Raw genomic sequence first — 515,975 nt, 5'->3', positions numbered from 1 at the left:
ACTAATACACCTGCCAACAATGGCCAAGATAGGGGCAGGGGGCTTTATGAAGATGTGGTTGGAGAAGGTGAAAGAGGGACCCTACAGGGAGAAAGGAGAGGAAAAAAAAGATGGATTACCTGGACCCTTGAGTGAAGATGGCAAGAGAACTTGGACAACATAGAAATCTGAACCCTGCTTTCCAGGCCAAAGGAATGGTGGTGCTGATCAGAAACCCACGAGAAGACCGTTGGAAGCCAGAAGTATAAAGGGTCAGGGTGAGGCACCAAGGCTGAGAAAGTACCTGGGAAGAGGTGGGAAAAAGGGAGAGAAGTTTTGGAAGGTGAGTGAGGGAAAGTGTGCCAGGAAGGAAAGAGGGGAAGAAAATAAGGGAGGGAAGGAAAGGGCACAGGGAGAAGGGGAGGCATCCTTTCCCTTTGTCAGCAGCAAGTTTTAAGCACATTGTGTGAGAGAGTGGGCCCAGCGGCCCTCATCCAGTGAATGATCCAGGGCAAAATGGCCCCACAGAAACAGAAAGGCAGTCCAGTTTCAGAAAAGCTTCCAGCCAGAAATGGAGTGGCCTGCAAGCTTGTTGAAGAAAGCTCTGCTGTTGCCTTGGACGTCCCAGTTCTCAGGAGGATCCAGCTCTGTGCTTCCCTCCAGCCTCTGGAGGATAGCCGAGGCTGAGAACTGATGCCTGTGTTCAGGGCCCCTGGGTCATGGCTGTGACTGGTCACATAGATCAGCAGGGAATGTTCTAGAACAAGGGCTCCTGGGCCCTCCTAGGAAGTAAAACGTGGTAGCGAGTAGGCGGCTGCCCTCCTGCTAGGAAAGAGGGCAGTGAATGGCTTTGACAAACCCAGTCTTGAGTTTCCAATCATGACCAAAGGGTAAGCCTTTGGGAACTTGTCTGGCCCAACCACTGCACTGTACTGAAGAGGAAACTGAAGCCAAGAGAGAGGCAGTGACTAGTTGTGCTCCACACAGCAGATTCGCGAACGTGTCTGACGAAAGCCCAGACTTCCTGACTCCTAGTACTGTGTTCATTTCTTCAGCTTGATAACTGTGGGAGACCTTTCAGGAAATGGATGGACACTTTGCTTGGCGTTGTTTTAAACAGGCTCTCATCTGTCCTTTACTGTTGCCTGCCCTGTCATTCATTTCTGGAAACGGAAGAAATGGTCACACTTGCTTCTTTCCATCTTTGCAAAGGGCACTGCCCCTGAGTGGGGATAGCTCGACAGCCAACCTCCACGGGCTGCAAGTCGGTCAGTGAACCGATATTTGTTGGGCTCCCACTGTATGCCTAGGACTGTTCTTGATGCCAGGGTTAGAACAATGAACAGGACAGACTTGATAACTTCCCCTACGGCGGTCGACATTCTGTAAAGTCCTGGGAATCCAGGACTCCATCCTACTTACAGGCTGCTCCTCCCCGCTCCTTCTCATCCAGATTACATAAAGCCCTGTTGGCTGGGTCCCCCTCAGCGCAGCTCTCTGGGGCTTGAAGGCACCTGCTGGGGTTCCCAAATCCCTCAGGAAGCACAGGGCCAGGCAGTGGGCAGAGAGGAGCCTTTGAAGATGTGCATCCTTTGAGGATGACTTTGACACCTAGCAGCCCGAAGCCAAGCATCTGTGCCAATCCCATACAGGGCCCCAGTCCCTGTGGCCTCTCGGCTGGCAGATGGCTGGTGCCCTCCAGGTGTGAGGAAGGGTGGAACAGCTGGCCCAGGGGAACTAGGTGTTCTAGGTTAGTTCTGAAGAAGGCTGTGTTGACCAGCTGACACTTCAGGAGACCACAGCGTGCCCTGAGGCGAATGGAACATTTCCACTGCTGAAAGCTGTGCTCGGTTAAAAGGCAGTCTTCAAAGAGTCTGAGGGCGCCCTGCCCCCGAGTGTTTGCCTGTATGTTTGCAGGATGCTACATTAATATTTCACAAAGACACATATAAATATTTCAGTGCTCTGCATTTTAATGTCAATCCCACTGGTTTTCCTGACTCCAGATCTTGGATTTCTTCTGACTTTTCCACTAGCCTATTTATTTGCCGAAAACCTTATTTTGGAAGCAGGCGAAGAAGGCCATGCCATAAGAGGTGAACCACAAAATCTCTATTGAGAGGATAGTAGGTACGTGAGAAAAGAGCTTAACTGAGGACTGGGATATCACAAGGAATTTCATCTGACACAGGCTTATCGAACTTTCCAGCTGGTTCCCAACTTGATGTCATCCTGACATTGTTCTGTTCACCGTCGTCGCTGCACCCCAAAGAATAATTGTTCCTTGGTGGGCTGCTGAGAGAATCCCATTCTAAGCAGACCTTAATAGGCTTAGGGATTGGAGCCATTGAAGAGCTGTAAACAATGGTTAATTCACATTTCAAAAAGCAGAAACACAGTTGCTGACCTCTCATTAATAGTTTCTATTTTTCCCTTTCTCCCACTAGTTCCCTTTTTCTCTCCCCCTCTATCCATTAGCAAGTCATAATATATAGCTGAAGTACATATTTTAGTAATGTCTTTACTTATTGAATAAAATTTGTGTTCCCAGTTCGTAATCGAAAGAATAGTTGGTTATATTATCTAGGGAGGAATAATTTTGTAAGTATTTCCCCCCCCTGTGGATCAGTGATCCTCCCCCCTCGAGCTAGAAAAAAATGAAAGAAAAAAAAAAAAGCTCTCAATAATTTTTAAAAACCTGTTCTGTAATAGGAACATTTATATACGCTTTATTTAATCCTCTTTGTGACCTTGTAGGGGAAAGGAGAGCCCCATTTCTATAGATGAAGAAGCTGAGACTCAGTGGAGTTAAGAAATTTGCATGCAGGGACTTCCCTGGTGGTGCAGTGGTTAAGAATCCACCTGCCAATGCAGGGGACACGGGTTCGAGCCCTGGTCTGGGAAGATCCCACATTCCGCGGAGCAACTAAGCCCGTGCACCACAGCTACTGAGCCTGCACTCTAGAGCCTGCGAGCCGCAAATACTGAGCCCGCGAGCCACAACTACTGAAGCCCACGTGCCTAGAGCCCGTGCTCTGCAACAAGAGAAGCCAGCGCAATGAGAAGCCCGTGCACTGCAACGAAGAGTAGCCCCCTCTCGCTGCCACTAGAGAAAGCCCACGCACAGCAACAAAGACCCAACGCAGCCAAAAATAAACTTAATTAATTTAAAAAATTTTGCATGCAATCACACAGCTGGAGCATTTAGAATCTGGATTCCAGCCCAGTTTTGCCCACCCCGAAATCCACATTCTTCTCTACTTTTCCTGGAGAGACAATGTTGCGTGAACAAAGCATCCCAGAGAACTAGAGAGAGCATGATACTGTTTTTATAAAGCTCAAAAACTATACTATCCTTTGTTTGGAAATACATGTCAATGTGATAAAAGAGTGTTTTCAAAGCAAGGCAATAATTATGCTCAAAATTCAGGGTGACACTTAACCTCTGGCGGCTGAGATGGGGAAGAGGACAAGCGTGGGCACCAGGCTGTTGGCAGCGTTCTGGCCAACACTAAGTTCATGAGGGGCTCACGGGAGTTCATTTTATTATTATGCTTTCTCACTTACATATGAGTTATCTATGGTTGTCATCTATCAAATATTAAAATAATACAGGGAGAAAGTGAGGTGAAAAAAATCAACCCTAATGGTCATGAGATGCCACAGTGGACAGGACTTGGAGGCTGTGGTGACGATCCCCGAGTGTGCCTTTCCCCTCATGACTTAATGGTGGCTTTGCTCTGTGTTTTTTTACCTTAATCAGAGGTCATCATGCCACTCAGTGAGAATGCCTCTGTTGTATTATTATTCCCATTTTAAAGAGAAGGGGTAGAAAATCCCCCCTGCTTTGCAGCTCACATCCCCAGTCACCACCTCCCCTTGGAATCTGCCTAAGGATGCTGGTCTGAGGACATCTTCCAAGCCCAACTACGCTGAGTTTGCCAACTCACTCTCTGGTGCCTTCCTGTCTCTCTGAGTTTAATCCCAGAGGCTGGACAGAGTTTGAAAAGCCATTTGGGGACTTCCTTGGTGGTCCAGTGGTTAAGGTTCCGGCTTCACTGCAGGGGGCATGGGTTCAATTCCTGGTCGGGGAAGTTCCACATGCCGCATGGTGCGGCCAAAAACAAAACAAAAAAAGCCATCTGAGCCATTCCCCTGCTGATTTTGAATGGAGAGGAGGCGGTCCTGTGTCTTCCCTCAATTCCCTTTTCTAGTTCTTAGCAGTCCTTGGTATATTTCACTGCTTCACCAAAAGGCCTGGGCTAATTAATTCCTGGCACTTTTCAGCTGTTGAATCTTGGGCTTGTCATTTATCCTTTCTGGGCCTCGATTTTCTCATCTGTGCAATGGTGATAATAACATCAATGTTACCTGTCATGAGTGCCTCGTTGAGACCCATTTTGTAAGAGAGGTTTGTCAACTTTGAAGAACTTGGCAAACATAAGGGATCTGTTATTTACATACCTTAGTTGTACTCTGAGACCACAGGCATAAAGAGCAACTCTGAGAAATGTAAAAGAACAACCATGGTGACAGTGGCACTCAACGCTGGTGCCCTGAACTCTGGTTAGAGGGTTCCTGGGGCCCGGGCACACCTCCTACTCACCTTTTCTGCCCCAGCACACCTCTGTGATGCCTGATTCTGCACAGAGCCTCAGCAATAGTTTATTAAACAGAAGAGAAAGCAGGAAGGGCCTTCTTCCCGCATGGATGCCAGAGGCTCTCAGTTGGCCGTCTTCTTCCCACCCCTCCAGAGGGTGCTTGCTGGGGAGGCCGGAACAGAGCCCTGCTGGGGGCAGGGTGCTGGGAGGGAGACACTGCTGCTTTGCCTTTTCGTTTAGAACTTGTGTAGCTCGCCTCAAGAGGCGTAACAACTCTCTAAACAAGTAGATGCAGGGACCTCCCTGGTGGTCCAGTGGCTAAGACTCTGCGCTCCCAACGCAGGGGGCCCGGGTTCGATCCCTGGTCGGGGAACTAGAGCCCGCATGCCGCAACTAGAAAGATCTTGCATGCCGCAACTAAAGCCCGGTGCAGCCAAATAAATAAATATTAAAAAAAAAAAAAAAAAGAAGAAGAAGTAAATGCAGGACTTAGACTATTTGGCCCCTACCTTGTTTCCTTGTTTTGTTGTTTTTGATGCTGATTTAGTTTGCTAGGATGGCCATAACAAAATACCACAGACTGGGTGGCTTAAACAACAGAAATTAATTTTCTCACAGCTCTAGAGGCTGGAAGTCCAAGATCAAGGTGCCAGTAGGGTTGGTTTCCTCTGGGACCTCCCTCCTCGGCTTGCAGACAGACGTCCTCTTGCTGCCTCTTCACATGGTTGTTCCTCTGGTCACAAGGATCCCTGGTGTCTCTTTGTGTGTCTGCATTTCCTCTTCTTATAAGGACACCAGTCATACTGGATTAGGGCCCACCCTCCTGGCCTCCTGTTAACTTAATCACCTCTTTAAAGGCCATATCTCCAAATAGTCCCATTCTGAGGTACTGAGGGTTAGGACTTCAACATATGAGTTTGCGGGGGAGGTAGAAGATGCAATCCAGCCCATAACAAATATTTCCTTTAAGAATTATGAGTTTTTCATGTCTGCCTCCTCTTGTGGGCCATAAGCTCTGTGAGAGCGGGACTGGGCCTGTTTGCTGTTTTGTGTATGGTGTCTGTGGGGGTTCAGTAAGTATTTATGGACTGAATTAATGAATGGCGTATTTTCCCCTGTGGATCCAAAACGGCAAGGAAAGCTGCAGGCCTCACGCTGGCAAGAAGCCAAAACAGAGCCTTCAGCATCAGGCACCCGGCAGCCACCCTCTCCCAGCATTCCCACCCTGCAGGACGTACTCAGTTTAATACACACTGGTGCCGAATAGGCCTACCGTGGGTCAGACTTTCTTCTGGCCTTAAAGGATGAATGAGTAAGCTTCTGGTAAGAGAAGGGGAAAGGAAGTACGGGTTAGTGTTCTGTTTGCTTGTCCTTACACCTTCCCGTGGCTGAACTTTGGAAAGTCGCCAAATGAAAGAGTAAAACGTCTCCTCTGGGTGTTGAAGTAGTAATGTGATGAATTAGGACTTTACCATTTTTCCCCACCCCTAGCCATTGTGACCCTGATTCCAGGTCAGTGACCCAGAGGGCCCTTCCAGAGAGCCAGCGGCCACCTGTTGGGCTTGGAAGAGGTGTTCAAGGTCAGGCATAGATGACAGGGCAGGCTCTCGCTGAGTCCTTTGGAGGAGTGTGTGTGTGTGTGTGTGTGTGTGTGTGTGTGTGTGCGCGCTTCAAGGTACCTGCATGTGTGCATCCATCTCTATGGGTATATTTGGATGTGTGTGTGTGTGTGTGTGTGTGTGTGTGTGTGTGTGTGCATCCCTGAATGTATCTGAGTTTTCTCTTTGTTTCTGTGTATGTACATCTGACTGTGTGTCTGGGGGTTCTGGGTGTGTGCGTCTGTCTCTGTGTGGGTGGGTGTATCTGGGTGTCTGGGTGTTGTCCAAAAGGACTCACGGGGAAAGTGCCTCTACCCCAGGCTTTGTAGCATCTCTTCTAACGCTGTCAGACCTCTGAGGCCAGTCTATTTGACATTTCAGGGGACAGAGTTGAGGACAGCCACATCTGCTGAGTCATAAGGATGTGGGCTCTGTGTGTTCACAGTTGGACATATCTCCTTTCACACACCCGGAGCGGAAATTTCAGACGGACTGGCTGACCCTGCATTCTTTCAGAAGGTTATGACCTCTGCCAGCCCCAGGAAGGAGCAGAAACGAGAATGCTCAGGAGACCTGGAGGTTGGCAGGGGGCGAGCTGAGACCTGGGTGTTCCTCAGCTGGCTACCCTGGGTCATGGCTTTCTCAGGCCGTTCCAATAACCAAGCTGCCGGCTTTGAAACTGATTGATGGACGCTTCCTGGTGGAGGAGGGAGCCAGGGCAGATGGTCTTGAGTGATATAAAGTGCAGACCTCACCAAACTCTTAGTGCTGACCCTAAGAGGCCCTACCAGGCCATGAGTCTGGACTCTGGAAAATCCTTCTCTTCCCTCCCCAATTCAACCAACAGATAAACAAAACCCACCGCAATAGTGTGCCTAGCCACAGTGCAATCAAGTGAGTCTCTCAAGTTTGTCTGAAATAAACAGTAAAAATTTCCCCAGGGTGAGCAGGGGCAGGAAGCCTCAGTCATGGGCTCCTTGATTGGAATGGATTTCATAGGTTCTTTTCCAAGGGCAGATAAAGAAGGGCAAGAGGGCATTTGTGGTGTGTACCTGGCAGGGCATGGAAAGTAAACGCCCCTTCCAAGAATTTACACGTGCCTGGCGTGGAAATGGGCACTGTTCCCAAGGAGCCCAGGCTGGGGGCGAACCCGCAGATACTCAGCTTACCCAGAGATGAGCTGCTTCCTGTAGCCCATGAGGCTGGGGGCACAGGTGTGGATGAGGTGAGGCAAGGGGTGCATCCAGGAGGGGTTGGTCCTTCTGAGAAGGCAGTATTCAAAGGAGGGAGGGGGCTGGCCCGGAGCAGGGGCCTCACCACTGGTCACTTCCTGTATTCAGGTAGTGAAGGCCACTGACAAAAATTCATGCCAGTCTACCATCACTCGCCTTTGGCAAGGTCCAGCCAGCCCATGGGGCTCTGTGGGTCTGGACAGCAGGGCAGTAGGTTTGGTGGGGATCAGGTTCTCCTGGGGAGACAGGGGCCTGAGAAGGAGGTTGGGTGCTCAGTGCCTGCCTAACCAGGGGCTTCAGCGACTTTGTAGATGCCCACCCAACCCCACTGGAGATGCCCAGAGGTGACAGGGAGTTCACGATCTCCTGGCAGGACCCTCAAGAGTTGGTGTCAAACTGTTCACGTTGTTGCAAGTTTTTCTCAGGTTGAGTTCAAATCTGCCTCCCTGAAGATCCGGCGGTTGTCCCGGTTCTGTCACATCCATTTAACAAATATGTAGACAAAGATGAAAAAGACAGTCTGTGTCCTCAAGGAATCCACAGACTAGTGACAAGGACAGCTGTTACACAGAGCAGGATGAAATAGGGGCTCAGCTGCGAGCTGAGGGAGGGGTTCTTCATCCTGACTGATGGGGACCCCAGGAGGCAACCAGAGGAGGTGGCATTTGAAACAGGCTTAAAGGATAAGGGGATTGGTGTATGCGGAGGAGCTGTGGAGTCCAGGCCAGGAAAAGCTTGAGCGAAGACACAGAAGCAGGAGACAGCAGAGCAGTTCCTGAGGATGCGGAGTTGCCTGGCAGGGTGGTGACCTGGTGTGGAGTGGGGGCCGTGGGGGAGATGGGGGCTGCATCACAGAGGGGCTTGAACCCAGGCCTGGGCCTTTATTCAGTGGGCCACAGGAAGGCTCAGAGGTTTTGGGAGACTTTATCAGAGCTGCGGTTTACATCACACAAAGTGTGTTCCCCGTCCAGCAGTGTCAGCATCACCCAGGACCTGTTAGAAATGCAGATTCTCAAGCCCCACCCCAGACCTGCTGAATCAGAAGCTCTGGGGGAGGGGCCTAACTAACTGCTCAAACAAGGCCTTCAGGTGATTCTGATGCACTGCTTTAGAAAAACAACCCTGACAGCCTAGGGAGAGACAGGTGAGGTGGGCGGAGTCTGGAGGAGGGAGAGCAATTTGGGGCTATTAGTATCACCTGGGGGAGGCAGGAAGCCGCCTGCCCCGGGGAGGGGGCAGGAAGAGTTAGACAGATTTGGGTTGCAGTGCCAGCCCCTCACCTTCTAGCTTCATGAACGTGGGCAAGGGACTTCCCTTTCCTGGGCCTCAGTTTCTGCATCTTCAGAGAGGAGTCACAGCTGGAGAAGGTAGGAGATGGTCATCGACCGTTTCAGCTTGCCCAGGACTGAGGGGTTTCATGGGACTCAGGATTTTCAGTGCTAAAACGGGAGTGACCAGGACAAACGGGGATGGTTGGTCACTCAAGCCCCCGAATGGTACCCAGAAAGAAGCACTGCTCAGGATGTCTACAGAGTGAATGCCGAGAGTAGGGTTGCTGAGGGGCCCAAAGCCCATCCTTGAGCACTTTTGGTGACAGCTAAAGTTGCCAATCCCTCTTGCTGCTGTTTCTGGTACCCGTTTGGCAGGAGCCTGTCCCCCAGGCCTCTGCTCCTCTCTGGCTCTGAAGACCAGCAGAAAGGGAGACAGGGCCCAGGCCAGGCAAGGGCACAAGGCCGGCACCCCATGGCCGTATTGCTGGCCTGGTGCCGGGGTCACATGAAATACAATATGGCTGAGGCCTCCCAGCCCCTGCTGATACTGCTGGAGGCTGAAAATACCCAGTGTCCTGGCCTGGGCGCCTGGCTGACTCTTCTGGGTCAGGAGTCAGGGGAGCGACTGTGGTGTCTGTTACTCCACTAGTCTGGCCTCAACTGTGTTCTCACCGCTTCGGCCAGGGGCCTCTGGGTGGGGGTGGGGACTTGCAAGCCCTGTGGCCTTCTAACTTTCCTACAGTTGGGTTTTTTTTTTTAATTGAAGAATAGTTGATTTACAATGTTGTGTTAATTTCCCTTGTACAGCAAAGTGATTCCGTTATACATATATACGTTCTTTTTTTAATATTCTTTTCCATTATGGCTTATCATAGGATATTGAATATAGTTCCCTGTGCTATACAGTAGGACCTGTTGTTTATCCATTCTCTATATAATAGTTTTCATCTGCTAATCCCACACTCCCAATCCTTCCCTCCCCCATCCCCCCTTCCCCTTGGCAACCACAAGTCTGTTCTCTATGTCTGCGAGTCTGTTTCTGTTTTATAGATAGGTTTGCTTGTGTCATATTTTAGATTCCACATACAAGCAATCATATGGTATTTTTCTCTTTCTGCCTTACTGCACTTAGTTTAATAATCTCTAAGGCCATCCATGTTGCTGCATTATTTCATTCTTTTTTATGGCTGAGTAATATTCCATTGTATATATGTACCACATTCGTTATCCATTCCTCTGTTGATGGACACTGAAGTTGCTTCTATGTCTTGGCTATTGTAAATAGTGCTGCAATCAACATTGGGGTGCATGCATCTTTTCGAATTATGGTTTTCTCCAGATATGTGCCCAGGAGTGGGATTGCTGGATCATATGATAGTTCTATTTTTAGTTTTCTGAGGATACTCCATACTGTTTCCCATAGTGGCTTCACCAATTTACATTCCCACCAACAGTGCAAGAGAGTTCCCTTTTCTCCACACCCTCTCCAGCATTTGTTATTTGTAGACTTTTTAATGATGGCAATTCTGAACAGTGTGAGGTGGTACCTCATGGTAGCTTTGATTTGCATTTCCCTAATAATTAGCGATGTTGAGCATCCTTTCATGTGTCTCTTGGCCATCTGTATGCCTTTCTTTGAAGAAATGTCTATTTGGGTCTTCTGCCCATTTTTCAATTGGGTTGTTTGTTTCTTTGCTGTTGAGTTGTATGAGCTGTTTGCATTTTTTGAAAATTAAGCCCTTGTCAGTGGCATCATTTGCAAATATTTTCTCCCAGCCCATAGGTTGTCTTTTCGTTTCGTTTATGGTTTCCTTTGCTATGCAAAAGCTTGTAAATTTGATTAGGTTCCATTTGTTTATTTTTGCTTTTATTTCTAGTGCCTTGGGAGATTGACCTAAGAAAAACTTTGTATGTCAGAGAATGTTTTACCTATGTTCTCTTCTAGGAGTTTTATGGTGTCACATCTTATTTTTAAGTCTTTAAGCCATTTTGAGTTTATTTTTGTGTATGGCATGAGGGTGTGTTCCAACTTCACTAATTTACATGCAGCTGTCCAGCTTTCCCAACTTGCTGAAGAGACTTTTTCCCATTGTATTTTCTTGCCTCCTTTGTCAAAGGTTAATTGATGGTAGGTGTGTGGGTTTATTTCTGAGCTCTCTATTCGGTTCCATTGATCCATGTTTGTTTTTGTGCCAATACTGTGCTGTTTTGATTGCTATAGCTTTGTTGTATTGTCTGAAGTCTAGGAGGGTTATGCCTCCTGCTTTGTTCTTTTTCCTTAGGATTGCTTTAGCAATTCCGGGTGTCTTATGGCTCCATATAAATGTTAGCATTATTTGCTCTATTTCTCTGAAAAATGTGATGGGTAATTTGATAAGGGATTGCACTAAATCCCTACAGTTGAGTTTTTAAAAACAGGGGCCTGAGCTGGAAACACCAGATAGAAAGGTTACCCATGGAAGCTTGCTCAGAAAAGTGGGGCAGCTTCTTTCTGAAGATCCCAAGGAATTTCTCCAAATGTCTTGCTGGTCCATGTGCTCATCCATGGACCAATAATGGAGACTGGCAGGGATTAGAGGATTTCTTTCGGCCTGAGAGCCAGGGCCTCAGAGCTTGGGGCAGAGACAGCTTCCTTCAAAATTGGTTGGGGGAACTGAGGCCATTGCCAAGAGAAGGAAAACAGATATTGGGAGGGACCAAACGTCTCCCTCATTCTCTTCCCGTTTGCTGCTGGGTGGTGCTCTTCACCTAGTTCTGCTGCCGGGGTGCCCTCCATGAATTCAGGGTTGCCTCGTGAGCGAACTCTCTGGGGTTTGAATGGGGCTTCCACTCCCAACATGCACCCACACCTGCCCAGGAACCAGGCCTGCTGCAGCCTCCAAAATCTGCAGGCCCTACTCATATCTACCCCTCTTCCCTGGAAAGAACTTCAAGCCCAGGCAGGAGGTACTAGTCTCAGGTGTGGAGATACTGGATTTGAAGTCAGGCAAGGCTCTCTGGGTTTGAATCCCTGTTCTGGCACCTTCTTGGCCAAGTGACTTCCAGCAAGAAATTGAGCCTCAGTTTTGCCTCTTGTAAAATGGGGATGACGTCATGTTCCATGCAGCGCTGTTGTGAGGATAAAATTGAATGAACTATGCATTTAAGCTAATAGGATAGAGCACAGTACATCACGCTCAGAAAGTGTTGTTGACGTCATATAGTAAAAGAATAAAAACAAATATATAAATGAGGAAACTGGAGCAAAAGGGAGAGAAAGAGAGAGACTCTTTGTAGTATATCTGTCCAAGGTGGCTGCTCTGGTGACTGCAAAGCACGTGGCTGGCAGGTGCCTTAATGTGAATGAGGGGCCACACCTCTTATTACTAAGAGGCCACGCCTCCTGGGCCTCTCTCCATGCTGTGAGCTAGGGGTGGCCCCCGGGCCTGCACCCTCTGCAAGGCAGCGTTAGTTAGAAAAAACCTCTCTGCCCCTCCATGGGGCACATTCTACTTTCCATGCATCTGGCCCCACCAACGGGAACTTAACACCCTCATATAACCATCACCAAGCACAGAGAAATCTTCTGCCGCAGCCGGCCCTCTACCTACCTGTCCGTGCCGGGGGCAGTTTGGGTGGGAGAAGTAATGACAGTAGTGGTCCTGATTGTCATATGCCTGCTATATGCCAGGTGATTTGCATATATTATCTTCGGTTTTCACAACAATCCTGAAAAAGGGCTATTGTCTCCATTTCACAGCTGAGGAAAACCGAGGCTCAGAGAGGCAAATGACTTTTCTAAGACCACATAGCTAGCCATAAACTAAAGGGAGAGTTTAGGTTCAAATCAAGTTCTGTCTGGCTCCAAAGTCTGAGGGCTTTCCACCACACCGGGGGGAAGAAGACGGCTCAAGCTCCAGGTCATTAACTCCCGTGGGATGGGGCCAACCCCCTCCCCTTACTGGTCCACAGTTTCCTCACCTGTGAATCAGGTGATTCCTAAGGTCAGGATTCTGTTTTCCTGGCATCTGACTCCTTGGAGGCCCTCTGCTGCCATGTACAGAGCACAACCCCTCCAGACTGCTTTGCCCTGTTCTCTGGACATTGCTGCCCACAGCCTTAAACAGGACTTTTTCAGTCTAGTGTCTCCTCTCCGCTGGGTTCTGCCGTCTTTGAAAAGACAAGCAGGGAAGCTAAGATGCGTATCTGAATTACAGGGTGAGGGGTTAATGGGCTCTTCAGTTGCCTTTTATCAGGAGCTTCTGGAAAGTGTCATAACCCAAAAGAGCAAGTGGCCAACTTAGTAACTTCATCAGTGCCTGCCTGAGTCCCCTCAACCCCTGCACATTCATTGTGGCTTTTGCTGTATTTAGCTCTCCTCCTAGCCTATGCACTCCCTGAGGGCAGGGGCTGGGCCTTGCTCCCTGGCTAGAGGAAGTGCTTGATGGAGCACCCAGGTCAACACACCCCCGGGGGGGTGACTGGACCTGGATCTGACCCTGCCTGCGGAAACAGTAGCCACTTCTTGAGCTCCCTCCCCACCTGAGCCCCGCCTGCAATTTATTCCTTAGTAGCTGAAGAAGAAGCAAGAAGGTCAAAGGAGGGAGGGAGAATGTTTAGAAATACTAGAAGCACACAGATTTCTCAGTCATTCCAGTGCTGCGCCCTCCCAGCCTTGTGGCCACAGGAAGTTCCCAGGAGCCAGGCTACTCTCTTTTGGGCAGGGGAGTAAAGTTATCAAGAAGTAACTGAGGGGCTTCCCTGGTGGCGCTGTGGTTGGGAGTCTGCCTGCCGATGCAGGGGACGCGGGTTTGAGCCCTGCTCTGGGAGGATCCCACATGCCGCGGAGCAACTAAGCCCGTGCGCCACAACTACTGAGCCTGCGCGTCTGGAGCCTGTGCTCCGCAACGGGAGAGGCCGCGACAGTGAGAGGCCCGCGCACCGCGATGAAGAGTGGCCCCCGCTTGCCACAACTGGAGAAAGCCCTCGCACAGAAAAAAGGACCCAACACAGCCATAAATAAATAAATAAATAAATAAATAAATAATTTAAAAAAAAAAAAAAAAGAAGTAACTGAAGGGGGTCTTCCCTGGTAGCACAGTGGTTAAGAACCCACCTGCCAATGCAGGGGACACGGGTTCGAGCCCTGGTCCAGGAAGATCCCACATGCCACAGAGCAGCTAAGCCCGTGCGCCACAACTACTGAGCCTGTGCTCTAGAGCCCACGAGCCACAACTACTGAGCCCGCAAGGCACAACTACTGAAGCCTGTGCGCCTAGAGCCTGTGGTCCGCAGCAAGAGAAGCCACCACAATGAGAAGACTACGCACGGCAACGAAGGGTAACCCCGCTCTCTGCAACTAGAGAAAGCCCACATGCAGCAACAAAGACCCAACACAGCCAAAAATAAATAATAAATAAATAAATTTATTTTTTAAAAAAGTAACTGAAGGGAAGAGAATTAACATTTATCAAGTTCCTGCTATGCACGGGCATTGTTCTAGATTTGTGTGCAGACTTTATCTGACTTCTGCCTGTACCCATTTGGTAGATGAGAACACTGAAGACCTGAGAGTTTAAGCCATATGAGATAACAAGGCTAGTGGAACTCCCTGGCGGTCCAGTGGTTATGACTCTGTGCTTCCACTGCAGGGGGCGTGGGTTCCATTCCTGTTCAGGAAACTGAGATCCTGCATACCACACTATGTGACTAAAAAAAAAAGAGAGAGAGAGATAACAAGGCTAGTAGATGGTGGAGCCAGCGTTTGAACCCAGGTCTAACTTTAAAGTCCATGTGCTCTGTGCTCCTGCAGGCTGCCTCTGGGTGGCTCCCTGGGAACTGGAGGCTGTGGAGCTCTGGAAGCTGTGCCTCGTTCCAGTCAGGACCCAGACAAGCATCCCTGGAGGCAGACTGTGTGCCCACTGGAGCCACCCCCACCCAGCCTGTGGGCGCAGGACCTGTGCTATCTGCTGGGCCTCCCCACAAATTTTTCCGAGGGATGCTTGGAATCATGTCTGAATAAGACCACTAGGTGGCGCAGTGTAGGCCATGGGACCTTGACTCCTGGATGTAAAGCTCAGTCGGTTCTTGGGGATCTTCTGTAACAGACCAGGGTTCCCCTAAGAGGTTCCTAGGGAACTTTAAAAATACAGGCCCAATCCCTGAGAGTATGGTTTGATATTCTGGATTGGGTTTCTGGAATCTGCCATTACTTTAAAATTGCGTTTTTTTGATTTTCTGAATTGGTAAATTTGAATTCTCATGGTTCAAAAATTGTAAAGTATAAAAAGATGTACAGAGAAAAATCCTCTACTCCCCAGCAAGTATTCACTATTATTAGTTACTTGTGAATCCGTCTAGAGAGTATACATTTGTATATAATATTATGTATGTAATCATCTATATATAAGATTATATGTGAGAGCACACACAGATCATAAGAAATAAGGATATACATTCTTTCCCCTTTTTACACAAAGGTTGCATATCTTTTTACTAAATGATTTTTATTTTGTCATATTCAACTTCAGAATTATATGTGTAATTATAAATTTTGGAAGAAAAAAGATATTGTGGTCTTCTTTAAATAAGACTAGTTGCTATTTAAAGCAATTAAATGACTGATCTGAGCCATATTTTATTTGATCACCTACAGATAATGTATACAGATGCCATATATACATTCAACAAAAGAAGCAGAATGAATAGATTTTAATTACAGTAACAAACTAAACCATATATTCTTTTGCTGTCTAGCAAAACACAGCAATCACATAGTAACAGTATTAACAAGCAATAGCTGTTGATTTGATCGGAATATGAGTATTTCAACCATGAACCTTATTGTAAAAATTCACTTGATTTTTGATCGCCAATCTCCAATTGTGTTTTCATGACTGTTTCGTAGTCTGGGTCAGCGGGTCTGTGAGCGTTACTTATTTTGTCTTTCTTTAGTGTTAATGAAGGATGCATGGCACCCTTAGTTCTTGTTTGCACAAGTCTGTTGAAAAACTGGGTCATTATTGCCAGTCTCAATCAACTTTCAAGTGATTTTGCTCATTTGACTTAATGGAAGCTAAAATAACATGATGCTTCTGACGGCTGTGTTGGATTCTTTCCAGATGTTGCTCAGCCTCTTGGCTTTGGGGAGCCTCATAATCTCCGTTTTGGGAGTTGGGTCCTTAACCTCCCGCTGTATGATGATGCCAACCACTGGCTGTACATTTTCAAGTACCCTTGGGGTGGGGTGGCCCGTGCCCAGGTGTCCAGCCACAGCAACCTGTGGGATACGCTTTCGTCACGTGGAGGTTTGGTTGCCTCTTGGGGTGAGAGTGTTGCTTATTATATATGCTGTCCTGCACCTTGCTTTTCTCACATAACAGTATAGAGATGTTTTCCCGTATCAGTTCATAAAAAGCTTTCGTATTCTTTGTTGCAGGTGTATAGGGGTCTACTGTATGAATGAAGCATATTTTTATCAGTTCCCTAATGATGGATATTTAGTTGTTCCTTTGCTGTTGCAAACAAGGCTATAAGGAATAATCTTGTGCCTATGTCACTTCATACACGTGTACCATCTGAGGATAAAAGTCTAGAAGTAGAATCGTGAGATCAAATGGTATGCACATTTAAAATTTTCACAAATACTGCAAAGTTGCCCTCGATAAGGATTGTACCAACTTATACTTCTCCCAGGAAAATATAAGAGTACTTGTTCCTCATCAGCTTCCCTAAAGCAATGTGTTATCAAGCTTTAGGATTTTTGCCAATCTGATAATGTAAAAAGTGACATCTCAGCATTTCTTTTATTCTGAGAGAATTTGTGGGATTTTTTTTCCTATTTTAAGGTCTATTCATATTTCTTTTTCTGTGATTTGTCTGGGGAATCTGTCATTTATGAAATGTTTCTCGTTTATAACCTTAGGCAAGACCCCAAATCACAAAACTTTAGAGGAAAAGATGGACATATTTCACTACATTCAAATTACAAACTTCTATATAATAAACAAGATCATAAAAAAGTTAAAAGATATAAGAGGTAAAAAATATTTGCAACATGTATTCCCAATATAACTTGCAGAGCAAATTTCAAAGGAGAAGAAAAGGCCAGAGTTCCAACTGGCCACCACTCCTCACCATCTTTATAGCTTTCAAAGGAAGTGTTCATACCACAACTCCTCAAAAAAACAAACCCACCGAAGTGGGTATTATCATTTCAGAGATGAAGACTCTAGGCTCAGAGAAGTTACGTGACCCACCCAAGGTCACTCAGCTGGCGAGGAGATGAGGTATTGTTTCTCTACCACTCACAGCTGCCTGGACCACAAGGACACCTGAGCTCTGCTTTGGCTTGGCCACTATACCGAGGGACCCCCGAGCAGGTCTCTCTTCTCTCCACCTTAGTCTTCCTGTCTATAAAATGGCTGGATTTTTTAAGGTCCTTGCTAGCTCCAGACTTGTGTGTGTGGTGGGGATGGTGGAGGAGGGTAGGAGTAAGCGTGGGGATGCACTATGGAAGTGGGGGAGGAGAGAGGGAAAGAGAGGGAGGAAGCAGGAGTTGGGGAGGGAGGAAAAGGGAAAGAGAGAGGAAGAGAAGGAAAACAGCAATGGCTTACCGAACTTTCGAAGTGAAAATCTAAAACAAACATGATAACAAATTCAAATGATGTCTATAAATACAACATAACATTCCAGAGTTTTAAGCAGGCTTAGAAGGTCTCTGCTGTTGGCATCAGTCGTGTATGTGTGTTGGGGGAGGGCTCTATCTCCTGGGGCCTCGTGTGGACCGGGGAAGGGTCAGAGCAAGGCCTGCGGAGACCTGGCCCAGATTCGGATTCATTTCTGGATGACAAGAGCTGACCCTAGAACAGGACCTGACACTGCATCTGCCCGGAGGCCTTATCCCCTCAACCCTGTGCTCAAACCAACCTCAAAGCAGAATGCACAGGCTGGCCCCAGAGTCATAGAAAACAGCTGAGGGCAGCTTTCCCAGGCCTTCTGCCCAGGGCCTGGCCCTCAGAGGAGGTGCTCACAGAGGGTCAGCAAGGCCTGGCTGGAAGGGGAGGAAGTCCTCCAAAGGCAGGCAGTGGAGCAGGGGTCAACAAGGGAGAGCAAAGGGGGAATGCATCCTTTGGGAAACCACAGTGGCTGGGGTAGGTGGGATAGGGGCTGCCGTACCATTGAATAAAGACTTGTTTTTCTCAGCATGGGGTTGGGGCCCAGAAAAAATCACAGGCAATCTTTGACCTCCTGCCTTCTCTGTCCACTTAATCTTAGGAGTGGTACTGAGAGTCATAAGGGAATTAAGGTTCCCCCCCCGCCTCTGGGAGCCCACAGGACAGACTGTGTCACACATCAAACAGAGGCTTAGAAACGTGTTCTGGGAGCTGGAGATGGGGGAGGCTCCTGAAAAGTGAGGGTAACGTGGTGTAAGAGTGCATTTATGTAAAGCAGACAAACCTCATCTGTGGTGTCAGGACAGAGGAAAGGGAGGAGGTGGTGGTGACTGGAAAGAACACGAGGGGACTTTGGGGGCTTGATCTGGGGCTGGTTACACAGGTGTGTTCTGGTTTTGAAAATGAAATCAAACCCTGTACTTATGATTTGGGTACCTTTATGCATGTAAATTTCAATAAAAGGATTTTTTTTTTTTTTTTTTTTTTTTTAAATAAGGGCAGCTTAGATGTTTGCTCAGAGAAGCTCACATCTGACAGGGGAAGAATTGAAACCGCTGAATACCTACCAGTTGGAGCACTTTGCGTATGTCAGCTCCAATGCTTTGGGCAACCCCTGTGAAGAAGCTACTGGCAGCTCCACTTCACAGATGAGGATGCCGAGATGCAGAGAAAACTTGAAAACTTGTCTGAGGTTTCAGGCACTAAACAACCGAGTCAGGAATCAAACCTAGGCCTTCACACTTTCTGCTGGGCCAAGCTTCCTCCCCGTCTGGTAGGTCTCTCCAATAAGCCACAGGGAGAGAGAGGGAAGGGCACTATAGGCAGAGGAGCAGTCTGAGCAAAGGCTCCTTGAGCAAAGGGGAAAAGCTCCCGTGACTGAAAGGTGGTGTTAGCCCTGATACAAAGCTAGGACTGCCTGAGGACTCCCTCCCTCCCGGAAAGTTTTAAAGCCGGGCCAAGAATTGGAGGTCAATCCTGCAGTCAACAATGAGCCATTAAAGGTCGTGGGGCAGGAGGTGACTAGCATCTTGGACATTGAAGACCCTATTCCAGGCAAATCCTGTGTGGGTTTGAACTGTCCCCCTGGCCATGCGCTGTCATGGCCCACAGAGGACAGCAAAAGCAAATCTATATAGCAATTCCCCCAAAACCCCAGAGGAGAAACAATGCGGGTTTGAGTGTTTAGCACCGTCCTGGGCACCAGGTTGGGGGTGGGAGAAAAGCAACACAAAAGGTGGTCCTGACCTCAAGGTGTTTATAGCGCAGCCGGAGAAAGAAGACACGTTCACATGCATAAAAGAGATTCTCAGAACATGGGTGAACTTGGAAACAAGATGCTAAGTGAAAAAAGCCAGACACAGAAGACCACATACTGTGATTCCATTTACATGAAATGTCCAGAATATATAAATCTATAGAGACGGAAAAGTGATTGCTTAGGGTCTGTGGGGAGTGATAGCTAAAGTGTGCAGTGTTTCTCTTTGTGGTGGCAAAAATGTTGTAAAATTGACTGTGGTGATGGTTACACATATCAGTAAATATACTAAAACCCATTGAGGGCTTCCCTGGTGGCACAGTGGTTGGGAGTCCGCCTGCCGATGCAGGGGACACGGGTTCGAGCCCTGGTCCAGGAAGATCCCACAGGCCGCGGAGCAGCTGAGCCCGTGTGAGCCTGTGCTCCACAGCCCGCGGGCCACAGCTGCTGAGGCCCGTGCAACTGGAGCCTGAGCCCTGCCACGAGAGAGGCCACCACAGTGAGAAGCCTGCGCACTGCGGCGGGGAGTGGCCCCCACTCGCCGCAACTAGAGAAAGCCCGCGCGCAGCAACGAAGACCCAATGCAGCCAAAAAATAAATAATAAATAAATTTATTCTTTTTAAAAACAAAATAAACCCATTGAATTGTGCACGTTAAATGAATGAATTGTGGGGTATGTAAATTGCATTTCGTAAAGCTGTTACAGAGAGGGAGGTTTCTGTGGAGAGTAAGGGTCATTAGGAGCAGCTGGTCCAAGGCCTACTGGGGGGATGGGGGAGAGGTAGAGAAAGTCTAGCAGGGGCAGGGAAGGCTGAAGAAAGGAAGGGGACTTGAATTGGGTCTAGAGGATGGGCAAGATGTCCAATGCCTTCCCAAGAGGAAGCAGAAGCCTCCTTCTTTCCCCTGCTCCCCTCAAGCGATGGGTACACTGCCAGAACAGCCATAAATTCAGATCTTAGAGATCTGAGTCCAGGAGCCCATGTCAGAGGATGACTCTGGCAAGGGAGGGAATCTGGATGTGATTGGAGGCTCTCTAGCTGGTGGCTCATAGGCACGTCCTCATGAGCCCAAGTGGTTGACAACAGACTCTCATCCAGTGTTCACATGTAATACTTCTGCAGGTATTGGGAGTTTGCCACCATCCTCTGCCTGTCAGACACGAGATACAGGAAGACACAGGCCATAGCCACAAGGAACTTCAGTGTTGCGAGGCCTGAAATTTACCGCAAAGCACTTCTTTTGGAGAGGTCAAGGCTGCTGATAGAATCATAGAATCTTACATGTTGAGTACAATCTCTACTTTTTTATATATATATAAATTTATTTATTTTTGTCTGCGTTGGGTCTTCGTTGCTGCGCGCGGGCTTTCTCTAGTTGCGGTGAGCGGGGGCTACTCTTCGTTGTGGTGCGCGGGCTTCTCATCGCGGTGGCTTCTTCTTGTTGCGGAGCACGGGCTCTAGGCACGTGGGCTTCTGTAGTTGTGGCTTGCAGGCTCTAGAGCGCAGGCTCAGTAGTTGTGGTGCACGGGCTTAGTTGCTCCGCGGCATGTGGGATCTTCCTGGACCAGGGCTCGAACCCGTGTCCCCTGCATTGGCAGGCGGATTCTTAACCACTGAGCCACCAGGGAAGTCCCCAGCCTCTATTTTTATACGAGAATTAAATTCAAGTTCTACCAGCTGACCTTGAGCCAGTCATGTGACCTGTCTGACCCTCAATAAAATGTGATAAGGAAATCGACTCTGCCTTCATCAAATTATCTCATGTAAGTAAATATGCTTTGTAAATTGGAAAGTGTTATGCACACATTGGTTATAAAACTAATGACTACACAGCCTTATTCACAGTAGCCAAAATGTGGAACAGCCCAAATGTCCACCAACGAATGAATGGATAAACAAAATGTGATATATACATACAATGGAATAGGATTCAGCCTAAAAATGGAATGGAATTCTGATGCATGAATGAACCTTGAAGATGTTATGCTAAGTGAAATAAGCCAGACACCAAAAGACAAATATATGCGTCCACCTATTTGAGGTTCCTAGAATAGTCAAATTCATAGAGACAAAGTGAAATAGTGGTTACCAGGGGGAATGGGAGTACTGTTTAATGGGTACAGAGTTTCAGACAGGGGACCTTGGCACTGCTTGACCATTCCACCCGCCTCCCCCGACCACGGGGGGCAAAACAGCAGCCTAGTATCCCTTCGTTTCCATTTTCCATTTCAGTGAGGAAAAGTCGTGGAGATGGATAATGGTGATGGTTGCACAGCAATATGAATGTACTTAATGCCACTGAACCGTACACTCAAAAATGGTTAAGATGGTAAATTTTATGTATATTTTACAGTTTAAAAAAGATAATGAGCTAAGACCTCAGAGAGATTAGGATGATATATCCTAGTTTGTGGCCTGGGTAAGATCAGAGGAATAATAGCAAATGTTTATTTATCCCTACTGTGTGCTACACATTTTGCATTATGTTATTTCATTTAATCCCCAACAAACCTACAGAGTAGGCTTCGTTATTATTTCCACTTTACAAATGATCAAACTGAGGCTCAGTCAACTTAGATGTCTGTATCCTTTAGGCCTTGCTTTGCGCAGCAAGTAAGAGAAGATTTAATTCAAAAGATCTGAGACAATAAGAGGACTTGTTATCGTCTTAAGAAGTTAAGTTAAAATGGGGCATGGAATTCCCTGGCGGTCCAGGGGTTAGGACTCGGCGCTTTCACTGCCGAGGGCGCAGGTTCAGTCTCTGGTCGGGGAACTAAGATGCCGCAAGCTGTGCGGCACAGTTCATGGTGGGTTAATTCTGCATCTCTCAATGAGGACTCAGTTTCTTCCTTTTTATAAATTAAATTAATCTTTTTATTATTAAATATGCTTAACAGTCACATAAGGAAGGGAAATAGAACAGAGTTATATACTCAGCACACAATCCAATCACATCTTTTTTTTTTTTTCTGTGCAGACTCTACAGTAGCATTCGCCAACCTTTTATTTTTATTTATTTATTTATATTTTACATCTTTATTGGAGTACAATTGCTTTACAATGGTGTGTTAGTTTCTACTTTATAACAAAGTGAATCAGTTATACATATACATATGTTCCCATATCTCTTCCCTCTTGCGTCTCCCTCCCTCCCATCCTCCCTATCCCACCCCTCTAGGTGGTCACAAAGCACTGAGCTGATCTCCCTGTGCTATGCGGCTGCTTCCTACTAGCTGTCTATTTTATGTTTGGTAGTGTATATATGTCCATGCCACTCTCTCGCTTTGTCACAGCTTAGCCTTCCCCCTCCCTATATCCTCAAGTCCGTTCTCCAGTAGGTCTGTGTCTTTCTTCCTGTCTTACCCCTAGGTTCTTCATGACATTTTTTTTCTTAAATTCCATATATATGTATTACCATATGGTATTTGTCTTTCTCTTTCTGACTTACTTCACTCTGTATGACAGACTCTAGGTCCATCCACCTCATTACAAATAGCTCAATTTCGTTTCTTTTTATGGCTGAGTAACATTCCATTGTGTATATGTGCCACATCTTCTTTATCCATTCATCCGATGATGGGCAGTTAGGTTGTTTCCATCTGCTGGCTATTGTGAATAGAGCTGCAATGAACATTTTGGTACATGACTCTTTTTGAATTTTGGTTTTCTCAGGGTATATGCCCAGTAGTGGGATTGCTGGGTCATATGGTAGTTCTATTTGTAGTTTTTTAAGGAAACTCCGTAGTGTTCTCCATAGTGGCTGTACCAATTCACATTCCCACCAGCAGTGCAAGAGTGTTCCCCTTTCTCCACACCCTCTCCAGCATTTATTGTTTCTAGATTTTTTGATGATGGCAATTCTGACTGGTGTGAGATGATATCTCATTGTAGTTTTGATTTGCATTTCTCTAATGATTAATGATGTTGAGCATTCTTTCATGTGTTTGTTGGCAGTCTCTATATCTTCTTTGGAGAAATGTCTATTTAGGTCTTCTGCCCATTTTTGGATTGGGTTGTTTGTTATTGAGCTGCATGAGATGCTTATAAATTTTGGAGATTAATCCTTTGTCAGTTGCTTCATTTGCAAAAATTTTCTCCCATTCTGAGGGTTGTCTTTTGGATTTGTTTATGGTTTCCTTTGCTGTGCAAAAGCTTTGAAGTTTCATTAGGTCCCATTTGTTTATTTTTGTTTTTATTTCCATTTCTCTAGGAGGTGGGCCAAAAAGGATCTTGCTATGATTTATGTCATAGAGTATTCTGCCTATCTTTTACTCTAAGAGTTTGATAGTGTCTGGCCTTACATTTAAGTCTTTAATCCATTTTGAGCTTATTTTTGTGTATGGTGTTAGGGAGTGATCTAATCTCATATTTTTACATGCACCTGTCCAGTTTTCCCAGCACCACTTATTGAAGAGGCTGTCCTTTCTCCACTGTACATTCCTGCCTCCTTTATCAAAGATAAGGTGACCATATGTGCATGGGTTTATCTCTGGGCTTTCTATCCTGTTCCATTGATCTATATTTCTGTTTTTGTGCCAGTACCATATTGTCTTGATTACTGTAGCTTTGTAGTATAGTCTGAAGTCAGGGAGCCTGATTCCTGCAGCTCCGTTTTTCGTTCTCAAGATTGCTTTGGCTATTCGGGGTCTTTTGTGTTTCCATACAAATTGTGAAATTTTTTGTTCTAGTTCTGTGATAAATGCCATTGGTAGTTTGATAGGGATTGCATTGAATCGGTAGATTGCTTTGGGTAGTAGAGTCATTTTGACAATGTTGATTCTTCCAATCCAAGAATATGGTATATCTCTCCATCTGTTTGTATCATCTTTAATTTCTTTCATCAGTGTCTTATAATTTTCTGCATACAGGTCTCCTGTCTCCTTAGGTTGGTTTATTCCTAGATATTTTATTGTTTTTGTTACAGTGGTAAATGGGAGTGTTTTCCTGATTTCACTTTCAGATTTTTCATCATTAGTGTATAGGAATGCCACAGATTTCTGTGCATTAATTTTGTATCCTGCTACTTTACCCAATTCATTGATTAGCTCTAGTAGTTTTCTGGTAGCATCTTTAGGATTCTCTATGTATAGTATCATGTCATCTGCAAACAGTGACAGCTTTACTTCTTCTTTTCCGATTTGGATTCCTTTTCTTTCCTTTTCTTCTCTGATTGCTGTGGCTAAAACTTCCAAAATTATGTTGAATAAGAGTGGTGAGAGTGGGCAACCTTGTCTTGTTCCTGATGTAGTGGAAATGCTTTCAGTTTTTCACCATTGAGGACGATGTTGGCTGTGGGTTTGTCATATATGGCCTTTATTATGTTGAGGAAAGTTCCCTCTATGCCTACTTTCTGCAGGGTTTTTATCATAAATGGGTGTTGAATTTTGTCGAAAGCTTTCTCTGCATCTATTGAGATGATCATATGGTTTTTCTCCTTCGATTTGTTAATATGGTGTATCACGTTGATTGATTTGCGTATATTGAAGAATCCTTGCATTCCTGGAATAAACCCCACTTGATCATGGTGTATGATCCTTTTAATGTGCTGTTGGATTCTGTTTGCTAGTAGTTTGTTGAGGATTTTTGCATCTATGTTCATCAATGATATTGGCCTGTAGTTTTCTTTCTTTGTGACATCCTTGTCTGAATTTGGTATTAGGGTGATGGTGGCCTCGTAGAATGCGTTTGGGAGTGTTCCTCCCTCTTCTATAGTTTGGAAGAGTTTGAGAAGGATAGGTGTTAGCTCTTCTCTAAATGTTTGATAGAATTCGCCTGTGAAGCCATCTGGTCCTGGGCTTTTGTTTGTTGGAAGATTCTAAATCACAGTTTCAATTTCAGTGCTTGTGATTGGTCTGTTCTTATTTTCTATTTCTTCCTGATTCAGTCTTGGCAGGTTGTGCATTTCTAAGAATTTGTCCATTTCTTCAAGGTTGTCCATTTTATTGGCATAGAGTTGCTTGTAGTAATCTCTCATGATCTTTTGTATTTCTGCAGTGTCAGTTGTTACTTCTCCTTTTTCATTTCTAATTCTATTGATTTGAGTCTTCTCCCTTTTTTTCTTGATGAGTCTGGCTAATGGTTTATCAATTTTGTTTATCTTCTCAAAGAGCCAGCTTTTAGTTTTATTGATCTTTGCTATTGTTTCCTTCGTTTCTTTTTTATTTGTTTGTGATCTGATTTTTATGATTTCTTTCCTTCTGCTAACTTTGGCGGGTTTTTGTTCTTCTTTCTCTAATTGGTTTAGGTGCAAGGTTAGGTTGTTTATTCGAGATGTTTCCTGTTTCTTAAGGTAGGATTGTATTGCTATAAACTTCCCTCTTAGACCTGCTTTTGCTGCATCCCATAGGTTTTGGGCCGTCGTGTCTCCATTGTCATTTGTTTCTAGGTATTTTTTAATTTCCTCTTTGATTTCTTCAGTGATCACTTCTTTATTAAGTAGTGTATTGTTTAGCCTCCATGTGTTTGTATTTTTTACAGATCTTTTCCTACAATCACATCTTAATATTATCACATTTGCTCCAAATGCTTTCCTCCTCCATTAAAAAAAAAATTACAGGGAATTCCCTGGCAGTCCAGTGATTAGGATTATACGCTTTCACTGCCAAGGGCCCAGGTTCGATCCCTGGTCGGGGAACTAAGATCCCACAAGCCATGCGGCACGGCCAAAAAATGAATGAATGAATGAATGAATGAATGAATAATTACAGATACAGTAAGGCCTCCTGTGGACCCTACCACAACCCCCTCCTCACCCTCCCACCTTCCCACTAGGAACCACTGTCCTTAATATAGTGTATATCAACCCATGCATAGTTGTATGCTTTTGCCAATATATTTATGTATCCATAAAGGTTATATAATATTGTTTTGAAGATTTCTAAACTTTTCGGTCCCTGTCATATTGTACATTTCCTTTTGCAATTTTTTTTAAATTCAATCTTATATTTGGGGTTAATTCTTTTGGATACATGTGGCTCTAGTTCATTGATATTAATTGCTATATAGTGTTCCATTACCTGAACTTAACCAAAATTCGGCCCTTCTGTTGATGGATGTTTTTTATTATTACAAACACTGCCACACTGTACGTTCTGGGCCATGTCTCTCTTTGCCCATGTATGAATGTCTCTAGTGTGTATTCTCAGACGTGGAATTTGTAGGCCCAAGGATGTGAACATCTTCAATTTCCTAGACATTGCTACATTGCTCTCCCAACCAGTTCTGTCACTTTAAGCTCGTAGCAAGCAGTCCTGAACACGTCATTAACATCCTAGTGTGAATTAGTGCATCCAATCACTTTCCTTTGGTCGGTCAGCTGGGAGCTGAGCAATTTTATTTGCCTCTAAAATAGTTTTCTCCTGTAGCATTTTGTGGGACCAAAGTTCTGAGCAATGCACTGGGGACCTTGGCACTGCTCCCTATCACATCAAGAGCAAAACAGCAGTACGGTAGCCCTTCATTCCCAGTTTCCATTTTAAATCAACAGACATTTACTGCTGTTTATTGCACCTGCTGTGAGCAAGCACTGGGAAAACGCAATGCCAAACAAGACTCATTTCTGATTCTCTAGTGAGCCAGAGGGATCCAAGTATGTAAACCATTATCCAAACCACATGCAATCGACCACGAGTTACAAACAAGGCTCTGTGGGTGCTTCACAGCAGAAGTGAGTACTTTCTTGTAAATGAAGATTTTTGTTTTGATCCTAAAAGTAGAGTCTTTTGAAAATAGAGAAAACTGGCCGTCTTAACACCCAGAGGCAATAGATACAATTGGTGTCAATGCTGGGGTGACTTGTCGTAAAGGAGGTGGCACACAGCTGTGAGGAGGAGAAAGTCTAGGCCCCGTCGCCTAAATCTGGGATAACAGCCCCTTCCTTCCTGGAGTGGAAACTATAGTGCATGGCGTGCGGAGACACCTGTGGTTAAGCCCTGGTCCAGCAAGTCGAGTCAGTCCTATCACCTCTGCGGGCCTCAGTTTCTCCATCTTTAGAATGAGAACCTCAAGGGTTTATTTTTGATTTCCCATTTGTTCGGTCTGGCCTACAGCTGGCACACTGCATTTGTTTGTTCAAAGTCAGATTATTCTGTGATGTTTTCTTTAATAACAAATGGAGGGAAACAAAACCCAGCCCCCACCTCTCTCTGACAACAAACCCTGTTCTCTCCACCCTCAGGCTCTGGGGCCGCTCTGGGTGCTGGGGATTTCCACCCTGACATTTTCTCCCACAGTTCTGGTCCTGATGACTCTGAAGCCGGAGGTGCATCTGCCTCTGGGGACCCACAGAACATGCTGGGAAGTGGGAAGTGGTGAACAAGGCTGGCACACAACAGGGTTCAGTAGAGGGTAGGAGTTATTGTGACAGCCCTACCAACCCTCCTGGTCCTGGTGGGAAATCCCTGAAGGCCAGGTTGCCTTCTGGAGGCCTGGCGGCTCTGGTCACTACTGTCCTTTTCTCATTCCCAGGGACCCCAGAAGGGTATGTAGTAGCCCCAGAGGGGAGTAACTTATCCAAGGGGAGCAAAGCTGGAGCAAAATCTCCAGATCCCTAGATCCCTGGCTGTCCCTTCATCCCACCCTGCCCTGCCTTCTCCTCGCCTTGGCCAGAGTACAGGCCTCACAGGGTCAGGCCTCACACCTCAGGATTCACTCCATGGTCAAGACTGTTGTCCTGACCCCTCAGGGCTGAGTGCTGTGAGGAAGTCTGTGCAGGGTGATTTCAGGGGTACCTCTGTACTCTAACCAGCCCCTGGCCTGCTTATGGACACCCACCATCCAGACTTAGAAATTCTTCTCTTTGATACTTCCCTGTACAGAAGAACTTTGTTTTCTCAGTCACAGGGGCTAAGATGGGAACGAATTCAGGGAGGCCCTTTCCCAGGAGCAAGCTTCTGGGTGGGGGAAGGGAAGAAGGGCCTGTACTGGGAAGTGCCTAGAGCAGGTGGGCAGGGGGCTTGGAGGGCTTCCCAGGCCCCTTCTGCCTCACAGAGTGTGCTCTTCAGACTTTGAGAGAGAAAGATAGCTTACACTTCAATGCTTCTCCTTTGTCAATTGAAAGAGTGAACAGCGTGCCACAGGAAGGCGCCTCAGCATGGACTTTGTGATGAGACAGACTTGTGTCTGACCCTGGTTCTGTCACCAACTCGATATGTGACTCTGGGCAAGTGACTTCCTCTAAGCCTCAGTTTCCCCCTCTGTTAGAATGGGCCTGATAACACCCACCTCCAAAGGCTGTCATCAGAGTAAAATGAAAGAACGTATCAGAGCCCAGTGCCTGCACATAGTAGGGCTGCACTAAAAGCAGGCTTCCATTCTTCCTTCCCTCTTCCTTGTTCCCCAGTCTGTTTGGATGGTAAACCAGATGGTTCTCTGGCTGAAAGCAACAGAAGCTGACTGGGGATAACTTAAAGGGGAAAATGCATTGGGAGTTTATTGGGTTATTAACTAAAGTAAAAGAAAATGATGAAATCAGGGACTTCCCTGGTGGTGCAGTGGTTAAGAATCCGCCTGCCCATGCAGGGGACACGGATTTGAGCCCTGGTCTGGGAAGATCCCACATGCCGCGGAGCAACTAAGCCCATGCACCACAACTACTGAGCTTGTGTTCTAGAGCCTGCAAGCCACAACTACAGAAGCCCATGTGCCTAGAGCCCGTGCTCCACAACAAGAGAAGCCACCACAATGAGAAGCCCGTGCACCGCAACGAAGAGTAGCCCCCGCTCGCTGCAACTAGAGAAAGCCCGCGCGCAGCAACGAAGACCCAATGCAGCCAAAAAAGAAAGAAAGAAAGAAAAGAAAATGATGAAATCAGCCTCAAGAAGGATAGGACCCAGAGAGCCCAGGGATGAGTCTGAAGCTCAGTGGTTTGGGGTGCTGCCATTGAAATGGTCATTGGCTTCCCATTAGTTGGTCCCTCTGCACAAGATTCCCAGGAGAGAGCATCTGATTGGCCAAGCTTGGGTCAGATACCCATCCTTGGCCGCGGGGCACTGAGATAGACAGTTTCTCCTGGACGCGTGGAATGGGGAAGGAGCAGTTCCCCAAAGGAAAGCAGAGAGAAGAGAGGCTGGCTGGGAAAAACAGCAGGCATAACACTCTATAGATGGAATTTCTGACACAGATGAAGACCAACTGTAGAATGTTCTTTGAATTTAAAGCAGAGGCAGGACTTAAACATTGGAAAGGCCGAGGGAAAGCCACAGCTTACATTTGCTATAGTCGTGTATCCCAAGGCATGGGTGGAGTAGGGAGAGAGCAAAGCAACTAGAGGGGTGCTGAATGTGGAGTCAGGAAGTTTAGGTTCAAATCCCAGCTCTGTTACTTACTAAATGAGGATTGGGCAGGTCAGTTTACCTCTCTGGACCTCACTTTTTTCATCTGTAAAATGGGACTGATCCTCACCGGGATGAGGCTTAAATGAAAACGTGTGTAAAGTGTGCTTTTGAAACTGTATCCAGCACAATAGGTGTAGTGGTAAAGGTTTATTATATGTTTAAAAAACACAAAAACAAAAAACTCTGACTCTGAAACCTGGAACCTGACCTGCGTTTGTAGCCTCTTGAATTACATCCTTATTGCTGACTTTACTTGCTGTTGAGAATGCAGTCATCTGGGAAGTAGGGATACTCACCTTCAATCTGGGCTATTTGGGAAAGTATTTTATTAGGGGTTCAAGGGGAATCAGTAGCAGATCACAGTGTTCTTTTGGAACTATTAGAAGCCCGGCTGCCCTTGTGAGACAGTGGGGGGAGCAGGAAGAATCAGTCTAACTAAAAAAGTCTCCCCTCCCTCTCTCTCAAAACCCTGGGCTTATAGCAGGGCTTCTTCATGATTTTTTGTGGCATGGCCCCTTTGGGAGTCTAGTGAAGATTATGGTCCCATCTCAGAATGATGTTTTTAAATAGATAAAACAGAGGATTATAAAGGAAATCAATTATACCAAGATTTGGTTATAAAATATTTTTTAATGAGTGTGTAATATAATCAACGTGTTTCCTTATTCACATTTTCAATAACAAAGTCTAGCATTGAAATGATGATGAGTATAAATCACATATATATATTTTTTTTTTTTTTTTTTTTTTTTTTTGCGGTACGCGAGCCTCTCACTGTTGTGGCCTCTCCCGTTGCGGAGCACAGGCTCCGGACGCGCAGGCTCAGCAGCCATGGCTCACAGGCCCAGCCGCTCCGTGGCATGTGGGATCTTCCTGGACTGGGGCCCGAACCCGTGTCCCCTGCATCGGCAGGCAGACTCTCAACCACTGCACCACCAGGGAAGCCCCAATATGAGAATTTTAAAAAGAGTATCTCACCTTAGTTTGAACTGTTTTGATTGTTAGTGAGATTGAGTGTATATGCACATGTTTATTGGTAATTTGTAACTTCTTGTGTGAATTGCCTATTCAAACTTTGTCTCTTATCTACTTGGATATTTACCTTCTAATTTGTTTGAAAAAACTTTCTCATTAAAAAGGATATTACTTCCTCATCTGTTACATGTACTGCAAATACCTTTCCCTAACATCTCATTTGCCTTTTAGTTTGGTTATGGTGCATTTTTCCCCCAGTATGAATAGCTTGAGGTTTGAGTGGTCCGATGTGTTGATCTGTAAGGTGAAGGGGTAGCCCTGCCCACTTTGCCTTAGTGCCTGACAAGTTTGCATTTGTATAATATGAACGTCTCGTATTTTTTCCCAGTACCAATTGAGATCTCTCTGCCTCTCCTGAGTAGGGGGTGCTCCCAGAGCTACTGGGCAGGGCCCAGAGTATAGTCTGACTGTCCATCCCTGGTGCATAGCCAGGTGAAGAACTCTTTCCCAACCCCACCTCAGGTTCACCAACCTCAAGTTCAAACCCCATTGGGTGAAGATAATTCTGCTGATGATGTCAGTGTTCAAGTCAGCCCCAGGTGTTCAGAGCATGTCCACCCAGAGGCCACTCTGCAGCAAGTGTGGTCAAGGCCAGTCCCAGATAACCCACTTGGAGCCCAGCTCCAGGCCCTGCCTTTAGTATTAGCCAGGACGCTCAGAACTTTGCCTGAGGCTCTCAGTGCACTGGCTTTGCCCTGGAGCGGCTATGTTATGGGCAGCCTTCCCCTGCCTGAGGCCCTATGAGCAAGGCAAGCAGGCAGGTAAACACAATGACTGAGCATCTACCGCATGCCAGGCATCTCCACTCAGGTGTCTCTACCCATGGTCTCAACAACCTTGGACTTATTAACCCTCCCCCACCCCCAGTTTTGGGATGAGGAAACTGAGACTCTGAGAGGTGGGTTACTATCCCCAATTTATTCAGCTTAGCAAGTTGAAGAACCCGGATTTAAACCTACATTCTGTTTCAGTCTCCCAAATTGGTACCAATTCACCCTAAGACCTTAAGGCTTAAGCTCTCTCCTTAGCTTCTGGGAAAATGAATAGGGGGGACTCATTTATACCAGAGTGTAAAGGACTAATACAGGTTAGCAATATCCTCTTTCCCAGTGGGCTCCAAGATCTGGGTCTAAGTCTGATCACTCTTTGTCTCACACATAGCTGGTCATGGCCTGGGATGGCCTGGGCCAAAGAAGGTTGGGGTTAGTTGAACTCTTTCTTTGGGAAATTCCCCCTAAAGCTGAGGCATTTCCTTCTAGGTATCACTGGAAAGTTCCCAGAAGCCTCCTTCCCTACCCTCTCTGCCTAACTGCCCTCAGGCCAGGCAAGAATGCAAGAGAAAGATATGGCAGCTCTGGGGCTAGGTCTGCCCCTCCCATCCCCAGCTTGTCTGTGGTCCCTGCACAGCTCCCTGATCCTTCAGGGTAAGGGAAGGGTGGACAGTGGGGGTGGGCGTTGGGGAGACTCCTTGGCAGCCTCGCTGTGAGGAGCATGACTTAAAGGTGCCTGACACCCCAGGGTCAGGCCTGGTGTTAATTGAGGGATATAGGAATGGAAAGAAGGGGGTCTTGCCAAAGCACCATGGAGATCCCAGGGGCCACTGCAATGGAAATTGTGCCTCTGGAGGTCTCCAGGCTCAAGGAGACATGGGGGGGATTCCAGCTTGGATTCTGACAGACTGGATTTGAATCTTGGCTCTGCACTTTTACCATTGAGTGCTTCGGGGGAAGTGACTTAATCACTCTGAGCCTTGATTTCCTCATGGTAAAATGGGAACACCACTTTATTTATTTTTAAAATAAATTTATTTATTTTTGGCTGCGTTGGGTCTTTGTTGCTGTGTGCCGGCTTTCTCTAGTTGCAGCGAGCGGGCTTCTCATTGCAGTGGCTTTTCTTGTTGCAGAGCATGGGCTCTAGGCGCGCGGGCTTCAGTAGTTGTGGCGCATGGGCTCAGTAGTTGTGGCTCGGGGGCTCTAGAGCGCAGGCTCAGTAGCTGTGGCACACGGGCTTAGTTGCTCTGCGGCATATGGGGTGTTCCCGGACCAGGGCTCGAACCCGTGTCCCCTGCATTGGCAGGCAGAATCTTAATCACTGCGCCACCAGGGAAGTCCCCGGAGCACCACTTTAATAATGGGCTGTTGTGAGCACTGAAAGAGGCAATACATTGAAAAAGTCTAGCAACTTCAATAACTGGCAGTGTCTGATCAGAGCGCTGTGTTGAGAGCGTCAGTTAGAAAGAGTGCTGGGACCAACCAGCCGCGTCTGCACAAGGTGAGATGAGAGGGGTGGCCATGGCTGGGGGTCAGGTTGGTGCATGGTCGGTGTTAAATAAATAACTAGGAAGTCCCTTTCCCCCTTTCTGGGAGGTCACCTTCCCCACTTGTCACTCCCTTACCTATAAGTGCCTGGATGTCCCCCATCTTTCTCTGCCCCCAGCCACAAACCCATGGAGCCGCTGTAAGTCTGAGGTTCACATCCCAAAGGAGGCTGCTTTCCTAACTGCAGAAACCTCCCTCCTGTTTGTGCCTCAGGAAGCACATCACTAAGAGATTCCGGTGGCTGACAGAGAACTGGCTTCAGATTGGGGAATGAGTCTAAATGTATAGATTTGGAAAAAAAGACCCCCACCAAACTCTCTACTTAGCAAATGACTGCAAGTCTACATGCTGAAATATTAACAGTGGCATTGTATGCATACTATGTGTAAATAAAAGTCATCTACATACATTATATACATACTATATGTATGTAGAACTTCATTTCCTTTAAATACACTAATATATTTTCCATTGAACATGTATTATATTTATAATGAGAAACAAAATCCTGTTGAACAATACATTTTCCCTTGAATAATTGTATCAATGTTGCTTTTTCTTTGAAGTACTGAAATCTATATTGGCAGGTGGATCAAAGTACAGATTGAACAGCTCAAACGTCTCCCAAACTCTCCTTACTCATTTTGGTCCTTACACATTTGGGCGCCTTTGAGAACCTCCAAAGAATCCAACTCAGTATCTCTCCCCTCAACTCAATACCCATTTTCTGAACTCCATGCACCCCAGCTCTGTGCCAGGAGCTGGGGGATTATGCTGAAGACGGGTGATCTCCATCCTCAAGAGGTTGGGCAAATGAAGGAAGGAAATAAATGCATTTCAGTGGCTGGCATTTAGAGATGAAAGAACTAAATACAGGAGGGAGAGGTAGAAGGAAGCTTCCCAGCTGGGCAGTGGGTCACCCCAGCTGTAACTTGGGCCCCCCAGTGTCCTCTCAAACTTTGCTGAGGCTTGGGGTCCCCAGGTGTGCTGCGGAGCGCTCTGAAAAGGGCCCCTCTTCCCTGCTGATTCTGAGGGCAGAGCTGTGGAGAGCCCGGTCCCTGGGGCGGGTGCTGTGAGGCGCAGCCACTAGGCCAGGCTTCTGTTGGCATATTGCCCACAGCTTTCCTGGGGCCTAGTGGGAGTGCTGCCCCCGGGAGCCCTCCCCTGCCTGTAGAGAGCGGCTACTGGCCCAGAGGAAGAGTGAAGCCACTGTCTTCAGGCCTCAGAGAGAGACAGGCTTGGTGAGCTGACTCCCGAGGGGGGGAGAGTGTGCCTGGCAGTTCCCCTGTGGACTCAAGCTGCTGCTGTCCTCACTGCCAGGGCCGAGGGCACCAGCTGCTCCCGGCTACTGCCGAGAAGATCAGAGAAGCAAGGCCAAGGCGTGGAGTGGGTTCAGAGACCTGGGCTCTAGTCCTGACTCTGCCACTGATTCTCTGGGCAAGCCTGGTACTACTTATTACCTAGTACATGCCAGACACCGTGTGAGATATTTTACACATTTTAAAAAAAAGTATTTTCTTCCTTTTACTGGTGAAGAAACGGAGGCCCAGAGAGGTTCCATAAATTGCAGAGTCACACGGCTGGAATTTCGATCCGGTTCTCTTTGGCTCCAAAGCTGCTGCTCTTTTCCCTGCCCTGCCTCTGTCTCTGGACACCCCCATCTCTTCCTCATCCTATAAAGAGGCTGGACTTGATGAAAGGAAGGGGCAGGAAGGAAGCCCTTCACTAAACAAACCTATCTGTGCCCCCCACCTACCTAGGGCTTACTGTCATTGCCCTCAGAGCCACTGGGCCCGAGGGTTCCCCACCATGGTTGGGTTTGCACCAAGGCTTCTGATCCCTGGGGGTTGGGTCCAGCGCCATCAGGTGACCTCAGACACCCCCTCCCGCCCCACCCCCCCGCAGTGGCCCCAGTCCACACAGTGAGGGCTGTTTTTATTCTTTTTTCTTTTCGTTTCCTTTCCTTCTTTCTTTCTCTTTGGCCAACTGGGGCCAGAAAATCAACTGAAGAAGGAAAATACAAATAGTCGGGAGAAGCTGTGACTGGGGCCTACTTTCTGCAAACTTTCAGGGACTCTGTAGGGTCTACCTTTCTCTACCTGAAGCTCCAAAAATCCAGGCTCCTTCTCTCCCTGCCACCCTTTGCAGAGTGAAGACCCGCGTGCCCTGTCATCTCTGCTTGGCTGGAGGACACTGCCCCTTAGGATTCTGGGCACTAACCCCCATCTGCAGTTCCACAGCCCTTTCCCATTTGTTACTTCACCCACAGCCCTGCTTCGCTGGGGGCAGGAGAAAGGGGTCAGTAGGCATATAGTTCCAGGGCCATTTGACAGATGAGAAAACTGAGGCCATACAAGTAGTAGGAGGTAGGCCTTCCATCTCCAAGTCCTGGCTCTTCCTTAGTTGAGTGACTGTGGCTTCTGACCTGGTCATTCTGCGTTCCTTTCTCTACCCTCTATGGAGTTTTCTTGCTGAAGCTGCACCGAGTCTGGAATGCAGCCTGTCTCCCTGAGTTTCCTAGGTTTGTGCCAGCAGCTTCCAGGCTGGCTCTTCTACAGGAATTGAGCTACCCTTTGCTCCATTCCTGCTGACAAGAACATCCGAGACCTTTGTTTCTCCCCCAGGAGAAATTGGAAACCTGATGGCCTGCTGAGGGCTCCATCAGAAATTACTTCCTGACCACCTGCCCTGGTCTCCCTTCACCCCAAAGCGGAAACGACAACCCTCTAGGATTAGTGCAATGGGAGGTTGGCAGCAGGGCTCTGTGGCAGCCCTTAGGATCATGTGAATCAGGGGAACCGAACACTCATGTTCTCCTTCCAGATAAGATAAAGGTTTCCTTTTGTTCTTGTTGGGGAAGGAGCCGACCCTGCCAGGTGCCAAAAATGCTAACGAGGCCCCAAGAGAGAACCTGCCTGGTGGAAAGAGCACTGAACTTGGAGTCACACAGGGCTCTGCTGATTCCCAGAGGTGTGACTTTGGGCAAATCAGGTTGCCTCTCTGAGCTTGCCTTAGAGGGTTGTTTGGAAGGAGCGATGGGGCAACACTGCAGCACTTATGGCCTTATAAAGATGCTCATGACATGTCGGTATGAAAAAGCAGGTTACAAAAAGATGTGTACAATAGGCCCCCATTACTGTGAAATACAGAAAAATAACTAAGAGCCATAAACCACAATGCTATCAGTGTTTGTCCTGAGTGATGGGATCATGGACGTCTTATGTTTTTCCCTTATGTATATTTTCTAAGTCTTTTTCTAGAGTGGGCACGTGTTATATATTTATCAGCTATTGCCACAATAATGCTGCATAACAGACCAGCCCCCAAACGCAGTGGCTTATATCACAATTCTCATGCTCACAGGTCTGCGGGTCAACTGCAAGTTGATTGATGGAGGTTGGGCTTGGCAGGGCTGCTCTGTCTCAGGCTGCAGGTCACCTGGGCCTGCTTCTCACTGCAGGCTGGGCTCAGGGCTGCTCCATCTGTCCTTACTTTGGGACTCTGGCTCAAGGGACAAGCAGTTATCCAGGACTTGCGTCTCCGTCCGGATCACCAGAGCCTAAGACACAAGCCAAACCATATAAACATGTATAAAGCCTCTGCTTACATAATTTCAACAACATATTGGCTAAAGCAAGTCATGTGGCCAAGCCCAACATCAGTGGAGCAGGAAAGTATATGCCACCACAGTAGAAATGGGAGGGGAGTGAATATATGCTGAATAATAACCCAGATGTATTACTTACTACTTATATAATAAAACAAGAATGATGTGCTTTGTGAGGTGTATTCACATTATCCACTAGAGGAAATCCTAAGGGGCTCTTCAAGAATAAGACAAGGGAGCCATTATATAATCTTATTGTTAGAGGATAGAACAAACGTTAGAGGAAGAGGCTGACTTTCTCTATGTTTATCCTCTCTGTTCTTTTAAGATAAGCGGCCACTACCATTTCTGGCTCCTACAGTGCCCCACAGGAAGGTGGCAAGTACCAACACAGATTCATGGGCAATTATAGCTAAAGGCCAGATCTTCCTTCGAGAGTTCCCACCCAAATCTGTCTGAATCCACTTCCTATTGACTTCCTTTCTTTTGGGTTCTCTCAGTTCATTTAACCATTCATTCAGAATATATTTATTAAGCACCTACTATGTGTTGGTATTCTTCTAGCCATGGGGTTATGTTGGTGAACAAGGCAACATTGTTTCCTTTCAATAAACAAGGAAATCTCTCTAGGGTTTACTTTCTAGTGGGGAGGTGGGATGGGTACCAGGTGTGGAGGGAGATGCTAGTGACATTGATAATGCCAAGTAGTGTGAATGCTAAGAAGTAAATAAGATAGGATAGTGCAGAGATGGATAGGGCAGGGGATGGCTGTTTTGGATGGTGAGGTCACGGAAGGCTTCCTTGAGGAGGTGTTGTTGGGAATTATTGGAAGGTGCCTCTTGGGACCTGACCTTTTTATCTGGGCTTTTTAGTCCATGACTCTAAGTCTCACCTGGCTTGGCTTCTTCCTCGCTTTGGCCTACCTTGAGGAGTTCTCTTGTCATAGCTGAATTTCAAAACTCAACCCAGCTTCCCACTGCCTGGCTGGTGCCCCAGTCAGCTTAACTAGTCCTCAACAAAGAGGAGACCCACAAAATCCTATTAGAGCAAGCCAACCACTATTAAACTCCTATTGCATACCAAACTAGTAGTGCATTTATTGGCATCTTCTGTAAACCAAACCAATAGGCATTTATGGAGCACCTGTTATATGCCAAATCAACAGTCATTTACTGAGTGCTTATTGCATACCCAAGCCAACAAGTATTTATTTACCATGTGCCTGGAACTGAGGAGAACACAAAAGTTCTAGCTATTTCTAAGAACTTGCAATTGAGTTATAGAGGCAAATGTTACACGAATGTAGCTATAACAGGCAGGGCTTAATAGAATAAGTACTATGTGGCACAGAATGTGCTCTAAGTACTTTGAGATTCTAGAGGTGATCCTAGAGATCATCATGGAATGGGTTACTCACCGAAGGCTTCATGGAGGAGGTGGGCTTTAAAGAACAGATAGGACTGAGATAGAAAAGAAAGACAGGGACTGGGGAAGCATGGCTGGTCCTAGGGAGTACGTGCTTGGGAACCCTGGGATATGATTCTGGGCATTCGTTATGTGGGCCTGGTGCCCTGTCCTTTCTGGTTTGTCAGCATTCTCATAACAGCCAACTCCCCCATGACCTCTGTTTCTTCTGGGCCACAGCTGGATTCCTTGGCATCTATAATAATTTGCCTGGGTGATCAGAGGCTGATGTCATCTGGCTAATGTCAGAATGGGCAGCCCTGCAAAAAAGTTGTGATATTTTCAGTAGATAAGAGCATAAGCCTGGGCTTCCCTGGTGGCGCAGTGGTTGGGAGTCTGCCTGCGAATGCAGGGGATGCAGGTTCGAGCCCTGGTCCGGGAGGATCCCACATGTCGCGGAGCGGCTAGGCCCGTGAGCCGTGGCCGCTGAGCCTGCGCGTCCAGAGCCTGTGTTCCGCAACGGGTGAGGCCGCAGCGATGAGAGGCCCGCATACTGAAAAAAAAAAAAAAAAAGAGCATAAGCCCATAAAGTTTGGGCTCAGGATGTCCAAGTACAGTCTATTTCTAGTCCAGATGTCCTCCCACCTCCTAACACAGGCATCTTTAAAAATGATCATGTTTCTCTCCTCAACCTGGAGCCTTGAGACAGCAGCCAGAGCTATCTAGAATTGATTAGATTTGAGGGATGGGCTCAACGGCCTTTTACCAGATTTCAGGAAGAATGACCCACTATCTTTTTATTACTCTGATGGCTAATAATATAGTCTACTTTCCAGAAACCAATCAGGAGAAAATCTGAAGTTATAAAACGACTCCATTAAGGATAATCATTTTTTTCACACTAAAAATATTTTCCTGGCACCCACTCCGAAGAGACTGGGACTGGGTAAAAAGGGAGAATAAGCCACAGGTTCAGGATCCCTGTGGATAAGGAGCCCCTCCACCCCTTGAATATAAGACTTAACTCAATTTATAGAGTCCGTTTATACAGCTTCTCAGGAGACTTGCTCTTTTTCGTACGTAGTGGTGATTACTCCATCTGTAGAATTAGTTTATATTTCATTTATTGGCAGGTTACAATGACTGTGGAAAGCTAAAGAGCCTTTGAACATTCTCATTGTAGAGGGAAATGTTTAGACCTTGGGCAAAATAAAAACTGAAACTGAGAGGCAGGTGTAAAACAGGCTGGAAGATTCATTCTGAGGAGGAAATAAACCCGCACAGGCTTTCTTCCCCACTGGAGTCCCTAGGAAAACTGAGAAGCAGCAGGCAGGCTCTCAGAGTTCCCTGCAATCGCAGAGGCATCCACTCTGGAAGGAAGTGAGCTGCAAAGGGAGCAGGGCTAAGGAGCCCTGTCACATACATATTTAAAGAACACCAGGCAGCTGGCTCCAGATTCATCCCGGACACTTGTAAGTGTGTCATAGCAGGTGGCAGAGGAATGAGTATGAGTTGACCTAAATCCATCCAGCCACTCACCAGCTCACCAGCTGTGGGGCTGTGTGGCTATGTCAGCCCAGCTCCTTTGAGGCTTATTTATATGTGTAGAGGTTTATTAAGCAAAAGCCTGTGTGCAAAATGGGGAGCAGCTAGGGAGGCTGGGGGAGCCATCAGACCTCAAGGCGGATCTGACCCCTGAGGGAAGGAAGGCAGGCCTGATGGGAGAGTTGAGACTGCAGTGCAGATCTAAAGAAGGTCAGCAAGGCTGATGGGGGTCCTTGAGTCAAAGCCCGCCTTCAGAGGAGTCCCCTGATTTCCAGGTCTGCCTTGGTATCCCCACAGGGAGTGGCTTGTGGGAAGCATGGCCTCAGAGCAAACGCCTTGAGCAGTTGCCTTACTTCTCGGAGCCTCGGATTCCTCAACTGCAAAAAGAAAGTTGCTGAGAGATTTAAATAAAGCAGCATATTTAAAGTGCTTGGGGGACTTCCCTGGTGGCGCAGTAGTTAAGAATCCGCCTGCCAATGCAGGGGACACAGGTTCAAGCCCTGGTCCGGGAAGATCCCACATGCCGCGGAGCAACTAAGCCCACGCGCCACAACTACTGAGCCTGCGCTCTAGAGCCCACGAGCCACAACTGAGCACGCATGTCAAAACTACTGAAGCCCGGGCACCTAGAGCCCGTGCTCCGCAACAAGAGAAGCCACTGTAGTGAGAAGCCCGCGCACCGCAACAGAGTAGCCCCTGCTCGCCGCAACTAGAGAAAGCCCGCGCAGCAACGGAGACCCAACACAGCGCCCCCCAAAACAAAAAAAAACTTAATAAAAAAATAAAATAAAATAAGTGTTTGGGATGGAATCAGGTGCCCAGTAAATGTTCAATGGACATCAACTCCCTCCATTCCCTTGTCTTACCCCACCCAGAGGCAAGTTCAGCACAGCAACAAGACCTCTCTCCCTGCATCAACCATGCTTCCTCCACCTCCCCCCAGCCATACACACAAGAAGACAGGTGTGTGTGCCCCAAGGCTGGGGCCTGAGGGCTTGTGTTTGAGCAGCCAGGCCCTCGAGCCTTTATCATAGCTGACATGGGGCTACAGCCCTGATTAGGACCTGGGGTGGGGAGGAGGGAGACCCCGAAGTACAGATGGCATTCTTACTTAGGGGAACTCACATCAGAGTTGGAGCCATGAGCCACAACGCCTCAGGAACATCCTCAGGGGAGACTCCCAGGCAAGCTCTGCTACCAAGAACGCTGCGCTGAGGTCCACACCACCTGCTGCCCCAGGAATACTGGGTATCTTCCCTCAGAGGGAGACTTTGGGGATGGCTGTAAGGCAGTCCCTGGCCCCTGCCTTGCCCACAGCTGCGACGTCACCCTCATGATCCTGCCGTGTTAGTCTCTGTTTCTGTCTCTGTCTGCCTCTCCAACACCCCACCGTGAAAAAAGCTAGGCCTTTGTGCCTGCTGGTCCCTCTACCTACGGGGTCCTTCCCCTTGCCTCACCCTCCTAGCGAAAGCCTTCTCCCAGTTCAGCTCAGCTGTCTCCTCTCTTGGGCAGCCTTTCCTGACCCACTCTTCTTGCTACCGACTCCAGTCCGTTTGGCATGTCTCTGTGCCTCGGTTTCTGTATCTGGAAAATGGGGGTGATGATGGCAACACTATAGCGAATTGCAGTGTGGCAGTAAAAATTAAATGAGGTAATGATAAACACACCTTATAAAGGGCTGTATCAATGAGCCTCATTGCTAACGGTAGGTGCGTGTCCAACAGACACTGGTCTGTGAACCTATAATATGGGAGAGTGGGAGTGGGGTGAGAGCCCACAGTGCAGCAACGTGGAGGCAGCGCTGGACTCAGGGGCAAAAGACCTGCTTCTGTCTTTGCCGCTGGGCTACATGTCCCTGAGCCAACCCTTGTCCCCTCTGAGCCTCAATTTCCTCCTTTGTACATGGGTGTGGCCTCCAAGGTGCCCTCCTGGCTACCCTAGCTTGGCTCAGAATCTCCTGTGCTCTTCAGGTGTTGCCTGAGCTCTGAGATGCTGTCCGGCTCGCAGGCTGGACAGCTCCCATGGTATTTTGGGAGGCAGCAGAGGCTCCCAACTCTCAGCATCTGGACAGCACCTCAGGCTGGGAAGATGAAGGCCCTGGCGGACCTCAGGCCCTGGCTCAAGGGGTGCGGTGTGGGAGAACGGGAGGCCCCTTCCAGGAGGGGAGGGGAGGCACCAGCAGAAGGGAGGAGCTCCAAGGCCTTAGAGGACAGGCGGGAGGGGTCTGCACAGACTCTAGCCCCTTGGTGCAGGAACTAAGAGACTGAAGATTTGGGGGATTTGCCTACAATCTTTAAAGCCCAAGATCACCAAAATCAGGGTGTCATGTCTTGATTGGCTCTAATCCAGATATAACATATAAGAATCTCATTTGCTGCTATGGAAAAGAACATTTTTCCACTCTGATTGTTCAGAATCTAATTAGCAATCAAGAGCTCTATACCACACAGCAACTCTGGCATGTCGTAAATGATGGGAATTTTTTTTAAGTCCTTTGGTGTGTCTTTGATGCTAGATCCAATAATTGGCTGTTAGGTTTTAAAGGTTTGCCATTTCCATTGTGAGTCATAATTGTTCACTGACATAACTCATTTATTGCTTAATGTCACTTATAGACCCAAAAGATAAAAGGCATTGCATGAAACTTCTAAAAACTGCACTCCTTTAAACAGATTCTATGGTGTATACTTTCCCCCAGGTCTTTCATCCATTTGTTTTTCAAATGTTCATCTAGTGTCTCCTGCATGCTGGCTGGTACTCTCTCTTTCACACCCACGGGTTCATTTAATCCTCATGATCACTCCATGAGGCAGGGATTGCTATTCTTTTTCCACAAATGAGGAAAATGCAACTCAGAGAGGTTAAGTGATTTGCCCAAGGCCACAGAGTAAGTGACTGAACGAGGATTTCAACTTAGACCTTGAACTTCTAACTATATCTTATTGGCCTCCTCTTATTCCTTAGCTCCTTCCCTGCCAAGAGTCCCCATTCCCTGCCCCCCACTATTTTGAAGTAGAGAACAATGAGGAGAATTATGGTTTGGTAGAGGAGACACAGAAGGATATTGTCCAGTGTCAACATTATTTTCCATGCATCTATTCATTCTTTCAACACAGATCAGTGAGAACTAGCTAAAAAGGGACACTTGATCTTAGCCCAGAATCCTAAAGTTCTTGGTCACCTATTACATGCCAGGACATGTTCAATAGCAGGGGTTCAATAGCACCCCACTCCTACCCTGAATAAGAAGGGGGAATAAAAATGGGCACAAATAACCAGGATTCAGACAGGGGTGGCTGGTCCTGTAGAAGAGGGCCTAAGGGAATGAGAAATAGAAAATTCTACCAGTTAGAAATCAAGTTTGAACTTGAAGCAGGAAAAGAGAAAAAAAAGTCATTAATTTAAAAGACCCTCTGATTCCACTAATCTCATGAACTTTAGATTAAGACGTTTTATATAATGGCAAGATAGGGTATAAAACTACATCCTCGGGAAGGAGGTGGGTGGGTGGGGAAACAGAGGCACTGGTGTTGGCACCCATCAAATCCTGGGCATTCTCTCAGGCAAATAGCTTGATGTCTTCTGGCCTTTGTTTCCTTATCTGGAAAAGGGAAATATTTCCCATCTCTCAGGATGTTATAAGGAGAGGACATGAGATAGTATGTGCAAAGCCCTCAGGGCAGTTCCTGGCATATGGCAGCTGCTTGAAAATTGTTATTTCAATACCATGAGTTATGTTGCAGCAGTTGGTCCGGAGTAGAGGGGGCCCAAAATTTGGATCAAAAGAGGGTCCCCTGGGACTTGAGGGTTAATATAGCATAGACAGGAATCTTTGCAAAGACACACTCTTTTCTCTAATGTGCTGATGAGAAGCCCACATCCCATCATAAAGTTGGTGTAAATGGAAGTGAGGTGAGCTCTAATTTGAGAACGGTAATAGACCGTTCATGTGCCAATGGCAAATGCTAATGATTGCAAAAAGAGAGTGTCAGCCTGCATAAATGAAGGGTCTTCTACATGTTCTGGAGGAAAACAAACATTTATATGAGACTCCTGGTTGGGTGCTTTAGGCTGAGGAAGGCCAATACCATATGGGAGACAGTATGGTGGAGAGAAGCCTAGACTTAGAGCAAGAGGACCCAGGTTCAAATCCCAGTTCTACCCTCCAACAAGCTTTGAGACCTGGGCATGTCACCAAGTGTCCTGTCTTGTTTATGGGGTCAGTTGTCTTCGTACCTGCTCTTTTCATAGAATTGTTATCAGAACAAAGAGGTAGACTCTTCAGAAAATTAAACAGAGAATTACCATATGATCCAGCGATTCCACTTCTAGGTATATACCCAAAAGAACTGAAAGCAGGGACTTGAACAGACATTTGTACACCCATGTTCATAGCATTATTATTCACAATATCCCAAAGGTAGAAACAACTCAAATGTCCATCGACAGGTGAATGGTTAAGCAAATTTTGTACATACAATGGAATATTATTCAGCCTAAAAAATGAATGGAATTCTGGTACATGCTATAACATTGATGAGCCTTGAAAACAGTATGCTAAGTGAGATAAGCCAGACAAAAAGGACAAATATTGTATGATTCCACTTATATGAGGTACCTAGAAGAGTCAAATTCATAAAGAAAAAAAGTAGAATAGTGGTTACCAGAGGCTGGGGGGAGGGGAATTGGGAATTATTGTTTAATGGGTACAGAATTTCAGTATAGGATGAGGAAAAAGTTTTGGAGAAGGATGGCAGTGATGGTTGTACAACACATGAATGTCCTTAATGCCACTTAACTGTACACTCAGAAGTGGCTAAGATGATAAATTTTATGTTATATATACTTTACCACAATTTTAAAAAAGGACTTTTTAATTTTTTTTTTAAAGAAAGAGACAGTATAATGTCGGGGAAAGTGCTATGCAGTCTGTAAGCAATATGAAAGTTAGCCGTGCTGAGGTGGTTAGGTTGCAGTATTTTCATTTGGGTTGGAGCAAGCATCAAAACTGGGTCCTCCACCTAGGACTTCATCTGTTTTCTAAACTGTAAACTATCAGGAAGAGGGAGATACAAAGAAGAAATTGCATCCACTAAAAGAGTTGAAAGTGGTACCTCTGGCAAGTGAAAAACAGGAAAGGTGGGGACTGCTGTATTTCCTGACACACTTTGTAGAACAATGGAACTCTTTAAATGATGCGCATATACATGTTTCACAAAAATAAACATAACTTTGGCCTTATCAGAGGTCAAATTAGAGAAAAGAAAAACTATCAAGTGTTTCCAATTCATTATTTTAATGTTCCTCATTTACTGTCTGTGCTGAGCCATTGACTCTCACTCCATAATAAAATGAACCAGGCCAAGGAAGGAGGCGGGTGTTATCGTCAGGAGGAGGGAGCTGCAGAACACTGAGCCCCCTGTGATCTTCCTCTCTGCTGGCCAGGCCCCCAGCGAGGGAGGGCCCTGCCCCAGAATTCTTGGTGAGTCCCCATTGGTAAACGAATCAATTGGCCTTCCTGTTTATTAATCAGTCTCTCAAGAGTCTGGAGCCAGGGCCTGGATTCTCCAGAGCTTGGTTCCCACAAGTGAGCTTTGCAGATGGAGTTTGACAACCTCTAAAACTAGGACCAGACCCAGGACCCAAGGGTCCCAAAGAGGTGTTCTTTGAAGCTCTTCCTAAAGCAGCCTGGAGGTATTGGCCCCTTTCATTACAAGGCTTAGCGTGAAAATTAAACGATAAACTGTGTGCACAGAGGTTCATATATACCAGCAAGTAAAATTTCAATTTATCACCAAGTTGGCACAATTTCTAAACCACATCTCACAGGCAATAACTCAATATGCCATTAATTTTTTAAACAGCCTTATTGAGATGTAATTCACATACCACACAATACAGCCATTTAAAGTGTACAGGGACTTCCCTGGTGGCGCAGTGGTTAAGAATCTGCCTGCCAATGCAGGGGACATGGGTTTGAGCCCTGGTCCAGATCCCACATGCCACAGAGCTGCTAAGCCTGTGCACCACAACTACTGAGCCTGCAAGCCACAACTACTGAAGCCTGCATGCCTAGAGCCTGTGCTCCGCAACAAGAGAAGCCACCACAATGAGAAGCCTGTGTACCGCAACGAAGAGTAGCCCCTGCTTGCTGCAACTAGAGAAAGCCCGTGTGCAGCAACAAAGACCCAACACAGCCAATAATAAATAAATTAATAAATAAATGAAAATAAATTAATAAGCTCCTGCCCCAGCAACAACCCTTGGCAGAGGACCATCTTCCCACCAGTCGGAACTACTGCCCCAGCTGCAAAGTCTCATCATCCACCTTTGAAATTGCCATACAGGTCTGTTTACTAGCCAAAGGAAGACAGCAAGGAAAGGATCTCTGAGTGGCAAGTAGGTATGTGACTGCATCATTGTCAGCATCCCAAGAGTGCACTGCAGTCTAAGCCAGCTCCCTGGGTACTTGCTGTGTAGCTGGCAGGGTCTTGGTGCTCCGGCCAGGTGTCGGGCCTGAGCCTCTGAGGTGGGAGAGCCGAGTTCAGGACACTGGACAACCAGAGACCTCCTGGCCCCACATAATATCAATCAGCAAGAGCTCTCCCAAAGATCTCCGTTTCAGTGCTAAGACCCAGGTCACTCAACGACCAGCAAGCTCCAGTGCTGGACAACTCACACCAAACAACTAGCAAGATAGGAACACAACCCCACCCATTAGCAGAGAAGCTGCCTAAAATCATATTAATTTCACAGACACCCCAAAACACACCACCAGAGGTGGTTCTGCCCACCAGAAAGACAAGATCCAGCCTCATCCACCAGAACACAGGCACCAGTCCCCTCCATCAGGAAGCATAGACAATCCACTGAACCAACCTTACCCACTGGGGGCAGACACCAAAAACTACGGGAACTACGAACTTGCAGCCTGTGAAAAGGAGACCCCAAACACAGTAAGTTAAGCAAAATGAGAAGACAGAGAAACACACAGAAGATGAAGGAGTAAGGTAAAAACTCAGCAGACCAAACAAATGCAGAGGAAATAGGCAGTCTACCTGAAAAAGAATTCAGAGTAATGGTAGTAAAGATGATCCAAAATCTTGGAAATAGAATGGAGAAAATACAAGAAATGTTTAACAAGGACCTAGAAGAATTAAACAGCAAACAATTATGAACAACACAATAAATGAAATTAAAAATTCTCTGGAAGGTATCAATAGCAGAATAACTGAGGCAGAAGAACGGATAAGTGACCTGGAAGATAAAATAGTGGAAATAACTACTGCAGAGCAGAATAAAAAAAAAAGAATGGAAAGAATTGAGGACGGTCTCAGAGACCTCTGGGACAACATTAAACACACCAACGTTCAAATTCTAGGGGTCCCAGAAGAGGAAGAGAAAAAGAAAGGGTCTGAGAAAAAATTTGAAGAGATTATAGTTGAAAACTTCCCTAATATGGGAAAGGAAATAGTCATTCAAGTCCAGGAAGCTCAGAGAGTTCCATACAGGATAAATCCAAGGAGAAACATGCCGAGACACATATTAATCAAACTATCAAAAATTAAATAAAAAGGAAAAATATTAAAAGCAGCAAGGGAAAAGCAACAAATAACATACAAGGGAATCCCCATCAGGTTAACAGCTGATCTTTCAGCAGAAACTCTGCAAGCCAGAAGGGAGTGGCAGGACATATTTAAAGTGAGGAAAGGGGAAAACCTACAACCAAGATTACTCTACCCAGCAAGGATCTCATTCAGATTCAACAGAGAAATTAAAACCATTATAGACAAGCAAAAGCTTAGAGAATTCAGCACTACCAAACCAGCTTTACAACAAATGCTAAAAGAACTTCTCTAGGCAGGAAACACAAGAGAAGGAAAAGACCTACAATAACAAACCCCAAACAATTAAGAAAATCGTAATAGGAACATACATATCAATAATTACCTTAAATGTAAATGGATTAAATGCTCCAACCAAAAGACATAGACTGGCTGCATGGATACAAAAACAAGACCCATATATATGCTGTCTACAAGAGACCCACTTCAGGCCTAGGAACACATACAGACTAAAAGTGAGGGGATGGAAAAAGATACTCCATGCAAATGGAAATCAAAAGAAGGCTGGAGTAAGAATTCTCATATCAGACAAAATAGATTCTAAAATAAAGGCTATTACAAGACATAAAGAAGGACACTACATAATGATCAAGGGATCAATCCAAGAAGAAGATATAACAATTGTAAATATTTATGCACCCAACATAGGAGCACCTCAATACATAAGGCAAATACTAAAAGCCATAAAAGGGGAAATTGACAGTAACACATTCATAGTAGGGGACTTTAACACCCCACTTTCACCAATGGACAGATCATCCAAAGTGAAAATAAATAAGGAAACACAAGCTTTAAATGATACATTAAATAAGAGGGACTTAATTGATATTTATAGGACATTCCATCCCAAAACAACAGAATACACATTTTTCTCAAGTGCTCATGGAACATTCTCCAGGATAGATCATATCTTGGGTCACAAATCAAGCCTTGGTAAATTTAAGAAAATTGAAACCGTATCAAGTATCTTTTCCGACCACAATATGAAACTAGATATCAATTACAGGAAAAAAAAACTGTAAAAAATACAAACACATGGAGGCTAAACAATACACTACTAAATAACCAAGAGATCACTGAAGAAATCAAAGAAGAAATTAAAAAATACCTAGAAACAAATGACAATGAAAACACGATGACCCAAAACCTATGGGATGCAGCAAAAGCAGTTCTAAGAGGTAAGTTTATAGCAATACAATCCTACCTCAAGAAACAAGAAAAATCTCAAATAAACAACCTAACCTTACACCTAAAGCAATTAGAGAAAGAAGAACAAAAAAACCCCAAAGTTAGCAGAAGGAAAGAAATCATAAAGATCAGATCAGAAATAAATGAAAAGGAAATGAAGGAAATGATAGCAAAGATCAATAAAACTAAAAGCTGGTTCTTTGAGAAGATAAACAAAATTGATAAACCTTTAGCCAGACTCATCAAGAAAAAAAGAAGACTCAAATCAACAGAATTAGAAATGAAAAAGGAGACGTAACAACTGACACTGCAGAAATACAAACGATCATGAGAGATTACTACAAGCAACTCTATGCCAATAAAATGGACAACCTGGAAGAAATGGACAATTTCTTAGAAAAGCACAACTTTCCGAGACTGAACCAGGAAGAAATAGAAAATATAAACAGACCAATCACAAGCACTGAAATTGAAACTGTGATTAAAAATCTTCCAACAAAAAAAAGCCCAGGACCAGATGGCTTCACAGGTGAAATCTATCAAACATTTAGAGAAGAGCTAACACCTATACTTCTCAAACTCTTCCAAAATATAGCAGAGGGAGGAACACTCCCAAACTCTGCTGTGAGGCCACTATCACCTTGATAACAAAACCAGACAAAGATGTTACAGAAAAAGAAAACTACAGTCCAATATCACTGATGAACATAGATGCAAAAATCCTCAACAGAATGCTAGCAGACAGAATCCAATAGCACATTAAAAGGATCATACACCATGATCAAGTGGGGCTTTTCCTAAAAATGCAAGAATTCTCCAATATACGCAAATCAATCAATGTGTTACACCATATTAACAAATTGAAGGATAAAAACCATATGATAATCTCAATAGATGCAGAAAACGTTTCTGACAAAATTTAGCACCTATTTATAATAAAATCTCTCCAGAAAGTAGGCATAGAGGGTTACCTCAACATAATAAAGGCCATATATGACAAACCCATAGCCAACATCATTCTCAATGGTGAAAAACTGAAAGCATTTCCACTAACATCAGGAACAAGACAAGGTTGCCCACTTTCACCACTCTCATTCAACATAGTTTTGGAAGTTTTAGCCACAGCAATCAGAGAAGAAAAGGAAATAAAAGGAATCCAAATCAGAAAGAAGAAGTAAAGCTGTCACTGTTTACAGATGACATGATACTATACATAGAGAATCCTAAAGATGCTACCAGAAAACTACAAGAGCTAATCAATGAATTTGGTAAAGTAGCAGGATACATAATTAATGCACAGAAATCTCCGGCATTCCTATACACTAATGATGAAAAATCTGAAAGAGAAATTAAGGAAACACTCCCATTTACCACTGCAACAAAAAGAATAAAATATCTAGGAATAAACCTACCTAAGGAGACAAAAACCTGTATGCAGAAAACTATAAGATACTGATGAAAGAAATTAAAGATGATACAAAGAGATGGAGGGATATACCATGTTCTTGGATTGGAAGAATTAACATTGTGAAAATGACTCTACTACCCAAAGCAATCTACAGATTCAATGCAATCCCTATCAAACTACCAATGGCGTTTTTCGCAAAACTAGAACAAAAACTTTCACAATTTGTATGGGACCACAAAAGACCCCGAACAGCCAAAGCACTCTTAAGAAAGAAAAACGAGCTGGAGGAATCATGCTCCGTGACTTCAGACTATACTACAAAGCTACAGTAATCAAGACAATATGGTACTGGCACAAAAACAGAAATATAGATCAATGGAACAGGATAGAAAACCCAGAGATAAATCCATGCACATATGGTCACCTTTGATAAAGGAGGCAAGAATATACAGTGGAGAAAAGACAACCTCTTCAATAAGTGGTGCTGGGAAAACTGGACATGTAAGAGAATGAAGTTAGAACACTCCCTAACACCATATATAAACATAAAGTCAAAATGGATTAAAGACCTAAATGTAAGGCCAGACACTATAAAACTCTTAGAGGAAAACATAGGCAGAACACTATGACATAAATCACAGCAAGATCCTTTTTGACCCACCCCCTAGAGAAATGGAAATAAAAACAAAATAAACAAATGGGACCTAATGAAACTTAAAAGCTTTTGCCCAGCAAAGGAAACCACAAAAAAGACGAAAAGACAACCCTCAGAATGGGCAAAAATATTTGCCAACAAAGCAACTGACAAAGGATTAATCTCACAAATGTACAAGCAGCTCATGCAGCTCAATATCAAAAAAACAAACAACCCAATCCAAAAATGGGCAGAAGACCTAAGTAGACATTTCTCCAATGAAGCTATACAGATTGCCAACAAACACAGGAAAGGATGCTCAACATCAATAATCATTAGAGAAATGCAAATCAAAACTACAATGAGGTATCACCTCACACTGGTCAGAATGGCCATCATCAAAAAATCTACAAACAACAAATGCTGGAGAGGGTGTGGAGAAAAGGGAACCCTCTTGGACTGTTGGTGGGAATGTAAATTGATACAACCACTATGGAGTTTCCTTAAAAAACTAAAAATAGATCTTCCATATGACCCAGCAATCCCACTACTGGGCATATACTGTGAGAAAACCATAATTCAAAAAGAGTCATGTACCACAATGTTCATTGCAGCACTATTTACAATAGCTGGGACATGGAAGCAACCTAAGTGTCCATCGACAGATGAATGGATGAAGAAGATGTGGCACATATATACAATGGAATATTACTCAGCCATAAAAAGAAATGAAACTGAGCTATTTGTAGTGAGGTGGATGGACCTAGAGTCTGTCATACAGAGTGAAGTAAGTCAGAAAGAGAAAAATGAATACCGTATGCTAACACATATATATGGCATCTAAAAAAAACCAAAAAGGTTATGAAGAACCTAGGGGCAGGACAGGAATAAAGATGTAGATGTAAAGAATGGACTTGAGGACATGGGAAGGGGGAAGGGTAAGCTGGGACGAAGTGAGAGAGTGGCATGGACATATATACACTACCAAATGTAAAATAGATAGCTAGTGGGAAGCAGCTGCATAGCACAGAGAGATCAGCTTGTACTCTGTGACCACCTAGAGGGGTGGGATAGGGAGGGTAGGAGGGAGACACAAGCGGGAGGGGATATGAGGATATATGTATACATATAGCTGATTCACTTTGTTATACAGCAGCAACTAACACAACAATGCAAAACAATTATACTCCAATAAAGATGTTAAATAAATAAATAAATAAAGTACGATATCATGGTTTTTGGTATATTCCATTATTAATCTTTAAAGATTGTAGTAAAATGTATATAACACACAATTTGCCAATTTAACCGTTTTTATTTTTTTATTTTTTTGCTGCATCAGATCTTAGTTGTGGCATGCAGTATCTTGGTTGAGGCATGAGGGATCTTTCATTGAGGTGTGGGCTCTTGGTTGTGGCATGCGCTTCTCTCTAGTTGTGGCATGCGGGTTTTCTCTTCTCTAGTTGTGGCATGCAGGCTCCAGGGTGCATGGGCTCAGTAGTTGTGGCACGCGGGCTTAGTTGCCCCACGGCATGTGGGATCTTAGTTCCCCGACCAGGGATCAAACCCACGTCCCCTGCATTGGAAGGTGGATTCTTTACCACTGGACCACCAGAATAGTCCCGACTTTAACCATTTTTAAATGTACAGTTCAGTGTATTAATTACATTCACAGTATTATTTCATTTAATCCCTGCAAGGACACCATTTTATAGGTGAGAAAACTGAGGCTGAGCAAGGTTAACGTTTACCCAGTTGCTCAGTGAGGAAGTGGCCAGGTAGAGCTTCAAACCTAAAGCTGCCACCTCTAAAAGCTGAGGGTTTCCCAGCTTGTCGTGTCGCCTTCTACTTAGGCAGAGAGGTTCCTCGAAGGTAAACAGCCCAGAGTAGCTGTAGGGTGGGCTTGTCTGTATCTAAACAAGACAGGGGAAACTACAGAAACGACCCCTTGTGGCTCCTCGCTTGTCCTCCCTACTCAACTTTGGAACATGGCTGGTTGCTTGTGCTCTCCTTGGTGCCCTGTCATTGCTTTCTTTTGAGGACAAATAGGCCACTGTCCTAGCCAAACTTTGTGAAAGGACCCACAATTCTCTCTCTGCTTCCTCAGAGAAGCAGCCCTGTCACTCCTCTGATACTACCCCTTCCCCCATCGGTGTCACTAAGTGGTCTCTGTGACCAAATCCAATGGCTCCCTCTCTTGTGTCTGTGCTGGCTTCCACTGTGACTCCCATGGCATCCCACTCTCATGATTCTCCCAACTCTGACCACTCCTCTACCTCCCTCACTCTGCCCTTCCCTTAAATGCTGGCTTTCCTCTGAGGTCAGTCCCAAGCCCTCTTCCACTGATGTGCGACCACATCCTGGGAGTAGGACACAGAGGGATCCAGGCTGCAAGGGACTTCTTCTGGAATGCTTTGAACTCAGGCTGCAGGAACCCTAGAGAAATGCTCAGAACCCAGGCTCTGAGGACATCCTAGTGAAGTAACTGAACTGAGGCTGTGAGACTTTTGGAAAAATGCACCAAATTCAGGATGCAAAGGCTCCTCAGGGACTCACAAATTCAGGCCGGGGACTTCTTAGGAGATGTACTGATTCTGACCATGAGGATGTCCAGGGGAGTCTACTAGACTCAGGTCTAAGAGGACGTTCTTGAACTCAAGTTATGGGGCCTTCTTGGAGGAGTTCTTGCTTCTTGTGGAGCTCACTGAACTCAAGCTGCAAGCCTGGAATTCTGCCTGCAGATTCCAAGTCCATGTGGCTTCCCTCTGCCACACAAAACCCACAGTTATAGGATCTTCAGACAGGCATGGGCACTGACTACAGTTGCCCACAAGGTCACGGTTATTCTCTCTCTCTCATTCTTTCTCTCTCTTTCTCTTTGTCTCTCTCTGGCTCTCTCTCTGTCTCTCTCTGTCTCACACACACACACACAGACACACAGACACACAGACACACAGACACACAGACACACACACACACACACACACATATACTGCCTTCTCAGCCCCCTCTCCTGGCTCTTCCACACTTTCCTGACCTCTGAATGAGGGATTGCATAGGGCTCAGTCCTCAGATCTCTCCTCCTCTTGTTTGCATTGACTTGCTAGGTGATCCCATCCCATCTGATGACATTAAATACCATCTGTTCTCTGACAACTCTCAACTTCACATCTTCAGCTCAGACCTTTCCCATCAATTCCAGACTCATTCATATCCAATCGCCTACTTGACACATCCACCTGGTAGGCTGACAGGTATCTCATGTCCAAAACCAGACTTCTGATCTTCCCTCCCAAACTCCTTCCTCCCACTTTCTTCCCTATCTTAACAAACGACAACTGCATTCTCTGTTTCCTATGTCAAAAAATAGTCATCTGTGATCCCTTCTTTTACATTGTATATCAGCAAGTTCTGTTGACTCTACCTGTAAGATATATACAGAATCTAACTTTATATGACCATGTCCACCACTTCCACCCTGGGCCAAGCCATCATCAACTCTCCCTTGGTTATTGTTCTAGGCTCTTGGTTAACTAAATAGTCACCTTGCTTCAGTTCTTGCCCACCCCTAGTCTAGTCACAATGCTGCAGCCAGAGTGGTTCTTCAAAAAATGTAGTCATATCAGGGCACTCATTTTTTCAAAACCCATCAGCATAAAAGCAAAGTTCTTACCTTGACTTCTAATGCTCCAGGTGATTCTTTCTCTCTACTCCTTTCCCTCTTTCTTCACTTCCTGTCGCTCTCTCCCATGTTCACTCCACTCCAACCATCCTTGTCTCCTTGCTGTTATTTGAACATGTTATGGCCACTCCATCTTGGGATCTACTTTCGTATTTGCTCTTTGCTCTACCTGCGATACTCCTCTGTCAGATATCCACCAGCCTCACCCCCTCAATGCAACCAGATCTCTGCTCAAATGTTACCCCACCGCAGGGACCCTCCTATTCCCCGATATAAAAGGGCAGTGTCCTCCTAGGCACCCCCCACTACTTTACCCAGGTTTGTATTTTCTCTGTAGCTCTTCTCACCATCTGCACACTATAGATTTATTTGCTTATTTGTTCATTGTTTCCCCACCACTAGAATGCAGATTCCACAAGGACAAAGACTTTGTCTTGTTCACTGCAACATCCCCAGGTCCTACAACAGTTCCTGGAAAATAATGGGTGCTTAATGACTATTTGGTGAATGAATGAAAGAACGTTGGGAACCGAGGAAAAATTTGTTGAATTGAGTGGCACTGGATCCCACCCTTGCCCACTATGGGCCTCACGGACCTATATCTTCCTTTTCAGAGATTTTAGGAAACTAAAAGGAATTTTCTAAATCAGTTTTCAAGGCTTTTAGATGGGAATATCAATACTTAGTGTGAGGGAGAGAGTTTAGGACTTCTAGAACAGTATAGGATGCTTGAAACATGACAGCTGAAAGGGTAACAGGACTTTAATTGTTTATGTCTGGTCTGGAAACAAACACTTCTGAGTAGTTAAAACAGAGAGTTATTAAAAAGGAGAACTGGCTGCAAAAGTAAAGGAAGAACCAAGAAACCACTGGGGAATGTGATGCAACTCAGAAATTAGCAACAGCAGAAGCCATTTCTACCTCTAGGTCAGAAGGTCAGTGGGAGGAGCTTGCCAGGGCACAGGACACAGGGACACAGAAGCTGGAACCATAGAGAGAAAGTAGAGACGCAGTCAGAGGTGTTTGTGTGCATGTTGGGGAGAAGCAGCCTGATTTTTTCCATCTTCCTCCAGTGCCTCTCATTGGCTGAATATGCCAGAAGACAGCTGATCCAGGAGCCTGGGAAAAGCAGCCTCCAGGGGTCACCTCCTATAATACAGACCAGAGCAGGGGAAAAAGAAGGAATGGTATGGAGGGCAAACAGCACAGGGCCAGGACAGGCACTGAAGCCCTCAGTGCCTTCCACAGATAGAAGATGAGGAGAGACCTAGGGGAGAGGCAGAGGCAGCAGTGGAGCCTATGAATCTGAGCAGGAAGAAAAAATCAGACCCAAATTGTACTTTCAGTTTGGGCTAAAGCTGGAGGATGAGCCTCCCACCCCCTATATGATTGTTATCGCTTGTTTCCAGTCTCTCAATTCTGGCAGCTGCTTTAAAGAGAGGAGTCTAGGGCTCCTGGCTGGGCTTCCAAAGCTGCTTCTGCTCTTCTCTTTCAAGGTGGAACCAGCTCTGCTGTTTGACACCAGTACGGGGCACTGCCTTTAGAGCCCTTTATTATGTGGCAGGCACCAGACTGGTATTATCCGTGGGCACGTGGGACTCTGACGGCACCCGGAGTAGCCACTGATATTGTAAAGACGCCACAGGTGCAACTGGTGCCTTTGATTTAGCAGAAGCACCTTTCAAAGTCTTCATTGCACTTGAAGTCCTCACCTCTAGAAGAGGGAGAGGGCTTGTTCAGCCTCAGTAGAGCCAGGACCAATGGGGACATTTCTGAGGAGGAAAGCTTAAGTTAACGAAGAAGTTTTAATAACTAGAGCTGCCAGCAGTGGAACTGGCTGTCTTGTAAAGGTGTGAGGTTTCTGTTCCAGGAGGTATTCTAGCAAGAGTCCGTCGTAAGTGTTGTGGAGCGGAAGCCTGCAATGGCAAAATGGGCTGAATGCCTTCTCTATTGCCTCTAACTCTGCCCAACTCTATATTATTCTGAGGGTGACCGACTAGCTTCTTTATTCTGACCTCTGTTCTGGATACATCCTTTTGCAGACCAAGCCCACAGCCAAGTTCCCTGATGCTGGCAAGGGAGCATCTGAGGGGAGGTTAGGCATGTGCCACCCACTCAATGGGCTGTTCTCTTCCTGCCTGGGTTTGAGTTGAGGAAGTTGGCTCTTGGTGGGTGTGGTAGACAGAATAATGGTGCCCTAAAGACGTTCATGTCCTAATCTCTAAACCTGTGAATTTGTTACCTTACATGGCAAGAGGCACCTTATAGATATAAAGTTAAGGATCCTGAAATGGGAAAATAATCCTGGATTATCCAGGTGAGCACAAAGTAATCAAGGGTCAGAGAAAAAGGAGACGTGACAGCAAAAGCAGAGATTAGAATGATGTGCTTTGAATATGGAGGAGGGTGCCATGAGCCAAAGAATGCAGCTTCTCGGGCTTTCCTGGTGGCGCAGTAGTTGAGAGTCCGCCTGCCGATGCAGGGGACACGGGTTCATGCCCCGGTCCGGGAAGATCCTACATGCCGCGGAAAGGCTGGGCCTGTGAGCCATGGCCGCTGAGCCTGCGCATCCGGAGCCTGTGCTCCGCAACAGGAGAGGCCACAACAGTGAGAGGCCCGCGTACCACAAAAAACAAACAAACAAACAAACAAAAAAACAAGAATGCAGCTTCTAGGGGCCTCTAGAAGCTGGAAAGGCAAGGAAATGGATTCTCCCCAAAGCCTCCGGAAAGAATGCAGCCCTGCTGACACCCTTAATTTTAGCTCCATAAGACCCGTTTCAGGCTCCTGACCTCTAGAACTTTAAGATAATAAATTGCTGTTTTAAGCCACCAACTTGTGGTAATTAGTTATCAAAGTAGGAAACTAATACTGAGGACTTAGGACCAAGTCCAAAGACAACTAGCGCACAGCCTGGTAGTCAGGAGAAAAAACATATCCCATAAGGAGGGAGTGAACGAGGCAGTTAAGAGCATGGACCTTGGAGACAAACAGACCTGGATTCAAAGTCCAGCTCTGCTACATTTCACAATATCTCAGAGGCTCATTTCCTTACCCATAAAATGGGAGTATTAATACCCACCTTGCCCAAGGTGATTGGGAAGATGAAATAAAATAATGTGGGAGCTCAGCAGAATGCCTGGAACATAGCAAGGGCTCAATAAATAGTAGCAGTAGTTATTCTTATTCTATCCACCATCACTTCTATTCCTACTACTACCAATGCCGTTACTGCTACTGCTGCCACTGCTACTAATACTGCAACAACAAGAGCATTCTCTGTGGCTGAAGGGCAGAGCAGGTGCTGCAGAAGAATTAATAGAGACAGCAGCTGCAAGGAGGGAGGATGGGATTAGAAAGGGTCAGAGAGTGGAAGTCACAACTTCACGTGGCTGTCTGAGATTGACTTCGGAATCTGAAGCCTGGCCTGAGGGCTCTGGAGGCGGAAGAGGTTAACATCTGCCTCTGCCCATCCCAGAACTGTGCTGGATGATCTGTGCCTGGGCTCAGAGACCTGGACTAGAATCATCAGCCAAGGCCTTCCCTCTGAGCTTCTGTCTGGCACAGCGCCCCCAGCCCAGACCTTGAGCTAGGGAAATGCTGGAGGAATGCCAAGACATGACAGATTCCCGAATTTCAGGCACTGGTCCTCTGCTCTGGGAGACAAACCAGGACCCGGAACCCAAGTACACATCCATTTCTTCTTGTTATTTTCCAGTTGAGAAAAGTCAGACAGCAAATGAATGTGTGAGCAAGGTACAAATGCCTCCTCATTATCTCTGTGATTGTCTCCCAAGGCCCTGCTATTGTTCAGGGGCTCTCCCTGCTTCTTTTCTTTGATTACAGAAAGGTACCAGATGGCTTTTCCCTAAGACACTGGGTTTTGATGAGTAACACACTACCACAATGTATTGTGGATATTTTTAGGACATAACACCACCTAATAGGGTGATTAAGAATCTTCCTCTTGAGTCTGATAAAATCTGGCCTCACACCCTGGCTTTGTCACTTTTTAGCTGTGTGGCCTGGGACAAGTTCCTTAACTTCTCTGAGCCTCAATTGAAGTTGTAGGGAATTCCCTGGTGGTCCAGTGGTTAGGAGTCCGAGCTTTCACTGCCGAGGGAACATGTTCAATCCCTGGTCAGGGAACTAAGATCCTGCCAACTGCGCGGCTTGGCCAAATAAAATAAAATGGCTGTAATAGCAGATACCTTTTAGGGTTCTTGTAAGGAGAAATGAGATGATCCATACACTGTGCTCAGCACACTGCCTGGACTTTAGCAATTACTGAGGAGATACTGATTACTGTTGTCAGTATCATTGCCATGTTAATATCATTTTCAGAAAAAGCTTTAACTTGGGACCAGAGGCAGCCACAAGCCCAGTTACCAACTTGGCTTTCCCTCTCTGTATTGTCGCAGCCGCCTGAGACTGCATGCTTGGCAGGGTCTGGGAGGTCAGGCCCCTTTGTCCTGCAGGGTTCAGGAGGGTAGGCAGCCTGAGGCTCTCCCGGGTGGGTTCAGCCAGGCACAGCTATAAGAGACAAGGAAGAGATGTTGACGTGTTCCAGATGTGCTCCACAGCTGTTGTGTTGGGGATTGGTACTGTCTCTCCTATCAAAACTTTTAAAAAAATTCGTTACTGAGAAGCTGGTTTCTAACTTCATGTGTCTTCAGACACAAGGGGTGAATTAGTTGACAGGCTGATTTGGTTATAACTGATGAAAACATACCTGAGAAATCATGACACTTCAGGTTTATCTCAAACCTGGTGACTTGGAGCAAATTTCCCCAGAGGGCAAAAGGATATAAAGGATGGAGTCAAATGACATGTGTCAGCGGCTTGGAGTTCAAGCCCCTGGAGCAATAGCAATTGATGGGATGCTGTGGAACAAGCATTCGTCTTCACTGCTGGTGGCAGTGAAATCGCTGTAACCTTTGGGAATGTAATTTTGTTGTCAAACCCAGGTTCATATGCCTGATGCACAGTGAGGCCAAACAATCCATAATGTTGGAGTTTGGAACCCAGAAAGGTTTATTGCAGGGCACCAAGCAAGGAGAACAGGCAGCTCATGCTCAAAAGACCCAAACTCCTTGATGGTTTTGGGGAAAGAGTTTTTTTGTTTGTTTTGATTTTTTTAATGTGGACCTTTTTTTTTTTTTTTTTCCTGTACGCGGGCCTCTCACTGTTGTGGCCCCTCCCATTGCGGAGTATAGGCTCCGGACACTCAGGCTCAGCGGCCATGGCCCACGGGCACAGCCGCTCCGCAGCATGTGGGATCCTCCCGGACCAGGGCATGAACCCGTGTCCCCTGCATCGGCAGGCGGACTCTCAACCACTGCACCACCAGGGAAGCCCGATCTGGACCATTTTTAAAAATTTTATTGAATTTGCTACAATACTGCTTCTGTTTTATGTTTTGGTTTATTTGCTGCGAGGCATATGGGATCTTAGCTCCCTGATCAGAGGTTGGACACACACCCCCTGCATTGGAAGGCAAAGTCTTAACCACTGGACCACCAGGGAAGTCCCCTGGGGTAAGAGTTTTTAAATGCAAAATTTGGGGTGAGGGCTGCAGAGTGTGACTTTTTTCTGATTGGTTGGGGATGAGGTGATCTCTTGGGAATCTCAGCCTTCTGGTTCCAACCAGTCTGGGGTCTATGTGCTTCTGATCAGGTTGTAGTCACCATCCTCCACCTGGGTGGAGATCTTAGTTTCTGTAGGAGAACTAAGGGATATGTATCAGATTGTTATCTATATCCTTTCAAGAGGAACTAGGAGGCCTGTGACTCTACTGTCCTATTAGCTGCTTGAACCTGCTCTTTGGAATTTGGGGAAGGCCTAGGAGATTAAAGCCTTTTCTTTTTCTTTTTTTTCCTACAAACAAAAATCAGGGGTCACGGACAGGCTTTTGTACCCAGGAGGGCTGTGCAGGGTCCTACTCAGTTTCAGTCCCCCCTTTTCTCTGATACTCCTCAATCTTGAGAGGAACAGGTTCAGCACAAGAAAGGAAATAAAGTTTTGGATAGACATATTAATCATAAACTCAGGAGAGGAACTCAGTTTTACAGAGACTTGGTTTCAATTTGGCTGTTGGCGTAAAAGTGTGTATTTCTTTAAGTTTGGCAATTCCGTCTCTGAGAATCTATCCTAAAGAAATAATTCACAAATTTAGAAAGAGCTGTATGCATATGTTTCTTCATTGCCTCATTGTGTATAAGGGTGAAAAGACGGAAACATTCTAAATGTCAAACAAAGGGTCTAACAATAGGGGGTTGGTTAAGTAAACAGCAGCATGTCCATTTGGTAGAATGTTATGTAGCCATTGTTAATGGGTATCACAAAGACCACACCGCAGCCCAGGAAAAGGCTTGTGGTATATATCAAGTGAAAAAGTCAAACACAACATGGTATAATTATAACTCTGTGAAAGACCAGATAGAATAATATATTGGAAAGAGTTACAGAAATATATTATTAGGGATTGTGTCAGGATAATGGAGGAATTCTGGGTAACTTTTTTGGTACATGGTCCAAGTTTTTAATTTTGTAGTTACATAAATTTGTGGTGGGCAGAATAACAACCCCTTCAAAGATCTCCACGTACTAACCCCTGGGACCTGGGCATATGTTATCTTACACGGCAAAAGGGACTTTGCAAATGTGAATGTAAAATGAAGGATTTTGAAATGGGGAGGGTATCCTGAATTATCCAGATGGGCCCAATGTAACCACAGAGGTCCCTAAAAAAGGGAGGCAGGAATATCAGGGTCAGAGAAATATTAGAACATGCTATACTGCTGGCTTTGAAGAGGGAGGAAGGCACCATGAGCTAAGAAATTCATGTGACCTCTGGAAACTGGAAAAGGTAAAGGAACAGATTGTTTCCCAGAGCCTCCAGAAGGAGCACAGCCCTGCCAACACCTTGATTTTAGCCCAGAGAGGCCCATTTCAGACTTCTGACCTCCAGAATTATGATATAATAAGTGTGGGGTTTTTTGTTTATTTTTTTTATTGAGGTATAGTTGATTTATAATGTTATATAGGTTTTAGGGGTACAATATAGTGATTCACAATTTTCAAAGATCATACTCCATTTATAGTTATTATAAAATGTTGGCTATATTCCCTGTGCTGTATAATACATCCTTGTAGCTTATTTGTTTTATATATAGTAGTTTGTAACTCTTAATCCCCTACCTCAACCTTGCCCCTCCCCTCTTTCCTCTCCCCACTGGTAACCACTAGTTTGTTTTCTATGTCTGTGAGTCTGTTTCTTTTTTGTTCTATTCACTAGTCTTTTATTTTTTAGATTCCACATAGAAGTGATAACATACAGGATTTGTCTTTCTCTGTCAATAAGTGTGTTGTTTTAAGGTGGCAGACTAGGAGGGTGTGGAATTCATGTCTCTGCAGAACTAGGGCACCTACCATTCACTGGTGGGGGACCACGGACACCTAAAGGGATGGGAGGAAGCCCCAGTGACCAATACTTCTCCTTTTTTCCTTTTCTTTTTCTTTTTGTCATGCCATGTGGCTTGTGGGATCCGGCAGGTTCCCAGGCCGGAGGTCAGGCCCGAGCTCCTGTGGTGGGAGTGCCAAGTCCAAACCGCTGGACTAACAGAGAACCTCAGACTCCAGGGAATATTAATCGGAGTGAGGCCTCCTGGCGGTCCTCATCTCAGCACCAAGACCTGGCTCCACCTAACTGCCTGCAAACTCCAGTGCTGGACTCCTCAGGCCAAACAACCAGTAAGACAGGAATACAGCTCCACCCATCAAAAAAAAAAAAAAAAAAAGACAGAAAAAGATGTTACAGACGAAGGAGCAAGGTAAAAACCTACAAGACCAAATAAATGAAGACAAAATAGGCAACGTACCTGAAAAAGAATTCAGAGTAATGATAGTAAAGTTGATCGAAAATCTTGGAAGCAGAATGGAGGAAATATAAGAAATGTTTAACAAGGATCTAGAAGAATGAAAGAGCAAACAAACAGTGATGAACACACAATAACTGAAATTAAAAATACTATAGAAGGAATCAATAGCAGAATAACTGAAACAGAAGAACGGATAAGTGAGCTGGAAGATAAAATGGTGGAAATAACGGCCAGGGAGCAGAATAAAGAAAAAAGAATGGGGGCTTCCCTGGTGGTGCAGTGGTTGAGAGTCCGCTTGCTGATGCAGGGGACAAGGGTTCGTGCCCCGGTCTGGGAGGATCCCACATGTCACGGAGCAGCTGGGCCCGTGAGCCATGGCCACTGAACCTGCGCGTCTGGAGCCTGTGCTCCGCAAGGGGAGAGGCCACAACAGTGAGAGACCCGCGTACTGCAAAAAAAAAAAAAAAAAGTGAGAAGAATTGAGGACAGTCTCAGAGACTGCTGGGACAACATTAAATGCAACAACATTCAAATTATAGGGGTCCCAGATGAAGAAGAGAAAAAGAAAGGGTCTGGGAAAATATTTGAAGAGATTATAGTCGAAAATTTCCCTAACTTGGGAAGGGAAATAGTCAATCAAGTCCAGGAAGCGCAGAGAGTCCCATACAGGGTAAACCCAAAGAGAAACACACCGAGACACATATTAATCAAACTATCAAAAATTAAATAAAAAGGAAAAATATTAAAAGCAGCAAGGGAAAAGCAACAAATAACATACAAGGGAATCCCCATAAGGTTAAAAGCTGATCTTTCAGCAGAAACTCTGCAAGCCAGAAGGGAGTGGCAGGACATATTTAAAGTGAGGAAAGGGGAGAACCTACAACCAAGATTACTCTACCCAGCAAGGATGTCATTCAGATTTGAAGGAGAAATCAAAAGGTTTACAGTCAACCAAAAGCTAAGAGAATTCAGCACCACCAAACCAGCTTTACAACAAATGCTAAAGGAACTTCTCTAAGCAGGAAACACAAGAGAAGAAAAAGACCCACAAAAACAAACCCAAATCAATTAAGAAAATGGCAATAAGAACATACATATCGATAATCACCTTGAATGTAAATGGATTAAACGCTACAACCAAAAGACACAGACTGGCTGAATGGATTCAAAAACAAGACCCTTATATACACTGTCTACAAGAGACCCACTTCAGGCCTAGGGACACATACAGACTGAAAGTGAGGGGATGGAAAAAGATATTCCATGCAAATAGAAATCACAAGAAAGCTGGAGTAGCAATACTCATGTCAGATAAAATAGACTTTAAAATAAAGACTGTTACAAGAGATAAGGAAGGACACTACATAATGATCAAGGGATCAATCCAAGAAGAAGATATAACAATTGTAAATATTTATGCACCCAACATAGGAGCACCTCAATACATGAAATGTGAACAGCCATAAAAGGAGAAATCGACAGTAACACAATAATAGTGGAGGACTTTAACACCCCACTTACACCAATAGACAGATCATCCAGACAGAAAATAAATAAGGAAACACAAGCTTTAAGTGACACAATAGACCAGATAGATTTAATTGATATTTTTAGGACATTCCACCCAAAAGTGGAAGAATACACTTTCTTCTCAAGTGCACACAGAACATTCTCCAGAATAGATCACAACTTGGGTCACAAATCAAGCCTTGGTAAATTTAAGAAAATTGAAATTGTATCAGGCATCTTTTCCAACCACAATGCTATGAGACTAGATATCAGTTACAGGAAAAAAACTGTAAAAAATACAAACACTTGGATGCTAACCAGTGCACTGCTAAATAACCAAGAGATTACTAAAGAAATCAAAGAGGGAATGAAAAATTTACTAGAAACAAATGACAATGAAAACACAATGATCCAAAACCTATGGGATGCAGCAAAGGCAGTTCTAAGAAGGAAGTTCATAGCAATTCAAGCTCACATCAAGAAACAAGAAAAATCTCAAATAAGCAATCCAAACTTACACCTAAAGCAACTAGAAAAAGAAGAACAAAAGAAAACCTAAAGTTAGTAGAAGGAAAGAAATCATAAAGATGAGGGCAGAGATAAATGAAATAGAAATGAAGAAAACAATAGCAAAGATAAATAAAACTAAATGTTGGTTCTTTGAGAAGATAAACAAAATTGAAAATCCTTTAGCCAGACTCGTCAAGAAAAAAAGAGAGAGGACTCAAATCAATAAAATTAGAAATGAAAAACAAGAAGCTACACTGGACACCACAGAAATACAAAAAAATCATAGGAGACTACTACAAGCAACAGTATGCCAATAAATGGACAACCTGGAAGAAATGGACAAATTCTTGGAAAAGTACAAGATTGAACGAGGAAGAATTAGAAAATATAAACAGACCAATCACAGGTAATGAAATTGAAACTGTAATTAAAAATCTTCCAACAAACAAACGTCCAGGACCAGATGGCTTCACAGGCGAATTCTATCAAACATTTAGAGAAGAGTTAACACCTATCCTTCTCAAACTCTTCCAAAAAATTGCAGAGGGAGGAATATTCTCAAACTTGTTCTACGAGGCCACCATCACCCTGATACCAAAAACAGACAAAGATACTACAAAAAAAGAAAATTACAGACCAATATCACTGATGAATATAGATGTAAAAATCCTCAACAAAACTCTACCAAACAGAATCCAACAACATGTTAAAAGGATCATACAACATGATCAAGTGGGATTTATCCCAGGGATGCAATGATTCTTCAATATACACAAATCAATCAATGTGATACACCATATTAACAAATTGAAGAAGAAAAACCATATGATCATCTTAATAGACGCAGAATAAGCTTTTGACAAAATTTAACACCTATTTATGATAAAAGGTCTCCAGAAAGTGGGCTTAGAGAGAACAAACCTCAACATAATAAAAGCCATATATGACAAACCCACAGGAAACATCATTCTCAATGGTGAAAAACTGAAAGCATTTCCTCTAAGATCAGGAATAAGAAAAGGATGTCCACTCTTGCCACTATTATTCAACATAGTATTGTCAGTCCTAGCCATAGCAATCAGAGAAGAAAAAGAAATAAAAGAAATACAAACTGGAAAAGAAGAAGTAAAGCTGTCACTGTTTGCCAATGACATGATACTATACAGAGGAAATCCTAAAGATGCCACCAGAAAACTACTAGAACTAATCAATGAATTTGGTAAGTTTGCAGGATACAAGATTAATGCACAGAAATCCCTTGCGTTCCTATACACTAACAACGAAAGATCAGAAAGAGAAATTAAGTAAACAATCCCATTTACCATCGCAAGAAGAAGAATAAAATACCTAGGAACAAACCTACCTAAGGAGGCAAAAGACCTCTACTCAGAAAACTATAAAACACTAATGAAAGAAATCAAAGATAACATAAACAGATGGAGAGATATATCATGCTCCTGGATTGGAAGAATCAATATTGTGAAAATGACTGTACTACCCATATATATGGAATCTCAAAAAAAAATAATAAGGTTCTGAAGAACCTAGGGGCAGGACAGGAATAAAGATGCAGATGTAGAGAATGGACTTGAGGACATGAAGAGGGGGAATGGTAAGCTGGGACGAAGTGAGAGAGTGGCATGGACATACATACACTACCAAATGTAAAATAGATAGCTGGTGGGAAGCAGCCACATAGCACAGGGAGATTAGCTCGGTGCTTTGTGACCACATAAAGGGGTGGGCTAGGGAGTGTGGGAGGGAGACGCAAGAGGGAGGATATATGGAGATATATGTGTATGTATAGCTGATCCACTTTGTCATAAAGCAGAAACTTACACACCATTGTAAAGCATTTATACTCCAATAAAGCTGTTAAAAAAAAATCTAGAAACAATAAATGCTGGAGATGGTGTGGAGAAAAGGGAACTCTCCTGCACTTTTGGTGGGAATGTAAATTGATACAGCCTCTATGGAGAACAGTACCGAGGTTCCTTAAAAATCTAAAAATGAACTACTGTATGACCCAGCAATCCCACTACTGGGCATATACCCTGAGAAAACCATAATTCAAAAAGATACATGCTCCACAGTGTTCATTGCAGCACTATTTACAATAGCCAGGACATGGAAGCAACCTAAGTGTCCACCGACAGATGAATGGATAAAGAAGATGTGGCACATATATACAATAGGATATTACTCAGCCATTTAAAGGAACAAAATTGAGTCATTTGTAGTGACTTGGATGGACCTGAAGTCTGTTATACAGAGTGAAGTAAGTCAGAAAGAGAAAAACAAATACCATATGCTAACTCATATATATGGAATTACATAAACAATAATAAAAAATAAATATTAAAAAGCGGTACTGATGAATCTAGTGGCAGGACAGGAGTAAAGACGCAGATGTGGAGAACGGACTTGAGGGCACGGGGCGGGAAGGGGAAGCTGGGCTGGTGAGAGAGCAACATTGACATATATACACTACCAAATGTAAAATGGATGGCTAGTGGGAAGCTACTGCATAGCACAAGGAGACCAGCTCGATGCTTTGTGATGTCCTAGAGGGATGGGATAGGGTGGGTGGGAGGGAGGCGCAAGAGGGAGGGCATACGGGGATATATGTATACATATAGCTGATTCACTTTGTTGTACAACAGAAACTAGCACAACCTTGTAAAGCATTTATACTCTAATAAAGATGTGAAAATAAAATGTAGGTTGTTTCAAGCCACTGAATTTGTGGTAATTTGTTATAGCAGCAATAGGAAATGAATATAATATATATGATAAAACTGAAATGAATACTATATAATAAAAATTAATTTTCTAAAGTGTCAACTATTACAAGAGTGTTACCAAATACAGTGGAATAATTATATATTTTCTTTACACTTATGCCCATGACATTTTCCCTTTGAATAAGGAAGAGGTTTGATTTTTAGCATTGGCTTTGGAGGAGGCAGATCTGAGTTTGCATCTCAGCCCCTCAGCTGTGTGCCCTTGGGCAAGTTTGTAAAAAACTTCTCTGATCTCCTAATCTACATATATGTGGACCATGCATATGATCATTTTCAGCTGCAGTGGTCCCCAAGAAGTAGACTGCTTTTTTTTTCTTAAATAATTTTTTTGAAATTTTAAAAATAATGTAACATTACAAACAGTATAGAAAGTGTAGAGGAAAACTCCCGTAATTCCTTCACCCTAACACAATAATTCTTTTGTGCATTCCCTTCCAGTCTTTTTTTCATATACCCATTTTGTTAGTCAAGATTCTTGGTTGATAGCCAGGACATGGAAACAACCTAAGCGCCCATCATCGGATGAATGGATAAAGAAGATGTGGCACATATACACAATGGAATATTACTCAGCCTTAAAAAGAAATGAAATTGAGCTATTTGTAATGAGATGGATAGACCTAGAATCTGTCATACAGAGTGAAGTAAGTCAGAAAGAAAAAGACAAATACCGTATGCTAACACATATATATGGAATTTAAGGGAAAAAAATGTCATGAAGAACCTAGGGGTAAGATAGGAATAAAGACGCAGACCTACTGGAGAACGGACTTAAGGATATGGGGAGGGGGAAGGGTGAGTTTTGACAGGGCGAGAGAGAGTCATGGACATATACACACTAACAAACGTAGTAAGGTAGATAGCTGGGGGGAAGCAGCCGCAAGGCACAGGGATATTAGCTCGGTGCTTTGTGACAGCCTGGAAGGGTGGGATGGGGAGAGTGGGAGGGAGGGAGACGCAAGAGGGAAGACATATGGGAACATATGTATATGTATAGCTGATTCACTTTGTTGTAAAGCAGAAACTAACACACCATTGTAAAGCAATTATACCCCAATAAAGATGTTTAAAAAAAAAAAAAAAAAAAAAAGATTCTTGGTTGGAAGTAACCAAAACCCAACTCAAAATAGCTTAGGTTAAAAAAAAAAAAAGGAAATTTGTTGGTTCAGTAACTGGGAAGGGTACTGGCTATTGGAATAGCTAGATTCATGTATTCAAGTGATGTTGTTAGGGTCCTGTGTATCTCCATGCCCTGGCTCTGCTTTCTTCTGTGTGGCTTCAGTATCCAGGGAGTTCTCTTCATGTTGTGGGAAGAATGGCCAACAGCATGGTGACGCTTCTGTGGTCCTTAACAGCTCTTGATCGGAGAGGAAGACAAAGTATCCATGTACCAAGTGTCATGCTGAGACTCTGATTGGCCTTCCATGGGCCACATGCATTTCCCCTGGACAAACCGTTGTGGGTAGGGGAAAAGGGTATCATGATTGTCTGGGCTGGTGTCACTTGCCCACTCCTACTGGAAGGGATTGGAAGAAACAGTGTGATTGCTATACAAACAGGGGGCGGGGCAGTTCCTTTAACAAACATGAGGTGTTGGGCATGCAAAATCAGGAGCCATCCTCTATCTATATTTCATATCATGAGTAATTTGTACATCATTTCATAGTCTTCATAATGATCATTTTAATAGATTTAGGATTTCAGCATACTATGGTTTGCCTAACCCTTGTCAGATACTGTTGGCTACTTAGATTGCTATTAAAATTCCTCATTATAAATAATGCTGAAATGAACATTTTTTTGTGCAAATAGTTTTCTCTATAGGTTAGTTTATTTCTATAAGACAGATTCCCAGAAGAGGGGTTGCTGGGTTAAAGGTGAGAACAACTCATTTTGGTAAATTGTTTTCCAGGAGGGCTGCACAAATGTACAGGGAGCAGTGCAGCTGCTGAGCCTGAGAGGTAAAATTGTGCTCAGTCTCAGGCCTTGCAAACGGAGGTGGGTTAAAAGGACTCCACAAACCACTGTGCATTGAGGTCATGGCCAAAGCAACAAACAGGAAATATACTTACCCTGCTTCAAACTGAGATGAAATGCAAACTTACTTCTAGTTAGGGAGATGTGTATCAGAACAGTGAGACCGTCTTTCATCCATTTGATTGGTAAAACTTGAAAGCACTGATCACATGCAGTGCTTCTTAGATTGGGGAAAGAGGCACCCTCATAATCAGCTGATAGAAATGGGAATTATTATGACATTTTGGGAAATAATCTAGCAATATGGATTAAGGTTGATCTGAGAACACCTTCATTGCATCACATAATTACCATTTCTTTTGTGGGGGGAACGTTTTTAAAAATTGAAATATAGTTGATTTACAATGTGTTCATTTCTAGTGTGTAGCAAAGTGATTCAGTTATATATGTATATTATGTATACATGTGTATATATACACATATATATTCTTTTTCTTTTTTTTTTTTGACTGCGCTGGGTCTTTGTTGCTGTGCTTGGGCTTTTCTCTAGTTGCAGCGAGCGGGGGCTACTCTTCGTTGCGGTTTGTGGGTTTCTCATTGCGGTGGCTTCTCTTATTGCGGAGCACGGGCTCTAGGTGCATGGGCTTCAGTAGTTATGGCACTTGGGCTCAGTAGTTGTGGCTCGTGGGCTCTAGAGCACAGGCTCAGTAGTTGTGGCGCACGGGCTTAGTTGCTCCATGGCATGTGGGATCTTCCTGGACCAGGGCTCGAACCCATGTCCCCTGTATTGGCAGGCAGATTCTTAACTACTGCACCACCAGAGAAGCCCCAATATTCTTTTTCATATGGTTTATCACAGGATATTGAATACAGTTCCCTGTGCTATACAGTAGGACCTTGTTGTTTATCTGTTTTATAAAAAGTAGTTTGTATCTGCTAATCCCAAACTCCTAATTTATCACTCCCCTACACAATTTCCCCTTTGGTAACTGTAATTTTGTTTTCTGTCTGTAAGTCTGTTTCTGTTTCATAAATAAGTTCATTTGTGTCATGTTTTAGATTCCATATAGAAGTGATATCATATGGTATTTGTCTTTCTCTTTCTGACTTACTTCACTTAGTAGGATAATCTCTAGGTCCATCCATGTTGCTGCAAATGGCATTATTTCATTCTTTTTTATGGCTGAGTACTATTCCATTGTATATATGTACCACATCTTCTTTATCCATTCATCTGTCGATGGGCATTTAGGTTGTTTTGGTATCTTGGCTATTGTGAATAGTGCAGCTATGAATATAGGGGTGCATGTATCTTTTTGGATTATAGTTTTGTCTAGATATATGCCCAGGAGTGGGATTGCTGGATCATATGGTAACTCTAGTTTTACTTTTCTAAGGAACCTTCATACTCTTCTCCATAGTGGCTCCACCAATTTACATTCCCACCAACAGTGTAGGAAGGTTCCTTTTTCTCCACATTCTCTCCTGCATTTGTTATTTGCCGGCTTTTTATGATGGCCCTTCTGACCAATGTGAGGTGGTACTTTATTGTAGTTTTGATTTACATTTCTCTAATAATTAGTGATGTTGAGCATGTTTTCATCTGCCTGTTGGCCATCTGTATGTCTTCTTTGGAGAAATGTCTATTTAGGTCTTCTGCCCATTTTTTGATTTTTGTTGTTGTTGTTGTTATCAGGTATATGAGCTGTTTGTATATTTTAGAAATTAAGCCCTTGTTGGTCACATCATTTGCAAATATCTTCTAATCTTTTAGTTTTGTTTATGGTTTTCTTTCTGTACAAAAGCTTAAGTTTGATTAGGTCCCATTTGTTTATTTTTGTTTAATTTCTATTGCCTTGGGAGACTGACATAAGAAAACACTGGTACAATTTATGTCAGAGAATATTTTGCCTATGTTCTCTTCTAGGAGTTTTATGGTATCATGTCTTATATTTAAGTCTTTAAGCCATTTTGAGTTTATTTTTGTGTATGGTGTGAGGGTGTGTTCTAACTTCATTGATTTACATGTGGCCGTACAGCTTTCCCAACACCACTTGCTGAAGAGGCTGTCTTTTCTCCATTTTACATTCTTGCCTCCTTTGTTGAAGATTAATTGACAGTAGGTGTGTGGGTTTATTTCTGGGCTGTCTATTCTGTTCCATTGATCCATTAAAATACCATGCTGTTTTAATTACTGTAGCTTTGCAGTATTTCCTGAAGCCTGGAAGCGTTATGCCTCTGCTTTGTTCTTTTTCCTCAGGATTGCTTTGGCAATTCTGCATCCCCAGAATTTATTCATCTTCTAACTGGAAGTTTGTACCCTTTGACAGACATCACCCCTTTCCTCTCACCCTCCCACCCCCATTCCCTGGTAGACAACATTCTATGCTCTGTTTCTGTAAGTTAGGCTTTTTTAGATTCTTTCTAATCTAAAATCCAATGTGAAAAAAAAGTTCATCCTAATAGTTGAGAACTATGTTTTATTTGGGGCTTTACTGAGGACTATAGCCCAGGAAACAGCCTCTCAGATAGCTCTGAGGAACTGTTCTAAAGAGGTAAGGGAGAAGCCAGGATATATAGGAGTTTTCACTGGAAAAAACAAAAAAGTCAAAAAAACCCCAAAAAAGAAAACATGTAGTTGAACATTAAAAGATTACTGCTAGTAACAAAAACTGACATCTCAAGTTAAGATTTTAGTGCTTTTCTTTGTATGGGAAGATGAAAGAGTCTGGACTTATTGAAATTATTCCTTTGATATGCACCTTAACTATCTAGAGCCAGTATCCTGTTTTTCTCCATTCTGAATTCCCCTCAGAGTGCACCATCAGGGGCGAATGCAGTGGCTGATGGCTTTATGGTTGCAACATCCTTTGTTTACTGAAACAGCAGGTGACATTCTTTGTCCACAGTTCCACATATGAGATCACACAGTATTTGTCTCTCTTTGTCTGATTAATTTCATTTAGTATAACATCCTCAAGGTCCATCCATGTGTTGCAAATGGCAGGATTTCCTTCTTTCTTATGGCTGAATAACATTGTAGTATATGAGTGTATCAAATCAATACATTGTACACCTTAAACTTCCACAATGTTATATGTCAATTATATCTCAATAAAGCTGTTTAAAAAATTGATGTGAGAATCCCATTTTTGTGAATCTGTTCTACAAAAAGAAGGTATCAGGTCTGTTTCCTGTTGGCATCAGTTTCTCTTTCTTTACAGGTTATAGCTCCCTGCATGAGCTAGATCTATCATTTTCTTTGGTCTTATCTCCAGGAGGTGCCACACCCATCTTTGACTTAAACAACTAAGCATTTGATATGGACTATGTGGCAGAGGCAGCTAACTATCTCTAGTAGCTATTTTCCCTTTCTTCCTTTTGGTAATAGTTCCACAGAGCCTATGACCACTCAGTTAGAGACCACATAACCGAGCCTCCCTTACAGCTAGGTGTGGTCATGTGAATAAGTTTTGGCCAATAAGAGATAAGTGGAAGGAAAGTCTGCCAACTCCAGAGGTGAAGCCAGCGGATTTGTTCATCTAGAAATTTTGGACTTTGAGAGATACAAATGAATATCTGCTGGCCTCTTGAACTGAGAAGAGATAGAACTGGGAGCCACAGGATGCTGCTTTCTGCCATGGGGACAATAAACAAGAAGAGGTGGTTTGCAAAGAATGGAGAATGGAGCAAATGCAAAACAAGAGGCAGGGTGGGGATACTGTGAGGTCTGACAGGTGCTCAGAGCAGCTGTCCCGGTTGTGGCTCTCATTCTTCATGAGCGGGGCCATGCTACTCCTGCCCTTGGGTCCTTTTTAATAGAGTCCCCATTTTCCTTCAACAAATTTGAATGATTTTTCCATTATTTGCAAGAAAAGGGGATTCATAAAGATATGGAATAAACAGATAACCCTTTCTTTTGTATATAGTAGCAAAGAAGTTATGGCAGGAAAATTTATTGAGTTGTTGTATTTTGCTTTGGCTGTTGTGGAAGAATTAGAAAGAATAACAGCCATTTGTTTGTTTATTCTTGGAACATTCCCCCCCTCTTCTAAGCAGGTAGACAGGCTTTGGGTTTCCTGCCTCAGAGGAAGTTTGAGCTATGGGGCTGCAAGAAGAAGTTACCTAAGGCAGCCTGCTGTCCTAGGTTTGAAGACATCTATTTTTTGTTTTGTTTTGTTTTGTTTTGAGTATTTATTTATTTACTTATTTGGTTGCGCTGGGTCTTAGTTGCAGCAGGTGGGCTCCTTAGTTGTGGCTTGCAGGCTCCTTAGTTGTGGCATGCGAACTCTTAGTTGCAGCATGCATGTGGGATCTAGTTCCCTGACCAGGGATTGAACCCGGGCCCCCTGCATTGGGAGCACAGAGTCTTATCCATTGCACCACCAGGGAAGTCCCTGTCCTAGGTTCGGTTTCCAAAAGTTTGAGTTCCTTGGAGGGGATTCTAGAAGAAGGGAGAGAGGCTAATTATTCTAGTGTGGGATAGCTGGAAGCAGAGAGAGTGAAGGAAGACTCCTTGATATCTCAAGGAGAAGGATGAAAGTCTGTATATTCTGTGACTTTTGGCAACCTGTACCCTAATCTGGTCCCAGGGAGATTCCAGGACCTCAGAGGGGACTGGAAGCCTGCTGCATACAAAGAGATGGAATTTGGCTTTCCAGGCCTGTCACTTCCTGACAATAAAACTTTATTTATAAAAACATGGGAAGTTTGACAGATTTGGCCTATAGGCCATAGTTTGGTAATTCTTGGATTAGAACATCATCATTTAGCAGCCCTCAGTGAATTAGTAGATATGGACATTAGGAATCAGTAGATGTTAAGATCTTAAAAAGGCATTGTGTGCTTCCTGTGGTCTTGCCAAAGGGACCAAACTTGAGTCTAATCCAGTCTCTGGATGCAGCTACATATTTGCAGGAAATTTAAGGGACAGAGAAACATGTCGAGCTGCACCAAGAATATGCAATCAGTAAAATCTAGACTGGGAAGTTGTACAAGTCAAAAGCATTCTTCAACAGATTGGGTATAGTAAAGGGATAGAGGGAGAGATATGGGTTGAAAGAGATTGCGAATGTATTAACTTGGAGAATGGGCAAGACTAAAGTCCAGGTTAGGGATGTACGTTAGGGTGATTATTATAAAAATCAGGATCTGGGGAGGGTTGTGATTGGGAAGTGGCCCATGGATGGGGCTTCTGGAGTAGATGGCAAGATTCTATTTCTTGATCTGATGGTGGTGACATGAATGTTCACCTTAGTTTGTGCTATGCATTTTTGGGTTTCATTTGTTTTTTGTTTTTTAATTGGGTGTTTTATTTTGCAGTTTTTGTTTGTTTTGTTTTAAACAGTTCTAAGGACAACATATAAGTCTGGAGCTGCTAGGTGCCATGATTCTTTCTAGGTACAGAGAGCTACTTTGGGAATGAAGCCATCCCAGAAGAATGCAGGGTCTAGAGACAGAATGTGAGACATAAAGTCCAAGATGATCTTGTTTGACTACCTGAATCTAGCCATTTCTGAAGATTGATATATCCATGAAATTTTCAGTTATATGAACCAATAAAGTACCTTTTTATTTCTACTACTTTGGTTTGTAACCAGGAGTGCATCCACATATGTGTAGATCCTCAAAAGGATCTTGACTACTCTTTGTTGAATATTTCTCAAAAAAAATGATGGTTTTGTTGGATTTTTGGTGATTGCTTCGACTTTCTGCAGTAACTCACATTCACTGCCACACACAGGCAAACCTGTTCTTCATTCTCTCCGTGCTCTAGAAAGCTTTATTCCATATTTCATACTGGTGCGGTCCATCGTCATCCACTAAGACACGGTCCATTGTGACCTTGTTTGAGGGTTGGCAGAGCTCACTGAGGGAGGGTATGGGAAGGAATGTTCTGCCAAGGGAGGATAAAGATCCTGTCACCTGGGGGGCTTCCCTGGTGGCACAGTGGTTGAGAGTCCGCCTGCCGATGCAGGGGACACGGGTTCGTGCCCCGGTCCGGGAAGATCCCACATGCCGCGGAGCAGCTGGGCCCGTGAGCTATGGCCGCTGAGCCTGCGCGTCCGGAGCCTGTGCTCCGCAACAGGAGAGGCCACAACAGTGAGAGGCCCGTGTACAGCAAAAACAAAACAAAACAAACAAACAAAAAGATCCTGTCACCTGGAACAGCTGGCACATTTGATGGGGTGGTCCAAAGTAAGGGGCAGTCATGTGTTTCAGGGACCTTTCATTTATTCATTCATTATGTATTTATTAATTTCCAGGCACTGCACATGACAGGCCCAGGCTCAGCTTTCAGGGAACTCACAGCTGGGGTGTGGAGTGGGATGAAGAGCTATGTGGTACAACCTGGGGAGCTCTCAGAGGCCTACTTGTCTCTGCTCTGACCCATCCCCCTCTTCATGGTTCTGAAATTTCTGTCATTCGATTTATATCTTGATATTGGTGCGATACTCCCAGGAAGTCCAGTTTAGAATGCAAATGTGTTAACTAGAGGGATGAGCACGCTTGAGGACACAGTATCGATATGGTACAGAGTAGGAGAAGACAGACACAATACATTTTGAGAAGAGAGTCTTCGGGAAGAGCTTGCAGCCTGCAGTCTGGAGCCCAGGTGTTGTCAAAAAAGCGAGAGGGATGGCCATGGGAGAAAGGGTAGAGGAAAGAGAAGTTGAGAACTGCCTATTAGTTCATCAGTTTTCTCAGGTTTCGGTAGTACCCATGCCTTGAGTATCTCTCCCTGGTAAGGAAGTGGGACTTACTATTTTGTATTCTTGACTTTGAAGTCAGACAGAACTGTGTTTGAATTCCAGCCTTGCTACTTACTAGCTGGTGACCTGTACCAGGTCACTTCGAAACTCTCAGCCTCAGTTTTCTTATCTGTATAATGCAGAGAAGATATTCACCTTACTGGATGGCAGTGGAAGTAAAAGATATTAATGTATCTAAAGAGCTCAGCAGAGGGCCCAAGCACATTGGTTTTTCTCAGTCAATGTTATTTCCTTCCCTTGGTTGAATAATCCCAGTCATTTGATAGCATTCAGGTCAAAGAGAAGAGCAACTTCAAATGGCTCTTTAGATCAGCTAGCTATACAGATGAAACTTTTGGGGGTAGTTTTATCCTTTTAAAAAGAAAGAAAGTGAACTTACCCCAATCTCATTCAGTTGGCATTCCGCAACCACATTTCTCAATATCCTACTTTCTAGTATTTTGTAGTATTTCTCTTCCTGGCCTATTTTAGCCCCTATTAAGTCAAGCCTAACTAACTGGCTCTATGTCAGACACAAGGGGTCATAGAGTTCTTCTCTTCCATTTGTTTTTGTTTTCTCAAAGTATCAGCTTTTGGTGCCCAAGGCAATCAGGAAATGAGGGGAGTTTCCTTTTCTGGGAAACAGATAATTAAAAATAAGGATGTATTGAGTGCTGGCTGTGTGCCAGGCAAATGGGCTCTGCATTTTACCAGTTTCTTTAATCTTTACAATAATCCTGTGAGTGGGGATTACTATCGCAGATTTATAGAGCCCTGTAGGGTTGATTTGAGGATTAAATGAAATAGTGTTTGAAATGTGCTTAGAACATCTAGATTCAATAGATGTTAGCTGTCATTATACTATTATTTTTCAGTGAAGAAATTCAGGCTCAGTTGGGTTAAGATATCCACCTAAAGTCACCCAGCTAGAAGGCTGAAGGATTCCAGGTCTTGCTGTGCAATGTCAGTGTAAGAGACCCTCTATGTTTTACATCTTGATTGAAATGACAAAACACTAATCACTTTGAACAATGACAAAAGTTTCAACCCTGTTTTAACCTGATAATCCAGTGAATGTTCACCATAATTTTGGGCCAAAACATCTCCTCCCCTTCCTGATCACCTGATCTGCCCCTTGTACACATGCCAATTTCGGTCCTTCCAACTCCCAGAGCACAGCCTTACAAGACTCAACTGCTTTTCCAGACCCATCTCCACTTCTTCTCAAACCATCAGAGAATACAATGGTGTACATTTATGGTGTGCCCTACCCTTCCTCTTGGGCCCCTGGGATTGTTCTAGGGATGAGCACTGATCCCAGCCTGGCCAATTAGCACTTCTTTTCCCCTTAATTTCAAGCTTGAATTAAGAGTGGTAGTCCCTCTCTAATGGTGGCAATAGTAAGATGTAAAACTTGGGGGTGCTGTATTTCCTAATATATAAAGAAAGCCAGTCTTGAAAGAAACTGAAGCCAATGCAACAAGGGAAGCAAAGACGAAGCAAGAGAATTCTGATGGTGCTGAAGTTCCTGAAGCCTCTGTTTACTGCCCCCACCACTTTATGTTGACTGTTCAACAATTTTTTGGATTCCTTAAGCTAATTCTTCTCCTTTACTTTGCCAGGCAAATTCAGGTGGGAAGTTTCTGTCACTTGCAACCAGGAGTTCTGGATAACATAAATGCCACATGGCCAGAGCTAAACTGGACTGCCTGCTCATTCTGAGCACACTTGTGCTTATGTTGTTCTTTGTGCCTAGAATGTTCCCCATTCCCACATGTCCAAAACTAACCATTCAGTCTTCAAGGCCCCATTTCTCATGAACTTTCCCTGGTCCAAAATGTTGCAATTCAACTATCCCTCTTTTAAGCTCCCCAGTCCTTTAAAAAGGATAAAAGAGTTCTTTTCGATACAGAGAAGATTAGCATGGTCCCTGTGGAAGGATGACATGCACATTTGTGAAGCGTTCCATATTTTTCGAATCTGTCTCAAGAGAATTATAATGTGTCTACGTTCTTTAGGCCCAGAGCCAATTAAATAAGTTCTAACATTCCTTTAAAAAAAAAAAGTTCTTTTATGGAACTTAGAACTTTCTAACTTGCGTTACAATTATTTGTATGTACACCGCCTCTACTAGTTTCTTGTATATACACCTCCTCTACTAGTTTCTTTCCAGAACAAAGATTTGCCTTGTTCATCTTGTTCCCACTGTGCTACCACAGTATCTGGCACGGATAGCACTACATACATGTTAGTTCCCTTCTTCTTCCCTCCTCCTCACTGGAGGCATACTTTTCCCCCTACAGTTTCGTTTTCTTTCCTCAGCATCAATGTTCCATTCCTTGCTGCTGAGTGAGAAAATGTTCATCTGTGTGTGCCTCAGGCAGTTGTGTTCACAAACTGTTGTAAAAATAAGCTAATTTACCTAAAAATGGTAACTGCATTGCAGCTTTAAGGAGCTACGAGGGAAATGAATACTGGTGAGATAGTGGGCTGTCCTGGTATGTGTGATATTTCATTTAGAATATGGATTTCAAGTGGGAACTCTATAAGGTTTGCATTCAGCAAGAACGGACTGCATTTCCAAAAGAACTACCTGTCAATCTTGTGGTCCTATTTTTAGTATCCCTGCTTCCTTTCAAACCTCTTTGGCAGATCAATTATTTGTTAGGGAGAAAAGAGGTACCAAGTGTGTTCTCATATGTAGATACCCTTAAAAATTCTAGGCAAATTTTGTGGCCTGGAGGTTGGCGTTTTGAGACTACATCATTATCAGAATATGTAACTTTTTCTATTTAGCTGTCAGCTCCCTTTTCAAATTCTACCACCTGGGTGAAGTTCTCTCTGTCTAGAAATCTTTTCTCTTTTCTGAGTTCTGAGAATATTTATTTTCTGCACCATCTTTTTAGCTCATATCATACTGCTTTTTATTGATGGCTGGTTTTGTTTGTTTTGTGCAAGTCTTTGTCTTCCAGAATAATTTTAGTTGGTCCTTGGGTTTGGTCAGTTTCAAATTTTACCGGTACTCAGAGAAAACTGCAATAGTTACACTCTGTTTAAAGGATGACATATTCTAGAGGACCTACTAAAATACCTATCCTACCTCTATAAATATCAAGTTACAATAAACATCTTGCCCTTCCTTTGTATCCTCCTTCTCTGGTGGAGCAGTAGGGTAAACACGTTTCAGAAGTTGGGTGCCTAACTTTACAATTTTGCTCATTCAACCAACAAAAAAATACAGGGCAATGGAATCCACATTGTTGGTCATTTAGGTATCTTTTCATGGACATTTGTCTCCACCTTCAGTTTTCAGGACCCGAGAGGGCACAGACCTCCTTTGTATAGCCTACAGTTCCGGCATGATGTCTTACACAGAGTAGGCAGCAATAAATGTTAGAAATAATTGAATAATATATACACTCTCTTGGAGTTTCTTTGTGGGGAACATGATTAAGAATAAAGTGCTAATATCTATCTCAAAGTCTTTTCGTAAAAGAGTGAAGTATAAAGAAACACTTAAAAATAAGGGGGCTTCCCTGGTGGTGCAGTGATTGAGAGTCCGCCTGCCGATGCAGGGGACATGGGTTCATGCCCCGGTCCGGGAAGATCCCACATGCTGCTGAGTGGCTGGGCCTGTGAGCCATGGCCGCTGGGCCTGCGCGTCCGGAGCCTGTGCTCCGCAACAGGAGAGGCCACAACAGTGAGAGGCCCGCGTACCGCAAAAAAAAAAAAAAGGTTTTGTTTTCACATTTTGGAAAAGCTTCTTTGCTTCTGATAGGCAGTATTACCTGGATCAGAAGGACTGGCTGAAGGGAACTCCTGGAGACCAAGTATGTGAGGGGGAATGCATTCTCTTTTTCTGGTGTTTAAAAAGAAGCTGTAAGAACAAAATGTTTCTAATTAAGATACCACTGATCTTTCCCTCCATTAATTCCATCTTTCTTCAAAGCTAATGGGTATATACAATGACTTCACATCAAAGACTCTTTTCTAACGGTTTAGGAGATGTGCATTTTATTAGAACAAAGCAGAACTCACAACCCACAACAGAGCAATTTGTTGAAGTTATTTTGGAGTTGATTTACGGATCACTCTTTAGGAAATGGACTACTGGATCCTCATTATGTGTGCTATCTTTCTAAACCTCCTTCTCCAAGAAGTGTTTCAGCTGTCCTTCCTCTCACTGAATCCTTCCCCCATACACTTATCACTTGCAGTCTCCTCACATGGCATTATACTTACCTATTTTCTTCCCTTCCTCCTCCCATTACACCATAAGCTCCTTGAAGACAGGTATTAAAGCTTGCTCAACTTAGTATATTCAGTGTCTTGCACAAGTGCCTGGTTTATGATAGGCATTCAACAAAGATATGTTAAATGAACGGATGAATGAAAATAATGTGTCATATTTATAGAGAGTTTTAGGCTTGCAAGTACTTTCCTATGTTATTTGACTCCCATGATACTCCGAGGCAGGCAAGATACCCATTATTAGCCGTATTTACAGGTTAGAAAGGCTGTAAAAAAAAAAAAAAAAGTTACACACATAATAAGGCCTAGCATTTAATGAGTAATTAATATGTGCCAGGAGCTTTACATATATATATATATATATTTTTTTTTTTTTTCTGTACGCGGGCCTCTCACTGTTGTGGCCTCTCCCGTTGCAGAGCACAGGCTCTGGACGCACAGGCTCAGCGGCCATGGCTCACGGGGTTAGTCGCTCCGCGGCATGTGGGATCTTCCCGGACCGGGGCACGAACCCGTGTCCCCTGCATCGGCAGGCGGACTCTCAACCACTGCACCACCAGGGAAGCCCCTTTACATATATTTTACTCCTCACAGGAGCCCTGTGATAATAAAAACTAACATTATGAGTTGACATATAAGCACCTGAGTTTCAGAGAGGTCAAGCAACTTGTCCAGAGTCACACACCTGGTAAGTGGGATTCCAGAATTCTCACCTATGTGACAGTGAAACAAATTATTTGACAGTGAGTCAAAAAACTCTTAGGCTAAACTGCCTCGCATATATCCAACTTATCTCCGCATATATCCAACTTATCTCCGCATATATCCATGGGGCAAGCACTCCCTCTTCTGCCTATATCACAATTTTTTACATTAGTGACACATACATGGCCTGTATGCTGCATATTCCTCATATGTCCCCAGTTAGATTGTGAACTTCTGGAGGGCAGCGATCGGCTCCATGACCTCAGTCAGTTACACATAACTGCTGCTCGTTAGAAAATTTTCAACGAAGGATACCAGGATGGTGGCTATAAGTGCGGAGTCTTGGAGTAAGAACAGGTACAGAAGGAAGACGGGGACCGGTGTATTCATTCCACAACTTAATGAGCACCTGGGCCGGTGTTAGGTGCTGGAGACACAGTGATGAATAGGCCAGTCAGGGTCCCTCCACTCATGAGACTTCACTGTAGAGGTCAAGGTCAAGATCAAAGTCATAATTTACCTCTGTGTTCCTCAGTAGAAAAAAGAGGGGTCGCAGGCCCCAGCATCTACAGGGTTTTGGCAGTCCTGCAGCACAAATTCATGAATAAAAAGCTAGAAGTAACTCAAGTGAACCGCTTTCATGTGATTGAACTTGACCGGCCAGAAGTCTTGGGCTGGCTGGTGTCGGAGATAAAGAGCGCAGAGCGCGTGGCGCGAGTCCGAGATAAAGGGGTGTGGCCGCCTAGCCTCTGCAGCCAGTTTTTCCACGCGTCGCTCCATCTGGCAGCAACAGGACGCGGGGCAGTAGGGTCTTCCAAGCCCACCACGAGGAAAAGGGGGCACGTTGGCTGGCCCCCGTACTGCTCACCGACGTTTATGAAACGACCCCCAATTGTGCCTTATGCGGAGTCCGACCCTCGCGGACGCACCGAGCTGCCTGGCCTCTGCGCTGAAAGGTGAGGGCTGCACGGTAACTGGGTGTTCTTAGAATCTAGGCTTCCCACCCCCATCCATTGTTAAATCCCAGTCTCTTTTCCCGTTCTCCTGCAGCCTGGCCCGAACACTCCTCCACTGAGCACTCCTCCCCCACCTACTCTTGCCTCCCGCGCTAGGCCTGGGGGGCGGGGCGAGGGCTCCAGGCTGCGCGAGAGTTCCGCCCAAGTCCCGCGAGACTTGCCGGCCGCCGCCGCTGCTGCTGCTGCTGCTGCTGCCGCCGCTGCCGCCGCCGCCGCCGCCTCCTACGTCTTTCCCTTTGACAAGTCGCCGCTGCTGCAGCAAAAATAAAGGACGCGACCACCGCAGCCGCTGCCGAGCCTGGTTCGGGTCGCCGGAGCCGCGCCCCACCCCCGCCAGCTCTGGAGCCGCGTATGGTAACGCCTTCTCTTCTGTCCTGCAGGCCGCCTGTGCGTGCGCCCCGCTGGCCCGGCAAGGCCAGCCGGAGCCGTTCGGGGGCCGCCGCCGAAGGGGGCCACCGGGGTCCTGGGTGGGAGGCAGGCAGAGGCCTGAGGAAGCCTTCCCGGCGCGGTGCGGCTCCTCGGCCCCTGAGGCCTCTCGCTGCCCGGGCGGCTACAGAGCCGCGTTAGAAGCCGAGCGGCTGGCCCGAGAGGGCGGAGGAACCCGCCCCTCTGGCGGCTTGCTGTATCAGTCCACGGGCCTCGGGGGTCGCGTCTCTGACCTCCCCCACTCCTTTATCTGCTAACGAGAGTCCCGCCCCCCACCGGGGCTCGGACCGCGGGGTGGGGTGGCTGCCCGACTCTATTTCGGGATCCGAGGAGAGCCGCGACCCGGGTGCCCCCCGTCACCCTCCACCTTTGGAGGGGTGGAGGTTGGGACGACGTGTCTTTCCCTTTTGCTCTGCTTTTTGGGTGGGGGCAGCTCATGATCTGGTAAACCTTTCTTCAAATCTTCTGCCTTTATAAAATAACAATTTATAAAGCTTTTGCTACTGGGAGGGGAGACGAGATGCATTGTTAAGTCTCTGGGGTGAGATGAGGAGGATGATGACTGAAGCTGTCTCAGGGAACATAGTGAAACCTTTCCTGTGATGGGTGGCAGGTTCTTGGGAGACACAGGAGGACCGGAGCTGGTACGATTTCTCCCAGGAGGTTATGTAAAAGACATGCTGTGCATCCTAGAGAGCTGTGAAACACAGGGACAGAATTTTGCTTTAATTTAACAATGGTTTCTATAATGCAGTAGAAAATATGGATACTCAGAATAATAAGAATACCAAATCTGAACACACTGACCCATCCTCGTAATTCCATTTCCAGAGGTAGCATTTCATGGTTAACATTTTGGTGTATTTCCTAACAGACACTTAATTTTTTCAAATAGTTTTTGGCTCATCCTTGACTGGGACTTCCCCATTCTATACATGTTGGAAAAATGATTTGTTTTATTTGAGTCACTTCTTTGACCTGCTTGATTAAAACTGGTTACTTGTTCGTTAGCACGGGCTGTACTCTGTCATCACTATCTCTTTCATTGGGCCCTCTTCCAAAATGATTATTAGCTAAATGCTTTTAAAAAAAGAAAACATTAAAAATTATTATTTACTTGGATCTAGGACATATGTGTCTTTACAGTTCTGCCTGTGGTGGGTGCTGTAAAGGAGTAGTATTTGTGGAAAGCAAATAAACTTTGATTATTATGGTGGGAAGAAACCTGTTTACTTCAAGGCTTTATAAAATTGGCTCCCATTGGTTATTTTTAGACCCGAATCATTATGTGGCATTGTTTGTTTCCTAGTGCTTTTGTGATTGGGATGGGATGGGATGGGATGGACATTGATTATGTAGATTTCTATAGTGTGTGTTTATACAAGCAAAATTGAGTGTCCTTGGTACCTGTGTGCATATATATGTACACACATGTGTATTAAGCACCTGTACGCATTCATAAATCTTGGAAGTGAGTTAAAATTTATTGTTATATTATTTGAAGAAAGAAAGCATTAGGTAGGGCAAAGTATAGTCTTGCAATATTTCCCCCAAATCACATGACAGTTTTATATGGCAGAATGAGACATCTAGGGAGGTTGAAAATCTGGAGGCTTTTAAAAATAGGATAGATTGTCATCTATCTGGGGTTGTCATTGGAATGGCCTATTAAGGCCTCTTGTAATTCTAAACTTATATGAATTTTGCTTTCTCTAAGGTTCTTATCACTTTGCTTCTTAAATTTCTAGTCATGCTGTTTGCTCGTGACACTTACCCATTCATTTGCTCGTCATGTATTCCACTCCCAATGCAGGCATCGTGGTGGTGCGTGGAGGAGAAAGCAAATGTAAACATGTCACTTAATCTGTTTATTAATATAAACATCTGAAAATCTTATTTGATAAAAGGAATTTCAGAAGACTTGTTGATTAGGCTGGGTTGGTTAGTAGAGGATGCAAATAATAAATACAGTACAATTCTAATGTCCCAAGCATTTTTTCCCAAAAAAGACGAAATTACTCAATATTTGAAATTAAAAATAAAAGACTGCATACATTGAACAGCTGATTTTTTAAAATTCAGATTTTCAGAACTTAAAATAACAATGATGATGACTTTGTAGTTTAGGGTGTGGAGAGAAGTTTGTATTAGGATAAAAGCAAATTGACTTGAGAAAAAACCATGAATTTTATGGTTGGACGACTATGTGATAATAAGTAACAAACTTACTATAATCTATTGACAGTTTTTTATGTAAATAAAACTTTGGCTTAACAGACAAATGAAATATGTTATTTTGGGCACATACTACAGATTATCACGATATTGAAAACATAAAAAAAAATTGGTTGTTTTAAAAGAAGTTTGCAAAGCCAGTAAAGTTGCAAGAGCAGCAAATTTTTTTTGAATAAAAAAGGCAGAAGGTATAAAAAACATAACGTAGGTAATTTACTTTTTAGATGCCTGATCTGGTTTTTATGATTTTAGTTTGTTCTGCTGTCACTTACTAGACCCTCTAAATTAATGGGAATATTAAATTCCAGATGAGATCCCTGAGCAAGGGAATAAGACATTCGCATAAGATGATCGATTGATGGATTTTATTTATTTTTAACTTTATTTTGAAATAATGTTAGACTTACAGAAGCGTTGCAAAGACAGTACAGAGAGTTCCTATACACCATTCACATAGCATCCTCTATTGTTGAAAACTTACATAACAATGATCAAACCCAGGAAATTCGCATTGGTGAAATATTAACTAAACTACAGACTTTATATGAATGTCACCAGTTTTTCCCCAATGTATTTTTTTTTTTTTTTCTCTTCCAGGATCTAATCCAGGATCCCACATTGCATTTAGTTGTTATATCTTCCTAGTCTTATCTACAATCTGTGACAGTTCCTCTGTTTTTCCTTGTCTTTCATGACCTTGACACTTTTGATGAGTACTAGTCGGTTATTTTGTATAATATTTCTCATTTTGGGTTTGTCTGATGTTTTTCTCATGATTAGATTGAGGTTCTGTATGTTTGCCAGAAAACTACAAAAGGGATGTGTCTTCAGTGCATCATACTAGAGGGTACATGGTGCTGATATGTCTTATTGCTAGTGATATTTTAACCTTGATTGCTTTATTAAGGTGAACTCTGCTGTATTCTCCTCTATAAAGTTACTATTTTTCTTTTTGTAATTGATACATATCTTAAGGGACATACTTTGAGACTATGCAGGTAGTTTCTCCTCAAACTTTCTCCCCCTGATTTTAGCAACCATTGGTGGATGTTGTCTGCAACAGTTATTACTGTGGTATTTGCCTACTGGTGATTTTGTTATTTCCCTCGTTCCTTTTACATTTATTATTGGAATTCTTCTGTAAGAAAGAGATGTCCCTTCCTCATTTATTTGTTAAATTATTTATTTTTATAAGTATGACTTCATAGATATTTATTTTATTCTACAGATTCTACTTCAATAGTATCATTATCTTATTGCTCAGATTCTTCCAGTTTTGGATATTAGGAGCTCTTTTGGGTTGTCCTCCACCCTTTTTTGAGCACTTCCTTATATTCTGGCACCACAGGCTATATTCCATGCTGATCTTGTATTTTTCCTTGTACCTGTCCTGAAATCAACTACTTCTCTAAGGAGATCTGGTTCCTTTTATTGGAGAACAGAATTTAAATCAAGATCTGAATGCTAGGTATGCTCACTGGGGTGTCATTGCTCCTAGGCCCTCAGAGGACAGAGCTAGGAGATATATGTATATATACTAACCTGCTCACACATGCTAGCAGACACACACACACACACACTTATTTCTGTATTTGTCTTTCTCTATATTTTAAAAACCATATTTGAGTTCATATTAATATCTTGTATTCCAGTCCGACACCACAAGGTTCATTCCAACCTTTTCTTTTTATATATTTATTTAATTAATTTTTATTGGCTTATGGCTGCTTTACAATGTTGTGTTAGTTTCTGCTGTACCAACTGTTTCTTATTTGTAACTTTTCCTGACAGTGAGAAACCTGCCTCTCATTATCTATAATACTGTATACTAATTTATTTGTTCAATTTTAGAATGCACATCAAGTAGTGACCGATTGCTAACCCTTATGAGAAACATATTTACCAATGAGTGCAGTATTTGTATACATGTTTTATTTTCTTGTCTTTAGCCTTACAGTATCTAGTCAACATACTGTTTTTCAAAGTTACTTAGGTTAATTCTTTTGTTCCTCACTTCCTTTAGTGTGGTTATATTATTCATCTGTAATGCAGTTCTCATTCTTTGTATCCTATTTTGGGTTCCTCCAATTCTGGTTGATTTTATTTCTTTTGGTATATGAAACATTACTGCTACTAAACATTACATTAAAAAACATATACTCGGGGCTTCCCTGATGGCGCAGTGGTTGAGAGTCAGCCTGCCGTTGCAGGCGACACGGGTTCACGCCCCAGTCCGGGAAGATCCCACGTGCCGCGGAGCGGCTGGGCCCGTGAGCCATGGCCGCTGAGCCTGCGCGTCCGGAGCCTGTGCTCCGCAATGGGAGAGGCCACAACAGTGGGAGGCCCGCGTACCGCAAAACAAACAAACAAACAAACAAACAAAAAAAACATATACTCATAATTGTCACTCCTTATTCCTACTACCCTATTCCCATTCCCTTCCCTCCCCCTTTTCCCCACCTGTTTTCCATGCCCTTAGGTAACCAGCTTCTTTAGTTTCTCTTTTATCCTTACATTATCTTTTACACAGATGAACAGATTGTGTTTTTTTTGTATTCCTTTTTTTTTGCATGCAGTTTTTTAAATTGAGGTACAATTCACAAAACACAAAGCTCACCCTTTTGAAGTGTACAAATCATTGTTTTTTAGTCTATTCATAAGGTTGTGCAACCATCACCACTACCTAATTTTAGAACATTTTCATTATCCGGAAATGAAACCCTGTATTCATTAGTAGTCACTTCCTATTCCCCCTTCTCCAGCCACTAGTAACCATACTTTCTGTTTGTATGAATTTGTCTATTCTGGACATTTCATGTAAATGGAATCATATGATATGTGGACTTTTGTGCCTGGCTTCTTTCACTTAACATAATCTTTTCTATGTTCATCTGTGTTATAGCGTGTGTCAGTACTTCATTCTTTTTATGGCTGAATAATATTCCATTGTATGAATATACCACACTTTGTTCATCCATGCATCAGTTGCTGGACATTTGGTTTTTCTTTTTTCTTTTTTGGCTATTATGAACATTCAGGTACAAGTTTTTATGTGGATGTATGTTTTCAATTCCCTTGGGTATATACCTAGGAGTGGAATTACCGGGTCGTATGATAACTTTTTGAGGAACTGCCAAACTCTTTTTCCCATTCCCTTCTTTCTTATATGAAGAGTGGCATGTTATAGATACTTTTTGCACCTTTTTTTCAACTTACTAATATGTCCTGGAAATCACCCCAACAGTTCATTCTTTTGAAGAGATAGTCTTTTGATATTCTCCATTCTTTTTTTTAAAAAATTAAAAAATTTTGATTTATTTATTTTTTGGCAGCACCATGTGGCTTATGGAATTTTAGTTCCCTGGCCAGGGATCTAATCCAGGTCCCAGTAGTTAGAGCGCTGAGTCCTAACCAGTGGATCACCAGGGAATTCCCAGATATTCTCCATTCTTTTTTACAGCTGTATAGCACTCTACTGTGTAGATGTATCCTAAGTTATTCAGTCATTCTTCTATATGTGAGCACTTAGGTTGTTTCCTATATTTTGCAGTTATAAACAAATTTGCAGTAAGTGACCTGTGAATATATATTTTTGTAGTGTAAGAGATGTATCTTGAAGGTAGATTCCTGTAAGTAGGATTGCTGGGTCAAAAGTTCTGTGCATATGTAGTTTTGTTAGGTATTGCCAAATTTTCCTCCAGGAGTGTTGTAATACTTTGCGTTCCCACCAGTAATGTATGGGAGCACCTGTTTTCACCACAGCCTTACCAACAGAATGTGTTGTTGTGCTTTTTAATATATTTTTTTTTTTGCCAGAGATGAGTGATTTAAAAAAATGCCCTGCAGTCATTTCAGTGACTGGAACCCATCGTGGAAGGGCACTTAATGCCTGCTGTTGGCAGGTTCTTTTTCTTTTCTTTTTTTTTTTCGGTCGCGTTGGGTCTCCATTGCTGCATGCGAGCTTTCTCTAGTTGTGACGAGCGGGGGCTGCTCTTCATTATGGAGCACGGGCTCTAGGCGTGCGGGCTTCAGTAGTTGTGGCTCTAGGGCTCTAGAGCGCAGGCTTAGTAGTTGTGGCTCACGGGCTTAGTTGCTTCGTGGCATGTGGGATCTTCCTGGACCAGGGCTTGAACCTGTGTCCTCCGCATTGGCAGGCGGATTCTTAACCACTGCGCCACCAGGGAAGTCCCGTTGGCAGGTTCTTATAGCTTGAAAATGAAATATATTGTCCACTAATACTGTACTGATGACATGTAGGTTATTTTGTGCAGGGGAAATTGACTAGAAGGCAATTTCCGATCTAGCCAGAATTGCTCATTTGAAACTTTTTGCATTTAATGGAGTTGCTGCATTGATTCATAATACCCGTGCTCTGAAATACTTGTGGAGTTTAACAAAGGATAACTGAAATTGTAAGGAGAATATTTTTTCCTCTAGAGTATGTATGAGATAGTAATTATTGGTTCACATTGTATGCTAGTTATTTTGAACAGGACATACAGTACATATTGACACTATGGTATGGTAGTTATTTGAACAGTAATGGCTTTATCTGGAATCTGTTTTATTTCCATAAGAAAGAAGGCCAGTCTTAAGGAAGAAGAAATCGAGAGTTTAAAGTTCTGGATTAGGATAATCCTATCAGATTTTAGTGGTGCCAAGAAACTAAGACAACATGAAAAACATCTCCATCTTACAAGGTAACAGGTTCTGCTCAGGGAGGCTGGAAATTTAGGTTCTTTCACCAAAAAGGACATTGTTCCAGGTGCTTGGAACACATTAATGAAAAAACAAATATTCTTGCATTGGAGGAGCTTATATTCTAGTGTTTTTCTATTGAATTGATGTTCTCAGGAAAACAGATGATGAGTGCTGATTGTGAGTAGAATCAGCAGAGGTCTGGTGTATTCTTACAATCACCTTTAGTGGTATAAAACCCTCAAATAACACTTTATTTTACTGGTTACAAAGCAAAGCCATGAAAAGGTTTCCACAAGATGGTAACTTATGTTGTTCACCAATCTTTTTTTCTCTCATTTTAAGTGATTCCTACCACTAGTAGTAGTAGTAGTAGTAGAATAATAACAATAGAATAATAGTATATATAGTATAGTTTTTTTCTCATCTGGGGTTCCATGAGAGAACTAAACCCTAATGTTCTAGGACATTTGAGCATTAATTGTATGTGAAGAATAAACTTCTTTCCAGTGCACCTAGAGTGGCACTAGTTATCTACTGTCCTTGGGAGAGTTGAAAAAGATTCATTCCAATATTCATTTCAAGTTCTATGGTTCAGATGATGAACCCGGTTGAGAAAGGTCATAGTCATTATAGTTAATTAGATATTTTGTTTGTTTGTTTGTTTTTCTAACTTATTACCACTTACTAGTAGAGTGATGTTGGATAAGTTTTTATCTCTTAGCCTATTTTCTGATCTATAAAATGGGAATGATGATAGTTGCTACCTCATAGGGCTCATGTGAAGATTAAACAAAAATGTTTTTCCCATCTACATTTATCCGTTTCTATGGCTTTAAGAACTATCTGAATGTTCACTGACTTCCACATTTATATCTTCAGCCCTGACCCCTTTCCTGAGGTACAGTGTCATAGTTCATCTGCTTATTCCATATCTCATTTGGCTGTCTAAAAGGCTTCTCAAACTAAATTTGCACAACACAGAAGTTGTGATTCCTGTCCTCACCATTTCCTCCCAATGTGCCCTTAGTAAATGGCAGGACCATTTACCTAGTCACTCAGGCCAAAAGCCTAGGTGTCACATGTGATTCGTTTCTTTTCTTTATACCCTATAATCAGCCCATCAGCAAATCCTCTTGGTTCTGTCTTTTGAATATATTTCTAATGTGATCAGATATCATCATCTCTACCTTATTTTTCTGGTCTAAACCACCATCATGTCCTGGTTAGATAATTACAAGAGTCTCTTAACTGTTTTCCCTGTTTTCTCACTTGACCTCCTACAGTCTATTCTGCCGTTTCACAGCTAGAATGATCTTTTTAACTGTTCATCAGATAAGCCACTCCTCTATTTAATACTTTATAATGACTTCCTTTTATAATTAAAATAACAGGCAGATTCCTGGCCATGGCCTGTAAAGTCCTCCATGATGTAGTCCCTGTCTCCTTCTCTCTGTTCACTCCACTTCTGCTACACTGAACTTTGCTGTGTTCTTTGATCATGCCAGGTGCATTCCCAGGGCTTAATACTTGTTCTTGCTCTGTTCTTCCCTCAGGTCTTTGTACTGCTTGCTCCCTCACGTCATTCAAGTGTCTGCTTAAAAAGGGGTTCAGAGAGTCTACCTCTTTAGAGATCTCCAGTGAACACACTATACAAACTAGTGATCACCTTGCCCCTAATTTCTCCTTGTCTCTCTTGCTTTATTTTTTTATAGTACACTTTCTGAAATTTAATGATTTATTTGTCTACTTGTTTATTACTTGTCTTCCTCACTGGAATGTAAACTCTGTGAGAGCAGGAACTCCATAACCTGTTCATTCCAGTGCCTAGAAAAGTCCCTGACACATAGTAAGCCAGAGATGCAGCTCTAGGTAGTTGTCTGTGGAGTGAAGTTATCTCTAAATTAGATTAAGTGATTCTACCTTTTTAAGATTTTAAGACACAGAAGAACTATTAAATCAGTTAAGCAATGCTGTGAATTTTTTGCATTAGACACTCATATGTGAAGTGTTAAGATTTAGAATTTATAACATTATCAGGAGCATATAATTGTTCAAATATGTGCTAAGTAATATTTAAAAAATAAGCTTGGAGTGTAGCTCTTGTGTTTGTTGCAGTGTTTAACATACTTTGGTTGTCCTCTAATTATATGTTAATGTAATAATAATATTTCCTCTTGCTCTGGCAAGCTATTTTTCCTCACTCTAAACTCTTGATTTAAAGTCTCCGTTGATCTTGATTTTTGGGGAGGGATATGTTATTATCCAAGCTTTTTTTTTTTAAACTTAATATAGTAGGATTTATAGAAGCCCTTTTAAATTTTGCCATTTTAGAAGACCTTTCCTGTTAGTCACTATACAAAACTGTTCATGGGAAGTTTTATGTGATACAATTCAAAAAACAGCTTTGCCAACTGATAGTAGTAGAAAGCTAGGATAGCCTAGGAATATTATATTATCTATGTGTTAATATAATTTAAAAGCATGTGGGGCCCAGTATCTTTTATATAAAGTATCATTGAACTTTCTTATACAACTAAACATCCAGTGATATATTGATACATTGAAATTTTATCGGTAATATGGTCATAGTTTGACTTCTTAAAATTGCTCATTCTTTTGAAAAGAAGGAATGACGACGAATGATGGAGAGATTTATGTAATTTAGTGAAGGTGGTGTGGTGGAGTGGCCAGATGCACAAATAAAGTAATAATATTCGGTAACACTGAGCATTTATTGTGCACCAGGCATTATTCTAAGAACTTTATTGTATAAATAATATTAAATCTGGTTGAATTGTTTATTATTTAAGCCACATTTATTTTGTAGATAGGAAATTGAAGCACAGAAAGGTAAAGTAACTTGCCCAGGATCACATAGCTAGTAAGTGGTAGAGCCTGGATTAGAATTCAGAAACAAAGGCAGGTGTTGGTGGAAACTGTGGGAGGCAGAGCATGGAAATGGCCAGCCTCAGTGTGATGGTTTTGTCTGATCTAAAATCCCATCCACATAATGTCGTTTGGGCAGGACCATTCTACATAGGTGTTCAGAAACTCATGTTGACAGTGAGACAGACTTTGAGGTGTCGCATGTTGCTTTGACTTCTTAAAGAATGTTTCTAGTTTTCTTCTGCCAAAGAAGGGTAATAGATGTTAGAAGAGAACAACAATTGGAATAAGGATTGAACGTTGCTATAGAAAGGTGAATGTTAGTGAATCTTTATACCCTGAAATAAGTTTTTCTTGGTAGACCTTGAAACAATGATATTAAGTAGCAAGTTTAGTCTGCAAACTGTCTAGAGTGCAAACAAGTAATGAAATAATAATGCCTTATATTTGTATATAGCCTTTCAGTTTTCAAAGTAGTTTGGTAAACATTTTCCCAATTTATCTTCATAACACCTCTGTGGGATAGGCAGGGTAGATATTCTGCCATTTGATAAGATTCCACAGAGGAGAGAGGTAGCTGCCTAATAAACAAGCCCTTGAATAACCTCTAGTTGCTAGACCCTCTTTTATGAAGGTTCTATTCATAAAGGAAGTTGCTATTCCTTTGCAAAACTGCCAGCGTGTAAGTGGTGGACTTCTGCATTGTATGGTGTTATGGGCTTGATCTCTTAAATTAGTGATTGGAAAGTTGCTTAATCTGGAGGCAGAACATACTTGGCATGATGAAAGGGCAAAGATGGCCTGTTGTAATTGGCATGTTCTTAGTGTTATTCTTAAAGCCTAGGCATTTTTGAGAAATATAATTCAGATTAAAGATATAAAATTTAAGATTAAAATATAAATTAAAAATATAATTACAATACTGTTTTGATCTTTTTTAAACCAATATTTTTCACTAAGACCTTTTACAGTTAGGCTGTAGTAATATTGATGCTGTTTTGATTGCATTGTAGATTAGCATAGGGGTGGGGCACTTTGCTTTTTTAAAGTCAAAAAGAGAGTTTGGTAGCTTCTGAAAAGAATCATGTAATGTGTGGCAGTAGGGAAATGCTGATAAAAGTTTAGTATCACCTGTCACCTGTTTCCCCTGTTCATTTTGAAACTATTCTGAATTGCTTTGGTTAATTTAAATTAGTCTGAGATATGAAGAGGAATTTTTCAAAACTCTTTAAAGATATGCTGTATAAAGGAATAAAGTCAGATGCAAATTCACAGAATCATTTCACTTTAAAGTAATTCATGATTGACAAAACGTGACATTGTTTTGCAAAAATCTAAAGAATTGCTGAATGTTTTGTATTTTTAAGTTGTAGCTTTCAGTTCTCAGTGATATTCTCCCTTTCCATGGTACTCTCTTGTAACTGCCTCCGTATAACCAACCCCTCCCTCTTGGTCTGCCTTCTGTTGGTTTGGCTCTTTATTTCAGAGTAGGAAGGCAGGAAAGAGTTCTTGTACACAAGATAAAATTAGTCCTGTTTGGAGCTCAGTGAGCTGGAGCACTTATGCAGTATGTCTGCTGACGATAAACTCCAGAAGTACCATAAGCCCACAGGAGTAGAAAGATAGCGATGACTCTGCAATATTGTCTGCAACTTAAATAGAAATTAAAAAAAATCATAATTAAACTATATTTTTTTCATGGAAAGCCATAAATTAGCTAGATATTGTTAACAGACTTGTAAATAAGAGTTAATTACATAGGAGAGTTTAGCATGTTGAGTGTTAGTGAAATTCTTGTCAAATGATTTCTTTTAGTACTTTATAAACATGATTTGTTCATAGTAAACTTAAACTCACTTATGCTTAACTGTGCATTAATCTATTATGGGAATATGTAGAGGCTATTTGCAGTCCTAGGTAGGTAATTCAATTCCCAGACAGTGTTTTTTTTAAAATCTTTTTTATTACAAAGTATTTTAAACATATATTAATATAAAAGTAGAAAGGATAGTTTAAACAGCTCCTATGTACCCATCATTGAGCCTCCAGAATTATTATAGACAGTATTATTTTCTCTATATTTCTATCACCACTACCCCACTCCCAACTCTGGACTTTTTTGAACCATATCCGAGACATATTTAATTTGTAAATTTCAGGTATTTCAGTATGGATCTTTAAAAGATAGTCACTCTCTCTTCTTTATAAAATAAGCATAATACCATTATCTTACCAAAAAATTTTATAGCAAGTTCTTAATATCAAATATGTAATCAGGTTTCATATTTTTCTGATTGTTTTATACACACACAGTTTCCTTGAAGTGGGATACAAATAAGGTCCATACTTTACAATTGTTTGTCTTGTATATTAAATCATTTTTAATCTTGAGACTCTCCTTCCATCTTTCTTTTTTTCTTAAAATTTTTTGCTAAAAGAAACCAGGTTTTTGAGAAGTTTCCAATAGTTTCATTTTGATGATTGCATCTCTGTACTGTAATGTCATTTAACATGTTCTGTCTCCTGAATTTCCTGTAGTAAATTGATAGAATTCATCAGATTTTTTTTTTTTTCTTTTGGTAAGAGTACTTCATAGGAGGAATTTGTGTTTCCATCAGGAGGTATGTAAGGTCTTGTCATCTCTCTTTGTGACGTTTGCAGCTGTTGATGATCATTGCTTTGATTTACTAATTCATCAGGGATTGCAAAATAGTGAAATCCTATTGTTCATGTATTAGATGGTGTTTTTTAGGATAGTTCTTCAACAGTGTAAATTGTATATTTATGGCCTTGTATTTATATCAGAACTGGTTCTGGGATGATTTGACAGTGTTCTGTAGTGAATTCCTTTAAAAAGGGAAGAGCACAAGTTTTTATTATTGAAAATTCAGAAAAAACTTGGGAATATTGAATAACTAGAGTTGTTTAAAGGACATTTGGCCAATAAATAGCTGAACATCTCATCATGAGATAACAACTTGTCACCTAGCATATGTAGCTGGTCATTGGTGTTTGTTCTTTTACGGTCAGTGTTCATATTCACAAATTTCAAAAAGTAATTTGTACAAGGCAGCAGTTATTAGGTTTTTGAGTTGGATTTCTCAGCGTGAATTTGAGAACAGGCTTTGTGTGTGAATCAGATTTAAGAAATATTAAGTTTATGTAACATAGCATATTTTGTATTAAAAGTTGTCAACTAGAGCAGCAGCATTTCCCAATGTAGCGCCTTGACAAAAGCGTTTTAGGGTCAAATAAACTTGGTAAACACTGTGCACTTTTTCCTCTCTTGGAACGTAATATAGTACATACTAGCATGTAAAAGACCTACAGTAAAGGAACCTGTTTAACATTAACTCAGCATTTTGCAAATTTATTTGATCACTGAACCTTCGCCCTCTTCCCCCATAACATCTAGAAGAACTAGTGGAACAAATTTTCTAGGGAAACACATTTTGGGAAATGTTGGATTAGAGGGTTTGAACAGAGAATAAAGAAAAATGTCCAATGATGATGAGTGTGTATGACTTCACTACAATGATGTGGAGAAATTTTTGATAAGCAAATAATAAGAAGACATTTTTTTCAATGAGAAAAAAAGTAAGAGGCGAATGTTGGTTGTTTGTTTGATCTTAGCCTGTAAGCATTATACTTTTAGAGAAGCAATGTTAGAAAAAGAATTCAGTCACATATAACATTAACTATATGCCAGGCACTGTTTTCAGTCCTTTATATATAATTTGTAATTTGTTTAATCTTTACAACAAACTTACCCAGTAGGTGCATTGTTGTTATCCCAATTTTGCAGATAAGGAAATTGAGGCACAGAGGGATTAAGTAGTTCAAGGTTACACTGCAGTGTTGGTGATAACAGCAGAGCCAGAATCTGGACCTAGGCACCTGGCTCCAGAGTCCTGTGCATAGCTACTACTCTACACTGCAAGATGTGGCAGATGGAGATCATGAAATATAAATTAGATTAAGAGGGGATATAAAGTCTGTTTGGAAGGACCATACATATTTTCTTTAACTTTCAGGCAGTCAGGGCCTACCAGAAGAATGTGGAGAGCTGACTGTATCCCAGTGAAGATAGAAAACATGGAGACCTGGGAAGTGTTATCAGTAAAAAAAGGTACACCTCTTGAAGACATAAATTAGTTGTGAGTAGAAGTCTGAGTTAAGAGGACACTGTCAATACCAGAATTTCAGATGTAGAAGGGAATCGGAGCTTACTTTATAAGACCCCCTCATTTTATATATGAGATCAGAGGTTACATAGTTTGTCCATGTGCTTGTGGTAGTAATCATAGCTCACATGAGTATATTTCATTAAAACACTTTCATGTAGATTCTTGTTTGATCCTCTAAACAATCCTGGAAGGTAGGTAGGTTCTGTATTTTCCACAACAAAGCTGGTTCTTGAATTTAGATATTCTGCATCCTAAAGGCTAAAATTTTCTATACTATTTCACATTGCCTCAGTTCTTAATGAATAACATATATTAAAGAAGACTAGTGCATGCTTTTGAAATGAGATGAGGACTTGGGTCAGAAAGAAAAGCTGCATTTTAACAAATGGAAATGACTCCCTCCTAAGTGTAAAAAGTAATATATACTGGGGCTTCCCTGGTGGCGCAGTGGTTGAGAATCTGCCTGCTAATGCAGGGGACACGGGTTCGAGCCCTGGTCTGGGAGGATCCCACATGCCACGGAGCAGCTAGGCCTGTGAGCCACAACTACTGAGCTTGCGCATCTGGAGCCTGTGCTCCGCAAAAGAGAGGCCGCCACAGTGAGAGGCCCGCGCACCGTGATGAAGAGTGGCCCCCCGCTCACCACAACTAGAGAAAGCCCTCACACAGAAACGAAGACCCAACACAGCCAAAAATAAATAAATTAATTAATAAACTCCTACCCCCAACATCTTCTATAAAAAAAAAAAAGAGTAATATATGCTGTTGTAAAAAGTAATTTTTAGATGGTGTAGGGAAATATAAAGAAAAAAGTGAAAACTATCTCACCACACAGAGTAACTGCCGGTAATTCTCGTGTAGTTCTCCACATTTTTTCTAGATATGACATTTTTTCTTTTATATATTCAGAGAATTGTTTCAAAATTATATATGTATTGTTTTATAACCTAAAATACTGTATTCTTAGAATATTCATAGGCATTTGGTCTTTTGCCTCTACCGTAGTGAAAAGGTACATGTGGGGACAGCAGGCATAAAATGGTAACATCTTGGGCCAACTGAGATGTATAGTCCCCTCCCCAGTACACACACTTTAATAGCTGACCTGTTAGTAACAGGGTGAATAGATAAAAAACCTGTTTGGGGTTAGATTAATTTAAGGAGGCAGTGAGTACAGCAGTCACCTCTTACCCATGGTTTCGCTTTTTTTTTTTAAATGGGGTATAGTTGTTTTACAATGTGGTGTTAGTTTCTACCGTACAGCGAAGTGAATCAGCCATATGTATACATATATCCCCTCTTTTTTGGATTTCCTTCCCATTTAGGTCACCACAGAGCACTAAGTAGAGTTTCCTGTGCTATACAGCAGGTTCTCATTAGTTATCTATTTTATACATATTAGTGTATATATGTCAATCCCAATCTCCCAATTCATCCCACTCCCCTTTCCCCCTTGGTGTCCATATGTTTGTTCTCTACGTCTGTGTCTCTATTTCTGCCTTTCAAACAGGTTCATCTGTACCATTTTTCTAGATTCCACGTATATCCATTAAAATATTGCATATTTATTTTTTGATAATTTGTTTTTCTCTTTCTGACTTGATTCACTCTGTATGACAGTCTCTAGGTCCATCCAAATCTACCCACTGTCAACCATGGTCCGAAAATATTAAATGGAAAATTCCAGCAATAAACAATTCATAATTTTTAAATTGCTCGCCATTCTGAATAACCTGACTAAATTTCCTGTGGTCCTGCTCCATCCCGTCTGGGATGTGAATCATCCCTTTGTACGGTGCTTGTGTTCAAGTAACCCTTGTTTTACTCAATAATGGCCCCAAAGTGCAAGAGTAGTGATGCTGGCAATTTGGATATGCCAAAGAAGCAGTTAAGTGCTTCCTTTAAGTGAAAAAGTTAAAGTTCTCAACTTCATAAGGAAAGACAAAAATCTATGCTGAGGTTCCTAAACTCTATGATAAGAATGAATCTTCTATCTGTGAAATTGTGAAGAAGGAAATAGGATTTTGTACTAGTTTTGCTGATGCACTTCAGACTGCAAAAGTTATGGCCATAGTGCAGAAGTGCTTAGTTAAGATGGGAAAGGCATTAAACTTGTACTGTAAGATATTTTGAGAGAGCGAAGGACCATATTCACATAATTTTTATTACAGTATATTGTTATGTATACTGTTTTATTACAGTATATGTTACATTGTTCTATCTTATTATTATTGTTAATCTTTTACTATGCCTAATTTATACATTAAACTTTATAATAGGTATGTATGTATAGGAAAAACATAATATATTTGTATTTGGTGCTATCCTCAGTTTCAGGTATCCACTGGGGGTCTTGGAACATATTCCCTGTGGATAAGGGGGGACTACTGTAGTGTAAAGCTTTATTTTATTGGTTTTTTTCTGTAGAATTTGGGATTATTGATTGTTTTGTAGTTTGATAGGGGAAAAAACTCTTTTCACACTATACTGGATTAAAAGACAAGTAACTCAGATCTCTTTAAGTAAACATTAAAAAGAATAAAATATGGGACTTCCCTGGTGGCACAGTGGTTAAGAATCCGCCTGCCAGTACAGGGGACACGGGTTGGAGCCCTGGTCTGGGAGGATCCCATATGCCGTGGAGCAACTAAGCCCATGCGCCACAACTACTGAGCCTGTGCTCTAGAGCCTGCTAGCCACAACTGCTGAGCCCGTGTGCCACAGCCACTGAAGCCCGCACGCCTAGAGCCCGTGCTCCATGACAAGAGAAGCCACTGCGATGAGAAGCCCGTGCACCGCAAGGAAGAATAGCCTCCGCTTGCTGCAACTAGAGAAGCCCATGCACAGCCACACAGCCAAAAATAAATAAACAAATAAAATAAATTAAAAAAAAATAAAAGAATAAAGTATGGTTCTTTTGAACATTCTTATATGGGCTTTTTTAGTGAGTTTATGTGCGTGTGTGCGTCTGTATGTAACCATCTCTGATTATCAATACTGTTGCAGTGGTGGGAGGGGAAAGGAGCCTGTTGTGTTGGGTTGTGGAATGGCTTTTTGTACTTGAAGTTGGTTCTTTAGCTAATCTTGCTTTCTCTTTTCTTGACTACATCTAGTAATTTGCTTTGTTAATCATTCTCTTTGCCCAAGCAGATTTTTGGCGTGATCTTATTTTCAAAATGTTTTTCTTTTTGAGGATTGGATTATATTTTATGTCTCTGTTGGTTTTAAATTGATGGTAAGGCTTATGATTTTAGCTATGCTAGTTTGTTTGCTTTTCCATATAAATTTTAAAGTAAGTTCATCTGTAGCTGCAAAAAATCTTGCTGTGATTTTGATAGTTATTGTATTAAACCTGTAGATCATTTTGGGGGAGAAATGACAATTTTATATTTAGTCCTCCAATCTAGGAACATGGCATATCCTTATTTAGAGCTCCTTTGATTTCTTTCATCTGTGATTTGCAATTTTTAGCATATAGATCCTGTACCTGTTTTGTTAGTCTTGCATCTATGTTTTTTATTTTTAAAAATGTTTAGGGCTTCCCTGGTGGCGCAGTGGTTGAGAGTCCGCCTGCCGATGCAGGGGACACCGGTTCGTGCCCCGGTCCGGGAAGATCCCACATGCCGCGCAGCGGCTAAGCCCGTGAGCCATGGCCTCTGAGCCTGCGCGTCGGAGCCTGTGCTCCGCAACGGGAGAGGCCACAACAGTGAGAGGCCCGCGTACCGCAAAAAAAAAAAAAAAAAAAAATGTTTAAAAACCTTTTAATCAAAGTATCATATATCTTCATAGAAGTGTACATACAGTAAATGTATAGCTTGATTAGTTTCACAGAGATGAAATTATTTTCAGATTCTGCTATTTTCTGTTAAGAGATATTCAGAGGGAGGTAGGATTCAAGATGAGGGAATAAGAAAAGCTTTCCATTTTCTCCTTTGTCAGGTCTTCATAGTTTGACTTCACTATTTTGTTGAAAGGTGAATTCTCAAAGAACATAGTCAAAGATAGTTAAGCTCATTTCCTAATCAGTTTTGCCATTTAGGTTTTTTCTGCTATAATTTACCTCCAGTCATGTTATAATAGAGATTAGCTTAGATATTTTCCTATATTTTCTGATACAAGAATTGATAACTATTTTGAAACAATGAAGAATGTGGGTTGAAGATTTAAGAGATGAAGAGGTCTGCCTTTTCATTTTTGTTCAACTCAGCTATTCCCTGCCCATTAGCTTCCTTCTGTGTAGTTTGTACAGAGCACAAGCTTAAGTAAACTTATCATCTTGCTGTCTGGGTTTTATCTTCCTTCTAAGAAGGGTAGGCAACTTAGGGTCTTTGTTTACGAGAGCAATAATTCATCCCCTGCCCTGGTCCTTTTTGAGTAAGATTCATAATTCTAACTCTGAGTTTATAGAGATGATATCACTATAATTACTTAATTATATTGCAAGGAAATTAAAAGTGATATTTGATTATCACAGATACTCCTAGGAATAAATGACCCTATTATGTATGCTCCATCAGGAAGGACATGGTTAAGAATAGAAAAACCATACTTATTTAACTCCTCTGTATATTTTTATTGTAAAAGATAATCTTTTTTTCTTTCCTCATTTTTACCACTGGAGCTCAGCTGTGCCTGATTCAGCTGTTTCTGCACACTGCTCCAAACTTTTATTTTGAAAGTTTCTCAAATCTATAGAAAAGTTGAAGAACAACAGTACAATAAGCACCCATGTCCTTTTCACTTAGTTTCACAGATTGTAACATTTTGCTGCAGTTGCTTTTTTTTCTTTTCTCTAAACACACACACATACACGTTTTGTTTTAAGTGAGAGTAAATTGTAGGCACCAAGGTACTCCCTCACCCCTCAAAAAAAAAAATTTCAGGTGCGCATCTCCTATACATGACATTCTCCATTGTAACCACAATACCTGTATCAGAGCTAAGGAAGATAACTTGAATTCATTATTCAGTATGCGGTGTCTGTATTTAAATTGTTCTGTTTGTCTCCCACATATCTTTTATAACTTTTTTGTTTTTTTCTGATCCACAATCCAGTCATATTCACATATTGCTTTTGGTTTTTAAGTCACTTTAGTCTCTTTTAATCTAGAACAATCCCCTGCCTACCTCCCCTCTTTTTCAATGATACTAATTTTACTGAAGAATCTAGGCTGTTTGTCTTACATAATGTACTACAATCTGAATTTGCTGATTGTTTCTTTAAGGTTACATATTCAAGTTAAACATGAATTGGATGAACACTGTTTAGGTGGTGTGTGCTTTTTGCATCACCTCATGAGGCACCTAATGCCATTTGTTTCCATTATAGGTAATGCTAAGTTTGATCACTGATTTAAAGTGGTGGCTGTTACCAGATCACTTTATAAATGCACATTTTTCCCCTTTGTAACTAGTAATTAATCTAGGGAGTGTGGTATTTTGAGATTGTGTGAAAATCCTCTCTCCTACAACCTTTTCACAATGGTTGTAGCGTCCATGGGAAGATTATCCTTGCCGGGATAATTCTTTTCCTTTCTTTAATGAAAAAATATTCTTAAGCAATATATGCACATGGATAGAAACCCACATGGTATAAAAGGGGTTACAGCAAAATGTATATCTCCCTTTCATTCTGTTCTCTCCACTTTCCTATTTTTTCCCAGAGTTAACAGTTTCTTGTGTATTCTTTCCAAGATTCTAAACCTCTCTAATCATGCATTCATATATATTCTCTCTCTTTTTCCTTTTTATACAAATGTTAGCATACTGCAGACTTCTCTACATCTTATTTTTTTTATTGTGGTAAAATATAGATAGCATATTTAACATTTAAATCATTTGTAAAGTGTACAATTCAGTGACATTGAATGCATTCACAATGTCGTATAACCATCATTACTGTCTATATCCAAAGCTTTTCCAGCATCCCCAACAAAAACTCTGTACGCATTAAACAATAATTCCCTCTTCCCCTCTTCCCCCAGCTCCTGGTAATCTCTAGTCTACTTTCTCTATGAATTTGCCTATTTTTGGTTCCTCATGTAAGGGGAATTGTACAATATTTGTCCTTCCTTGTCTCACTTATTTTGCTAAATTTAATACTTTGGAGGTCCATCCAAGTTGGAACATACATCAAAATTTCATTCCTTTTTATGGCTGAGTAATATTCGACTGTATGTATGTACCACATTTTGTTTACCTATTCATCTCTTGATAGACACGAGTTGTTTCTGCCTTTGGGCTATTGTGAATAATGATGCTATGAACATCGATGTACAAGTATCTGCTCAAGTCCCTGCTTTCACTTCCTTTGGATATATAACCAGGAGTAGAATTATTTGGTCTATATCTTAATGTATTATTAACTTAATAAATCTTGGTTATCATTTCAGTTCAACACATTCCAGATAGTTAAAGATCTTCCTTGTTCATTTTAATGATTGCCTTGAATCTCAGTGTATGTGTATTATTTATTTAACCAGTTTCTTGTTGGTGAATTTCAGATTGTTTCCCCTTTTTGTTTTTTCCTTTTTGCTATTCTAAAAAAGGCTGTGATGAATAAGATATTTCTTAGTTTAAGCAGTACCTTATTCTTGATTAAAATTGCAATGTGAAAATGTTGATTGAGCCTAGTCTCACTGAGCATACCTTCTGAATATCCTTAAAATTCATCTCCTCACAGACCCAGTACATTATAGCTCTTTTATTTTAAGCCCTTATATCTTAACTTTTGGGATATTTCTTGTGTCCTGGGCCTTCTTTTCTTCTCTTCATTCCCTTAGTATTATCCATGGCTCCTGCTGGGTAACTTTGTTATGCAGTGTTATCATACTGTATTGCAATTGCTTACATATCCTTCTCCTCATCTGGGTTCTGAGTCCTTTAGGCACACTGTGCTTTGTGTGAGATAGACTTTCCTACTATGGATACATTTTGCACATTCTTGTCAAGTTTCTAGTAGTAATAAATTAGAATACCTTTGTTAAAATTAACATATAGTTACAGAAGAAAAAACTTTTTTTTTTTTTTACCATTAAAATGCCTTGTTTAATTTTTCTTTTTTAAGATGTTGGGGGTAGGAGTTTATTAATCTTTGCTGTGTTGGGTCTAAGTTTCTGTGCGAGGGCTTTCTCTAGTTGTGGCAAGCGGGGGCCACTCTTCATCGCGGTGCGCGGGCCATCGCGGCCTCTCTTGTTGCGGAGCACAGGCTCCAGACGCGCAGGCTCAAGTACTTGTGGCTCACGGGCCTAGTTGATCTGCGGCATGTGGGATCCTCCCAGACCAGGGCGCAAACCCGTGTCCCCTGCATTAGCAGGCAGATTCTCAACCACTGCGCCACCAGGGAAGCCCGAAAATTTTTTTTAAATGTACAAATAGGACTGACCTTAGTTCATTAGTAAATGTGCTAGGGGTACAGCCCTTTGTTTTTTAGTTTTGTTTGTGTTTTGGGGTTTTTGTTTTGTTTTTTTAATGAAAAGATAAAAAGGTTACTTTGAAGCCAGTTAGTATTTGGTACTGTTATGTCTCTCCCTGCCTGCCCCCTGTTTCGTTTGACACCATTAGATCTTTCTAATAGTTGCTTAAGTTTTATTTTTTTCTCCTCAAAATCATATTCACATACTGATATTCTGAGATTGTGTGAGGAGCTAGCCATATTACCTGCTTCCTACATTTTTGCTATTTCTCCATTCTTTGTTTTAGGGAGCCTCATAAGAATGAGTTCTTGAAGTGTAAATTGGATGTATCATTGGCAGTTCAGTGAGGATAATTTTACCAAAAATGTTATGATTGCCATGACTTAGGCTTTAGAGGCTAGTAAATAGGTGGTTCTAAAGAAGGGGGAGGAGATTTTCTCTACAAACAATATATGATGAGGACCACTGGCCTCTTCATGCCTCTAGAAAATCTACTTTTGTTGAAGTCTATTGTCTGGTTCATGGCCACTGGTCAGCTACAAATTAAGGTATCCTGCATGTGCTGACATTACTGTTTGCATTTCTGGAATAATTGCATCTATTTGCATAACAGGTTGGTGAACTTGACAAATTGATAATTTGTTTTACTCTTTTGTTCCCAAGGGTCCTTTCATTAAAAAGTGTGTTTATGTTCTAAAAACCCCAAGGTTGATAGCAGCCATTGTTATAACTATTACACTGAAAACAATAATTAAAAGTGTAGTAAATTTGCTCATAGCTAGTTATCATAAACTTTTTGTACTAGAACATTGTATTGATTTTTTTTCTTTTTGTGGTACGCGGGCCTCTCACTGTTGTGGCCTCTCCCGTTGCAGAGCACAGGCTCCAGACGCGCAGGCTCAGGGGCCATGGCTCACGGGCCCAGCCGCTCTGCAGCATGTGGGATCTTCCTGGACCGGGGCACGAACCCGTGTCCCCTGCATCAGCAGGCGGATTCTCAACCACTGCGCCACCAGGGAAGCCCTTGATGTATCTTTATTTATCACTCTTTGTCAACAAGAATGACTATTTCTAATGTTAGTGTATATTCTTAACAGAATATAAAAGAAGGAATTTAAAATAGTTCAAATTACTTCCCTTTAGGAGATATGCGGTGAACAATTAGAGACCATACAATGCAATACCTAACATTTAGTTTTCATAGTTTTCAAAGTACTTCTGTGTAAGAGAAATGGAAGTTCCAAGATAAGAAAGGTAATTGTGGGTTAAGGTTATTAGAACAGGTTTAATGGAGTGGGGTGTGGGCGGGGAGGACGTAGGATCTCAATTTGTACTGAAGAAAGTATAGGGTTTGTTAGGTAGAGAGGAAGGGGTGGGCATCCTGGGGGGGCAGCAGCGTGAGTAAAGGTGCAGAGTAGGAGTGAACCCATCACAACTGAGTGATACTAAGGATTGGTAGGGATGCCTGCCTGACCAAAGCAGAGGGCTGCTGAGGAGCATGGAGTGGTTAAGATTTGATGGGTTAGAGGGAACAGGTGCTTGTGAGCCTTGGGAAGCAGAGTGAGGAATTCTAAGCCTAGGGAGCTGTATTACTGAGGGTCCTGGCAGGAAATAAGTGAACTAGTTGTAGAGATTTGGGTAGGGTTAAGGAAAGCAACAAGGGGTTGTGAAGTTCCCAAGGCCTAGCAGTGTCTGGAAGCCATTGGTACTTTTAAGCCAGAGGGGACAAGAAGAGGATTACTGAAGCCTGATGAGAGTGGGAGTAGTGGAAGCCAAGGACCTGTGGCCATAGGGGAAAGGGTTCCAGGTGGGGAAAGAGCCAAGGGAATAACGACCCTGATTTCTTTTTCTTCTCATCCTCTAATTTCCTGCTAGTGCCTCTCGTTGGCGTGACCCAAATGGAAACTAGGGGAGTATGGGCACTATAGTCCTCAAGGTCAGCCTTAAAGGGCACAAAACAGAGCATAGAAAGTTAGAGATTAAGTTTGTTTGGGAGACTGGGGTCAAATAGAGAATGCCTAGCCCAGGACCCATTTTAAATGATTGTGAAGTTGTAAGCAGAGGAATATTATACTGAAAATTCGCTTGTAGGAAGATTTGGTTTAGTGGATTTTGAGGGTCGTTTTAAGAAGAATCTCTCTTTAGGCAGAGTTCCAGCTTGTAACAAAAAAGGCAGAATGCAATCTATTATCTGATTTATCCTTATAGACCCCATGGATAATATAATTTTTAAAATTTCTCTTGTCAACTTCTTAGACCAGAATTAATTCATCTACTGCAGAGAGTTCCTGAGCCCCTGCAGCAAAAAAGGTAGGATGCCAGTGACTTAAAGGGGCAAAAGAGGGAGCAGTACAGAGCACCAGCCTTGAAAAGCTTGCCTGGTTGTAGAGTACATGGGGCAGTGGTGATGAAGACAAGTACACAAATGATAAATCAGGCAGAGTATGACAGATGTTACAATATGTGTAAACAAAAGTGTTATCAGAGTTTAGAGGAGGAAGTGATCAAATCTGTATTGGTGAGTGTAGAGTGATTAAAACCTGAAAGGCTTCATGGAGGAAGTGACCTTTGAGATAGGCCTTTGAAGGAGAAATACGGATTTTGACAGGTAAAGATTAAATAGGTGAGGGCCATCAGTTATAGGGACTAGCATGAACAAAGGCACCGAGGTCAGAGTGTTTGGTTTGTTAAAATTAGGATGTATTTAGGGGGATTGTGGAAGATGAAATCGGAAGGCAAACTTGGCTCCCTCTGAATGGATTTAAACCCACAACAATGTCTTGTTTTCTGTTTCATAGGAAGTGGAGAGCCATTGACTTCTTTATAAATGGGTAATGAAATAATTGGTTAGAACTGAGCTTTAAGATTAATCCAGAAGTAGGTAGAATGCAGGGGAATGGGGAGACTCTTTGGGAGCCCGTTGCAGTTTCCCAGGGTAGGTTATAATGGTTGAAACAGGGTGGAGCCAGTGGAAAAATGTTAAAAGAGGCTGGGGTGTAAAGGAAAGGCCTGAGTCAAAGACCGTTCTATGGTTTTGATTAAGGGTACTTGAGTGATGTATCAGAAGGAGCTGATTTTGTAAGAATGTAGGAGGGGAGGGGAGGAGAACATTAGGAGGTAGGGAAGCTGGAAGACATTGAAGTTAATTCTGGACATGGTGAATTGAGAGTAGGCAGCACTGACATGGTGATATCCATGAGGCTTTTGGAAACAAGACCAGCATTCTGCAGGGATGCTGTCCAGGGATGTGGATTTGGGAGGTATCAATGTAGTGATGGGTTCAGCTTTAGCAATGAAGATATACAGTTGATGTAAAAAGAAAGGAAAATATTGAGAAGAAGAAGAGGAGGTCCCAGAACCTTTGGGCATTAAGTGGACAAGAGGAGGCAGGAGGTCTCCAAGTTATTGGTTTTTTTAATTTGTTTTTGTTCAGCTTTAATGAGTATAATTAACATACAACAAAATTTACCATTTCAAATGAACAGTTTTGACAAATTTTGACCAATGTGTGATCATGAAGCTGCCACCACAATCATGATATTTTTCATTTTCATTTTCATCATCCCCAGAAAGTTCTGCTATACCTCTTTGCAGCAGTTAATCCACTCTCCCTATTCCCTAGCCACTGGCAACCACTGATCTGTTTTCTATCATTATAGTGTTGCTTCTTCTAGAAGTGTATAGATACGGAAGCATAGTTATATACTTTTTTGTGACTGGCTTCTTTAATTTAGTGTAATTCTTTTGAGATTCATTTGCGTTGTTGCTTGTACCAGTAGTTCATTCCTTTTTATTACTGAGTGGTATGCCATTGTATTAATATACTATAATTTGTCAATCCATTCATCAGTTGATGGACATTTGAAATTCCAGTTTTAAGCTATTATGAATAAAGCTGCTATGAACATTCACGTACAGGTTTTTATGTGGTCATGTGTTTTCCTTTTTCTGGAAAAATACCTAAGGAGTGGAATTGCTGCGTATATAGTAAATACAGTATATGTTTAGTTTTATAATAAACTGCCATTTTCCACTTTACATTCCCACTACCAGTTTATTAGAGTTTTAGTTGCTTCACATCCTCACAAATACTTTGTACTGTCTGTTTCTTTGAATTTAGCCATTTTAATGGGTTTGTAATAGTATTTCATTTGTAGTTTTAATTTGCATTTCTCTAATGACTAATGTTGGTGGGCATCTTTTTATATGCTTGTTTGGCCATTTATGTATCTTTGGTGAAATGTCTGTTCAAATATTTTGTCCATTTAAAAAAATTGTGTTTTCTTACTACTGAGTTGAAAGGGTTCTTCTTACATATTTTTGATACTAGTCCTTTGTTGGATATGTATTTTGCAAATAGTTTAAATTTGAGGCTTGCTTTTTCATTTTCTTAGCAGTGCTTTTTGAACAGATGTTTTTAATTTTGATGAAGTCTAATGTGTCAATTTTTTGAGTCCTATTTAAGAAGTCTTTGCTTAATCCAGGGTTGCTAAGATTTTTTCCTGTTTTCTTCTAGAGATTTTTGTAGTTTTAGCTCTTACATTTAGGTCTATGAGCCAATTTGAGTTGATTTTTGTACATGGTATGAAATTAGGGTTGAGGTTCATTTTTTTCCATGTGCATATCCAGTTGATCCAGCACCCTTTGTTGAAGATTATCCTTTCCCCATTAAACTATCTTGGCACCTTAGTTAAAAATCAATTGCCCATGTATCTGTGGGCCTATTTCTGGACTTTCAGTTCTGTTCTGTTTATCTTTATGATAGTAGATGTCTTGATTACTGTAGCCTTATAATAAGCCTAAAAGTCAGATAATGGAAATTTTATGACTTTGTTCTCTATCAAAATTATTTTGCTCTTGGGCTTCCCTGGTGGCGCAGTGGTTGAGAATCTGCCTGCCAATGCAGGGGGCACGGGTTCGAGCCCTGGCTTGGGAGGATCCCACATGCGGCGGAGCAACTAGGCCCGTGAGCCACAACTACTGAGCCTGCGTGTCTTGGAGCCTGTGTGTCTTGGAGCCTGTGCTCCACAACAAGAGAGGCCGCAATAGTGAGAGGCCCGCGCACCGCGATGAAGAGTGGCCCCTGCACCGCGATGAAGAGTGGGTCCCGCTTGCCACAACTAGAGAAAGCCCTCGCACAGAAACGAAGACCCAACACAGCAAAAATAAATAAGTAAATCCTACCCCCAACATCTTCTTAAAAAAAGAAGATGCTCTTCTCAGTCCTTTGCATTTCTGTCCTGCACATTTATGATGAGGACTATGAAAAGTATTTTGTTGTTGTTGTAACCTGTTTGGGATCATTTAAGGATCTGGACAGAGTGGCTAGGAGAAACAGATTTTATCTTAGCAATAAAGAAATAACTGAATTGGCAATTGATACATTGAAAGCTTCTGAGATTTTTATTTTTAGAAATTTAGTGATACAGAACATGTGAAACCATCATGATAGTGATAAGCAGCACGATTTAGTGGTTGAGGTTGGATGTCAGACTGCTCTGGTTTGAATCCTTACTCTATCAATTACTGGCAGTGTGACCTTGGGTAACTACTTAGCCTCACTGTGCCTCCATTTCCTTTCCTTGCAAATGGGAATAATAATAGTACCTATTTCTTAGAGTTGTTCTGAGATTATATAAGATAATACATCGAAAGGGTGCACAGTGCCTGCCACGTAGAAAATGCTCAATGAATGTTAGAGGCTATTATTGTTCTGTTCACCTAGAGAATGTTAGAAAGCTTCAAAATTTGATAAATTCACTTGTAGGCACCATTAAGTCTACCTCTGTGCTCAAAACCGTCAGCTTCCCTCATTTATGTTTTAGAAAGATAGGTAGTGCTATTCGGTTTCTTTTCAGTCCTTTGGTAGTTTTTCGAACCCCACTTTTCATTGGTGACTTTAGTAGTTTGTGTATATAATTAAATTTGGATTTGTTCATTGGACCATGAGTGGAAAAAAGAACAATTGGCCTTTTTTTATTTTGAACAAAGTATTGTTTTATTAAAAAATTTTTTTTATTAGTTATCTATTTTATACATATTAGTGTATATATGTCAATCCCACTCTACCAATTCATCCCACACCCACTACCCCCGCTTTCTCCCCTTGGTGTACCTACGTTTGTTCTCTACATCTGTGTCTCTATTTCTGCCTTGCAAACCAGTTCATCTGTACCATTTTTCTGGATTCCACATATATGTGTTAATATACAATATTTGTTTTTCTCTTTCTGACTTACTTCACTCTGTATGACAGTCTCTAGGTCCATCCGTGACTCTACGAATAACCCAATTTTGTGATGTTGGCCTTGTAGAATGAATTTGGGAGTGTTCCTTCCTCCGCAGTTTTTTGGAAGAGTTTGAGAAGGATGGGTGTTAACTCTTCTGTAAATGTTTGATAGAATTCACCTGTGAAGCCATCTGGTCCTAGACTTTTGTTTGTTGGAAGATTTTCAATCAGAGTTTCAATTTCCTTATTTGTGATTGGTCTGTTCATACTTTCTATTTCTTCCTGGTTCAGTCTTGGAAGTTTATACCTTTCTAAGAATTTGCCCATTCTACCAGGTTGTCCTTTTTTTTTTTTTTTTTTTGTGGTACGTGGGCCTCTCACTGTTGTGGCCTCTCCCATTGCGGAGCGCAGGCTCAGCGGCCATGGCTCACAGGCCCAGCCGCTCCGATCTTCCCAGACCGGGGCACGAACCCGTGTCCCCTGCATCGGCAGGCGGACTCTCAACCACTGCGCCACCAGGGAAGCCCCAGATTGTCCATTTTATTGGCATATAGTTGCTTATAGTAGTCTCTTATGATGCTTTGTATTTCTGTGGTGTCCATTGTAAATTCTCCTTTTTCATTTCTGATTATATTGATTTGAGTCCTCTTCCTCCTTTTTTCTTGATGAGTCTGGCTAAAGGTTTGTCACTTTTGTTTATCTTCTCAAAGAACCAGATTTTAGTTTTATTGATCTTTGCTGTTGTTTTCTTTGGTTCTATTTCATTTATTTCTGCTCTGATCTTTATGATCTCTTTTCTTCTACTAACTTCGGGTTTTGTTTGTTCTTCTTTCTTTGGTTCCTTTAGATGTAACGTTAGATTGTTTATTTGAGGTTTTTCCTGTTTATTGAGGTAGGATTGTATTGCTATAAACTTGCCTCTTAGAACTACTTTTGCTACATCCCATAGGTTTTGGATTGTCATGTTTTTGTTGTCATTTTTTTCTAGGTGTTTTTTGATTTCCTCTTTGATTTCTTCAGTGATCTCTTGGTTATATAATAGCGTATTGTTTAGCCTCCATGTGTTTGTGTTTTATACGTTTTATTTCCTGTAATTTATTTCTAATCTCATAACGTTGTGGTCGGAAAAGCTGCTTGATAATGATTTCAATTTTCTTTTATTTACTGAGGCTTGATTTGTGACCCAAGATGTGATCTGTCCTGGAGAATGTTCCATGTGCACTTCAGAAGAAAGTGTAATCTGTTGTTTTCTAATGGAATGTCCTATAAATATCAATTAAATCTATCTGGTCTATTGTGTCTTTTAAAGCTTGTGTTTCCTTATTAATTTTCTGTTTGGATGGTCTGTCCATTGGTGTAAGTGAGATGTTAAAGTCCCCCACTCTTATTGTGTTACTGTCGATTTCTTCTTTTATAGCTGTTAGCAGTTGCCTTATGTATTGTGGTGCTCCTGTGTTGGGTGCATATATATTTATAATTGTTATGTCTTCTTGGATTGATCCCCTGATCATTATGTAGTGTCCTTCCTTGTCTCTTGTAACATTCTTTATTTTAAAGTCTATTTTATCTGATATGAGTATTGCTACTCCAGCTTTCTTCTGATTTCCATTTGCATGGAATATCTTTTTCCATTCCCTCACTTTCAGTCTGTATGTGTCCCTAGGTCTGAAGTGGGTCTCTTGTAGACAGCATATATATGGTTCTTGTTTTTGTATCCATTCAGCCAGTCTGTGTCTTTTGGTTGGAGTGTTTAATCCATTCACATTTAAGGTAATTACTGATATGTATGTTCCTATTGCCATTTTCTTAATTGTTTTGGGTTTGTTTTTGTAGGTCTTTTTCTTCTCTTGTGTTTCCCACTTAGAGAAGTTCCTTCAGCATTTGTTGTAGAGCTGGTTTGGTGGTGCTGAATTCTCTTAGCTTTTGCTTGTTTGTAAAGTCTTTGATTTCTCCGTCATATCCGAATGAGATCCTTGCTGGGAAGAGTATTCTTGGTTGTAGGTTCTTCCCTTTCATCAGTTTAAATATATAGTGCCACTCCCTTATGGCTTGCAGAGTTTCTGTTGAGAAATCAGCTGTTAACCTTGTGGGAGTTCCCTCGTATGCTGTCCTTTTTCTCTTGTTGCTTTTAATAATTTTTCTTTGTCTTTAATTTTTGTCAATTTGATTACTGTGTGTCTTGGCGTGTTTCTCCTTGGGTTTATCCTGCATGGGACTCTCTGTGCTTCCTGGACTTGGGTGGCTATCTCCTTTCCCATGTTAGGGAAGTTTTCGACTATAATCTCTTCAGATATTTTCTTGGGTCCTTTCTCTGTCTTCTTGCCTTCTAGGAGCCCTATAATGCAAATGTTGGTGTGTTTAATGGTGTCCCAGAGGTCTCTTAGGCTGTCTTCGTTTCTTTTCATTCTTTTCTTTTTGTTCTGTTCCACGGCAGTGATTTCCACCATTCTATCTTCCAGGTCACTTATCCGTTCTTCTGCCTCAGTTATTCTGCTACTGATTCCTTCTAGTGTATTTTTCATTTCAGTTATTGTATTGTTCATAGCTGTTTGTTTGTTCTTTAATTCTTCTAGGTCTTTGATAAACATTTCTTGCATCTTCTCCATCTTTGCCTTCATTCTTTTTCTGAGGTCCTGGATTGTCTTCACTATCATTATTCTGAATTATTTTTCTGGATGGTTGCCTGTCTCTACTTCATTTAGTTGTTTTTCGGGGGTTTTATCTTGTTCCTTCATTTGCGACATAGCCTTTTCATTTTGTCTAACTTTCTGTGATTGTGGTTTTCATTCTGCAGGCTGCAAGATTGTAGTTCTTGCTTCTGCTGTCTGCCGTCTGGTGGATGAGGCTATATGTAAGAGGCTTGTGCAAGGTTCCTGTTGGGAGGGAGTGGTGTTGGGTAGAGCTGGGTGTTGCTCTGGTTGGCAGAGCTCAGTAAAACTTTAATCTGCATGTCACTGAGGGGTGGGGTGAGTTCTCTGCCTGTTAGTTGTTTGGCCTGAGGCAACCCAGCACTGGAGTCTGCAGGCTCTTTGGTGGGGCTAATGGCGGTCTCTGGGAGGGCTCATGCCAATGATTACTTCTCAGAACTTCTGCTGCCAGTCTCCTTGTGCCTGCAGTGAGCCACAGCCAGCCCCCCCACCCCGCCTCTACAGGAGACCCTCCAACACTAGCAGGTGGGTCTGGTTCACTGTCCTATGGGGTCACTGCTGCTTCCTCCTGGGTCCTGGTGTGCACACTACTTTGTGTGTGCCCTCCAAGACTGCAGTCTCTGGTTCCCCCAGTCCTGTTGAAGTCCTGCAATTAAATCCCTCTGGCCTTCAAAGTCTGGTTCCCTGGGGATTCCTCCTGTTGCTGGACCCCCATGTTGGGAAGCCTGAAGTGGGGCTCAGAACCTTCATTCCAGTGGACTTCTGTGGTATAATTGTTCTCCGCTTGTGAGTCACCCACCCAGCTGTTATGGGACTTGATTTTATCGTGATTGCGCCCCTCCTACCATCCATTGCAGCTTCTCCTTTGTCTTTGAATGTGGCGTATCTTTTTTGGTGAGTTCCGGTGTCTTCCTTTTGATGATTGTTCAGCAGTTAGTTGTGATTAACAATTGGCTTTTAGTGGTATAAATCATCACTGTAAATTAAAACAAAACAAAACAAGACGACAGCAGTTTTCTTTTTTCTTCCGTGCCAGTGTTTAGCTGGTTCATCAGGATTGTGAATTGGTTGTTCTTGAATACAAGTAAAAACCCATTCGTTTTATTCAATTTTGTCTATAGTTCTTTACTTGCTTAATAAGCGTGTCTGCTTCCTGGTTTATTTGCCTAGTTCTGATTATTGATGTAGCAAAACAATTTGTCAGCAAACTCAGCAAGTCCTTTCGTTTTCTAAGTGTACTTACTTTCTAAATAGGGATAATAACAAAAAAAGCTTTTTCCTTTTTAATCAGCTGTTTACTTTTTTTTTTTTTTTTTTCTTTTGCGGTACGCGGGCCTCTCACTGCTGTGGCCTCTCCCGTTGCGGAGCACAGGCTCCGGACGCGCAGGCTCAGCAGCCATGGCTCACGGGCCCCGCCGCTCCGCGGCATGTGGGATATTCCCAGACCAGGGCACAAACCCGTGTCCCCTGCATCGGCAGGTGGACTCTCAACCACTGCGCCACCAGGGAAGCCCAGCTGTTTACTTTTGTGCAGCTAAACATTGATAATTTGTGTGCTTTAATGAGTTAGAGTGCCAAAATCAGTGTCAGCGTAATGAAGCCCTGGAGAAAGGAAGTACTTGCGGCCGGGGTGGGGAGAGCTGGATCACAGTGTGTGCACTTCATTTTCAGTTGCAGAACTTTGCAAATGGGCTGTCCTTCCTGCACTTCCAGAAATGCTCTTGATAAGTATCTTTATTGATGTCTTTCTTACATGAATCTCTAAATTCATAAATTTAGAGCTTCATAAATTTATTTTTAGCTGTGCGTGTGGCAGAGGGGTGGTGGGGAACAACAAGTTCAGTTTTATTTATTTATTTAGGCTGTGCCACGTGGCTTGTGGGATGTTAGTTCCTGGACCAGGGATTGAACCCAGGCCCTCAGCAGTGAAAGTGTGGAGTCGTAAACAGTGGACCACCAGGGAATTCCTGACAAGTTCAGTTTTAAACATACTGAGTTTAAGATTCCTTCCTTTAAAATTCCTTTCAATTTAAGATTTAAGATCGGAATGGTTATATCATTTTAGCAGTGGATGTTCAGGTCTGGAGTTCAGGAGGGAGACATTTGGACTGAATCATTAGTATATGAGAGGTAGGTGAAAGCCTTGGGAGTAGCTGGAACTACTCCAGAAATGTATGTACGGTGAGAGGAGGAGACAGAAATGGATGGAAGACAGAATCCATGGTGTCTGTCCCCTGTGGTACCACCCCACTTGGAATCATTTCTTTTAAAGTGCTTCCATTATATCAGTTCAGAGTAAGATAATATCTGGGTTTAAATTAGATTCTTTGTAAATAATGAACCACAGACCCAGATTGCTTAGCTCAATTCAGCAAATATTTCTTGAGGTCTCTTTATGTGCTAAACATTAGGAATATAAGCAAAATCAACTCTGTCTTTGCCCTCATGGACCTTATAGACCAATATGAGAGGACACTAAGCAAATTATCACATAAATGGTACATAAGGGCTTCCCTGGTGGCGCAGTGGTTGAGAATCCGCCTGCCAATGCAGGGGACACAGGTTCGTGCCCCGGTCCGGGAAGATCCCACGTGCCGCGGAGCGGCTGGGCCCGTGAGCCATGGCCACTGAGCCTGCGTGTCCGGAGCCTGTGCTCCGCAACGGGAGAGGCCACAACAGTGAAAGGCCCGCGTACCGCAAAAAAAAAAAAAAAAAGTACATAATTGCAAACTGTGCAGAATGCTGTGAAGGTAAAGTACTGGGTGTTGTGTGAGCATTTTAAAAGAGGGACCTGATCTCATATGGGTACATTCAGGGATAGTTTCCCTTGGAAGTGACATTTAATTCAATTAGCAATTATTGACTACATATGGTGTGGCTAGAGAAGGGAGAGCAAGGGTGAGAGGTCAATTCAGATTGCTTCTGAAAAAATTTTAACTTTAAAAATATTTTATTGGGACTTCCCGGGTGGTCCAGTGGTTAAGACTCCACACTTCCACTCAAGGGGGCGTGAGTACAATCCCTAGTCGGGGAACTAAATTCCCACATGCCACACGGCGTGGCCAAAAAATTTAAAAAAAATAAAAAAGACTTTATTAACTTTTTATTATAGAAAAATATTAAACATATACATAAACAGAGAGAATATTTCCCAACATGCATTTCAACAGTTATCAGTTCGTGGCCACTTTATTTCATTTCGACCCTCTGACTGTTTTCACTCATTAACACTTCTGACACCAGATGTGTGGATTCTTTCCTCACACTAACCAATCCTCTAACTCTCTAGACGCTATATGTCCTCCAATTTAACTCAATTCTGATACTAACTATCTGGAATTAGCAAAGACTCCATAGATTAAGGGCTCAGTCCCACAGATCTGTCCCCACTTCAGATGCCTGTTGCAAGTCCCAGGTTGCCAGCTATACTTACGATCAACTCACTATAAATTGGGTGTTCCCAATACCTCCTCGCCAGGTTTGATAATTTGCTAGAATGGCTCACAAAGCTCAAGAAAACACTTTACTTGCATTTACTGACTTATAAAGGATACAACTCAGGAGCAACCAAATGGAAGAGATGATTAGGGCAAGGTATTTGTAGGGGGCAGGGGGTAGAGGTGGCTGGAGGGTGGTGTGAAGAGCTTCCATGCCTTCCTTGAGCATATTGGAAGCTCTCCAAACTGTCATTCAAGGGTTTTTATGGAGGTTTCATTAATTCAGCATCATTGATTAAAGCATTGGCCCATTGGTGATTTAACTCAATCTCCACCCTCTCTCCCCTCCTGGGAGGTGGGGTTTGGGGGCTGAAAGTTCCAACTCTAATGATGGCTTCGATTTCTGAGGACCTTCCCTGATCCTGAAACTTATCTAGGGGCCCCCAGTCACCAGTCATCTAGTAAGCATGCAAAAGATACTTATCACTCCAGTGATTCCAAGGGTTTTAGGAGCTCTGTGCCTGAACTGGACAAAGATCAAATATCTGTCTCCTGTCATACCACATGCTCCGATCCACTTTCCTTGCCCCTTGTATTATTTTGAAGCAAATCTCAGATGACATATTCCAAAGGATTTTAAAGCAGGGGAGGGACACAATCAGGTTTGTTTTTTAAAGCACTACTCTGGCTAGGGAGGCAAAGGAGGATTAAGAGATTATTTTGGTGGTCCAGATGAGAGATGATTGTAACTTAGATGAGGGTTGTGGCAGTGAAAATGGAGATATCTGGATAGATTCGAGAGCTTTTTAGGGGGTGATACACAAGTGCAAAACTATGCATGCTAGGATATGTGAAAATTCCAAGATAAAAAAGGGTAAATCTTGCCTACAATAGGAGAAACAAACCATCCACGAAGTAGCATGAATTAGCTGGTGTTGTGGGAAAAGGTAGGGCATTCTTAATGTTTTTCTTTGATGAGTTTTGTACAACCCAACACACACTTTATTGACTGTATTACTACATTACTAGTTATCCTTGATACATTCTGGTTTCCTAAACTATGGATGGCCAGTTCCTCCTGGAACCTCCTGCTTCTTTGTATTACTTGCATAGCTTTACTCTGAAGGTACTCCCAGACCAAGGATGACCAGTTTCTTTGTTCTCTTAATAACGGTGAAGCAGACTTTTTGCCTTTCTGAGCTATTGGTCTGGGCCTTGGTTTCACACCATCCTTCCCCCCACCCACCCCCCATGCAATGTGCCTTTTACTTTTTTCAAAAAAAAAAATTATGTATTTGGTAAGATACATATAACATCATATTTACCATCTTAACCATTTTTTTGTTGTCTTTTTTTTGTTTTGTTTTGTTTTGCGGTACGCGGGCCCCTCACTGTTGTGGCCTCTTCCGTTGCGGAGCACAGGCTCTGGACACGCAGGCTCAGCGGCCATGGCTCAGGGGCCTAGCCGCTCCGCGACATGTGGGATCTTCCCGGACCAGGGCACGAACCCGTGTCCCCTGCATCGGCAGGTGGACTCTCAACCACTGCGCTACCAGCGAAGCCCTTAACCGTTTTTAAGTGTACAGTTCAGTGGTATTAAATACATTCATGATGTACAACTACCATTGTTGTCCATCTTTGTAACTATTTTTATCTTGTAAAAACTGAAACTATTCTCATTAAGCAATAACTACTTATCCCCCTTCCTCCAAGCCCCTGGCAACCACCATTCTATTTTCTGTCTCTATGATTTTGACTATATACTCTTAAGTACATCGTATGAGTGGAATCATGTAGTATTTGTCATTTTGTGACTGGATTATTTCACTTAGCATAACATCCTCAAGGTTCATTCATGTTGTAGTATGTGTCAGAATTTCCTTCCTTTTTAAGGCTGAATAATATCCCGTTGTATGGTTAATACCATGTTTTATTTGTCCATTCATCTGCTGATGGATATTTGGGTTGCTTTTGTCTTTTAGCTTTTGTGAATAATGATGCTATGAACATGTGTTTACAAGTATCTCTTAAGACCCTGCTTTCAATTCTTTTGGGTATAAACCCAGAAATGGAATTGCTGAATCATATGGTAATTTTGTTTGTAATTTTTTGAGGAATGCCATACTGTTTTCCACAGCCCCTGTACCATTTTACACTCCTGCCAACAGTGCACAAGGGTGCCAGTTTCTCCACATCTTTGCCAACATTTTTTTTCTGGTAAGCTATCCTAATGGATGTGAGGTGGTATCTCATTGTAGTTTTGATTTGCCTTTCTCTAATGATTAGTGATGTTGACCTTCTTTTCATTTGCTTATTGTCCGTTTGTATATCTTCTTTGGAGGAATGTCTATTCAAGTCCTTTGCCCATTTTGAATTGGGTTGGTTTTTTGTTCTGTTTTTTTTTTTTTTTGCTTTTAAGAAGTTCTCTGTATATCTTGGCTGTTAATCCCTTATCAGATATATGATTTGCAGATATTTTTTTCCATTCTGTGGGTTGCCTTTTTACTCCATTACTACTGTCTTTTGATGCACAAAATTTAAAAATTTTCATGAAGTCAACTTTGTCTATTTTTTTTTGTTGTTGCCTGTGCCTCTGGTGTCATATCTAATAAATCAGTGCTAAATCCAATGTCCTGAAGCTTTGCCCTATGTTTTCTTCTAAGAGTTTTCAATCTTACATTAGGTCTTTGATCCATTTTGAGTTAATTTTTATACATGGTGTGAGGAAAGGGTTCAGTTTCATTCTTTTGCTTGTGGATATTCAGTTTTCTGAGCACTCTTTGTTGAAAAGACTGTCCTTTTCCCATTGAATGTCTTGGAGCCCTTGTCAAAAATCATTTGACCATATATGTGAGGGTTTATTTCTGGGCTCTCTATTCTATTCCATTTTTGTATATGCCAGTACCACACTGTTTTGATTATTGTAGCTTTGTAACAGGTTTTAAAAAAATATTTATTTATTTATTTTTGGCTGTGTTGGGTCTTCATTGCTGCATGTGGGCTTTCTCTAGTTGCAGTGAGTGGGGGCTACTCTTTGTTTGGCTGCACGGGCTTCTCACTGCAGTGGCTTCTTTTGTTGTGGAGCACAGGCTCTAGGCGCGTGGGTTTCAGTAGTTGTGGCTCGTGGGCTCTAGAGTGCAGGCTCAGTAGTTGCGGCGCACGGGCTTAGTTGCTCCGCGGCACATGACTTGAACTTGTGTCCCCTGCATTGGCAGGTGGATTTCCAACCACTGTGCCATGAGGGAAGCCCTGTCTTTGGTTTTAATAGATGAGTTTTGCTGATAGTGATGAGTAGATATGCTTAGTCTTATTGCTGACCTTTTTTTCTGTTTTATCTTTAATACTTCTTTGCTTTCTTCATTTTCTGACCCTTTGTTATATGGTTTATGTTTCTTTCATTCATCTCTATCCTTGCATAATTTGGAAAAGTGTACGAATGTACCCAGATGGCTGGATAGCAATAATTATCCAGGAAAGGAAATTGGGGAATTCCATTCATAGTAGCCACAAAATCAAAAATACTCAAGAAACAGTTTATCAAGAAAGGCATAGGACTTATATGAAGAAAATCTAAAATCACACCGGATCAAAATAGAAAGACATACTATATTCTTAGGTGGACAAATTATCATAAAAATATCTATTTTCTGAAAATTAATATATATATTTAATGAAGTTCCAATTAGAACATGCTACCTTGGGAGAGGTAGCATGTAATTGAATGAAATAATCTTAAAGGTTAGGGACTTGCCTTACCAGCCATCAGAATATTTATAAAAGCCACTGTAATCAAGTCACTGTTGGCATAAGAATGGACAAGTGGACCAAAATAGAGAATTCAGAAATAGATCCTGGTAATGGAAAAAGAGTAAATTATTTTGTTGTTTAGGTCTTCTGTTTCCTTACATATTTTTGTCCACTTGATGTGTCTTGTACTGGGAATGGTATATTAAAGTCTCCCATTATTTGTGTGTTTCTGTCTGTGTTTCCTTGCACCCCCTGTACTTTTTGCTTTATAAAAGCTGTTGCTGTGCTGTTTATTTGACTGGTTTTAAAATGTCAATGCCAATCTAATTCTTTTACCTTTTTAAGTTATTTGATCTTTTTGCCTGGAGGTCTTGAGGGTTTTATCTAAATCCTTGAATTTACAAGGCCAATGTCTTAGAGTTGGTTGTTCTTGCTTAATTTCCCAGGTACCTTGTGAACCCTTATTGTATTGATTCAAAAATTTTTTTTTCTATTTCTGGCAGGTTTTCTTGGCTAGTAGCTTTAAAATCAGCTCTTTGTTGCTTTTTTGTTTTACTTTTTCAGGTAATCCAGTAGTACAAATACTTGCCCTTCTTTGCTTGTCTTCTCTTTCCACTACTTTCACTGATTCGTGTGTGTGTGTGTGTGTATGTGTATGTGTGTGAGATTTTAATTCTCATAGTTGTTTCCCTGCTCCAGCCTTTAATTGCCCTTTGCTAACTTTTTATTTGAGTCTACCCTTGGACAGTTTATAATTCATTTTTCATTTCTGAGAATTTTGTCTTTTTCTTCCGTTTCTTTCTTGAGTTCAGTCAACTCTTCTCCTTTTTTTCCCCTTTCTTCCTTCCCTGTTCCTTCCCTTTTCAAAAACTTTAAAAACTTTATTTATTTAATTATTTATGTGGCCTTTTTCTGCTTTTAGTTTTTGAATTTCTGATTCAAGGTTTTTTTATCCTCAAATGTTTGTGTGTTTAATTTTGCTTGGATTGTTAACTTTTATTTTCTTATGCTTTCTTGTTATCAGGAAGATTTCCATCAGTTGATATATGTGAACTTTACTGATTTTCTGCAGTAGTTCTCTGTGGACTTTTTTCTTGTTCATTTTTATGGTATTGGGTTTTTAAAATAATATTCCTAATTTAATGGCACCCTCTTCTGTCTATATAGCAAAGTCCAAGTACTTCAAAGGATTTTTTTTTTTTTTGGAGCTTTGTTTCTTTTGCTTGAGAGAAGCTTTGTTATATCTCCAATTTTATAGTTCTCTTTTGTCTTGCAGAACCCTAAATATTCCCCCCTCCTTTTTTTCTTTTACCCTTTACCACCCAGTTGCCAAAGAATGCTTCTCTCTTCTTTTTCGTCTTTTTTCTCCTCTGCATTTCAAGGAATACTCATATAAATCATACCTGTCTTTTAAAATTGTACCTGCTTCTTTAAATCATGCCTGACTCTTTAAATTAAACGTACTTTGAAATCTCTTCCTTGTAGTCTGTGCTCTGATCTGCCTGGACATTTGTTCAGTATTTTCAGATTTAGTGTGGATTTAATCTTTCTGGCAGTCATTCCAAATCACCTTTAGGCTCCTTCACTATCCTTCCTCTTCTCTCTTCTCTACAGATTTTCTTAGTCTGCTTCTGCTTGCAAAAAACCTTGTGGCTCTTGGAGCTGAGAGTGTGTGCACTGGGATTGATGATATTTCTTTTTTTACAGTTAATTTGCAGTTTTGTCATTCTATATCTTCAAATTATGCTGTGGGTGCGGTTTTATGTAGAATTTATTTTTCCTTATTGTTTGGGAAGAAATTTGGGGAGATAATCATGCAGCTGCCATTGTCCTCAGCTGTCTTGGAAGTCTTGGATGACTTAAATGGTGGTGGCATAATTAGCTATCCACCTGGAAACAATAAAATTGGAATCCAATTTTACACCATGCAGAACTTAATTAAAATTTCAGATGAATATAAAATTCATTTAAAGAGTCATGTGTAAAAAAATCAAAAATACTTCAAGAAAATCTAGGTGAATACCTGTATTATCTAGAGTTTATGTGTAAGGGCATGGGGATGTTGGGGTGCTCTTTTAACCAAGAATGGAAAGCAGGAGCCATAAAGAAAGGATGTGTATGTATGCGAAAGATAGATTTAGAAGAAATATTTGCAGTGCTGAGGACAATGATAAAATACAAAAACTTTTTACAAATTGACAAGAAAAATAACCCAGTAGAAAAATATGTGACTAGAAGGACATGAATAAGCATTTCCCAGAAGAGTGTGTCCAAATGACCAATATCCATGTGCTGTTCAGGTGTTAGTGATCAGGGAGATTGAAATTAGAATAACAACATATTCCTTTATAGCAGTCAAACTAGCAAAAATAAAAAGAGCAGAATTACCTCTGGCTTGCAGGGATGGAGGTAAGTAAGGTACTTTTATATCCTCTGCACAATGTTTAGTAAATACTTAGCCGAATGAAGTGGGAGGAGGCTTATGGTTTTATTTTCCCTCTCCCAAGTACATACTTTCCAAGTATCTATTGAAGTTAAATTAAGCTTAGTAATCATAAGCTTGAAAAAGGAAGAAGTACCATTAGATTTTATATTTAGAATTTAACAGGGCATGTTTGGAAGTAGGAAACTCCTTTTAATTAGCCTGCAGTCTCTATCATTGGAGCTCTTTTTTTAAGAGCTACATATATCATGAAAATAAAATGCCCTTCATTATGTGAAGATCTTTATCTACCACCAACTGTTATGACTACCATTCTGGGAACTTGCTTGAAAAGCAGGAGTTAGTCCCAACTCTCCAGCAATATTTTATGATGAAAAATTTCAAACATACAGCAAAGTTGAAAGATTTAAAAATGAATAGGCATATATACTTCACCACTGAGATTCTGCCATTAATATTTTATTATACTTGTTTTATCACATATCAATCCATATGTATGTGTGTATGTATATACATATATATATTTTTATACACACACACACGTCAGTGCATCTTATTATTTGATGCATTTCAAAGTAAATTATACATATCAGTATACTTCCCCCTAATTATACTTCAATATATGTATCAGCTGGAATTCAGTATTTATTGAGGTAAAATTTACATGCAGTGACATCTTAAATGTATATTCACTGAGTTTTGACAAATGTATAAGGCTTGGTAATCCAGCATTACCATCACTTCAGGAAGTTCCCTCGTGCCCTGCCCAACCTATTCATGCCCTGCCCAACCTATTCATGCCCTCACCTTCTAGAGGGGCAACTACTATTTAGGGTTAAGTCTTTCTGTGGAGATATGTTTTCTTCTGGGCGAATCTGTAGGAGAGGAATTGTTGAGTCATTGAGTAGGTATATATTTAGTTTTTTTTTTTTTTTGCGGTACCTGGGCCTCTCACCGCTGCGGCCCCTCCCATTGCAGAGCACAGGCTCCGGACGCGCAGGCCCAGCCGCCACGGCTCACGGGCCCAGCCGCTCCACGGCATGTGGGATCCTCCCGGACCGGGGCACAAACCCGCGTCCCCTGCATCGGCAGGTGGACTCCCAACCACTGCGCCACCAGGGAAGCCCTATATTTAGTTTTATAAGAAGCTACCAGATGTCTTTCTAAGGTGGCTGTTCAATTTTACATTTCCACAAATGGTTTGTGAGAGTTCTGGTTGCCCTGCATCCTTGCTTAACATTTGGTATTGTCAGCCTTACTAATTTTAATCCTTCTGGGTGTGCATTAGTATCTCTTTGTGTTTTTAATTGGCATTTTTCTGATGAATAATGATGTTGAGCACTTTTTTTTGTGCTTATTAGCCATTGCCATATCTTTGGTGAAGTTTTGTTCACAACTTTTCTGACCATTTAAAAAATTAGGTTGTCTTTTTATTATTGAGTTGTAGGAGTTCTTAATGTATCTTGGATGATAGTCCTTTGCACGATATATGTCTTGTGAATATTTTATCCCAGCAAACTTAGTTTTTAAGTACTTTTTGTCAGCAAATACTTACTGAGCACTTACTGTGTGCCAGAATACAGCAGTAAACAAAATATACAGAAACATTCCTGCCCTTTTGGAGTCACTGCAGCTCCTCAGTACAGTCAGGGAGACCAGTAAGAAAGCTTCTTCAGTGATCCAAGAGATGATGGCTTAGACCAGGGTTTCAGCAATGGGGGGGTGTGAGAACTGTTTGGATTCTGGCTATATTTTGAGAGTAGAGTTGACTAATTGAATTTGGAGTGTAAGAGAGGGAGGAGTCAATGATGACTCCCAAGGTTTTTAGCCAAAGGGAATAGAAGGATACAGTTGCCATTTATTGAAGTGAGGAGTTCTGCAGGAGGAACAGGTTTGGGTGGGTGTGGTGGAAATGTTGGATTAGGAATTCAGTTTTGAATATAAAGTTTGAGATGCCTATGAGGTGTGGAGAGGTCAAGTGGACAATTACATATATGAGTTTGGAATTCAGAGGAGAAGCCTGGAGATACAAATTTGGGGTCCATCATCATGTAGAACCCACTGTTAATACTGACAGTGGGACCAGAACCTGAAGAGAAAAGTTACATAAATCACTAATTTTTAAAATAAACTTTTTATTTTGGGATAATTTTAGACTATGTAAAAGTTGCAAAGATAGTACAGAGTTCCCGTATGCCCTGCAACCCATTGTTCCCTAATATTAATGTCTTAAATAACCATGGTACATTTATTGAAGCTAAAATACTAACATTGGTATGTCACTGTTAACTGAAGTCCAGACTTTGTGTTTCACCAGTTTGAAACCACTAATTGTAATATATGATGGAAGTTCAGAAACTTGACTCCTTTTTCTTTCTCCCTTTATAGAACTAATGGCTGAAGAGTAAATCAAAATGGCAACTATGGTTCCACCAGTGAAACTGAAATGGCTTGAACACCTCAACAGCTCCTGGATTACAGAGGACAGTGAATCTATTGCTACAAGAGAGGGGGTTGCTGTTCTATATTCTAAACTGGTCAGCAATAAGGAAGTAGTACCTTTGCCCCAACAAGTTTTGTGCCTCAAAGGACCCCAGTTGCCAGACTTTGAACGTGAGTCTCTTTCAAGTGATGAACAGGACCACTATTTGGATGCCCTTCTTAGCAGTCAACTAGCACTAGCGAAGATGGTATGTTCAGATTCCCCATTTGCTGGGGCACTTCGAAAACGATTGCTTGTACTCCAGCGTGTCTTCTATGCACTTTCTAATAAATACCATGATAAAGGCAAAGTGAAACAGCAGCAGCATTCTCCGGAGAGCAGCTCTGGTTCGGCAGATGTCCATTCTGTTAGTGAACGTCCCCGGTCAAGCACTGATGCACTTATAGAAATGGGTGTTCGAACTGGTCTAAGTTTATTATTTGCACTTCTGAGACAAAGTTGGATGATGCCTGTGTCGGGACCTGGTCTCAGTCTTTGCAATGACGTTATTCATACTGCAATTGAAGTCGTGAGCTCTTTGCCACCATTATCTTTAGCAAATGAAAGCAAGATTCCACCTATGGGCTTGGATTGCTTATCGCAAGTAACAACATTTCTTAAAGGAGTAACTATTCCCAATTCTGGAGCAGACACTTTAGGTCGTAGATTAGCTTCTGAGTTGCTGCTTGGTTTAGCTGCTCAGCGAGGTTCTTTGCGGTATCTCCTTGAATGGATAGAAATGGCCTTAGGGGCTTCAGCAGTTGTAAATTCCATGGAGAAAAGCAAACTACTATCAAGCCAGGAAGGGATGATCAGCTTTGACTGCTTTATGACTATATTAATGCAGATGAGACGTTCTTTGGTACGTATGATAAATCTCAACTTTAAAATTCTTATCTAACAATTTTGGGAAATGTCAACCCAACTTTTAATGAATTGATAGTAATAGCAAATGATTTGAGAATTCTACTGGTGATTGTTAGGTTAGTTAAATAATTTATATACTTTGAGTAAAGAAACTTTTATATGTGTTGATGTGAATATGTAATTCAAGGACAGGTTAGTTGTATAGTGTTAAGACCACTGGATCAGGAGTTAGGATTGTAGTTTAAGTTTTATGGCTTCCTCTGTGAACTTGGGAAATTCATCTAACTTCTCTGTGTTTTAGTAAACTCAAAAGTAAAATGAGGGGCCTTGGCTAGTAAGTGTGGAGACCTTTTGAAAAAAATCTCTAATTTCGTCCTTCTCCATTTTTATTAAACATTTACTATGTACTAAGTATTATTCTAGGCCCTAAGGATACAGCAGAGAAAAACAGAGTTTCTTGGAGCTAACAGCCTCGTAGGGGAATCAGACAATAAATATAAATTTTAGGTAGTGTTAAGTTCTAAGAATTAAAATAAGGGAGGGAAAGGGAATACAAAATGATGGGTTCAAGCAGAGATTGGGGAGGGGAAAGGTGTAGTATTTTAGTTAATGTGATCAGGGGAGTCTCTGAATTGGGACATTTGAGCAGAGACCTGAATGGAGGGGAGTAATGAACTGATTACTAGATCTGTAATGAATGTCTTGTTCATGAAGGAACTTAATTGCTTGACTATCATAAAAGGACTAACTTTAGATACCATATTAAAGAATAAACAGTAAAATATAGTGCAGTATGATCAATTTCAAGAATTTCTGAGATTGAAATTTAATGCTTTTGTGAAAACCAAGAATAAAAGTTTGAAATAACAGATGAACTGGTTTGCAGGGCAGAAATAGAGACACAGATGTAGAGAACAAATGTATGGACGCCAGGGGGGGAAAGTAGAGGGCTGGTGGTGGTGCAATGAACTGGGAGATTGGGATTGACATATGTATAAAATGGATAACTTACAAGAACCTACTGTTTAAAAAAAATAAATAAAATTAAATTTAAAAAAGAATACAAATTTGGAATATAAAGATTGAAACACTTATAAGTTGATTTAATTTCAATTGAGTTACATTGATCAGCGTTTTTGATATTCTTTATTACCAAATATCAATTAACAAATTTATAGTTTAAATAATTAAAAATGCCACTTGTAAATTATGTATGTATGTTTCATGACTCCCCCTCCCCCGCAAAAATGTGGAAAGCTGTTGGATTGACAGGAATGTTTCATAAAAAACAATTATGTTGAATTTATTTTCAAACCAGGGCATTTAAATTTTCACCTGGCTTACATTTTGTACTTGTGAACTGAATGGTAAATATTGGGTCATTTTATTACAAATAATCTTATTGTAAGCAAGTACTTGGAAATTTTAGATCATTAGATCTATGAAAATTTGAATTCCTTAATGTTAAATAAAATTTAGACTAGAAAAGCATGTGGTGCTTTGTTCAGAATCTGGAATGTTGACAAGGGCCGTATGATCTTTACCTGAAGTAGGAATCTAGAGCCAGAGATCTAAGCAATGATCTAAGTAAGAAAGGTTTGAAGTAACAGCTATGAAAGGCAGTTAGGCCTCTTGTGGTTTCTTATTCAATATTTAAACTTATTCACTTGCATATGTGTTTTTCTCATTTTATTTTCCAATTCTTAATACTTTCTGGTAACATTCTCTAAATTTATACCGTTTTCAAATATGTGATGCCATTTGATGACCTAAAATAATGTATCTATTCATGGTCACATGTTAATATTTCTGTGAGGAGTTACTTAATTCTTCATTTTACAGTCTGTTTATTTTGCATTGCCTTTGTTACAAAGAAAACATGTTAATTATTGTGCAGTCTACTTATATGATCGTACGCTTGCCCATGGTGTGTTTCCTTTTTAATCAAAATGCTAAATACCCTGAGTCAGAAGCCTCTTCCCCACCTTACCCTCAAAGGCCTTATCCTGCAATATTGCTCCTTAGTGGGAAGAGGGTGCCCCAAGAAACTAAATTGCTTTTCTCAGTATCTGTTTAGCCCATTGTCTTTTAGCATGTTGTAAATTGGTTTGTATGCATATTTGGCTGTAAGTTTAAGTTGGCTCTATAACCTTAAGAAATCTTTACAGTAAATATATCTACTACCTATATGTTTTAATATTCACTTAATTAACCTATAGTAAACCATCCCATTCATTTTTTGGATTCTACTTACTGCTTCCCAGTACCTGGAATAAGGGAGGAAGAGCTCTAACCTTCGTTGAGTGCCTACTACCTACCAGGTGCTTTTTTTTTTTTTTTTTTTTTTTTGCGGTACGCGGGCCTCTCACTCTTGTGGCCTCTCCCGTTGCGGAGCACAGGCTCCGCACGCGCAGGCTCAGCAGCCATGGCTCACGGGCCCAGCCGCTCTGCGGCATGTGGGATCTTCCCGGACCGGGGCACAAACCCGTGTCCCCTGCATCGGCAGGCGGGCTCTCAACCACTGCGCCACCAGGGAAGCCCCTCAGGTGCTTTTTATAAGCAGTGTCTTATTCAATTATCATGTTAATCTGTAAGGTAGATATTATTTATCCTTATCTTAAGGATGAAGAAACTGTGGCAATTATCCTAAATTTACACATCTATTTGGCAAAAGAACTGAAAGTATTATGTATACTCCTGATTAAGCACTGATGGGCCAGGCACTGTGTTAACTAATTCTTACAACCCATAGTCTGTCTGCAAAGCCCACATTTTTTCTGACAGCTGTATGCAGCCTTTACCCTGTTTATGTTAAATTGACTTATTTTTTTTTTCCCATGAAGGCCTACCTTAAAGTAGATATAAAATATAATAAACTTATTTTATTGCTGGATTTCCAATTTTCTCTCCACTTGGCCTCTTTCATTTCTGGACAAAATGTCAAATACACCTAGGCAGAAGGGGCCTCCGCCTCCCTCCTTACCTTCCTAGGCTATACCCTACATTGTAGCTTTCTCTTGGGATGAGGGTGCCCCGGATAGCTTTCCTCAGAATTCTGGATATATTCTGGGGAAGAATCCCATCCTGACCTTATCTTCCCTGTCTTAAGATTCTCTGCTCAAGAACAGCTGGGACAGACTGTATCCCCAAGCTAGAAGTTAGAGGGAGAGACGCATAACCATCAATTGAGTACCCGGTAGAAGGCCTAACAAAAATGAGTTCAATCCTTAAATTGTATTTACATGTGTGATTCTTAACCTCCTCTACCCATGCACATAGTAATTCTGTTTGAGTGTAAGCATGCAAGATACTCATTAACTTACATTTAAATAAAGAGTAGGGAAATAATGTCACTGTACATCCATGAATTCTAAAAGAGTAAACACCAAGAAAAACACCTTTGGCCTTTGATGCCACTAGGTGTTTACTGTGTGCCAGATACTGTTAGGCTATGGGTTAAAATGATGAATAAGCTTTGTAGCGTCCATGCCGTTAGCCAGCTCCCAGTGTAAGGAGAGAGAGATGCACAGACATTTCATATTAATGATGCTGGGCTGTAGTAGAGGTCTGCACAGGGAGGTGGTGATGAGATACAGGAGGAGGAGGAGGGCTAGAAGGGAAGGGGCAGAAAATGAAGGATGCCTAAGCTTAGTTGAAAAGTAAGAAGAGTTTGCTTGCAGACATGAGGTGTGTGAGTGAGGGAGCTGAAGAAGTTTTCAGGTGAGAGGATTAGTATTCTCAAAGTGACTGAGGTGTGGGAGAGTAGGCTCCTGGGTGCTGGGGCTAGAATGGGATGAGCTGAGGCGGCCAACGTGGGCAGGGCCAGGTATCCCATGCTATGGGGTTTTGAGCTTGATTCTGTAGGCAGTGGGGAGTCACTGAAGCAATTTTAAGCAGAGTAAAATCAGATAGCAAGAATGTAAGGAAGTGTACTCCATCAAGTCTTAATGTTCTTGTCTGATTTTCTTAAAAAGACAGATGTGAAAAAAACGAAAAGGTATTGCATTATTTTTGATGGTAGGTAAATAAGAGAAAGGTAATTCAATGAAGACCTGTGAAACCACACATTTATGTTATTTTAATTTCCCATTTATCTTTGGACCTTTGAACTTCCTGTGGTATATTAGCAGTGTATGAAGTGACACATTTCCAAAATGTAATTTCTTTAAAAATGCCTAGGTATAGGCCTCTTTTTCTATTGTGCAGTATATTTACAAAACACATTAAGAATTCTATACAGAATGGGTTTTTAAGATATCTTTAATCCTAATTTACTGGGGCTGGATTAGTCTTACCCTCAACTATTGACTTTTTGGGGAGAACAGAAGTCAGTGACAGTTACTGCAGACAGTGTTTGAAGGATTTTTTTTTTTTTTTTTTTGCGGTACGCGGGCCTCCCGCTGTTGTGGCCTCTCCCGTTGCGGAGCAACAGGCTCCGGACGCGCAGGCTCAAAGGCCATGGCTCACGGGCGCAGCCGCTCCGCGGCATGTGGGATCTTCCCGAACCGGGGCACGAACCCTTGTCCCCTGCATCGGCAGGCGGACTCTCAACCACTGCGCCACCAGGGAAGCCCTGAAGGATTTTTTAAAAAATTGGTTTGGTATTTTTAAAGTTAGCAGGAGTTTATTAAAGACTCCCTATGTTTCCTCTACTTTCTCCATGTACATCATACAAAATCATAATTACTGATGCCAGTTTTGAGTTCGTACTATGTATTAAGAACTGTGCTAAGCATGTTTTATGCATAATTTCAGTTATTCTTCCCAACAGCCCTAAATAATAGAGGAATTATTCCTAAGGATAAGCAAACTTACCCTTAAGTCACGTTGCCAGTAAGTGATGGAACATGGATTTAAACTCAGATCTCTCACTGAAAACCTTATGTTATTTTCAGCATTTTCCTTCATACTGTAGAAAGGCATAAAAAGGAATTATTACCGGCCTGGTGCCAGCTCCTAGAAAGGTATGGCAAGCTGCTGTTGTTTCTTATCTGCTTTTGGTTTGGTGATCAGTAGAGGTGGCCTTTAAATAACGGAGCCACAGATTACAATTGTGTTTCTCCCAGAAGTGCTACACAGCTAATTATGGAATTTGGAGAGGCTGTGCCTCAAAGTATTTGCTGGTATAGCCACACCTTGTGTGTCTAGGAACTAGATAATTTTGAACACTCAGCTTCTCATATGACTCCAAGACCTGCAAGTGGCTCTCGAAAGCCTTACTACTTGAAGTGTGAGCCTCAGACAGCAGCATTGGCATCACCTGAGAACTTGTTAGAAATACAGAATCTCAGGCCCCCACCTATATTTACTGAATTGGAATCTGCATTTTAACAAAATTTCCAGATAACTTATGTCCACATTAAAATTCGAGAAGCACCACCTAAGCAATAAAAAAGAAAAATTGATTTGGTAGCAGTAGCTTAGCACCTGATGACCCAGCAATAAATTAAATAGCCAACATATTCATTTCATTCATTACTTAGGAACCACGTTAATTAAAATAGTCTGAATTGATAAAATCATATAATCTTAGAGTTGGATGGGATCTTACAGAGCATCTAGGCCAACCTCCGTTCCACAGTAGAGGATATACTTTTCTGTGGTATGTTTGCCCGGTGATCATCTAGAATCTAAATATTTTTACAATATAATCGTCTTTGAAATAAAGCCACAGATGAAAATTTTACAACTAGAGGATGGATAAATCAGAGAAAGAACTTGACATTTGTGATAAGGATATGGGAACTTGAGGGAACAGCGGAGGTCAAGTTCACTCATTTATCAGTTTTCAATGAAAGAATGATTTCTGGTCATAGCCATTGGGCCCTATTGTGGAGAGTAGGCAGTTAGTCACAGAGAGGATCTATGATTCCTCAGCTGTGCTAGGAAAAAGATATTTTGTTGCTAATATAGTCAGGTAGCTACATGAACTGACTTGTGGGACCTTTGTTGTGCTGAAACTAAGCAGGGAGGAACAGACTTACTGCTGCTCTGGTAAGGATCATCACTTAAGCTGGCTGCTTTCTACTGTATTCTTGGAGCAAGTGGACAAGACAGCCCCAGGGGAGTAGAATATTTGCTGGGACCCCATTTATTGGATATTGGTCACCTAAAGAGTGTGTAGTTGGCAAAATCCTGCCTCCTTGAGTGTTTTTAGGTCAAACCTTGTGACACTTAGAACAAATCACTAATGTAATAAGTGAGGGATTGGTACTTAATTTACTGCTTCACTCTATAGCCATGTCTTTTATAACACTTACACATAAAATTGGTTTCATGACCTAATGTTAGGATTTGATTTTAATGCACATAATTATGTAAACAGTTCCTCAGATGTTTTTGTGGACTATTTAAGTGATTTTAATACATGTCTCTCTCCTTCCCTAACTGTATCCCACAATGTCTTAATTATAGGGTTCATCTGCTGATCGGAGTCAGTGGAGGGAACCACCCAGAACATCCGATGGCTTGTGCTCACTCTATGAGGCAGCTTTATGTCTTTTTGAAGAGGTACGTAATAATCATGGCTTTTATGGTGAAAAATTACTTTGTCAAGGGATAAACTGGAAGATTGTGATTGACGTATACATACTACTAGATATAAAATAGATAACTAATAAGGACGTACTGTATAGCACAAGAGACTCTACTCAGTACTCTGTAATGGCCTTTATGGGAAAAGAATCTCAAAATGAGTGGATATATGTATATGTATAACAGATTCACTTTGCTGTACACCTGAAAGTAACACCACATTGTAAATCAACTATATTCCAATAAAAATCAATCAATCAATAAAAATTACTTTGTCTTAAAATGCTACAGCATGTATTTATCCCTTAAAAATAATCCATTCAGGGCTTCCCTGGTGGCGCAGTGGTTGAGTGTCTGCCTGCCGATGCAGGGGACGCGGGTTTGTGCCCCGGTCCGGGAAGACCCCACATGCCGCGGAGCGGCTGGGCCCGTGGGCCATGGCCGCTGAGCCTGCGCGTCTGGAGCCTGTGCTCCGCAACGGGAGAGGCCGCAACATTGAGAGGCCTGTGTACCGCAAAAAAAAAAAAAAAAAAAAATCCGTTCAGTCTCTGGAAAGGATGCAAAAGAAAGTGGCATCCGTGATTGGTTGCCTCTAGAAAGTGGAGCCGGGGTGTCTCGCATCAGGTGTGGGAAGGAGGCATAGTTTCAATGCATACCCTTTTATTCATTTTGGACTTTGTATCATGTGCATTATTTTTTTTAAACATCATTATTGGAGTATAATTGCTTTACATTGTTGTGTTAGTTTCTGCTGTAAAACAAAGTGAATCAGCTATACGTGTACATATATCCCCATATCCCCTCCCTCTTGCGTCTCCCTTCTACCCACCCACCCTCCCTATCCCACCCCTCTAGGTGGTCACAAAGCACCGAGCTGATCTCCCTGTGCTATGTGGCTGCTTCCCACTAGCTATCTATTTTACATTTGGTAGTGTATATATGTCCATGCCACTCTCTGACTTCGTCCCCGCTTACCCTTCCCCCTGCCATATGTGCATTTTTTAATTTAAAAATGTATTACTAAAACAGATACAAAAAGACATACAAATGTGTTCCTTAATGAATTATTTTAAAACAAATGTCCTTTTAATCTGTGCCCAGGAAAGAAATAAAACTTTACTAGCAACCCGAGAAACCCTTTCATGTCCTGGTCATTATCCCTTTCCTCCTTCCGTAAGTAGCCACTATCCTGACTTCAAGTGTAGTCACTTTGTTGCATTTCTTTATAGTTGTGTGCGTCCCTAGACACTATAGTTCAGTCTTCCCTATTAAAACAATCTATATATATCTTTTTAGTATATATATATTTTTAATTAAAACTTTTTTTTTTGGCTGCGTTGGGTCTTCATTGTGGCGCACAGGCTTTCTCTAGTTGCGGCAAGCGGGGGCTACTCTTTGTTGTGGTGCACGGGCTCTCATTGTGGTGGCTTCTCTTGTTGTGGAGCACAGGCTCTAGGCGCACGGGCTTCAGTAGTTGTGGCACATGGGCTCAGTAGTTGTGGCTTGCGAGCTCTAGAGCGCAGGCTCAGTAGTTGCGGATCACGGGCCTAGTTACTCTGCGGTATGTGGGATCTGCCCGGACCAGGCCTTGAACCCACGTCCCCTGCATTGACTGGCAGATTCTTAACCACTGCGCCACCAGGGAAGTCCTATATATATCTTTTAAATCTCTTAATCTGTAGGTTCCCCCTCCATTGTTTTTCTTTTCCTTTAGTGTATTTGTTCAGGAACTTGGACTTTTAAGGCTGTATAATTTCCTACCATCTGGAGTTTGCTGATTGATTACTCATAATGCAGTTCCTATGTATTTCCTGCATACTGACAGGTGAATCTAGAGACTTGATCAGTTTCAGGTTTGATCCCTTTGGCAAGGCTAAACATGGTGTTGTGATCTTCCATCTGGTTGTCTGTCTTTTTGTAGTATTAGCAGCCCTTGATTCTTAATGATCAGATCTATTAATTCATTGGTGCTTGGTTGCAAAATGGTGATAATCTAATTATATCATTCCTCTTTCATTTATTAATTGGAATGTTTTCATAAAGAGATGATTCCCTTATTGACAGTTTGGTTACCCTGCCACAGTTTAGACAGGAAGAGCAGAATAAGTGCTTGATTCTCTCCACTTGATTTTTAAAAAAATTTTTAACACTGATTTTTATTTACTAGTTTCCAGTTTAATGAACTGATCTACTGTCATGCTCCAAACTTGACCAATTGGTTTCACTTGAAAAGTATTGTTATGAACTTGTAGATTTAAACCGATTCAAATTTTACTTTGTTGAATTATTATCTGTAGTGAAGCTCATATTGTTTTATCTTTGGCCAACAGTCTTTCAGGGTAGTAGGCTCTTTCAGTGTGGTTCCCAAGTTCTTTTGACATAGGCCTAGTAATCTTTGATAGCTTCCTTGCTATCTGACCCATCAAATTGTTTCTGGACTCATACATTTCTTGATCTGGATCTGCAACCAGCTAGCTCTTTCTCCATAAACCCTGTTTTTTTTTAAGTGGAAAATATTATTTCAGGACCACAATCAGGGTGCTCATCACTACTAAGTCGGTATTATTTTTCTGGGGTCTTACAGTAGCCAGAGCTAGGAAATGTGTGTGTGTGCACACATGCATGCGTATTTAAAGCTAATATACCTCATGAGTTGATACTGATACTTTCAAAATCAGGGCTATAGAATTTCTGCTTTTCTATATTACATTTATATATCCTTCCAACTAAGAATGCTGATTCTGAAGGATACAGGGATATAGAATTAGAATATCCCGTAATTATTTATTTTAATCACACAGTACACATACACACACACACACACACACACCAATCCTAAAATAAGACAAACACTACCACTGTATGATTACTAAAAATATTAACTTTCTACATATGCTTTCCCCATTTTTTGTAGTTGTATTATATCTGCATACTCAGAACATATTTACTCTCTGCCTTTTAACCCTTGTTTAGTATGAGTTGTACAAGTAACTACATATTTAATGCTCACTGCCAGTTTCTGTCAGTGGCTCTCTATTCTTTTTGTTTGTCTGAAGCTTATTCTCTAGTAGAATCCTCAATAAATACTCACAAAAAAGATTCTCTTAGTTCTTACATTTTAATTGCTGTGCACTTTATACTTGAAAGTCAGTTTTGAGAAGATAAAATCTTTGGCTCACATTTTCTTTTCTTCTACTTCTTAAGTATATTCATTCATTTTCTTCTGGCAGTAATTTTACTAGAATACATCTTGATGTTATGTATTCTGGGTCGATGTTCTCAGAGATGTGAGGATTTTAATATGTAGTTTCAAATCTTTTTTATTTCAGGGAAGTTTCCCTAAATTATTGTTTTTAGTATCATTTTTACTCTTTTTATTTGGTTCTCATCTAGGACCACTATTGTTTTTATGTTGGATTTTTTTAAACATCTTTATGGAGTATAATTGCTTTGCAATGGTATGTTAGTTTCTGCTTTATAACAAAGTAAATCAGCTATATGTATACACATATCCCCATATCTCCTCCCTCTTGCATCTCCCTCCCACCTTCCCTATCCCACCTCTCTAGGTGGTCACAAAGCACTGAGCTGATCTCTCTGTGCTATGCGGCTGCTTCCCATTAGCTATCTGTTTTACATTTGGTAGTATATATAAGTCCATGCTACTCTCTCACTTCATCCCAGCTTACCCTTCCCCCTCCCTGTGTCCTCAAGTCCATTCTCTACGTCTCCGTCTTTCTTCCTGTCCTGCCCCTCTGTTCTTCAGAACCATTTTTTATTTTTAGATTCCATATATATAAGCATATGGGATTTATTTTTCTCTTTCTGACTTACTTCACTCTGTATGACAGACTCTAGGTCCATCCACCCCACTACAGATAACTCAATTTCATTTCTTTTTATGGCCGAGTAATATTCCATTGTATATATGTGCCACATCTTCTTTATCCATTCATCTGTCGATGGACACTTAGGTTGCTTCCATGTCCCAGCTATTGTGAAGAGTGCTGCAATGAACATTGTGGTACATGACTCTTTTTGAATTGTGGTTTTCTCACGGTATATGCCCAGTAGTGGGATTGCTGGGTCGTATGGTAGTTCTATTTTTAGTTTTTTTTGGCTGTACACGGGCCTCTCACTGTTGTGGCCTCTCCCGTTGTGGAGCACAGGCTCCGGACGCACAGGCTCAGCGGCCATGGCTCACGGGCCCAGCCGCTCCGTGGCATGTGGAATCTTGCCAGACTGGGGCACGAACCCGTGTCCCCTGCATCGGCAGGCGGGCTCTCAACCACTGCGCCACCAGGGAAGCCCTATTTTTAGTTTTTTAAGGAACCTCCATACTGTTCTCCATAGTGGCTGTATCAGTTTACATTCCCACCAACAGTGCAAGAGGGTTCCCTTTTCTCCACAGCCTCTCCAGCACTTATTGTTTGTAGACTTTTTCATGATGGCCATTCTGAGTGGTGTGAGGTGATACCTCACTGTAGTTTTGATTTGCATTTCTCTAATGATTAGTGATGTTGAGCATCCTTTCATGTGTTTGTTGGCAATCTGTATATCTTCGTCGGAGAAATGTCTGTTTAGGTCTTCTGCCCATTTTTGGATTGGGTTGTTTGTTTTTTTGATATTGAGCTGCATGAGCTGCTTATAAATTTTGGAGATTAATCTTTTGTCAGTTGCTTCATTTGCAAATATTTTCTCCCATTCTGAGGGTTGTCTTTTGGACTTGTTTATGGTTTCCTTTGCTGTGCAAAAGCTATTAAGTTTCATTAGGTCCCATTTGTTCAGTTTTGTTTTTATTTCCATTTCTGTAAGAGGTGGGTCAAAAAACATCTTGCTGTGATATATGTCATAGAGTGTTCTGCCTATGTTTTCCTTTAAGAGTTTTGTAGTGTCTGACCTTACATTTAGGTCTTTAATCCATTTTGAGTTTATTTTTATTTTCTAATTTCATTCTTTTACATGTAGCTGTCCAGTTTTCCCAGCACCACTTACTGAAGAGGCTGTCTTTTCTCCATTGTATATTCTTGCCTTCTTTATCAAAGATAAGGTGCCCATATGTACATGGATTTTTCTCTGGGCTTTCTATCCTGTTCCATTGATCTATCTTTCTGTTTTTGTGCCAGTACCATACTGTCTTGATTACTGTAGCTTTGTAGTATAGTCTGAAGTCTGGGAGCCTGATTCCTCCAGCTCCATTTTTCTTTCCCAATATTGCTTTGGCTATTTGGGGTCTTTTGTGTTTCCATACAAATTGTGAAATTTTTTGTTCTAGTTCTGTGAAAAATGTCATTGGTAGCTTGATAGGCATTGCATTGAATCTGTAGATTGCTTTGGTTAGTATAGTCATTTTCACAATGTTGATTCTTCCAATCCAAGAACATGGTATATCTCTCCATCTGTTTGTATCATCTTTAATTTCTTTCATCAGTGTCTTATAGGTCTTCTGTCTGCATACAGGTTTTTTGTCTCCTTAGGTAGGTTTATTCCTAGGTATTTTATTCTTTTTGTTGCAGTGGTAAATGGGAGTGTTTCCTTAATTTCACTTTCAGAGTTTTCATCATTAGTGTATAGGAATGTAAGAGATTTCTCTGCATTACTTTTGTATCCTGCTACTTTACCAAATTCGTTGATTACCTCTAATATTTTTTAGGTAGCATCTTTAGGATTCTCTATGTATAGTATCATGTCATCTGCAAACAGTGACAGCTTTACTTTTTCTTGTCCAATTTGGATTCCTTCTATTTCCTTTTCTTCTCTGATTGCTGTGGCTAAAACTTCCAAAACTATGTTGAATAAGAGTGGTGAGAGGGCTTCCCTGGTGGCGCAGTGGTTGGGAGTCCGCCTGCCGATGCGGGGGACGCGGGTTCGTGCCCCGGTCCGGGGGGATCCCACGTGCCGCGGAGCGGCTGGGCCGGTGGGCCATGGCTGCTGAGCCTGCGCTCCGCAACGGGAGAGGCCACAGCAGTGAGAGGCCCGCGTACAGCAAAAAAAAAAAAAAAAAAAAGAGTGGTGAGAGTGGGCAACTGTGTCTTGTTCCTGATGTTAGTGGAAATGCTTTCAGTTTTTCACCATTGAGGATGATGTTGGCTGTGGGTTTGTCATATGTGACCTTTATTTTAAGGCACGTTCCCTCTATGCCTACTTTCTGCAGGGTTTTTATCATAAATGGCTGTTGACTTTTGTCAAAGCTTTCTCTGGATCTATTGAGATGATCATATGGCTTTTCTCCTTCAATTTGTTAATATGGTTTATCACGTTGATTGATTTGCGTATATTGAAGAATCCTTGCATTCCTGGAATAAACCCCACTTGATCATGGTGTATGATCCTTTTAATGTGCTGTTGGATTCTGTTTGCTAGTATTTTGTTGAGGATCTTTGCATCTATGTTCATCAGTGATGTTGGCCTGTAGTTTTCTTTCTTTGTGACATCTTTGTCTGGTTTTGGTATCAGCGTGATGGTGGCCTCATAGAATGAATTTGGGAGTGTTCCTCCCTCTGCTGTATTTTGGAAGAGTTTGGGAAGGATAAGTGTTAGCTCTTCTCTAAATGTTTGATAGCATTCACCTGTGAAGCCATCTGGTCCTGGGCTTTTATTTGTTGGAAGATTTTTAATCACAGTCTCAATTTCAGTGCTTGTGATTTGTCTCTATATTTTCTGTTTCTTCCTGGTTCAGTCTTGGATATATGTTGGACTTTTAACAATTAACTTAGTAATTGTCACTTTTTTTTGAATACTTCTTTTTTTTTGAATACTTTTTATATAATTTTCATTTCTTTTTTTATTTCTAAACAGCTTTTTCCTTTTTATCTTTTGTTGCTCATAAGGTATTATCTTCTGTGTTTATTTACTCTTGGATTTCTTATACTTTACCCCTCATTTCTGAAATGATTTTTTTCTCTTATTTCTAATTCTTTTTTTGAGTCTGTCACCTCATTTTTGAATGCTTCTCTTTTAGTTTTGTGTTTTTCTTTCAAGTCGTGTTTCATTTTATTAATCCCTTTACCTTGCTTTGAAATAGGTTAGTTTGATCTGTTTTGTGGGCATTTCTCATCTGTCATTTTTTTAGTGTACGGATGTTATTCTGCCTCTTTTCCTTTTTTTCCCCTTATAACAACTTCATATGGAATTTGACCTTCATACTTTTCTGTTGCTTATTTTTATGAAAAATTCATTTTCCTGAATTTTTAGAATGGGATGGCATTCAGGATGGCTTTTCTAAATCCATAGACTCCCTTTCTGTATTGTTTTTGTGTAACGTTAGAAAAAACATGGTGGTTTCAAGCGTATTCCCCTCCCCCACTTTTATCTTAACTTTTTCTCTTTTCCTTTCTGTTGTCCTCATTCTGCTTAACTTTTATTCTGCTCCCAGTAGTTTCTGCTCAGTATGAGGGCTCTGTCCTGGAAGGGAGTACTGGCTTTTCAGTTTCAAGAATTCGCAAGAGCTAGACTGCTCTAGCTGTTTTCAAACTTCTCATCATGGGACCTTTGTACTTACGTGCTATCAGAGAGGGCAAACTCTTCCCAGTTGCAGCTGCTGTCCTTAGATTGGCTCACTGTTCTTTCTGGTGAGTACCTGATTGGTTGTTTTGGGGTTTTCTTATTCTGAGGTCTGTCAGACACTCTTTGGCTTCCTCCTGCACAGATATTATTCCCATGCAGATTCTGTATTTGGTAGTGGTTTGTCTGCACCTGCTTATATTTTGGAGTTACCGGAGCTATGTTTGTCTAGTTTTATTGTGAATATTAAGTACAAATTTGGAGTTTAGCCTTCTATTTGTTTTGTGTAATGATTCCATGTTTAGAAAACTACATTGCTGCTGCTATTGTCATCTTTTCCAGAATTCTACATGCCCCGCCCCAGTTGTTTATTTGTTTGTTTGGTTTTTTTGGCCGCATTGGGTCTCTGTTGCTGTGCATGGGCTTTCTTTAGTTGTGGCAAGCGTGGGCTACTCTTTGTTGTGGTACGCGTGCTTCTCATTACGATGGCTTCTCTTGTTGCGGAGCACAGGCTATAGATGCACGGGCTTCAGTAGTTGTGGCATGCGGGCTCTAGAGCGCAGGCTCAGTAGTTGTGGCATGTGGGCTTAGTTGCTCTGCAGCATGTGGGATCTTCCTGGACCAGGGCTTGAACCCGTGTCCTCTGCATTGGCAGGTGGATTCTTAACCACTGCGCCATCAGGGAAGCCCCTCCTCCAGTTGTTTTTAAAAAACACATTTCTAAGTCTTGTGAACAGATTTTTTTTACGCCCTCTCCTCTCCCGCCTTTGCTTCCCCTTCTCCTCTCCTCCCCTCCTCTCCCCTTCCCCTTCCCTGCCCCTCCCCTTCTCCTCTCTTCTCTCTTTTTCGTGGGGGTCAGGGAAGGAGGGCTATTATTTTTTTAAGTCTTATTATAGAGCAGTAGTCCCTTCTTAAATATGGGGAATACATTCCAAGACCCCCACTGGATGCCTGAAACGATGAATAGTACCAAACCCTACATATACCATGTTATTTCCTATACATACATACCTATGATAAAGCTTAATTTATAAATTAGGTACAGTAGGAGAATATCCAGATTGCCAGCATCACAACTCTTGCACTTAGGGCCCATTTTTAAGTAAAATAAGGGTTACTTGAACACAAGCACTGAGATACTGTGGCAGATGAGCTGATAACCAGATGGCTACTAAGTGACTACCGGGTGGCTAGCTTATATAGTGTGGCTATGCTGGACAAAGGGATGATACTCAGAACAGTATGCAGTTTAAAACTTACGAATTGTTTATTTCTGGAATTTTCCATTTAATATTTTCAGTTGACGGTTCACTGCCAGTAACTGAAACCACAGAAAGTGAAACCGCGAATAAAGGGGGACTACTGTAATAGATCTTTAGATAAAAAATTCTAACCTACTTGGGCCCATCATCCTCCTTTTGTCAGCAGCAGAATTTCAGATCTCTTATTAGGGACTGGCAGCCTTTACTTATGCATATTTTGTATGTCCTCAAAACTCTCCTCATGTTCACTGAAAATTATTTGTCTGACACATATATTCTATTGTTTTGGGTACTATTTAAAATTCTGACTGAGATTACTCTATCCCTTCCCATTTCGTGGTCTGGCAATATAATATATTGACTTTTGAAGATTCTTCTTTTATTGTTTTACTTGGTTCAGAGAAAAACAAAAACAAAACCAACCCCTAAAAGGCAGACAACAAATTGACAACAGCTGTAGTCAGAGATAATATCTTTATTGTATGGGATTCATACAAAGTCAGTAAAAAATCCATTAAACCCTAATAAATAAATGGGCAGAAGTTAGTTATAAGCAAATGGATGGAAAAACTTCAATTCTGTTGATAATAAGGAAGTGTGAAGTTAAAAGAATACATCCTCTTTTCTCCCACTTTACTTTTCAAAAAAAATTTAAAGCATAATAGTTATTGGTATGGGTGCAGTGAGACTGGTACTCTCACATAGCCGTATTCATTGGTTAGGGCAACTGTGATGACAACCCTGGGTCCTGTGCTTTTGGCAGGGTTTTGAGGAGAGGGGAGGAGGAGAGGAGAAGTCTGGATTTTTATAAAGCATTATGAATGGCAATAGACTTTAGCATCATATTCAACACAAATGGTAAATAAGCCATGATTTTTTATATATCTATATACATATACAGATACGTATAGATATGTGTGTGAGTGTTGAATTGCTCTGGACCTTTATTGTTTTTAAGACCGCCCTCATTTTATACATTGCTGGTGATGAAATAATATTGTAACACCAGTTTTGAAAGCAATTTGGTATAGTATGTTTCAGGAATCAGAAGATTGTTGTCACTTTTTGCATATAGTAGTCCCATGTCTGAGGTTCTCTACCAAGTGAAGTAATTAAAAATGTAGCAACAGGAGGAGGAGGAGGAGGAGGAGGCCGCCTAGGCGGCAGGGAGTGAGCCAGTGCCCAGGGCGAATCAATGGAACACCCCCCAGGAAGCCAGCCGGGAACACACTTCAGTGCAGCCAAATAGCATTGATTATTTTCCTTCAAACAAAAACAAAACAATGAAGTAGCCACAACTATATTCTTAAAAATGGCTCATATAACAAATAAGTAGAAAGAATCTCAGTGTCCTCTTAAAGGAAAATGCTTAAGCAAATTGTGATTTTTACATTAGATGGAATATTGTTGGCTCAATTACGAAGATTAAGTAGACATAGAGAAAATTCTTCATGGCCTTTCTGTATCATCACTTATATATTCACTGTGATAACTGTGGTAAAGAGCGTGTATATGCAAAACTCTGGAAGGACATATATAAAAAAAGATAGCATATATTGTATTAAGGTGATGGGATTATCAAAGGTAGGTTTTGCATATATTGTATTAAGGTGATGGGATTATCAAAGGTAGGTTTTTTTCTACTTTGTTCTTCTATAATGCTATTATATGCGTTAATAAAATATTTAGTTAATAAAGGCTTGATTGTGTGTCTCCCCCTCCTCATTTTTGCCACCTTTGTTGGTATCTTTTGTGATTTATTCTGCAGGAGTAAATAGTCTAGCCATCTGTGTTTAAGATTGGATGTGTTGCTCTTAGGTTATTTGAGCAGTTGAGATAGTTTTCGAAGAAGGAAAGTCAACAATAATTTCAGAGAATATTTATGAAAATATCTGTACTAAGAATGTCTTGACTCTTTATTGCATGTTTCTTATTTTAATAGGTTTGCAGAATGGCTTCTGATTACTCAAGAACATGTGCTAGCCCAGATAGCATTCAGACTGGTGATGCTCCTATTGTTTCAGAAACCTGTGAGGTTTATGTTTGGGGGAGCAATAGCAGCCATCAGTTGGTAGAAGGCACACAGGAGAAAATATTACAACCCAAACTGGCTCCTAGTTTCTCTGATGCGCAGACTGTGAGTTCTCTGCATACCTTACAAATTGGTACATGACAGGGTTTGCTTTAAATAATGTTAAGAGTGTTTTTTTTTGTTTTTTGTTTTAATGAGTGAATGTTCTTGCTTGTTTCTTATCTATATTGTTTCTATACTATACTGCATCAGTTTTTTCATTTTCATAGAAAAAATATTTTAAGTCCCTCATTTCCCTAATAGTGTATCCAAGTTTTAAAAAGTTAAATTTGCATCTGGAGTTTTAAAAAGAATTATGAATGGCATCAGACTTACCCTTATATTCAACACAAATGGTAAATAAGACTAAGTAAAAATTAAAATTTTCCCTTTGCCATATTGACATTTCATTTTCTTATTATGATCACTTTTTTTACATTTGTAGCTAACTTTTAGTCAAAATGGAACTTTGTTTTATTATTTTCTTTAAAACATATGTTTTTCTCAAATGAATTTAGAATATATATTACATGGTTCTTGTTATGATGGACCCTAAGGAATTACAGGAAAATTTTCCTTCCTGCCCTTCACCAATTATATAAGAGTAGGCTAAACACTTTTCTTTGTTATTTCATTGAACCATGACTGGATAGATAACCTGAAAAGATAAAATATACATTAATTTGAGTTCAACAGTAAAGTCAACATGAATAGGCCTTGAACAGTTTTCTTAATTTTCTGTTTACTTCTTAATCTCTATGGATATTCGTATTCTGCTTTAAAAGATATCCTTTGAGCCTCTTTGGTAAAATCAACTTAAATATTATACTTTGATTTTCACAGAAGCATTTTATATCTGTGATTCTGTTTGTTTGCTTATAGATTGAAGCTGGACAATACTGCACTTTTGTCATTTCTATGGATGGCTCTGTCAGAGCTTGTGGTAAAGGCAGCTATGGGAGACTGGGCCTTGGAGATTCTAATAATCAGTCTACTTTAAAAAAGTTAACATTTGAGCCTCACAGGTCCATTAAAAAGGTCTCATCTTCTAAAGGATCTGATGGTCATACTTTAGCTTTCACTACAGAAGGAGAAGTCTTCAGCTGGGGAGATGGTGATTATGGGAAACTGGGACATGGAAATAGTTCAACACAGAAATATCCCAAGCTTATTCAGGGCCCTCTGCAGGGAAAGGTATGTGCCTTCTTTTTGGATTTAAAAATAATTAGATGCACTGGTACTATGATTGCTATAATTGACAGTATCTTTCAGATTTTGATTTATTCTTTCTGAAGTAGCCCACCCTCCCAACTCTTCTGGCTTATTTTTGTATATCTGCTTGGTGGTTTACAACACACTTTCACGTACATTATTTAATTTTAATTATTATAACAGCCTTGTTAAAGTATTTATTATTTTCATTTCACAGATAGGAAACTGAGAATCATCCATTTAACAAATATTTATTTAGTACCTTCCAAATGCCAGGCAGTGTTTTAGGCATTAGACATATGGTAGTGAACAAAACAGACAAGATTCTTACTCTCATGGAGCTTTAATCTGTGGGCTAGAGATGATAAGTAAGCAAACACATAAAATAATTTCAAATAATAGTAAAAAAATTGAGTAATGTAATAGATACTAACTTTGGCTGGGTGTGATATTAGATAATGAGGTCAGAGGGTTCTCTTGGAGTAGGTGGCATTTTAACAAAAACTTAAATAAGACATTTAAAGTGGTTAAGTAACTTGGCCAAGGTCACACACAAATAAATGGTACCATTAGAAACTGAAGCTAGATCTCCTCTTTTTATTTCTATTTTACCTTTTCTTAAAGAAATGAAGCCATTTTCCTAACTTAAAATTATATGCAGTTTTGTGGGTTCCTCCATTTTAAGAGTCCTTTCTTTCTATGAATGTTTTCTTATATAAAAGTCTTTAAATTAAAAATTTTATTTTATACCAGAATTAAAAGTGGGACACTTCCTTCATGGGAGTTTGTCTGACAAAGTTGGCTCTCAAATGAATTTTACTTTATTATAACTTTAAATGTTTAACTTAGACATCAGCCTCAAAGCAGTGAGCCTTGGAACATTCCACTTAACATCAGGGGGTCCTTGATAAGATGTTGAATATGGGACTCTAAGGAACTTCAGATAAATACTCTTTAAAGTTGTATTTTTTTAGTTTTTCTAGCACCTTTTTTCTTAATTCCCATTGTTTAAAATTTTCTTTACATATATATATATATACATACACATACATATATGTGTGTGTGTGTGTGTGTGTGTGTGTGTGTGTGTGTGTATATATTATTTTGTTTGTTTTTATTGGCCGCACCGCACAGCTTGCACGACCATAGCGGTGGCCCGGTGAACTTGAGCCACTGCTATGAAAGCACTGAGTCCTAACCACTGAACCTCCAGAGAATTCCTTATTTATATTCTTTTAATGTTTCATTTTATAATGGAAACATTGCCAGTTAAAAATAACTTAGTATGAATATCATGAAGGAAAAATTCCCAAAAAGTAAATTAATAATTTACAGATAAAAATTTCAGAGGTTCTTAGCATATTATTTAAAATGTAGTAGGTGCTCAGTATTTTTTATTTTTTATTTTATTTATTTATTTATTTTTCTGTACATGGGCCTTTCACTGTTGTGGCCTCTCCCGTTGCGGAGCACAGGCTCCAGACGCGCAGGCTCAGCGGCCATGGCTCACGGGCCCAGCCGCTCCGCGGCATGTGGGATCTTCCTGGACCGGGGCACGAACCCGTGTCCCCTGCATTGGCAGGCGGACTCTCAACCACTGCGCCACCAGGGAAACCCTATTCAGTATTTTTAATTGAATCTAAAGTTTGAATTTTCTAAAGTGAGTTCTAATTTTTGAAGATTAAAAAATGTGGAGTTATTAGTATGGATATTTTTTCTGTTATCTTTTTTTCAGCACTTAGTGATTTTGATCAGTGTTAAAAGGTATAACTGATCCCCAAATTATGCTGCCATATACCCTTATTTCCCTGATTCTGCCCATAAACTGTGTAGCTATTTGAGGGTAAAGAGATACTATTAGGAGTTTAATTGATATAAGCTTATATCTTAGATCTTTCTTCATTGGTAATAGTGTGTTTTTGAGAGTTAACCCTATTATGTAATGAATTTTTCTTGATTAGCCAGGACTGGAGGTTTTGTGTTAATGTTATATTTAAAAATTTTTCTTTGTTCCATGAGTGTTCAGCCCCATCCAACTCTTTGAGTAAAGAGTTGATTGGTGATATAGTATTGTTTGCAGGTGATTAGATTGATGTATTTGGGGCAGGGAGGAGTGGGCGAGAGAGTGCTGCTAGCCTTTACAGTCTCTGTGTGAATTAAGAAAAGTTGTCCTCTCTGGGTAGAAGTCAGAGTTTGTGGCTTGGCCAACAGAGCTTAGGCTGTATTTCAGCACTTTCTTGATCCTTTATGCAGGCAGCCTTGTCCTGGGCAAAACCTCCACAACTGTATATGGCACTTCTGGATGAGTTGTGAATATCGGTATCTCTGAAGTCTCTCTGTATAGGATCAAATGTGAACTCTATATTTTAGTATCTTGTGTTCATCAAATTCACTTTGTGTGCAATACAGGTAGTTGTTTGTGTGTCAGCTGGATACAGACATAGTGCTGCTGTCACGGAGGATGGTGAATTATACACATGGGGTGAAGGAGACTTTGGAAGATTAGGTAAGATTTTTTGAAAATTGAAGTTAGTATCACAGAAAAATAGAAATGATGATGGTTACTGAGAAGTGGGCCAAAGACTGTCATTTATTATTGTTAGTTTTAAGCTCAGAGGAAGATAATTTTATATAGAGAGTACCTAGATTATAGGTATTCTCGTGCTGAAATTTAAGATGTAATTAAATCTAGCAAGTATTTACTACTTTGAGCAGGCACTATAGGATTTCAGGGATAAGAAAGATATCATCCTAAAGTGATCCTGAAGTGTGTTATCTAGGAGGTAGTGAAAACAAGTCAGCGTTAACGATACTAGACAGCATTAGATAAGTGCTGTGAGAGGAGCATAATAGAATGTTCTACTGATTCAGTGAAGGGACTGGGTATCTCATGTTGGGAGCAGCGTAGAAGATTAGATGAGAAGATATTAGAAATGATTCTGTTTTTCATATTTAATTGCACTTAAAAAATTCCTCAATTCTGTTAATAACTTGTAATGTTTATTCTACCTGTGAAGTAATGGCCTAAAGAAAAAGAGCTAACATTATTTCTTTGTTGTTTTGTGTGTTTTATCCAAGGTCACGGTGACAGTAATAGCCGTAACATTCCAACGTTAGTAAAAGACATTAGCAATGTAGGAGAGGTTTCTTGTGGCAGTTCACATACTATTGCTTTATCTAAAGATGGGAGAACTGTATGGTCTTTTGGAGGAGGAGACAATGGTATGTAAAAATTTATTTATTGATAGCTTTGGCCTTTTTTCCTTGACTTTTAAAAAAATTTATTTTTCAGTTATACAAGGCTATTGTAGAAAAACTCAAATGTATATAGGTGAGCAGAAACTTTTAAAATTTAAATAAATTTTTCTTAAAAAATTTAAGAAAAATTTGCTCTAAGCATTGTTAAAATTTTGGGAGGTAAATATATATGCATTTATATAAATATGTACATATATTTCTACATAGATGTTTTAAAAAACCAAAGCAGACCTATATATACCATAGTTACTGTCTTATAACTTGTTTGTTTTTATCTAACAGTATCTTATGAATATCTTTCTATGTCAAGAAACATGGCTCTACATTTTTCTTTTCAGTGGCACAAAGTATTCTTTCATATGATTGTAGCAAAACTTACAAAGAAATTTATTATTGTTGAATATCTAGATGGTTTCCAATTTTTTTCAGTATTAAAAACAATACAGTGAATGACTAAATCTTTTTTTACTTCAGTCACTCCTACCAGTGATGCGAGAATGCTCATTTCCCCATATCCCTCAACAATACTGGCCATTAAAATTAAGATAATTTAAAAAATAGTTTCACTAGTGAAAATGGTATTTAATCTGTATTTCGTCCTTAGTGAGGTTGTTGGCCATTTGTTTTTCTTCTTTGGTGATTTGCCAAGTTCTCTATTTGGTGAATTATTGAGTCTTTTAAAAAAAATTTAAAATCATTATATGCATACACATTCTTGTATAAGGACCTGTTTATTATATCAGTAAATTTGAAGTTAGAAGTATGACCATTAAAGGGGAGAAAGACAGCAAATTAATTTTCCATATCTCTCTTAAAGTGGTTTTAATTGCTTGAAATAAAAATTCAGAAAACTATTGTTTATTGGTTTCTTTCTTGTAATAAAATGATTCATTTGTTAACATCCTCTGCTATTAGAAACTTAGAGCTTTCTAAAATGCGGACAATCTGTCAGGTTAGTGATGGAAATATTAATGATATTTATCAACATTAATACTAAGAAAAGAATAGCATTTCTTTGAAACAAGTATATTGTTTAACTTGAATATGTTTGTTTTTATAGGCAAACTTGGCCATGGTGATACCAACAGAGTGTATAAACCTAAAGTTATTGAAGCTTTACAAGGAATGTTCATTCGGAAAGTTTGTGCTGGAAGTCAGTCTTCACTTGCTTTGACATCAACAGGGCAGGTAGGACTAAGGGATGAGCATAAAAGGTTTAGAGTATTTCAGAGGACCAGATGACTAAAAAGTGATAATTGTATTTAAATTTTGAAGTTAAAAAATACATTTTAAAGTTAATCTACTGAAATTAAATATTTTCTCCTGTTTGAAGAAGTTGAGTATCTGAGAAGGAGCCAGGTTTTCTGACTGTGTGTGAGCCAGATAAACTGTTACTGTTAACCCCATGTTCTTTGTATTAAGATGGTTTTAAAAAAGCTTTTAGCACTAAACACTGCTTAAACCTTTAAAAATCATGAATAGTGGGGGAAAGTGAGAATAGATCTTGCTGGAACCAGTGATATGAACTAAGAAGGCAAGAAGGTGATCAAAAGAGAGGGCAAGGAGAACATTTCCAGATGGAAAATAATCTGAGAGGGTTAGGTGGTTAGGTGTTTCTGAAAGAGGGTTACTCAGTCTTAGGATACTTAGAATTGTATAATCCTTTTATAAACTTGCGATTTTCTACCTTCATATTTTGACTTCCCTCTGTTTGTTTGTTGGTGATGGAGAGGGTCCAGGTATGGTGATAGACTGACAATAATTTTGCTCCTTAAATCCATCAGCAATGACAGTGAAAAAGTGAGCTGATCACTCATTGTTTCACATGTAGGAATCTATTATGTGCCAGGCAGTGGTATAAAAATGTTTCTGACATTCACATGGCAGATGAGTAGCAAAGCTGAAATTACCATATTATTTAATTATTTTTGAAAGACCGGAATGCCTTGACGTAAAAGATCTAACGCAAAACTATTTATCATTTTGTATTTAATTACGTTAGTCATTTGTTACAATGCTGGTTGCTGTCTTAAAATTTAAAACTTCTCTTTTACATCTTTCTCACTGTGAGTTTTGCGGTAGGAATCCATGAATTGAAGCCAAAAGATGCTCACTTATTTGATGTATAGCCACTGGCAAATCACAAACCTTCCTTGAAAATCACATGCTTCTTTTTTATGAGAGGGGTAATAACTTCTGCTTTGAATGATTATATAAGATAGATTCAACTTTGAATGATTATATAAGATAGATTCAAAGATTTCAACTTCGAACTGAAAGCTTCTGTAACAACAAAAAGTTATTATTTAGTATCAAACCACACTCTTATTTAATAGATTATATTTCTTTCTAAACAACGTAAGTTGTTAACCTACCATCTCAGAATATTATGTGTAGTGTATTTCTCTTTGTTTCAGGTCTATGCTTGGGGCTGTGGTGCTTGTCTAGGTTGTGGTTCTTCAGAAGCTACTGCACTGAGACCCAAGCTTATTGAAGAACTGGCTGCCACAAGAGTAGTTGATATTTCTATTGGAGACAGTCATTGTTTGGCTCTTTCTCATGGTAAGATCATTTGTTTTTAAAGAAATAGTATTAGGTTTTAAAGGCACTTTCAAGTTCATACCATCCTTTTTTTCTCCCCATTTTTAACGTACCAAGTTGGCTATGATTTTTAAAATTTTTAATTTATATTGGACTGTGGTTGATTTGCAATGTTGTGTTAGTTTCAGGTATACAGCAAAGTGATTCAGTTATACATATACATGTATCTATTCCTTTTCAAGTTCTTTCAAAACAATACAGTGAGGTAGGCAGAGGAGTACTTACCAACCCATGGAAAGACCTAGGGTGTTCTGGGCTGGGTGGAACTGGGGAAGGCGATGGGAAAGGAGTGCATATCATAAAGGATACCATAGTGTTGCTCTTCTGGGTAAACCAGGAATCAAATTTGGTGGTTGTCGTCATGGTAGGACACACAGCACGGTCCTTGAGAGGAGGGGGAGTGAGAGATTATGTGATGGGTGGGTCACCTCACAGAAGCATGACCTCCCTTGTCATTCATCCACAGAGTTTGTTTGCTTCCTCCTACTCAGTCATTCTCAGCCTTCCAAGTTCAGTTCAAATAGAATTACCATATGATCTGGCAATTCCACTCTTGGGTATATACCGAAAAGAACCGAAAACAGAGGCTCAAGCAGATAATTGTACACCAATGTTCGTAGCAGTGTTATTCACCAGAGGGTGGAAACAACTCAAGTTTCCACCAAAAGACGAATGGATAAATAAAATGGGGGTATATCCATAGAGTGGAATATTATTCAGCCTTATAAAGGAATGAAATACTGATCTATGCTACAATGTGCGTGAATCGTGAAGACATTGCGCTGAGTGAAATGAAAGAACAAATATGTGGTTCCACTTATATGAGGTATCTAGAGTAGGCAAGTTCATAGAGACAGAGCAGAGTAGAGGTTAACAGGCACTGGGAGGAAGCGGGGATGGGGAGATAACTGCTTAATGGGTACAGGGTTTCTGCTTGGGATGATGAGAAGTTTCTGGAGATGGATAGTAGTGATGCTTGCACAGCACTGTGAATGGATTTAATGTCTCTGAATTGTGCACTGAAAAATGATTAAAATGTGTTTTATGTTATGCGTATTTTACTGCTATTAAAAATAAGTGAATGAATGATTGCTTGGATGGATGAGCAGATGGATGGATGAATAAATGAATGAATAAGAAAACTAATTCAGTTCAGGGCTCATGGCCTACAAAAAGCTTTCCTGGATCCAGCCTGATTGGAACAGCCTGGGACATACTGTACTCTGATTATTAGTGCACTTGGCTGTCTCCACACTAATCTGTGAGCTCCTGGAGAATATGGACCATGCCCTGTTCCACTTCATATCTCTGACTCTAACTAAAGGCCTAGCACATTGTGACAATTTGATAATTCTCTTTTAAATTAATGGATCTGAAAACATGGCGTGTTTGAAATGCATATTGTAGGTTTTAAATAAATGAAACAGGTATCACCTACAAAAAAAAATAAATAGTATTAAATATTACCTTCCATAAATATTTTACATTGAAATTTGGCTTTTCTTTTGTTCTTTATGTTTTGTTTTTAGATAATGAAGTTTATGCCTGGGGCAATAACTCAATGGGGCAGTGTGGGCAAGGAAATTCCACAGGTCCTATTACTAAACCAAAGAAAGTGAGTGGCTTAGATGGCATAGCTATTCAGCAGATCTCCGCTGGAACATCACATAGTCTGGCATGGACTGCTCTTCCTAGGGACAGGTAAATGTGCTCATGTTTAAAATTTCTTGTGTTTTAGGGCTTCCCTGGTGGCGCAGTGGTTAAGAATCTGCCTGCCAATGCAGGGGACACGGGTTCGAGCCCTGGTCTGGGAAGATCCCACATGCCACGGAGCAACTAAGCCCGTGTGCCACAACTACTGAGCCTGAGCTCTAGAGCCCACGTGCCACAGCTACTGAAGCCTGTGTGCCTAGAGCCCGTGCTCCGCAACAAGAGAAGCCACTGCAATGAGAAGCCCATGCAGAGAAAGCCTGCGTGCAGCAACAAAGACCCAAAGCAGCCAAAAATAAAATAAATAAATTTATTTAAAAAAAATTTTCTTGTGTTTTATTAACAGCAGAAACACTTATAAAAGCAGAAATAATTGTACTTTGTTCATAAAATACCCTCTATTTCTAGTACTGATTTTTTTACTGTCATAGACATGCCATCTAGATTTCTTTCAATTTGAATGTTGAAGTTAGATATGTTTCATAAGCAAGAAGTTATACCGTATATTAAGACACTGTCTTAATTTAAGTGTCTTTTAAACATTTTGAATTCCTACTCTGTCTCCAGATACTGATCTTAAATATTGTGGTCACGTATCAAGAGGAAGTTAAATTAAAATAATCAAAATCAGAACTAGGCTTTATTGCTTTTTAACAGTTAATTAGCTTCCATGCCCTTTATCTGGTTGTTTTGTGAAAAGAAGCAGTGGCCGTACTTTTAAATAAAGGAAGTTACTTTTTGCAGAAAGTTAGCTTTTTCCTAATGTGATAACCATATCTTATTTAGATAATCAGGTAGGTAATTTTTAGCCAATATTTGAAGATTGAATTTTAAGAAATTTGAGGTTATTTCAGCTATTTTCAGATGTATATGGGCTAATTAATAACTTAGAATGTATTGTATTCTAGACCTTTGATTCAGATGGGGTTTATTATATCATTCTAACCAATTTAAAACATTTATAGGTAATTACCCTCCAAAACAAAACCGAAAATATAATAAATTGAATATAAATAATTTGCTGTTAGTATTAAATCTGCAGTTTCTCACCTTATATGTAGAAAATTGGTTCCCAAGATCTTGAAAATTTTCACAAGAGTTTTCAAGAGGTTTTCTTTTAGTAGATTTCAGTATATCACTTTACAGAGTCAGCTATTTTTCTTAATATGAACTATACATCTTATAGGCCCTAAGAACCAGAAGGGTCTATAGCAGATCATGTGGCTCAGCCCTCTGACATCAGGTGAATGAATAGCCAGACCTTGCAAAATAAGTAGTGGTTATGTATTTTCTTCTTGAAGAATTCTAGAGATAGCAAATTCTTGGTTTTCCTCAGTTGCTAAAATGAAGGGTTTTATCACCTTTATAATCAGAAAGGCCTTCTGTATATCTTGTTAACATCTTTCAACTTTAATAATGGTTTAATTTTTGCTTTTGATCATGTGTGAAAATTTCATGTTAAGGATTTTTCATGATTTTCATGTGCTTCCTTCTAGACAAGTTGTTGCCTGGCACCGACCTTATTGTGTAGATCTTGAAGAGAGTACCTTCTCGCACCTTCGTTCATTTCTTGAGAGATACTGTGATAAAATAAACAGTGAGATTCCCCCGCTCCCTTTCCCTTCATCAAGGTATGTTATATATATGTGTATTTGTGTGTGTGCGCACATGGGCACACACATCTATTAATTACTCATTTTGAATTTTGAGTTATTCACTTTATCCCTCAATTATATGAAACTTCTTTATAATCTAAAAAGAGAGCTAAACTTAGGTACTTCTGATAATAACCTTTAGAAAAATTTATCCATAATGTCATGAATCGTGTTTTTAAACTTTCTGTTAGTCATAATTTGAGAAAAATTTTAAAGAGAAAAAAATGTTATCCAAACTAGATGGCATGTGCTCTCTTATATTCCAGAAGTTCATAGCAGTTTATTTGGTTTCAGGGAACACCACAATTTCCTCAAGCTGTGCCTGAAGCTGCTTTCAAATCACCTTGCTCTTGCGCTTGCGGGAGGGGTAGCTACCAGCATTCTTGGGAGACAGGGAGGTCCGCTTCGAAATTTACTCTTCAGGCTGATGGACTCAACTGTCCCAGATGAAATCCAAGAGGTAAGAGTATAGGACTTGTAAATCTGTAGCTCAGCCACATCTCTCCCTGAGGTTGTAGCTCACAAATTCAACTATGTATTGGAAAACTTCAATTGGATATTCTTTCCGTTACTCCTGTTTTCTTGGTGGGAGTAAATTTTTTGGTGAACTTGTCCTTTAAGACAAAGGTCACATGTCGCCTCTGAGAAACCTTTCATTCCCTGCTGTCCTGCCAGGTTTGGTTTCTCTCATGTATGTTCTCATCACATCACACTGTTTTGTAATTGTCTACTTACAACTGTGTCTGTCTTTTCTACCACAAGATGAATTTCTGAGCACAAAGACCCAATTTTATTTTATTTTTATTGTGGTAAAATTCACATAACATAAAGGTTGCCATCTTAACCATTTTTAAATGTGTAGTTCAGTGGTATTAAATACGTTTATACTATTGTACAACCATTACCACCATTTATCTCCATAACTCGTTTCATCATACAAAATTGAAATTCTGTACCCATTAAATAATAACTCCCTATTCTCCCCTCCCTTCAGCCCCTAGCAACAACCATTCTTTCTTTCTCTATGATATTGATACTCTAAGTATGTCGTACAAGTGGAATCATACACTGTCTTTTTGTCACTGGCTTATTTCACTTAGCATAATGTTGTCAACGTTTATCCATGGTAAGTAGCATATGTCAGAATTTCCTTCCTTTTTAAGGCTGAATAACCTTTTGTTATTTGTATATATTAAATTTTTGCTCATCTGTCATTTTTATGACCTTAGATTAAGCAGTGGTTTCTTAGATATGATACCCAAAGCACAAGCAACCAAAGAAAAAAGATAAATTCGACTCCATCAAAATTAAAAACATTTTTATGGTGGTGCTGGAGAGGGGGCGCTGAGCTGTTGGGTATGAAGAGTAACAGAACAGACTGTATTTGCACTTGAAACTGCTGCTCATGTTCAGATCAGGCAAGGAACAAACCTTGAAACAACCAACAAGACCAAAGAAGGGTACACTTAAGTGGAAGACACGACATTGATCCGAAACAAGAAGTTTGTGCCTACTTAGCAGCTTTGAAAGAGCACTTCCCAATGCTGCTAGTAGTCTTTGTTTAAAAAAAAAAAATTAAAAACATTTTTGCTTCAAAGGACATTATCAAGAAAATGAAAATACAACTCACAGAATGGGAGAAATATTTGTAAATCATATGTCTCATAAGATTCTAGTTTACGGAATGTATAAAGGATCCTTACAGTTCAACAATAAAAAAGACAAATAACCCAATCAGAAAATGAGTCAAGAATCTGAGTAGACATATCTCCAAAGAAGATAGACATAAGGCCACTAAGCACGTGAAAAAATGTTCATCATTGGGCATAAAGGAAATGCAAATTAAAATCACAGTGAGATACTGCTTCACGCCCACTAAATGGCTATAATCAGAAAGACTGGTAATAGCAAGCATTGGTGAAAATGTAGAGAAATTGGAACCCTCATGCATTGCTAATGGGAATGTAAAATGGTACAGCCACTTTGGAAAACAGGTAGTTCTGTACATAGTTAAACATAGAGTTACCACGTACTGCAGCAGTTCCACACCTAGGTCTATATCCAAGAGAATATAAAACATATGTCCACACAAAAACTTATACATGAATGTTCATAACAGTATTATTCATTGTAGCCAAAAAGTGGAAACAAACAAATGTCTGTCAACTGGTGAAGGGATGAACAAAATGTGGTATGTCCATACAATGTAATATTATTCAGCCGTAAGAGGGAATGAAGTACTGCTGTACAAGCCACAACATGAGTGAACCTTGTAAACATTACGCTAAGTGAAAGAAGCCAGACACAAAAGGTTACATACTGTATGATTCCATATATATGAAATGTGCAGAGTAGGTAAATCCATAGAGACACAAAGTAGATTAATTGGCTGTCAGGGGTTTTGGGGGAGGGAGAGATGGGAAATGACTGCTAATGGGCACAGGTTTCTTTTTGGGGTGATGAAAATGTCCTAAAATTAGATAGTGGTAATGGTTGCACAACTCTGTGAATATACTAAAACCCACTGAATTTTCTGCTTTCAAAAAGTAAATTTTATGATGTGTCAATTAAAAAAAAAAAGCAAAAAAGATACAGTGATTTTCCAACTAGAGGGACATATCCCTGGGATGTAGGTAGAAGGAATATTAACCTGGTGGTGAATGGGAACTTTGAGGATTAAATTTTACCAGGAACAAGGTAGTATGATTTTTTTTTTTTTTTTTTGTGGTACGCGGGCCTCTCACTGTTGTGGCCTCTTCCGTTGCGGAGCAGAGGCTCCGGACACGCAGGCTCAGTGGCCATGGCTCACGGGCCCAGCCGCTCCGCGGCACGTGAGATCCTCCCAGATCCCCTGCATCGGCAGGCGAACTCTCAACCACTGCGCCACAAGGGAAGCCCCGGTAGTACAATATTTTTGAAAGGTTGAAAAGTATTGGACTAAAATAACGGAAGTAAACTTTAAAAAGACTATTTTTATAATTGTTTATTCATTCCTTGAGTGTTCTTTGTAGCTACTCCTTAGGAGAATCCTTTGGAGGTGGATTCTCTCAGGATGTGTACAGGGCTGTTTCTGTTCCTCTTTCTTTATCCTTGAAACTTCCGGTAATTTATCTGTTTGCAGCAATCAGTGCTGCTGCTGTTTTTTTTGTGTTTCTTCCTTTTTTGACACTTTATTTTGAAGCAGTTGTAGACTTAAGGAAAAGTTGCATAAGTGATAGAGTCTTCACATATATCTCAACCAGCTTCCCCTAATGCTGATGTCTTGTATAATTACAGTACAGTTATCAAAACCAAGAAATCAACATTGGTTTAATACTATTAATTAAACTAAACACCTTATTAGAAAGTTTATCAGTTTTTTGCTAATGTCCTTGTTCTTTTGCAGGATCCTATTCAGGATCCCATATTACGTTTAATTGGACACTTTATGGATACTGGTCAGTTATTTTATTGAATATCTCTGTTATTTTTCATGATTGGACTGAGGTTATGCGCTTTTGGCAAGAATACCACAGAAATGATGTACCCTCAGTACATCATATCATGTGGTTCATGATATTGATGTGTCTTATTACTGGAGATTTTGACCTTGATCACTTGGTTAAGGTGGTGTCTGCTGGATTTCTGCATACATCAGTAACTTCTGAGAGAGAGTAGGTAGAAAATATACTCTTTGAGAATATACTCACACTTAAATAGTTTGAGAATTGAATATCTTCATGAATAGTTCAGGCATAGTATTCTAAATTGTAAATATTTTCTCATAAGAATTGTGAAGTCATCTTCTAGCTTTCAGGTTGTTACTCACAAAATCAACACTATTCAAATTTTTGATCCTTTTATGGAAATCTTTTTCTCTCTGGATTCTGTAGCAAGTTCTACTTGTCCCCTCTGTTTTCATATTTTAAAACGATATGAACTGACGTGGGTCTGATTTTATCCATTTTCGTGTATATTGGGGTAGACTCTTAATTTGGAAACTCATAGCCTTCAGTGTTAACAAATTAGCTTGAAGTGTATTGTTATTTTCTCCTTATTTTCTGTGTTTTCTCTCTGTCTCTGGAACTCATTATTGGGATAATAGATCTCCTGGACCAGTCCACTGTGTCTGATTTTTTTTAATGTCTAATTTTTTTTTAATTAATTTATTTTTGGCTGCGTTGGGTCTTTGTTGCTGCGTGTGGGCTTTCTCTAGTTGCGGTGAGCAGGGGCTGCTCTTCGTTGCGGTGCGTGGGCTTCACATTATGGTGGGTTCTCTTGTTGCGAAGCACTGGGCTCTAGGCACCCAGGCTTCAGTAGCTGTGGCTCTCAGGCTCTAGAGTGTGGGCTTCAGTAGTTGTGGCGCATGGGCTTAGTTGCTCCACGGCATGTGGGATCTTCCCGGACCAGGGCTTGAACCCATGTCCCCTGCATTGGCAGGCAGATTCTTAAGCACTGCGCCATCACGAAAGTCCCCAGTCCTCTTAATTTTCTTATGTTTTCTTTCCTGTTTTCCATCTTTTCTCCCCTCTACTTTATGAGAAATTTAATATTCTAACCCCCCTTTTGAGGTTTTTATGTCATATTTTTAATTTATAAGAGCTCTTTTCTTAATCATTGAGTGTTTCTTTTTTTCTAATTCAGCATCCTTATTTTAGTGGTAAGGAATCTATGACCCAGAGAAGTTATGGGGCCTAAGATAATACAGCTATTTTTTATGCTGTTCCTGATACCTGGACCTTTGTTTGGCCAAGGCCTGCTCATTTTTCAATTTTTAACCTAAAGGCCCAATCCTCAGGGAGACCCTCCATGATGAACCCATAGACCATGTTAATTGCCTTTATGTATGGGTGCTCACTCAAGTTTGCATTTCTTTTTACTTTGTCCATGTGACTCCTTTCACATGTAAAATTACTTACTCAGAATCTCTTTTTCCTACTAGACTGTATGCTTATGAAAGCAGGGCTTTTATCTGTCTTGTTCATTTCTACATCCCCAGCACTTTGTAAACAGCTTTACCAGGCTCAGCACTATAGACTCAACACTAAATATTTATTGCATAATGACTAGTTATTTAGTGGCAAATCCAAAATATGTATTCTTTTTTTTTAAGTCTTTATTGAATTTGTTACAGTATTGCTTCTGTTTTATGTTTTGGTTTTTTGGCCGTGAGGCATGTGATATCTTAGCTCCCCGACCAGGGATCAAACCCGCACCCCCTGCATTGGAAGGCAAAGTCTTAACCACTGGACCACCAGGGAAATCCCCAAGATGTATATTCTAAGTCTTCTTTTTTAAAAAAAATTTTTATGCATGAATTTTTTTAAAGGATTTATTATTTATTTATTTTATTTTTGTCTGTGTCGGGTCTTAGTTGCAGCACACAGAATCTTCTTTGAGGCATGCGGGATCTTTCACTGCGGCACATGGGCTCCTCGTTGCAGCACACAGGCTTTTCTCTAGTTGTGGTGTGCAGGCTTCAGGGCACATGGGCTCTGTAGTTGTGGGGTGCAGGTTCCAGAACATGTAGGCTCTGTAGTTTGCAGCACACAGGCTCTCTAGTTGAGGCACATGAGCTCAGTAGTTGTGGCACGTGGGCTTAGTTGCCCTGCAGCATGGGGGATCTTAGCTCCCCAATCAGGGATCGAACCACGTCCCCTGCATTGTAAGGCAGATTCTTTACAACTGGATCACCAGGGAAGTCCTTCTAAGTCTTCTTAAAGACATCTAAAGAAGGACTTGGCATGCTTTCTTTTATTCATATGCCTCCTTCTTTAGACTTCCATGATCCACCTTCTTTAGACTTCTTTGCTCTTAATAGTCAGTGGATTTATTTTTATGTTTTTCTATTAAAAAGATAAGAACCAGGCCAAATAAATCTGCTTTTCTTTTTTATATTAGGTGGTAATTGAAACTCTGTCAGTGGGAGCAACCATGCTGTTACCTCCATTACGAGAACGTATGGAATTACTTCATTCTCTTTTACCCCAAGGACCTGATAGATGGGAAAGCTTATCTAAAGGACAGGTGAGCCTTTGCATGGCATCTAAGTAAACCAGTACTATATTACAAAAAAAAAAAAAAAAAAAAAATAGACTGAGAGGGAAATAAAGCTAATCGATTGCCATGTGTTCAGGGAATAATACTTAACTTGATGAGTCTGGTAAATCCTAGTATTTAATGTTTTTTACTGGAAGGGTTCCCAGATTTCTAATGAAAGTGAAGCAAGTGATAACTCATTAAATGATTTGGGGCTAATTATTAAAATTATGTCTAATTTTTCCAATGTTGCTCACACTGTCAAACCAGAGATCTTTTAGTTTATTTGTAGTATTCTGAGTTGAAATCAAGGGCATGTGCTGCTGTTGGTTCCATGCCCAGAACTTTGAAAGAGCTTACATAAAAAGTAAAAGAAGACGACTGTTGTGAAAAAGTACTTGATGATATGAGTATGCTGCTTCTTTCCATTTTTATTATCTTATGTATGTTAAAATAAGTACATTTTGTTCAACCAAGTAGAACAATCAAGTGTTGAGTTATAGATTTGAGGGAAAAATCTGGCAGTATAATAGCCACAGATGCTTTCCAATGAGTATTTGGTATTAGTTTAGATTTCAAGTGATTTATTTTAAACATTAGAATAAATAGTTTCATTGGTAATTCTGTAGAAGAATGTATAGTGTAATTTATCTGTTGACATTGCCTACTCCTCTTACTTATAGTGCTAAAATCATTATGTAGAGTGTACCATTTTAGCTTAAGAGTTTCAGGTAGTAAAAGATGTAATAAAACACTATAAGTTGCAATTTCTCAAAAGGTATTAGTGGGATAGCTTTTTAAAAAATTATAGACTTCCTAAAAGATTATTGTTCATTAGGATATTAAGTGAATTAGTTAGCATCATTAGTATGTATTCCCCCCCCCCCACTGCGGGATCCTTTTTTTACTTTTCTAGTGCATTTTAATCTAATTATTATTTGTTCCTATTTCATCGATGGAAATATTTTTCTTTAGAGAATGCAACTGGATATTATCCTAACAAGTTTGCAAGATCATACCCATGTAGCCTCCTTACTTGGCTATAGCTCACCCTCCGATGCTGCTGACCTCTCTTCTGTATGTACTGGCTATGGAAGCCTGTCGGATCAACCTTATGGCACTCAGAGCTGCCATCCAGACACCCATCTGGCTGAAATTTTGATGAAGACTCTTTTAAGAAATTTAGGATTTTATACGGTAAGTTGCTCTTTTTTTTTGTTGTTAAAAAGAATAAATAAATAAAACTTGGGTTGGTTTTGTTTTGTTTTGTTTTTGGAGGGGGTAGGGATCACTTCAGGTCAAGGTATTTTGACATTTAAACGCTTATGAAATAAGTAAAACTAAACTCCACTCCCTGAAAGGGGAGAGATATGTCAGATCTTCTGAAATATTGTGGGTGCCAAATGACTTGTAGTTGAGAGTTCCAAAGAGATTTGTTTTGGAATTTTTACCAATTCTTTTCTGATATTAATGTACAAGAATAAGCAGGTAAAAATATTCAACAACATTTTGCAAGAGAAGAAGAATGAGGAAAGGATTAACCTTACCAGATGTAATCTTATAATTAAACAATGTGGTTTAAATTGTTTAAAAATAGGCTGGTCAATTAATTAAAATTATTATTTTATTAAATTATTAAAAATAGCTGGTCAATAGGAGAGAAGACAATGGACAGTATAGCCTTCTCTGTATTAGGATGCCCTTAGTTCTTCCTCCCTGGTGTTTCTTAGATCCGTCACTTTTTTTCTTTCCATTTTTATGGGTTCTAATCCATGCCATCACGACCTAATGGTAATAGCAGTGTTATAGCTGTTGTCACTGTTGCTGGTCTTCTCTCAGCATCCTACTGCTAGAATAACCTTGTTGTATTAAATAACCTCATTTTATTAAATCAGAACTTTTTCAGACCCTTCATCATTTGGCTTACACACCACACTCATCTGAACTCATGCGTGGCACACCTATTTCCTCCTCTCTCTTCTTGTCTACCAATCTATGACTTCTTTAACACTTGACTGTTCTTGGAAGCCTTGCTCAAATAACCTTTTCTAACCATGTAATTATAACTGCATACCTCTCACCAGTTTTTAAAGTCAAAGTGTACTATGTGACTTAACTTTGAATAGTTTGTGTATCATTTCATATTGTCTCCTACTCTTCAGGGTCAGGTCTGTATATTCTTTTTCTTCTGTACATGTCTTAGTGTTCTGTTCTGCCCAACTTAAAAGGTTGTTGACTAAGTCAGTGACAGTTGTTCCTATAGAATTATTTTCTTTCAGATTTAAGGATGTAAATTTGAGCTGATGTTTGGCTGCAAATGGAATGGGAACAATGTTACAGTGTATCCATTTGGTATTAACTGAATTTTTTTCCCAAAGTTGTATTAAAGTAGTGCCTTTTTTATGCCAGTAGGGCTGAGGTAGATGTGTATATTATATGGAAATGGAAATAAAATACTAACTGCTTTTAGGCTGAAAATCATAAATTTTTGTTTCTTTCTGATGTAATTTAACCAAATTTGTCATGTTCTAAGATTTTAAAATAATGGTGCTGGTCTTAGTCTGTTTGGGTTGCTGTAATAGAATACCACAGAGCGGGCCAGCTTATCTACAACACAGATTTATTTCTCACAGTTATGGAGACGGAAAGTCCAAGATCAAGGAGGCAGCAGATTTGGTGGTGCCTGCTTCTTGATTCATAGACAGCCGTCTTCTTGCTGTGTCCTCATACAAGGGAACTCTCTGTTGTCTCTTTTGTAAGGTCACTAATCCCATTCACGAGGGTTCTGCCCTCATGACTTAATCACCTCCCAGAGACCCCACCTCCAAATACCACCACATTGGGTTCAACATAAGAATTTTGAAGGGACACAAACATTCATTCAGTCTCTAGCAGTGCTAATTTGGCTGCTTATAAAGGTGCTTATATAGGAAGGGCCTTAAAATGTTCTGTGACTCTCTCTTGCATATTTATAAACAAAGACCATACTTTATGCATAAAGATGTTCATCACATCATTATTATAAGAAAGAAAAGTTGGAAACAACTGAAATATCTAAAAGTTGAGGAATGGTTTAAGTACATTATGATATATATACTCAGTGGAATATTATGTCTCAAATCTTATGTACACATGGCTTATGAAAACATGTAAAATATTTGTGGATCTGTTAGAAAAGAGAAGACTAAAAACAGAATATGCAGTATTATGAAAAAAATTAAAAGTCACAAAAAAGATTAGATACGGTGGTTGACTAAATGGTGATTTGAAGTTTTTTTTTTTTTTAACGGTACACGGGCCTCTCACTGTTGTGGCCTCTCCCGCCGCGGAGCACAGGCTCCGGACACGCAGGCCCAGCGGCCATGGCCCACGGGCCCAGCCACTCTGCGGCATGTGGGATCCTCCCGGACTGGGGCACAAACCCGTGTCCCCTGCATTGGCAGGCGGACTCTCAACCACTGCGCCACCAGGGAAGCCCTAAAATTTTTTAAAATACAGTTTTGGTATTTTCTAAATTTGTTACACTATTTCTGTTTTAAAAAAATATTTTTAACTTTAAATAACTTAAAACTCCCACAAGAATTACAGGAAACTTTCAAAGAACTCTCCTGTACGCTTCAGCCAAATTTGCCTTTCCTTGTTTCCATTCTTCCATCCATCATTTGAGAGTAAACTGCAGATGTCATACTGGCTATTCCTAAGCACTTATATATCTTAAGAATAAGGACATTCTCTTACATAACAACAGAACAATTATCGAATTCAGGAAATTTAACGTCGACACAGAACCATTGTATAATACAGAGTCCATATTCAAATTTCTACAGTTATCCCAGTAATGTCCTTTATGGCACCCTCCCCCTGCCCCCCAAATCCAGGATCATACATTATATTTAGTTGTCATGTTTCTTTAGGCCACTTACTTCTTTTATAGTCAGAAATAAATTTAATTTCTAAGAATTGTGTTCTTAGAAATTCAAATATGTGAAAACAAAACCTTTACATAGGAGGTCAGGAAAGCAATAGCATTAAAATGTTGAAATGTGTTGTCTTTGGGTATTGTTTTCCTTTTTCTTGTTTTCCGCATTTTCAAAGTTTTTGTGGTGAAACCACAAAAGTTCTTGTGGTGAAAGTTTTTAATGGAAAAACAAATTGAAATTGCTTGATAAGTCTTACCACCTTATAGCTAATGACAGCATAGCAAAGATTTAAAGATTAATAATGGGAGAAAGGAGACAGTGGCTTCTTAAATCAGAATCATTTATGGTAGGACATTAATTTCACTTTCAAACACTTCAAATATAATCTTAATTTATGTATCATTTTAGGATCAAGCATTTGGGGAGCTAGAAAAGAATAGTGATAAATTTCTACTTGGAACATCGTCTTCAGAGAACAGTCAGCCTGCTCATCTTCATGAACTACTATGTTCACTGCAGAAACAGCTGCTGGCATTTTGCCATATCAATAACATTAGTGAGGTATGTGATTCTTTGCCTTTTATGGTCTTTTCTCAGGGACCTTGAAACTCAGATATTTGGGTAAGCCATGATATTTTTCTACCTTGAATCTTCCAAAGTAGTAATTTAGGAACTTTTTTCCTCAGAACTCAAGCAGTGTGGCATTGCTTCATAAACATCTTCAGCTCTTGTTGCCTCATGCCACAGACATTTATTCACGTTCTGCAAATTTGCTCAAAGAAAGTCCTTGGAATGGCAGCGTTGGAGAAAAATTAAGAGGTGTGTTTGGTACTGGGTTTCATATTTAATCAGTGGTTGTAAAGCAAGAGTTCTTGGCCTTTCCAAAGCTTTAAGTGGGCCAGAAACCTCTGAGTGGAATAGGAATGACGTTGAATTTCCCTTGTTATCGAAGATCCCTTTGATCTTGCTTTTGGGGTGATGGCAACAGTGATTGATCTAATTAATCTTAAAAGACACTAATTGGTGTGACAGAGGTCTAATTTAAAGGAATTAGATGATATATACTCAAAAAGATTAATATTAAATGGCATAAAGTGAGATTTTCATCTATTTCTTTACCTTTCTTTAGCATTTACCATCTCTGTCTTGAAATGCTTTCTTTTCTCTGGTCTTCTGTGTAGGCACAATCCTGTATTTACACATATCTCTTTGCCCACTCTTTTTCAGTCTGTTCCTGTAAGCCCCTCTTTTTGGGGCATGCCCTTTACTGTTTAGGATCTTCTGAATTTTGCCCTCAACCCTCTTTTCTCTGAGAATGATCTTATCTGGTCCTGTTGTCTTTAACCGCCATGTGTATGTTGACTGCCATATATGCATCTAGCTGAGAACTCCTTTTTTACACAAGAGCCTTTCTCTAGTTACCTACTAGGTGCCTTTTCTTGATTATCCCAAAGATAGGTAAAATTTGGTAAGCCTGTCCAAAAGCAACTTTTTTCTGAAGTTTCCTCACTGAACAAAGAAATAAATAAACTGAGAAACTAAAACCATTGCTTACTAGACACTTGCATTTTGTTGTTCCACAGGCGTCTAAAATTTAATTTGTTCAAATTGAGCTCATCTCTGAATAGTCTTCTTGCCCCCAAATACAATAAAATATTGACACAGAATTGATTAAAAACCAATACAGATAATAAGAAAACCCAGATGCTTTGAGGTAATTTTAATTAAAAAGAAAAGTAAATTTGGTTTAAAAAACATAAAAGACTTCCTACAGTAGAATGTAAGCACCATGAGGGCAGGAATTTTTAGTTCTTTGTTCACAGCTGTACACCTTTCACCTATAATAGTGCCTGATATGTTGTATGTGTTCAATAAATATTTCTTGAGTAAATCTGAAAATGAGAATAAATTTGTGAATGAGAAATTCATAATGCATTTTAAGGGAAGCAGCTATAATCCTTTGAATTTGTTGGCACAAGGATATTTGTGCTTTCCCATAAAGTATCTGTTGGTGACACTTTCTGAAAGTGAGTAAATACTAACCCAACCCTAGCTACCAGAGAGTTATATAATAATTCAACAAAGAGTTCTAGGCAAAAATAGTATTTATTAGTTTTTTTTTTTAAGTTTGTTTGAAACAATTGATGCCTGTTAAATTTCTTACCCTTCATAGATGTGATATATGTCTCAGCTGCAGGCAGTATGCTCTGCCAGATTGTTAACTCCCTACTGTTACTCCCAGTGTCGGTGGCTCGGCCTTTATTGAGTTACCTCCTCGACTTGTTGCCACCTCTTGATTGCCTTAATAGACTCCTGCCAGCGGCCACTCTTTTAGAAGACCAAGAGTTACAGTGGCCTCTTCATGGTAAGTAAAGATAATAAAGGAGCAAATAATGCTCTTGAGAAAAGTTGTTTCTCTTGCATGCATCAGGTAAATCATATCTGACACTTGGTTGTTTAATGTACTCAAAAGATAAAGTTGTTACTGTCTAAGAGCTTATAGTGTGAAGTGGGCAACTGAGATGGGAAAATTTAAGAAAGTTGCTTATATATAAGTGTCACGAATAAAGTCTTTATCCGATCATCAGGCTTGAAATATATTTCATTGATTCCAAGACATGCTTTTCTTCAAATTTTGACATGGCTTAATTTGGATACATCTTACAGTGGATGATAGGAGGCATTGTTTCATAAATCAGTCAACAGCATAATGACACATTTTACAATCAATGAATTGATTTGTTTTATTTCTTAAATGCAAACATTTTTAGTTTTAAATCTCTATTCGACAGTAAAATATTTTGTATTTTGGTTGGATATGTAGATAACTGAATGTAAAAGATGGAAATTGGAAACCTATCTTTCTGTGTTTTTCTTTTTAGGTACTTTATAGGAAATAGCATTTTGATTTTAGACATAATATGTGAATTCACTCTTAATTTATAAAATGTTGATGATTTTATTCCATTGAATATAGCTTAAAATATCATGTCTAGAAAACACCAATGTATTTTTCCATTGAAGTCTGTCTATCCTAAGGCTATCAAAGGAGTTTCATTACTGAAATCTTAAAAACCTTTCAAGTTTAAATGAGGTCACATGTTTTATGGAAAGAATCCTGGTCTAAGGCATAAAAAGATTTAGATTTTAGTATTGGCTCTATTTGAACTTGGCTGTATGATCTTGGGCAAGTCACTTATTTGAAGCCTTGGTTCCTTCTCCTGGAGAGATTGGGATTGGACAGAATACTTTGAGGGCCCGTCTTATATCCCATTGTTCTGTGACAACTGGATTTAGATGAAGTCAACTGTATCTTGATATTGATTGTATCAGGATATTGATTAGGCTTTATATGGAGCCATTCCAGGTTTACTCTTGTTTTTCTAAAGCATCTCAGAATTTGCTAAGACTTACTCTATTTGTATTAGGCGAGGAAGGTGTCATTTTATTTTGGATTTTTGCATCTGTTCATAACTGATTTTTTCCCATGATTTTCCTTTTTCATGCTATTCTTATGTCATTTTTACGACCACAATTATACTAACCTCATAACATCAGTTTGGAATCTTCCTTTATTTCCCTTTTCTCTGAAATAATTTGTGTAATTTAGGAGTTATCTCTTCTTGAAGGTTTATAAGAGTTTATAAAAACTATCTGGCCTGGGCTTCCCTGGTGGCGCAGTGGTTGAGAGTCTGCCTGCCGATGCAGGGGACACGGGTTCATGCCCCGGTCTGGGAAGATCCCACATGCCAAGGAGCGGCTGGGCCCATGAGCCATGGCCACTGAGCCTGCGCGTCCAGAGCCTGTGCTCCGCAATGGGAAAGGCCACAACAGTGAGAGGCCCGCGTACTGCAAAAACAAAAACAAAGTATCTGGCCCTAGTGTTTTTTTTATAGATAGGTTTTTGGCTATTAATTTTCTTTCTTTAGTGGTTATTGTTCTCTTACAGCTTTTTGTTTCTTCTCAAATCCATTTCAGAAACTGATATTTTTTCAGAAAATGTCATTTTGTTGGTTTTCAAACTTATTGACACAAAGTTCATAATATTCACACATAGTTTTTAAAAATCTCTAGTGTATCTGTGGTTATATCCTCTTTTTGTATTTTTAATTTTAAAATTTATGCCACCTTTATTTTCTGGATTACTTTTAGTCGAGGTTTGTCCATTTTATTAGTGTTTTCAAATACCCAGTTTTTGAATTTGATGATTTCTTGTGTTTTTCTTTTATGATTTCATTGATATCTCTTCTTATCTTTATGGCTAGCTGTAGTTTTTTTTTTTTTAAGTGAAGAACTTTTAAAAACAAATGTACAATAAGAAAGCATGGATCTGGATCTTAGTATAGGACAGATCTGAATTCAGGCCTTAAAAGCATTGAACAATACTAAGTGTCATTTTACTAGATCAACTCTTGTTTTGATTTTGGAGGGATGAACTACCTCAGTTACTCACTCTTAAGGTTGAAATTTGATCTGGATAGTGAAAAGTAGGAATAGAATCAATGGGAGATAATTCTGCCATGTACTGTTTCACTGTTTATTTCAAAATCAGTAACTTTACAAAGCAGATTTTATTTGATGGCAAACTTATCTGAATGTATTTTAAATTAGCCTACTAAAGAGAATATATACAGAAAGTATTATAATCTATGTTTTCATTATAAAATTATTTTGCTTCAGTGTCTTGTTGCAGTGCAATATAAATGAAAAAGCTTGAGAATCTTCAACACCAGATAAATTACTAATGATCTTGTTTTCAGGAGGGCCAGAACTGATTGATCCTGCTGGTGTGCCATTACCTCAGCCAGCCCAGTCCTGGGTGTGGCTTGTTGATCTGGAAAGAACAATTGCTCTTCTTATTGGGCAGTGTCTTGGTGGCATGCTTCAGGGTTCACCTGTGTCTCCAGAGGAACAGGACACTGCATATTGGATGAAAACACCACTTTTTAGTGATGGTGTAGAAATGGATACCCCTCAGTTAGGTAATGTGCTTCTCTGCAGCATTTAGAATACGTGCTTCTGTTTGTACCTCCTTTGGAGATTTCTCTTATTCTGGGTTTGCTGAATAGAGAACTGATAGAAAACAAATGCAACATTTGCAGGGTAGGGGATCCAAGACTGTAACTTGGAGCCCTCAGAAAAACAGTTAAGTCCTGCAGCATCGTATAGTGAAAAGAGTCCCTGAACTAGGGAAATGTAGGTCTGGTTCTACTGGGTTTTTATTTATCACTCATTTTGAGCAAGTCATCTAACTCATAAAAATGGGAAAATGCTTAATTACTTGTGTTCTGGGGCTTGGAGGTTATGAAACTGCTTCATAGAAGGTTACTGACCATGACTTACGAGGGCTCAGGTCATAAACACCTCTCAGTTGTGAGGGCCAATCCCTTCTCCCAGCCTGTCCTCCTTTCAAGCTGATGTTACCTTGTGTGATTCCTTATTTTTTTCCTCCCCATTTATGGTACCTTTGGGGTTTCCTTTCCTGCCTCATCTTCCATTTGTCTACTTTGAAGGTAGGCTAGCTCTCAGACTGTCTGAACAAGAGGATTTCTCCAGTTCCTGAATAGACTAGGATTGGTCCTTTAATCTCTCTGAACCTCTAATTTCAATCCTTAAAATAATGAGTTAGATTAGATAGCCCGTATGGTCTTATTAGATTTTATTTATTTATTTTTAAGAAATATTTATTTATTTTGGCTGTGCCAGGTCTTAGTTGCAGCACGTGGGATCTTCGTTGTAGCATGCGGACTTCTTAGTTGCGTCATGTGGGATCTAGTTCCCTGATCAGGGATCAAACCCGGGCCCCCGGCATTGGGAGCTCAGAGTCTTACCCACTGGACCACCAGGGAAGTCCCTAGATTTTAAATTTATTATTTCTCTGATAAGAGAAAGAGACTCAGAGAGTGTCCAAGAAGCAAAATCTAAGAGAAATCTCGATTTAAGAGAATCTCCAAAGGAGAAACAAAAGTAGAAACCATGACAAAAATCATGGAGATTTCTGCTTTGGGGTTGGAGGGTTGGAGGGTGGGAGTCAGAGATGTTGAAGATTTTCTTCCTTTTCCAAATAGGAGTGTATATTCATTGTTTCATTTATGAACCAGAAAGTGATTCCAGCCATGGCTGATGAATGCTAGACTGGTACTTAGGAACGTTTGTATCAAAAAAAGTAAAATCATGTTTTTTTTCAAGGGGTATTTAACATCATAAAGGTAGTTCCAGTGCTATCAGTGTTTAGCTCTGTGATAGTCCCAAATGTCCTCCTGAGGACAAAAGTATCTTTATCTCTACCTTCCTCATATTTTTGTTATGTGTACTTTACTCAACTGGCCTTTGGTATGAATATAATCAATTTCAGTTTTTAATGTTATTTTTCACTTTTTAAATTATAAAATTATGAAATTATTAAAATGTTATATTTTATGTTTAAATACTTGCATATATTGGACTTCCCACAGTGGTTAAGAATCTGCCTGCCAATGCAGGGGACATGGGTTTGAGCCCTGGTGCAGGAAGATCCCACATGCCACGGAGCAACTAAGCCCGTGTGCTACAACTACTGAGCCTGTGCTCTAGAGCCCATGAGCCACAACTACTGAGCCTGCGCTCTACAACTCCTGAAGCCCACGCGCCTAGAGCCCATGCTCTGCAACAAGCCACCACAACGAGAAGCCCGTGCACCGCAACAAAGAGTAGCCCCCGCTCACTGCAACTAGAGAAAGCCCGTGCACAGCAATGAAGACCCAACACAGCCAAAAATAAATGATAATAATAAAAAGCAAAGATAAGCAGTAGCTTCTAAAAAAAATACTTGCATATATTAGGAGGAGGCTCTTGTCTGTAAAATTGTAAATAAATGATAATTTAGTTATATTGTGGGTTAAATTGACTTTGGGTATTAGCCCAGGAACCTGTCATTTAGAGAAGTGTTTTGTTTTTTAAATGGAAAATGAATTCTTAATGCCAAATGTCCCATTGGAAAGTTAGGAACCACCTGAACAAATGTAAGTATCAGTTGAGAAATTGTTCAAGTATCAATATCTTTGATCTCCCTTAAATCATACTGAAGTGATTATTTTCCCTTAAGTCTACAAAAAGAAAAGAAAAATCTTGGCTAGTCTCTTTCCCAGTGGTCCCATGTTTCTCAACAAGGATATCAGTCCGTTTTGAGCAAGAACGTTCTTTGTTACACAAGACTGTGCTGCACACGTAGGGCCCTGCCTACCAAAATGCCAGAACTACTTCCTGGAATGTTGCATTTAGTCTCATAAAGAAAGGGGTGATACTATGCCCAATTGAGAAGCATTAAAGGACTTTTACCTTTGTAGCATCTACTTAAAATGGTTTGAAATGTATCATTTCATATGCATTAAGTAAATATGATAAGCTTTTATTTGTAGCACCAAAATTTACAAAGCTTGAAATTGATAACTTGTGTAATTTCTTTTTTAGATAAATGCATGAGTTGCCTATTAGAAGTAGCTCTTTCGGGAAATGAAGAACAGAAGCCTTTTGATTACAAATTGCGGCCTGAAATTGCTATCTACGTAGACTTGGCATTGGGTTGTTCAAAAGAGCCGGCTCGAAGTCTTTGGATCAGCATGCAGGATTATGCTATTAGTAAAGGTAAGATGAAGAGGATAAAGGGGCTAAATATGTAGATAGCTCATAATACTGACTGATATAAGTATAGTATAATATATGTAAATAGAAAATCCTAGGGATTACCCTATTACTTTTTTATTGAAAAAGGGATTTTACAATTAACATTTTAAAAAAATGTTTATTTTATTTATTTTTATTTTTGGCTATGTTGTGTCTTCGCTGCTGCGTGCGGGCTTTCTCTAGTGCGGTGAGCGGGGGCCACTCCTCGTTGTGGTGTGCGGGCCTCTCACCATGGTGCCTTCTCTTGTCACGGAGCGTGGGCTTCAGCAGTTGTGGCATGCCGGCTCAGTAGCTGTGGCTCGCAGGCTCCAGAGCACAGGTTCAGCAGTGGTGTCACAAGGGCCCAGTTGCTTCACGGCATGTGGGATCTTCCCAGACCAGGTTTCGAACCCGTGTCGCCTTCATTGTCAGGTGGATTCTCAACCACTGCACCACAAGGGAAGTCCCTACAATTAACATTTTAAAAACAGTTTCTTATTCCTGTTTGTGGAACATTTTGAAGTGCTTGGTAAGAAACCCCGTGTATTCTTTTATATACATATATCCCACTTGAAGAAAATCCACTGTGGGAAAATTGAGATTAGTGTGAAAAATAAATCCAGAGGCAGCATTTTACTGAAGGATTCCATGCAGCGTAAATGGATCTAGTATAAGAGTCTGTTTAATGAATCTCTTCCCTTGGTGAGCCCTGGTGAAGAACTGAAATGGTGTGTATGTGGAAGTCTGAGCTCTGGGCCTTGGTCATTTTCCTCCTGTATAAAACACTTGCCCATTTTAGAGTGCTAGTGAAGATACCAGTTTGAAATGAGGTATATTATTAAGTACAGCAGTAAAGTGCTATGCAAGTGTGTAGTGGTATTTCAGTTTCTAATATTACTTGATTAATAAAATTAATTTTATGTACAAGTTTTCAAACGTTGTACCTGATTTCTTTTTAGCTCTCATCCACTTTTAACAATGACTTGGATTGTTCAGAATCACATTCCCCTAGTTGTCTTTCTCCACATTGCTCTTTCTTTAGTCCCTGCTCCCCTGTGTCTTTGGATTTTCTTCCTTCTGTGATAAAAATGGTAGAAGTAAATACATTTTCACCTTTACTTCGTATAATAAAAATGAGATACATATCATTCAGATCTTTAAACACCAGTGAGATGATACCTTTGAAAGTTTAATCTCATCCAATTTGTCATTCATTTATTCATTCTATCGTGTTGACTTTCACCAGTGGTAGAAAAGTATGATAGTGGAGGAGGAAGAAAGCTTACTTTCTAAGTGGTATTTTCTGATATCGTCTTATTTGCATCATTTTCTTGGAATGTGCGGTTAGGTTTTTTTTTTTTTATAAATTTATTTTTATTTATTTTTGGCTACCTTGGGTCTCTGTTGCTGCGCGTGGGCTTTCTCTAGTTGTGGTGAGTGGGGGCTACTCTTCATTGCGCGGGCTTCTCATTGCTGTGGCTTCTCTGGTTGCAGAGCACGGGCTCTAGGCACGCAGGCTTCAGTAGTTGTGGCACGTGGGCTCAGTAGTTGTGGCTCGCGGGCTCTAGAGTGCAGGCTCAGTAGTTGTGGCGCATGGGCCTAGTTGCTCTGTGGCGTGTGGGATCTTCCTGGACCAGAGCACGAACCTGTGTCCCCTGTACTGGCAGGTGGATTCTTAACCACTGCGGCACCAGTATCACTTGTTACTTTTCAGTGAGCACTTGAAAAAACTGGATATAAACATAAAGTGAATAAAAACTCTTATGGCTCCGTTTGTTCAGTTGCTTGTACACTATAGCCTAGACTTTATACCTGAGTAGTGGAAACATTTTGTAGTGCTTGGTATGAAATGACTATAACTTTAGCGAAGGTGTTTTAAAAGAACCTATTATTATAAACATTGCACAGGAGGATAATCCCTGATAAATTTGACATACTGCAAAGGATGTTACTTCAGTTTGCTTTTAAATTGAATATTAGCCTTCTTGAAATGGGGTCGTTTGATTTTAAGTCATAGCAGTTTTCAGAATAGCAAGCAATCCCTTGGAACAGATGATCTCTCAAGAACCTAGTGTGGAAAATTTTGTGTGTAATACAGACTATCATTTTAAGATTCTCTGTTGGAAAATCTTACATGCTTATATTCACTTTTTCACCTGTAAAATAGTTAAGTCTGAACTTAATTTTTACCTAAGCATCCAGAAATGACTGGAAAACCAAGCTGTAAAATTTTTGTCTTAAGATAGGAGTTTTAAAAAGGAATTAAGAACAGATAAAGTTAACTTGGTGCTTAATATTTTCCAAGAGTGTTTTTTGTTTGTTTGGGTTTGTTGTTGTTTTAACATCTTTATTGGAGTATAATTGCTTTACAATGGTGTGTTAGTTTCTGCTTTACAACAAAATGAATCAGTTACATATATACATATGTTCCCATATCTCTTCCCTCTTGCGTCTCCCTCCCTCGCACCCTCCCTATCCCACCACTCCAGGCGATCACAAAGCACCGAGCTGATCTCCCTGTGCTGTGCGGCTGCTTCCCACTAGCTATCTACCTTACGTTTGGTAGTGTATATATGTCCATGCCTCTCTCTCGCTTTGTCACAGCTTACCCTTCCGCCTCCCCATATCCTCAAGTCCATTCTCTAGTAGGTCTGTGTCTTTCTTCCTGTCTTACCCCTAGGTTCTTCATGACATTTTTTTTCCTTAAATTCCATATATATGTGTTAGCATACGGTATTTGTCTTTTTCTTTCTGACTTACTTCACTCTGTATGACAGTCTCTAGATCCATCCACCTCATTACAAATAGCTCAATTTCGTTTCTTTTTATGGCTGAGTAATATTCCATTGTATATATGTGCCACATCTTCTTTATCCATTCATCCGATGATGGACACTTAGGTTGTTTCCATCTCCGGGCTATTGTAAATAGAGCTGCAATGAACATTTTGGTACATGACCCTTTTTGCATTATGGTTTTCTCAGGGTATATGCCCAGTAGTGGGATTGCTGGGTCATATGGTAGTTCTATTTGTAGTTTTTTAAGGAACCTCCATACTGTTCTCCACAGTGGCTGTATCAATTTACATTCCCACCAACAGTGCAAGAGGGTTCCCTTTTTTCCACACCCTCTCCAGCATTTATTGTTTCTAGACTTTTTGATGATGGCCATTTTGACTGGTGTGAGATGATATCTCATTGTAGTTTGGATTTACATTTCTCTAATGATTAGTGATGTTGAGCATTATTTCATGTGTTTGTGGGCAGTCTGTATATCTTCTTTGGAGAAATGTCTGTTTAGGTCTTCTGCCCAGTTTTGGATTGGGTTGTTTGTTTTTTTGTTATTAAGCTGCATGAGCTGCTTATAAATTCTGGAGATTAATCCTTTGTCAGTTGCTTCATTTGCAAAAATTTTCTCCCATTCTGAGGGTTGTCTTTTGGACTTGTTTATGGTGTCCTTTGCTGTGCAAAAGCTTTGAAGTTTCATTAGGTCCCATTTGTTTATTTTTGTTTTTATTTCCATTTCTCTAGGAGGTGGGTCAAAAAGGATCTTGCTGTGATTTATGTCATACAGTATTCTGCCTATCTTTTCCTCTAAGAGTTTGATAGTGTCTGGCCTTACATTTAGGTCTTTAGTCCATTTTGAGCTTATTTTTGTGTATAGTGTTAGGGAGTGATCTAATCTCATACTTTTACAGGTACTTGTCCAGTTTTCCCAGCACCACTTATTGAAGAGGCTGTCGTTTCTCCACTGTACATTCCTGCCTCCTTTATCAAAGATAAGGTGACCATATGTGCGTGGGTTTATCTCTGGGCTTTCTATCCTGTTCCATTGATCTATCTTTCTGTTTTTATGCCAATACCATATTGTCTTGATTACTGTAGCTTTGTAGTATAGTCTGAAGTCAGGGAGCCTGATTCCTCCAGCTCCGTTATTCGTTCTCAAGATTGCTTTGGCTATTTGGGGTCTAATGTGTTTCCATACAAATAGTGAATTTTTTTGTTCTAGTTCTGTGAAAAATGCCAGTGGTAGTTTGATAGGGATTGCATTGAATCTGTAGATTGCTTTGGATAGTAGAGTCATTTTCGCAATGTTGATTCTTCCAATCCAAGAACATGGTATATCTCTCTATTTGTATCATCTTTAATTTCTTTCATCAGTGTCTTATAATTTTCTGCATACAGGTCTTTTGTCCCCTTAGGTAGGTTTATTCCTAGGTATTTTATTGTTTTTGTTACAATGGTAAATGGGAGTGTTTTCTTGATTTCACTTTCATATTTTTCATCATTAGTGTATAGGAATGCCACAGATTTCTGTGCATTAATTTTGTATCCTGCAACTTTACCAAATTCATTGATAAGCTCTAGTAGTTTTCTGGTAGCATCTTTAGGATTCTCTATGTATAGTATCATGTCATCTGCAAGCAGTGACTGCTTTACTTTTTCTTTTCCGATTTGGATTCCTTTTCTTTCCTTTTCTTCTCTGATTGCTGTGGCTAAAACTTCCAAAATTATGTTGAATAAGAGTGGTGAGAGTGGGCAACCTTGTCTTGTTCCTGATGTTAGTGGAAATGCTTTCAGTTTTTCACCATTGAGGACGATGTTGGCTGTGGGTTTGTCATATATGGCCTTTATTATGTTAAAGAATTTTCCCTCTATGCCTACTTTCTGCAGGGTTTTTATCATAAATGGGTGTTGAATTTTGTTGAAAGCTTTCTCTGCATCTATTGAGATGATCATATGGTTTTTCTCCTTCAATTTGTTAATATGGTGTATCACGTTGATTGATATGCGTATATTGAAGAATCCTTGCATTCCTGGAATAAACGCCACTTGATCATGGTGTATGATCCGTTTAATGTGCTGTTGGATTCTGTTTGCTAGTATTTTGTTGAGGATCTTTGCATCTATGTTCATCAGTGATATTGGCCTGTAGTTTTCTTTCTTTGTGACATCCTTGTCTGGTTTTGGTATCAGGGTGATGGTGGCCTCGTAGAATGAGTTTGGGAGTGTTCCTCCCTCTGCTATATTTTGGAAGAGTTTCAGAAGGATAGCTGTTAGCTCTTCTCTAAATGTTTGATAGAATTCACCTGTGAAGCCATCTGGTCCTGGGCTTTTGTTTGTTGGAAGATTTTTAATCACAGTTTCAAGTTCAGTGCTTGTGATTGATCTGTTCATATCTTCTATTTCTTCCTGATTCAGTCTTGGCAGGTTGTGCATTTCTAAGAATTTGTCCATTGCTTCCAGGTTGTCCATTTTATTGGCATAGTGTTGCTTGTAGTAATCTCTCATGATCTTTTGTATTTCTACAGTGTCAGTTGTTACTTCTCCTTTTTCATTTCTAATTCTATTGATTTGAGTCTTCTCCCTTTTTTTCTTGATGAGTCTGGCTAATGGTTTATCAATTTTGTTTATCTTCTCAAAGAACCAGCTTTTAGTTTTATTGATCTTTGCTATCGTTTCCTTCATTTCTTTTTCATTTATTTCTGATCTGATTTTTATGATTTCTTTCCTTCTGCTAACTTTGGGGTTTTTTTGTTCTTCTTTCTCTAATTGCTTTACGTGCAAGATTAGGTTGTTTATTCGAGATGTTTCCTGTTTCTTAAGGTAAGATTGTATTGCTATAAACTTCCCTCTTAGACCTGCTTTTGCTGTATCCCATAGATTTTGGGTCGTCGTGTCTGCATTGCCATTTGTTTCTAGGTATTTTTTTATTTCCTCTTTGATTTCTTCAATGATCACTTCGTTAATAAGTAGTGTATTGTTTAGCCTCCATGTGTTTGTATTTTTTACAGATCTTTTCCTGTAATTGATATCTAGTCTCCTAGCGTTGTGGTTGGAAAAGATACTTGATATGGTTTCAATTTTCTTAAATTTACCACGGCTTGATTTGTGACCCAAGATATGATCTATCCTGGAGAATGTTCCATGAGCACTAGAGAAAAATGTGTATTCTGTTGTTTTTGGATGGAATGTCCTATAAATATCAATTAAGTCCACCTTGTTTAATGTATCATTTAAAGCTTGTGTTTCCTTATTTATTTTCATTTTGGATGATCTGTCCACTGGTGAAAGTGGCATGTTAAAGTCCCCTACTATGTATGTGTTACTGTCGATTTCCCCTTTTATGGCTGTTAGTATTTGCCTTATGTATTGAGGTGCTCCTATGTTGGGTGCATAAATATTTACAATTGTTATATCTTCTTCTTGGATTGGTCCCTTGATCACTATTAGTGTCCTTCTTTGTCTCTTCTAATAGTCTTTATTTTAAAGTCTGTTTTGTCTGATATGAGAATTGCTACTCCAGCTTTCTTTTGGTTTCCATTTGCATGAAATATCTTTTTCCATCCCCTGACTTTCAGTCTGTATGTGTTTCTAGGTCTGAAGTGGGTCTCTTGTAGACAGCAAATATATGGGTCTTGTTTTAGTATCCATTCCGCCAATCTGTGTCTTTTGGTGGGAGCATTTAGTCCATTTACATTTAAGGTAATTATCGATATGTATGTTCCTATTCCCATTTTCTTAATTGTTTTGGGTTCATTATTGTAGGTCTTTTCCTTCTCTTGTGTTTCTTGTCTAGAGAAGTTCCTTTAGCAGTTGTTGTAGAGCTGGTTTGGTGGTGCTGAACCCTCTCAGCTTTTGCTTGTCTGTAAAGGTTTTAATTTCTCCATCAAATCTGAATGAGATCCTTGCTGGGTAGAGTAATCTTGGTTGTGGGTTTTTCTCCATCAGTTTAAATATGTCATGCCAGTCCCTTCTGGCTTGCAGAGTTTCTGCTGAAAGATCAGCTGTTAACCTGATGGGGATTCCTTTGTGTGTTATTTTTCCCTTGCCGCTTTTAATATGTTTTCTTTGTATTTAGTTTTTGACAGTTTTGATTCATATGTGTCTTGGTGTATTTCTCCTTGGATTTATCCTGTAATGGGACTCTCTATGCTTCCTGGACTTGATTAACTATTTCCTTTCCCATATTAGGGAAGTTTTCAACTATAATCTCTTCAAATGTTTTCTCAGTCCCTTTCTTTTTCTCTTCTTCTTCTGGAACCCCTATAATTCGAATGTTGGTGCGTTTAACGTTGTCCCAGAGGTCTCTGAGACTGTCCTCAGTTCTTTTCATTCTTTTTTCTTTATTCTGCTCTGCAGTAGTTATTTCCACTATTTTATCTTCCAGGTCACTTATCCGTTCTTCTGCCTCAGTCATTCTGCTATTGATCCCATCTAGAGTATTTTTCATTTCATTTATTGTGTTGTTCATCGTTGTTTGTTTCATCTTTAGTTCTTCTAGGTCCTTGTTAAATGTTTCTTGCATTTTGTCTATTCTATTTCCAAGATTTTGGATCATCTTTACTGTCATTATTCTGAATTCTTTTTCAGGTAGACTGCCTATTTCCTCTTCATTTGTTAGGTCTGGTGGGTTTTTATGTTGCTCCTTCATCTGCTGTGTGTTTTTCTGTCTTCTCATTTTGCTTATCTTACTGTGTTTGGGGTCTCCTTTTTGCAGGCTGCAGGTTTGTAGTTCCCGTTGTTTTTGTTGTCTGTCCCCAGTGGCTAAGGTTGGTTCATTGGGTTGTGTAGGCTTCCTGGTGGAGGGGACTAGTGCCTCTGTCATGGTGGATGAGGCTGGATCTTGTCTTTCTGGTGGGCAGGTCCACGTCTGGTGGTGTGTTTTGGGGTGTCTATGGACTTATTATGATTTTAGGCAGCCTCTCTGCTAATGGGTGGGGTTGTGTTCCTGTCTTGCTAGTTGTTTGGCATAGGATGTTCAGCACTGTAGCTTGCTGGTTGTTGAGTGAAGCTGGGTGCTGGTGTTGAGATGGAGATCTCGGGGAGATTTTTGCCATTTGATATTATGTGGAGTGGGAGGTCTCTTGTTGACCAGTGTCCTGAAATTGGCTCTCCCACCTCAGAGGCACAGCACTGACTCCTGGCTGCAGCACCAAGAGCCTTTCATCCACATGGCTCAGAATAAAAGGGAAAAAAAGTAGAAAGAATTAGTAGAAGTAGAAAGAAAGAAAGAAAAAGAAAGAAAGGAGGGAGGGAGGGAGGAAGGAAAGAAGGAAGGAAGGAGGGAAGGAAGGAAAAAAGGAAAGATAAAGTTAAATAAAATATAATAAAGTTATTAAAATAAAAAAATAATTATTAAGAGAAAAAGAAAACGGACGGATAGAGCCCTAGGACAAATGGTGGAAGCAAAGCTATACAGACAAAATCTCACATAGAAGCATACACATACACACTCACAAAAAGAGGAAAAGGGGAAAAAATCCTAAATCTTGCTCTCAAAGTCCACCTCCTCAATTTGTGATGATTCGTTGTCTAAAGAAGGGAAGGAAGGAAAGAAAGGACGAAGATAAAGTAAAATAAAATAAAGTTATTAAAATAAAAAGTATTAAGAAAAAATACTAAAAAAAAAAAAAACGGACGGATAGAACCCTCGGACATAAATGGTGGAAGCACAGCTATACAGACAAAATCTCACACAGAAGCATACATATACACACTCACAAAAAAAGAAAAAGGGGAAAAAATCCTAAATCTTGCTCTCAAAGTCCACCTCCTTAATTTGGGATGATTCGTTGTCTATTCATGTATTTCACACATGTAGGGTACATCAAATTGATTGTGGAGCTTTAATCCGCTGCTTCTGAGGCTGCTGGGAGAGATTTCCCGTTCTCTTCTTTGTTCCCACATTCCAGAGGCTCAGCTTTGGATTTGGCCCTGCCTCTGCGTATACGTCACCGGAGGGCGTCTGTTCTTCGCTCAGACAGGACGGGGTTAAAGGAGCCACTGATTCGGGGGCTCTGGCCCACTCAGGCCGGGGGGAGGGAGGGGCATGAAGTGCGGGGCGAGCCTGCGGCGGCAGAGGCCAGCATGACGTTGCACCAGCCTGAGGCGCGCCGTGCGTTCTCCTGGGGGAGTTGTCCCTGGATCCCGGGACCCTGGCAGTGGCGGGTTGCACAGGCTCCCTGGAAGGGGGGTGTGGATAGTGACCTGTGCTCGCACACAGGCTTCTTGGTGGCGGCAGCAGCAGCCTTAGCGTCTCATGCCTGTCTCTGCAGTCCGCGCTTTTAGCCGTGGCTTGCGCCCGTCTCTGGAGCTCCTTTAAGCAGCGTTCTTAATCCCCTCTCCTCGCGCACGAGGAAACAAAGAGGGAAGAAAAAGGCTCTTGCCTCTTCGGGTGGTCCAGACTTTTCCCCAGACTCCCTCCCGGCCAGCCGTGCCGCACTAACCCCCTGCAGGCTACGTTCACACCGCCAACCCCAGTCCTTCTCCCTGCGCTCTGACCGAAGCCCGAGCCTCAGCTCCCAGCGCCGCCCGCCCTGGCGGGTGAGCAGAGAAGCCTCTCGGGCTGGTGAGTGCCAGTCAGCAGCGATCCTCTGTGCGGGAATCTCTCCGGTTTGCCCCCCACACCCCTGTTGCTGTGCTCTCCTCCACGGCTCCGAAGCTTTCCCCCTCCGCCACCTGCAGTCTCTGCCCGCGAAGGGGCTTCCTAGTGTGTGGAAACCTTTCCTCCTTCACAGCTCCCTCCCACTGGTGCAGGTCCTGCCCCTATCCTTTTGTCTCTGTTTATTCTTTTTTCTTTTGCCCTACCCAGGTACGTGGGGGTTTTCTTGCCTTTTGGGAGGTCTGAGGTCTGCCAGCGTTCAGTAGGTGTTCTGTAGGAGTCATTCCACGTGTAGATGTGTTTCTGGTGTATCTGTGGGGAGGAAGGTGATCTCCGCGGCTTACTCTTCCGCCATCTTCCCGGCCTGCCGTCACCACAACTGTCACGGCTTCGGCCGCCGGGGCCCCTCCAGAGCCAGCAGCCTCAGTGAGGCCGCCCTCCCCTCGGGCTCTGGGGCCGTTCCGTGATGGCGGAGGGAAGAGACCCCGAGCTGCGGGAGTTCCAGCTCTGCGGAAACGCGGGCTCCGTTCTTGGTTTTGTTTTTAAGTAGCATGGTAAATCTGTCAAATTAACAGAGTCTAGCAGACGTTCTGGGAGTAGACAGTAAACCTCCCATCCCCATTTGGAATCTACTGAATGTATTTCATTTTTAAATTACAGAACTGGTGTGCTAACATGGAATTAAAGAAAGCAGCTGACTAGTTTTCATCATCTAATGCTGTGATTTGGGTTTTCAATTGCACATACTCATCTCTGTCCAAATGTTGTTTCATTTCTTACCTACATAAATATACATGTATTCACAGTATCTGATGGCTTCAAATACCACATATATACATACTTGACTAGTTTACTCAGTATCTCTACTAGGGTGTCTAATACATAGTATTCAGAACCAGACTCCTGATTACAGATACCTATCCTCCCAAAGGGCTGTCCTTGTGATCTTCTCTCAGTAAAAGCCAACTGCATTCTAAATACATTATAGTCATCCTTGTCTGCTCTCATGTGCACCTCTGATCCATCAACAAATTTCTTCAACTCTACCCTCAGAATACATCTGGAGTCTAACCACTTCTTACTAACCCCACTGCTACTACTATGGTCTAAGCCACCATCATTTCTTACCTGAATTACTGTAATAATTACTTCTGCTGTTGCTGTTCCTATAGTAAATTCTGCACTCAGCAGTTAGAGTGAGCCTTTTAAAACACAGATCACATCATCCCGTACCTCTGTTCACAGTTTCTAATGGTCCTTCCCATTTCCCTCAGTGTAAAACCTAGAGGACTTGCAGTGGCCTGCAAGGCCCTATGTGATCTGGACCCCAGACAGCTTTCTAATGTCTCCTGCCACTCTCGTGCATGCACATTTTGCTCTAGCAGCTCTGTCCTCCTTGAACTCAGGCAGGGCCTCTACATAGTTTTTTTGAAAGGACACTGTTTGTGTGGCTTCTTCCCCTACCTCGTCTAGATCTCTCTGCTTGATTGTAGCCATATTGGGGACCTTCCCAAACCAGCTTATAAAAAATAGTAAACCCACACAGTACAGTATTCCCTGTTCTCCTCACCCTGCTTTATTTTTCTCCATAGCATTTATCTGTCATATTAATGTTTTTATGTATTGTCTCCTCATACCCCTCCCCCACCGCAACTAGAATATAAGCTCTGTGAGATCTGGGACTTAGTTTTGTTCACTGCTGTGTTCCTAGCACAGTATGCGGGATCTAGTAGGTGCATTTGTTAAATAACTGCTTAGGAAAACGATAAAATTCAGGTGTTAGATGACTAAAGCTATTAAAATCACCTCTGAACTGTTTTCTGTGAAATGTCAGTGTATCATTTTTATTTTCAGATTGGGACAGTGCAACTTTAAGTAATGAGTCACTCTTGGACACTGTGTCTAGATTTGTTCTTGCAGCTCTTCTGAAACACACAAATTTACTCAGTCAAGCATGTGGAGAAAGCCGGCAAGTAACTTAAAACTATCCTCAGACAAATATATGCTCTCATGATGTGAGAAATTAAGTAACTTTTCTACTTTGGTTCTTTATTTAGATATCAACCTGGTAAAAGCTTATCAGAAGTGTACCGTTGTGTGTACAAAGTTCGAAGTCGTTTACTTGCTTGCAAGAACCTTGAACTTATTCAGACCAGGTCATCATCAAGAGACAGATGGGTAAAGTTGGAAATCAGTTAATTTCTATGTTTTTCTGCAAGCTGTGAGAGATAGCTCCATATTTGTGTATGTGAGGGGAAAAAAAATGTGGCTTAATTATTGCAGATGTTCAATAAATATTGAGTAGTTCTTTTTCTAATGAAAATAATTGGATGAGTAGAAGATTGGGGGTTTAACCACCCACTTATCAAGTGTGATATGGCTGCTAAGGAAGTTTATATATTCTTAGGCCATATAGGTAATAACAACAAATTGAATTGTCCAAATCATATGAAATATTATTCCTTTGTTTTATGCTCATCAGATCACGTTTGAATTATCCTATTTGATTTGGGGTGCCATAACTTATGAGGGATATTAGCAAAGTTAGATTGGTTAAGGGTCTGAAAATCATCTTATACAAGAACTGGAAAGTGTCAAAAATGTTTAGCTTAGAGAATGAAAGCAAAGGGAAGTCGTATGATAGGTGCCTTAAAGATATTTAAAGGACTTCCATGTAGGAGAGGAAATATATGTGTTCCCTGTTGTTCCAGAGGGCAGAGGTAGGACAAAAGGGTAACAACTGAATGGAGAATCATTGTTAGCTGAATGTAAGGAAAAAAGCCTTCTAATGTTTAGAGTTGCCCACTGCTGGAGGTAAAGATTGAAAACTTTAATTAAGGATGTTCCAGAAGTAATTCTTGGAACAAAAATGAGATGATTTCTAAAGTGCTTGGTAATCCTGATAGCACGATCCTATAATTATGAGTATAGCCTGATACCTCACCTTCAAAAGTGCTTACTTTGAAACGTCATATGTTAGATGCTTTGCACTCCATTATTTAGATCTTAGATTTTAAAAACCAAACTTTATCTCTACATTTGTATTATAGTATTCTTTTGGCATGCACTGATTTAATATCTGTGGATCCAACTATTTGTTAGTGACCTTGAAAGCCCATGAAATATACTAATTAGCCATTTTGTTGAGTCTCAAATTTGAAACTTAAATATTGTGGAGATACATGACTTATGTATTTTGTGAGTCTGACTGACTGCTCAGTATCCCCATCCAATCATGAATCACAAAATAACTTTTATTGTACATCTGAGGATATCATTAAAAAATTTCACTTGTGCTTTATACTGAAATATGTGGGATGTTTGTGACTCTCTTCACCCCTGTTGTAAGGACTCTTTTCTTTAGATGACTGCGAGGTAGCATAACCACCATGGGAAATAAAATTAACATTGTCCTTACCAGATTTCTAATTTTTGGTTTCCTCAGGGACAAACAAAGTAAAGAAAATAATTAAAAACAATACTGTTTGTATAATTGAGATTTGCTAAGAGAGTAGAACTTAAAGTTTTTCACCAAAAAAAGGTTAAAAAATACTGTTTTGTTTTAAATTAGCATTATTAAACATTTATACAGAGTAACAATAACATACACAGCTTGAGGGAGACTGAATGGAATCACATTTCATGTTCTTTACCTTTTATGCTTGGTGTCGTACTCAACTCATTTTAAGTTAGCAGTTTACAGCAGAACAGCGATATGTATGAGTCAATTTACAGCATGACATTTTAATCAAAATATTGAGGAAGAGAGCATAGTTAGATGTTTCTGTATATTTTGTGTACATACATTCTTTCTAATCTTTTCAGATTTATCCAGTGTATCTTTTGTTTTTGTGGTAAAATTCATGTGTTATTACTGCTATTAGAATTATTTTCCATGATAAAAAAGTCAAGGTTTTAATGATATTTTTCAAAATTAAAAAATATGTATATTCAGTGTAGCTCTGATCATTTCTTTAAGATCTCGGAAAACCAAGACTCTGCAGATGTTGATCCTCAGGAGCATTCATTTACCCGGACCATTGATGAAGAAGCTGAAATGGAAGAACAGGCTGAGCGAGATAGGGAAGAGGGGCATCCAGAGCCGGGGGATGAGGAGGAAGAACGGGAACACGAAGTGATGACAGCTGGCAGTGAGTATATCCGTCTTGCTTTGCAGATACACACTGTGGCATTCTTTTTGGTAGGGAAACTGACTGTAGAAGAGAGAGGCAAAAACATTTCCTTACAGTTTTTCTAAAGAGGTGTGATATTCTCCTGATGATCTGATTAGCTACATTTCAGTTCTTACAACTGCTAGTTCCGTTCTGAAGCTGTTGGATTACATGTTTTGGGCTGAAAAGCTCTGGAAGCAGGCTTTTGGAAACAGTACCTGTTCCACTGAGTCTCATTTATGAAGTGATGCCCATGAGTCATTGGATAGGGACATTCAAAGCATGTTCTCTGGAGGGTACCAAGTTGTCCATTCACCTGGCTGGCCTCTGGGTGGTGAGGAAGAGAGCCCCTTTCTAAGCCTATTAGGAGAGCCCAATTATTTTCCATATGTAGAACTTTTAAAATTATAAACGTCCCCCACTGACTGCACTGCTGATTTCAGTAGAGAGCAAGAATATACATGAGAATATTATTGGCTGGTGAATGACATTTTTCATACTTTTTTATTACAAGGCTACAGATAGTTTTAAAATGTAATCATTTAGATGTTTAAAGAGAAATATGGAAGCTTTGAAACATTTGTTATCTTTTGAGTGATCTGGCTGTTTCAAGTTAAAGTGTATATTTACTTTTGTAGCCTAAAACATTTTGGCCATCTATGCATTTGGTATTGAGATTGTATATATATTTCAGTCAATTTGACACTTACTTTATTATCAATTTATCTGTGTTGTGCATACTTCTAAAAATGATTTTGAGGTGACTCAAAACAAGGTCAAAGCCCATTAAAACAAGAGGAGAAATATAAGGTTCAGATGGAGAAGAGGGGATTGGAGATGAGGAGGTGGAGAATAATTTTATATATATATATAAAAAAAATATATATATATAACGTGTGTGTGTGTGTGTGTGTGTGTGTGTATATATATATATATATTTTTTTTTTTTTTTTTTGCTGTGCTGCGTGGCTTGCAGGATCTTAGCTCCCCAACCAGGGATTGATTGAACCTGGGCCCTGGCAGTGAGAGCACTGAGTCCTAACCACGGGACCGCCAGGAAATTCCCAGAGAATAATTATATTTTAAAACCTAGGCTGAGGGAACATTTACAGATGAACTTAAGACTTAGTTTAGAAATTCCTAAAAGCAAAGACCAAAGGGGAAAGCACAGTAACAAAAGATAACCCTCAATTATATTAAAAGAAAGCGTAATAGTTACCCAGGGAGTAATAATTTTTAAACTAGCTGCCATTTTTGAGCATCAGTTATATGCTGGGCACTGGGTCAAATGCTTCACATAGATTAACTCATAATCCTCTCCATCTTAGATGATTTCTAGTATTACCTTGTTCTAAAGATGGACAAACTGAGGTTTAAGGAGGCAAAATTATGTGCCTAGGGCCACTGTTCATAGCAGCTGGAATTAGAACCAGGTCTGCCCCAAATTCCAGTAACCATTCTCCTACTTACTTTAACTGATTTCTAGCTCTAGACTGTTAGTTCGTTGCTTTGATTTTCTTAGAAATAAGGGACTTTCAACAGCATAATGAATATATTGTCATAATAATACTTTGAAATATACAAATGCATTTTTAAAGTTTGTACTTCCATATTAACAGACAAATCTAGTATTTTACTTTCTTGCCTGGGTTCCCCATTAAAAATACCATCTTCACTTAAATTTGAGTAAAACATTCTTTTCCTATTGTGAAATACCTATCACTGCATCAGAACCTTGTTAAACCCACTTTTTACACTTGTGAATTGGGAAGAGCTGGCATAAGATGGACATTCCTGGTGATACTATTTGACTCTGGGGGCCGTCTTGGCCATATTATTATAACCAGATTCTGTTTCAGCAAAGACCTTTAATGGTTGTGCTTATGTAATATGTTTAAAATACAACAAAGTGTAGGTATTAGGAATTATATGGACTTCAGAAGGGGAAAGGGGGCTCTTCATTATAACTAATGCAACTTAACTTTTGTCTGGTTCTTTTGTAACCTGACAATTTCAAACCAAGGTTGTGAGCATTTCAGAAATAGGCAGTTATTTTTATCTAACCCAGTGATTCTCAAACTTTAATGGCCTTCAAAATCTGCTGGAGGGCTTGTTAAAACGTACATTGCTGGCTCCATGCCTAGAGCTTCTGATTAGAAAGTCTGGGATGGGCCCAGTATTTTTCATTTCTAACAAGTGCCAGATGATGTTGATGCTGCTCTTCTAGAACCACACTTTGCAAACCACTGATCAAACGCATAAGAGTAGAAATAGAATCAACCAAATCTAAATTCTGTAAAGGCATAAGTATTTCCTATTGTAATTTTTATAAAAAGTTTAATGTTATACGTGTATTTTTAATAAAATTTAACTTAGTTACTTAGTATTTAATGTCTAAAAAATGATTTTCCCTCTTTCAGTAAGTTTTTGGTCCAAACTTTTTGACTGTTTTTATTGTTATTTTCTTTGCTCTTCTCTCCCCATGTGTTAAGACCTTGTTTTTGTGTTACATGTTACAGAAATCTTTCAGTGTTTCCTCTCAGCCCGTGAAGTAGCTCGTAGCCGAGATCGAGATAGAATGAACAGTGGGGCAGGGTCTGGGGCTCGAGCTGATGATCCACCTCCTCAGTCTCAGCAAGAGCGAAGGGTCAGCACAGACCTTCCTGAGGGTCAGGATGTGTACACTGCTGCCTGCAACTCCGTGATCCATCGATGTGCCCTGTTAATATTAGGAGTAAGTCCTGTGATTGATGAGCTTCAGAAGCGAAGGGAAGAAGGACAGTTGCAGCAGCCTTCCACAAGTGCCTCTGAAGGGGGTGGACTTATGACCAGGTGGGAATGACTAGAAACTTAAAACATTTCTCTCCTCTCCTTGTTTCTTTATGCATTGAAATGGTTTATTCTCACTTACTGTATTCTGAAATTAACACAGACATGGAGGAGGAAATACAAATTGACAAGGATGAATTTAATGTAAAGAGTGATACTAATTCAGCCTGGAGTATAAATTTCTGATTAAATGAGGAGGCACAATTTTTCACACATATAAGCAACAGTAGTTGATTGGCATAATTCTGTAACTTAGTCGCATGGAAGTTATTCTGGTGTAATTGAGAAGGACTTTGTGCTTAGACCTGCCTGAGAGCCAGGGTTTTCCATTGACAGACATAATTACTCCTCACTGTGTGTGTGTTTTATCTCTGTGCTGCTAGTTCCATTCAATTTTATGTTCACTAACAGTCCCAAATCGAAAAACTTTTCTTTGTGCATGTGAGACAGGAGTGAAAGTCTTACTGCAGAGAGCCGGCTAATCCACGCAAGTCCAAATTATAGACTGATCAAATCGAGGAGTGAATCTGATTTGTCTCAGCCTGAATCAGATGAAGAGGGTTACGCACTGGTAGGTATACCTAGATTTAGTAAAGAAGGAATTTTGTATAGCAACATAAGACTTTGTTTAGAGTAAGTAATATACGTTTGTTTTAGACATACAAAAACTTTTTTAAAAGAACTTTTAAGAGAAATGAGATAACTATATTGCATAGGTATTTATCATCTCTATGTTAGTGACTCAGGTATCTCTCTTTAACTCTGACTTGTTCCTAAACTCCAAATTCACGCATTTGACTCCTTGATGGACGTTCTACCTGAACATCTCAGGTGACCACAATCTTAACCTATTCAAAAATAAACTCATTTTTCTCCTAAACCTCTTCTCTCACATTCCCTATCTTAGTAAGTGTTACTATTAACTACCCAGGCTGGAAACCTGGGTTCATCCTTGACTCTACTTTTTCTTAATTCCTGGTCCCTGCAACCTCCTCACTCCCCACAGTCCAATTAGTCAAACCTTGAAAATTTTACTCTTAATATCTCTGTACTATGTCCTGCCCATCCCTCTTGCCACTGCTCTGTCTCAGACTTTCCTTCTCTTTTGCCTGGCCTGGTGCAAAAACCTCCATATTGGTTGCCTCATCTCTTGTCTTATGCCCATCTTCAACATTTCACTAGAATAATATACCTGAAATACAAATCTGTTTATATCTCCTCTACTTAAAATCTTTCAGTAGCTCTCAGTTCCCTATCAAAAAAGCCTCAGGACCTGAACTGCAGGCATTTAAGGTAAAAATCAAAGAAGTGCGATGCTGATTTATATAAGAAGTAGAAAGTAATATGTGCTATAGTGTGACGGGTAAAACAAATTATAGAATGAAAGCTGGCTAATAGATAGCTTCTATTTGAATAGTTTTGGACTTAGAGTTGATAGCTGGATTTTCATTTTGGCTGATCCTCTGCCTTACATGTGAATCTGTATGTGCTACTTGACTTCTCTGGGCCTTAGTGTCCCATTGTATGATATGAGGATAGTAGTGCCTGTTGTGTAGGTGGTAATGTGTTAGACTTGGCTTCTGAACCCGATCCTACTGATGAATAGCTTTGAGACCTTGGTCATGTCACATGATAGCTCAAACGGAAACTCTGGGTTTTTTGGATTGAGATTCATTTTTAGCTCTGAAATTCTTCTCTTATGCATTGAGAAACTGGATGTGAAAATATTTTTGAGAAGTATAGAGTGCTACATAAACATGAAGCTATTGTTTAAAAGAAACTTCTAAGCGTGAAAGATTCCTCCTCTGAGGAAAGTTGAACAGTGTCTTCAAGCAAGTTTCATTGTATGTTTTTGTTTGTTCTTCCTCCGTTTATTCTTCATTCCCGTTATTATTTCTGTGCTCCCAGTTCACGTTCCCAGTCTTGCCATCTACTGAGATTCTTCTCTGTCCATTTATGTTTCCAAGTTGATCAGTCTCATTATCTAGTCTCCTAGCCCTGTGACAGTTTTATAACAGATCATGTCACTTCTCTCCTCAAAACCTCCAATGACTTTACTATTTCTCAGAGTAGAAGCCTAGGTCCCTGCAGGGGCCTATAAGACTCTACATATCCTGGCCTCACTCCTCTCTGATCTCCTCTGCTGCTACTCTCTTTCTTGATGACTCTCCTTCTGCCACACTGACACCTCTTGGCTTTTCCATGAACATACCACACAACTTCCCCACAGGGCCTTTACATGGCTGTTTCTTCTGACTGGAATACTGTTGTCTGTAGGCAAATCCCCTTGCTTCAAGTCTTCGTTCTGATGTTACTTTTTCAGTGACACCTACCCTGACCACTCTATTTGAAATTCCAGTTTGCTCTCCTTTCCAGATATTCACTCTCTGTCTGCTTTGCCTTGCTCTGTCCCCCTCACCCTCTGGCACCTAACATTATTTGCTATATTTATCAGTTTCTCTTAGTCTACACTAGAATATAAGCTCCCTGAGGATAGAAGTTTTTGCTGTTTTATTCACTGCTGTATCCCAAGTACCTATAGTGCCTGGCACACAGTAGGCAGTCATTAAATATTTTTTTAACGAATGAATGTCTGTCTAATCTATTTTGGTAAAATTTCTGTGCCTATTTGTTCTTTCCACTCTTCAATATAGGCCCTTGTTACTTTTGCCTGAACTGGTAGTTTTCAAACTGATCTCCCTACTTTTTCCAGTTCCTCTCCTTTGATACTGCTCCCAGAGGTAGAGCTCTTAAAAATGTACACAACGGACTTCCCTGGTGGTGCCTTGGTTAAGAATCTGCCTGCCAATGCAGGGGACACGGGTTTGAGCCCTGGTCCGGGAAGATCCCACATGCCACGGAGCAACTAAGCCCGTGAGCCACAATTACTGAGCCCGCGTGTCATAACTACTGAAGCCGGTGAGCCTAGAGCCCATGCTCTGCAACAAGAGAAGCCACCCCAGTGAGAAGCCTGTGCACCGCAATGAAGAGTAGTCCCTGCTCGCTGCAACTAGTAAAAGCCTGCGCACAGCAACGAAGACCCAACACAGCCAAAAATAAAAGCAAATAAATAAATTAAAAAAGAGAAAAACACAGACACACACACAAACACAACAAGAACAACAACAGAACACCTGCTGGTCATGCTACCTTCCTATTAAAAAAAACCTCAGTGACTCTGCACTGCCTACCCAGAAATCAAAGATTCTGGAAAATGTTGCTTGCCTGCTTTTGAAGCCAGTTTTCCCCTGCGGTAATCTGCATTTTTGCCATAGCGTAGTAGTCCATCTGCCAGACTCCAAACATACCTTTTGAGCCTCTGCTCAAGCATCGTTTGCCTTAAATGTCCTTCTCCTGGGTTTTGTTGATGAAGTCCTACCTCTCTCTTAAGGCCTGGTTAAAATGTCATCTCTTCGAGAAAACTTTCCTAAGATTTCCTAAGATTACTCACAGTGACTCTGTCTGTTATTTACATGGCAGTTTGTTAGCATCTATAATAAACCACTAATGGTTTGTCTCATGTTGGACTTACTTATGTATTATTAGTATTTCTTTCCAGTAGACCTCTTAGAAGGTCTAGAGTTTTTTTAATGTCCCTCATGTCTCCTACATTGTGCTTTGCATATTGTAAATGACTGATAATTCATTTCAACTGAAATGAAAGTTAAAAGATGAGGATAAATGTAGTTAAAGTGGTGTACTTTTTGGAAGCAAACAATGAAATCTGACTTAGTCACAATAGACTCTAATGATTTTGACGTGGGGCAAGACACTTAACCTTTCTGAGCTCCAGCATTTTTATCTTTGAAATGGGGAATACCACTACCTGTTATACTTGCCTCAGCGGGGTTGTTGTGAACAAGTTTAGTAATACAATTTAAAACATGTTGAAAGTTATGTTTTCAAAACATAATGGGAAGACAGATAAATGGAGGTGGGTTGAACCTAGATATAATTGCCACGTCTAGGTTCTGCAGAATTTTAAAAAGATTAAGAAACACATTTTTGGGAAAGATGGACTCTTAATCAACTTTTCTTATGGAATATTTAGAAAGATTGTGTTATAAAAGGTGGGAAAGTCAAGAACTAGAGAGAGCAGATTCTGTTGTGGGTGAGAAGACTTGGGCTGAGCCTTCAGGCTGAGCCTCCTGTAGACGAAGAGGAGCAAGCAGTGGGGCAGTGTGGGATTTTCCAGCTGAAATCTGTTACCCTTCTGTCTGAGGTTATTTAGGATTGTCATTGATGTCTTTGATAGCTGGTAGTACTTGTTTATCCTGAATTGTCAGTGAATGAAATGCTTTCTTAAAATAACTGAAGTTAACCAGCTTGATGCTAAATCTGAGTTTTAACCTTCTTTCGTAAAGAGTATTATGTGATATATTATCTACTCTGTCTTAGTGACCAGAGAAACCTAAGTCAACAGTTACACAGTTAACTGTTTGATTGACACATGTCATACTTACCAGCAATTCTTACTACGCTCTCCTAATCTACCTCCCTCATTTCCCTACCGCCCTCTTTCACAAAGGATTTGATTTAGCATACAAAAATAAATACTATTTATAAAAGTATAAGAGAATGAATTAGGGCTAAAAGAAACTGAGAGAGGAAAATAAAGCCCTGAGTAAGATTTGTACACCTTTACACATATCCTGTGATGTTCTGCCAGAGATCGGCCAGCAAATAGGAAAAACACGAGTTGCATGATTCACAGTGTGTAAAAGATAAAAACCAGGTTTTCAAGAAAAACTCAGATATTTCTGGTTCTGAGACCTGAGATAAATTTCTTCCATGAGCCCTCATGGCAAAGGTACTGTATAATAAAAATGTTATATTGCATGAGATAGCATTATCTTCAGGAACTGTTGTGACAACTGTTTGGTGTTTTCTCCAGCATCAAATGGCCTGGGAACATACTTATTTCTGGTGTGTGTGTGTGTGTATATGTAAAACAAAATGTATTTATCCACTATGTGGGTACATATGTCTATATGTATTACCAGGAAAAACTTTTCTAAATGACATTTCCTAAATGGGTCTGTTTTGTCACTTCTGCAGCCTTTCTTCTTTGCCACCAACTTTTTTATTGTGTGATAAAGTGCAATTGAAATTGCTGAGACCATAATGTCAAATCTGTGCATAAATCTAAGTCATGGGTTTGTATATGGTTATCTGTATATAGAGTAGATAGTTGTCACCAGTGCCTCCCCACCACACACACACACACACACACAAATATACTTCCTTTCTTCCTGAAAGCCTTCACTGTTTTATTAAGCTGACTGCAGTTTAACCATTTGAGATTTCTTTATTTTAAGAGGTTTTGAAAACATTTTGAAGTCTTTTAAAATACCACCAGAAAGCTTAGGACTGTGTTATTCTTCTGTTAGTGTGGGTTCATCAGATTCTCTTCTTCTATACACCTAGCCAAGGCTAATAGTTTTGAAAAGAATGGAAAGTGAGGATAGAGCAAGTAGTGATTTTGGAAAATGGGACTTTGCTACAGGGGCTTTAGGCATCTAGAGGGTATTAATAAGAGATCATACTGTGTTAGAAAGATAAAAGACAAAGATTTCAAAGAAGAAAAAGGTGACAACAAAGAAAAAGTTCTGCTACTTTACACTGTTAATTAATGTGCATATTGACTTTGTGTTTTAGTATCTCAGAGTCATGTGCCTGAACTGTTTTCAGTGGGTTTTTAGAGACTTTTTGTTCTTAGCCTGACTTGACTGGTGAATAAGTAGCACATTGCTATAATTATGCAGATTACTTTTTATTTTATTTAGTATTCTATTAAATCTTAATCTTAAATAATTTTCACAATTAAATTTTATTATTTATTTTTAACTTAACAGAGTGGAAGACGAAATGTTGATTTGGACTTGGCATCATCTCATAGAAAGAGAGGTAAGTATTAAATATCTGGTTAGGTAGCTCTTTTTATATCTGATATATTTAGATCTGATTGCCATTGAAACATTATTGCAAAAAGTTAGAAACATTTTATCAGAAAAGTTAAAAGGAAGATCATTTTTTTGAAAATATACACCCTTAAAAAAAGATCTGGGAATGTCTAGGAGTTAATACTCAGTTCTCTTTCTCATTTGTCATGTTTTGACTTTTTAAAAGTCCCATGGAACTCTGGAAGCAGTGCTTTACATTGTGGGGGGTTATGGACATAATTTGCCATGCTTTAGCTCAATGATATAGTTGCTATAGTTTAAATGGTGTTACAGGGAGAACTCTTTACCCCATTCACACACATACACACTTTCAAACTGAAAGTTTCTAGTTTTTTCCCTCAGTGCCTCTCAAGATACAAAGCATATAAGAGATGAACAAATGATTTCTAAAAATAAAATTTTCCCATGAGGAGCGATTTTAGAGTTCATCAAGAGTTAAGCTCATTTGCTAAAAGCTGTATCTTAATGAATAATATTGTTAACTCTTGTTTATATGTACAAATAGATGGAAAGAACAGCAGTTTTAGATAATACAAATCCAAGGTAACTAAAAACTCTCCAAGTATTATTCTTGATTAATTGGCACTTTTTTTTTTTTGTGGTACGCGGGCCACTCACTGTTGTGGCCTCTCCCGTTGCGGAGCCACAGGCTCTGGACGCACAGGTGCAGCGGCCATGGCTCACGGGCCCAGCCACTCCGCGGCATGTGGGATCCTCCCGGACTGGGGCACGAACCCCGTCCCCTGCATCGGCAGGTGGACTCTCAACCACTGCACCACCAGGGGAGCCCCCAAATTGGCACTTATATTAACCCATTTTTTCTGTGGTTGTGAAAACTTGAAATGTTAAAAGTTGCCACTAGTGGAAGTTTTCTAAAAGCTTGTAGGAAAACTGTTTTTTCCCATTATATTGTCTTTTATATTTCAGAATTGAACCCTTCTCTTGATAACTTCCTTGGCAGGATGTTAGGTTCCCTACAGGAAAAAAAGTGAGAAGTAAGGGAAGGTTGAGGAATGAGAGGAAGAAATGCACCCACAGTTTTTTCATTTTTGTGTTTATAACTTAGAAGAAATGTTGGTACTTAGAATACTAAGAATGATTTTTTTTTGGAACTATTAGGAATTATAGGGACTAGAGCTGGTGCTTTGTTTATCGAAAAGTCTTTTAGTATTATAACATATCAAGGTTCCAAAAAAAATAGGGTATTTGTGATATCAAAGAAATTAAATGATGTTTAGTATAACATGCAATATGTATTTTATCATTTTCTAATTCTTTGAAAATTGGCAATTCATGTGCCATAATTATCCAGAGTATCCTTTTCCTTAACCACTTGAGTTAGGAATTAAATTTTTGGAACGCTTTTCCCTTCCTAATGTTGGTTAGCTCAGGCAAAGATTGTTGCTATAATTTCTATGTTATATTAATAAAAAGTTGGCTCCAAACTTACTGAGTAGCGTAAGGGATCCAGCCTGTTGTTTTAAGAGCTTCCTACTATACTAATTATGTTTATAAGTGATTGTTGACTAAAATTACTCTTTTCTCTAAGATCTTTATCATGCTTATGGAAATATAAATTTGAGATTCAGTCTATGATAACTGTGTCAGCATGTGACAAAGTAATCTTTGGAATAAAACAAAAAGTGGTATTTTTAGATTTGAATTAAGAATAACTTAGAAGTCAAGTGTAAATTACTTAGGAGGAATTAATATGACACTGTAAAATAACTATTCTAGAGTTGCTGTCTGTTCACAATTTTAAACAATTGCCCTATAAGTACGTGTCGTTTTCCTGTAGTTTTAGAGCTAAGTAGATACAACTGAATTAAGCCATTAATCCAAATTTGTTTATGGGTAAACCAACTTCTTCAAAAGGTCATAGTACCAAGACCTATTAACTTCTTGGAATCTAACTTTATTTCGTTGGAAACAGAAAGGCAAACAAACAGGACCTCACGGGAAAAGTTTGTTTGTTTAAATTACCCATTTAGGAAGTTATAATAGGGAGGCAAACTAGTTATGCAAATTATTATGATATCACCTAATGTGGTACCAGTTTATTCTAGTAATCATTGTATCTTAATGTTCTCAGGCAAAAAGTTTGCTGATAGCTTTGTTCCTAGGAATAGGTGACTAGAAAGTAGGAGTACTGTTCTAGAAAGAGCAGCAAAAATAGTTTTCAATCTCATGAATCCCAGTGTTTGTGGATTAAGCAATGAAAATGTATACTTAATATCATGTATTTAATTATAATGAATTTCTTTCTTTAAAAGAAATTAACATTGAAAATACATTTGGAACATTATATTTTGAAAGAAATTTTTAAAAATCATGTATATTTAGAGACTACCGTCTGACCACAGTGGAATTTTTTGTTTTGTTTTGCCCTTAAATGATGATTAAAATAAACCACCCTATTTTTTCCCTATTTATTGTCAATATGGACCAGATGTCATAAGCCATAACATGCCTATCTTCAGTTGGTCAGATGAACCTACCAAGTCTGAGAACTTTTTGGAGCCATTCAGGTGTTCTGATTCTGACTTGAGCTATGAAGGACAAGCAGATGTCCAGCCAAGTGAGAATTCTTCTATGTGCTTATTTACCCGTTTCCAATATTTTGAAGAGGAAATGTAAACTTTTTTCCGCTCACTTTTCTTTTTCATTAGTCTAGTGGTCCTGAGTTATTAAAAGTTTAGTAAGAGAAATTAGAGATAACAATGTTTAATTACATCTCGTTTACTGAAACTAAATGGATGTATCAGTGACAATTAATGGTTGTATACACATTTCAGCTGCTCTTAATATGCCTCCAAAGACTCCTCCTTGAGAGGGTCTAGTGCCTATAATTTCAGTATTTGACATTGGGGATACTGGAATTCATGCTGTTGAACCATGATTGCTTCTTTTCCCCTCACTCCAGTTAATGTGTCACAGTTGGTCCAAGCTCTTGGTCCAAGAAAGTGAGTATGGTAGGAAGGAGTAGAGCAAAGTGAGCAAATAAATCGAGCTCAGCCAACTTGTTCGGCTCTTTAGAGGCATCAGAGCTAAATTCTAAATCCAAAAATGTCATCAGTTACTTTAAAAAGAGATGACTGGTGGTACATATTTCTGCTTAGCACCTCAGAAGTAATATGAAATTTATATTCATTAAACACTTAAAAACTGCTTACTATATGCCAGGTATTGGTCTAATCACTTCAAACATATTAACTTATTTAATTCTCATAATAGCCTGTCAAAATTCTTGACAAAAGCTGTTAAACATGTTAGTATTTGGGTACTTTGATAAATACTTAAAAGATTTGCTGTAGTTGTGCAGAACTGAGCTCGTTCTTCACTGAAAGACAATATGTTTTCGCAGATACTTAACTTTAGTTTTTGTATTTAAGCTGAAACTGGTACAGTGAAAAATGGTGGGGATACCAAAGCAAAATTTTAAGAAGGAGCATCATGGTTTGATTTCACTACCCTGCCCCAGGTCTTTAAATATAGTGTTAGGGTTTTATTGCTAAATAATATTGGAAACATTTATCAACATGTGTGTTTCATGGTATAACTTGTATGGGTGAAATGCTGTTTTATCTCTGCATTTCGAATTAGATTATATAAAGAAGAACAAATGTGAATGTTGTCTCCTGTATCAAATTTCTCCTTTTGTCTTCTGATTCTTGTTGTGGTAGTGTATTTACTCCTTTTTGGCCAGTTGAGCCCCAGAAAAAAGAAGAGCTTCAAGCAAGTACATGATGGCATGTTTAATTTTTTTCCCCTTTTAGCTTGCCTACATATTTTATGGTTTATAAAGTATGTATTGCAGCTCTGCCATGTTCATTTTGAAAATTCCATTTAAGAACCAAAGTTGTAAGGACAAGTAAACAATCTCAAATTTCTTGTTGGACTTTATATTTTCTTTTTATAGTGGGAGACTCTGAATTAATATTAAGTAAGAATTGGGCTCAGTCACAATTACTCTGTAGAGGCTTTTGATATGCTTTTCAGACACAGTATTTCCTATATTCAGAGAAAACAACACAGAACAAATCAGTTATTAGGTTGTTATAATTTTTTTTAAGAATTAGAGGTTTTTCATCTCTCATTTCCATATTGTGAGATTTTGTGTTTCAAAGTATTTTTGATATCAACCTAAACATTTTGGTTATAATTATTTAATTAATTTATTTATCCTATTCCTTTCAGATAGTGTCTTATTCTTCCTTATATTTTATTCATACAAAGTTTTGTTTGGCTTATATACTTAATAAATTACATGTTTTATTTATTTATTTATTTATTTTGTGGTACGCGGGCCTCTCACTGTTGTGGCCTCTCCCGTTGCAGAGCACAGGCTCCAGATGCGCAGGCTCAGCGGCCATGGCTCACGGGCCCAGCCGCTCCGCGGCATGTGGGATCTTCCCGGACCGGGGCACGAACCCGCGTCCCCTGCATCTGCAGGCGGACTCTCAACCACTGCACCACCAGGGAAGCCCATAAATTACATGTTTTAAATTAGGGGTCAACAAACTGACTAGAGGGCCAAATCTGGATTACCACCTTTGTTTGAAAGTAAAGTTTTGTTGGAACCCAGCCACACTCATGTATTACCTATGGCTGCTTTCACACTACATCAGCAGAGTTGAGTAGTTAAATGAATAGTGAATGACCCACAAAACCTGAAATTATTTACTGTCTGGCTCTTTATAGATAAAGTTTGCTGACCCCTGCTTTAAATTGCAGAGAGGATTTAATTTGGGGATTGGCCACCTATTCCATAGAATATTTTGGAGTATATTAAGGCAATTCACTACTTGCAGTTTCTTCACATATTGAGCCTTTGCATAGGCAGGCAGTTGAAATTCCCATGGATCAGTGATTTGTGAGTTAAGAACAGGAATATGTAAGGCCACCTCCCATAAACTTAAGGGATTAGTGTTATTAATTTAGAAAAGATCATTTTCTTTGAGCCTCTGTTTCCTCAAGTGAGGAAATTGGACTAGGTAATCTTTAAGGTCACTTTTACTTCTGTGGTTCTAGCATTAACTCTGCACATTGTCTTTTCATTTTGAAAAGTAATTTATAAGTATTGGAAGATGGAAGAAATTTTTATTCTGAAATTTTATTATTGAACCAACAAGCTCAATGCTAAGAGACCAAAAAATATCATTTGTAAGTTAAGGTTAAATCCAGAGTCTGCATTTGGGATGCTTAAGGAAGTGGAAAATGATTATTTCTTTTTTTTTCTTTTTTTCCACATTAGCCCCTCCTTTATTCTTTAAATATCATTTTAATTTAATACATTATGCATCCATGACATTTTTCTTTGGATTTTTACCTTTTCTGTTTTACATGGGAAAATATTCAGCTATACAGTTTGGGGAAATTTTCAGATTGGTTATTTTTTTATGTTCAGTAGAACTGAAAATCCAACATTTTTTAATCTTAAGAATTCTTGCTAAAATATAGAAGGCAGATAAACCATATATTCTTAGCCATTCTAAATTATTTTAGTAGAATGCATATAAATTATTTCATAGCTACTTTATAATATTAACTGCCTATTGTGGATTTCTGTGTCTCATTTTGAGGTCCTGGGGTTTTCCTGACATCACTGTAATAATTCAAAAATAAGTTATACAGTCAATATTGTATTAGTTCATTTTCTCTTTGGGCATTAGTGTTTAAGTAGTCCTCTTCCCACATCTTTTCCATCTAGTATGTAACAAATATAATCTTTGTAATGCATATTTTATTAGGTACCTCAAGATTCATTCCTAATAGAAAAATTTGGTATATTCATAGAATGAGATATTATACAGCACTCAAACAAATGAACCATGGTTACATGGAATCATGTGAATGAGTGTTAGCAATATTATACTGAATGCAAAGTAATGTCCAAAAAGACTACATAAAATGATAGTTTTTTATAAAGTCACAAACAACTAACACTAAACATTATTTGTCTTGGGAATACATATAAGATAAAACAATATTTAACAACAATAAAAGCAAAGGAGTGATAATGAAATCCTTAGGTTGGAGGACACAGGGGAGAGATGGGTTGGGGGGAAGAACAGATAGATAGTATTCTGCCAGTTCTCTAGTTCCTGTGTTCACATTTATTATAAGTAAATATAAATACAAAAGCAGGCCATGCATGGACCAGTGATGAGAGTATATCATGAGCCAAGGAGTATGATTAATCTAACTCATGTACCTGAGATCAATTAAATCAAAAAAGACAAAACGTGTAAGAATTAGACATTTATATATTGATTTAAAGCCATTATTGGCACATGCCTTGGACAGTTCTTGTGATCAAACATATTAACATTTTTGCTGTCTAATGTAAAGATTTTAGCCTAGAAAATGCCCACTGGCAAAACTAATGGTATTATATTTAGCCACTATTGTTAACACCACTTGGTAATTTTATGTAGATATCATTTTATAGTAAATCTTATATATTCTTGTCTGTGAAACTTTGCTTCCTTTATATAGGAGTTTCACAACCTGAAATAAATGTGCATATCACACAGTGAAAATGTTCCTTATATTAATGAAACCAAGGGTGATATTTATGTCTCCTTTTTGTGTAAGTTTACTTGCCCTTCTGTATTCATTTTTTGGTAATATTTCATTGCAGATATGTACACATTTTGCACAGTCTTGACTCAATCTTTGCAATGATAATGTTAAATCAGATGAAGTCCTATTACTAGTAGGTCTTACCAGCAGTGTCCTAAGTGCCGAGTTCCATTTTGGTCATAAATGATGGTCTGGTTTAATACTGCAGAGCATTTTAAGCTAAGCATTTTGAGAGCAGCTTCTGCCTTTCTTTTTCTTGTGGCAATGTGTTACTAAAGCGCTTACAGAGACACTGGTACATTAAACAGGGCTTTCCCTTTGTTTTCTTACATTGCTGTAGTTTTTGTTTGTTTGTTGTTTTTTACCAAAGCATTTTGCTCAGATTCACTTAATGCATGCATGTATTCAAACACTAGTATCCATTTCTCACCAGTTGGTATGATAGCAACACTCAGCCCTCATCTAGTTTCAGAATGTATGCTCATCTTGGTCATCACTGATGCGTTTTTGTTCTGTTTGTATGTAGGTCCTATGCATAGTCAATTGGAAACCCTGAGCGACTCTTGGGCGCGGCTGAAACATAACAGAGACTGGTTGTGCAACTCCTCTAACTCCTTTGAGTCTGATTTTGATCTTACCAAGTCTTTGGGAGTTCACACTTTGATTGAAAATGTTGTAAGCTTTGTGAGTGGAGATGTGGGGAATGCCCCAGGTTTTAAAGAGCCAGAGGAAAGTATGTCTACAAGTCCCCAAGCCTCCATCATTGCAATGGAACAGCAACAGTTAAGGGCAGAAGTAAGTCTTTGATATTTACTCCTTGTGAGGGACTGTGGAAACTTAAACTGAACCACTGAAGGTACAATTGTAGGAAAAACTTTTCCTTTTCTTCTATTCCTTGCCTCCCCTTTTCCTTCACTTGAGCTTTTTGATGTTGCTGTCTTAACCAAAGCAGCCTGATAGTTTGTTTGAAGTGAACAATAGTGCACAAGATACTCTAATCACTAAGTCTTTCCTTGTCTCCTAGAAACTAGGGTGAGATTGGTTGGTGACTATACAGATCTGCTCTTAGAGTCCCCATTTTTGACCCATTTGTCTCCATTTAAAAAGGCCTAGATTAGAACACCATGCTAATAATGATAAATGCTAATATTAGTGAGCATTGCCTCCAAATATCCCCCTCAAAATATTTATTAATGATTGTGGTTTTAACATGTCCTCAAATTCTTTGATACTCTTCCCTCCAGGAGGTGGAGCTTAATTTTCCTCCTCTTGAGAGTAAGCTGGAATTAGTGACTTAGAGCTAACAGAGTATGAAAAGGGGAAAAAAATACAGTAATTTTACATTGCAGAAACCCGGCAGACATCACCTTAACCAAGTGATCAAGATTAATATCACCAATAGTAAGTTCTGGTGATATCATATACCCTGATAATAATGTGATGAGAGGGGGACTTTGTAGTATTCATTCCTAAATCCATACCTGTAGGCCAAACATGAGAAAACATCAGGCAAACCCAAATTGAGGGACATTCTATAAAATACACAAACAGCCCTTCATAGATGTCAAGGTCATGAAAAACAAAGACAGAAACTGTCACAGACTAAAGGAGACAAGACAATTGATGCAATGTGATATCCTGATTTGGATCCTGGAACATAAAAGGGACATTATGGGAACTCTGGCGAAATCCAGATAAATTCTGTGGTTTAGTCAGTAGTGTTGTACCAATGTTAATTTGTTTTCATAAGTGTACCATAGTTTTGTAAGATACTAACATTAGGAGAAGCTTGGGGAAAGGTATACAGGAACTATCTGTACCATCTTTACAATTCTTCTATAGATATAAAGTTATTTCGAAATAAAAAGTTTATTTGTTTTAAAAAAAAAGGAGGGTAGGCCAACGGACTGCTGTGGTGGATATGTGTCCTCCTAGGGAAGATAGAGCCAGAAGTTCAAGAGAACCACAGAGGAACCTTTTGGAAATACTTCTAATTCTTGAACTAAAGAGTATTCATTCCATATAATGTTATAAGTAAAGGAAGCAGTATCCATACTACTTGATGCTTTTGAAATCATGTATATCTCCTCATGAGCATCACAATAGCTCTGTGAGTAGATTAAAGTACTATTAGCCTCATTTTATACATGAAGAAACTGAGACTCAGGAAATTGAGTTTACCAAGGCTACATAGTCGTTGGAATACTCTGGCCTTGAAACTAGATCTCCTACATCCACATTTACTACTTTTCCCCTTGTACTGTGTAGCCTCTTTTATACTGAAGTATGCTTATAGAGATCTTAGAGATATTTTAATTTTTAAAGTCATAACAGTAAAAGAAATGTTTATCTTAATAGAATAGATTCCTAAGAAATATCAGAATTTTCTGTGTGCTAAGAAATACATTGTCTGTGACGTACAGAGTTATTTGTGTCTCAGTTCAGTGAAGAATTCTAAAATATGTTTATTTTATTTTTTCTCAAGCTTCGTTTAGAGGCACTTCATCAGATCCTTGTACTATTGTCTGGAATGGAAGAAAAAGGTAACATCTCTCTGACAGGAAGCAGATCAAGCTCAGGTTTCCAGTCATCCACTCTGCTCACATCTGTGAGGCTGCAGTTTCTAGCAGGGTGTTTCGGTTTAGGCACTGTTGGACATGCAGGAGCCAAAGGAGAGAGTGGCCGATTGCATCACTATCAGGTAGGTGACAGAACTGTCATGGGAGGATGACACCTTTTAGTATATTCAGATTTTAACTGTATTTTTACAACACCAGTTTAATAATGCTAAACTTTTTGGTGTTTAGAATTGAGGTTTAAAAATATAAAGACCTAAGTGACTTAAAGATACCTCATTGGTTTAGTTTCCTGAGTATAGCTGGGGTTAGATAAGCCATTAGGTAAGCCATGGTACTATTGTACTTTTAGATTCTTTGCTGGCTCAGTTTTATTAACTCTTAGCCAAATTGCATAGAGGTAGATCTAAGTTGGGATAAGGATTAGTGTTTGGGAGGATCGGTTTCAAGAATTTACATTTTAGACTTGATCATTTTAACCAAGTTTCTCTGATTGCTTGAACTGTTTTTTTTGAAGTGTTGTCTTTATGTCTTCCATGTTTAGAGAGGAAAAATGCTTTGTGGGAAAGGAGAGAGATTATATAGAATCAAGAATTTTCAAGCATTGAAAAAATAAATTTGTTGTAAAACTTTTATATACTAAATAATTAAAAACCACCATAGGGCTCTAGCATAGGCTAGGAATAAAATGCTTTTACTTTCATTTGGGTAGGAAGTGTTGTTGTTGTTAATAGAACAGGTAAATCTTTGTGTGTAATTTAGGATGGGATCAGAGCAGCTAAGAGAAATATTCAGATTGAAATCCAGATGGCTGTGCATAAGATTTATCAACAATTGTCTGCTACTCTGGAGAGAGCCCTGCAAGCCAACAAGCATCACATTGGTGAGTAACTGCACATGTAAATATAAGGTGCAAGTAACATTTTGGCCTGAGGTTATGCTAGATAGCTAATGTTCTGTGTTTAACATTAGGTCAGCTTATAGGTAAAGAATAAATACTTGAAAGTGTAATAGTATTCCATACTACTATTTATATTTTGGAATATGATTTATTTTAGTAAATGCTTTGTTAACTTCAAAGAAGATTCTCAACTGCCTTTCTTTCTTTCTTCTTTTTAGAAGCCCAGCAGCGTCTCCTTTTGGTTACAGTTTTCGCCCTGAGTGTCCACTATCAACCAGTAGATGTTTCTTTGGCGATTTCCACTGGTCTGCTAAATGTATTGTCGCAGTTATGTGGCACAGACACCATGCTAGGACAACCTCTTCAGTTGTTGCCAAAAACGGGTGTTTCCCAGCTAAGCACAGCTTTAAAAGTGGCTAGTACAAGATTGCTCCAGATTCTAGCCATCACTACAGGGTGAGCATTGTAGATGTCTTGGTAGAACTGTGTGGGGCCTGGTCTTTCACATTTTAGTGATTTCCATTTCACCGTAATCTCCTTTATGTGTTTAAGCACATTTGCCCTTCTGTGTAATTACCATTTATTTTTTTCCTGTTATTTCATGTATATGTTTTTTCAGGACCTATGCTGATAAACTGAGCCCCAAGGTAGTTCAATCTTTGTTGGATCTACTCTGTAGTCAGTTGAAGAATTTGTTGTCCCAGGCCGGTGTACTACTTATGGCCTCTTTTGGAGAAGGAGAAGAGGATGAAGAAGAAAAAAAAATTGACTCCAGTGGAGAAACTGAGAAGAGAGACTTCAGAGGTATCATAAATCTTTTTTCTCTGTCATTATTTACAAGCATTTGTTGAATCCACATTGTGTGAATATCATTAGAATGTAGAGTTCTTTCTGTTGTGAGGCATGAGAGGATTTTTATTCATTTAGAAACCCCTTTTTTCTCCAAATATGTATGGTTTAGAGGTACCTCTGACTGAACTTCCTCTCTTTAGAGTTGGTTAACCCTGATGAAGCAACTGTACCACTCAATGTCTAAGTTCAGCCTCTCCTTGGCTGTTGTGGCTCTAGAACTTAGAGGTTCTAGGTGACTGATTTCCCCAGATTATATTCTTGTAGCATTTGATCATGAAAGCCCATCTCTTGGGTTGCATTCTTGTTTTAAGTGTTCCCCCAGGACCAAGGGTTTTTATATGGGAATTGGGTTAGAATTAGGGAAGCTGAACTTCTTGCTAGGCTGTTCTGTTCTCTAGTCACTAAAAAATTCTTCATTATACTTAGCCGTAATAATTTTTGCTTGCTGCAATATGGTCATTTCCTTACAGCTTTTAAAAACTATAGTGAACATTGTGGGAATTCCCTCGTGGTCAAGTGGGTAGGACTCTGTGCTTTTGCTGCTGAGGGTGCGGGTTCAAGCCCTGGTTGGGAAACTAAGATCTTGCAAGCTGCATGGCGCAGCCAAAAAAAAAAAGAAAAAAACTATAGTGAACATTGTATTTCAGTAGAACGTAAACCCTGAACAGAAGAACTACTATACATGTCTGTTATATATTAAGCGAATAAAGGTCTAAAACTGGTAAGTTATTCAGTGTCTTATTACCATAATAAGCTCTGTAAAGGACTTAGAGCAGTGTCTAACACATAGTAAGAGCTCAATAAATGTTAATGTTAATATTGGAATATTATAATAAATAATATTTAAATAAAGTAGTATTTAAATAATATTAATACTGTATAGATGGGTGGGTGGATAAAGGAATATGCTGGGGATACAAAAATGACAAAACATTATCTCTGCCCTCAAGGACCTTCTAGGGAAATGAGGAAGGTAGTTGTTTAAACAGATAATTACAGTGTAATACAATAAGCTCAGAAGAAATAGCTAAATCTCTTAGGGCAGAATCTAGGAGGATGTATGAGCCTAATTTAGGGCTAGCTTTTGGTTTCAGAGGCTGAACCTCTGGCAAGTTACTTGTTCTTTATATAGCAAGTATGTAGCTTATACAAAGAGCATGGGCAGACTCACAGGGTATGATAAAATTAAAACAGGCTTTTAATGCCACCTCCCTTTTTCCTGAGATCCAGTTTGGGGATACAGGGTTGTTCAGGTAATAGTTTCTTACCACTCTGTTGAGTACTGCACATATGGATGGCAGGGAAGACCCAGTAGAGTTACTTCTCAGCCTATAGCTCCCCAAGAAGACTGGATCCTTTCATATCCAGTAAAAAAAAGAAACTGTGATGAATCTCAGTAGGTGTAACAGCAGACTGAGTCCACATCCATTCCCCTCAGGTTGCACCCATTCTATTTATGGGGATGGCTGGGAGTGAGACTGATTCTAGTAAGCGGTGGCTAGGCATTCAGAGGCAGGTGGACCAGGTATTAATAACTCCACATACTCTTTAAAATACTTAACTGAAAGTAAGGTATACTCTTCATTTCAAACGTAGTACTGATACTGAAACACAGACTGTATCATCAAGTTGTATTAACCAGCTTTATATTTAAGGTCTCCAGGCTTTAATTAATTTAATTAATTTAGTGTCTTGTTACAGAAATACTTGCTGGGAGTGAGAATGGGGTAGGATGGAGGCCTCCTAAAAGATTTTCCCAGGGATCTCTACGAAGAGAGAAAGTTTCATGGAAGAGGTAGCTTTGAACTGGATTTTGAAGGAATGTGTAGGAACAAGGTTGGAGTGAGATATAGGTACCTAGGGCAGGCTAATAATTTTATATTCTTCAAACTAGTGTAATAAATGTTTGTATATTAGCAAAGGCTAAAGAAGTAAAGAAGAGGTAGAGTACTGGCTTTGAGTGGGTCTTAGCCAGGCTAGGGACAATCTGTCAGTTAGCCAGGCTAACTGACAACCTAGGTTTTGAATTAGGTGTGTGCTTACTGCATTCTAAACGTAAGTTATTTGATATAAGACTGTTTCCTGTTGGCTTTTGGTTGTAATGTAAACTTGTCTTTTCACTCTTTAGTTGCTCTTAGGAAACAACGCGCAGCCGAACTTCATCTGGGGGATTTTCTAGTTTTTCTTCGCAGAGTTGTATCTTCAAAAGCAATTCAGTCAAAAATGGCTTCCCCAAAGTGGACAGAGGTGCTTTTAAATATAGCATCTCAGAAATGTTCTTCAGGTATGTCACCTTTGTCTTATTTTACAGTATTTTGTACATCACATGTGTTTTATTCAGATAACATCATTGGATACTTGACCTTGATTTTAAGCCTTTTCTTTCTTGTTTTATGAGTACTTATTTGATTGAAAGAAAAGTAGGAGTAAAAATTGAGAGGAATTAATAATAGAAGGTAGCACTGGAGAAGATCGTGGATTTAATGCAGAGAACTTGGCTCTAGTTCAGATTACAGTAATAAAAATAAGCAGAGAACATCCTGTTTAATATGATAATTTGACACAGATTTTGAGTTTTCTTCTTGGATTATCAAAATGCAGATTGGAGTTTGTCTGTTCTTTCTTATCATGATATGATTTCTGTTGCCTTGATTTGTAACTTCTGATTGTATGCTATCTCTGAGAGTTCTTTATAATAAGCTTAATTCCTGGTTCTTAGCCTAAAAGTCTGGTCTGCTTGCATAGATTACTATCAGTCCTTTCCTAATCTGTTTTTTTTTATTGTGATAAATATACATAAAATAAAATTTACCATTTTAACCACTTAAGTGTACAATTCAGTGACAGTAAGTACATTCACAGTGTTGGTCAACCATCGCTACTCTCCATTTCCAGAACTTTCTCATCATCCCTAGTCTTTCTTAAATGTGCTGAAACATAATATAGTCTTCTATGGTACATGCTGTTTTATATGTGTACACTCTCGATATAGTTTATTGGTGTTTCTTTTTACTTTTTTTAATGTGTATTCAATTTTTTAAAAATTCAGATCCTGTATCTTTGTTTTAAGATTGGCATAAACAAAAAAAGAATACAGACAACTTATTATTAACATAACAGCTACAGTTATTAACTGCAAAAATACAGTAAAATGGAGTCATACTAAATGTTAGTGTTCTTACAGCAGAATTATCCCAGTCATTTTGTGGTAGCAAATTCTGGCAAGAAATTCATTTGTTGTTAACAGTATTTAAAGAATTTCCAAAACTGATCAGCTGTGCTGCAAATAAAACAGCAGTTTATTCAAAAGAGCCCTTACCTTTCTCCTGTTTTCTTAAAAGATCTGCCATTTACAGGTAACTACTATTTTCAGATCAGTTGTTCAAATCAGGGTTCTTCTGTAAATACACATCTTAGCTTTATATATAGTAAGTTTATACTCATTTTCCCAATAGTTTTTCTTAACTAGTATAACTTACAATAGCTTTTTTTTCTCCTTTAATAAGGTAAGCCTTCTGTAATATTAAGTTCTTAGAGCATGAAGAAAAATCAGATATTCATTTATTTCTACTGGTTGTGTTGTAGTAATGGATAGAAAAAAGAGCATCAGTATCCTGTCTCTACCTTTGCTTACTTTAGAAAAGTACAAACTGCTTACTCCCCGTTAATCCTGTGAGTCCCTCAGGGCATAGATGGAGTCAGAAGCAATTAAAGGCGATGATAAGCCTGAGCTTTAGAGATTAACAGACCTGTCATTTATAGTCCTACTTCTGTCTCTACTGAGTTGTGTGGCTTTGGTCAAGTTACTTAACTTCTCTGAGCCTCAGTTTCCTCATCAGTAAAATAGGGATATAATGTAGGATTTGTGAGGATCAACAGTTATTAATGTGTATGAAATGCATAGCACAGTACTTGGCATAGGTAGTTATAGTGCTGTTCCCTTACATACATAAAAACTGAAACACAAACATGGATATTCATATACATTAATGGATATGGGATGAATCCAGAATTCTTGTGATAATATGCTGAAGTGAAGTCTGTTCCATCCTAAATACTTAGCAGCCTCAGAGATTTTTTTCAAGAGGTTTATTTAAACTTTGAATTTAAGTCACATTTATAATAAGAAAATGTCTTTTTCCCCCTCCAGGAATTCCTCTAGTTGGTAACTTAAGAACGAGGCTCCTTGCACTTCATGTCCTTGAGGCTGTGCTACCAGCTTGTGAATCTGGTGTAGAAGATGATCAAATGGCCCAGGTTTCTATTTTTAAAGTTATTAGAAGATGTTCTTTACATGTGCAACATTATGCACCGAAAATCTAAACTCATGGTCTCTTCAGTTGTAAATGTGTCATTTATTCAATAGCACGACTTCCACTTCTGAGATTGCTTTTTAAATTTTTTCATCTCTAAGCAAGGAGAAAGAGAAATTAAGTGAGTTATGGGATGTGAGGAGTAGTGGTATAGTGAATACTTTCAAGATCAGAAAGAAAGGAAAATTTGTGGAATTTCTTCCTAGGTTTGGGCATCTAGAGAGAGAAAGATGTGAGGCTGCATGGCCTCATCAGAGGTCCATATAGTGGGGCAACATGAGGACAGTTGAACCCACTTTGTAGGGTAATGGTCTTTCTAAAAAATGATATTTAACTTGCATCCACCCAAAGTAGCTGTCAGACATTGGTATAATTAAATCTCACATGTGACTTAATATTATAGTTACATGATTTATCTTTTCTAAAAATAGTTAAAATGATCCTTTACAAATTTTATCATTCTTTTTCCTTCAATAAATAGGTTGTTGAACATCTGTTTTCCCTCCTGTCGGATTGTATGTGGGAGACACCCATTGCTCAGGCCAAACATGCTATTCAGATAAAGGAAAAAGAAGAAGAAATAAAATTACAGGTACTTGATTCTTCCAAAAAGGTATTTTTAGACAGACATGTGAATATCTTGTCACCTGTCTCTGGATCCTTTCTCCTTTGATTTTGTTCTATCAGTTATTCAGTCTCTTCTTTGTACTGTGTCTCCTTCTCCACTGGTTCTTTCCCCTCAGTTTATAAACATCTCTTATTCCCACCCTTCTAAATTTCTTTTTTATCCATGAAGCCTTCCCTATATTCTCTCATCCTTCATTGCTAAGCTTCTGGGAAGAGTAATCTTGTGTATGTTTAAGTCACTTCCTTACTTCTCATTATCTCTTCAGCCCAATTGTTTATCTTCCATCAAAGCACTGAAATTAAATGACAGAGGTAGGTGTTATTGGTAATACAGTGTATGGCTTTTTATCCACAGCTTACTTGACCTCTGGAAACTCTAGCTTTCTGTTGTTTTCAAAACACTACTTTCTCCTAGATACCCTCTGCCAATCCTTGATTCCCTCTGGAGGCATCTCTTTGGTGTGACTTTCTCCTTGCCTCCATCCCAAATTCCACTGTTCCTCAGAGTTCTGTCTTTAGCTTTTCCAGCAGTCTCAGTCATACCCACGGCCATTTTCACTACATGCACTGCCTTCCAAACTTGAATGATAGCCCACGTGTCTCTCCTTCAAACCTTTCTCCTTTTCTTCCTATCCCATTTTTATTGGTGGCACTAACATTCAACTAGCTTTTCAAACCTGAATTCCTGGGAATTCTCCTAATGTCCCCACCCATGTGGTCCCTAGAACTCATTGATGTTTACCTCCTAAATAGTTCTTGAATCCATCCATCTAGCTATCTTAATCTTTCTGTCAGTTTTCATGATTCTACACTTTTTCTGGCTTTCCTTCTGTCCCAGTACAATGGCCTCTTCTTCTCATCCTCTTTTATTTATACTTCCTCTTCTATTTAATCTGACTGCTGGAGTATCCCAAAGCTTGGTCCCAAGACCCCTTTTTTCCTTCAACTGTCACCTCCATTTCATTTCCTATAGCCAGCAAAACCTTATTCAGATCCGTATGCCATTGATTTTTAATTCCTTTTTTGACATTTTTCCTGAATTCCAGACATACACCCATCTTCTACTTGCCTTACGACTTGAATAATAGTGTAATAGGCCTCTCATACTTAGTAGCATCCTTAGTTCTGTTACATCTTGTTCCTTCCCCAGGCTTTCCCATCTTTCCTAGTAAGTGACTCAACCAAAAAACCAAAGAGTCATCCTTGATTCCTCTCTTTCTATCACACACACCCACATTTTCTTTGTACAATCTCCAAGTCCTGTTGACTTCTCTGTTAAGACTTAACTTGAATTTTCCACCTCCTCATTCCTCTGCCATCACCCTACTCGAAGCCACTACCATCTCTGGCCTGGATTATGCAATATTCTCCTAACTGGTCTTTCTGCTTCCACTGTTAACTCCCTGTAGTCCATTCTCTACACAGGAGCCAGTGTGATCTTTTAACATTGTAAATCAGAGCATGTTCGTCCTCTGCTTTAAAAACCCACCAGTGGTTTTTAATCATTCTTGGGATAAATTCTAGAACTCCTTGTTCTCTCCTCTTTGCTCACTACACTGTGAACAACTTGCCTTCTTCCTGTTTCTTGAACACACTAAGCTTGTTCCTTCCTTTGGGCTTTGTGCCAGCTATTCTCTTTGCCTAGAATACTTCCCTCAGATATGTTTCTCAGAAGTCAATTTATTATTCATGTCTCAACTTAATTATCACTTCTTCATTGTACTTTCCTGATCCTCATTCTAGAGTCAGTTGCCACACAGTCTTTATCACATCACCTTTTTTGATTTCAGCATAGCACTTATTACCTGCTATTTCCTTGTTTATTTTCTATCTCCACCTTGTAAAATATAAGTTCTATGAGAGCAGAGACGTTATCTGTTCAGTATACTGCCGAGTATATAGGAGCTGGTATAGTGCCTGGTACATAGTAGATGCTTATTGAATACCCATTGAGCAAATGAATGAATTTAAGTTCTCAGTATTTCTTACCTGAACTCTTGCAGTAAACTCCTGATTGTTCTCTCTGCTTTCATCCTGTATACTCCTGGTAAAACAATGTTTATAAAACATAGATCTGATTGTAGTTCCTCTATATAAATCATTCTGTGTAGGCACTCCCTATTGTCTAGAGTAAAGATTAAACTTAGAATGGCATTGAAGGCCTTCCGTGATTTTGTTCCTTCTTCTCTTTCTAGTTCCTTGTTCTCTTTCAGTCTCATCCTCCAGATATTCCATACTGCTTGCAATTCTTTAAATCAGTGAACTCTGTTTCACCTCCATGACTTGGCACATGCTGTCCATACTGTCTTAAGTTTCTTTCTCTACTTTGATCGGCTGCTTAATGCTTTCTCATCGTTCAGGATTCAGCTCAGAAGTCATCCTCTTTTGAATGCTTACCTTATCCTTCTCAAGCCTGCTTAGAAACTTACACTTATATGTTTCTGCTATACCTGTCATGTAACTTCTTTTATTCTCTCACTACAATACTGGTGTTATTTATTTGTCTCTCTGTCCCCTGACTGAGCTGTAAGCTCTTCATGGGCAGGGACCATGCTGTATGTATGATTGTGTTCCATTGTCTGCACAGTAACTAGTACATAGTAGATAATAAATATTTGTGGAATCAACCCAAGGAGATCTCAGGAACTGAATCTGAGTTAGTTCAAAATACTGACCCAGTTTCCTTTCTGGTAGAAGCAGGGAGAGTTGGAGGAAGAAGATGAGAATCTTCCTATACAAGAAGTATCCTTTGACCCAGAGAAAGCTCAGTGTTGCATAGTGGAGAATGGACAGATTTTAACTCATGGCAGTGGAGGAAAAGGATACGGATTGGCGTCAACTGGAGTAACTTCTGGGTGCTATCAGTGGAAGGTATGTAGAATTCCAAGTAGTTTTTAAAAGCATTTTATTTTTTTAGTACTTTCCTCCTAGGTTATTATAAAAAAGTATGGAAAGACTATTAAAAAAATCATCTTATGTAAATGTTCTATTACTATGTAAGATTTTAACATAAATGGAAACTCAGTGAAGGATATGCAGAAACCCTGTATTATTTTTGTAACTCGCCTGTAATTGTAAAATTACCTCAAAAATTTTTTTTAGTGTAAGGTTGAAAAATCATAATCATCCCTTCCATGAGGGGTCACACAGTGCACACCCAGCAATGAAAATGCAGTAACATATGTGTGATGTTTCTTCCTGGGAGAGCGTATTAGAGACTGAGTGCCCAACATTTTTATTGAGTGCTGGTCACATACTCTCTGCCTGGCCTTCTTTAGATTCGCAGAAAGAAAGCGGGTTTTTAGCATAAACCACATTGTCATACAGTCTAAGCACAATAAGCCACCAATATCAATCAGGGAGATTTTTAATCAGTGTAGGGAACTGTTTACCAGACAAGTTCCCAGGTGCCAGCCAAGGACCAACATTGCAAGCAGACATTTCTAAGGATAGCAGTCTCTGCTGTGTTCTTTTTTGCACAGTCCACCTCCTTGGCTGGCTCCTGGCCACAGTGTTTTTACAATAAAATTAATATTATTATCTGGTAGGACCCCAGACAGCAGGGTGAGACTGACCTCCAGTACTGACTTCAGGGGTCTTAGACTTAGCCAGTTAAAACAAATCTCATTAATTGTAAAGGTCTATCTTAAAAAGTCAAGTGACTTTGTCCTTAAATTTAGCACAGCACAACTCTGGCCAGTCCAGGGATCAGAATAGGGTGCATACACAAAAAGTACAATTCCAGAGGTCATACGTGGTATCCTTGGAAATGAGTTTATAATTGTTAAGATATCCCTAATCAGGATATACAGTAGTCAGGCAGAACAAGTTAACAGGACCCCAATGTGATCTCCCATCAGGGGGCCTCCCACCTTCTGTTCCCATTGCAGTCTAAGTAATTTAATTGAGTGCTTGGTTTCAGAGGGACTGCCTCTGAAGGACAGTTTGTTAAACGGTTTTGTTTGTCTGTGACATCATTTTATCTGCCTTAAGAGTGTGGATGACATCTGGAGGTGTTCTGTGGAAATTCCATGACCTGGGGTCACCCCCTACTTCTTATAGCCTGTCAGGTATAAGGCTCAGAAGTTAGTTTGAATTTAAAGTGCTTTATGCATGTGGCTGATTCACTTTGTTGTGCAACAGAAACTAACACAGTATTGTGAGGTAATTATACTCCAATAAAGATCTATTAAAAAAAACAACAACAAAAAAAACAGCTTTCTTGACAGCATGGCTTTCCGCCCCCCCCCCCCCCCCCGCCCCCGGGAGGAGGAGCAGTTCCGAAAAAACAATGATCATTTATGCCCTCTGTCTTCTTCCACACTTTCCCAGGGCCTGGGTTTTTTTTTTTTTTTTCCCCTCCCTGCCCCCACCGTTATTCTAAAATCAGTGTTTCCCATTTAGTTATTATAACTTTAGGTCTTCTCAGTCATTTTTTGTCTCCATCTAGACCTTTTGTCCAGAAGGGTTAGGTACAAGAGGGACAAAAGAATTTCCACACGAAAACTTTTTTTTTTTTTTTTAACAAAAATGTTTTTATATTGATACAACTTAACCAGAAAGGTTAGCAATTGGTCAGGACAAAATCCAAATTAAAAAAATTGTTTTCCAGAATAGGTTTACAAAACCTTCTACGCCTTTTATCCTAATCATTTATCCAGTGAGCAGCCTAGGAAAGATCAGTCTTTTTCTGGGGAGAGCTTCATTTAATAAACTGTCTTACTAGGCGTGTATATCAGATATTGAATCAAGCTATCAGTCTGTTGTTGCAAACTACGACTAGTCCGAAAAACTGAACATAATAAGTCAACAGCAGTGAGACCTCCCCAAGAAGAGGTCAAGAGTCCAGTCTGTTATAAGAGTGGACATAGAGGTCATGCACCCTAGGTATGCCCTCCTCCAACTTTCAGCTTTCGGTAAGAATCAAAGTTAGGAATGTAATCAATTTCTATGTCAGAAATAAAAAGCCAATCAGCAGCTCAAATTAGATGGCTATCAAAAGAACAGGCCCTTTCCCAGCGGCATGTATAAGAGACCTGGACAGTACAGCTAGAATCCATGTAGTTTTCAGTTTATGGCTGCACCAACTAAATCTTTACCAGCCCCCTGTCTGATTTTTGTTCATTAGGCTGGTGCCTGCTTTTAGTTGAACACAGCTCATGTTGGGTTGAAACAGCCCATAGCAGACAGTATGAGGTTTTAACTTAGAGGCAGGTCCAGGCAGTTGGAAGCTGTGAATTGAGGATTCTATAAAATTGGCAACTTTTGGGGGCAGCAATAAAGCCTAAATGCTGTAGGATCAGACAGCTGCATTTTAAGTCTAAGTGACGAGCAAGGCTTTCCTAAGCTCTTTTTGCCTTCTCAATCTTAGAGTACAAATTTACCCACTCAAAAATACGCATTTCAGGCTAGAAAATCATCAGCCTCTAAGGGTCAGACATCTGATTTTATAAGAACTAATTGGCAACTAACAACTGCTTTTTAAAACTCTCTAAGTATATTTCTACGTGGAGAGTGCCACTCTTTTTATTTTGTCTCCCTTTTTTTCTAGCAGTTCTAATAGGCAAAAATCATAACAAAAAATCATCAGTTATGGAGGCTTGTTTTGTTTCCAGTACTCAAAGAATTTAAGTTCCGATCTACTCAACTGGGGCAAAAAGCAAGGAAGTTGTATCCCACTGACTTTTCCTTTGCAGCTTTTACTTATCAGGATGATCTCTTAGTATTTATGAAGTTACGAGCATATAACGTTTTTACATCATTTTTTATCATACATCTAGATGCAGTAGCCACAAAGTGAAGCTGTTGTATATAGTTTACTTTTCCCTTTTCCCACAGATCTCAAGTTTACTCAGACCCCTAGCAGTAAATTTAGCATTTTTAGGGTTAATTGGTTGGGCCAGGGCACTGGTACAGCAGTGACAGCATCTAGGCTAAAGAAAATCGCTGGAGTATTTTCTTTTCTTTTCTTCTTTTCTCTCTCTCCCTTTCTCCATTTCTCCCTCTCTTTCATCTATTTAAAGCTTTACTCCAGCCCTGGGAACTGATTTAAATATTTCTCCTCTCACTTGGAGGAAAGAGCAACACATACTTCTAATACTTTTGGTCTACCCCAAACTCATCTTCAGGAATTTTTGAACTTTTCCCCCTCCCACCTGGACAAGAGAGCAGCTGCAAGCTAATGTTTATTCTTTGGCCCATCCAAAGCCCATGTGTGAGAATGCTTGGGCTCTCTTTCTCCTCCCACCTAGAGGAGAGAAGAGCACAAATTTTCTTCTGGCTGCTCTTTGCCCCTCACTTTATCTTACAGGGCCAAAAGCAGCCAGGGGACCCAGTGAGCCAACCCTCCTGGGGTTGGATCTATTAGTTTTGAATTCCATAGGTAACTTTTACCTCTCACAACAGATAGCCACTCACCTGCTGCTTCATAACACGTGTAACCCCATAGCCACTAGAGTTTTGTCTTTCCCCAGTTCTATCTCTCTCTCTTTTTCCCAAATATATAATTATATTTTAATGACTTAGAGTTGTTCTAGTGGAGCTCACGTTGCCACCATTTTGTCAGAGGTCCTGAAGGTGACCCCTATGTTCAAAGATTTGATAGAAGGACTCATAGGACTCAGTATTATCATTGTACTCATGATGACTGGGGTTTATTATAACAAGGTAGTAAGGATACATAACTGGATAATAAGGAAAAAAGACACAGGTGACATCTGGAGGAATCCACGTGGAGGCTTCCTTATGTTCTCTCCCTCCCATGAAGGGTCACATGGACTGCAGTCTTGTCCCAGCAAGAAAATGCAGCAACATGTGTGTGATGTTTTAGGGAACCCCCTTAGAGACTTAGTTCCCAAGATTTTTACTGGAGACTGATCATGAAGGTATCCTCTGCCTGGCACGTACCAAAACTCCAGCTCCCAAAAGGAAAGTTCGTGTTCAGTGTAAACCACATTGTTTGTTCAAACATTCTTGTCCTGGTGAGCCACCCGAATCATTTTGGGAAAGTTTTCTAACAGTGTAGGAAACTGTATACAAGTCGAATTCCCAGATACTAGCCAAGGGCCAGTGTTACAAGCATGCCTTTTTAAAGACAGCAGTCTCAGGCCTGCTGTATTAACTCTTTTCTGCACAGAAGTATACACAAGAGAGTAGTTAGAAAATTGGTATAAAGAATTGAAGCTTTCCATTAATAATTTTCTGGACTAGATGTACTTCCTCAGCTTCATAATTAAGATGTAAGTTAAAATTGTTTATTTTAAATACTCAAAGGTTATTCTAAATGTTCTACAAGGTAAAGATTAAATCTGTCTTAAAATCTTTACAAAATCATGAAATTATTTCATTTGTATGTTATTTTCACTTAAGCTGAAAATATGTTTATTTATATTCTCATAAATGCATAAATATTATTCACAAACATTCCCCAGTATGGCTTTATACAGTTAATAGTATATAAACAAGTTTTTTGAATATTAATGAACATTACCACTTTCATTTTAGTTTTACATTGTGAAGGAAAACAGAGGTAATGAAGGCACCTGTGTTGGAGTTTCTCGCTGGCCAGTACATGACTTTAACCACCGTACTACCTCGGATATGTGGCTCTATCGGGCCTACAGTGGTAACCTCTATCACAATGGAGAACAGACTCTGACATTGTCCAGCTTTACTCAAGGAGATTTCATTACCTGTGTGTTAGACATGGAAGCCAGGACCATTTCCTTTGGGAAAAATGGAGAGGTACTGAAACTCATTCAGAAGTATTGCATGTTTTCCTGTTTTTATTTATCCTCAACTCAGTTACTCAGGTACTAGCTATTCAGTTTATAGATTATTTTCTCTTCTCTGCTTTTTCTCTAATACCTTTCTGTTCTTATAATATTTATCAGCACCAAAAAAAAAAAAGAAAGATAGTAAAATCCCAGGAAGATTGTTGAAACAGAGGAACAAATTAAGGTCATTTATTATATGTGGAATTTCCTTAGCATGGTTAGCAAGGTTAATTGAGATTTGGCTCTAGTAACTTACTCTGTCTCATAAGAGCTTTGATTCTTAATGTGTCTTGGATATTATCAATTAAAAAAAAATTTTGTTTCCTTTTTTTCCCATCACCTCTGCCACACTATAGGAACCCAAATTAGCTTTTGAAGATGTGGATGCAGCAGAGTTGTACCCATGCGTAATGTTCTATAGTAGCAACCCAGGGGAAAAGGTAATGAAACCTCAAACCTTTGTAATTAAGCATAAAGGGTATTTGTTATTTTTTATTAATATTTGTTAACATCAGAGTTCACAGAAATAATAAGCTATTTCTACCATTAAAAGTACTTGCTCAGATAATTTACTCTTCCAGATGAAGGTTAGATTACTTTTAGAAGTTGCCTTTGCTCTTTATTAAGGCACTATTTGATATTCTGGTAATTTGAATATAGTGAGTCAACTTTCAAACATATGTGCAATTATAGGAATTATAGGAAATAGTTTAGGGATAATCTGGTTTACTGGCAGTTGTGCATATGAGAGAGGAATCTAAAAATAATCTTCATTGTAATCAGATACCATTAGGTGAATAATGGAGGTTTCAGTTATGACGGGGAAGCTGCCTTTCATTCATTCAGCTTAGAGGGTTCTCAGACCTTGTAGATGGTGTAAATTTGAACCTTAAACCTTCAGGAGGACAGTATTAAAGAGATAACCCTCTCATTAAAAACTTTTTTTTCTCCTCATGTAAAACCCAGTTAGAGAGAAACTTCTTTGTGGTCTCCCTGTGGGTTGATTTGTTTTCTACCCCGTCCTTTTACTTGAGGATATAACATCAAGTAAAAGTAGCCTAGGTCTGGTCTCCGGAATTTCTAGTTAATTTTTAGTAGAAAGTTTTCAAGCCATTTCATATATAATGTGTCTATAATGGAAGTGCTAGATTTGGTAAACTCTAACCATGAAAGTTACCATTTATTCTGGGCTTTTAATATATTTTTAAAATTTTCAAGGAGGTATAATTTCAAGCTAGCCATTCATGAGAGAGGGGAACTGCTTCTTGAACCAGGTCGTCAACAAAACTGAACTGGAAATGAAATAAAGAGGCAACCCAGTACCTGCTTTTATCCCTTTCCCTGATGATATTCTTGCAGCCTAGAATAGGTACTGGTACGTTCTGGTTAGAATGATGGCCTGTTGCTCCCTAACATTTGTGAACCTTGAAGGAATTAATTTAACCATAGGCTTTGTATCAATCACTTTATTCTACCCAGAAGCCTTTTCTGACTTCAGAATCTGATAAAAAACAATACTAATAATAGTTAACATTTTTTGAACATTTACTGGGTGTCTGGCACTGTACTGATAAGCACTTTATGTGCATAGTCTAATTTAATCTTTAATATAGTAACAGATAGATAATGTTATTAGTGCCGATTTTTTTTTCAGTTGAAAAAGCTGAGGTTAGTGAGATTAAATGATTTCCAAAAATTACACAGAATTAAGATTTGAACCCAAGTCTTGCTCTTCTTTCAGCCTCTATGTCTTATTTGAAATGCGTGTCCAGATTGAGAATATACCAATTTTCTAGCCTTGTGATTTTATCTTTGTGCCGCTGGAACAATATAAGATGGTCCCAGGACTCGTTATTATTCTGGTGTCTTGAGGACTAGAGTGGCTAGATCCTCAAGACTTTTCCGGGGGGTGGGGGTTGGTGCTAAATGGAGTCAGTCACATACACCTTGGTCTATATCTATCTCTTGGGTGGCCACAACAGCACTGCTGCTCACAGACTGCACGCAGTTTAAATGACAGGGTAGCTTATTTCACAGGACCATACTGCTGCTGACTTCAGTAGAACTGTAATATTTGTTCCCTCCTTATTGGGGGCCAATAGTGTAATAGACATGTATCAGGAGACCAAATACTAGTTCCACATGGGACTCATGTGTTGGAATTTATAGTTTTATAATTTACAGAATTAATAGAGAACTATTAATAATCACACATTTGCTACCCTCTTTTATAGGTGAAAATTTGTGATATGCAGATGCGTGGCACACCACGAGACTTACTTCCAGGAGACCCCATTTGTAGTCCAGTAGCAGCAGTGCTGGCAGAGGCCACTATTCAGCTTATTCGTATCCTTCATCGAACAGACCGTTGGACTTACTGCATTAACAAAAAAATGATGGAAAGGCTACACAAAATTAAGATATGTATTAAAGATTCAGGTCAGAAGCTAAAGAAAAGCCGCTCGGTTCAAAGCCGAGAGGAAAATGAAATGAGAGAGGAGAAGGAGAGCAAAGAGGAAGAGAAAGGTAAACACAATAGACATGGCCTTGCTGACCTGTCAGAGCCGCAGCTGAGGACCCTTTGCATAGAGGTGTGGCCCGTGCTGGCAGTGATAGGAGGAGTTGATGCTGGTCTTAGAGTTGGAGGTCGGTGTGTTCACAAGCAAACTGGGCGCCATGCCACACTGCTGGGAGTGGTCAAGGAGGGCAGCACGTCTGCCAAAGTCCAATGGGATGAAGCAGAAATTACCATCAGGTATGATTTGTTGAGTTACACTTTCAGCAAATGAGTATTTATTGGTGAAATGGGCCATTGCCTATGGACAGTGAGTAATTATGTATTTTAGGTGAGCTGCCAATTAACTTTTTAAAATAATTTTTTTCATACATCTGGGTATGAGTACTGTGATTTCATAAAGAAATATTTCCCAGACTTGTGTTCCTTGGAATACTAGTGGCTTGTAAAATATATAGTTTTTATTTTGTTTTGTGAAGAAATGGTAAGCTCACTAGTTTAGGTGTAACTGGGATCCTTCTTTCTATTTTTCATTTGGCTTCCTCCTTTTTAATCATTTTCATTACACATTGGGACAGAAAAAAGCCAGTCAGCAGATCTGTCAGTTACATTTTACGTAGGAGGGCTTTGAATGTACAATGGGAACATTTGAGTGACTAAAATTAGGTTTTGGATTATCTGTGATTTTTAAGTATTCTTGCCTTTTTTTAAGCATATATTTCTATACCCTTAGTGTGCAACATGTTGGATGGGTATGAAAATTACATTTATTTGGCACAAACTGTGTGCTTAAAAGCATTTAGATGTGTTTGCAATCAGATAGGATTTGTGTGAAATAGAAACTTCATATGTTTAAAAGGAAGTATGTCAAGTATCTCAGTCGATAAGGAGACTCACTCATCTAATGACTGTACAGAATTATATCATTTGAAAACATGGATTTATTGATGATACTATGTAACTGTTCATTATACTGCTTAAAGTGATTCCATTGTTAATATGACATGGGACAGTATCAAAAACAGTGGTTCGGGCTTCCCTGGTGGCGCAGTGGTTGAGAGTCCGCCTGCCGATGCAGGGGACACGGGTTCATGCCCTGGTCCGGGAAGATCCCACATGCTGCAGAACGGCTAGGCCCGTGAGCCATGGCCGCTGAGCCTGCGCGTCCGGAGCCTGTGCTCCGCAACTGGAGAGGCCACAACAGTGAGAGGCCCGCGTACTGCAAAAAAAAACCCAAAAAAAACAAAACAGTGGTTCTTCAGTAATTTTTTGGAGGTGGTACTGTTTTAGAATCTAATGATAGCTATGGACCCTCTCAGCTGAAAAATAACCATACATGAAGTTTACACACAATTTCAGGAGTTAATGGACTTCAAGCTAAGAAAGCAATGAAAATTTTACTTGTGAAAGTATCTGCCTTTTCTTTTATTCTTTGCCTTGTTTCGGAAAGGATTTATGATGCCTAATACGATATAGCAAAGTAATTAAATTAAAACCAACAAGAAAAATGACACAAAGGGAAAACAAGATTTGAAAAGTTAAGCTAGAACCAAGATTTCGGTTAATAGAACAAATGCATGCCGCCAAACTTTGTATACTTGCTAAAGTTTTCTGTTCCAATTTGTTTAATTGTAACATGTTTAAACTTATGGAAATTCTTGATGAGTATCAGGAAATACTTGATCATGTTTTTGCTTAAACTAAATTAGAAGCATTTATTGAAGACTACAAAGTAATTTTTTTGAATGAAACAAAGTCTTATCTGGAACAGGTTATAAATGGCCATTACCCATAAAATAAAGTAGATTTATTATGCAAACTTTCCAAATAGCTTACATCAGGGAGCAGCATACTACACCTGGTCCGGCTCCTCTTTTTGTAAATAAAGTTACATAGCCACACACATTCATTCAGGTTTATCAGTGGCTGCGCTCACACTATGATGGCAGGGTTGAAAGGTTGCAACAGAGACCATGTGGCCTCCAAGTCCTAAAATATCTACTGTTCGGCTCTTTACAGAAATTTTGCCAGTTCCTGGCTTATATTATATAATAATGAATATTCTTGTTTGAAAGCATATGAACATCTCATTGCTTTTGCGTTTAACATCACATCTCCCCATTTTCTCATAATAGATTCATTTTTCTGTTTGTAATGAGTTCTCTAGTTTGTGCAAATTATTCTCTGTACTGTGTACATGATACATTGTATTTTGTCTACATTATTTTCTGTACCTTCCTCTTGTCTATCCCTCACTTGCTTCTTCCTGTGTCATTCTGATCTTTATTAAAGCTTCCCAACTTTTTGGTCGCCTAGTGATACTCCATTGTATAATCTGGAACCCTGTGAACCGCTTCCTTTTGACGTGGCACGATTTCGAGGCCTGACGGCTTCTGTGTTGCTGGACCTCACATATCTGACTGGCATTCACGAAGACATGGGCAAACAGAGCACCAAGCGACATGAAAAGAAACACCGACATGAGTCTGAGGAGAAAGGGGATGTTGAGCAGAAAATTGAGAATGAATCTGCTTTAGATACACGAACAGGCTTAACATCTGATGATGTTAAAAGTCAGGGTACCACAAGCTCCAAATCAGAAAACGAAATAGCTTCATTTTCTTTAGATTCAACAGTGCCAGGTGTGGAATCCCAACATCAAATAACAGAAGGAAAAAGAAAAAATCACGAACACATATCCAAAAACCATGACATAGCCCAGTCAGAAATCAGAGCAGTCCAGCTGTCCTATCTCTACCTCGGTGCTATGAAATCACTTAGTGCTCTTCTTGGCTGTAGTAAATATGCGGAACTGTTGCTGATACCAAAAGTTCTGGCTGAAAATGGCCACAACTCAGACTGTGCGAGCTCTCCAGTTGTTCATGAAGATGTGGAGATGCGTGCAGCCCTTCAGTTCTTGATGCGCCACATGGTGAAACGAGCAGTTATGCGGTCACCCATAAAGAGAGCCCTGGGATTAGCAGATCTGGAACGAGCTCAAGCCATGATCTATAAGTTAGTGGTCCATGGCCTTTTGGAAGACCAGTTTGGGGGCAAAATTAAGCAAGGTAAGTTATCTGATTTTTAAAATTTTTGCTCCGTGCTATTGAAATTATTCATAATTGTCAGAAGTGATATATTCTATTAAAGACTTACAAGTTTTGTTTTGTTTTTTTTTTTTTGGCCAAAGCAATTTTCACATTTCCTTTGCAAGGAAAACAGTTCCTTTCTGTTTCTTTATATTAATAATCATCTGTCTACAGGCATACCTCATTTTATTGCACTTCGCAGATACTGCGTTTTTTACAAATTGAAGGTTTGTGGCAACCCTGGGTTAGGCACGTCTTTCAGTGCCATTTTTCCAACAGCATTTGCTTGCTTTGTGTCTCTGTCACATTTTGGTAATTCCACAATATTTCAAACTTTTTCATCATTATTATGTTTCTTATGGTGATCTGTGATCAGTGATCTTTGATGTTGCTGCTGTGACTTGCTGAAGGCTTAGATGATGGTTACCATTCTTTAGCAATGAAGTATTTTTTAATTAAGATATGTACATTGGTTTTTGGGGGTTTTTTTAAGACATAATGCTGTTGCATACTTAACAGACTACAGTATAGTGTAAACATAACTTTTAGATGTACTGGGAAACCAAAAAGTCACTTTATTGCAGTATTTGCTTTATTGCAGTGATCTGGAACCAAACCCGCAATATCTCCGAGGTGTGCCTGTACCTATAATTTTCTATTTTAAACCTATGCAAGTATTAGAACTTAATAATTATTACATTTCATAAAACTGAAATTTAACTCGTGCCACAGAAGGTACTCATGTATTTACTGATCTGATTCAATATATATATTATTCTGATAACTTCTCAGAGACATTTTAAAGGACTTTTTAAAGTACTACTTTCATAGACTATATATTGTGTGTAAAAAACCTTGTTTTATCTTTTATCCTCACCTTTGGGGATAATATGAATTCTGAGATAAAAATGAGGTTCATTTAGTAAACGTTTACTGAGTGCTTACAGTGTGCCAGGTACTATTCTAGATTTTGGGGAGTCAACAAAACAAAGTCACCTGCCTTCATGGTGCTTCCATTCTTTTTTTCTTCCTTCCCTTCCTCTTCCTCTTCTTTTACCTTTTCCCTTACTCCCCTTCTTCCTTTTTTAGCTTAGATAGTAAGTAGGAAGAGAGAGGTGTGTGGTGCATATAAATAGGAGTGTTAAGATCATGATTATGAAAAGTACTTCGTCATTTAGCAAGCCAAATAGAATTAGCTCTCTATTTGTAACAACTGCTATCTTGATTATGTTTATTTGTAGGCTCCCTTACCAGATAGGAAAAATTACAAATATTTGTAAGCCCTTAGACGTTTTAACTTTTTTTTTTTAAACTCTTGGGAGTAGTTTATTTTGTGAAGCACTGTCATTTTCAGAACATGGAGTTTCTGTTTAGGTTTTTATTATTCTTGTATTTACATATCTTCATCTTTGCTTGTTTAAAGACTAAAGATAGGCATCAAAATCAAAATGCTAAGGAAACACAGTTTTAATGATCTTTAGAGAACCTCTGGTTAAATCTTAACAAACAAAAGTGAAACTTTTTTGTTTTTAAGAGCACCTTCTCTAAAATAAGAAATGAGTAATTACAAGGGCTTGTTACATTATTGTCTGTAGAGTCTATAACAAGTACAATAGTGAATGCAGGATGTATATATATAAGAACATTTTTTTCTGTAAATCTTTTGCAGAAATTGATACTTATGAAATATATTTAGAAGCTTTCCAAATTAAAAGCTTCCCATTCCCTCGTCACTTTTGAAAAAACAAATCCTTACTACTTTCTTAACCGTAATCTTGGTTTATAGAGATTGATCAACAAGCTGAAGAAAGTGACCAAGCCCAACAGGCACAGACGCCAGTTACCACTAGCCCATCAGCCTCGAGTACAACATCCTTTATGAGCAGCTCACTGGAGGACACCACAACTGCCACCACTCCAGTCACTGACACAGAAACGGTGCCTGCATCTGAGTCCCCAGGAGTGATGCCACTTAGTCTTCTCAGGTAGGGAAATTGACTTTAATGTCTGCCATATTGATGCCTGTGGTTCCAAACACACAGTTGTTCTCTTGTGAAGAATGTGTCCAACTAAGTCAAGGCATTCTAGAGCTAGAGGGAACCCAAGAGATCATATAGTCAAACTCATTTTACTGAAGTTGGAAGTGTCCCTCAGAAGTTTAATAACTTGCCCAAAGTCTCTCAGCCAGTTATTGGTGGTCCCAGATCTAATCAGCCGTACCACTGACAATCAGGTACTGTAGTACTCTATCTTCTTATAATGATCTTTTTTTTTTTTTTTTGACTAGGCTTTTGAATATTTTTTTTCCTCCAAAGGTAAATACTTGCATTTTGAATATTAGAGCCTCAAGAAAGAGCTTACCTCCAGGAAAATGATTTTCTCTTCTTGGTGTTTTCCTTTTAAGCATAATTCTTTAACTATACTTTTATTCTTTCTATAAGGTCAAACAAGTCTACTTTTCAAATGAAAGAGCATGTCTTATGATCTTCTTCATCCAGCCCTATTTTAGTAGACTCATAAATTCCAAAGAATGCTCAAGTTTCTTTTTGCTTCAGTTTGCCAGATGTATACATAAAATAAAAACCTTTGAGTGAAAATCTTTAGGGAGAGACTTTTGTGAGCTCTCTTAACGAGGGCTTAAGTGAAATGAAGGGAAGCAGAATAGTTAGTCTCCCTTTTTCTTATTTCTTTCCCCCCTTCCCTTAATTGATAGGTCATTATTGTTTCCAGTGTGTAAACACATCTTAGAGGATAGGAGAGAGAGTGGCTATTATCGTAATGAGTCTAAAATTTTGGTGTGCACAAGAGCCACCTGGGAAGCTTTTTAAATGTCTGGGGCTGTATTCCCTAGCAAGTCGCATTCAGTAGGTCTGGTGTGGCACCTAGTTTGCATTTGAATTAAGTTTCTTCAGTGATTCTGATGCAGTGAGCTTCAGCTCACACATTAAGAATTATTGCTCTGGTCTTAGACAGAAGGAGCGCTAATCCAAGTAGCTACCAGTGGCGGTTCCCCACACATCTGCCTCTTAGCTCTCTCACTTAAGTAACACAGTTCCAGGAAGTGCCTCTGTTCAAGAAAGGAGGAAGAGAAGAGTGATAGGATATTCTAATATGGTTTTTAATCCTTCTGCCAATTACAGAATTCAAGGCATCCACAGAGAATCAGTAACACTGTGACTCTTTGTTTCCTTTCAAACTCCATAGGTGTGGAATTCAATGGTAAAATAATGCTCCCTTGCTCCGAGAGACATTCACCAGGCCTGTGACTCCTTCTTTCCTCTTAGTCTGCATTTCCCTGCTATTGGCTAAGACTGTAGTAGAGCTGCAGTTGTCTCTGCCTGGCTCAACATCATTTAATACAAGAAAAATCAGGGAGCAGCTGCCCCCTATGTGGATACCATCGTATCACAGTTGCTTGACTGGGTTGACAGTGCTCTTTTGATGCTTAAAAAGTTATTAGTTTTGTTGGACAAATCTAAAGAGCAGTCACTCAGTGAGGATCTTCCTGGACTTATTTTTAGCCAGTGCCTGCCTTTTCAGCGTGAGAGGGGCTGCTTCTCCTGTACCTTTACCCCTCTACACAGCTGACATATCATTCATATGCTGTTTTTCATTTGTGTTGGGTGACTGGGCACTTTTCTTTCCGTAACTTACCTATAGACTCTCACTTTGAATCCATGTGAATAATTTCATGGCTATAGCGAATGTATGTATCTGAAGTAACTTATAATTTATCTATCTTTAAAAGTCTTCTTTATTCTCTAACTACTATATGCCTACCAAAATACCCCTGTCACCTTGGTATTATAGTAGAAGGAAAGCTGCATGAAGGCAGAGATTTTTTAAAAATCTATTTTGTTAATTGCTGTATTCCCCCCACCTGCTATGTTGCTTTCATTTTGCTGAACACGTGAAAAGGTATTACTTTTATAGTAAAAGCATCCTATGAGGTAACGATTTTTAAAACTGTGGAGTCTCTCTTCCCTCTCCCCAATTAAACTATAGCTAACTTGTATAGTTTTCCAGGTCTCATATTCTTCTGTAAGAAGATTGTGATGTATACATTATTTTCTAATTGGATTTCTGTGCTAACCATTGTTGTTTTCTTAAAGGCAAATGTTCTCTAGTTACCCAACTACCACTGTACTTCCCACACGTCGTGCACAGACTCCTCCAATATCATCGTTACCAACCTCTCCTTCTGATGAAGTAGGAAGGAGGCAAAGCTTAACTTCTCCTGATTCCCAGTCAGCAAGGCCAGCTAACCGCACAGGTGCGTGTGCTATCATGCGCTATGACACCCAGACCTTGACATTCCATATGTGTGAGACTTTATTATGTGGGCATTGTGTTTTGTCTTCACTGAAGGTAGAACAGTGATTTTAATTAAGGGGGATCTGCCCCATCAAACTGAGCTGTCTTCTCTCTTTTGAAGCTGTAGATTGAATTATGGCTATATAAGAGAGAAATAATGTACTGTACATCAGTCATATTAGACTTTTCTTCTTTTCTAATATAGGCATTTTTAATGCTGTTAATTTCCCTCTAAGCACTGATGTTGCTGCAATCCAAACATTTTGAAATGCTATGTTTTCATTTTCATTCAGTTTAAAGTACTTTCTAGTTTACCATTGATACCTTCTTTTTTTTTTTTTTGCGTTATGTGGGCCTCTCACTGTCGTGGCCTCTCCCGTTGTGGAGCGCAGGCTCAGTGGCCGTGGCTCACGGGCCCAGCCGCTCCGCGGCATGTAGGATCTCCCCGGACCAGGGTATGAACCCGTGTCCCCTGCATCGGCAGGCGGACTCTCAACCACTGCACCACCAGGGAAGCCCCTGATACCTTCTTTGACATATGGGTTATTTGGAAGTATGTTATTTCACTTCCTAATACTAGGGGATTTTCCAGGTATCTTTCTGTTGTTGATTTCTAATTTAATTTCATTTTCATCAAAGAACATATCTTGTATAATTTGAATTATTTTATTTTATTTTTATTTATTTATTTTTTGGTGGTAGATATGTAACTTTTTTAGAAACTGCCTATAGTGTCGCATAGTGGTTGTACCATTTTCTAACTGCTTCTTAGACTCTCAGTCAGTCCTATTTTTTTGCCTCACTTTCGTTTCCAGAAGTATCTGCTACCACCCATTTCTGAACATTTTGAGATTCTGAGGAATAAGTTCTGTTGTTTTGACTTTCCTCATTGCTGTTGGAGGATTCAGTTTTCTCAGGACCACTGAGGCAATTTATGTTTGCCCATTGGCTTTCTTACTTCTAAAATTTTACTGCAGTTTTCCTGTTCTCTCAGTCCTTATGGATTTCTGCATTTAAAATATTTCCTTTACTGCCATTTTAATGGGTTTTCAGGAATTAGTAGAACTAAATGCTTATGTTCAATTCACTATTTTAAGCTTATTCATTTTAAAAAATGTTTATTGGAGTATAGTTGATTTACAGCGTTGTGTTAGTTTCAGATGTACAGCAAAGCGAATCAGTTATACATATATCCACTCTTTGTTAGATTCTTTTCGCATATAGGTCATTCAGTAGTATTGAGTAGAGTTCCCTGTGCTATACAGTAGCTTCTTATTAGTTATCTGTTTTACATATAGTAGTGTTTATATGTCAATCCCAATCTCTCACTTTATCCCTTTTCCCCTTTTCCCCCCTTGGTAACCATAAATTTGTTTTCTACATCTGTGACTCTATTTCTGAAACTTGTCTTATGGCGCAGAATATGGTCTGTTTTTTTTTTTTTTTTTTTTTTTTTTTTTTTGCGGTATGCGGGCCTCTCACTCTTGTGGCCTCTCCCATTGTGGAGCACAGGCTCCGGACACGCAGGCTCAGCGGCCATGGCTCACGGGCCTAGCCACTCCGCGGCATGTGGGATCCTCCCGGACCGGGGCACGAACCCGTGTCCCCTGCATCGGCAGGCGGACTCAACCACTGCGCCACCAGGGAAGCCCTATGGTCTGTTTTTATAACTATTCCATTTACACTTGGAAAAAATGTGTATGTGCTACTGTTGAGTGGTATGTTCTAGAAATTGTTGATTAGGTCAAGTTGATTGATAGTGTTGTCCAAGTCTTCTTTATCCTTACTTATTTTTCATTTACCTATTCTATCAATTACTGTGGGAGTGGTGTTGAAATCTCTAACTATAATTGTGGATTTGTCTATTTCCCCTTTCATTTATTAGTTTTTGTTTCATGTACTTTAAAGCTCTGTTTTTAGGTCCATAAACATTTAGGATTCTTATATCTTCTTAATGAATTGACCTCTTTATTGTTATGAAATGACTCTCTTTATCTGTGTTAATACTGTTTGCCCTTAAATCTGCTTTATCTGGTATAAATGTAGCCACTTCTGAATTTTTTATTTGTTTTATAATCATGTATCTTCTCCCGTCATTTTACCTTTAACTTATTTGGGTCTTTGTATTTAAAGTAGATTTCTTAAAGGTAGCCTATAGTTGGGTCCAGCTTTCAAAATTCAGCCTTACGTTCTCTACCTTTTAATTGGGATGTTTAGACCATTTACCTTTACTGTGATTATTGTTATAGCTGGGTTTAAATCTACCTTCTTTTTTTTCATCTCATCAGTTCTTGTTTCCTTTTTTCTCTTTTTCTATCTCCTTTGAATTAAACGAATATTTTTTTTTTTTTTTTTGCGGTACGCGGGCCTCTCACTGTTGTGGCCTCTCCCGTTGTGGAGCACAGACTCCGGACGCGCTGGCTCAGCGGCCATGGCTCACGGGCCCAGCCGCTCCGCGGCATGTGGGATCCTCCCGGACTGGGGCACGAACCCGTGTCCCCTGCATCGGCAGGCGGACTCTCAACCACTGCGCCACCAGGGAAGCCCTAAACGAATATTTTTAAAATTCCATTTTATCTCCTTTGTTGGCTTACTAGCTATACTTGCTGTTGTGTTTTTAGAGATTACTTTCAGGTTTATAGTATGCATTCTTAATTATCACAGTCTACTTTCAAGTAATGTTATACCACTTCATGTATAATAAAAGAATCTAACAATAGTATGCTTTCATTTCCCCTTTCGCAGCCTTTGTACTTTTGTTATTATAAATTTAACTTCTATGAATCTTATAAAGCCCCATAATACATTATTATTTTTGCTGTATATAGCCAATTATCTTTTAAAGATATTTTTAAAAACTAAAATATGTATTTTTTATTAACTCACATATTTTCTAGTTCTGAGATTCTTTATTCTTTTATGTATATCAATATTTGCATCTGGTATCATTTCCTTCTGCTTTAAAGACTTCCTTTAACATTTCTTGTAGTGATCTGCTAGTGATGAATTCTTTTGGCTCTTTTATGTCCAAAAGAGTCTATTTCACCTTACTTTTTGAAAAAATATTTTCACTGGGAATAGAATTCTATATTGACAGTTGTTGTTTCTTTTTCTTCAGTACTTTAAGGTGTTGCCCTACTGTCTTCTGATTTGCATTGTTTCCAGTGATAAGTCTTCTGTCTTTCTAATGTTGATGTAATATGCCTTTTTCTCTGGCTGCTTTTAAGATTTTTCTTTTTATCACTGGGCTTAAGCAATTTGATTGTGATCTGCCCTGGTGTAGTTTTTTTCATGTTTCTTGTGCTTGGGGTTTATTGAGGTTTTTGGACATGTAGGTTTAAAGTTGTCCATTAAATTTGGAAATTTTTCATTCATTATTTTTTTCAGATTTTTTTCTGTTCCACTACTCCTCCATTTCAGTGTCTCCAGTTACATATATGTTAAGCCACTTGCAGTTATCGCGCAGATCACAATCACTGATGCTCTGCTCTGTTTTTGTTTTCAATTCTTTTTCCTGTCTGTGTTTGATTTTGGATAATTTTTATTGTTGTGCCTTCTGGTCACTAATATTGTCTTCTGCAGTGTCTAATCTGCTCTTAATCCCATCCAGTGTATGTTTCCCTTCAGATATTGTAGTTTTCTAGAAGTTCTGTATGTCTTTTTTTTTTTAAATCTCCCATGTCTTTTTTAACATACTCAGTCTTTCCTCTGCCTTACAGAATACATGGAATAACAGTTCTCATTATTAAAACAGTTATATTCTGTGAACACAGAATTAGTGAAAACTGAACCATTGTTCTCTAGGGAAAATACAGGGCTAGATTTCTGTGAGCTTCTGGTCACACTTTGTCAACTGATCAATATATAACCTTATTTTATGTGTGTTTCGATTTAAAGACACCATATTTAATATGTGTTGTTGATTCATTAGCATTGAACTCATGGTCAGCAACACTATTAACTCATGCATGCGTGAAGCTTAACACTTATATTTTCTCCGTAAGGCACATTTTAGCCTTCTTGCACTTAGGAACACTAGACAGCATTTCAGCACTATACTTGAGGGTCATTTTAAACAATGAAATCACCAACAAAAAGCACAAAAAATGCAAAAGAAGTAACACTAAATAGCATGAAAGGACACTTGTTATAGTCTGAGGGCTGAAACAAGAATACAGAGCATCACCTTGTTTGACCTCAGCTGGGAACAAATGCATCAGAAGACTGAATTTTTTGGTCACCCTGTGCATGTGAATGACTGTGAAAGTGCCATGAGTATTGATTTTGGAGTTACAAATTAACTTAAAGGAGTAGATTAATTGGCAGATAGGGAATCCACAATTAATGAGAATCAAGTGTATTTATAGTATGTTTTAATGTCTGTGGTACTTAATTTATCAATTATTTCTAGATCTGTTTCTATTAATTTTTCTCCTCATCTTGAATTGTGTTTTCTTGTTTCTTTGCACGTTTGGTAATTTTTCATTGGGTACCAGACATTGTGAATTTTACCTAGTTGGGTGCTGGATATTTTGTGTTTCGTTCATTGTATTATACTTAAACTTTGTTCTAGAATTCAGTTAAGTAACTTGAAAACAATTTGATTCTTTCAAGACTTCCTTTTAAGCTTTGTTAGGTGGGACCAGGACAGCCTTTAGTTTGTTTAGTATTGTATCTAATACCTTATGCATTACAAAGTTTTTTCATTCTGGCTTGTTGTAACACAAACTTCCCAACCCTATGTGAGCTCTAAGGATTGTTCTGCCTGCTACTTCTTGGTGATTCTTTCCCTAGCTTTGGATAGTTGCTGTATTAGCATCAGCTGAGGACTTGAGGGGAAGAGGACCCTCTGCACATTTCTGGAATTCTCTATGTAGCTGCCCTCTTTCCATACAGATCTCCCCTTTCTGGATTCTGCCCTGTGAATTCTAGCCACTTTTGAACTCTCTACTCTGTCTCCGCCATTCAGAGAGACCATTGAGTTTGGCTTGAATTTACCCTCCCTGACCTGCAGTTTGGGAAGTTCTTTCCAGGCAGTAAGCTAAGGCAGTTGTACACCTTGCCTCATTTGATTCTCTTCTCTCAGGGATCACCGTCCTACACTACCTATTGTCCAATATCTGCAGACTGTTGTTTGATAATTTTTGTCTGTTTTTTTAGTTGTTTAAGGTGAGGGTAAATCTAGTCTCTGTTACTCTACCGTGGCAAGGAGAAGTCCATCAGATATATCAGGGCTATCACCACTGTAGCAGTAATGACATTTTTTTAAGCAAAAATGAGAGTTATAGTCTTCCCTCCCTCCATCCTTCCCTCTTTCCCTCCTTCCCTTCTTCCTTACTAATTCAATTTGAAAGCCATTAAGTGGGGCCAAGCTAGGGAGGCACTCATGCCAGCAGAGTATGGGAGTTGCATGGCATGGTAGTCCAGTATGGGTTGTCAGAGCCAGATTGGGGTGAAAAAAAAAACACCTCATGTGTGTGGGGAGTGGCCTGGCATAACGTTTTGGAGTCCAAGTGGGGCAAAGAAGTGTCCATATGGCCTGGCACTAGGTGTCAGAACCATATAGGGTGAAGAGGGCCTCCACTGGCAGCTGTCCACTGCGAGGGCCTTGGGACAGTGATGCTTCAGTAGCAGTACACACACCTAGTGCCAAGATCCTGTCTTTTAAATACCATTCTCTACTAGAAGGAACCTTGATCTTCTGAGAGAGAAATGGCTGATTTCAGGTCTCAGTATGAGATGAGCCTAGAATAGCTTGTGCCATAAAGTGACAAAGTACTCAGAGAATGATGGGCACAGGCTGGAAGGATATAGAAATCAGAGTGAAGGGACATCCACTGGCCAAATCTGGGAGATTTGGGGCATAAAAATAAATAATAATTACAATAACAGATAGTAACTCATGAATGCAATGAGAATCCGTAACCCTATACTGATGGAGAAAGGAGAAGCTTTGCTTTAGAGTGGAATACCAACTGATGAATCTGAAAGCAATGATGGACTTAAAAAAAACCATCATTTTGTCAACCGTTGTAATGATAATTAATTCAGCCAGTAAGCATAAATGGATGCAGAGTGAAACTGATGAAGAATGAGATATTTACCTATTCTCATAGTGTTTTCCCACAAATACTTACTAATTACAAAGAAAATAAAAAAAAGAGTACCTTTACAATGGAGAAACCTGGCAGATACCAGCTTCACTCAAGTGATCAAAGTTAACATCATCAAGTTAACCTTGTCAGACCCATCATAATAGGACAACATGAAATCATGAACCATCTAATAGAATGCAGTAAGAAGAGGGCAACATCAGTTTTGCGCTTCTCCTGCCAAAATGCACAACCTGACATCAGATTGAGGGACTTTCTACCCTATAACTGGCCTGGAATCTTCAAAGTATCAAAGTGAAGGAGACTGAAGAGACATGAAAATTAAATGTAAAGATGATCCTGGATTGGATCCTTTGCTGTAAAGAACGTTATCAGGACTTTCCTTGCAACTAGAATGGAATCTGGATTAGATGATAATTGTTAATTTCCTGACTTTGATAGTTGCCTTGTGGTTATACAGGAGAATGTTGTTATTTGTAAGAGTAATATATTAATGTATTCAGGGAAGATGGAGCATTATGTCTGCTACTTACTCTCCAGTGGTTCAAGGGTAAAAGAATTCTTTGTACTATTCTTACAAATTTTTGTAAAGCTTGAAATTTTTTGTCAGTAGGAAACTATTTTTTAAAAAGAAAACAAACATTTTTTTCAGCAGGTTTGTCTATAGCTAGTTTATCTTTAAGAAAAACCTTAAAAAGCTATATCAGATTTAATCATATTTAGTTACTAGAGAATTCTTAGTAGAGTAACATTTCATTATATTTGGACACTATTAAGAAAATTGGGAATTATGGTTACTATAAGAATACTTTTTATTCATGGCATATAGTGATATTTAGGACTTCTCTTTCTTTTGTCTCAGCCTTGTCAGACCCAAGCAGTAGACTTTCAACTTCTCCTCCTCCTCCAGCAATTGCAGTACCCTTGTTGGAAATGGGGTTCTCTCTCCGGCAGATTGCGAAAGCCATGGAAGCCACAGGTAGTATAATTTTTTTTAATGTTTTTTTAATTGGAGTATGATTGCTTTACAATGTTGTGTTAGTTTCTGCTGTAGAGTGAAGTGAATCAGCTATCTGTATACATATGTCCCCTCCCTGCTGGACCTCCCTCCCTCCCCATCCCACCCATCTAGGTCATCACGGAGCACCGAGCTGAGCTCCCTGTGCTGTACAGCAGGTTCCCACTAGCTATCTGTTTTATACATGGTACTGTATATATGTCAAACCTAATCTCCCAATTCATCTCACCCTCCTTTTCCCCTCTGTGTCCACATGTCCGTTCTCTACGTCTGTGTTTCTATTCCTGCCCTGCAAACAGGTTCATCTGTACCATTTTTCTAGATTCCACATATATGCATTAATATTTGATATTTGTTTTTCTCTTTCTGACTTACTTCACTCTGTATGACAGACTCTAGGTCCATCCACATCTCTACAAATGACCCAGTTTCATTTCTTTTTATGGCTGAGTAATATTTCTTTATATATATGTACCACATCTTCTTATCCATTCCTCTGTCAATGGACATTTAGGTTGCTTCCATGTCCTGGCTATTGTAAATAGTGCTGCAGTGAACATTGGGATACATGTGTCTTTTTGAATTACAGTTTTCTCAGGGTATATGCCCAGTAGTGAGATTGCTGGATCATACGGTAATTCTATTTTTAGTTTTTTAAGGAACCTCCATACTGTTCTTCATAGTGGCTGTATCAGTTTACATTCCCACCAACAGTGCAGAAGGGTTCCCTTTTCTCCACACCCTATCCAGCATTTATTGGTTGTAGACTTTTTGATGATGACCATTCTGACTGGTGTGAGGTGATACCTCACTGAAGTTTTGATTTGCATTTCTCTAATGATTAGTGATGTTGAGCATCTTTTCATGTGCCTCTTGGCCATCTGTATGTCTTCTTTGGTGAAATGTCTACTTAGGTCTTCCACCCACTTTTTGATTGGGTTGTTTGTTTTTTTGATACTGAGCTGCATGAGCTGTTTGTATACTTTGGAGATGAATCCTTTGTCCGTTGCTTTATTTGCAAATATTTTCTCCCAACGTGTGGGTTGTCTTTTCGTCTTGTTTATGGTTTCCTTTGCTGTGCAAAAGCTTTTAAGGTTCATTAGGTCCCATTTGCTTATTTTTGTTTTCATTTTCATTACTCTAGGAGGTGAGTCATAAAAGACCTTGATATGATTTATGTCAAAGAGTGTTTTCCCTATGTTTTCCTCTAAGAGTTTTATCATGTCCAGTCCTACATTTAGGTCTTTAATCCATTTTGAATTTATTTTTGTATGTGATGTTAGGGAGTGTTCTAATTTCATTCTTTCACAGGTAGTTGTCCAGTTTTCCCAGCACCATTTACTGAAGAGGCTGTCTTTTCTCCATTGTTTATTCTTGCCTCCTTTATCACAGATTAGGTGACCAGAGGTGCATGGGTTTATCTCTGGGCTTTCTATCCTGTACCGTTGATCTATATTTCTGTTTTTGTGCAAGTACCTTGCTGTCTTGATTACTGTAGCTTTGTAGTTGGGGAGCCTGATTCCTCCAGCTCCGTTTTCTTTCTCAAGATTGCTTTGGCTGTTCGGGGTCTTTTGTGTTTCCGTACAAATTGTGAAATTTTTTGTTCTAGTTCTGTGAAAAATGCCATTTGGTAATTTGATAGGGATTGCGTTGAACCTGTAGATTGCTTTGGGTAGAAGAGTCATTTTCACAACATTGATTCTTCCAATCCAGGAGCATGGTATATCTCTCCATCTGTTTGTGTCATCTTTGATTTCTTTCATCACTGTTTTATAGTTTTCTGAGTCCAGGTCTTTTGCCTCCTTAGGTAGGTTTATTCCTAGGTATGTTATTCTTTTTGTTGCAGTGGTAAATGGGAGTGTTTCCTTAATTTCTCTTTCTGATCTTTCATTGTTGGTGTATAGGAATGCAAGAGATTTCTGTCCATTAATTTTGTATCTTGCAACCTTACCAAATTCATTGATTAGTTCTAGTAGTTTTCTGGTGGCATCTTTAGGATTTTCTATGTATAGTATGATGTCATCTGCAAACAGTGACCGTTTTACTTCTTCTTTTCCAATTTGTATTCCTTTTATTTTTCTTACTGTAACTTTTTATGTATCATTATATGCAATTATGAGAAGCACCATCTTTATTAAAGGCAGTATGTTTTTTAAGAGGCCATAAAGGTTTGTAAGATTTTTAACACAGTTAAAAGTGGCAACATAGCAGACAGTCTTAAACTGATAGCATGAATAACTAATTATTTTGCCCAAAGTCAGTATTAGACCTTTTTTTCCCCCTGTTCAGGTGCTCGAGGAGAGGCTGATGCCCAGAACATCACTGTCCTTGCCATGTGGATGATAGAGCACCCTGGGCATGAGGATGAGGAGGAGCCCCAGTCAGGCAGCACAGCCGACTCAAGGCACGGAGCCACAGTTGTAGGCAGTGGTGGGAAGTCAAATGATCCCTGCTATTTGCAGTCACCAGGAGACATACCATCAGCTGATGCTGCTGAAATGGAGGAAGGCTTTAGTGAAAGGTGAAATTCCAATTTCCATATTTCTGTTCCATGTGTTATAAATGGTACCCCAAGAACCCCATTATGTCCCTTCATAGATGCTTCTAATGGTATATAAGGTTGATAACTAGAGAGAGATGAAAAGGTGGACATTTCAGTTACAAGCTTATGTTTCTGTGAAGCACCCTTAACAGAATGACATGACAGGTTTTGACTTGAATGATGTTTTTATGAAAATAAGGAAATAATTTTAATATAAAATTGCTGAAAAGAAGAAACTAAAAATTAAAATAAGTTTATTCTGAAATAAAGTAAACATGCTGATAAAATAATTTTATATAAGAGATATAAACTAGAATGTTCATTTTAATATAAATTGACTTAAAGTAATGCATTCAATAGAAATGGACTTTTCAGTCTTTTTTGTCTCTTAATATGGGTTTATATTTTCATTTCTTCTTTAGTTTTTAATATCCAGTACAATACCCCCCTTTTTAAAGTTGTGAAATGAATTCTCTGATAATGCCTAGCCTAAAAAGAAATGTAATAAAATATTCTGTAATTCTTTCTAAAATCCTCCCCCTTCAGCACTTCTTATGACTTTAAATCTTCGTTTCATTTTAGCTCATGAAGTTATATGGGGGGCTCTTGTCTTATATTAATATGCAGACTTTTTCTGACAAGCTTAATAAATATTTTCATAACTTATTTTGAAATACCTGTTTTTCCAAGGCAAGGATTCCCAATCGTTTCAATTTTTAAGTATTTAATCATTTAGGATTTAGTTAAGGCCATTGACCTCATTTGAATTTAAACTCGCATTAAGCGTAATTTCATTGTTGGTGTATTTCAAAACCAATTAAAATTATTGCTCAGGGCAATATGACATATTTATAAGCCAGACACAAAAGATATGTTTCAAAACATATTTTGGGGCTTCCCTGGTGGCGCAGTGGTTGAGAGTCCGCCTGCTGATGCAGGGGAAATGGGATTGTGCCCCGGTCCGGGAAGATCCCACATGCCGCAGAGTGGCTGGGCCCGTGAGCCATGGTCGCTGGGCCTGCGCGTCCGGAGCCTGTTCTCCGCAACGGGAGAAGCCACAGCAGTGAGAGGCCCGCGTACCGCAAAACAAACAAACAAACAAACATATTTTGTTCTCGATAATATTTGGAGGAAAAAGTACTACAAGCAAGCTTGCACCTGTGCTTTCTGTTCATGATGAATTTTAAAAATGTGTGTTGCTTTCAAACTTGCTCTTTTAGCCCTGATAATCTGGATCATGTAGAGAATGCAGCTTCTGGAAGTGGACCACCCGCTAGGGGTCGCTCAGCAGTTACAAGAAGGCACAAATTTGATTTAGCTGCTCGAACATTGCTAGCAAGAGCAGGTAAGTGTATGTTTCACATCCTTCTCTTGGTGAAAGTATTATATAGTTTGTTTATATTTTAAAGTAAATGTAAAAGCAACATTAAAGAAGATGTAAACTAATGATACTAAGTATTCAGTACCTCCACATTAAAAGAGCAACTATTTGCATATTACTTTCTATGCATTTATATAATTTTACATAATTTAAATCACAGCATACATTCATAGATTTATTTTTAAGTTCCCTCTGGGTGAAGAAGGCTATACTGGTCACTTGTAAATATTGAGAAATTTCATAAATGCTCTCTCTGCCCTCAAAATACTTATAATTTAAGAAGTGAAGATGCATGTTTAAGGAACCACTGATGAGAAGGAGCTAGAAAGAGCACTGTGCCAAAGTAGGCACTGGCTTTTCTGATGTACTTTGTGAATTTTAGGGTTTCACTACTAGGTAAGGCCCAGATAAGCAAAGATATATTTTTTCATTACCTTAGTAAATATTTTTAAGATTATGTTCTGGGCATGTGAAATTTAAATTATAGGGAATATATTTTCCAAACTAAAATCTAGAATATGTCATTTGTCAAAACAGAGTTTAATCTTTGAACTATTAAAACGTAAATAATGGTTCAGTAATTTATGGAAACAGAAAAACTGAGACTGTCTTAGAACATATAGGATGTGTATTTAATATTTAATGAAAGCGACTGACAAAAAAAAAACTAAAAGGATAATAACAGCCCATATTTATTGAGTGTTCTTCTATATAACAAACATTATGAAATATTTTACATAGATTATCTTATTTAAACCTGTCAGCAGCTCTGCAAGGGATGAATACTATTATCCCCATTTCACAGAAGAGGAATATATATATATATATATATATATGTTAGGTAAAGTTTTATGTCTGTGGTTTGGAATCCAATAAGTCAGCTGAGGTAGGCTCTCACCTGCATTGTATGGCAGTTAAGAACTGGCAAAATATTCAGAATTATTTTATACATGCAAATAAAATGCCTTTCTTGTTTTGTTCTGAGCGGGGTTATACCGCTCTGTGCAGGCCCATAGGAATCAAAGTCGGAGAGAAGGAATATCTTTGCAACAAGACCCAGGGGCATTGTATGACTTTAATTTAGATGAGGAATTGGAAATTGATCTTGATGATGAAGCGATGGAAGCTATGTTTGGACAAGACCTGACCAGTGACAACGATATTCTGGGAATGTGGATCCCAGAGGTACTGGATTGGCCTACCTGGGTGTGTGTGACTGCAGCGGGGGCTGCTCTGACTTATTTTCCTGCCCTCCTGTTCATACAGCTTACTAATAACAACATTTCCTAGAGTTGTAACATTCTGAAAAGTCTGACATCTCATCCTAAAGTTTGGGGCTTTAACACTTGAGGTTACTTTGATACCTACAAACTAGTAAGAAAAAGTCTCTCTTGTTGCTTTCTCTGTGCGATTTTATTGCTTCTCTCCCCAGACTAGATGAATAGAGCCGTGCTGTGATAACTTGATTTCTGATATCAAAGATAGATTACAAAATAGGCATCAGGTCCCAGTCAGCTCTGCTGGGTGTTTAACATGGCTACTGTGCTTACCTTGCTATCTGAATGCATGCTCTTCTTCTTTATAGGTTCTGTTTAATCACTGTAATGCCTCATTCTAGGAACCAGTGCCACCTAGATCTTGTAAATGCCTCCATCCAAGGGCAGGGTACATGATGGGTTTGTATGTTTACATTGTTTAGCATTACACTTTTTGTAGCAGGGAAACTGAGAAGTTCACAGGTTTAAGTTCTATAGGAAAGAGCATATACCATATTATGTTAATAAGATAAATGAATCCAAATGACTTCTTAGAAATTCAGAAAATAGATATGCATGTTATGATCAGATGAAAGTAGTTGGTTCATTGGAGGGATTTTAAATCATTTGAGATGGGGCAGATTGTCATTTTTATTAATAACTTTTTTCTCAGTAGGATAGTCAGTTACTTTTATTGTCACTTACTAGTGTGAGGAAGGGGCAAAGAACACCTTCAGACTGTGTGATCTGGATTTTAATTTGAAAGAACTTGGTTATATAGCCTTGATGAACATCTTGCAAATATTCCAGCATATGTAAACAAAATTGTTAATTTAATATAATAAATGATGTTTACCTCTTCTTAATTTTATGTTAACTTGACTAATAATTTGATATGAAATTATTTTGTGCAGCATGTTTGTGAGTCTGAAGACAGGGAAGAAGTGGTGGTATGTGAACTGTGTGAGTGCAGTGTTGTCAGCTTCAATCAGCACATGAAGAGAAATCACCCAGGCTGTGGGCGCAGTGCAAACCGCCAGGGCTATCGCAGCAACGGCTCCTATGTGGATGGCTGGTTCGGTGGTGAATGTGGGAGTGGAAATCCATACTACCTGCTATGTGGCAGCTGCAGGGAAAAGTACTTAGCCCTGAAGACCAAATCCAAGGCAACAAGTTCTGAAAGGTACCTTGAAATTGGATAGATAACCATACCCTCTGATCGAAGTACATAAAGTATCTCTCATTAAGACATGGGAATTGTAGCTTTTTTTATGTGAGGAGTAACCTTTAACCTTTTCTTTATAAAGACCTATGATTGCTGAATTGGGGACAAGGATGAGGGAGGTGGAAGAATTCAAGTTCCTGCCAGAGGTGGGAGCCTGTAGTCTGGGAACAGTTGGTATGGCCTCAGGTTCTTCACCGGAGCTTGACTGTGTTAACCTTTAATTTGTTGTCAAGTTGTGAGTGGGACCCTTGCTTTAACCTTCAGGAGGCTTATGTTCAATTTTTTTCTTTGGTGTTTCTCACCATAGTTTTGACATCTTAAGGTCTTTTTTCTTGATGAAAAATATAGACTGTTTAGATTAAATGAGCTTCCATGAAAATATTACTTCTTTATACCCTTGAATAGCAAATGTTTGCTATTGAGTAGGGTTTTTGCCCTTATTGTCAACTATTAAAGTCTTTAAGACGTTCTGGAATAGGTTTTGATTAAAAGCCTTATGTAGGTAACCTAGAAACCTCCCTAGTATTTTGGTAAAATAGTCATTAATTTTGTAAACACTTAATACCAATAGTTTTTATTACATTAGCCCATAACATGAAACACACTTTTTAAATTTTGTGTTGCTTTATTAATGACTTTTTAAAATGTCCTAATGACATAATTTGCACTTTGAGGCACTGTTTCATATAAAAACACAATGTTCTTCGTGTTTGGTGCAGGTACAAGGGACAAGCTCCAGATCTAATTGGCAAGCAGGACAGTGTGTATGAAGGTAGTTGTTGTGAGAGCTTCTTTATTTCACATGTATTTTTGTATGTACCTTCTGCTTAACATCTGTTACTAAAACTTACCTTCATGTGTTTGTTTGTATTCATGTACATGTTAACTTAAACTTCCCCCCAAAAGTTCAAGATAGTTTGGTAGCAACAGCCCTCGTTTTAAAAGGAAAAAGACCTGGGTCCTAATACTAGCTTTGCCACAGAATGTTAATTTCAGGTGGCATACATATTTTTTCAAAGTAGGGAAAGTATGTAGTACATTTTGAATTTCCATCCTAATTGAGGAAAGTAAAAGATAAAAAATTGAAGTGAGCATCAGTTTATCTGAAGCATTCATTTATTTGAAGTAACTCATTTCCTAATGATTATGGACAGGGTCAAGAACTTTTTGTTGGCCCCGTAACAATATTTTTTATTAGTTGAAACCTCCACTACCAACTGTAACATGTGCTTTTGGTTTAAATGGATTTGACTGCTCTGCCTCCCTTTCCCTTAGTCTCACTATAACTCAGGAGTGCAGTTTGGTTGGGTCACCAGGAGATGGTGCCGTAGTTCATTTTGTAGGCGCTCGGCTTTCAGTCCATCTGCATTTTAGACATATCTCAAAATAACCATTGCCAGCAGAGTTATTTCATGTTTATATTCACATACCATACACTTCTTTATTTAAATTCCAGAAGACTGGGACATGTTGGATGTTGATGAAGAGGAAAAGCTAACGGGTGAAGAAGAGTTTGAATTACTTGCTGGACCACTTGGTTTAAACGACCGCCGCATTGTACCAGAACCAGTCCAGTTCCCTGACAGTGATCCGTTGGGAGCATCAGTAGCAATGGTAACAGCGACCAACAGTATGGAAGAGACTCTGATGCAAATAGGTAAACTTGAAATGCTGATTGGCATGGATTTTATAGAGTCTATATTAATTTGCTTCTTAGAAAAGTAAATAATAATAATAAGGTAAAGGTTAATAATAATAAGGGTTCAACATTTCCTATCCCATCAAGTATCTGTAGCCAGTTATTCTAATGTTTTGAAGGTCTAGTATAATATTAAGTTTCTGATATTTTCTTTTTATAAAATATTGAAGTGATAAAAAGAAAATTTATAAAATGTAGGGGGTTTTTTGTTTGTATTAAACTTTGTGTTAAGAGAAACCTGGAAATGAATAAAAACCATTTTGCAGTATTTTTTAATTTCGGTGCGAGGGTATGGTAACTTTTTGCTGTATGGAGTACTAAATAAAAAATTGGCGCAGTACTGGTGACTCAGCCCTTTATGTGTACTCAAAGCATATTTTAAAAACTATATCTTTCCTATATTTGTTAATATCAGTAGAAGTGATACATGAGCAAAAATAAAACCAAAAAAATTTAAGAATCATATTTTTCCTATAATAGATTATTGACTTAGAAATGTCCATTTCTCCCAAGCAATTTTCTGTATAACAAAGTTCCAGATGAGCAAAACACATTGATTTGCTTTATTTCCTGGTAGCCTAGAACCTAGGTAGAATGGAAAATTTTTTCAGTAGTCCGGCTATTTTTTTTCTTACCTTCTTATAAACTAAGCAAAATGTTATTTTTTTCAGGTTGCCATGGCTCTGTAGAAAAGAGTTCCTCTGGGAGAATAACATTAGGTGAACAGGCAGCTGCCTTAGCAAACCCTCATGACCGGGTGGTGGCTTTAAGGAGAGTGACTGCTGCTGCTCAGGTTCTTCTGGCCAGAACCATGGTCATGAGAGCTCTGTCTCTTCTCTCAGTCAGGTAAGTGTTATTTTGTGTCAAAAGATGTTACGTTAGCTTCTAGTATGTATTAGACAGGAGTCTGGTATTGTTTGGGAGGATAGAAGTTTTAGAAACTTGAATAGCTACTGTTGAATGAAAGAAGTTAGACATAGTCATCATTATTATTCATTCATTCATTAATTCAGTCAGTCAGTCATTCAGTTAATGCTTAGCTCTTTTTAGGTAGAAAATATTGCCATTATAGTAACTGAATAAACTGAAAATTTTATTTTATTATCTGAAATGGGAAACCAAGGCTGTTGATCCATTTGGTGTAGGGTAAAACTAAAAGGTCGAGTGAGTTTTTTGCAGAGTTTACCAACTGTGTAGCTAAGTCAGCCTGTATATTCCATCGTGGAGACTCTTGCTGTGCTCATACTGTGGAGCATAATGTTAAAAAAGGGAAGAGTGCCAAGAATACCTAAAAGACATCCATTTAGGAAATGATTAAGTAGGGGTATTTAACAGTAAATCATGAAGAAAGAAGGACCCTGAAAGAAGAACTTAAAGTTTAGATGAGGACTTCCCTGGTGGCACAGTGGTTAAGAATCCGCCTGCCAATGCAGGGGACATGGGTTCGAGCCCTGGTCCGGGAAGATCCCACATGCTGCGGAGCAACTAAGCCCGTGCGCCACAACTACTGAGCCTGCGCTCTAGAGCCCGCAAGCCACAGCTACTGAAGCCCGCGCACCTAGAGCCCATGCTCTGCAAAACAAGAAACCACCGCAATGAGAAGCCCGTGCACCACAACGAAGAGTAGCCCCCGCTTGCCGCAACTAGAGAAAGCCTGAGCGCCACAACGAAGACCCAACACAGCCAAAAATAAATAAACAAATTTAAAAAAATGGATATTTAAAAAAATACTTAGATGAGACTGTATGGGGTTGGCTCAAGACTAGACAGTTCGGACTGTGGAAAATGAAGTTCAGAAACTGACTCACACGTGTAGATAAACATTTGATTTATGACAGTGCTTACATTACAGAGCAGTGAGGAAAGGATGGTCTTTTCCGTAACTTGGGCTAGGTCAGATGGTTTATTCACTTAAGGAAAAAAAATGAGTCTTGGCCCCAACCTCAAACTATATAAAGCAAGTATTTCCAAGTGGCTCTTAGGTCTAAATGTGAAATGTAAATCAATAAAGTTTCTATAAGATAACAGAGGAAGATTTTATTCTTGATATTGGAACAACCGGAGATTTCTTAAGCAAGTCACAAAAGACATTCACTTTAAGGAAAAAAATTGATAAATTGGACTGCATTAAAAAAGAACTTCTGTTTAGCAAGTCATTTAGGAAGTAAAAAGGCAAAAAAGTTAAAGGAAAAAAAAAGCACTGAATGGGAGATGATCTTAGCAATGCATATAACCAACGCATATAACCAACAAAATATGTAAAGAATTCTTATAAACCAGTAAGAGAAGGACAGACAACCCAAAAGAAAAATGGACATAATGACAAAAGAGGCTCTCAAAATGGCCAATAAATATGAACAATGAGATGTTCAGTCACATTAGTCTTCAGAGAAATGAAAATGAAAACCCCATGAGATACTACTACACACCCATCAGAATGGCTAAAATTTAAAAGACTGGGGGGAAAAAAGTGATCATGACGGTGTGGAACACTTAGAACTCTCATACACTGTTGGTGAGAAAATAAATTGAGACAGTTACTTTGGAAGACTCTTTAATAGTACCAACTAAAGGTGAATATTAACATACTCTGTGACCCAGAAAAACACTTCTGGGTATATATCCAACAGAAATGCTTACATATGTGCACCCAAAGACATAAGCAAGAACATTTATAGCAGTACTATTCATAATAGCCCCATGCTCTCATCTGTATGGATAAATGAATTGTGCTTAATTTCATTTATATGGGCATATCTTTTTTTATTGTGCTTCGCAGATATTACATTTTTTTTTTTTTACGAATTGAAGGTTTGTGGCAACCCTGTGTTGAGCAAGTCTATTGGCACCATTTTTCCAACAACATTTGCTCACTTCATGTCTCTGTCACATTTTAGTAATTCTTGCAATATTTCAAGCTTTTCCATTATTATTTGTCATGGTGATCTGTGATCAGTGATCTTTGATGTTACTATTACAAAAAGATTTCTGACGGCTCAGATGATGGTTAACATTATTTTTAAATTAAGGTATGTACATTGTTCTTTTTTAAAAAATAAGTATTTATTTTTGGCTGCATTTGGTCTTCGTTGGCTGCGTGCGGGCTTTCTCTAGTTGCAGCGAGCGGGGGCTACTCTTCGTTGCGGTGTGTGAGCTTCTCCTTGCGGTGGCTTCTCGTTGCGGAGCACGGACTATAGGCTTGCGAGCTTCAGTAGTTGTGGCACACGGGCTCAGTAGCTGTGGCTCGCAGGCTCTAGAGCGCAGGCTCAGTAGTTGTGGCACAGGAGCTTAGTTGCTCCACGGCTTGTGGGATCTTCCCGGACCAGGGCTCAAATCCGTGTCCCCTGCATTGGCAGGTGGATTCTTAACCACTGCACCACCAGGGAAGTCCCTGTACATTGTCTTTTAGGCTTAATGCTGTTGCACACTTAACAGACTACAGTGTAGTGTAAACGTGACTTTTATATGCACTGGGAAACCAAAAATATTTGTGTGACTTTCTTTATTGCAATATTCATTTTATTGTGATGGTCTGGAACTGAACCTGAACATCTCCACAGTATGCCTCTGTGTCAGTGAAAATGAATAACTGCTGCTGTAATGCAACAATGTGGATGAATCTTACAAGCATAATGCTGAGTAAAAGCAGCCAGACAGAAGAGAATACATACTTTATTATTCTATTTATATGAAGTTCAGAAACAGGCAAAACTGGTTTATGGCCTTAAAAAGTTGGAATAGTAGTTACTTTTGAAGGCCTAGAGACCGAGAAGGGCCCAAGCAGTCTTCTGGGGTATTGGTAATGTTCTGTTTCTTGATCTGGAAGGTGGTTACATAGGTTTGTTCAGTTTGTGAAAATTCATGATTTGTAAACATTTCTGTAAGTTATACTTTGGTAATTCAGGTATACTTAAGTATGTCAATATTTATTAAAATAAAAAAGTTTCAAAGCAGTTTCCAGCTTACATAATATTTTTGGACATCTCTAAGGACTTGTATGACTAGTGATAGCGCAGCTTGCCTTTTATTTTGGTTGTTGGTGCTATGGATGATATGTGGGGCTCCAGATGGTCCCTTAAATTTATTTTCTTTATGCATCTAAAGTGTTTTCCTTTCCTGGCAGTGGTTCCAGTTGTAGCCTGGCTGCTGGTCTTGAATCTCTGGGACTTACAGATATCCGAACGTTGGTTCGATTAATGTGCTTGGCTGCAGCAGGGAGAGCTGGCCTCTCCACCAGCCCTTCCGCCATGGCAAGCACTTCAGAACGCTCACGAGGTGGGCACAGCAAGGCCAACAAGCCCATTTCTTGCCTGGCCTATCTGAGCACAGCAGTGGGATGTCTAGCATCAAACACTCCTAGTGCTGCAAAACTCCTGGTGCAGTTGTGTACACAGGTAGGATAGTTTTCAGTGCTTTTCTTATTGCATTGCTTATTTCCAGCCAATTCTTAAAGAACCTTCTGAGATAAAATCTTCTTTTTGTTCCAAAATTATATGTAAAAATTAAACCTGTTTGTTGTGATTGCCTCTTCAGAACTTGATTTCTGCTGCAACAGGGGTAAATCTTACCACGGTCGATGATCCAATTCAGCGAAAGTTTCTACCTAGCTTTCTCCGAGGAATTGCTGAAGAGAATAAACTTGTAACCTCCCCAAATTTTGTTGTAACTCAGGCCCTTGTGGCATTACTAGCAGACAAAGGGGCCAAACTGAGACCTAATTATGATAAGTCAGAAGTTGAAAAGAAAGGTAAGTTTCATACGATTTAAATATACAGTCTTTTAATCAATTAATTTGATATGTTTTTAAAAATATGTTTTTGCATTGTTGTATGTGATGAATTACATAACATCATGTATACTTATTAAGTTAGATCATAAGAAAAGTGCATGGATACTTTTTCATTGTGCCTGGAAACAAATATTAGAAAATGTACCAAATAAGTCTTGGTTTGATTAGATTATTTTATTAGATTATGGTTTGGGTCACCATAGATAATAATCCTGGTAGGCTTCCTGAATATAATTATATAAAGTAGTGCTATTTTTTTCTTTGTCTTAAGATGATACAATTTGAAGGGACTACTTAAACGCAGTACTTACCCTTCTCTTCATCAGGACCATTTGGCCAAGAGAGATGGGCTTTTGGATCTATCAGTGCGTTCCCTTGACTGGCTATTAAGATCACTTTTTAAAAAAATTTATTTATTTTTCATTTATTTATTTTTGGCTGGACCGGGTCTTCGTTGCTGTGCAGACTTTCTCTAGTTGCTGCACGCGGGGGCTACTCTTCGTTGCGGTGCACGTGCTTCTCATTGTGGTGGCTTCTCTTGTTGCGGAGCACAGGCTCTAGGTGCACGGCCTTCAGTAGTTGTGGCTCGCGGGCTCAGTAGTTGTGGCTCACGGGCTCTAGAGCGCAAGCTCAGTAGTTGTGGCGCATGGACTTAGTTGCTCCATGGCATGTGGGATCTTCCCTGACCAGGGCTCGAACCCATATCCCCTGCATTGGCAGGCAGATTCTTAACCACTGCGCCACCGGGGAAGTCCCTAAGATCACTTTTGAGCAACAAAAGCCAAACTTATTCTTCAGGGCATGCTTCCTCTGCCCTGGCTTTAAAATGATTTCTGCTGCATTCTCAGTCGGTGTATCCTTAGAGCAAAGACTATTGATTAGTGTATATAAATGTACATTTGCAGTGAATCAGATTTAATATAGAATTTGATGTGAGATAAATGCTTTATACCTTGTATGCATATCTTAGTGAAATGATTGCTTGAAAAAGTGCTAATTCTTAAAAGATAGTTTAACCCATTTTTGTTTGTTCACCACCACCAGCTCTCACCTGGGCATCATTTCATTGTTTTGTTTAAGCAGGTTTAACTGCCCAATTGTATGCCCATCCTTCCTATGATCCTTCTGCTGTAGGCCCTCTGGAGCTGGCTAACGCCTTGGCAGCCTGCTGCCTCTCCTCCAGGCTATCCTCACAGCATAGGCAATGGGCTGCTCAACAGCTGGTGCGCACTCTTGCTGCACATGACCGCGACAACCAAACTACTCCACAGACACTCGCTGATATGGGAGGAGATCTCAGAAAATGCTCCTTTATCAAGTTGGAGGCTCATCAAAACAGAGTATGTATTTTGACCCCCAAGTGTGTCGATCACCTTATGTAAGATAAAATAGTTTCTCCTCTTCTCCAAGAGCTTAAAGTTCAGATCATGGGTGTGTGTGTCTCTCTCTTACATACTCACACACACACAAGCTAAATTATCAGTTATTTGTCTGGTAGTTACCAACTCTCCTTTCTCTACATGTGTGTGTTGTATACTATATGATATAATATTATACAAATGGGAAAATCAGATGGGAGATGAGAAGAAAACCAAAGGTATAGCCTCACAAGAGATGAGGGTTTATACATGCAGGAAAAGAAGCAATTGGTCTCCCTGTTTTAGTCTAACCCACTGGGCTCCTGAGCAGTGACAAGGGCAGTTTAGGAAATGAAGACTGACCCCTATTTTACCAATTTAATCATTTCATAGTCTGTGTAATTAGTTTTATAGAACATGCTGAATATTTCCATTTTATTGAATTAAATAAAAGTTTTTAAATTAAATAAGCATGTTTAGTAAAGATTGTGAACAGGTCTAAGATAACTCAAATGAGTTTGGGCATAGTACTTTAAAGCTATACTTCAAATAGGTGTATATTTACAAGCCAGTTAGAAAAGAATGAAGACTATGCATGTTGTTTTATAACATGGATACTTTTCTTTTACAATTTCATGGTAGATTTTTTTTAATTTGATAGAACTCTTTCAAATTATAGAATTATTTGAATTAAAACTTGCTCAAATATTGCTGGACTTTTAATCTTTTCTAGGTAATGACTTGTGTTTGGTGTAATAAAAAAGGACTCTTGGCTACAAGTGGCAATGATGGCACCATCCGGGTGTGGAATGTCACCAAGAAGCAGTATTCACTGCAACAGACCTGTGTGTTCAACAGATTGTGAGTACTGACATTAGCTCTCTTGGGTAACATTTAAAAATAAGACAATCCTGGGCTTCCCTGGTGGCACAGTGGTTGAGAGTCCGCCTGCTGATGCAGGGGACATGGGTTCGTGCCCCGGTCCGGGAGGATCCCCCATGCCGTGGAGCGGCTAGGCCCGTGAGCCATGGCTGCTGAGCCTGTGCTCCACAACGGGAGAGGCCACAACAGTGAGAGGCCCACGTACCGCAAAAAAAAAAAAAAAAGACAATCCTAAACATGCTTCATCTTGGTTGTGTTAGTGTACTCAAATTGTCACTAAAATTTTTTACAACTTTTTCTCTTAGAACAGTCTCCAGTGTCTTTTTTTTTTAATTTGCAAGATAGTAATTTAGAAAATAAAAATACTAACTGTCAATATCTGTCAGCTTACTCAGAATTAAATCAAGGTCTACTATGCCAGCATTATAAATGTTCAATTCTATAAAACAGTAGGCTAATTTTCCATCATTCTTCAAGGATTATTTAGGAATTAGGGTAATGATATTTTTTCTGTAGCACAGCGTAGCATCTTTTATATTTTTATAGCTAGCTATAAAACTTCCCTAGCTATTAGGCAAACAAGAGTCAGTGTGCTCTGAGTAATAACCATATGTATAACCCATATGGAATCAGAATACTTTTGTTGACAAATTATGTACTACATTAAATGATCAGTTGTCTAAGTATTACTTTTTTGTAATTTTTCACATTATGACAAACACTAGCAATTATGTGATTGTCAAATACTGCTAGCCAGGCTTTTGAAATGTAAAAGCTTTTGATCTGCCTTTATGTACTATAGTCTATATAAAACCCTTATTTTAAGGTTTAGGATTTAGTTTACTTTGTGATGATGGGGATTAGAATTCCATACATATCTGTTATATTCTAGGGAAGGTGATGCTGAGGAAAGCCTGGGATCACCTAGTGATCCAAGTTTCTCACCTGTTTCCTGGAGTATCAGTGGCAAATATCTAGCTGGAGCTTTGGAAAAGATGGTGAATATCTGGCAAGTTAATGGTAAGAGTCATATAAATACTAGTAAACTACTGAAGCTACTTTTTTAAAAAAAAAGCCTTTCTCTTAGCCTTCTAAGTCCAAACATTGGCTTCCCTTCACCTTGAATCTCACAATCTATTCATCAACTGTGAAAATCTATGCATAGTATGGTTTAAATTAAAGAGAAAGTGTTCATTTCCTGACTTTTCCTTCTAGGAGTTTCAATTAACCTGGTAGTTGTAAACTAAAAATTCTTTCTATGGACCACTCAGCATTCAGGGTAGGATTTGAGGAGAAGTAGCAATCACTGCATTTTTAGCTATGTATTCTTTTGAATCACCTGAAATATTTCTATTAATTTTATCTGTTTCACAGGGACAAACTCTTGTTAATTTTTAATAACCTCTCTGGAAAGTAAAAATTATTATTGTAATCTTGGGCTTACCAGCATTTTTGTTTGCTTTTGCATGTTTGGGTAATAGCTGTTCTATTTCGTACATTTGAAGGAACAGCTAGCCTTAACTATAGGTAAATTTTGTATATTAATTTGGTTTTCAGTAATTATTAGGAAAGGACTTAAGTGTTTGACATTTGTATATTGATTATTTTCCTTTATTCTTTCTCCTATAAAGCTATCATTTTTGTCATATTAATAGTTACAGAAAAGCTGTGAATTTGATAATCATATGTAGTATATAAATGAAGGATCTTGCCTTGCAGTCTTATTCATTAGTAGGCTATTATAAAATTGGGGACTGCTTTGAGTGTATTAAATTAAATAGTACGTATTTTTGTTCTTGTTATTGTTTTTAAGAATTAAGTGACAACTAGTTAACATTTTCTCCCTCTTTAGGAGGAAAAGGGTTAGTAGATATTCAGCCTCACTGGGTATCTGCCCTGGCTTGGCCAGAAGAGGGTCCATCCTTAGCCTGGTCAGGAGAATCTCCAGAATTATTGTTGGTGGGACGGATGGATGGATCTCTAGGACTGATTGAAGTTGTTGATGTATCCACCATGCACCGTCGAGAATTGGAGCATTGCTATCGAAAGGATGGTAAGTGACTGGAATTGTGTCTGGTTGAGAAAGTGTTCCCCCCAGTCAAATAGATTTACTTTTTTGGCATATGCAGAGTAAATATTACTTTTGGTTTTGTTTTCTAAATTGTTCAGTTAGTATTTCATTTTAGTTAGTTACTAAGTTGAAAGATATTTCTTTGTCAACCCCTACCACACATCACTGCCAAAATAAGATCTAAATTAGTCATTTATCCTTTGTGCAAGTGTCTGAACACTTCTAGTGGGCTCTAGGTCTCTCTAGAAAGTTAAGAATGTCCAAGAGTAAAAAAGATAATAATCATTGATGGAGATGAAATTGTTAACAAATGAGTAAAATTAAGGAAATGGGGGGAAGTGGAGAAGGGGAGGGAAGTTCCTGATTTAAGAAGTCATAGCAGGAAGCCTACTTTTACTTATTTTCTCACTATCTTCCTTTTGGATGGCTAGTCATCTTACTAGATAGTTTTTATTATATGTTTTCGGGGAGTAGGATATCTCGAAGATCCCAGCCACAGCCATGCAGTTTCGAGGCCTGGAGGACAGCACGCTTGCTTCTCAGATGTCTGAGAGGAAAGCTCGCCCTCTCTTCTCTTCTCTCTCAGCATGAAGGGTGCACTGCCCAGTTAGCAGTCCCTGTCCTCCCCTGACAGCCCGCGGCTCCTTTTTATTCACAGAATAATGCTCATGTCATTACTCTCAGTTTCTGTCTTCTGCGAATACTGGGGATCCTCCAGAAACATGTCATCTCCATCACTACAAGTTAATATTCATTTGCTTTCTTCAAGGTCCATAGCCCTGGTCTGATAGTATTAAAGGGTCTCCTGCAGAGGCCGGGGGTGGCTGTGGCTCATTGTGGGGACAAAGACACGGGCAGCAGCAGTTCTGGGGAGTACGCACTGGCCTAAGCCCTCCTGGTGGCTGCCATTTTCTTACCCAGTTCTTTTTTAAATAGATAATACCATCATAGGGTTCAAAAATTTTTAAGTTTAAAAAGGTATACAGTAGGGAATTCCCTGGCGGTTCAGTGGTTAGGACTCCGTGCTTCCACTGCACGGGGCACGGGTTTGATCCCTGGTCAGGGAACTAAGATCCCACATGCCGCATAGTGCAGCAAAAAAATAAATAAATAAAAAGGCATACAGTAAAAAGTCTTTCTCACATCTGCTCAGCTCCCATGTCCCCATTCTACTCCCACAGATACTGGTTTTTACTTCTTTTGTAGCCTTCCAGTGTTACATATACTTAAACAAGTATGAATATAGCTTGTTAGAATATAACATGTTTGTTAGAATATGGAAACACACTGAATAGGCAATATTAAGCAAAAGAAGGGACAGGAAATTTTTTTTTCTAAGAGTTGGATTATTTCACTTGTCAGTTTCATGGTAGATTCTGGTCCAAAAGGAAAGAACCTTATACAGTGACTTAAAATCAGCAAGGGAATTCAATTTTTGTCTCTTTTTCTTTTTTCTTTTTATACGCGGGCCTCTCACTGTTGTGGCCTCTCCCGTTGCGGAGCACAGGCTCCAGACGCGCAGGCTCAGTGACCATGGCTCATGGGCCCAGCCGCTCCGTGGCATGTGGGATCTTCCCGGACTGGGGCATGAACCCGTGTCCCCTGCATCGGCAGGCGGACTCTCAACCACTGCGCCACCAGGGAAGCCCTGTCTCTGTTTTTCAGTAACCACTTCAAAAGAATGAAAGATTAAAAAATGAGGTACTCCTCGTCACTTACAAATAACACTTTTAAAGTGGGTTACATGGAATCCCAGCTGTAAGCTTACATTTTGTCTAAATGTGTTAAAGAGATGTTTGTAAACTTACTTGCAGTGATTGTAGAGGTATATATTTGTTGCAAAGTCTCTGTCTTTTAAGGGAGACAATGACAAATAAGTCTCTCTTATTTTCTTTTTAAAACTTTTATTTTGTTCTATCATGTTAGTGTCTGTAACTTGCATTGCTTGGTTCAGTGAAGACAGACCATTTGCAGTGGGATATTTTGATGGAAAATTGTTATTGGGAACAAAGGAACCGCTTGAGAAAGGAGGCATTGTTCTAATTGATGCACATAAGGTAAAGCATGTTTACCTGATGGTTGCTTTTTCTTGTTTTATACTGTAGTATTGCTTGATACTAGTTTCTCAAAGAGCTTTTTTATATCAGTCACTTATGATTTAGTATTCTATTGTTATACAAAGTCTTTGGGCCATGTATATAAATGGAAAAGTCTGTGTAAGAAAGCCATTGAACTAAGAAAGAGGTAAAACCAAAACAGTGAAATAGGATTACCCTTGGAACACCCCCTGTCAGAGTACCTCCCACTAATGCTAGAAATTCCATCTATGAAGAATGATTCCTTTGCCTTAAACAGAGGTTGCCAGTTCAGATGCTTATGGGGCCATCTAGGCAAGTAACATAAATGCATGAAGCCAGGAGTTGGAAGGTGTGAAAAAGGGCAAAAAAAACGAAGTCAGAAGAACCCCATGATGACAACCATATAAACACAAGACATGTCCCAGATTCTCATAGTATTAGCTGGTTTTGGTGTAAGAGATGCTTTGTTTTTAAAGTCTCTTCTTTTTCATATTTTAATGATCAGTAGTCCATAAAAATAACTTTAAAAATGGTGATGAAAGATAACACATCCCTTCTGAATCAGAATTTCATAATTCATTCATCCAGCTAACATTTACTGAGCTTTGACTGCAGCAAATATATATAGTGCAGACTATATTAAAGGGTGAGTTGGTCTAGTGATTGGAAATACTATGCCAGTATCTAATTTGCATAAAATGTTGATTTCAAAATAATTGAGTGATAGAAGTATAGGTCATAAATTATTAAGTTTAAAGTATTTGTGAAGGAAGCATTACTATGATTTTTTTTCTACCTCTACCATTTTAAGGATACTCTTATTAGTATGAAGTGGGACCCAACAGGTCATATTCTTATGACATGTGCCAAAGAAGAAAATGTGAAACTCTGGGGGCCTGTTGCAGGATGCTGGCGCTGTCTACATTCACTCTGCCATCCATCTATTGTAAATGGCATTGCTTGGTGCAGCCTTCCAGGGAAAGGATCCAAGTTGCATTTACTAATGGCCAGGTATGTTGTAAATTTGTGGGTCTGTGTGTGTCTTAATTTTTATATTAGTGTAGACTGTTACTTGCATTAAGTGTGGCTTCTCAATAATCTTAAACAGTTTACTGCCAGTTACTGTTCTTATAATGTGTAATACCATAAGATCACCTTAGGGAAATAAAGAAGTTTTCCAATGTGAAGCTTGGGATATGTAATCCAAAGATATGCCATCTCCTTAACCGTGTGTGATATTGTTAGAATATAGATCCTACTTGTATTTCTTGGTGAAAGATTATAACATAACTACTACAAATAAAATTTTAAAATATACTGTAGTAGTTCTATCATGTCTTAATTGATTGCTCTTTGAGAATATTTTTACTTCTGCATATTGATATGTTTTGGTTTTATGTGATCAAATTTTTTAAGTGGCTGTCAGAGTGGCTTAGTATGTGTTTGGCGTATTCCACAAGATACCACACAGACCAGTGTGACTAGTTCAGAAGGATGGTGGGACCAGGAATCAAATTGCCAGGTAAATATTCTGGTGTTTTTCAAGACTTTATTTGAAACCACAGATAGTATATGTTATCAAGTAATACTCCTACTCGGTATCTCAAATGTCAAGAGCCATTAGGGAAATGTGAATAATTGTCATACTTTGTGTGCTCTCTGAATTAGCCTAATTTTTTATACGTCAGAGATACCATAGTTGCTTGTTAAGGTGAGATGTTCAATAAATATGGAGCGGTGATCGTTTATGGTATATAATCAACACTACCAATAGGTGAGTCCTAAGCTAAAGTTTTTGGTACAGTGAAGCAGGAACACCACGGGAGCACTGCTATTCAAAGTATCTCCTACTGATACCAGAATTCCACCTATGAAGAACCATCCCTTTACCTTAAACAGAGGTTAAAAATTTACAGTAGACAGGGAATTCCCTGGCAGTCCAGTGGTTAGGACTCAGTGCTTTCACTGCTGTGGCCCTGGCTTCAATCCCTGGTCGAGGAACTAAGATCCCACAAGACGCGTGGCATGGCCAAAAAAAAAATTATGGTAGATGCTCACAGAGCCATTTGATAAGGAACATAAATTCATTCACAAAGCTGTGGAGAAGGTAAAACACACACACATACACACACACACACACACACACGAGTGCACATGCTTCATATAAAGGGCATAGTTGCCACAGAGGAGATTGCCACCCTCCAGAAATGAGAGCCTGTTGCTACCAGATTGTCAAATTTTTTTGTTGTTGGAAACCAAAAATTCAGTGTTTTAAGTAAGATCTCCCAATATTAAACATTGGCATCTGACTTGAAATTCTTTAAAACCCTGGTTGGCCGGTTGAATTGTATCCCTGAGTTGCCAGTTTGCAACCTCTGTTGCTTTCTCTTTTGTTCATTATACAAATACATTATGTCATTTTTGGGTAAATGAGTATATCTGGTATTATGCTGTCTCAAAACTAAAAGGAAGAGGGAGCTTAAAGGCAGGGAGAAAGGGGTGAGGAGGGAGGAGTAGATAGCTCACTAATGGGAGGAAAATATCACAGAAGCAGAGGTAGGAGCACTAGAGATAAATCTGATTTGCTCTCTGTGCTAAAGAGTAGCCCTTTGGACAGGCCTACCTATTTCATTCCTAAAACCTGCAGAGCAAACATGAGATTACATACCATGGGACAGACAGACCCATAAGCCAACAGAAAGAGGAACTTGTTTGTATAGCACCAGCATGTGCAATTCACAAATGTTAGATGCTAAAAGTGAAAATTACATGAAGTGAAATTTAAAAATTAAAACACTCATTAAAAAGTAGAAGTTAGAATTTTCCTATCTCTGAGGGATAATTGGAACTTAAATGTAGTCATTTCTTCCAGTTTGAAGAGTAGAGAACTAGCTTAGAAGTGTATCAAAAAAGGTGAAACAGCATCAGCAAAGGAGAACCAGATTGATATCTTATTATTTTCTTCGTCAGGCTAGTCCTTATGAGAGAGTTGTCCTTCCCTCCTCCCCAATTTTATACTGAAATATAAAATTTCCAAGAATGAATTGTAAATCTTGAATCTATAAATTGTTTTATTTTTCAATATTTGTTAAAAATAAAAATGAATTGCAGGATGGATATAGGAAATCAGTCGGAGCCAAGTGTGTTTATCAATTGCGAGGACACATCACCCCTGTCCGGACCGTTGCCTTTAGTTCTGATGGGTTGGCCCTGGTGTCTGGTGGTTTAGGTGGCCTCATGAACATTTGGTCTTTAAGGGTAAGAGTATAGATGTTATTTTTATCTTAAGAAATGTTTTTATATTAACTTATATGTGATAAAAGTTAACCCAACCAATCCTAGGAATATTTTGTGTAATAATACCTTGAATATTGAAGAAACCCCTTTCAGAGTTCTCTGCCCTTTAATTTTTTTCTTTTTTTAATATCTTTATTGGAGTATAATTGCTTTACAACGGTGTGTTAGTTTCTCCTGTATAACAAAGTGAATCAGCTATACATATAAATGTATCCCCGTATCTCCTCCCTCTTGCATCTCCCTCCCACCCTCCCTATCCCACCCTTCTAGCTGGTCACAAAGCACCGAGCTGAGCTGCCTGTGCTATGCGACTGCTTCCCACTAGCTAGCTGTCTTACATTTGGTGGTGTATATATGCCCATATATACACTACCACTCTCTCACTTTGTCCCAGCTTACCCTTCCCCCACCCCGTATCCTGAAGTCCATTCTCTAGTAGGTCTGCGTCTTTATTCCCATCTTGCCCCTAGGTTCTTCATGACCTTTTTTTTTTTGGTTCCATATATATATGTTAGCATATGGTATTAGTTTTTCTCTTTCTGACTTACCTCATTCTCTATGACAGTCTCTAGGCCCATCCAACTCACTACAAATAACTCAATTTCATTTCTTTTTAATAATGAGTAATATTCCATTGTATATATGTGCCACATCTTCTTTATCCATTCATCTGTTGATGGACACTTAGGTTGCTTCCACATCCTGCCTATTGTAAATAGTGCTGCAATGAACATAGTGGTACATGACTCTTTTTGCATTATGGTTTTCTCAGGGTATATGCCAGTAGTGAGATTGCTGGGTCGGATGGTAGTTCTATTTTTAGTTTTTTAAGGAACCTCCATACTGTTCTCCATAGTGGCTCTTATCAATTTACATTCCCACCAACAGTGCAAGAGTGTTTCCTTTTCTCCACACTCTCTCCAGCATTTATTGTTTCTAGATTTTTTGATGATGACCATTCTGACTGGTGTGAGGTGGTACCTAACTGTAGTTTTGATTTGCATTTCTCTAATGATTAGTGATGTTGAGCATCCTTTCATGTGTTTGTTGGCAATCTGTATATCTTCTTTGGAGAAATGTCTGTTTAGGTCTTCTGCCCATTTTTGGATTGGGTTGATTGATTTTTTTTGATATTGAGTTGCATGAGCTGCTTGTGTATTTTGGAGATTAATCCTTTGTCAGTTGCTTCATTTGCAAATATTTTCTCCCATTCTGAGGTTGCCTTTTGGTCTTGTTTATGGTTTCCTTGGCTGTGCAAAAGCTTTTAAGTTTCATTAGGTCCCATTTGTTTGTTTTTGTTTTTATTTCCATTTCTCTAGGAGGTGGGTCAAAAAGGATCTTGCTGTGATTTATGTCATGGAGTGTTCTGCCTGTGTTTTCCTCTTAGGAGTTTTATAGTGTCTGGCCTTACATTTAGGTCTTTAATCCATTTTGGGTTTATTTTTGTGTATGGTGTTAGGGAGTGTACTAATTTCATTCTTTTACATGTAGCTGTCCAGTTTTCCCAGCACCACTTATTGAAGAGGCTGTCTTTTCTCCATTGTATATTCTTGCCTCCTTTATGAAAAATAAGGTGACCATATGTGCCTGGGTTTATCTCTGGGCTTTCTATCCTGTTCCATTGATCTATATTTCTGTTTTTGTGCCAGTACCATACTGTCTTGATTACTGTAGCTTTGTAGTATAATCTGAAGTCAGGAAGCCTAATTCCTCCAGCTCTGTTTTTCTTTCTCAAGATTGCTTTGGCTATTTGAGGTCTTTTGTGTTTCCATAAAAATTGTGAAATTTTTTGTTTTAGTTCTGTGAGAAATGCCATTGATGGTTTGATAGGGATTGCAGTGAATCTGTAGATTGCTTTGGGTAGTAGAGTCATTTTCACAATGTTGATTCTTCCAATCCAAGAACATGGTATATCTCTCCATCTGTCTGTATCATCTTTAATTCCTTTCATCAGTGTCTTATAATTTTCTGCATACAGAAAACTTTTTCTCCTTAGGTAGGTTTAGTCCTAGGTATTTTTTTCTTTTTGTTGCAGTGGTAAAATGGGAGTGTTTCCTTAATTTCTCTTTCAGATTTTTCATCATCAGTCTATAGGAATGCAAGAGATTTCTGTGCATTACTTTTGTATCCTGATACTTTACCAAATTCACTGATTAGTTTTAGTAGTTTTCTGGTAGCATCTTTAGGATTCTCTGTGTATAGTATCATGTCATCTTCAAACAGTGACAATTTTACTTCTTTTCTGATTTGCATTCCTTTTATTTCTTTTTCTTCTCTGATTGCTGTGGCTAAAGCGTCCAAAACTATGTTGAATAATAGTGGCGAGGGTGGGCAACTTTTCTTGTTCCTGATCTTAGTGGAAATAGTTTCAGTTTTCACCATTAAGAATGATGTTAGCTGTGCGTTTGTCACATATAGCCTTTATTATGTTGAGGTAAGTTTCCTCTGTGCCTACTTTCTGGAGAGCTTTTATCATAAATGGGTGTTAAATTTTGTCAAAAGCTTTTTCTACATCTATTGAGATGATCATATGGTTTTCATCCTTCAGTTTGTTAGTATGGTTTATCACATTGATTGATTTGTGTATATTGAAGAATCCTTGCATGCCTGGGATGAACCCTACTTGATCATGGTGTATGATCCTTTTAATGTGCTGTTGGATTCTGTTTGCTAGTATTTTGTTGAGGATTTTTGCATGTTTGTTCATCAGTGATATTGGCCTGTAGTTTTCTTTTTTTGTGGTATCTTTGTCTTTTTTTGGTATCAGGGTGATGGTGGCCTTGTAGAATGAGTTTGGGAGTGTTCCTCCCTCTGCTGTATTTTGGAAGAGTTTGAGAAGGATAGGTGTTAGCTCTTCTCTAAGTGTTGGGTAGAATTCGCCTGTGAAGCCAGCTGGTCCTGGACTTTTGTTTGTTGGAAGATTTTTAATCACAGTTTCAATTTCAGTGCTTGTGATTGGTCTGTTTATATTTTCTGTTGCCGGTTCAGTCTTGGAAGGTTGTGCTTTTCCAAGAATTTGTCCATTTCTTCCAGATTGCCCATTTTATTGGCATGTAGTTGCTTGTAATAATCTCTCATGGTCCTTTGTATTTTTGCAGAAGTTGTTACTTCTCCTTTTTCATTTCTAATTCTATTGATTTGAGTCTTCTCCCTTTTTTTCTTGATGAGTCTGGCTAATGTTTTGTCAATTTTGTTTATCTTCTCAAAGAACCAGCTTTTAGTTTTATTTATCTTTGCTATCATTTCCTTCATTTCTTTTTCACTTATTTCTGATCTGATCTTTATGATTTCTTTCCTTCTACTAACTATGGGGTATTTTTGTTCTTCTATCTCTACTTGCTTTAGGTGTAAGGTTAGGTTGTTTGAGATTTTTCTTGTTTCATGAGGTAGAATTGTATTGCTATAAACTTCCCTCTTAGAACTGCTTTTGCTGCATCCCATAGGTTTTGGGTCATCATGTTTTCATTGTCATTTGTTTCTAGGTATTTTTTTATTTCTTCTTTGATTTCTTGAGTGATCTCTTGGTTATTTAGTAGTGTATTGTTTATCCTCCATGTGTTTGTATTTTTTACAGATTTTTTCCTGTGATTGATATCTAGTCTCATAGCATTGTGGTCGGAAACGATACTTGATACGGTTTCAATTTTCTTAAATTTACCAAGGCTTGATTTGTGACCCACGATATGATCTCTCCTGGAGAGTGTTCCATGAGCAATTGAGAAGAAAGTGTAAACTGCTGTTTTTGGATGGAATGTACTATAAATATCAATTAAGTCCTTCTTGTTTAATGTATCATTTAAAGCTTGTGTTTCCTCCTTTATTTTCATTTTGGTTGATCTGTCCATTGGTGAAAGTGGGGTATTAAAGTCCCCTACTATTATTGTGTTACTGTCGATTTTCCCTTTTATGGCGTTAGCATTTGCCTTATGTATTGAGGTGCTCCTATGTTGGGTGCATAAATATTTACAGTTGTTATATCTTCTTCTTGGATTGATCCCTTGATCATTATGTAGTCTCTTGTCTCTTGGGTTGATCCCTTGATCATTATATAGTCTCTTGTCTCTTGTCTCTCGTCTCTTCTTTGTCTCTTGTAATAGTCTTATAAAGTCTATTTTGTCTGATATGAGAATTGCTACTCCAGCTTTCATTTGATTTCCGGAATATCTTTTTCCATCCCCTCCCTTTCAGTCTGTATGTGTCCCTAGGCCTGAAGTGGGTCCTTGTAGACAACATATACACGGTCTTGTTTTTGTATCCATTCAGCCAGTCTATGTCTTTTGGTTGGAGCATTTAATCCATTTACATTTAAGGTCATTATTGATATGTATGTTCCTATTACCATTTTCTTAATTGTTTTGGGTCTGTTATTGTAGGTGTTTTCCTTCTCTTGTGTTTCCTGCCTAGAGCTGGTTTGGTGGTGCTGAATTCTCTTAACTTTTGTTGTCTGTAAAGTTTTTGATTTCTCCGTCAAATCTGAATGAGATCCTTGCTGGGTAGAGTAATCTTGGCTGTAGGTGTTTCCCTTTCCTCACTTTAAATTTGTCCTGCCACTCCCTTCTGGCTTGCAGAGTTTCTGCTGAAAGATCAGCTGTTAACCTTATGGGGATTCCCTTGTATGTTCATTGTTGCTTTTCCCTTACTGCTTTTAATATTTTTTCTTTGAATTTAATATTTGTTGGTTTGATTAATATGTGTCTTGGCATGTTTCTCCTTCGATTTTTCCTGTATGGGACTCTCTGCACTTTCTGGTCTTATTTCCTTTCCCATATTAGGGAAGTTTTCAACTATAATCTCTTCAAATATTTTTTCAGTTCCTTTTTGTTTCTTTTCTTCTGGGACCCCAAGAATTCGAATGTTGAGGTCTCTGAGGCTGTCCTCAATTCTTTTCTTTCTTTTTTCTGTATTCTGCTCTGCCATAGTTATTTCCACTCTTTTATCTTCCAGGTCACTTATCCGTTCTTCTGCCTCAGTTATTCTGCTGTTGATTCCTTCTAGAGAATTTTTAATTTCATTTTTCGTGTTGTTCATCATTGTTTGTTTGCTCTTTAGTTCTTCTAGTTTCTTGTTAAACATTTCTTGTATTTTCTCCATTCTGTTTCCAAGATTTTGCATCATCTTTACTATCATTACTCTGAATTCTTTTTCAGGTAGACTGCCTATTTTCTCTGAATTTGTTTGGTCTGATGGAGTTTTACCTTGCTCCTTCATCTGCTGTCTATTTGCTGTCTTCTCATTTTGCTTAACTTACTGTGTTTGGGGTCTCCTTTTTGCAGGCTGCAGGTTTGTATTTCCCGTTGTTTTTTGGTGTCTGCCCCCAGTGAGTGAGGTTGGTTCAGTGGGTTGTGTAGGCTTCCTGGTGGAGGGGACTGGTGCTTGGTGGGTCGGGCTGGATCTTGTCTTTCTGGTTGGCAGGACCATGTCCAGTGGTGTGTTTTCAGGTGTCTGTGAAGTTAGTATGATTTTAGGCAGTGTCTCTGCTAATGGGTGGGCTTGTGTTCCTGTCTTGCTAGTTGTTTGACATGGGGTGTCCAGCACTGGAGCATGCTGGTCGTTGAGTGGAGCTGGGTCTTAGCGTTGAGATGGAGATCTCTGGGAGAGGTTTCACCATTTGATATTACATGGGGCTGGGAAGTCTCCAGTGGTCCAATGTCCTGAACTCGGCTGTCCCACCTGAGAGGCTCAGGCTTGACGCCAGGCCAGAGCACCAAGACCCTGTCAGCCACATGGCTGAGAAGAAAAGGGAGAAAAAAAGAAAGAAAGAAAGAAAGAAAAAATAAATAAATTAAATAAAGTTATTAAAATAGAAAAAAATTATTAAAAAGTAATAAAAAAATAGAAAGAAGAGAGGTAGCAAACCAAAAAACAAATCTACCAATGATAATAATTGCTAAAAACTATACTTAAAAAAAAAACAAAAACGGACTGTCAGAACCCTAGGACAAATGGCAAAAGCAAAGCTATACAGACAAAATTACCCTAAGAAGCATAAACATACACACTCACAAAAAGAAAAAGGAAAAAAAAATTATATATATATATATATAAGGAAAAGAGCAACGAAGTCAGTAAACAGATCTACCAATGATAATAATTTCTAAATACTAAACTAAGATAAACATAAAGCCAGAAACAAATGAGATGCAGAAAGCAAATCCCAAGTCTACAGTTGCTCCCAAAGTGCACTGCCTCAATTTTGGGATGATTTCTTGTCTATTCAGGTATTCCACAGATGCAGGGTACATCAAGTTGATTGTGGAGATTTAATCCACTGCTCCTGAGGCTGCTGGGAGAGATTTCCTTTTCTCTTCTTTGTTCACACAGCTCCCAGGGTTCAGTTTTGGATTTGGCCGCGCCTCTGCATGTAGGTTGCCTGAGGGCGTCTGTTCCCCACCCAGACAGGATGGGGTTAAAGGAGCAGCTGATTAGGGGGCTCTGGCTCACTCAGACCGGGAGGATGGAGGGGTACGGATGTGGGGCGAGCCTGCGGCGGCAGAGGCCAGCGTGACATTGCAACAGCCTGAGGCACAACGTGTGTTCTCCTGGGGAAGTTGTTCCCGTATCACGGGACCCTGGCAGTGGCAGGCTGCACAGGCTCCTGGGAGGGGAGGTGTGGATAGTGACCTGTGCTTGCACACAGGCTTCTTGGTGGCTGCAGTAGCAGCCTTAGTGTCTCACGCCTGTGCCTGGTGTCCGCGCTGATAGCTGCAGCTCATGCCCATCTCCTCGTCTAGGCAGTGCTCTGAATCCCCTCCTTGCGCACCCGAAACAATGGCCTCTTGCCTCTTGACAGGTCCAGACTTTTCCCTGGACTCTCTCCCGGGTAGCTGTGACGCACTAGCCCCCTTCAGGCTGTGTTCATGCAGCCAACCCCAGTCCTCTCCCTGGGGTCTGACCCCCGAAGCCCGAGCCTCAGCTCCTAGCCGCCCCCCCCCACCTGCTCTGGCAGATGAGCAGATGAGCCTTTCAGGTGGTGAGTGCTGGTCGGCCCGATCCTCTGTGCGGGAATCTCTCCGCTTTGACCTCTGCACCCCTGTTGCTGCACTCTCCTCCGCAGCTCCGAAGCTTCCCCCTCACCCACCCCATCTCTGCCAGTGAAGGGCCTTCCTTGTGTGTGGAAACTTTTCCTCCTTCACAGCTCCCTCCCACAGGTGCAGGTCCTGTCCGTATTCTTTTGTCTCTGTTTTTCCTTTTTTCTTTTGCCCTACCCAGGTACGTGGGGAGTTTCTTGCCTTTGGGGAAGTCTGAGGTCTTCTGCCAGTGTTCAGTAGGTGTTCTGTAGGAGTTGTTCCACATGTAGATGTATTTGTGGGGAGGAAGGTGATCTCCACGTCTTACTCCTCTGACATCTTGAAGGCTCCCCTGCCCTTATTTTTTCTTAATGATGTATTTTTAAAATCATTTAGAAAAGGCTCTAGAAAATTGGATAGTAGTATGCAGTTGGGCGTTGCCAAATATACCTAAAGTGTAGGTTTTACAATAAGTTTTTGTGAACATGAAGTATAAATTTAAAATGTAAATAATGGCTAACTAGATAAGTAGTGTATATTGATAAATACATCTCATTTTAGGATGGCTCTGTCTTGCAAACTGTTGTGATTGGCTCTGGAGCTATTCAGACCACAGTATGGATTCCAGATGTTGGGGTAGCTGCTTGCTCAAATAGATCAAAGGTAATTTTACAATCATATCAAGTTGTAAGTTGTTAGCCTGTAAGGTATCTTAAAAATCGTCGTCCAAGCATCCCACTTTACCGAGGCAAAAAATGATATCCAGAGGGATTATTACTTGCCCAAGATAAGGCAGCTGTTTAGTGGCAGAAGGAAAACTAGAACCTGGTACTCTCCTGTACCCTATACTTTGGGAAAAATGCTTAATTATTGAATGAGTTTCCACTGGAAATTATCAAGAGGATTTATTACTTTCTGCCATGATTTTTGAGACAGCACTAAATTATCTAAAGAATTTTCCCTGAAAAGAAGAACTACCTCAAAGACCTTTAACTCAACTATACAGAATATATCTTGGCTTCCAAATTTAATGTTCTACTAAAAAATACTAGCCCTCTACTGTGAAATAATTCTGTGATGTGACATTATCTCTTACAGTATTGCTTTTCATACCCTTAATGAATAGTGTCAGTGTGCTGCCTTGGTTTACATTTATGTGGTTAATATGTGGTAATATTAAAATAGAGCTGAAAACCTGCATGAACAGTCCTACTAGAAGTAAAATATAGAATCAGACCATAGGCAGTAGTAGCCTGCATAGAATAAACCATAGAGCCACAGAGCAGTGCTGCTTCTCTTGTAGATGTGTGTCCCTCAGCAGAGTACTACTTCCTCTAGTATCCTTGTGGTCATGTCAGACTCTTAAAATATACTAGATACCTTGTCCTACAAGTCCTATAAGATAGCAAATAATTCTCTTTAAGAAGAATCAGCTAATCCAAGGTAGTTCACACATTTTACAGTTACTCGTTTTTACCTTAGACAAAATTTAAGATGTTTTGAAGTTCATAGGCATTAAAAGTATAGCATAAAATGTCCAAAAAGCAAAAGTGTTTAATGTATTACTAGTAGGAATTTCTCATATGTGAATGGTGATGGAATGTCTTTTATTTAAACAAATATCACGTGGCATGGTTTATTTTTCATCAGGATGTTTTGGTCGTGAATTGTACAGCAGAATGGGCTGCTGCCAATCATGTTTTAGCAACCTGTAGGACAGCACTGAAACAACAGGGTGTTCTGGGATTAAACATGGCTCCCTGCATGAGAGCATTTCTGGAGCGGCTCCCTGTGATGCTTCAGGAGCAGTATGCCTATGAAAAGGTAACTGATTACACTCATTCTTGCAGATCTACAGATGACTGGTGCTTTGGAATTGGAATTATAGCTTTGAATTTATCCCTTAAGAGTATGAGGTCTGAGTAAAATAAGTGGGGCTGTTTGGGTGGAATCAGATGAAGATAATTCATGTCTAAAACAGTTGTTTAGTAATCCTAAGCCTGCTTTTACTTTATTTTAGTGGGAGTAAAATTTTTAAATAACCCTCAAATTTGTATAGTGTTTCTATTATTCATGTCAGATTATTTATTCATTCTAAAACTTCTTTAAATCCCTGTACCTCGGAGTATATCATCTTCCCTTTTCTGACCCATATATCTATTTTTGTGTGGTTTTGCCATCCCACAGTTGGGAGGGGGAATGGATATGGGTGTCAGAGTGAACATCCTGTCGACTTTATCAGGTGAATCCTTGCGGAAAGTTTAGTAGAAGAGGTAAGGTTGAATTAAGTAAGGTCATTAAATACTAGAATGGGAAATTATGGAATTTGGACTTGTTGCCCAGGCCATGATCCTGTATAGCTTGTCTTCCAGCCCTCAGTAGTCAACAGTATGCTGCTCCTAGGCAGAGCTCATCTGGGGTTTTTCCTTTTTCCTTTTTTTTTTTTTGCCATGCTACATTAATCTTATCAGCTGTTAACCACACCCAGTTGATTTCACTGAGGTTTGCCCAGGTTTTCTTTTCTGAATCGCTCAGTCTCTCACAGAGTTGCTCTAGTACATCTAGGGAGGGCCAGGGAAGAAGGTTGTCTTTGATGGCTACCAGGGTTCTTTTGGTAAAGGAGGAAATGTGAGAGGGAGCAGGTCTCCATGGTTCAGTTATCTGCCTTTTTTTTTTTAATTCAAGAAAAACTGTAATGAAAATATGCTAAATGCAGTGTGGTGTCCTGGGTTGAATCTTGGAGCAGAAGAGGAGCATTAGGGACTTCCCTGGTGGTCCAGTGGTTAAGAATTCGCCTTCCAGTGCAGGGGACGGGGGTTCAATCCCTGTTTGGGGAACTAAGATCCCACATGCTGAGGGGCACCTAAGCTGGGCCCTCTAGAGCCCACGCACTGCAACTAAGTCCCAACACAGCCAATAAATAAATAAATATTTTTTAAAAAGAAAATAAAAGAAAAGGAGCATTAGTGGGAAACCCTATAAAGTTCTGTGGTTTCGTTATTATTGTAACCAGTGTTGCTTTCTTAGCTTTGATTATCGCACCATGGTTATATAAGATGTGAACATTACAGAAGGTTGGGTGAAGGGTTTCTAGGAATTCTCTGTACTATCTCTGCAACTCTCTGTGTATCTAAAATTATTTCAAAGTAGAAAGCTTAAAAAAAACAGTAAAGTTAAAATATGACTACAGGCTTTTAGAATGCAGGAGGCTAATTTATATTATTTGGCAGAGGCTCTTCAGCATAATATCCTTGCATTTTCTCTTAGCCTCATGTGGTTTGTGGTGACCAGCTTGTTCACAGCCCCTATATGCAATGTCTGGCTTCCCTTGCTGTGGGACTTCATCTGGATCAGCTGCTGTGTAATCCTCCAGTGCCACCACACCACCAGAACTGCCTCCCTGACCCTGCATCGTGGAATCCAAATGAGTGGGCCTGGTTAGAATGTTTCTCAACCACCATAAAAGCTGCTGAAGCCCTGACCAATGGAGCACAGTTTCCAGAATCTTTTACTGTTCCCGATCTGGAGCCTGTTCCAGAGGATGAACTTGTACTCCTAATGGTAAGTGTAGTATGAGCTACTGTTATATGTAACTGAGATTGTATTATGGATGTTTAGTAAGTAGCAGACCCTCAATAAGTATTTGCTAGCTTGAATAGAGCAAGAAGCACACCCTTATATGAACTTAAAATATTTTGCATTCAGATACTCACTTTCAATCTGATGGAAGTCTTCTTTGGTGACAGGGATTGATTATGAGAATTGTGGAGCTCTTATAAATGGGCTGGTTTTCAATGACATAGTCACATTTTCTCATTTTCTTGTCCATAGGTACCTTGTTAGTGTGTGTGCATATATATATGTATATATATATGTGTATATATATATATATTTATTATTTTTCCCCTGTTAGAGCTTATCTGTATTTCTTCTATTTACAATAACATTGTAAAAGGTACCTTCATTTTGTTTTATTTTATTTTTTAAACATCTTTATTGGAGGGGCTTCCCTGGTGGCGCAGTGGTTGAGAGTCCGCCTGCCGATGCAGGGGACACGGGTTCGTGCCCCGGTCTGGGAAGATCCCACATGCCGCGGAGCGGCTGGGCCCGTGAGCCATGGCCGCTGAGCCTGCGCGTCCGGAGCCTGTCCTCCGCAACGGGAGAGGCCACAACAGTGAGAGGCCCGCGTAACGCATAAAAAAAAAAAAAAAATCTTTATTGGAGTATAATTGCTTTACAATGTTGTGTTAGTTTCTGCTGTATAACAAAGTAAATCAGCTGTATGTATACATATATCCCCATATCAACTCCCTCTTGCATATCCCTCTCACCCTCATTATCCCATCCCCCTAGGTGGTCACAAAGCACCGAGCTGATTTCCCTGTGCAATGCACCTGCTTCCCACTAGCTATCTATTTTACATTTGGTAGTGTATATATCTCAGTGCTACTCTCTTACTTCGTCCCAGCTTACCCTTCCCCCTCCCCATGTCCTGAAGTCCATTCTCTACGTCTGCATCTTTGTTCTATCCTGCCCCTAGGTTTGTCAGAACTTTTTTTTTTTTTAGATTCCATATATATGTGTTAGCATACGGTATTTGTTTTTCTCTTTCTGACTTATTTCACTCTGTATGACAGACTCTAGGTCTATCCACCTCACTACAAATAACTCAGTTTCGTTTCTTTATATGACTGAGTAATATTCCATTGTATATATGTGCCACATCTTCTTTATCCATTCATCTGTCGATGGACACTTAGGTTGCTTCCATGTCCCGGCTGTTGTAAATAGAGCTGCAAAGAACATTGTGGTACATGACTCCTTTTGGATTATGGTTTTCTCAGGGTATATGTGCAGTAGTGGGATTGCTGGGTCATATGGTAGTTCTATTTTTAGTTTTTAAGGAACCTCCATACTGTTCTCCACAGTGGCTGTATCAATTTACATTCCCATCAACAGTACAAGAGTGTTCCCTTTTCTCCACACCCTCTCCAGCATTTATTGTTTCTAGATTTTTTGATGATTACCATTCTGACTGGTGTGAGGTGGTACCTCATTGTAGTTTTGATTTGCATTTCTCTAATGATTAGTGATGTTGAGCATCCTTTCATGTGTTTGTTGGCAATCTGTATATCTTCTTTGGAGAAATGTCTATTTAGGTCTTCTGCCCATTTTTGGATTGGGTTGATTGATTTTTTTGATATTGAGTTGCATGAGCTGCTTGTGTATTTTGGAGATTAATCCTTTGTCAGTTGCTTCATTTGCAAATATTTTCTCCCATTCTGAGGTTGTCTTTTGGTCTTGTTTATGGTTTCCTTGGCTGTGCAAAAGCTTTTAAGTTTCATTAGGTCCCATTTGTTTATTTTTGTTTTTATTTCCATTTCTCTAGGAGGTGGGCCAAAAAGGATCTTGCTGTGATTTATGTCATGGAGTGTTCTGCCTGTGTTTTCCTCTTAAGAGTTTTATAGTGTCTGGCCTTACATTTAGGTCTTTAATCCATTTTGGGTTTATTTTTGTGTATGGTGTTAGGGAGTGTTCTAATTTCATTCTTTTAACTGTAGCTGTCCAGTTTTCCCAGCACCAGTTATTGAAGAGGCTGTCTTTTCTCTGTTGTATATTCATGCCTCCTTTATCAAAGACAAGGTGACCATATGTGCCTGGGTTTGTCTCTGGGCTTTCTATCCTGTTCCATTGATCTATATTTCTGTTTTTGTGCCAGTACCATACTGTCTTGATTACTGTAGCTTTGTAGTATAGTCTGAAGTCAGGGAGCCTGATTCCTTTAGCTCCCTTTTTCTTTCTCAAGATTGCTATGGCTATTTGGGGTCTTTTGTGTTTCCATACAAATTGTGAAATTTTTTGTTCTAGTTCTGTGAAAAATGCCCTTGGTAGTTTGATAGGGATTGCAGTGAATCTGTAGATTGCTTTGGGTAGTAGAGTCATTTTCACAGTGTTGATTCTTCCAATCCAAGAACATGGTATATCTCTCCATCTGTTTGTATCATCTTTAATTTCTTTCATCAGTGTCTTATAGTTTTCTGCATACAGGTCTTTTTTTCTCCTTAGGTAGGTTTATTCCTAGGTATTTTTTTCTTTTTGTTGCAGTGGTAAAATGGGAGTGTTTTCTTAATTTCTCTTTCAGATTTTTCATCATTAGTGTATAGGAATGCAAGAGATTTCTTTGCATTACTTCTGTATCCTGCTACCTTACCAAATTCATTGATTAGCTCTAGTAGTTTTCTGATCGCATCTTTAGGATCCTCTGTGTATAGTATCATGTCATCTTCAAACAGTGACAGTTTTACTTCTTTTCCAATTTGAATTCCTTTTATTTCTTTTTCTTCTCTGAGTGCTGTGGCTAAAACTTCCAAAACTATGTTGAATAATAGTGGTGAGAGTGGGCAACCTTGTCTTGTTCCTGGTCTTAGAGGAAAGGTTTCAGTTTTTCACCATTGAGAACAATGTTGGCTGTGCGTTTGTCATATATGGCCTTTATTATGTTGAGGTAGGTTCACTCTGTGCCTACTTTCTGGAGAGTTTTTATCATAAATGGGTGTTGAATTTTGTCGAAAGCTTTTTCAGCATCTGTTGAGATTATCATATGGTTTTTATCCTTCACTTTGTTAATATGGTGTATCACATTGATTGATTTGCATATATTGAAGAATCCGTGCATTCCTGGATACACCCCACTTGATCATGGTGTATGATCCTTTTAATGTGCTGTTAGAGTCTGTTTACTAGTAGTTTGTTGAGGATTTTTGCACGTATGTTCATCAGTGATATTGGCCTGTAGTTTTCTTTTTTTGTGTGGCATCTTTGACTTTTTTTTGATATCAGGGTGATGGTGACCTTGTAGAATGAGTTTGGGAGTGTTCCTCCCTCTGCTGTATTTTGGAAGAGTTTGAGAAGGATAGGTGTTAGCTCTTCTCTAAGTGTTGGGTAGAATTCCCCTGTGAAGCCATCTGGTCCTGGACTTTTGTTTGTTGGAAGATTTTTAATCACAGTTTCAATTTCAGTGCTTGTGATTGGTCTGTTTATTTTTTCTGTTTCTTCCTGGTTCCCTCTTGGAAGGTTGTGCTTTTCCAGGAATTTGTCAGTTTCTTCCAGGTTGTCCATTTTATTGGCATATAGTTGCTTTTTAGTAATCTCTCATGGTCCTTTGTATTTTTGCAGAAGTTGTTACTTCTCCTTTTTCATTTCTAATTCTATTAATTTGAGTCTTCTCCCTTTTTTCTTGATGAGTCTGGCTAATGTTTTGTCAATTTTGTTTATCTTCTCAAAGAACCAGCTTTTAGTTTTATTGATCTTTGCTCTCGTTTCCTTCATATCTTTTTCATTTATTTCTGATCTGATCTTTATGATTTCTTTCCTTCTGCTAACTTTGGCGGGTTTTTTGTCCTTCTTCCTCTAATTGCTTTAGGTGTAAGGTTAGGGTTTTTTTGTTTTTTTGTTTTTAACATCTTTATTGGAGTATAATTGCTTTACAATGGTGTGTTAGTTTCTGCTTCATAACAAAGTGAATCAGCTGTACGTAGGTTAGGTTGTTTGAGATTTTTCTTGTTTCTTGAGGTAGGATTGTAGTGCTATAAATTTCCTCTTAGAACTGCTTTTGCTGCATCCCATAGGTGTTGGGCCATCGTGTTTTCATTGTCATTTGTTTCTAGGTATTTTTTGATTTCCTCTTTGATTGCTTCAGTTATCTCTTGGTTATTTAGCAGCATATTGTTTAGCCTCCATGTGTTTGTATTTTTTTACAGTTTTTTTCCTGTAATTGATATCTAGTCTTGTAGTGTTGTGGTTGGAAAAGACATTTGATATGATTTCATTTTTCCTTCAATTTACCAAGGCTTGATTTGTGACCCAAGATATGATCTACCCTGGAGAATGTTCCATGAGCACTTTAGAAGAACAGTATTCTGTTGTTTTTGGATGGAATGCCCTATAAGTATCAATTAAGTCCATTTTGTTTAATGTGTCATTTAAAGCTTGTGTTTCCTTATTTATATTCATTTTGGATGATATGTCCGTTGAGGAAATGGGATGTTAAAGTCCCCTACTATTATTGTGTTACACTCGATTTCCCCTTTTATCGCTGTTATCATTTGCCTTGTGTATTGAGCTGCTACTATATTGGGTGCATAAATATTTACAATTGTTATACCTTCTTCTTGGATTGATCCTTTGATCCTTATGTAGTGTCCTTCTTTGTCTCTTGTACTAGTTTTTATTTTGAAGTCTATTTTGTCTGATATGAGAATTGCTACTCCAGCTTTCATTTGATTTCCATTTGCATGGAATATCTTTTTCCATCCCCTCCCTTTCAGTCTGTATGTGTCCCTAGGTCTGAAGTGGGTCTCTTGTAGACAGCATATATATGGATCTTGTTTTGTATCCATTCAGTCAGTCTATGTCTTTTGTTTGGAGCATTTAATCCATTTACATTTAAGGTAGTTATCGATATGTATGTTTCTATTACCATTTTCTTAATTGTTTTGGGTTTGTTATTGTAAGTCTTCTCCTTCTCTTGTGTTTCCTGCCTAGTGACATTCCTTTAGCATTTGCTGTAGAGCTGGTTTGGTGGTGCTGAATTCTCTTAGCCTTTGCTTGTCTGTAACGGTTTTAATTTTTCTGTTGATTCTGAATGAGCTCCTTGCTGGGTAGAGGAATCTTGGTTGTAGGTTTTTCCCTTTCATCACTATAAATATGTCTTGACACTCCTTTCTGGCTTGCAGAGTTTCTGCTGAAAGATCAGCTGTTAACCTTATGGGGATTCCCTTGTATGTTCATTGTTGGGTTTCCCTTGCGGCTTTTACTATTTTTTCTTTGAATTTCATTTTTGTTGGTTTGATTAATTTGTGTCTTGGCATGTTTCTCCTTGGATTTATCCTGTATGGGACTCACTGCACTTCCTGGATTTGATTGACTATTTCCTTTCTCATGTTGGGGAAATTTTCAACTATAATCTGTTCAAATATTTTCTCAGACCCTTTCTTTCTCTCTTCTTCTTTTGGGACCCCTGTAATTCAAATGTTGGTGTGTTTAATGTTGTCCCAGAGGTCTCTGAGGCTGTCCTCAATTCTTTTCATTCTTTTTTCTTTATTCTGCTCTGCGGTAGTTATTTCCACTCTTTTATCTTCCAGGTCACTTATCCATTCTTCTGCCTCAGTTATTCTGCTATTGATTCCTTCTATAGAATTTTTAATATCATTTATTGTGTTGTTCATCATCGTTTGCTCTTTAGTTCTTCTAGGCTTCCTTGTTAAATGTTTCTTGTATTTTCTCCATTCTATTTCCAAGATTTGGGATCATCTTTACTGTCATTACTCTGAATTCTTTTTCAGGTAGACTGCCTATTTCCTCCTCATTTGTTAGGTCTGGTGGGCTTTTACCTTGCTCCTTCATCTGCTGCATATTTCTCTGTCTTCTCTTTTTGTGTAACTTACTGTGTTTGGGGTCTCCTTTTTGCAGGCTGCAGGGTCGTATTTCCCGTTGTTTTTGGTGTCTGTCCCCAGTGGGTGAGGTTGGTTCAGTGTCTTGTGTAGGCTTCCTGGTGGATGGACCTGGTGCCTGTGTTCTGCTGGGTGGGGCTGGATCTTGTCTTTCTGTTGGGCAGGGCCACATCCAGTGGTGTGTTTTGGTGTGTCTGTGAACTCAGTATGATTTTAGGCAGTGTCTCTGCTAATGGGTGGGCTTGTGTTCCTGTCTTGCTAGTTGTTTGGCATGGGGAGTCCAGCACTGGAACTTCCTGGCTGTTAGGTGGAGCTGGGTCTTAGCTTTGAGCTGGAGATCTCTGGGAGAGCTCTCACTGATTGATATTACACAGGGCCGGGAGGTCTCTGGTGGTCCAGTGTCCTGAACTCAGCTTTCCCACCAGAGAGACTCAGGCCTGACACCAGGCCGGAGCACCAAGACCCTGTCAGCCACACGGCTCAAAAGCAAAGGGAGAAAAAGAAAAAATAATAGTAATACTAATTTTTTTAAATTATTAAAATAAAAATAATTAAAAAAAGAAGAGTTACTAACCAAACCAATAAACAAATCCACCAATGATAACAAGCACTGAAAACTGTACTAAGATAAACATAAAAATCAGAATCCAATCAGTCGCAGACAGCAAACCCCAAGTCTACAGTTGCTCCCAAAGTGCACCACCTAAATTTTGGGATGATTCGTTGTCTATTCAGGTATTCCCCAGATGCAGGGTACATCAGGTTGATTGTGGAGATTTAATCCGCTGCTCCTGAGGCTGCTGGGAGAAATTTCCCTTTCTCCTCTTTGTTCGCACAGCTCCTGGGGTTCAGTTTTGGTTTTGGCCCCACCTCTGCGTGTAGGTTGCCTGAGGGCATCTGTTCCCACCCAGACAGGAGGGGGTTAAAGCAGCAGCTGATTAGCCCGCTCTTCCTCATGCAGGCTGGGGGGAGGGAGGGGTACAGTAGTTATAATTGGAATGTGGGGCGAGCCTGCGGCAGCAGAGGCCAGCATGATATTGCAACAGCCTGAGGTACGCCGTGTGTTCTCCCAGGGAAGTTGTCCCTGGATCACAGGACCCTGGCAGTGGCAGGCTGCCTAGGTTCCCGGCATGGGAGGTGTGACCTGTGCTTGCACACAGGTTTCTTGGTGGCTGCAGCAGCAGCGTTAGCATTTCATGCCTGTCTCTGGGGTCCGAGCTGATAGCCACGGCTCGCACCCATCTCTGGAGCTCGTTTAGGTGGTGCTTCTGTGGGCAAACAGGGAAGGAATCCCCTCTCCTCGCACACCCCAAAACAATGGTCTCTTGCCTCTTCAGCAGCTCCAGACTTTTTCCCGGACTCCCTCCCGGGTAGCTGTGGCACACTAGCCCCCTTCAAGCTGTGTTCACGCAGCCAACCCCAGTCCTCTCCCTGGGTTCTGACCTCCGAAGCCCGAGCCTCAGCTCCCAGTCCCCGCCCGTCGCAGCGGGTGAGCAGAGAAGCCTCTCGGGCTGGTGAGTGCTGGTCAGCACCGATCCTCTGTGGGGGAATCTCTCCGCTTTGACCTCTGCACCCCTGTTGCTGCGCTGTCCTCCGTGACTCCGAAGTTTCCCCCTCACCCACCCCCCCACCCCGCCCCGTCTCTGCTAGTGAAGGGGCTTCCTAGTGTGTGGAAACTTTTCCTCCTTCACAGCTCCCTCCCCAAGCTGCAGGTCCTATCCCTATTCTTCTGTCTCTATTTTTTCTTTTACCCTACCCAGGTACGTGGGGAGTTTCTTGCCTTTTGGGAAGTCTGAGGTCTTCTGCCAGCATTCAGTAGGTGTTCTGTAGGAGTTGTTCCACATGTAGATGTATTTTTGATGTATTTGTGGGGAGGAAGGTGATCTCCACATCTTACTCCTCTGCCATCTTGAAGGTCCCCCAGTATATATGTACTTATAAATATTTTTTAGCATCTTTTCCTGGTCATCTTTTTAGATTTACTCCAATTATAGATTCTAAATTATTTGGCACTTCAATAATGTTTAAGAGAACATTTTAGTTGTCATTTCTTTCTGATTGTATTTGAAAGCGTCTAGATACAGAAACTGTGATGGAGATAAAATGCCGGGGTAGAATAGTGCAGGCCAGCACTTGATCTAACAACCCCTTTACCTAGTTAAGATTTATATAAACAAACATTTGAATATATAAATAAAGATACAGTATAAAAGAGACATATGAATTGAAGGAAATTATCTAAATATAGAATATTTTAATTAGGAAGTATCCTTCTGAGCCCATTTGCCTCAAATATGTCATTTGTAGACGAGGAAGCTGCAACCTAGAAAGATGACCTGCCCACAGCCATACAACGAGTTCACGGGGGTGGTGGCTCCTGCAGATGACCTTGTACCTGTGGGTGTTCAGAAATGGTTCGCTTTGAATCTCCAATGTGTTCGTGATAGTTAATAATGCAAGTGTTTATAGTAAAGGGAAATATTAAAAATCAAGTTTGGCATGATTGTGAAACTGCTCTTAAATTCTCATAATATTACCAAATTCTTTAAGACTCAGTTGTTAGTTTAGATCAGATAAATCATTCGCAAATGATTTTCTCAAAACATGGCCTGGGAGAAGGGAGGGCTGCATTCTGGTCTTCACGCTGCTTGTAACTGACCATGTGATCTTGGGCTTCTCCTTTCCTATTTAAAAATAAGTGATCATTTTTAAGGCCTCCTAAAAAAAACCCAAAAAAACATAAATATTGATTAAGCAAAATTGATCCTGGTGTTTGCTGTCTTTCAGGATAACAGTAAATGGATTAATGGCATGGATGAACAAATTATGTCTTGGGCAACTTCCAGACCTGAGGTCAGTAAAGATAAAGATAACTGTGTGGTGGTTCTTAGTAAATCTTCTGGTTCCAAATGCTTGTGTGTTCGTGTCCTAGTGTCCCCCATAGAGGCTGGTACACACTTAGTACCCAGTACATGCTTGTTTGAGTGAATTAATGAATCACATTTTGACTTGATTGTGGTTTTCTAGGACTGGCACCTGGGAGGTAAATGTGATGTCTACCTGTGGGGTGCTGGCAGGCATGGACAGCTGGCAGAAGCTGGAAGAAATGTAATGGTACCTGCAGCAGCTCCCTCATTCTCACAGGCCCAACAGGTAATTAACAGGGTAAAGAAATGTAGAAGAAACTTGGGAACTGACAGTTCTGATTCCCTTGCTGTCAGTAACTCACTGTAGGATAAAGTTTGTCCATTGCATAGTCTATTGTGAGGAATCACCAAAGAAAGTCATGATGTATAGCTTGTATATAGCTTCTAAATAAAAGTTTTTTAGAGTTTTTATCAGACTTAGGTTTTGTTAATACGTTTCTAAATTTTTCTTGTTTTCACGTATCATGAATTAACATCATGATGCATTATGCCTGCCCAGCATATATTTATAGAAGTTAAAATATTGGTAATTATTAATTCTCTCTTTGGGGGCCATAAACTTACTGGGACCTTTAACCAGATGTCATTGACACTCCTCCCCTCGTCTAATAATCATGGTACTATATTTCTAAACCCTTCTTGAGGCCACTGCTTTCTCTTCCATTCTTCTCTACCTCGGTAAGCCCCAGGATACACTGTTCTTTCATGTGTATATCCCCTGCAATTTCTGCTTCTTGTGGCCTCCAGCCAGTCTTTACTATTTTCCCATCAGCCTCTCCTTTTACTTCTTTTATCTATTTTGTTGTTAATGTTATTATTTAAACTCTGCACAGTTGGCTGGAAGCCCTGTAGATAACATGTTTCTAAAGTATCTTAAATCATCAGATGAGCCTCATACATCTCTTGGTTAAGTAAGAGGTTTTATAATAATCAAGGGCTTATAGGAACCCCATTGTTATGTCAAGGGCTTATTGTTATGTCAACCCTTCCTCTTTAATGAAAGGATAAAAGAACCGATAAAGGTATCCTAAGTATACATGGAATCATTTTAAATGTTTGCCTGATAAAGCTATATAATAAAAGATAATATATTTAATTATGTGTTTTTATACTAGGTTATATGTGGTCAGAATTGTACCTTTGTCATACAGGCCAATGGCACAGTGTTGGCTTGTGGGGAAGGAAGTTATGGCAGATTAGGACAAGGAAATTCAGATGACCTTCATGTGCTGACCGTTATTTCAGCCTTACAAGGTAAAATTATCCTCATTTAAAAGCTGATCGGAAACTATGACCTATCTGTACGAATGTTTGCTTATTATGTTAGAACTCATCTCAAACCTTTGCTAGATAAAGTCATGTAGGGTTTTCACTTATATTTAGATTCTCGTTTAGGCATGTACAACCTTAATTTTCCATATTTTGAGCTGTATTATTTTGCAAGTTACTTATCATAGCCATGCTAGAATTGCTGTGTTAATACACACTGAAGATTGTAAACAAATTCTTTAAAATTGCAAAACTGTAATTAGGCAAGTATTAATAGCAGTAGTAATCATGCATGTGCTTCATTAACATTAAAAATCAATTTATACGGAAATGTGTGTATGTACTAAAGACTTTAAAGGGCATCCCCATCAGAGTGCTCTGTGACTTGGAGAAAGAAAACCTCTGGAAAAACCACTGCACGGACCCCTGGCTTGTTCCTAAAGTTAACTTTTATGACTCTGAAGCCTACAAAGAGAGCAAATTGAGCTTTTTAAGTAAAAGCATACAAGTAACATGAGTTCAGAACAAATTCTTGAGTAGCTCTAAGTTCTCTTCCTTCAGATGTGTGTGTGAAGTGCACAACACTGGGGATGGGAGGGCTTGGTTCCTGTTCGGTTCTATTAGATCCTGCCTCGGGTACTTGGCACAAGCTACTAAACCTCTTTGTGACTCAGTTTCCCCAGTTGTAAAAGTGGTGATGATAATATCTGCCTCATAGGATCTGTGTGAAAATAGAAAATGAGCGATCCATGTAAAGCATTTATAGGAGTGGCTAGAACATAATCTTTAGTGACTATAACTGCTCCTATCACCCTTCTCCTCTTCCTTGTCATCATCATTTTATGTGACTGCTCCCAGTTTTCTAGGTTATGGCTGCAAATCTGATTTAAAATTAAAGACATTGTTTATATTTCTGAAGTACTGTTGTGGTATTTTTTGATTCTGTGAGATTACTCTGTAGCAGCTTCAAGTAAAGAGGGGACTTTTAACATTCAGCGACTCTTGTTGGGTTTCTGCTCTGTTCCAGGCTTTGTGGTGACCCAGCTGGTGACTTCCTGTGGTTCTGATGGACACTCAATGGCCCTGACTGAAAGTGGTGAGGTCTTTAGCTGGGGAGATGGTGATTATGGCAAACTCGGCCATGGGAACAGCGACAGGCAGCGGCGGCCCAGGCAGATTGAAGCCTTACAGGGAGAAGAAGTGGTGCAGGTCGGACAGAATATGGATAAGTTTATCTTTTTTTTTTTTTTTTTTTTTTTTTAAATGTTTATTTATTTATTTATTTGGCTGTGCCGGGTCTTAGTTGTGGCATGCGGGACATAGTTGCGCCTGGATAAGTTTATCTTTGAATGTAAACATACTAGGTGTTGAGTTCTCAAGTTTAGGTAATGAAAAACAGTAGTAAAAATTTATTACCCCATCATAAAAGATCCAGTGTTTTTGGTGGTTCAGAGTCATTCTTGAGTGTCTCAGGAGTTTGAATGGGCTTTGGTGTTAGAATGGACTCCTTTTTCCTGAGCCAGCTGGTTGACCCAGGCCAGGGTGCTTCAGGTCCTTGGAAGAAGTGGGGTTTAACTCCTGCCCCACAGTTCTTGATATAGTGTTAAATGGAAAGCTTTGCTTTCAACCTATCATTATCGTTACAAAGGTTGAGTTCATATACATTTTCTGGAAAATCAGTTTATGATCTAAAATAATACTGTAAAGTTACATAGCACCTTAAAGTTTACAAAGAATTTCCCTATTCATTAACTCATATAGTCTAGGTCATCCCTGCGTAGCTGAAGAGTAGCAACACTTCCAAGGTATGCTGTTTAGCTTGGTCTTCCTGAGGATTTTGAGGTGGATCAGACTTGGGGGAGCAGGAGGGCCACTTGGGTGGATAGGACATACTGGTCTTGAAGATCCTGAGTTTTCAGTGAAGTTTACTTAAAGATTATTACTGTATTAATAACCAAAAAGGACTGATTTCTTTCTTAGTATGCCCTCTTGTTAAAATTTTTGTTCTTGTTTGTTCTATTCGTAGATGTCTTGTGGCTTCAAACATTCAGCAGTGGTAACATCAGATGGCAAACTGTTTACCTTTGGGAATGGTGACTACGGTCGTCTGGGTCTTGGAAACACTTCGAACAAAAAACTTCCAGAGAGAGTAACTGCACTGGAGGGGTATCAGATTGGACAGGCATGGAATAAATCAATAATACGTTCTATATGATCACAGTTTCTTGTTTCCGCTATGTGCACCTAGACATTGTCCTTTCAGGAAAACTAGAATCACCACTCGTACTTAACCTGATATACATTTTGTTTGGCCTAATTGATAAATAAATGGAAGTCTTAATTCGGGATGTGAATATTTTTAAATCCTCTTCATAATACCACTTGATATGAAAGCTTTAAGCAATATAGTAACTCCTCTTCAGTATCCTGGAAGTAGATGGCTGAACTGCAGCATCATTGGTAGCTGCTGCTCTTAAGTAATAATTGTTCCTGACCTGTACATTTTGAGACTCTCTCTTAACAAGAAGATGAGATAAAATATTTTTATCTTTTACTATTTTTATCTTTTATCATTCCTTAGACTGTCTCTGGTGTGAATGAGTATTTTTTAATCCTATGTACTTTTTCCTATCTTTTGTGCGCTCTGATTCAGAGTTAGCCACAGATATTTGAAGGATTTTACTTTGAAAAAGGTTGTTTTTTGTTTGTGGACATTAGGAATTTTTTTCTTCATGACACATTTTGGTTAACATATGTAAGGCCCTGAAACCAATAAAAAATCTTTGGAAACACAGCCAGGTTTTTCACTGAAGTCAAGACAGAGTGTCCCAGAAATGGGTGTTTTAGGTATTGTGATTTGCCTTACCACCCTTTTATTTCTCCAGGTGGCTTGTGGCTTAAACCATACTTTGGCAGTGTCAGCAGATGGCTCCATGGTGTGGGCTTTTGGAGATGGGGACTATGGAAAACTCGGCTTAGGAAATTCCACTGCAAAATCTTCACCTCAGGTCAGTATTGGCTTTAATCTAGAGATTCAGACAACATGGTTTTCTTCTGTCAGTACCTCTTTTTAGCTGGAAGTAATTTACCTTTAACATTTTTGGTAATTCATAATGAAATTTAGAAGCTTCTTTTGCTTATTCTTAAATTTCCAGCATTCCAGATCTTATTTTAAATAAGTAATTTAAAATAAATTAATTAAAATAAGTAATTAATAAGCATTAATTACTAAACTGGATATAAAAATGCTGCAAGGACAAGCATCTGTCTTTGTCATGGGCTGAGTAGTGTAGGACTACCTCCCATGTAGAGAAGAAATAAGTATAAACGTATCTCCAGGGTGTCTTATGGAGGGAACCATGAACAATGTTTTGTAACTCTCTGCTTGTGACTGCCATTTCAGCTTATTATTACCACTGAATTATATATGTGCATTTAAAAAGTAATAGGAAATCCAAGTCCATAAACAGATGATTTAGGGGCTTTATTCACATTATAGAAGGTTTCTTGGCTCTTCAGAAGACCTCCTGTGCAATCCTTTTTATGTGGATTTTTCTAACACGTTTAAGAAGCAGCATGATTTACAAGTATTCAATTTATATTCAACTCCAGATTCACTATCGTATATAGTCTGTGACATCTTGATAGCTAGACTGGTGAATATTCAGCTAGGGATACAAAAAGGAAGGAAATCCTCTCTGGAGAACATATAAAGCAGTTATTGTCACCTCTGAAAGCAGAAAAGATCTAACTGGGAGCAGACCACGGCTTTACATGGTCTTATGGTGTTCTTTAAACAGCCATAGACTCTCTTTGGTTTCCGTTGCCCAGAGGAATGTTTCCACTTCACATGGGGTCCTGGGGATTTTAGTTAAACGTCCCCTACCCCCTACACTATTCGCCCAAATTCAGGTAGTTTGCAGAGCAGTATGAGAAAATAACATGTAGGAGTGTGGATATAGCTGAAAACAAGTAAGTGACTATTAGTATTTTTATTGGAAGATAATCCTTGAGTTTATACATGCCAGTAGGCAAATTCGAGTGTTTTTATTTTCCTTTTTAAATTATATGCCTTACGCTTTTATTTTGCAGAAAGTTGATGTCCTTTGTGGAATTGGAATAAAAAAGGTTGCGTGTGGAACCCAGTTTTCTGTTGCATTGACCAAAGATGGTCATGTGTATACCTTTGGTCAAGGTAGGGCATTTTCCAGGCATTAATTATATTGCTTATTTTGTGCACACATGTATTACAGAAACATTTGCCTTCCAGCCGTATAGAAAGTGCTTAAACTGAGTCATTTTTCATTCTGGGTGATGATTGGCCACACAACCTTCATTCACTAGCGACTTTTCTGCTCCACTTTCATGATATTTGTTGTAAGGACAAACTCTCCTCCCCATTGATGGCCCCTCATGCCAGAGCCTTCATTCTTGCCAGAAGAGTTCCTGGCAAAGCGCTTCCCTTCCTCCTCTCTGCTGCCTCTGCCATGCTACCACAAACACTGCCTTGACCACCAGAGCTCCTCTGGATCCTGCCTCATTTCCCAGCCCTTGCAGGGACTGGGGGTCCAGGTCTTAGGAATTCACAGGCATTTGGGATTCAAATCTTGAGTAAGTTCAAAATCTAAGCATCCACAGTGGGATTCCCTGGCAATATATTCAGCTTTGTAAATGGAACTTCTTTGCAAGTTGTAGTGACCGAAGAATGTGTCAGGAAGAGCGGGGAAGAAGTGAGCTGTGATTGAAGTTTCTAGTCTTGGAAGAACATGGACGCTGCTGAGGCCAGGGAAGTTGGTTCTGGTGAAAGAGATAAGGAGCTTAGTTTTAGTCATATTGAACTGGGGCCATATACTCTAGACTACATGTATGGAGAAGTCTAGCAAGTTACTGGGGATTTGGATCTGGAACTCCAGGGAGATTGTTTATGGAGATGTAGGTTTGCATAATTCCTAATGGTGTAGTTAAAGCCATATTAATAAGCTCTAAGAAACCCAGGGAGAGAATATGGCATGAAAAAAGTGGAGGGTAAAACTCTAGGGAATGTGAGTAAAGGGCAGGTGAACATGGGAGAGCTGGCTTTGAAGGGAGTGGAGAGAGAGGTAGTTGGGGAGCCAGGACAGTGCAGAGTCTCTGAGGGGCAGAAGGAGCTGAGGCCACATTATCAGAAGGTAAAGTGGAGCTCCACAGGCTAGAGCTGGAGAAGAGGTTGCTGCAGTGTAGGCAGTTAGGGCTATTCGTGGCTTTTGAGAGCACAGTTTCAGTGCAGTGGTGAGAATGCAAGTTAGGCTGCAGAAGGTGGCCAAGCCAAACAGGCCTACAGCATGTGAAGCAACAGGGACTGGCCTGCACTTCGTAGAAGTTTGGCAGCAAAGAGAAGGGGAGAAGTTGGCTGGAAATTTGAGGACAGGACAGGTTGCATGATGCCTTTTCTTAGAATGCAAGAACTTTAGGGCCTCTGTGAATTACGTGCCAGTCCTCTCAAGTATGAGGATGCTAGAGGTGCCTCTTGGTTTGAAATAAGCTGCAAATTTTAAATTAAATTTTATTTATTTTTATGAAAAAGGAGATCGTGGCATTTTGCAAAGAAACAGTCTTAAACTTTATTCGCTCAGAATCCAGTATACCTTACTGGCAAAGCAGCTTTTGCCCCAGTGAGTTATGTATGTCATTGCCATACCACCGTAGACATTAAATGACTCATCAGGAAATGTAAAAGGACTGTGGTGTGCCATCCATAAATGTCCTCTTGCTATTTTTTCAGATCGTTTGATAGGCTTGCCAGAAGGGCGTGCTCGCAATCACAATCGACCACAGCAAATCCCTGTCCTGGCTGGAGTGGTCATCGAAGATGTGGCCGTTGGAGCTGAACACACACTTGCTTTGGCATCAACTGGAGATGTGTATGCCTGGGGGAGCAATTCAGAGGGGCAGGTACATATTTATCTCGCTTGCTGCTCTGTCATGTTCTAGAAATCTGACAACATTCTTCATTTGGCAAAGGGATAAGCTAGAAACTCGGAATATCTACACAAGACCTCAAGCACGTCACTTTGCTATGGGGCTGATTATCTGGAGTCCAGTTGTGCCTCTCTGTCTCTTGATGATGGTCTAGTAAGTGTTATATCATGGTTTAAAAAAAGTCTGGCAGTACAGTAAAGTGGTTAAGGGGATTCGCTGAATATATATGTGTCTACACACACTGAGAAGTGCCTAGCACATAGTAAACAGCACTTTATAAGTATTCAGTATTTGCTACTATCACGATTAATCATCATTTTCACTACAGTAATAAAAGAGGTTAGGTACTAGGAGCATCAGTTGATCTGGAAAATGGAAAGGATGAAACAATACTTCTATATTTTATAATATGACAGTATACAAAGTATGTTTGTGTTTGTTCAGGAAGTCTTGTCACTCCCATTACGTAGAGTAGTAAACTGAGCCTGTAAGAGGTTGAGAAAAGACTCAAGAGGTTGATGTGTTCAGCCTATCCTGTATGTGGAGAAGGGACACACTTTGGTGGGGCAGGTCTGAGATACCTGCTACTACAGTGGCTTTCAGCTCCACATGCGAACAACATCTCCTTCCTCTGTAAATCCTCTCTACGTCTAGCTGCCCCTAGAGCCAGCGACCCTCAAGTTCAAGGTCCAGTATTATTCACAGTAGCTCTGTGGTGTCCTCGTCACTATATTAACAGATGGGGAAACTGCTCAACAGTGTGGTTGCACATTATCTTAATGAGAAGAGAGTTGCTGTTGAGAGACCTTTGGAAGGTCCCTGGCAGGGCCTTGACATGATCCTGCCTGATGATGTTGAGATGCTCAGCCACTGAAACACTGGGTGTCCTAGTCGGACCCCAAGGACAGAGATCCGGAGTTGAGAATCTGCTTCTATGTATGTTTTTATAATTGTTTATTTACTGTTACACAGGAAGTCCATGTTAAAAGTCAAGAAATCAGTGTGTTCTAAGTAAAAGCTCTATAGATCATTCTGTTTTGTTTTTTTTTTTAACTTGCCAAGAATTTATTTCCTCTCTAGAAGTGGAGTTCAAAGATGTTTTCAGTCATTAAGACTCGTCTGCTAGATTTGGAATGACCTTGTTACAGCTTAGTTTTTAGGAGACAGTATAAACTATGAGGATCATTCTGATAGAGAAAATCAGAATTAATTTCATTATTTTGATGCCATTGCTTGGTACAGATAGTAACTTATTTATATCTGCTACCATCCAAGACAAATTTTATCATCTTGACTTCCTCTCTTCCTCTTTCTAATTGAATCTCTGTGTATTTGTAATTTATTTCCAGCTTGGCTTAGGCCACACCAACCACGTTCGAGAACCAACCCTGGTAACAGTTCTGCAAGGGAAAAACATTCGGCAGATCTCGGCCGGTCGCTGCCACAGTGCTGCATGGACAGCGCCACCTGTCCCACCAAGAGCACCAGGTGAGGGATGACATATCCCTGCTCCTGCAGCCTCTCTTTCAGCACTCCCCAGCTGCACTGTTTGCTTGCCAGCTTCACACTGCATCCAGGCACCATTCTGAAACCATCAAACCTTCCCCCACACAACCAAAGCACTCTTTGTACTACAGTACTGCAAATACTTTCAGAGCAGGCGATTCTCCTGCAGACTTCATTACATAGCAGTCCCTCTCTGCTCCCCAAAAGAAGAAAATGTATCACTTAGGCAAGCAAAATTTATAATTTTGGAATAGCAATAAAGTATTTTTTATATATAGTAGTGATGAACTGTAGCTTTCTAAGCCATGCTGCTAAGGAATAAAGATGAAAAGCCCAGAGACCACTTGTCAGATTCTTCACCCTAGTCAGCCATTTGAAACATGATGTTGTCTATACATTGGCACAGCAGAAAAACAAAAAAAAATTGTTGCCATTTTACTCCCGTGTATATAGCAGGACTGATGGGCTGTTTCTACCTTTTGTATGTTTTGCTTTTAATTTATTACGAAATCCTCATAGGTCTACAAAAAGATATAAAGAAAATAAAATGCATATTTGTGTACCTAACACCCTACTGTGTACGCTCCCTGATCGGATCCATCTTTTGTTCCCCACAAATGTAACCATTGCCTTAAGTATGATACTTATCCTTATGCATTTCTTCATATTTGGTCTATTTCTTTCCCAGGCCCTCAAGTCCTTTCTAAAACCATCCTCTGGTCTCTGAGGCACTAAAACTTCCCTGAAGTGACCTTGTGCCTGAGAGCTCCGTATTCTCATCCCTTTTTGTGAAGCCCTCTACTTTTAGCCACAGGTCCTTGGGAAAGACTTCCCATAGAGATTGTTTTCTCTTACATACCCTGAGAGAGCAAGGTAGGACTGCCAAGTAGATTGCAAACAAGCAAGAGATGGTTTCTGGTTAACAGAGCCCAGAATGAGCAGTGCTGCCGGCCCACTGACAATTTCAGGTACTCAGGGGCCTCTTTAGCTTCCAGTGGGATTTCCCTTCCACTTCAGGACAGAGACCATACAGCATGGTGGCTGAAGGTTCAGACTCAGGAACCACATTGCTCGGGTTCAATCCTGGCTCCTCCACTTAGGAGATGAGTGACCCTGAGGCTCAGTTTCTTTGTCTGCAAAGCAAGGGTAATAGCACCTATTGTAAAGAACTGTAGGAGTAAATGAATCAATTCATGTGAAGCTCTTAGAACAGTGCCAGGCACATAAAAGTACTCAATAAATGTTAGCTTTAACTAATAGTAGGAAAATACCTCTGAGAATTGAACTGTACAAATCTTTATTTGCAGGAAACTCAAATAAGTTGAGTATCTTATTCTTAATCTTTTGTGTGTTTCTATAAGATGATAACCATGGATACAGTCCTTGTAGTTTTTGCTCTGCAGAGCTCTTATCCTTGCAGTATAAAGCCTTTCTGAATCATCTACTGATATCTTTCATTCTGTCATGGTCACTTTCTGTCAGATCCCTAGTAAGTATGGGAGGTGGCTCTGCTGAGTTGCCCATTTCCATTTTCCAGAACTGCCTACCTGGTCCTGGCCCACACCTTGTGTTATTATGAAGATGACAATTGTTGAATATGAAAGAATGAATTTGGGTTTTATTGTTTGGAGTTTTTTTGTGCAGGAACTGTTTTAAGTCCCATAGTTAAATGGGTAACTAAATTAAAGGAGAAAAAAAAAGCAAGTTTCCATAATGATAAATTAAAAAGATGTTTTACAAACCAACACAGGTGCATCAAAAGGTGCATCAAAAAATTAAGATGAATGGATGGTGAATAGGGGAATTGATAAATAAGTGATAAAGCATATATAGCAAAATATTAAGTTTAGTATTTAAGTGGTGGGAATGGGTGTTCATTATATACTTGCAACTTCCATGTGTGTTTGAAATTTTTCAAAACACTAAACATGATGAAAACAATGCATTTTCCTTTACAAGTGTGCATTTGTGTTCTGGGCAGGTGTGTCAGTGCCTCTGCAGCTGGGCCTGCCCGATGCAGTGCCCCCCCAGTATGGGGCGCTGAGGGAGGTGAGCATTCACACCGCGAGGGCCAGGCTCCGGCTGCTTTACCACTTCTCTGACCTCATGTACTCATCCTGGAGGCTACTGAACCTCAGCCCCAACAATCAGGTAAAATGGTGGCTTGGAAAGCAGTGCCTGTGATGTGCTTACCAGGTCCCAGGGCCTCTTTCTCAGCCTTTGGAAAATTCTTGCGTAGCTAATGCTTTTTACTCTCAGCCCCCAAGAGATGTAGAAAAGGCACCAATTCTGTTCCCCTTTTATTGCTGGGTTAAGGACAGTCCAGATATAGGTTATCATGCTGTTGAACACACAGTGGTCTTCCTTCTGTGTTTCGGTTTGTCCAAAGTTCAAGGAAGTATGAATGGCTAAAAGCTAAGCGTGTATTTTCTACGAACTCCAGAATATGATTTTAAAGCTTAAGCACACAAAGGTGTTAGCACCACAGTCAAGGTGCTTATGTAAGTGAGTCTGAGAAATTTTGGAGACTTCTTGCTCTCCTTACAAATGAGCTTACAAATGAGCATACCTTGTGGAGGGATAGGTGGGGGAGAGAAAGTAAATTTGGCTGATTTGATTGTCTTTGTAGAACAGTCTGATAATTTAGGAAGAAAGCAAGCTGGCTATGTTTGTTTGTTTGTTTAATGTGTAGGCATGCCTGCCAAAATGTGTGTTAGTTTGTAAAACTGTTAGTCAAAAATCCTTTGGGTAACTAGTCACGGCATATGAGAGGTTTGAGAAATCATTGTTAGAAATAGATAATCAACCAGGCAACAGAATACTGTGCAGCACTAAACAAGAGTGTTAGCAACCTGTTGTAATTAGTGAGAGAAATGTGTATGGTATAAAGTGAGGTGAGAAAAGCAGTGGAAAATTGAATAAATAGTATGGTCTCGAAAATGTGAAAAGGAAGGAGACTGGAAGTAAATAGATGAAGGCGTTAATGGGGCCATCTCCATATGATAGGATTATGGATGATTTTATTTGTGTGCTTGTGTGTGTGTCCTTTTCTGTATCTTATAAGTTTTTAAAAATAATAATCATACTTTACCAGAAAAAATATTTTGATAAAGTTGCTAATAATGGCTAATACCCAGATTTATGCTTTTGAAGTGCATTTGTAAAAGTGAGATGTGTTATTTCTTTTAAGCCTTAGACTGTACCATTTCTGCTAAGCTTACTTTCTGTTACAGAATAGTACATCTCATTATAATGCTGGAACATGGGGCATTGTGCAGGGACAGCTCCGACCTTTGTTAGCCCCAAGAGTCTACACCCTCCCAATGGTGCGCTCTATAGGAAAAACCATGGTTCAAGGCAAAAACTATGGACCTCAAATTACTGTAAAGAGGATATCAACCAGGTTAGCATATTATGTATACGTGTATATGTTTCATTAACTAGCATTTTGTGAGATGGACTTACTACTAACTGATCTCTGTGAGGAAGCCTTAGCTTCCTCATTTGTAAAGTAGGATAGTAATAGTATTTTACATCAGTACCCAGTGTGGTTACAGTGGGCCTAGCACAGTGTTTGGCTGTTGTTAAGCTGGCCTTTTCATTCACTGGTGGGAAAATATCTTCAAGTGACTTTTGTGGTGATTTGAGAGCATTGTATTTCATTATGTTTTCCCTTTATTTTAAAGAGGAAGGAAGTGTAAACCCATCTTTGTTCAAATAGCAAGACAAGTAGTTAAACTGAATGCATCAGACCTCCGTCTGCCATCCCGAGCCTGGAAAGTTAAGCTGGTTGGAGAAGGGGCTGATGATGCTGGAGGAGTGTTCGATGACACGATCACAGAGATGTGCCAGGTATATTCATGCAGTGTCCCCTGCTGAGTTGTCCACTCAGGTGGTGGCTGTTTTACTGTTTCCAGTGATTACTCTGGCATGTTTTTATAAATGTAAGCAAGGATGCATTTGTAATCCTTACATAAAGTTATGCTGTTAATGATGTATAGGCGAATTACCGCAAAGGTTTGTGAAATGCTTTGTGAAGATACCTTACTGAGTAAGTGCCAGTGCTTCGCCATCTACCAATGACTCACCATCTGTTGTGCTGTGTAACACTGGCAGAGGAAACAATGACACATATTTACACTTATGTAACAGACAAATCCAGGACCACCCATGCGCTCCCATTTATTTCAAAGTCTTAAGATTTTGAACCAGGGCTTCCCTGGTGGCGCACTGGTTAAGAATCTGCCTGCCAATGCAGGGGACATGGGTTCAAGCCCTGGTCTGGGAAGATCCCACATGCCATGGAGCAACTAAGCCCATGCACCACAACTACTGAGCCTGCACTCTAGGGCCCGCGAGCCACAACTACTGAGCCCACGTGCTGCAGCTGCTGAAGCCTGTGTTCTCTAGGGCCTGCGTGCCGCAACTACTGAGCCCACGTGCTGCAACTACTGAAGCCTGCATGCCTAGAGCCCGTACTCCGCAACAAGAGAAGCCACACAATAAGAAGACTATGCACAGCAACGAAGGCCCATGGCGGCCAAAAATTAATTAATTAATTAATTAAAAAGAGTTTGAACCAGTTCATATTTTAAGATCTACAGTGGCAGCTTTGCTTCCAGATCAGCTCTGACCCTTCCAGCTTTGCCTAGTATCAGGATTTTTCTGATAAATCCTGTAACTAAAATAATACTTGGCTATCATTTACTAAGTTTATTTGAATATCACTGTACCCTGCTCACAGATACCCCAACTCGTGCCCTGGATTGACTTTTTCATCTTAGTTCTGCACATGGGGGAGTCTCCTAAATTCATTTTAAATTACAACCACAAAAATAATTATAGAGATGGCTGGTTGTCATATAGCATTGTAAATTCCTCAATATTCTCTTTTCAGTATGATTTTTAATGTTAATTGTTTCGTTTTCTTGATGCATTTGATTGTCATTTCTAAGAAATTGTTTTTCTTTCTTCTACAGGAACTTGAAACTGGTATTGTTGACCTTCTTATACCCTCTCCCAATGCTACCGCAGAAGTGGGTTACAATAGGGACAGGTAAGGGCAGTCAGCAAGTGTTATTGAATGTCTGTAATAATAGCTCAAATTTATTGAGTGCTTACTATATGCCAGGCACTGTACTAAGTGTTTTACATGGATTATCCCATTGAATCCTCATGATAAGGAGTAGGAACTGCTACTGTTCTCTTTTCACACATAGGAAAGACACTTAACATCATGACTTGTTATTTATTATGAGATCAACTCAATGATAATATAGAGGGTTAGAGGAAGTGCAGACTTGATATTGAAACCAGACTTCTTTTGTGTTTCTGAAGGCCTACATGGCCTTCCCTCAACGAATTAAAACTCATTGAAAACCTTTGATATGCTATCCAATCACAGCAGTTAGTATGTGCAATTATGTATTATTCCTTTATTTGTCGAAGTTTGAATCTTGGATCCTGCTTCATGGACTTGTAAATGATAAATGAAATGATTTTAGGAAATAGGGCACCCTTGAGCAGGTAGCTTAAAGACTAATAGATCATTCACTTACCCTCTTACGGTTCTTCTAAAAATAATTCAAAATATGGTCCCTGTGCTGTCCAGAACAATAGCGATAGGCCATATGTGGCTACTGAGCGCCTGAAATGTGGTTATAGGAGCTGAATTTTAGATTTTATTTAATTAATTTAAATAGCCACATGCGGCTAATGACTGTCATATTGGACAGCACAGGTCTAGACTAATGCTATAGCCGTTTGATAACTTATTTCTGATAAAAATGAGGACAACCTTGTTTGAAATAGTTCCTTTAATTCTGCAGGTTCCTTTTTAACCCTTCTGCCTGCCTCGATGAACACTTAATGCAGTTTAAGTTCTTGGGAATTTTAATGGGGGTTGCCATTCGCACAAAGAAGCCTCTGGACCTCCACTTAGCCCCTCTGGTGTGGAAGCAGCTGTGCTGCGTCCCACTCACCCTGGAAGACCTGGAGGAGGTGGATCTGCTCTACGTGCAGACTCTCAACAGCATTCTTCACATTGAAGACAGTGGGATTACCGAGGAGAGTTTCCATGAGGTAAATAAATCCTGGCTGGTTCATGTTTCTGTTGGTGTTGACTAGAATTTTTCTGTGTAAAGCTCAGGTATGGCCTTCCATTTGCTGTCTGGCTGACCCATGCCATATGCCATTGCTGCGCTTAGCAGCTCAAACCAGCAGTTTAAATAACTGCTAAGAGAGTCAGCTCCAGCACCCAGCTTCTGCTCCTTCCCCTTTAATCCATTCTCTGCCTGCTAGAGTGAAGGACAGAGAGAACCCAGGTGGAGAGGGAGGCCTGGGATGACCAGAGTTCATCAAAACTGATTTGGAGGCAGAGAGATGCAACCTCATTTTTAATTACAATCAGATGAGTCAGCGCTCTCTGCGGATCAAGCAGCCTGATCAGTTATCTCAGTTGCCTTGTTTTCATCCTTAAAATTTTTGATATTGTTAATGTTTTTCTGTATTTGTGTGTAACATACTTTTTGTGGTCATTTCTACCATGGAGTAAAAATTCTTTTTTCTTCTATTCTCAGATGATTCCTCTTGATTCTTTTGTTGGCCAGAGCGCCGATGGCAAAATGGTTCCTATAATCCCTGGTGGAAATAGTATCCCACTCACGTTTTCTAATAGGAAGGAGTATGTGGAGAGGGCCATTGAATATCGACTTCATGAAATGGACCGACAGGTGAGATGAAACATTTTGGGAGGTGCATATGAATGTTTGCATTTGTCTCCAAGCAGGAGCTGTCTGGTTTTTACTGAATTTTGGCATATGAATTCACTGTGTTGATTAATCAGTATCTGTTGGGTTGGCCAAAAAGTTCGTTCGGGTTTTTCCATATGATGTTATGGAAGACTTTTTGGCCAACCTATATTTCAGTCCCTTTTCAGAGATTTTTCAGGCGTAGTCTCAGGGCCTGCTGTCGCCTCACTCAAGGCCTTAGGTGAGCCCTGAATTGGTCACTGGTAGGATTGAGGCCAAGCCCTCCCCCAGGCCTTCAGAGCCTGCCTTCTCACTCTCACTCTTCCTCTGTCCTGTTTGTCTTCATTTCTTACTGCCCCCCAACCCAGTGTCCCACTCCAGCTTGGTCAGTCGAGGTCCATGTGAATGAGCCCATAAACACTGGCCTTGCAATCCCATGTGAGTGCTTCTTTCCCCCACCTGCTGCAGTCCTTCAAGCCCCAGCTGAGAATGCATCTCCTCTCTGGACAGACTTGCCTCCAGGTCTGTACATATCTTTCTTGTTACCTAGAAATTCCTCAAGATATCACATACTTCTGTGTTGTGGTCTAAGAATTAGGCTGCAGAGTTTGGGTCTTTTTTCTTCAGTTAGTGTGTGAGACATTGAATGAAAAATGTATTTCATATATATAACTTATATAGCCTTGTTCTATGCTGATATGTAGTAAGCATTTAATAAATGATGGGAGTATGGCGAGTGACCACAGAAATGAATATTGTGTCCAAAAGTGGTGGTTTTGGTTATACAATCCTTCATAGCCACTTCAGTAATACCTTATTTGCAGAATATGTTGGGTTCTTCTCAGGAGCTAGATGCAGGCTCTGAGGCTGTGTAGTAATTTGAAGTGTATATATTCTACACCCTTCACTCCTGGTTCCTTCTTTGACTCTGACTTTGGGCCAAGTCCAGTCAGAAAACTATACCCTTTAGCTTAGTAAGGGTGGATCCTGTCAGCAATGTTGTTTACACAGCCAGGGCTTAGGGTTTGTCTCTAGTTCTTGAATATGTTTACTCCTTACAGACTGAATAACTGACCCAAAATTTCCTGATCACTTTCTGCATGCCAGATGTGGTACCAGGCACCCGCATGTGTGGCTTTTCACATAGTTACTCTGAGAGAGAGAAATTACTATCACCATTTCACAAATGAATGCATGGAGTCCAGAGAAGTGAAGTGATGTGCCCAAGGCAAAGCCAGGATCGCAAACCAGGTTTAACCGTGGTGTCCAGGCTCTTGTGCTGACCTTTCCTATGAAGGTCAGATTGACCTGCTGTCCATCAGCTGTGCTCTGCCCTGGCTTTGTTGCTTTCTGGGTAACAAGGCCATCTTCCTCTTTTCACTTCCTCCTTGTCTCTTAGAACCCTGTTTTCTTCCCATAGCTGTCCCCAGTTGTCCCCAACCCAAGCAGCCATCCCTGTACCTCAGCCTTTTTTTTTTCCAGACAGCTTTTGGTTTTTATCCTTCCAGGCAAACAGCTTGTTTTTTGGCAGACTTTGGCTGGGGTGTTCCCTTTACTATCAGTAGAGACTGCCCTCACTGCCACTCCGTTCCTTAGCCCTGGGCATGACAACCTGGTACAATCATAACTCCAGGGCCTTCCTCGAGGTGTGGCTCCTGTTCAGGTTCTCTGGTTTGGTCTTGTTTGTGGTAGATGGTTTTGAATTGGCCAAGAGTGGAGAAGTTATTTATGAAAGAAACCTGGAACAGTGATGGGTCTGTGTGTAGAGTACGCACTACTGCACAGCCTTGGAGGGGTTTTGCCAAACAGACTGTGTGGCAGCCTCTGGCAGCACCCCTTCGGCATTCCCTGACTGACCTGTTCTCTGCACTGTGCTAACAGGGGCTAACTGCCCAGTCACACAGACTCATTTAAAATACCTGTCACAATCATGGGAGCAGCAATTATTTACCTTATTTTTCAGATCAGAAAATTAAAGTAAAAGAAGTGGTGGAGCTGGGATACAGAACCCATCTCCTGATCAATTTTTCTGTCCTTTTTGCGGCCTTCCTACAAAAGGATATCTCAGTTTTACTTTCTTCTTTGTACTTTTCTTTTTCTTTTACAATCAGCACAAGTGATTTTTACAAAAAGGATAGAACTGTTTTCAAAAGAAAATATAAATTACAAAAACAGTAGACGCTCTAGACACATCCTCCAAGAGCTTCTTACCCTCCTGAGAAGACAAAGTATCCCACATAGCACAGTTTAACAGCCCATGGCCGTGTGTGATTAGGAGTGTGGTTGGCATGAGGGAAGGCCCCAGTGGGCGGGGATTTTGTGGGGCAGGGAAGGTGGGCTCCTGGATTGACTTGAACTGGGACAGGAAGGAGTGTATGAGTCCTACAGGCAGGGAGAAGTTCTAACATAGGGTCAGAGACAAGGAGGTTGGGCCGTGTGCAGTCATGCCAGTTCTGAGGGACAAGTAGAGGGCCTGGGAGAAGATGAGCACGCACGAGGTGCCCAGCCCAGTTGGGTCCACCATGGGTGCCCAGTCTATGCGCACACATTGAATGAACAACCTCTCCTGGGAGCAGGTGGCTGCGGTCCGAGAAGGGATGTCCTGGATCGTCCCTGTGCCGCTGCTGTCCCTCCTCACAGCAAAGCAGCTGGAGCAGATGGTGTGCGGGATGCCCGAGATCTCTGTAGAAGTCTTGAAGAAAGTGGTGCGGTACCGGGAGGTGGACGAGCAGCATCAGCTGGTACAGTGGTTCTGGCACACGCTGGAGGAGTTCTCCAATGAGGAGCGGGTGCTTTTCATGAGGTTTGTGTCTGGAAGATCTCGACTACCAGCCAACACTGCTGATATTTCTCAGAGATTTCAGATCATGAAGGTTGATAGAGTAAGTAAGATATTTTTTCTTCCTTGGTAATGTGTGCCTTTATTGCTTCCTTGATGCTTGCATGTTCGGCTTCAAGTAGGCCTGCCAATTCAGGATTAATGCTTGGAATTTCCAGACTTTTTTAAAAAATCAAGCACAAAAACTTGTTTAGAAACATCACATAACTTCAATTTTAAAAAGTCCTAAATGGGGCTTCCCTGGTGGCGCAGTGGTTGAGAATCTGCCTGCCAATGCAGGGGACACGGGTTCGAGCCCTGGTCTGGGAAGATCCCACATGCCGCGGAGCAACTAGGCCCGTGAGCCACAATTACTGAGCCTGCGCGTCTGGAGCCTGTGCTCCGCAACAAGAGAGGCCGCGATAGTGAGAGGCCCGTGCACCGTGATGAAGAGTGGTCCCCGCTTGCCACAACTAGAGAAAGGCCTTGCACAGAAACGAAGACCCAACACAGCCATAAATAAATACATAAAATTAAAATTAAATAAATTATTTTTTTTTTAAAAAGTCCTAAATGGATGTAGAAAGCACACTACAACCAACAACCTTCACTGAATCTTCCAGTAACTTCCTGAATGAAAGCTAAGCTTGGCAGAAGTGTCATCATGTTGCCTCTGCCTCATATTTCCTATGCCTTTTCATTGTGTGACTTCTGCACTGGGACACGGTCTTGTTTGTTTTCATGAAGATACTAACCATTAACTGGTGCACATGCTCCAGAAGGAACGTGAAGACACAGGGAGCAGCAGTAACGTGCTCTGTGGCTACGTGCGTGGCGTGCATCACGGAGCAGGCAGTGCAGCTTCCCTGCAGCGTGATGAAAGGTCCCTGCTGCAGAGCTCCAGCCCAGCTGCTGTTTTGACAGATGGCTTAGGAATAAAAGGGCTTAGAGGCCTAAATGCACACTGCTGCCAGAGTCATCTTTCTCAAGCACCTCTCTAACCACGTCACTCTTTTCCCTTCACACCGTTCAGCGGCCCCTTGTGTTGACTCCAGGATAAACGCCAGCCACCTTAGCAGTCTTCAACACCTCCACAGTCGGGCCTCTGCCCCGCCTTCTGATATCACCTCTTGATGCTTATTATGTTCTGGCCATCATGGGCTGCTTGCCTTTCTCCTGACAGACCACACTGTTTTATATTTTGGGGTTTTTGTTTGTTTGTTTGTTTGGGGAGATTTTTTTTGGCCGCACCACATGGCTTGCTGGATCTGAGTTCCCCAACCAGGGATTGAACCCAGGCCGTGGCAGTGGAAGCCTGGGATCTTAATCACTAAGACACCAGGGAACTCCCAAGGTCACACTGTTTTTAAATATCTGTGCCTTTGTGCAGGCTATTCCCACTGCTTTAGTAAGTTCTCCTCCCATCCCTTTCCATCTATGCCTGGCAAGCAATTACTCACCGTTTAAGCCCAATACCAATGTCATCTCCTCCAGAAAGCCCTCCTGGATGCTTTCCTATGCCTCCTGACTATTCCTCCAGGCAGACTTAGTTCTTCTTATCCATCTCCTGGACACTTGGTACACTCCTCGAACCCAACATTAAGTTAGACGTGTCTGTGTTCCCTCTTTCTCCTCCTCTACCCGCCGTGAGCTGGGCAGTCCCCTGAGCAGGGCCCATGGTGTTTATTCCGGAAACAGTAAGGAAGGTAGGACCTCCTCACTCAAGGGCCCATCCTACCAGTTTCATCAGGTTTCAGTATCTGCCCTTCTGGTGTTTTTCCTGTAACCACCCCTTCAAAGTTGCCGTAGTCAAAGCCGTCCCTCCCCTGCTGCCTCCTGAGGCTGCCTGCCTGGGCTCCACTCCTGGGCTTCCTGGAGAGGCCATGCACGGGAAAGGCTATGAAAAGAGTCTTTCTGTAAATTTTAAATGTGACTTGCCAGAAACTGTAAGTTGTAAATCTGTTTTGTTGCTTCAGAGAAAGATGGGGAGGAGGAAATGGTTTGCTTCTCTTCAGCTCTGGAAAAAAGCCTTGCCTTGTATCTGTCCTGGGCTACCCTGCCATCCCAGGAGTTAATCCACTATTAATCCCCTGCCTGGGGGGTTTTAGCCTCAGAAAACTGACCACTGTGGGTCTCTGCTTTGTGACTTTTCAACCATTTCTCTAGTTTCCAAATCAGAGCCACCCGTTGACATTCCCCTTTTAATGTCTTTGTGGGTTGAGGGTTTTCTGCGTTTATCACTGGCTCTGGCACAGCTCAGCTTCTGGGCCCTCCATCTCCCACCTCTCGGAAATGCACTCACCTGATGGCGAGTTCTCAGGAGGAGGAGGGCTGGTTTCAAGGAGTTCAACGAGAAAGAGAGGACAGGTTCTTTTTTAAAAACTCATTTTTTAAAAAATTATAAAAACAATGTAAATCATTATCATTACAGATAGTTTGGAAAATAGTTGTGTTTGCAAGGCAGGACAGTGTTTGCAGGGAGGGACAGGAATCCTGTCTCTCCTACTGGTAGCCATTTTCACCTTTCACCTTTGTGTAATTCTTCAAGCATATACATTTTTGCATGACGCATTTAGAGTTTTGTATTCTGCTTTTTCCACCTAACAGTCTATCTCCAGCACTTTTCTGTTTTGCTGCTAATCTTCATAATTATCATTTTAAACGACTGCATCACCATCGGTTAAAGGGCTGGGCTGGGATTTCATTAACTGCTCCTTCCTCATCTGAGCGGTGTGCTGGTGGCCATGGCAGGTGAAGGATGGCAGAATGCTCACTAGGAGGACGGTGAGGGGAGGAGGAGTGTGGTGGCTCCCTTACAGTTGTTCCTTCCATTTCACTGGCTCTGTTGGGGGAACCCCTGTAGCAGCTTCAAGTTTGCACCCTCTTGGTGAAAGGGAACAAACTCTGTTGCACTCCTACGCTGTGGCAGGCACTGTGCGAAGTGTGTTCTACCAGGTAACCCTGCCAGTCAGGGCTCATTCTCATTTCACACATGAGGGCTTTGGAGGAGTGAGGAGAGGAAAGAAGCATCTTCGCCAAAAGCTAGATGGCCACAGGACACCAGAGCCTGCACTCTTCCTACCACTGCCAAGTCTCTGCTTGCTCTCCGGGTGGCCGTGCAGTCAGTCATGTCCGTGGAGCCCACCTGAAGGCAGGGAGAAGTGCTTTCCTGACTTTGGGGGTGGTGGTGATGAGCAGCCCTGCTCCCCCCATGATACCCCAGTGCTGCAGTCATGGCTCTGGGTCTCTCTCTCCACAGCCTTACGACAGTCTGCCTACCTCACAGACCTGCTTCTTCCAGCTGAGACTGCCGCCCTACTCCAGCCAGCTGGTCATGGCTGAGCGCCTGCGCTACGCCATCAACAACTGCCGCTCAATCGACATGGACAACTACATGCTCTCGCGAAACGTGGACAACGCTGAGGGCTCCGACACTGACTACTGACCACCCAGGGTGCCGTCGCCCCTCCTTCTTCTCGATAATGCTCACTTCCAACTTAATGCTGATACACTTTTATGGTAACTAATAGATGTTTTAGGAACATAAACCGACATTATAAACAGTGGCCACATTTAGTTACTCTAAATGTAACAAAGAAATTAGATGTTTTTATTTTTCTGTGATTGTACAAAAAAAAGACAAAGTGCTCTAAGTCAGGTTTTTCCCTCCATATTTGTGGTCACTTTTGGTAAGTTTGCATGGAACCATTTCGGTGCATTTTTAGTTGGGAATGGTACATTTTTGTAAACCCACCCAGTGAACATGAAATTGTACATTGTGTATAATTGTTCATTAGAAAGGACAGTTTTACATGAATATTCATATATTTATTTTGTTTTAATTTGAATTGCCTGTGCAGGGTTCCTTATGCAGAGAAATAAAGCCAATTCAGGAATCAGTGCATGGGCTGCTTTTGTTATTGGAGCTTTGATGAAGAGAGAATGAGCTTTCAGACTAGTTTCACTCCGACAGCTTTTTGACTCATCAGAAACATTCCTTCACACTGGGCTTCGCTTGGAAATGACAGAGCGGAGGGCCACATGGGTCTAGCAGCCCCCTGAGGTGAAAGCTCCTGTGTTTATTGGTTCTGTCATCCTTGGTCTCTCACTGTGTTCCCTCACTACAGGGTCCCTGTGTCCATCCTTTAGCACTATGCTTCCTCCTTCTCCGTAGCTGGCTTAGAGTGTAACACGCTAATAGGAGCCTTTCTTGAACAGCCCCAGGATGCCTGGTACGGGATGCAGCTCTACTAGGCCAGGAGGAAACTAACTAAAGTGATATAGTTCTGACTGCCCACCGCCACCGCCCTTTGAGGAGCCAGCGGATCCAGTGATGGAATTAAAGAGCGGGGCAGTTTACAATAGCATGTCATCTACCCTGGAAGGGCAGCCAAGTGGGCACTTAGCATACATGAATGAGTGACCATGTGAACGTGTGAATGAATTTGAGAACTAATGCGTGGCTTTTATGTCCTTGAATGATGGTGTCCTTGAATGATGGTGGGGAATTGTGCAGGGGACTGGGGAAGGGGTCACACCCCTGGTGCTTAAACCCAGACCTAGAAGGCCCTGGGTGATGTGTTCATTTGCTCAGGCATGTCAGAATGAGCGTGTGGTCCTGGGAGAAAGGGGAGCGGCTGTGAAGGCTGCGAGTGGGAACAGGGAGAGGGCACGGCCTTTGGGTGGCTTCCCTCTTCCATCCACTACAAGTTCATGCCGCACGCTACTTCCACCGTTCTTCACGGACAAGGTCAAGGCTGACAGCCTGCTCAAATGAGGTGCCAGACAGAGAGCCTTATAGGCGCTCGTTTTCCACCAGGAAGGTGAAAGGTGTGTGTTTGTGAAAAGAAATGGGAAGGAAGGTGTGGTTTTGTTGGCTAAGATGGCTAAGATGATGTGGTGCATAGCTATTTCCCAGTGAGTATATCTAATAATAGAATGAAGACATTTCAGTCTTATGGAAAAGAAGCTTCAACTGGCATTGTGTCTCAGAAGGAGACCACAGCTTCTGGGGACCCCCAGGGGGTTCTGAGCCTTTAATACTTGATCTGAGAGCTCAGTCAGAAGCAGCGGTGAAGGTCTTTGTGCTTGAAGCACTCACTTGGGGGGTGGGAAGGCACTGTCCGGGCCTCTGGGCCAGGAGGGAACTTCTCTCAGCGAAGAACGGCCTCTGTGTGCTGCTGAGATACTGGACAACGCCAAAAGGGGTCTCTTCGGGCCTTCTGGGCTGGCTCCCGGTGACAAGTACCTCTTCCCTCTTGGTGGGCTGGGCTGAGGGTGTGCCCAGCTGAAGGCTACGTCTGCAGTCTCAGACTATTTTAAATCACAAGAAGGCCTTGACCTTCATGAGGCTCTGGGCTCTGCTGCCCCAGTTCCCTCTGGACTCGGGAAAGGGCACCCGCAGCAGGCTGATCAGGCCCCACCTGTCAGGCCTAACGGGTGGCTCCTCAGGAGGCCTAACTCTGCGAGGAAGACCTGCACAGACACCTTGCTTGTATAACAGATGCCATTTCTTTGCTGGAAACCTGTCATTTTTCTTCGTTCTCTGAACTTTTGAAGCTCTGGGAGAGAGGAGGAGGTGTGAGTCCCTGATGTGAGGAGCTGAAATGAGCCTAGTGCCCCTATTTTTTTCCCCCATAGTTCACTTTCAACCCCCATAGAGGCTTAGGCCTTTTTTTTTTTTCTTTGCTAGACTCATTCAGTTAACAAATCCTTGCAGTTTTTATCACCCTTAAAAAGTCTCAAGAGAACTCTGACCCCCTAGCCTTTAGATTTCCTTAAAGGCCCTTTCAAGGTGCAGCTTTTTTCTGGGCCTCCCAGCTTCGTGGCCTTTGCCCAGCACTGCCAGTGAGATGAAACCTGTAGGTGGTGAGCTCGCTTTTTAGCAAAAAGCAAGTCTTGGGCATTGAATCCCAGAGCTGGAGGAATCCTAGAACTAAGGCATCAGACGATCTCTCCCTTTACAGACCAAGAGTTCGAGGTCAGGAGACGGAAAGTGCTGGATCACAGGTACTTACAGACGAGAGCTGCGAGTCCTGGCTTCCTGTCAGCACGCCAGTGGTGGAGTTGAGGGGGCTCGGTCAGCCCCCTGCAAACGTTCAGCCTGTGCCAAAACAGGCCAGTGTGTCCCTGTAAGACAAGCCTCAGAGCACAATGTACCCCCCAGCGGGCTCTGCTTCCTAGGGAGCAATCTGGAGCCCCTGACCTCAGAGCACGTGTCCCCAGCCTCTGCTGGCGTTGAGGGTCAGCCGACGAGCCAGTATGATGTGGTGACTGGGGCCAGCCCCCCACTAGGGGGCACTGTCCTGCCCCAGTGCTGAGGTTCTGCAGCCTCCCACTAGCTTTCACTTTGGCTGCCTTGGCCGCAACTGAGAGTGAAAAGAGTTAGCATTCAGGAGCGGGGCAGAGTCTGTGGTGTGTTCTGATGGAGGCTGTGAGGGCACAGATAATCCCCAAGCCATTTCCAAGTGGCTGTGGGTCAGGCCCCCATCTCCCGCAGCTCGCCCTTCTCTGGACATGCATCGGGCTTCCCGACTGTCTTCCTGAGCTGTGCCTGTTGCTGATACCAACCTTACGGGAGCTGGGGTCAGTCTTCCAGTCTCGGCTCAAAGGCCGTGTCCTCCGTCACGTGTTGCTTCTTGTGGGTTCTGCTGGGCACTTGGCTCTTCTAGCCCCCTGTGGACGTGAGGACGCCTTTCCCTACCCTCTGCCTGCCAGGCAGTACACGATTAGACAAAAATCTCAGCACGGTGTCACAGAGAGTGTACTGGTCCTATTTTACAAATAGAGAAATGGAGGCTCCGAGAAGTCATAACTTGTCAGAAGTTATGGCTGGCAGAGCTGGGAGAGCACTCAAAACCCCCCTCAACCCCCAGCTGCATGTCTTCTGACTAGAGTGACTCCCTTGAGGTAGGGCCTGGCCCAGCCCATGCCCAATACCCAGTAAGTGTTTGTGAGGTGAATGAATTGGTGGATTAATTAAGCATGCAGTGCCCCTTGTTCTATGCAAACCTGAGAGAAGAACTTGAAAGCTGTTTTTAGGCTAAGCCAGGGCACTGTGTTCTGTCCAGTGCCTTTGCTCAGTGCCTGGTGATGTGAATGCACAGGGACTGTTAGAAGGCAGCGTGGAGAGTAGTGCCTGCCTTCCAGGAGTACCTCAGATGGGCCTGGGCTCAGGGACCCAAAGGTCCTGTGCAGGGGGCAGGGCCTAACCGGAGCCCTAGAAACAACGCTGGACACAACTGTCAGCACAGCTTTCGTTCTGTGATCACTAGTCTTGGTACGTGAGGGTTTACTAGGCATCAAGGGGAACTTAGCCCTCATTTATAAAAGAGCTTCTGTGGGAAAAGGAACCTCAGGGGGAATGTAAGTTACCCGCTTTCTAGCTGAATATACAGTAACCTTTGTTTGCTTTACAAACACAGTCTCATAACCCTTAAGAGAACTTTGCAAACAAGATTCTCTAGCTATCCCAATATACAGGTAAGAAAGCTGAGGTTTGAAGAGGGCTGACCTGCCCTTGGTCAGAGAAGAGCTAGAAACCAGGTCCTGTTTTTCCCCCAGACTAAACCACCAACTTAGGGCAAACAAGACCTCTGGGAATTGGGGCTTATCTGAGATGATGAAAGCAAAGCCATGGGGTTTAAGTGGCTCTTTTAAACAAACATTTAAGTCCCTGGAAGCCTGAGCTTTCTTTCAACATTGTTTGCAGTAGTGGCTGAAAAATTAATTTCCTGCAAAGCCTCTCTCCAGAGTTCAGAGCAAGGGTGGGTAAACTAGAAAATCACCCAGAGGACGCCTGGGTCTCACAGGCTAGTAGTAGGCCCTCGTGTTCCACTGCAGCTGGTGGCCTGGCAGGGCTGGCTTTCCCCACACAAGGATGAGGACGGATTATGCCGGTCCAGGGTCAGTGCGGTTACCGGTTTCTGGGCTAAGGGGTGGTCTAACCAGGGGCCCAGGGGCAGCAACTGAGGCCTTTGGCAGTCCCTGGAGGGGTTTGGGCGAGGTAGGGTGCTGTTTGCCTGCCCACAGGCTCTGCCTAGAGAAATTTCAGCCCCTCTGGGCCTTCACCGTCATCTTCTTGGAGCCCTGGCACCTGCTGGAGGTGGCCTGAGTGGGGGATCTCCAGCTCTCGTTTCATCCTCATAATAACCTCTGAGGCCTGGGTGAGGCCCCTCTTCTCCCTTATTTTTCTCATCACCTCTCCTGCTTACCTTTCCTTCTCACTCACTCTGTTCCAGCCATAACACACCAGCCATGCTCCTCGTCTGGGGCCTTTGCGCTGGAGGCTTGTTGCCTCTTGTCTGGAATATTTTCCTCCAGACTCTGCACCGTTCTCTCCCCCACTTCCTTTCTCAAATGCCTCCTTCTCAATGGGGCTTACATTGGTCGACCTCTTTTAAGTTGCTTTTTCCTTTCCAGCAATTCCCAAATATCCTCTCACCCTGTATTTTCCCTCTTCCCCAGTACTTACCTCCTTATACACCAATTACGTACTGTCTCTTCCCCCAGTAAAACAGAAGCTCCATGAGAATGTCTTTTTTTCCTTGCTGTTTCCCCAATATTGGAGCAACGAATTAAGGAACCCATGTGTGTGGTCAGGCCTCTCAAGATGGCTGTTCTCTTGCTCTCTTTACATCCCCTGCCTGACCAGTGCCTGTTTCACCTAAACCTTACACACGTGACTGATCTTCCTTTGTTCTTGTCCCAGGCCCCAGCTGAGGCTGTTCTTATCAAAGGGGTGGTGAGGGGCGTGACTTTCCATTGGTTTCCCTCGTAACTAATGAGCTCACCTGACATCAATTCCCCTATAACCGGTAATCTCCCCTCCCCCCCACCAAGCGAAGACTGCCACCATGTCCTGCCCACCATCAGCTGCGCACAGTGGGGCGTCACTCCAGGGCCTTGCTTCAGACACGTAAGATTCCTCCATCCATTAAACCATTGATGTCTCTGCTGCTGACTCTGGGCTCCTTCTTCAGTCTTAAAGCTGGACAAATGCAGGCCTTGCAGGCCTGGGGCGTGCAACCCAGTGAGTAGGCATCAAGAGCCCCTTTCACAAAGAAGAAACACCTGGCCTCAGGTGGCTAAAGGGCCTTGATCTCAGCTGGTGATGGGAGGAGCCAGAGTGTGAGTATCACCCATTACTCCACCGTTCTCCCTCCTTTCCCCACGTACCCAAAGTTTTCCCCGTGTACCTAGAACTGGGAGGCTGCAGGATGGCTGAGAGCCCTTCCTTTGGTGGCTAAAGGTGGGGCACCAGTGACTAAAGCCCTGAAGTTGAACTCCAGGCGTGCGCCCACGTTCAGCAAATATAGCAGGTAAAAATTTAACTTTGCATTGCCTTTTAATGGCTTCGTTGACCAAGGATTTAACCAGGTCTGCTGCTTTTATGTCTTTACTTTGGGTTTTTCCAATGATTGTTTCCCTTTATGATGGGAGAACGGTATAAAATAAGGATAACAATCCAGTTTATGAAAGAATCACAGCAACAAGCGAATTTTCTAGAATCGCGTTTGCAGTCACTGCTAGGAATGCATCTGCCAGATGAAAGGCTACCGGGCGAGCGGGGGGGGGGGGGGGGGGGGCGAGGGGGGCGGCGCGGAGCAAAGCCTCTAGGTAACCCGTTCGATGGCTCTCTAGCGCCCGGCGCCCGGGGTGCCTCCCCTCCTCCCGCTGGTGCAGCACGGAGACGCGCCCCCGGGTAGCTCCGAGCGGCCACGCCTCCCCACGGCTGTTATTTAGACACCCCCACCCACCCCCACCCACCCCCACCCACCCCCCCCCCCGCCAACTGCAACCTCAGCCAGGGAGTATGGGCTAAGGGCTCCCGCGCAGCGCCAGGCGGAGAACCGGGTGCTTAGGGGAGACAGGGAAGGGTGCTGGTGTTTAGTGAGGAACACCAGAGTGTTTTTCAAGCATCTGGCCATCAAATCTTGCACTGAGCCAATGTATAAAATCGTAATGTGCGGGAGGCGCTCGTATCCCCGTCTTGGCTGAGGATGTGGCGGCTGTCTAGGGTCTGTTGTTCAATGCAGGCCACTCCTCCCGCCCGGAGGCCCAGGGCCGGTGTCCCAGACACGGCCCGCCCGGCCTAGCGCAGAAGCTGCTTGCGGAGGGCAGCGCCGGGCGAAAGCAGGCCGCGCGGGAGCTGATCGGGGATCATGGCCGCGCTGTGTTCGGCGCGCAGAGTCAGGCGCGGGCACGCGGCGCGCAGGCGGCGCAGGCCGGCCGCGCTCACGTTGCGGCAGAAGTCCACGTGCAGCGTCTGCAGCGCCCGCCCGTGCGCCGCCACGGCCGTCAGCGTGCGGTTGGTGACGCGCGCGCAGTTCTCCAGGCGCAGCGCGCGCAGGCGCGGGCAGGAGCGCAGCAGAAGCGCCAGGCAGTCGTCGGTGACGTGGCCGCAGCCCGACAGCGTGACGGATGCCAGGTTGGGGCACCTGCGGAGAGAACGCGGTGACCACGGGCCGGGGCCGAAGAGGATGCGGTTAGCGTGCTAGCGTGCGGCCGCCCCCGGTCACGCCCCTTAGCTCCCTGGTTGGGTCCCCGTGCCAACTCTGGGAGACCGGGCAGGCCCTCCCGCTTTTTATAGAGGAGGAACGGGCCCAGAGAGTTTCGGGCACTTGCCCGCGGTGACACGCCGGGATCTGAACCGGGGCTTCTGTCCCATGTCCCCTGTTCTTTCTGACACTCCACCCCACCTTACTTTAATCTGCCTGGGCTCTTAGTCCCAGGAGCCCAAGCCCCGGCCCTGCTGTGGACATAGGCGATGCTGGTTCCAAGGAGGGTCGGCTATAGTTTTTTTGGTTCTTTCAGACTCGTTGCCTTGGGTGGGGGTGAGGAAAGCGGTGCAGAGTGACCGCTCCAGTCTAGCTTCAAGCTGAGGCCCTGATGCTCCTGGCAGGACGGTGCAGAGAGGAAGGGTTTCCTGTGGGGTGGCTTAGAGTCAGGCCCATTCCAACCCGTGAGGCCATCGGGGCACGACTCTTGAGTATTCGCTCTGAGTTCTAGAGCCCTGGTTTCAGCTCAGTTGACTGAGGCAGTTACTGTATCTCCAGTGGGATGCCAGCCTGTCACAGGCCAGGATCTGGAGGTAGCTAGACCCAGGCCCGAGGTGGGTACAATCAGGGATACAGGTAGCTTGTCCAGAAAGCTTTGGGGGTGGGGTGGGGGCGGGGCTCTCTGCCCCAACCTTACCAGCACCTGCTGGGGGGAAAGATTTGAGCAAAGTTGGCTTAGTTGCGCCATGACCTTGATTAAGTCACTCGCTGAGCTTTAGTTTACCTGGGGGAGTGTGTTGGGAGTGGGTAGCAGGGAGGGAATAATGCCTACCAGTGGGGCTGCTGTGATGATTAAGCGAGATTTGGGGTATCTGGAACCTGTACAGGACCTTCCGTAGGCCATCATAACCCATGTTTCCTGGGAGCAGGCAGGATCAGACTGCTTCCAGTCCAGAAGGACCTGTCTCAGCGGTGCAGGCCTTGGCTTCCTGTAGCCAGAGGGAGCTGGAGTCGGGCCACAGGGGGTTTCCCTCTCCCCATCAGCCTCCCCCGTTGCCCCTTGACTGCACCTGCCTGGGCCAGCTCAGCTCCCTTGTCCCTGAGCAAGGAGGTGAGGAACTAAAAGACTGGTCATGGCCACATCCACACGCCAAGTGCATCCTGTCTTCCCAAGTCCACACAACTTCCTAAGTCTTCATATCAACCTTCCACCCCCAATTTCATGAATGAGGAAACTGGCTCAGGGAGCTCAAGTGACTTGCCTGTGACATATTTGCTGTGTGACCCAGGACAAATGTCCGAACCTTGCTGGGCCACCTCCTCATCTGTCAGGCAGAGAAACTGTTACTTTCAGGATGGTGGTAAGGATTAGGTAGGGGCTTAAGCCCCAGGGCTGTTAAATGATCCCTTCCTCTAAGAACCTTTAAAATAATCTTGATGCAGGAAGAAACCAGAGAAAGAAAAAGCCAGCTCCTTCCCTGCCCAGCCATCCTCAGCTTTCCTCTCACAACCCCTCTCCCCAGCTGATTGCCAGATGTAGATTTGGTGCATACTTATTGATACCTACTATGTGCCAGTGCTGCTGTGTCATTTAATCCTTTCAGCATGTGAGATAAGGTAGTTTATCCCATTTTACAGATAAAGAAATGAGGTTGAAAGTGTTTAAATATTTGGGCTGGGGTCACATGGTTGGACAGTAGCAGAACTGGGGGGACTCAGCCCCGAGCCCTTTGCTTTTTTGGTGACACTGGGGACCCTTGCTGTACCTAGACGGTGGCCTTGGAGGTCCAGTCCACACCTTGCTGGTTTGAGGGATTAAACCTGGTTCCCCTACAACAAGAATGCAGCAGATCCGGGGCAAGCTTTTCACCCCATACATATCGCCCTCCAGTCTGATTTCTGGGCCTTGTTAAACTCATCAAAATGTCATAGTCCCATCAGGGACCAGCCCCAAGTCCATCTTCTGTTTTCTTCTCTTGCCTTAAAAAAAAAAAAGGGGGGGGGGAGGGGCGAGGCCACTACACTATTTCCTCCCATTCCTTGTTGGGCTGCCAGAATATAGCAGCTGTTAGACTTGGGTGGCAGCAAGCTGACTGAACGTAGTTTGTTAGTAAACAAGGGGGTGTCTCTCCTCAAAGGCTAGGACAGGACTGGTAAAGTCTCAGTGAGAGTCTGTTCTTGCATGGACTGCTCTAGGCAGGAGGCTGTGACTGTGAAGGGAGTCTCACCCATGGCTAAGACTCTGTGGGGTTGACAGGTCAAATACAGGATGTATTTGGGACAGGCACCAAAAAAAGTATTCCATCTATCTGAAATTCAAATTTCTCTGGGCCTTTTGAATTTTTATTTGCTAATATCTGGCAATCCTAGACCGGGGCAAGTCACACAACCTGTCACGAGTTCTGGTTTGCTCATTTGAAACTTAGGCTAAAACACTCTCTCCTTCAGGTACCGTGAAGATTAGTGAGTTTCTAATAAGGAAACCATTATCACCACCCCTACTTCTGGAGCCTGACTTGGTCAGCTAACCCAGAGCTGAGCACGCTAACTCTCCTTCCTCGGCCGCATTTCACAGGTCTTGGGGTTTGCTTGCTAGGGGCAAATCGGAGGGGTGAGCTGATTGCTGAATCTAGAAGCCTCTTCCTGGAGCCTGACCTTGAAAATGAAGGCCCAGCTGGACCTACCCAGCACTTAACGGCTGCCAGGGAAGACAGCCGCTTGAAACACAGGGACAGCTGAAGCCAAGTTTGTCCTCTTTGCCGAAGCAGCTCCAAGACCCGTGAGGCTAAGAGGAGGATTGGTGCCCGTTTCCCCCAGGATTTTATCCATCTTCTGGGGACTGCGCAGTGGGCAGGCCTGGAGGGGCTAAGCCTTGGGCCTAGTCTGAGGCTCCCCGAAGCAAAGCCGTCTTGCTCTTGTAATTTGCTCTTCCCTGACCCCCGGAAGCCTCCCAGAGCTCTGGATGCCAGCGCTGCTCAGAGGCGGCCTACCTGTCGCACACCTGGAGGAGGAAATCACTGACTAGGCTCTCGTGCCGGCTGCAGATGCTCCTCTGGAGGGCGCTCTTGAGCCAGTCCTCGATGCTGCACACCTGCACGCGGCTGGAGTGCCAGCAGATGGAGAGGCTCCTGAGCGCCGGGCTCAGGAGGAAGTTGTCCTTCTTGAGTTCTGTGAGGGAACGGAAGTGCAGCAGGGGCCACAGTGCGGGGTCCTCAAACACGTCCTGGAGCTGGGAGCAGGTCCTGGCAAGGTTCTTCCTGCTGTCCTTGTCCAGAAAGGAGAAGAGGTGTAGCAGGCACTCGCGGTTGAGCTGGGTGATGTGCATGGTGCACAGCAGCCACGGAGCGTGGCTGGAGCCCGGGGTCCTGACCTACCTCCTGCTCCTCCTCCCCAGCTCTGGGCTGGTGGACATATATGGTTGAGGAATGGTGTTTATTTTTGGCAAACAACTGGTGCTGCTGCTCTGAAGAGGCGGGGAAGCCCAGACCCAGACACACGTGCAGCAGTCCGTGGCTCGGCTTATGTTCCGAGGAATTGAAAATCCTGGCAGAAAAGCAGCGTATTGAAATTAAATAGCTTCCTTAAAAGGGATTTCTTTCCTCTTAGCTGACCGTGGTGTTAGGCGGAGAGCTCTTTTGGCATTTTCATTTGTGGTGCTGGCTGGACCACCTCTGTCTGGGCTTGCAGTCTCTACTCACTGGGAGGGACTCCAGTTGTAAATAGGATCTGTTTTTGTTTCCCAGGACATCAATATGAGTCTTTTGCTCTCCTCCTAGTAGGAAGAAGCGTGCTGTCTATGAAGAGCTAAGGGTGACGGTTTTGTGCTCAGAGGTGTAAGCAGAAGCCATGGGTGACGCTTTCCTCTGTCACTTTGTTCAGTCGTGATGGTTTCGAGGCTGAGCTACCTTCAAATCCTGCTGCCCTCCTCCAGGCGCAGGGATTTCTTTGGTCTCCCAGTTGGCTGTATTTTTACCCTGAGCTTTTCCATAAAAGATTTGTCTTAAGTAGCTTCTCTCTCCAAGGTTCTTCTGTGTGTCTCACGTTTTAAACTTAAGTTTACTTGGTTTTACATTTTTCCAGATATGTGTCCCGCTGTATCTAGTCTGTATTTCCCCAAACGTCAGGATGGATGAGGTAGCTCTTAATACAAAACTGCTTGGAACAATTTTAAGTTGAAATATTTTACTCTTTTGCCCTTTAAGCCTGCCACACACCATCCTCCTTGTGAGGGATGCTTTTAGATCCTGGAACTAAGCTGCTAGGCAGGTCGCCTGGAGGTTGTCCATTAAGCTCTCCCTTCCTAAAGTAACTGAGATTTCTCAGTCCATGGATCCATTTTCTAATACTGCTTCACTCCCAATCATTCACCGGACCCTACTGCATTTCCCCTCCTGTGAACTCCTAGCTCTGTGTACTGGTTGGTTGGTTGGTTTGTGGGCTACAGTAGTGAGATGAACCATTTTTCCTCTGCTGGACCAGGGAACACCACCTCAGTGGTTACCTTTGTCCCTTTTCCCACATAGTTAGAATGGGAAGGAATGGGAATACTTTGTTTCCACTTGCGTGGAGTAACACAGATGAGGCACATGTGGCGGACCCTCTTCGGGAACTAAGGCTCGATCAGACCTGGTGCAGCTTTGCCTGTAAAAGCAGAATGCAGCCTAGAGGAGAAAGCAGGCATTCTAGCCAGCACCCTGGCTCTGAGGAGCCGGTCTCAGTGGTCCCCTGTGCCTCAGGCACCCCGCCACTGCCGAGGTAAAGTGGAAGGGGTGACTTTCCTTAAAAACAACATGAACCAATAAACAGCCAAAAGGAAGATGTGTTTCTCAAGGAAAGGTTAACTAGGAAGTGCTCATATTTCAAGCTAATCATTTTAATTGTTCAAATTACAGCTGGCAGCCAGAGTCCCTCTTTGGGCTCTAGCTACACTCACCCACTGAAACGGTACTGCTTCACCAGAGGTGGATTTACTAGAAAGCCTTATTATCCCCACTTTCCCTCCCAAATCCTTTCCAAACCAGTACTTTTTAGAGGGCTGATTCCTGGAAGTAGTGGGTTCTTTCACCTTCCTAAAAGGCAGAGCCGTGTTAAGTGTGCTGGCCACAGGGGAGAGTCATTGTGGTTCCTCGTGGCTTCCAAGCTGCACTCCCGCAGCTCTGCTCGAACAGCAAAAGGTGGGCAGGGTGAACGTCCAGAGCCTGGCCTCCTCGCTGCTCGTCCCGCGGGGTTGTAGGGAGCACCCCAGAATGCAGGGTGGGTCCCTGTGCCTGCCTGCCTGCCTGCAGGGAGGGATCTGGCTTGCGGCCTGGGGGTTGTGGCAGCAGCTCCTCCCAGCTCCTCCCTTTCCGCCCTGTGGAGCTCAGCTCCGTGGCTGCAGCAGTAGCCGCTATGGCCTCTGACCGGCACAGCTGCCAAAAGGGGACGTGTGACATGGGAACTGGAGGCAAAACCATTTGGGCTGTAGGCGCCTTTGTCTTCAGTTTCAGAAGACTGACAGAAACAGGCAAATAAGTAACACAGAAAAACGATAGGTGTGGACACGGGGTGGGTCTTGATTTTTTTGCTTGTTTGCAGGGGACGTGGGGGCAGAGAGGGGTGTAAAGCAGAATATTTATTTTTTAACAATGGCACTTGTTTGCCTGTTTGGCTTTAAAAGGCGATCCTTTGCTCGGAGCCCCAAACCTAGTTCCTCAGAGTAGAGTCTGGCTCCAAAGGAGTCAAGTGGACCTCATTTTTATAAAATCAGTGTCACAGGGAAAGACAGGACGAAGTCACTCACTGCGGGCGAGCTCTCCCTCAGGACCCGAACGCAGGCACTAGAGGCTCTCTCCCACCCCACCCCCCTCCCCTCCCCTGCCCTGCCCCTCCAGGTCACTCTGTCTGGGCCCATGTGCACCAGCAGCCCCAGATGGCGAGGGGTCTGTAAAAACCTACTACTACCTGTTGACTGACTCTAACGGCCTGTAGCTTGAGCTAAGTACATCATCACTTACTATGCTCCACTGAAAGGTGTTCAGAAATAAGTCAAAAGGAAAGAGACCAGATCTTTAATGATACTTTCCATGAAACAGTTCAGGTTGGTGAAGCAGAAAAGGGATGTGATTACAACTTAAATGAAATCAGTCACTTGCACAGGTAATCCTCTCAGCATCATACAGACTAGGTTTTAGTGGAAATGATGATGTCACACACAACCATCACTCACAGAGGGCAGTCTGGGGTCCTGCACAGACCTGAGGGGGAAGGTACTGCACCCAGTGAGGTGATGCACAGACCTTGGACCACAGCATGACGCCACCCACGCCCACCCCTTCCTGTGCTATGGGCACCTTCCTGCGGCCATACGCTCGTCCCTTGGGACCCATGCCCTGGATGCAGGAACGGACTTTGCTCAGGAGCTTCTCCAGGGCCTGTGTGAAGAGGCCACTTCAGCAACAGAGGGGATGTGAGAAAGTTTAGGGGACGATGGAGGTGGAAGTGGGATAAGTATATCTAAATAGACTTATGTACATACACTAAACCAATGAAGAAGAGGTTTGGCTGTAAGAAATAAGTATGTCCCCAACCCCGGAAACCAAGCTGCTGAGTAGGTTCCACAGGTGAGATACACATTTAACACTTAACCAGGGCCCATATACTTTACTGGTTTTATTCTCTTACATTTGTCATCACTAGACACTGAGTAGAATACAGTGGATAAGCAAAAGTTTCTCCACCATGGAGAGAGATTTGTGTTGCCACAAACTGTTTCTGTCGCCCACCTGTGTGGGAGGACTTCTGAGAAAGTTTTCTTTTTCCGAGGAGCCCTGTGACTCGGCATGAGGCCCTGCCTCAGCAATGCTCTCTGAGCGAGAAGCCACAAACATGCTAGACAACACGGCACAAGGGAAGAGCCCCGAAGAGCACAAAGTCAGCTTTTGAAATAGGCGTGATAAAGCTGCACAGTTAAAATTTTCAAAATGCAGATAGGCACATTTACATCACTGGGGTTCAAGTGGACAGTTCACATGGGTCCAATCACTTTTCCAAAGAACCTTCATGATACCCTTCAAATGTGTCTGCTGAAGTAAAATCAAGAAATAAAAACACTACAGAATTCAGAGCGGAGATGTGTTCATTTCCTAAGCCAACAGCGTTGCCTGTGTGAGGCCCACTTTCCCCAACAAAGTAGTCTAGTCTGTTGTTAAGTTCCATGCGGTATAAAGGCCACTTTCCTCCATCAACACTGCCCGAGGCTTTCTTGCTGGAGTTATAACTGCTGCCTGTCCAGAGACTAATGATTTAAGTGCAAATGTTAGAAGTTATAGCTGTGTACCTTCTAAACAAAAGAGCCTGGATTCATAGGAGCGAGATCAAAGGAGACGCACGTTTCAAGTTCAATGACATGTGGTGTTAATGCACTGATATAGTAGATCAAATTATGTGAAACTGTCATTTTTGTAGATCAGAAACAGTCAAATAGAATTTCACATGGCTCGACCTGTGTAATTTAACATTGTGAACTGTTTTAAATACATGTTTCCCTCTTAATTCTACGCGCTCTAAGTTGTAAGACTTAAACACGATGGCAGAGCTTTTTTCTCTGGAGTGAAAGTGCAGACCAGCGCTGTCTGAGAGGGTTCACACGGTGGAACTGTCCCAGACCTGGGCGGTCCTGTGCCACCTGAGCATTTGAAATGTGGCCAGTGTGACCGGAGAACTGAATTTTTAATTTATTTTTAATTAAAATTAACATTTAACTAACCATATGTGGCCAGTGACTGCTGTATTGGACAGTATAAGTTTAGACATAATTGTAATTTGCTTCTAGTTAAAGTATATAGCAGATGTGTTCTGCTCTGAGAAAATGTGGGATTTACCCAGCTAATATTAAAGTGGAAATAGAGCACATCTGCTCCTGCAACTGCAAATATCCAACCTAGGAGGAGAGCCACCCAACTTTCTTTTACATTCATACACTTAAGAAATTATCTGGACTATTTTTTTCTTTTAACAGAAAAACAAGAATAGCAAAAAGTCTGGTTGGCTGGCTTAACATGAAATAAATTCTGCCCCTTGTAACAACTTGTAGAGAATCGGGAAGGGAGGAAAATAATGACCGGGACAAGAAATGAACATGAAAATGTGCCTGCTCCTATCCCACAGGCCTAGCTGGAGCTCCTTCCTTTTCTCTCATTGATTTGCACATCATGCCACCAGCACCCCAAGATCCACAGGCTGGCTTGGAGTGCTTGCAGAAAGCACAGTTACCTTCATTAGATGGGATTCTGGTTCCAGATTTCAGTTTGAGTTAAATCTAAATAGTGCTGGTGCCTATTTTTTTGATTTTTTTTTTTTTTTTTTTTTTTTTTTTTTTTTGTGGTATGCGAGCCTCTCACTGTTGTGGTGTCTCCCGTTGCGGAGCACAGGCTCCGGAGGCGCAGGCTCAGCGGCCATGGCTCACGGGCCCAGCCGCTCCACGGCATGTGGGATCTTCCCGGACCGGGGCACGAACCCGTGTCCCCTGCATCGGCAGGCGGACTCCCAACCACTGGGCGACCAGGGAAGCCCTTTTCTTGAAAATTTTAAAACAGACTACTAACCTCGAGAATAGAAACTCTACTTATTCAAAGTGAAAATATTTTCAATTGCTCTGCTATGAGGGTAGGCCAATGAGAATTGTTAAAATGTAAACTAGTAAAGACTTTAGTTTCCTTCTGTGGAAGCAGACCCCACAGTATTACCCGACGTTTAGGTGATGGTCAGAATCAACTCTGGAGGGTAGCATCTCAACCTCAGGTGACCAAGTAAGAAGTAAGACCACAGTGGACATGCAGTTAATCCCGGTGCTACAACTAACAGGGAATTAGGTGCTGACTCTAAAAGGCGAACAGAAGCTATGGTTTCATGGCAATGGATAAATAACACCTGGATAACACGTAGCCGAGTCATGGAATTTTTTAAACACTGAAGTGTATTTGGCCTTACTGGGAGTTTTCAGTACCCCTATGTCCATGAAAATACCCCAAAACCAAAAAATAAAAAAAAAAAAGGTAATTCTTGAATTTGCAATATAGTTACAACTGAACCAACAAATTTAGTTAGTGCTGATAAACAGCAGCTCTGAGAGATACGAAGAGCAGCAGTTACCTGGTCTACTTAATGATGCCCTTTCAGTTATCTTTTACAAGCAAAGAGAATGATTACTGAGCAGTCACTGAAATCTCGTGGGCCACAAATTACGTGCACACATGATCCCTGATTTTGAGCCAACCTGATCTCCATTACAGCTGTGAGAAGGCAGCAGGTGGTTACGTTGCTCTTCACGGTCAGGAACGTATCTTCCTTTCAGCATGTGAGAGTAACAATGCATTGATGTAAATGTGCCTCAAAGTGAGAACTGAACATTAATATAAAAAAGTCAAATAGAACTAGGTTCTTGAAACTACATATAAAAACTGAATTATTACAACTAAAGCAGCAAATCAAAATATCTGCTGAGGTTTTCTGGTAGAACTAAAAAAAAAAATTAGTTGGTGCCCATGTTCAATAAGTCACTACCATTGACAAAATAAAACTAAACCCAAAATAGGAAACTGAAAAGTGCATAATGAAATTAAATCTTGGATCAAGTATTTATGGAAAATTGGAAATGTTTGTCCGGTGTAGTTGACGAATAATGATTTGGAGGAGGTATTAAAGTTTATCCGACCCAGCTTTGGCCTGGCGTTCCACATAGAAAAGGATGTAGGCCTTGGCCTTCACGACGGTGTCTTCATCAGTCAGTGTTACAGTACTGTCATTGAAATGGAACCAGCGGCCTTCGTGAGTTGCATATGCTGTGTAATGTCCAGAACCAACCCTGTAAGGAAAGGTCAGATGATCAAAGAAAAAGACTACAGAAATCACAAAAGAATCTATGCAGCCATATAAATTATCAGGTAGACAATAAATTTTAATAAGTACTGTAATTAGAGAATAAATCCTAGAGGCTTGTAGTTTAAGATAGTTGCTTGGGCTCACGTGTTTATCTTCTCAAAACTCATTGAAATGACAAGGAGTATATTGACACTGGAAAACAGGGAAGAGTGCCATGGACTGACCAGAAATTGAGGATTTTTTAGGACACACAAAGCAGTGTTTACATGGTACTGGATTAACAGAGAGACCAAACAGTGAAGGAGCTCTCAACCTAACAAGCAGAGGTCAAAGCCTATGGAAACATGGAAAACTGAGGACCAGGAAGTCTTAGAAGAAACCTGAGCATAAGACAGAAATCTGCCTCCAGGGAAGCACTTTCCCTCCTACTTTGGCCATCAAAGGCTTTTCTCTCTCAGCATGACCCACCCACTCACACATGGAGCCCCAGAGTCTCCTTCCTCCTGGGTAGGAGAAAGCCTGTAGAATAGAGACCTTCATAAACTGCTAGAAAACTGCTAGAAAAAACCCTTTCCATGAGCTAAAGACATCAGACTTAAAGAGTGCCCCTGTCAACTACCAAAGAGAAATGCATCTGATGTAATTTCTCAAGTCCAAAGAAAAAAACAAACAAATGAGAATCAGACACGTAGTGGACTTGTCACTTTTAACTATGAATGGTGAAGTCAGTGGAGCAATGTCTACAAAGTTCAGAGGGAAAAGGATTTTCAACATGGGTTGCGGTTTGCCAAGTCTGAAGGTAAAACTGCCATTCTCAAGCGGACCAGAAATAAGGTATATACCCCAATACAGACCTTCAGGGGGAAAAAGTAATCGAGAATGTCATTTAACAAAATAAGAAATGCACCTTTAAAGGAGATGACATGAAAAAAAAAAAAAGCAGATGACATGAAGTAAAGTTATTCTAAATAATCCCCCATTTCCCCCCATTTAAATATCAACTGGCCAAGGAAATCAGCAGCTTTGGAGCAAAAACTACTCAGGATTTTGTGAACAATAGACTGGTTCCGAATGCTGGGCTCAAATGAAACCTTCTCCATTTTGGTTTCATGTGCCTTCTCTTCATGCTTTGCAACGTCCTCAGGAATATTCTTTCCCACCAAGACTGAAGGAAAGTTCTACTTCATCCACTTTAATGAACCTGAATCTAGTATAGGGAGTCTGGGGCGAGTTATCGGGAGTGGTACAAAATTGTGGGTCTTCACTCTGTATTCCCAGCCCTGAGAAGCCTGCTGGCATACTCACCCGGAACCATGGTGCACCACCACAGCAGCAAGGTCATAGAGGCAGTTCTCCGGGCCACTGTTCTCAGGCTACAGAACAAGGGAGAAGGTATCCCAGGACTGAGTTAGGAGCAGTGGTCAATGACATCGGCATCTCCCTACCTCAGTGACCTCTACCCTCTCTTTGGGAAGACTTAATTTTACCGAAGAGCCATTTTTTACCAGGGTAACAAAGGTAATTACCTTACCTCTAGTAAGTAGCATTTCATGTCTAGGCCTCTCAGGGGAAATTCTACATATGTATCAACTTTGTTTCTTAAATAGGCTGTCCAATGAAATCTTTTCAAATGTAAGCATAGCACCTGGATGAGAGATAAAGACAAAAATTATAAACAATTTATCTTTCAATCAAAATTAGCTACTTGGTACTAATGTCTCTGAAATAATATTTTAGGTGGCCTACCAGCTTTTCTTTGGATTCTTGATATTAGTTTCTTCCATGAATACCTTATTGTGGTACTGTGATTTATAACAGTATGTTTTTAGTCTTTGTCTCCTTTCCTGGCACAGAGCTTCTAAAAGCCTTGAAATTTTCTAAGTGAGGAGAGCCATGAAGGTGTCTTTTTATGTTAGTGAGGTATGGGCGCTTGTTGCCAAAAGAACCAAAAAATCAAGAGATGAGAGAGTTGGAGCTTTCAGTCCCACCCCCTACCCCGACCCCCAAGAGGGGAGAGGGACTGGAGTTTGAATGATCAGCAGTGGCCAGTGATTTAATCAGTCAGCCTGTGTAATGAAGCCCAAAAGCACAGGGTTTGGAGAGCTTCTAGGCTGGGGAACCAGAGCTCTTCCACGTGCCACCATGCTGGGCCCCAAACTCCATGAGGACAGAAGCTCCTTTGTTCAGGACTTTGCCCTTTGTATCTCTTCATCTGGTTGTTGATTTGTATCCTTTAACGTCCTTTGTCATAAATTGGTAATCTAGTGAGCAAACGGGTTTCCTGCGTTCTGTGAGCTGCTCTAGCAAATTAATAGAACCCAAGGAGGGGGTCATGGGAACCTCTGATTTATAACTAGTCGGTCACAAGGAGGGGTAACAATGTGGACTTGCGACTGGTGTCTGAAATCCAGGGAAAGGGTCACAGGAACCCTCAACCTGTAGTTTGTAATTGAGAAGCATAATGCACAAAGTAACAACCTGGACTTGTGATTGGTGTCTGATGGGGAGGGTGATCTTGTGGGACTGAGCCCTCACCCTGTGGAATCTGATTCTAACTCTGGGTAGATAGTGTTAGAATTGAGTTCAATTGTAGGACACCCATGGTGTCAGAGAAGTGCTTGTTAGTGGCGTGGTGGGGAAAAAAAAACTCCACACATTGTAAATAGTGATTAGGACATATTTACTTACGAATTCTTAAAGGGTGTATTTAGTTTTACTGAAACCCTTAGAGACCAATGCAGAACAGATTATATAAGTATAAAGTTAGAAAAATAATTTGTCTTCCAGTCAATCATAAGCATTTTTTCCCTCAAAATTGCATTATAATTTGAAACTCAACACTTACCTTGGGTAGTTTCTGAATCCAAAACTTTTTAGTGGACTTTTGTTTCTTCTTGCACTTGTGGCACATATATAACTCTGTCTCATCAAGTTCTTCTAAGTCAGTAAAACTGCGAAGACAATCTAAAACCAAATTGATTTGGGCAGCATTAAAACAGGATGTCTTTAATAGAGGCAGTGTACTGTAGGAAGAAAAGACTATGAACTTCGAAGCTGAACAACTCAGGTTCAAATCTCAGCTTTATTAGCTATATGACCTTAGAAGAGTCAGCCTTTCTCAGTTGCAAAATGGAGACCAAAAAAAAAGTCTACATTGAAGGACTGTTGTGAGGAAGAGAAATAACATGTATAATGTGCCTGGCATCATGTCTAATAATCTGATGATCAATTCATGACGGATGGTATTACTGTAGTTGGGTTTACCATTATTAGTAAAAGAATTAATCTGGATAATTCTGATAAAAATGGTTCCCTAATGAAATCAAGGTTCAAAGAGCAATTTTCTCTCAGTATCTTACATAACAAAGGACAAAGCCCCAAGATCATAAAAATGTCAAGTTTACCTCAAACATTTTCAGTCATAACTTAATAAACATACATTACAGAAGGCTGCATTACTGACCTTCCTATTATATATCTCCAGTGAATCCTTTGCTTCAAACACTACTCAGAATCCCCTAGATAAACCACAGCTATATTTTTTTCTTTTAAAGATTTAACTGTGTAATCTGGGATTTGGTAAACTTTGGCCCCAAGCTAAATCCAGCCACCTGGTTTTGTAAATAAAGTTTGGAACCCACTCATTTATATACTCTGTGGCCGCTTTTACACTACAACAGCAGAACTGAGTAGCTGTGACGTAGACCTTATTTGCTGTAAAGCCTAAAAACATTACCATTCTGGCCCGTTATAGAAACAGTTTGCCAAAGCTTGGCAAAATTAGTAATATATTCAGAAGTCCATGTATCAATAAAATGTATGTATTGTTCTGTGAGGATAAATATATTATTTTTTTAGAGAAATATGAATGCCTATGTACTCACCACTCCAGTAAGGAAATGGACTCTAGTACTTGAGAAGCCAGAGTTTATGTGAATGGCATCCCCTAGAGTTGTTCAGGGGGCAGCCTACGTGGCAGCCCTGTTAAGAGCTTCCTGAGTGCCTCATCCCAGTCAACCCTCCCCCAACCCCAGAAGTAGTCATTATCCTGACCTCCGTTTAATCATTTCTTGGCTTGTCTTTATGTTCCATATATATGTATTTATGCATCTTTAAACAATATACTGTTTGGTTTGAGAAGTCGGGTTGCAAGCACAGACCTAGCGTATAAGGAAAGGCAACACTCGCTGTGCTCAGAGTCTTCAAGTCATAGTCAGCCTTGGCACTAGAGAGGGTGTGAGAAACAGCCCGTTCAGGGGAGTTAGTGGGGCAAGGTCTAGCAGGGATTAGATGTGGGCCGGGTTCTACACAGGCCAGCATGCAGCCAGAGGCCCATGTACTCTTCTTTTTTTAAGCATACTTTATAAAGCATAACATATTATATTAGCTTCAGTTGTATAATATCATGATTCAGTATTTGTATATATTGTAAAATCACAATAAATCTGGTTACCTTTAGTCACCATATATGTTTCAAGTTTTTTTCTTCTGATGAGAACTTTTAAGATTTACCCTCTTAGTGACTTCCAAATATGCAATACAGTATAAACTACAGTTAGCATGCTATACATTACATCCCTGTGACTTTATAAGTGCAAGTTTGTACCTTTTGACCCATTTCACCCACCCTCCACCCCGATTCTGGCACCCATCAATCTGTTCTCTTTATCTATGAGCTTGTTTTTTAGATTCCATACATAAGTGAGATCATATGGTATTTGTCTTTCTCTGTCTGACTTATTTCACTTAGCACAATGCCCTCAAGATACATCCATGTTGTCCCAAATGGCAAGATTTCATTCTTTTTCTTTTTTTTTTTTGGCTCTGTTCGGTCTTCATTGCTGCACGCGGGCTTTTCTCTAGTTGTGGCGAGCGGGGGCTACTCTTCGTTGTGGTGCGCGGGTTTCTCGTTGTGGCAGCTTCTCTTGTGGAGCATGGGCTCTAGGCACGCAGGCTTCAGTAGTTGCAGCACGTGGGCTCAGTAGTTGTGGCTCTCAGGCTCTAGAGCACAGGCTCAGTAGTTGTGGTACATGGGCTTAGCTGCTTCGCGGCATGTGGGAATCTTCCCAGACCAGGGATCGAACCCGTGTCCCCTATGTTGGCAGGCGGATTCATAACCACTGCACCACCAGGGAAGTTCCAAGATTTCATTCTTTCTCAAGGCTGAATTATATTCCATTGTGCATGTGTGTGTGTGCGTGAGTGTGTGTGTGTGTGTGTGTACATTTTCTTTACCCATTCACCCATCAGTGGACACTTAGGTTGTTTCCATATCTCGGCTATTTGTAAATAATGCTGCAATGAACATGAGGGTGCATATATCTTTTGAAATTAGTGTTTTTGTTTTCTTTGGATAAATACCCAGAAGTGGAATTGCTGGATCACATGGCAGTTCTATTTTTAATTTTTTGAGGAACCTCCATACTGTTTTCCATAGTGGCTGCACCAATTTACAACCCCCACTAACAGTGTATGAGGGTTCCCTTTTCTCTACATCCTCCTCAACACTTGTTATTTGTTGTCTTCTTGATGACAGCCATTCTTACAGGTGTGAGGTGGTATTTCACTGTGGGTTTGATTTTTATTTCCCTGATAATGATGTTGAGCATCTTTTCATATACCTGTTGGCCCTCTGTATGTCTTCTTTGGAAAAATGTCTATTCAGGTCTTCTGCCCATTCCTTCAGCTGACTTTCTAAAAATTTATTATTTATTTATTTTTGGCTGCATTGGGTCTTCGTTGCTGTGTGCAGGCTTTCTCTAGTTGCGGCGAGCAGGATCTACTCTTCATTGTGGTGAGTGGGCTTCTCATTGCGGTGTCTTCTCTTGTTGCAGTTGCAGAGCACAGGCTATAGGTGCACGGGCTTCAGTAGTTGTGGCACGTGGGCTCAGCAGTTGTGGCTCATGGGCTGTAGAGCGCAGGCTCAGTAGTTGTGGTGCACGGGCTTAGCTGCTTTGTGGCATGTGCGTCCTTCCCGGACCAGGGCTCAAACCCGTGTCCCCTGCATTGGCAGGTGGATTCTTAACCACTGCACCACCAGGGAAGCCCCCTTCAGCTGACTCCTGAACAATGCAGGTTTAAACTATGCAGGTCCACTCATACAGATATTTTCTAGTAGTAAATACTACAGTACTACATGGTCTGTGGTTGGTTGAATCCATGGATGCAGAAGAACTGTGGACATGAAGGGCTGACTATAAATTATACGTGGACTAACCCCCTCATTGCTCAAGGGTCGACTGCAATCAGATTGTTTTTTTCTGCTATTGAGTTGTGCAAGTGTTTTATACATTTTGGATATTAACCCCTTATCAGATATATGATGCAAATTCAGTAGGTTACTTTTTCATTTTGTTGATGATTTCCTTTGCTGTGCAGAAGCTTTTTAGTTTAATGTAGTCCCACTTGTTTTTGTTGCCTTTGCTTATGGAGTCAGATCCAGAAAATCATCACCAAGACTGAGGTCAAGGAACTTACTGTGTATGTTTTCTTCTAGGGGTTTTAGGGTTTCAGGTCTTACATTCAATTCTTTAATCCATTTTGAGTTAAGTTCTGTGTAAGATAGTGGTCCAGTTTCATTCTTTTACATATGGCTGTCTGGTTTTCCAAACACCATCTATTGAAGAGACGGTCCTTTCCCATTGCATATTCTTGGCTCCTTTGTCATAAATTAACTGACCATGTATGCATGGTTTATTTCTGGGTTTTCTATTCTGTTCCATTGACCTATGTGTCTGTGTTTGTGCCAATACCGTACTGTTTTGATGACTTTGTAGTATAGTTTGAAATCAGGAAGCATAATACCTCCAGCTTTGTTCTTTTTTTCTCTGGATTGCTTTGGCTATTCGGGGTCATTTGTGATTCCATACAAATTTTAGAATTATTTGTTCTAGTTCTGTGAATAATGACATCGGTATTTTCGTAGGAATTGTACTGAATCTGTAGATTGTCTTGGGTATTATGGTCACTTTAACCATTGATTCTTCCAATCTGTGAGCACAGTATATCTATATCTTTCCCTCTGTTCGTGTCACCTTCAATTTCTTTTTATCACTGTCTTGTAGTTTTCCAAGTACACGTCTTTTATTTTAATTAATTTTTATTGGAGTATGGTTTGCTTTACAATGTTGTGTTAGCCTCCACTGCACAACAAAATGAATCAGCCATACACATGCAGATATCCCCTCCCTTTTGGACTTCCCTCCCATTTAGGTTACCACAGTGCATTAGGTAGAGTTCCCTGTGCTATACAGTATGTCTATTTTATAGATAATATCAATGATGTATATGCAAGTACACGTCTTTTACATCCTTGGTTGGATTTATTTCTAAGTATTTTAGTCTTTTTGATGTGGTTGTAAATGGTACTGTTTTCTTAATTTCTCTTTCTGATAGCTCATTGTTAACATATAGAAATGCAACAGGCTTTTGTACGTTGATTCTGTATCCTGCAACTTTACTGAATTTGTTTAATTCTAACAGTTTTTTGGTGGAGTCTTTGGCATTTTCTATATATAATATGTCATCTGCAAATGGTGACAGTTTCACATCTTCCTTTCTAGTTTGAATGCCCTTATTTCTTTTTCTTGCCTAACTGCTCTGGCTAGGTCTTCCAATACTATGTTGAATAAAAGTGACATAAGTGGGCATTCTTGTCTTGTTCCTGATATTAGAAGAAAAGATTTCAGCTTTTCACCATTGAGTATGATGTTAGCTGTGGACCTGACATATATGGCCTTTATTATGTTGAGGTGTATTCCCTCTATGCCCACTTTGAGAGTGTTTAGCATAAATGGATGATGAATTTTCTCAAATCTTTTTCTGCATGTACAGACATGATCATATGATTTTATCCTTCATTTGTGTAAATGTGGTATAACACATTGATCCACTTTGCAGATGCTGAACCACTGTTGTATCCCTGAAATAAATCCTACTTGATCATTGGTATATGATCCTTTTAATGTATTGTTGAATTGGGTGTGCTAATATTTTTTTGAGGTTTTCTGTGTTTATGTTCATCGGTGATACTGGCCTGTAACTTTCTTTTTTTGTGGTGTCCTTGTCTGACTTTGGTATCAGGTAATGCTGGCCTTATGAGTTTGGAAGTGTTCCCTCCTCTTCTGTTTATTGGAAGAGTTTGAGAAGGATTGTATTCTTCTTTGAATGTTTGGTTGCATTCACCAGTGAAGCTGTCTGGTCCTGGACTACTGTTTGTTGGGAGGCTTTGATTACTGGTTCAACTTCCTTACTAGTAATCAGTCTGTTCACATCTCCTGTTTCTTCATGATTCAGTCTTGGTAGGTTGCATGTTTCTAGGAATTTATCCATATCTTCTATATTGTCCAATTTGTTGGCATGTAATTGTTCCTAGTGGTTTCTTATGATCCTCCTTTGTATATCTGTGGTTATCAGTTGTAATGTCTCCTCTTTCATTTCTGATTTTATCTATTTGAGTCCTTTTTTTAAATAGTTTTTAATACGTGTTTTTACTTATTTATTTGGCCATGCCACGTGGCATGTGGGATCTTAGTTCCCCAACCAGGGATTGAACCATGCCCCCTGCAGTGGAAGCACAAAATCCCAACCACTGGACTGCCAGGGAATTCCCAGTCCTCTCTTTTTTATTTGCTAAATCATAGCAAAAGGTTTGGCAACTTAGTTTATCTTTTCAGAGAATCAGCTCTTAGATTTATTGATCTTTTCTGTTGTCTTTTTTGTCTCTAATTCATTTATTTCTGCTCTGATCTTTGTTATTTCCTTCCTTTTAGTAACTTTGGATATCATTTGTTATTTTTCTAGTTCCTTGAGCTGTAAAGTTAGGTTCTTTATTCGAGATTTTTCTTGTTTCTTGAGGTAAGCATTTATTGCTGTGAACTTCCCTCTTACAACTGCCTTTGCTGTGTCGCATAAGTTTGGTATGTTTTATTTCCCTTTACATTTGTCTGAAGGTACTGTTTGATTTCTCTTTTGATTTCTTCTTTGACCTACTGGTTGTTCAGTAGCAAGTTGTTTTCATCTCCACATGTTTGTCATTTTTCTAATTTTCTTCTTGTAGTTGACTTCTACTTTCATACCATCATGGCTGGGAAAGATGTTTGATATGATTTCAGTTTTCTTAAATTTATGAAGACTTGTTTTGGGAATTCCCTAGTGGTCCAGTGGTTAGGACTCCATGCTTTCACTGCCAAGGACCCAGATTCAATCTCTGGTCTGGGAACTAAAATCCCATGAGCCATACAGTATGACCAAAAAAAAGAGACTTGTTTTGTGGTCTTACATATGATCTACCTAGGGAATATTCCATGTGCACTTGAGAAGAATGTGTATTCTGTTGCTTTGGTATGGAATGTTGTGTATATATATGTTAAGTCTGTCTGATCTAATGTGTCATTTAAGGCCAGTGTTTCCTTATGGATTTTCTGCCTGGATGATCTATGCATTGATGTAATTGGGCATTAAAGTCCCCACTATTTATTGTATTGCTGTCTATTTCTCACTTTAAGTCGGTTAATATTTGCTTTATATAGTTAGGTGCTCCTATACTGGGTGCCTAAATATTTACAAACGTTCCATCCTCTTGTTGTATTGACCCCTTTATCATTATATAATGCCCATCTTTGTGCCTTATTACAGTCTTTGTTTTAAAATCCATTTTGTCTGACATACCTATCCTAGGTTTGTTTTGGTTTCCATTTGCATGGAATATATTTTTCCATCCCTCTACTTTCACTCTGTGTGTCCTTATATCTGTAGTGAGTCTCTTGTAGGCAGCATATAGATGGGTCTTATTTTTTTAACCCATTCAGCTGGTCTGTCTCTTGATTAGAGAATTTAGTCCATTTAAAGTAATTATTGATAGGTATGTACCTATTGCCATTTTGTTAATTGTTTTCTGGCTGTTTTGTAGTTCCTCTCTGTTCCTTTCTTCTCTTGCTCTCTTCCTTTGTGGTTTGATGACTTTCTTTAGTGGTATGCTTAAATTCCTTTCTCATTATCTTTTGTGTATTTACTGTAGGTTTTTACTTTGTGGTTACCATGAGGCTTACATAATATATTTTAGACTTAAAACTTATAACAGTCTATTTTAAGTTGATAACAAGTTCAAACGCATTCTAAAGCTCCATTTCCTCCTGCCCACATTTATGGTTTTGATATCACATCTTTTTTTAACATCTTTATTAGAGTATAATTAATGTCACATCTTTTTATCTTGTGTATCTCTTAACTAATTATTGTATATTTTACTACTTCTGTCTTTTAACCTTCATACTAGCTTTCTAACTGATTAATCCACTACCTTTACTATATATATTTACCTTTCATGGTAAAATTTATACTTTATGTTTTTGTTACTAATTAGTGCCATTTATTTTCAGCTTAAAGAAGTCTAACACTTCTTGTAAGGTCAGTTTAGTGGTGATGAACTCCTTTGGCTTTTGCCTGTCTGGAAAACTATCTCTTCTTCAATTCTGAATGATAAATTCGCCAGGCAGAATATTCCTGTTGGAAATTCTTTTCTTTCAGCACTTTGAATATATTGTGCTACTCCCTTCTGGCCTGCAAAGTTTCTGCTGAAAGATTAAGATTCTCTCCTTGTTTTTCACTTTTGACACTTTAATTATGTGTCCTGATGGGGGTTTTCTATCTCTTTGTTGAAGTTCTCACTGTTGTTCTCCTGAGATGGTAAGCATCTTTATGACCATTATTTTGAACTCCTTATCAGGTAAAGTACTTATCTCTGTTTAATTAAGGGTTTTTTTCTGAGGTTTTATCTTGTTCTTTCATTTGGAACATAGTCCTCTGTTTCTTCATTTTGCTCGACTCTATGCATTAGATACCACAGCCACCTCTCCCAGTCTTGAAGGAGTGGACTTTGTGTAGGAGATGAACCATATTGCTCAACCATGCCCTAGCTCTTGGTTGTCTCTCAAAGCTGGTGTCGTCCCTCCCACCAGAGTCAAAAAATTGGGGTCCAGACGAGGGTATAAACTCCTTTCTGGGAGATACCAGTGAGCTGTGGCAAGGCAGAGGGCGAGTGCAAAGATGACCTCCCTGGCCTGTGTTGCCTGAGAGTACCTCTATAAGCCCCTAGGTGTGTGCCAAACCAGAAGCCTGCCTCTCAGGCCAAAGCTCCAGGATAAGTAAATTGGCCTCTTTTACAGGAAGACTTGGGGTTTTAGTCTGCTGTCTGTGCAGTGCCCTGGAGGTGGTAGCCTACCAAGCACTATCTTCAATGGTTAGAGTCCTGTGGGACCCAGGAACACAAGTACCTCCCCCGTGGCCTCCAGAGACAGGCAGTCAAGGGGCGTCCCATGGGCTGCAGTCACAAAAAATGGGGCACCAGACATGTCTAAGAGCTCCCCTTCAGGATATAATGGAACTGTGGAGCATGGCAGAAGGAGAGGACAGCACCCATCCTCCAGGTTCTCTGGAAAGGATTATAGTCAGCCCTTAGGTGTGTGTCTAATTAGAAGCCTACCCCTCAGGCTGCAGCTATGATGATAAGCATATAGGCCTCTTTAAGAGAAAGGCTGAGCTCCTAAGTCTGTTGCTTCTTGCTGTGCCTGGAGAGTGATAGCTGTTTAAGAGCTCTTTCTCCATTGGTTACAGTCCTCTGGGACCTATGAGCATAAGCCCTGCTGGCCACCACAGCCAGGTGACATAAAGATGTCCCCTGACAACAGCTACAAAAATCCGAGTGCCAGACAAGGGTATAAGCTCCTTTCTGGAAGATACTGGTGAGCTAGAGCAAGGCTTTAGCCTTGCTAGAACACAAAGGTTGCATCTGCTGGCCTCCACTCCCTGAGAGCAACTCTGTAGGCCCCTAGAACTGCGCCAGACCAGAAGCCTGCCCCTCAGGCCAAAGCTCCTGGACAAGCAAAGCCTCAGAAAGACTGGGTATGTCTGTCTGTTTTCTATGCAATGCTGTGGGGATGGCAGTCTGCCAAGAACTGTCTCTCCATTGTTATAGTCTCATGGGATGCAGGAATGAATGTAAGCCCCTCTGGCCTCCAGAACCAGGTGATAAAGGGGCATCCCCTGACGGGAGCTGCCAAAACTGGGGCACCGGATGCATGTGAAAGTTCCCTTCCAGGAGATGTTGGTGCTCTCAAGGATGGCAGAGGAGAGCCTGAAGATGGTGCCTGCTGTCTGGGGCAAAACAGAAAAGTAGTGTAAAGATGGCACCAACCCAAAGCAGAACACACACACACACACAAAACGCGGCACCTGCAGGTTTTACCAAGGCAAAGGGAGAGCATGAAGATGGCACCCACCAGCCTCCATCCCTGGAGTGTATCTCAGCCGGCCCCTGCCCCTCAGGCTGATGCTTTAAGGTCAGCAAATAACCCACACATAAAGTCTCGGTGCTTTTCAAAGGTCTGCTTCTGCATGGGCCCCTAAAGTGAGTGAGCACAAGCCCTTTAAGAGCCATTTCTAAGTCTCGTGGGTCTGGTGGATGCAAGCCCTGCTGGTTTTCAAAGCTGTTTTGAGGCCTCACTTCTCAAGTGCAGGTCTTAAAAGGTGGGGTGCCTAGTGAAGGGAGAAGCTCTGGGTTTTGAGTTCCCTCCCTATGTGGGTTGCTGCCCTGGGTGTGGGCTTATGGTGAGATTGTGTCTCAGCCTCTCCTACCCACTACAATGTGGTTCCCTTCTTACTTGCCCAATGTGCAGGAGTCGCCGTTAGTTTTTAGGGTTTTTTCAGAGTAAATTGTTCCATACGTAGCTGTAGATTTGGTGTGTCCATGGAAGGAGTTAAGCTCAGAATCTTCCTGTGTCGCTGTCTTGAGCTGGAATCCCCATGCATTTTTTTTCTTCTTCTTTTTTTAATTGAAGTATAGTCGATTTGCAATATTGTGTTAATTTCTGCTGTACAGCAAAGTGATTCAGTTATATGTATACATACATTCTTTTTACATTCTCTTCCATTATGGTTTATCATAGGATATTGAATATAGTTCTCTGTGCTGTACAGTAGGACCTTATTATTTATCCATTCTATATATAAAAGGTTACATCTGCTGACCCCAACCTCCCAATCCATCCCTCCCCCAACCCCCTCCCCCTTGGGGAGAACCCCAAGTCTGTTCTCTATGTCCATGAGTCTGTTTCTGTTTTGCAGATAGGTTCATTTGTGTCATATTTTAGATTCCACATATAAGTGATATCTTATGGTATTTGTCATTCTCTTTCTGACTTCATTAAATATGATAGTCTCTAGTTGCATCCATGTTGCTGCAAATGGCATTCTTTTGTTCTTTTCTATGGCTGGGTACTATTCCATTGTGTATATGTACCACATCTTTCTTATCTATTCATCTGTCGATGGACATTTACGTTGTTTCCACATCTTGGCTATTGTGAGCGGTGCTGCCATAGGGGTGCATGTATCTTTTTGGATTAGAGTTTTGTATGGATATATGCTCAGGAGCGGGATTGCTAGGTCATATGGCAACTCTATTTTTAGTTTTTTAAGAAACCTTCATACTGTCCTCCATAGTGGCTGCACCAACTTACATTCCCCCCACCAGTGCGGGAGATTTCCCTTTTCTCCACACCCTCTCCACTATTTGTTATTTGTACAGTTTTTAGTGATGGCCATTCTGATGGGTGTGACGTGGTACCTCATTGTAGTTTTGATTTGCATTTCTCTAATAATTAGTGATGTTGAGCATCTTTTCATGTGCCTATTGGCCATTTGTATTTCTTCTGTGGAGAAATGTCTATTTAGGTCTTCTGCCCATTTTTCAATTGGGTTGTTTTTTTGTTGTTGAGTTGTATGTACTGTCTGTATATTTTGGAAATTAATCCCTTGTCGGTTGCATTGTTTGCAAATATTTTCTTCCATTATGTAGATTGTCTTTTTGTTTTGTTTATGGTTTATTTTGCTGTGCAAAAGCTTGTAAGTTTGATTAGGTCCCATTTGTTTATTTTTGTTTTTATTTCTATTGTCTTGGGAGACTGAACTAAAAGATCATTGGTATAATTCCCTGCAGGTGTTCTTGACTATACCTTTGCTCCCTGATCCCAATACCTGGAATGTACATCCCACAACTGCCTCTCCTCAACTCAACTTTTCACGTTTTGGTTTTTCTTTTTGAGCCTTTCCCAACCTTCAGGGGAAGTGACCCTTCCCTCTTAACCCTGTCCTAATAGATTTCGTTAATACTACATTGCCAACTTGCTATTTTATCTCAAGGATGGTTCCTCCTTTTATTTCCTGAAGCAAGTAACAAATATTAAACTTAGAGTGACGCTGCCCTTAGGGACCTCCGAAGTTACACATCTCTAGCTACAAGAGCACTGACTATACCACAGACTGGCTTGTACTATGAATCCCTTTAGATTGATCACTATGGTCTTGTAATCTCTGAAGCTGAAATTATAAGAACTTCCATAAGCAAGTATTTGTTGCATTGTGTGAAAAGCTGTAACCTTGCAGGGAAGGAGGGGGAGGTGGGGAATGGGATTATACATAGGAAGGAAAAATATAATTTTCCACATTTAAGAATCAGCATGTAAACACTCAAACTAGGAAAAGAAGGCAACTTTTTTAATATGATAAAGGTCATGTATGAAAAATTCAAAGCAACCATCATACTGAATGGTGAAAGATTGAAAGCTTTTCCCCTAAGATTAGGAACAAGACAAAGATGCCTTTGCCACTTCTATTCAACATAGTATTGGCAATTTTAGCCAGAGCAAATAGGCAAGAAAAAGAAAAGGCATTAAAACTGAAAGGAAAAAGTAAAATTATCTGTTTGCAGATAATATGATCTTTTATATGGAAAACTCCTAAAAATAAAAAACCAAACTGCTAGAGCTAATATACCAATTTGGTAAAGTTACAGGATACAGAATCAACACCAAAAATCCATTGTTTTTGTACACTAACAATGAACAACCCCAAAATAAGACAATCTCATTTACAATAGCATTTTTAAAAGGAATAAGATACTCAGTAAAACATTTAACCAAGAAGACAAAAGATTTGTACTGAAAACTACAAAACACTGCTGAAAGAAATTTTATAAAGACCTAAATAAATGGAAAGACATCCCACATTTATGGATTGGAAGACTTGATATCGTTAACATGACAATACCACCGATAGAAGTACAAAGATTCAATGCAATTTCTGTAGAAGTCCCAGTGGCATTTTTTGCAGAAATAGAAAAGCCCATTCTAAAATTCATATGGAATCTCAAAGAATCCCAAATAGCCAAAACAATCCGAAAAAGCAGAACAAAGTTGCAGGACTCACACTTTTCTGATTTCAAAACTTACTACAAAGTCATAGTGTAGTACTGACATAAAGTTAGTTTTCAGGGTTCTTTCAGAGGAAATTGTTCCATACGTAGCTGTAGTAGTGACATAAAGTGAAAGAGAATAGAGAGTCCAGAAGTAAACCCTCAAATATATGGGCAATAGAATTTTGACAAGAGCAACAGGATCATTCAATGGGGAAATGACAGTCTTTTCAACAAATGGTGCTAGGGAAACTGGATATCCACATGCAAAAGAATGAAGTTAGACCCTTACCTAATACCATATACAAAAATTAATTCAAAACTCTTAGAAGAAAATATAAGGGAAAAGCTTCATGACTTTGGATTTGACAATGATTTCTTTGATATGATACCAAATGCAGGAGCAACAAAAGAAAAATTAGATAAACTGGACTTTGTCAAAATTAAAAACTTTTGTGTATCAAAGGACACTAACAACAGAGGGAAAAGACTAACCACAGAATGGGAGAAAAAAATTTGCAAATCATGTCTCCAGTAAGGGATTAATAGATAAAATATATTAAAAACTCCTACAACTCAACAACAACAAAAATAAACCACTTGATTCAAAAATAGGCAAAGGACTTAGACATTTCCCCAGAGAAGACATACAAATGGCCAAATAAGCACATCATTCAACATCATTAATGATTAGTAAAATGCAGTTTAAAACCACAATGAGATACCACTTCACACTCATTATGATGGCTATTATTTTAAAAAAACTGAAAAATAACAGGTATTAGCTAGAATATGGAGAAATTAGAATCCTCATGCATTGCTGGTGGGAATGTAAAACGCTGTAGCCACTGTGGAAAACAGTCTGGCAGTACCTCAAAAAGTTAAAGAATTACCACATGATCTAGCAATTCCACTCCTAGGTATACACTCTGAAGAATTGAAAGCAGGGACTCAAACAGATATTTGTACACTTAGGTTTGCAGCAACATTCTTCATAATAGCCAAAAGGTAAAAGCAACCCAAAGTTACATCAACAGATTAATGGATAAACAAAATGTGGTATATATGTACAATGGAATATCATTCAGTCTTAAAAAGGCAGGCAATTCTGATACATGCCATAGTATGGATGAACCTTGAAAACGTTATGCTAAATGAAATATGCCAGTCACAGAAGGATAACAGTATGATTCATTGAATGTAGAATAGAGGTGCCAGGGCTAGGGAAAGAGGAATGGGGAATTACTGTTCAATTGGTACATTTTCTGTTTTGGATGATTTCTAAAGTTCTAGAAATAGTGGCGATGGTTGCATAACATTGTGAGTTTACTGAATGCTGCTGAATTGTACACTTAAATTATTAACATGGTAAATTTTACATATATTTTACCAGCATAAACAAACTTTTTTTTTTTAATTAAGTGAAAATCAGTATCTGCCTGAAGCTTTCATAAACAAAGAGAGTAGGCAAGAATGTTGACTCTGAGGTGCTTGGTCACTCAGCTTCTCCGTCCCATTAACCAGGTGGTGGTATGATTTGCTAGCAAGACATCCATTCCCCAAGTCTCCCCAGCCACATAACACTGAGAAGCAGAAACAACTCGATGGTGGGGAAGCATCTTTTTCCTATATTTAACCTGCACTGAACCACTTTCCTGTGTATGGAAGCATGCAGTCATTCAGATGGGGTTACTAATGAGTTAGACTAAGGTGGCATTGTGAAAGTCTCTGTTGATAATTACTTAGACCCTCTAATTTCAGGAATATGATACCCTTACAAATGTTGAGACTATTGAAAGAATATATCAACATTTCACAGCAACTCGGCTGCATTTTTGAGACCAAAATGTAAAATGCCCAGAAGTACTGGAGTGCTCTCTGGTTTCTTCTCCCTGCTAAGACACGGGTGGGCGCCTCTGCGGCCGCCCTGCAGGTCTCCCTCCGTGGGGAGGCCCCGCCCACTTTCCACACACAGGCCTAGAGCCACAGCATCTGGCCTTGGCCCTGCATCATCCTGCTCCTTTTCTGAAAACAAAGCCCCTCCCTCTAGGAACCGTCCAGTCATTTTCTTCGCCCCAACACAGTTTCACCTTCCTCCAGCATCTTTTTGCTTTCCAACATCGTCTTCCTTTGTATTTTTCTTCCTCCCTGACTTTTTGAGAGGCTTAAACTTACGGGGTGACCACCAAGTAAGCGGTCCCACAACTGACTTATGTACAACATAGTGCAGAGTTGCCTCCTTTTCATGTGAGGCCGTACATGATAAACCAAAATGGAACAGAAGCCATGAAAAGCCCATCAGACGCTTCACACGCAGGCAATACAAGCTGAGCCTAGTTTTTCCAACACTCAGTTTTAAAAACGGTGGCCCCAGCTGCCTCTCGGAGCCCTCTCTCTCTCTCTCTCTGTTCTCCCACCTCTCCCTGGCGCTGCCACAGGCAAAGGAAGCCCACACCTGGGGCTGTCCCCAGACAATGACAGGCCAGAAAACTGCCGTGCCCAGGGCAGCCTCTAGGGAGTAGTTTCAGTGAAGAAACGACATTATAAATCCTTGCTGGATTTGTAGAGAACTACCCCCACTGCCACAATCACTTCCCTAAGGGTTTAAAAAAGCTTCTTTAGTTCTCCTGAAAAGTTAAGGCCTATTTGTAATGGCTTCTATGGGTTAAAAAAATAACTCACACCAATTCTAAAGTTCCAACTGCTGCCTTTTTATAAAGCAGCTTTTAAAGGAGTTTTTAAGTTAAAATATCCTTAACCATGGTATTTCTGGAAATAAGCTTAGAAGGGATGTTTCTTTTCCTCTTTGTGCTCTTTTGAGTTGTCCCCAAATTCTACAGTAAACATGCAAAGAATTTTGCTTCTTTGTTTGAAACATATGCACACAAACATTTCTTTCAAAGGAGGACTGCCTAGATACAGCATCTCCTTGACATTCACAGATTTGACAACTGCCATCTTAACTATCTGAAAAGTCTGAATGGCCCCGAAGTGCACTACAGTGTAATATTCTGCAGCAGCATGAACATGAATCTCACCTCAGAGCTCACATGTAGAAGTGAGCCACATGGCCGGTGACCAGTCTACTAGGCACCCATCACTCACACCTCAGCCAAGTTTTGTTGTTCTCTACTTACCTTCATTAAGGATCTGAGAAAACAGCTTAACGTTTTCATTTGTACTTTACTGCATTTCATGAGGGAAAAATATATGTGTGTGTTTGTGTGTGTGTATATATATATATATGCCATATATATGTGTATGTGTGTGTGTGTGTGTGTGTGTGTGTGTGTATGCATGCCAAGGTGGCTTCTAAAACTCCTAAGATTCTTGAAGGTTTCAGGGCATATATTTCATAAATGTCAGTCTAACGCATTACATCAACAGCATGCTATAGAGAGCAGGGAATAACACTGATTTGTTGAAGTTACTAGATCACTTTATACACTATATAAATTAAACAAAGCAGTAATTGGGAAGTATGCATAAATAATCCACATTTTGTTTTACTCCCTCAAAACAAATATGTAAAGGTATACATTAAGTTAAAAAACTCAAATATAAAAGAGATGAAAAATTGTCCCGGTTCCATTTCTTTCTGAATCCCACTACCCACTAAGAGAGTCACTGTGAACAGGTGTACACTGCTCAAGAATTTTAATGCACGTATTTTTTTAATATTATATAAATGGAAGAATTCATGGAATAATTCTCTATATATACTTCCATGGATAGTGTTTGACTCTACAGTATTTTGTGGCTTTCTTTCTGGGGCCTAGCTGTTGATCAGTTTTATCTTTCTTAAATGTTACATAGCACAGTGTATTAAAACAATGCCCTACTGGTGGACATATATGTTATTTCTGATTTTTTGCAATAGCAATGTTTCCATGAATATGTTTTACATATGTTACTGTCCACATTCACAAATGAAATTACTATGTCTAAAAAAAAAGCCCATTAAAAATGGTGATCACTACCCTCCGAAAACAACTGTACCAATTCATACTCCTAACAGCAATATATGAGAGTGCCCACCTTACGGAACTTTCACTAACAATGTATATTATCTGTCTTTATCATTTTGACTAATTTTGCTTTACTTACACTTTCTCGAATATAAATGAGACTTAGTATTTTTCCAGATGTTAAATTGACCATGTGCATTTCTTTCTTATTCATGTATTTTGCCCAAGTACTTTTTTTCATATGTTACAAATATTAGTTTCAAGTTTATCATCTTTTCTACTTTGTTTATGGCATCTTTTACCATTATACAGTTAAATTTATGAATTTCTAGCCTTCATGATATACTTACAAAGCTCTCTCCTATAACACGATCAAAAAGATGTTTTACTATAATGCCCTTGTGGTTTTATTTTTCACACTAAATCTTGAAGTCTCAAATTAATCTGGCAAAACATGAGTTAGGAATGAAATTAATGATTCCCACATAAATTTTCATTTACACTAATACAACCTATTGACTAATTTCTTATTTTCTCCACTAATTTCAAGTATCTCCTTTGCCATTTAGTAAATTCCCATATACATAGTACTTCCAGGACACTACCTATGTCATCTCTGTCCTGCTCCATTATTTTTGTTTTAAAACTTTTTTAATTCCTCTGAAGAATATCTGCTTACAGAAGAACTTCTGAACTAATTAGAATAAATGTAAGAAGTAATTTGGGGGAAAACTACATCTCTGTCATACTGGGTCTTCCCATCCAAGAATATGACATGGCTCTGTTAATTCTAGCTTTTTCTGTCCTTTTATAAAGTTTTATAATTTCTTCATCTAGGTCTTGCATATTTCTCAATAAATTTATCCTCAAGTACTTTTGAGTTTTTTTTTTTTTTTTTTTTTTTATGCGTTACGCGGGCCTCTCACTGTTGTGGCCTCTCCCGTTGCGGAGGACAGGCTCCGGACGCGCAGGCTCAGCGGCCATGGCTCACGGGCCCAGCCGCTCCGCGGCACGTGGGATCCTCCCAGACCGGGGCACGAACCCGCGTCCCCTGCATCGGCAGGCGGACTCTCAACCACTGCGCCACCAGGGAAGCCCAACTTTTGAGTTTTTAATACAACTGTGAATAGGATCTTTTGCTATGTATAAGAAAGCAGTTGTCTTTTGCCTATTTTCTATTTGGCCATCTTACTAAGCTTTTTAGCTCCACATTAAGCATTTATTTATCAAATCAATATCTGTGTTTATTTTTTTGTTAACTGAGGGCTAGGAAAGCAGGTCTTCTGCGTTCCAGAGATAGCTAAGGCTAAACATTCTTTCATAATTTCCAACTGATTCTCTTGAAATGTTCTAGGTATGTAATAATTTGGTCTTTCCTCTTCACTACTTATTCTTATTTCTTTTCCTTGTCTACTGCCTTGTCCCACAGCAGCAGTCCTCCTGGCTGATTCCTGACTGTAACGGAAAGGCATTAGTGCTTCACTATTAACTGTCATGATCACTGACAGCTTTTGATAGATAACCCTCAACAAGTTAAGAACATGTCTATTCCTATGATAATAGGGCTTTTTTTTTTCTTCTTTTAAATTTAATCAGTCATGAATTCACAATTTTATCAAAACCTATTTGGGCATTTTGATTTTTCTTCTCCCAATAAATTATACTTTCTAATATTAAATCAGTCTTGCATTACTGAAATAAATCCTACTTGATCTCTGTATATTACTGTTTTAGGACTACTGGATTCTATCTGCTAACATTTTATTTAAGATTCTTTAATTTATAGTATTAGTAAGATAAAGCTACATTTTTTTTCCTTTCGGATGGTATCTTTGTTAGGGTTTAGACACGGGGTTATTTTCGCCTCCCATACACCCTTTCAGTTAAATGATTTCAAATGACAGTGGTCTTTCTCACCATCACCTTTCCTTTTTAAATGAAAACTAACCTTAACAATTACAGATCCAAAAAGCACATAAGTAATTCTAGCCAAGCAGATGTCTAAGCATGTAAAAGCAAGACTTATCAGGTAATCACACATCTCCATCCCCATTTAATAAACAAATGTGTATTACTCAACTAAAATTCATCACACTATGGACTGTCCAAGAAAAATGACTGCCCTTAATTGATATTAGTGGTAAACAAAAAGAGAATGAAGCGTTACCACACCCCATCGTATACTTTTTAAAGCTGATGTAAGCTATTTATTTGTTTATTTTTTACTGAAGTGTATTTGATTTACAATACTGTCTGGGTTTCAGGCGCACAGCAAAGTGATTCAGTTATACATATGCATATATCGATTTTTTCAGATTCCTTTCCCTTACAGGTTATTACAAAATATTGAATATAGTTCCCTGTGCTATACAGTAGGACCTTGTTGGTTATCTACTTTATATATAGTAGTGTGTATATGTTAATCCCAAACTCCTATTATAATTTATCCCTTGCCCCGCTTTCCCCTTTGGTAACCTTAAGTTTGTTTTCTATGTCTGTGGGCCTATTTCTGTTTGGTATATAAATTCATTAGTATCTTTTTTTTTAGATTCCACATATAAGCAATATATAGTATTGGTCTTTCTCTGTTGGCTTACTTCACTTAGCATGATAATCTCTAAGTCCATCCATGTTACTGCAAATGACATTATTTTATTTTTTATGGCTGAGTAATATTCTACTGTATATATGTACCACATCTTCTTTATCCCTTCCTCTGTTGATGGACATTTAGGTTGCTTCCATGTCCTGGCTATGGTAAATAGTGCTGCAGTGAACATTGGGGTGCATACATCTTTCAAATTATGGTTTTCTCCAGATATATGCCCAGGAGTGGGATTGCTGGTCATATGGTAGTTCTAGTTTTACTTTTTTAAGGAACCTCCATACTGTTGTTCATAATGGTTGTAACCAATTTACATTCCTACCAACAGTGCAAGAGGGTTCCCTTTTCTCCACACTCTCTCCAGCATTTATTGTTTGTAGACTTTTTGATGATGGCCATTCTGACTGGTGTGAGGTGATACCTCATTGTAGTTTTGACTTGCATTTCTCTAATAATTAGAGATGTAAGCATCTTTTCATGTGCTTTTTGGCCATCTGTCTTCTTTGGAGAAATGTCTGTTTAGATCAGCCCATTTGTTGATTGGGTTGTTTGGTGTTTTTGTTACTGAGCTGCATGAGCTGTTTGTATATTTTGAAGATTAATCACTTGTCAGTTGCTTCATTTGCAAATATTTTCTCCCATTGTGAGGGTTGTCTTTTTGTTTTCTTTATGGTTTCCTTTGCTGCACTGAAGGTGTTAACTTTAATTAGGTCCCATTTGTTTATTTTTGTTTTCATTACTGTAGGAGGTGGATCCAAAAGGATTTTGTTGCCATTTATGTTAAAGAGTGTCCTGCCTATGTTTTCCTCTAAGAGTTTTACAGTATCCAGTCTTACATTTAGGTCTTTTACCCATTTTATTTTTGTGTATGGTGTTAGAGAATATTCTAGTTTCATTCTTTTATACATAGCTGTCCAGTTTTCCCAGCACCACTTATTGAAGAGACTGTCTTTTTTCCATTTCATAGATTAGTTGACCATAGGTGCATGGGTTTATCTCTGGACCTTCTATCCTGTTCCACTGATCTATATTTGTTTCGGGGCCAGTACCATACTGTTTTGATTACTGTAGCTTTGTAGTACAGTCTGAAGTCAGGGAGCATGATTCCTCCAAGTCCATTTTTCTTTCTCAGGACTGCTTTGGCTATTTGGGGTCATTTGTGATTCCATTAAAATTGTAAAATTTTTTGTTCTAGTTCTGTGAAAAAGGCCATTGGTAATTTAATAGAGATTGCATTGAATGTGTAGATTGCTTTGGGTAGTACAGTCATTTTGATAATACTGATTCTTCCAATCCCAGAATGTGGTATATCTTTCCATCTGTTTGTGTCACGTTCAGTTTCTTTCATCATCGTCTTATAGTTCTTGGAGTATAAGGTCTTTTGCTTCCTCAGGTAGGTTTATTCCTAGGTACTTGGTTCTTTTTGATGTGATGGTAAATGCGACTGTTTCCTTAATTTCTCTTTCTGATCTTTGGTTGTTAGTATATAGGAATGCAAGAGATTTCTGTGTATTAATTTTGTATCCTGCAACTTTACCAAATTCACTGATGAGCTTTAGTAGTTTTCTAGTAGCATCTTTAGTATTTTCTATGCATAGTATGTCATCTGCAAACAGTGACAGTTTTACTTCTTCTTTTCCAATTTGGATTCCTTTTATTTCTTTTTCTTCTCTGATTGCCGTGGCTAAGACTTCCAAAACTATGTTGAATAAAAGTGGGGAGAGTGGACATCCTTGTCTTGTTCCTGATCTTAGAGGAAATGCTTTCAGCTTTTCACAATTGAGTGTGATGTTAGCTGTGGGTTTGTCATATATGGCTTTATTATGTTGAGGTAGGTTCCCTCTAGGCCCACTTTCATGAGTTTTTATCATAAATGGGTGTTGAATTTTGTCAAAAGCTTTTTCTGCATCTATTGAGATGATCATATGGTTTTTCTACTTCAATTTGTTAATGTGGTATATAACACACTGATTGATTTGAGGATATTGAAAAATCCTTGCATCCCTGGGATAAATCCCACTTGATCATGGTGTATGACCCTTTTAATGTATTGTTGGATTTGGCTTGCTAGTATTTTGTTGAGGATTTTTGCAGCTATGTTCATCAGTGATATTAGCCTGTAAGTTACTTTTTTGTGGTACCTTTGTCTGGTTTTGGTTATCAGGGTGATGATGGCCTCATAGAATGAGTTTGGGAGTGTTCCTTCCTCTGCAGTATTTTGGAATAGTTTCAGAAGGATAGGTGTTAACTCTTCTCTAAATGTTTGATAGACTTTGCCTGTGAAGCCATCTGGTCCTGGACTTTTGTTTGTTTGAAGTTTTAAAATCAGAGTTTCAATTTTGGTGCTTATAATAGGTCTGTTCGTATTTTCTGTTTCTTCCTGGTTCAATCTTGGAGGTTTGTACCTTTCTAAGAATTTGTCCATTTCTTCTAGGTTGTCCATTTTATTGGCATAGAGTTGCTTGTCTCTTATGATCCTTTGTATTTCTATGGTGTCCACTGTAACTTCTTTTTCATTTCTAATTTTATTATTTTTTTGAGCCCTCTCCCTTTTTTTCTTGATGAGTCTGGCTGAAGGTTTATCAATTTTGCTCATCTTCTCAAAGAACCAGCTTTTCGTTTCCTTGTTCTTTTCTGTTATTTTCTTCCTCTCTATTTCATTTATTTCTGCTCTGATCTTTATGATTTCTTTTCTTCTACTAACTTTGGGTTTTGTTTGTTCTTTCTCTAGTTGCTTTAGGTGTAAGGTTAGGTTGTTTACTTGAGATTTTTCTTGTTTCCTAAGAAGAAAACTTCCCTCTTAGAACTGCTTTTGCTGTGTCCCATAAGTTTTGTATCATCTTGGCTTTCATTTTCATTTGTCTCCAGGTACTTTTTGACTTCCTCTTTGATTTCTTCAGTGATCCATTGGTTGTTTGACAGCATACTGTTTAGCCTCCACATGTTTGTTTTTTTTAGTTTTTTCCTTGTAGTTGATTTCTAATCTTACAGCATTGTGGTCAGAAAAGAAGCTTGATATGATTTCAGTTTTTTAAAATTTACCAAGGCTTGCTTTGTTGCCCAACATGTGGTCTGTGTCTTTTGGTTGTAACATTTAATCCATTTACATATAAGGTAGTTATTGATATGTATGTTCCTATTACCATTTTCTTAATTGTTTTCAATTTGTTATTGTAGGTCTTTTCCTTCTCTTGTATTTCCTGCCTAGAGAAGTTCCTTTAGCATTTGATGTAAAGCTGCTTTGGTGGTGCTGAATTCTCTTAGCTCTTGCTTGTCTGTAAATGTTTTAATTTCTCCATCGAATCTGAATGAGATCCTTGCTGTTACAGCAATCTTTTTTCTAGATTTTTCCCTTTCATAACTTTTAATATGTCCTGCCACCCCCATCTGGCTGGCAGACTTTCTGCTGAAAGATCAGCTATTAACCTTATGGGGATTCTCTTGTATGTTATTTTTTGTTTTTCCCTTGCTACTTTTAATATTTTTTCTTTATATTTAATTTTTGATAGTTTGATTAGCATGTGTCTTGGCATGTTTTCCCTTGTATTTATCCTGTATGGGACTCGCTTTCTGTTTCTATTCAGCCAATCTGTGTCTTTTGGTTCGAGCATTTAATCTGTTTATGTTTAAGGTAATTATCAGTATGTTCTTATTGCCATTTTGTTAACTGTTTTGGATTTGTTTTTGTAGGTCTTTCTTTAGTATTGTGTTTGGACTGCCTTTTCTTTTTCATGTGTCTATTATAGATTTTTGGTTTGCAGCTACATTGAGGTTTTGATATATATATCTATATATTATATATATATATATATATATCTGTCTATATATACATACAGGATTAAGTTGCTGGTCTCTTAATTTCAAATGCATTTGTACTCTCCTCACAATTGCTGATTTTGATATCATATTTGTGGTTTGATGATTTCCTACCTTTACTGTATGTTTACCTTTATTGGTGAGCTTTCCCATTCGTAATTTTCTCATTTCTAGCTGTGGCCTTTTCCACCTAGAGAAGTTCCTTTCACATTTGTCATAAAACTGGTGGTGCTGAATTCTCTTAGCTTTTGCTTGTCTGTAAAGCTTTTGATTTCTCTGTTGAATATGAACGAGAGCCTTGCTGGGTTGAGTATTCTTGGTTGTAGGCTTCTCCCTTGTATCACTTTAAGTATATCATGCCACTCCCTTCTGGCCTGCAGAGTTTCTGCTGAAAAATCAGCTGATAAAACCGTATGGGGATCCCCTTGTATGTTATTTGCTGCTTTTCACTTGTTGTTTTTAATATTTTCTTTTTGTCTTTAATTTTCGTCAATTTGATTCATATGTGTCTTGGTGTGTTCCTCCCTGGGTTTATCCTGTATGGGATTCTCTGCACTTCCTGGACTTGACTGTGTGTTTCCTTTCCCATGTTAGGGAAGTTTTTGGCTATTATCTCTCTTCAAATATTTTCTCAGGCCCTTTCTCTCTTCTCCTTCTGGGACCCATATCATGCGAATGTTGGTATGTTTAATGTTACCCTGGAGGTCTCTTAGAGTGTCCTCACTTCTTTTCATTCTTCTTATTCTGTTCCACAGCAGTGATTTCCACCAGTGTGTCTTCCAGCTCACTTGTTTGTTCTTCTGCCTCATTTATTCTACTACTGATTCCTTCTAGTGTATTGTTCATCTCTTGTTTGTTCTTTAAAGCTTCTAGCTCTTTATTAAACATTTCTTGTATCCTCTTGGTCTGTGCCTCCATTCTTTTTCCGAGATCTTGGATCAACTTTACTGTTACTACTCTGAATTTTTTTTTTCAAGTAGATTGCCTATCTCCACTTCATTGAGTTGTTCTTCTGGGGTTTTATCTTGTTCTTTCACCTGGAACATATTTCTCTGCAATCTCATTTTATCTAACTTTGTGTGTTTGAGGTCTCTGTTCCCCAGGCTGCAGGACTGTAATTCTTCTTGGTTCTGGTGTCTGCCCTCTAGTGGGTGAGGTTGGTCCAGGGGCTTGTGTCTGCCCCCTGGTGGGTGGAGCTGGGTCTTGTCCCTCTGATGGGCAGGGCCAACTCAGGAGGTGTATTTATAGGTGGCTGTTGGCTCTGGATGACTTTAGGCAGCCAGTCTGATGACAGGTGGGGCTCTGTTCCCACCCTGTTGGTTGTTTGGCCTGAAGTGCGCCAGCACTGAAGCCTGTAGGCTGTTGGGTGGGGTCAGGTCTCTTTGCTAAAATGGTGACCTCCAGGAGAGCTCACACCAATTGAGTATTCCCTGGGGCGTCTGCCACCAGTGTCCTTGTCCCCATAGTGAGCCACAGTCAAACCCCACATCCCCAGGAGACCTTCCAAGACCCTCAGGTAGGTCTGACCCAGGCTCCTATGACTGCTTTGCCCTGGGTCCCAGTGCATGTGAAACCTTGTGTGTGCCCTCCAAGAGTGGCGTCTCTGTTTCCTCCAGTCCTATGGAGCTCCTGCACTCAAGCCCCCCTGGCCTTCAAATCCAAAAGCTCTGGAGACTCCTTCTCCTGATTCCAGACCCCAAGGCTGGGAAGCCTGGTATTGAGCTCAGAACTCACTCCTGTGGGAATCTCTGCGATATAGTTATTTTCCAGTTTGTAGGTCACCCACCTGCCAGATATGGGATTTGATTATATTGTACAAGTGCCCCTCCTACCGTCTCATTGTGGCTTCTTCTTTGTCTTTGGGTATAGAATATCTTTTGTGGTAGGTTCGAGTCTTTTTTGTCGATGGTTGTTCAGCAGTTAGTTGTGATTTGGTGTTTTTGTGAGAGGAGGTGAGCTCAAGTCCTTCTACTCCACCATCTTGTCTCCAGCCTCTCCCTCATTCTTCAGCAGAAGCCCTCAAAGGCAAAATGTCTTTGATGCTTCATCATGAAAGATAATTGCCACTGCATGTGCTTCTTTGTCTCTCGAGGCAGCCTGGTTATATTTTTGATGTTGTACTGTTCAGTTACCTTGCGAAAGTCTCTGAAATATGCTGCCTTTTCATCTGGAAATTTTTCTAGCCCCCTGGGTCCTTTACTAGGTGGCTTCTTGAAAACCACCAGCATCGTCTGAAAATCTCGTTTTGTTGCATTTCGCAGATACTGCATGGTTTAGACATTCTAAAGCTGACAGTAAGCTCTTTAACAAAATGAATTCAAAGGAAAGCCAGCTGAGAATACAGGAAACATGTTTCTAGCCAAACCCTCAACACCTCAGGATGGTCTGGGCCCCCTGATGCTAATACCAATCTTTATCAGATTTCAAGGAGCCAAGAAAAATACTACTTGGGATATGAGGCAAATTCCACTTGCCACTATTCTTGTTTTAGTACCAGTCAACCACCTAAGTAAGCTGTGTCATACACTCTCCTGGATGGTCTCAAGAAAGGAACATCTCTCAGTATTAGGGCATTAAGTTTAAGTGAAATGTTACAGAGGCAATAAGAACCATGTATGACCAATTCAGGAGGGGTGGGGGGAATCAGCACTGAAGGAAGGAGGAAAGAAACCTGAGCAAATGAGTGTCTCTGGGTCTTCCAATCAGTCAAAAATCATCTGGACTAACAGTTTTGTTTAACATGAGGAATTATGATTCAAATAGATACCCAGATATAGATATTAAGATACCCAGATATAGATATTAAGGAACAGTATTTTTTACTACATTAATATTATTAGTGTTCTTATTGAAATTTTAAGATGAAGTCAATCTAATTTAGATTAGATTATATAATTTGAGGCTAATTCCTTTAACTTTCACTGATTTCCCCTCTAAATGGTCAAATAATATTTGTCTTATGCTTAAGTTAGCCTGTATTCATATGCCATAAATATAAAGGGAAAATGATCTGACAGACACTTGCTACAAGTATACTGTGATATTTTCTTAATCTCAAATAGGCCAAGAACAGTTTTAGAGAAACATACTAGAGCCACATATTTTAGAGGGAAGTGGCATGGATGGGGCTTCCTTAAATTTCTTCTGTACTCCTGTTCAAAAGAGACAATCAACACTGTTGTATAGATGGAGAACAAAGTGTTTTCATCTACATTTTACAGGATAATTTGCTTCTACAGCAGCACCGTCCACTAGAACTTTCTGCAACAGTGGAAATGTTCTACATCTGTGCTGACCACTACAGTAGCCACTGGCCCCAGGTGGCTCCCGATCACTCTAAATACGGCTAGTATAACTGAGCAATGGAATTTGAAATTTCACTTTGATTGATTTAAATTTTAATAGGCACATGTGACTTCATGGTTGCATATTGGACAGTACAGTTTTAGACCAACAGAATCTTCTGTTTTGTAAGAAAAGTTTACATTATATGTATATTAATCATTATGACAATGCTACCTAAAACTTTTTGACAATACTCCCTAAAACTTTTAGTGAACATGTAATTCAGGGTAGAAACCTTACTTGCCTTCACTGTAGAGGTACTTAATGACAGAACACATACTAATCCTCTTTCTTTTTTCTATCCTAGTTTCTTCTTTCTATGACTAAAAAGAACGATTAGTCATTTTAGTGGTTGGTCAAGGACAGGTCTTCTGCCTTGACTAAAGTAGTTAACACTCAACAAGGAAAAAATCTGTTCAGATGTGAATTTGAATCTTGCAATTAAAAGCAAGATTAAAAGGCTTAGCCAACAGTTATGTCAGCAAGAGAGCTCTCAAATTGTTAGTCATACAAAAGAGTGAATGACACCATAATTTATAAACCTTTTCAGAGGTTCTTTCTTCCTCTGGTTACTAGTAAAATATCCATAGAATAAATTCTATTTCATTAGATCAGAAAAAGTTTTGTTACAAACTTTCAATTTTAAACTAGTTTTAAGAAGAGGAGAAAGGTGAGAAATACGTTTCACCTGGCAGGTCAGTATCTTGCTAAACAATTTTTTTGTACAAGAAGAGACATTCAGGTTTGACTTTTGTTAAGTTATAACACAAATTAATTAATTACAACAATTATTTGCTATTTCAAGGGGGAAAAATTCTAGAACATCAAAGTATCTTTACCTCGTAATGAACAAACTGGTCCATTTTCTTGATTCTTAGAGCGCTTATTTCTGAACTGACTTGGAATATCTAATGAAAGGTCTTCAAAGGAAACAAGGAAAACAGAATTGTTAAAGGCATATAACCACACTCAAAAAATAATTTCAAAAATTGATGTATTTTTAAGGATTTATCTCTTTACTGTCTTAGTTTTCAAAGGAAACATTACAGTTATTATTTTAATACAATATCATATCTCCATATGCCAAATATGTCTTACCTAGGAATGGATCAAACTTTCTAGATTCTGTCCCACATATGAGGCAGTTAACCTCATTTTGGAGAATGCCTCCGAATATAGCCGTGACAACTGTAGATGCTCCATTTCTAGAGAAAAATCACACAGGAAAACATCTCAGTAAATATGTGTAAAGGTCCTATAGGCGGCTCTGTTTGGGGGTGTATATATATCATTTATTAATTTAAATTATAAAATAACACAAAAATTTTGAAGCTATATATAGATGTATACCAAGTGAAAGGTTTAAGCCACTGTCCTTCCCCCAGCTCCTCTCCCAATCCCACTACTTTGTACAAAAGTTACTAACACTGAACAGTTGCCATTACTAACAGATCACGTACGTGCCTGTACTCAGGGCAACAGGACCCCTTTCCCTCAATTATACCCCTCAGAAAAGAGGGAACTGCCTTAGATTGGACCCTTTGCAAGACTTCTCATATTATGGGGAGCACTCTCAATTACTTTACTTTGAACAACAACCTTGATCAAAGATAGTTTCAGAGTTTTTTAGATGGTCATATTTGGGGAAAATGAGGTAAACAAATTTAATACATACTTAGTAATCACTGGTGGAGATATGACTTCACATTTGAAGTGCTGGATTATTACTATCAACAAGCCGTTTAAAAAGCTCACTTAAAACAATATAATGATTCCCTTGTGGAGATAATATGTACAGCACTTTAAGAACAATAAGAAACCAACTGTCCTAATATTACTTAACCTCTCTGTGCCTCAGCTTCATCAAATGTGAAACAGGCATAACATCTATCTACCTCAGAGGCCTGGTGACAATGAAATGGGAATATACCTACAGTGCTTTTAGACAAGTGCTTACCAAAAAGAAAGCCCTTAGAGTGTTGTAAACATCTTTTATAACAATAATCAGGATCATACTTGCCTTTTGCTTCTCTTTCCTAAGTATGTATCTTGGACATGTAACTCACAGGTGCACAGCCTGCCACGGTATGGACAGAGAATGCACAAGAATAGTGCACCAGTGACAGCATGATTAGCAAGCACTTATATTATTTAGCACTTACATGCCAGGCTCCATTCTAGGTACTTTCCATGTAAATCAATTAATCCTCACAACAACTCTGAGGTAGATAAGATCATCCCCATTTTGCAGACCAGGAAGCTGAGGTTCAGAGGTTAAATAACTTGGCTCAAGTTCACGCAGCTGGCCTGACCTGAGCACCTGCTGTGGACACTATGCTCCTTCTCTTAATTTAACTACTTCAAGAAAAAAATATTTTAAAAACCAAAATGGCGGGCTTCCCTGGTGGCACAGTGGTTGTGAGTCCGCCTGCCGATGCAGGGGATGCAGGTTCGTGCCCCGGTCCGGGAAGATCCCACATGCCGCAGAGCGGCTGGGCCCGTGAGCCATGGCCGCTGAGCCTGTGCTCCACAACGGGAGAGGCCACAACAGTGAGAGGCCCGTGTACCGCGAAAAAAAAAAAACCCAAAATGGGTTTCACTGCAACAACAGGAACCCGCATAAAATTGTCAACAGAGCAAATAAAGATGAATCAGAATAAACACAAAAATATCAATGGATACTGAGGTTCATTTGTGTGCTGTCATTAATAGTACTACAGTGAACACAGATAATAACTTTTGTGCACTTATGCAGTTACTTGAGCCAGTATATTGCTCTTTTTCGCTAATAGCAATTTGAGGTGGTTTCTGTCACTTGCAGTCAGTAGTACTCCTAATAACACTGAACCGTACTTCGAGTTGCTCCAAATTAGACCTACTGCAACGATGAGACAGACAAAACTTACCTGAGCAATTCTATTATTTTAAAAGTTTGCTTCCTTTTCTATGAAAGGGCTTCCTTCCTCACTGGCAAAAGAAACATACTGTAGCTTTTTTGTTTCTTTAAGTTGTTCATAGGACACACATGGCTTTAGTAAATTACAAAGGGAAGATACAATGGGAACTGTAGGATATAATGGCCATTTCAGGTTTTAGATTTAATATCTGTATCACAAAGGATATACCCCCCCAAAAAAAATCTACTGAAAAATAAAGGGACTATGATTGACCCTTTTATACTGATGTTCACACACACTGCTGCCTTTAATTAAAATGGAAACTGCTTCATTAAAAAGCAGTACATTTAAACTCAATGTACTTCTCCTTTATAATTTCTTCCTCTGAGAAAAAGATACTAATGAATTCTTGGCTATCTGATGTGTATGGCATTAAGCTTAGTCATTATACAATGACTTAAAACAAGGTTCACGAATTATTTCAAAATCACTATTCCATTTATCATAACTACACAACGAGGGAGTTTAAATATTGGCTACTTGGACAGGCTATATGCTGCAAAGTTCCTTTATATTGGCACTCATGATTTTCTATGTGTTAAAAAGAACACATCCGCCATTTATTTCTACCATCCTCACCCCCACCTTCAGTAGGGTTCAGTGTGTTTATACGAATAAATACAAATACAGGAGACCTTTTTTTTGTAGTTTTAGCAAATATGATCCTTACATTCTGAAATGCACCCTCCAGTGAATTTAAGGGAATATAAAGGAGCCTGAGTTTTGAATACTTAATAATTTTTTTATGTTCCTAACTCACTACTGGAACTTAAAATTACTATTATTTAAAATATCATGAAAGGGTATGGATTAATACTGAAAACTCATTAGTTACTAAAAGAACATCTTATATCACACAATGTGATTCCCTAAGGGTGCCCTGGGCATCAAATAAGACATATATCCTCTCACTTCACACAGACTATCCTTCATAGAGCCCAGCTCAATATCCTTTGTGTATGAATATGTCATCCTAAAATACAAAACAGAATTTTTCATTTAATACTATATTTGATTGGGTGCTAGCAGCAAGAACATTTCTACCAGATCACAGGTCCTTCCCTTTCTGTACTGGATTCTAATGTGAACCATAGCTCCTAGGACCTAGGTTCAAACATTTAAAAAAGTATGGCAATTCATATTGATTGATTGCCCATCTCTGATACAGTCAGATTGGCTGTTGAGACTGCTCTGTCATTAAAAAGACCTTATCTTACACAAAATCCGATTTATGGACTGTCAGGCAATATACTACAGCAAACTCTATATATAACTTACTCTTTTCTTCTTTCTTTGGGGAGTTCGTCTTATAATTCCTTTCCTGCAGAGGTCAATATGAAACTTTTCCCAAAATTTGAACAAAAGGAGACAACTAACCAAGATCCAAGCTGAAATAAAAGTCAATTTTCTCTCCCTCAGCAAAATAAACATTCTGATCTCAATGTATATTTTGGGGTATCAGTACCTGGGAAAGCAACCCAAAAGGTTTGTTTTGTTCATACTGAGAGGCAAAAAAAAAAATTCTGAAATGTTACAAATGCCTCAATTTGATTAAAGAACAGACATATTTTTGGAAAATTTAAGTCTAAATGAGGCTTTAGAAAAATTCACATTCAAAATGAAAATTGTCTCCCATACATTATTCAATACAGTTGGAGGAAAATTTTTAGTGTTAAATTGTACAAATGTTTTCTATTTTTTCAAGTTTAAAAATAATCTATAGCAAATAACGATTAGAACTACACCTGGATGCAAGTACAAGATGCCTTCGATCTGGAAGCAGGAGGCATGTGCTAGTCCCCTTGGTCACAAAGTTCAAGTGCACAAAAGTTTCAGCAAAGGTCCAGAAAACTTCCCACCTTCCATTATAAATCTAATAAACAAGAACACCAGTAGCAATCTGAGGTCTTCCCAGAAAACAAAAGGAAACTAAATCTTACATGCAACATTTGTTACTTGCAGACAGAGTAGAATTCTCTTGCAGAATTGATGAGCGGGAAATACCGTTGAAACCGCCCTGGAGTTCCAAGTGCAGGTGGTCTAACAGGTAGCGCATGAACTCATGAGCGTCCTGCTGCTGATAGCCCCTTGAAGCAAACAGAAACAGTCACTGTGGGACTCCGCCTGCCCAGCCAAACAGGCAGGAGGGCAAAGTGTTGAGAAGGGCCACAGCCCTGCGCTCAGAGCACAGGGAGGCGCCCTGATTCTTGCTCCTCACTTCCTCCTTGTTTTACATGTAAAAGTACCTTCAAGACAGAATTCCACTACTGAAAAACAAGTTTGAAAACACAGAATAGTAGAGCTAACTGGACTTCTAGTGATCTCAACTGACCCACTTAAGAGGAAAACTGAGGGGCAAAAAAGGGGTTGTGTGACCTGCCTGAACAGTCCTGCAACAGGAGAGTAACATGTCTCCTGGATGGACTGTGAATCTCCCCATTTCCCACACGGCCTCTGTAGAAGATGCTCAAATGTTAAAATTTCACATCTTAACCTGCACCGGAAAACTGGGTCTAAACCACCATTATAAGAAATAAGGAATTTAAAACTAAATCTTTAGACTGAAAGATACTAATTTTTAAACACTGGCTGAAAGGAAGAAAAACTTTATCTAAAGAGTTAAAGATGTATAGCATTCTATACTTGCATCCTAATCTCTGATTCAAGAGATTTTTTAAATAAATAAAAACTTTAAAACGTGTTGACTTATAATTATGCTCTAGCCTAGAACTTTAATATATACAGCAACATATTCTGAGGTTACTTCTTACACTATATTCAGTCAGGAAATTCTATGGAATTCTTCTACTAATACAGATCAATGACAAGTGAACAGTAATGAAATCTGACAGAAAATTAAGCTGGTATAGTTGGAAGGTAACAGAGGTTTATGTAGATAAATCCAGCAATGATATCTAAAGTACATTCATAAAATTATGGATAGGAAAGACTACTGCCTACATTTTTACAGGCATGGAAGGCTGAGCCTGCGCGTCCAGAGCCTGTGCTCCGCGGCGGGAGAGGCCACAACAGTGAGAGGCCCGCGTACCGCAAAAAAGAAAAAAGAAAGGACAGGAAAAGCTGGGCATGCTACGAAGCCATAAGAAGTGTGGCAAGTAGATATATGTCTGCTGGGAAGTTCAAACTCAGGAACAGTTTCCCTGCTAAGTGACTGGCTTTTGGTTTGGGTGTGAAAAGAGAAAGAATAGCTCTGATGATTTCTATGTCCAAAGCTGTTGATTACATTTAGGGTACTTTTTTTTCTGCATTTATTTATTTATTTAATAGAGGAAAGTTGTTCCTACTTCTACATGCATGATTGTATTTCAGGCTCCTCACTTTCTCCCCCCTTTGGCCATGCCGTGCAGCTTACGGGGATCTCAGTTCCCCAACCAGGGATTGAACCCAGGCCACAGCAGTGAAAGCCCGGGATCCTAGTCACTAGGCCACCAGGGAACTCCCCAGGCTCCTCTTATTTTATTCCTAGGTATCACACTCCCTAGATACTGTCACATGTTAATCAAGGAAAATGGGCTTTCTAAACTTTAAAAAATTTTACTTTGGGATTATAAATACAAACATAATTCAAGACCCCATTGCATTTCCACTTCGGCATGTTCTAAGAACTTTTACCCTGTACACATAAATAGGAGTAACAATTACGAGAAGAAAACCCTACCCCACACCTGGGCACTGTGCAGTCATCCTGCACTAAAACTTTATTCATGATATCATCTCAAGATCTAGAGCTAACCAAGAGAAAATTATTCTCTGATTACATGAAAGTGAGGACCAATCTGAATTACTACAGAACGAAGAGAAAGCCCTGCTAAGAACACACAGACATCCTATTCTGATCAGTCATTAAGGAAATCTAAGAGTTCATATGTAATAGGAATCACTCCGGAAACGCCACCCGAATTTCTCAACCTGGTTACCTATTCCAAAAGTTCTTTCCCTTCATTGGTAGGAATAATAGAATGTAGGAATAATAGAATGAGTAAAATTAAGCAGCTAAAAACTAAATCATGCTCACAGCTGGGCTAAAGAAACCAGAAAGAACAGAGATACCGGCAGATTTAGATGAAAAGTAGAATTCTATTAGATGAAGAGGGAACTGAGTCACCATGGGAACCAAGTAGAAGAGTATAAAGGTGGTTGGTGGGCCTCACTGGGGCACGTGGACAAATTACTGTTAACACGTCTATCGCTGACCAACACCACGAAGACCTGGGTTCTAATTCTGGTCCCAACACCTACCAGATATATAAAACTGAACAAACTACTCTCCTCTGTCTCAGTTCCGTCCTCTTTCAGATGGGGCTAACACTTCTTACCCTGATGGGAATTTTGTTGTGTTTCTTAATGAAGGTCAGATATAAAATACCTAAAGTGCTCGACACATAATAGACATTCAACAAATGGAAGCAATTTTTATATAATAACCAAACACAAAGATTAAATCCCCATCAAGAGTCTAAGTAGGTGATTGTTAGAAATTTTATATCAAGTCCAGACATGATTAGCAGTAACTTAATCATTTCTACCTTTCCTATTTAGAGTCAGGAAATTCTAAAATTCTTACAAAATGATTCTCTCCTTCTCAGGAGAGATTTAAATAACATGAAATATAAAAGAAATTTCCTTCAAAACAAAGACCAGGGTTAACAATAGTCAATTACGTCTGATCCTCAAGGCTAGACTCTTTGGCAAGGCAACAAATTATAGTCCTTTGAAGCTGTTACCCTTTAGACATTTCTCCATACTACCAATATATCTAAACCACTCTGAGACAGTAAAGCAAGATGTATTGCTGAGTTTTACCAGAGCGTGCTGGTTTTAAAAAAGAAAGAGAGGGCTGTACATAAGGCGCCAAAATCATGACTAGTAAGAGCCGTGGCGTGCTTCAGAAAGATAAAATCAGCAGAAGGTGGTGAAGGCTGCTGTCAAGCACCCGTAGTGCTTCAGATCTGCTGTTACCTACGGGGAGGACTAGCTTAGGAGAAGAGGGAGATTTCTCTGACAGCAGGGCTGTTTCCCCACTCAAGCGAGACCAGATAAAGAACACGGGAAACGCTGTGACTCTATAACCACATTAGGAGATGATGTGCTAATTGTGTTACGTTCTGGAAAGCGAATGAATCCCAACGGACTTAACTACAGTCTTGTAAGGTCTTCAGAACCCAGACCAGAACAGTGAATACGATACCATGGTTTTCTACTGACTACATTTGGATTTTTCTTTTTTTAGCTGAAATAACAGGACGGTGTATGATGATAATTACTCTGTATAAGATTTTGAAAAAAATCAAGGAAATTTTGTCCAGTATGTTTTCCTAGAGCAAGTAAGTTATTTGTAAGGGCTCTGTTTTTATAACAACAAAATGCCCTGCCTTTTGTTAAAGATTTTTCTAAGGTCTATTATTTAAACACATTTGTCTAGTAGGATATATCCAACTTCTGCTCTTCTCCTTAAAAAACAAAACACTGGTTTCATTGTTGAGAATACCACCACTGTTGGAAATTGTTTCAGGAACAGTGTAAAGACTAATATTAATGTTTTAAACATCCTTCATTAAATAATACTTACCTAAAATTCGGCATAATCTTCCAAACAACATAAAATAAGGACTCTGGGCTAAATGCAGTCTGGCTACCTTGCCATAATGCACAGAGTGTCTTTCTAAACTCTTCCACCAAAGACCTAGAAAAGAGCAGGGGATGATGAGACCCTCAGCATTAGTGAGAGGCTGCTATTTCAATACATAATGCCAAACTGTCTAAAATCCACAAATAAAAAATGAAAACATAAAAAGAGTTTGGTCTCTTCTGAACTCAACCTGACAGCTAAGTACAGCATCTCAAAACCCATACAAGGGCTTCCCTGGTGGCGCAGTGGTTGAGAGTCTGCCTGCCGATGCAGAGGACATGGGTTTGCGCCCCAGTCCGGGAAGATCCCACGTGCCCCCGAGCGGCTGGGCCCGTGAGCCATGGCCGCTGAGCCTGAGCGTCCGGAGCCTGTGCTCCGCAACGGAAGAGGCCACAACAGTGAGAGGCCCACGTACCGCAAAAAAAAAAAAAAAAAAAAAAGAAGGAAAAAAAAAAACCCATACAAATAGCAGTGATTATAGACAAAACTAGTTTTTTAACTATATGGTGAACTCTGAGCATGTCAAAGTACTGCCGTACTTGTAAAATAAAGCAATGGATAAGTTACAAATCAAATTACCTAAGGATGAAATGTTTCAAAAAACCCATAAAACAAGTAATAGAATCTCTTTCTCCACCTCTTGCCTTTCTCCTTCCTGCCACTCTCTAGGAGCGCACTCCCCAGACCTCGGTGCGTGACTGCTCATCTCTGCCGCAGAGTTCATCTGGCCACAAAGCTTCAACACTCACCTCTATACCAATGACTCTCAAATCCAAATCTAAACTCCAGATTTTTCTCATGACCACTTTTACTCAGCTGTCTCCAGGTTCCAACAGGAATTTTCTACTGGCTGCCCTCTTGTCTCTTCTAACTCACTGTGTCCTAAACCTGCTCTCCGTACTCTCCCTACGGCCCCTCAGTCTCCAATCGCCCCTTCTCTCACAGGAATACAACTTCCATTTTTTTCTTGGCACATGAGCTCCTGGAATAAAAAAATTTTTTTGAGTGTGCCCAACTTCTGACAAATTCCCTTAAAGAGAAAGAGTGGTCCTTCTCATTCACCCCTTCCTTCTGCCTTCCAGCTAGAATGAGGACGAAATGGTGGTGCGCCAGCACCATTGTGGATGATGTGGATAAGAGTCTCACCCAGGGCTGGTGGGACAGAAAGCCAGAGGAGCCCAATGATTGTGTGAAACAAACCTAGATGGATAACCTCCAACTTTTATGTGAGAAGATAAACCACGGATGTTTAAGTCACCGTTAGTTTTGGTCTTCTATGCATGTAGGTAAGCTTATACACCTCCTCAACTTCAATGACTGTATGTGTCAATACAGCTACCATACTCGTGGAAACCTGGTTGATATCACAGAGAATCTCACTATCTTCTTTCTTAACCCCTGTTATCCAGTAGGTTCCTGAGATACAAATCATATCTTTTACTCCCTAGTACCTGAACCCTCATCCTATGTTTGAGGAACCCCACCTTAAGAGTCAAAGCCTGCCTCCTACTGTGGAAGCTGAAAAGGCCAGGTACTTGCTCTCTCAGCCCCCACCCGCTCCCCCTTGAAGCCAGGACTCAGGTACACGGCCTGGGTATGCCTATTTGAAGCTGGAACAGTGCCAGATTGTTTCTGGTGGCAAAGAGCACAGTCAGGAAGGAGTGCAGGGGCCGAGCAGTCACAGCAGCATCCACCCAGCACCCAGCTCCAGCAGTGCTGGCAATGCGAACTTCGGTGCAGCACGGACAGCGGTCCTAATGGGACACCCTCATGGATGCCTAGACTCCAGACCTGATTTCCCCCGCATCCACTAATGGTAAGCTCACCAACAGACTTTCAATAAATTCCTTTTCTGCCTAAAATGGCCAGCGGCAATTTCTATAATTCGTAACTAAACCCTAAATGACACTAATGCATCAGGTACTACTAACTCTTCCCTTAACGTTTGTGCACATGTATTTTTTCCTCTTCATTTCACGGCTATTCCCTCTAACCAATGACTATAAAGTGAAGAGCCTCCTTGAATGCAGGCACGTTCCAGCTCATCCTATATGCTGCTACCAAAGTAAACTCTTAAAACACCACTTCTAGTGATATCATTCCATCCCTGCTCCAATGCCTGGCTTCACTGCATACTCCACACTACACACTATCCTAACACGGCCTATCCTATTCTCCCTCAGGCAACTAGGCAGAACACTGTCAGATTATAAGACGGCTTTTCAGAATGTGTGGGGATGGGGTGTGTGGGAGCAGGGATGGGCAGGCAGGGAAAACATTACATTAAAATACATACAGATGATAAATCGTAGCCCTATTTCAGTAATGTTAAGATACCCCTTACGGTCATGATGATATGATAAATCTTGCTGAACCCCAGAGAGAACGTGGCTGCACTGAATTTGAATATATATTGGTTTGGTTCTCAATAATCACTTGTCAATTTTTTTCTCCTTCCATATCAGCTAAAAATTGACAGTACTGCTCTGTAATTAATTTGATAACTACAAATTAATGTAATTATCCAAGACAGGTTTACCTAACCCTATCGGACAAATCAATTCACAAAGACTAATGATATTCACGCCGGTCTATACCTAAAACTGTGTTTTCTTCATAGATGTCAATTTTAGAATGCCCAAATCCACACACTCAACAAGCGGAGTGCTACATTTGTCCTGCCTACTCGGTAAATAGAAATAAAAGAATTCTAACAATTATTAAGATTGCTAGCTAGATACTTAAACACAATTGAGAGTTGTCTTGGTGTTTGTTTGTTTTTTTAATGCACGTGCCTATTAACTCAGATAATGCAGTGGAAATCACCAGTAAGAGTCATTTGTTCTGTAGCTCAAAGCCAGAAAGGACATGTTCTTAGACTCACACGTTGCTGTCCCCCTGGCTCCTGGTATGGTACGTTCGCCTTCCTGCTGTCTTCCCATTCCTTAACTCCACAGCAGGCAGCGCTTTGAAATAACAGCAAAACTGCTCAATGTTACTATTTTAAAAGGAAGGGAAAAAAATTATTAGTTTTTAAATGTACTATGAAGTAAAGAAAGCACTCTGAGACCTATACAGTATATGGATTTTGAAAATGTGATATTTCAGTTTCTCATTCAAATGATACTCAATGCAATCTCTTAACATTGCGTTTCTTCATTAAGCTTCCTCATTTACTCCAAGAAAACAATATAAGGGGGACTTCCCCGGTGGCACAGTGAGTAAGACTCTGCACTCCCACTGCAGGGGGCCTGGGTTCAACCCCTGGTCAGGGAACTAGATCCCACATGCAAGCTGCAACTAAGAGTTTGCATGCCACAACTTAGGAGCCCTGGAGCCACAACTAAGGCCCAGAACAACCAAATAAATAAATATTTTTTTTAAAGGGAATATAAGTAGATGACTTTGCAAAAATAAACAAAGACCTTAAAGCAAAATCTCTGTTCCAGAAATCCTCAATTCCCCCTTCCCATCTATATAGCCTGTCACCATTTCTTTCTTTTCAGGGCCTTTGTTCCCAAGTTTTCAATAATTTCCTCAAATAAAAGCCATGAAACCAACCATATTGTTTAAATACACTATACAGAGTAACAAGGAGAATTCGGTAGTGACTAGAATTTCTTCTTTGAGCAAGACTAGATAAGCTGAGAGCCAGTACCTTTAAGGAGAGATCACACATGGCTTCTGTTCCTCATTAGCAAGGTGGCCTTGGGAAAATAATTTACTGTGGTCTCTGATACCACATTAAAATCTAAAAGTATGCAACTTTCTAAATAATTTCTTCTGTATAACTTAGGTCAGCCTTGTTGTCTATTTTATTTTTCCTGCTCATCTTACTTTTTTTTTTTTTTTTTTTAAGCCACGCAGCATGTGGGATCTTAGTTCCCTGACCAGGAATCAAACCCGAGCCCCCTGCCGTGGAAGCACAGAGTCAACCGCTGTACCGCCAGGGAAGTCCCTGCTCACCTTACATTTTGAAGATCTTCTAAACATCTGATCTTATGACCATACTTAAGACTCAACTAATGATTGAACTAAGTTATCTGAACAAGGTTCCTTATAGCCCAGGGGTCTGCAAACTATGGCCCACAGGACAAATCTGACCCTGGGCCAGTGAGCTTTTACATTTTTAAAGTGAGTTTTATATTTTTAAAGAGTTGTTTAAAAGGGAGAGGGGTGTTGAAGGGAGGAGAAGATGTGTGAGGAAGCCTGGATGTGGCATGCAAAGGTTAAAAATATTTATTTAATCTGGCCTTTTACAGAAGTTTGCTGGCCTGTGCTCAAGCCTATTCAAGAAGGAACAGGAACTAAATAATAACAGCTAACAGTTATTTACTGCTAGGCACTGTTCTAAGCACTTCATGTAAATTATATAGTATCTTCCCGACTACCCCGTGAGGTAGACTATTATCCCCAATTTCACTGACGAGAAAACTAAGGCACAGGGAACTGAGGTAACTTGTCCCAAGTTACTAGGCTAGAGTTAGTGGCAGAGACAGGATCTGAACCCAGAGCCTTTGCTCTTAACCATTCCACCAGAAACTAACGTCAGATACTTAAGCTGTGACTGTAACAGTACCTGAGTGACTGAAGGATGGCGTTCATGAAACACGTGTTCCCCAAATTCCGAAGGCCTGTGGCACAAATGGCAGTGGTGCTTCCCTGTAAAATGGAACAAGAGGTGGCCTTCAGTAATACCGAGAGAAGGTCAACTGTTTCAACATCAAAGAAGAACAAAGGCCTATATTTGAAACTCTAACAACAAGCCAGTTCGGAATTGATACTTTTCAGTCCAACAAATATTTCAAATTCTCTTTCTACTCTCTGTAAACGTGTCTGGATATTTTTAGAAGGCTGTTTCTGATCCTAGGATTGTTCTAAATGGAAGTTTATGAGGAAGTCACCATTAATAAGTACTGTGGAGTACACAATGCAAAAACCAGGAAGATCCTTAAATAAGTTTAAGACTTAACACCGTCATAAGACTCTATTAAAGCTACTACAAATTGGAAAAAATATAAACATGCCAAGTATTTCTGTCCCCCAGCTTTTAACTCTAAGCCATGCAAATGACCAATACATGTTTTCCTAGCAATGGAATATCAATCTGAAAAAACTACCTGAACTTCCCTTAAAGACTAAGGCTTTGTTTTTTGATTAGCTGTACAAATGCACTGTGATGTCTGAGTACTACACGTGGTTAGTGAATCTACCCATCCAACCCAAAGCATCACTTTAGCTCTTTCTTCCACGAAATTGTAATACTTAATTGTGTGTCTAAACACAGCTAGCATGACAGCAGAGAGGTAGATGCAGGACAAAATTACTGGTATATTTTACAATATTTAGTCATCTTTAAACTTTGTTACTCCATTAATGGCCATACATTTGGTAAGAGATGGGTATCAGAATGAGGAAGCCTATTCTTTTATGGTGAAACTGTATTAATGAAGGCCCTAAGGAAAAAACTTACCAAAACTTCAGACCCAAAGCATTTTTTTTTTTAAAGATTTTTATTTTATTTATTTATTTTTTGGCTGTGTTGGGTCTTTGTTGCTACGTGCAGGCCTTCTCTAGTTGAGGTGCACGGGCTTCTCATTGCGGTGACTTCTCTTGTTGTAGATCATGGGCTCTAGGTGCACGGGCTTCACTAGTTGTGGCACACAGGCTCAGCAGTTGTGGCTCACGGGCTCTAGAGCACAGGCTTGTAGTTGTGGCGCACGGGCTTAGTTGCTCCGCCGCATGTGGGATCTTCCCGGACCAGGGCTCGAACCCGTGCCCCCTGCGTTGGCAGGGGGATTCTTAACCACTGTGCCACCAGGGAAGCCCCAGACCCATAGAATTTGCACTAGGGACCTTTAACAGAAGGAAGCAAGGATCTTTGGGATCCTACAGAGATGGAGTAATAAGGTACACGAGTAGGCGTTAAGAACAAATGCCTCCTAAGGCAGAGGAGCACGGTGGTCATCCTGACGGAAGGAAGGCACTGACAGACAGACTCGCTGGGGTATTCAGTCACGTCAAGAATCATTAGTACAAGTGGCAAACATTTTGTAAAATATTCCAAATCCAAGGCATACATTTATAAAAGTTTATAAAGGGCAACATTAATGTTAGAACTGTAATCAAACAGTGACTAGATTTCAACCAATTCTTATATTTGAATACATTTTAATTACTTACATTTACTTTTAGTAACTTGCTGTTCAGTGATGAGTTTTCCAAGAGTTTTCTTTTCCTATGCCTGTCAGCTGTGAAAGCTGAGCTATTAAAGCACAAACAGACAGTCAAAAAGACGTTCATACATACACAACACTACACAGCAAGACAGAGTAAACATGGCTGTTCTAAGTATCTAGGGCATGGAGTCCCGGAAGTGACTTGTTAGGCCACTGTGGCCCACAAGTATTTCAAGTAACTGAGGAGTTCCACTTCCCCTGGAAATCCCCACTGCTCCTCCAGCAGGGTGGGACTGGAAGCTGCCACCCGCCGGGCGCTTCCCAGAAACGCTGGCCAAGTGGATGTGGTCTGATGGACAGTCCCTCTCCTCCACCGCTCTATCTACCTAATCAACGGTGAAGCTTCAAACAAGAGAACATCCACTACTCGTAAAAAAGAAAAACACTGGTCTGACATGATTATTCTGAGATTTAACATTAAGTCTCAAATTCTATGCCACTTCTTTCTTAATTTTGATAAAGGTATCATATTTTGTTAGTATGTTGTAATAGATGATGATATAATCTGAGTTTGCAGAATGATAAATTATAGACGCATAGGCATGTATCAATTCATTTGATTCAGCTCTGCTACAAAGCATATTCTAAAACAAATTCTAATTAGCACATAAATTCTGAATTTAAATTATCTAAATGTTTCTCATTGAAAGAGATATTAAGTTTGAAATTTGTTAGAAAATAATTCCTATCTTCAGAGGAAATAATTCCTATCTTCACTTTAAAATTATTATGTATCGGGGAACTAATCTAAAGGAAGTGAAAGTTACTATTAAACAATATAGACTTTTTAAGTCTACCAACTCTTTCCCATCTTCCAAAAGTACCAGGTTAATCCAAAGAAAATACATAATTATTTTTCTTTCCAAAATTTCCACATGAACTGTCTTCAGAGCATCAGATCTAGTGACAGTCAGCTGTTTCAAATCTAAAAATATTCTTAGGAAAAACGTCTTCAGAAATGTATGTCCCTCTCAGTGTACTGGTGACTACAAGGTAAGAAGAGATAATCCCATATGTACTACGATGTTAAGTTATTCCTTCACAAATTCTGTAAGTAAAGAAGTTCACTCACAAGCACAGTGTATGTACTGTGATAATGCCTAATAGTTAACTTCTGGTTTTAACCTATACAAAAAAAGCATTTAGCTTTTTAAAAATATGTTATTAAATTTTATCATCAATGATTCTCAAAATGGCAGAATCCTTTAGATCCACGCTATTTAATATGGTAGCTGCTCACAACCTGTGGCTAATACATTTAAATTAATTAAACTTAAAAATGTAAAATTCAGTCCTCGTCACACTAGCTAATTTTCAAGTGCTCCATAGTCACGTGTGTCTAGTGGCTACCATACTGGGCAGTGTAGATTAATACAACGTTTCTGGTGCGCAGTGCTTCTCCAGAGGATACGCTAAACAGTCTCAAGTAAAACTCAAATGTAATCATAGTTCTTTCATTGTAGCTTCCATTACAGAGTAAAGGCTATCTTTGAAAAAATAAAAATAAATTTAGGTAATGTTTATCGACATAGAAAAAGGACTGCAAAGTAGCTTTTTCAGTGGGACCAAGGAGAAGTGTAGACAAGGCAGTCTGTGACAGCTTTTACCTGACGAAGAAATAAATGGAAATAAAAGATTCAATATCTGCATAAACGCATGCAGGTTCTTGAACTTCCGGTTTTCCCTTTGACTTAGTTCTGATGAATTTATTTGTCATTGAGATGATATAGTCTTTTCTTAGAGAAAACTATAAGTGGCAGGAAGAAATAATTTGGTTGCTACCTACTTCTATAACAAAGAATCAAGTTAGTAAGATCTTTACAATGACATCACCACACCAAAGAGTGATATTTACATAAATTACTGCAGGAATCTCCTACCTCACAGTTAACTGTGATTATTTCAGACCAAATTCAATATTCTAGATCTGTGTGTCTATACCTGTGTCTCTAACCCTAGATATGCTCCTGCTGCTTTGTTCAAATTAAAAGGGAGGAGGCGCTTTGAAAAAGTGAGGAGCCCCAAGATGACAAGCCAAAGTGCACTTAAACCCAGACTGTTCTAATTAGCTTAGATTTCAAAGAAATCGATTCTTCCCTTATCAGCTTATAGTCTATTTAGACAGAGACATGCACAGAGACTTTGGTTAACCAAAGCTAGACAGTGTTTCACTCAAAGAACTTAGGTTATTCCCTCTCAGCACTCAATTTTAAAATACTCTGTTGGCTTCACATGTAAGTTTGCTGAAGGACTCTCACTTGTGGCATGTTCTCACAATACCATTTTTATACATCAACTGTCAAAATAAATAAGATGTTGTAAAGCAATTACACTCCAATAAAGATTTTTTAAAAAACAACAAAAAATAAATAAATTAGATGGCACCTGACAATTAGGGGTGATTTACACAAATTTCACCTGAGTCAGCGACCATTTTCACCTGAGTCAGGGCCACGCTTCTATCCACTGCAGCTTCAAAAGACATTGCTACTGGGGTTTCTGTTTACTGCTTGAATTTTGGGTCTAGTGAGCTTTATCTGACTAACCTATTTGGCTATAGCAAAAAATAATTCTATTCACTTAAGCAGTTTAATTTCTTTATGATGACAAAGCATTTCACAGCTTCCTATACTTTCAAGTGATAAATACTGCCCCTAACAAAAAAAAGGAAAAGAAGAAACTAGGATCTTGTGCTATCACATAGATGCACGCTGAACAATAATATAATTAAACCTATTTTCCCTTGATACATAAATTTCAGAGTTTCTAAGAAGACCTCATAATACATTTGGATAAGGATTTTCTAATATCAAAGGTAACTCTAATGATTTTGTATCATTTTTTGCCCTTCCCTTGCACTACCAAAATTCCCCTTGCAAATAAACTGAGGAGCTTATAAGTTGGTGGATAGTAACTGAAAAACAGGCTCTGGAGCCCTTGCACATGGTTTATGACAAATATTAAACAAAATAAATGCTGAGCTATGATCACTGACTATGGGCATTTTCAGATACCCAACTCCAAAGTTTACTTTGTTCACATTTCAATCACACTAAAAACGTGATGAAGTTATGGAACTCATAAACAAAAATCCCACTCAGAAATGCTGAAAGACCCCTCAACCCCACTCCACCCCTTCTTTCCCAAGGCCTATTACTTACTTTTCCAAGTTCTGTAAGTGTTCTCTGACTTTCTGTACCAGTCCCAGCTTGGTGTCATTAATCACAAAATCATCACAGCGATAACTGCAAGGAAAATATTAATCAATGTGTGTAAAGAGCTTGAGGAAACCACAGTAATGAAATCACTAAAAGGCCTGGCTACTGCCAAGATGATCACATGCCTCTGCAGGCAGTTACTGTCAGTGGTGAGTTTAAAGAGGACTTGGAATCCACAGTGGAATGCTTTTCGAGAGTCCTTTATAAAAAGCCACGTAGGCAATGAACACCAGTTTCTTTACACATTTTTATTCAAAAGCTCTTCAATTCCTCTTTCAAAAATGAAATACGCTACTACACGTGTTATATTCTTTTCAGTGGTACACAATACATGGAAAATGAAATACAAAGCACCAATTCTGTTCATGTAGCACGAAGCCTAAATCTTTAATGTGATCCTTCCCAACTCAAATTAATGGGGAGTTTGCAGGCAGGAGAGATTTAAGAGAAAAGCAGGAAAAAAGTAATTAACATGTAGGGATATTTGAATAAAAAAACTAAAAGCCATATATTTCACACATAATTTAATTTAAATAAACTGAATTCAGATGGTTGAGAAGAATGAATCTTTTCATTCCAAGGTGTTAGAAAACAAAAACAGTGGCTACATCTTTCAGGAAACCGATAACCGCTTTGAAGAAAGACATTTAAGATGTTCCTTAAAACTGATATTGTGTGTGTGTGTGTGTTTTAGCGAGTCAATAAGCAAATAATATAAGGAATCACACATAATAAACTTTAACTTGTACATTAGCATTCAATTTTCTTCCTAGAATAAGGCCAATTTTAATAAAAACAACTTACAAGCTAGTACCAAAATATTCTTTTGAACTGCAGCTTTGTACAAAACCACTTATTATAACTACCAAAGAATAATGACAATAACATTGCCATTCTGAGCAAACAAAAATTTTGAATGCATAGCAATTAGTAAAAATTAGGTCATCTCTAGCAGAATCCAAAAAACATGTCTTACATACCTGAAACCAGTCTATAAAAAAATTGTGACTAGGATGGAGGAAAGTAATTTTTTAAAAAAAAGATTACAAAAAAAAAAAAAAAAAAAAAAGATTACACACAAAAGCATGGCTTGTGTCTCTTATTCACAGAATTCAAAATGTGAGTGCTTTTGAAAACTTTAAGTAAAATATATATGTAATTATTTATCATGCCCCTCCGCATTAATTGACTGCCTGTGTTGTCAATCAAGAGTCTCTAACGTATTCTCTCCAAGCTCCCGTGGTCAATCCCTAACGTTTCTACAAATAGCAAAAGCTACCTTTTACATCCTAGACCGTTTCTCTATGATCAAAGTACCAGCAATGGCAGGAAAATAATTCCTTATCAGTTTTATGACAAAGACATAAAGGAATTAAATTAGTGAAAAGGCTTAATTCCTTGCTTCCTGTCAGCATAAATGTTAAGAGGGTAAGGTCTACTCTGCAAATCTGGGTTTAAGGCACTTGGTTCCTCCATGAACCTCAGGCATTCACTAAAGAATGAAATTGTATTGTTACTCTAATTCCTGCTTACATTTTCATTCTATGTTTGCATAAATATATGCACGTATTTTGGTTAAAAGAATACCCAGTGTTCAAAACAAAAATAACTCCAAATGCTAGTGTTCATCTGGGGAATGAAGTCTAAAAGCAAATTCAGATCATCTTTCATGTATATACATGCTGCTAGAATATCTCATTGAAAAGTAAACCCCTTAGCTTCTACAAAAAAAAAAAAGGTTGCTTTGTTTAAAGAAACAAATTGGGGCTTCCCTGGTGGCGCAGTGGTTGAGAGTCCGCCTGCCGATGCAGGGGACACGGGTTCGTGCCCCGGTCTGGGAAGATCCCACGTGCCGCGGAGCGGCTGGGCCCGTGAGCCATGGCCGCTGAGCCTGCGCGTCCGGAGCCTGTCCTCCGCAACGGGAGAGGCCACAACAGTGAGAGGCCCGCGTAACGCATAAAAAAAAAAAAAAAAAAAAAAAAAGAAACAAATTGTTTCAGATTATATGAAATAACTGATTTTTTTCTTATTAATTCTTTTTGGTGTGACATGAATTCAGCCTTTAACATTTGTTAAAGGAACGTTTTTCATATATTGAAATACAGATTCATTTACGGCCTTGCTCCATTCTGAACTAAGCTGACTTAACTGGGTCTAGTTGCTTCATCTCTTTGAATGTTCATTATTAAAGTGAATAAGTTTCTCTAGACTCCAGAGCTGTTCTAATGTGACTAATGCAACTGAGGAAATGCATTTTAATCTTTTAAAATTTTAATTGATATAAAATTTTATTTAACTAAAGCAGTATAAAATATATTTCCATTAAATACTTTATGGTTTTGGTAAAACTATATTTCACTTTTATTATGACATCATATAAGATGTACTGCAGTGCACAGTGTGGGTGCACATGTCATTTCTAGGATCACACATAAGCATATCACCAGTCTAGTTTATGTCAACAGAAGGTTTCAGTTATTTTTCTATGCAATAATGAAGCGCTGTAATGTGCTTGTTTGAATACTTTCTGCGGACAGCAGGAGTTACAGTGATACCTATGTAAATAGTAATTGGTAGTTAAACTGAAATACTTATTTTAATAATTAATACAAATAAATTATTTTTCTGGGTTAAAAACTAACAATGAAAAAAAATTTTAACTTCCAAATGAAGTTTGGAACTTTTAAAAAAAGATTGCACACAAATGTGTAATTGACAACATAGGCACACTAATGAGGCAGTATCGAGTGGAAAAGGTGTATCACAAATTTTATAAATAATGGCAATTATGACTTAATACAGCAGAGCCAAAGTAATAAGCTGTGTAAAAAAAGTTTTAAGATAATAAAGTAGACAATATTGAGTCATTTTCAGCAAATGCATAATAATATAAGTTGCTTCTCTACAGTCAAAAAATAATCAATGAAATTTGTCACAATCAATGAAATCAGAATGAAATGTATAACAAAGAAGTTTCTTAGTGATTTTAAGGATTTGAGCTTGTAATTCTGGCAAGCTTTAAAATAGCTTGAATTCCTGCTCAAGAAAGAAAACCATTTTTAGATGGAGAGGTGAAACATTAAATTATTATTTCAGTTAAGGGAGTTATGTTTTAGAATTTGAGATAAAGATCAAAAAGGATATTTTACAAAAAGTAAAAGATCTTCAGTTGATCCATCAAGCAACTGTTAGTGAATAAAAGACCTTTCTAACATTATTCAAGATCAATTCATTCAACATTTGAAAATTGTAAGTACTTTTACTTTTCGCTTTAGATGAGTTTTACAAGACAAGAGACAACGGCCAGTTAATACTTTGGGTATGTTTTGTTTCAAATGACTTCCAAATTGAAATGTCTTCATCTATTTGCAACCTTAAAAACAATCAACCGCATGTTGTAAATATTTTTTAATCTTTTACATCTGTCACTTTCAGCTAGACAGGAAAAAGTTTCTATCAAGACAGACAAGGACCTGCTACATGGGATCAAAAACCCGGATTTAATGGAATTATTTCCCTTATTTGATCCACTGCATATTAACATATTGAAAATATCTGTGCTCTAAAGTAGACTGTATCATGGATGCAGTTATTAAAATTGTTCAGTATACATGTGCAAATGCTCTGACTCATCACCAGTTTATGGAACTGTTAAAAGAAATGGAAGATAATGAATTAATGACTACATGTTCTTTGCCAATGTTCACTGCTTGAGTCATGGAAGAATTTTACAAAGGTTTACTGTACTCTTAACTCTAATTCAAGATTTTCTTGAAACAAAAGAAACACCTGCCAATACTGAACAAAGAGAAAACATCACAGCATGATTTACATTTTTTCACCTATATCACAGTGCACATGAATGAGCTAAATTTAAAGATCCAAGGAGAGAATAAAAGCTTGCTTGTGACCTAGCTAGACAGGTATGAGAATTTATGTTAAAATTTAAACTATTCATAATACAAATCAATAATGACTTTACACATTTCAATGTGAACAAATATACAGAAGATTTTAAATACGATGGCATTATGTAAGTTGTCTGCAAAATCTATAAGAAAAATTGAAGAATGCTTTGTTGATATGGACAAATTTGGAGTTGATTTTCAGTTTATATAATGGTCCTTTGAATTTGATGTTGATAATACTGAGTGGTTACAAGAGTTAGTGGATTTACTTAAATTAGATACAGTTTTGAGACTGATATGCTTTTGCTTTGGGCTCAATTATTCTAAAAAAGATGAGTCAGTCTTGTCAAAACAGACGCCAAGTATTAAAGAAAATGGGGTTTTTTGGTACTTTATTCATTTATTGGAAAATTTTTAATAGTGTTTGGAATCTACATTTTTAACTGCAATTTTTATGACTAAATACAGATCAAGCATTTCTGACGAAAAGTTAGCATCTGAATGGAGATGTGCTTGTACATGTAAAATACACTGGATTTTGAAGGTTTCATGTTAAAAAAAGAGGCACACTATAATAATTCTTTATGGATTACCATGCTGACATGATAATATTTTGGATAACTGGGCTAAATAAAATATACAGTTAAAATTAATCAACCTGTTTGTCTTTGCTTTTTTAACGTGGCTACTAGAAAATTCTAAATTACATATGTGACGAATTATTTCTCTTGCACAGCACTGCTAGCCTAGAAAATATCTAAGATACTAGCTGTTCTACTATAATACTACCCAATATTATAAAGAGGTAATAAATATAACTTTAATGAACTATAAGAAGCCAATTTTATTTTGGCTGAATTTGTTCTCACTGGCTTAAAAAGTTTTAAGTTTTCACAATTGTCCTTATTGCCAAGAGTCATTTTTAGATCTTCTTACAGTCACTATGAAGGACATTTACTTCTAAGATTCTAACTTTTGTCCTGTCTGAATTCACCACACTATACAAGCGTTATGAGATGACGATGATAAAAGGAAAGCACCTGCTTCCACAGGTCAAAACGTCCAGGGGCGCCTGGCACGTGGTAGAGGGTCAATAAATGTCAGCTTCCTTTTGCTGTGTAACCAGGGCTGCCTCACAGCACACCCGTCTCTAGCTGCCCCCATTCCCTGTTCTGATTTCTTCTTCCTCCCTGGCCCAGAGGTGAAAAGAAAATAAGTAACAAAAGTAGGAAGTAAATAAGAATTTAAATGTTGTCTGGTTACCTTAGTCTTTAGCTGAGACACTGCTTTCAAACTGGAAACTATCCCACTAATACTGATATTAAAAAGTCCCAAGGCAATAAGAAGGATTTAAAGTAAACAAGTTCTAAAAATCTCTTCCTGGTTTACAATTGTGTTGAAGGTATTAGGTCAGTATTATGCTTACCTCTAACACCTGAAAAACAAAATTTAGCCACTATTCTTAGTTTTCCCTTCAAGGAGATTACACCAGAATAAGTACAAAAAAGTGCATAACTTGTAGGCTGTGTTTTCAAAGCTTCTAGATTGCTCCTCTGAAACTTGGAATGCATTTCCCATTTTGAAATCAATATTGTTATAAAATATGGTTAAATGTTGCAAGGTGAAAATACACCTGGTTCCCAAAACGTAACTGAAATAATATAAAAAGTTCTACTCCTCTTTTTCATCTTTCTACTGAGAAATTGGAGCTGAGGTCCAGGTTTTGGCATCTTTTCATATAAATAGGACTTCACATGTCTAGCAAACAAAAGTCAGGAACTACCTATATTACACAACCAACTTTTAGTCTATTATATTAACACTTAAGCAAGTTTAAATTTCGTGATGTTAGGTGATTCTTCAAGTAAAGATGAGCTCTACCTCTAACAGACTACTTGTCAGACAAGGAAAACGTTTACTTCTGTATTTACTAAAAAGAAAGAACTGTTTAAGGAAATTAAAGTAAACTGAACACTAAAGACAAAAAAATAATACTTAGAAGTCATATCAGGCAACATATTAGAGATGTTAGATAAGGAAATCAGATATAAAAAGGCAGGGAAGGAGAAGGTACTGGTATCTTTCTCTACTTCTAACACCTTGAGGCAAAGTATACTATCATCTTAGCTATGTAAAAATTAGTCTCAAACCAAATTCCTTGAACCAAATATGACACTAAAGTAGTTTTAACGTACTTCAAGCCAACAGTTAATAAACTGTTAAATGTAGAGTAGGGTATTATATATATACTGCTGTTCAGAGCAGAAGATACACAATTAATTTTATTACCTTGCACTGAGAGAACACGTAGCAGGTAAATTTTCATAAGAAATACCAATTATTTATACTACTATTATACTTTGGTAAAAAACTGATAATATCACAGCTCAAGTTATTTCAAATTCTGCTTATTCTAATAAATAGCAAAATTGTCCAATTTCTTCATTACATTGATTCCTTATGTGTACATTTTTAAGATTGTGATTTTTTTTCTAATTTCTAGCATCTAATCATGCCTAATCCTTTCTAAATATTTTTCTCTCTATAATCTCCCCCAAACCCATCTTTTTCCTCCTTCATCTCAACTAATATTTTATTCTAAACCTTGGTTATTTCCTTTAGTATGATATCTCCCTCTGCCCCACCCAAATACAGTGACTTTCAAACGCATAGATATCTGTAGCCGAATTAAACTATAGTATTTGATGGTCCCTGCAATGTCGACCTTACCTAAATTTTCTTCTCTCTCATCTTTTCCTCCCAATCTTCCCTTTCACTTCAGTGTTACCTGCTTTATGTTTAGATTTAAGCTTTCATTCCATACACCAACTCCCTTACCCTCCCTCAGTATTTTCCCTGTAGCACCATTCACTTGTTTAACAACAAAAAATATTCCTTACTTGTTCATCCCTATCTGTACTTTTTCCCCATTCTCCAAAAATTAAAACATGCAGCATGGCTCAATTATTTTCTCATCCTAAAATTTAACGTGGGTTTACCTCCTTTTAAAAATTCTAACTTTAGAAACACTTGTCTCCTTCCTATTTCCAGCCTGTGCCTCATGCCCTCTCTAATTATAAAAGGAAAAACACCAGTCCACTAAGACGAAATCTTCAAATTATTCTCAATGGCTCCTAATCAGATAAAAATTAAGCCACAAAACTGAGCATCCATCACCCCCAACACATTTACACATTTGTGCTAATTACATATGCAAGTAAATCTAAATTAATATGCATATAGTATAAAAAAAGAAAAATTTTAGAAGACTGAGCTAGAGATGAAATAAACTTTTTAAATGTCTTCATACCATTATTAAACTAGTATCTCATTATTAAACTAGTATCACCTCATAGGGTGAGGTCTGACATTAATGATAATGGATATAAATTCATACTTCACACAGTCTCAAACTTTTTGTCCAACTTATCAGATCTGATTAGTCTGTGTTTTTATTAGATAGCCAATATTTTTACTTTGTAAAATGTATCTGATGAGCTCAGAGTAGGAGTGTATGTCAGCTTACCTTTTCCTTGTTCACCAGTATTTGTCTTACTATTGTTACTGTTATTATCTCGGAGGACTTCTTCTCATAAAAAAATCTTTTAAAATATGTATCCATTTGAAGAGGGTTGATTCTTGGTAAAATTAAATAAACCCATGTAACTAGGCAGACAAAAACCGTTAACATACTGCACAATGCTAAAAGTGAACAAGGGAGAGGACGCCACACGTGAAGCTGATTCAGGACACTCCGTGTGTGGTTCATGACACATAACCACGTAGTCTACAGACCACTGGCGGTAGGTATTTTAAATATTTGCCAATGATTTTATTTTTGCCAGATAAAAAGTTTTAATAAAAGTTCTGCTATTTTCCTCCCGTACCTTCAAGTGCATTATTTTAGAGACCACTGCACTAAAGACTAGGTTCCTAACATACAGCTGGTTCTCGATGAATATTTATGTATTGAATAAAGCAACATATCCGCTATTTTGATTTTTTTGGATGTTGTGCACAGTATGTTCGAGGACCATCATGTTCATCAGACCCTGTCTCCAGGAAAACTTTTGAAGGTAAAAATTTGAGGGGGAAAGGAACTGTTTACAATGTCAAGTTTTCTTCACAAAGGATCCATATCTTTGCTTTGTATCTTTCTGTAATACTTATTCCTAGATTTAGTTTATAGTTTTGGTCATTATGTTGAATGTCTGTTTTTTTGTTTGGTCATTTCCATTTTTAACTAATGACTGCTAATGAAGAGAAAGCTATTAGTTTTTGCATATTTATTATGTATCACCATCTGAAAATGAATTATTAATTCTACTTGGTGTTTTCTACTAAGGTCCCAAGTTTTCTCAGCATTATATAATTTGAAAGCAGAAATAATTTGTTCTTTTCTAATATTTATACCAACAATTTATTGTCTTATTTCAATGGATAGAACTGCCAAAGCAATGTTTAATAATAGTGACGATGATGTAAATGATGACAGGAAGTATTTGTCTTGTTTCTGATGTTAATGGAAATAGCTTTAGTATTTCATCAATTTGCATATGTTGTTTGCTTTCTTTGGGGGGGAACTATCATATTTTAATAGTTTCCTTTTATTTCAATGTTATTAGTTTTTTAAAAATCAGAAATGGCTTATTTATAAATGTATTTTTGCTTCTAATGATACAATCATCTGGGATTCCCTTTAAAATGAATATGTTGGCAGACTAGTGAAATTAACTCAGTAATTATATAATTTTTCTTTGTGACACATTTTACTGGGTTAGATTTGCTTTAAGTTATACTTATTTACAACTATTTTAGTTAGTGAAATTGACTTATTTTCATTTTGGAGTTTCTATCAGATTTTTGTCTTAAGGTTTTTAAAGTTTCATAATACTCAATGTTAAATTTTAAGTGTGAGGCTACACTGTCTAATACAGTAGCTACCAGTACATGTGGCAATTTAAACATAATCGTTAAAATAAAATAAAACATTCAATTCCTCAGTCCCACTAGCCACTTTTAATTGCTCAACTGCTACCATATTATATGGTGCAGGTGTCGCACTCAAAACAAAGAAAATCTCTCTCTCTCAGCTTTAAAATTCTAAAGCTTTTTCCATTCCTGTTGTAAGTGCTATTGAAGCTACCCAAGTCATAAGTCTCCACATCATATTCTTGAAGCACTAAGAAAATATTCCCAGACCAAATCATTCTTCACCCACGTGAAACAAGAAGCAATCATCATACAAATGAACCTGAATTTTTTACGCAACAGTAAAGGAACAAGTCCTTTAATCTACTGGCTATAAGGCAATCTTTATACAGTAAGTCATGTATAATACTAATACCAAAGAAACAAAATCAAAAAACTTTAATGCAAAAAGTACCCCTCGAGAAAGGGCAATGGCAAATCGATCATTAAGTTTTAAATTCCTTTTCATTCCCTTGTATAATAGATAACATCATAATATGACACCTAGAGTAAACTTTGACCTCCAGCTTTATTATAAATGACAGATATAGTTACAGAAAACAAAAAACAAAACAAAAAAAGCTGGTATTCCAGTGACTTCATCTATTTCAAACCAAGAAAAGTTAAATCCAAAGAACTCTTTTAGAAAGCAAGCTTATTTTTAAATTCTCTTTTATTCAATTCTAATGCGTGGCCATCAACTAAGCCAATTTTGGAAAATTAGAATACTTGCAGAGAAAACTCATTTCCTTTGTTAAAAGCAGAAAAGTGCCAGCTTATTAAGAAGGAGGCTTTTGCTTTCAGACCATGTGCTAAAAAGTTTCTTTTTAATAAAACTTCAAAATACTGTTTTTAAATCAACAAAATTCTTCCTGTTCTCTAATCTTTACAACACTGAAAATTTGTGCCCCAAAAGTTTATAAGGATAGTCAACAAAAGATCTTCCCCTTTTTAATTTTTAATCACAACTGCCTTTGAAAATGATTCAGCATCCATTTAAACCCACAAATAAAAGCTTTATTTTTATTAGTTTTAATTAAAACTGCTATTTATTATAGGTGTTTAAAATCTAAAATACAAGTCTTTCTTCTAGACAAATGAATTGACTCACATTTCATAATATTTCTTTGTTTGAAGAAGTGCTTTAAAACACTACCCTACCAGGAAGGAAAAATTCTAGTAATTTAGTTTTAATACTCCTTTCATACTTTTGAATTCTCAGAAATTCAGCTGTTGTTGATAAGTTGACAAGACTATGTCAGATGTCAAAAGTTATATGTTCAGTATTTTAAATCTATTAACTCCAAATGTCTATCTACATAATAAGTCAAATAAAAGTTCCTAATTTTAGGGCTTCTCTGGTGGCGCAGTGGTTCAGAGTCTGCCTGCCGATGCAGGGGACACGGGTTCGTGCCCTGGTCCGGGAAGATCCCACGTGCCGCGGAGCGGCTGGGGCCGTGAGCCATGGCCGCTGAGTCTGCGCGTCCGGAGCCTGTGCTCCGCAACGAGAGAGGCCACAACAGTGAGAGGTCCGCGTACCGCAAAAATAATAATAAAAAAAGAAGTTCCTAATTTTAATCTTTGTTTCTTCTCAATCAATTTTACTATTTTTTTTGATACAATAATGTACCACATACAATTCCATTTGTATTAACTGGGGGAGGGAATTTGGGGTAGGAGGAAAGGAAATATTACTGAACACACACACAATAATCTGAACACCTGCCCTTGTGTGAAAATCTTAAGATTTTCATTTTTACTAAAATCTTCATTTGTCTCCTAAAGGAGTGGGTTTGTGTCAAACCAAAATGATTCTCTCCCTCTTTTGAAATAATGACCTGTTTTATGTTCTGCTTTGGTTAATATGTGCTTCTCCTGGATGCCCAGTTTATATCAGAAGTGAAAGGACCTGCTCTGCAAGGGTGTCCCTCTCGGGAGGTAAATGGAATAGCTCACATAGGCTGTGATTTGAGTCTTTTTCAGGAAAAGGGTTCTGCAGCTCTTCAGTCCTCCAAAAGTATCAGGAGGGCACAATAGTATAGATTTGGTATAACCTTCCCCATTTTTGGAAAATAGTTAACAAAATTCAGTCTTTCAAACATCTACTGCTTACTCAGCACCAGACACTGAGTACTGTGGACAATACAAAGATCTGACATATGGTTCCTGCAGTCCCCAAGGACATTTACAAATAACTAACATGCAGCAGGAAATTACAAGTATCCCAAGGACTGTGAGTTTAGGGGAGATTACATCCAGCTACAATTGGAGTTACTTGGGGGAGGGGGGGAGTGCTCAATGATAACCTCATAAAGGATATGCAAAGACAGGACAAAGGCAGGGACTCTTGGAAAAGGGAAAATAAGGATAGAAAAACTGTAAGCCTCGGAGCATGTTTCAACTTCTTCAGAGGACAGAGCACATGGAAAAGGCACCTTAACATTAGCTATAGTCAAAATATTTTGACTACAAGCATAATAATTAATAATCGAATAGGTTAAACCTACTACACCTCTAAAGTAAACCAATTAGTGTAACCACAAGAAATTTATATACAAGGAAAATTTGCAAACTGAAGTGAAATTACTAAGGTGCACTGGAAAATAACACACACACACACACACACACACCGCATACAGAAGAAATCCTTTTTTGTTTCTTAATCATAGTGAGGTGTGGGGAAAATGTTAATTTAAACTACAGCTTCATCAGCTTACTACTAGCACAGTTTCCTTTTAGGCTGTCAGTATAATGCTACAGGATGATTCCCTGGCATTTTGTTCTAAACCCACAAATGAGATGGTTATGTGACCAGCTGCAGCTCCCTTCCTGCATTTCAGAAGCTCTCGGAGTCCACACACTTGCGGCTCTGTATAACTTCACACAAAAGACTGGCAACTGGCCAAGAAACCCCTGCCACGGTGTATATTCCCCCTAGGTCCAAGATCTGCCATTTAATTCCAATTCAGCCGTGAAATGACTTGTACTTTAGCATACTATACCAATATAAAGCAAATTAAATTCCAGTCCTAGTTAATAAAGGTATTCCTCTAAAATGCAATACACAAAGACATTAAAGTATATAGTCTATATCTTTAAAGAGACCTACAAATATAATTCCACTCCATTAGGAAAATTCCAAGATAATTCCTTAAATTTCCTCAAAGAGTTACTATTTCCTCATAATCTTACCAACAGCAAGAAAACCCACTGCACACAGAGATTTAATTGTATTTCCAAATTTCCCCATTAAATATTTCATGCACATTGCTAACTAAAAATCAAGAAGAATGAACGCTTTCAACATCTGGTGCATACAGGTTGACATGACCTGCAATGATGACTGTGAGACAGATACCTCAAGAATGATCTTAATTCCTGCTGTTTAAAGAGAAATACTTACAACCTTACAGAAACACATGGTTCTGTCAATTAGATAGCTGTGTCATTCTAGTATATAAGTGTCCTCAGGGAAAGGGGGGGAAACTAATGAAAACACTTTAACAGCTTGGCTAATGCTTAATTTTTGTAGGAAGGGGTGTTTTATGAGAGCAAATAATAATAAACTCAGCACTAGGCTCAGAAAATCTTCCCAAGATTTTCACTTTTACTGATGTCTTCATGTACCTCTAGCTTGTCTCTCTTCCACGTCCGGACATCTTCCACACAGAGGATCACTGAAATACTAGTGATCTACAGGACTAAACCTGACAATGTTTTATTCAATAGCCACAGTGTAATAATGTGAAACCTGTAAAAATGTAAACTTGGTAGGCCACTGACCTTTTTTTCTTCCTTTTGATGAGACACCTTTCTACAATACAATAAGCAGCTAAGGATGATGTAGAAAGGATTAGCACACAACTTCAGTAGAAAGTGTGAATCAAAAGCAATATTTGGACTTTAAATCCCCATCCCTGCCCAGTATTGCCTTCATGTAACATTTGAGGGCTATATGGCAAAAACAAAAACAAAAATAAAAGGGCTCCTTTAAATGGCTTTTTTTTTTCCTTTCAATGTCAGAAACCTTTTGAATTCAGTAAAATGATTAAAACCATAAAGAATTATTCATAATTTACTAGTCAAGGAAAGAAATTTGCTTCACGCCAAAGTTAAAACTGTAAAATACACTGACTCTTTGAGCATACCGAATGGATATGGATTGTTAAACATCACTTGTAACCTGAATAACCTGTTCAAAGTAGTCAGAAAAATTCTTACTTTATTGTCATTTACATGAAACAGACATGTATAGTATATGACAGAGAGAACAGGGCCTCCAATACCCTTTTAAAGGATGTGACACTTAAAAAAAATTAGCTTGAAAGGCTACACACAAAATTCTTGATGTTTATCTACAGAGTAGAAGAGGAGAGTGGAACTGTGTTGGGACAGGGGAGACTGTCAAAATAATTTTTTAAACAAAGAAGTTAAAGATTATATAACAAAACCTTAACTGGACAGTAGGAATGTGGGTTTTTATCATATTATAATAATATTATTCTTCAATTAAAAACAAAAAAGAAAAGGAATTATAATGAACAACAACAAATACTTTTCATTTCCCTGAAGCTTAGTGGGATGGGAAAGAAGAGGAGACCTAGAGGCTGAAAAGGGCAATTTAAATTTACATCTGAATGAATAAGGACAAGCATTCCTGATAGCCCCCAGTCCTCTGTGAATTCCAACAGGACTAAAAGGCAGTAATGGCGGTCCCCACTGGCTTAGAGACTGGGGGGAGGGGAAAGAGTGAGGACGACGAGAAAACTGCACACACATAGTAAAGGAACAGCATTTTCAGATAATATTAATACTTACCAGTATGTACTGTAGCTACTGCAATCCATACACACTGTGTGCTGAGCTTTTTCTTGCTTTTCTGATTTCTTATGGTTGGTTAAGGGTATTTGTGCATCTTCATAATGTTTTTTTGCATGGCCATTCACATACCTTACAAAAATCAAATGAAAATGTATTTTAATCTAAATATTGCTTGGGAAGTTAAAGTAGCAGGAGATGATAATAAAATTAGATGGTTATCAAATCAGAATAAGAAAGAATTCCTTCTAATAAAGAGCATTCAATCCTGTAAGAGCATTCATCACTTAGTGATTTATTAAGCTGAGTACTTAAAATATGCTTTTTTGCAATCAAATACAGTCAACTTATTATTGTACACAAGACTAGGGCCAGGCAAGGAAAGGTGTTATCTATGCAAACCAGTTTCAATACCATTGAGATTATCACTTATCAACCCCTTTGCTGATAATTTTGCTATATAGCCTTTTTCTTTTTTTTAAGTTTTCTTAGGCTGCTAACTCCCAACTCAGCTATTATCAAAGACAAGCTTTGCAAACTAAATTACTCAATCACTGCCCACAGGGCCATAGGCTCTGCTTAGGTTGCTGCCTAATATAAAACATGAGAGTCAGATATGGAAACAGGATAATCTCCCATCTCTTTCTCATCAATATGGCTTCATATCTTTCATTTGAATGCCTGAATAATCACTCCACTAATATGGAAATAGGTTTGTTTAAAAGAAATCCAAACAGAACAGAAATTATCTTAAGCTTATATAAACTGTTATTTCTTACTACATGGGCAAAGATAATCAAAGGCTGACTACAGTCAGAAAAATTTTCTAACACTTTCCAACTCAGATTTAATAAATCATTTTATCACAAAAAGCAAAATGAAACTGAAATAAGGGTTCATCTACACCTTCACCTAAATACTGTACAATGCCATAACTGACCACTACTTGAAGACCCTCATAAAACAAAAACTTCCCAGTTCCTAGAAAGCTGCCAATTTATAGAAGGTAAGGCCTAATTGTAAACTCAGAACAGTCAAAACAAATGTCAGTTAAATAGTGGCAAAGTAAACCTGCTCAGAGAGTTAAGGTGACATTTTTGTCATGATGTGCCTTAACTGTACGAGCAACACTTACCTTGGGGAAAGTAGGATAGTTTGTGGTAAGTGAGGAGGACCAACTCCAAGCCTGGCCTCTCTACCCCAGGAAACCTGGAAGCATCAGAGGCACTACTAACCTCTACTCAGAGTTTGATCACGTTTTCCCCCCTTCTTTTCACTGTAATAAACATAACCAAGACTTGTGTGTAGGGTCTTCTGTTCACAAAAGTGGACTAAACTGAATTTTTAATTCCATTGTATATATGGCTGAGTTAAAATAAAAATAATGATTAAGAGTATAAGCTCAGGGCTTCCCTGGTGGCACAGTGGTTAAGAGTCTGCCTGCCGATGCAGGGAACACGGGTTCGTGCCCCGGTCCGGGAAGATCCCACATGCCGTGGAGCGGCTGGGCCCGTGAGCCATGGCCGCTGAGGCTGCGCATCCGGAGCCTGTGCTCCACAATGGAAGAGGCCACAACAATGAGAGGCCCGCGTACCTCCAAAAAAAAAAAAAAGGTATAAACTCAAAAATTAGACAGCCTGGGTTTTAGCAGGCGTTATCACATAATGGCCTGGTGACCTTGGGTGAGTTACTTAACCTCTCTACTTCTGTTTTCTCATCGATAAAACAGAGATAATAGTACTTATATCTCATGGGTTGTTAGGTGATTAAATAATCCATGGCTCAGAATGCATGAATTAATGAATAGTACATATAGTTCCTTTAGCCACCATACTGTAGCCTCCAAATGTACTAGATATTTCCATGGTTACTGTAATAAATGTCAGTGATAAAGTAAGAAGTGTATTACTGCTAACATTAAGATTAGCAATGTTTTGGCTAATATTCAAATACATGTCAGAAGTTGACAGTCATGTATAAACTACCACGTAAAAATAAATATTTCCCTCATCTAGTTTTAGATTTTAACCAATTTGGTCTAAAAAGGAAAAATGTCCATATACATGTCACAGATTTTTTAACAATAATCACAAAAAATAGGAAAAATAAAAGGGATGGTGTCATGAAGACCAATACAATATATAACTCAAATATACTACTGATAAAGTACATTTCCTAGTTTGAAAGAATATTCAGTTTAAGACTCCCCTAAAGACAAGTGGTCTAAATTACTAAGAAAATTGTCATTCTTGGCAATCAACACCCAGGATTACATGGCAAAAGAAAATTAGCCAATCAGCTATGTAAAATGAAGATCCAAATGCAGGTTACTCTCATTATCTGTATAATCTACTTAATTATATTTCTCTGAAACCATGTCAGATTTCCAAATTTAAGATTGCTTACAACTGGAAACATACTACCTACAGAGCCTAGAAAATTTTCAATTTATTTTTCCAATACCTACTTAGAGAACTGTTTGTTGCTTGCTGTTAAGAACACTAATGTCTCCACTTTTTGAGAGTATGTCAGGTCTTTTTGTTGACATATGACCTTCCAGATTTAGGCTGTAAAGCACTATGAGACAACTGGAGGATAGAACTATATAAATTTTATTGCATTATAATTCTCACCTCTCAAAATCTAGGAGAGGAATCTGTCTCTTCAAGTGCAGAATTTAAGTGCTTCTACTTTTCTTCTTTTTTAAAAAAAATGTTATCTGTACAAAGTATTTTCAGGTTCCCCAAATCCTAGAGATTTCAAAACCACAATAACCACAATTAAGATATGCAGTTAACATTTTCCAAAAGTACTCTTAAGTGTACATGGAAAAATAGACTCAATTCCAGGACTAAAAATGTGAAAAATCGAAAGTTAACTGAACAAAGATGCTCTCTTCATGCAATGAGGGTTTACGAATAACGATGGGGAAACTGTCCAAATAAATACAATATAAATTTCAGCCTGTGTGACTCAGTATGATTTCCCACCTCCTTGATGCTAAGCTACTAACTTCTGAAGTAAATTCAAAGCAGATTTTCTAAGCTAAAAGAGCCACAGAAATAAATGTGCTACTACCAGACACACAAAGTTTGATATTTATTTGAGTTTGTGCTAGAAGAAAGAGTTACTAAAGTATTTAAGTAACATCATTTTGAAGCCAAGAACTGGGAGGAAATGCTCAGGCTTGAACTGGGTTTGCGAGTGTTAAGTTCCTAGAATGCAAAAATGTCTTAACGGAACAATGATATATTTGGTACATCTTAGCATAAATAATGAACTCCACAGTGAGACCATTTTCGAGGGAATTCCTTTATCTGTTTTGTTTTCAGAAGAATGATGTGATATCTGGGATTTGATTCAAAAGTCAGTAAAGGTAGGGAAGGGTAGGTAACAGGTGAAACAAAATTGGCCACATGTCAATCAAATATTACTAGTAGATTGTCTTGATCATCAAATTAATTCTTCTATCAATATAAAGGGGTTTTCCCCCCTAGATTTTCCTCAGTTCCATCACTGAACAAAGGGATTCTATTAGGAGAGGGAAGAAGCCCTACAGAGAATTACATACACGCTATAATTAAACAACGGTGCTAAATAAATCCAAATCAATAAAACTTTGACATAAAGCTTAAAGGTAAACTGAAAAAAGCAAGTTGGGTAGTGAAGTAATAAGCATGTCACCTACCTTCCACAGTGGACACTTGAACAAGTCAAACAGACCCAGGGGCTTTTGTTGGACCGGCACACTAATAAAAAGAAAAATACACAATATGCCAATTGTATCACGTTATTTCCCAGTTTCTCCCCTAATCTGTAATACCACATCCTGTGATTAAGTTATAAATTCCATGGCTGCTTAGATGTACTGAAATCACAAATCCTTGCTTTGTGAGTGCATTTACACAAAACGGCTGCCTAATTAACGTTATACTGAAAGAATCTAAACGCACGTCCACAGCAACTGCTCATATTAACTGCGGACTCAAATAGTTTAACCACAGGTTAAACACTTTTCTCCTTTATTACTTATTCCTTTTTTGTTTTTCAACAGGCTCTGACAAGTTAAGGACAGTCTTATTTTCTCATCAAAAGCACTTTTAAGGGAATTCCCTGGCAGTCCAGTGGTTAATACTCCACATTCCCAACGCAGGGGGCACAGGTTCCATCCGTGCTTGGAGAACTAAGATCCCACATGCCGCATGGCGCAGCCAAAAAATAAAAAGACAAAACATTAAAAAAAAAGATTAAAAAAAACATTTTAAGTCTAATTTTTTAATCACATGTCTTTACCATACAGATCATGTGCTACTATAAATGACAACTCTTTTAGTTTATTTAGTGAGAGGCATAACCTAAGGATACAATTCGGAAGACTAATAAGTCCAGTTCTTCCCAAATTAATGTCTCAAATGCATTAAATATAATTCTAAATGATAACTGCATGTAATTCTTGCTGAGGGTATAATCAGGACATTAATTACTTTAGTTTGAGTATTATAGGGATGCGGCAGGCAAAAAGGGGTATGAAAACTTTTCAAATACTGATTACAATTTTGCTTGCTGTTTACCTACTCAATTTTAGGCCCAATAAACATAACAATGATTTTAAAAGGGAAGGGATATAAAAATCACCTGGAACAAGCTTTTTCAAAACACATATGTTCTACTCAGGCAGGGACATCTACATTGGGGTGGGTACAGAAGGACAAAAGAACATGTCTATTTTGAGAAAAGCAACTTCCCAGGTGACTCCCTAATACAACCACTTGAGAACCACTAGTCAGTCTCCTAGGGGGCCAAGAGAGGGGCACCGCAGCACATCCACACACTCAGGATTATAATAAGTCCACTGCCTGGTACACAGTATATGCTCAATGAACAGTTGTTGAAACAAAGTTTAAATTTCTTAGTTTAAGATACCAAGCTCTTCCAAGATCTGATCCCTACTATATTATATTGGTCCTGTCTAATCACACATCACAATCGGCCTTTCTCATTTTTAAGAAAAATTAGCCAAAACTGGAAATAAAGTGAATCAAGAACTATAAGCCCTTTCAATGTATAATAAAATATAATGAATATTATATTCATTATGAATAATGAATATCCCAAAGATATTTAATTATAATACCATTGTTTGACCTGCTGTTTACTACTGATTAGGACCCAAATTCTATGAACTTACAAGTGAACTTGTAGATTTTTATTTGGTAGAGATAATATCTGTCTGGCAGACTCCAAGGGCTATGGTTTTCCTACCCTGCAGGACATTAATGGGTTTTATATCTAGCCTAGCAATTTACTTCAACATTCATTCTTCAGTGTCTGCATTCACTCAATTCCTCAAATGCTCTTGGAATCAGCTTTACCATCCTGCTGGTTCCCTTATTAATGAGTTAAATAAATCTTTGACATACATTCATTCCACATTTGGGAGGGGAGGAGAAGGCAAGGAAGAATAGGAGAGTACAGTGATATACTGCCCAAGGGCTTCTGCCTTTCTGCCCAGCACAGGGCTCTAACTATTTTTGAATGAGTAAACTTTCAGTGGTAAAAATCCCCTTCCAGTTAGCCAAGGGCCTGACCTTTCCTTAGGGCATTACATTAACTGCTAGGGCCACCCTGAAGGCATTTTAGTTTTTTACTCAGTTGGGTCCAATTTTATTGTATGTGCATGTAAGTCACATGACAAAGGCTAATAAGAAGAATGCCAAACTGCTAACAGCAATTATTTTAGTCAAGTACGTGAGAAGACTATTGTAAGGGAGGCTGTTGGCTTTTTATTTGTACACCCCTGTGGTATTTTATTTGTATCAACAAAAATATGACATTTTTATAGTTTGAAAAGAAAGTCCTATAGAGTATATTTTTAAAGGGAAAAATAAATTAGAACACAGTTTACTTGAAACAGATATTCCTGGTCTGTGATATAACTTGAAGGATTAAAAAACTACAAATATTATATAGTTTTATTCCTCCAGCAAACCTTTTTCTTTTAGTAAATACTAAGGAACACTGTACTCAATCTGGAAGAAGTTTAGTATTAACCTGAAATAAGTAATTACGTTATAATAGTAAGTTTAGGCCCAAGTTTTTAGTCATTTACAGGTTTTTGTTTTTTGTGTAATTATGGGAAGATTTTCCCCCCCTCCTTTGAATGAGGGAAAAAAAAAAATCTAGAACAAAATCACTGTTACTTTGGTGTGTTTCCTACCAAATGTTCATTTTTCCCCCGATGGCTGTAAAGTGTGTGTATGGACAAAAAGTACATACAATTTTGTGATCTAATTTTCCACTATCAGTATATTAAATGCATTTCTTCATGTTACTGAATTAGAACAGTGTACTCTAAATCTCGTCTTATAAAATCTCAATTACCTCATAAAGTTTTATCAGTTTTTTAATTTCTTAATTTCAGATTTTCAAAAAGATACCCTAAGCCTGAGGGGAAGAAATGGGGAATAACTGCCTAATAGGTACAGGGTTTATTTTGGGGTGATGAAATGTCTTGGAACAAGATAGAGGTGGTAGTTGTAGATGTATTAAATGCACTGAATTGAATCATTCACTTTAACATGGTTAATTTGGGGAATTCCCTGGCAGTCCAGTGGTTGGGACTCGGTGCTTTCACTGACAAGAGCCCAGGTTCGATCCCTGGCTGGGGAACTAAAGATCCCACAAGCCACATGGCATGTACATAAATAAATAAATAAGTAAATAATATTATGTTATGTGAATTATACCTTGATTAAATAAATAGGTGCTTAAGACAGGGATGAGGAGAAAGAATAAAAGGAAATAAAATAGTATTGACTTTCAAAAACATCGGAAAGAAGTGACTGTGCCTTTTACTAAATCTCAAAAAAGACCTCACTTTCTAAGTTAAGAAATCAAATTTCTTTTATCATGAATATTTACAATAAGAAAGTTAAGACTTAACGTGTGATAAGACAGTTGGTCTTGGTTATTTAAATGACAGTACTCTCTGAGGGCTTAATAGTTTCACACCAGAAGAACATTTGAAGGCTAGGAAACTACAGAGAAAAGGGTATTATGGGGCATTCTGAAGCCATTTATTACACTGCTTTGGGGAATATTCACTCTGTGTATATATACCTTATCCAAATTATAAACCTTTAAAGTACCCAAGACAATTAGAAAATAGAAGGAAAAATACTGGCTTTAAATTAAACTCTCAATTATTGCTACAAATAGAACAGGTCACAGCATGAGTAAAAGAATACCTGCAATAATCTTAAATTCATTTACTTTAATCATGTTAAGGGGACACACTTTATTATAAAAGGTAGTCTCAGTTTATAGACAGATGGGTTTCAAGTTTATCTGTAGGATGAACACATTTCCCATGGAAACTGCATTAGAGGTTTGCAGGCTATTTTATAAAACTCTACAAGAACCATAACAAAACTGAAATACTATATTGTGTGTATGCATGTGTGTGTGTGTATAAAACAAAACCATACACAGTCAATAAAAATGTTTTTAAGCTATAAATATACTATCTATTCAGCAGAACATAAAAATATTAAAATGAAGGGTTTTTATTTTTTAAATCTTAAATGCCGGTACTTGAGAGAAAGAGGTTAATAAGGTTGGAAACTTGTAGGAGTTCAAAAAGATAAGTCTGAAAACTTATAAAGGCTCTTTTTATTATGCCTAATTACACTTCAAGGTGACATCATGGCAGGGAAGGCATGCAGTATATTTCTCACACTGTTACACGTGGCCGCAGCAGGGTCACTGGATGTCATAAGCAGAAGTCTGGTCCTCTTTCACTCAGATTATGAAATTTCCTCAAAGTTACTCTCCTCCAGCAATCTGTCCCATATGCTTAGATTCTTCCAACCCCGAGCTCGGGTTTCCTCTCACAGCTCCTGGGCATCTCAGCCTGGGGGGCTGGTACTATCCAGCTCCCTTCACTCTCCTCCTGTTGCTATAGCCTCAGAACTCTCCTCTGGCCCTGTCCTTACCCTCAGCCACGAGCTCTGCAAGTTGGCAGCAGCACCCCTTTGCGGGGAGTGGAGAATGTCGATCCTCTCCTAAGCTAGGGCCATTTTCCACAAGATAGAAGCTCTGACACAGGCTGGGCAAGGGAGACAGGTGAAGTAGGCCCAGCCTCTAAAACATGCTCGCATTCATGTCTTCTTCCTAAAGCCCCCAAAAGCCTTAACCCTCCTGGAAACTAGGAAGGGACAACTGATGGAGCACAAAGGCAGAGGGAAGGCATCCAACTGATCTACAAACCAAAGTGGTTTTACTCCCTGCTACTCCTATGCAGGAAAGAACAGTCTGCTCCTTTACCAAGAGACAAGAAGGGCAGAAAACTAGGGAGTTCTAGGGGACTTCCCTGGTGGCGCAGTGGTTAAGAATCCACCTGCCAATGCAGGGAACACAGGTTCAAGCCCTGGTCCGGGAAGATCCCACATGCTGCGGAGCAACTAAGCCCGTGAGCTGCAACTACTGAAGCCCGTGAGCTGCAACTACTGAAGCCCGTGAGCTGCAACTACTGAAGCCCGTGAGCCGCAACTACTGAAGCCCGTGCACCTAGAGCCCGTGCTCTGCAACACCTGAAGCCACCGCAATGAGAAGCCCGCGCACCGCAACTAAGAGTAGCCCCTACTCGCCACAACTAGAGAAAGTCCGCGTGCAGCAACAAAGACCCAGTACAGCCAAAAATAAATTAAAAAAATAAATTAAAAAAGAAAAAAGAAAACTAGGGAGTTCTGGGCTTAAAGGGGCCTATTTACACACGAATATCTAGGTTGTGTTCAGAAGGCAAAATGGCATCCACAGCGAATATAAATTTCTTCCCACTGATCTTCAATAGCCTTATTATTCACTACATAGAACCTAATAAGATAGAATACATTTGGTATTCAAGGCCCATCAACAATTCTCCTTAAGTTCTAAATTTTTTATAAAACATCATGCACTAGTGCTTACAATACAACTTGGTCACTGTCTCTACAGGCAAAATAGTTCAAGCACTCAGCACTGACAGGCAAGCCATTTATAGCGCATCCATTATTCAATAGTTGCTTCAACTGGCAGAGAGGCTCTTGAACTTCTTAAGAATTCAGAAAGGTGAGGATCCAATGACTAGGATTCTAGTCCTGGCCCCATCATTACTAGCTATAGAACTGAGAACATCACTACTATTCTGAGTCTATTTCTTCACTGTAGAATAAAAACTAGGTGATGAGCATGTCCCCTCTAATTATAAAATTATTCAAAGAACACAAAGCAAAAAATAGATTAAATAATCATATAATTCCCTATAGATAAAATTCTTCCAACTCCACTCTCCTCCTAATTGTCTTAACAAAAAGATTAATTGCTAGTGTAGTATAATTTTCTAAATCAACAACCTTCAGCTTTTTTTTCCTGCTCCCACAACTCCTGAGAGGCAAACACATTCCCAGCACATTGCCTGTCAGTAACAGCAGCTCACTGCAACAGCGAGGTCAGAAAGTGTGTGGAATCGCTGTTCAAAACCATGGTACAGGGGCTTCCCTAGTGGCGCAGTGGTTAAGAATCCGCCTGCCAATGCAGGGGACACAGGTTCAAGCCCTGGTCTGGGAAGATCCCACATGCCGTGGAGCACCTAAGCCTGTGCGCCACAACTACTGAGCCTGCGCTCTGGGGCCCACGAGCCACAACTACTGAAGCCCGTGCACCTAGAGCCCATGCTCCACAACAAGAGAAGCCCACGCACCGCAACGAAGGGTAACCCTGCTCGCCACAACTAGAGAAAGCCCACGCGCAGCAACAAAGACCCAACACAGCCAAAAATTAAATAAATAAATAAATTTATTAAAAAAAAAACACTGTAGACAAACATGCTGCTCCAATAGTAAAACTCAGAAAACCACCCCCTACCAACAACACAGTTTTTAAAGTGCCACACTAAAACACCAGCAACCCATAAGAAAATATTCATAACGTGTTTTTTCAAAGAGCAGGTTCTTTATTTAATATTTATCTAGTACATACTATGTGCCAAGTACTATTGCACTTTATTGTGCCACTTTATAAATATTACTTCATTTAATCCTCTACAGTCCAATGAGATGTGTACCATTATTGGCCTGTTTTATAGATAAGGAAGCTGAGGCACAGAGAAGTTATATACCTTGCTAAGTTCTTTAAGTGACAGAACTGGAACTCAAACTCAGTATTTGAAGGTGTGGACTGTTGCAGAGCAGTAAGTCCAGAAGGTTGTCATTTTTGCTTTAGAAAGATTATGTACTATGTGTTTCTGTGTATACGTTATATACCTGTATATAAACTGCTTGAAGTCTAGAAGGGTACATAGTAACTGTTAACCGTCATGTAAAAAGAATGGGATGGGGGATTAGAGCCACATGGACCTACTTTCAACTATACTGTTTGAATTTTTTTCAGAAAGCATTACTTCTTTTATAACAAAAGTAAAGTTTAAATGTCTTAAATTTAAAGATACTGGTAATATAAAGTTGTCCTAATGAAATAAACTTATTCTAAATTATTAAGCATAAGTGATAAGTGAAACCAAAATCCTAGATTACAACTCTGTGGGTGTGTAAACATATGATCAATGAAAAATATTTGCAGCTGTTATTCAAAACACACACACACACACACACTCCATAGAAGTATCAATAGTAAAAGTGTTATTCCTCTCGAAATTGGAGGATAGGGCAGAATTATCATAAAAATTCTATAAATATTCCTGTACATATACAAGTAAAATATACTCCAGGACTCACCCAGCTTACCCTCCAACTGATACATTCTTAGATGTTTAGAACAAGGCGTATAATCTTCTTTATACCATAAATGCTCTTTGAACCACATACTCATGAGCCTATTCTATGCTAAAAGTTCTGAAGCCTCTTCTATCTTCAACTTGAATCCTCTGAAATTACCGGGGGAAAAAGAGTAGTAAAGTCACATAAAGAAAGCAGGAACTGAGCCTTCACGTAGTCCAGAAAAGAAGAAATCCAGCGATATTAAGCAACCGCCAGAGGTGCCAGAGCAGCCTGAGCGTAGCCAAAATCACTGCCTGTGTTCCCATACCGCCACCTCCCACGCCCGGCACTGTGGCTCATTCTGGGAGTGCACGCTGGGTTCCCAGGGAGCAGGGCAACAGGAGAATTCTCATACAAAGCAACAGGCAGCACCCAGGGCTAAAGAAGTGAGCCCATGCAGAGCTCAGGAGACTGAGCGGAGGTCCAGATACTGAAGGAGGAGGAGACCAAGCATGAGCTATGAAGTAAAGCTTACCTCAGTTGCCTTTCCGCTTTGCCCCATGAGAATCTTTCCCACCTTCCTCCTCTGGCTTCAGTCCCATTCTTATTCAAGGCTGGCAGTCAGTTAATCTCTCCTGAGTCATTACATAAGTAAATTTCTGATCAGTTTTCTGATAAAGTCACAGTTCAGTATTTCTCACAACCATTCTCTCCTTTCTGCTTAACGGCCCTATGATAGATAAAAGATGACCACTCCTCCCATTGAGAGGCAGGTCTATGTCCTCTTTCCTTGAATCTGGGCAGGCTCTGCAGTGCCTTGACTAACTGAAAATGGCAGAAGTGACCGCGTGCCAATTTGCAGGTCTGTGTTTTAAGAAATTGACAGCTGCTTCTTTTTCTTGCTTGCTCTTGGGGAAGCCAGCCACCATGCGAGAAGCCTAATCACCCTGAGACCAACACACTGTGAGAAACCCAAACGACACAGAGAGACCTTGCAGAATGTGACACCATGGGGCATGGGGGCGTGGGGAGGGACAGAAACAGAGCAGGAGCAGAGGCACAAGACATGTGACTTAAGAAGCCATCATGGAAGTGGATGCTCCAGCTTCAGGTACGCCAGCTGAGGCAGCCCCAGCCAAGCTCCTCCTGAATTCCTGACCCACAAGATGACAAGAAAAATAAAATGGCTGTTTTAAGCCACTAAGATGTAAGATAGTTTGTTAGGCAGCAATAGATAATCAGAACACTACTTGTAGAAGGAGGGGTATCAGCGATACAGCATATACCGTTCACCCCTGTCAAACGACTCATGGGAATGACTGACATTGTTGTTTAGTAGAAGTGAGGATGAGACCCTTTGAGAGGTTCTACTCCATAGGAATCAAAAACTATCCAAAGACTAGACTATCCCCTCTGCAACAGGGGCAGTAAGACAGTAAGAACACTGCAGTCTGTCATCAACTAAGCTGCAATCATCCTTTGGACTGGCTCTTTCTGTATCCCATTAATAGTTTAAATCCAGGTGTGCTGTCATTACCATAAGACAACCTAATTCTTGAGCAAAACATCACTCCTAATGTTGTCCTATATTGTAAAAAACGACCTTCAAAAATCTCAAAACCACTATTCCCGTATTCTACTCTAAATAATTCAATTCTTCTTTATCCAAGATAAATAAGGATTACCTGGTTCTCTTTAAGGGGCACCATCCTTGGCTCTCAGAGGCTAATCTTGAGACTGCTCTAGCCAACTTTCCTAATCTTTTTCACGTCAAGACATGCATGGAAAATGATAACATCTATGGTGCATGCACATAAACTGAAGAGTCATCGAAGGGCCAGAAGTGATCTGTTTGGAGGCTCCAGTCACCCTTAGGCTGAGGGGATCTGTTATCTCAATACATATGTAATCCTTTTATGGCCCTTCTGATGGAAAGCTATGTGGTCAATCTTTTTACCTGGTTATCTAGCAATGCAGGAGGAGGTCGCCCTTCTACTCCAATGCCCACTTGTTGGAACAAAAGACTGGAAGTCATCAACCAGCTGCATCATCTAGGAATCCAAGATGCTCCTCTGAGTTTATACTACTCACTAATGCGCTGAGACCTGTAGGAGAAAATGGATGCCTAAATCCTTATTTGTATCCTATGTATAACCGTCTTTTGATGCCCAAATCCTTATTTCTATCCTATGTATAACCGTCTTATCCTACTGCCATTCTATACCCCAAGGGAGCAGCCAGTTAACAGTATGACACAGGAATCTAACATGAATTAAATTAAAAGAGAAAACTACTACAACAGCTGGGTCTGAGTACTTAGGTGGCAAAACAGTATTGACGAGTATGTAAAAGGAAAAGTCAACTGCTTAAAATGAATCTGAACGTAGACTAAAAATGTTTCCAAGGCCACTTCCAGCTCTCTGATTTCAAGGTTTCCCAGACAGAAATATAATTACAATAAAGTATTTCACTTCCACAGCCTTGAATGTATTTGTAAGATCACGGTAGATGGGAAGATAGGAGCAGGAAGACAAATAGTCTGAAGTATTATTATAAAATCACTTACACATTATTGCTCACATGATGAAAACGTTAAAACTTTTAATCTTCCCTGAAGATACCCAGTAATACAAAAATATATTTGTACAAGGCTGTTAGTTGCAGCATTATCTGAAACTGCAAAATACTGGAAACAACCTAAATACCCAAAGTTAGGAGAATGTTTGAATTCACTGTGACACATCACAAATGGAGTACTATGAAGCTGTTAAAAATAATAATAAGTAAAATTTCTGCAAACATGGAGTGATATCCAGAACACACTATTAAATGAAAGAAGCAAATTCCAAAAGAGTATACTTAGTTTGCTACCTTTTGTGAGAGAAAATAAGAAAATACTCATGTACCTGCTTTTTTTTTAATAAAAAGAAACAGGAAGGATAGATAAAAATAATTGGTTGTCTACATGGGGTGGATAGGAATGAGTAGAAGGGTTAGGTAGTAACATTTCTTGGTATGGCTTTAACTTTTGGAACGATACTCATGTTTTATATACTCAAAAAGTAAAATAAAATCAGCAAGGATGAGGTGGAAAAAAATCTAAAATGGAGGGCTTCCCTGGTGGCGCAGTGGGTGAGAATCCACCTGCCGATGCAGGGGACGCGGGTTCGTGCCCCGGTCCGGGAGGATCCCACATGTCACGGAGCGGCTGAGCCTGTGAGCCATGGCCGCTGAGCCTGCGCGTCCGGAGCCTGCGCTCCGCAACGGGAGAGGCCCGCGTACCGCAAAAAAAAAAAAAAAAAAAAACTAAAATGGAAATCAAACTGAAACAAACGAAGCTAACTGTAAATCAAATAAATCAGTGTATTAAAAGATGGAAGGAAAGGGAAGGAAATAACCCAAACAACTTTTGAACATAACATTTCATATTTTGTGAGTATACAAAAAGAAACTGTAAACAAATAGTGAACTCTAGTTATAAGGAGTTTTCTTTGCAATGTTATGGGTTAGCAGTTTAGAACCACTTTCTCTGATTATGGCATGGGGCAAACAAGTACATATGCTGAGATAATGGGAACCAGATTCTCTCTGTTAGAGAAGGGCATTACAAATACAGATAGGGCAAGACTAGATCTGTAGTGAACTGGAATTAAAGGTATCAAAATGAACTCATGGTTACACACACACACACACACACACACAAATATAGACATGTTTATTTATTTATATTTCTTAGCTCCTATTTGCTGAGACATCATAGTTTATAAACCTTATTCCCCACTAAAGGGAATGATGGCTACTTGGAGAAATGGCTGATTCCAGGACTGGGGCAGGCTGAGTACAAGATGAGCCTGGAGCACCTTGCCATGCCAGAAAGCAAGAAAGGGCTCCAAGAACAATAGGGGCATGTCAAAATTATGGCCTAAGGAGGCTCCCACTAGCCAAATCTAAGACAATTTGAGCTTCAAAATAAATAACAGAATGTCACAAAATAAAATAAAAATCTATGAGTCCATGTTAATAAAATAAATGAATAAACAAGTGGGTGAGAAAGGAAAGCTCTTCCCTGTATATACTTAGAAGAAATAAGTCAGAAAATCAACATCTTGCAACCATCCTAGTAATAACTGATTCAGTCAAGAATCATCAATGGATGCTAAATTACTAGATGAAAGTTTGATGAGGAATAAGACATCTATACATAAAATCTCAAAGCATCTCCTACAAATTAATAACAAAGGGAAAATAGTAACTTTACAGTAAATAACCTTGCAAATATCACCTTAATAATCAAAGTTAACATCACCAAAATGAGACAAACCAACCTCATATACCTCTTGATGCCCTGAGAATACACATTGCTTCTGCAGTGTTCCTACAAAAAACAATGCACAGCCTGAATCTAATCATAAGGAAACAACAGAAAAACTCAAACTGAAGTACACTCTATAATTAGCCTGTTTTCTTCAAAAATACCAAGATGTGAAAGACAAAGACAGGATAAGGAACTGTTCCAGACTGAAGGAGACTATAGAGTTATCACAACTAAGTGAAATGCATGATCCTGGATTAGATGTGGGGGGCAGAAAAGGGAAATAGCTACATTATATGAAGGACATTATTGGGACAACTGGAGAAATCTAAGAATGGAATGTGCATTCGATAATACTATTATCTCAGTTATTAAATGTCCTGATTTTGACCAATACCCTGTGCTTAGTGAAAAGAAAGTCTTTGTGCTTGGGGAAAAAAAAAAATAAAGTATTTCTGGATGAAGGAGCATTATTAGGTCTGCAAATTACTCGGTGGTGGGGGGGGGGGAGGTGCATAAAAAGAAGGTTCAAAGGTGTAACACAAATGTAGCAAAATGTTAACAACTGAAGAATCTAGGTAAAGAGTTCATGGGAATTTCTGTAGCAGGGCCTCTCACTGTTGTGGCCCCTCCCGTTGCGGAGCACAGGCTCCGGACGCGCAGGCTCAGTGGCCATGGCTCACGGGCCCAGCCGCTCCGCGGCATGTGGGATCTTCCCGGACCGGGGCACGAACCCGTGTCCCCTGCATTGGCAGGCGGACTCCCAACCACTGCACCACCAGGGAAGCCCAGCAATGTTTCTTTGTGAAATTATATCAAAATAAATAGGCTTTCTGAGATTAAAAAAATTTTATTCTTTACTTCCAATTAAGAACATTTTTTTAAATTACTAAAACACAAGGGAAAAGGTTAAATTACCATTGTGCAGAGCCAAACAGTACTATAAACCTGGCAGTAACTTCCCTTTCTTGATGGATGATAAATTAATCCAGTAATAGTATTACAAGATAGTAATTGCAGTGGTCCAAGTGACCTTACAACTTTTTCTTTCAATGTTTCTTTTATATATCCAAACTCGGGCTTGTATTTGGCTTCCCAAGCAGAGTCAAACCCCCAGGCTTATCTGCTCTCTCTGCTGACTCAGGTAATAGCGACAATATTTTGCTCTGTTCATTAGGGAAGGTAAATCTGAGTTTGAACTTTTACTCAAAAACAGTACTGCAATATTTCAGTTTTAGTGATTTAACTCTCTGGACGATGACTAATAAGAGCCATTTCTGATGGGGCAAAGCACTTGTTTTGCCCTAAAAGCTGGATTTTAAAATATCTCATTTAAGGGCTTCCCTGGTGGCGCAGTGGTTGGGAGTCCGCCTGCCGATGCAGGGGACGCGGGTTCGTGCCCTGGTCCGGGAGGATCCCGCATGCCGCGGAGCGGCTGCGTCCGTGAGCCGTGGCCGCTGGGTCTGCGCGTCCGGAGCCTGTGCTCCGCGGCGGGAGAGGCCACAGCGGTGAGAGGCCCGCATACCGCAAAAAAGAAAAAAAAAAAAAAAAAAATATCTCATTTAAAAATAAACACCAAATTAAGCATGGCAGACCAATTTCTCTCTTACCTCCTCTCCATCCTAACATCTCACTAAAATGACAATAAAGAAATTAAATCGACATGAACTCACAAAGATCATTTGAGACAAGCACATTTCAACACATTTTTGGGAGTCAGGAAGAAGCTGGAGGAGCAGTACTGATCTTAGTAGCATGAAGGAAGCTACAGCCTAAGTGCCAGCAGAGAAGAGTGCACACAGGAGGCAGCTCTGGGCTCAGGGACACTGGGCCCGGCAGACAGCAAAGGTAAGGGTGGCACTGAAAACAAGGAGTCAAGGGCTGCAAGCAACAACAGACTCATGGAACTTACTACATCCTGATGTAGAAGAAGAAGAAGAAGAAGGTGGCCTGCCCACAACCTTACAGTGAAGCCCACTACAGACAAGCCTCGCTCACTTACAGAGCTTTTTAGTGCCTCACTCTCACATGAAAAAATAGACAAAGATAAATCAAGATCCTTGAAGAAAACCTCCAGTCTGAGAGAATCATTTTGAAAAGAAAAAGAGGAACTCAGAGGAACAGAAACCATGCAGGGAGCACAGAAAAACCTCAAAACAAACAAACTCTAAAATCCAGGAGTAAAGAGAGAAGATACTATAAAACAACAAACAGCAACAGGATGTATGAAAAAGCAATGGTCAGAAAAATGAGAAAAAGCTCTTGAAAATTAAAAATATTATTAACAAAATTCAATAGAAGGGTGGAAGGGAAAAAAAAAAAAAAAACACCTAGGGAATACCTCAGGAACTAGAACCAAACGGCAAAGAAACAAAAAGATAAGAAAATTACAGGTTCTACCCACAGTGCTCAACATTCAATTAATAGGAGTTGTACAAACTAGGAGATTTAAGTATGGGAGGACGAGTGTACTCTCAAATGTTTAGATTGAAAAGTCCCCTGAGTACCAATTGCAATCATTGTTGCTTTTGTTGTGCTCATCCATTCACAATGCTTGGTGTCAGTCTATTTATCTCTTGTAAAAATAAAATACAGTGTGTGTGTGGAAAAAAAAAAAAGTTCCCTGAGTACCCATCACTAGAAAAAAAAACAAAACTAACCATGCCAAGACACATCATTCTGAAATTCCAGAACACCAAGGATAAAAGGAATATCCTAAAAGCTTCCAGGAGAAAGAACATAAAGATATATATGAAGGAACAGTAATCAAAAAGGCATCAGGTTTCTCAACAACACTGGAAGCCTAAAAACAAAGGAATACTGCTTTCAAAATTCTAAGAGAAAAATCTTTTCTAACAGTCTATAGTCACCCAAGCAGTCAAGTATAAAGGTAGAATAAAAGTGTCTGACTTGCGTGGGATCAAAAATTTGCCTCTCCTGAGACGGGAGCTAGATGATGTACCCCAGCAAAATGGTCTAATAAACCAAGGAAGAGAAAGACCTGGGATCCAGGAAATGAGAGATCTAATACAAAAGAATAGCAAGGGAATTACAGGATAAAAACTGTCAAGTAGGCCTAGAGAACAGTCAGTTCAGATGGGAGCGAGAGAGCTCTGGGAAGGAAAGCTTCAGGAAAAAATAATACTAAGACATTATGTGTTTAAGTGCTTGGAAAATAATATTCATAGACATTTAATAGATTTATAGGTTACATTTGGGGGAAAATGTACAGAAGGCAAAGTAAGCAATTTTTTTTTAAAAAGCCAATTATTAACTCAAAGAAAAATAAAATGCCAGACAAAAAAAAGGAATCACCATATTAATCAAAATCTGTAGTCTAGTTATATTGAGAAATGGAGAGAGGGGCAGAGGGGAGGGTAATGCAAACACTAATGTCCTCATTTACCATAGCAAGATATCAGGAGATGATACCTAAAATGGATAAATTAAGAAATAACAGTGTATTACTTAGAAGTATGTAGGTAAACATGACAGAGAAAGCTAAATAGAGCTGAAAGTGGTGGTCTGTGGACAGAAGGGCTGAGAGGAGAGGGGAGGGAGGCTGCTGCTCTACTTTAACCCTTTTGATACTACACTGTACGACTTAACTGTACACGTATTACTTTTTGAAAACATGAATTAATCTTTAAAAGGTAAATTGATATAACAGTCATATCAATTCATGAAGTTGCCTAAACCATTTTTTTAATCTTTAAAAAAAATGCCTATAATCTATTACATGAAATAAAAATTACAACAGCACTTTATCATTTGGGGCCAGGCACCTACTGAATTCCCTGTATACTACAAGGCTAATTTTCAGAGCTAATGGTATGTGTCCTCTACTAGAGAATGTCATTTCAAAGCTGGCCAAAATGTATCATCTATGTTAACAGATCCAGATACCTACAGAGCCAGAAAAGAGAGGGCATCTGGTCCTGCTGATTTCCTACAGAGGCAAATTCTGATCCTAAGACTGGTCCCCTCACTGGCTCAAGCATTTCACTGTATTTTAAAATGCATTTCTGAAATCAGTTTTCAATGTCAAATGAAAACAGCATATGGAAATAATGTATGTGAAACTACATATTCTCTAAAACTGTAATGTACTGAACACATTTTTTTATTATTCATTCTGTCACAAACCCAGACTTGTTCAGACCTACTTCGGTGAAAAACACCTAATGATGCTATTATGCTTTACCTATTCTACAGTCTTCAGCTAAATACTGAATCTGTGCCCCTACCTCCAAATGAGAGGAAAGGGTAGTGGGGAGAAGGATTAGAACTGCTGAAGTCAAAGAAGATTATTAAATCAGAGTCAAAATGGGCCACTTTTGCCTTTGGAAGACCAGACACAAATAACTACAGAAAAATTATCCGGGGTTTATATTGTTTCAAAAATAACTTTCCTTACGAAGTTGACTATACACAGAATGAACACAAAAGCCATGAATCACTTAAGAAAAATTCTGGCATCCAATATTCCATTTATTTAATATAGCAAGATCTGATGCAATTCCACGCCTTTGCCAGCAACCTGATAAGCAAATCCATGGTTAAACAGTAGAGGGATTTTCAAAAGAAATGAATCAAGTCATAAATGTAGACACCACACAACTATTATTTCAAAACAAAAGTGTATGCAAGATAAGAAAAGATGCATATATATATTTTATAGGAAGCACTCCCTCCCATAAATAAATGAAACAATTAAGAGGTTAAGGGACCTCTTATTATCAAAGACTAAATTTACTCAGAGCGGAGGTTTAATATCTGCACTGTACAGTTCTTTTCCTAGTTTTTATGGTATATAATATAGGTTAGCACTAAAGCACAAAGTTGGGGATGGGGGTGTGTGAAATTACAACAGTTGTATTTACTGGTGTGCTGTGAAACTGTTCTTTTAAAATCAACAGGACTTTTTAGGAAGAAATGGAAAGAAAAAGCAAACTGGGCACATACTTATACTCTGCTTAAAGGGCTAGATACCCAAGATTACAGAAAATAGGAATCTGTAAACTCTGATAGCTGCTCTAATTATTTAACACAAACCAAGAGTTGGAAATTTTTTACAACCAATAGGTACAATTTTAAAATCGGACCCACATTTCCGCAAAAATCTCTACTAATTATTCAAAGAAAAAAAGCCTGAAAAATATTTTTAAAATGAGTTTCTAAAAAGACTATACACAAACAAAACACTTGAAATAACTGAAATGAAACCGATGCAGTTAAATTAAATTAGAATTAAATTCTCACAGCATGAACATTGAGCTTTGGTAGCTACTTCATACACATAAGGTGAAGCTTGAGCTAGTTGTTGCAAACAATTTCTCCAATGTTAATACAGCTCACAATTAACATTCAAAATAATTCAAATGGAAACTAGAGTTAATCTCAATTTTACTGTGTGACACTAAAATTTACAAATCACTCAATCAATAATATAAATGTTGGCCCCAGAGTGTGTGAGTTATATATAGAAGTTATTTTTCAAAAATATTATATTAGAATATATCTCTAACATGTTAACTATCAATTATCCCAAGGAAACATTCCATCACCAAAAAAAAACTTGCTCCCTAGAAATTTCAGCAGGATCTTCACAAACTTGGACCAAAGTCCTACCATCCCAATATTGTACAACAAATGTTCAAGACAAAGGAATGGACAATAATCTATTATCTAAAAAAGAAAACCTGAGTGTGGTCAGTAAGGACAAAGATTTAAAGAAGCTAAATCAACAAGTGTACTACCCTACAATCAGTTAAATTAAACCCGCAAGAACATGACAGTTAATCACTAGCCTGCTCTTCCTGGTGATGAGAATAGTATTAAGAACAGTCCACAAAATTAAGAGTCTTCAGGGCAGGTCAAGGATAGACAGGCAAGCAGATTTCTACAAGGCTGCCTTAAACCCAGCTAGAACAAAGAAAAAAATATCAGGAAAGAACATCTACTCAAAATGGAAAACAGCCCACTGATAGAGCTATTCAACCCTAAAGTACAAAGTCTCCAGAAAAACTCCAGTTGGTTATAATATCTTTTCAAAGACACAAGCTGGTTCATATTCAAAATAAACTCTCAATTCCCTCCTCAAAAGAGTCTTATAAAATCTAATTAGCTAGCATCGATTAATGGTGAAGTATTTAGATAAACACAAAGACAACTACAAACTTCATTTTCCAATGTCCAAGTTTAAGTTCAACAACAGTTTTCAAAATCTGAAACTGCCATCTTAAGCTTATCTGCATTTTGTGTATCTGTAAATAGCACACATATATACCTAATTTTCAGTATGTCTTAAGAAGGGGGGGGGAGAAGGGAGGGAAATCTGTTTTAAGCCCTGCAGTCTAAAGACTATAATTAACTTTTACAAGAAATATAATTGGAAAATCTTAGAATATAACTAGATGGAATCAACAAAGTACCCTGCCTAAAAGCAAAGATTCAAATAACCTCTGAGCTACCAGAGGCAAAAGCAAAGTTCCCTTTCTTAAGAATTCTCTCCCTCTCCCACCCCACAACAAACCCACCTCCAAAAAGAATCTCCTCCAGCAGAAACAAAATGAAAAAATGGGAGGGGGCAACTTCAAGAGCGAAGCACATTTATGTAATAACTGAAAGCTAACTGCATTTTATCCATAGCTATGGTGAGAAGGCTGACTCATGATATCTGAACTAAAGTAATGTGAATTTCAGCCTACAAAAAAATTAGACCTGAACCGAAATTCAGACGTTCAAAAACAGTGTTCTTCCAACTGTACTAACAATCTAGTTCCAACTTGGTGGCACTTTAATCAATAAACAGGGGGAGGAAGGGCTAATCAAATACAGAAATCTAGGGCTTCCCTGGTGGCGCAGTGGTTGAGAGTCCGCCTGCCGATGCAAGGGACACGGGTTCGTGCCCTGGTCCGGGAGGATCTCACATGCCGCGGAGTGGATAGGTCCGTGAGCCATGGCCGCTGAGCCTGCGCGTCCGGAGCCTGTGCTCCGCAATGGGAGAGGCCACAACAGTGAGAGGCCTGACTACCGCAAAAAAAAAAAAAAAAAAAAATACAGAAATCTAAAATTATTTTCAAAAGGTAGAATTTAAAATGTACTTTCACATCAAAAATCTTCAAAGGAATTATTCAGAGTATGTTTCCAAACATCTATAATCCTTTAACTTATCAAGCAGTAAGTGACTAGATGACAAAATAAAGACCCTGCTTTTACAAAGGCAAGCCAGAAGTATGGTTTGAATGGTATTTTAAACTTTGGGCTATCTCTAATGCCCCCAAGCATCTTGAGCAACTCTGTTAATCTTTGTCTGTTTCACAATCTATGAAACAGGAAAAACTACAAGGATGGGTAGTTAATTAAATTAGTCAGGATTAAATGCTAGCCAACTGCTTTGAAGTTACTTTAGGTTGTTCTCAGCTCTCCTCCTACTGAGTAAAACTCATAGATGAGAAAACATCTGGAATTACTATATATACTAACATCTGCAGACTCACAGCAGTTAAAAGATGATCTCTGTTTACAAATTTCTAAGCCAAAGATCATTCAACAATCGGAAAGATCTCAGGATACAACTGCAATGAACAATTTTTAGGTAAATTTCCTTTCATTGTGAAAGATACCTACTCTTACCTACATTCTCAAAACAGACTGTTAACAAATCACAGAGCATCTCCAGAGGTCTTGGCACAAAACAATTCTAGGTAAGATGAACAAGCTGTTCCTGTTGTTAATGGTATTCTCAGCATTCTAAGCTGTCAATCAAGGTAAGCTTCATCACAAATAAACGCTCCAAAAAGTACTAGCCCCTGCTGCGAATCTAAGTACTTCCTCCTAAGCCATCTGTCCAGGAAAGCTCTATTAAAACACCTAGAATGCAGTTGCTCTCACGTTTAAAGGCGCTATGAATAAACATAAAACACTAAAATACATTAAACAGTATATACTTTCCACTTCAAACATTAATAAACTACTACCCAAGTCTATATGGATACCTAGGTTGAACACGAAACCCATAGGCTGGACACTAATTTTTTTTTTCAAAGAAGGAAAATATATAATACAGCTCAAGAAAGGAGAAATAGCTCAAAAAGAAAAAACAAAGTAGGTTGGGGGAAATGCACTGATATTTGTAAATTACTCCCTGATGGAAGAGGGACTCAATTAAATTTTAAAACAGGAATTTAAATTACTCAATGAGCTACAAACTAAATTACTCACTGTTCTGCTTACTGAGCTACAAACACTAGAAAAACATAAGTATTACCAAATTGAGTTTAAAGGATCCAAAATTAATCTATTATATTCCAGTAAAGAAGGAAATTGCATAAATTTCAAAGAGGAAAAAGTAGGATGGTATAAGAGCCTAAGGCTAATGCTGTAAAAGCAAAGAATGATGAGAATGAGCTATTTTGAGGATAAATGAATAACAAGAAACAGAAACGAAGAGTTCAAATTCTCCCATCAATCCCATCCTCTCTCCTGCTTAGGCCAAGAAGGATAGTCTTTGTATACTACTAAGAATACCATCAGAAAATAACTTTTGATCCATGTGTCAAAACTTCTTCACAACAGCAAAATGTTAGGCTGAATCCCTAGACTGCAGCCTCTTCAAACAAACACATGGAGCACATTCTAAATTCCAGGTCCTTCACATGTACTACCAATTATTCAGAGACTTTGGAAATATGCTTAGGCTGCTTTAAGGTTCTGGGGGCTGGGACTGGGGGTGGATACTGCCAGAAAAACCAGAAAGACAATTACATTTGACTTAAGTGTACAAATATTATTTTTTAAAAAGTTTAAATTCTTCAGAAAAGCATATAAAAATCAAACGTTAATCTTCAAAATTAATGTGAAAAAAGTATCACCTGTCCATTGATTTTTAACTGCCCCATCCACATTTACTACTAAAAATGGCCACCTGCCCACCTATAAACACAGAATGTCAAACGAATACAAATTCGTTGTGGTAACAACATTGCAGATGGTCAGCTGCTCACAATCCAGTCAAAGTTTACTTTACAGACTAAAAGCTGGAAGTGAAGACTGGTGAAAGCATTCTGGGGAGAAGCTCACTTTCCATTTATTTTAAACATAAAGTTTAAGGCCATTCCAGCCACCATCCAAGTGGAAGAAAGTTCCTTCATTCATTAAGCAAATATTTACTGAGTGTCTTATTACACTCTAGGCACTTAATAAATTATTTCATACAGAGTTATTACTAAAATGCAGTAAACGCATTTGACCTTATGATGAACAAATGACTGGTCCTACCTAGAAAATTTAGTCTACTGGGCATACAAGAGTCTTCTTTAGATTCAGGTTGTGAGAGAAATACGATACAAAATAACTCATCATCCCATCAACGGGATTTCTCACCTTTATCGCAAGCTTTATCACAAACTACAGATTTATTACCAATGACAAGGAATCAATAATCAGAACACCATCCTACTAAATGGATCTTCAAAAAAGGTTTTATCTCCAATATCCACCCCAAACTGCAAAACATTTACTTAATCTACACTTACTTTTCTTTTTTTAAAATAAATTTATTTATTTATTTATTTTTGGCTGCGTTGGGTCTTTGTTGCTGCACGCGGGCTTTCTCTAGTTGCAGGGAGCAGGGGCTACTCTTCGTTGCGGTGCACAGGCTTCTCATTGCAGTGGCTTCTCGTTGTGGAGCACAAGCTCTTGGCGCGTGAGCTCAGTAGTTGTGGCTCGCAGGCTCTAGAGCACAGGCTCATTAGTTGTGGCGCAAGGGCTTAGGTGCTCTGCGGCATGTGGGATCTTCCCGGACTAGGGCTCGAACCCGTGTCCCCTGCATTGGCAGGTGGATTCTTAACCACTGCGCCACCAGGGAAGTCCCTACACTTACTTTCCTTAGGTAACGTGAGGGCAAGCATGTACTAGAAACTTTAAGAAGCCTTCTCGGACTTCCCTGGTGGCGCAGCAGTTAAGAATCCGCCTACCAAGCCTGCGCTCTAGAGCCTGAGAGCCACAACTACTGAAGCCCCTGTGCCTAGAGCCTGTGCTCTGCAAGCAAGAGAAGCCACAGCAATGAGAAACCCGTGGGCCGCAACGAAGAGTAGCCCCCACTCGCAGAAACTAGAGAAAGCCCGCATGCAGCAACGAAGACCAAATGCAGCCAAAAATTAATTAATTAATTATTTTTAAAAAGAGAGGCCTTCTCAACTCTTTGAAGAATTAATCACGGAAAAATTCTCATGCCTATGCTATTAAAATATCTCCAATTTAACCAGCTACTTAACCCAAACGCTTTAAGTCTTTGGCTTTCCTTAGTTATTAAAACAGTTGTGTTTAGGTCATCCTTTTAAACAATTTGGGTTTTCTCCTCAGTACTTTGCCACTGGTTTAACTCTTTTACCCACATAAATATGAAATGCCCAAGCCTCCAGCTTCTGAAAATAACCTCTGATATGTGCACTTAACAAAAACCTTGAGAGAATGTCCTAGTTTCTTTTATTTAAAATTTTTTCATTTAAAATGAGAATGCCTAGGGACTTCCCTGGTGGCGCAGTGGTTGAGAGTCCGCCTGCTGATGCAGGGGACACGGGTTCATGCCCCGGTCTGGGAAGATCCCACGTGCCGTGGAGCGGATAGGCCTGTGAGCCATGGCCGCTGAGCCTGTGCATCAGGAGCCTGTGCTCCGCAATGGGAGAGGCCACAACAGTAAGAGGCCCGCATACCGCAAAAAAAAAAAAAAAAAAAAAAAAATTCCGCCTGCCAATGCAGGGGACACAGGTTCAATCCCTGGTCTGGGAAGATCCCACATGCTGCGGAGCAACTAAGCCTGTGTGCCACAACTACTGAGTCTGCGCTCTAAAGCCTACGAGCCACAACTACTGAAGCCCACGCGCCTAGTGCTCCGCAACAAGAGAAGCCCCCGCTCACTGCAACTAGAGAAAGCCCGCGTGCAGCAACGAAGACCCAACGTAGCCATAAATAAATAAGTAAATAAATATGATAATGCCTTTAGCAAAATTAGACATAAATCAACTTTTACCTCATTAGGAGACTGCTATTTTCAACATTTACCTTAAACCACAACATGGATTAATCTTCTAACCAGTTAGTTTCCTATCTCTCCCCAACTAGATTAGACTGTAACTTTTTTGAGAGCAAGGGACTGACTACTGGACCCCATGGTCCCAGTTAATACATTTTATAAACTCTGTAAGTCTCCACACAGACATAAATGATGCTAGTTTTAAGGCCTTAAGGAATTCTTTAATATTTTAAAGCTATTTTGATCAGAGCAGGTGTCCTTAACTGTTACTATCATTGTATACAAGTGGGTTCTCAAAGTGTGATCCTGAGGCCCTGAGAGTTTCCAAAACCCCTGCATGGGGTACATGAGCTCAAACTATTTTCATAAATAACACTGATGTTACTTTTATTCTTTACCCTCATTCTCTCACCAGCATGCAGTGGAGTTTTCCAGAAGCTACATGATGTGTGATATCTCAAGAGACTGAATGCAAAAGCAGATATGAAAATCCAGCTGTCTTCTATTAAGCCAGACAACAGAGTTGCAAAAATTAAAATAATGCCAATCTTCTCACCAATTTTTTTGCTTTGAAAAGTATAGTTATTTTATACAAACTATTATGTTAACAGGTAATGGAATTATTATTGCTAATTGTAATGATTTAATAAATATATATTAAATTTTTTTGTTTTAATTCCTAGTACAGCAAATATCAATAGATATAAGCTGTACAAACAAAGGCTCTTTGGGTTCTTAATAATTTTAAGAGGGTAAAGGGGTCCTGAAGACAAAAAGCTTGAGAACCACTGTGGTACACAATTATAAAACATATACAATAATATATACCAAGGGCTTCCCATAGATAAGAAGCTCAAGTTAATTGTGAAGTATAATTACTTCTTACACCTCTAATCTTGTTGAATTATATATCTCCTTGAAAAGCATAATTCAGCATAAAGCCAGTCCATCCCAGGCCCTATCTAAGGGGCTTTAGATATTTATTGAGAGTCCTCTTTATAAAGATGTTCTGACCTATAATACCACCTATTACTTGAACAGTGTTTGGAGTTTCTCAAAGTTTTCACAAAAATTACCTTGTTCATCCTAACAACAACCTGTGAAGTAAATGGGAAGTATTACTCCCACCCCCGCTTTTTTTTTTAACATGACATAATGAAACCGATGCTCCAAGGAAACAGAACTACCTTCCAAGGATGTACTGCTACCTAGGAGAGCCTAGGATGCTGGTCTTTTGCAATTTGCTTGGCTGCCTTAAGGCTGTTTCACTGTGGTGTAACTGCAAACTCCCAAAGAAAACAAGGCAAGGGCATTAATTTTAGTGTCCCAGTGCCAAAACAGAGATTTTTCCCTCCCTAATGAGAAGGTAATCAGACTCAATACTTGGTCACCGCATTATTCCACACACTGGCTACCCAAAAAGAAAGAAACAAACGCAGGAAGAAATTCCAGAGTGCTGGAGAATAAAGGCCAGAATACATAGCCCTCCAAGATGATGAATTAGTCAAGGACTCACAGCTTTTTTTTTTAACCCCACATTTGTTTATTTATTTATTTTTGGCTGTGTTGGGTCTTCGCCTCTGTGCGAGGGCCTTCTCCAGTTGCGGCAAGAGGGGCCCACCCCTCATCGCGGTGCGCGGGCCTCCCACTACCGCGGCCTCTCCTGTTGCGGAGCACAGGCTCCAGACGCGCAGGCTCAGCAGTTGTGGCTCACGGACCCAGTTGCTCCGCGGCATGTGGGATCCTCCCAGACCAGGGCTCGAACCCGTGTTCAAGCTGCACTAGCAGGCAGACTCTCAACCACCGTGCCACCAGGGAAGCCCTCACAGCTTTAATAATCATTTAATCACTGAAACAACAGGCGGGCAAGAACAAGATCAAACTCAATACAAAAACATGAGACTATATCAATGAATGGATGCCAAGAAGTTAAAGCGGAAGGCCCACATGAAATGGGTTCAACTCGTAGAATATGAGCAGAAGGAAAAAACCCACATAAAGTTGCAAAACTAGCTTTATTGGTTCTACAAATCCACGCACATGACTAAAATCACCCTCCCAAAGCAGTGTCAAAGACAAACTTCGTTGCAAGATGCAAAGATGACATCCTAGCCCTTGGATAGAAATCACCCCTCCCTGATCAGTTCAGTGCTTTGTGACCGCCTGGAGGGTTGGGATAGGGAGGGTGGGAGGGAGGGAGACGCAAGAGGGAAGAGATATGGGAACATATGTATATGTATAACTGATTCACTCTGTTATGAAGCAGAAACTCACACGCCATTGTAAAGCAATTATACTCCAAAAAAGATGTAAAAAAAAAAATCACCCCTCCCTGAAGACTACACATACTAGTTTGTTCTTTTTATCAGCACAAGCCTCTTAGTTATGCTCCAATTTAACTTAAGTTCCTCAAGAGATGCTCAACTTTCTGTATCTCTTTTCCACACTCAAGTGGACGCCCTGACTGACAAAGGCAAGACTGACTCACAACAGGATATCTGCCACTTGCATAAACTCTTTTCCTTTTTTTAGATGCATGTGACCAATGAGGCCATTTTAAAATTTGATGTGATTTTACCTAGAAACAGCCAGAAGTGTGCTGTCTGCTTTGTATCTATCCCTGCAGTTCACCACAGATGAGGAGAAGTAATTTCATCATTCCTCATGAGGTATGCTTTTCCTAGAGTTTACTTTGGTCATTTTTTTTTTTCAATCCCTGGGGTTGGGGTTACAGTTACAGCACCACAGCTCTACCTACAATTATAGATAATACAACACCAACTAATTTGTAAAGCAATTTGACACACCTTATTTGTTGTTTCATACTCAACATTCACTGTAGAAGAAACATTCGTAGGTAAGTTTCTACACCCTCATAAAAGAACTGCAATACTGCACCATAAAACCAATTAACCGGTTAATCTTCATGGGCTTTATGCAGAAAAAGACAATCTGACTTTACAAAGGCAAGCAAAGCATCAAACCTCTGAGAGCTCAAGGAAACGGCAGTTATTTCCATTCCTTATCCCAGGGTACATTTTTCTTTGTGGCCTTACCTGGATTTTTCTCCAAGGACATGATCAACATTTAAGTAACCTGTCAAAAGTGTCAAGGCATTCTCTAAACTATCCTCCCAGCTCCGGCCCACAATGAGAAATGTCACACAGCTAAATCGTACCATTGCTGTTTTCCTCCTTTTATTTCTTCAAATGAACTTAAGATTTTTGAAATGCACAGTTCAAATTTTACACTACAACGCAAACTACCACTGATCATCTCAAAGCTTATAAACAAAGACTCTATCGGCGGCACCAGGGCCCTACCAGGAAGTAATCAAAGCAGTGTGGCCGGTGCGATCTTAAGTCGGTAGAGCAGACAATAAGAGGGCACTGGGGCTTCCGAGGGGCCCGGCAGAAGGAGATAAGATGCTTAAGCAATGCAAAAGCATTACATAAACCTAATAACTGTCCTACAGCACATACACTCGGAAATCCCAAAGCAATTTCAAACAAACAAAAATATCTGAAAGGCAACGCGAGCCGCCCCTCCAAAGCAGCTGCTCGATCAGCCTTCTGAGCTTTTTCAGCCCGCAGCCTGTTTTCAAACTTCACCTTCCCGGGCTGATGAAAGACTCCGACCTCGGCCGCCCGAGTTCTGAGACCTCTCGAGGTCCCGGCGCCCGCTTGCCCGGCGTGGATCTAGTCGCCGGAGCATGGGGGGAAGCGAAAGGAAGCGGGTCCGGGGCAGGTAGCGAAGGGCCCCAGCGCGCCCTGCAGCCCAGACAAAGCTGCGCCCCTGAGCGGCGCTTTTCCCGTCCGGTCTAGGAGGGGACGCAACTCGGGCCCCGCCACACGTGCGGCCGCCTTGTGGGGGCCGGACACCCACTCCCGCGGCCCCCGACCCGGCGACACAGGCCAGCACAACCCCCGGGCACTGCAGGGCGGCGCGGGGGCGCAAGCCGCAGGCCAGGGTCCCCGCTCGCCGCCGTCCCCACGAGCTCGTGGCCCCCGCGGTCTCTATCCCTCGCGGGCCTCTCCTTCGCCGGCCGGACCGTCGGGCCGCGGGAAACAAAGGAGCCGCCGCCGCCGCTCCGCCCGCCTCGCCGCGTACCCCTCCCCAGCTGCTGGGCCCGGCTCGCCCGCACCGCTCCCCGAGTCCGCGCGCCGACTGCCCGCGGCCCCTAGACGGCAGGCCCGGCAGAGCCGGGGCCTCGGGTGCGCTGCAGGGCCGCCTGGGGCCGCACTCACCGCTGCAGCACCAGGACGACGGGGAGCCGTTGGGGAACTTGGCTGAGTCCGGGGCAATGCAGACGCTGGAGCTCAGGTGCGGACACTCCATGGCCACGAGGAGGGCGGCGAGGAGGACTGAGGCTCCGAGACCAGGCGGGGAGGGGGGGAGGGGCGGAGGAGGGACTCCGAAGGCTCTGCCTGGGGTCGCTCCTCGCCGGGCGCTCTGCCGACGGCGGCTGCGTCCCGAGCCCTTGCGTCAAAGAAAGCAAAAGCTTCCGGGCGCCGGGTTTTCCCGCCCGCCGTCTCCCGAAGCCCGGCTCCGGAAAACGTGGTGCTCCGGCATCCGGGTTCTGCCGCCACCCCTAGGCTGGAGGCTTCCGTCTTCCCAGGCCGGCCCCTCCCCTCCCCTGGGCAGGCCCCGCCTACAGGCCCGGCCCCGCCCCCGTCCTCTCCCGCGGGGTGGGGTCCCCGCGCTCGCAGGCTGGTGGCCCAGCGTCGGACAGCGCTCGGAAGTGACTTTCCCAACTCCGCTGTCCCCGGCAGCCGCGGCTTCCCCCGGCCCCGGGTAGGGTGGGGCGCCAAGCCGGGGCACGCCGGGCCGGTCCGCGGCTTTTACCCCGGCCCGGCGAGCGCTCACAGTCAGAGAAGACTGACCCTGCGTAGTGTGTGGTGGCCGGACTACACTGCGGTAGAAAATCTGGCCACACAAGAAAGTGTGAAGAAGAAAATTAAAACCACCCGGGCAGACAGACAGCCCCCATTTTACACACGAAGGCACAAGCTCAGAGGGGTTAAGGGCCTGGCCCCCGGTGGCCCAGCGGGATGCATAGGTCCCAGAGCAGTACTGGTTTAGTGGTCTGCTCCCTGCGGCAGGTACGATACTGACTGGGTTCTAGGTTCTGAACACGTGGCCTTTGCCAGCCACCTGGGTGCTGAGTGCGGGGACGATCGTGAATCTGGGTTCAGACCCGGTCACTGTGACTCACCAGCTGCATTACCTCGAGCACGTGGTCGGACATTCGTACCTCACCCTCCGGTGTAAGTTTAAATGAGGTAACTAACCTGGGTGTGCTGAGCAGGGCGGTCCCGGTTACCAGGTGATAAAAAGGGAAGGGATCTAACATTTGTTAAACACCTGCTGCTGTCTCCTACCAGGCACTTAACACGCTACCTCATTTAAACCTCGCACCACACCGCCAGCTGCTCTAAACCATCCTCCTTTTTACCGCAGGGGAAACCGAGTCTGTAATTGGTTAATCCGTGCCGGGATTGGATTGGATCCCCGCCTCTCTGACCCCTTCGTAGAAAAGAGGATAGGGCAGGCCTCCAGCGGCCGGTAGGGCAAGCGTTACACCCTAGCGAGCCTGCTATCTCTCCGGGGCACGGCCTTGAGGACGTCCCGGGCTGTTACGAACATTGCCTCAAAGTTGAGGCTCCTTGTAAAACCCGGCGAAGGAGCAACAGGGCCAGGAGGCGAGTAGGGGGAGGGGGAGGCTGATGTGGCAATCCTGCGGGCTGGGCGAGAGGAGGAAGGAAGGTCAGGAAATGATTAACTGGGCCGGGCCGGGTAGTGGTTAGAGCAGGGCACCTCCCCGCAGTGCAGTCCTGGAGCAGTCCAGGGATGCCCTCTCAGTCACTTAGGACGCCTCGCCATCCTCCCCACCACCCGCCACCTCTCGGTTTCGGCCGCGCACTCCTCTGCCTAACGGTGTCCACTCACCTGCGGCCTCTCTGCCCACACTTTCCTCCCCCCCCCTCGCCCCCCCTTCACCAACTCCCGGAGTATTTCCAGTTCCTCTGTCAATGCTCTTTGATTGCTCCCCAAGTTTTACTTGACTGCTTTAGAGCAAGCCATCTTGAGGTTTTATGGCAGTGACGAGTTGTGGTGGAAAGTGCAGCTGCTCAAATCCTAGCCCTGCTGCCTACTTGGTGACCAACTTTAGCAAGTGTCTCTAGTCCTCCCAAGCCTTTTTTATCCGTAAAACTGGGAAAATAATACTTATCTCTCAAGGAAGATGCGAGAATTCGTGAGAATTTCCACCCCATAGCAGATAGTCAATAATTTATAGCTTTTTTCTTTTTAATGACAGCAGGTGAGAGAATAATTCCTAGGAAGGGGGAGGATAAACAATAAATGTGACCTCTGCCCAGGCTGTCCCAACCCTCTCCTCCTATCAACCGATTCTTTTTCAAGGCCTGGCTGTATCAACCTCTGTTTCCTTCCAGAAACCTACCCCCCGTTTACGATCCATGCCCCCTCATTTAGCCATGAAACATGCCCTGAACTCACGCCAGTCTTTTATCCTAGCACGTAACGGTTCCTTTTTCACCCTCGCAAAGACTCAGTTTCCTTATCATCTAGACCTCAGCTTAAACATCACTTCCTCAGGGAGGCCTTTCCTGCCCCTGCCCCAATGCCAGGTTACCTCCAGGTGTGTGATGCCCTTGTCTGCCCCCATATTCTGCCTTTTTAAAACACTCTTCAGGCACGTAATTATTTGTTTAATGTCTGTCTTCCCCTTGGAGGTCCATAAGGGTAGCAAAAGAAGTCTGTCTGGTTTCCTGCTGTATTCCTAACATAACATGTGGAACATGGAGGGCATCCAATAAATGTGTTCAATCATGAATGAGTGATCGATTAGCAATGTCTATCATGGGCAGGCGGTTAGGAAGTGGCCCAATATATGCCAGGGAGTCATCCCCTTCTCCCCCACTTGATCTGTAAATTTCCCTTCAGCTCTGAGTTTATGATTTTAAAGGCATCAGGAATGTGAAAACACCTTGTGAGGTGTAATCTGCCAGGGGAGAAAAAAAAAAAAAGAAAGGAAAAATAGTTTTTATTAGAGTCTTCTCGCCCTAACTAGAATAAAAACCCCTCCGAGCAGGGCCCCTAACCTAGTCCCCCCTGACTGGTATAGACCGCAGAGGGCGAACTATGACTATCAGCCAGTTCAGAGAAGCTAGGCAAAATCAGAAGTCACTCCTGGGACTTTTGCTAGGTTTACCTAAAAGTTTCCTTTGTCTCTGAAAGTTTTCATAATAAAAAAATTTTTTTTCTTTGGAAAAAAAAAACTCGTGGTGAGTAAATATGTCAAACGGGGGAAGACCACGGGGCACACTGGGAAATCTGCTTTTTTAGTCCCTCGTTTCTTCAGCTACATTTATTACTACGTTCTCTTTTTGGTTCTCGGCCCACATCCCTTCGGCGCTGAGGAGCTCTGACTTACACAAGGGTGAGCCCTGGTGGTGCAGAGCCAGCCTCCAGCGCGGGTGCCGGGTGCCGGGTGCCGGGTGCCGGGAACGCGCCGCTTCCTGAGAGTCCCCGCCCAGCCCTCGGGAGTCCCAGGGGGTAGGGATGCGGGAGGAGGGCGGCTCTTGCCAGCAGAGGAGGACGAGTTTTAAAAGTTTGCATTTTTCAGAGGAGAGGAATGCACAATTTCAATCACACTATCAAATGTTTTTCTTCTAAAGGCTATATCTATATAAAGGGAGGAGGGAGGGTTGAGCCAGGAGCGGGGGTGGCGAAGTGGGGGGTTACAGGTTGCGGAGGGAACCATGATCAGGACCGGTCTCAAGGTTGTTATGACCATCCCCTAACTTTTAGACTTGAGACTTCTGGCAGAATTGGTGGTCCGGAAGCGAGGATTGCAAGCTGACCAGGCCCAGGGGAAGAAGCCTTATTGGAAGCACCGAGAGAGCTAGGTTAATTATTTACCTTAGAGATTTTTCTAGGAGCAAAACCTCCTTGGAAAACTCAAGAGGAGGCTTGGTGAGTATTCGGAAGGAGGGGGAGAGGGTGAGGAGAAGCCGCTCAGGGACTCTTTTATCACCTTGTTTAATTTCCAAGAGGCACTTATCTGATACTTCCTTGTTTACTTGTTTATCTATTGTCAGTCTCCTCCATGAGAACAGAGACCTTGCTAGTCCTGTTCATTGCCTGATTTCCAGCTTCTGGAATTCAGCCTGGTGCATGGCAGGTCCTCAGGAACTATTTGTTGAATGATTAAATGAATGATGGGGCTGGGTGTGGGCTTCAGCCAGGCAGCCCTCACTGGCTGTCATTCTCCCAGTTCTTTTCATTCACCCCTTTTGCATTATCTCCCTGCCCCAAATTCTTCAGTGGCTCCCTACGTGTGGCAAGATAAAATTGGAAACCCACTGCCATCACAGTCACCTGTCCCTTCTCTTTTGTTAAAGCTTTAAAAAAAAAAAACGGTTCTAGCAATATCTAAAATAGCTCCCTCATTATAGACAATGTGCTTCCTCACACCTCTGTGTCCTCCCCCCTCCATTCCCTTTTACCTGCCCAGCTGTAACTCCTCCCCCATGAAGCATACAGCCTCTTTAGGGAAGCCCTCCATCACTCAACCGAGCAGACTTCTATGCCCTCCCCTCACACCATCACTCTTTCTGTTCCTGCATCTTGTCACATGGTGCTGGGCTTTTCTGTTTACATTTCAGTCTCCTTTGGGAGCAGATGCTTTTCTTTTCAACTGTAGATCCTAGGCAATGAGTTCAGCGATTGAAGATATTGGGAAAAGATTATATTTATTGATTAAATGTTGTTGGAAGTGCCCCTTTCAAGAGCAATTACATCAATCATTGTGTGTAATGTTCCCCTAGGTATTCACAGAAAGGACCCTAACTCTGCAAGAACAGAAATTTACATTAAGTGGGTCCCAACTGGGTGCAAGATACTATATCAAGTGGTTTTCATTTCTTATTTAATCCCCACAACAAATCTTAGTTGGAGGTATTATCATTTCCTTTTTACTGATGAAAGAACTAAAGCTCAAAGAAGGTATAAACAATTGCGTAAATTTACACAATTAGTAATTGCTCTTTTAACAAAAGTGGTTTTCACCCCTCACACACATGGCCAGCTAAATAATTTTGCCGTATTTTATGGGGGTAGCTGAAGTTCCTGATAAGGAAGAAGACTCTTAAGGACCACAGGACACAGAAGAGCCTTTTAAGTAACTAAAGAAAGGATCATTTATATTCAGTACCATTGTAACAATCGTTGTATCATCAACATCTTAATTTGTATTGCTTTTAATGCTTTCTTCTTTATCATTGAAATGTGAACTTCACAGCACTTTTATGAAGGAGATGAGAAGGTTTTCTTGTTTAAAGACCCACTTTGCAGCTAAAGCACTGACCAATTAAGCAAAACCAAATGGCTCTAGCACCAAACAACTCTTTCACAAGTCAAGGAGTCACTTTTCTCTCTGGGCCCCAGTCTCCCATTTGTAAAATCAGGGAGCTGAATCTGGATGATCCCCAAGGGCCGTTCTAGAGTGAACATCCATTTATCCTGTGATAGCTCAGGGCCACCCAGTGACACGGGCAGAGGCAAGACCGTCCTTGTATCCCGCAGCAGAGACTGCTAACTGTTCACCCCAAATCTGTTTTCTTTTCCTCCTGGTTTCAGAAAAGAAATTTCTCACCTCCCTTTACAGCTCCCTTTAGTCAATAGAGTGAGCAGAAATCACAAGAATCAGCCTTAGCTGGCACTGTGGACAGCTGCCCATGACAAAAATACTTCAGTGTCTAGTTTTGTTTATCAACACGTGGGGGAAATATATTAGGTCAGGTCCAGAAAGAAATGTTGGGTCTTCTAAGCTTCCAGTCTGCTCTTTCTTTCTGTGCTTCCTCTTCAACCATTTGTTCATTTACCCAACAAACACTGTATGCACTCCTGCCACGTGCCAGGCACTGAAGGTACAGGGACTTAGAGCTCTGCACTACATGGGGGCCTCCTCTGTTGACATCTCTTTGCCACTGTCAAGATGGAAAGTGTAATATCACTCCTTTCCCCTTTGTTCATTGACTGGACATCAGAGCCTCTGAATTTCAAAGTGCCATCTAGACATGGAGTCTTAAGCCTTTAAATTGTGAAAATGACTTCACACAGAAAGGGCCTGGCTTGGTGCTTGGTATACAGTAGACCCTCAATAAGTGTCCATTTCCTTGAGACCTTGTCAAATAGGAGGGTTGATGTGGGGGATGAAGGATGATGGCCTGAAATCATTGATTCTAGGATAGCTGGCCAGAAGGGCAGATTTTTATCCTTTTTAAAGGGATCCAGGCCAGATTGTTCATTCAACAAATATACTGATGCCCAAGGCTCACGGGATATAAAAGTGAAACAACACAAAGTCTCATCCTCAAAGGGATGAGGAAGGGAGCAAGAGAAACAGATCAGCAAAGAGGCAAGTGCAACCCAGCGTGATAAGTGTTATGAAGGGAAGTACAGGATGTTACTTAGCCACAAACAAGGGGCAACTAACCCAGGCTGGTGGGTGAGGGTGGGGGAAGCATCAGGCAAGACTTCCTGGAGGAAGTGACATATGATCTGAGACTTGAATGGTATACAGAAGTTAACCAGGTCCCTGTTACAGTGGAGGATTACTGGACTGAATGTCAATATTATGACATAGTATGAGTGTGTTTCATGTTTGGTAATTGCAATCGTTGTTGCTTTTGTTGTGGTCATCCATTTACAATGCTTGGTGTCAGTTTATTTCTCTCTTGTAAAAATAAAATACAGGGTGTGTGTGTGAAAAAAAAAAAAGTTAATGCAAAGTGTTTCTGGGGACCAGCGCTGGTTTGCACATTATTTCCTACAGGTCTCTGTCAAGATGTAGTTTAAGTTTTTGTAATCTTTTTTTTTACCCCTATGTTACGTTTGTTCTGGTTAAATTTATTGAAATATTAAAAAATAAATAAAAAATTAAAAAAGAAGTTAACCAGGTAGAGTGGGGGAGGGGGTCATAGCATCCCAGGCAGAGGGAACTGTACCTTCAAATGCTCAGAGACTCAGAGAGGGTCTGAGACTGCCAGTCTGGCTGGAGAGTCACGTGCAAGGAGGTAGAAAGCTGAGAGGTGAGGCTGGCAAGGAGGGCAGAAAGACATTAAAGGGCAGCTGACGCTCTGGAGCAGAGAACTGCCATCATAGAGAAATCTGGGTTCCCAGGACTTGGGACTCTTTCAGGGTTGCATTTTGCCAGGTCCTGGGAGAGGGGATAAGGGTGCAAAGACGCAGAAAGATGAGAGATAAGACAGAGGAAAAAAGGGTACCACTAACAATTATTAACATCTATAAGATGTTCAACTGCATTAGTCATCTGGGAAATGCAAATGAAAACCACAGCACACACCTAGGTGGAACCAGATAGGAGAGGGACTTCCCTGGTGGTCCAGTGGTTAAGACTCCATGCTCCCAGTGCAGCGGGCCGGGTTTGATCCCTGGTTGGGGAACTAGATCCTGCATGCCACAACTAAGAGCCCACAGGCTGCAACGAAGATCCTGCTGGCCGCAACTAAGACCCAGTGCAGCCAAATAAGTAAATAAATATTTTTTTAAAAAAGAAGAAGAACCAAATGGGAGAGATTTGAATGCAGAGGTGACTGCCCCACACCATAATCATGACCAGACCTCTGAGACTGTGTCCATGAGGAGCTTGGAAACCACTGAGGGAGAGGCTCATACACTTTAAGAAGCAGGATTTTGGTGGGGAAAAGAATCCTAGGCTTTAGAGAACCTCCGTCTCTGCCTTCCCCCACTCCTCCTAACCTAACCTAACCTGACAATTCAGCTATCAGGAATATCCAGCTAACCAGAAAATGAATTTCTCACCCAACCAGAACGTAGATTTTCATAGTCCCAGACCCTTCCATGAGGTGTCTGATGCACTGTAAAGAAGCAAGGCTTTGGGTCCAATCAGGCTGGTGTCCTGCTTCTGCCACTGGCCTGCTGTGTGACCTTGGGCCAGCAGCCTGACCTCTCTGGAGCCTGTGTCTATGAAATAGGAATAATAATAGCTGCTTCCAAAATGGAGATTCCCCTGCTCTGTCTCCCTTAGCCAAATACTTAATGTTTGGAAAGGGAGAACAGGGATCCACATGTCATGATCAGAACCATTTTCTGAAGTTGCCAACACCCATAATTTATGCATTTATGTAATCACACCAAAGGTTATAAGCATATTTTATAATTCCATCATCTAGAAAGCTCTGCTGTGGTTGACCCAGTTATAAATTGGCAGCAGCAGGAGAAAAAAGGTATTCCACATTATTACCATCTGAAGAACAATAGTGGAAAAGTAAGGAAAGGGCTTTAGAGCCCTTTTGGCCTTTCTCAGCTACCTGTGGAGCGGCTGGTGCTTTCAGGCTGGAAATGGAGCTCAGAATCAGCAAGGCTTCGTGGAAGATTACCCTGAGAGCCCTTAGGGCAGAATGATGAGAGAACTGGAAGGGCCAGAAGTTTCAGAGAGGAGGAAACTGGTGCTAGAGAGGTGACACATTTGTCCAGCAACACAGAGTCCTCTGGGCAGCTCTTGACATCAGAGCGCTCCTCTCTTGCCAGAGTCTGTGCAAAGCGAAGCTGCAAAAGGATTTTTTCATGCTTCTCGTTCAGCCCTTCCTGTGTGCAGGATGCATGAGCTGGTTATCCTGGAGAAAGATGGCTACAGAGGCAGGCTTGCCTCCCCCATACCCCTCGAATGGGTCCTAGACTGTCACCTTCTACGTGCACCGCTGATTCTGCCTGTGGTCATCCACAGTGGGTAGTTTTATGGTTGACATCCTGATTTTTTTTTTTTAAGCACTTTTTTGAGTTGTGAGCTAAACTAGCTGCTTTTTTTTTTTTTTTTAATTTTTGTCCGCACTGGGTCTTCATTGCTGCTCCCGGGCTTTTTCTAGTTGCGGCAAGCACGGGCTACTCTTCATTTATCTTGTAGAAAATACATGGTGATTTTTTTTAATCTTTTATTTTATATTGGAGTATAGTTGATTCACAATGTTGTGTTAGTTTCAGGTGTACAGTATAGTGATTCAGTTATACGTACACAGGTATTTATTCTTTTTCAAATTATTTTCCCATTTTGGTTATTACTGCATCCTGATTTCTTTTTTTTTAAATTAATTAATTTATTTATTTTTGGCTGCGTTGGGTCTTTGTTGCCATGCAAGCAGGCTTTCTCTAGTTGCAGCGAGCGGGGGCTACTCTTCGTCACAGCGCACGTGCCTCTCACTGCGGTGGCTTCTCGTTGCGGAGCACGGGCTCTAGGCACATGGGCTTCAGTAGTTGTGGCATGTGGGTTTCAGTAACTGTGGCTCGCGGGCTCTAGAGCGCAGGCTCAGTAGTTGTGGCGCACGGGCTTAGTTGCTCTGCGGCATGTGGGATCTTCCCGGACCAGGGCTCGAACCCGTGTCCCCTTCACTGGCAGGCGGATTCTTAACCACTGCGCCACCAGGGAAGCCCAACGTGCTGATATTAACTTGGCTATAGTCATTTACCACTTTTTCTTATAACTGAATCAAAAAAATAATTCTGGTGAATTGAATGGCCTGGCAACTGGTTTCTGGATTTCACTGAGTTTCTACAGCACTTGAAAGACAAATTCATCTGTACTTCCTTAAAAAAGATTTTCAAAGTCAGAAATTAGCCTGAATTTGTAAGGGGCGAGGGCACTTATTCTGCTTTGGCTGAGTTGAAAAGACTTCACCATGTCTCAGAATACATTTCCTTTCCATTTCCCCTGCCCATGCCCGCCATCTCCTACCCCAGGACCCTCAATGTTTCCTACTGGACCACACCTTCCCCGACAGCCAAAAAAAACATCAGGACACTCCCTTCTTTGAACCCCTCCCATAGGCCTTGAAGGGGCCTTGTGCTCAGCCTGTGCTAAGACTGGGAGCTTGCACGGCTGGAACCAGTTCTCTTCGTGAGTGGCCAGCCTGGCAGTGGGTGTTGGCCAAAGAAGGGAGGAACCACGCAAAGGCCACATCCCCACCTCTCACTGCCAGATCTCACTGCAAGCTTGCATCATCACTTCCTGCCTGTGCTCTATTAGAAGCTGTCAGCAGCTGCCCACTGCTCCCAGAAGCAAGCCTAGACCCTTCCATGGCGTCAAGTTTCCCCTAATTTGGTCCTGACTGACCTGCCAGCCTTGCTTCTCCACCTACCACACGGGCCTGACTGCTGAGCAGATTCTCAGTGCTCTCGCCCTGGCTTCTTGCTCAAGCTCTTTGTTCGGCCTCTTTCACTCCACCCTGTGGAAGCCCTCCAACCCACCGAGGTGCAACACCAAGCCCATGTTTAGAAAAATTCTGCCCAGCACCCATCTCATTCATATTTTCTCTCTCTTTCCCACTCCCTCCTTCTCCTCTTCCTCTCTTCTTTCCTCCTCTCTCTCTCTCTCTCCCTCTCTCACAAACACACAGCATGGATTAATCTCCCTCCTTTATTCACGTTCCCATGGGACTCTGCTTGTCCTTAGAGACAGCACTTACTGCAATCTGCTTTGGAACAGAATTCCTCACATTTATACTACCGCCCAGTTAGAAACTGTCTCCCTGGAATGCAAGAGCTGCCCATCCTCATTCATCTGGATATTTATCATAGTACTGGCCCCAGGGTTTTACACATAGTAGGGCCTCAACAAATGTTTGGCCTTTGAAGACAGTGACTTGATGGACAGAGACTTGGTTTTGGCAATGGACAGAACTGAGTTTGAGCGCCCCTCTACCTCTTAATAACTGTGATCTTGGATAAGCGATGTACTCTCTCTGAACCGCTTAGGTCCAAAACCTGTAAAACGGGGGTTACGATAGTGCCTACCCCATAGAGTGGTAAAGAATGGTTGAGATAATATGTGTAGAACGTGTAACTCTTGCCATTCATAAAGCAAGTTCCTATAAACATGGGTCACCAACTTTACCCTATATACATTTTTGAAGCTCGCTCTTTTGCCTTGGATGCCCTAGAGTGGCTATCTGGGGAGAAGCCTACTAGAATATTCCCATTGGAAGACAAAAATGACCTCCTTGCAACCTGGGCCTGGTTGCAAGGAGGTCAGAGGGGTTGGCGAAGACTGAAAGGATTCTGAGGAAAGAGTGGGGGGGGGGAGGGTTGGCAAAAGGGGGCAGCCCCAGGCCCTGTAGGAGGTGGGCTACACCCTTCCCAACTAATAAAGTCAGACACTTCCCAGGAAATCAGCTCCTCCAATCTCATTTATGCTAAATTAGCATCTACTAGAGGATTTCCCCAAAGCCATCCCCACACTTTAATGGGAACCTGAGTAATCAGAAATAGGAAAAGCAGCCAAGAGCATGGAGAAAGGGCATTTGCAAAGGAACTTGGCCACTGTGTCTCTGGCACTGAGGGTGTGGGGGGACAGAGGCCTAGGAGGGCAGGACTCTAGAGGACCAGGGAGCCCCGCCTGTCACAGAGACACTCACACTTGCCAAACAGCCTTCGGATTGTACCTTGGTTTCTAGGGGCAGCCATCCTGGAAACGGGTGAAGGGGACAGGATTTAGAATGGGGTGGAGAAGGGTGGGATGGGAACAGCAATGTCCTTCACGTGGCACCTGTGGTTCTCAGCACACATTATTAAATGGGAGTTTTGATACATTTCAGCCTCCCGAGACTTTGGGCAGGGCCATCAGCTCTTCTCAGGGCTGAGTTCCCTTGAATACGCTGACCTCCTACTTCCTTCTGTGCACCAGCAGCCTGTCCAAAACTGAGTTCCCTGTGATAGGACAGTGTTGTGTGTCTGTGGGTGAGGGTGATACTAGTTTGCACAGTTGTCATGGTGGGAAGATCTGAATGCCACGTGGCAGTCTTTCCCTTGGAGACAGGATCCTGGGTTAGGATCTTGGCACTTGAATGACTTTTGGAGGTCACGTAGTCCAGTCACCCTATTACCGATGAGGAAACTGACACCTAAAGAGGCCAAACCAGTTCACGATGTATACGCATATCAAATCACCACCATGGACACTTTATATGTTTTATATGTTTGTCAATTATACCTTAATAGAGCTGAAAAAATAAACTAAAATTAAAATTAATAAAAGAGAAGCCAAGCCAGGAAGAGAACCAGGTCTCCTCATCCCCAGCCCAGGGTTTCTATCCTGTTTCTCTGTGATAGCCCCATAAAGACGTCTTGGTGTGGTGTGAGACAAGACATCGTCACATGGTTGAAAATCTGGATTTATTTTTATAAATATGGATTTGACTAGAACATGTGAATCTTATGTGCTCTAATCTTAAATTAGAGCCCTTACTCCTTTGCCTGCCTTCTTGTAGCTTCTTGTTCCCATGGGGAGCTCGTGTAAATGGCTTCTAGATCCACACTCTGATAGACTCTTGGGGTGGAGTTGGGGAAGATCCAAGGCATGAGAGTTTGGGCTTGATCGGCCTGCTCTTTTGAGTGCTGGGTGGCAGGCAGGCAGGCATTCTCTCTTCCCTTCCCTAAAAGATCTCCATCCTCTTTAAGTCCAAAAGAGGCTGGTATGCAAAGAGACACCCCTGGGAGGTAGCACGTGGCCCCTCTCCCGGGGAAAGGAACAGACTGAGTGAAAAATGGACACTAACTCACGTGAGTCCTGAAAAAGCACAAGTAGATCAATGGAACAGGATAGAAAGCCCAGAGATAAACCCACACACCTATGGTCACCTAATCTATGACAAAGGAGGCAAGGATATACAATGGAGAAAAGACAGTCTCTTCAATAAGTGGTGCTGGGAAAACTGGACAGCTACATGAAAAAGAATGAAATCAGAATGCTCCCTAACACCATACACAAAAATAAACTCAAAATGGATTAGAGACCTAAATGTGAGGCTGGACACTATAAAACTCTTAGAGGAAAACGTGGGCAGAACATTCTTTGACATAAATCGCAGCAAGATCTTTTTTGACCCACCTCCTACAGCAATGAAAATAAAAACAAAAATAAACAAATGGGACCTAATGAAACTTAAAAGCTTTTGCACAGCAAAGGAAACCATAAACAAAACAAAAAGACAACCCTCAGAATGGGAGAAATTATTTGCAGATGAGCAACTGACAAGGGATTAATCTCCAAAATATACAAACGGCTCATGCAGCTCGATATCAAAAAACCAAACAACCCAATCAAAAAATGAGCAGATGACCTAAATAGACATTTCTCCAAAGAACACATACAGATGACCAAGAGGCACATGAAAAGCTGCTCAACATCACTAATTATTAGAGAAATGCAAATCAAAACTACAATGAGGTATCACCTCACACCAGTTAGAATGGGCATCATCAGAAAATCTACAAACAACAAATGCTGGAGAGGGTGTGGAGAAAAGGGAACCCTCTTGCACTGTCGGTGGGAATGTAAATTGATATAGCCACTATAGAGAACAGTATGGAGGTTCCTTAAAAAACTAAAAATAGAGCTACCATATGACACAGCAATCCCACTCCTGGGCATATACCCTGAGAAAACCATAATTCAAAAAGAGTCATGTACCACAATGTTTATTGCTGCACTATTTACAATAGCCAGGACATGGAAGCATCTGTCCATTGACAGATGAATGGATAAAGAAGATGTGGTACATATATACAATGGAATATTACTCAGCCATAAAAAGAAATGAAATTGAGTTATTTGTAGTGAGGTGGATGGACCTAGAGTCTGTCATAAAGAGTGAAGTAAGTCAGAAAGAGAAAAACAAATACCGTATGCTTACACATATATATGGAATCTAAAAAAATAAAATGGTCATGAAGAACCTAGGGGCAGGACAGGAATAAAAAGGCAGACCTACTAGAGAATGGACTTGAGGACATGGGGAGGGGGAAAGGTAAGCTGGGACAAAGTGAGAGAGTGGCATGGACTTATATACACTACCAAATGTAAAATAGATAGCTAGTGGGAAGCAGCCGCATAGCACAGGGAGATCAGCTCGGTGCTTTGTGACCACCTAGAGGGTTGGGATAAGGAGGGTGGGAGGGAGAGAGATGCAAGAGGGAAGAGATATGGGGATATATGTATATGTATAGTTGATTCACTTTGTTATAAAGCAGAAACTAACACACCATAGTAAAGCAATTATACTCCAATAACGATGATAAAAAAAAAAAGATGTGGTACATATATACAATGGAATATTACTCAGCCATAAAAAGGAACAAAATTGGGTCATTTGTAGAGACATGATAGACCTAGAGACTGTCATACAGAGTGAAGTAAGTCAGAAAGAGAAAAACAAATATCGTATAATATCGCTTATATGGGGATTCTAGAAAAATGGTACAGATGAACCTAGAAAAATGGTACAGATGAACTTATTTGCAAAGCAGCAATAGAGACACAGATGTAGAGAACAAACTTATGGATACCAAGAGGGGAAGGGGGGGTGGGGATGAACTGGGAAATTGGGATTGACAGATATACACTACTATGTATGAAATAGGTAACTAATGAGAACCTACTGTATAGCACAGGAAATTCTACTCAATTCTCTGTGGTGATCTAAATGGGAAGGAAATCCAAAAAAGAGGGGATATATCTATACGTATAACTGATTCACTTTGCTGTACAGAAGAAACTAACACATCATAAAGCAATTATACTCAAATAAAAATTAATTTTAAAAGAAGCACAAGTAAATTAAGCCTAAAGAAAGGGGATGTCAAAAGGATTGATGAAACTCACAAGGGTAAATGCATTGACTCATTTAAGAAATCTTTAACTGATCACTTAATTTAACCAGTTATAGTTCTATGCACTGGGCACATTAGACCAAGAAGGATACAGAGACCCAAGCAAGTGACCCAGAAGAGGAAAACTCAAAGTCATGGACAAATTCTCAGTTAAATGGGAAGTGAGGTTAGAGGAGGATAGTGGGAGGAATGAGATCTTAAAAGGTTGGCCAGAGATTTCAAGAGGATAACATCTGCACAGATAACATTTTTGAAAACCTGAAAGAAAGGAGGCAGAGAGAGATACAATTTGAGAGCTACTTTGGCACTCTAAGCACTAAACCAAAGTGTTTGCACTGCATGCTGGGATAATTCATTCACTCAGCAAGTACTCACTGAGCACTTCCTATTTTTCTGGCTATGCCAGGCTCTTTGCTGTTCCTTGCCCTCACAAGACACACTCCCGTACCCTGCCTTTAATACATCAGTGTCCTCTTCTTTTGAGGGCTTCCCCCCAATGAACAGCACCATTTAGCAGATACATAAACAAACTGAAAAGGCTGTGACAGGAGAACGAACAATATCCTAGCAAGGACCCTGTCTAATTCATCTTTGCACCCCAGTGCTGCGCACATAGTAGGCATTTAGGAAATGTTTGATGAATGAATGAATGAATATCATTGTGAGGCACTGAGGAAGCCAAAGGTTTCTAATGAGAAATGTTAGCCTGGGGAATTCCCTGGCGGTCCAGTGGTTAGGACTCTGCACTTTCACTGCCAAAGGAATGAAATGTTAGCCTGGTTACAACTCTGTAAAAAGTGCATTTAAAAAATCTTTTAAAAATCTACTGAAAAACACTAACAGTGGTTGAATGATGGAATTATGGGAGACTTCTTTTCTCTATTTCCCCCATTTTGTATATTGCAGCAACATTTTTTGTAATGAAAAAATATATTTTAGCCCATTCCCCCTGTTTCCTCCCCCTGACCCAAACTGTGAGACTTACATTACAACGTATTACCTAATTGAAAAAAATTGTTTGTACCATATAAATTATGAAGACTGAGAAAACATGACCTGAATTTTATAATGCAAACAACTATAATTTATCACCACATTATTCTGATGTGTTTGCTGATTTGCATGATCATTTATAGCCAGGCATAAACAACAGCTCCCATAAAACATTTTGATTAGTATTACTTGAAATAGCCAAATTGGGTCTTTTGTCTGAGCACTGGGGAAGGGGAGGCAGAAACTGGGCCGAGGGGGATTTGACTCTGTTGCCCTCACTAGGGACCCCACTTTTCCAGCAGAGTCTGTCAGGACCTGGGAGCTCTGGGGACCTCTGGCTGACAGATGTGCAGGCGTCTAAGTGCTGGCAGCAGAGCAGGGCAGTAACTGGGACTGCTCAGGCTTCACGAAGGAGCTTTTCACCCCAACAGGAGCGGCGCTACCACCCCAAACTCTCCTTTCCTTTCCCTCCCAAGGTCAGCTTTCTAGATGTGAGGAAGCCCATAAGGATACTGCCTAAAGTGTCATCAATAAAAATTTATTTGGGCAGCGGAAGCACTGCCTCTAGAGGGCTAGAGGAGGGACATGTTCATTCACATGACAAATATTTATCGAGAACCAATAGGCACCAAGTGTAAACAAGGTCCTATACATACATGATATCATTTTTCCCTTCCTTCATCATTTCTTTCTTCATGATATTATCCCCATTATACAGATAATGAAGCAGGCTCAGAAAAGTTAACTGGCCCTAGGTCACACATTTAAGTTAAGTGGTGGGAGTTGGGTGGACTGGGGAGTAGAGAGAGGGAAGGAGGAGGGATCCAAACTTAGCTCTATCAGACCTGGAAACCCACTCTCCCCGCACTTTACAAAGCAACATAGCAGAAGTTTCCAGACTTGGTGTTTAAAGTCTGTGTGACTATCAGCGGCCATTCTGGGCCTCAGTCTCCTTGTTTAAAAATAGAGGGCTTGAGAAATGTTTTCCAAGTGTCCTTCCATCGCTGGTTCTTTGTCACAGTGTTCCCTCTCCTTGTCTTTGTGAAAGCTCTGCGGGAGGAACACACCCCGGTCACCAGCGCAGAGCAACGCCAGGAACTCCAGTCTCTCCGGGGATCGCCCCCTAGAGGACATAGGTGGTGTTGCAGGAGCCAAGGCTCCCACTGAGAGTCCAGGCAGCAAACAATCACAGGGTTGAAGCCAACTTTAATTACCGCTTTACCTTTTTAAAAATGGATTTAGAAAACATTCTCACAGCCCTTCCCACGCTCACCAGGGCAATGCTGCTGAAACATTTAATGATGGGGAACATTTGTAGCCTGAAGACCTACTGGTTCTATGAGTCATATTTAAAAATTAGATTATATTTTAACTTTCTACACCTCAGTTTCTTTTAGGACTGTGAGGCCCTTTACTGATCCAATGCTGATTTTGCAGAGCTGCCGAAATGTGATTATAAAACAATACACTTGTCTCTACTTAGTTATTTTTATTACAATAGTCAAGTTTTGATTAGGTAATATATGCATGTGGTACAACATTCAAAAGTCACTACAGGGACTTCCCTGGTGGCGCAGTGGTTAAGAATCTGCCTGCCAGTGTGGTTCAAGCCCTGGTCCGGGAAGATCCCACATGCCGCGGAGCAACTAAGCCTGTGCGCCACAACTACTAAGCCTGCACTCCAGAGCCCGTGAGCCACAGCTACTGAGCCTACGTGCCACAACTACTGAAGCCTGCGTGCCTAGAGCCCGCGCTCTGCAACAAGAGAAGCCACCGCAATGAGAAGCCCGAGCACCGCAACGAAGAGTAGCCCCCGCTTGCTGCAACTAGAGAAAGCATGCATGCAGCAATGAAGACCCAATGCAGCCAAAATATAAATAAATAAATTAATTTAAAAAAAAAGTCACTACAGAGTTTTCAGTAATTATCATATGACCCAGAAATTCCACTCCTGGGTCTATACCTCCGCAAACTGAAAACAGGTGTTCAAATAAAAACTTATACACGAATGTTCACAGCAGCACTATTCACAATAGCCACAAAGTGGAAACAACCCAAATGTCATCAACTGACACTAGATAAACAAAATGCGGTATATTCATACAGTGGAACATTATTCAGCCATAAAAAGGAATGAAGTACTGATACATGCTACTATTTGGATGGACCTTGAAACATTATGCTAACTGAAAGAAGCCAGACACAAAAGGCCACATATTATATTATTCCATTTACATGAAATATCCGGAAGAGGCAAACCCATAGAGATTTTCTTATCTGCAGGTTAGTGGTTGCCAGGGTCTGGGGGAAAGGGCGAATGGGAAAGTGACTGCTAATGGGTAAGGGGTCTCGTGTTGGGGTGATGAAAATGTTCTGTAACTAGATAGTGGCGATGGCTGCACAACACTGCAAATGTACTAAATGTTGCTGAATGGTACACTCTAAAATACTCAAAATGGTACATGTTATGTTACATGTACTTGACAACAATACAAATAAATAAATAAAGGGTATTCTGTAAAAAGTAAGTTCCCCTTTCTCCAGGTCCCCTTCCTGCAGACAAAAACAACAGTTAGCACTTTTCCTTCTCTACTCTTCCAGAGATTATTATTGTATGTATGTAGGTGTGTGTGTATATATACTGTGTGCAGCTTGTATGTATTGTAAATATATATTCTTATTCTCCCTTTTTTGGGACACAAACTGTCACACCATTCTGCAACTTGCTTTTTCCACTTCAATTATTTTGGATGGTTCTGAGTCAGTACTTGTTGTTTTTAATGGCTTTTGATCTTTCCAAAATGACAAATGAAGAATATCATCTCATTATAGTTTTAATTTTTATTTTCTTTTGAATGAGCATCTTTTCATGTGTTAAAACCCATTTGTATTTTCTTTTTAATTAATTAATTAATTAAACAAAAATACAAGGGAACAAATCCACACTTTTATTTATTTACTTTTCAGTAAGTTTAAATCCTTGAAGGGTACAGCATCACATGGATTCTGTATCCAATGCCCTTAGCAGGAAGGTTGCTTCGGAATTTGGCACAAACCATGCCACTGTTTCGAAGAGCATGAGTTATCTTTCCCCGGATTACTCTGGTTTTGTTAGGTTTTCCACCAGGAGTTACTCTGTTGTTCTTTGCTTTGTACACATAAGCACATCTCTTGCCTAGATAGAATTCAGTTTCAACTCGAGCATATACACCTTCAATTTTCAGGAGAGCTGTGTGCTCCCTCTGGTTCCGTAGACCCCACTTATAGCCAGCAAAAATGGCCTTGGACCACAGCCTTCCAGACATATTTGTCGTTTTAGAAGTCCTGTTCCCAGCAGGCCCCACTTATTTGCCCCCAAAGTTCAGCTGCGGGAGTGCCACACACCTCCCTAATTAATTAATTTATTTGGCTGCATCAGGTCTTAGTTGAGGCACACGGGATCTTTCACTGCAGCGTGTGTGCTTCTCTCTAGGTGTGGTGCTTGGGCTGTAGAGCACATGGGCTCAGTAGTTATGGCACGCAGGCTTAGTTTCCCCGCCACATGTGGGATCTTAGTTCCCCGACCAGGGATCAAACTCGAGTCCCCTGCATTGGAAGGCAGATTCTTAACCACTGGACTACCAAGGAAGTCCCCCATTTGTATTTTCTTAACTATGACTTTTCTTTTCATATACTTTGCCCATTTTTATGTGAAGTTGTTGGTCTTTTTCCTTTTGACTTGTAGGTGTTCTTTATAAATTAACATTATGAGCTCTCTATGGTATGAATTTTGAATCTATTACCCAATTGTCTTTTGACCCTCCAACATTCGTGTAACCAGATGCATTAATTTTCCCTGTTTGAATTACCTAGCATGGTTTCTGTTTTTCTGACTGGATCCTGACTGATACATTTGGGTGGGTTTTTTTTTTCTTATTCATTTGTGCAAATACTTTGTACATTAAGGAAATTAACCAATTATCTATCATACATGTTGAAATTATTAGTTTATTTTGCCTTTTAAATATATTTATTCTTTTATAGAAATTAAAAATTTTTATGTACTCAAATTTATCAGTATTTGCCTTTACAGTTTCTATATTTCATGGCATGCTTAGACAGGCCTTCCTCATTCTAAGATGATAAACATATTCACCTATATTTTCTTTCTATACTTTTATGGTTTCATGTTTTATATTGAGTTTTTTATTCATCTGGAACTTATTTTGGAGTAAGGAGTGAGGTAGCAATATAATTTAAATGGCTTTCCCAAATGGAAAATGGTGTTTAGTCAATTGTCTCAGTACCATTTATTGAATAGCCCTTCCTTTCTCCTTTGATTTGAAATGCTAATTTTATCAGGTATTACATTCAAATATATACTTGGGTCTGTTTCTGGACTTTTTTATTGGGTTATCTATTTCTTAGTCAGTTATACTTTACTTATTAGCCAGAAACCAGCATTTGACTTTATGGATTCATCCATAAAAATACCTCTACACTTGAAGTAAGTAACTCTTGGAAGTCAAAACACAAGAAAGGGAGGGTGGAGTCTCTTCATGTCTGAGAAGCCAGAGATGTTGACTGAGGAGGAAATACTGAAAAATTGGTCTCCTAAACCAAGGCTTCCTAAATAATTTTTGATTGATAAAGTAAGTGCATTTAAATGCCAGATTTCAACCAAAAGTTATGGGGGGGTCTTGTTTATTTACTTTCTGAGAGATTTCCTAAATTTTATCTTCTAACTCTTTTACTGAGCTGTCACATTTTTAATCCCAAGGGCTCTTTATTGTTTTACAAATGCTTTTTTTTTTTTAGCACCCTGTTCTTTTTTCATGGATACATTATTTTCTCTTCCTGAAGATTAACCATAGAATATATCTTTTTTTCCTCCTCTTTTCTGTATTTCTCTATTTTCTTTGAGTTCATTGTTTTGTGTGTATTAGCTGCTATCTTTTAGAGACTTTTCCTCAATTATTTGAATTTTGCCTTATTTAATATTATTTTAATATTAGCCTTATTTAAGAGTGAAGCATGAAAAAGCTAATTGGAAAATCTGTGTGTGTGAGTGAGAGAGAGAGAAGAGGATTATTGATTAAAAGGCTTCAGGCAGGATAACTAGGCAGAGACCCCACTGTTTATTTAGGTGACCTTCAACTGTCAATCTCTTAAGCCATTTCCCTTGGGCAAGTTTCACCTGAGAAGAAATCTCCAGTCTCCTGCCTGGTGGGTCCATATCTGGCTGCCTGCTCCCTGGGAGTTAAGCTAGGGAAAAAACTGGTGGGCAATACAGGGATACTACAAAATGGGAAAATCTTTTGGGGGAAAAAAACCCCTATGTTCAAGACCAGTGTGTTTGGGGGACTTCCCTGGTGGTCCAGCGGTTAAGAGTCCACCTTCCAGTGCAGAAGACGCGGGTTTGATCCCTGGTCAGGGAACTAAGATCCCACGTGCCATGGGGCAACTAAGCCCACACCACAACTACTGAGCCCACGTGCCACAACTAGAGAACCCACGTGCTGGAACTAAGACCCAACGCAGCCAAAATTAAAATAAATAAATATTAAAAAAAAAAAAAAAGACCAGTAAGTTTGCTGGGTAAGGACCTCTGGATATACAAGGTGTCCCTGTTTTAATAACTGCTAATATAAGTGTATGTTTGAAAGACAAATACAACGTGTATCCTTTATGAACCCCTCTTAGTTTGGTCGTCTCTGGCCACTGTAAGACTAACACTTGCACCTCTAATCTGAAAGAGTACACTGTACAGAGCCCGTGTGTGTGTGTGTGTGTGTGTGTGTGTGTGTGTGTGTGTGTGTGTTGAGGGGATAGGACGGTGGTGGTGGAGGGGGGAGCCCTTTGGGAAACAATTCCATTCATAGGAATCCTGGGTCTACTTCCTTACAACCTTTAGGATTTTGTGCTGATGAGTATCGTTTCAGTGGCCTGTTTGGCCTCTATAAAGCTCACAATTGTTCCTTTTTCCCTTTAACTGGGGATCAGATGTGTGGGAAGATTTTGCTTTGAAATGTTTTTATTCCAGCAAGAAGGCTCAGTTTTAAACACAAAATGTACTTGTATTAGCCCTGTGCTCTCAAACTTCCAAAAAGAAGGTCTTTTATAAATTTGCTGAATTCTCTGTGAGCTTGTGTTTATTAAGTCCCACTGTTTGCAAACTACTTTGCCATGACATACACATCATTTTAAAACAGGAAGTTAGCTTTTAATCATTAGGCTGAAGTCAAGTGCTTCAGAAAATAAAAAGGCTTCAAGCCTGAGAATTTAACATGACAAAAATCACAACAGGAAGGTAGGTGACTCTGGCTTTGCCTCTTCATTCAGTCTTTGGGTTTGTTCATTGTTTGCCCACTTCTTACATACCTATTTTGTGCATGGCCTCATTTACACTCTGGTCTACACCAATCAAATGAGCTACTCAGTCAAAATGTAAGAACTCTGTTAATACATAGACTTCCTACGTACAAAGATAGGAAAAGAGGCCTTATTTTCACTGCTGTAAAATACACCATTGTGTGAATGAACCGTAATTCATTTACTAATTCTCTTGCTGATGAATGATGTTTGGGTTGTTTCCAGATTTTTCTATTACAAGCAATGCTGCAGTGAACAACCTAGCACATCCCTCCCTCCTAGCACATCCCTTGCACACATGTGCAAGTTTCACTCAGGCAACAGTTCTCAAAGTGTGATCCAAGGACCCACAGGGGTCCGTGAAGTCCTTTTAGGGGGTCCGTGAGGTCAAAACTATTTTCATAATAATTTTCACTTTCATTCTGTCAGGCATAGGCAGAGGAGTTTTCCAGAGGCTGCATGATATGTACCTAATTATCAGAAAAGGCCATTAAAATACTCCTACCAAAAAAGAAAAAAAATACTCCTACCATTTCCAATTATGTATCTATATGAGGCTGTCTTCTGTTAAAGCCAGACAGTAAAGAGATTTGCAAAATGTAAACAATGCCGCTCATCTCCCTAAATTTTCAAGCATATATAATTCTTTTTCATAAAATATGTTGTGTTAACATGTACTGGGTTTCAATCGAAAAGTGGGCAAAAGACCTAAATAGACCTTTCTCCAAAGAAGAAATACAAACAGCCAACAGGCACATGCAAAGATGCTCAACATTGCTAATTATTAGAGAAATGCAAATCAAAACTACCATGAGGTGCCACCTCACACCCGTCAGAATGGCCATCATTGAAAACTCTGCAAATAACAAATGCTGCAGAGGATATGGAGAAAAGGGAACCCTCTTACACTGTTGGTGGGAATGTAAGTTGGTGCAGCCACTATGGAGAACAGTATGGCGGTTCCTCAGAAAACTAAAAATAGAATTACCATATAATCCAGCAATCCCACTTCTGTGCATATATCCAGACAAAACTCTAATCCAAAAAGATACATGCACCCCTATGTTCACAGCAGCACTGTTCACAAGAGCCAAGACGTGGAAACAGCCTAAATGTCCATCGACAGATGAATGGATAAAGAAGATACACAATGGAATACTATTCAGCCATAAAAAAGAATGAAATAATGCCATTTGCAGCAACATGAATGCAACTAGAGATTATCACACTAAGTGAAGTTAGTCAGAAAGAGAAAGACAAATACCGTATGATATCATTCATATGTGGAATCTAAAAAAATGACACAGATGAACCTATCTACGAAACAGCAACAGACTCATGGACATAGAGAACAGACTTGTGGTTGCCAAGGGGGAGAGGGTTGGGAGAGCGATGGAGTGAGAGGTTGGGACTAGCAAATATAAGCTATTATATATAGAATGCATAAACAACAAGGTCCTACTGTATAGCACAGAGAACTATATTCAGTATCCTATGGTAAACTATAATGAAAAACTATTAAAAAATGTATATATATGTATAACTGAATCACTTTGCTGTACAGCAGAATTTAACACAATATTGTAAATCAACTATACTTCAATTAAAAAATACATGTACTGGGTTTATTTTAAAATTAGTTAATAAATATTTTTAAATGTGTCAATTTCTAATATAGTAAATATCAATAGATGTAACCCACATAAACAAAAGCTCTTTGGTATGGGATCTCCAATAATTTTTAAGAGGATAAGAGAGTCCTGAAACCAAAAAGTTTGAGAACCACTGCCCTACGGTACAGACCTAGGAGTGGAACGAATGAGTTGTGGGGTAGGTGCATAACCAGCTTTAAACGATAAATCTCATAATCACTAAACATTAAATTTTATTTGATATTATTTATATAGAAGCACCCCAAAACACAACAAAATTAAAGTATACATAGCTCAGAAATGCATACATATTTGCTAAAACTGAAAACAAAAAATAGAGGCCAATGTTATGCTCAAAATACAGGCTAGGGCTTCCCTGGTGGCGCAGTGGTTGAGAGTCTGCCTGCCGATGCAGGGGACACGGGTTCGTGCCCCGGTCCGGGAAGATCCCACATGCCGCGGAGTGGCTGGGCCCGTGTGCCATGGCCGCTGAGCCTGCGTGTCCGGAGCCTGTGCTCCGCAACGGGAGAGGCCACAACAGTGAGAGGCCCGCATACCGCAAAAAACAAAACAAACAAAAACGAAAAAACCAAAAAACCCCTCCCTCCTGTGTATCAGGGTTTTGTTTTCTGTGCACCATCTTCTTTGTGTTTAATCCTCACAACAACTCTGTGAGGTGGGCACTAATACCTCCCATTCACAGATGAGGTGTTTGAGGGGCAGGGAGGGTAAGGGGTTACCCAAAGTCATGCAGGTGGTAGGGGATGGTGCCTGGGATGCTAGAACCCAATTCTGTCTGTCTCTCAAGGTGATATCCTTTCCATTATAGTGCGTCACCCTTCTGGGCCTCCGTTTCCCCTTCTATAAAATGGGAATAACATCTATGTCCCAGATTCGTCATGAAGACTAACTGCATCACGGAGCACAGTGGCTGACTCTCCTCCTTCCCTGCCCTTCAAGCCCCAGGTGCAGGGTCAGGCCATACCCTGAGATTGCTCATCTGCACCTCTCTGGGTCTGGCTATTCTCAGCTACTTTCAGGACAGGAACCTATCCAGAGAGGGCTGGGCCATGAGTTACACGGCTCATTTCACATCATGAATGCTCTCATGTTTCTGATAGTTACAGTGTTTGCCTCACTGACCCTAGGGGGCGCCCACCTTCCTCTCTCCCTCCCAGCCTCCCTCCTCTATTCGTGCTGATTCACACCCAGGCCCAGCTCATACCATGGCTCTCAGCAGAGACTCTCATTTTTGACTTGATTCAAAGCCAGTTATTCACCACAGGCAGTGACTACGAGAAACCACGGTGGACTCACACAGAGCAATGAGCTAAGAGAACCCCCGCCCCACAAACTATGGAAGGGGCCCCTAGCACTGCGCCTGCCTCCTCTTAGACACTGTGGCTTCAACCGAGCTGCATTTAAAGGGCCAGTGGCTCTTGTTTGAAAGGCTGGTTAGTCATCTACCTGTTCGTTTTGGTTTGATTCTATTTAATTAGATTTAATTCCTTTCAACAGTTAAGTGCCAGATGCTGGGCAAGGCTAGTGTGTTCAGCCTGCAGAAGCTCGGCTCCCCACAAAACAACTTTGTTAGGGACTTAATTCCAGAAATGGAGTCTAATTCACAGATATTTTAACTAGGACAAGAGATGGAATGAGAGGGAATTGGAGGCTGAGTTTTATTATTGAGGAGTCTCGTTCTCTGCCCATCATACTGAGACTGAGTCCCCCTGACACCGAGTTCCCCTGTCGAGTTTATGATTAACCTCTCTATCCAAAAACTTATTCCCTTTCTTGTCCCACATTTGGTCCTCTCAGGATTGAGGAGTATCAATGAAAAGGGGGACTGAAACCAAGTAGGACCCTCCTGGGTACAAAAACCCCTTAATGCCCCCATTTATTGTTTGGAGAAAAAGACTTTAATTGCCTAGGCCTTCCCTGAGTTCCAAAGAGCAGACTCAAATGACTAATTAGGGAAGACAAAGGGATGCGGAAACAAAGGAAAAGCGGTTAAACAAGAAGAAGTCATGATAATAGTTCAGCAATGAAACTATTATCTTAGTTCCTTGTCCCAGTTCTTCCACAAGGGATATTCATAACAATCTGATACCTATCTTTGAGTTGTTTTGCAGGAACCAAGACCCCTCGTCCCCGCAGTCACCTACCCAAGTGGATGGCAGCTCCTACACATTGAACACAAGCACGTAGACCCCAGACTGGTTGGAACCAGAAGGCTGATGATTGAGATTCCTGAAGCGTCGCCCTGCTACCTCACCACCAACCAATCAGAAGAAAGTCATGCACCCTGCAGCCCTCACCCCAAATGTGGCCTTTAAAAACCCTTCCCTGAAAGCTATCGGGAAGTTCGGGTCTTTTGAGCACGAGCTGCCTGTATGCCTTGCCTTGACCTAAGTTCAGTTCCGTAATAAGACCTCTGAGCCTCACCAGGGAGAGGAATAATTCATTCACGTCTCACCCCTCACACAGCAGAGCCAAGTTACCGACACCAGGTTGTCGTGAAGGAAAGCACAGTGTCTACTGCAGGCACCGAGCAAAGAGCATGGGCAGCTCATGCTCAAAAGACCCAAACTCCCCAATGGCTTTCAGGGAAGGTGATATCTGGGGTGAGGGCTGCAGGGTGCGTGAGTTTCTTCTGATTGGTTGGTGGTGAGAAGGTAACAGGGTTATATTTCAGGAATCTCAATCATCAGCCTTTTGGTTCTAACCAGTCTGGGGTCTACGTGCTTGTGCTCAGCGTGTAGTCGCCACCCTCCACGTGGGTTGGGGTGAGGGGTGTCTCAGTTCCTACAGAACAACTCAAAGATGTGTATCAGATTATGTATAGCCCTTGAGGAGGAACTAGGGCTCTTTTATTGCTGAACTATTATCGTTACTTTTCTTGCTTAACTGCATTTCTTTTCTTTCTGCATTCCCTCTCTTCCCTAATTAGTAACTGCTTGAGTCCGCTCTTTGAAACTCAGGGAAGCCCTAGGAGACTAAAGCCTTTTCTTACAAGCAAGAAACGGGGGACATGGAGGGGCTTTTGTACCCGGGAGGGCCCTGCAAGGTCCTGCTCAGTTCCAATGCCACAGAGAATTGTTCCTACAGTGTAGTTTAGAAACGTGTGTTTGTGCCACTATGGAGCTGGAAAAGGAAAACCAAGGGAAAAAATGTAAATCAAGGGGGAAAAACAAACATAGTTAAAGCTGTTCCGGCCAACATTCTCTCAACTGGAAATGTCCAATTCTGACATTCTGGTTCACACCTTGAAAATACATACTCATCTATGTTTTTTTTTTTTTTTTATCTGCATTGTATCTTCTTTGCTGTGTGCAGACTTTCTCTAGCTGCGGCGAGCGGGGTCTACTCTTCGTTGCAGTGTGCGGGCTTCTCATTTTGGTGGCTTCTCTTGTTGTGGAGCACGGGCTCTAGGCGTGCAGGCTTCAGTAGTTGTGGCACGCGGGCTCAGTAGTTGTGGCACGCAGGCTCAGTAGTTGCTCCATGGCATGTGGGATCTTCCTGGACCAGGGATCGAACCCGTGTCCCCTGAATTGGCAGGCGGATTCCTAACCACTGCGCCACCAGGGAAGTCCCCATACTCATCTCTTTTGACTGAACAATATTGATCACAAGACAGTATGGGAAGAGTGAAAGATATCAAGGTTAGTTGGTAAAATGCAAGAGAAACTATACATGTCAGCCATTCCTTAGGAAGAGAGACAAAGCAAGATGAAAAAACCCCAGCAGAACTGAAGAATGTTTACATTTTGCAACCACAAATGTGAAGTGAGCTCAGAAGCCAGTGGGAGTTTAACAAAATAGAGTTAAGGTCGAGGTGGAGGCTGCTCTGTGCAGATCCCCCTCCTGGTCGCCCAGGCAATGAGACATTGCCTTACAGTAATGAAATCATATTGAGAAGAAACCCACAAGCACAGGAGAATTTCTGGGTCTACAGACTTGCTGTTTCTCCCTCTGACTTTGGCCTAGTAAAGGTAGGAAACAGGTGAGGTAGTTGTGTGTATGTCTTTTACTCACTGGCACCATTGCCTAGGGGAAACTTCAGGAACCCAGGACTGCAAGTATCAGGGTAACTCCCTGGAGGGTGCCTGAGGGGCTTAGATCAGAGGTTTACACCAGCCCTATCATTCAGGAGGGGTGAGAGAGAGAAGGGGCTGAGTCCACTCATTAGCTGGCTAATAACTCTTGAGTTTGTCATGGAGATGTCATGGAGAAGAGAAAATGAATGAGATGACATCCATGTCCCCAAGGTGAGGGGAAAGCAGATGCATGTACACAATTAGCTGTATGAAGTCACATTGAGGTGTGTGAACAAAGCACTACAGGAACCCTTTTCCTCTTTGGTATTCTTTTCCTTCTACAGGCCATGTTTTTACAGAAAAAAAACTTAGCAAATAATAAGCAAAAGGAAAAAATTAGAGTCATTCTATATTATACCACCCAGAAAGGACTAACATTAACATTTTGGAGTATACCTTTTCAGACCTTTTTCTTATGCAAATATATGCATGGGTTCAAAACATATATATGTTCTCTCTATATATAGATAGATATTTTTCTAAGACAGAATTATACACCATATATAGGATTTTACCTTTTGGCATCACGGTGACAATACACCGTGAATGTCTTTTCAACTAACACGTATATATTGGCATCAACATATTTAATATCTGCATTGCATCCACTATTTGACTTTAAAATAATTTAGCTAATAATAATAAGGTGGAGAGATGGGGGTTCCTGTCCCTCCCCTTGAGTCAAGTGAGGGGGGCTCCAATGGCAACATTCAGAGAACCTGATACGTGCTTCTTACAGTTTTGGGAGCCAGTGTTGGTGTCAGATCCTGCCTAAGAGCCTAAAGGACAAATGTAGGGTGGCTAGCAGCTGATAGACAAGATAAAGGAGAGGGACTGTGCTGGGATGAGCCTCTAATCCCAGAGTTGCCAGGTGAGGATGCAAGAGCGTTTCCCACGGACCACACACTGGAAAGAAACAAGTTGCTTGGTGACTGCATCAACAGAAAGTTTACAGTGGATAAAGGAACTCAGACTTTATTTCGATGCTACTGAGGACCCACTGGGAGGCTGAGATGGGGAATGATGCTGTCAGAGCCTGGCTGTAGGAGATGCATCTACTAATTATATTTAAGGCAGCTGGAGACGGGGGAGACTAGAGGACAGGAAGTCAGTTCAGAGGCTGTTACTAAAGTCTGAAGACAATGTTCCCTCCTTCCAGGGGAGTTAGCGGATCGGGTTCAAGTCTGGTTTCTACCATCGATGAACTTGGATCCCTCACTTAACTTTCCTGGGCCTCAATATTCCACCCATAACAAGGGGATAAAAGCACCCCAAGGAGGGCTTCCCTGGTGGCGCAGTGGTTGAGAGTCCGCCTGCCGATGCAGGTGACAGGGGTTCGTCCCCTGGTCCGGGAGGATCCCACATGCCGCAGAGCGGCTGGGCCCGTGAGCCATGGCCACTGAGCCTGCGCGTCCGGAGCCTGTGCTCCGCAGCGGGAGAGGCCACAGCAGTGAGGGGCCCGCGTACCACACACACAAAAAAAAAACCACCCCAAGGAGTGATGAAAATGCTTTGGAACTTGCTAGAAGTGATGGCTGCACAGTCTTGTGACTGTACTAAATGCCGCTGAAGTGTACACTATTATAATACTTAATTCCATGTCATGTGCATGGCACCTCAATTAAAAGGCAAAAAAGAAAATAACCCCATGAGTTGTTGTGAAGATTGAGTCTGATGGGTTAGTTTTTATAGTCACCCTTATGTGGGCCAACATGAAACTAGCTTTCTTCCCATAATTACATTAACCCTTCTTGGTCCAGATCCCTCCACAGTCTCAGAGCCAGCAACTTATTTGGGTTCCCTTAAGGTTTTCCAGGCTTATAGTTCAATCTGGTTATTAAAATCTCAGTCACAATGCAGTTTATAATTTCAGTGCCATTCCTTCTCCACACAGAGGGTGTCTGTGCCAGCCTAGGCAGCGTGAGGGCTTGGCAGGAGACAAACGGTGGTTGATTACAGCGGGAGGTTGCATAACTGGTTCGCAGTAACTTTGCCGGGACTCCCCTAGCCCGAGCCATCACCATCTGGCTCCTGGCCACGGCCTCATCTGGCTGCTGCCGGGAGTTGGGGGGGCAAGGCTCTCCACCTGCTTCTGTCAGCGCCGCACTGAAGAGCTGGTCGCCCTGCAGGTGCTGTATGAGGTTTCCTTGGGCAGCATTCACCCCGGCCGCACCACGGAGGACCCCAGAGAGCAGCCAGGTCTGTTGGGGGTGGAGGACTGGTTGTCCCTCATTCCAAAGCTCTTCTCAGTGCCAGCTCGGCTGGGTGACCACTTGGCAGCCTGAGGCTCTCCCCTCCCCCTCCCAACCAGCCAACTAATGTCCAGCATCCTCTTTTTTTTTTCAATTTTTAAATTTTTAAAAAATTTTTTGCGGTACGCGGGCCACTCACTGTTGTGGCCTCTCCCGCTACGGAACACAGGCTCCGGACGTGCAGACTCAGCGGCCATGGCTCACGGGCCCAGCCGCTCCGTGACATGTGGGATCTTCCCAGACCTGGGCACGAACCCGTGTCCCCTGCATTGGCAGGCGGACTCTCAACCACTGCACCACCAGGGAAGCCCCAGCATCCTCTTGAGAGTCCTTCCCTGTGTCCTCCTAGCTCCTGGCCCCCTCAGCTACCTAGGGTGAAGCCACTCTGCCGAATTCTAATACAGAACTTGTTTTCTCACTCGCCACTAGTTAAGAGACACATTTAAATCTCCTCCCCGCTGGCTTCGTGCTCGATTTTTCATTGATTCACAACTAACGTTTTCTTTTGGGGACTTAACGAGGACAGATGACAGGCATGGTTGATGGCTCCTCCTCATGTGTCCCTGGTCCTGTCACAGTCATTACATGACAGACTCTAGGAAGACAGTCATTGAAGAAAAATGGATGGCAGAGAGAGAGAGAGAAAAGTCAGTCTTAACTTTTGTTCCCAAGCCAGCCCTCGTCAGCTGAAAGCACACCCACCAGCCTCTGAGATGCCTGCTGGCCAGCACCTTAGACCTTCTGGCTCTCCTGAAGGGAGCTGCCACAGGAAGACGGATAAAAGAGTTAGGGCTTTTCAGATCGGAATGGAAGAGGCTGAGAGGCCCAGCTCAAGCCCTGCTCCTGGCAGCTAAGGCTAAAAGTGCCTACGACACCAAAATCATAGTATAAGAAATGGCAGTGCAGTAACCTCCTCTTTCTCTTTTCTGCATAAAGAACTCCTATCTATCTCTCCAAGCCCAGCTGAATACTATCCTTCTGGGCAGCGTCACCCACACACCAAGGGGCAGTCAGGACTCCCTCTTCTGTGGGCCCCATGGGGTGTGCCGAGGGTCCATGAAGCATCGGATGTGGAAGGGCCGAACGATTAGCACAGTGTCCTTCCTCTCTCCCCTGCGGCAGTGTCCCTGTGAGGGTCCCTGGACAGCATATGTGTATGCGAACAGGTGTTCTAAGCTACAAAGCACCATATTAAAAACCATATTTATCTGGCTGGGTCTTATTAGTTGCTTGCACCTATTCCCAAACTGTGAGCTCTCTGATGACAAGGATGCTTTATTTATTTATTTATTTTTTAAGTGTAGCCTCAATACCTCACCATGCTGGGCACAAAAGTAGGCACTTGACAGATGTGCCGGGCAGAAGCTGCCTTTACACAGGCCCACAGCCTGACCAGGAAGGCTGGCACCTGGCTCTTCGGAGCAGCACAGCCATTAGCTTGGCCTGAGCTGAGGGTCTGGCTGCTGCTGCTTCTTTGGAGACTCCTGCAATCCCGTTTGGCTTCGCCTGCTCCCAGGCGGAGAGTTGCTACCAACTCCTCCAGACTCCTGGCAGCTTCCCCCTGCTCACCCAGCGCTTGATCGTGGCCTCTCTCCTCACCTCCTCCTCCCACCCCCTGGCAGCATCCCCAGCACTGACCACTGCGTGACTGACCCAGGGTTTGTCTTAGAAGGCCAGCCTTTGGGCCTCATGTGTGGCTCAAAACCCAGGAAATTTATCTCAGAGCTAGAGAGAACACCAATGATGTGAACTGATGGGTCAGTGGTGGTGGAAAGAGCAGGGGCAGACCTGGGGTCGCATCCTGGCTCAGCTGCTAACCAGCTGTGTGGTCAGGACCAGCTGCTGAACTTCTTAGAATCTCAGTTTTCTCTACTGTTCATGGAGATTAAAACATACACACACAAACACCCCAGAACTCACAGGATCACTGTGAAGAGTAAATACTGTGACACACACTAAGCCTCTGGCCTTGTGCTGACACATGGCAGATTCTCAGTAAGTGTTCGTTTCCTCCTTCTCCTCCTTTCAGCTAGGGCTTTTCCAAGTCTAAAAGTCCATGAGCCTTTGAAACACATGTTCCCATGTTAAACTATAACTTGGGAAGTTTACCAAGCTGCTAGAAAGTTTATCTTCCCAGAGGAACAAGGATCTCAGGTGACAGAGACGACCTCTGCGTCCCACGTTCCCTGCAGCTCAGGAGAGGGTGCTGTAGGAGATCAGAGCTCACACACCACACCTGACTGAGGAGAAGAGAGCAGGGTTGGTTCGCAGAGAATCAACAAGTGAGCGAAAGCTCGGGAAGCCTGGGAACGACGGTGGAGCTCAGAGAGAGAGGGCAGTGACCCGAGAGCAGATGAGTCTGTGCGCAGCTGGGAGCAGAGGGCTCAGCCAGGGACGCTCTGCGCTCCTGCCGCCCAACACAGGCTCCCAGGGAGACAGCAGAAGGAGGCAGCAGTAGCCTCGGCCTCCTCTTCAGACGGGGGAAATGGCAAGATTTTGCAGACGCCGAACTTAACAGAGGGGTGGGGGAGGAGTGGGGGACCAGTAGAGTCAACTCGCTGCTCTCCCTACGGGCAGTGGTCCTGAGAGCGATCCCAGCACCAGCGGCGTGGGCATCACCTGGGTTTGTTAGCAATACAGATCGGCAGGCCCCACCTCAGACACCTCAACACGGACTCAGCCATCTGTGTTCCAATAAGCCCTCTGGGTGTCGCTGATTCTTGCTAAGGTTTGAGAACCGTCGCCTTGGGGGATGCTTTTAGTCATTTACCTGAAACTTCCTTCCCATTTCGAAGCGGTGGGAAGTGGCACAACACTGGAATGGTCGTAACCTTTAGAGACAAGAAGGTCTGAGTTCAGATCCAGACTCTGCCCCTAAGTGGCTGTGTGGCCTTGGACAAATCCATCAACCTCTCTGAACCAGTTTCCTCAAGCATAAAATATCTACCTCTCAGGATTAAGTGGTTAGGTTTGGAGAGAACATGCAGAAAGCATTTAGCAGAGTGCCTGGCACATAGGAGCTGCTCATCATCATCATCATCACTGCCATCAGAACCACCCTGACTACGAAGAGGCCCTGGCATGAGTCAGGCCACACGGGGACCATCTTGCTCCGTGAGTGTTTACTACGCTGCTCAGAATGCCCCTTGGTGCCACTTGTTGCTGGGCTGCATCCTCATTAGGCGAGGAGTGACTTAAAGACAACAATTCCTTTCAAATTTGATGAGAAACAAATATCTAATTCAGATATACCAAATGAAACACCAAGGGGAAAAGCCACTCTCGTTACAATATAACCCAGCCATGTTCCCGCCCTACCCACTTCCCCTTTCCACTTAGATAAGTCCCTTAAGCACACAGTAGCACCTGGCAAATATTTGTTGAATGTTGAATGAATGGATTGGTTCAATTTGATTCGAAAATGCCCAACTGTTGTGCAATAAAAGGAACTGAATTTGTGGCCAGGCCTTTAGCCTCCTGGGGTGGAAACATGGCAGAACCGGCCATAACAGTCACTTGGGTAGCCCACTGGAATCTTGGGAAATCAGGGACTGAAGGGACGGGAAGAGACCACGCTGGCCAGGACAGGGAACGGAGGTGGTTTTCTGAATTTAGCGAAGGCCTTCCGCTATGAGATGGCTAGTGGCCCTCCATCCCCTGCTGTACGCGTCAGTGTCTGCTCCACCCACTAAGCCTGCTGGGGGCTTGCCCATGCTGGAGAGTCAAATGTCCTGTGGCCTCTGCAATGCAGAGCAAACAGGAATCAGAGCACCAAAACTGGTGTGCCAGTTTGCTTCCCCATGGGTTGGGGGGTGGGGGGAATGTACATATCGCCCTTCTCGTTTTGTCCAAAGGGCTATCATTTGGGCCTTTGGCATCTTCTTTCACTCCCCAGACACTGCACAAGTCACCTGTGGCCTGGCTGCCATCCTGCTCTTCTCCATTTATCCTCCCCTCTGTCTCCAACATAGATCTTATCTTCCACTCCCTGCTTGCAGAATAAAGTCCCAACGCCTTGGCAGGGCACTCATCCTTTGCAATTTGTCCCCAACCTGAATGTCCAGCTTTACTGCCCTCGGCCACACCTAACTTCTGCCTGCTAGTGCCCTGCTCTCTCATACGTCTGGCCACTGACTGAAGGGCCTTTCCTCCTGTTGTCTGCTTGGAGGACTCTGACACCTCTTTCCAGAACCTGTTTAAATGCAGTTTTCTATGAAATGGACCCGCCAGCACCTAGCGGCTTCCTGAATACTTTCCTAAGTCTTTACTTAGCCTGGAAGTCTCCTTTTCCAACCCACAAATTCCTAGTGTCCTTTAGGACACGGCTCTAGTATTGCTTCAAAAATTTTTTTAATTTTTTTTTTTTTGGACATAGTTTCAAACTTAAAGCAAAGTTGCAAGCATAGGACGAAGAATTCTTGTACATCTTTCACCCAGATTCCCTAAATATTAATATTTTCCCACATTTGCTTTTACCTTCTCCTCATTCTCTCTCACCCTCCCCCCGCCGGGTGTATAATTTTATTTTTTTCTGAACAGTTTATGAGTTATTTTCAGACATTATACCCCTCTACTGCTTCAATGTGTATGTTTTCTAAAACCAAGGAAATTCTCTTACATAATTAGAGAATAATTATCAAAGTTAGGAAATTAACTTTGATACTAATTATTATCTAATATACAGATCTTACTCAGATTTCACAAATTATCCCAATAATGTCCTTAATAGTAAAGAAAACTCCCAGATCATCATTGCATGTAGTTGTTATGTCTGTTTAGTATTCTTTAATCTACAACAGTTCCCTGTTCTTTTTTTTTTGGTCTTTCATGACAATTGACATTTTTGAAGTATCTAGGCCAGTTATTTTGTGGAAAGTACCTCATTTTAGGTTTGTCTGATATTTCCTTACCTTGGGTTCATGCTGTGCGGACTTGGCCAGGGTAGCCAGAGGTGATGCTGGGTTCATCTCAGGGTATCATATCAGGAGCTGTATGATGTCACTTTGTCCCATTTCTGGCGATGTTAACATCGGTCAGTTGGTTGATTTGTTGATATGTCTGACTCCTCCCCTGGCCCATGAGGCCCTTCTCAAGGTCAAGGAAGAACTCAGCCTTCGTGGCAGCTGGTACCTGAGGATATGGAGATATAGGGAAGTGAGAAGCACACACCAACTGATCCCCTCCCATGTGCCCAGCTCTGTGGCCACTTCTCATCTAAGCCTCACAGCAACCCTATAATTTAGTAGTTGTGCTCATTTTACAGTTGTGTTCAGAGAAGATGAAGAATTTGCCTGAGGACACTTGACTGGTAAGTAGCAGATCCAGATTCAAATCCAGGTCTTCCTCTTCCCATAACATTTAGGCACTGGAGACAATAGATGGTCAACAACACGACTGGATATTTTTTTAAACTTAAACAGAAAAATCTAACACCAAGACCATTGGAAAACTGAATACCCTCCTACATCAATGAGGATGCTTTTTATTCATTTATCCCTTCAACAAATATTTATGGTGGGTCTGCTATGTACCAGGCAGTGTCATAGATCATACAGATACAGTAGTAAACAAATAGCCTACATTCTAGTGGGACTCTGCAAATACCAGCAAATCCAGCTAAAGTGCTTGAACAATAACAAGAAAGCTAGTAGTAGAGCACCTTCAGGGTTGATTCATTCAGCAGTTCAAAGATGTCATGGCTAAGAGTTTCATTCTCTGAAATTCCCTTAGCTTTCCCTTTGGGGATGCAAGATGTTTGCCTTTAGTTCTTTTTTTTAAAATAAATTTATTTATTTATTTTTGGCTGTGTTGGGTCTTCGTTTCTGTGCGAGGGCTTTCTCTAGTTGCGGCGAGCGGGGGCCAGTTTTCATCGCGGTGTGCGGCCCCTCACTGTCGCCTCCTCTCTTGTTGCAGAGCACAGGCTCCAGACACGCAGGCTCAGCAGTCGTGGCTCACAGGCCCAGCTGCTCCTTGGCATGTGGGATCCTCCCATACCAGGGCTCGAACCTGTGTCCCCCTGCATTAGCAGGCAGATTCTCAACCACTGTGCCACCAGGGAAGCCCTTGCCTTTAGTTTTAAGCAAGATATCCTCAAAGGAAACAAAGGGGATGTTCCTGTCATGGTCCCTTTAGATGGGAAAAGAAAGCCTTGCTATAATCTTCCCAGCCAACTTCCCTTCCACCTCCCCGGCCAGAACTACATCGCTAGCTGATGCAAATCCACCCCTTGGCCAGAGGGATAAGCTGCCATTTCTGGCTCAGGGAATCTAGATTTGCTCTGCTACCATCCAGATCACCTCCAGGTTCAGCCTTCCCCAAACTACTTCGTTGTCAGAAGAGTAGGAGAGTGAAAAAAAACCCTGCAATTTTCTTCAAAGAAGCAAAGAGGGGGAAAGGGTGTTTCCCTCATTTACAGAATATTTACAGACTCTTGTCTTGTTTATGCAAATACAAGTTTGTGTCATTGCTATTCCTTATAGAATCCTCCCTCATGATCCACAGGTTATTGGTTCCAGCATCCCCATGGATAGCAAAATTCGAGGATGCTCAAGTCTCTCACATAAAATGAATTGACTTTGGAACCCACAGACAGGGAGGGCCAATTGTATTCATTATATCAAGTTCTACTTCATTTTCCTTTACTAAGTCATGTAATGTCTCTCTTCATCTACCCGTGTCTCTTGTCTCATTCCAAAATAAGGTCCCTTTTTGTAAAGGTACAGAATCTTAGCCAGGGGAGGTTTAAAAATATTTAACAACTGGTTCTAGGATGTGTACTGACCACTGCATAGTGTAGGGTCCTGGAGGGTCCTTCTGCACCAGGCAATCACATTTAGTTGATGGATGGGGAGATCTAGGAAGACCCTAGTGGAGGGGTCAGGGAGGCTGGGGGGGGGACACTCAGTCCCTACTATTTGCCAACTGATATGGAATTATTTAAGAATTTTTTAAAATTTATTTTTTATTGAGGTATAATTGATCTATAACATTAGTTTTATGTGTACAATATAACGATTCGATATTTGTATACATTGTGAAATGATCACCATAATAAGTCTAGTTAACGTGTGTTACCTTACTTAGTTACTAGTTTTATCTTTTTTTTTTGTCTTGTGATAAGAACTTTTAAGATCTACTCTCTTAGCAACTTTCAAGCATGCAAGACAGTGTTAGCAACTACAGTCACCATGCCATGTGTTACATCCTGGTGACTTATTTTATAGCTGGAAGTTTGTACCTTTTGACCTCCCGCACTCATTTTGCCCACCGCCCCCAACTCCCACCTCTGGCAACCACCAATCTGTTCTCTGTGTCTATAAGCTTGGGTTTTTTGTTTTTGGTCTTTAGATCCCACATATGAGATCACGTGGTATTTGTCTCCGTCTGATTTATTTCACTTAGCATAATGTCCTCAAGGTCCATCCATGTTGTCCTATACTCACGTTGTCCTAAATGCCAAGATTTCATTTTCTATGGCTGAATAACAGTCCATTATATACATACATACATATATATATATATATATATATAGCATCTTCTTTATTCGTTCATCCATCAATGGATATTTGGGTCATTTCCATGTCCTGACTACTATAAGTAATGCAATAAACATGGAGGCGCAAATATCCTATCAACTTAGTGTTTTCATTTTCTTTGGATATATCCGCAGAAGTGGAATTGTTGGATCATATGGTAGTTCTATTTTTAGTTAAGGAACCTCCATACTGTTCTCCGTAGAGGCTGTATCAATTTACATTCCCACCAACAGTCCACAAGAGCTCCCTTTTTTCCACATCCTCACCAATACTTATTTCTTGTCTTTTTAATAACAGCCATTCTGATAGGTGTGAGGTGATATCTCATTTTGATTTTGATTTTCATTTCCCCAGTGATTAGTGATGTGAAGCATCTTTTCATTGGCCACCCGTATGTCTTCTTTGGAAAAATGTCTACTCGTATCTGCCCATTTTAAAATCAGATTGTTTGCATTTTTCTATTAAGTTGTACGACATCTTTAAATATTCTGGATACTAACCCCTTATCAGATATGTGATTTGCAAATATTGTCTGCCATTCAGTAGGCTGCCTTTTCATTTTGTTGACTGTTTCCTTTGCTGTGCAGAAGCATTTTAGTTTGATACAGTCCCACTTGTTTATTTTTGCTTTTATTGCTTTTTCTATTTTAATGTCCAGTATGATAGTGCCCGTGTGATGTGCTGGACATCGGCTCCAATCTTCACAATGACCATTCTCAGTGTCAGTGTAATGACTACAGCAAAATCCTCCCAGCTTCTGCCCGTGGTCAGGCATTTGGGCCACTTCCAGTTTTAAATGCAATATGAAGCTCAGATCTAAACATCTCTGTATGCACCTTTGTTTTATTTTTTTATATTTCAAAATACATAAAATGTATATATTTATAAATATATATTGCATATTTTTGTTTCCTTGGAACACATTTCCCAAAGTGGTATTTCAAGGTCAAAGGGTAGGATCAATTTGATAATTTGCATTTAAGGGACTTCCCTGGTGGCACAGTGGTTAAGAATCTGCCTGCCAATGCAGGAGACATGGGTTCGAGCCCTGGTCCGGGAAGATCCCACATGCCGCGGAGCAACTAAGCCCGTGCGCCACAACTACGGAGCTCGTGTGCCACAACTACTGAAGTCCGCGTGCCTAGAGCCCGTGCTCTGCAACAAGAGAAGCCACCAAAATGAGAAGCCCGCGCACCACAACGAAGAGTAGCCCCCGCTTGCTGAAACTAGAGAAGGCCCGTGTGCAGCAACGAAGACCCAACACAGCCAAAAATAAATAAACAAAAAGCATTTAACTTAGCAGAAATTGTACGGTAGACTTGTTCACAAAACTTCAAAAAATGAAACACTATTTGTTGATTACTCCTGACAAGTATAAATGGTGGAAATTAATAATCATTAGGCATCATTATGCAGAAATTCCCTTCCTTAGTGCAGGAACTATATTTCTGGTTAAGAAGTTCTTGCAATTGATTAGAATTAAAATTGGGAAATAAGCAGACTTTCAACAACAATAAATGAATGAATGAATAAATAGCATTTAACCAAAGGTTTAGAAACATCCTTGCCTACTTTTTCAGACTACTGTTGCCAGGGGACCGGAAGGCACATGGTGTAATGTAAAGAGGGTGGGCAGTGGAGTACGGAGAGCTGGGCTCAGCTCTGGGCAATGTTACTCTACTAGGGGTTGGGGACTTGGCAGTCTCTTAGCTTGTCTGGGCCTTGGTTTCCCCAAGTGTAAAATGAGGGAGATGCCATCTCTCACAGCACCAGGCACAGCAGGCACTGATTGCCTCCATCTGTTCCTGACTTTGGCCTGAGGCCTGGCCACCCTTGTCACGCCCTCACCATGGGCAGACTCTGAACGTTGAACTGTCAAAGGGCCCTTCGCCGTAAGGAAGCGCGTAGGCTGCCACCTCCTGGTGTAAAGAGTTAGTGTCCAGATGACTTTGGGGATCAAGCTGCTCCCCCTTGTGTCCCTGTGAGGATCTGCCCCAAGGGTGAAGCTGCCAAAGAAAAGGAAGGTTCTTCCCACCTAGACTGGCCCTGGTGTCGGTGGTGGCTTTAAAGTGATGTCCTCCTTCTGCCAGTGCAACTCTGGGGGAGAGATGACGCGGGGTTTTGAAAAGCTGCCTGTAAAGGAAGCTGTTTTTACTTTTGGAGACTGTGAAGGTGCTGGTAAAGGCATCTTGGCAAAAGCAGGAGGCCTTTATCAGTGATTTATTAAACCCTGTTTAGAAAGGCTGACAGCAGTGGTCAATCAGCCCACAAATACTTACAGAGCACCTACCACGTGCCAGACATGTGCTTTGATAAACAACCTTGAACAAGACAGGCAGGGTCCCTGCTCTCCTTGTCTAGTGGGGAAGTTTAGGAATAAGATTCTTTTTTAACTGATATACTTTCTTCTACTTATTTAATTGAAGACAAAATGACATCTAAGCTGAAAAACTTAAAACACAGTATTTCACCTTCCAAACACTGTAGCTATTTTAATTTCAACACCTTCCAGCCCTTGGACACTTGTGTGCACATTTTTACAGAGCTATAATCATAACACCTGGTATTCTGAAGTTAGATACGTTTCACTCCCTGTAAACACTTCTCTATGTTGCTGCTTGATCTTCATAATTATCCTTACAGCTCTATAAGAGACAAGTGTGTACCTATATCATAATCTATGTAGCAAGTCCCCTAAGCTTACTCATAATTTTTTTTCTTTCTTTTCTTGCTATAATAGATATTGCTGATGTTAACTTCTTCATGCAGATTTTTATTGCATTCCTTCTCAATGATCATGAATATGGTTCACCCTATGTGTTGCCATATTGCTTCCCAAAAGAGCTGTTACTAATTTACAATACAACGCCACCAATATTATATCCATGAGTCACTTTTGCTGCAACATCAGGTACACTGAATATTGTTGCTTTTACACATTTTTGAGAATTACATTTTTTTTTTTTTTGCGGTACACAGGCCTCTCACTGTTGTGGCCTCTCCCGTTGCGGAGCACAGGCTCCAGACGCGCAGGCTCAGCGGCCACGGCTCACGGGCCCAGCCGCTCCGCGGCATGTGGTATCTTCCCGGAACGGGGCACGAACCCGTGTCCCCTGCATCGGCAGGCGGACTCTCAACCACTGCGCCACCAGGGAAGCCCGGTACTTACTGTTTTAATAACTGGGTTAATAACTCCTAATGGAATCTTCCTAAGAAAGCTCAGCTGTTTCAGAATCTAAAGTGCGTGCAAGCCTCTCCTGCTGCCCAGAGCTACAAAGTGAGAAAAGAGATTCTGTGACCCTTGGTTGTGCTTGACTCGGTAATGGAAATGACATAATTTCCCACTGTTTATGAAAAAGAGTTGGACATCAGCCTAGGTTACAATAATGCAAATGAAAATTATGTGACTGGAGAGTTAATTTGTTTCCTAGTGACTCTGAAGAAATACAGAGTGCCCTTGAGGTTGGAAGGGTCCATGGTCCAAACCCCTGGCCCGGAGAAGTGAAGTGACTTGCCTAAACTCACACAGCAAACTAGACCCCCAGCTACTGACTCCCCTTGCATCTTCCCTGTGTCCTGAATGTAAATGAACCTGTGATTCCCTCCTTCCTGACCCTCCCCTACCCCCTGCATGGAGATTGGCCACTTCCCAGCCTGGATGATTTCTGGAGCACAGCTCTGGGAATGCTTTCTGTGCTGGGAGTTAGTTTCCTTTTTCTACATAGCTTCCAACAAGAACTCCGGGCCTCTCCTCTCTAACTCAAACTATTGCACCATGCAGGGTTCTGAGCAGTAGTTAAAATACTTTTCCAGAGCACAAGTCCTTCTTCTGAAAGAAGACAGCAAATGTTAGAAATGGGACCTGTGTGAGGGTGAGCTATTCTGACTGTTGGTAAGGCTTTTTGGTTTAATATATCACTACTTTTTTCTGGGATGATTAGATGACGGGAAATAACATTTCATTAACACATACCCTGTAGTAGGCACTACCTCATTTAATTTCTTAAAAACACCTATGGAGTAACAGATTTGGAAAGGAGGCTCAGAGAGGTTAAGTAACTAATTCGACCAGCTCCCAAAGCGAAGATGTCACTGTCTCACTGATTCTCAATGAGGAATGGAACGGCCAATCAGAATCACCTGGGAGCTTTTTCAAACTACTCATATATATTTCCCATTGAGAACAATTGCACCCTATAGGGCCATCTGTAGGATCTGTGTGCCCAGGGTGCCATCCCACAGATGTTCAAGCCTGGACAGGTGTCAACAAACTCATGACGTATTGTAGTCAGCACTCTGCCACTGTGGGTCCCGCATCCGCCAATACAGAGGGCTGACTGTACTTTGCAATTTTGTATGAGGGACTTGAGGATCCGCAGATTTTGGTATTCCTGGGGGGGGGATGGTGGTTCTAGAACCAATCCCCTGCAGATACTGAGGGTCAACTGTAGTAGGCGGGAGATAGAAATCCATGTAGAGGGGCTGTAACAAAGACAAGGAAAATGAGTGTCTGGAACAATTCCTTAGAGAAGAAGAAATAGAAGACTCCTAATGATTGGGACACAGGGGAATATAACTCAGGACCAGAGAAGAGAGTAGTCTTGGAAGGGGGGTGCAAGGGGGCAGGGCCCAGGGCAGGCTGACCCATTCCCAGGAAAGATGTGGTGGGAGGGAGGTGCGGTGCAGGACTTGGGGCAGAATCTCTGTCTACCACACTCAACAGAGAGGCAGCAGCTGAGGTAAGAGGAGCACTTGACCAGGAGTTCTTAGACACAATCCTGGCTGTGTGTCTTCAGGCAAGTCACATTACCTCTCTGTGACATGGTTTCTTTCTCTTCACAATAAATAAAAAGGTTAAAAATAACCTTCTCTGGCTACCTCTCAATGGCATTATGGGAACTGACAGAGTTAACTTATATCAAAGTTTTTATAAATTGTGAAACACTGTGAAAAATTCACAGAGGGGCTACTAGGGTATAGCAGTAAGTTCTAATTCATTGTCATGCAGAATTTCAGCCCCTCAGATTGTTCTTTGCTATATTTTATTGGCAGCATTTGTGCAGTAAAGCCTGGAATGGGGAAAGCCCCCTGTGTTAGTGTCCCCTAATCTTCTTGTACCTGCAGCCCGGCTAGTATGAATTTCAGCTACATAGAAAATACCTTCTGATAGTAGTCTGACTGCCCTTTAAAAAACCCAGGTCTTGTTCTTAAAAGAGAGGATTTTTTTTTTTTGGCAAAAAGTTCACTCATACAAGAATATATATATAACATGTAAGTACAATTTAAAGAATAATAAAACAAATTGCATACTAAGCTTAAGGAAAAATGTCACCTGCAATGCTCCCACTTATCCTTTGCTGCTGCATTCTCTTCACTCTACTGTCCTCATTTTGTGTTCATCATTCTCTTGCTTTTAAGAAATAGCTTTACTGCAATCTACAGATTCAATGCAATCCCTATCAAACTACCAATGGCATTTTTCACAGAACTAGAACAAAAAATTTCACAATTTGTATGGAAATACAAAAGATCCCGAATAGCCAAAGCAATCTTGAGAAAGGAAAATGGAGCTGGAGGAATCAGACTCTCTGACTTCAGACTATACTACAAAGCTACAGTAATCAAGACAGTATGGTACTGGCATAAAAACAGAAATACAGATCAATGGAACAGGATAGAAAGCCCAGAGATAAACTCACACGCATATGGTCACCTTATTTTTGATAAAGGAGGCAAGAATATACAATGGAGAAAAGACAGCGTCTTCAGTAAGTGGTGCTGGGAAAACTGGACAACTACATGTAAAAGAATGAAATTAGAACACTCCCTAACACCATACACAAAAATAAACTCAAAATGGATTAAAGACCTAAATGTAAGGCCAGACACTATAAAACTCTTAGAGGAAAACACAGGTAGAATACTCCTTGACATAAATCACAGCAAGATCCTTTGTGACCCACCTCCTAGAGAAATGGAAATAAAAACAAAAATAAACAAATGGGACCTAATGAAACTTAAAGCTTTTGCACAGCAAAGGAAACCATAAACGAGACGAAAAGACAACCCTCAGAATGGGAGAAAATATTTGCAAATGAAGCAAGTGACAAAGGATTAATCTCCAAAACTTACAAGCAGTTCATGCAGCTCAATATTAAAAAAACAAACAACCCGATCCAGACAGACTGGGTCAAGGTGGTGGAGTAGAAGGACGTGCGCTCACTCTCTCTTGCGAGAGCACCGGAATAACAAATAACTGCTGAACAATCATCGACAGGAAGACACTGGAACTCAGCAAAAAGATACCCCACATCCAAAGAAGAAGCCACAATGAGACGGTACGAGGGGCGCAATCACAATAAAATCAAATCCCATAACTGGTGGGTGGGTGACTCACAAACTGGAGAACACTTATATCACAAAAGTCCACCCACTGGAGTGAAGGTCCTGAGCCCCACGTCAGGCTTCCCAACCTGGGGGTCCAGCAATGGGAGGAGGAATTTCTAGAGAATCAGACTTTGAAGGCTAGTGGGATTTGACTGCAGGACTTCGACAGGACTGCGGGAAACAGAGACTCCACTCTTGGAGGGCGCACACAAAGAAGTGTGCGCATCGGGACCCAGGGGAAGGAGCAGTGACCCCATAGGAGACTGACCCAGACCTACCTGCTAGTGTTGGAGGGTCTCCTGCAGAGGCGGGGGGCAGCTGTGGCTCACCACAAGGACAAGGACACTGGCAGCAGAAGCTATGGGAAGTACTCCTTGAGGTGAGCTCTCCCAGAGTTTGCCATTAGCCCCACCAAAGAGCCCAGGTAGGCTCCAGTGTTGGGTTGCCTCAGGCAAAACAACAAACAGGGAGGGAACCCAGCCCCACCCATCAGCAGTCAAGCCAACTAAAGTTTTACTGAGCTCTGCCCACCAGAGCAACAGTCAGCTCTACCCACCACCAGTGCCTCCCATCAGGAAACTAGCACAATCCTCTTAGGTAGCCTCATCCACCAGAGGATAGACAGCAGAAGCAAGGAGAGCTACAATCCTGCAGCCTGTGGAACAAAAACCACATTCACAGAAAGACAGACAAGATGAAAATGCAGAGGGCTATGTACCAGATGAAGGGACAAGATAAAACCCCAGAAAACCAACTAAATGAAGTGGAGATAGGCAACCTTCCAGAAAAAGAATTCAGAATAATGATAATGAAGATGATCCAGGACCTCAGAAAAAGAATGGAGGCAAAGATCGAGAAGATGTAAGAAAGGTTTAACAAAGACCTGGGAGAACTAAAGAACAAACACCTAGAAGAATTAAAGAACAAACAATCAGAGATGAACAATACAATAACTGAAATGAAAACTACACTAGAAGGAATCAATAGCAGAATAACTGAGGTAGAAGAACGGATAAGTGACCTGGAAGACAGAATAGTGGAATTCACTGCCACAGAACAGAATAAAGAAAAAAGAATGAAAAGAAAGGAAGACAGCCTAGGAGACTTCTGGGATAACATTAAACGCAACAACATACACATTATAGGGGTCCCAGAAGGAGAAGAGAGAGAGAAAGGACCCGAGAAAATATTTGGAGATTATAGTCGAAAACTTCCCTAACATGGGAAAGGAAATAGCCACCAAAGTCCAGGAAGCACAGAGAGTCCCATACAGAATAAACCCAAAGAGAAACATGCCAAGACACATGGTAATCAAACTGGCAAAAATTAAAGACAAAGAAAAATTATTGAAAGCAGCAAGGGAAAAACAACAAATAACATACAAGGGAACTCCCATAAGGTTAACAGATGATTTCTCAGTGGAAACTTTACAAGCCATAAGGGAGTGGCATGATATATTTAAAGTGATGAAAGGGAAGAACATACAACCAAGATTACTCCACCCAGCAAGGAACTCATTCAGATTCCACGGAGAAATCAAAAACTTTACAGACAAGCAAAAGCTAAGAGAATTCAGCACCACCAAACCAGCTCTACAACAAATGCTAAAGGAACTACTCTAAGTGGGAAACACAAGAGAAGAAAAGGACTTACAAAAACAAACCTAAAACAAGAAAATGGTCACAGGAACATACATATCAATAAGTACCTTAAATGTGAATGGATTAAATGCTCCAACCAAAAGACACAGGCTTGCTGAATGGGTACAAAAACAAGACTCATCAATATGCCTTCCACAAGAGATCCACTTCAGACCTAGGGACACGTACAGACTGAAAGTGAGGGGACGGAAAAAGATATTCCATGCAAATGGAAATCAAAAGAAAGCTGGAGTAGCAATACTCATATCAGATAATATATACTTTAAAATAAAGAATGTTACAGGAGACAAGGAAGGACACTACATAATGATCAAGGGATAAATCCAAGAAGAAGATATAGCAATCATAAATATATATGCACCCAACATAGGAGCACTCTAAACATAAGGCAACTTCTAACAGCTATAAAGGAGGAAATCGACAGTAACACAATAAGAGTGGGGGACTTTAACACCTCACTTACATCAATGGACAGATCATCCAAAATGAAAATAAATAAGGAAACAGAAGCTTTAAATCACACAACAGACCAGATAGATTTAATAGATAGATTTAATTGATATTTATAGGACATGCCATCCAAAACCAGCAGATTACACTTTCTTCTCAAGTGAGCACAGAACATTCTCCAGGACAGATCACATCTTGGGTCACAAATCAAGCCACAGTAAATTTAAGAAAATTGAAATCATATCAAGCATCTTCTCTGACCACAATGCTATGAGATTAGAAATGAATTACAGGGAAAAAAACGTAAAATACACAAACACGTGGTGGCTAAACCATACGTTACTAAATAACCAAGAGTTCACTGAAGAAATCAAAAAAATACCTAGAGACAAATGACAAAGAAAACACAACAATCCGAAACCTATGGGATGAAGCAAAATCACTTCTAAGAGGGAAGTTTGTAGCTATACAAGCCTACCTTAAGAAACAAGAAAAATCTCAAATAAACAATCTAACCTTACACTTAAAGGATCTAGAGAAAGAAGAACAAACAAAACTCAAAGTTAGTAGAAGGAAATAAATCATAAAGATCAGAGCAGAAATACATGAAATAGAAACAAAGAAAACAATAGCAAAGTTCAATAAAACTAAAAGCTGGTTCTTTGAGAAGACAAACAATATTGATAAACCATTAGCCAGACTCATCAAAAGGGAGAGGACTCAAATCAATAAAATTAGAAATGAAAAACGAGAAGTTACAACAGACACCGCAGAAATACAAAGCATCCTAAGAGACTACTACAAGCAACTCTTTGCCAATAAAATGGACAACCTGGAAGAAATGGACAAATTCTTAGAAAAGTATAACCTTCCAAGACTGAACCAGGAAGAAACAGAAAATATGAACAGACCAATCACAAGTAATGAAATTGAAACTGTGATTAAAAATCTTCTAACAAACAAAAGTCCAGGACCACATGGGTTCACAGGTGAATTCTATCAAACATTTAGAGAAGAGCCAACACCCATCCTTCTCAAACACTTCCAAAATATTACGGAGGAAGGAACACTCCCAAACTCATTCTATGAGGCCACCATCACCCTGATACCAAAACCAGACAAAGATACTACAAAAAATGAAAATTACAGACCAATATCACTGATGAATATAAATGCAAAAATCCTCAACAAAATACTAGCAAACAGAATGCAACAACACATTAAAAGAATCATACACCATGATCAAGTGGGATTTATCCCAGGGATGCAGGATTCTTCAATATACATAAATCAATCAATGTGATATACCATATTAACAACTCATCTCAATAGATGCAGAAAAAGCTTTTGACCAAATTAAACACCCATTTATGATAAAAACTCTCCAGAAAGTGGGCATAGATGGAACCTACCTCAACATAATAAAGGCCATATATGACAAACCCACAGCAAACATCATTCTCAATGGTGAAAAACTGAAAGCATTTCCTCTAAGATCAGGAACGAGATAAGGATGTCCACTCTCACCACTATTATTCAACACAGTTTTGCAAGTCCTAGCCACAGCAATCAGAGAAGAAAAAGAAATAAAAGGAATACAAATTGGAAAAGAAGAAGAAAAACTGTCACTGTTTGCAGATGACATGACAGTATACATAGAGAATCCTAAAGATGCCACCTTAAAACTACTAGGGCTAATCAATGAATTTGGTAAAGTTGCAGGATACAAAATTAATGCACAGAAATCTCTGGCATTCCTATACACTAATGATGAAAAATCTGAAAGACAAATTAAGGAAACACTCCCATTTACTACTGCCACAAAAAGAATAAAATACCTAGGAATAAACCTACCTAGGGAGACAAAAGACCTGTATGCGGAAAACTATAAGACACTGATGAAAGAAATTAAAGATGATACCAACAGATGGAGAGATATACCATGTTTTTGGATTGGAAGAATCAATATTGTGAAAATGACTATACTAACCAAAGCAATCTACAGATTCCATGCAAACCCTATCAAATTACCAATGGCATTTTTTACGGAACTAGAACAAAAAATCTTAAAATTTGTACGGAGACACAAAAGACCCCGAATAGCGAAAGCAGTCTTGAGGGAAAAAAACGGAGCTGGAGGAATCAGACTCACTGACTTCAGACTACTACAAAGCTACAGTCATCAAGACAATATCGTACTGGCACAAAAACAGAAACATAGATCAATGGAAAAAGATAGAAAGCCCAGAGATAAACCCACGCACCTATGGTCAACTAATCTATGACAAAGGAGGCAAGGATACACAATGGAGAAAAGAGAGTCTCTTCAATAAGTGGTGCTGGAAAAACTGGACAGCTACATGTAAAAGAATGAAATTAGAACACTCCCTAACACCATACACAAAAATAAACTCAAGAAGGATTAGAGACCTTAATGTAAGGCCAGACACTATAAAACTCTTAGAGGAAAACACAGGAAGAACACTCTTTGACATAAATCACAGCAAGATCCTTTGTGACCCACCTCCTAGAGAAATGGAAATAAAAACAAAAATAAACAAACGGGACCTAATGAGACTTCCAGCTTTTGCACAGCAAAGGAAACCATAAACAAGACAAAAAGACAACCCTCAGAATGGGAGAAAATATTTGCAAACAAATCAATGGACAAAGGATTAATCTCCAAAATATATAAACAGCTCATGCAGCTCAATATTAGAAAAACAAACAACCCAGTCCAAAAATGGGCAGAAGACCTAAATAGACATTTCTCCAAAGAAGACATACAGATGGAGAGGAAGCACATGAAAAGCTGCTCAACATCACTAATTATTAGAGAAATGCAAATCAAAAGTACAATGAGGTATCACCTCACACCAGTTAGAATGGGCATCATCAGAAAATCTACAAACAACAAATGCTGGAGAGGGTGTGGAGAACCCTCTTGCACTGTTGGTGGTAATGTAAATTGATACAGCCACTATGGAGAACAGTATGGAGGTTCCTTAAAAAACTAAAAATAGAATTATCATATGATCCAGCAATCCCACTACTGGGCATACACCCAGAGAAAACCATAATTCAAAAAGACACATGCACCCCAGTGTTCATTGCAGCACTATTTACAATAGCCAGGTCATGGAAGCAACCTAAATGCCTATCGACTGATGAATGGATAAAGAAGATGTTGTATGTATATACAATGGAATATTACTCAGCCATAAAAAGGAACGAAATTGGGTCATTTGTAGAGACGTGGGTGGATCTAGAGACTGTCATACAGAGTGAAGTAAGTCAGAAAGAGAAAAACAAATATCGTATATTAACGCATATATGTGGAAGCTAGAAAAATGGTACAGATGAACAGGTTTGCAGGGCAGAAATTGAGATGTAGACAACAAACGTATGGACACCAAGGGGGTAAAGCAGCTGGGGATGGGGGTGGTGGCGGGATGAATTGGGAGATTGGGATTGATATGTATACACTGATGTGTATGAAATAGATGACTAATAAGAACCTGCTGTATAAAAAAAATAAAATTCAACAAAACAAAAAAAGAAATTCAACTGCAAATTCTGTGTCAATAGTATTCTGAAGGCAGAAATAACTATAACATAACAAACCAAGACTGGAAGAATTCATAGGACCAAGAGATCAGACTGAGGCAGAGTTGCTGGATACATTTTCATGGAGAAGGTGGGACTTGAATTAGGTTTTGAAGGATTGGCAAGATTCCAAGGAATGAGAACTGTTTTCTAGGTGGAGGAAGCAGTGTAAACAAAGGGCCACCTGGAGAAGGTGTGGAAGTCCAGAGTTAACACTGGTAAAGACCAGGCACTAAGCAGTCCTAATGCTTACTGGCCAAGTAGTCTCAGTTGCTGGGTTTGAGGGGAGGTCCCTGCAGAGGGACTGGGGTGGAGGCGGGATGCTGAGGTTGTGGTGGGGTGCTCAGGACAGCAGTCAGAGGTGGCTTCCTCGCAATTTAACCCTCTGCTGAAGTATTTTAGTATTTTTACAAACAGGACAGCTCCATCCGTGCACACAGGCTAAACGCCTGCCCTGCCCTGGAGACTCAGGCAGCTGAGGATGGAAAGACAGCCTGGAGTTAAATTGTGAAGGGCTTTGAATGCCAGGGGGTCTGGGATTCCCGAAACAAATGTGACCCTCATTTATTTTTAGAGACAAACCTTAGGGAACCCCTCCCGCTATAAATATCTAATAATAAATGAGTAGTTAAATAAACAATAGTATATCTACATAATGGGATAGTCTGTAATTATTAATATCAAGTTTCTGAAGACTCGTTAATGACACGGAACAAGTGGGAACAAAACGTGTATAGAGAATAATACCAATTTAGTAACTACAAATATGGAGACAAGAATAGAAAAACCAACATCAAAGTGTAAACTGTGGTTATTTTTGGATGGTAGTATTATACTTGATTTTTATTTTCATCATTACTTTTCTCTATGTTTTAACTTTTTCTATAATGAGCACATATTACTTTTATAATGAATACATAATAAACGTTATTTTTCAAAAGCAAAGCTTAAAAGTGGAGTTTGGTGCGGTGGTTGCCATTGCTACTGTCTTATTCTTTCTAAGCAGGTGAACTCCATTCTCACTTTCACAGTATCCAGGAACTGGGCACCCACGTGATTCAGTTTACAGTGGCTGAGCAACCTCTGTCCCGGTGGTGTCAGACTGCCTGTCACTGAGCACATGACTGGGAAAGCCTCTCACTTGTCATCATTCCCGAAAGGTCCTCGGGTGCACCTGTAATTCCAGCAATTCCCTGAGGTTTTTCGGGCCCCAGGAAAGGCACAGGACCTCCCTGAGCATGCGCGAGGACTGACACGGAACTGTAGGCAGCTAGAGCACATTCAGATGCAAATTCTCATTTTATAGTTGAGAAAACAGGCCAGAAAGAAGGCTCTTGCCCAAGGTCACACAGTGAATTAGCGGCAAGGAGGGACTTGGGCCCAGGGCTGCTGGGTCGTGGGCTCTGTTATCAACAGTCACAGGCTCTTAGACGACTGTCTTTCCCAGGTTCTGTTCAAATTTGTTTTCTGTCTACTCTTGAGTAACTACACAGTCAGATGTAGTTTGGGTTAAAGTTCACAGAATGACTTCTATCTTTGTCTGTTTAGTTCCACGCTCCCTGGGTTTCTTCGACTAAATTCTGATCTCGTTTAAATCTCATACTGTATCAAAATGGTGAAAATATTCTTTGAAAACAGTCAGGTAGTTCCTCAAAAAGTTACACACAGCGTTACCCAGCAAATTCCACTCTTAGGCATGAATCCAAGAGAACTGAAAGCCTGTGTCCACACAAAACTCGTATACCAATGTTTATAGCAGCATTATCCGTAATAACCAAAAAGTAGAAACAACCTAAATGTCCATCAACTGGTAAGTGGATAAACAAAATGTGCTCCAGATATTGAGAACAAACCAGTGGTTACCAGTGAGGAGGAGCAAGACTGGGGTGGGGGGAGCAAGAGGTACAAACTATTAGGTATAAAATAAGCTACAAGGATATATTGTACAACATGGGGAATATAGCCAATCTTTCATAATAACTATACATGGAGTATAACCTTTAAAAATTGTGGGGACTTCCCTGGCGGTCCAGAGGTTAAGGATCCGCACTCCCGGGCTTCCCTGGTGGCGCAGTGGTTGAGAGTCCACCTGCCGGTGCAGGGGACACGGGTTCGTGCCCCGGTCCAGGAAGATCCCATATGCCACGGAGCGGCTGGGCCCGTGAGCCATGGCCGCTGAGCCTGCGCGTCCGGAGCCTGTGCTCCGCAACGGGAGAGGCCGCAGCAGTGAGAGGCCCGCGTACCACAAAAAAAAAAAAAAAAAAAGAATCCACACTCCCACCGCATGGGTTTGATCCCTGGTCGAGGAACTAAAATCCCACATGCTGTGCAGTGTAGCCAAAAAAAAAAAAATTGTGAATCACTATATTGTACACCTGTAACTTATATAACATTGTACAGAAACTATACTTCGATAAAAATTTTTAAATGTGCTATACCCATACAGTGGCATGTTACATGGTAATAAAAAGGAATGAAGTACTGTTAAATGCTAAACATGGATGAACCTTTAAAATATATGCTAAGTGAGAGAAGCCAGCCACCAAAGACCGCATGTTATATGATTCCACTTACATGAGACGCCCAGAATAGGTAAATCCTCAGAGACAGACAGTAGATTAATGGTTTCAAGAGGCTTTGGGGTGAGGAGAATGGGAAGTGACTGCTAATGGATATGGGCTTCTTTACTGAGTGATGAAAATGTACTGGAATTAGATATTGGAGGAAAGCCACAATGCAAACAGTATTGTGGTATAAAGACCTACATTTAAGCTACATGCCTGAGCCTAAAGCAGCATTTAGAAGCAGGTCTTCTACTCTGAAAGGTAGAGTGGAGTGGTGGAATAGGTCATGACGTAAATTAGCTACTCAGATACTAATTAGAATTCCAGGGACTCCACTAACTAGATACAAGACCTTAGTCAAGTTACTCATCCTTAATCCACCTCAGTTTCTTCACCTGTAAAATGGGATAATAGCCTGTCTTGCAGGTAATTGCATGCACAATGCCTCACACTCAACCTTTTAGTTGCCCCTGGTTTCCCCCTCTCATCTCTAATATCAGGAGTCACTCTTGAAATACTGGGGGGCACTGGCACCCCCCAGGAGATTCGAGAAGACCTCTTAACACAAGGGTCTGGGAGCTTTTCTGAGTGGGTGCTTCTCAAACTGTAACAGGCATAGGACTTATTTCTTTCCCACTGATTTTCTCAAACCCCACAGGTTAGTGACTAGGACAAGGCTTTCACATCAGATCACTTGGGGATCTTGTAAAATGTAGATTCTGAGTCTTTGAGTCATAGGTCTGGGGTGGAGTTTGAGATTCTACATTTCTAAATTTCCCATGCTGTTGTTTCTGGTCCTCGAAAATACCTTCATAGTGGTACAAAGTCACTGGAAATGTTAAACTAGAATGATTTCTAGAAACTTCCTCAAGTAGCAAACTCTGAATATCTAAAGTAGGTAGAGATAAAATAAATGAATATGGGTTTCATAACAAAAATGCCGACAGAGTCTGAAATATTATCAAAGATTTTTAAAAGGCCTTTCAGGTCTTCACAGAAATATTTACAGCTTTCCACGAGGGTCCAGAGTTGACATATGAAATTCTCATTTGAACCATAAAAGTTACAAGTTGCATCGAGTGTCAACATTGTCTAAGCACGGCTTGCATCTAGTGTCTCCTTTAATCTGCCTAGACCAAGTCTAGGAGGGAGGCAGAGCAGGAATAACTGTCCTCTGTTGGTAGATGACAAAACTGAGGCTCAGGCAGTTTAAGCGATCTGTTAAGGCCACTTGCCTTGTCCCTGGCTGAGCCTGGCCCAAGGAAAACGGCTCCTCTCTGCATCTGGTTTCTGTGCCCTCCTGCTTATCATGACATAACAGAGGATTCTCTGCAACTTCAGATCTTCCCTCTGGTCCTGGGTGTACAAACAAGGCAGCTTCCGGGATAAGGAAGCAAGCTAGAGAACCCCTACCAAAGGGTATCCTCAGAGGTGCAAGCTAACAGAGCTAGTCACATCTCTACCCTTCTCTTTGGTACCACCCCACAATTCAGGACTAAAAAATGTCACAGTCTTGCCTACACTAAAACAAGTATGTTTGGGATTCAAACACCCATCTTGCTATCTTCTTGCCCTTGTTGTTTACAGGACAGCAGGAAGGCTGCAGGTTGCCAGCCTTCAGCACGTCCCCAGGCTCCCTTCACCCAACATCTCTCGGCCTGATTTGTCCCCTGAAAACTCTCAGGTCTTTGGAGGAGTGGGGGGGCGGGTGTGGGGTATGGTGGGAAGGCAGAAACCATCTCTTTGTATTTGGAGCGTATGTCCTTTAATTCAACACTTAGGCATTCAAGAATATATGGGTGTGTGTGATTTTTAACCTCGAAGGTTTCAAGTTGGGGAAGTTTAAAAATATTGATGCTGGGCCCCACCCCTAGAGATCTGTGGTGGGCTAGGATTTTTTAAGTATTCCAGGCATTCTCATGAATAGCTAGGGTTGCAAACTGCCACATTAAGGTCAAGGACTTGAAGAGATCCCCCTACCCTACCTCCACAGGTGAGTTCTATCCACTCTGTCCTAGAGGTTTCGCTCACCCTGAATTTAAAATGTTGTGTGAATGCCATGCCACACAAATCAAGTCGTGTGTATGACATATGGTCTGGAAGGAGGCCGGTGAATTTCTTGTCTCTACCACTTGCTGTCAGAGAGGCGGTACGTGAAGGAAGGTTATGGGCACAGACCTTCTGGCCTTGCATCCCGGCTCCACTGTTAACTACTTTAGCAAATCAGAACATACTGCTGAGCTGTGCTAAGCCTCAGGTTCCTTAGCTGTGAAATGGGGCTATGGGTTGTTGAAGGGATGCAGGGCTGGGAAGAGGACACACTTCCATGACCCTGAACACGAGTGTCTCCTTAAGTTTTGCATCCTGGGCACCTCACTTGCCTCACCTGAGCTCTTGCTCTGAGGGGGTGCAAGGAGATAATGCATGCCCAGTGCTTCACCCCGTGCCTGGCACGCTTTAGGTACTCAATAAATGTTCATTAGGAGCAGGACTTGGGTCTATAACCCAACTCTTCACTCAGCCAAACTCACTGTATTTTATTCCCCCCAACCAATTAAACTTCATTCCTTTCTGATAGGGAACGGACTTGCCAAGGGGCGGGGAGGCGTGGGGTGTGGTGGAGAGGGAGGGGGAGGGAAGGATTGGGAGTCTGGGATTAGCAGATGCAAACTATTATGTATAGGATGGATAAACAACAAGGTCCTACTGTACAGCACAGGGAACTATATTCAGTATCTTGTGATAAACCATAATGGAAAAGAATATATATGTATAACTGAATCACTTTACTGTACAGCAGAAATGAACACAACATTGTAAATCAATTATACTTCAAAATACAATTTTTAAATCAAAAAAAAATTCCACTCCTTTCTATTTAAGCTAATCCAATTCAATCCCCCCCACTCCACCCTCCCCCAAATCCCCACGGCTTTCCAAACTGGTCCAAGCAAGTTGATTCCATACAGTTCAATTCTTCTAACATCTCTTTACTCATAGAGTTGACATTTAATAACAACAAACATTCAGGATGCCCAGTTAAATCTGAATTTTAGATCATCGAGCAATCATTTTAGTATATGTCCCACGCTATATTCAAATTTAAATTTGAAATAAGTTTGAAATATTTTAAAGTAAAAAATTCAAGTTTAAGCACACTGTATTTTATCTGGCAACCTTACTCACTTGTTACTGCCCAGGCACAGTTGGGCTCTGTGCCCTCTGGCGCTTTTTCTTTCCCACCTTATAGTGCTTATGTTGTAAGACAAATTCTAAGTGGTCCCCAGCAGACTGGGAGCAACTAGGAGATGCGTGCTTTATTTCAATTACTTAGCATAGTTCCCAGTACTGTTTGTGGAAGGTGGGAAGGAAGCGAGAGAGGGAAGGAAGGAGAGAGGAAGGAAAGAAGGAAGGAGGGAAGAGGGGGAAGGGAGAAAGGAAAGTTCTGCTTCTCACCTAATAATCTGATTTAGTGCACAGATAAGCAAAAATTACACCCTCTCATGTGCTTAACGCTTTGTCTTTTCAGTAATTAACATATATCCAATGTTTTAAAGTTTACAAGTGGTTTACACATATATTATTATTCATTTATTTTGCGGTACGCGGGCCTCTCACTGTTGTGGCCTCTCCCGTTGCGGAGCACAGGCTCCGGGTGTGCAGGCTCAGCGGCCATGGCTCACAGGCCCAGCCGATCCGTGGCATGCGGGATCCTCCCAGACTGGGGCACGAACCCGCGTCCCCTGCACTGGCAGGCGGACTCCCAACCACTGCGCCACCAGGGAAGCCCTACACATATATTATTTAATCTTTGCCTCGAGACTTTAGGGGAGGTGTTATTTTTCACCCCAGACAGCAGACACAGTTGGATGCCCACTCACCAGTTACTCCAGTAACTCCCCATCTGCCTCTTCTTGCTGGTGACGATTGCAACGCTGCTCTGCTCCTCTCCGCCTTTCCCGAGACTCAGAGAAGGCGGCCCCATTCCCAGTTCCGGGAGTGAATCATGGTTGGTCCAAGCCCACCAAGGTGGGCCTCTGTCTTTGCTAATCGCCACTTTAGGCCCTTGGCATGATTCTAACTGATGCAATGCAGGAGCGGTGCTGTTGCGGGACTTTGAGGTATGCTCTCCCTTGCTCTTTGTAGAGCGGCTGTCCTGCTCTTTTGCTGCTGGACTGTACTGTGTCTGAATACAGGGTCTGGAGGTGGAGCAGAGACAGGAAGAGCACAAAGATAGAAGGAACCTGGGTCCTTGACAACAGCATTGAGCCAATAAAGCCAAGCCTGACGGTCTTCCCTCCCCCTACTCATTATGTTATAATGAGACATAGCTTCAGCTGCTTCCAGTTGGGTTTTCTGTTCTTTGAAGCTGAAGCATCCTCACTGACACACTCCGGTGTTATAGGTAAGAGTAAATTGAGGCCTAAGGAGGCAAATAACTTGCCCTGGATTGCAGAGCTGGTAAACTCCAGAGAAGGGTCCCAGGCCCAGGTGCATCCAGGTTCAGGTCTGAGGTTGTCTGTGCTTCAGGTCCCCTTGTTAACCACTGTCCTCCTTCGGGTCTGCCACAGTAACTCAGATTCCCACTGCTTAGCTGTGTCTTTGGGCTAAGATATTAAGGACCTTTATAAAAATGCAACTGCATTTGTAGTTTACTTCTGAATGTGTATGTGTATGTGTATGCAGTGTGGTGGACTGATCTTTTTTTTCCCTGAGAGGTAAAAATTAGTCCATTTATACTGTATCAGCATGTTACTACATGGACACACCTGCTCACACAGCTGACTTTTCTTATAGCAAAAGAGGGATTTTTCTCCTTTTGTTTTCTCTGGAGGGATGAAACATTTTCAAAGTACATATTTTCATATTAAGTAGAAACTATAAATAATTGATTTTCTAAAAAAGTCACAAGGCATAGGGCTGGTGAGCAAGCGAATCTGTGCATTAATTATTACAGAAATGCAAATCAAAATGCAAATCAAAACTACAATGAGGGGGCTTCCCTAGTGGCTCAGTGGTTAAGAATCCGCCTGCCAATGCAGGGGACACGGGTTCGAGCCCTGGTCCGGGAAGATCCCACATGTCACGGAGCAACTAAGCCCATGCGCCACAACTACTGAGCCTGCGCTCTAGAGCCCACAAGCCACAACTACTGAAGCTCGCATGCCACAACTACTGAGCCCTCACACCACAACTACAGAAGCCCACACGCCTAGAGCTCGTGCTTTGCAACAAGAAGCCACTGCAATGAGAAGCCTGCACACCGCAATGAGAAGCCTGCGCACCGCAACGAAGAGTAGCCCCCACTTGCCGCAACTAGAGAAAGCCTGTGTGCAGCAACGAAGACCCAACGCAGCCAAAAATAATAAATAAATTTGAAAAAAAGGATACTAAAATACCTAAAATTTTTAAAGAAACTGCAATGAGGTACCACCTCACACTGGTCAGAATGGCCATCATTAAAAAGTCTACAAATAAATGCTGGAGAGGGTATGGAGAAAAGGTAACCCTCCTACACTGTTGGTAAATGGGAATGTAAATTGGTGCAGTCATTATGGAGAACAATGCGGAGGTTCCTTAAAAAACTAAAAATAGAACTACCATATGATCCAGCAATCCCACTACTGGGCATATACCTGGACAAATCTATAATTCAAAAAATACACGCACCCCCATGTTCATAGCAGCACTATTCACAATAGCCAAGATGTGGAAACAAGCTAAACGTCCATTAACAGTTGAATGGATAAAGAAGATGTGGTACATATATACAATGCAATATTACTCAGCCATAAGAAAGAATAAAATAATGCCATTTGCAGCAACATGGATGGACCTAGAGATTATCATACTAAGTGAAGTCAGAAAGAGAAAGACAAATGTTATATGATATCACTTATCTGTGGAATCTAAAATATGACACAAATGAACCTATCTACAAAACAGAAACAGACTCACAGACACAGAGAACAGACTTGTGGTTGCCAAGGGGGGTGGAGGGATGGAGTGGGAGTTTGGGATTAGCAGATGCAAACTATTATATACAGAATGGATAAACAATAAGGTCCTACTGTATAGCACAGGGAACTATATTCAATATCCTGTGATAAACCATAATGGAAAAGAATGTGAAAAAGACTCTCTCTCTCTCTCTCTCTCTCTCTCTATATATATATATATATATATACATATATATATATGAATCACTTCTTTATACAGCAGAAATTAACACATTGTAAATCAACTATACTTCAATAAAATAAATTTTTAAAAATTAAAATAAGTTTAGATACCTTCTGGAGTAGATGAGCCCTTCAAAAAAAAAAAGAATTTGTGCATTGCACTGATGTGTTTCACACAATAAAGCCAACCAAAATATATGCAGGCTACCTTAAAACTGGAAATGCACGGACTTTAAATTGTTTTTAAAATAATATAAACATCTACAAATGTGCAATTTTGCAGTAAACTCACATTTTCTCTCTCATAGGCTCTGGTCACCCTCCCCCAGCTCCACAATGCCTGCGGTTGATTCCCTGGGGGTGTGCCCATTCCTGGCCCCTCTACACTTCCTGCTTCTGCTCTTCTGAGCTTGGAGATGTGAGAGGGAAATGGTCTTGTACCACGACTGACTGTGGCAGGCCCTCCTCGTTGCTCTAGTTGCTGATCTCCAGGGTGACCCAGGGACCGTGGCCCCTGAGCTATCTCATTGTCAGAAAGTTCTGAATGGATGGGTGGAAGCCCCGTCAGGCCCCAGAGGGGCAGGACTCAAGCACTTCCCTTGACGTTGGCTGGCCCATGAGGGATCTGACCCCATCTTTTCAGCTGCCTTATTCCATCCCCAATGGGCAGCACCCCACTCGCCCCATGCTATACCAGTCTCTTTACCTTTGAGGTCCCCAGCTCTGTAGCCCTCAGCCCAGTTGTACTATTCAAGGACTATGACGGAGGACGTGGCCTTGACCATTCTCATCCTAAGGCCCAAGCCTTCCCTCTCCTTCCTCCCAGTTCTGGTCAGGCCAGCCAGCTTTGCAGCTCTACAAGAGACTGTCTTGTGGTTCTCCCACTGTTGGCTTTAAGGCGTGTGACCCATCTAGTGACCCCTCGCAATGGGAGGAGATGGCAAAAAATGATCTCACTTTACATAAAGGGCACCCTCCCAAAGTTCATCATCAACCCCACCCCAACGCATCTTGCAGAGACTGGAGATGGAGTGATGGGGTTCAGGTGGGAGAAATGGGGTGCTGGTGCTGCGGAAATGATGTTTTGCCTTTCAGAAAGTTTTTACAGGGGTGAGGTGGGCCCACAGGTGGAGTTGCTCTAAAAATGTGAGAAGTTTTCAGCTGTGGACTCTCAGAGGCGATTCTGGAAAAGAGGAAAGATACCCCTATCATGACACATTGTTAAAGGATAGTGCGGCAGGTGCTATACCAGGGACATTTACAGCAGGAAGGGGGCAGGGTCACCTCTCCTTGGCAGGGGTGGGAGTGGGATTGGGGCTGCAGTTGGGCTGGGCCTTGAAGAAGGAAGGCACCTGCTAGAAAGAGGGGAGGAGATTTCCAGTAGGGGAAGAATGTGAGCGAAGATTCTGGCCTGAAAGGCAGAGCCTGGCTCAGAAAAAAGTCAGGAGTGCCCGCCTGGCTGGTCTGTGGAGTGTCTGGGTCTTGGGGAAGAAGATGATTTTGGAAAGTGGGTTGTGGCCAGTTGTGAGGGCATAAGTGCCTAGATAAGGAGCATGGGCTTCTGTTGGCTTACTGGGTCTTTAAGTAGGAGACTAACATCACAGGATGTGTCTAACTTTTGTGTATATTGTCTCATTATGATAAAGACTGTTACAATGAATTATATATTTTAAAAGTTTCCACTTCCAACATGTTTTAAAGTCATAGGGTGCACATCAACAACCCAGAACAAAAATTCCCATGGGGTTTTATTTATATAACCAATAATTAAAAGTAGATACATTCTATCTACTTTAATATAGTAGATACATTCTATCTACTTTAATAATAAAATAGCTATTAAAATAATAGCTATTTTAATATAGTAACATAGTATATATTTCCGTTTCTCTTGAATTATAAGCCCTGCTAAATAATTGTGCAGTCTGAGCAAATCTGCCAAGTCTATAGAATAATGCTTACTATTTTTATTTTCATTTTTTCTCCCCTTTTCCTTCCTTTTAATTTTCATTTTCAATTAAAAAAATAACTTTGGGGAGGGGAAGAGCTTTACCCAGTAACTACAGCACCTATGCTTCCTGGGCACATAGTATTTTCCCACCTCTGCAGTGATACAGGCAAATAATTCAGTAACTTCCATGCTTTTAGAAATAGTAGCTGAGTTTCAGAATAAAAGTATTTTCCCTGATCCTTCACAGCTCACCTTGAATGCTGTGTGGCTATTTCTAAAAATACCTATACTTTCTCCCCTTTCTTCTTTTTACTTTTTAAAAAATTCGAATCTAAAAAAAAAAAGAAGAGAAAAAAAATCAAATATATAGGAAAGTTGCAAAGATATTAACAACAAATGCTTGCGTACCTTTCAGTGCAATTCACCTACTGTTAACATTTTACCACTTTCTCTTTCTATATTCATATGCACACACACATATACACACACACACACATACAATCCAGACTCACTGGTATTTCCCTTTTTGCTTCTGAACCATATGAGAGTAAGTTGCAGATATAACTCTTCACCCCTAAATACTTCAGCATGTAACTAACTTATAAGTACAAGGATATTCTTTTTTTTTTTTTTTTTTTTTTTGTGGTACGCAGGCGTCTCACTCTTGTGGCCCCTCCCGTTGCGGAGCACAGGCTCCGGACGCGCAGGCTCAGCGACCATGGCTCACGGGCCCAGCCGCTCCACGGCATGTGGGATCTTTCCGGACCAGGGCACGAACCCGTGTCCTCTGCATCGGCAGGCGGACTCTCAACCACTGCGCCACCAGGGAAGCCCAAGGATATTCTTTTATATAATCACAATACAATTATCAAATTCAGGACATTTAACACTAATATAATACAATAATGCACATTTTTTAATCAAACTGCAATTATTCCAATAATATCTTTAAAGCATGTTTTCTCCCCCAATCCAGTATTCAATTCAAGATCACACATATTATGTACTTTTCATTCACTTTAATTCCCTTTAATCTGGAAGTGTTCCTTATTCTTTTTTGTTTTTCATGGTATTAACATTTTTTAAGTTTATGGGGCAAGATGTTTTGTAGCGTGTCCCTCAATGTCTGACTGTCCTCTCACTATTAGACCCAGCTGATGACTTTAGGGCAGAAATACTACAGAAACAGTGTGTCCTCTGCACTACATCATACCAGGAGGCGCCTGATGTCGGCTGTCTCATTACTGATGTTAACTTTGGTCACTTGGTTAAGGTTGTGTTTCCAGATCTCTCAACTGCCAAGGGACACTTTTCCCTTTGTAATTAATGAATAATTCATGGAGAAAGACTTGAGACTGTGTAAATATTGGGCTTCCCAACAAATTATCACCTGATGATTTTAGCATCCATTGGGGATTTTTTTTTTTTTGCCCAAATCCTTTATTATAGTAGTTTCAAAATAGTGATTTTCTTACCTATCATTTCTTCTACACTTATCTGATATGAAGATAAGCTTTCCTTCCCCATACTAGTTCCTATCCCGTAATTACTTATCTATTTGTCTACACGTTTGTATTTATAAGTATCAGTATGGGCTAACAGATTCTTTGAATGGGATATGTTATAATCTTTTACAGTTATTATTTACGCTGATGCCCAAATCGTCGCCAGTTTTTCCAGTAATAACCCTTTAACAGTGGCTCCTGTGGGTTTGTGTTTTTTTTTTAATTGACTGAGGTATTTTCCATGAAATAAAAAACGTTAAAACTTCCTCATTTTCTGGCCCCACAAGACATTCCAGCCTCACCTAGTATTTTCTTGCCCTAGACCTGGAATCAACTGTTTCTCCGAGGAGTGCTTGTTCCTTGTAGTGGAGAATGGTTTTTCAAAACCAAGATTTGGGTACTGGGTGTGGTAGAGAATGTATTTTAGAAAAATCAAATGAAACTCAGCAGATGTGTGGCGGCAGTCACACAGGAACAAAACGCCTTCTCCCTTCCTTCTTTTCTTTACTGGGCAGGGCCTCCGGCATTAATACCTTTCACTCACCACTCTTGCTTCCCTGAGAGGGGCTGGATGAGAGATGCCCAACCACAGAAACGATGGAGCATTCTTTGTGGCCTCCTACCCTCTTTTACTGCCTTCTGGTTTCCCACATTTGGTGAACCTGCGAGCTTGTCCTGCTCTGAACCTTTCCAACCTTCCCTATATCCAAAAAAATTCATCCCAACCCCACCATTTTCCAACGTGCTCCATTCTTTGGAAAGAGAAGAGGATTTGGACTCAAACTCTGGTTCCTCTACCTGTGTGCCCATGAGCAAGTTAATATCTCTGGGCCTCAGTCTCCTCATCCTTAAAATGCAGGAATCATCTTTAATATAATAAATTAAAATGAAAGTGCCTTGATCCTGAGAGACTACTACAAGCAACTCTATGCGAATAAAATGGACAACCTGGAAGAAGTGGACAAATTCTTAGAAAGGTATAACCTTCCAAGACTGAACCAGGAAGAAATAGAAGATATGAACAGACCAATCACAAGTAATAAAGTTGAAACTGTGATTAAAAATCTTCCAACAGGGATTCCCTGGTGGCGCAGTGGTTGAGAGTCCGCCTGCTGATGCAGGGTACACAGGTTCGTGCCCCGGTCTGGGAAGATCCCACATGCCGCGGAGTGGCTGGGCCCGTGAGCCATGGCTGCTGAGCCTGCGTGCCCAGAGCCTGTGCTCCGCAACGGGAGAGGCCACAACAGTGAGAGGCCTGCGTACCGCAAAAAAAAAAAAATCTTCCAACAAACAAAAGTCCAGGACCAGATGGCTTCACAGGTGAATTCTATCAAACATTTAGAGAAGAGCTAATACCCATATTTCTCAAACTCTTCCAAAAACTTGCAGAGGAAGGAACACTCCCAAACTCATTTTATGAGGCCACCATCACCCTAACACCAAAACCAGACAAAGATACTACAAAAAAAGAAAATTACAGACCAATATCACTGATGAATATAGATGCAAAAATCCTCAACAAAATACTAGCAAACAGAATCCAAAAACACATTAAAAGGATCATACACCATGATCAAGTGGGATTTATCCCAAGGATGCAGGATTCTTCAATACACGTAAATCAATCAATGTGATATACCATATTAACAAATTGAAGAATAAAAACCATATGATCATCTCGATAGATGCAGAAAAAGCTTTTGACAAAATTCAACACCGATTTATGATAAAAACTCTCCAGAAAGTGGGCACAGACGGAACCTACCTCAACATAATAAAGGCCATATATGACAAACCCACAGCAAACATCATTCTCAATGGTGAAAAACTGAAAGCATTTCCTCTAAGATCAGGAACGAGACAAGGATGTCCACTCTCACCAGTATTATTCAACATAGTTTTGCAAGTCCTAGCCACGGCAATCAGAGAAGAAAAAGAAATAAAAGGAATACAAATTGGAAAAGAAGAAGGAAAACTGTCACTGTTTGCAGATGACATGATACTATACATAGAGAATCCTAAAGATGCCACCAGAAAACTACTAGAGCTAATCAGTGAATCTGGTAAAGTTGCAGGATACAAAATTAATGCACAGAAATCTCTTGCATTCCTATACACTAATGATGAAAAATCTGAAAGAGAAATTAAGGAAACACTCCCATTTACCACTGCCACAAAAAGAATAAAATACCTAGGAATAAACCTACCTAGGGAGACAAAAGACCTGTATGCAGAAAACTATAAGACACTGATGAAAGAAATTAAAGATGATACCAACAGATGGAGAGATATACCATGTTCTTGGATTGGAAGAATCAATATTGTGAAAATGACTATACTACCCAAAGCAATCTACAGATTCCATGCAATCCCTATCAAATTACCAATGGCATTTTTTACGGAACTAGAACAAAAAAATCTTAAAATTTGTATGGAGACACAAAAGACCCCGAATAGCCAAAGCAGTCTTGAGGGAAAAAAACAGAGCTGGAGGAATCAGACTCCCTGACTTCAGACTATACTACAAAGCTACAGTAATCAAGACAATATGGTACTGGCACAAAAACAGAAACATAGATCAAAGCAACAAGATAGAAAGCCCAGAGATAAACCCACACACCTATGGTCAACTAATCTATGACAAAAGAGGCAAGGATACACAATGGAGAAAAGACAGTCTCTTCAATAAGTGGTGCTGGAAAAACTGGACAGCTACAAGTAAAAGAATGAAATTAGAACACTCCCTAACACCATACACAAAAATAAACTTAAAATGGATTAGAGACCTAAATGTAAGACCGGACACTATAAAACTCTTAGAGGAAAACACAGGAAGAACACTATTTGACATAAATCACAGCAAGATCTTTTTTAATCCACCTCCTAGAGAAATGGAAATAAAAACAAAAATAAACAAATGGGACCTAATGAAACTTCAAAGCTTTTGCAAAGCAAAGGAAGCCATAAACAAGATGAAAAGCCAACCCTCAGAATGGGAGAAAATATTTGCAAACAAATCAATGGACAAAGGATTAATCTCCAAAATATATAAACAGCTCATGCAGCTCAATATTAGAAAAACAAACAACCCAATCCAAAAATGGGCAGAAGAGCTAAATAGACATTTCTCCAAAGAAGACATGCAGATGGCCAAGAAGCACATGAAAAGCTGCTCAGCATCACTAATTATTAGAGAAATGCAAATCAAAACTACAATGAGGTATCACCTCACACCAGTTAGAATGGCCATCATCAGAAAATCTAAAAACAACAAATGCTGGAGAGGATGTGGAGAAAAGGGAACCCTCTTGCACTGTTGGTGGGAATGTAAATTGATACAACACTATGGAGAACAGTATGGTGGTTTCTTAAAAAACTAAAAATAGAATTACCATATGATCCAGCAATCCCACTACTGGGCATATACCCAGAGAAAACCGTAATTCAAAAAGACACATGCACCCCAATGTTCATTGCAGCACTGTTTACAATAGCCAGGCCATGGAAGCAACCTAAATGCCCATCAACAGACGAATGGATAAAGAAGATGTGGTACATATATACAATGGAATATTACTCAGCCATAAAAAGGAACGAAATTGGGTCATTTGTAGAGACGTGGATGAATCTAGAGAGTGTCATACAGAGTGAAGTAAGTCAGAAAGAGAAAAACAAATATTGTATATTAACGCATATATGTGGAACCTAGAAAGATGCTACAGATGAACCAGTTTGCAGGACAGAAGTTGAGACACAGATGTAGACAACAAACGTATGGACACCAAGGGGGTAAAGCAGCAGGGGGTGGTGGTGGTGGTGTGATGAATTGGGAGACTGGGATTGACATGTATGCACTGATGTGTATGAAATTGATGAATAAGAACGTGCTGTATAAAAAAATAAATTAAATAAAATTCAAAAAAAAATGAAAGTGCTTTGTGATCCATAATATCTTCATAAAAATGTGAGGGGCTGTTACTAATATAAACGAATCCTCTGATGTATTAATAGCTTCATGAGTTAATGCTCCCAGGTTATCAAGGCAGCCTGAAGAACTGGGAACCCCTCTGAAGCCAGAGACATCCAGTCTGCCATTAATTAGTTGTGTGGCCTTGTGGAAAACTTAGCCTCTCTGGGTCTCGATTTCTTCATCTGTAAAATGGGAATAACAAATACCTACCTTGTAGTTTGTTGCTGGGTGTCTGCTGAGCCACAGGGCTTGCTATACTGACCAGGGCTGGAGTAGTAGTAGATGTCTTTGCTTTCTGGGAGGGAGTGAGGGTGGAGTGTTGGGGCGAGAGGGCGTGGAAGAGTGATTCTCAATCATGGCTGTATATTAGAATAATGTGGAGAGCTTTTAAAAACTCCCAGTGCCCAGGATGCACCCCAGGCCAATTATATCAGAATCTCTGGGCAGTGAGACCAGGCACCCCTAATCTTTAAAGCTCCCCATGTGATTCCAATATTAAGTGAGCTAATAAATTTAACTCCTGCTGTCCCTTCTCTTCTCTTCCTTTGGGACTGTGACCCAAAAGGGTAGCTAACGGTGGCAACACTAGGTCTGGGGCAAGGTGGCGAGGAAGGCAGTTCAGAATGGGCAAGCTTTTCAGATCCCCTCGGACACAAGCAGCCGTGCACTGGGGCTGTTTCCTGAGTGTATTTCGGTGGAACTTGTTAAGTGACATCATTTGAAAGCTAAAAAGGTCTGCTTGCCACACAGTGTTGATGCCTTCCTCCCTCACCACCCCTCCCCAAGTACGAAGGATCTTATTTTTAAAAACTCTCCTTAATAATAGTGATATACCGAAAAGATGTTGAAGCTGCCTGTTCAAAGCCTCAACAATATACTTACACGTATAATAAGCACAGTATGCGTGCAACCTGGAGTTAGCCACAGACTTGTCATGTTGATCGCATGCTGTCCTGTCAGGCAGAGGCTTCCAGGAGACCACATGGGTGCCCCCCAGTCACGCCCTCCCATGCTGGGCTGGTCCCTGGCCCACATCTGAATAATTTCGGTTTGGGGATTACAATGAAGCTCTGTGTTTATGTTATGTTCTTGCTAGCATGTTTTTTGGAGCGGCTATCATTTAGTGTCTCTACCCCCAAAGATGGGGGGGTAGTGTCTCCTTGTTTTGTCAAAGGGGTGGCAGGAAGGACCAGAGAAAGATCCAGGGGTCTTAGCTACTAGGGTCCCTCTCTCCGCCCTTGAGCAGGTGTCTTTGCTTTCTGCAAATCTTTCCATTCCTCAGGTAAAGGCCTAGTTCCACCTGCAGTGAGGCCAGCTGGGTAGATCATGCAGTAAGTAGTGCAGGTGGTTCTTGAACTGTCAAGGTGACAGAACACCTGGAGGCTGTGGTGCTCTTTTAGCTACTGTGCACTGATCGCCTACCATGTGCCCGGCGCTTTGTGTGCACTGTTTGTTGTATCCCAACGGCTCTACACCCTGCAAGGTGGATATTATCCCTACTTACCCTCCAGTGATAAAACCAAGGCCCCGAGAGGTGAAATAAGTTGCCCAAAGTTACACAGCTAGTAAATGGCAAGACCAAGATTGGAAACCAGGGCTGACTGACAGACTCCACTCTCAACATTAAACTACACTATTCCATGAGGTCCAAGTTACTGGCTCCACCACCTCCTCTGGCCTACAGAAATGTGAGGATTCACGAGCAAGTCTTGCCTCTCCCCAAAACCATCAAGCTGAGAGGTGGTACTTGCAGACGTCCTGCCCTCGTTCCAGAATGATTTCCTCTTACCTCTATGACCACCACCAGCAGACATGACAATTACATAACAGACAGCAAGGAAAGCATTTCTTTCACACTGGCCTCAGGGCACTGTTCCCAGCCTTCTCTGGAAACTCATTGTGTGGACACATCTAGAACACACCACAGGCCGGCAAGGCTCATCTCTGGCTTTCACGCTCCATATGGACATTCTGCTTTTGTGTCCATCCATTTTTGGTCCCCCTGGTCAGCAGAGGCCAGACTTGTAATGAGTTGAACTTAAAATCTAGTCTTGATTTTAAAAATTCAGGCTCATAGGATCTTACAGGCACAGAATTTGAAAGCTGGAAAGGATGCTAAAGATTACCCATTTAGATGGAAGAGAGCCAGAAATAAACCCACACACCTACGGTCAATTAATCTTTGACACAGGAGGCAAGAATATGCAGTGGAGAAAAGACAGTCTCTTCAGCATGTGGTACTCGGAAAGCTGGACAGCTGCGTTTGCTCAGTGAAGTTAGAACACACCCTCACACCACACACAAAAATAAACTCCAAATAGCTTAAAGACTTAAATATAAGACATGACACCATAACACTCCTAGAAGAGAACATAGGCAAAACATTTTCTGACATAAATTGCCGCAATACTTTCTTAGATCAGTCTCCCAAGGCGAAATAAATAAAAGCAAAAATAAACAAATGGGACCTAATCAAACTTACAAGCTTTTTCACAGCAAAGGAAACCATAAACAAAATGAAAAGACAACCTACAGAATGGGAGAAAATATTTGTAAATGACATGACCAACAAGGGCATAATTCCCAAAATATACAAACAGCTCATATAGCTCAATAATAAAAAAAAAAACCAAACAACCCAATCAAAAAATGAGCAGAAGACCTAGACATTTCTCCAAAGAAGACATACACACGGCCAACAGGCACATGAAAGGATGCTCCATATCACTAATTATTAGAGAAATGCAACTCAAAACTACAACAAGGTATCACCTCACACCAGTCAGAATGGCCATCGTCAAAAAGTCTGCAAATAATAAATGCTGCAGAGAGTGTGGAGAAAAGGGAACCCTCTTACACTGTTGGGGGGAATGTAAATTGGTGCAGCCACTATGGAGAACAGTGTGGAGGTTCCTTAAAAAACTAAAAATAGAATTACCATATGATCCAGCAATCGCACTCCTGCGTACGTATCCAGAAAATACGAAAACTCTAATTAGAAAAGATACATGCACCCCAGTGTTCATAGCAGCATTATTTACAATAGCCAAGACATGGAAGCAACCTAAATGTCCATCGACAGATGAATGGATAAAGAAGATGTGGTATATCTATACAATGGAATACTACTCAGCCATGAAAAGAATGAAATAATGCCATTTGCAGCAACATGGATGTACTTGGAGATTATCACACGAAGTGAAGTAAGAAGTCAGACAAAGACAAATATGATACTGCTTCTATGTGGAATGTAAAAAAATGATGCAAATGAACTTATTTACAAAACAGAAACAGACTCACAGACGTGGAAAACAAACTTACGGTTACCTATGGGGAAAGGGAAGGGGAAGGGATAAGTTAGGAGTTTGGGATTAACATATACACACTACTATGTATAAAATAGATAACCAACAAGGACCTACTGTACAGCACAGGGAACTATATTCAGTATCTTATAATAACCTACGATAGAAAAGAATCTGAAAAAGAATATATGTATATATGTATACGTACAACAATCACTTTGTTGTACACCTGAAACTAACAGAACATTATAAATCAGCTATACTTCAAAAAAAACAGAACGAAAACAAAACAAAATAAGAAAAAAAAAAAGGTTATCCTTTATGCCGCCTTTATTTACAGTCGGGGAAACTGAGGTCTTAGACACCTGCTAAGGTTACAATGTGAAATCAGTGGTCAGAGCACAGTACTACCGTGAAAAATTAAGTCACATGATCCCTTTCCCTTTGTCAGTCTATCCCAGAGTTTTGTTCCTCTCTGACACTTTGATTGCTTTTCTAGAACTTACTTCTGGGACTTCCTCCACCAAGAGATGAGGCAAAGTAGGCAGGACCTGTGGGTGGGCAAGACAAAGGGGACAGGAGGTCACTCACCTTCAACCCCAGGCCACAGCTTGGGATCAAATGCAGCCTGGAGAGATGCTAGTCACAGAACACTTTTGCCTCAGAAACCAGGAACACTTTGAGGGCACAACTCCACGTGGCAGGAGGGGGACAGGGCATTTAGCAAAGCCCCTCAAATAGATGCCACTGTGAGGAAGCTCCAGTGGCAGGGGAATCCCACACCTGGGTCCTGGTCCCCAGTTGCCTGGAGAACCAGCTCTGATCTCCTTGAGAGCTCTGGCCCTAGCACAGCCCCTGGTGTGTGCTCAGTGAATTATACCTTTGAAACCACCTGGGGAGCCACATGAGGAACCCAGGTGCATTTCTGAGGTTTCTCCTCCAGTTGGGGGCAGAGAGCAGTATTTCACTCTTATTCCACAGATTCAGTTCTGAAGGACTTTAGCAGTTTTTTAAAAAAATCCAGTCTATCAGGGCTTCCCTGGTGGCACAGTGGTTAAGAATCTGCCTGCCAATGCAGGGGACACGGGTGTGAGCCCTGGTCCGGGAAGATCCCATATGCCGCGGAGCAACGAAGCCTGTGCACCACAACTACTGAGCCTGCGCTTTAGAGCCGGGGAGCCACAACAACTGAAGCCCTCGTGCCACAACTACTGAAGCCCACATGCCTAGAGCCCGTGATCTGCAACAAGAGAAGCCACCGCAACGAGAAGCCCACGCACTGCAATGAAGAGTGGCCCCCGCTCACCACAACTAAAAAGAAAGCCCACGCACAGCAACGAAGACCCAGTGCAGCCAAAAATAAATAAAGGAATAGATTTATTTTAAAAAATCCAGTCTATCTTTAGAGTAAGAAGATTGGTTACTGTTGACAAGATTCAAGGGAAGTGCCATAGACTTTGAAGGCATTTCTACAGGAAGAGCTCCCAAAAGCCTTGGAGCAGTGATTCTCAACCCCCTGCTTGTTAGAACCACCTGGTAAATTTGAAAACCTCCCCCTTCCCTGGCCCTGCCTGCATAATTCAGTAAGAACCTCTGGAGGTCCACCGGCATCAGTACTTTAAATCTCCCCAGGTGGTTCCAACATGGCCAGTTGCAACCCCTTGGTGGAATTAGTGGAGTCTCCCGTGGCATCCTTTGGAAAGGAGAGCAGTGGTTTGGAGAGCTAAGCTCCCACGTGATTGCTCCAAACTATCCTTAAGCACCTTGTTGGTCCGGTCAACCCCCGACAGTAGGGCACACCTGGGTACACGTCACTGATCTGATGTGATTCAGGTGCAGCCAGACCCAGCACCGTGGTTGAACAGTCCTGGATGGTAGCTTGTAGATGGCTAGAGCCTGTTACACGGCTTTGAGGTGGAAGAGGAGGAGAGAAGCGGCCTGTAACAAAACAGAAGGGTCTTGCTGTCATTCCATTGGTTGGTCCCAAGCATTACTCTCTTCGCCTCTTCATTGTTACTGCTGGAGAAATCCAGATGTCCGCTGGTGGTCTTGGGAAAATGGCTTTGAAGCCCAGAGACAATAAACAATTTTCCCATGATTACCAGCAGATAAGTGGGTATTATTCTTATCTGTAAAATGGGAATAATACTGACCTCATAGCATTGAAGAAAGGAGTAAATGAAATTATGTTGGTCAAACTCCTGGCCCAGTGTCCGCCCCTGGAAAAGCCACTCACTGAATAGCTAATGTTTGTATTCACTGATTGGCATGATAATACAAAAGTTTGTTTTTAAAGAGGATACTTTACGGGTCAGTTCTATTTTAATGTGCATAGGAAAGGTGAAGAATTTCCAGTCTTCACTCAACTGCTCAGATGTGAGTACCCAGCTCACAGTTAGCCACTTATGATGCTAATGTTTCTCTGGTGGATGTTGATTCAACATTACACTCGCAGAGATGGCCACATTTCAGTACCATAACAGAAAGCGGAAAGCGTAAAAATCTATTAAGATAACATCTTTCACGATCCAAAGAAACTCACATCTTTTTTTTTTTAAAGGGAACTTTGTATTTATTTATTTATTTATGGCTGTGTTGGGTCTTCGTTGTTACACGGGCTTTCTTTAGTTGCAGCAAGCGGGGGCTACTCTTCATTGCAGTGCGTGGGTTCCTCATTGCGGTGGCTTCTCTTGTTGCAGAGCACGGGCTCTAGGCACACGGGCTTCAGTAGTTGTGGCACGAGGGCTCAGTAGTTGTGGCACACGAGCTCAAGAGCGCAGGCTCAGTAGTTGTGGTGCACGGGCTTAGTTGCTCCATGGCATGTGGTATCTTCCCGGATGAGGGCTCGAACCCATGTCCCCTGCATTGGCAGGTGGATTCTTAACCACTGTGCCACCAGGGAAGCCCGAAACACATCTTTGACATACCTTCAGGTTCTGACTGCTTTCAAAGTCGGGCACGATAGAGCTCAGGGGAAGAGATCCCCCATCAACAATAGTCATAATCCCTAACCTGTATAAGATGCTTTAGTTTTCTGTACCATTTTTTCTTTTATTTTGGCCATGCTGTGCGACATGTGGGATCTTAGTTCGCCAACCAGCAATCAAACCCGCGCCCCCTGCAGCAGAAGCGTGGAGTCTTAACCACTGGACCGCCGGGGAAGTCCCTGCTTTAGTTTTCAAAGCACTTCCCATATTCAGTGCAGTAACCTTGGAAGAAAGGCAGGGGAGCCTTATACTCATTTTACAGATAAAGAAACCGTGGACTAAAGGTATTCAACAGAGCTGGGCCTGAAATGTCTGATATTTCCAGGAAAGCACACTGATTCCAGTAGCTACAAGAGGAGAGATTGAGTCCACTCAGTAACTATTTTCAGCTTCTACTTACCATTTACTGCTATGGGCCAGGCACTGAGTGTTGGGAAGGACAGTGAATGGGGTAGACGTGGCGCTGTCCTCACGGAGCCCACAGTTTAATGGAGTTTCATGAGTACAGTCACTGTCTGTCTCCAATTTGCTCCTCTGCTCAGGGTGGCTGCTCTTTCCAACCTGGCGTTAGCAGTGAGTGTCTAATGTAAATCTCTACTGCGCATATGCTCCAGAAAAGGCAGCTACTTTTGCTCATCAGCCAGACACAGCCCATGGCTGATGGCACGTCATTCAGTTTGGTCAGCTGGCGCCCTCATAGGGGGGTGATCAGAGCCCTACACGCGCTGTCTTTCACGTCTTAGACGTTTGGATCTGAAGGCCCAGCGGTCCAAAGCCGGCCCTTGTGGAGGGTTTCCCCTTCACCACAGTTTGGATTATGGAGCCCTGGAGGCGGGCCCGGTGACTTCTGTGTCAGGTGTCGGAGGTGGAAAAGTGAGGGAGAGGGAGGCTGGGGAGCTATTTTCATCTTGTTCCAATGGCTTAAAACACCAGCTTTTCTTGTGCCTTATTTAGATGAATAGTCTTGACCTAAAAAAAAACCAGTCTTGACCGCAGTCAAAGCTGTGACTCAGTTGGGCTCCTCAGTTGCTCAGAACGCCCTGGGCTCCTGTCTGGGGCTATTCTGAACAACGTTTTTCGATGGTCTGAGGTGGACATCACATTTAGGCAACTGAAAGAGCCTTTGGCAATCATCCCCCTGGATTTTGGGGCCAGGATGAAAAACACTGGTGTCTGGGAGCCCAGCTTGCTGTTTTTGCCCACTCTTATTTTTAAATAGTGTGGGTGGGACTTGCCCATTCAAAGAAAAGTGTGTTTCTAGCTTTCTAAAGCAGAGAAGACAGAACTTGCAGGCATGCCAAGGTGAGCCCAGAGACCAGATCCCACCTGAGGAACCACCTGTGCTATGTGTACCAGGAACACACTCCCTTGGGGAGAGGAGCCACGTGGCAGGGCCATGGTGGGGTAAACACATTCATTTCAAACCTCTTCTCAACACCGGGCTGGCCTGAGGGAAGCCTGCGGAGTGGGGCAGGTTTGCCTCTGGTGTCTTGTGCTGCCCTCTCATCACTGCACAGCCCCCTACCCTGACCCCACTGTTGAGTCCTGTCCCTGTCTTCCTTTCCCAGACAGTACCCTGTGCTCCAAAATGACCTCTGCCTCACCACACCCATCTCATTAAACTATTGCTTTTTTATTCACGTAGAACCCCAGTAACAGGAGGAAGGTGTGTTCCTCACTTTGTCCCAGTGTCCAGCCTGCCTGAGCTCAGGATCTAAGTGGGAATACACAGACAAGAAGAGGTGGCCTGATGTGAGGGCAGACGCAGGGGTTCTGGGGACTTGGTTGGAATCCCACCAGTGCTGTTCTCTGGCCGGGTGACCATGGTCTAAGGCTCTTCACCTCTTTGAACCTCAGTTTCCTTTTCTGTGACAACCTCATGGGCCACCAATCTACAAAAACATCTCTATCGATGGTTTCAGCAAATACAGATACAAGCAATAATGGTGGGCTTTGTACAAGTTTTGAAATCAGCCTTTGGTGGTGATGTCAGTGCTAATGCCACCCAGCTACCCCCTCCACTACCAACAGGCTTGACTAAGTTACAGTCAGACAGTGACGGCAGTGATGCTCATAAGCACGTGTACAGTACGTGCAGGGCAGGCTCTGCAGCCAGACTATTCGGCTTGTGTCTGAAGGCTTCCACTTCCTGGGTGAGTGGCCTTGGGCTGGCATCCCGGTTCCCTTATCTAGAAATTAGGGTAATGACAATGCCCTACCCCTTCACAGTGATGTTACGAAGATGAAACGGGTTGGTTCATGTAAAGCTCTTGCAACAGTGCCCGGCATCTAGAAGGCATTCAATAAGTATTATTATAACTAGTAGTCAGCATCTGAAGACAATGCTCAGGTGCGTTATCTGTTTAGAGAATCATATCATTTTATGAATAAGGAAACTCAGATTCAAATGGATGAAATGTCTCACCCGGGAACAGAGCCCAGGTTTCCTGACTCCAAGACCAGTACTCTTCTACTGCCACATGGACAAAAGTACCCTTAAAACTAAACAACAAAGGCCTATGACACCCAAGTCAGGGGTCAATATTTTTGTAACTTCTTGTCAAGGGCTAGATAAAATCAAACAAAGGTTTAGATGTGGCTTTTTCTTTTTTTAGATGTGGCTTTTGAGTGGTGGGTTCCCCACCCTAATGTCTGTAGCTTTTCAGAGCTGCCAAGGCAGGTATGACCTGCCAGGTGCCTAAGGTTCTGTAAATTATGACCTCAGAGGGAGGATAAATTTTCCCCGAAGAGGACTCGTGAGAACAGTCTGTACTCTTTCTGGGCTGCTGGGGGATAGGAGGGCTTGGAGAGAGATGAGAGGTCAGATGATTTCATTCACCCAGCTGTACTGAGGGAATTTCTTCACCGGATTTCAGCTGCTCTTATTCAATTCCCACTTCAACTTAAAAATAAAAATTAAGAAATTTGGTTCAAGGCAGAATCCAATATCCCAACCTGAAAATGCAGTGCCAGAGATACAGATGAGCAGGTGCAGCCAGATCCCTCTGCCTGCGGAAACCCTGACAGCAAAGCACTGACTCTTCATTCTGGTCCCTCCCGCCATCCATCAGGCCACCCAGCAGTCAATCTCCCACCTGACACGCAGTTATTAAGCTCTGACTCTCTTAAGGCCTCCTCTTGAGTTACCTGTGGCTCATGCAGCAGGCACAGCTAGCTGCAGCTAAGAACAGTGGCCTGGTGCCTCTCCTCAGGGGCAATCCTGGCTCAAAGCAGTAGCTTGGCCTCCTTGGTTTGCCCCTTCCCTCCCTCTTTCCCTTTTAATCTGGGCCAGTGTCTTCAGACACGGCGAGGATGGTGATTTCCTAAAGCATGGCTATTATTTTGTTTCCATATTCAGCCCATCTGGATGTCATGTGCTTTAATTTCAAAGCACCATTGGACCCGTTTTTTCTCTGCTTCTTGGAAACAGGTCCTCCCAGAGCTGCCTCTTAGGTCCTCCCCTGCCACATACAGCTGGTTACACTCACACCCCCTCATCAGAAGAGCCCAGAATCACGTCTCCCTGTTGTCACTGTTGGGCATCCACACCCAAGTCACGTGGCTGTCAGATACCCTGAGCTCTTCTCCACTGACAGCAGGAGGGGAAGGTGGAGGATGGGGAAGGAGGGTGTCAGGCAAAGGGGCGAGCCCACAGTACCAGGAGGCAGAGACCTGGGAGCTTCCCGGTTCGTACTGGCTCTGCCAGTAACTAACTTGCTCTCAGACCCCAGGCAAGCAGCTTCACTGTTCTCTCCTTCAGTTTATCTGTATCTCAAGGATGGGAAAGTGCCCTTAGCTATAGGGCTATGGGGGGACCAATAGAGAGAGTATGATGTCACGTGTTAAAAAGTTCCAGTCCAGGGACTTCCCTGGTGGCGCAGTGGTTAAGAATCCACCTGCCAATGCAGGGGACACAGGTTTGAGCCCTGGCCCAAGAAGATCCCACATGCCGCAGAGCAACTAAGCCCATGCACCACAACTACTGAGCCTGCGCTCTACAGCCCACGAGCCACAACTACTGAGCCCTCGTGCCACAACTACTGAAGTCGGTGTGCCTATTGCCCATGCTCCGCAACAAGAGAAGACACCGCAACGAGAAGCCCACGCACTGCAACGAAGAGTAGCCCCCACTCGCCACGACTAGGGAAAGCCCGAGCGCAGCAACGAAGACCCGATGCAGCCAAAAATAAATAAATAAATAATTTTATTTTAAAAAAAAGTTCCAGTCCTATCTAAAAATTAGTTACTATGGATGACAGATTGTTATAGGGGCAAAAGAGAGTCCTGCTGATTTAGATGCCTAACTCCTAACACCTGCTTAATGCTTTTATGTGACTATGAAATAAGATGAACCACCTCCATGATCTGGGGCTAGAGGTTCATGCCCAGACAGTTCTAGAAAGGGCTGAGAAACCAGAAACCTGTCACACAAGTTCATACAACTCACAGGGCAAGTACTTAGAGATGAGGGATGATATGGCTATTGGTGCCTCTGGTTGTAAAAATGCAACACTGTTTTAAAATCTTTAGCAACAGTGTCTTAAAAGGCACCAGTGTAAGAATATTCATTTGTATATATAGGTCTTTTGTGCTTCTTTTTCTCATAGTCTATGCATACATCTCTGTTTCTTCCTATATTTATCCCACTTCACTTATTTTTTCAAAATTACTTTAACTTTTTATTCCCATTTCCCTTGGTACTGCTCCCTTGAACTGGTCATAATTTAAAAACAAGGTTAACATCAATGCCGAAATGGACTCACAGACATAGAAAACAAACGTGCTTACCAAAGGGGAAAGGGCGGGGAGGGATAAATTAGGAATCTGGGGTTAACAGATACACACTACTACATATAAAATAGATAAACAACAAGGACCTACTGTATAGCATAGGGAACTATATTCAATATCATGTAATAAACCATAATTAAAAATAATATATATATAACTGAATCACTTTGCTGTACACCTGACACATTGTAAACCAACAATACTTCAATTAAAAAAAAGATTAACAACAACAATTCAAGGTTCATTGTTCTTGCCTGTGTTTATTGAGTTTTAAATACCCTGCTCTGATTTTTAAATTAGATGGATAGAATATTTTATGAAAGGTGAAATCATCAAGCAACAAAACTTATTTTTCACCAACATACTAGAATTTTTACAATAGAATGTTCTGAAACTATTAGGTTGGCCCAAAGTTTGTTTGGGTTTTTCTTTTCTTTTCTTTTTTTAAACGTCTTTATTGGAGTATAATTGCTTTACAATGGTGTGGTTCGTTTCTGCTGTATAACAAAGTGAATCAGCTATATACATATACATACATCCTGTTTGGGTTTTTCTCTAAGAACTTTTTGGCCAATCCAATATTTGCAGGGGATTCTTTTTTAGATCCTCAATGAGAGCAAAATCTTTAAGGGCAGGTTTTTGGAAACAGACAAAAATGAGCTGGATTTGCCTCTGAAGCTTTAGCAGCTCTGTCCCTAGCACCCTCTGAACAGATTTTCACGTCCCTTTTCCTGCCCGGGGCAAGCTCTCTAGGCTCCATTCTCCAGTACCCTCCCAGGTCTGCCTGCTCAGCTGTGGGCTCAGGGACGGACTGCCCTTAGACCTGGGGAAGAGGGCACTCATCCTGGGCCTTACACTTCATGGGACTGCTCTGGTCCTCCCCCTTCCCGTGGGCTGAGAAGTTCATGGGGCCAAGTGGCTATGCCCGCCCGGAACCTGAGCCTCCCTACTAGACCATCCTCAGGGTACCAGGAACTCCCAAATTCCCTGCCCAAGGGTCTCCAAGTGCAACTGCAGGGCCTGCATGACCTGTTTTTCAGATTGCACAGCTGCTGTGCTTACCTCTGGCTGGGAGGGGGCTGAGGGCAGCGGCTTGTATTGGCGGGGGCGAGGGTGCTGTGTGTGTGCAGGGCGGGGTATGGAGGTGCATTCACCTAAGGCCCTGCATGGTGTGAGACAGAGCTGGGAGTGGAAGGAAAACAGGGCAGGGAGACCTACAGGTTGGGGGTTGGGGGCCGTGCTGCCCTATGTGGACTTCTAACTTTGAGGAGGGTAAACATCCTAAATCTGATCCTGGCTTTCCTTCTTGTTATGAAGGTATATTTGTCAAGGTAGGAGGACAGAACATATTTTAATTCACGTTTCGTTAGCTTGATCTATCACTTTCAAATGCTGAGGTATATGGTCTGTGGCCTCTGTCGGTACTCTCACCTTTTTATGTTAAGGTGGCCTGAGCTGGGGCAGGTCTGTTGTTTGGCCTAGTATCTACCTCTCAGCCCAGCCCTGTTTGAAGATGCCCAGCTTCACCCCAGATCCTGATCTATGACTCCACACGGCCCAGGGCCAGCCCCATCCAACCACTCCATACAGCCCTGCTTCCTGAGAGCCCCAGAAAGGAAATTTCAACAACTGGGAACCGAGCCTGGTGAATCAGGCTGGGACTTGGGCTAGATCATTGCCTTTATTTGCTTCAAGTTGTAGGTGGCCATTAAAGGGGGGGGGGGCTGGTTTCTCCTGTGGCCGACAGGCTGGCCCTTCAGGCGGCTCCCTAGGAGACCTGGGCACAGGCAGCGTGACGGGTGGAGGGAGTTGGAGGTGGTCAGGGCTCTGCAGAGACTTAAAGTTGAGAGATCAGGTGAGTCAGACCGGGAGAGAACAAGGCCCAGAACTGGGCCAAGACCAGAACGACCTTCCAAGCCCATTCCAGAGTCAGTCACGGGAGAAGCAGCAGAACACTGCTGCTTACGGGCAGTAGTACCTGCTATGGTCTGAATGTTTACGTCTCCCTAAAATTCACATGTTGATGTTCCAACCCCTAAGGTGATGGTATTAGGGGGTGGGGCCTTTGGGAGGTCATTAGGTCATGAGGGTAGAGCCCTCGCGGTGGAGCTTACGCCCCAGAGACCTTGCTTGCCCCTTCCTCCATGCAAGGACACGTGAGAACCTGCCGGCCATGAACAGGAGGAGGGCCCTCACCAGATCACGACCATGCTGGCACCTTGATCCTGGACTTCCAGCCTCCAGAACTTTTTTTTTTTTTTTTGTTTTCGGGCCTCTCACTGTTGTGGCCTCCCCCGTTGAGGCGGAGCACAGGCTCCGGACGCGCAGGCCCAGCGGTCATGGCTCATGGGCCCAGCCGCTCCGCGGCATGTGGGATCTTCCCGGACCGGGGCACGAACCCGTGTCCCCTGCCTCGGCAGGCGGACCCTCAACCACTGCGCCACCAGGGAAGCCCCAGCCTCCAGAACTTTTGAGAATTAAGATTCTGTAGTTTAGAAGCCACCCAGGTTGTGGTATCCTATTATAGCTGCCCAAATGGACTAACCTAGTACCCTTCTGGAAAGGTGTTTCCCAACACGCCTCTCATGGGGAGCACTATGGGCCGTGGGAGGGGGGTCCTCAGTCTGGGGTGGGAGCTGAGCCCCGGGAGTGTGCTGTGAGAGCAGATTCGTTGATGCCTTCCAAGGAGGTGGGCTCGGCACCCACAGGCCTTCCTCTGGCCTGGTGCCCTGTTCTTGGAGAAGAGAGATAGCCAGGGCCTGGATCACGTAGGGCCGCGCTGGCTGTGGTGAGAACTTCGGGTTTTATTTTTGGTGACAGGACATTGTCGGAGTGTCTGAAGCTGGGCAGTGATCTAATATGACACACAGGGAGGGGATCCCTGGGACTGCTGTGTAGACTGCCAGGGAAAGAGGTGGCCAGGTTGGAGCCTGGAGGCTCCTGCAAAACTCCAAGCTAGAGACGCTGGCAGTGTAGAGTTGATCAGATATTCCCATCCGGAATTCAGGGAGTTCATGCACTTAGATGGGAGCGGGGAAGAGGGGGGATAGTATATATATATACATATAAATATATATATGTGTGCATATATATATGTGTATATATATATATATACACACACACACACATATATGTATATATATATCTTTATTTTCATTACCCTCCAATTAAATTTATCCTTTCCTTCAATGATCAATGTAGGCAACAAATCACAATACAAGCATTGCCTGTGACTTTGACACCACTAGAAATCACAGATGTTTTTATGTCACATTATACACAGTTACTGCAGGTCTAGAAACACTGTCTATATTCAACACTACCTTGGAATTATAATAGTTATTAGACTTGCCACTAGATCTTTTCATTTCATGTGGTAATAATAAAGCACATCTATTAATATATCATAAGTTTATTCTTTACAATATTTTGATAACTTTATTTCAATATGATTGGTTTCCTTTGTAATCCTCAGTATTTTATTTTAGGTATTTAAAAACATTATTTGGATACAGGGATTCATAGGTTCTGGCAAAAAAAGATGCTGGGACAAGGTGGAAATAGTAGATGTGGTGAGAAATGGTCAGGTTCTACATGTATTTTGCAGGGAAAGCTGGCAGAATTAGCTGATGGATTAAGTGTGGAACGGAAAGGAAGAGAAGTCAGCACTCCCGGGTCTTTGGCCTGAGCAGGTGGGTGAAAACTGATGGTGTTACAGAGAAGAGGCAGATGGGGTGGGCGGGGGGAGCAGGCTTGGAGGGGCGGGGAATGGAAAGTTCTGTTTGAAGTCTGTTGATTATTGGACGTCCAAGAGCAGAGGTCCAGGAGACAGTCATATAAACGAATCTAGAGCTCAGGGGAGAAGCTGGGATTGGAGATTCAAATTTGGGAGGCATCAGCCTATAGACTGTATAAAAGCCATAGGACTGGATGTAGATATTACTAAACCCATCTTCTAGATCAGGTACCTACTATGGGCAGAGCCAGTTCTTTAAGCCTAGACTTCCTCTCCTAAGCAGCCCCTACTCTGGTCCAACAGGCTAAAAAGAAACCTAGTATGATGAATCAAGCCCCTCACATGGGGACCACTGCAAAGAGGAGTTATTTGACCCTGTATTGAGTCTGGTACCAGAAGGATGAAATACGTGAAGTTCCCTTGCATCTTGACAAGTGGCACATCTTTCCCCTAATTCAGACCTCTGCACGCCTGTGGAGCCCATGGGCATTTCACGTGCAGTGGACTGCTCCAGCCACAATGTAGTCCAGGCAAGGATTACTTTAGAAAGGTGCTAATTTAACTGCACGACCAAGAGACGTTCTCATATACAATCGCTCATATTGATGCTAAACCTTAAACACTGTTTACCAGAAACCCAAGGGTGGTTAGTAATTTTGTTTCAGACACGAAAGCATGGCGCAGTTATGACCAATGTGACTGACTGGGCCTCAGTTTCCTTATCTATTAGCCAAACAGGTTCAACAAGGTGTAGTGAACATCCCCAAGCCTCTAAAATGAGGTTTCCCTTTTCTCTGAACTTGCTTCCCCTCTTGTGAATGTCTCGTAATTCCAGGAAGAGGCGGGGAGAGTTCCAGGTGACTGCATTTCTGTTCCTGGCTGGCTGCTCTGATCTCAAGGAAGTCTTCCTACATTTTGGGGACTCCATCCTTTTTAAGCTCTTGTATAAGAAAGGAAACTTTCAGAAGTGACTGGAGAGATGAATTTCATGATTATAGAACACTCTGAACAGAATACAAAAAGCCCAGAAGAATCCTTCATTTGAATCACCGTAAAAGCATTTCTCAAGTATTTTGTATCACACAGTATTTGCAAAGAGATAAAATGTGATGTGGTGACAGACTGTGGGCTTTGGAGGCGGGAGACCCAGCCCCAATGCCAGCACTGCCACTTCCTAGCTGTGCGACCAGGGGCAAGTTTCCGATTATAGCTACCACTGTGTGCCTATGTGCCAGGCGCTTCCCATCATGACAATGGTGTCTTCCCATCATGACAATCACCCCCATTTTACACATTAGGAAATATTACATATAGTTCGGTGCTGTTCCCCAGCTCGTGGGTCAGGGCTTGGATCAAGCCCAGGTCACCTAGAAGACTCTAAGTTCTCCTCATCACTGCAGGGAGACCTGGGGGAGAAAGTGCATGTAAAACTCCTGGGACGTAATAGTTGCTCAATGCACACCGCTTCCTTCTCATTTTGGGCTAAAACAGGTAATACAGACTCACAAGTCCAGAGAAGATTCTTTGCATTCTACCCCTGCCCCCTGGCTTCTTTCAATCACTTAATTTTCACCAGCATCAGAGCCATTGAAAATATCAGCCCCTCATCCAGGAATCTACTTTGCTACCAGGAAGCTCTGTGGGTCCAGCTTCGGCAGCCTTTGGCCCATCAGGGCCGGGCTCTGTGCCCTTGAGGTGTGGTCTTGGGAGGAACATCTTTTGCTGATCTTAAAATCAGCTCATCTCCTCAGAGCACTCACTATGGGCCAAGGACTATGTCCAGCACTGAGATGCGTTTTCTCATCTCATCCTCAGAGCAGACCTGAGAGGTAGATATAGTTGATATCTCTATTTCAGAGAAGAAACTGAGTCTTACAGAGGGCCAGCCACTTTGCTAAGGTCACACACCGTGCCACTAGCAGTCAAGATTAGAAATGAGGTCTGCCTTAGGAACTTCCCTGGTGGCGCAGTGGATAAGATGTCGCGCTCCTAATGTAGGGGGCCCGGGTTCAATATCTGGTCAGATCCCCCATGCATGTCACAACTAAAAGTTCGCATGCCACAACTAAGAAGCCCACGTGCTACAGAGCCTGCCTGTCGAAACTAAGGAGCCTGCCTGCTAACACCCGGTGCAGCGAAATAAATAAATGAATATTTTTTTTAAAAAAGAAAGAAATGAGTTGTCTGTCTTACTCCTAAATTCTTCATGCCACTTAGAAAATAGACATTTCTTTGGGCAAACTGGGGTTGGCCCATCTCTTCCCAGCTGTCCTCTTTAGCCTCCCCACAACCCAGTAAAACAAAAACAAGCCCCAAATAGATTATTTCTAAAATGAAGATTCCTAGGCGTTTGGGAGGACCCAGGGCTTTAAGTAAATAGCTATTGACAAAGGGAAAGCTCTACGGGTTACATGGCAAAGGCCACGTGGATGGTCACGCCCCCTGACTTAGTAATTGCACCCCTGGTATTCTGCTAAGGTTATATTTAACATAAACAAAAACCTCCACGAGTATATTTATCATGAAGTTATTTCCATATCTAAAATTTAGAAGCAACATCAATGTCCAAAATAAGGAACTGCTGTGGACCACTATGCATCAACACAACTGAACATTATGCAGCCGTTAAAATGATGACTATTTAGGGCTTCCCTGGTGGCGCAGTGGTTAAGAGTCCGCCTGCCGATGCAGGGGGACGCGGGTTCGTGACCCGGTCCGGGAAGATCCCACATGCCGCGGAGCGGCTGGGCCTGTGAGCCATGGCCGCTGAGCCTGCGCGTCCGGAGCCTGTGCTCTGCATCGGGAGAGGCCACAGCAGTGAGAGGCCCGCGTACCACAATAAAAAAAAAAAAGAGATGGCCTAACAAAGGGGAATAGACTGTGGGCTAAACCATTAAGATACCACAGTGTGGGATATTATTCTACTAAGGGTCTAGGGATTCACCACTGATAGCTTTTTTGGGTACTGTGAATTCCAGGTTACACCTCACTTTTGTATTGGGGAAGGATATAGACCAGTATGGTCTTACAGGAGTAGGTCTGTCTTGTTAAATATCAACTGATTTTCACCCCTTTTTTTGTTGTTGTTTCAGGCACAATGTTTGGCTGTCAATTTGAGGGTGCTATATAGCATTTGCCTCTAAAAAGTGCCCAGGTCAGGTGGGTTTGCACTTGAGTGCCCAAAGGGATAGACCTGCTGGGCCGCTTTGAGGATTCACAGCCATGGAGCACTATATGGGAAGGTCCTCTGTTTATTCCCATCAGTCCTGTTTAACTGATGTTTAACATGTTAAACATCAGTTAAACAGGACTTCTGTTTCTATTCACGATGGCCTAACAAGGATTGAATTTATCTTCCCATGCAAAACAACTAAAAAATTGGATAAAATATTTGAAACAATGGCAACACGTGAGGTGAGCCCTACAGTTACCTAGCTCATTGCCTGAAGAAAGTTTTTCATCTGTGACATATGGAGGGGAACCCAGGCAGAGCCTGGGAGCCTCCCTGTGTTTTGTGAACAGAGATGGGCTGCAGGGCAGCTATGGCAGCTAGACCTCACAGGGCGGAGTAGCAGAGGAGAGAGCTGCACACAGACAGAACTATGAAGATATGCAGAGGGTCCCCCTTGAGTATTCATTTGAGTACTGGCCAGCCAAGGCATGTGAAGACTCCTGCTGAAACCAGGGCAAGAACCACCCAAAAGGATTTGAGGGAACAGGGCTCAGAGCTCGTGGGGCCAAGAACAATGCCTGCTCCCAGCAGCCAGAGTGGAAAATCTCATAATTCAGGAGGCACTGATTAGAGTACCAAGGAGGGTCTTGCCTTGGGGAAAAAAATTAACTCTAAATCAAATGCAGGGACTTCCCCCGTGGTTCAGTGGTTAAGATGCCATGCTCCCAATGCAGGTGCAATCCCTGGTCAGGGAACTAGATCCCACATGCATGCTACAACTAAGAGTTCACATGCCACAACTAAGGAGCTGGTGAGCCACAACTAAGGAGCCTGTGAGCTGCAACTAGCAACTAAGACCCAGTGCAACCAATATATATATATATATATAAGTAAATTAAATGCAGCTCTGACCTGCCCGGCCTAACAAAAGTGAAAAATAAGACATGAAATTATCAAACTGTTGGGGAGGAAGAAATCTTCCTCTCTCCTTCTAGCTCTTTTGGCTGGTCTAAGAATTAAATTGACATGAGACAGATTAAGAGGAGAAAAATTAAACAGAAGTTTAGTAACATGTATACATGGGAGAGACCCAGGAAAGCTGAGTAACTCACCAAAATGGCCTAAGCCCTCACCTTAAATACCATCTTCAGCTAAAGACAAAAGAGGATGTTGGGAGTAGTGGTTTGGGACTTCAAAGGCGAGGAAAGCAATCGACATGAAGATGGAAAAGCAACTGTTTGGAAAAGCCATGCGGAGACAATGGAACTCCGATCTTTAGGCCCTGCCTAGAGTTTCCCCCACCATCCTAGCCCATATCTTTGCAGAGATCTCTGGTGATAGCTCTATTCCAGAAGCAGACCCTTTATGTAAAAAATTTTTAGGGAGGGGTCAAAATTTCTTCCTGAGTCTTTTGGGCCTTGATTGTTTTTGTTCAAAACAGTCCGCATGCCAAAGAGACATTTCAGGGTGGCAAGTTTTGCTCCCCTACAGTACTGTTTCCAAGTAACTTAACTGCATTCCAGAACAAAGCTCAAGAATATTTACATGAATACAAAAATACTCAACATCCAACAAGGTAAAATTCACAATGTTTGGCATCCCAACAAAAAGTACCAGGCATGCAGAAATGCAGGAAAATTAATCCAGAATGAAGAGAAAAATCAATCCATCAAAGCTGACTCAGAAAGAATACAAATGATAGAATCCATATACAATAATATATATATATATTTTTTTGGCGGTACGCGGGCCTCTCACCGTTGTGGCCTCTCCCGCTGCGGGAGCACAGGCTCAGCGGCCATGGCTCACGGGCCCAGCCGCTCCGCAGCATGTGGGATCCTCCCAGACCGGGGTACAAACCCGCGTCCCCTGCATCGGCAGGCGGACTCTCAACCACTGCGCCACCAGGGAAGCCCTACAATAATATTTTTTTAAAGTTATTATGACTATACTCCATATTTCAAGAAGCTAGAGGCAAGACTGAATATGATACGTAGAGACATGAAAGATATAAAATAAACCCAAACTGAACTTTTAGAGATGAAAACTGTGATGTCCAAGAAGAAAAATTCACTTGCTAATATTAATAGCAGATTATACATTGCAGAAAAAAAAGAACAGTGAATGTGAAGATAGAGCAATAGAAACAATTCAAGATTAAACTTAGAAAAATGACTAAAAAAAAAAAAAAATTGGGGCATCAGTGAACTGTGGGATAACTTTAAGTGCCCTAACAGACATGTAATTTAGACACTGGAGTCCCTGAAATGGGGCGTGGGATGGGCAGGGAGCGAAAAATATTTGAGGAAGTAATAGCCAAAAAAATGTTCTAAATTTGATGAAAACTATAAACTGACAGACCCAAAGAAGCTCAATAAACCCCAAGCACAAAAACATGAAGAAAACGTCACTAAGGCATATTGTAATCAAATTGCTTCAAGCCAGCGATAAACAGAAAATGAAAGGCAGCTGAGAAGAAAGACATATTATTCCAGAGAAACAAAAATAAAGATGACAGACTTCTTGTTAGAAACAAAGTAAGCTAGAAGACAGCAGAATGACATCTTTAAAGTATTAAAAAGAAAAAGAAACCAACTGTCAAACTAGACTTCCATACCCAATGAAAGTATCTTTCAAAAATGAAGATGAGGGGCTTCCCTCGTGGCGCAGTGGTTGAGAGTCCGCCTGCCGATGCAGGGGACACGGGTTTGTGCCCCAGTCCGGGAAGATCCCACATGCCGCGGGGCGGCTGGGCCCGTGAGCTATGGCCGCTGAGCCTGCGCGTCCGGAGCCTGTGCTCCCGCAGCGGGAGAGGCCACAACAGTGAGAGGCCCGCGTATGGCAAAAAACTAAAAAAAATTAAAAAAAAAAAATGAAGATGATCAGGAGAATAAGAAGACAAGCCACAGACAGGGAGAAAATATTTGCAGAAGACAAAACTGAAAAAAGACTGTTATCCAAAATACACACACACACAAAAACCCCTTAAAACTGAACAACATGCAAACAAACAACCCAATTTAAAAAGTGGGCCAAAGATCTTAACAGACACCTCACCGAAGAAGATATACAGATGGCAAATAAGCATTTGAAAAGATGCTCCACATTACATGTCAACAGGGAAATGCAAATTAAAACAATGAGATACCTCTATGTACCTATTACTATGGCCAAAATCTGCAATGCTGATGACACCAAATGTTAGTGAGGGTGTGGAACTCTCATTCCAGTGGGAATGTAAAAACGGTGCAGCACTTTGGAAGACAGTGTGATGGTTTCTCACAAAACTGAACATAGTCTTACCATATGATCCAGCAATCATTATTTCTTGGTATTTACCCAAAGGAGCTGAAAACTTATGTCCAGAAAACCTTGCACATGGATGCTTATAGCAGCTTTATTCATAATTGTCAGAACTTGGAAGCAATCAAGACGCCCTTCAAAAGGTAAATGAATAAACTGTGGTACATGTAGACAATGTTCTATTATTCAGTGCTAAAAAGAATGAGCTATTGAGCCATAAAAAAACCCATGAATATTACTGAGTGAAAGAAGCCAGTCTGAAGAGGCTATGTACTGTATGATTCCAACCATGACATCCTGGAAAAGGCAAAACTATGGAGATGGTAAAGAGATCAGTGGTTGCCAGAGGTTGGGGAAGGGGGAAAAGGATGAATAGGCAGAGCATAGAGGGTTTTTAGAATAGTGAAGATACTTTGTATGATACTATAATGGTGGTTACATGTCATCACGCATTTATCCAAAACCATGCAATGTACAACTCCACGAGTGAACCCTAAGGTAAACTGTGGGCTTTGGGTGATTATGATGTGTCAGTGTAGGTTCAATTGCAACAAATGTACCATTTAATCAGGGGTGTTGATAATGGGGGAGGCTATGCATGTGTGGAGGCAAGGAGTATATGGGAAATCTCTGTACCTTCCTCTCAATTTTGATGTGAACATAAAATGGCTCCAAAAAACCAATATCTTTTAAAAAAAAGAATTATAAGAGGAAAAAAGAGGGACTTCCCTGGTGGTGCAGTGGATAAGACTCCGAGCTCCTAATTCAGGGGGCCTGGGTTCGATCCCTGGTCAGGGAACTAGATCCCACGTGCACGGCGCAGCTAAGAGTTCGCATGCCACAACTAAGGAGCCCGCCTGCCGCAGCCAAGACCCAGTGCAACCAAATAAATAAATAGATATTTTTTTAAAAAAAGAGGAAAAAAGAAAGTTAGGGGAAATATTTTTTCAGATATACAAAAACTGAAAGAATTCACCACCAGCAGACTTATTCTATAAGGAATATTATTGGAAGTCTGACAAGCAGAGGGAAAATGATAGCAGAAGGGAATCTGGATCTACATAAAGGAATAAAGAGCATCACAAATGACACTACACAGGTAATTTTTTTTTTTTTGGCAGCTTGAAGGATCTTAGTTCCCCGACCAGGGATCGAACCTGTGCCCCCCTGCAATGGAAGCACTGAGTCCTAACCACTGGACTGCCAGGGAATTCCCTGCATAGGCAATTTAAAGACCTTTTTCTTCTTAGTTAAATCTCTTTAAAAGATAATTGACTATTCAAAACAAAAATAATAACAATGCCATTACGTAGAAGTAAATGTATGATGACAATAACACAAAGGCTGGGAGGGGAGAAATAGAAATAGCTGTTATAAGGTTCTCATATGTTCACTTTTTTTTTTTTTGCGGTACGTGGGCCTCTCACTGTTGTGGCCTCTCCCGTTGCGGAGCACAGGCTCTGGATGCACAGGCTCAGCGGCCATGGCTCACGGGCCCAGCTGCTCCGCGGCATGGGGGATCTTCCCGGACCGGGGCACGAACCCGTGTCCCCTGCCTTGGCAGGCGGACTGTCAACCACTGCACCACCAGGGAAGCCCAGGTTCTCATATTTTACATGAAGTGGTAATAATATCTCTTGAAGGCAAACCATGATAAGTTAAAGATGTATGCCATAAACCTTAAAGCAACCACTAAAGTAGCACAACAAAGAGTTATAGCTAATAAGTCAACAACGGAGATAAAAATGGAATCATGAAAAATATCCAATTAATCCAAAAACAGTCAGAACAAGATGGAAAAATGAACAAATAATAGATGGGAAAGACAGAAAACAAACAGCAAGGTGGTATAATTAAAGCTAACCATATAAAAATCACAACAAACTTAAACGGGCTAAACATCCAAATTGAAATAGAGATAGTCATATTCGACAAAAAAGCCAAGACCCAACTATATGCTATCTATAAGAAATCCACTTTAAATACAAAAACACAAGTAGGTCAAACGTAAAAGGATAGAAAATAATATACCATGCTGACACTAGTCAAAAGAAAACTGGAGTGGTTATATTAACACCAGACAAAGTAGATTTCAGAGAAACAATATTAGCAGAGATAAAGAGGGTAATTTCATAATGACAAAGGGGTCAATTCATCAAGATGACATAATAATCTTAACCATGTGTATACCTCATAACAGAGCTTCGAAATACATGAAGCAAAAACTGATAGAACTGCAAGGAGTTATAGAAAAATCCACAACTATTGTTTGAAATTTTAAAACCTGTCTTTCATAGAAGAAGTAGAAAAATCAGACCCAAGTGGTTTAGTTCAGCCAGAATGGAAGGTGCAGGAAAGGAGTGAGGGGGAAATTAGTTAACTACCCTGGAGGGAGGATAACAGGAAAAAACATGAAAACAGGGAAGACGGACTCAGTAACTCTGGCACCAAGGGAAAAGAAGTGTTGGGTAAACATGAAGCTCTCCTATTACTAATCATAATTAGGTCAGAAGACCTCCAGTTTCCATAGTCTCAGGCATCCTTTTTATTTTTGTATAAACAATCTGTAAGTTTTTGCCACAGGGAACATTGTTGCTCTTTAATCACACAGAACCAGTCTGGAGTAGAATCCTTTGAACTGTATGAAGTCAAACGGAGAGAACAGTCTATGACAGAGTGGAGATCTGCTTTTTAATCCAGTCCTAGATGCATCTCTGAGTGACCCCAAGCGTAGAAGGAAGTGACGTAAGCCACCATATCTAGAGGATAGTGAAGAACGGGCAGAGCTCCTGAGAACAATCCATCATCTTGTCCATCCATCCATCCATCTATCAATCCATCATCCTTCTATTTTTCCACTCATCTACCATTTATCCTTCATCCATCTATCCATCTACCCACTCACTCACTCACTCATACAATAAGTAGTCACATCCTGGGTTGGGTGGCAGCTTCACCTGTGGTTCCTTGGTCCTATTCAGAAGTAACTGAGACCTCACAGCTCACTTGCCTTCAGGGGAAGTTACCACCAAGGCACACCCAGATCGTCACTGTCCCTTGGGAGGACACTGTGGCAATAACAGACATCCTGTTGCATGAAACCATGGCCTATCCTGTCAACTCAAGCCTTCCCAAATCAGGTTCCCGAACACTGGTTTGCCAGGAATTAGGGTAGAGTGGGAGACACACCTGGATCGAATTGTGTTGAAGGGAGAGGGAACCAATCAGACAAGAGGCCCTTCTCCAAGAAGGGAAAGAGAGATGGGTAGGAGTGGGGGGTACACATTTTTCCCTTTATTTTCTCCCATTCATCCCGTTTCTGTCTCTCCTACCCTCAACCCAAGAGCATAATTTGGTCCTTAAAAGCCAACCACCCTCTTAGTTGGCAGATGTGTGAACCTCTCTTAGAAGTGCTGAGACAAACCCCACTTAAAAGGGAATTTGGAGTCCTGAAGAGGCATCAACTTTGGACTCTAGGTTCAGATCTCAGCTCTAACCCTGAGAAGTCGTATAATCTTGATTAAGTCATTTAACTTCTCTAAGGCTTGGTTTTTCCCTCTGTAAAATGGGAATGATACTAACCTTGCAGAGGTGGTTGAGAGGACTAAACCAGATAACACATGTGTGGGTATTACATTTCCCAGGTTACAACCTTGGGTATCTAAACAAGAAAATTTAATTTTCGTTTTCTGTAATTTAACTCTAAACACGATCTTGAGCTTCCATTTTGCCTCCTGGTTAAACACAAACAAATAACAATAACAACTTTATTGTTATTACCAGTTTTTTATGTGTTCTTTCAAAATTAAATTATGCAGTTACAAGCATATTTATAGGAGCATATAGAAGATGATCATATAGTATATATATATAATCATGTATCTCTCACTGATCTAAGTATACCTCGTATATACACACACACAAATATACATATATCATATATACATATACGCAAATATATATATACCTAATACATACACGCAAAAGTCTTATATATACATACATACAAATATATATATATTTGTATATACGCAATGTGTGTGTGTATACACTCTGCTGTCTAAGATAGATTGAAAAGATTTTGTATATACAGGTTAGAAAAGTGCTAGGAACAAGTTGGGAGGAGTAGGTTGAGGCCAGGTTAAGGAGTTTGAAACATACCCTGCAGGCAAGTAGTTGTTAACCTTGACTGTGCCTCTGAACTATCTGTAAGTTTTAAAAAACACGTAGCCTGGGTCCAAGGTCAGTTCTACAGAATCAGGTTCTATGCGGGTTGGTGATGTGCCTTTGAAAGGAAACTGCACGTCATTCAGATGCCTCAGAGGGTTGAAATTCTTGCTGTAGGCAGTGAGCCGGCATGGAAGGAAGAAAGCAACACCACCATGTTAGGAACATTAATTTGGCAATTGTGGGAGGGAGAGGAAGAAGATTGTAGGCAAGGGAACTAGTTTGAGGGCTGTGGAAATGGTCCAGGGAGGAGCGTGCTAAGGCCTGAACCGGCTGGTGAAGTGGAACAGAATGAACCGGGTGGATGTGGAAGACGTTCCAAGGCTTTGTAACATTTGGGTGGGGGGAGGGGCCGGGAGTGAGAGGGAAAAGACTGGAAGTTAATGGTTTCTAGCAAAACCCACTGCAGTAAACCCTTTCCTTTACTCTTTCTCTAGTCATCAGTCCTTTATTCGAGAGAGGGAGTCCTAACAGGAAACATTCAGTGTTTCTGTTATTGACTCTGAGATTCAATGATCGATTCCCAGCTTTTCAAACAGGGCTAGTTAATTTTTAAAGGTACTCAGCAGTGAGCCAACAGGTGAGCAAAAGCCACAGGAGATACATGGCATCTCTCTCTAGAGCAGGGTTCAGCCAACATTTTCTGTAAAAGGCCAGATAGTAAATAGGCTTTGTGGGCTATGTGGTTTCTGTAGCAACCACTCAACTTTGCTGTTGGAACATGAAAGCAGCCTGACAATCTCTAACTGAATGAGCGTGGCTGTATTCCAATAAAAATTCATTTACAAAAGCAGGCGTGAAGCTAGCCCGCGGCCCATGGCTTGCTGACTCCTAATCTAGAGCACCGATTTTGCTGGAAAATTTGGGGGAAATGTTATTTTTGCTACCCAGGTGCTTAGACGGTCCCCTATTTCTAGGGTCACCTTCTCTTGAACATCCAGCCAGTGCCATTCTCTAAGTGCAGGCTGTGTAATGCACAAAGGCACCTAAGCAAGGTGACAAGCGGGGTTGGTACCAGCCTTTCTATAATTCATTGCTCAGAGGGGCCCTTGGTTTGTAGTTGGCGTGAAGGTACCATACATGCTCATGACAGCCTTGAAACACTCTCACTCCCTTCTAATCTGGCCCCAGGAGCTGTCTTCCTCTCCAGTACTTCTCAAGGTCCTGGGGACAGTTTTTGCTTGCCAGGTGATGTTTAGCTTGTTTGCCAGGTGATGGTTTGCTGTCTCTCCATTGGTCACCACTGGCTGCCTTGGAACTCCTTCTCTGGGATGCTCCCCTGGTCCACAAGGGTGGAGTCAGGCCTCTCTCTTGATGCCAAGGTACCACTCAGACAAGGCCAGCAGGTGTACTAGACCTGGCTGAGGCTTGAGGCCAACAAGAGAAACACAGCTCAGAAACGGAAAGCTTACATCAGCCATCACTGGTCCCGTGTGCCTTGGCTGAAGTCAGCCTTTTCTGTTATTAATCAGTCCCAACATTAGGTCAGAAACACTTGGATTTGGATCACTTGCCTGTTTCTGATCTCCTTTCAGAAGCAGAAGCCTCACGCCTGCAGCCCTGAAGAACTGAAAATCCTTAGAGCTTTCCATTAAATGAATCAGGATTTTAATGGAAGCGAATGTACCATTTTAACACATTTCAGACGCATAAAGCTTGGAAGAAAATTTGCCTTTGCCCCAAGTAGCTTTGGGCCATGGTCTCCGGTTCCCGGGTACAAGGCCACTGGCTTCTGTCATTAGAGAAAATATTCTGTCAGAAGAAAACACTGAGAAGCCCTGAATTCAGTTCTTTTTTCTGATTTAGCATGGATGCCCAGACTTCTCAGAAAGTGCCTATCTAGTATCAAACATGGTGGCCTGTGGCCAATTTAAATGAGTTCTCACCCTCTTTTTGAAACCCCATCCTCATTTTTCCCAACTGATGTGAAGCTTGAGGCTTCTCCACTTGGAAAACTCTAGCTTGCTGCCATGTCCACACACGGGTTCTCCTTAAAAGAGTAAGGGCTTATTTTCTCTTGGAAATTCCGGTCCTTATACACCCCAGATCTGCTTTGTTCATTCAGGTCTTAGGTATTCCAGACACAGAGCTCACCATGCACCTACACACCGAAGTTACTGTTCAGCCTTTCCCAGGGAGTGAGGCCCCATCATCAGAGGCTGAAAAGAGGGACATCTAGCCTCACGGCCACCTGTCCCTCTCCCCAGCCTCTGAACTTGGAGAGCCTCTCTTGTAACTGATTTGTCTGTTTATGAAATTGTTCCTAGTTGCTTTGAGATTTTCCAACTTAATTGCCTTGTGAATGTAAAGCAAGAGCCACGGAATTTCGGACGTAAAAAATCATTCTGAAAGGGAACCCTCCTACACTGTTGGTGGGAATGTAGGTTGGTGCAGCCACTGTGGAAAACAGTATGGCGGCTCCTCAGAAAACTAAAAACAGAATTACCATATGATCCAGCAATCCCACTCCTGGGCATACATCCAAAGAAAACTATAATTCAGAAAGATACACGCACCCCTATGTCCGTAGCAGAACTATTCACAATAGCCAAGACATGGAAACAACCTAAATGTTCATCAACAGATGAATGGATAAAGATGATGTGGTACATATATACAATGGAGTATTACTCGGCCATAAAAAAGAATGAAATAAACACTTCGCTGTACAGCAGAAACTGACCCAGCAGTATAAATCAACTACACTCCAATTTTTAAAAAAAGAGGAAGAAGACAGAGGTGTCTCTCCTTCCACATGCACACAAAGAAGAAGTTGTGTAAGCGTACAGTGAGATGGTGGCTGTCTGCAAGCAAGGAAGTAGTCCATCACCAAGAACAGAATCTGTTGCACCTTGATCTTAGAATTCCAATCTCCAGAACTGTGAGAAATAAAGGTTAAGCCACGCCCCCCAAAAAGAACGAAATGATGTCATTTGCAGCAACATGAATGTAACTAGAGATTACCACATCAATACTAAGTGAAGTAAGTCAGAAAGAGAAAGACAAATACCATATGATATCACTTATATGTGGAATCTAAACTATGACACAAATGAACTTATCTACGAAACAGAAACAGACCCACAGACACAGAGAACAGGCTTGGGGTGGCCAAGGAGGAGGGCGTTGGGGGAGGGATGGAGTGGGAGGTTGGGGTTAGCGGATGTAAGCTTTTACATATAGGACGGATAAACAACAAGGTCCTACTGTATAGCACAGGGAACCATATTCAATATCCTGTGATAAACCATAATAGAAAAGAATACAGAAAAAAAGAATTTTATATATATAAATATATATATGTATAACTGAATCACTTTGCTATACAGCAGAAATTAACACAACATTGTAAATAAATCAACTATACTTCAATAAAAAAATTATTTTGGCAAAAAAAAATCATTTTGAAGACAAAACGTAGAACAAAGTTTTGGCAACAGAGGAAGAATTTTTAGGTGGAGAGGGCATCCAGTCCCTCTGAGTTCCACTTGGAGGCCTGTCATTGGGTCCAGGGATATGCTTTTTGGTCCTCTGGGCCCAGGGCAGCCACAGCTTCTTGGCTTCCCAGTTGACATGGCTGGCACTGGCATCCAGCACTAAATACAAAGGCAGTATTACCCCTAGATCTGGGCAGTCAGGGTGCCTGTCCTATACCTTCTGCTTTTAGGACCATCTGCTCAGGCCTTCCTGTGGCTAGGCCCCTCCCCACGGAGTGAGAATAAGGAGCCAGGCAGAGCCAAGGACAAGGAGGACCTGCCAGGTCAGCTCTGGATACCTGGGCCCTGGAATTCTCTGCTGAAATGACCCCAAGCCCTCTTCTAGGGCCATTAATGAACCCTTCCCCAGACCCATCCTTCCAAAGGTGGGCCCAACAGATGGCCAAGGGGGCTCTGGTGGGGGCATGCCAATGAAACTTGGACAGGGATGTTTGCACCCATGTCCGCAAGGCCCTCTGTTGTGAGGAACAGAACCAGAGGTGCGGAGAGAAGCATTATGAACTGTGGGCCAGGGAGCCCTCATTTACGTTCTTGCCTTGGTCTCTGCAAATGTTAGTAGTGCGCCTGCCCAAAGAAGAACGGATGGGAAACAACCAGAGAAAGTCTAAGAATCATGAAACCAGCACATTTACTAGAACTCCTGTTTTGGTGTAGGGAGAAAAGCGTTCCCAAAGTCACTGCACTGATAAACCTGGACTTAAAGCTTAATTTATTTTTCATGTTAAAAGTCAGAAAAGGGACTTTCCTGGTGGCATAGTGGTTAAGAATCCGCCTGCCAGTGCAGGGGACACGGGTTTGAGCCCTGGTCCAGGAAGATCCCACATGCCGTGAGCCACAACTACTGAGACTGCGTGCCACAGCTTCTGAAGCCTGTGCGCCTAGAGCCCGTGCTCCACAACAAGAGAAGCCACCGCAATGAGAAGCCCACGCACTGCAATGAAGAGTAGCCCCCCGCTCGCCGCAACTAGAGAAAGCCCACGCTTAGCAACGAAGACCCAACGCAGCCAAAAATAAATAAATAGAAGACATTAAAAAAAGTATTAAAAAAAGTCAGAAAAAAATAAATTATTCCAACAACTGAGATTCATTTGTTGAAAAAAATGGCAAAAATAGGTCCCTATGTTAGTGTGAGGATAAGATGAGAAGGCAGGCAGTATCTAGTGGCAGGAAGCACTTAGCACATGCTGATATGATATGTTCTGTTTCTATTTTCCTCCAGCTAGTCCCTCAGATAATATTCAAAGCTTTACCTTTTCCTTCATTTGGCTTATACTGTCTGGTCAAATATAGTTAATAAAAAACAGACACTAAGATGTTTTTAAACGTCAAGTTAGTAATTGCTTGCCCACAATAGGAGAGCAAACTGTATTCCAGGATCAAAAGCAATTGATTTTCTACTTTTCAGAGCAGCTAGAATTCCCGAGACTTCACTCTACCAGGTGAGTGTGCGGACAACCTTAGAAACCGAATGATCTCATCATCACAGCTCATGCCAGACACTAGCTGGGGGCATCGCTCCAGCTTGACGAGGGTGTGATTTAACTTGTCTTGCCTGAAAAGAAAGGAAGAGCTGAAACCCATGCTGAGGAGCCACGCAATCCGCTAAAATATCAAACCACGCCACCCGTGGAGAGTCTTCAAAGGCTGGTGAGGTTCAGGGGATGTGACTCATGCCAGAAATCACAGTTATCACGCCTTACACTCGTGTAGCATTTCGTGGTTTCCACAGGGTTGCGGTAGACAGGATTTCCCATCAGCCTAGCATGGAGACAGAGTGGTGCTCGCCACACGGAGCACCCAGGGGTGGAACCCTCGGCATTCCCCAAACTCCCATTGGGAGAGCATTTGGAGACAATGACGCCGGCTACCGGGGCTGGACAGAGGACAGTGCTCGGTAAGTGCCCATCAGATGCTGCTGGGACTCAGCTGTGCCATTCTCTGCAAGACCCCTAAGCAGTGGGGAAGTCACGATGCCTCCGGGGAAACCCTGGACCCCTGAGTGCAGCCCCTCCCATCAAGGCCTAGGTAACGGGGAAGCTATTGCGCTTGTGCCCATGGATATGGGGTTTTGTCTCTCTTCTGCCTGCCCTGGAGGAACAGATGCTCCTCACACATGTGGGCGTCTGGAGACCCAAGTTTTGAGCCACAGATGTCTGAAAGGGAGCACGGGGCTGCATATCTAGGAGGAGGAAATGGTCCCGGACGTGTGGTACCTCTCAGGGCTTGGGGCCAGATGCTCTACAACCTCTGATGCACTCAGAAGAGGTGCAGAGGCAGGCAGCTGGCCAAAGTAATCCAAAAGATCACACTACCATTTATGGAGGGCCTCCACACGCTAATCACTCCATATACATTATCTCATTTCATCCTCGGAACACCTTGCGTTGGTTTCATTATTCCCATTTCACAGATAAGGAATATGAGGCTTAGTGGGGTGAAGAAATCTCCCAAAGGTATGCAGCTGGAAGTGGTGGAACCAAGAGCTTTCTGTCAAAAAGTCGGCTTACAGAAAGTCAGAAGTGCAGCACTTGGGTCGAGGATGCTCCCAGGGTGTTGTCTAGGGAAACTTATTTTCCCATCGGAGACTTTCATATTTCCAAGCAATATCACTTAAGATCCCACTGAACTCACTTTGAGGCAACTGTCCTGCATCACAGCCTAACCTGGCGTGGCTTACTTCCAGTCTGGGGCTCCTGGTCCAGGGCCTTCTCCACATCTTCTGGAAGCTTCCCTGTGGTTACCAAGACTGAGCCTGGGGAAGGGCCTGGTGCTGTCAGCTTTTGCCTCTTTCAGCAGCACATGGGACTCCAGCTGGGAATGAGCCAGGAGAAATGTGATTCTTGGCTATCATCTGGCTATCAGCTCTGGGGGGCAGAAACACTCCCCTGGGACTTCGCAGCTCTCGGGAAGCAAGGCCTAGGGGTTTTCCCAAAGGGCCACATCCATCTCCTCTATAGTTCTACTGTGGGCTGCCTCGCTTTTTCCTGGTAGAGGAGGAAAGACACTGTGGATGCCTCCCTCCCAGTCCTGTGGTTTTTAACCCTCTGGGTCAACAGAGAGAACACATCCCTGAGCGGGCCAAGGTGGGGAGTGCAGAACTGGGGGTCCAGTGCCCGGGGCTGATGCTGGGTCCTGGGCTGGTTCAGAAGAACAGAGGGCAAATCGGAAGTAGGCTGAGCCGTGCCGACAGTGAGGGTCGGATGGCACCTGAGGAGGGGAGGGGCCCCGGTTCCGGGAGTGTGAAACGGAAGGTGGAGGGGAGGCAGGTGGGCAGGAGCCGTGGGAACCAGCAGGCGCCAGGTGGACAAAAAGCGAGGGGGCAAGACTTAGAGGCGACAGGGGCACGTGGAGCTGGTAGTTCTGGTTGCTGGGCCTGTGGACTCATCAGAGGTAAAGGAGAGAGACAGCCTGTCCCAATTGTTCGCTCCTATGAGGCACATTGTCCAAGTTAAACTAAAAATCCTATAGGACTCAAAACAAGCTTTTGCACATGCTGGCCTCCACTTTCCTTTCTGGCCTCACCTCCACCATTTCTCTTTTTGGTCCACCCTATGCCTCAGTCAAAAAGTCTGTGTTCCTTGGCATGAGGCTCTCTCCTACCTCAACACCTGAGTAAGCCGTTTGCTGCCCTCAAAGTGCCTGCTCACCAGTGCTCTGCCTGTAGAACTCCTGATCATTTCACCTGAACAGGCAAGTCATGTAAGAGTTACAGCCAGGAAGGATAGGGAAACATAGTTAACAGAGAAATGAGAATTAAAATTTATTACGAGGGGCATCCCTGGTGGCACAGTGGTTGAGAGTCTGCCTGCCAATGCAGGGGACACAGGTTCGAGCCCTGGTCTGGGAAGATCCCACATGCCGCGGAGCAACTAGGCCCGTGAGCCACAACTACTGAGCCTGCGCGTCAGGAGCCTGTGCTCCGCAACAAGAGCGGCCGCGATAGTGAGAGGCCCGCGCATCGCGATGAAGAGTGGCCCCCAGTCGCCGCAACTAGAGAAAGCCCTCGCACAGAAACAAAGACCCAACACAGCAAAAATGAATAAATAAATTAATAAACTCCTACCCCCAACATCAAAAAAAAAATTTATTACGAGGCATCATGGCATAGCTATAACATTAGCAGATTACAAAAAGCAAAAACAAAACAAAACGAGAAATCACCCAACATTGTCACACTTTTGATGAAACAAGTACATCTACTGCTGGTGACGGTGTAAATGGGTCCAACCTTTTTTGGGGGGGAGAACAATGGAGCAATATATTTCAAAGGAGATAGAAATGTTCATGCCCATTTACCCCCATCAATCCTACCTTGCAGAGCTAAACTAAAGAAAGTGATACCAAAAAAGAAAAAAAGCTACATGCATAATAAAGATTCCCCTTACACCATAACTGTTAACTGTGAAGAAACTGGAGAAATAACACAAGTATCCCACACCAGGGGACTGTAAAGGAAATTACACTCACCACCAGATGGAAAGTATGATGAAAACTATTAGCAAAAGGAAATGCTTATCACATAATGCTTATGAGAGCACAAAATGGTACTGTGAAGACACTATAAAAATCACATAAAGGTATGAATAAGGATGTGTAAAGGAACACAGAGAAAGGAAAATCACTACTCATTAGAGTATTATTTTTATTGGAATGTTGTTGATGTAATAAAAATCTCCTATAGAAAATGCTGGGACTTCCCTGGTGGCACAGTGGTTAAGAATCCACCTGCCAATGCAGGGGACACGGGTTCGAGCCCTAGTCCCAGAAGATCCCACATGCTGCAGAGCAACTAAGCCCGCGCACCACAACTACTGAGCCTGCGCTCTAGAGCTCGCAAGCCACAACTACTGAAGCCCACGCTCCACAACTACTGAAGCCCACACACCTAGAGCCCGTGCTCCACGACAAGAGAAGCCACCGCAATGAGAAGCCTGTGCACCGCAAGGAAGAGTAGCCCTCGCTCGCTACAACTAGAGGAAGCCTGCACGCAGCAAAGAAAACCTAATGCAGTCAAAAAGAAATTTAAAAAAATAAATTTATGGAAAACAAAGAGTGTGATGTTTAAAAAAAAAGAGAGAAAGAAAATGCTACCCTTCCTTCAAAATCCCTGATTCACCTTGTCCCTACCTGGTGTGTGATCCTTACTACATTATACCCTGAATGTAATTATTACAGTATACTAGTTTTAGCCCCCTTTGGACCATAAACTCTTAAGGGGCAAGGACTGTGATTTACTTTTTTGTCTCACCTGAGCACTTGTATTTGCCTGGCATGTACTAAACGTTCAATAAATATTAAGTGAATTCAACCACTGCTAAAGATTATATTTGTTTAAAATTAAAATGCAGCAGATCATTCCTCCACTCTCTTGTCTCCTGGCAAAAAACACTCAGATGAATAGATATCTATATTATTTTTAAAGGCTTCCTGGGAAGGAAAATGCACATTTGAAAAGTTAGCATTTTATATTTGGAGTGAAACATAGATGCAGCAATAGAGGCAACACTTGAAAATCTACTGAGGCTCTTAAGGCAACAAGATGTTTAAAAATTGAAGCCATACTGAGGTTTGCCACTTGGGGCCAGGTGGATCCTGGCCAGGAGGACGATTCACCACTCCCACTGGGAGCCCCAAAGTTGCTGTGCTTAAATCAGGTCCAGTCTCATATGAGCTTAAATGTTAGGACTGGCCAGGAGACAGGAAATGGGACAAACTAGCTGGACCTTATCGCTCCCAAAGAGAATAACAGGAATTTACTGAGGAAGTATTTTTTTTTTTTTTTTTTTTTTTTTTTTTTGCGGTACGCGGGCGTCTCACTGTTGTGGCCTCTCCCGTTGCGAAGTACAGGCTCCGGACGCGCAGGCTCAACGGCCATGGCTCACGGGCCCAACCGCTCCGCGGCATGTGGGATCTTCCCGCACCGGGGCACGAACCCGTGTCCCCTGCATCGGCAGGCGGACTCTCAACCACTGCGCCACCAGGGAATTCCCGGAGGAAGTATTTTTATAAGTACCCAGGCTTTACTGAGTGCCAGGCACGCTGTGTGCAATACCTTAGGCTCCCATTTTACAGATAAAAACTTGAAGTTCAGGGACATTATCTGACTCATCCAAGGTCAAACAGCTAGTGAGGGCAAGACCCCAAAGCAGCCACAGGCTCTTAACATTCCCTACCCAGCATGCCTTGCAACTCACTCTGAACAGCCCCATTTTTGTGTGTGTCTGTGTGTTTAATTTTTTTTAACATCTTTATTGGAGTATAATTGCTTTACAATGGTGTGTTACTTTCTGCTTTATAACAAAGTGAATCAGTTACACATATACATATGTTTTCATATCTCTTCCCTCTTGCGTCTCCCTCCCTCCCACCCTCCCTATCCCACCCCTCTAGGTGGTCACAAAGCACTGAACTGATCTCCCTGTGCTATGCGGCTGCTTCCCACTAGCTATTTTACATTTGGTAGTGTATATATGTCCATGCCACTCTCTCGCTTCATCCCAGCTTACCCCTCCCCTTCCCTGTGTCCTCAAGTCCATTCTCTACATCTGTGTCTTTATTCCTGTCCTGCCCCTAGGTTCTTCAGAACCATTTTTTTTTTTTAGATTCCATATATATGTGTTAGCATATGGTATTTTTCTCTTTCTTACTTCACTCTGTATGACAGACTCTAGGTCCATCCACCTCACTACAAATAACTCAATTTCATTTCTTTTTATGGCTGAGTAATATTCCATTGTATATATGTGCCACATCTTCTTTATCCATTCATCCAATGATGGACACTTAGGTTGCTTCCATGTCTTGGCTATTGTAAATAGAGCTGCAATGAACATTGTGGTACATGACTCTTTTTGAATTATGGTTTTCTCAGGGTATATGCCCAGTAGTGGGATTGCTGGATCATATGGTAATTCTAGTTTTAGTTTTTTAAGGAACCTCCACACTGTTCTCCATAGTGGCTGTATCAATTTACATTCCCACCAACAGTGCAAGAGGGTTCCCTTTTCTCCACACCCTCTCCAGCATTTGTTATTTGTAGATTTTTTTGATGATGGCCATTCTGACTGGTGTGAGGTGATACCTCATTGTAGTTTTGATTTGCATTTCTCTAATGATTAATGATGTTGAGCATTCTTTCATGTGTTTGTTGGCAATCTGTATATCTTCTTTGGAGAAATGTCTATTCAGGTCTTCTGCCCATTTTTGGATTGGGTTGTTTGCTTTTTTTGATATTGAGCTGCATGAGCTGCTTGTAAATTTTGGAGATTAATCCTTTGTCAGTTGCTTCATTTGCAAATATTTTCTCCCATTCTGAGGGTTGTCTCTTCATCTTTTTTATGGTTTCCTTTGTGAACAGCCCCATTTTGGCTGTTTGTCCAGGTCAGTAAAGTCTCAGGGTTTTCCTTTTTCTTTTCTTTTTTTTCTCATTTTTAGAAGGCCAGTTTCCAGGACTGTGGTGAGGAGGGAGTGGGTAGATTCTTGCACAGTGGGTAGATATCTTACAGATATCTCCCTTTCTTGCAGCCTGCAAATCAGACTATTTTTACCTCGCTTACGTTTTTTCTCGTTTTCATCCTGACTCACTCACTGAGCCCGTGATTTTACTCCATGCTCTTTGAATTGCGGTGGTCATCAGTCATTTTCTCCTTAAGAAAATCACGTACTACCTGTTATCAGTGACTTTCCTGATGCCTGAGTGTATAAATCGTTTCTGGGACATGTTTCTTTAGCCGACTGCAGTCTCACATATTGAGGACAGGGTTTGGGGATTAAAACAGCAGTTGTTCCAGGACAGTTTCTTCCAAAATTATATGAATATTCTTTTTTCTTGGAAGTAAAGCTTTTTCACAAATTGCACTTCTTAGCATTTACTATCCTCCTACTCTCACTGTGTTCCCTTTCCTCTTTTTCTTCCATGCATTTTGTTTGTGGTGCAAAACTGCCATTTTTTTTCAGTCTCTCTTAATGCGAGTAACAATAACATCTGATGTAATATCCAGCTAACCTCGGACAGAGGCAGAACCCCCTCCACCTGCTTTCCTGTTAGAACTGCCTCCTGTTTTGCTCACTTCTATTCTTCTTAGCTTTATTTTGTGCCCTTCAAATTGTCTTCCTAAAACACAAAATTCCACATCAACTAAAAATTAATTGAGAAATAGATGGTACTTAGTAAGTCCCAAACTACAGAATCTCACCCATTCTCGTCATCTGGGGCTTATACGGTTAAAACATTAAGTGGTAACAGATGTTCCCTGCTGGAGACTCAATTTCCAGGACTGTGTTTTATCATTCCCTCTAAAAGACAGTCAGGTTTTCCCCTTTTATTCTTGCATTTAAAAAAAGAGCATTATCTAGGTTTAAAAAGAGTGAAAAGTCTGCATTTGGAAGAACAGTTTAGTGATAGATGCTTTTTCTTTCAACCAGTTAAGGGAAATTGTGGAAATTTAGGCTATGTTTTCTAGGTTTGCTGTATATTATGTATATTTCAATATTAAATGAATATCTTAATATATGTGTGTGGTGGATGCAATCTGACCACAGATTCTTTGCACCTCCTCCCACCAAGAAGCAGAATCTATTTTCCTACCCTTTGAATGTAGGCTGGACTTATGACTTGCTCTGACCAGTAACAGCTGGCTGAACTGGCATCCTGTGAGTTCAGGGGCAAGGAACTAAAGAGGACTTGCAGCTTCTGCCTTTGTCACTTGGAATGCTGTCCTGAGACTGTCATATAAAGAAGCCAGTCGACCCTGCTGCAGGGTGAGAAGGAGAACCCAACACCAACTCTGTCTTCCCAACATAGAGCTCCAGAGAGCCTTTCATTAGAAACTGACCCCTGCAGGCCCCATGGAGCTAAAGTGTAAACCTTTGCTCTTTTAGGGGAACCATGATTCCGCCCGAGGTCAGGCTGGCACCATAGAAGTCCACAGTGGGAAAGAACCACAAACCAACTCCCCTGGGTGGCATGGTCCGGGCGGCGCTTTATTTAGATGAACGCACACAGAGATGCTACAGTTCGGTCTAGGCATGTGATTATATGGTTTGGATGCCATGTGGCCTTACGGGAAGTCAAGAATGCTGTGAATCCCAGCTCGCACCAATGTGCCCTGCCTCAATTTCCCTTTCTCTCAAACTGGCAGCACAGCTGTCACTTATCTTGTAGGTATGATCGTTCTATCCTTGTCCTCAAATCCCTTTCCAAAGAACCCCGAGTCTCTACTGTAAATGCTACATAAATCCAAGTTTTGAAGTACCTTTGGGCTGAAACCAATTTTCAAGTCAGGCAAGATCTCAGGCTCCACCCTCTTTTCTTCCTTGAAGATCCCTTGGTGCGAAGGAGGTCGTGCGACCATGATTAGCCCGGGAGAGCCAAGGAAAAGGGAGAGAAAGGGTAACTTTCATTTTGTTCATCAAGACCTTATTGAAGAGAGGTGGGCGAGTGGACCCTGGAAAGGAGGCTCAAAGGCTGTTAGCGTCTTCCATCCCTTTGGAGGTGGGCACCAAAGGGACAGGCTCTCAGTGATGGGTGGGAAGGAAAAGGATGGCTCTCTTTCTGATATAAATCTCTATCAACGGTCAGGAGGGGACACTTGTCAGGGCATTCTGATTCTTGGCAAATTATCACTGGACATAAATCTAAATTTAACACAGGGCTCTGCCCCCTGCATTATCTCTTTAAAGAGACACATCACCACCCAAACCCTGCAGGCTCATTCAGAAACTACCTTCTCTGAGATCTCATTTTCCTGGACTATTTTGGTTTGATCCTCTTGGTGTCGTGACATTTTCAGACATTATTTTTAATTTCAAAAGTAATTTAGAATTCAATTTAATAAGTTCTGAACACACACTTACAAATCTTGTAAAAAAATCAAATACTATAAAAGGGCATTCGACAAAAAGTAAATGTCCATTCCATCCCAGCCAAATGCCAATCTGTAACTAGATTCCTGTGTATTTCAAAGCCATTTTATACTTAAAATGTATATTTTTTCAGGCATTAAAAAATTGTACTTTTTACTTTTAAAGCTACTTGAACTCAAGACAAGGCAGAAAGGTAGACACCTGTGGATTAAAAAAGAAGAAAAAAAGGTCTGAGGTATAATTGTTTTAAATACTGTGTTGATGTGTTGAGTTTAAAAATATTTTGATGTGTCCCAAGGCATGGAAAACAAGATGCTGTGAATCACTCACTGCCCCAAATAAACTGTCCAATGTGATTATATATTTTTGTGTTTACTTGGCAAGGTCACCTCGACAAGTTTATATAATAATATACAGAAAACAGAAAGTCACCAAATAAAGTGGAGTGAGCAGGAAGGACGGGAGAGGAGAAGAACGCAGACTGTTCTTCTACTTAGAGAAGAGGTGCTGAGAAGGAAAAGAGACGAGAGACTGGAGAGGTAGGTCAGCCAAGCCCTGGGCCAGTGCTTTCCTAGAGGATTTTCTGCAATGCTGGACATGATCATGTTCTGCAATGTCCAATAGGGCAGCCACTGGTGCCTCTGAGCAGTTGAAATGTGACTAGCATGACTGGGAGATTGGATTTTTCATTTCATCTAGTTCATTTGAATTTAAATAGCCACATGGGTTAGTGGTCACCAGAGTAGACAGTGCAACATTCTTGAGGCATCAAATGAACACAGAGAAAAGAGAATGAAAAAGAGGTAGAGAATAAAGGAGGGGAAACTAAAAGCAGATGAGAAAAGAAGGAAGGGAAAGAGAGAGGAGGAGTCTTGCCAGAGGAGAAGGAGAAGGGAAGAGCGAAAAAGAAAAGGACAAGCACAAGAAGCAGGGGAAGATGGAAAAAAGGGTAAGATGTCATGGAAAGGTAGACAGCTCAGAACAACTGTCTTAAGTGACAATAAGTAACCCTGTACTACTGGAAGGACCCCCCTGCTACCACCACCTCTGGCATTTATTCTGAGGTCTCTGCAACGGCACCACTGGAACGGCCTCTGGAGAGTTAAATTCTGCAGCAACCTCCTACCTGCACTGACCTTGGGAGGCCTGGGGGCCTCAACTACCTAATCTGTGAAGGGTGCAGGGGTCCAAGGGCTCCTTCACCCTAACTTGTAAAATAAAATAGTTTACTCCAAGGAAAACCCACAGTTTTGATACACCACTAGGTGTCACCATTAACCAAAATGAGTTTTTATTTTATTTTTTTGCCCTGCAAAATATGGTGAAAGTTTCTTCTCTCAATCTATATCTGATCTACACAATTTATTTGGCTATTTTCTCACTCTGTCACACCAAAAGCAAAATGGTTTGTGCTCTGGGAGCCCACTAAAGAGGGATACTCATTCTAATTTGTTATATATACATTTTTTCTTTCCAGCTAAAACTCTGCTAAATGCTACAAGCACGATGTGTATGCACACGTGCACGCTCAGTTGCCTGCTTGCTCATTCATTCATTAAACATTTACTATGTGCCAAGTAGGGGGTCTCATGTACAGCTGCGTAGGTGGTATACTGCACAACTCTGGTGGGGCGCTGCTCACATAGATGTCAATGTGATTGCCTGAAGAGTTCAGCCCAGAGGCTCTGCAAGATTTTGGTCTGGGTTCAGGGACAAGAGGATGGTCCGTGCTGTTCCCTTCCTCTCTGTTTTCTCTCTTAGGAAAGAATGTTAGTCTAAAATCTTCTTTGTAACTAGAAGTATCTGTGCCCCATATACATTTTGAGAGTTAAACATACCACATGTAGCTCTTTATCTTCCAGCCTCATAAAAACTAAACTTTCGTTCCTTTTCAGAAAAGTTATACCCCTCACAGAGCATATTTTACGACTAAAGAAATGTACTGGGAAAATCAAGGCATGGCCTTTGCCCTTGAGAAATTCAAGAAGAGGTTTGATCACACCTAAGATATAAAATCATATCCTTAAGATCTGTATATCTCAACCTGAACTTCGACTAGAAGAGGGGTGGCAGCAACTGAACATGAACCTAGGGACCAGGACCTCGAGATCGAGCCTGATTAGGCCGGCGTTCTTGGGTAATAGGCCTCTTAAGTTTCGCTGTGTCACAAACCACCTGGAACCTAAGTGGCTTAAAATAGCAAACACTTATTATTTCTCATGATTCCATAAGCCATTTGGACAGTTAATCTGATCGACGTTGGTGTGGTGGATCTCTGAGGTCTGTAGGTGGCTTATCTGGAGTTGGCTGGCCTCACTCACATATCAGGAGATTGATAGGCTGGTTGGTCAAGGGGGAGTCAGTTGGGATGACCCAACTCTGCTCTGTATGATCGCTCATCCTCCAGCAGGCTCACCCAGCCTTCGCATGGTGGTCTCACCATGGTGGTCTCAGGGTACCCAAGGGCAGTAAGAGAGGGCAAACTCCAATATGCAAGCACTTAAAATTTTCTGCTCGTGTCATATTTGCTCTTGTTTCATTGGCCAAAGCAAGTTACATGGCCAAGTCTGAGTCAGTGGGAAAGGTGTGACTCAAGAGGGTGGATCCAGGGAGGTATGAACAAATTGAGGGCCAGTGCTGCAAAAATCTACTGAAGAAAATTAATTTAATTTCTCTTTATCTCAGTTTTCACCAAAATGATAATAATACCTCCTTTACCCATTGCCCAGGGATGCAAAAGGAATAAACACACAAAAGAAACTGCTATATATCATTCAAAGAAAAGGAACAATATAAACATTATTAATTGTACTTCAGTTTCTTCATTTACCTTTCTCATGTCTCCTCTATAACATGACTAATCTATCCCACTTATTGGAAATTCCTATTGAAAGTAAAGGTACTATTTTAAAAATAAATTTCCATTTGTGTCATAACCTTCCCCTGTAAATAGGTACATTTCAAGGGCTGTGTGTAAGGATACCTACCTAACAGTGTAAGTAGGAGTATTATTCAGGAACAGAGACCCAGGAATGTCTGTCCTCATGCTAACTTCCACAATTGCCCCTATATGTTAGACTTTGCAGGTACGTTTTATTCTAAATAGTTGCTCAGTGCTGCACAGGTTGAACACCTGTTAGTATAGCACTCAAATGATTTATTAGGTAATAAATAAGTCATTAGAGAATGACTAAGAGTTTACGGTGTCTGTTCTCATTCCTATTTGCATGTTGCTGAGTATTACTGAAGGTAACAACACCTTTGCAAATTCACATTGAATCCTACTGGTGCCAAGACTGGGCAAGAGCATTACTTCACCCTTACAAATGACTTCTTTTTCCTATAATTTGTGGCCTCTATAATTTAATTTGATGAATAAAAATTATTGAGCATCTACTACGTGTAAAGAACAGCTGCAGAGATAGAGAGGAATCAAACACAGTCCTTGCCCTCCTGGAGGTCACTATCTAATGGGACAGTTAGATAACTAACAACAAACTATAAGGCAAGTCTGACACAGAAGTGCTATGGGGGGCGCTAGGGAAGAAATGATGCACCCCCGTGGGATGAACTTGAGAAGACTTCATAAGAATGATGAGCCTTGATCAATGAGTAGGATTTCTCAACGTGGAGAAAGGATAAGAAAACTCTATGTATGGTAAACAGATTAGGTTTAAAGTACACCTGTTCAGGAAAAAGAGGTCACCCAGAGTGGTTTGAATGTGGGATAAGTTGTGTAAGTGGAAAAGGAGGTAAGGCCAGCTTGTCAAGACCTTTGAATGCTTTTATTAAAGAGCTTACAGTGAGGGTCTTCAACGGCTTCTGATTAAAGCATTCTCATGATCATAGTTATTTTAGAAGTATCACTCTGGCTTCTGGATCCTGACAAAATGGCAACCCATTTTAGGCTACTGGCTATTTCCTTCAACCCAGCTACGGAGTACCTCAGAAATGGGGCCGTTGTTGGATCTGAGTATCTAATGCAATAACTGTGAGAAGCCTCTAGAAGGACAGCAAATAGTTGGGTTCCAATATGTGTGTCTGTGACAGCAGTTTACAGAGGAAGGGGAAAGATGCCACAGGTGGGGAAGCTTTTATCTTGGGATCTTTTTCTTTCCCTCACATTTTCATGGGCAGATTGTTGTCTACCCCAATTCCACTACAAGACAAAACAGAATGATTAGTCCTGTGTGCCAACAGAAGATGGAGCCTGTGGCTACCTTAGGGCAGGCTTAACCCATGGGGATAGGGAGGAGATAATAGTACAGACAGCTACCTTAGGGCAGGCTTAATCCATGGGGATAGGGAGGAGATAATAGTGCAGACAGCCCCATGTTCCCTCTAAGAACAGGAGCTGCTACAACTCAACAGAGTACTGGAGGTCTTGGCCAACGTGATAAGACATGAAGAAGAAGCGATATGTGTAAGGATTTGAAAGGAAGTGACAAAACTGTCATTATTTATAGCTTATCTGATTACCTATGTGGAAAACCTCACAGAATTAATAGAAAAACTTTTAGATCTACTACTTATTGTCTGCAAGGATGTCAGGAACAAGATCTCCTTACAAAAATCAGTAGCATTCTTCTACATCAGCAATACTCGACCAGAAAATATAATAGAAAATAAGACACCTTTCACAAGAGCAACGAACCTATAAAGTACCTAAAAATGTACTCTATCTGGAGAAAACCATATTTCAAAAAGACACATGTGCCCCTATGTTCATTGCAGCACTCTGTACAACAGCCAAGACATGGAAGCAACCTAAATGCCCATCAACAGATGAATGGATAAAGAAGATGGGGTACATATATACAATGGAATATTACTCAGCCATAAAAAAGAATGAAATAATGCCATTTGCCGCAACATGGATGGATCTAGAGATTATCATACTAAGTGAAGTAAATCAGAGAAAGACAAATATCATATATCACTTATATGTGGAATCTAAAAAATGACACAAATGAACTTATTTATAAAACAGAAACAGACACAGACTTAGGAAACAAACTTCTGGTTACCAAAGGGGAAAGGTGGTGGGGGCAGGGATAAATTAGAAGGTTGGGATTAACATATACACACTACTATATGTAAAATAAACAACAGGGACCTAACTGTATAGCACAGGGAACTCTACTCAATACTCTGTAATAACCTACATGGGAAAAGAATCTGAAAAAATATGTATAACTGAATCACTTTGCTGTACACCTGAAACTAACACAACACTGTAAATCAACTATACTCCAATATAAAATAAAAATTTAATAAAACTACAAAGTACCTAAAAATTAACTTAAAAGGCTCAAAATAAATTTTTAGAGAGAAATATAAAACTATTAAAGGACATAATATAAGACTTGAATAAGCAAAGAGGTGGTGCCATGGTGGTGGGCAAGACCCCTTAACATGTAAAGATATCAATTTTCCCAAAGTTAATATAAAAATTCAAGGCAATTTCAATACACTTCCTACAAATATTTTGAGGGAATGAAAAAGCATATTCCAAAATTTATGTGGAAGAATAAAACCAAAGTCCACAATTAGTTGAGTCTATATTGAGAAAAGAGCAAAGAGAAAGGACTTGTCCCACTCTGCTCCAATGCCGCGTAACAAAATGCCATGGTCCTGGTGCAAAAACATGCAAATAGACCAAGGGCCAGAAAGTGCTCAGAAATGTATACGTGTGTGTTTATGCATTTGGCTGAGTGTACCTGATGTATGGAAAAGAACACACCACAAATCAGTGGGGTCAGGATACGTTGCTTAGTAGATAGTGCAGGGAAAACTGGTTCACTAGATGGAGAAGAACTAAGCTGAATCCCTAACACCATAAACAAAGGTGACTTTCAGAGGCATTAAAGATATGAATGTGAAAGGCAACCCTACAAAACAAATAAATAGAAATGTATATTTTTTTTGCGGTACGCGGGCCTGTCACTGCTGTAGCCTCTTCCGTTGCGGAGCACAGGCTCCGGACGTGCAGGCTCGGCGGCCATGGCTCACGGGCCCAGCTGCTCCGCGGCATGTGGGATCTTCCCGGACCGGGGCATGAACCCGTGTCCCCTGCATCGGCAGGTGGACTCTCAACCACTGCGCCACCAGGGAAGCCCAAATAGAAATATTTATAGGAGAATATATTTATGATCTTTAAAGTGGGGAAGGGTTTTTAAAAAAAAAAAAACAAGACCTAAAAAGTACAACCATAGGCCAAAGAAAAAATTGAGGGATTTGACTATTTTAAAATTAATGATAGCATATATGTGAAACCTAGAAAACTGGTACAGATGAACCGGTTTGCAGGGCAGAAAGTGAGACACAGATGTAGAGAACAAACGTATGG

At 41.0% G+C, this 515,975-nt stretch overlaps 3 protein-coding genes and 2 pseudogenes across 5 annotated transcripts; 2 read left to right on the top strand and 3 right to left on the bottom strand.

The window, feature by feature from the left end:
• The first annotated feature begins 77,177 nt into the window (after positions 1 to 77,177).
• LOC136119497 (U6 spliceosomal RNA) lies at positions 77,178 to 77,278 on the top strand (annotated as a pseudogene).
• Positions 77,279 to 81,501: 4,223 nt separating this feature from the next.
• HERC1 (HECT and RLD domain containing E3 ubiquitin protein ligase family member 1) lies at positions 81,502 to 297,553 on the top strand. Of its 2 annotated transcripts, XM_065872693.1 has the most exons (78): positions 81,502 to 81,629; positions 124,018 to 124,973; positions 131,393 to 131,488; positions 142,220 to 142,414; positions 143,231 to 143,542; positions 145,970 to 146,066; positions 146,639 to 146,782; positions 147,879 to 148,006; positions 149,236 to 149,380; positions 150,949 to 151,120; positions 152,626 to 152,760; positions 153,079 to 153,244; positions 158,665 to 158,790; positions 159,778 to 159,999; positions 163,131 to 163,283; positions 163,409 to 163,541; positions 164,896 to 165,087; positions 167,483 to 167,704; positions 170,172 to 170,345; positions 181,602 to 181,716; positions 181,805 to 181,925; positions 183,727 to 183,898; positions 186,439 to 186,751; positions 187,199 to 187,319; positions 192,604 to 192,655; positions 199,823 to 200,091; positions 201,782 to 201,997; positions 202,635 to 202,755; positions 202,992 to 203,229; positions 203,393 to 203,577; positions 205,754 to 205,909; positions 207,776 to 207,882; positions 208,420 to 208,530; positions 211,260 to 211,436; positions 216,069 to 216,308; positions 216,697 to 216,780; positions 218,575 to 219,095; positions 221,172 to 221,923; positions 223,731 to 223,929; positions 226,057 to 226,217; positions 233,234 to 233,350; positions 235,679 to 235,910; positions 237,152 to 237,276; positions 238,298 to 238,497; positions 239,483 to 239,751; positions 240,513 to 240,565; positions 241,250 to 241,450; positions 242,164 to 242,338; positions 245,616 to 245,886; positions 246,026 to 246,239; positions 247,416 to 247,621; positions 248,373 to 248,500; positions 249,414 to 249,541; positions 250,374 to 250,574; positions 252,519 to 252,649; positions 253,482 to 253,681; positions 254,087 to 254,192; positions 255,782 to 255,928; positions 263,536 to 263,637; positions 264,625 to 264,798; positions 266,242 to 266,535; positions 275,214 to 275,279; positions 275,454 to 275,579; positions 276,469 to 276,607; positions 277,650 to 277,831; positions 278,649 to 278,804; positions 279,508 to 279,630; positions 280,715 to 280,817; positions 282,384 to 282,553; positions 283,930 to 284,068; positions 286,068 to 286,237; positions 287,320 to 287,489; positions 287,773 to 287,938; positions 289,066 to 289,142; positions 289,915 to 290,167; positions 290,665 to 290,817; positions 293,412 to 293,717; positions 296,913 to 297,553. In XM_065872693.1, exons 2-78 carry the CDS (start codon positions 124,044 to 124,046, stop codon positions 297,096 to 297,098), a joined length of 14,532 nt encoding a protein of 4,843 aa, XP_065728765.1. In that variant the 5' UTR covers positions 81,502 to 81,629; positions 124,018 to 124,043; the 3' UTR covers positions 297,099 to 297,553. The 2 variants fall into 2 exon arrangements, with proteins under 2 accessions (XP_065728765.1, XP_065728764.1); XM_065872692.1 differs by lacking the exon at positions 81,502 to 81,629 and having other exon boundaries at positions 124,044 to 124,973; positions 221,148 to 221,923; positions 238,298 to 238,518.
• Positions 297,554 to 303,483: 5,930 nt separating this feature from the next.
• FBXL22 (F-box and leucine rich repeat protein 22) lies at positions 303,484 to 307,494 on the bottom strand. Its single transcript, XM_065872788.1, has 2 exons — positions 307,143 to 307,494; positions 303,484 to 304,092 (listed from the first exon to the last, which is right to left on the bottom strand). The coding sequence occupies exons 1-2, from the start codon at positions 307,475 to 307,477 to the stop codon at positions 303,747 to 303,749; spliced, it is 681 nt and encodes a 226-aa protein (XP_065728860.1). The 5' UTR covers positions 307,478 to 307,494; the 3' UTR covers positions 303,484 to 303,746.
• Positions 307,495 to 313,827: 6,333 nt separating this feature from the next.
• USP3 (ubiquitin specific peptidase 3) lies at positions 313,828 to 405,313 on the bottom strand. Of its 2 annotated transcripts, XM_065871497.1 has the most exons (15): positions 405,107 to 405,313; positions 378,444 to 378,504; positions 374,756 to 374,887; positions 361,002 to 361,085; positions 357,785 to 357,866; positions 356,181 to 356,263; positions 354,486 to 354,599; positions 351,542 to 351,655; positions 347,892 to 348,038; positions 344,093 to 344,199; positions 343,834 to 343,914; positions 316,856 to 316,974; positions 315,542 to 315,655; positions 315,316 to 315,383; positions 313,828 to 313,993 (listed from the first exon to the last, which is right to left on the bottom strand). In XM_065871497.1, exons 1-15 carry the CDS (start codon positions 405,195 to 405,197, stop codon positions 313,828 to 313,830), a joined length of 1,563 nt encoding a protein of 520 aa, XP_065727569.1. In that variant the 5' UTR covers positions 405,198 to 405,313. The 2 variants fall into 2 exon arrangements, with proteins under 2 accessions (XP_065727569.1, XP_065727570.1); XM_065871498.1 differs by lacking the exon at positions 374,756 to 374,887 and having other exon boundaries at positions 405,107 to 405,197.
• An 18,240-nt stretch (positions 405,314 to 423,553) lies between these two features.
• LOC136119151 (large ribosomal subunit protein eL33 pseudogene) lies at positions 423,554 to 423,886 on the bottom strand (annotated as a pseudogene).
• Positions 423,887 to 515,975: the final 92,089 nt, after the last annotated feature.

Source organism: Phocoena phocoena, chromosome 2 (genome assembly GCF_963924675.1).
Source record: "Phocoena phocoena chromosome 2, mPhoPho1.1, whole genome shotgun sequence".
Taxonomy (NCBI): Eukaryota; Metazoa; Chordata; class Mammalia; order Artiodactyla; family Phocoenidae; genus Phocoena; species Phocoena phocoena.
The sequence above is the reverse complement of the archived record's forward strand: the minus strand, read 5'-3'. Positions and strand labels throughout refer to the sequence as shown.

Coding starts and splice junctions, on each gene's coding strand:
- HERC1 (XM_065872692.1), top strand. CDS start 124,044: ATGGCAACTATGGTTCCACCAGTGAAACTGAAATGGCTTGAACACCTC. Junction 151,121..152,625: donor ACTGCTCTTCCTAGGGACAG/GTAAATGTGCTC, acceptor GCTTCCTTCTAG/ACAAGTTGTTGCCTGGCACC. Junction 207,883..208,419: donor AAGATGATCAAATGGCCCAG/GTTTCTATTTTT, acceptor TTCAATAAATAG/GTTGTTGAACATCTGTTTTC.
- FBXL22 (XM_065872788.1), bottom strand. CDS start 307,477: ATGCACATCACCCAGCTCAACCGCGAGTGCCTGCTACACCTCTTCTCC. Junction 304,093..307,142: donor CTCCTCCAGGTGTGCGACAG/GTAGGCCGCCTC, acceptor TTCTCTCCGCAG/GTGCCCCAACCTGGCATCCG.
- USP3 (XM_065871497.1), bottom strand. CDS start 405,197: ATGGAGTGTCCGCACCTGAGCTCCAGCGTCTGCATTGCCCCGGACTCA. Junction 356,264..357,784: donor GCAAGTTACTAAAAGTAAAT/GTAAGTAATTAA, acceptor TCCATTTTACAG/GGAAGCACCACTGCCATTTG. Junction 344,200..347,891: donor GCAAGTAACAAATGTTGCAT/GTAAGATTTAGT, acceptor ATTTTTCTCTAG/AAATGGAGCATCTACAGTTG.